The sequence below is a fragment of the Athalia rosae genome, chromosome 1 (genome assembly GCF_917208135.1).
Source record: "Athalia rosae chromosome 1, iyAthRosa1.1, whole genome shotgun sequence".
Classification (NCBI taxonomy): Eukaryota; Metazoa; Arthropoda; class Insecta; order Hymenoptera; family Athaliidae; genus Athalia; species Athalia rosae.
In genome coordinates, this window is record NC_064026.1 from 22,105,034 (window position 1) to 22,681,749 (window position 576,716).

At 42.3% G+C, this 576,716-nt stretch overlaps 10 protein-coding genes and 5 long non-coding RNA genes across 26 annotated transcripts in view; 9 read left to right on the top strand and 6 right to left on the bottom strand.

The window, feature by feature from the left end:
- Positions 1–7,665: 7,665 nt before the first annotated feature.
- Positions 7,666–233,598, top strand: LOC105691325 (fasciclin-3). Of its 4 annotated transcripts, XM_048659025.1 has the most exons (12): positions 7,666–7,973; positions 217,489–217,812; positions 217,977–218,111; positions 218,220–218,408; positions 218,500–218,684; positions 219,064–219,205; positions 219,688–219,738; positions 220,525–220,638; positions 229,835–229,865; positions 230,772–230,852; positions 231,650–231,824; positions 231,949–233,598. In XM_048659025.1, the coding sequence occupies exons 1-12, from the start codon at positions 7,892–7,894 to the stop codon at positions 232,153–232,155; spliced, it is 1,716 nt and encodes a 571-aa protein (XP_048514982.1). In that variant the 5' UTR covers positions 7,666–7,891; the 3' UTR covers positions 232,156–233,598. The 4 variants fall into 4 exon arrangements, with proteins under 4 accessions (XP_048514982.1, XP_048514962.1, XP_048514969.1 ...); XM_048659005.1 differs by lacking the exon at positions 219,688–219,738; XM_048659012.1 differs by lacking the exons at positions 219,688–219,738; positions 230,772–230,852.
- LOC125501909 lies at positions 88,380–183,039 on the top strand. Its single transcript, XR_007279646.1, has 5 exons — positions 88,380–88,478; positions 118,341–118,419; positions 146,224–146,299; positions 161,632–161,671; positions 182,991–183,039. It is a non-coding gene; the product is annotated as an uncharacterized LOC125501909 (long non-coding RNA).
- A 252-nt stretch (positions 233,599–233,850) lies between the features above and the next one.
- On the bottom strand, positions 233,851–242,920 carry LOC105691352. The gene is made up of 3 exons (XM_048658982.1): positions 241,681–242,920; positions 238,105–241,620; positions 233,851–237,885 (listed from the first exon to the last, which is right to left on the bottom strand). The coding sequence occupies exons 1-3, from the start codon at positions 242,062–242,064 to the stop codon at positions 234,049–234,051; spliced, it is 7,737 nt and encodes a 2,578-aa protein (XP_048514939.1). The 5' UTR covers positions 242,065–242,920; the 3' UTR covers positions 233,851–234,048.
- Positions 242,921–243,474: 554 nt separating this feature from the next.
- LOC105691354 lies at positions 243,475–250,774 on the top strand. Of its 2 annotated transcripts, XM_048659041.1 has the most exons (4): positions 243,475–243,813; positions 243,902–244,189; positions 244,386–244,502; positions 248,436–250,774. In XM_048659041.1, the coding sequence occupies exons 1-3, from the start codon at positions 243,807–243,809 to the stop codon at positions 244,493–244,495; spliced, it is 405 nt and encodes a 134-aa protein (XP_048514998.1). In that variant the 5' UTR covers positions 243,475–243,806; the 3' UTR covers positions 244,496–244,502; positions 248,436–250,774. The 2 variants fall into 2 exon arrangements, with proteins under 2 accessions (XP_048514998.1, XP_048514991.1); XM_048659034.1 differs by lacking the exon at positions 248,436–250,774 and having other exon boundaries at positions 244,386–245,297.
- LOC125501907 lies at positions 244,778–246,115 on the bottom strand. The gene is made up of 2 exons (XR_007279644.1): positions 245,848–246,115; positions 244,778–245,572 (listed from the first exon to the last, which is right to left on the bottom strand). It is a non-coding gene; the product is annotated as an uncharacterized LOC125501907 (long non-coding RNA).
- Positions 246,019–286,582, top strand: LOC105691353 (scavenger receptor class B member 1-like). Of its 5 annotated transcripts, none has more exons than XM_048658996.1 (8): positions 246,019–246,108; positions 273,330–273,585; positions 273,937–274,078; positions 283,006–283,206; positions 284,236–284,460; positions 284,884–285,046; positions 285,160–285,404; positions 285,884–286,582. In XM_048658996.1, exons 1-8 carry the CDS (start codon positions 246,054–246,056, stop codon positions 286,235–286,237), a joined length of 1,641 nt encoding a protein of 546 aa, XP_048514953.1. In that variant the 5' UTR covers positions 246,019–246,053; the 3' UTR covers positions 286,238–286,582. The 5 variants fall into 5 exon arrangements, with proteins under 5 accessions (XP_048514953.1, XP_012265185.2, XP_012265184.2 ...); XM_012409762.3 differs by lacking the exon at positions 246,019–246,108 and adding an exon at positions 246,231–246,504; XM_012409761.3 differs by lacking the exon at positions 246,019–246,108 and adding an exon at positions 252,176–252,291.
- On the bottom strand, positions 247,270–248,476 carry LOC125501912. The gene is made up of 2 exons (XR_007279648.1): positions 247,794–248,476; positions 247,270–247,473 (listed from the first exon to the last, which is right to left on the bottom strand). It is a non-coding gene; the product is annotated as an uncharacterized LOC125501912 (long non-coding RNA).
- Positions 286,583–318,208: 31,626 nt separating the features above from the next.
- On the bottom strand, positions 318,209–320,607 carry LOC105691332 (cuticle protein 19.8-like). The gene is made up of 4 exons (XM_012409733.3): positions 320,486–320,607; positions 320,204–320,381; positions 318,962–319,260; positions 318,209–318,867 (listed from the first exon to the last, which is right to left on the bottom strand). The coding sequence occupies exons 1-4, from the start codon at positions 320,495–320,497 to the stop codon at positions 318,580–318,582; spliced, it is 777 nt and encodes a 258-aa protein (XP_012265156.1). The 5' UTR covers positions 320,498–320,607; the 3' UTR covers positions 318,209–318,579.
- Positions 320,608–334,915: 14,308 nt separating this feature from the next.
- Positions 334,916–336,028, top strand: LOC125499822. Its single transcript, XR_007276831.1, has 2 exons — positions 334,916–335,427; positions 335,566–336,028. It is a non-coding gene; the product is annotated as an uncharacterized LOC125499822 (long non-coding RNA).
- A 3,214-nt stretch (positions 336,029–339,242) lies between these two features.
- On the bottom strand, positions 339,243–345,547 carry LOC125502284. Of its 2 annotated transcripts, none has more exons than XR_007280181.1 (3): positions 340,024–345,547; positions 339,835–339,893; positions 339,243–339,765 (listed from the first exon to the last, which is right to left on the bottom strand). It is a non-coding gene; the product is annotated as an uncharacterized LOC125502284 (long non-coding RNA). The 2 variants fall into 2 exon arrangements; XR_007280182.1 differs by having other exon boundaries at positions 339,987–345,547.
- Positions 345,548–407,961: 62,414 nt separating this feature from the next.
- On the bottom strand, positions 407,962–411,609 carry LOC105691326 (G-protein coupled receptor Mth2-like). The gene is made up of 3 exons (XM_048649195.1): positions 411,327–411,609; positions 409,441–411,164; positions 407,962–409,313 (listed from the first exon to the last, which is right to left on the bottom strand). Exons 2-3 carry the CDS (start codon positions 409,637–409,639, stop codon positions 408,250–408,252), a joined length of 1,263 nt encoding a protein of 420 aa, XP_048505152.1. The 5' UTR covers positions 409,640–411,164; positions 411,327–411,609; the 3' UTR covers positions 407,962–408,249.
- Positions 411,273–417,501, top strand: LOC105691341 (G-protein coupled receptor Mth2-like). 3 transcript variants are annotated; one of them, XM_048649190.1, is made up of 2 exons: positions 411,273–411,289; positions 411,910–413,687. In XM_048649190.1, exon 2 carries the CDS (start codon positions 411,966–411,968, stop codon positions 413,232–413,234), a length of 1,269 nt encoding a protein of 422 aa, XP_048505147.1. In that variant the 5' UTR covers positions 411,273–411,289; positions 411,910–411,965; the 3' UTR covers positions 413,235–413,687. The 3 variants fall into 3 exon arrangements, 2 of the variants coding, with proteins under 2 accessions (XP_048505147.1, XP_012265171.2); XR_007276756.1 differs by lacking the exons at positions 411,273–411,289; positions 411,910–413,687 and adding exons at positions 411,304–411,458; positions 415,237–417,501; XM_012409748.3 differs by lacking the exon at positions 411,273–411,289 and adding an exon at positions 411,328–411,458.
- A 55,491-nt stretch (positions 417,502–472,992) lies between these two features.
- On the top strand, positions 472,993–474,187 carry LOC105691351. The gene is made up of 2 exons (XM_048660018.1): positions 472,993–473,407; positions 473,468–474,187. The coding sequence occupies exons 1-2, from the start codon at positions 473,118–473,120 to the stop codon at positions 473,790–473,792; spliced, it is 615 nt and encodes a 204-aa protein (XP_048515975.1). The 5' UTR covers positions 472,993–473,117; the 3' UTR covers positions 473,793–474,187.
- A 7,635-nt stretch (positions 474,188–481,822) lies between these two features.
- On the top strand, positions 481,823–482,949 carry LOC105691343 (sepiapterin reductase-like). The gene is made up of 3 exons (XM_012409750.3): positions 481,823–482,161; positions 482,230–482,543; positions 482,650–482,949. Exons 1-3 carry the CDS (start codon positions 481,927–481,929, stop codon positions 482,875–482,877), a joined length of 777 nt encoding a protein of 258 aa, XP_012265173.2. The 5' UTR covers positions 481,823–481,926; the 3' UTR covers positions 482,878–482,949.
- Positions 482,950–532,020: 49,071 nt separating this feature from the next.
- LOC105691399 (roundabout homolog 2-like) overlaps positions 532,021–576,716 on the top strand; it is a 210,167-nt gene continuing 165,471 nt past the window's right edge. Inside the window, exon 1 of the mRNA XM_048650743.1 lies at positions 532,021–533,072. Within this exon, the coding sequence (XP_048506700.1) occupies positions 533,006–533,072 (67 nt within the window). The 5' untranslated portion in view covers positions 532,021–533,005. The remainder of the gene's footprint in view (positions 533,073–576,716) is intronic.

A 576,716-nucleotide genomic window follows, 5' to 3' on the forward strand; every position in this document is an offset into this window, starting at 1 on the left:
TAAAGGACGAAATGGCAGCCACTTTAGTACCTCAGTTACGGTATAAGGCGAAAGCTTATACCTTCAGGTAATACATAGATGTATGTAAATTTATATTTTTCATCACTTTATATACCTCTGATGGTTTACATCGCTACGTACACGACTCGAATCCGACGAATTCCCCATGTAATCTCGTCTTTGTGCTCGAGCAAAACACGTCGAAATTCCGACTACCAACCTGAACACTAGATTTTAACCCAATCCTTGAGGTATATGAGGAGGAAGGATTGAAATGGAAATGCGGTTCATTTTTGTACGGAGGATGACATCTCCGTTTCGTACGTGTCATACGATAAATACCCATCGATTGACGGATTCCCATAATAATATGATGACAGGTACAGATTGAGAGTTGCGATTGGTCGACGGGATCAATCGATCGTTGCAATCTCTGCAGCTGAGCAGCTCCGAATAGCTCATTCGATTTCATATAGTAAGTTGTTCCCATACAGTAAGGTAGGATTGGTATTGCCGGGTCTTCGCCCTGCCCAATTATAGTATCGTAGGTTTTTTCTTCAGGAGTTCGAAAGGCAATCTCAGCGGAATCATGCGTGATTATGGGTACATCGAGAGAAATCATCCACAGCGATTTACTTATTCTACGAAGTAATTTCGTATGTGAGAAATTGTGTTAAACCGATGGTGAAACGAATCTGTTGTGTTGATGCTGTTTTCGATGTTGATCTGATGGACGTTCGTTTTTATAAAAGTACTGGCATTGCATTATTCGATTTCATTCGTCGTTTAAATTTTCGTCCGGTAATTTCGTTGAGTAAATTGAGCCACGAATTTCACTCATCGAGATATTTCAATTTTTCCTCTCCGAAAGGTGAAAAATTGGCGATAACTCGATTAATTTTATAAGGCTCCTCCCATTTCATAACGTATTCCAGTTTCGATTGATTATCAATTTTTCAGAACAACGTATCGCTGCATCTATCATCTGGGAGATTTTCTAAACCCTCGAGCAGTCGTTCCAACAAAATTGTTACACGCGACGGTATGCAAAGATTATTAAAATGAGGTATAACGGCGTTGATAATTAACATTTTACGCGCTCGTCATCGAATTTCAATTTCCATCGTTGGTACCTGGCAACGTGTCCGCTGAAACTCTCATTCAGTGTCTGTGGCCGCATCAATCAACTCAACGTTGCCAACAAGCTGGAAATAATTAACGCCTCATTCATTTCGACGTGTAAACAACTCCGGTTCTCTACGGTTGCGATCAACGGCGTTTCCTGCAGGTTTGACAGACTACGTGTATATAACACATGTTTCGTATGTCTATCTATCCATGTACCTGGGTATATTTCATTATATGCATACCCATACGTAGGTGTGCACATATTTCGCTATACCGATTTGAATCGTATGGAACGAAGCGCATGGTCCAGCTGGTAACCGTATAAAGGTATTCAGCTTCGCCCTGAAATGGTTTCGCTCTGGGGATGTTTCGAATTTGCCGTTTCTCTCAACGAATGGAAATGCGTTCGCTTCGGAGTGCTGTCATTTTAAATAGCTCATAAAAATTCATGAAACTCGCCATTTATATAGATGTTATACCGAACCCGTCCCGATGTATAGAGTGCATACCTCATACATCAAATTTATTTCTATAAATGAATCCCGCTGCTTTTGCGGTAGCAAAGTAAACGAATGCAACCGTTCGTCCGGTGTATATATACGGGGATGACTATTTTCTTTTCGGCATTTCGTTAATCTAGATCGTCGTAGATTCATTCTGGCCGAGATCGCATCGAACAATTTTCCTCGCGTAGAAAGTCGAACGGTTCGGTTCGCCTCATTTTCCTTGGCAATGAGTAAACTTCCTCGTAGTTTTCATCTCATCGGCGATAACCGACAACAACTGATTAACGAGACTTGGATCATATCTTATTGTTTTGCGTGCCAAAGTTTTATATGGTGGCATCGATGAAGTTTGAATTAGCAGGAAACGTCAGAGCGAGATCTCAGGAGTGTCAGCGCTGTTGGGATCGCACGAGGTTTAATCAGCCTAAATACAGTCGTGGCGAAGTTTCACTCGCGGTATTTTGGTTCCGCATAGCACACGCAGAGCTCTCATTAACCTTGAGGAAGGCTTTCCGTGTGATCTGAAGATTCGTTCGCATGAATGCTCTGCACAATCACGAGCCGCGTCAATTTCCTTACGCGGTTTGAATCTGTAAATATTATAACACAAGACGTCGTCGTTTGGAATGACTCGAGATCATGGGGAAGAATGAATAAGAGTCCAAAGGAAAATTCCCTACAATGTGATTCCTGAAGTTTTAGTCCACAAAAATTGAAACCTGTTTCAGATTTTGAAAACTTTGCGAATTCCCGATATTTCCGCACGTTTCAAAAAAATACTGTTATGTGGGATGCAACTTTTATGGAGAAAAGGCTTTCAGGAACTGGCATTTTTGCTTTTCTTCAGAGCATCTGTTTGCTTTCTCGGAGATCTTGGTTATCCGAACAATCAAACAAACAAAGATAATACTTTGGAAAGCCATCTTCATGTTATGGCATATGCTATTTTTGTTTATCCGACAGAAAGTAAAGTTGAAAAGTTTTATCGGCCACGTTTCGGTGGCCCAAATCGATGTATCTTGAGTTTTTCGGTTGCGGAGTGCGGAGGAGTCAAAAATCCGGATAAAGTTGATAATGATAACCACTCGGGAGATGATTTGCGACGACGTCTCGGGTAATGAAAAAAAAAAAAAAATTGAGTGCGTTGCAACAAACGTGCCGCCTGTTTCACTTTTCAGCTATTCGTTGCAGGCTCATTAGCTAATTTTATTCGAAAGAAAGCTTGTTTGTATCCACGGGTGAATCCCCAAATCTACGCTCGTAGAGCCCATTAAAAGAAAATAAGCGTACCGCCGAAAGCCAAGCGAGCCTCTGCAGAAATATGGCAATGGAACGCGCCACCCGCCACGCTGCGCCACTCAGCCCGACGTGGACGGTCGAAAATAAACAGGCAATCAACCCATGGGCTAAATTGGAAGTGGGAAGATAAATGAAGGTGTTAGGGGAGGCTAATTACAATTCTACGGGTGTTTCCAGTGCTAAGGGGACAACAACACCCTGTTAGCATAACGCTAACCCCTCCTACACGTCTCGGCCACCTCTCAGTCTGCACTCCGCAACTCTGCCACCCTCATCTTTCACGTCCCTATACTATCAAACAACTCCTGCGCCGTTACTGCTTTGATAATAATTTCATAAGCGGCATCCTCAGAATGCCGCTTATGAATGTATCGTGTTCTCGGCTTCCGATCGTTGGCGATATGAGGCGTCTTTTTTGTTTTCTCGGAAACCAAGCTTTTTGGTTTTTCAACCTTCACATGATAATTTCATTTGGATCGGATAGGGAATGAGGCTAGTTTTATTCACAATCAACGTCAATCGCCGTGGTGCTGACTCGAAAGATCGCGAGTTTGATGGTTGAGTTGCCTATCGATCAGGAGGCTAAAGAATAAATAGGAATATCCCAGAGACTGGCGCCTACTTGTCATTGCGATGAAACCAAACGTTGAAAAGTTTGATCTTTCAATTTGCATTAGGAATGAAATCAAAGCCCTCTCCAGTGACCTAGAAAAATAGAATTTGTATTATCTACCGAGTGCACAACTTCTTCGATCCGGGGAAATAAATGTATATAGGTATAGACCACTTTTGAGTCAGCCGTACTCTGTCATCAAATTTATCTTGAACCCCTTTAATTTATATAACGAAGGGTCGTTGCTACCCAGGGGGTTTGCGCCCTTTTGTCGCAATCAGTGCTATTCATCGGCTCTCAATTCACTTGAAATTATTAGTAGGTAGTTAGTTTGATTTTGATCGTCATATAACATTTGTCAACCGTACGCTCATGAGAAATTGGCCCTCTTTTAAACGAATACACCAGAGTACACCCCGCTGCTTGGTACGCGCATACCTGTTTACCGTTAACCCTTTTCGCTACTGTAGCAGCTCGTTTGAACACATATGCATAAATGCATAGAATATACATATGTGAAAACTTTTATTACACCGCGCTGCACAGCTAGAACATTCTCGTTACAATTATATGACCTGAAACGTGCCATACATTCATTGTCTAACGTCTTATTCAAGTACTTCACGCAGAATCGTACGTCGCGCGTTACTTGACGTACGATTAAGTTTGAAATGCGATGACGTCTGTGAATATACCTATAGCGAACACTTGCTGTGCAAAACTATCAACAATAAGTTGTCATCCGGCACCGCGCAGCTCGTACTAGGTCTGTAATTTGCAAAATGCAAGCGCATTTCCGATCGAGTAATTTCCAAGCCACATATGAATGAGATATTTTTATTCCATCGTACATCACCGTGAGGGATGATCGCGTCTTAACAAATCCGATTTATATCCGTTCTCTGGGGAAGGCGGCTGCTGCAGAGGTGAATTCGGAGACCGAGGAGCTCATTATGCGTACGGAGGCTGCAGGAAATTTAAATTGAAGAGGCGGAAGTAATTCATTTGCATCGCTAAGGAGGGTCACATTCGACCAGTTTTGTTTCAGGGGGTGGGTAAATTAATCCTTGAAAATTTCACTGTTTAATCGTCCAGATAATTATCAACTCCGCGTCACATATACTACATAGTTACTATATACCATACATTCATTATGTATACGCAGATATTCCAAAGCCGAGTGACGATAACTTTTGTATCATTAAAAAACGAAACGAATGAGAATGAAAAAAGAAAAAAAAAATACATAAACCGGGAAAGTTTGTTCTTTTTTCTGCTTTTTCTTCAAACTCGTGTGCCGTGGCAATGAATAAGTAGCGAGTAATTAGTATGAAATTTTTTTTTGTTTGTTATAAACGCGGGTGCGTACGCAAACGTATAAGTCCACTTTTATACTGTGAGCGAATCAAATGCGAGCGAAAAACACCTATAGTTAGGTATACCTTTTCTGAAGTCAGGTTAGCCTGTTGCGGTAAAAATCCTGAGTATTATCAGGGGCGGTTTGTGCAACGGAAAAGAGGCGCGACGTTAATTACCTTCAGGATTCATAAACGTACAATAACGGCAGGGAATGCAAAGAGAAGAAAAAAAAATTAATACGATGGAGAAATTTTTTAATGCGATACAAATTTTTGCATATATACACACAACGCATGTAAACACCGTAATGTATATATGGTATATATAGATGTATGTAGGGCGAATGAAATAATTCAAGAAACTTGCGGGTCTGCTGCGGAAAGTAGAACCCGCTAAAAACAGGTTGAATTATTAATCGAATATTCGTGCGTACGTACAAACAACGCGTTTAATTACATATCCGACCCGTGTAATTACGAAACACTACCCCTACGGACCTGCATGAGTAAAAACGAAGGAATTTCAAATCAGCTTCACCGACGTAACGGCGAAAAACAATGCCTTGACGTAACGATGAGCCGAATTTTAAAAAGCTGGGAGACGATTTCTATATTTTCGTTCGACACTAATGGAATCAGGCCGAATATGAATTGATCGAAACATCCACGAAGTGTTCCGCTGATTGCTAATCTTTTCATAGTTTCGGCACCGAGGATGTGAACGCAATGAAGTGGAGTCAAACGCATCAATCAAGCTTCGAAACTTGCAAGACTTCGAAAACAATCGCCTCCGAGGTTGTCATTCTATACGAGGCGCCGATCTATGATTTGATTATTGAAGGGGGTCGCGTGACTACGTTTTGGTTCCTTTTACATTGCAACAGTAATTTAACGAAGCCAATTGATCCCTGTGGTGACTTGGACTCTGGAAACCTGACCATGTCCACACACGCGATATCGCATAATGTAACTGACAATGAGACATAAACGTGCTCAGATATGCCGTTCGTGTCTTCAAGTTTTGTTGATTATTTGCAGGTTTAATTTAGTTTTTTTTTTTTCTAGTTTTGAAATTGAGGTGGAATGATGTAAAACTGATTACGCAAGATCAATACTTACGTGGGAAGGTTTCGAAGGCGGGGGAATTTACCGGAAAGTCGGTTACTATAATAAACCATCGTCTAGATTGTGGGCAAATAGTTTGACGTGGTCAGCCTAGCCATCTGAGTACCTGAAAGGTGAGTTGAGGTAAAGGGATAAAGGTTAAAGTGGAGCGACGTGTAATAACTAATACTCGATGCTTCGATATATGTTATACTTTTAGAACTGACAATGAGAGCGGCCGACTTACACGCTGTTTAGTTTGATTCGAATAGTTATAGTGTGTGCGAGATCCAATCGGGGAATTCGATAAAATGGGGCTGAAAAGTACGATTTGTAGGATGCGAATTATCGTCGTTGCCTTTGAAAAAGGCGTGTTCGTGATGAAAAAAAATTCTAGCCAATATTAGCTGATATTGTGAATCTCCGAGTTATCGATATCCGGAGTTTAATTGAAAACAGAAATGCTGCAAATTGGAAAATCAGTAACGTAGTTAACAATTGATTATATCATCCAATTCTGTTACTGGTACCTCACTCGCCGCTAGTCTGGCTACCTCTTCGGAAACAATGATTAAAATTTCATTATTATTTCAATCATTGCCGCCCTGCACTTCTGGCGATACGCAAAATGGCGCCACTAATACGTATTACACGTTGGTAAAAAACATAGAGCTGCATGCCGTTCAGAGCCGTAATGTTCAAAATTTTTTCATTTCTATTCTATATGTCGGTGATGTTTTTAAAAAATTTTCCCAACAATAATCCTAGCTGCCTCGAACCTTGCATTATTTATTCCAAGTCTGGTCACGACTTACTTTCATTGTCATACCCGAAAAGAATTTACCGCTAATTCCATGAGGAAAAACATCCTCGCATCTTCTTCCTTATTTTTCATTAATGATTTCTCTTGTTACATCGTAGCGGTGAGAATGGAGATGAGCATCGCGAGATCCGTTTGCAAATGCACTACGCCCGGAACAACTTGAATATATAGTACGCAAGACGTACGGAGTAAAAAATATTTGTCTCATTATTCCATAACTTTTTCAAATTTAATCCCGATCCCGCGAACGTGGAAAACGTATTTTCTTCGCCGTTGCGGGATGCAATTTATTTTCAACCCACGCGATATATATCAGGGGAGAGCCGACAACAAAAGCTAACGACGATACGATTCGTTGTAAATAATCCCGCAGACTGCACGGTGCTCGTTCTAAAAATGAGGAATAGTAGAAAAGAGAATATAGAAAAAAGAAGGAAGTGAAGGAAAGGAGTTGAAATAAAATGAAAATAGAAAAACTAAAAAACGAGAACTTGGGATTGAAACTGGGAATCACCTTCTGCAAATTGCTCAAACGTTCGGAGCAAGGTGTACGAAGGTATGTGTGTACGAGGTAATGAAGCGAAAGGAGAAAACTTGGGCGTGAAAAAATCGAAATTGATGAAAGAACAGCTAGACAGAAGGGAATAGTTGATGAAAGCTGATATGTATACTTAAGTCACGTCCATTACCGTGATCCAACAAACCTGTCGAAGATATCTTGTGCTATCTTCGGCCTATAAGTATATCGTACTATCAGGCACCCGCTATCAGAAGATCAGGTTCGGGTAATCTCGGATTCGCTCCGATGTTCGACGAACGTTTCGGAGTACGCAACGCGCGGCAGACGGTCTTCGCGCGCCGGACTATCTAGTCGATTTCTGTGCTGCGTTTCCCTCGTGTATTCCGCCTGCTTTTCAAATCGGTTTTATTGCTGGCATCTACGGCTTAGTTGTTACTGAAAAGAAAAGAAACAACCGAGATTATCTGAGCAACGCAAGTGACTTGACATCAGGTTTGTGTTATTGAAAAGTGTGATTTATTTGTGTGATATTGTGCACCGATGACGATGACATCCCCGAGAAAACAACCTTCCACGATGATCATCTGGGCCTGCGTTGCGTTTCTCTTCACTTCTGTTCAAGGTGTGGTTTTAAAAAATCTCAATGTTACGTGCATCGAATATAATAATTGTTATATAAATTATCCTGTGCTGACGTGTATCACCTTTGTCTTCGTACATTGATATGTTGTACCGTAGGTAAATGAACTTTCTTTCGTTGACTCAAATTGCGCATCATCTCGCGTTTCAGGGCGAAATTGCGTCTGATCGCTGCGAACCTTGTTCACGATCGTCGTTAATCGTTACATTGGAATTTACTCTAGTTATGGAAAAGTTTAAAACCCCCTCTTGTTATTGTTATAAACGTCTGATTTAAAAAGTTGGTGAAACTTTATGATTATAAACTTTCGAACTCGTGCGCTTACTCCGATTCAACCAACCCGCCAAATTCACCCCCACGTTATGAATTTCGATAAATATTCAACGATCAACCCTCGACGATAACGCGTTCAAACCAACGAACTAAAACAAATCAATTACAATTTAATTCCAATTTTTTTTTTTCCTTCCGTTCGGAATATATTAATCGGTCAATCAAATTTGCTCAAGTTTGCATCGATGAGACATCGATTTTTGGTGTGAGAAAAATTCTTATTAAAGTTATTCGTCGTGACAAAAATTCAGTTTTGAAATCAATCGATATACGTACGCCCGGTTAGATCGATTGTGAATCGCTTTGCAGCGAAGCGCGCGTTAGGACAACTTTTTCCTGTAGCTGGGCCGGCTACGAAAAGTTGTCCAAGCGAGCTTACTTACAACTATACTTGTTAGCCGCCAAGCGATTCATAATCAACCTAACCGGGCGTACATACTCCTATCTCGATGCAATGGATTTCTGCAGTATGTAGTTTGAAATGTAGGTTAATTCGAATGAAATAATCCGCTAACAAGTATAATGTTATCCAATCAAATAGCGATTTGAATTGCTGAATCGATTGAGCGATATTTTGGCGTCGATATTTAACCGCGTAACCAATGAAGAGCGCGCCCGTGGTTATTACAAAATGACGATTTGCCACCCCTCCTCTCTGTATCTAATCTGATAATAAATATATCGCTGTATATTCAGGCTTGACAGCAATTACAAAATCTGTGAAACCGATTATCGCGAGAAAATTCTCCGAAACGAGATTTTCAAACTTAATCCCTTACGGGCCTAACGGTTCGATATGGGGGAAACAAAATGGCGCAACGTTTGAACACTGAGGTACTCATTTGATTATCAAAATACGTTACCTCTGTTTTTGCGTGGCTTATAAAGAGGTCAGTTTATCGATGACGTGGACAATTTCCGCATTTTTCTTTCTTCTGAATATCGGAGATAAATTAAAAATTTCTTCTTTGACTTTTTTATTACCATATATGCTGCGAACCGTTCGACTCACCTTATAGTTTAACCGCGATCGATCACTACTTCATACTTCATAATGAGTTGGTTCATATCTGTTGGTCGGAGTAACAAAACAATGTAAAACCCGATCGATTTAATGATATAGGTTGTTCACGGGACGTTATCGAATGCGCTGGGTGCCATATCAGGTTCTATGGGAAGAAAGGGAATAGGTAAAGAGTCGGGGGTCTATACTAGTGCAGGTGCGATTAGCATATATGAGAAAGTTCGTTTTCCTCTGCAATGAGTAATAAGACTCATATTAGAAAGTCATGGGATGTGCGCTCGTAACCACGATAAAACCTAAGCGAATAAGTTGAGACCAAAAAACCAACCGACGACTGCCACATCTGAAATACCCGCTATAACTGTACGTTGCTTTAAAATAATTTAAACCGTTGTCGTAGTTAATGCTTGTCATGAAATTTGAGAACCGTTATTTTATTAATCTTGAGTCGGTTCTTTGACGCGAAAGAATTGCCTCGAATCAGAGGTCAACAAACCCGCCATTTCCCTTTCTCTGTTTGCTCGTATAATTTTGTCCATTCATGCAATTTTCATTGTTGATTATTTCGGAAATAATCAACAAATTTAAGAGGTTATTACTGAATAGACAAAGCCCAAATTTGTGATAAGAACCACATGGCGTCGTTATCTTTTCATCATGGTCATTTCCAGATATGATTGATTTTTTTTATTCATAACGAGATAACGATCAGCTGCCGCATAGATAAGCCTCGCGGTCCGTTTCTACGTTCTCGAAATGCAATATTATCTTTCACAGTTGACGCCCTTTCACTTTAATATTCTGTCAAAGACCGCGCTGTAATCTACTTTTACGTATTTCTCATTTTTTTAATCTTCCTTGTCTTCGAAAACTCTCGGATATTGGACCTTTTTTTTTGTGTTGCAAAGTCACTGTGGTTCACCCCTACCCGGGGCACCTTACACCGAACCTTATTTGTCTTATGACATTCGAGACCGGAAAAAAATGGCCGAGGACTGCCTTGATCGAACATGTGAAAAGTATTTCTTTTTTATGATCAATCCCAAGGAGGTGATTCGGTATAGGTAATATTAAAAACGTCTTGTGATGCCCACCGAGCTCGGGGCTATTGCCATCCGAGCTATTCGACCAGAACATACATTGATTGAAAACGTGGAGGAGTCGGTAAGTCCGAATTTGCTTGCATGGTATGAGCCAGCTACAGTTGACGAAATAAATTTGACGTACGTATTATTCTGTTTCATCGAACTATCTGATTATTCCATTTTTTCTTCGTGACAAGATGATCGACAAAGTTGACAGGGTAGCAATACGTTAAGAGATTAATAAAGGTCGGAAAAAAATGATAAAGAGATAGGAAAATAGCTCAACCTATCGTTGAATGAAAATACGCTTTACTTTTCAATTCAAGTTCGGTGACGCGATAAATAGTTTTCCAATTTCAACGAATCTACCGCAATCTCTATTAACAAGGACGGATTAAACGACACCGTAATTCCCGCGTTAATGCATTTGAAATAAAATGATACTTTCAGTCTGACAGCTCCGATAACTCGAATCCGCATGTATGACTGTCGGAAAAGTATTCAGGGGTTAATATTGACGAAGATAGACCGACTAATATTTGAAATTCAAACATCAGTATGTGCCCTAGTTGAAATTATCGAGAATTCAAACTGGCATTAAAAATGGTTTCATAGCGGGCAAACGAAGTACGTTTGTTGGATTTTAAACGTTGACAAAAAAATTACCGACTATCAACGTAATAAATTGCTTGGGCGCATGTATACAGTTTTTCGATTTTCATGCTTGGTTATCGGACTGTTACAACGTTGAATAACCTTTTCTTCACTCACGGTATACCGAATAGCCAATTGTCAGCGGAAATGATTCTCAGGATTCCCGGTGCACCATGCAGAGAACGGAGGTAACAAGAAATAAAATAAGGAAAGAGAGCAGAGCAGAGAAACTAAAAAACTAGAGAAAAATAAATTAATTGAGGGAACGGTATCACCACCAGTACCCGCTTAGGTTCTACCCAATATCTACCTAGGTATTAGTATGCATGAAATAAAACACAGACAGGCTAGAGCACGTGGTACGTGTGAACATAGTGCTTCGTTGAAATTTAGCAAACCTCGTGATGTTTACCGTTACTCTTACCGTACAACAGGCACATCATCGGTACCTCGAAACGTACTCTATACATGATCAATCGACGCACTCTTCCTTAAAACCAATGCGAGTCTTCGCTCAACGAGCAAACGAATTGTACGTCTCGAGAATTTTGTCATAATTTTCATCAAGAATGAAAATTTTCCGTGATATTTCCAACTCCGCGGAATTCCTGCGAAATCGTGACGCCACGCCATAACGCGCTCGTAACTGAATTTCAAATATTTTCGTTCACTTTTATTTTTAAAACCTGACGATCTTTGGATTGAATTGAAAACGAGTTTCGTAAAATTTAATATTCACGGTAGTAGTGTAATCTGTACGTTATTTCGCGCGGGGGATTCGGCTGCGGTGGGAATAATGTTAAGGTGTGGCGGTAGTCCGCGGTTCCGCTCACGTTTCATCCTTGACTTTGTACCTCGGTGTGACACGATCTTTTTCCTTGAAAAATTTCACTGTGTTTCAGAGGATTTTATTTACCGAAAAAACTTTGACGATATAACGTAGTAACAATCATCCATTATGATCATACGGTATCAACAATCCAATTACATCCATACCACTCCAACCTTGTTCACAATTTGTTGTAATTAAGTACTTGTGTAACAATTAAACTGTTGAACAAGTAAATTGATAATGGTACGTCGGTCATCAATGCTAAAGTTTAATCGAATTTCGTATACAACCGCTGACTCGAACGATTGATGCAGGTATCACCTATACAATCGTGCATAATATATAAAATATATAAGGACTGATGTTCACTGGTTTATACATACGCATGTATATAGTCATCATCCCTTTGTATTCTTACTTCAGCAATTAATCTTCTCATGTACTATAGCAAAGTAACAGACAACTTTTACGACAAAGATTGAGCGAGATTTCATCGTCAGAAATTTCCTACTCTACCCCGCAAAGGTTTCAACCCTTTGAGGGTGTATAGTATTGCAAATTATATGGGAACAGAAATTTTGGGGTCATTAATTAAGGGTGTTATGCAATACATATATTACATCGTTCGTGCATCTTTTTCGGGGTATAATTTTTGTTTTTAATTTTCGTGTAGTTTGTTGCCTCTTATAGGGTAGAACTTGTTGGCATTTTGTTGTTCCGCGTTGATTTCTTATGAAAATATGAACATTTCTATCCATACTGACGATGATCACGATGATGATAATGATGATGCGATTTTCTCTTCCAACCAGGCGAAAATTGGTCACACTTTCCCTGCCTCGTGCAGATCCTAATCGTAACGATAAAATAACAAAAATAATAATACAGATGTATCATTTTTTACTGTGATAAAAATAATAAAAAAAATAATCGTGATAATACCAAAATTAATAACGAAATGCAAACTGATGCGAATTTATACCTTTTGTAGGTGATCATTAATCTCTAGCGATGAATAATTTTCAATATCTCACTAATTGGACAAAGGGCTTCCCACCTATAATAACCATTAAATGCAATTCACTCGGTTTTACAATTAGTTATTTTCGTAACATAATTAGGTATAGTGAATTATTTGATACGTATTACGTGTGTCAAATTACTGCAATGGTGCATCGTTCGTATCTGCTCCAAAATGAAGAGAGGATTTTCATATAGTCGAGAGATGTGGAGACGACGATCATTTTTTTTCTTCTCTTCTGCACAGCGATGAAATTAGTTTTATGATTAGTTGTGCAACAAAAATTTATATTACATGACGTATACCATGAGTATTTTCATAGTTTTTAGTATTTCAAATTGATTCCGTGCATCTCCATCCGTGGAAGGAAAGTTAATATTATCAGGTTGAATAGTACGTTTCGCTATGCGTTACCACATCGGTTACAGGTAGATACAGTCGAGTCAGAAAATGTTTCTTTTACCTTCAATTTAACCGAAGAAAGAGTCTTGTAAGACCGTGGTAGATGAGCGTTTCTCACAGAGTGTACGTACGTATACCCAACGCTCGGTAACTCGAAACCGTGTCAGATATGGGTCGAGAGAATGAGAAGTAAAAATTACCTCGTTCTCTATGGATGTTTAGATTGTTTCTCCCATTTCATTTTATTGTTCGTTTTTCGGTTTCTTTCAATTCTGGTCTTTTTTTGTTGTTTTTGTAAACGAGATTAGATCCTCTTCTGAAACTATAATAACTCCCCAGAGCTTATTTCTTCTCTACTAGGAAGTACTACGTATAACGTTGCGAAGAAACTTTCTTTGTTTCGATCCGAGAACTGTCATCTCTTGAGATTTTTTGATTATGAATTTATGGATGATCGTTAGAATATTTTGTGTTCAGATTCTCGTACACGTAACTCTTTTACTCTCAACGCTACGTACATTGATGAGAAAATGCTGTTTGAATCGAGGTTCGAACGGTACCGCAATGGTTATAACTCATATATTGCGCAACTTTGCCGCAACGATGTTTGCGTAATAGTTTCAGTCTTTCAGTTGCAGGAGACAGACGGAAAAGTTTTGCTAACTTAACACTTGCATTCGGTACAGACGTTACGCAGGTATAGTTTTGGAAAAGCAAACAGACTTGCCCGGTTGAAAAGAATCCGGCTTACGTAGCGCAGCCATGACTATTTTAAAGATACCATACAACTTTCTAATGTCCAAAGGTTTCCGATGATTAAAAAAAAAAAAATTTTTTTTTGTTCAAGAGTATTGCTTTATAGCTAGTTTTTGTACCTTTTTCCAAGCTACGATGATCCTTTCCCTTTGGTTTGCTCTACTTATCGATCCGTCGTTCATCTCGCGTCTTCGTATAGGGAGTATGTTTGACCAACCAAGCGGTACGGAAAGTGCGCGTGCGGTACGAATTGATTCGAAGTGGTTCGCGTTCTTTGAACGCACGCGACGTTGAGGAGTGCACGCCGACCGCACGGAATGTCGTATCTCTTTGTACGTACTACTACGTACGTACATACCGATAGTTACCTATAACGTATTACTACGTAAGATATGCGTATACTGTACACACCTATAATTTCCCATTGATGATCGAAGCGTAGTGCGAAGTACAACGGCTAATCTCCTCTTCTTCTTCTTTGAAAATTTTGTACCTGCGAGTATAGATTGCTCAGGTACGTCTAAGGTGAGGTACTTTGGGCTCCAAAGTTTCAACGTAATCACAGTTTTAGTTTCAAAGCTGGTAGCTATACATGAGGCTAGATTTAAGACAGTTGATTCGCTGCGGACCTTCTCCGACGGTCTTACTTTGCCGGTAACCCAACGAATATAGCTGTACCTGTGGGATCTTTTGTTCCATGGCGTCACATGGTACGCTAATACTACCGACGTGAATATACGGTACAGAGGTAATTCTTCTTGGAACCGGTGACATAATTTTTGACTTCCCAAACCTTCGTTCGCCCTTTCTCTTCGTGCGTCTGGCGGTAAAAAATGAGAAAGGGGAAGGCGGAACTATGCCCGCTGAGCGGTCGTTGACCTCTGCGGGCCCCTGGGTTCCAATCAGCCTTCGGGTCTTACCGGTCTAGCGGACCCCGTGAGCTTTGGAAGCGCGAGGTCAGGCCGAGATCTACTCCCCCGCGTACAGGGTCAACGTTGGAAACGAGAGAGTGAGGGGGAAAGTGAAGGAGAAAGAGAGAGGAGCGAAAATCCGTGGAACACGAATAGGAAACCTTTTGTCCTTATGGTCCCCGCGTAGATTCCGTACCCCTTACCGTGTCGTCGGTGGGCTTCTTGTACAGGATATTCATACATATCTTACAAATGTCCTCCGTGCACTGAAACTTAACGCCTCTAGCGCGGGACAGGTTGTTTCTGAACAACGGAGCACACACACACACACATTTGAATGGTCATTATACACGACGAGCCTAGAAAGCACACAACAATGAATACGTAACTCAATAGTGACGTATGCGTGCTTATTCTGAAATGACGTCATCGTATAGAAAAGAGGAACGAAGCGATGGGAATATGGCGAGGACGTTGTCTTGTCTCTTATACCTGCGTGGGCGTCGGTTCTAAACCTGTACCATGTAACGCGGAATCTGTTCACTCCTTTCTGACTGCATGGCGATCAGATTTTTGGTCGCGCTCATGCTTTCCTATTTTTGTTTTTCAAACAATTTCTTTGAAAGACAAAATGAACGATAACTCTACATCGAGCATAAACGCTGAAAAATTTCAACCGAGGCGGTTACGTGACACATATCGTGACGTTATCAGTGGCAAATTGATATCTTCCAAATTATTTTTTATTGCATACCACGCTCGGTTCTTTTGACGCTTACGTTAATTCTACGCACTTGAAGTGGCAGCGTGTATTAGTGCGCGAATGAATGAGAATGGAGTAAAATAGAATAGAATGAGATGCGACGGGACAGGAATAAACGCACACACGTTTGCATGTACTTGTGATTTGACTTGTACCAGTACTTTGACATACTTGTCACGTAAGGCGAGAAGGTTTCATAATGCTTTAGGTGCGAGTACATGTCTGAATTCGTACCTACATGTACGTACGTATATTCCGTTAGTCGGTGCAGGTCGGACACGGGTGAATCAGAAGTATAAAACTGTGCGAGCCACGGGTCGCGTTATTATTCATTGTGTGATGTAACCTAAATTCCATTAGGACAAATTCCTCTGTCTAAATTGTTCGCTAAGCGTGATGACGGCACGCCCACTTGTCGGTACCCGGCATGTCAGTGTCACGTCAGACTAACTTCTCTAACAATAAGCCGTGAATTTTCGAAAACCCCTGATACCGAAGACATCGCGCAGCCTCGGTTACTTCGACACACGTAGGTATGCCGAGAATTGAGGCGAAAGATAAAGTCTTGAAACCGTAAAATCGTATATATATTCTACAAAGATTGATAACCACAGCAGAAACGGTTGAGATTTTAGCATTTGAAATGATCTAAACGGTATAACGTGCTCACTGTGCAGGTGAAATACAAAGTTCGTTTATTTTATGCACATACACGGGACAAACGAACCAACGGCAAACGATGGATTGCGATGATTCAGCTGAACAGTTGTGAGACTTTCGCCCACCGCAGTTGCTCTGTTAGATCAAGTTCACCCACAACCAGAACTCCGGGGCGGTTGGTACGCGAAGTATCCCAAAAGTTGTTTTCACTTGTACATTTTTCTCGAGATCTCTATAGTGCAGCCACCGCGTTGGTTGATGACAAGGCGAGCCGCTAGAACATAATTTATAGATACCGTACCACTACAAGCAAAAGTAGAAGCCAGCAGCCGGGAAGATCAGGTCTTTGACTGTGACCTTTCACTTGACTTTTCTGCTTGAGTTACTTCTGGCTGTGTGTGTTGGCTAACTCGGGATCTTTTCAACTCTAGAAATTATTCCACACACACGACGTGTTGAGAAAACTGATGGTTTATTATTGTTGGAAAATTAATGGGTCTTAACAACGCCTCGTTGGTTTTGGAAGAGAGGATATACACAGCGTCGATTTTATACGTTTATCGAGTTGAGAATATCTTTTTGAAAAGAATTCAACGCGGGTCTTGCCACGATGGTAGTGCAGGCCATAGAGTTTGGACCGGAGGATTTGGACTACAAAAGAATGGCAGGTGGCATAGCTCGTATATTCCGGTTGTAACCCAATACACCCCTGCCGCAGGTAACTTGGCGCCCTTAAGGCAGCAGGTTGCTGGCTAAGTCAATTAGGGTCACGCTTACCTTTGAAGAGAAACGTGCAGCCTCGACCGTATGCGTTAAACCGCGATGGAAAATTCAACGTGACTACCCTTTACACGTGACCTTTACAACGTGACTATTCCTTCGAAAATCAAACATTAATCTTTCGAATCGTTGTTTGTTTGAATCTATAAACGAATGTACATAAATGTGCACGAATGTTTTGACAGTCTGCGGTCGCGTTTTCAGGGGCAATTTTGTTTACGAATTCCGTTAGAAAGTAAAGATAGAGCGGTGTTTACGTACTCGTATGACGGAATATTTTATTGCGATATTGAAAACATTGTGAGCTGCAGCAGTTTCAACCGGCGATTGTCGTACGTAATTTTTTGATGGTATCGTTGGTGGCCAGATGTTACAACAGTTTCGCGAGATCACGCGACACACGGATGGTTGTTTGCGTAATTAATTTTCGGAAGAAACCGTCCGCGCGTACAGGTATTTTTTTTAAATTTGTACATATTTTCTTTAATCAAATTTTCTTAGAGCTGATTTCCGAATTCTCTTCGACGATATTGCGGTTGGGCGTGGGCTGCGCGTGGTAGGGTATGTGTGAGTTGAGTTGAAAGTCCGCTCCACGAGCGAATCTACTTACAACTACGTCCTTGCTTCGAACATCCTCTTTTTCATCATTGAAATCAATAGGATCATTAGACCGGCAATAGAGAGTTATCGAACAGCGGCTATATACACGCGATGACACGGTAGGGGCGTGACGCGAGTTCTTTACCAAAGTTTTGCTTCGAAGACCGCATGTCACCGCACTCGATTACTTAACGGTGAATCGGCAGGCATTCGTACTTTTCACTGCTTACAACCTCCTTGAAATTTATAAATCGCTTATTGTCGGATGATCCGTTACTCGACATCCGTACCCGCGTGTCTCAATACCCGAGCATGGTCTACCGAATTTTCCTTACACCTCACTCGCACGGAGTACCTGATCCGTCTGCGGATATGTGGCTACGCAAATGTACGCGTAAATATACATATACATACATGTAAACACATAGGTATGCGCACCCTCTGTATTGTACGGCATATGGCACCACCAGACTAGAATTTACAATTTGCACAGCGTCGTTCGCCAGTTTCGCCCATCCGTTTGGCTTCTTGGTTTGCCTCGCACGTTGGATTCGTCATCGATGCGAAATTTCAACAGCGACGCAATTCCCCGCATCTCGAGCTATACGTTTAGATTCTGCCAGGCGTTCGGATCGTTCGTTCATTCGTTCGCTGTTGGTGCATTCGCGACGCCACAGGTGGGCTTCGGGTTTCCGAACAAACCGTCACGCTGGTACTTTTTTTTCTTCTTCGATGATCGTAGATCGATGTGAAATAATTATCTCCGAAGTTCATCGTACAATTTATCGATACCTGCGCGCACGGAAAATAATTTACTTTCTACCACGGATTTTATTCCGTAATCGTCATCTTTTCCTCGACCTTGGCTCTTAATCCTGAAAAAGTTGAATGAAGTGGAATGGAAAAAAATCGATTGGGGAACTATACGAATCTGAAGTTGTTCTAGATAATTGGACGGAATTCGTTTTTATTTCCTTCCTATTTGTGTGTCGGCAGTTCGAACGATCGACGTAAATTTTTTGTCTTTCTTCTTCACGCGGTTTTAGTTTGACTTAACTAGATTATTTTATCGACTAGTTTTCCCGCAAACTTTGTCCTTGTGTAAAAACACTGCAACGGAACTTCGGGTTGGAAATCGATTACACCCCCTGTGTTTGCCCGGTGAACCGGTGAACGGCATAGCCTTGACATTACGAGACACGTCTAAGCTTATATGAATAAGTTTACGTGCAGGTATACGGATGCATAACAGTCTGCCGTCTGCCGTCTGCCGTTTGCGACCGCATATCGGAGGAGTACGAGAGGAATATTATGGAGAGAGAAAAAGACGGCGAGGAGAGAAAGCGAAAGAAAGGTATAAAGAGAGGAATCTTGTAGAGATCCCGACCGTGGATCGTAGGAATGGCAACGCGCAGACGGTGTTTAAGGAGAAAAAAGGTCTACCCGCTGGGGCGTCGTCGATAACTTACTTTTTTCTCCTTTTTTTTTCGTAATTGGACACAGCCACGCGTAGTTCGACCAAGCGAAGGATCTTCTTCACTGTCACCGTGCACGGGGGACGTCGCATCCGATTGGATTTTTACGAATTTCTCGAATGAGCTGATCTGCTCTTCGTGACGTGGTTACGGATTGTCCGAGTAATTGATCCGAATTGAGATGAAATCTTGATCCTTTTATCTGCCCATACAGCGAACGTACGTCAGAATGGTGGCCGAAATTACGCTCTTTTATCAATCGCGCTTTCATCGACTGTTCGGAGTTATCGCGCGGCCAACCCGCGATCGATAATATTGTCAAGGAAACATTTGGGGAAACAAATTTTCACAACCACACGTATCACCCTCCTTACAATCATTCCATATTATATGTACAGCGATCGATCTTTTTTTTTCATGTCGAATTCACACACATTCGAAAGATCTTTTGGTTTGTAATGAAATTTCAGGTGACATACATCACAGAAATATTCGTCGAAATTTTAGTTTTTATCGGTTATCATACGGTACGCTTTGCATTCACGCTTAGCCATATTATAATATTGATTAAATTGCTTCGTGACGCGGCTTTTATTGGTATTTTTTTCTTTTCACATTCGTTCTTTTTGTTTCTAGTTTTTTTTTTTTTTTTCTTATACCAAATAATATTAGCGGCATTATCTCGTCGCGTGTAAAAGTGTGTTCGCAAATACTCGACCAAACGCTGAACAAAGTGCAAAGTTTTCAATGAGTTTATCGATTTGCCCAGCTTCGCGTAGTTTGAGAGCAGTTTCATACCTATAGGCACCCATGTACAAGCTCCCCAGGCGCACGTGATGAAACTTCTTCACCTCTTTCCTTGATTTCTTGGCGACGGAAAAAAACCGGGAAAACCTTCTATACGACATGTATGTACCTACCTACTCGGATTTCACTCAATGTCCATTTGCTCGGTATAGATCGGTATACCATTCCCATATTTCTTACTGATACCCACCCACTTTTTCCGCTGTTATCATGACGTCATGAAACGTTCTATTGTTAAACCAACTATACATAATTCACTACTGCAGTTACTGTTATTGATCTAGCAGTGACTATAGCAGGCTACGAGTGAGTCAAGAATGTGTAATAATTTTTATTTTCACTCACTACATTTTATACGGCTTGTAATATTTCAAATTAACTTTCATTTCTTTCAAGGTCGATCGCGTGGATAATGTAGTTTTATAATAGTACCTGATTGTTCTGGCATGCTATACGTATATGGGTATGATCAGGGTCTTTGACAAACCTGCAGCTCTTGAGTGATTTCGAGACATGGGCAGATCTATGGGAAAATTCATGCTGGAAATGGCCGCTTGACGCTATACCCGAGCCATTCACATATCCGCATGGCGAACTATAATATCTGAATTTGTCATAGATCCTACACGTGAAAATGTAGATGTGTGATATGTCTATATATCTGCCCGACCTATATCTTCCAGCACCCACTTGGAATACGATCGTTGCAAAGTGGATCCTAATATCGTGAGTGCTCGGGAAAAGTGACATCGTCAAGACAGGTTCCTCGAGCATATATATATCATATATACGTATGCATATGATATGAAATACATGTGTGTCTGGTACACGTGTATGCATAAGTATAATATAGATACCTCACCGGTCACCGGGTGTGTTCCCCTGCACCTACCTATAGTCGTTGAGAACATTTTCCACTCTGAAACATCTGCTTTGGGACTAGCTTCTGATCACGCGTACATGTCTCAAGGCGCAACTAAATTACCAAAATATAACAGTGATGGCCCGACCGTCTGAACCGACGTAGAATTTAGGTAAACTAACGGATATGCATGTGTACCTATGAGAAGGTAAAATTAGATTTTATACCAACGCGTGTATACGACGAATGAATTTTCCGGAATGAGTGAAATAATTTTTTTTTTTATTATCTTCTTTTTATCGCCAGAAACATTCTATACATTTCTCGAGCTGCAACGCCATCAGGTGGTGTACATTTTACAATTGTTTTTATACCCTCCTTCTCTTCTACATCGCTAGAGCGATAACGGAGTTGACGTTACTACCTATTGCGGTTAATAATTTATTAAGTGAACTGGAAATGCTCGCAATCTAGTTGGTGGGTACAATATTCGTCAGGTAAATAATGTAGAGGCTTTCGTGTTTTCCGTATTCCTTTGTCCGGTATTTTTTGTATCCAGTTCTTTTTCTTTTTTATCTTCCCCTTTTTATTTGATTTATTATTTTTCATTACATCCGCGAATCAACCTGCTGTGGGATAACTTTTTCTCTTTACAATAACGGTGTTGTATGATTTTGTAGCGAAGTTAAGAGATATTCGAATGTGTAGACGTGTGAGTTCTCTACTCCCCATGGAAAAATAATTTCCCGAAGCGGTTATAACGGTAACTACTCACTTCACCGTTGAAAAAGGCAAATAACAATGACTGCCTACCTGATGCAATCCTACCATAATTCAACTTGCCTCTCGCTCGGTTCCCGTCAAAGATCTGCACTAATACGTACATTTCACGAATGAGCAGCCCCGCTGTAAAATACCGTTACAATGCACAGGTTCGGAGTATGAATCGGAACTGCAAGTAATCAACCAGTGTGAAATATTCTTCGATCGTCTTTCATTTGGTTTTACGTTCGTTCATTCGATGATTTTGCTATCGTCGTCGCCGTTGCGGTGCATTTCTCGTGTTCTACTTACGAACGTAGTAATTACTGCAACCGCCTACGCTGTACCAGCTATACTTCTATTACAACGTACGGAGCAGCTCAAAGATCAGCTTTGTCCAGCACCGTCGACCGTGACGAATGATGTGTATAAATTGAAGCAAAGATTCGATTTGACTCTGGAAATGGACCACGTGCTGTGCGTATTTGGATGAGAACGTCTTATTGTTAGCCATAGATACGAGCGCTGTGCCTATATGTGTACGAAAAACCCAGGCTCTTTTGGGCACTTCGTGGACGACTGGGAAGAAAAATTTACACCGGTTTTCAAAGATCTTTCGAGTTTAATTTCGACTCGTGATTTTCTTCTTTTTTTTTTTTTTTGTTTGAAATTCTTTTTTGCGGTGAAATTATATTTTAAATTATTTGAATATAAAGTTATCCTCTTAAAGCCGTGGCACCGGAGTCGACCTTGATAAATATACATATAAATGTAATATGAGAGTGAATATTTATCATATTTACACGCAGCTATACCCTCCGCCGAGGAGGTAGCGTTGTTCGCAGAACGGTTTTCGTCCCAGAACGAAGATTTTCACTGTTGTTTTACAACGAGGATCAAGTGAGAGCAGTTTATATTCAGCACGGATCGTGTGAAGGGTCGAGGCGTTCGTCCCTCTGAATTTGAGCCAGCGGCAGCAGATCTTCTGTGAGACGAACAGCGATATTTTTCGGTAAAGTTATCATTTGCGCCCATGTACGAGATATGTGTACGAACGATTGTGCGATCGACGTCTTCGGAACGAGCCAATCACAAACGAAAAAGAAGGAGAGAGAGAGGAAGGAACGTAAAACAATTAACGAATAGTATGAGAAGAAAGGTGTTTCAGAGGAAAGATTCAAAGTTTCCGCTCAATCGACGCCAAGTAAACGGTTACAATTTCGAAAGGCTTTTACAGCCTTTTATACCGTAGATTGGGAATGAACGTTTGTCGACACCTTTATCAAGGCTAAACTTTCTTCGTAGTTTGACCTAATATCGGACATATCTAGGCTCACCTCGAATTCATGGATTTCATTCAACCTACGAGTCATTATTCTTAACTGTACATGGTAATGTTCTATGACTCGGAGTCTACATCTGATTCATATAGCGGATAACTTCATTAGCCCGGTTGCTGCTGCTGCTGCTGCTGCTGTCACTGTCCCTGTCGGTGCGGAATTACTCTGTGCCGCGCCTTCGGTATATATAACTAACTTAGTTCTATACCAAAATGAGAGATAAACGTTGCCCGGGTAAAAGCGAGTAATTTATCGCCGTTCAAGGGGTAGTTGACCAATTACCTCCAATTATCTGTGGGGGCTCGAAAACTTGTCTTTTCACAAGATCGCCGTCTGACTTACATCAGTTGAAAGACCGAGTCGGTTCGCTCTTTTGAAAAGCAACTCTGCACGGTACACGCGATGAGAATTACGAAAGAAGAAGAGGGACAAATTATTGAATAATTAATTATTAGATATCGAATTAACTCTCGTTATTGGTTCGAGTATTTATCGACAGTAAAATGTCAAAGTAAAAAAAATCGTACGGGCGAACTTCGGAAAGACGAATGTTTTACGAACCGAACCTTACTAGACAAGATTCAATATCCGTCGACCACAGGTCGCATTATTCTTATTTAGCCAAGGGGTCTAAAGCCCCGGGTATCAGCTACGTTGAGTTTTATTGCTGCTCTTACTACTTCCGGCGGCTCTGGATCATTCCCGCCTCCTGTATAACAATAAGTGGCTTTTCCACTTTTGAGACCAGCTGATTCTGAGCCGCGGTACCTATATAGAAAATTCTTTTTCTTCTTCAACCCGTGCCGCTGCCAAGACTCGATTTATTCAACTTTAACGTATAACCTGGTCGTATCACGATCTACGAGTTTATTGAACCACACTGAGTCCAATTCTTTGATCGTTGTGTGTCGTTCAACATGTTCTTTCGTGCGTGAACAATCGATTCTCCGGCTTCGCCGACCAACAATGGTGACTATCTTTCCTAGTTTTCATGTATATTTAATTTACCATGCCAAAATACGGACCGCCGCTCACCGCAACGGTCCCAGACTGTTTATGTAAATCGGACCATTTCGTTTTCAGACTATAACAATAAGGTGTGGTCACATCACCGCTACCATAACGACGGACTGCCGTGTTAGTTCTTGTCCCATAAACCTGAATTGATTACTTATCCCCCTCCCCTTCTAATCTCTCTTTTTTTTCTGCTCGTTAATTTTGAATGTACCGTTATTTCCCGATCTTTGTTGTATCGGTATGAGAAATTGCGCGATAAGTTTTACCGGAGCAACAAGAGAACGAGTGAATGAGGTCTAATTATGATGGAACTTCATCGCTGTAACAGAGACGAATGTTGGCAATAGAATGATCACCTATGTTCAATTAAATTCCATGGCTCTGGTTCAAGTGGAAAAAGAAAGACACACAGGAGGAGACATCGAAAAATGTTTATTACAATCACATCAAATTGATCATGCTGTTGTAGAAAACTCGAAACCGCGTCGTTGAATGAATTCGGTAGAACATTTTTGTTTTTCGTTGTTAAGGTGGTTTGTCTTTAAAAGTGCGAGAACGCAACGGCTGAGCTGTATCAGTTTAAGTTGCTCTCTTCAACCAGTGCGCTGTTTCATATAATGGTATATACCTACCTACCGGTATACGTACACTACTCACCTCTTTCTGAGGTTGTAAAACTTTTAAGCTCTTAATTCCGGGCAAAAGCTTTCAGGTTGTATAGGTACAGCTATCTGACTCGGTCCTCGCTGGTTCGAAAGAGGGGCAAAAGACTCAGCACCTTGCCGAACCAAGTTAATCATTCTACGAAAGAAGCAAGAGATATTTGATATTGGTCTCTGTAACCGTAGCATGCTAGGAAGTGGTTTTTTTTCCTGCCTCTTCCAGAATCACTTTACGAAAAAATTTCTTGTAGTTTTTGGGTCAGAAAAATTTGCTCTCCAATAAAAATTATTCTTTCAATTTCAGTAGCCTTAGATCGTGTCTGCATTGCGATCGTTCTCATTGACAAAGTTGTCCGGTATAAGCAGGCAATCCGCAATTTAGGGTAACACGAGAAAAATAACTTCTAGTCTTATACGGTTCAACGGAGGTGCAAACAACCTACATGACCATCGTGACAGCGGCTCAACCTGTTTCTTTCGATTAGTAGGTATATACGTATACTACACCAAAATGCCTTGTCTGAAACGGTTTTTCAAACCACGCAGTCTAGGGAATACCTTTTTCTAGAATGTCCCGTAAATGTTACTTACGGTAATCCGTCCAGTGTTGAGGAACTACTATTGTAAAATTTCGTACAGTTCTACAAAATCCTTTAAATTATACGAGATTCGAATTAAATCCCCCAAGTGGGATTGAATATTGGAATACTCGAATGTCAATTATTGATGCTGGAAAATGAGTTATAAAATATATATATCAGTCACAGCGTTGAAGTTTCTCCAGAGTTCTCAATAATCATCGATGAATCGTTCCGACTCGGTCGATTCTATACTCCCGATTTAGGTCGTCGGTTGGCCCCGGCAGTTCTCTTCTTCGTGTGAGGACGGGGTCCTCGTACGCGTATATTCAACCTATACGAGAGGAGGATGTGTGTAAGTTGTAAGCGGGCCAGGCCGGCGAACGTTCGTTGCATTTGCAGCAGAAAGCTACAGCAAGAAGAAGCGGCAGCGGTCTCTTCGTACTGTGAGTCCATTGGAGCGAAGAAGAGAGGTGAAAAAAGAAAGAGATATGAGGTAGGAGGAAAGGGAGGAAACTGTCCGGACCGGTTGGACAGGTTCCCCCAAGCGGTCGAGTAAGATCCTCTGTCGTGAATACTCCGTTAGCCCCTCTTTCTTCTTCGACGCTGGACACGAACCGACCGCGACGCGAACGCCTCGGTCGAAGGCTACCAGCCATGGTTCCTGCTGCCCGGTATATTTATTAAGGAAACATAGCCAATGTTCTGTTCATACCGTCGAGCTAGGAATAGTTTATACAGTATAATCGGCGGAAAACATGGAAACTGGTAAACCTGTATTGAAAGAAATCATCTTTCTTTTCCTCTCGTTCCAAGTTTTACTTGATTTTTTTCTCTCCTTTCCATGTCCGGAATGAATTTATGAAAAAATTCTGTGTAATTTTTCATGCTGAAAATTCATGGATTTGGAACTCTGATATAAACTCGAGCCTGACGTCGCTCTTGCTGCGGTTTTGTTTTTTGTCCCATTATCCCATTATTTAATTACTTTGTTTTACGTTATCTCTTGAACATGTGCATGCAATTACGTACCCGCAAGAATCTCTATGAATCACCCCTCATCTAGGGCGGATGCATATGTACGTATACCTGTACATATACATACCAGCGGTGGTGATTGCTTACCGCTCCGAACGCGCGGTACCCTTCCCTTCACCGCTTCGATGCGATAGCGCGTACGCATAGCCGATAATTAAGCGACTTCGTGTAGCTACGGATTCTGATGTGATGTGATCTCTGTCGTCATTCCATTGGTATTTCACGAGGCCGTTTGCCATACTAAAGAAAAGTCGGTTACGTATATATACGTATAAAAGCGCGTCGACCCATTCTTGTTTGTTGGCCGATTGGAATAAATTGCCTCGGTGCCGTCTCACTATCCCTGTTTACTCCATTACCCATGACCTCCTCGGCGAAGTTTCTTCTCGATGATTTTACGTACATGCGATGAATCATTGAATCGATACCTCCTACTTACGTCACATTACAAATTAACCCGTGATTCTTACGCGATGAAGTGGTACCTGTCGCGGAAAGGAAAACGTGAAGTTGAAAACACGTCGCTTGTAATAACGCACTTATAAAACTTACGGTTAGATTCACCGGATCACACACTATACCATAGCGTAGTGAAAGCTGCGGGATTTGGTATATTCCGAACGTTTATATTATAATACCATTTGTAGTATGTATGTACGGCCGTGGAGCCGAGGCACACTTTCAACTTCTTCGTAGCGTACGGGATAATACGAGTAACGTGTAGAGTGTAGGTTACTCAGCTGGTATAATATATGCGGTAAGGTATATCGGTATACCTTTGACGCCTTCGATAGTTAGGAACGTACGTACGTCGTACGGGTTCGATGAGGTGAACGCAAGTTTGTACGAGTGTTGACAATGAGAGGCACTTGAACTACTGCGGAAATTATTCGTGTAGTTAGCGAACAATTCGAGTTCAGTACCCGTGTTGATACGTGCACGTATATACATCGAATAATCTCTATCGCATTGTCGTGGTGGATTGGTTCGAGGCTAATGGAAGGGAGAACTTTGTTCGATGGGGTTGAATTCCCGCTTTGAATTCCCCCGGGGATCTATAACCGAGGGTGACCTGTGTCCAAGACGAACACCTACCGCTCTCTTTGTCCTTGATCTTTGGGTACTAGCGGGAGTTTCCGAGCTCTAAGGAGTCATGACGGACTGACGTAGGTATACATGTATACTCGTGTTAAGTTTCTCCGCCGATTCACCTAATGGGAAACTAATTGCTATGGCCGGTACGTCACGCCATCTCGTAATTCGACATTCAACGTGGCCAACGATTCCCAGGGACTTGCTTCTTGAGCTTGTTCCAGACCAGTCGGTTGTACCGTATATATCCTCTAGACGAAATCGCCAGAACGATGCGCGTAGACCAAATGACGGTGAGAAATCCGAGGCCGGAATATCCTCGACTTACGACGATCCGTTCGCTCGACGAAGCGCGTTTCCGTATTATCGAGTGAATCGAAGTCCACGTTTTTGAGGTCCTCGGACTCGACAACTTCTCCGAACACGCGTTCCATCCCGTGCGTTTCGTTCGTGATTCTTTCGCTCACATCCTCGGCGGGAAGTCGGAACACGGAGATGCTAGCCGAGCGACCAAGGGTCGCGATATCCTTGCCGTCTCGCCACTTCTGCATTCGTATGCTCTGTGCACTCGCACGAATAATTTTCCACAAACTAAAACAGTTATTAAAAAAAAATCCTGACCCTGCCGTACCGGAGCTGGCCCGGATTGCGCGCTACGAACATTTCGAGACGGTGTGGTGCATTTGGACCAGAGATTTTCTCTGTAGATTTCTGTCGACCTCAACCGTCTCGACATCGTCGGCTTACAAGAGAATCTTCACCGCTCAAGATCTGTAAGGATTAGGGAGGCCGCTACGGAGAAACAAACCTCCGAATCTAGACACGGAGCTACCTAAGCCACGAGCAATCGCGATGGTGTCGGATTGCCGCTATAGCTAAACGTGTCGCAGCCAACTCTGAATTGTGGTTGAAACGGTGAGACCCCTTGAAGCTCGTGGAACCGGCGCTGTGATATCGGTGAAGTAGTAACAACGAGGTTCGGCTCACTCCGAGAACAAAAGAAATTTCACAGTGCAGTTGTTGAGGATGTGTACATACGTATACCACAGTGGCGATCTTTATAGGACTGTGAGAAACATTTTCTGTAAATCTACCTCTATAACTGTAAAAATCTTTCGCATTTTGCCGAGTTGTCCGGGGGTCAGATAAACGATCTAAGAATGTCAAAAGTTTAACTTCGTCAAGAATAACAACCCCCGGGCGCGCAGGTGATGATAGCGGAAAAACATCAGAATAAAACTTTCTGAACAACGGGCTATGAAAGTTTCGTCGAGTAGTTCGGCCGGACGCTTATCAAGCTACTTGCTGATCTCTCACATATTTGTCACTATCAACGGGTAGAAGAGATTTATGCCGATCTCTTATCACGACGTCAAATTGCCGCTGGTGTTGTACCTACATAACTTGAAACGGATCAATTTTTATTCGTTTGTTATAGCTAAACGTCATACATTTGATCTTCGCGAGATTAAAACTTTTCAATTCACATGGCCACGCGATACACCGTTTATGGTGACGATACGACGCTCTACGTATCACATTCTCTTCTAGGTTCATACCCGTGGGGCTCTCAACCCCGGAATATAACATTTGCGTTTCCATTTTTCGGTCGGTTGCACTTTTTCTTCAACGGATAATTTGCAGGAACGTAGAAAAAAACGACGAAAAAAACCGAATAGCTCATGCAGAGGGAGAAAGAAAAAAAAAAAAAGAATTTTTCTGTGATATCTGGAGCATGAAACCTTCCTGCACATGTATACAATACACCGTGCGAGGGGTTTACACTCTACCCAACGTAACGCTGATATAGTTTGGACCCAAGGTAGCCTGGAAGACGCGGTGAGAAAAGCTATAGATCCGTGGCCAGCTACTTTCCTTGCAATTTCATAGAGTCTAGTTACGCCTCGTCTTTCCACGTTGGCTTTCTTTCCAACTTTATAGCGCTTAGGGCACCTGCACAATCTCCTTGCCTCGCAAGTTTTGTATCCCACGTTCCTCCTAGCCTCGCCGCTGTTCCGATGGTAGAGCACAGGCGACGCCCTGCATCCGCGACAAATTGTAACCTTAGGAGCAACACGGTGTATAACTTTACGCTCAGCTCGACCGTTATAGTTGACTTTTTCCTCAACTGAGATTAAGGATTTGGTAACTTTATATTCAAGGCTTCGTCGTGGCGTCTCGTACGGACCTTTCATACCGGTCATAAACCTATATATCTAATATGAGAGCCTAGGATAAAGACCAGAGGATTTTATTTCTCTAACGGCATTCGACGCCGTTCAAGAATACCTGTGGCACCGTTGCTTTATCTATTTTTATCTTCACGCTCTTCGATCTCTTCCGCTGTGAGTTCCGCATCTCATATTCACGGAATATCTATGCATACATTCGACTACCTGACTCTCATTTTTCAGTCGGACGTAGTACAAATAACGTAGGTATGTATAATACAATCTAACAACTGTAACGGCACAACTTTCGCGAGGTTGAAATATTTCAGGAAACTCAAATATCTGGATAACGGATACGATGACGTACCGAATGCGATCGGCTGACTTGCAGGATTACGGGAATACTCACGTAATTTGGATATCGACACACACTTTTCCCAACTTGATGCACTTTCTATTTTCTGGCGCCTTTTTAATAGCGCGAATAACGAAAAAATTCGCTTTGTTCGTTGGATCGTATCTGAACCGTTGAAACGCGAGCCAATTATTATTAATTACGCAAACAATCTACAGTAATATTCTTCTGTCGATGAAAATACTGCCAAGTCTCTAGGTGTACAAACATCTGTACAATAAACAGCTAATATTGGTATCGGTTGCTCGTTCCATTGAATGAACTTGTAGTATCTTTGAACTTACTCTTTCGGTCTTACAATTAGTTATTGAAGCGAAGACTGTCTGACTACCTAATGATGTACACCACCGATTCGCGATTCTGGTTTCTCATGATTTCTATTTGAATATTCCTTTCGATTCCCCGGCCCCCTCGGAGGTTCGACTCGTTTATGTAGTTGAGAAAAATTGTGTCTTGCAGTCTTTCGCTCTATAGAGCACCAATCAAATAACAATCGTGATTTTCAAAGACCGCAACTGCATTGAAACAATAATTATGATAACGATAACAATAATTTTTCACAAAAGAACAAACGTGTGAAACGCTTCGGTTTCTGGTGGCCGCGGTTGCGCTGTCGGTCCATCACGGGCCACGGGAATGAAACGAAACGAAACGGAGTTCCCGAACAAAAGAACGCGCAACAGGTCAGAGGCGAGAGGTCGAACATGGTCGAACTGGCTCACCTACCGCACTACACTTCCTCTCGGAATCCTCTGACTACGGTTTCGAGATCGACGTACACGATATACATTTAGTGCACGCATATACATGTATGTACAACGCGTACGAATGTACGTATTATCATATGCGTTGCTGCTGCTGCTGCTGCTGCTGCACGTCACTTGCCTGCGGCAAGTAATGGGAAACGTCCCTGAGTATATTTGCCGGAATCAGGACGTCTCCGTGTATATTGTTAAATTTATGGATTCGCAACTGACTCTTCATGGACAGTCGGAAGCGTAAAAAATTTGTTTGATTACCACGAGTTTTGTCAATCGAACACTCGATCTTGTTTGGATCCATGTGGTTGACTTAAAGCTTGCTATTTGATTCGTAAAATGAATGATTTTTCTCAAATGTACAATTTATGTACAGAGTATATGGCCTATTTCGCACGTTTCTCGAATGTAGTCTGTTGGTATATGCGACGTACATTGTGGCTTGGGAAAGTTCCTCGTAGGTAAGTATGCATTATACATATCGATCATGGAAACAACTCTGACAATGAGTGTTGGGTCGTGAGCTTTCAAATTCCTCTATAGTAAAACGACAGAGTAATTAGTGACAGTGTATATGATTTAATGGATCGTTTAAAAGTGTACCGTAACGCTCAAATGCTTTTATATACCTATACGAACAATGAATAGGTAATAATGTAGTCGAATGTTGAGTCAACGCGGTCGTATCGAATGTGCAGATTTTTGAGTAGCTACAGTTATTAACGGCGACAGTCATGGCATAACATGATGTCGGATTTGGTATAGAACGATGTGCACGTTTCTATGAATATACGATACATTTCTAGATACGTAGTTTCAAGTTCAATACGAAGTCACCAAGATTAAGTGGTTTTTAATTTGACGTTTCCGAAAAGTCCTCTGTACCCCGGACTCGCGTTTCTTTGAAAAATGGCACAGCTCTCTTCTCTTTAACGAACCAGTGACAATATCGATCTGGACTTTATTGCAATCTTGTGTTATACTCGTTTGGTAATAAATAGTCAACGCATAAAGTACAATAGGTACTTCATTATCATCTATTCTACACAACCTCCTTCCCTTCGCTCGATGCATAGAGGCACTACGGGACGGGCGACTACGGCAACGCGAATAAAGCATTGAAATGTTCAGCCATGCCTGAATATAGTCATCGTTGTATTTACGGTTCTGGACTTGCGATGCGCATTCAACTCTTTGCCTCATGGTGGCCGGCAGCGGGTATATCTACACCTGACAACGGGAGGGCAGCTACCATGACGCAGCCAAGGTTACGCTGCGGTTCAACGCACTTCCCGTCGACGGGCTTCGCTCTCCTGTTGCCGTTGCCCCTGTGCAGCATTTACCTGCAAACGAGCCGCAGTTTCATCTCTTACGGTATAGTACTACCGTACCGAAGGGATCGTCTGCCCGTGAAAACTTTGCGTTATCCGGGAGCTTTCGATATCTTCGGTATAGTCGCCCGAAACCCCCGGACACTAGTCACCGCACGTGAGACTGACAAACCAGCTCCTCATATACGTACACTTATATATGTACGGCCGTTACGTCACGTTACGTTGCCCAAAGGTTACGCTACGTTAATGACGCGTATGGGCATTGTGCGTACAGGGCTCTACGTCGCACCTACCTGTGCATAGTCAAAATTCGATCGGGGAAATATTTGTCAAACGAGTGTTGTAAGAAGCCATGAATTGCAACCGATAGTTTTCACCTAAACTAATTTCGGGTTAAGAACTCGTAACGGATTTATTCTACGATGGAAAGAAAGCTCTGCGCGCATAATAAAAATGTACGTTTACTTATCGCGATGGAAAGTGGTTCCATATAACGATCTAGTAATTATAATGCACCTGTGTATACTTTACTCGAGAGCACAGACCGCTGGCAGGTATACGGCTGTTGTACGAACGGTGAACGCCATTATGATATCTGGTATTCAGGGCAAAGAACATTCTCTTTCAGGGGCATTACGTCGAAAGATCTCTGAAAGTGCTACGTAAATCTCTCGTTAGACGTAACCGAGTTTGTTGAAAAAGTCCAAAGCCCTAGATTTTGCGGAATATTACGCTTAGAGGTTCTTTGAAATTTTTAGTCGGTGTTCAATGTCGTGAAAAAAAAAACATCTTGTTAAGAGGGTGAATATCACGAGACCAGCAAATTTAAAATTTCAAGTCATGCGGGATCGTTGGGGAAAAATTTGTAACAACTTCATGTTAAAAATGATATTCGAGCCGACCAGACAATAGTGAAACTACCTGTATACCCAGGTAGGTGACCGTAATCGAGGTTGTACAGCGATTATAATAGCGCACTGTAGGTATAAAATTATACTACGGAACTAAAATGCGGTACTGCGAACACGACTCGGAGGAAATTCGTTGTTAAATAGCCATTTACCTGCGATGATGTTATGCATCGAGTCTTGTTTTACGCCAGTTTTATATACGCGCCCTTGTGTTAGGTGTTGTAAAAAAGTTTTCTAAACTTTGCTCCGTAAATGGAAGGGTGAAAAAGTGTACATGAGGTACCTACCAACGCGGAAAACCTGCGGTTTTTAGTTCCCCATTTTATCATTTTAGGTTTTTTTCCTGAATTTTTTTCCTTCTACCTCGCTCTGTAGCGACGCCTTTAATTAGCAATTCGAACTTGTGCCGCGTCGCTGCGGTGAAAGAGCTAGGAACGAGAGGCGAGGGAGGTTTCGGGTTTTGTGTGTCGAGCATTTACAGATAAAAGTATATTTCAAACATGATAGTGCTCAACGGGTGTATCCGACTTCCTGTTACTTGTATGGAAAAAGTTGGCCAAAAAAACGACTGGATCATCCCGGTAGAATAGCTGCCACGTCAGACGTACAGTTTTTCAAATTGGCGGCTTCCGCTAAGCGCCGGTAACTTTTGATCGTGTTATTCGATCCTTAATTCAGTCACGTGATCAAAAAACGATCCGAGTCTTCGGTTTCATCTAATTTTAACGATAAATCGCTTGGTTTCATCCCATAATGTAGAAAATAATCAAGTGTCGCGTGGTTGTTTCTGTAGGCGACTATTATTTGCTATGCGCGGTGAAGCTCGTTGCAAAACTGTGTGCCAAAAAGAGTACGACAGTCTCGAAAAAAGCGGCTAGAGCGAACCTTGTTTTTAATTAGCCACGTTAATCAATCTCTTATTTTCACTCAGCTTACCCCCTTGGCTTAATCTCTGATCGTTGGGCCTTTTCGCGCGCAGATTTTAAAGCCAATTAACGAGATGAAGGCCGCTATGCGCAGCACGCAGGCATCCCTAAAACGGCGAATCGTCCTTTCCCTCTTTTCTCTTTGTAACTCCCCCGAGCTCCGCAACTTCTTCCTCTTTCTTTCCCCACGAACCATCTCGCTCTTTCTACTCACCTTTCAGATGCTGGCAACGTCTTTGCGGGGGGGGGGGGGGGGGGGGGTTTAAGGTTTGCTGATGTTATCGCTATCCTGCTTTCGAAAGTAAAGGGTTGGCAAACCTCGGTGGGCATACACATATATATATCCTCATGTGCAGAGGGGTGGAACAAAAACGATGGCAGGGAACGAGCGTCCACCGGGTGTCTCGCGAGCTCACTGTGAATATTAATACTCTTCGCCGGGTGATTTTATCAGGGGTCGTGTCGACGCTTCCTGCAGCACATTTCCCTATCCCATCTTCACCAATCTTCCTCTACTCTTTTACTCCTATATTTCTATCCCCCTTCCACTATTCGCCGTTCTCTCGGTCCGTAGGCAGGCGTACGGTAGCGAGGGAGCGCGCCAACGCCTTTGCTAGATGGTGTGTTGCTTTGAGACTTTGTACTCCGGAAATGCACCGCGACGGGCTTTTACCCGCGAGATCGTTATAACTTATTCGAGAGTGAATTCATTAGTTCACTTGCCCGTCGTTCGTTGAGCCCCGGAAAAGAAGACCTGCATGACCTGCTGCAGTCTAACGATATCAGATCCTCACTACGCTGCAATGCAGAAGTTTGTTCCGATGCCAAAGTAACCAGCCGCATCAAAACGTGTACCGTAGATATAGTATACCCACGTATCCTACGTATGCCTCTGTATGAAATAAATACATAGGTATACATGGATACGGTCCTTCAAAGTCCGAATATTCTTTAATTTTCAGCATTGCCAAACGGTCGAATGGGTCGTTAAACGTTTGTCGGATACGATGCCGATTGCCACAGAGCCTTTCATATTTGAAATAATAAACGTCAATATCACTTGTCAGTCATTTCACCGGCTTTCGCGTACTACCTGTGTGCGCACATTATTTTTCGGTGCTGTGACGCCGATGTGCAAGTCGAATCAAATTCGTTGCGTTTTTAGTATAAAAAGTTTTTTTCTCATTCGACCGACATAGATGGACTGCATGCGTCAAACTTGAGCACCTGCTGTTCGATTAATTTACGAATTCGGTACCGAATCATCTCTCGTTTGAACCAAATTCTCTGTTGTTTATCGTGAGACTTACACGAATATACTCACAATCGCTAACAATTTTTTATTTTTTTTTCTGTTATAGGTACGGCGATAATTAACGTAAACTTTTGGTCGTCTCTACACGAATCGCGCAATGAGCTAAGAGGTACGGTTCGGTGACGCAAACATATTTGTGAGTGGAAATATGGCTGACTCGCTAAGGTATATCATGTTATATGCAGCGTCTCTCCTTACTTAGCATCTACGATTCTATTGGATGATCTGGAGAAAAGCGAGTCGAAAGAGGCGCACTTTGGTGCAGGATATTATTCGCAGCGAATATGTACACTGTACCTACGGTATGTAAATTATATCAGTCCGAGACGTTGCAGCCGCTATCGTCCGATGTGAGTCTCAAATCACTCGAGACTCGAGCAATTCCTAATGAAAAGACCGCAGCCGGTTATCCTTTTGCCTATTAAGCTGCTGCAGGTAGGAAGTAAGTTTGTTCGGAAGTATCAAAACTCGAGTTGATCTTCGTTAATTTAAGTTATTCCGTGCATTCCCGTATCCGCGGGTGTATAATCGATAAATCGGAAGATGGTATTATCTGAAATTGTTAGTTAATCCATTCGAAATTTGTTCGCCGTCTCAATCGAGATCTTCGTGGATCGGATCGCATCGTCGCACGTTAAACACATTCTAGTGATTGCCCGGAGTACGCAGGGATGGCCGGAACTGCAATTCTCGATCTATAGGACTTGCCTATTCCGCATCGTAAATCCCTACGGTGATTCCATCAGGATTCTAACCCGAACGGCAAACTATAATGCTCCGCCGAGGATGTACGCGCGTAATACGTACAAATACGAGCTACCCTCGTGCGTCACGATGCGTTATTCCATTATCGATCTGGACTGGATATATTCGATTATTTTGAGTATTGTCTACCTCCAACAACAGCCCGATGAGCTTGCATAGATGTGCACAAATTTTCCGTGACTCGTGTTCTGAAAATCGGGCGAGATAGAAAAGCTGTGATTGTCTCTGGAGTAAAATTCGTTTTGAAAATCTCACATGCTCGGACCGTTCTCTTTAACGTCGCGTAACGTCGCGGTCCGAAGTTTAATCGTAGAAAGGAGCCAACCGAAAGGGTGAAAGTCGCGTCGTAAATTTTGCTCTAAATCGTGGCAAGAGAACCATTCGTTAAGATATAAAGTTGGTAGGTGTTAAAAGAAAGGGCAAAAGTACGACTGCAGCAGGCGAGCGAGACTTAATAGAATTAGTAGAACTCGGGGTCCTGGGATTCCTTGCGTTCCTTACGGGCACAAGTTTAGCTGCGGTTGTACTGCAGGGGTCGCGCTACCACACGTAGTATTATTTATACGTTAATAAAACGCTGCAGTCGTGGAACCATTTCCTTATACCCGACCGTGTTCTCGTACACGTATACCAAACCCAACCGAACAGCTTTAGAGGCGCAACCCTGCACATTACGCAGGATCATTTTTGCAGTCGGTTGAACGCGGGCGCGCGTCAAAGAATAAAACTGTCCTAAATTTTTTGACAGCTGTTCCATTCATCCAACTAAGTCGATGAACGATGACTCGCCCCGCGTAACCGAACGCGATATATCTTCATTCGAGTGATTTTTGCACTCCGCCCTTCTGTGTACGAATGAATCCGACCGTGCGCCGAATCCGATTGCAGCGGATCCAAACTTTTTCCGAAGTTGTCGCAGTGGTGCCCGTATACCGTTGCAAGGTTTGATACAAAAACAACCCCGATGACACGAGTGGTTTCATTTTTCACTCGAGTTACTCGGGAAATGACATGAAACTTTAACCCCATAACTGATCATCCCGCTACATCCATATCGAGTCACGCACGCTACCGTCAAAGGCATCGCTCCTCCTCTCGGTTCTTCCCGGCATTGGGCAGGGGTAGGGAAAAGGTTCACGAACTCGGAACGTTGCGACCCCCTTTCCTCACTGCTCGGGGTAAAGCGAATCGGGATATCGCCAGGCTGAAATTCTTCCTTATCCCTACAGTACCCCCTATTCCTAGAAATTATCTGCGTCCGCCTTAATTGCTTGCTGATCCGTGAATTTGTTGAAGCCTAATAACGAGATTTGTCAGTCTTGCACACATTCGTAATACACGCTATTGAATTACTTCCGTGTCATTGAATTTTATTACTGTAACGATGAGAATTTTGTTGGAAGATTGTATCTGCAGTTAATCAGATCGTTTGCAATTAGATAAACTATCCCATGGAATCGGAAGGAATAGGAAGATTTCCTTTTCACGCATGGAGCACCTGTTAATTTTCAAAAAGGAGGAAGAAATGAAAACGTTGGGCCCAGTGGAAACCTTGAGCTTGGCAACGAATAACAAATAATAATTGCTTATTGGAATTCATCGTCACTAGTTCTGTTCGTAAAATATATCACTGTGAATAATCCAGGTTACAATAAACTTCTTATTCTAGTTTACCTTTCAGTTTGAATCTTCACTACAGTATACAAAATTCGTAATAGTGGTAGAAACTGTATGGAATATAGTACACATATATATGTATGCAAATCCTCGCGTTTATATACAACTATGTTTGTTCACATTGAGCGAATAAACGGATAATATATAAGCTTATATGCGTATTGGAAAAGAAATTTATATTATAGCGAGCGACCTCTTGTTTGCTAACCTCCTTCGCCTCGATTCGTTCAATTGACTTTAATTTATAGCGTTTTCACGTGGGGTTAGAAACCGAGGGGGAAATATTCAGTTTAGAAAATTAGAAGTTATTAGAGTTTCTGCAGCTCTCCTCTGAAACTGAACATGTACCGTTCGATTTCCGTCGAGCGTAAGGCATATGTGTTCATCGTGTAAAGCAGAGAGCGTTAACACGCGTGAAGGCGCGAATGGGTGAATAGTTGAATGCGCTCGCACGCATGTCGATATAGGTAGTATTTTTAGTCGCACGTATTTCCTATATGTATATGTAGTCGTGTATCCCAACATGAACCGACTGCAGGAACACGACGATCCTCGTATCCCAGATTTCAATTAGGGGGGATAGATACGGTTTGTGCAGGGTCGGGGCGACGGGCCGATATTAAGATAATGGATCTGTTTGTTTTATATTCTTTTCTTATATGTATATATGTCGATACATGTGAAATAAACGTAGCTCATTATTAAAATCTGCAGAATTCAACCATTTCCATTCATTCGGCGACGTCAAAGCCACCACGTACGCTCACGCGACAGGTTCAAATACTTCTTTCGTGTCACTTGGATTTACAATACAAACAGTTCTTTTCCTTGAGTACATATGTAAAATGTGAAAACGAAATATAATGAAATAATATGAGAAAATCACGTGGAAAATTTCAGAAAAAAGACAAAGATAATTTAATGTAAAACACGAAAATACAAGTTGGTAATGCTCTGTGTATGTGTGTGAATTTTGTCCTCTTTTTCGTTTACAACTGTATGCAGAGGGCAACACCTTTTGCGCACGTGCGTGGTAGATTGTATGTATGTATTAAACTGAGGGTAGACTTTTCTGCCCTTGAATTTACATTAAAATGCCGTCAAAATGTCCTTTAAAACTTTGGTAACAAAAAAACAAAAAAAAAAAAAACAAGAAAGAAAATGGGAATGGGAATGGGAAAGTGAAAAAAAATAAAACCAAACGGAGGCAAAAAAAATGTGGAATGAAAAAAAAAAATACAACGATATAAACGGTATAGAATATAAAATGAGAAATAAAGTTTCAAACACGGAATACAAATCCCCGAAATGCTCTGCTCTGTTTCCCTACACCACGGTATATGCAGGGTACGGACATCGCAGGAGAGAGTTTTGTACGAGTTTACTGGTGAAAAACACACGAGGAAAAAATAGAAACTTCAGAAATGCACGCACGTACGATTCGAAGTGATATGCAGTGGTACCCCATGTGTACATCACAACAACCGGTCCATGGTACAGATTAATCTTTTGACTCCGTCCACGTGTCGCCATGTATTCACGTATTTCATCTCGTTGTTTCGTTTGAAATCTAAGCCTCACTATTAAGGATGCACATTTTTTAGCAGAAGGTTTTACACTGATAAAAAAAAAAATCAACCACAGCGAGCGCCTATCAAATTTAAAGAGAAATTATTTTTTTTATGTGTCTCTTTACGTTTGTTTGCTACGACCTGTCTTCAGAACTTTTATCTCACTCTGTTTCACTTGAAATATCTAAACCAACCGCCATTTTGTTTTCACGCACTTAAGCCTGGGTTGGAATTAAATTATCGAGTTTTCGAACAAGTCGAGTTTCACAGAGTAGTATTGTAGCTGAAAATGACGCTGGCTTCTCCCGTACCATATTCTGAACAAATGACGTCAACCATTCCCGTCATAGACCCGCGGCAAGCCTTTTAATCAAATTTTTTTCTCAACCCTTTTGGATGAGGTTTTCCTAAGCAAACATCGCGTTGTTGACGTTATTCAAGGAAGATGAGTTCAAACATAATCAGGTTTTTATCGCTGGGATGTCAACAGTTTTTAAAAATATTGTTATCGATTTTCCATAATTCATTCTCTAGCACCACAATGAATGTGTGACCTCGTATTCGTCCATAAGTGATTCTGATTTTCATGCATAAAACCGGCTTGAATAATTCGTTCTTTTCAGACTTTCTGCAATTTATCTCGATGAATTATTGTTAGTTTTGCGAGACGAACAAATAAGTAATACCGAGATATCCGCAGAGTAGAAATCTCAGCTGTAAATTTGGAACTTACGTGCAACTGATCGTTCGGACGAGGTACTCGCTCGCAGGTGGTGCTGAGATATTTAAGTTTTCCTCTAACCTGCTAGAAAACTTTTCTCTTTCGGTCTACATACGTTCACAGAGATCGTGACGTTCGCTATTTTTACCATGCAATTGTACGCCTGACCCCTCACCAAGTCTTCACGCATATTTCTTTCTAAAACTTTGCGGACGTGTGTGACGTACTTTGTCCATCTTATTTTCGACTCAAAATTCTGTTATCCACTGTCGAAACGATTACTCACAGTTCCTGTACAGAATTCACTCTATTTTACGGTAAACAAGTGAAATATGTACAGTTTTCACAGATTTGAAAAGTCGTTAGTAGCAATTGAAATGCGATGCTAATTGTTCAATTATATTGGCACCCCTTTTTTTTTTGGTACCTATACGGTTGTTTCTAGAACATGATCACATTCTATTGCCGACCGCGGACCTCTAGATTGCGGTACGGTTTGCTCTTTGAATCATCCTACGTCATTTGGTGTTGCCTCCACAGCTTTGATGAAGGTTGTCCGCAATTCCCCTTTCTGTAGTAGGGCATCAGTTCAGGATGAGTTGCCACAAAGGCTCGAAGACCACTCCCTGTACTGGAAACGTAGCGGTATTCCGTGTTCCTGGTACGTACGTGACGAGCTTGCTAAATCGCGAATATCGGAGGAGTCTTTTCTAGCCAACCATAATCCACCAGAGATTAGTTGTGTGAATCACAAGTTACGCGAAGGTTAATTAATCTTGAGACAACTTCATACAACTACTACCGGGTAATAGCGAATCATTTTCGCATTTGAACCCAAGCGAAGTATTCCAAGTTAGAGCCTGACTGTTTCGATACTCATTGTCAGCGGCGTTGAAAATCAATGTTTATCTAGTCATTCTTACGTTAAGATGGTGGTGTTCTTTTGGCATAAAATTTGAACGACAAAATACGATACCGAGTGGTCTGCTTATCCGAGTATAAACCCTTTTGTCCGGCAGCAAGAAGTCTGGCGATGATTAAATTAATCGCTAGTGGTGTGCAGCATTGCTTCTGGTTTCCTTGGTCGGGTACTCGGTACGGTTCCTTCCTTCCATGGTTCGGGAGACTCGAGGAAGAGAAGTGTTTTTGTCCCGGACGTTAGCTCTTCTCCTATTCGGCGTCGAGCGTCGCGATGCACACTAGAGGGTTTTGCTCGGAAGCGTCTCACTTTTGCGGCGCTGATTAACGCTTCATTAAATAGCGGTTAAGCTCCGACTAAGACCCGTAATTAGGGAAACCGCGTCGAGTACTTTTATTTCATTCTCGATTTTTTTTTTTTTTTTTTTTATTTCAACAAGGAGCACCTTCCAAACTAAAACACGATGAGTCCGCCTCGAATCTCCAGAGCCACTCGTACGTTCGAAAAGCTCAAGGGTCCTAGAACTACGACTCCGAAATATAATGCCAAACAGAAACGAAAAGCTAAGTAATAAGTTCATTCAGCGAAGAATTCGGAATATCTTTGGCACGTTGGAGCAAAGGATGGCTTTCGAAGACACGGACGAAGGGGGTGCGTGGTGGTATTTTCATTCCCTTTTTTTTTTTATTTGTCGTACTGCGATTGGGTGGTCAGGTAGGGAGGGTGCTAATGTGTGGACGACATTTATGCGGAGTTTGACGTCATGCGATGTCACTTTGGGGTCAAGTTCAAGTGAAGTTTGAATGTGCGTAGAACCCGTTACCGCTGCGCCATTCAGTCGAGTGTTTGTCAAGAGTGGTTAATTGTAATTGGCAGTGCTGGTACATACAGCCTGCAGCGATGCTCGCATTCGTCGTAGTCTTTTAATTGCCACTTTTTCTTTTCTCCTAAGGGTATAAATTTCCCCGGATTACCGACCTTCTCCGACAATGCGTGTACGGGTCGGTGGTACGGTTATACCTTGTTATGGCTACAGTTTTATTCCTGCACTAGGAAAAGCACTCTTCAGAAAACAATCTAAAGTGCTTAACGGAGGTACTCGACGTAGTGCATCTATCTCGAGATAGGTAGGTTTACCGTTAAAATTATTTCCAATTACTTGCTAAAGATTCCTTTTGTCATAGTCTTAGAAAAGTACAGAGTAGGTATTTTACCTTTTCAAACTTATCAATTATGCGGCTATCGCACTTATTCGGGAATCCCCGAGCTTCTAGTTTGAACTGAAATCCCCTTGTTCGTTCACCGTGCGAGGTTCCTTGCCCTCGTCATCGCTACCGGGATACCTGTTCGTCTGCCTATCCTATACCCCTAACCGAATCCTTCACATTAGCGCCCGCATGCGAGTCTTATCTACCTTTGTGTGTTCACACGTACTCAGATGGTCTTGGTATATCGGTGGACGACGTTTCTGGCCCCTTTTCCATACACCTGTCCAAATCTGAATATACCTGTGGGATTGGATAAAAAAAAAAAAAACTAGGGGCTTCATTCTCATTTTCAAAGACAGTTGAGCGTCCTCTTTCATCCCATCTGTTTCTTTTTCTCGGACTCCTCTTTGTCCACTTCCCCTGCCCTTCTTCATCGTCGGGCTTTCTCATCGCGAGCATTTAGATTATGATTCAAAGTGGTTCGGGTCGAGGTTAAGTTCTGGTTTCACGAGACGATCGCATTGGGCAGAATAGTATAGAGCCCGAGATTGAGGGTGATCGAATACTTTTCACTTGTGAAATAGAACGTGGACATTCGTGTTCCGCAGGTAAACTATATATTTTACCTAAAGATCACGAGAATCCGGCTTTCCTCGAAAGATTCAACCATTGGAAAACTTTGAGAATTTGTGAAACGTGGGTTCTTGTTTTTTTGAACTTCTCTTCGTATTAGACGAATCGCGGAGTACATATAAAAACGAACAAAAAAAACTCGATGATGTTGTCGAAAAAACCCGTTTGCATTTATCCGGTCAAAGCAACATCGATTACGGGGCAGTACCCATGGCCAATCGTCCGACTAGTGCAGTTCTCCAATTTAATTATGTGTATCGAATTCCATCGATGTATCACGTGTCACGCAAAGGAGTTAAAAAAAAATTTGCGTCTCATTTCACGAAGCCCTTCCGAAGTCAACTGAATCGTGAGGTTGAACGCTTGCGGTCCGATGGACAACCAGAAACAATACTCGAACTGCTCGTAACGAGCTTGAAATTTATTCTCGGTAGGTAACCACAATTTATTTCAACGACGGTGGGAAGTTCATTGATACATAAGTCATGATGCGTGTAGGAAGTTGCAAGACTGTTCGGCGGCTCCGTATCAATTTTTTTTATTTATTCGCCTCCACCGTTCAGACTTCGATTGCGTTCGGATATTTTTTCGCACTTTCGTCGGTGGAAAGTTTTTTTCTTCGGTGTTAGCAATTGGTTCTTTCATCGGGTAATTCACGTTCAAACTTATATCGGCAAGAAACGTGGTAAAATCGTGATGTAGAGAAAGGGCAACTAATGTAGGTAGACGTTGATGGTGGTTTGAGGGTAAACGTAGGGGTGAGTCTGAGTCGGTCTACGCGAAGGCGGGTGGGTAGAGATGTACTTGAGTCTTGGAGCATAAGTGCACCAATAACACTGGCTGGCGGTGGCAGATGGTGGCGACCGGATGAGAAAGAAAGACGAGAAGAGGAAATTCAAGGAAATAAAGAAAGAATAAAATGAACACTAAAAGAGCCCGAAGAAAACGATGTACATTAAGAGCGTGATGGACGGCGGACGCGGGTTGTCTACGATATCTTACCTCTCTTCTTTTTGTACCGTTCTCCGCGTCCGTTCAAAGGGTCGACCGAAGTTACAATTTCTTTCTCCAATTCACGAATTAATTCTTCCTAATTATTTCAACTTCGCTACATGTATAGCGACTTTGTCTCATTTTATCGGTTGACGAACTTCGAGTGAGATTTTCGCATGAGATCGATATTGGGTTGGGTAAAGCTTATGAAAGGTTTTCGGTGCTTTTTCGCTGAAATTACGAATACGGTACTATGACGCGTGGCGTACGTAGAAAATCTATAGGCTGATTTCGCCACAGAGTAACGCGTATGCCACCCACGCCGCGAGGTGCAACGGAGTTGAATTAAGTTGTCATTGCAGAGTTGAGAGGGGAATTCGTAACGAAAACAAATCCGCCCACCGTTAGAATCTCTACCTCTTCTCACTTCTGGACCGGGAGGGTACAACGCTCACAAAATTTAAAGTTATAAAGCATGACTTCCTTCTCTCCGAATTATGCAACGAGTTATTTTCGACCGCTGCGGCGCCTCGATGGTCTTTAACAGGTCTTGAGCAGTATTCACTGATTGTGAGTGACCCAGCGACTACTTGAGGATGCACGGCTTCGTCACTCGGTCTTAGGACCGACGACTGTCTCTAAAATAACGTTTCAAGCTCTTCGACAACATCCTGCACGCGAACGAATGTAACAAACACAGTTCAGTATTTGTCTGGTTGAGAATAAAAGAAAAAAATTGTAACGAAGGAGGTATGAGTATTTCCAGTTCACTCTTGTTCTCGCATTTTTATTGCGCATAATCTTTTGTTCCGGATGGAATAACGTATACGTGAAATCGTAGCCTTGGTTGCAGGTGGCGATTAATTGAAAGCTTTGGTATGCAACGCGCAATTTTCTTTATGAGGCATCCATGGAGAATAAGCAGTATTACGGTGTAAGCCGCGGATTGTGAAACGGTACCAAAGTGGCGAATATGTATCGCGGCACTTGACATTATTGCAGAATCACCGACGTCGTTCAAAGGAATGAGATACCGTCGGTTACAAACGTACACACAATCGTAAATAGGTCGATTCCGATAGCTTCGATATTGCTACCGCTTGTAACTTATATAGGCTGCAGGTATTGCGGCTTGCGTTACGATAGCGAGTACACCGAGCCAGCTAGCATATACAGTAGGAATTACGTCTATTGTTCTTCCGGACGCGTGTCAGCGACTGCATGTCGCGTAGACTGTAAAGTATATGCCTGATCTTGCTCAGACGTTATATTGCACTGCAGTTTACAGTTCAGTCTACCTTTACGGATATATAAGTGTTCACCATACTCTCGACAAACATCGAAATATACGTGTAAGGTTCCTTCAATGGCCATCGTCTTGTCGATGCATTATAGATGTACAGTTTGCGAAATATGAAACTTATCTCGTCTTTGAACAGTTTCGCCTTGTAGCATTGCGGCAAGAACAGTTTTCCGCAAACTCTACGATTCAACTCAGAGACGAAACAAAATGAGGCGGAAAGGAAATGGTGCCGGTAGCGACGGTGATCGCGATGGTACATGACACGAACGTATCGTACTTCGTCTTTTCGTGCAAAGAACCTGCGGAGGAGTGGTAACGGTGGCGTGGTTACCGATGCCGGAGGCATTCCGTTTATGAGAAGAGCGTCACACTTTGCAATATTGCTTACAAGACCGGTGCCGCTGCCGTTGCTGCTGTTCTATTCATGCACTCACTCCGCACCTTTTCTTGACGTTTTTCGCCCAGCTCTTACAGATATACATGTATATATGTAGATATACATGTAGATATACATGTATAATAAACCAACGCGTGACGCTATTCACGTTTATTCAAAATGTTCACTATACCTACTCCACTTTGGCAGAAGTGGTAATGTTGCCTGGATTTCAAACCGAACTTCTAACTAACCCTGAAAGAGGAAAATAGACCGTAATTCCGAAACGAGGCTGATCTGGAGGGCACCATTAAAATCTCTTCACTATTTGCTCGCTCGCTTCGGGGTGTGCCGCGGGTACCGCTTCCTCCCCTCCAAGAATCATTTCTTCTGTAGCTCGTGGATGAGAAATTATAAAATGGATATACTTGAATCGCAGTTATGTTGACGTGGATTACCGTTTACCACCGTAATCTTACTAAATAGCAATTAACCATTACAATGGATACGGTGACCCTATTCCCAAGTGGCATAGCCAACCACAAAGCCACAGACCTTAGCAATCTCCGCCACTGCGGTGGTGCTGGATGAAATAGGCGCACGGGTGAACGGACGTCAGGCGTACCGACCAACCGATAGACGGGCGGACCTAATTTGCACCGTGACGTATTACACACTTCCCTCCATTTCCCAACTCACTTCCTGCCCATCCATCGACCAGCACCTCTCATCATCATCGTCACACCAGGTGATCCGAGAGTTTTCCCTGGATACGGATCCACCCGTCGTCTGTACGAGACCGTCCACACGATTGACACTCCGTCAGCGTATTCCCTGAGGCAATTTTCACCCCGTGGTTATTGTTGCTTCGATGCGGCGCCTGAAAGAAGGCGGATAAAGATGAACTATGAGTAAAACAGCTGAAATCGGTATAGCTAATTGTAAGTTGTAGTCGAGTCTTCTCATTAAGGCCCTCGGATTTTCACCCTAGACTTTTGATTTCTTGGTTTCCCCAAGTTCGTCTATTGGATTGAATGAAAATCTTTGGTTGGTCGGTGAACCGAAGAAGTACGGGATCCGCCGAATTTTCGGGGTGCAGGTTATAGGAGTTCTGTGGAAACGGGGCAACCGTTGTCGGTTGATGCGCTCGGCTTGGTCCAAACAATGCCGAGTCGATGGCTTTGTCTCGGGGTAAAGCTGCTCGTAGCAGCGTCTCACCCACCTCATCTACCAATCTTACTTCATACGAATAGGAGGGCTCGGTAGGCGCTGGATCGGTTTCTCGCAGAGCTTCTACTGCTTTATGGCTTTCTTCTTGGCTTGTGTCAGGATCGAGACCCGTAAGGTTAAAAATCAGTTTCTGTTCGACCGAGGTCTTGCCCGTGTAATTCACCGTAGATCGAAAACGGACGCTTCTGGCATTCCCTTTTCCAATCGGCACGGAATTATATTCAACCGAGGGATAGGACTATGTTTTATATCCAATCCAAGGGTAATTTTGTTACGTCGAGTTCCACTAGTTGTTTTCAATAGATTGTTCGATTCGTCTTTCTATCCTAGCTTCTTCCGGCTTCCTATCGCTAATGGCCTATCCCATTTCGATGTTTTCACTGCAATTCGACTTCATACTTCAATTTTTTCGTCTATTTTTTTTTTCATTCTATTTTTTATCAGCTGAATTTGATGTGGTCGATTCTCGTTCGTGTATAAAAATCGCCTTCGTTTGTGTCTTCGTTTGTAAGAGTAAGGTGAAGTCTCTCCGGTGGTTGAATTACAGGTGAAACGACCACGCTTTATATTTTTATTTTTTGCGAATCTTTTTGCATCTTATTTTCTCTCGTTTCGCGGTGTCCCTCCTTAATCGCTCGGATCCTGTTTTGAATGACTCTTATTTTTCTTTTCTTTTTTTCCTTACTTTTTTATATCTGGAGTTTCTCAACTTTTCCGGAATCCAAAACTAAACCGCAAGGAAAAGGCGAAATTTTTTTTTGCCGAATGGAATGCGAAAGTTGGAAGTTTCCATACGAATTCCCCCCCCCCCCCCCCCCCCCCCCATCCTCGATAATATGAAGAAAAACCGCTGAGGAGTCAACAAAAAGTATACTAGAAATCTTCGGATAACTTAAAAATTCTGTTCTCGTTTTCGCTGTGTGCCCCAGAAAAAGAGTGAAAGAGAGATGGGGGAGAGAGAGAGAGAGAGAGAGAGAGAGAATGTGTCGCGTAGAATAGAAGCCAACAGAGTTAAGTGAAGAGAGGCAAAAGCTTTACCTCCGCACTACAAAGACGCTTGGCGACGTAACCAACGGTGAGAGGAACATATCGCATTACTACGAGACGTAATACACAGCCTTGGGCCATATTCATATACCCCTTCCTTTCCCCGCCAAACTTATGGTACACCTACTGACTTTGTGTGCGTTACTTTACGCTTCAACAATAATACACCGTTCGCACGATTCCAGCTTTGCATGTGCATCATAATTGGCTTCTTCTGCTGAAAGTGATGATCGAGAGACGGCTTTATTTGTATTTTATCACGTTATCGTAATTTTTTATCGCATCATCATTCGATTCTGATAGTTATTATGATTATCGCGTGAATTCGTTTGTAATTCGAAATTTGATTTTGCTCACCAAAAATTGACTCGCCGTCGCGTGATTCCATCAGCCGACAAGGTTTCGGTCTGATCTTGAGCGTTTTTCAGACCTGGAATGTTGCGGAGGTTCCCCAGGTTTCACGCACTTCTGTGCGGTAGCGAAACATTGGATGGTCACTTGCACGACTCATAAACCTCCTCAAGAATGGTTGGTATGCGTTGCGGAAATGTGGTTTGAACAACGTATGTTAATTGAAACGCAAATTAGGAAATAACTCCGGTTTACCTGCGAAAATCTTTCCGAGGGTTTTCATGGGTTTATTATACGAATGTCTCTTTGTCCACGAGAGCAACTGTCAATTAACGGGGAACGATGCATTAGCGCTGCTGCATCTCAGACTTTGGAAGCTTCGCTATATGGAAACTTAAATGAATACGGAAACGCTGACAACGACGGTTAAGCACATTTACAAACGATGCTGCGAACTCCTCATCACGTACAAGTAGTATAAGTACAATGGCGGCATAACTCCGTACCATTCGATAGAGAATTTCTCAAATAATTGGAGGTCTGCGTTTGTCATGACAAAAATTGTGCTCAAATAAATGCTTGGGTGAAGAAGGCGAAAAAAAGTGAATACAGAAAAGGGAGCAAATAAAGAAATAAGTCGGGAGAGAAAAAAAAAAAAAAATGAAACACGGCGGCTTTCGTACCTGCGCTGCCTTCTGGATGAATAGTTCGGTACGAGACTCGCCTCATTCTTGTGTTCGGTTCTGTCGGTCGTTTACTACTTTTCATTGTGCCTCGGCCTCCAAATTCTCAAGTCAATCTAACCCGCGTCTCTCTTCCGTTCGGAGGGAGTTTTTTTTTTTTTTTTTTCTTTTTCTTTTTCTTTCTACCTTGGAAAATTGGAAGCAGCTCGAAACGTTCGAAAAGTCGAGAGCAGTTCGGATACGATCGAGATCGGCCTCTAAGACCATCGGTATCAACTCCGTGCTTTTGCCGTTGTTCCGCGGGGTATAAATTGGTACGGCTCTATTCTCCGTTACATAGAAGGTGAAATATATACAGGCTCGATAGTAAGTTAGTCAAGCGTTTTCCTGTTTACTTGAGAAATTTTCAAAGTTTCATCTTTATATAAGTATGAAGAATGTTTGTACACCTGACTATATACCGAACCTATTAGTTTTTCAACTTCTTCGGAATTAATAACGAATTAGTTTTGAGATGCGGGTAGGACGGTGTATATACCTCCCCGTAAATGGAGGACGGGAAAACTGAAAAGGTGCAAACAGTTTTAAGTTTTCCCCTATATCAAAACCTTTGTTATCCTTTGGTGCGCAACGTGAGGATGAAGTCTTCTGGCCACACCCTTCGATGACGACCATTTCTCACCCCTCGCCGTCAGCCAGACTCTCCGGTATATTGTTCCTTGCGCCGGGGCTAGCAGCTATTGCTTATTATTAAACCCCGCTGTCGTAATTTAGAATATTAATATCGTTTCCCCCTATAGCGTTATACCTATACTCACCTGTAACGCTGCGAGGGAATTTTCACCTGGTGCTCAAAAATTCGGTTCTCCGCTGCACGGATCTGGCTGCCAACTATACACGTACAGAAATCTCTGTACATTACACAGGCGTATTCGTTCGATATATCTGTGATATACCTAACCGATGTACATACCGATCGGAAGGGCGTTCTCCCGCGCCGGAGCTCTAGCGACCTCCACGTTGACAGGTTGCCTCCGATCCAGGCGCAATTTTAACTATCCATCATATCATATACCGTAAGAAATGAGTGTACGTACAATGTATCTTCTTCGAAGCGTGATTTATCGCTGTGGGTAATAACATAGTTAATCTAGTTTACTCAAGTTGCCTCGGTACCCGCAATTTCTCAACATCAAATATCTTTATCTAGGTAGGTGGGTAGGTATACGTATACGGCGAACCATCGCATAATACCCAGACTAGGCATGGATGGCATCGCGCACCTAGACTACCCGGGAGTTATACATTCTGGACATCCCATAATTCTCTCGCGGATCCTGGATATTATATATCTATAAAATATATATGTATACTCGCTATCGAAATAACAGTTGGAGAACGGAGCTCCTCTTCGCGGTGGATGGTTGCGCGACGTCTAAATCACGGAATCCGAACGAGTGACGCGGAGATTCCCTCGACGGTGGTTCTCCCGATGCCATCCATCGAGCTTAAAACTAGTTAACGGCGTCGCTTCTTCCGTAAATTGCAACAGTTGCGAAACCTACTCAACGTTCGTGGGCTTCTGACTCTAGAGAGAAGAGTGAGACCGAAATCTGAACAACTCCGGGTGGGGTGATCGATAGTTTATTCCGCAGTTTTAAAGGGTTTGAAACAACCAATAGGATATCGAGAAAGTTCGCCTGTAATATCAAATTCGTAGAATACATTTATATTCAACCACCCTGTGCATAGGTATCTAAATTCCTGTTTTCAACGGTGTGGGCATACCGCCGGTTCGCTGAGGTGGCAGAATTCGGTTAGATTCGCTAGATATATGTATACGGATTTTTCTGCGCGTGTAGCACAATTGTATTTTATTTCATTTTCTTTTATTTTCTTTTATTTCTTACCAGTTCGTTTAACCATACGTACGACAACGACGACGACGACGACGACGACGACGACGACGACGACGACGAAGACAACTCGAAAGAGTAGAAGGAGGAGGAATGAAAGAACAAGGAGAAAATACACGGAGTAAGCGGCCTATACAGAATCAGTGATCGTAAATTAACTTGAGCCCGATCACTGCGTTTCTCTAAGCTTCATCGGTGTTACTCTGCAGTTCGAATTTAGTGGCTCCATTAACGGTGGCATACCCGACTAAATACGACGGATATACGACGCATCAGACAATGAAACGCATCGAACGGCTACCGGGAGTAGGTATCGTAGTGGTAATTCGACTGCGCGCAAGGAATGTCAAGCTTAGGTGCGTGGGCAGAAGCCCCCCCCCCCCCTTCAGGGTCATAAGTTAAACGGTAGCTATAGATTGAATCAGTTGTAATTAAGTTCCGGGCTTTACGGGCCCTTAAAGTCTTCACTGTCGCGACGCGCCCACTCCCGTTTTACGCCTTTGTTTTTTTACCAGCAATTAAACTGCAGAAACCAGGAAGATTTTACAACAAACAAGTTTGGAAAAAGTTTTCTTACTCCACATTTTATACACTTGTATAATTATTACCAACGCAAACTTTTCGATGACCGTGTCTACGTTTTATGACATTTATTCTTTCACGCTGTAGAGATTACTCAAACCCTGAGACTCCGTGTGAAATTTATATTGGACTAATTTGAAGGGCGAGGTTCATCGCTTATTTCCTTCAGCGGTATTCATCATCCGATCGCCTTTCATCTGAGATATCCAGAAATATCTTATCATCGGCATTAGTGCAAATGATTTTTAATTTCGCGTTGGTCAGCTTGTTGTACTGGGAGTGATTATTTATTCGATGTATTTTCTCGTATATAATAAACACGTGAACCCAAATTATATCGTCCACTATGCCGGCTCGAGTCTTCCGCTTGATATTATATAGCGTGACACATTTATGGAAGCCCCCTCTATTGTTCTAATATAACACAGGTCAGCGTAATTACACGTGTAGCTGGCTCATTTCCCTAATTTAGTGTCTTTGGAACGATCCTCGCCGAATCCAATTAAGCTCCACGCCTTACCAACTGAATCCGCATTTTTCATTAACTAAACTCACCGGCATCAAGAAAGATTCGCGTGCATGTTCACAGTCTCTGCGGTATATATTACCAACACGAAATCCAACGAGCAACGTATTTTCCGTATTTAAGGCCCTTTTCTATGAAAAAAAAACATTAATAAGGGTAACTTTTATCACTCGCAAAAACAATATTAAACGTTCAAAAAAAACCATGTATGTAGGCCTTATTTCACGATAGGAGGGTGACAAAGCCTTTTTCAACATTGTCGAACAATTAAACTACGATTTGAATATTTTTGGAATTTAGAAACTAGGACTTGTTACCCGACAGGCCTTATTACCGCAAGTACCTTAACTTCTAAACGTATAAACGTCCACGCGCGTAACTCCACGGTTCGAGATCCGGAGGTATTTGAGCTATGCGATGTGGTAGAGATATAGCTTGCATCTAGTTGGTATTAATTCATCATATTATCCAGCTGAAGTTACAATTGGTTTTGGACAAAGATGGCCCACTTAGCACAATTGTGGTTTATACAGCTGGATAAATCTGGGAGATGTCTAAGATGATTGGAAAATTTCTCTTGTGGACGTTTGAGGGATTGCATAGGTTCGGGAGCTTCGGAAAATCAAATTTTTTCTTTGCCGTATCGAATTGTGCAACATGCATGGAATATTGTCATCATTTTTCAATCGATGGGCCTGGAATCGAAAATTCCAGGTAAATTGAAAAAAAAATTTGTAACGAAAATTTCGGAAAATGTTTAATAAAAATGTGCCTCGAATGTCATAAAAAGTTTGAATCAAAATTTTTTATTTTCTATATGAATGAAAAAAGTTAAAAATATTCTATTTTTACCCATGTAACTCCGCAACCTCCTTTGAAGATCGAAGCTTGCAACCGCAACCACACATTTCACCGAAAGACGTCGGTTTAGGTCTCCGGTGCGAATAGTTTACCACCGAGCTCAAACGATTGACCCTGGGTTTGACTAATGAATTCTAAGCTCAAGTATAGCGCGTAACGACTACACGTTACGTCTGAAATCTCTGTTTCATTCAAATTGTTGAAATTCTCTACTCTCTCCCCCCCCCCACCAAATCCTGTTCCCTCACCCCTTCGACTCACCGCCATCCGAAATCTCTGTAACCGCTTGATACCCCAGAAGGATATGTATCCGCGAAAACCCTTCCGACGCAAACACTGGCGAAATCCACGGCATACCTTTTGCGGTCTAATTAAGGAGTACTCCCCCCCACCCCCATGCATGGATCTGTAGAGAATGGACATTCGAGCGTTTGATTGTACTCGGAATTTACTTACAATTAGCAGAGAACGCGTTACCAAACGGATCTACCAGAGTCAAGAATAACAAATCCATGGCTGTTGCCCCCGAATATTTGGATCCGGATCTATTCCAAACTCGAAGTAACCTCTTGATTTAGGGTGTTCGCATGTATTCTTTACCTACATAGTACGAAAAAAAAATTAAAACCGCGGCAGAGAAATTCGATATAAACAAGTTCAACTACTTTAAACTTTGACGGCACAAGCCAATGTTACGTTTATAAAAATGAGGTGCGTTTTTCTTCTCCTTTATCACCATACTCGTTTCAAAGATAATTAAGCCGTAGTGTGACCGCTTATAGCTGCAAGATGTCCGAAGTAATTATTTGAACGAGCACGTAAATTATTTAATGAAATCTTTTCTATTTAATGTTTCATAACAAGTTGACGGCCGACTTGTAGTCTTGTGCACTCACGAGGAGGTACAATGGGGTTGACATCCCTTGACTTGATTCAGTATAACGTGACGCACTCCCTCAATTGCCGATGAGATTTACAATACTATCGTATCGTTTATACGCTCAATGCTCGCAAAGTTTTTAGACTTTTATTCACACATCTTATTGTTAGTTACAACAGCATTTTGTAATTCTTCTTTCGCCATTAGAATTATACGAGAACCCGTTTTATGCACATTCTATACTACATAGATTGCGCGAGCCAAGAAGTTTCATCCCTGATTCTTTTAACGCGCGCACTTGTCGTCTGCTTTATGCATTTTGACTTTATGCTCCGTATAAGTTTAGATTATCTTTTTGATTGCTGCTCTGGATTTTTTCACCGAAAGACAGGCAAATTTTTACCACATAATTAAACCCACAGCGCTAAAAACTTCGCCAAGTACATGAAATGTTCAAGAAAAACTACTGCGCGAAATAAAATTCATTAATAATAGGAGAAAAAGATCCAAATCAACTATTGCGCCAAGCACATGTTGATTTGTATCGTGCATAAACGGTTTTCATCTCACGCGGAATCACGCGTGATAATATATTCGAGTTTTAATCTTTAAGAACTGCAAATCCCAATTTCAGTTGGAATAAAATTTAACGTGTTCTAAATTTTGGTGGTTATCGAATAATCTCACTTCTTGCAGGTTCTATGTTATCATATTGTCAATTACGGAATTCACATGGATTTCATATCCTCTAATATATATCATACGTCCGTTTGGCTCCATTCCGAGTAGATATTATATTAAAAATATTCTTCTCCTTTTTACAGTTTTCATTCCTTTGTTGCGGTAACGGCTTCAACCCTCTCTTTCCTTTCTACTCAATGCTCGCACATTGAATCCATTTCTTTTTTCATTGATCTGGTTTATCTCAGATTTCCTCTTCGCATGCTGGACGTATCGCGGAATGCACGATGCATCGCGTCCGCTGTACGTCACGTAGAATATGTAGCTGGTATGTGGTGTATATAAATTCATTCGCACGTATATATATATATATGTATTAGATGTATAGGTATGATACGTAGCTCGTAGAGGAGAGTAGCTGGAGTTCTAGCGTTAGGGTTCCCATTAGCGCATTTTCCGGCTCTAGGTTCTCTCGCTGCTTTCTCACAACGCCTCTGCACGAAAAGGTATCCGGGCAATTTGAATAAATCTCCAGGTCTAGGTCTTATTGCCTCCCAGCTTCCCCAGAGAATTACGACTAGAGTTCGTCTGTGGCAACGTGTGTTCGAGTCTTGCAGGGGATAAAATAGAAAAATCTAACCAGATCGAAGCTGAAGATCGACTTTGCGAGGAAACCACCGTAAAGAAGAAGAATGAAATGTGTAATGCATTCACGAACGGTCTAAACTCTATGGAAAAACCAAGTCGAACGTAACTACACCACTGACACGAGCAAAATTTTTCTGCAGTAGTCGCAATCGTGTCGATGCGATATACCGGCGCTTCGCGACGCCCGTTCGTATAAACTGTTTAAAGATGCGAAAGATATTGGCGTTGGTGTCTCGCCATTGGTACCCTTCGCTTTCATACCCAAAAAACCTTTGAAATTCTGTTTTAGTATCCACTGATTTTTCAATGGTACCTACTGCTTCATCAAATCTCACTATATTGCGTCTGAAATTTTCTGTAGACTATATCTACGAAAAAAACGTTCGGCATTTTTGTGTTCATTTTAATACAGTTTTATTCGACAGCGTATACGTTATAGAGTACGGAAAAATGTTCTCAGCTCAGAGTGTAAAAGTACCGGATTCTACTTTGTTGGATTTTCCAATACGGAACTGCAGCGCTCACTCGGTTATAGGGACACTATAGCTGGAGAACACGGTATGTATTATCCAGGTTTCGTTCGACATTCTTTTACGTAGGAATGTTTACTCGGAATTGTTCATTTTTGAAAGCTTCTAACAAACGGATTTCGTATTCAGCGGGAGAGTTATCGACAAATGATTTTATCCCGCGAGTTAGGCAAGTCCAAATATGCTCATCACATTACTCGCATCGATGACGAATTGTTTTGGATCTATCGGAGTAAACGAATTTCCCGAATCCCCTCACGTTCGTACGTATAGGTACTACGGGGTGAGTTTTTCAAACTCTGAAAAGCGGAGGGGCCGATAATTCGGCAGATACTTGATTTTTCCCAGTCATTCAGCCCACTTTTTTCCAGTCGGTTCTCTCAACTCTTTCCACATTCCGCCCGAGCCTACCGCCTTGAAAACGGATATAAGAAAACTGAATTAAGCTTCCCCTATGTATTCGGAATTCGGAGCCTCTCGGCTTCTATATACGTTCGTTCAACTACAGACGAGATTATCTGCACGAAGAAGGTCATATTCGATCGCTATTATACTATATATAGTCGACTTATCACGCTTTCTCTCCTACGCTATGCGTATAACGACTCCAATTCAATTACATTTTCCAATTCTTCTTCTCCTCGATTGATTTACAACGTGTGTACATACACTCCCGTATGTATCCTGAGAAATATCCGAAAATTTCGGTCGTCGACTCGGTTTTGTCGAGCAAGACAAATAAGATACGGCATGATATCGTGAGTCGGATCCTAAGACGTCAACATGTGTTGTCTTTTTCCGAAACGAATTGAATTAGTCATATCGTAATCGTATCTACTGATATCACAAAGGCCTGTTAGTTACTTCAATTTTCGTTTGATTTCAATCATCGTAATCGTATAATCTAGTCGCGACATCCGTACGATGACTTACAATCAGCATTTATAGTTCGTCAAATAGTCGCCAAGCATCGCAGGATTTCAATAATATCTCCGAAGAGTATAAAGACACCAGCTGTGCCTCCAGCATAATATCCTTGTTATTTAATTTATCGCAGTCTTGCTTCGCTCGACAAATGATATAGAAATAGAATTTGCTGTTATACGGAAGGTTGATAGCTGTATGAATTCAAAGATCTCTCGCTGTGTCGTCAGCTTTATTCTCGACAATTAGTAAACGAGCAATTATATTGAGCGGAGTTATTCACTCAGTAATGCCGCAACGATTACTGTAATTAGGCGGGAGGTTTGCCTCCGGCAATTGGATGCTCGTGTAAGACGCTTTATACATGATAACCATATATCTGCATACATGATACCCGCCATAAATACACGGTGTAACGAAGGGACCCCGTAACGAATCGAAGAAATCACCACCATATGTTGCGAACATCAAATCATACGAATTAACCCGTACCTCGGCTGTATCTTCAACTGCGATTCCATGCCCCCAATTTTTATACCTCAAAACACGTCTGTATTAATTTTCAAGTTTTTATTCATACATAACTCCGAATGTTAATGTAAAATTACCTTTTCTGTTTCAGGTGAGTTTTCGTTGCACGAGAATCGCATCACGATTTGTCTGGACTTGCATCGAAAAGTTTCAGTTTAGATTATGAAAATTCACGCCCGCCGCAAACATAGCGTACGTATGTACATATACAAGTACATGACGAATGAATGTGATGTCAATTGTGACGTCTTATTATCGACATCTGTCTGGATCGATTGGCATGCATCAATCAAGGCGAGCTACGTTATTTCAAGAACGAATCGTCGCGCTGTCAAAGCTAACTTTCGTATATCGTATTCCATAATATTCGATAACTTTTTCTTATTGTCATGGAATATGGATAAGGATATATAATAGGGGTTGTTGTATACATTGAAGAATATAGAAAAATAGATTCCGCGCGAGACATAATGCGTTTATCATTTATATCACGCGTATGATTGGTGCGCCCGCTTTATCGATTATATAATTAGAGCCGTAAAGTAACGTGTGGAATAAATTGAGGAATGTATGATAAATGGAATATTTTACGTTGTAAAATATTAATTATATGCGTACTATGCGCAGGAATGCAAAAACAGTCGTACAGTTTACCCACCCCAGTAGACTTTACCATGCTTTACTCGCGCTTCGTTATTAATATCGCGACTCGTGAAACCTACCACATATTACACATTCAAATGCTTTTACACCGTGCGATTCCGGTGAAACGGGTTGCGATCCACGCGTGCGTCGGGATATTCGAATTTTTCGGTCTCCCAGCGAACCCGAGCCTTGTCGTAGCTGAAGTCAGCCTAGCCACCGAAGTAGGCGTCTTGCAGCGAGAGTTGTCACCTGTGAGGGCTGATTCTGCAGCAGAATCGGCAGTAGCATCTTCTACGTCACGTCTACGCTGATGGCTACGCTGGTTTCAGCGACGACAAGGCTCGGATTCGCTCGGAAACCGAGAAATTCGAATATTTCGACGCACGCGTGAATCGCAACCCGTTTCACCGGAATCGCACGGTATATTATATTCGTCCATCATAAATTGTTTATAATATACCTTATATAACTTCACGAATCTATGGTAAATATATACAACTTTATGTGTTTCATCATCAGATCAAGCTTATTTCTTTTACGGAGTTACTCTGGAAGAACAATTTCAACGCCCTGGTTGGAATACCTTTGTATTCCTCGGTTATAGCACCTATGTACGGTACTATATTGCTTATACTTACTTAATTGTACAGCCCCAGCTGGACGTAGACGTCATAGCGGGGATGTCTTCAAATTTCGGTAACAACGTATAATGTAACCCTCGTCTACGTTAGCGCATATGCGGGGGGAACCCTTGACGCTTACTTAGGTCTCCCTCCTGCTGGTCTACGGATAGTTTTAGGGTAGACTTTACGAAATATGAACCCCTAATGTATCTTTATGGGCTCCTTGATGGACTGAACGTCCCTGCGGAGAAATCTCCACGTTTTGCCCCGAACGTTTTGTCGCACATCTCATTTTCATTTTTTACAACCGATTTATCAAATATTTGTATTTTAATAAAATTCCGAATGGTCTGCACTGGTCATGATCCCTTGCGGGAGAAAAAATCTGGCCCGCGTCTCTGTTATATTTTCAAATAATTGGCACTCTCAACACGACGTAAATGTTGATATTTAACGTACAAACATCGGCACGTCGCTTCCGTTTGATCAATTCAATTTTATTAAACTACGAATTTGAAACCGGTGCGGATGCAAATTGACCGGTCGTTCTTGCAACTAACTTTTCTCAGAAACAATACGGAGTGACCGGAATTGGGAACAATTGTTGAAAAATTCGGTTGATTCGTTATTGAAAATGATACTTTTTTCCGACGTACAGTTATTTGCGGCGATAAACCAGATTCTCTATTCCTGTTCTTGCTAGTTTTCGGATTTTGTGTTTCGGGAGACAAGTTGATCCCCGTGATCGAAGTTACTGTATATAAATTACACATCGTATCGATTCTCGAGAATGCTTTTCGTTGATTACTTTTCGCACAAACTTCGTTGTCGGTTATATTCTGACTTAACTTCTCCGCGCCAAGTTGTGAGAATCTCTCATTAAGGACGACTTTGCAAGCCGGGATGATTATTAGCCCTTCGACTCAAGGAGCGATCCTTTTTTTTTTTTCTACTTTCGGTTATCTCTCTTCCGCTGCGAGACGAAGACGAAAACTTGCGCCCAATCATACGCGTGAAGGTTAAAAGCAAGGTTTGCCGTTTGGAGGCAATCGGAAAAATGATACCCCTATTTGCTCGTTGGCGTAGCTTCGATCTGAAGGAGATTATTCGAATCGGCAAAGTTTGACCAGCGAAGGGTGCCTTTTGGGAGAAGGAGTTAAATGGAGACACGAGGCAATGAGCGAAGGAAAAATGAGAATAACGAAGATGACGACGATGAAGAGGAAAGAAGTGTAAGATAAGGAGAACAGCGAATGACATCGGAAAGAATTAATTGTTACGCCGTTCACTGTCGTCGCTCAACCTTCGCGAAAAGTCGTAAGAGGGGCGGTTACGGGGGACCCCTCAGCTGGGCGTACGTCGTATAGCATAATATAACGTATAGCTGAGAGATCTGCACTGCCCTGCGAACTCCAACTTCGGTTATTGCAAAAAGTTATTGAAATTCCGCGGCTGCTGGGATTGCGAGCTGCCCGGGCGCACCGATACGCCGCATCCAGATGATCACTTTTTGAGTGCCCGCTTCGCCGCCCTATATATATATATATATATATATATATATATATACATACACGTATTTATCGTATGTACATAGTATATGCCAATTCAACGAATGTGCATACCTTTCAAGGAATGGATGCATGTACAGCGGGCAGGACGCGTAATATAGTTTTGGTCAGTAATCGCGGACATCGACGCAGAGAGTGCGGAGCGAACTTTAAGTTTGCCTGAAAACTTTAAAACGCTCCTGAATGTATCCTCCCATATAGTAATGCCCACTTTTTCTAATGTACTTTCCCGTTGTTGCTGATGGTCGCGTGAAGTTTCGTGAGTTTTACAGCCGTGTGTTCCTGAATTTTGTATTTCTTTTTTCTCCTTCTTTTATCTTCGTATGGTCATGGTAAACGCAAAAAAATTTGTTCTTTGTTGCATATTCAAGTACTTTTTTTTTACTCATGTTGTATGCGTGTATTTATTTTCTCATTTTTCAATAAGCCTTTTGTCATCGTGCCTTCGGCCGAGCATCAATCGTGCATCGCAGCGATTGCGGAACACTTTCGTTTCAATTCGCTGCTGCGTATCTGTGTAGATTTAGTATAGGTTGGCGTATATGTACACATGTATCCTACGTAGATTATATTACTATTTGAAAGGAGGGGAGCGTGTGTGCACCGCGTGAGAGTGAAAGTGCGTGGAACCGTGAACGATCATCCGGCGCGTGTGCACGTGAAGTGCGAGTGGTGGAATATAGGACTTCAATTGGAAATAACAAACACTAACCGTTGTTTAGTTATGGGATTGCGGGACATATCTCGCTCGAATAAAGGGCGGACTTAAATCGTACGCGATCCCTGTACGCACACTTATAATACCCACAATGTTTAAAAAGAGGGGAATACAAAATGAGCCCCTCCGATCCCTACGTTTCGTTTCGACTGTTTTATTATCTAACCCCTCGTACAAAATAATTTTTCCTGCGCTCGGATTCGCGATTGATACGTAGCTGGGTCGATCGATAAATGTCCCCTGTATCCGGATATAGTTTCTCTGTGAAATTCAAGTACCTAGGAATATCGGCTGCTTAATCGCGATGCAGGAATTGATTTCGCGCAAGCTCAAGGATATCCATGCGGAACTGAATACGTGGGAGGTTAAGGTTGAATTTTTCTTTGGGTATATTATCCTGCTGCGTATATAGGTGTATGGAATATTTTATTTATACAAAGAGGGGTTGCCGATGTTGTTTTTAGCGGCGTGCTTTTGTTTCTTCTGTACAAAGCACAATTATTGCTTAGCGTATATCGTAGTGTCGAGATAAATGATGTTGTCCCAGATTAGGCAGGATTTAGGAGACTCGTCTTGGGATTAGGTCTCACGCTTCGAATCGCTATTCGGTATCCTTTGAACACTAATCTTGCAACGAAACGCGTCGTCGTTTGTCTCCCGTTATCACACCTCTGAAAATTGAATAACAACCATTCCTTATATCTTGCGTGTACACGATGTTATTTATCTTACAAACTGTGGATACTATACGTATATGATACCAAATATAGTTTCCAATTTCAGGTAGGATGTTCAGTATAGAAAAATCATTTTTACCCGCTTTTCAAATATCCCCAGTCTTCCACCTGTTGCATTCCCCCGAGAAATCGATCAGAATCGCTCGATCGTTTTAGATTTCGATTACTTTTCATTCATCGCAGAATCGAATTACCAAATGATTGATTTCAGATTGAATCGGATGAAATGGGAATTTGAAAAGTTTCCGCCCCGTCATTTTATGAATAACTTAATTCTCTTCGGAATGCGTCATAGTTTTAACCCTCTGCACTTCGCGTACTCCACTTCCAAGGCATATAATGGCCATCGCATGCTGCGTCGTGTCCCATTCGCTACGGAGACGAATGGACGCAACGCGATAAATTCGTGACAATATGCACCGGCGTGATTTTAACATCGACCAAGTCACAGGCGACAGATAACTGTGGTATATATGGCCGTAGGTTGTACGGCAGCTCTACGAGTAGTCCGTGCACGTTGAAAATCAGGGCGCAACCGCGTGTGCGTGGCGAAGATAAGGGGTCCCGTGCACGCGCGTGCCTGTGGTGGTTAAATAAATCAAGTGAGGATTTTTGGCGACAGCCTCGACTGAGCCGAACCAAATCCACGGTCCTTCGAATGCAGATCGAATTTTTATCGCTCGCCTTTGTTATATTCTCGCCACAATTCCATTTCATATTTTTTCGACTATACGTACACATTCTCGTTTTTCATCCTTGCGCACCGTATTATACATATATGACGTACGTATGTGTACAATATATTTATTTTTTCACTTTCCGTTGGAATTGAGATAAATTTTTTTTCCTGTTTCAACCTAGCCATCCGTACGAAGTATAAAGTTTTTATCATCGAGTCGAGAGACCAAGGATATAGGTATTTGTAGGTATCAGCTATATCACTTCCATGGGGGATATTGCGGCCTGGAAAAAGGCAAACCATAGCGATGCTATGCGATAACGAGTCCAAGGATAGTTGTCACGCGAGTATGCGTATGGTAACTATCGCACATGGTCGCTACATTTTTATACAGATTGCGTGTATATATATAATCGTGGTTAGGTAATGAATAATGAGTAAAATAACGTGGGTAATTTTTATTTCAATAGCAATCCGATTAAAAATATCCCAAAGATCAAAGCTAGATGATATAATGCCGGAAACACTTTGTTATGTAAATAATTTTCGGACGTAAAAATGTTTTGTATACTTCCCACGGTTACGACATATTTCGGATTTTCATCCCTTCACACCATCGACAAATTATGCAGCGGGTTTGATTTCTAACATGGCTAAATTTCGTACGAAAGAAACCTGCAGGTGTGTGATCGAAAAATTACGGAAAATTTATTCAGTACCGAGTCGTCGAGTAAGTTTTGCAATTGAGTTTGGAAAAATCTTAGTTCGGGTGACGGTGGGTTTGATGTGGTTTGAATTGATGTGGATCTGATAGGATCGAGCTCAATGTTACCTGTCCTACGCATCGGGTACTTGTAAAGCGCAGCACATCGTCCCCGATTCTCATTTGCGCAACTCATATATCGAAGGTGAATAATCCGACAATGAGTACGGCAAATAAACGGATCTCGAAATCAGCATAGCAAGTACCAACCCGTAAAAGTTTTTTTTATCGACCGAGCCGAATTCAAAGCCGTAGCTCTCACGGCAGTGAGGAAGTCAATCAGCTGAAAAAGTTGCGAAGAATAGACGCTAAAGAGGTACCGTGCGTTATCTCTTTCCAACATCTTTCCGTCCTTCATTTGACGTGGGTAAAATATTTACATAACACGTACCGATGAAACTCGCTTGCCTTCGTCCTCGCGAATATTCTCTCCCTCAGCAACCTCGATCCTTCAGCTCTCAATCTTTGCTCCTACTCCCTACGCATCGCGCCTCTCGGTTTTTTGGCATTTCGAGTCTACCCGGTATGCATAGCCCTGAGTGTTATCTGTAAACCTATATTACGTCTTGCGCACTATATTACCGTGCTCACTGTCCCGCGTTGAGATCAAAGTATTTAATTTCGTTTAACAATCTCAGACTATTCGGTCAAGCGTTCTCAATAAAAGCGTCATCTGCATCCCTTCCACTCCCACAATCAGACGATCGTCTTTCTAAGTTTGGTTCACCCCGCCTCTCGCATATCGGTACCAATATAAATACCTTACTCTTACGCTATGTCGAGTGTTCCGTGGGGTAATCGCGGCTCGCTGCATTCGTCGTTCTGATTTTTACACCCTTGTGCCCCGAGGGTTTCCCGTGAGGTTTTTGCGAGTAAATAGGTTTTATTTTCTTAGGGGAGCTGGCCCCGGGTCCTTTAATGGAACGCACCGTCTTTTGTTCTTTCCGAGGTTTGCGAACATCAACCCCCAACGTCACTTTTACCCGACTGTGTTTTGCCAACGGAAACGCTTGTAATCGCCAGCAATCTGGGGACAGGGTGGAAGACGGTAGAATGCTCTCTGTTGCCCGCAGATCACACCGGTATAAACCAACCTCTGGTACGAGTAGGGGTGACTTTCGACTTTTCTTTTCAACGGACGCCACTTTTAAGGAACTCTGCAGGGAGACGTTGAATTTCTCTTATCTCGGCTCGCTGAAAACGCCAAAGTGTTCCGGTTACGAAAAAAATATAAAAACTTGAAAGGACGAATGAAAGCTGTAATTTTTTATCTTTGATGGTTATACTTTAAAAGGCTACCCGGTACTTCTCAACGTTCACACTCACGCTTAAGATTGGTATGGCGTACATCAAGAAAAATTTTTTCTTCCGTTCACCTGCTCTAAAACTGTAACACGGTTTTTTCTCCATCTATAGGTAATACTGTAAGCAGCGAAAATAATTTTGTGGAGCGATGACGATTGGGCTGCGCCAAATTTCACGCCTTATGCAGCCTTACTGTGAACCTGGTATCGCCACGTTACTATTTCGCGACGTAGCTGATGGATTCGAAACAGCTACCGTTTACTTTCGGGCATTTATATTTTTTTTTATATAAATGTATTGTACCTAGCAGCTCTTCTTTCGAACTGTCAGATCCATGAATGCGATGAAATTATAGCAGCAACCTTTACAAGCTTTAGCTCATAGAGATTTCGGTGAACTGCCTGCCCGGATAAAAGCGTTGGTCACATATACCTTTTTAATAAATACGTCGGATTTAATAAGTGCGGAAGATTTAGCTGGGCAGGGATTTTTCGAAGAGACAAAAGTCGTCTGGTTTTGAAAGTTCCCATTGTGCTCGTCAGGGAAGGGGTGAGTAAAGTGATGAAAAACTTGCGCGATGATTTTTCTACGCCTCCGGGACTTCGGCTGATACTGTAGAGCTTCGTGCTTGAATTCCCGGTAAAAGTAGCCGAAGATCGAGGAACAGGGATGCTGCGAATCTAGAATGCCAAAAATTTCTACTAGTTTATTTTGAAACCAGTAAACTCTGCACGCTCTCTTTTCACGGCTCCGTAAATATCTCCGGTTCGTTAATTGAAACGAAACATCGCCAGCTCGCTGCACCCCAATGACTCGGAACCTCGAACACCTTTGAATCTGCACAGCGTAACGTATTTGCAAATATATCATTGCATTCCTTAGTTATTGGACGAAAAGTGGTGCCTTGCGTCTACGTCTATCGCTTCATATGGCTATACGCACTATAGCAATTCAAAAGGTGCAAATGGCCCCCAGCCGTTGACTCGACTATTAATATTGTAGACGTTGAAACACGAGCCCTTGCTTGCGGTCCGCTCAGGCGTTTCTACGATGGGCTCCGTACGTTATATCGATTCAATGCCTTGTAGAGAGCACAAGAATTATCGACTAACGCAAGTAAGCGTGAGAATTAGCAACTAATTAATAATCTCGAGGCGGTAAGCTGCTCGCCTCTTTTAAACCGTTCGTACAGATGGCTACAGATACCATCTCGTCTCGATTCTCTAATTGCGAGATTCTCTCAGCTCTCGGGAACATCCAACTGTGTAATCTGTGTCATACTATTCGCTCAAAAGGCTTTCGAAGATCGAAAGAGTATTGATCGGTATTGTATTCGACGAAAGCCACGCGAGTATCCTTTTTTTGCGTCGTCCTCGACGACCGAAGCTGCTGTTTCCCAGCTATTTCTCCTTCTTGGTTTTCTCAGAGTAAATATTTAATCGAGAAAATTTTGTAACGTTACGTGGTCTTCCGAATGGTCTAATCCACTGGGAAGCTATAATTTATTTGAATAACGGGTAGAGTCGGCAAATAGCAGTGGCATAAGCTCCGAAGAAGGGACCATCTTGGGCGTGTGGGTTGGAGATAGAGACTCCGTTTCCGGAGGCAAAAATTTCGACATTTCCCGGTCTGATAATCTGGGAAATTAGCCCCACCGCGTTCCGACGTTTTTTTTTTTTTTTTTGTTTTTTTTGCCAACCAGCCCTCAGCGAGGGGTATACACTCGAACGCGTGAAACAAAAGAAAGAATTTTCGCTCCATGAGCCGCGGGAAGAGAAATATATGTACGCACGTTAAAATAACCGTAGGTAAATACAAGCCACCCTCAACTCTCACCGAATCCTGGATCACCCACCTTGACTAACTTTCCATTATAAGTTCTGAGCTAATCTTACATACCTAATATGGTCTTTATGGATGTCCTATAAGATCCTTCCTGCAGGTAACCCAATACACTAGATTAGGCTCATCTATTTCTCAATTACAAGGAAGTATTAGCCACAGTCTACCTTATACATAGTTTAGCTAATTTACTCGGTTGGTAGCTACGTGGCCGCTTGACACGGTATCGCATTATGGTATCGGATATGTAATCCAACATGCACCGTGAGTCGTTATTACCGGAAAATGAATACTGAGAAACTAGCGTCTGCGTTTCCGCTCGGTGATTCATTGCAATAATGAGAAGGTGGTCTTTACCTCTACGTATAAACTAAAGTTACCCGGCCATTCTTCTCCACGTTGACTCCAACGAATCTAAGCGAACAACATTTTTTTCATGCCACGGGGATTTTAATCGTTCGTCATCTTCAAACTTGATTGTTTTGTCGGTGTAAAAGACCGGAGTTCGATCGACCCTCTTTTCTTTTCAGTTCGGTCTTCTGATTCTCCACTGATTTTTAACCGCCCCGTTTCGAAGTATGTAAATATTAAGTTTGTATCTCCAGTATACATTACCGTCGAAATGTAGCGAAAGGATCGTTTGGCCGGTGTCCCCGTGGACAGATGCCAAAGCGAAGTTAACTTTTTGCACTTGGTCCAACAAAGAGTCCGGAAAATGAACTGTAAAACTGTTGCGAATTTTACATCAACCTAGCACAAGATGCGCACATGCACCTACCATATAATATCGATTCGTGCGCGGCAATTCATGCCGGATTTTTGAAAGAAATAAGACGAAGAGCTCACGGATCTTGTCGTCCACGGTGTAGTTTGAAAACGTTTTGCGTTCCGAAAGTTCTGCGGAGCGGATAATCACCGTCAAGGGGTTGTGATTATAAATTATTACGTTTAAAAGCCCATGAAAAGTTCGATGTGGACGGTGCAAAGATTAATCGGGTGTCATTACGCAGCTTACAGGGATATACATATATACGTATATAGACGGGGTTGATAAGCGAGATATACCGGGTGGAAACGAGAGTGAGACACGCGAGAAAGAGTGACGTACGTACGTTTGAATTTGTACTACCATGTACGTACGTGACACGTCGGTGTACGCGTTGCGGCATCGACGTTGTGTCGTCCGCCGTCTCGCTTCCATTATATGACTCAGCTACTACAAAACGATTCGCGAGCTCGATTTGTTTACCGAAACCACGTTTTGTATAGTTTCATGTAATACAGACCACGCGGATGATTCAACATCTATTGAATACAGTGCACAGAGCATTGAGCATATACACATACGTATACACATCTATCGGTTTTGAAGTAATTCGCTCGATATGTTAAAAAGTTGGGTGTCCTATGTCCCAAGTCCTATGTCCGCCATGTGACAAGTTCGTCTCTGTGAACTTACCCTTGCTTTATATCGACGCAATCTCACCAATAGCACGAGTATCAATTGAACAATAGATTTTCTATTCGGCGTACGAACTTACAATTGGAAAGTTGAAACGTTCGACACGAGAAATTTCCTAATTGATGCACGAGTCAGTTATATCAGCATTCGGAAGAAAAGTTGAATGGGGCCCCTCGTCGTTGACTCGAACACGTTTATAGGGTTGATCAATTGTTTGAGTTGTATGTTTCCGCGGCGTGGTATTTAAATGTGACCAATTAAATATAGAAGTACGCGTATGACGATAAAGCTTCTCTCAGAGTTGAGTAGTAAGATGGTATAGATCGGTGTCTACCACTCGTTCCAGCAATCTTTGTCTCGAAAAATGTAGAGATGCTTCCAAATAAATCTTATTTATTATCAGCCAGCAACTCGATATCATTCGTTTTCGTTCTATACGTATGTACATAAGATATACATGTGAACGGTTATAGTATATATACATTTTCATTCCTACCACATAGTAGCGGTTATTTCTGTCAATGATTGAAAGCGGTAGGCGACGATGTACTCGGTTTATAAAGTAAGTAGGGATATTAAAACCATTTTGGGGCCTCCCATTGAAGAAAACGGTCACTTTAGCTCATTGCCATTTCCCTTGGTCTTTTCATCAGTCTTATAGAATTTCTGCAGCTTGCCTGCCTTCCTGCTTTTCTGCCTGAGCCCCTGACTGCCTGTACGTCCGCCGCCTATCCCACTGCCCATTATCGCAATAAAATATACGGAGCTAATAAAATCCCATGAGTCAGGTTATTTGTCGACAGGGGCGTATTAAGTGATACATAATGTCACCGAGGGTGTCCCTGGGGCGTCTCGATATACGTGGGCTAAACCCATACCGAAACGAAAACCACCCAGGGTCACCCTGCTGCGGAAACAGCCCTTGCGAAACGCGCGCGACGTACCCCCGGGAGTCAAGAAATTCGCCTTCATTCCGTTCGGATCCTAATGGTGCTTTATACCTATATGTACTCCGCTCGTATGCATATATGAACGCCTGCGGCTTTGTATTTGACTTTGTTCCGTATACGATGAACGCGAGTCCCTTCCTCTCTACATTGCAGTTTCCATTCGATTCTCGATCGTGACATTCAATGCCTTATTATTTTGGGTGTGGCTTCGTTTGATTTTTTGTACAAATTCCTCGGTTACAAGCACGACCCGTCGTTTTTAGGGGAGTACCGTGGTTACCAAAAATCGCTGGAGGGCAAAATTTTCAATACCACGCGTGTATCGGGCGCTGATAATACACATGTGAGAGAAGAGCACACGTCGCGTTCATCGACGGTGTTCGCGTTCGTTATTTTCCAAATTTCAATGCGCGAAATTTTTCAACCGCGATGTGTCAAAGGAAGGAAGAATATCCATATGCCTATTTACATCGGTGCTTTTTTCCCGGGCTCGAGTTCCGGACGTGGAATATGGAAAGGGTGAATTATATGTATTTTAAATAAGCCATCGCACTCGTACGCGTGAATGTGCGCAGTTTTTTGTGACTGAAAGCGGTTCGGTTAGTCCATTCAATGTAACTCATATTTCAAAGCACAGCAATTATTCGTAGCCTAATTACCATACCGAATATGAATGCAAATCACGAGTCGAGTGAAATTCCCTCCCGCCCCGGTTGTATCGCTCGGTGCAAGCGGCTTCCATTTAGCATAGGGTTGCTTATTAGCCCGACCAAGGGACTCCCGGGGTGGTTACGGCGATGGGTGACACCGGGACATAAAGGGGAGCCGAGTAACCGACGAGCGAACAGACCGGAGGCGTCGCGACGTTCCAAATCGTCCACGCGCCCGATGTACCCCGCTGTACGCCACTACGCTTGTGTAGTCGTGTAGGGAAGATCGGGGAAATATCTAGTATACCCAGTTCAAAGTATGTTGACATCTGACGCCTTTCTACATGGGGTGTGTATCTCGCACCCGACTAAAGAACCGTAAATCAGGGTTGTTTTATAGCTGGAGTGCATTTTGATTGAGCGAATTTGATTGCAGCGATGCTACCCCGCAGTGTCACAAAAATCCTTCTTCTCCTTCGGGCCTTGCCTATAGCCCTGCTCTCTTCCTCGCATTCCTCGATCTCTCCCCCTCATACCGCTACGGAAAGGGACAAAATCTGACGTAGTTCGTCTCGATGTTACCGCTCTGATTGCCTCGCTTGGATTTCCTCGTATCGCACTCCGGGACTTTGTTTGGCTTAAACATACAGTCAATCTTATCTGCTGCTGCACATATACGTGCACACGCGAACGCTCTAGGGGTATGCGAACACGGAGATGAAAGACAATCAAGGAAAGTTGAGTTTCGATCCTATTCACAAATTTATCTGTCCATGTCGATCCGTCATTTTTTCTTTCATTTTCTTCCCATTTCTGTATCCTTCTCTCAAACACGTGCCACCGATTTGTTCTTTTATTTTTTTTTTTCCCCCCATCGCTGATGAAATTGCTCTTTGGTACAGTGCTCTCGAAGTTTGATTTTTTTTTGTTTCTAGTACCGGATTTTCCCATCGCTGGGGTATTCCTATTATGGTATGTGCATAACTGGGCGCATAGTCGATTCTTTGAGAGTTTTTTTTTTTTTTGGGGGGTATACGTACTTTATAGTGTTCCGGAATCTCTTAAAAGTTTTTCATTCGAAAAGCGTGCCCGGAATCGGTAGAAACCGATCCCGAACATTACGCTTCGTTGCATCGTTCGTGCCGCGCTGCATGTTCCGCACTATCCACGTTTGGATATTTCAATATTCACCCTTGAAAAGTATCTCTTATATATTATCATAAAAATCCACTAATCCCAAGCAATTTCCCAAATGCCGCCGGAAGTTTCCCACGGGACGGATAGAGATTTATTCGACGTTACTTCGATCCTTCGCCACGCAAAACTGCGTTATTCTCTTCGGGAGCTCATGCTCGAGGGATCCTTGCGTATGTACGTACGTATACATGTACCTATGTACGCCCTTATACTTTCGCGGGGTGATCGTGATAGAGTGACTACATCTACATACGAATATACACGTATACCATTTACAATATAGTAAGTACCTAAGCGGAGAAGGAGATATGGACGATCGGCGAACGCGCAATTTTCAAGCCCCCAGATTAGAGATAAGCGGCAGGAGTAACATCAGTTTGTGTAGGGTGCGCCAAGGGATGCGTATAGAAAATTCGTGGTCCGTCGTACGAGAGTTTTATTGCCCCGAGGGTTTCTTCGCAATGGGCGCAACTCCCGCGTTAACAATGTCGAGATAGCGATCTAAATGGTGCGTGACGTATTTTCTATTCCGAAACTCGTGTTCGATGAATAATGAATTGCGCTAGTTACGACCCCATTGTTGCATTCATTAAATTCACTACACATTTATGCGTACGCCAAAAGGGAAGACCTAGGGAATTTTCGTCGCCTATATCATATCTACGACTGTATAACTCATTTGTTGCGCTTCGCAAAGATTTTCAAAGAAATGTCTCGGTAATATCTTTGTGTACGATGCAGGGGTGCCGCCTCATCGCAGCTTTCTATATAACCGCCTGTACATTTCTTTCCGAACTTTTTAACCGAAAAAAGCAGGTATTTGATATATAAATACATTTATATTGTATAGACGTAGCTTATATGAGATACTCGTATAAGTATACCCAGTGAGCGCGACGCTCATAAATCAAATCCTGTGTAACCGGAAGCCACCGAAAGATTCCCAAAACTGTACGTACAACCGACAAACCGTTCGAAAAAGATGTATAAAACGAAACTTTCACGCGGTGAGAAAAACGATTCTCGTATTCCTTGGCAGGGAGAAAAAAACTAGAGAAAATAAAACGGAGAACTGAAAGAAAAACTAATTGAAAATAAAACAAAGAGAGAATCTTTGGAAATAAATACCCTCCGTCACTTTTTATTTGGGGTGTGTTTATGAAATCCGTTGAATGTGTGCGGTCGTATATTCCAAATGTGTCCGCATGCGTATAAATCACGTTTTCTTATCGTTATGTCGCCTGTACCTCTAACTTTTTAATATTCTTCTACAGATACGCGATTATAAGAGAAGAAATGCACGGTTTTGTTAAATATTTGGAGAATTCGATTCTGCCAATCTTATTGTCTTGCATGTACCGAACATGGTGAGGTATGAAACTTGAGAATCCTCATTCGGAAAACGATCTGTATTACCCACCCGAAAACAGCGGCTCACTTTCGTACGTAATCCATAGCATCGAATAAATAACCCCACATTTCATATATTCAGTTTATTTATAGACTCATGAAAACACATTGAAACCCCATTCGGGTTCGGTTTGCACGGTTTTTTTCGTCGGTGCTTTTTTCTCCCTCAGTTTGGTGACGTACGATACGCGAGCAATGATAACTGACGTTCTATCGCGAGTTTTTTTTTTCAACGAATTTGATAGTTGGTTCAAAAAATTCGACGATGAAAATAAACGCACATTCCTCTGCTCGGCGTAACCTCCTAGCTTTTATTCGAGGATGATTGCGGAGCTCGGTATAGTTTTGCCAAAGTTACGAAAGTAGCGAAAATTTTCAGAGATGACTACATGAATATATCATGACGGAAATTTCAAGGACTTTGATGTAACTTCAGGTTCGCAAGAAGGAACGAGGGTTAACGGGTCAGCTGCATTGGATCATAGCGAACAATCTGCCCCGAGTTTATAACGAATATCTGTACCGAGAAGTCCTGATTTGGCGAATGAATAAGTAAAACGCAATGGTCCCATATCCGCCTGAACTTCGGTGATTTGATCAAGGCCTTTCTGCAGCGCAGGGTTGAAAGCACACGCGAATGTGTAATGTATACATATACTTGTTGTATACATACAGATGTAGGTACGTATTTGTCATTGCGTATGTACATCATATCTATCCGTATTATACGGATTGACAGTTGGTCACGTTGCCACGATAATTGGATTGAAATCACGGAAGATCAAAAGACTCGCGCGATCTGACGGGGCCGAGGACGGGGCGAAGCTAATCAGTTCTACCATACACCGTACATTCGGTATAATCTGTGTGCGTATGCCCCGCTCGATCAGATATACATACACATAGATCCTTGCAAATGATAGGTACTGGGAAAGCTCAGATAATCACTGACGGCGTGCACAGTGCACGAGAAGGAAAAATAAATGGATGAATAAAATACGAAAATCAAAAAAGCGGAGATGCTTTCAAGGCGTGTTATACAGTCCATCCGAAAGTTTTTGTCAGAATGTCCATCACCTCGATTGAAAATATAATCCAAATATCGCGTAAGCAAAAATTTGCTGATTTTCCAAAACCGTACAATCGGTCTCGACGAACTGAACGCGAGTGCAAAGTTTCGAACAAAACTTTCTTTGAAGTTTTTTTCGTCAACTTCATTGTTATTCTTAAATGGATACAATCGTGCGTGCACAGTTCATGAACGAAGCTGATGCACGATGAACCGTAATAAACAAGCTGTATAGATCCAATGAAAATTTGGTTGTGCGAAATGTAACGGATGACGCGTTATTCGAATATTTAAAATTTCATGGGGATCTTTTTCAATTGAGAAATTCTTTTATGTTCTTCCGATATCGCGACGAGGAAAGACGGAGGAAAAGAACCCTTCGCTCTTTTACGTACGTCGGGTGGCGCCGGTATTTTTTAAAAATAAAACCGGTTCCCGTTTTCCCAGAGGTAAAAGCGGTTTTGGGACACCGCGTATATAGGAAACATCGGTGGGTAGATAGCGATCTAGATAAGGGCTATGTACAAAAGCACAAAGATTCTAGGGGATAAAGCGTCTCGCAACATCGTTATGGGATAGGTATATAGATCGACTATAACGGCCCTATCCTTCTTTGACATATGCGAGGGGCCGGGTGGACGAATATTATTCTCTCCCATAGATATACGCGCGCCGCGGCAAGCGACTATTCAATTTTCACGACATTTCTCATTTATATGTAGCAAATCTCAACTCAATTTTTGCCACCATGTGTCGTTCTATATACCCGTAAGATATACTATACTCCATCGTGTGAACGGCATTGATATGCCGATACGGATACATAAACCATTTCACGCCAAATCACCCAGCCGGCTGTTACCTCTGACCAATTTCATATTTTTACATTCTTCTTTATACTTTATACCTTATAGTTTTAATATCGGAAAGCACTCGAAAATTTGGGTTTCCTTTGTTTAAAATGTGGATTTCGCACGGAGTTTTTGACGTGTTCGGGTATTTCTTCGGCTTGATCGATTTATACATACAACGTAAAACACTCGTGTACACGTATACGTAGGAAAATCAGGGTGCCGCCTGACACCTCGGAAACGATTGTATGTGAAAAACGCGACACCTGGTCCGCTCTGCTGTATCGGATGTAGAAACGCGAACGGTTTGCGGAGTCGTATACGTACGTATGTACATTAAACCGTAAACTACTACGAACGGAAATTAATCATAATCAGGGCGTGGTAACTGGTCGTGTGTCACATATCCCTTCGATAGAAATTAATTGAACCGATTGTTACATCCCTATACCGTGCGTATCATATTTCCCTCCCTCGTGCGTACAGTTGTTACAATTCCACGTAAACGCTCGGCAATCAGCAACACGGTTAACGCGAGTGATATTTATTTATTTATTCTTTCGCTTTTTCAAATGTAAAAATAATCGCCCGACCAACAAACTGCGAGCACACACCCACGGACATGCGAGATGTATTATATACGTAGACACAAATGTACCAACCGTAGCTATAGCGCTTTTATCTAGATGTATAAATATATGCACGTTGGTTTGGTTCACACTCGCTGCAGTTGTAGATCACCTCGATGCTTTATACAGTTACAAATGAAATTTATGTTACGGTTAACTATAATTTATTGTTTAAAGTTTCCGTATTTATTTGCCGAATGCTCGTATAGTTACCGCGGCACATATCACTGCACACACGTATACCCACCAGCTACGGTGCGTGTGTTAAATACGCGCATACGGTTGTGCCTGTCGGTTAATTGAAAAAAATCAAATTTCCAACGCTCGTATTCTTCTGCTTCCTTTTCACCCCGATCCCCGCGCAGGACGCCTATTTATATCCCTCTGAATAAACTTCTCGCGTAAATGTTGCCAGTGAAAATATTCACCAATTCGGTTCATTGACGTCAGAGCTATCGCGACACTCCCTTACTGCAGCGGTGATGGAAAAGATGGAATTTTAATCTACTCCCGGTGTGTTGTGAATTTCGCGTTGCATGTTACATTCCGATACCGCGGGTCGTAGATGTCGCGGACAGCTCATTCAATCTAGTTCGATGATTCACCGTATACATATATGTATTCCGTTTCTTCTGATCGTTGAACAATTGTACATGTGTATATGCAACACACTCGCAATTTGTCATACCGTACCAGAAGCTCGTTACATACGATACGTGACGCGTGACTGAATTATTATTGAACAATTTAAAAGCAAAAAAAAAATATTCTACACTCATGACGATGAACAGTCAACCAGGAGATGAGACTATACGAATAACTATATATATATGTATTTATCTAGAAATTATTTTATACGATGCAACGGGTGTGACACATTATGCACTTGATATAATTATAAATATTTCATAACAGCAAAAGTGCATGTGACTTTTCTACTTTTTTTTTTTTTCTGCTCAATTGACTCATTTCCGTTCATGTGACGCGATATATTGTCATACGTGGAAAACTTATAATATGTTTCTGATAATTATATGCATAATTATAAATCATGAAATAGTAGATGCACATGCACATGATGTATAAATATACATGTATAGTTTGAATACAGTCATCCGCTTTATACGCGCGAGAATCTCGTGCGCGTAATTGAATCACATCAACTTACGACAAATAGAGACTATGAGTTTCATAATGTTACTCATAGTTCATACGCATGCAGATTTATGAGCAATATTTAATTTATCAGTGCTTAATTCGGAGCGAAAAACGCGCATGGAGTTTTTGAGTTTACAAATAATTTTGTCATCGCGGTTTACGCGCGGTTTGTTGAAAGGATTTTTTTTTTTTTTTTATCCCATGCCGCAGGTGAGACGATGGGATATTCTTTATTGTTCGTTCTTCAACCAACTTTCAATAGTCTACGTTCCATCATCATTTCTGGCCCGCTGAAAGCTCACTCGCAAACGATTGAAGCAAACGGAAGCAATCCTGTAAATTACCGAGCTACATCTAGACATTTTTTTGTACAGTGTACATGCATATATACTCCAGAATACGTATGTAACGTGTATGCTCGCGTACGATGCTCCGTACGAACGATACACGTTGGTGAAGAGATTTTTAGTCGACAAATCAGCGGGGCACGCGACGTTCGCATATATCACAGAGTTTTAAAGTGAATGAAATTTCATACACGGAAATATTTGTTTTATCTTAGATGCATTCACATGCATTTATGCGTTGGATATATACATCTGAGATTTATTCATGTAGCTCGTAACTTTACAGGAAACAACTTTGCGATCTATACCGACAGAATCGTCAAGTACGAATGACACCGGCAGCATTTGAGCTTCGAATGAATTCTTCTTCATTATCTCAAATTCGATGTCGTATCAAGGAGAAACCAGATCTGGATATATTTTCATAGTATCTTAGCTACCGCCGAAGATTAAAAACAGCTGCAATACCATCGTTGAACAATTCCATTCAAATATTTATTTAGTTCACGGTCGAAATCCGTTACTGTACTTTGCGTAACCCCTTACATCTCATTGCCGAGCCTTTTTTTTTGACTGTTTATTTTCCTTCGTCTCGGTCATCTCTTAAGAATCGTACGCAGTAATGTTCGCCGCGTACGTATGAGTATACGTCTCGCGTTACTTTACACACGATATCAGTTGAGGTTACACCGGAAAGAGATACGCTCAATGCTCACATACCTCTTCTATACATCTACTTCTTCGCACGTTACACGCGGTCCTTGAGCTAGTCATACGTGCTACCGTTATCTTATTATTTCTATTTTCTCTATTTCATTTCATTCTTTTTCTCTATCTCGCGGTCACTTTACAACTCAACATCATTCGCATGCGAATGATCAGATAATTAATAGGAAAATATAAGAGTGTTTGAAATTTTCCCATTTCTGATCATGGGGATAGCGTATTCGAAGACGTACCTTCACGGGTTGAAAATTTGAATCGGAAAAATCGATTGTCTCGTGAATATGTGAAATGGCATCTGTTGTGAATTCCACGAATGTATTTTTCTGATTGTGAAACCACGTCATGACGATGATTAATTATTCATCTATAAACCACAGGCGTATACGCCACTGTGCTATACAATATATGTCTTGTACGCCCCAGGTATAAACTACATACTCTCAATATCTAGGAAATTAGTTAGTTATTGATCGGAAAAGGTTTTACTCACAGGCGGCCTATGCTACGGTTCCGTAGGTACATGATCGTCGTGTAGAATTTATAACGTGAAATTATCGAAAGCCGATGAAGAGAGTTGGGAGCTAACTGATTGGTCCCAATAAATTTACATTGCTCAGCTTGTCAATCGACCCCCACAAACGTGAAAGCCGATAATTTTTCCACCCTCAATTTATTGAGCTTTACCGAATATTGGTTTTTCTTTCCGTCTGTCTATGTGGATGTGCGTAATGTATAATAACAACCTGAAATATGATTTGAAGTCCGACGTTACAATCGCTGTAACCTCGTAATTTAATAGCAATTAGAGAACCAATTATTTCACCCTACTACTCAGGTTCAAATTGAAAGAAAAAAATCATTTTCACGCCAGCCTATCGATACGAAGTATTTCCATACCTGACCAATTTAAGCCGCGAAAAGTTCTGCGAACTTCTATACATATAGTCGCTATTATAAACGCTCACAATCAGTTCGTTTATCCGCGATGTGTGAATTTTCAAAGCCGTAAGTAATCTAACCGAAAATCGCAGTTTTCTCTGATTTATCGTATGTGATGATATGTATTCACGTGACTATACATACACAATACAGGTATATCGCTACGTTCATTCATCGATCTACTCTACAACTACACAGTTATATACATGGGAGTTCACAAAGGTAGGATGAATTCGTCGAGTAAGATTGGAATTTCCAAAAACAACGTCGGATGTAATGTTCACCTGAAGGCAACGAGTAGGAGTGAAAAAAAGCTGCAAATATTTATAGAATTCCACCTGTGAAAATGAGTTCGAAGAACCTGATTGAATTCAACTCACGCATATCTGAAGGGGGAAATGTTTCGTTCATTTTTTACTACGTCACGTACCAATGTGAGGAAAAAATATTAAATATAATATTATATTTCAATTTAATCGTCACTCACACTTCATATTTTTCATACATATATTTATTACTTACGAATTTAACAGAATCGGCTGGAAAGAAAAAGATTTTAAAATTCTTCAGGCAACAATTAGTTAGAGACTATTACAAGTGAAGCGTGATTTGATAAATTCACAAATTCCTTTCCCATCATTGCCACGTCAGTTGTGTTGAAAATTCGTTCTACGATGTGATCGAATACCGTGTTTGTATGTACCTACATAGGTACCGCCTAAATTTCTTGTTCACCGTCATGAAAATACTTACGCACGTTGGATTTAAATGAAATTCTTCCCTTTGTTTCTCGGCAAATCTGCCGGTGCAGCTGTGACTGTGTAGGCATTCGTATCCAGATCGGGTTTTTATCGGCCATGTTGCCGGTACGTAATCGGTTCTTTGTCAAAACCAACGTTCCTTTAAACCAATAACGTTGCAAGGCTTCTCGTGTGTCGGACAATCACCGTCGTATCAAGTTGGACCCATATAATGTCGTACGGGGAATAAATCAACCTCCTCGCATTTTGTCTGCAGCCGATTTCTCTCGAAAAAGAAGTAGATATTATTCGTTCCAACGAATTGGCATTGTGATTATAATTCGTAATACTCGTAACACGTTTATAACAATTTTGACAAGTGTTCGAAATCCAATAGCGATATTTTTATTGAATTTCTAGAGAATTACTCGTTTCGTGTGATGTGGAAATATGCCGACCACTTTTCCAGGCACACTGGTAACATCCGCGAATGCGACAAATTGGGTTTACTCCAGGTTATATATGTATATGTATACTGTATACGTATGTACATACATCGTACTCCAGGCGGCATATACTATTCACCTATTCATCATTGAGATAGGTGTGTAATACACGTTTTTCAAATTTCCATTATCACCGCGTTTAACCCCTCCTGTTCTATCGCGGACAGTATCCCTAGATGATCATCATGCGACAAGCAAATCCGATCACCGATATGTATTTCGGTCGCAGGCCCCAAAATTTTCAGATAAAAAAATTGCCAATGTTCTCATTGTACGCAACAAATCATTAATTTCCTAACTTGAGAGCTGTTTACGTGTTGCACCTATCTTAAAAACTTTACGGTAAATAAAGAGGCAGGAATCAGGCGGCGATCCATCACTTGCATGTCCCGGCTGGCGACGCCGCGACGTCCGGAGGACCCTTCCATAGAGTCGTGTAATATATCCCTTATCAAATAATTCCCACTCTCCGTGAAACCGTGCTATTCAATGACATATATAACGCACTCGGAGTGCATGGTCGAGTGTACGCGAGTGCCCGGGCCAAACTAAGCAGCGTTGAGAGGGAAATGAGATCGGGATAAAGCGGGGAGGGAAAAAAAAAATAAAATGAATAGATAAAATGGGCGCATCTCTTTTCCGCAAAATCCCATTCCAGGGACCATAAAAATGTAAACCTTGGTTTATTTATGCGTTGCACGCGCCGACCGACAACCAAGGGAGGTTAAATAGTGGAGCCCGTATAACCATTGTGACGATGTTTTGCTTCCGGTAAGCGGCGCCCATAGCCATTGTTGTGTCGGATACATGCATGTAACGTGTAACCTATACGGTAGGTATATACATATAACCGAAGTGGTGGTAACTCCGCGTTATTTGGAAAAACTGAATCCCGGTCCATCGTTCTCGGTGGCAACTCTACTTGCTGCATGTTACGTTGTCCGCGCTACGTATAGTTTAGTACCTATGCCAGGGGGGTGGTACCGGCTCCCGGATTTATCCTGTACTGTAACTTTGCGCGGGAAAATAGGTCGTTAATGGATCACTGAATAGGTCGGCACACCGAGAAATACCAAAGCATCATCATTTTTGGGATATAATGGTACACTCGCGCAAGGGATACAATTTATTGGTTCACCGTTAGTTATTTCGTGTTTCTAAATCGCTGCGGGCTTATAGCAGCTACGATGTTACGTATATTCTCGATATACGTGTATACGAACCATGCGAAGGATATCATGCAGGATATTGACGCTGTGTCGAGTATACTTATACCCCGAAAGGATTCGTCCTCGAGTTCGCGCTGGATGTACGTTTTTCATTTTTCTGTTTCTTTCAATTTTTTCCCCCCTTTTCCTTTCTCATTTTATTTCACTCCTTCGCGGGTGGGTGTATGTAAAACACTTTTCGGCGTCTTGTCCACGCCGTAAAAGTTGCGGGGTGAATGATTCATGGAAGAAGTTGGCATTGAATAAGCGCGAGATAAGTTTGTGAAAAAAGTTTTTGATAAATCTTGATCTTTCTTGCGACGCCGCGCTGGCCGCGTCATACGAAAACTTACAATATTTATTATATTTTAGGTATTATAGGTACAGTCGAGTCTGGGCGTTCACTTGAAACTCGTCGAGTCAAATAAATTTTCTAAATACACTTGTTGCGGAAGAATGCTTTTTTCACGATCAACGTCATAGTGAGAAGCTTTGGTTTGTTGTCGCATTTGAATATATATAATTTCTTGTAACTGTATGGAAACAGTACATAATCTGTAGGATAATTTCGATGCGATAATTGCGTGTGAAATTTTTTCCCAATTTTAAAAAGAAAAAATTAAATCGGAAATGAAACATCCGATTGTTCCATTCCGAGTAGTAGTATAGCGATGTGGTTGGTGACCATTCAAAGATATGCTTCAGAGATTTTACTCTGACAATGAAATAATACATTATCTAGTTTTTTTGATTTTCTTATGTACTCTTCGCGCCGATGCAGTGTGGTGGGTTCTTTTCGTGCCAGGGGCGAATTCGCGGACCGGCGATGCAAATTTTGCTTTTTTCCAGCTAATAAAGCACAATGCTCGTTCGTGGCCGTCAACTGTTTAGCATAATTCGTCGTTGTCCTGGGGAAAAAGTAGTCGAGTAGGTAGTCCTGTTGTATAAACACGGTTTATGTGTAACTTGCGAATACGTAACGAAGCTTGATATACTTATATCATCTATACCTATTCTGTAATATACAAGTAACTCGTTTAGCAATGTCGTTAGAAGACCTCGTGCATTTGTCAAAAATGGACGTTGACATTTGTAAATTTTAATCAACAAAACAATCAAAATAATGGATTTCACTAGATTACATATACGTACAATTTTTGAAGTTTATGATCGTCATAATTAGTCAAGGACCATTATAACGGTCGAGAAAGGATTGTCGAACTACTGTGCGTTCATGCGCTTCGAAAAACCCTTGCGAAGCCCTGCATATACCGTGCATGTACATGAACTCATACATATACATAAGCTTCAAGGTTTCCGTTTGCAATGCTCTTGACGAGGGCAGGAGCCTTACTTCGATCAACTAATAACCAGAGTTTACTTAACTTTGCCCTGATAACTTCGACTACAAAAATAACCTCTCCTATCATCCCCAGTCATAGCTGTATGTGTATATTCTACAAATTTATTGTGCATAGTAAGAAGCAAACTACTTGCAAGAAAAATCGCGGTCAGAAGAAACCGTTCGTGTGCTAGGTTGAAGTTTTTATCGGTAAATTATTCATTGAATCGCGATCGAATAAAATCTGGTAATAAAAATTTGATTATCATCATTTTTTTTTTTTTTTTTTCCTTGTCTTTTAGTCAAGCAGATCGAGACTGCAGACGCTGATAATCGAACGATGAGACATGTGGTTCGTAATATGGAAAGAGGATATACATATAACACACTTCACTTGAGCTATTGTTGCATAATCTTTTTATCCTCATTTTTTTTCTCTTAGTTACAGGTTTACATAAATGTAACTGACCCGAGGTCCGTTTACGCTCCGTTTATCGAGAATTGTTCGGTACGTTTTACGAAGGGTTCCCCTCGCAATATAGGTATATTTTAATTCAAATGTCAGTCGAATAAAAGCTGAATATCCGTGTTCCGCGTGCAGTTCTGAAAATTCGCGGAGTTCAAAGGTTTTAGTACCTCATGAAATTCTCCGTCTTTTATCGTGTATAAATTTATGTATTCGCAGGTAGAAGTATAGCGCGCGTGTGGAAATTTTAGGAATCGAATTTACATAACGAACAATTTTCGCGCCAAAGGGTGTCTCGGGACTGGCAGATTCGTTTTTCAAACTCATGGGTAGACACTTTATTCGTTCAATTAACGGAGGGATTCTCTGGAATACAGACCGCACCCGGTAAAAGTAGGTACAATTATACCGCGGAGGGAAATAGCTAAAGTCCATACGTATTATATCCCCCCGTTTTATTCCTGTGTAAAGATAAACTCATTTTTTCTGTACGCTCTTGAGTTTTTTCTGTTCTACAAAGAAAAAAGGAAATAAGAAAAATTATATCAGATACCATATCATCAAAAATAAAATTGAAATCTATAATTTGTTTACACCGCATGGGAAACGATATGGGGTTGTCTTCTTTTATTTTTGGTTTTTATTTTATTTTATTTTTTCCATTTTACTATGTGTGATTTCGCATTCACGGTCTTACGGGGATATCCTAGTCGTAGTCGGCACTTCGCGTAATGAATTTTTTGACGGTTCACGTATAACCGCGTCACATTATGTTCAAGATCGTATAGCTTGCGATATCGCGACGAAGATCGTGTAGCTCAGGTATAGGTATAGCGGTCGCACAGCAGATTCAGTAAAGTTACTTTACGCCCATAACATAAAGCTGCAGCATTATTTTTACGTTGAAGTTTCTATTTCCTCTAGGTATAATATCGCTGTACACGACATCCTGTAGCATGCACTAACGTATACAGTGTAAATTTTTATTACATTCGTCCCTCGTTTTCCGTAACGTATATACTATTTTATTGTAGCAACTATTGTAATCTATTCATATGCGTGCGGTGTGAACTTCCGAATTATGCACACATAGTTCATGAATACACCTGATGGAAAAATGAAGGCAACATTACCAAGATATTGGAATTATAAGACACATTATCGATCGATTATACATCGATCACGAGGCGTTGGATCTCGATCGCGTACAGTTAGCGTATGCACCTTGCTTTCATAAGCGCGGGTCTTCGTTCCGTCAGGGACAGAAAACTCGCCGATGAGAAAAGCCTCCTACAATAACTCAGGCATGTGTGAGCAACGTACTCCGGTATACGGGTTGTATGTATTGCAACGTGGCTTTTTAAACAGATCACCCTTTTTAGTGGCCCCACATTGGGCACCACTTGCGACGTAGAAGGTTTTCTATTTTCCCCCAGGCGGGTTGGACCCGGGAAAAACCCACGTGCCTTCGGCGCGATCTGTATGAAACTGAAAACGGAAAACGGAACGGAAAACGGAAAACGGAACGAAAAGATTGTTGGGCGCCAGACGCGTGTCGCGTCACTTAACGAAATACCAAAAACTTACGGAATAACGAATACAGATCCGGCGGAGTGGCTGGCTAGGCACAGGCTGTTCAACAGCGAAATAAATGGTAGAGTGGCGTGGATCCACAACAACAATTCGGGCACAAATAAAAAAACGATAACGTAACGTAATTTCGGGAGACTGTATTTTAACAAATTCGGTAGGAAATACAGAATCGGTAGATTTACAATAGGTCGAGAGTAACAAAATATAATTCGTTTAACGGTAGCGGGAGATTATTTACGGGAGTACAGAATTATAATTTCGATATTCGAAAGGCCTACGGGAGTTTACTGATTCTTTTACAAATGATCCGAATGAGCGATAATTACGAACGGGAGAAAAGGCGCGGTTTTACACGGAGCGCTTTTCCGTGGCTACTCTACGGTAACAGACGATAGATTTCCAAATAGATCGGGACCGTAACGGAACGCAAGATTTACCGTAGGGGTAACAGATTACCCAAAGAATGACAAATTCGATACGGGAGAAAGTATTACATAAATTATAACAAAATACCATACAGCATCACCAAATATCACCAAGGCTTTCCTTAACGTATTACTTAAATTTTTCTTAATAACTCAACGTACTAAATGATACCCCGTGCAGCAAATGCACGGGAGAAACGGTAGAAGACCAATGAAATGCTCCGAGAGCGAAAATACAAAACGTACGGTAACGGAATTCAGCCACGAGGCAAACCGGGAGGAATTACAAAATTGCCCAAAAACCGAAAAACGTAACGGACCGGACCGTACCAAATTGCGGTGGGGCGCGTTCCCACCGACTTATCAAATACTGGATGCAGTGGGCCTTTAACCACTGACTTACACTCTTAAATAAACTGGATGCAGTGGGTCTTTCACCACTGACTTACACTCTAAATAACGGATGCAGTGGGTCTTTCACCACTGACTTACACTCTAAATAACGGATGCAGTGGGTCTTTCACCACTGACTTACACTCTGACAATAAAACAAAATACGAAATATTCTAGGCAATTTGCAATCCCCCACGTGGCTACTTCGTGCCTCTCTCTGAAGGTGGAAAACCTTACCTTAACGGAAGGAGTTCGGCACCCACTGACTCTAACTTTAATACAATTATTTAACGGATTCTAGATTTAATTATACTGTAGCTAAGGGGCGGATGGGAGTGAATCTAAATAGCAACGGTAGCGGTAGTATTGGGTGAAAACGGTAGCGGTAGACGGTAGATTTGGGAAAGCGGCAAAGGAAGATCTGAATTGGTAAGGAAGGATCTAGCCAAAACGTCCTGTCTGTTTGCCGGTATCTAGTAGAGTAGGACGAGTTGAGCGCCGGTGTCCAGGATCTTCTTACTCGGAAATCGTCCGGATTGGCGATTCCCTCTCCTAATTAGGCCACAGGTGTAGGGCGCAATTCTTCAGTTGACAATTGAATTTGCCTATTCGGCGCCTCTCCTCTCCTCTGACGTCATCATCCATGCTTCCTCATCGGCCGCGCTCGCTTTTGAGTACTGACCGGCTGGCTGTCTGCGTTCAGGAGGCCATCCAAGGCTGCGTCGACTCAGGCACTTGGAGTCCTCATCCTAAGAGCAACATCTCTATCCTATGTCGTCTCGGGAGTCGGAATGTAGTCCTGGGCTCACTTGTGCCTCGACCCCTACATGTCTTCCTAGGCAGAACGTCATCTCGGGAGGTTAGCAAGTTTTACCCGGTGACGGGATCAGTTCCGGAACGGTAGATGTTATTTTGGTCTGGCTCCTGGCCAGTAAGTTACGGGACGGGAGGTGACACTACTCAGTTCATGCCACCCTATACGCCGCCTTCCGTAGCATCCATTCGTCGATAGCAGAGCGTCTTACGCACCTATCGTCTAGCGGGAGATCGTAGACGGGTCGTCTTGCGGTCCTATACGCCGGTAGCGATTCGGTAGATCGGGAGGCGGGAGATGTTTGCGATGCTGTCACCAGCTGGTGGTCCGGTCCACCACGGGAGAGTGCACATCGGTAGTCTGATTGGCACGGATGACGTCAGAGTTGTACCCTTGGAGGAAAGGGCCCGGGAGGTCCTCGTAGGTCGTCCTGGCTCAACTCGTCGGTATTTTCCCAGATCACATAAGAGAATATTCGGAACAACAACGAAAATTAGCTTAACATACGGAATATCTCTTATTTTAATTTAGCCTTGGTGATTCGTTTCGGTGTGCTGCAGTTTTCTAGATTATTAACGAAAAACGGGAGGAAATTCCGGGAGATTTGGGTGCCGTAGTAACGGGGCTGAAAACGCCACGTTACAGTATATACTATATCGTAAATGTTATAAGCTTGCGTGAAGAGAGGGGAAAATCGGGTAAAGTTAATTAAATGAACATTCCTTCCGCGGTCCGCTATACGGCTAACGTTTCACTATACGAAGGTATACGCTATATCTAATACCCCTAATGCCTAGCCCCTGCGACCTGTAGCTACATACATACATATAATACGGTATGTGTTTAGTCACGACTGCCGTACGAGTATAGCGGTCCAGCTCGCTCCAAACTCTTGAGCTCTTAGTCTCTCGAACACGGCACGCCAGCATTCGAATATAACGCCGTTTTATTATGCTTCGAGGGCATATTATGCGCGGTAGCCCATTATTGGTTACTCTTGGTTACTCTCCGTACCGCGTCCTCGAACCCCGTTGTAAAACCGCGAAATGCCATATTATTATTTTTACCAAAGAAATTGTAACGATAATTCCCCAAAAATTGAAATGTATCGTGTACAGTGCGCGAATGGAAGTGAAAAGAAATTGAATGAAAAAGTTTCAAATCCATTTGCGAATATGTAAAAAATCTATCGGCGTACGAGCGATACGGTCAGATATATATATCCAAGGGCTTATCGACTCTGGGATCGAGAAAAAATGATAATTTTCGCCGAGATAGAGTCGGACCTTTCCACCTTTTTCCTCAGCTACATTAGGTGAGGTTACCCTCGGTTAGATATACTTGGAAATTCCGAAACTTTCCACAACTTCGAATCTATCTACCGTCACGGCGATCAAGTGATGGGTCGCGCTAGGAAAAGGAAGGGAAGGAAAGCGGTTGGTACGCGAACGGTATCTGTATATCTATATGAACAGTATATGTACTCAACGACTGTTACGTGGCTCGCGGATAAACGTTCTCTACTTGGTTGCCCCCCGGGCACTTGAGAGACCGAGAAACTTCGCGCTCCGCGCTGGATTCCCCGGAACTTTGTGGCCTTAAATCGAAAGACGCGGTAGAGGATGTTCGGCAGGATACAAGGTATACCGTATACCACTAGATTTCACAAATGTAAGATCTTCGATAGTCGGTATACCGCATCAGCTAACCGGCTAACGCGAGGGAATCCCGCGGATTGGTTGTCAAACGTATCTTTTTGGAGTAGATCCTGTAATTACAATGAAACAGGTACGAACTCTATTGCTCCTGCTCTAACGTTGCAACAAATTCAGTCGAGGGCTGAAAGTTGTTCAAAAATGTAGGACGAGCATCCGTTAACGGGAATTCTAGCCAGCAAATGCTCTGAATTTCGAGAACTTCTAACGGGATAGGAAAACGAGGTTGGAAGAAAATCGGAAAGTGCAGGTGCTGGAGCTGGGAAGGAAATTCTGCGGAAACCGACCCCCCGGAAAATTAACATTTCAGCCGAACCGGGTCACACCGCAGAGGATATCTGGACCGAAGAAGATCACAATCAAATGCAAGCTCTTAGCGTCGAACTTTTTTTAAATTGCATTATCGGTACCAGCTCGATAACTTTAAGCCCGCCGCACGTTAATTTGGGGATGAGAACTACAACACAACGTATCTTTTGAAGTTCGTAATTACGAATAGCCATTTTTGATCTCGTTTGCGAATTAGCAAAGACGTACGCCCTTTGTATGATAATCTCTGAACCATGTTGACAGGGTACAGGGTATCTGATGTATGGTATTATAATGGGAAAGAGCGCGTCGTGTAGGCGTTGTGTATATCGCACGAGGATTTGTACGAATATTCGTACGTGTAGTATAAGACAAGCGTGTACCGTGAGGTTGAGGGTATAGGATCTGGCCGTATGCCAAGGCATCAAGGTATCGCACATGTTTCTTCGACAGCATTTGCATACCAAATGCCACAAAGTGTGAAACTATTGGTGAAAGGTAGCTGATCGTAGATTACATATTTTACCATGGGTACGTACTCACGGGATTTATTCCCCAGGGATGACGTTACAAAAGACGTACACGTCTCGCTCCCGCATCGTCTGCCTTTGAAACCTGGCTGTCGACAAAATTTTACCAGTTCAAAATGAATTAGATGAAAAAAAGAAGAAGATACGGAATCACGCTTATTTGTGGCGAGATATTTTCATGGGTAGACGTGGTACCGAATACACGAAAATTCTACCTGCCGATCGTCGTGCGTATAAGTGCGAGGAAAAAATTACGAGCATAATCATTGTGTATAAAGTTATTCGTTGGAATTAAATATTTAAATAAATTTGTCAGGCTCGGCAACTGGGGGGAGGGGCGAAAAGGGTGTATCGTGCGAATGGATGTACAGGGTGAACCCGACGTGCTTCTGAGTCGTAAATATTGATTACCTTGCCATACGTTGGCCCCGACCACGCGTAGGTATTAATATACAGGGCAGTACATACAAAACCCGTTGCGTGAGCGTCTCGTGTACCCCCCTCCCCCGTATATGCGTGCGCCCTGAATTTCTGGTAATCATGCTTTTAGCATAACACCCCGTAATTATGATAGGTTGAAGCGTGACGTCATACAACCCCCGGGATTGAGCGGTTGGTACGATATAGAAAACGAGGTTGTGGAGCGTATGCGCCTTCCGTAGATCATATACATTGTATAATACCGGCTGTACTGTTCGTATACCTCGTACAGGCCTCTATGTTCAACACACCTGTCCATTGTTGTAGTTGGATTTACCTTCCCGGTAACCGAAATTGTACGCACCCTGAGCCGAGGTGAGTTCAACTATCGCCACGTGTGCGTGAACCTTTCCTCGTTTCGTGTTTTCAATTATCGCTAAAAGCACGCAAGTAAATGCCCGCACTTCTGCAGTTAAACTCGGTACCCACGCCTCGATGCTGAACTTGGTACCGAGCTTACAATTAATCGCGCCAGCTCCATTTCCACGCGTACGCGATACGATAACGGATTTGGATTTTCCATAAAATATCTTGTCGTCTCTATGGGCACGGAGAAGTGGAAGCCTCTCCTGCATTACGACGTCAACTGTACGAAGCGTGGGTGTAGCTAATCATAATCGCGTTTCCCTCAAATTTTGGATTATCCCTTTCACACCGCGTATAATCTGGATTCGATTTAACGGGATCAAAAGTCGGTCTACGACTGTCTACTGATTGCGACAAATACTGATGAAAGTTTCTATTGCTCTTCTGTTTCAGGTGAGACTTTTTCAACTACGATCCTCTGGCTATTTTTATCTCTCATTGGGCAGCGGTGGTAGTTCGACCGGAGAGATCTCGCAGACTGGCAGCAATTGGGTAATATATTTGCGAATACAGTTGATTTCAAACGAACCTTGACACGTGTCTTCGACACCTTCGACACACGGAGGCAATACTTCTGGTGCTCGTTTCACGGATCGCGTTTCTGTCCTTCCGCAGCAGAATGTTTTATTCACTCACTCATGCTCACGGTACGCCGCGCTAATAGTCCGTGTAATCGCCATGAAGATTTCGATTGGGAAAAATTCACGACGTTCGTTCACGTGGCAAACAACTCGTTCAAAACTCCCGAATCGACGGGGGGAGAGGGTCAGTTACAATCGAACGAAGAACCCGGAACCTGAAATCCAAAGTCGTTTCGCGGAAGAACTAACCCGCGCGTCACAGCTAGGCGCCATGTACGTACCCGTATAAAGTAAAATTTATCCGAGCTTGATCTGACGTTTCCATTTTCCTCGTCGCGTGCGATAAGAGACGCGGTAGCATGGTGTAATTTTCATTGTGGGGTCGGTACGGAGGTGTTTCGGTCGTGCGGTGGTCGCTGTCGGTCGGAATAACTGCCCTCCTGACCTCACTGGCGTTGGCAGGAGGTGCTTTTGCTGATCGATTCCAACAAGGCCGCGGCGGTAATTTACAGGAAACCCCGATGAAACCCCTTGCCAGTTGTACGGGTTATATTGTACGTACGTATGAATTATGTACACACGATATAATATCCGGTCGTACGTATATTCGTCTATTTACCCACCCGCAGACTACTTATGTTTGTGCCCACCACTTTCAACATCCGGAAATTCATATTTATGCATCAAATGTCAAAGGTTACCTCGTGATTGTTATGCACACACTATAAAAAAGAGCGAACTACTACGCCGCCGGAGGATCCGCCATTGAAGTGCGCGGTCGCTTTTTATGATATTTTCCAACCCGCAACCCCGCCGACTGCTTGCACACCACCCTCGTAACGAACTCCTCTTGTCTCGCGTATATCAAAGAGATATATAAAAATAGACGAATGAAATAAATAATCAGATAAATAATTGAAACGAAGTACTGGGACGTTTCATCAAACGACCGAATCAATTAATTTATTACCTCTATACGATTGCAACGAATCGAGGGGATTAACACTTCTACTCTGGGAAGTGGATAATATTATACGCACACCAGCAGCAGAAGCTCACTCTTCATCGCGATGTGTTCTCATTGAAAACATGGACGGTAGCAATCAATCGACTATTAATCATAGCATGTTTTTTTTTTGTGCTACGATAGCCAACTTTTTTCATTTTAAACTTCAGCGTCTGTGTCGCCCACCTATAGACTTGGTTGGTCGTGACTTTTTCTTATTGTCTCACCCTCTCTGTGGAATTAACTTGTGTAACCTCTGCGAAAAAAAAAAAAAGAAAAAAATCAGCGTCAACTCTGGAAATTGCAAATTTCATCAAATGACTACGATGCAGGTGGCGTATATAGTTTAAAATTCTCGTGACATTTCTATCGAATTCTTTGAAAAGAATTAAAACTATTTCAATCTTTCGTGTCTGTACGGTAAGGAACGCCCGTGAAGTGAACGAAGCAGAAGATATTGTTATATTGAAATAGAACTGCGTATGTGAGAGGTCTTTGGTTGCAGCCGGTGACTCCAAATGGCTAGGTCGTCGTATCCACCATTTCTCCGACTTCTTCCATTCTTCGTAGAAATCGATTCCCATTCGTACGTCTTGATATCGCAGTAACAGCAGCAGCAGCAGCAACAATGGAAGTAGCTCTTGTAAAAAAATTCCCGAACCTTACATACACACCCACATGTTATACCATTTGCGTTTGTGCAACTATTTTTGCTCCGGCGGTCTTTGATTAACTTAAGACGGATTAGAGATCGTCTTAATCAAGTTAGCGGATGCCTATCCGAGGTCACATTATCTGCCAACCCTATTCGCTTGGATGGTAATGCGATTAAATTATTAATTTACCTGGTGAACGCGCCCCGCGCGCGGTAACTTTTGGCGATGTGCGCGCGATCCCCATGGCTGTGCACGGTAGCGAAGGGATGACGCTAACGCACCGGGTGTTGCTCGACCAACGTGCGTGTTCCGCGGTGCCAGTTTTTTTTTTATTTTTTTGATCATCGCCGTTGTTGTTATCATCATTTTTACGAGGGCCCGCTGCTACAAGGAGTTGTGCGGATATATACGCCTACGGCTTTAATTATGAATTACATCCTAATTATTCCGAAAGAGTTTAATGCTCGCCCCCCCCCCCCATTTCTGGACGAGGACCTGTTGTCTCCCGTTCCCCGTAACCCTCTGCCGAGCGGCTACTTTACCAAGCACCGTCAGCCGGCATTACCCACCCGTACCGAGAGGGATCGTTACGAAACAAAAAGGGAGGCAACAAGTAATCTTCTAATGGATTTCACGTGAAACTTTTCGTCGCGGGTACTTATATTTACGTTCTGCATCATCCCGCTGATTTTTCACCTGCAGCGGTAAAGCTGCTTAATTTGCGATATTGTTACCGCCAGACAGATTATGGCTTTTACGTTGAATTTTTTTTCATTTTTATACGCCCGTGAAAGAAAAGAGACTCGCGAGATTATATTTTCACCCTTTGTGGTGCACGATAACAATGGAAAGGGTTGCAATGAACCGCGGTATGAAAGTTGGCTGTACACATATCTCACTATAAATGTATTGATGTGGGAGATATGGAGAAGTGGCAATTTGCAAATTATAATGAAACAATGGATATTCGGTAGGCAACTAAAGAGGAAGCTCCGCGGTCGTAGCTTCTGTAACGTTACAGTCCCTTTGCTCTCATCGGGGACGAAGATCGGCTCAGCAAAATATCCGGTATACAGTCGTTCCAAAGTGCTTTTGCCGAAGTAAGCTAACCAACCGACCAACGTGCGGCAGCAAGAAGCGGACCTGAATCCGGAGGAAGACCCGTTAAATGTTAAGGGCTATTGTAGAAGCGGTAGCCCACTTTCTCAGTGTCTATTTCACCTTTTCAGTATTTGGGTATGCCCGAAATCCTACTATCCTAGCGAACGTACTCAACCCCGTTTATAATGCAGAGTGTGGCCAGCCACCAAGGGCTCCGACCCACTCATCTCGCTCTCTTGGCGTTCGAGGTATTAGCGTAGCGAGACGTTTGCCTACCATGCTCACTGTTGCTCACTTCCACAGTTTCTATTTCCACTGTGTTTCTCCTCGTTCCCCATTGCCGCGCAGTGGGTGCTACGTTAATTAAGGGATGGTTTAATAATTTAACACCTTGTCAAATGCAATGGAATGTAACCAACTTTTACGAGGTAGCCGTAATTCATAATTCAATGCCTGGCTAACCTTTGATGAATATAAATGTACGTCAAGTTATCACGTCGTCGCGGTCGGCGGATCGTTTAAAAACAGATATTCCGGTATATCCGACAGAGTTCGACAGTTACTCCTTCGTGTCCATTTTTTTTTAGTCGTTCGGAATGAGCGCTTTTCGATTATTGAAATTGCAGTTTTGACGCGTGTTTGCTGGATTTCAATTGGGTTTCAATCGGGTGCGCGCTGCAAATTTTTGAAATTCAGATCTAGCATCTTTTGAAAAAGATGCAGTCACGCCGCGAACTAAGCCACGAATATCGCGTTGCACGTTATATGCACCCTGGAATGAGGATTTTCTTAGTCGCACGTGTCAAAATTGTGCCGCAAGCGTTGTTGAATTACTTCGTAACTCGAGCCATCTAAATGCATGAATCGCACAGAACTGCATTTCGTACAGTTTGCAGATATTCTGTTCGGAATTGCCTTGTTAGTAACGGAGTAAGATATAAGTTATACAGATCATGTCGGAACACAGCTGTTTTCGTTTGGTTATACCTAATGCAAGTACGACGCTGCTATATATCCAGTTTTATTCCTCAACTTACGAAGTTTGCGTAACCCGCAAGAAAACGTATTCGACCGGAAATGAAAGCCTTATTTGTAACGTTAATGAAACCGAGGCCGATTTAGAAAGAAACCCTTTTCCAAATTGTTTTTTTTTTACGGTGAAACGCAAGGTACCCATAGTAGTGCCGGAACCATTATGCCGAATTTCCTTCCGTTGGCGACCTATTTTTATCCTCCTTGTCCATAATACGAAAATGGAAGTCCTACTCGAGAGTCACCGTATAACCAAAACTACGTTTCTCAATGCATTTTCTCATTGTCGCTACGATGTGGAGGCACGATGTGGATAACACGGTAGTCGAGGAAAGGAATAACGTATGATTTGAGCGAATCTTCTCGACGTGACGATTTCAAAGGTTCTCTAGAATGGAATTATCGAGAGAATTATAGCCGGTTAAACGGTGTGAGTGCACCCCGAGAACGTCGAGGACATCGGTGTCTTTCAGTGCGCATGAAGACAAGCACCGTTCATTGAACGAAGTATGCAATATTCCGCGTTTCCAATAGGTTTCTGTTCGCTGGTTGAACCTGATTTATTTGAAGTTTCCTTCACACGAACACTTCGGACTCGTATTCCAAAGCTTTAAGCTTCGAACTTCCGACAACCGGAATGCCTCGTGGCACATCTCTGCAGCAGCTTTAGCGTTGGCCGCGCGGTGGTTCGACGTGAATGAGATGCGTTTGAAGATATCATATATTAATATGAATCTGGATTTCGTTTTTTCGTTTTATAGTCGTTCAGTCGATCGGCCGAATGACAATCGCAACATAAGTTGTTCGTACACAAAGTCCGTATACGTACGTTGAAAGAACACCGAAAGATCAGAAATATCATGAAGGAAGGAAGGTTCCCTTTCCTCGTCGTTTAAAAGAGTGTCTGCTAAAATAAATTGTTGCAACCAGAAAAGAGAACTCTCGTGGGGATCTGGGTTTGACGGACCCATCGATCGTTGCAAAACCCGGTCCACCGATAGCAATTCCATTTGAACGTTAGAAGGTTGCTTCGAATCCGCTTGGGTTACGTTGACGCTACGCCGCGAACGTACAAAAGGATGTCAATTCGCGGTCTAGCGTCACTTCGGTCAACCCGTCGTCACACTTGGTGCCAATATTATTGGCGATGCCGCCTGGCCTGGGATACACTTCCTGCACTGCTGATCGAGCGACATATTCCTCAGTGGGTATATCGCTTTTGATATGTATACCTTTTCTTTCTTCTAGTCTTGAATCGAAACAGTCATCGTCTTCATTTTTATCTCGAAAAATCTGCTCCGTCTCGAAGACCGATTTTAGAATGTAAGATGCGGTGCTGTCGGTTTTCTGCACGACTCTCGAGGTGTGGTTAAATATCGGTGTAGACGAGTCGTTGGATTTATAGGGTGAGCCCGAGTTATAAATATCGCGTTTGTGACGCGTGGGGTGGATGAGCGTCAGCATATTTATGCAAAATCTCACGACTTCCTGTTGGCGGCCGTAAATTCTATACATTTTTAAAAAAGTTCGAGTACCGCCACGGGCTCACTGGACTCTGGCAATACTGAATGAAATTTTTAAAATACTTCTGGATTTACAGGGCTGACTATGTGAAATATAATATTATGTTGCCGTATCGAATTTCCGGTCGTGATATCGTACAAAATGCCAAAGTTGGGCATATTTCAAAAATTCTGATGGATGGTACATTTGAAAATCGATTATCTGACTAACCATAAGCCCCAGGGGAAATACGAACACGAACATGTATGTAAAAACCTTTCTTCTTCCAAATAATTCATCATATTTCAATTCAGCTTTCGCCATACCCGCAACGGATGTGTATCACAACAAGTAAATAAATTACATACAACGATCACGGTTGCAAGCCCGATTATATACATCTACTCGCATATATATAATTGACGACAATTAGCAATTCATACTTTCTCACCCACTGTACGGATTTGAAAGAGAAGAAAATTCAATTTTGTTTGAGGCTTGTTCACTCGCGATTTCAATTTTGAGAAGCAGACCTCGTACAAACGGTAATTGTACCCACCTACGCGCTTGTTCGCTCTTGGAATAGAAAGCGGAGAACTTGTGAAGAATCAAATTGTGCTTTGCACTGGAGGGCGGTGAGGCTCGTTGTTCGGTATATTTCTTCGTTATACTGCGGCTACTCTCCTATCGTGTAATAACGATAAAACTGTTTCAAACCATACGTTCGATAGTGACGAACCCCGAAGCAAGCCCTAAATTGAGTTTTCGTTACACAAATCGACGGTGCGTGTCAACTGGGCATACTCTGACCGCTCGCTGACTACCCCGCTAGAGATAACATTCTATACCTGTACGATTGGGCACAATTTTCACCGTAAAAACGAATGTTACATTTCGTTGATCCAAAGATCGGATTTTACTTTGACACGACTGACTACACGATGTTTCAATTCTTGGACAATGTTCGATACTTTGATTATTACTAACCACCATTTTTAATATTGATTTTTATACGCAGTAAATAGACTTAATGTCCGAGGTTTAGCCGATTACCTTTGCCTTGTCTGGACTCTGCGTGGAACGATTTAATTTAAAGTAACGTCATAACGCGATATATCAAATGCTCGATAAAATATCCTCTATAAGAATATGATTTAATCCCCATTCAATGAGACGGGATGGAATGGAGGCTGAAAAATTTTTTTTACTCTCACGTTTGTGAAGTTAGCTAGACATTTTACTGAAACGAAACCCATCGGGGGTAGCACATCGAAAAGTTCCGCAGCTTCCGATGGTTTTCAGCAATATTTCAGGCATCCGAGTAAAAAATAACGCAAACTTCTCGTAACAAGCAAAGTATATATCCAAATGTAATTTTTGATTCTTTTGAATCGATAGTTCTCGCGGATCCCTACAGTTCTCAATAGGTGAAAACCATAGTTTTGTTAACCCGCGGAGGTTATGAATAATAAACCTTCTTGTTACTGTTGATTTGTTTAAAATCTTCCACCCTATTCCGAGACAATTAATGAACACATAGTGAATCCTACTTTTTTTTTCATATGTCATGTCAACTCCACAGACGCGTGACTTTTCACATATATTTCATTATTTTATGATATAGTTCTACTGAAATTATTGGTTCAATTTTCATCCAACACATTCACGTCATAATAAATGAAAATGAAAAATAAATCCGCGATTACGAGTGGAGATTACGTGAATGATAATGATCCAAAACCCGACATATTTTCATACCTTTTGTATACAACCGTTTGCTCGGGTTATTCCGGAATATTATTGTTTAATTAATTCCCCGAATTTCGATAATGCGATCAGTTTATTTCGGAGAAAGGATATTTCATTTTATGCAGAAACAACGGATAACGCAGTCTCATTATAATACGTTCACGGATTCGATGCAGCTGCATACGCAAATTTGCATACACGTACCTATAATCTAGTGATGCCCTCTCTGTCTTCCTAGTCCGCAACCCTTACAAAAAATAAATGATTGTACGAGATAGTGAATAAAAAATTCTTCGCGTAACGAACTCTGCCCAGTTTAATTCTTTTCGTTGAATGAACGGCGGTCTAGGGAAGAGAAGGAGATATACACTTATCGTTACTCAACTGCTAATGATAAATGATAACATCAGAAAAAATTTCGCGCTTACCGACCAACCCTCTTTTTTTTTGTAACCAGTTTTGTCGTTACGGTCGATTTGTGCTGGCCTAGTAGCACTTCAGATCCCGAAAAGAAAATTAGAGTCGGGTTGAAAGTCACCAAGTTCAATTTGAGGGATTCTCTTTTTCACCTATACAGATGCCTACCCAGAAGACAAAGTTAAATTGTCATACTTATTTTGCCGTCCCACAAAGTTTCTGTGGTAGCTTGAATTTCTGGAAAAAAGCGCACGTTCATTCGTTTCGAATTTCGGCGTATTCGGAAAACTGATTCATTGTGAGGAAAAATATTTTACGAACAGACGTCTCTATCACCACGTGTGGATTTTTTTCCTGCTAACTATTCCAGGCTGACAATGAGTGAATGCCTCGCTCGTACGGTATATGACCCGTTGAACTCTGAAATTAAATTATTCCGATTAATTAGTTATTACAAATACTGTGCATATGCGCGGGGTGTACTATGTGATGTATAAATATACAGCTGCGTTGGATCGCTAAGTTTTCGAGGAAGGAGGTTTCAGCGGTGATCCTAAGCTGCAGGAGCTCAGCATCGTCAGGGGGGTTGGTATAATATGTTTATCCGAAGCGTTTTTGGCGAAGGGACACTAGGAGGAGGGTAAGTAGGGTATGAGGTACGAGGTAACGTAGAGCAGTGCGGACCCCTGATAAGTGGATTAACCATTGATAGCTATCGTAATCTCTCCGCCTGTTTGAATTCGTCCACTGATTTCCCATGTCGAAAAGTAAGACAGATATAAGTATGTACATTCGGAATGCCCCTGATACGTATGTATGTACATCGTACATAATTACACGTGCATGTATCCAATATAAATGGCTGGATTTCACAATTATCATGTAAACAGATAACTCGCCACTCAATCTGCGTAATTTGATGGGTGACATGGAACGTAGATTATATATAATTTATTTGTTGCATCCCTCTGAGGAAATTCAATGTACCATTTAATTTCCTTATATATTTAATTCGCGTATCCTTGCAAGCATACCCATACAAAATCTCTTAGTTTTCGTTTGCCTCATTGGTGTCTGAAGTGTGCATATATGTTACATATACGTACGTCACACCAGACCGAGAACTATCGCGTTTGCTAGAAAGGGTTGAGACATCACGACCACGGATATATATTCGTGATAAAAATCAGCCGACACAATAGAACCGCGGTGTTTCCACCCCCGATGATGGTCGATGGCTGATGGGCGATGGGCCGCCTCCCTTGAGGTACAGAAGCGCGACCGAACGTGCGAAAGCTCATTTCCTCGAAGTGAAATCGAGCGAAAGCTTGACCCAAAAAGCTCAATGGTCCCTTGAACCGGCTGCTGTTGTGTCCTGCTCTCCTCAACCCTGATGTTCTCTCCCGCCCTCTCCTTCTTTCTTTCTTTCTTCCTTCTTTTTACTTTTCTTCCTCTCCTTTCATCGCTGACCTGCTGGTTTTGGTTCAGTTTACCCAATTGATGCGCATTGCCAGCTCCAAATGTACGCTCAAACCTATCGAAGATCGTTCGCCGGTCTGCGAATATTGTCCGGGCAAAATTATTTCCCTTATTTATAATAATTGTATCTCTATAAAGATATTCCCATGCCGTCCCCCAGCCCCCGTTTTCACCCTTTCTTCTTTTTCCTCCCCTCTGCTGTTTATTCTCGCCTGTGACACACGTGACCAAGATTTTTAGCCACAAACGTTTGGCCGTCCGCCGTCATAACGTTATACGGTTAGCCTTGATGGTTACATCAATGTTCACCCTTCGTGTAATTTTTTTTTTAGTCAATAGATGAAGAGTTTTAGACGAGTATGCAACGTGGATCATCGGATTCTAAATCGCATACCCAACTAATAATTGTACCCTTTGAAGCGCAGATTCTCACATTAATTCACGATTTAATATAACGTATATGAAATGATAATATTAGGAGCCACTAGAGGTTGGTGTGATTAATTACCTATTAAAAGCTTCACGCTCAACGAGTTACATTCTCGGTGTAAGTAGCTTCCCTACAACCACTCAGCCGGATAATAACTATCGTATGAAAAAAAAAAAAACGAGCCTATTAAAATTCGTCGTCGAAGTGAAATAACATTATACGGTAAAGTAATCTATACCAAGAAGGGGAAGAGAAAAAGGGAAAAATATAAATCTTATACGTTGAATATTCCGCTGTACCATCTCATACTTTTCGATTTCATTTTCACACGAGGAACTGTAACCTGACAAAGTTATACCGTGTGTGACAATAGGGCGTATAGTCTCGCGAACTATGGAGTGTAATACATGCTTCTCGAAAGTATAAGGCAATATCAAAGTTTACTTTGCTCATAGTCATGCCGCCAAATACATTTCTGTAATATGCACCGAAGGATCCTGAGAGTAGCTCTCTTTGAAAAATATATTAAACAAAAATCCCTCACTTCGAATATATCGAATACCGGTTCGGAAATTTCATTTTCCGGTTATTTTTTTCAAAGCTATTTTGATCGTAATTATTCAATATCTCGACATCTTTTTGAAATGTCACTAGTCTTTATTTATTGCCGTTTGAGCTGTAAAATGTATCGCGAAATCCGAATTTCGGTCAATCCATTGTTCCGGATTCACCTCTAGGAAATATGAAAATAATTAGCGCCTTTCGAATGAAGTTTATTTTGCGGAATCAGGTTTGAAAAAATTCAATCCGAAACATTTTGGTGCATAACGCAGAAGTGCAAACCGGCTACCGGAGTGTCACGCTGCAGCAACAGGAGGAAAACCTTGTCCGCGAGAAAAGGTGTATAAGATTTACTGCGAGCTATATAGGCGGCGTAGCAGTAGCAGCAACAGAGCTCCTCCGTAAAATTTAAATACCTTACCGCCTGAAATGGAAAGAAAATCAGATTTAAAATTTATCAACGACGGTGGAGAAAAAGAGAGATAGAATAGAAGATCTTCGTCAGCTGGAGATATGAGAGAACAAGAGAAAACCGCCGATGTAAAAGTTGATTAGTGATAAATATTACAGATGTAAAAGCTTCCCTGAAAATCTGTGCGCACTTACATTGGTAGGCCTTATAAAAACTAGTTCCTTAGCTTATATTTTAGCTTGGGAAACGACGCGCCGTCTCCGAGCGATGAATATGCAACGTCGCATTCAAATTCTATTACTAGTTGTTCCCGAGGCTCTACTCAGTACCGTTCGGTGAGGATTTTCTCCATCCAGATTCTAGATTCTCTATATATGTATATTCCTCCAATTTTCTGTCTTCCTCTATAACTCCCGTCGCGTTCACTTCTCCCTCCATTTCCCGTGGCGCCCGCCTCGTATCGTCATCCTTCTTGCGGGCGTCGACGTCGTGTTTACGAACAACATTGACGCACGTCTGACGGTCTCTTCGAGCCTCCCGCGGTTCGCAATTTATTCCGTACTACTCCATTTGCATCGAACATCAACCAATAAGAAGGAAATTTGATTCTGAAGTACACCAGCTCCTTTTCGAACGACACTGTGTCTACCGTGTCGGGCTTACCTCGCTAATACGTAAGCTTCTCGAAGGGTAAAATTTTCGTCGATTTTTATGAAAAAAAAAAAAAAAAAAATCAATTTTTCCATCAACTCGCGACACCTGTGATACGAGGCGGTCTTTTTGTGAGAATTATTCTTTCAACCATATCACATTTTTACGTCGTAAAAAAATCACAAATCGTAAATTTTACCGACCATTTCATGTACATAACTTTACGTGCGTAAAAGTCCAAAAAAATTAATTGAAAAAATTCGAAAAAAATACTCATCAATATGTTGCAGCTGTATGAAATGAAATTTTCGGTTTTATAGTTTCGAATATTGGGATATGAAAAGCGATAAAAATTTTTAATGCCATACGCCGATTGTATTGCAAAATGACCATCGCGCTGGGTATAATAGAGAAGCCAATGATATTGTTAGGGTACGTTCACCCTTAGGAAAAAGAGATCGCGTACGGAGGATTCCGCAGTTAGTGGGCTGCTCTCGGTCTGAAGGTATTGTCAGAGCATTGACTTATCGACCTGCAGGAGTGCCAGAGAAGTACAGGTAGCATAGTTTCATTCCACTATGCATTGCGGCTACGTCGTCTGTTGTTTGGGTAACGAGACCCTCCGACTCTGACCAGGTGGTTGAGAGGGATGCGGACGGGGGTAAATGCACGTCATTACCCGCTACCAAACCTAAGGCAGAGAATACCGCCTGATCGTTGCGGTTGCTACGATACCCAATAATATTATACCGGAGGAATCGACTGTCCAAAGTATCCAGTGAGTAGGGAATTATACATAGATTCGTGTAATGCGCGGTTATAACGATGCGATGGGATCCTCCAGACATTCGGACCGAACCGTGTCGAGATGTTCAATGATTGCCCGTAGATTACCCGATGAAGTAATCGCTCTCGAAATAGATCCAATTCACCGCCAACACGTTGCGTAAGAAGGGCTAGTAATAATTATCCAGTCACATACATATATACGCCGCGGTAGAGCACGGGCGATACGCTGCAGTTCGAAAGGTCTCAGGTCACGGTCGGTCTCATCAACTGATCTGGGTTGAATTTTTGTCTTTCTTTTGTTTTTTCATTCCGTCTCATTCCCTCTCCGATGGGAATACCAGAAATTCTATTTAACTTCACTCGGGCGACAACGACTCGCGTTACGAATTTCTTCGCCTCCGTAGCGTGACGTCGCACGTCGGCTCAGGCGTCACCTGAGCTAATCCGAGCTCTCCGTATTTCATTCATTTCAGTATATGGTTGGTACAATTGCGATATTGTGGGTTGAGGGGGAATCGTGAGTACCATAATCCATAATTTATATTTGAACAGCGCTCTCTGTAAAGCTCGGCAAATTTAAACGGAAATGAAATTCAATTTTTGTCGTGACCGAAGTACTCGAATAGGTGAGCGCGTCAAGTCCGTATACGAATCACGATTTTCTTATGCAGGAAGCTCAAGTACCACTCGACTCGATCCCCTACGAAAGGGTTCGTTCCTCTACCATTTGTGTTTCTTCAATTGCTACAATTTTTAATATCCCTAAAGTTGTTATCCTTTTTGTTCACGTTTTGCATCTACAGAAAAACTGGAATATCCGGTTCTGCGGACTAGTGGTCTGTTGTATGCTATGAATTTTACATCATGAAAACCTCTGCGGAAAATATGTAGATTTGAAGAAGACTTCGCTCAAAATTGATGAATCAATACAAGATGGTGTCCGCGGTCACCGTCGTACCCGATAGAATCTGATCTTCTCGCAAATTACTTCTGTCATATAGTATGAATATTGCAGGACACTAGCTGTGACATGAAAATGTGTTACGCCCCGACAGGCGCATCGGTAGGGCTAGCTTTGCCTCGCGATCCGGAAGGAGAATGAGACGAATAAAAAAAAAAAAGAAGCAAAACTCAAAAGAATGCAAAAATGAGGCACCCGCATAGTCCAGTAGCATTTATTCATTTGCTCTAAAATATTTAGACGAACGCTGGAACATAAGCTGAAAACAACGGAAGAACACAAATCCTCTAGACTGCTCCACCCTGACCCCTGTCATCAGCCATTCTCGCACCCCCCCTATTATGCCACGCTGTTAGAAACGACGGAACGACGGTGAAATATTTCCGTATTTAATTTTACATTCCATGGAGATGCACGACCCGTTTCATTCTTGCCGCATTGGAACGATTTCTTAAGAGATTCATCTCCGATCATCGTTGAAAATTTTTCAACTTCGATTACCGTTTGATAATACACTCGTAACACTCGTACTAATTGCCACGTCGTCACCAAATTTACATACCCAGTAGTTATCGATCGGATGCTTCAACGTGTGTCTTGTCTTGTTGTTAGTTTGTCGTAATTAGTCTGGTGAAATACGCGCGATGACATCATCACGCCGCGCATCGTACCAGCACGGGGGGGACTTATGTATTTCAGTTGAACAGCGCGAAAGTAATTGGTTCTAATTTGCAGTTCACAGTCTTTCCAACATCACGGTTTTCGGGTTTCATGGGTCGACTTGTAGTCAGCTAGAGTATAACAATCTGAGGATTTCCAATAATTTTATCATCTGAACACCGAACTGGGTCATGCGAGCTGCATTATAGTACGCTTGCAATTAGTAGCTGCGTGTGGATTTCAACGTTCTAAATTATGACGACACGCCACCTCGTAAATTATGACACTCGATGAATTTATTCGCTCAAATTCACCAAACATCTGTTAATTATTTCCGTTCGTACCAGCGGTGTTACGAATAAATTTGAATTTTGTACGGTGAACAGGTCTCTGCATTGCATCGTTCATTCGATTCATTCAACGAAAATTGATCTGAATAATTTAATGAAAAAATAACATTTCAGCGCTCCGATTTGTTTCATATAGAAAAGATTTATTTGTGGACCGTATGAAATCCGTTGTGATTTTGTTTTCTTTATTCCTCATTTTGAATTCAGATTTTCTCAGCATAAAAATCTCGGTACCCGATATTCGTACGGTATGCCCATGATATTGTGTGATTTGCGGCGATTATTCACTATCTAACCCGCACATGCGAAATATCGAAATATTTTTGAACGCGGTTCGAGGTTCGAAAAATGGAGGAGAAAAAAAATTGAATTTATACTGATTGAAACAGCTTTGCGAGAACACGTGTTGAAACTTTTGGGACGAGATCTTAGCGTTCAGATGAAACCGAAGCGTCGTGTCTCACTTTACGACGTCGGATTTGGCCTCCGGGTTCACTCCACACCGGGTGAATGTTATATGCGAGCTGAGACGGTTTCGCGGGGTGAAGGTGATAACGGAAAAGGATAACTTTTTACAGTCACCCTCCATTCGTTCACGGGGAATATAGAATAACCTCTCGATATTATTTTCCGCTTCGTCCCCTCTGGCTGCAGATCCCCGACGACCATGTCGCGTTCGTCGCTCTCTCCGCTTTTATTTTTAGCACTTTTTTTCTCCAGGTAGTGAAATAGAGGCGTCGGCATAGTCTGGAAGATCATGCGATCAAGATTTCTGCGGAATACCTCCCCAGATTCCACCTTCCTTATAAGACCGTTACTCCAATCGTCCAGACTTAATCCGTTCAACCGTTATTAAAAAGTTCTTGCGTTCCGGAACACATTAAATATAGAAACGCCATGTCGACTATGCAAGTTAGGCCGATCGTTGTTCACGGATTACAATCCCGGGTCTGAACTTAGCTTTCTGTTACCACCACCATGGGACACGCACCACCACTCCTTGTTTAAACCTTACTAAACTGACATGGACCAATTTTGCATACATACATCTATACTTGTATAGTCTAGTTTCCGAATAAAATCTTACGCCAACATGATGGCTTCAACCTTATTCGCAGATCGGTTGTTACGACAAGCAAAAAAACTATAAACTGATCTCAGAAATCCGTCGTACATATAGAGTCTTCGCCGAATGTTATGGGGAAAATTTGCAAATCCACTCATTACGTAACGCGTATAATATGAAGCATCTTTTGACTTTGTTCATGTACCGCGAGGTGCAAATAAAGCGTAATGACATAGGGGTGTCGTCGTCGTGTCGGCGTAACAAAGTGATGAAGATAGGTCATCGTCTAGCCCCGATGCGAGACAATGGAACGGAGCAATCTGCACCCTGTAGTTGGTGTTATTTCGGTTCAAGTAAATCGTGACGGTAAAAATCTCCTTTGTTTCGTTAGGAAAAGGTTAACGACGTCCGAACTCCACGCCGGTACAAGACGACCGTGGTTGGTGCAATTTGTAAGCGTGCGAGGATCGTACAAGGGAGTTTGGTGAGAATGTCAGCCAAGTACGGCGTCTTGCGGGTCGTTGAGGGTCGTGATTGGGGGAAAAATCGATGAAAAAGATCGACGGTGACGGTAGCAGACACGAAACTTGACTCGGGGAACCTTCGGCACGTGATCGTCGGAGGTTTCTTTCATAGCTACCTTTGTCAATCGATGAGTACCAATCACGAATATAACATGTAGCTATCGCCGCTGTAGCGTAGCGACGCCGATGGTTTGTCATCGTGTGTTGGAATAAAATTACTCTTTTTCCGTACGTACATACAATACACCCCTATCTGCGAAATTGATCGAACCTGCCGCAGCGAGTGCGGCACAATAACGACGATTTCGGTTGGTTGAATTAAAAATCAACGCGATGCACTCCTCGAAAGTCTATACGTAAATAATGAACCTGCGGGAATAACGAATTGTAGTTTATTTTGTATTGCTTTTATTGAAGACGTGTGTAAAAATCATTGAGATACGTCACAGTTTCAATAACTCCAAGCTATTCCATCGATACCTAGAGTTGGAGCAGCTTCGTATATTCCTCAAAAGTACACCGACACTTGACACAGAAGCATTGGAGTTTCAGCTTTGGTAGTCCACGATAATGATGATTTAAAAGTTTAATGACGCGCCACTATATATACACTTGCGGTGATTCCGATGAACGCGAGAGAGCCTCAACGATGGTAGAAAATTTCCCGCTCGATCCCCTTATGAAAACCTCAGAAGTGTTACACTGAAACGCTGCACAGCACCCGACTCTTCGGCGATGTAAGATTAAATTCTCCTTGTGGATACAAATTAGTTGGGGAGAAGAATAACAAAATACATACAGAAAAATTGAATCAAAGATTGCACCTCCTCACATAAGTTATCCGCTTGAAACCTTATACACACCATCTGAAATTTATCGCACAGAAACGGTCGTTTTGTTCTACGTTTTTCCCACTTCTAGAAGGGATGCTGAGGGGATAGGTTATTTTTCTTTCCTCCTTTTTTTTTTAAAGTGTTTTTCTTTTTCTCAGCTGAAAAATGAATATGTTTTCGTGGCATTTTTCCCCTTTTTTTTTTTTTTTTCTCGCTCCTTTCAGGGACAATTTCGAAATAAAATAATGCCGGCATATTTCTTTCCCTCAAGATGGACCGTTCCTTCAAGACCCCCTTGAGAATTGGGTCGAAAATACGAAAACAAGAATGCGGATGTATGAAAATGCCACACACGCAGTTTATTTCCGCGGGTTCATTTTTATACTTTTATACCAACAATCAAATGATATTTGAAATCAGAGGTGTGCAGCGATGTGTACTATATGTGTACATGTATGATGTATACGTTTTTCTCAAAGGGCGTATTTTTTGGACGGACGTCCAACAGCTATGTTTATCAACACTTCATTAATCAGCTACGAGTAATGTACATTTCATTACGGAAGTTTCCACGAACTTTATCCTAGTTAGAACACCCTTACCCTACCAACGTAGTGCACTGCTGACCTGCAGGGTTGAATGCCAGTTGACCGTTGGATTTGCCAAGTGGATCGTGGTCCTCACGGGATGTTGTAGTAGTAGATATAGCGATGTAGAGTTCATCCGAACGCGGTTCGCAGTTCCTCACAGTATTATCCTGACAACGTCCCTCCGGAGGTCCATCTCCGTCGGGACTAACCCAACTGCGTAACTAGTCATTCTCTATTCCATCTCTCTTACCCTCCCGGTCTAAACTCTTGCCTTATGGCCAGCGTGTAATCCGTATGTTTTCACGTTCCACGCACTGACGATAATAACCGACTTGACGTTCGCGAGCATTAGGGGACGAAATGATCTTCGGTATTCCGGTGTTCGAATTATTTCGATTTGCTTCGTTAATGAAATTGTAAAAAATTCTACCGGCCGCGTTGAGAATCGGCTTACTTTCTATCGTAAATTTCAATCGGAGTCCTAATCGATCGAGTGTAATAACGAGAACAACACGGGGTATTATACCCGGTCGTAAAACCCAGGCAGTGTCGTAACAACGTATTTAAGAAACCTATTTCGCTTTATAAGTTTTCGAGCAGCGATCTGCCGAGATGAAGATTCGTTGCTTACTCTGGATACGGAGGAAAACGGCACATTATCTTGCGCAATAAAATATCGTGAGTTATATATAACAAAATACTGGAATGGATCTCGCTCGGCAGTTCGAAACGAAATGTAGTGGTTTTGAATGCTCTCCTCTCATTAGCATACTCGATCAACTCAATCGTCAATTAAGGGGACGTATATTATTCATCAAGGACTTCAGAAGTACCCTTAGAAAAGGCTGTATCTTCGATTCGTTCGGGGAAAGATCCGCTCGAATTTACGGTACCTTGGACCTTCGGAAAATTCGTGAATTCATAAATTTGTTTTCATCCGCTCGACCTTATAACGCGATTAGAATCGCTGTGTGTATCGTAACTTTCGGTTTTCACTTGGGATAAAATGTCGTGTATGAAACTAATTTCCATGCCTGAAATAATCGAATGTATTCTTCAAATTTGTTATGAAATATCCACCGAAAATTCTTTACAAAGTGCAAAAATTCACCCCTGAGACAGCCATTACGAGAAAAGCCAGAGTCGGATTTTAATCTTTATGTTGCGAATCGAATGTACAGAGCTTTTTTCCTCCTCGGGAGGCGTAAATGTAGGTTTTCAGCGACGTTTCTTTCCTCTCCCTTTTCTTCTTTTACTTTCGCTAATAATTTCCGCGCAGGTGTGTGTGGCCCGGATTCGCGTCAACGTAGAGGGACGTAGGACTGGGATGGGAAAAAATTAAACGTGCGGGAAAAGTCGTTTGGCAAACTGTCTACGAGCTTCATTTTATTTTATTTTTACCATACTAAAAGCTTTCTTTTGTTTGTTTCAGGTAAATATCTTTCAAGTTATCGCCACGCTGCGTCGTGGTGCCTTTGCGTTTCGGCGAAATTAAACTTGGAAATACTATACGTGAGTCTAGAATTTTCCATTCTGTATCGAGCGGTATAAAAAGCAAGAGATTATAACTGTCTCAATTCCGCGCTCAATGTTATTCTTCGTGCCCGCGATAGATAGATAGGTGAGTAGGTATTTCTGCTTTTGCTAATATTTTTGCGAAACTCTCCGAATTAACCGATGCAATTTTATTGGCCGTTGATATTTCTGTTGTAAATATTTATCATTAATATTGGTTATTTTTTTTTTCATTTTTAAAGCAGACGTATCAAATGAGTGTAGTCTGATTCATATGAGGTAAGGTCTAATTAGCATTTTCAGTCCGATTGAATGAATAACTTTCATGCTTTTCTTATTTTTCCTTATATTTCTACTGCTGCATTAATATCGGTTTATATAAATATAATTTCGTTCAGTTGTACGCCGTCTTCATCGTAAACTGTCAATGGCTGCGGAACTTTAACAAGGTATATGACGGTATTGAGGAAAATTCAAGAGCGCCTTTACCATTGACATTTCTTTCTTTCTTTCCTTCGCATACTTTTCTTCAGCTATTCGATTTTTTAACGCATATCATGCCAAATTGATCGCTATAATAATTATATCGGTGACGTCTGCAATGACTTATAGATAATGTGTAATAACTACATGCGCCGTATCGTCATGTCAAGTATTCTTCTTTCCTTTACTTGTACGATCAGAGTTTTGATGACAACTGGATGAATCAACGAATAAATCGACTCGAATCGATCGGAAATTATGGAGTGCCGTCTACCATCTTCATTTAATTAATCATTTGATTGTTTGCCGAATGATTGTTTTTTCACAACCCTCGGCTTTTCCGGGGGGAGCATGATCTCGTCCACAAATGAGAAGAACTTGGGAATATTACATCCTACATAGGTGTGAGGGGGGCGGGGGTGGTAGCGAAGCAACTTGAATGAGGTAACGTTGGGCCGGGCGCAGACTACTTTTCCTCCCTCGGCCTCGTAATTGGAAACGTGGTTCTTCAGAAAATCATCAACCGTGACGTAACAAGAATAAATAAATAATTAAACGTGGTGGTGCCAGTGATTAATGAGAGCTGTGCTTTGAGATAGCTTCGAGGGAGCACCCGGGTGCCATGCCATTTAGCTCTCCCTGTCTGTTTTCGGACTGTAATTGTATGTATACGTACGCGTGTATATACCTGTAGGCTGTATTGTAGCCGAGAGGTAGCAACCGTGTCTGTCGGTTGCGCGGAATATTAACTTCGCTCTTAGATTTTTTTCTCCACTCGCTCCGTAAGAATAAAAGCAAAAATAACGAAGATGATTATCATAGTGTGAGTTAAGAAAAGACTCGTCGATGGAAGAAAATTTGGGAGAAAGACAATTGTGTTAAATAATTCGGTTGAAAAACAAAAGCGAGAAACGGGAATAAGATTTTTAGTAACATTCGCGCTAACCTTTGATCTAACACCTTTAATCAAGAGATGAGAGGGACTGGGTAACAAAAGAAAATTTCTAATTCTTAGGGTCCTGTGCGTCAAGAGTATAGCCGTAAAGTTTTTTTTTTTTGTTTAATTTACGGTTATAATTTAATCATTTGACTTTTTGACTCTGTATCAGTTTGAGTTATTCATCCACAACACGAACGTGTGATTTACAAAATATGAAAATCTAGCGTGAGGAAATTTTTCAAGTATTCGTGGGTGAGTGACTCGCAGGTGCAGGGTTTTCATGAAATATCCGTCGCTGTGATATGTTAATTCTTGTCTTTTGACTGATTGTAAATATTCTCGCGTAGGTAGCGTACGTTCGATATATTTTTGCGTCAGATTGTCAAGGAATTCCTCTCCGTATTATTCGGTATTGAACCAACCACGATTTCTCTTATCATTTAAATTATCGAAGTAAACAACCTCTTCCGTCGCAGTCACGCCATTCGGTGTGTTAATTGTTAGACAAAATATCCGAGAAATTACGTAACCTGATTTTAGACGAAGTCTAACGGTAGGTACAATGCGCGTACACACGTATGTACATACCTGTTACGTAATATGTATTTGGTCGTGATATAACTATAGGCAGGGTTCGTTGACATATAAACGCTATTCTGATACCTGACGGAACCAATTTTGTTTTGTATCATATGCTTTTGTATTTTTTTCCCACCTGATTTCGAATAAAATCGAGAGCGGCGATTATTATCGGTTTTCAGTAGCTCGTTATATTAAATAGATATCTGCATTTCACTTGAAACGATACAGCGTGGTACCATGTAGGTACGTTGCAACGATATGGCTTGCGGACATGGTGAGTTTTTTTGTACTGTGCAATTGTAACGAAAAATAACTAAAATATGAACGAAGCACCATTTTAACGAAGCACGATGAAAGCGCATCACGGTTATAGCGTGTTTGAAGTTGCCAATCAAGAAAATTACCAATTGCCTAATAAAACTCAATCATTGTAACCAATTGAAAACATTATGCGAAGAGCTTTTCAGCTTGCGATTCAAATCGATTTAACGTAAGTTGGTTCACCACCTTCTGCTGCCTAGAGATAGAAGGTGGAATAGAGATAGAGGCAAAATTAGGCGAAGGTATTTGCATTTTCTCTTTATTCTTAATTGATTATATTTTGGAAAAATCGGTCCACCCCCATGTGACGAATGTTTGAATGATCGAAGAACCAAAAACTTTGTAACGTTTGGTGGAGAGAATGAAAAAAAATAATGGACGAATAAATAAGAATAGAAATGTATTCCGATTTCGATCACGTTCGGTCGGTCCACTTGACCCGCATAGTGAAATATCTATCCACTTTATCACTCACCTATTAAAATATATTTTACTCGACAGCGTGTTTGAAAAATGAAACGCCGCGGCCCGTCGTGTAACGGCGGACAAATCTCGCGCCATACATCTCTCTGGTGATGCCCTCCAGCGAGAAGAAGTTAGTATAGGTACCATATGATACCGCGCTGCACCAATACGGCGTAATCTGTAGGTATATATTATGTAGTTCCATTTCAACTTTACTATACATTCCGTACATCCACCTGCTGCACAACAAGGTGTAAAAGCTTGTATCACCTGCAATTTGTTACTTTTAGCGCGCATGCGATATACAAGCGTTTGATGTGTCTTCTTCGTTCCTATTTTTTTACGTTCGTTTTTTTTTTCGAAATGGAGAGCAGTATTTTCACCTAGGTGCAATTCTTTAACCTTCGTTCTTCCCTACGTACAATATCGAACCACGATCTCTACTCAGACTCGGCTCTTTTTTTTCTATCTCGAGGAAAACTTTCCTACCACATAGCCGTGTACGATAAGCTCAGCTGCGTAATCCTTTCGCAGCCTTTTGGCCCGCAGTCGCCTCCTGATATCCCTATGCGATGGTACACCCGACGCAATTTATTGGACCAGTTCAAAAAGTGCCCCAGGGCTTTCCAAACTCCGATTCTGTTGCTGTAATAGCTACAACCTTTGCAATGTTTCCGACCTGTTCCTGTCATTTGAACGTTTAACCCCTACAACCGGTGATTACACCCTATGAATTCTCTCCTTTTTAAGCACCACTCGATTTCAAACCGACCATACCAATGTAGTCCTTCAATTAGGTAGACTCGACCAACTGACTGAAGATATATATTTTCTGGAATCGCCTCGTTTGTTTACTAACTACCCCATTATGGATACGTACAATTGGTTTTAAACGAGCTTTTTGCTTTTTGACTAGCAACGGTTTTTTTCCGGTTCTCTCTTCATCCGGTACTGACGTATATTCAGAAAATAAAACACGAGCGACGTGGAAACCCGCAATGATACAAGACACTCGTTTTCCTATTTTCCAATTTATCGCGTAACGAGATAATGGAAAAATTTTCTTAGAGATCAAAGAGAAACCTATATACAAAGTAGTATTTCGTTTCATTAATTCCGGTGAATCAGACTTTGTTTATGCGCGAATCGTTTGCGTATGTGAATCAATTGGAGTTGAAAATATATCAAAGCGAAAATATCTCAGCCCTGATTCAACGAAACAGCGAGTTGCCGATGTAATTTATTTGTGCGAAAAGATTTGTCATTTCATTCACGGTCAACGTAATAAGGGTTACTGGAATTATTTCAAAGTCCTCTCCCACTTTCTTCCGTACAACACATTTAATTCCACAGTATTGAATCTGAAACTCTGATTCACCGTCGTATATCAAGGTGCATGACGTAGAAAATGTGTACGTACCACATCACGAATGTTGACTCACTTTTTCCAACTGACCCACAGGTATTAATAAATTTTTTCTTCTATATTTTCCTCGGTTTTTTTTTTGTTAATAACGTAAAAGTCAGGTCATTTTAAAATTCTTGAAAAAGTCGTTGATTAAATTTCTAATACTAAAAGAATAAATTAAAACGAATGGAGTTCGCTATTGGTTTTTCTATATTTTCTCGGTATCCTCTGTTATACAACCCATTGAAAAAGCTCTGACAAACAAGATATAGAGCGATGGAAAGGAACGCCAATAATCCAGAAGGAAAAAGAATGATAGTAAGACAAAGAAACGAAAAACTTTTAGACCACGCGGTTCCATTGTGAAAAGTGAATAAACGAAATTTCCAAGGGTGTATGGGTTCGACCCCAGCCATCCTGGGCCCAAGCATCGCAGAGTAGAAACTGGGAAATGGAATAAGTTTGATTATTAAATAGTTGTTACTACGACTCCGGATGGGATCTCTCTTCAGACGTGCTCGGGCGGGAAAAAAAGAACGCGCCATATAGGAAGGGACCGACACCGATCGAACCGAAACAGCGGCACTACAGACTCTCCGTGTATCGAATACCGGCTGTAATAAAAGATATCGTAATATCGCTGGGGCGTTTGTTGCAAGTTTTGCAGGGAGACCAGATATCCGACCCCCCGACGCAGGGGTGAAAATCAAGCCCGAGTCCGTAACTATCGGCGTTACATCGATATTTGTACACGGTTTAGCCAGCCATATTCTCGCAGCTAGTACGTGTTACTCGACGAGATAACTTCTCCTCGGCACACCACGACATCCTTTGTCGTGTCGTCTGTTCAAGACAGTTTTTATTGGTTGCCTACTCGGAGAAGTGATGAAGTGAGGTCGTAGCTTTAACGGCTGCGTAAAGCACCTCTTCCTCCGTACAAATATATCCATTCGCAAATTTTGTCCACTATCGCGACCCCGGTATGAAAAACACTGGAAAAACTTCGTAATCCATACCGGTGAAACGTGGGGACACCGTCACATCGATCCGATATTTAACTGTGAACTGATAACGATGATTACGATGATCGATGAATTGTTGTTTGTCAGCTATCTACGGATAATTAACCGACGATTAAATGCGACGTCATATCTTCGTTGTCCGATGGGTTTACAGTGTCGTGTAGGCGGTGGCGGTAGCGCGGTAATATAAAGAGGGATGGATAGGATGGATGCGATTGTCTGTCTAGCGGGCAAGTGACAAACGGTTCAGCGATAAAACAACAACAGAGCTGGCTAGGAAACCCGGGCAGTTCTACAGGTCTGTAGGATATGAGTTGAGGGATGATACGAGGGGCGCTGTTTTGAAAAGGGTTGCTTGTGTCATACGGGTTGATGTATCTGCATTTTTCCTGTTTATCTCGTCGACGTGATCCGCTTCATTCAAGAGTCTGCAAATAAATCTTTGCTACCGATCTATATATATATATACATATATGTACGTATATACGCACATGTATATGTATGTACGAGTCCGAAGTCTGGTGCTCGAGTGGATGGTAGAAGAGACTCTCGGAATGTGATTTTACCAAGCTCTCTCTCGCTCTAGTGCCGGAGAGCAAATACAACCGGAACACACAGAATTGCGAGACGGAACTGCTTCGTATAGCTACGGAAAGAGTTCTTCACTTCCGAATATCTTCGTCGTCTCTCCATCGTGAACCCTCCAGCAAGAGGTCGGTCTCGAACGGGCGGGACAATTGGTGATTCGAAAACGGTGGGGTGTTGAATCTCATGTCTGTGGAACGAAACGGCAAAAAACTAAAATTACACATGTGTATAGTACCGACGAACTTCGTTATTTCGCCCCGAATCGTAAAACATCAACATTAAACGCGAATCCATAATTTGCAGATTTTTTCATACTTTAATTTGAGAGAAAACTTTTTCCTTCGCAAAAAATAACGCGAAACGAGTACAATTTGTTCAATACCCGTTGCTTCGATTTTTCTCTGAGCTCTAAAATAAGAAAAATAACTAATCCCTCCTTAACCTGGTCAGGTAATATATTTTGTATGCTCGGTTGTCGATCAATTACATTAACGACTATAAATATGCATTACACATAGTAATATACATATGTGTAAAACGTATGAGTGTACGTGAGTTAAATTTTAGACCGACCAAAAGCAGGTGATTTGCCGTGTAAAAGTAAACGAGTTTAGAATGACGAATGAGAATCTTGCATGTTCTATTCACACCTCGCTCCCTAACGATACATGATTGCACGGGGAACAAATCACCTCGGACCTGTCGACCGCGTATAAATAACGGCAACGTTTGATTACCTCCGTCTTAGAACTAGACCAGAACATCACATATTCACAAGGTTCTTTTCTGCGTTTCTCATTTGTTTCCTAATTTCACTCAAAGTTCTACCGCAGTTGCAGTTGAATAAAGCAAGTCGCACCTCAACTTTGCAGCTATGGTAGCAAATCACGGCGAAATGATATGAATCTACATGCCGGCTGGAAAGAACGAAGTCAACGCGATGATATTTATTCAACATTTGTTCCGTTCCTACCCACAACCTCGCATCTCCATGGCAAAAGCTTCTGTGCAAGTGTCACACCTATATTACAGTAAACGTACGCTTGTGCATTCACTCCTACTATGGGTTTTATGTTCCTAATTTCCTCACCTCGTGACGTACGCGCGGCGTGTACGATTTTTATATTAATTGTATTCTTGTTCACGAATACGTGAAAAATTGTTTGGTGAGCATGTTGGAATATTTTTCCACAATCGCGCTGTATTATTCATCCGAAATATCACAAAAGTTACGTGTCATGTTTGAACAACGTTTTCGGTTCGTTTTATATGAATCTAATTTTCTTCATTGCTACTTTTTTTTTTGTTTATTTATTCTCGTTTACATTAGAGAAACTCTGTAAAGATCATTTACAATTCTGCGTGAAAAACCATTTATTTGATAGCGGTGCGCGTAGACATTTAGGTACATGGATACCGACGAGGGGTGCGCGAATGTCCGTTTTCGCTGGTTTCATTGTTTTTACCTTTTTTCTCTTCTCTTCTCGTTATTTTTGTCACACTGAACATCGCATGGGTGAATTATTATACATGTACACGTGTGATGTACCGATGACCACGCCCAAACAGTTTCCGATATCTAATCAAGGCAGCGCGGCAGATGTATATTTCCCTATTTATTTATATTTTCTCTTGCAAATCTGGTTTCTGAAAATTCGTAGAATTTAATAAGCAGAAATATGTTGTTCCGAAAAATTTCACGTAATAGTACAAGGGCATCGGAGTTTCAATTTCGTTGCATAGGTGGTCGTGTGATGTTTGATTTTATTCAATGTTTCCGGAAGCAAATTTGTCATCGTATTCATTTCGCATTTTCTTTTTATCTCGCAGTTAATGAAGCCAATGGAAATTGTATTATTGTTATTGTTAATCTTATTTCCATTGTCTTCTTCTAGTTCTCATCTTGAAGTTTCGATCTTATTGGATCCGCGCTCCGTCTATTTTTTTGTTTTATTCCACTCGTTCCGGATTAAATTGCATCTCGACCGAGAGGTTCTTGATCTTATCCGCTGTAACCCCTATATCGAGAATATTTATTTATGTCATCGTCTCCCACACCAACGGACTTCGAAATACTTTTAAATTTAATTAGAGATAATAAGGAAGTTCTTCGGAATTATCTTCGCTCGATCTCTCGTCATTTCTATACGTTCCTTTCCGAATTATCGTTCAAATTATTTCACTTCTCCTTCCATCCGAGTATATATCTTGAAATATGGAGTCGAAAAAAATTTCTCTTCTGCCATAAATTATCGCGTTTCTTCGATCACTGTCTTCACACCTTGGGGCTCCACACGTTACGGAATATACAGGCATGCATGAGATCATCTAGGGAGAGACTCGAGCGGTTCGCTCCGGATCACAAACCTTGACAATTGAATTATTATTTGTGTTATTACAAAGAGGGAGATACCGTAACGCCACGGGTCAGAATGTGCATGCATATATGTTTCTTTCTTTGTCCTCCTTCCTCGCTTTTTCGCCTGCGAATCATTCTCCGCAGCCTTTTTCTATATTTTTTTCTCTTCAGTTTTTTTTTTTTTTCCTCTTTTTTGTTTTTCGGTGATACTGAAAGAGCGGATCCACGATGCTCGTCCCATGGCGTTCTTATAGCGGCAGCAACGACGTAGCCTTTGTCAAGAAAAAGATCTCGTAAAGCCGACGCCATCAGCTAGACACAGGGGTAAAAATGACGCAGACAATGGACGATACGCTTGGTCCGCGGCAAGCAGCTTGAAATAGGGTGCGGGAAGGGTTATCTGGTTTTACCATCGACGAAAATATTGCACGTCCAGACTGCAGGAGAAACGGAACTTATACTGATGCTGGAAACGATGATATTATGTATACATTTCCCCTTTACACGCGTCATGTCGCGTTGTCTCGCAATTTTTATTATACGAAGTTGACGACAGGATACCTTTTACTAATTCAAAGTGGGTAGGAAAAAAATCCCTTCGGAAACCATGAATCCGAATAAAAAGAGTTCGGTACGATCTTATCGTCGAAGTTTAATGAATAATTCGTAGTAGGAATTGATCGGATGTACGAATTGAAGATTGCGGCGATGTTTGAACGGTAAAAGTAGTTAATTAAGACGTAGAAATTCTCATTTCTGTGGCTCAAGGGCTTCCATAGAATCTATATACCACCTACGCTGCGCAATTATAAAATCATGTCTAATTAAATTTCGCTGTGATCTCATCTCGGGTTACATGGCGCAAATTGCAATCTCTCATACCTTCTTATACTCACAAATACAGGTCCGTTGTACCTACAATGAGACCGAACTCATACCTGATATTGATTGGAAATTTTTCTAAAACCCCAAACAGTTTTTGGTCTCTCGAGAACCTCTCGATAACGAATTTCCCTCCGCGGAGCAGTTATCAACCGTTGTCTACCTTCCTAGCCTTTCTTTACCGTTTCTTCATTTTTTTCGTTTTTTATCATTTCTTTTTTATCAACTTCCTCACCGAATCCGGATTCATCTCAATTCTCATTTTCATCCTGTATCAAAGGAACTGGAACGTATACGACGTATATAGGTATTCCAAGCCAAGGCAATATTCACGGCCTCTGAAAGTCTAGCAGATGCGCGAGAGGGTGGCTCACGTTTTTCGTAACGTGTAAAGCTTTCTGCGGGCACTTCAACCCCAGCGTACGTATCTCACTCGCTCGAGTAGCCGTGTGTTCTGTTGTACGTACGTACGTGCATACATATTTCGCGTGTATAAATATAGTCCGAACTGAAGAGTGTACGACGTGAACGAGGCAACCGCTCGCACCACAGAGAGGATCCCCCCCCCCACCCCCGTCGTCGTTGTACACGTATCTTGTCTCGTGGATAAATACATTTATAATATATATGTATATATGGAAGTGTTCACGAGCTGCGGATCCGGGAGTCGGATATTTAGAGTTTCTGAATTTTGGTATACGTTGTGTACCGTACACGTGCCTACGCCATTGTGGTTTGGAAAGTAGATGTATAGCTACTCTGAAACTGGCGGATCGACGCGGAAATGCGTCTCTCTGTTCCGAGGGAAGTTAAATTAATGGAATGTCGTATGAAGCGGTATAAATACGTCTATGCATTCGTATGGCAACACACGAAGTGAGCAATAAAAGTTGAGTCGACGATTGCTCTCGCATAAATCGGGGGCCCTCTATATTTTTGAAATATATTTTTATCTTTCGATTCGTGAGCCGCGATTTCGGTCGTGAGTTTTAGTGAATTACGTACGTATAGTAGGTGAAAACTGCATTTGGTACGAATACACGGGGCACTTGGTTGGAAAAATTCCGATCTCTTTTATTCGGCGTAAAATAAACGAACGACGACGTGGTATCGGATTCCAATTTCTTGAGATAGCCCGACTACAACCTCCTCTTATTCGGGTAACTTACGCCCTCTTTCCAGATTGCAAGTTGCATCGTATACCGGGGAACAAGAAGACACACGCGAAGCAGGAAGGGAAGTAGCTGGAATGCCGTGTGCATTGTACTGAAGATGCGGTTTGTGTAGTGTGCGGTGTTGCGGGGGTGGTCGTGGTGCGGGAACGGAGCATCTTCATCGAATGATATTCTCGCTTTCGGAGTAAATCGCTTTTCCTCCCGGAATCGCCGATTCACGGGGGGTTCTGCGTAGCCGCGATGAGGCGGGAGTGGAAGGAAAGGGGGAGGAAAAATAAAACAGGAAAGCGGCCGTTGCCGGGTTCGCGGGGAGAGAGACACGTGAGTCGTTCCGAGCGACGCGGACCGACCGATACACAATGAAAGACGAAAATCGCTTTCGATTACCTCCTCTTTCTCGTTTTCCCTTTTAGATTCTTCTTTGTCCGGCACGCGATCGCGCTTGTTAGGTTCAAAATGGAAAAAAATCTACCGCCGATATATCATCTCCACAGTTTTCAGTGTCTCATATGATATACCGATTCTCCACGCGAAACCGCAAAAAATTCTCTTCACATTTCTACGGATACGTGATTAGCGTTTACGCGCGAGAGGCCAATCATTCGTGCACCTATTCGCGCGACGATCTACTGTGATTCATTCGAATCCACCCTGGATCGCAGCGATGTTGCGCGTACAACAAAAATCATTCTGGTTACTCATCTTGAAACTACATAACAATATCTCGTTACTTATAATCAAGGATTTTCGCTTCGCCACATCGTTGTTTTTCGCATTTGGGCTTGGCTGAAGTACTCTATTAATATATTTACCCACTTTAATTGCGTTATACCGTTGCGGTAGCGCTGTTACGGGTTGGTTGTACGTCGATAAAAAAAAATAGGTCAGTGAATTTTATACCGTGTAATATGTATTCTGGTAGTTTTTCCTTTTTCTTTTCTTTTTTTTTTTTTTCATCCCGCGCGCGGCTAGTCCCGAAGGTCCACATTAGCATTAAAAACGTTATACGGTGTACGTAGTAATATGCGTGTATACCTATGTACACGTGTAACTATATGTATACCGGACACGCATTATGTCCTCCCTGTAGGGACTCCTTTTAAATGAATGCCGTTAATTATATTAGACTATATAACAATCAACAGAGTGCTTCCTGCTTATGTTACATTAATTCTACTAATTTCAAGCACGGCATGAGTCGTGTAGCCGTTACTATGACTTGGAGTATGCTAATTTTATCATTGACCTTTAATTTTTTTGCAGGTAAATACGATCGTACTGCCACATAAATGTGGACGGTGGAGTTAATGCATCAGCTTCCGAAAATCCACCCATAGATTCGGTATGTATGCATTTACGAGCCTATGTGTACCTACATGGAAATAACGACAAATTTGCTGGAATTATATTACCACGTGCACGCGTGGCTGGACACAATTCGATATCATAATTGGTAAACTCTCGTCGATATCGTGCGGAGTAAAAACGTATCGCTGGTAATTTTCAAAGCACACACCTCTCCCAACCGCCCCTCAGCTTCAGCATTCGAATTACATCAGCGTGTATTTGAATTCTGCAGCAAAAACTGCGTGTGGTACAACGAACGATCTATTTATCGAACGATGATACTACGTTCATAGAATTAATTTATACGTGGTATTCCATCATCCTGGTACTCCACAACTATAGTTTCGGGCTTACGTGACTACACGCACGTACACCTATATAAGTAGAAAAAAAAAAAAAAAACAAATTCCATAAGTAGATATTATTCAAATGAAGTTCGTTTCTTCAGAGCTAATTACAATGAAAATGGACACAGTCGAAAAATGAATAGCAAGCGTCACGTATGCGCCAGGCACATTACACTCGTTGTAACCCCGGTCTAAATATTAATCGGCAAGTTACGTGTATCGTACATACGTGTATACGTGTTGTATTACACGCAGGAATTTTATATCGCCACGTTTCTACGCATTAGTTGTGCGTGAACCATTTTATTACGATCGCCTCGACTTGGTAGGCATCGAAAGGAGCCTCGTTTTATTATCGCGTGTGTATATTAGGTGTCCGCGTAGAGAAGACTCGCGTGCATACGATGTCCGTTATGCGAAGCGTACATGCATACGTCTACCGACCGTATACGAAATTGTTTTTCATAGTGAGGTATGTATGTACATCTATATAGAAGTGTAAAAACTACCCATGATACATCACTTGTGTGACGGATGGGACCACGCCCTGCAACCCAGTCACCGTAATGCTCGTTTCACCCGACGAACAACGGACGTAAAAATATATTTCTCTTGTCGGATGTAATGTAGTTATTTCGAAAAAAATTACCAGCTTTTTCATACCTTTGCACTTGGTCTCCAATTTTCGATTATTTCAAAAACTTTAAGTGGCCCGAGAGGGACATTTTACGGCGAAATCCGGTCAGGACTGCGGTAGGGCGACCCTTGAGAAATTCGGGAGTAAGTCTTTTTTCTCCAGCGCCGAGATTGTTATGGGTTTCAAGGCGAAGCAATGGAATAAAATCCATAATCGATCCCGGCATCCCCAAGTTTTCCTTGAAGAGTTTTGGTTGGGCCGCGTTTCGCGCTGCAGGCAACGAGATCAAACCCTCGATTCTAATGAGGGCCACCCGGTAGATATCGCATGCACGGTGATTTTCCACGTCAATTTTTTCACCCCATGCTACAGTCAGTCAACGACGTCACAAGACGTCGTGTTATACACGGAATTTTTAACAGGAAAGAAAAGGAATAAAATTGTTCTTTATTCCTTCGGATAGAATCTCGCGCCGAATTGGGTCGCGGTATATTTTACGTTTCGAAAGTACGACGTAGATGGAGAAATGTAATCTCGTAAAGTAATGTTTTAGATTTTCGGAACGTTGTCGTCGTAGTCCCGCACATTGGCGATTTCATTGCAGTGCGTCGAGGGAAATCAGAAGTTTGTGCAACGGTGTGTACGTATATAATCCCGACGTTACATCTGTGCAAATATCATACGTTTGAACGAATAATTTGAATTAGTTAATTAACTAATTATTACCTCACTTCGCGCTATCTAACTTTCAAGTCCATCTTTTTGTATTACGTTGCGTAATTTATCATCCAACATCCTTCGTGCATTGTACAAATTATCATACCGGTGCACCTCTTGGAATTAGCGTTACTCCCGCAGACCAAAAATTTCAGATAAAATGAGAAGAGAGTTGACCAAGATATTATTTCGGTACACATTTGATAAGTTTCTGACGAATTTACTCGCGACGTTTAACATCAACACGTCAGTGTTACAATGCCCCTCAGCTTTATCTCCGACTGTGGACATTTCGTTCGGTATTGGACTACCGTGTGTGCATAGGTCATAGAGAGAAGTTGGGTCGATATCCCTTCCGCCTTAATTTCTGTCCACCTTGTGTCCCGAGGTACCCAATTTCTGTGTTAATTGTACTATACGTACCAACATTTCCTTCCAGGGGGGTGGTCACCTCTTACAGTTGGTACACGTTTAAATCCTGATCACACACGTACGGTATTATAATATCTAGTTCATACATGTGTACCTACTTGCTGCGTTCTGCCATGTCTCTCCGCACGTCCGGTGTTTCTGATATTGTAAATTAACCCATATTCGACCCCTGTCAGTGTCACTTCTAGCACGTATGAATACTAACACATACATATAACGGTACTCGCAATCACTAATTATACACATACTTAGGCACGAACCCGTTTCGCACGTGAATGCGTTACGTTCACACGTAGATACCTAGCTAGTTAACCCCAAGGTGCGACTTACAGTAATATCGTTACCGTACCCCTGCATCCGAATGAAGTTCTTGCGGTGGATTCCAGATTTGGAGATTCTCGTTACCCCCACAGTGAGTAGTAGTCGCCTGTTTTCCCCCCTTTCGAACCCCCTTGAAAATCGTAGGCAGTTTGATCCGATAAAAAAATATATAGTATAACCTTTTACGAAATGCCCGACACGTCTGATACAGTGAAAAAATCCGATGATAAATTTTTTATTCGAAACGGCCCCGTTAGATTCGTCGTGGGGTTTAAATTTGAACTGCGTTCATTCCCACTGGAACTACGACCCCTGCCATGGTGCCTCGTGATTGTAATTCCTTCGCCATCGATCGCCGCGTCGAAGAAATAAAAATTTGATGTCCTATTAACGACTCGGGTGGTGCGTGCGAATGTGGCTGCGGCATGTGGCCAAGGTAAGGCCCCTTTTTTCATCTTTTTCACTCCATTTTTCTTTCGTTCTTTTTCTTTTGTAATACCACACACTCCATTATATTCGTGCATCTGCTTACATACACTTTCAGTAATTCTGAACACCATTTATTACAATAAGACTAATTTAATTTGAAATCAATAACTGTTCGTATATCCTCTCAGGTGGTGATTTTCACTTTCCGAAACTTACGCTATGATATTTTTCTAAATAAAAGATGGAAGAAAAAAATATAAGTAAAATCGATAGAAGTACAAAAATGGTGAAGAAGAAAAGAAAGGCTTGTATAGAGAATGCCGAAAGGATTCACCGAAACTTGGAAACGGTACGGAATTGATAAAATTACGAAAAAATCGGGCGCACGTAAAGCGTTCTTTTTTTCTTTTTGCTACCGGTACGTGTTACATCGGCGAAAAAGGAAATGACGGTTAAAAGCTGTAGATCTGTACGGTTCTTCGATACGTGTTTGCGATTGTTTCATAAGCTGCATGAAATTCGAATCAGGGGAAACCGGATGTACACCCCGCAGTCGTCATTTGTTTATTTCCTCGGGGTATGGTTTCGTTTCGAAACCTATGTTGTAGTGATAAAAGAGAAGCTTCGACCGCGCACAGCATTTTCCACCTACATTTACGTGTAGTATATACGTATGTACGTGCGTATACGTGTACCTGTACATAGGTATTTTCGTTTATCAAATTTTGAGAGGTGCGCCGAGCGATTGCTTTCAGCTTTTGCGAGTCACTCGCAGATTCCATATCTGTGCATCAGAAATCCATCGGCAGCTCGGCCGAATTTCTATATCCACCGAATACGCGGTTTTTTTCATAAGAAAAGAGAAAAAAAGTTGAAGAGAGGCTGCAGGGGTTTTGCGGGTGGGATGGCTCGGAAGTGACGATGAAAGGTGGTACCGTTGAAGAGGAGACGAAGAAGAAAGATGAGATTCGAAGAGTCGGGGAGGTAGAGGGTATGTAAATACGTCTCGGGTATTGGGTGGTGAACGAGGTGGCAACGATCCTTCCCGCGGGAGCTGTTCAAGGAACGCCCGTAGGAACGGTTTGTCGTCGCGGTTCCCCCGCAATCCGCGACCTTACTCTATCCACCCCCGCGATGCTGTACGGGGTTTAGCTACCGGGGGGGGGGGGGGGGGGGGGTAGTGAGGGGGCCAGAGTAGAAGTAGTCAGCGAAGTGCAGGGCGGAGGGGCAGCTAAGAGAGCGTTCTTGGAATGTAGATTATCCTAAGCTCGAGATGCTGACTCGAATAGTAAGTTTTGGCCCTTGACAAACGTTGAACTCATTCGACGGCACAGCTTTTTGCACACGAATTTCCAATTTCCCATCTATTCTCTCGCGCGTTCTCAACTCTACTGCTCCTGTGTTGCTCTCTTCTTCTCTCATCCATTTTCACTTTACCCCGCAGCCAGCCCCGCTATCCCGCCATGTTACTAACATAGTGAATACTCCTGTCCTCGATATACATACCATGTGTCCCAGAATTCACACTACAGTATGTCTGATTGCCTATTGTCAGGTGCCAGGGTTACGCTATAGCGCCACGTGTATGCACGGACCTTGGTTCAACTCACCGCCATAGCGTGACCTTGACGCCTGACTGTAGGCAATCAAAAATACTGTAGTGCAAACTCTGGGACACATGGTATACTGGATGCAAACAAAAGCTAGGAAAATTTGATCTGCTGAAAGTATGAAATTTTCTTTTATGCTAGAAGAAAATGTTTTAGAGAAGCACCCTAGCTCACAGTGTTCGCTTTAATAAGAATACCCATGTGTTGTTTTCTCTTGTACTCTTGTCCCGACTCAATGAATAAACTCTGGGGATCCAACACATCGGGTGTTTAATCTCTCACGGTTTTTTTCGATTGTTTTTTAATTTTTTCTTGTTTTTTTTTGTTCGTCTATCGCATGGTTGATAAAGTTTCATACGGGCTCGAATGAACGGCTGGTCTAGTAACAGCGTAGAACGTCTGGTGATACCTTACCGTGAACGTGCGAATTAATTTAGCACTCCCTCGAGTGTTGTGCCAGGGCCGCGTAGTAAACAAAAGAGGCACTGTGAAAAGAGGAGTGTTAGATGTACGAGGAAAAGAGAGGAGAGGAAGAACACGATATGGGAAACGGAGAGAGAGAGACAGAGAGCTGAAAGCTTTAACGAGAAAAAAGGTCAGAGTGAGAAGGATGATGTGTACCGTTATTCGAAGACATTTTGTTCCAAGGTTTAACATGGCGCGCACGTTGGCCCTGTTTGTTACAGTTTCTCGGGGGTTCCGCGCTCGCGATAAGGCACAGGGATGGCCGAAAGGCAAGGAGTAGTCAGAATCTTCTCGCTAGCGTTGTCGTGTAAACTTGCATCTTGTATTTTGTATTACCGAGGATGAGGTCGAAGTAGAGGTGGAATGAAGCACTGCGGTAATTGGGAAGGGTATTTACATGCGTGGCACGTCGTTTGGATGGAAGAGAAAGTGGGGAATATGGGGAAGAAGTAGAGGAGGAGTCAAAAAAAACAATGAGATCCGCCAAACCACAGAAAATTGCAGCTGTGTAGAGGAGGTACTTTTACGTTTATGGTCATATTGTATATGGACCTACAGCGCGCAGGGTAGAAAGAAGAAAACAGAGCAGCTCGTATATAGCAATCGGCCAGAAGAAAAGTAACAAATAAGGCCAGAAGGTGGAGATCGAACGTGACCAAACTCTCGCTGCAATTCCTCCGTATCTTTTGGCGCCAGAGCGCTAAAAGCTCACCATCACCCTGAGCTATTATCATTCGGCGATGTAGGGAGTGGAAGTGGTGGGACGGAAGACGAGAATAGGGATGAGATGGAGGATATCTCGGGTAACTCATTTAACGCTAATGAAGCTCGGAAAATATTGTGTCTACGGACCACCCCTGAATCCTCTTTGGAAACATAATCTTCTCATCACGCCGCTACCGGTATAAACCGATCGATCGGTTAGCATGTTGAATTTCGATATTAATTAGCACTTGTTTGAAGTGGAAGGGAAGAGGAAATCCTCTCCGGGTTTTATCATCGGAAAATTCTGTCCTCGGTGAACGTAATTAATGCGACCGTTCCGTTTAGAAAAAAAAAAGGAAAGAATATAAAACAAATGATGGGAGGAAAAAAAATAAAAGACAAAAAAACAAACTAGCAAAATCCTCTCTGACATCCAACTCGACGCGGCAAGGGCGGCTCCTCGCTGCTACCCGTGTTCGCCGTTTCACGTCAAGACCGACGAGGCGAGAGTGACCTGGTTCTCTTCTAATACTCGTGGTAATTAAAAATGTTACCCCACCGGCTCTGACCAAATTCTGTGGACGGACTTTTAACTTTTGTATCAGATTTTTCTATTGTACTACCCACTCCGTTCCTACACTTTCATAACTTCCCGCACGACCACTTTCCTCCCCTTATTCCCCTTTCCAACGAAATGCCAATTTATATTCATGAGGATTATTTTCAAAGGAATAAATGCGTTCCTCATAATTCTTTGTACTCTTATTTAATACGTATTATACAATGCTTCGAATAAATTAAAACTAGCCTGCAACCAAAGATTGACTCATATTTGATAAACTCAACGTCTTGTGTATACGTATACACAAAAGTTGGGGAAAGAAAAGAAAATGAGTATACAGTTTCAAAGAATATGTTATGATTATAATGCTCCCGTAAAAACCAAACTTTTTATTTCTCTCATCCCACCCAATTTATTTGACACGTCACGAATTCTACGATTATATGAAACCAAATTTTCAGAAATGTCGACTGAGAAAAATATGCAAATGATTATCAATCTGTGTAGCTTTTTAATTGCTTCGTAGTGAAATCGTTAAAGTGGAGAATTATGTGGTCAGCGATCTGAGGTACGGATTTTCCGTTGTCGACACTCTCGTGTTGTAACTTGGCTCTAGGACTTGTAAAAATATCCTAGTATTAGAATATCCTAGCCTTGCATGTTTGACGATTGTTTTCCGTGGGTTTCGTTCGTTACTCGCGTATGCGGACCGAGTGTATTCGGAGCCTCTAAATCGACAGCTGAGTTTACAAGGGCTTTGAATTTTCGAGCTTGCTCATATAATCAACGTCGAGCTCTCGGGCGATATAAGCACGCGCCTCTCATCCGAAAATTGGTTCACGCAAGTGTAACAACTAAACAATCCGTATTATGTAGACGATACTCGCTCGAGGATTTTGGACCGGTATAATGAGTGAATCCCTCGGGTTTGTTAACTCCTTTACTCTACGTTGAAGGATTATTAAAAGCAACCCTCCTCAAATCACTGAAATTATTCTATATCTCCAATGTTACAACGCAGAGTTTATAAATCCTTCACGTCCCGTCAACTGCTACGTACGAAACGTCGAAAATATTTCACCTACACCCTTTTCAGGCAGATACGAATCCACTAATACGACATGTGAGTGGATGAAAATATTCGTTATTTTATCACTCAGAGATAATTGATCCAAAGATAATTAATTACGGATTCGATTCCATCAGAAATCGGACGCAACAGTCGCACCTTTTATTATATCAAAGCCATTAACCTCACTCATTATTTGATCGATAATCCCTCTTCGGGGTATTTATACGACAGAGGATAGGATATCACGTTTCTGCGAGCTTTGTTTCGGGTATAACAGTTCACGTCAAGATAATAAAGATTTTCCGTCAGTTTTGTTGCGCACGTGTTGCACATTGAATAACGGTGAAAAAAGTCCGATGAAATTCTTTCCCAGCTGTCTCGTTTCTTTCCGTAACCAGAGTAAAAACTGTATATTCATTCATGCCCAGAAAAGTATAAAGAGTAAAGTAAATTTTCGGGAGAAAAAAAAAAAAAAAAAAAAAAAAAAACGATGACGATATTTTGTTTTCACATTCTCGACGTTATATAATCGAGTCTGTTTGCAAAGGATCAGATGAGTTATGTGTGTAGACTCCTCTGAGTAGGGACCCAATTTTCTAAGAATAAGTTCGCCTACGGGCACGCAGAAAGCAAAACAAGGAAAAGTGTATATCAGTTTCTAAAGTTGATCCCATTTTTTTTTTTTTATTCTCGTAGGGTAGCAAGAGTTTGTTTCTGCAGCAAAGACGAGACATGATAAGTGGAGGAGCACCAAGTTCTTTTATCTTCCTGCTCCTTCTCCTCCTCCTGTTCGTCGTCATTTTCATCCTCGTCCCCCTTTTTTCCTTTGGATGTTTTTTTATTTTATCGGTAGCTTTTGCCGAGGACAAGTTTTCTGCGAAGCAAATATGATTGTGGCGAAAGGAAAGTTACAAAAGAGAGATGGGCGCGGGAACGAGGGGACTTCGTTATATGGGGAAAAATGAGCCTTCCCTTTTAGCTTAACGAAAAACGTTAACTTGTCAAAAATGGTTCCGTAGAATATCCCTGCCGTCGGTTTTAGCTCACTCTTGCTTTTTCACTCGGTGTGGATCGGAGCTAGCCGATAGGCCTTGAAACTTGCAAGAAGTAAAATACACGAGGGGGACATTCATCTGCCTCGAAGCAATTACCTAACTTCGTCAACCCGCCGACCGTCTCAGTTAATTAACGGTGACATTTTTTATCCTGGTTACGCTCTGGAGTAATGAATGATATTTGGCAATTATTCGTAAGCTAATGCATCGTAAGAATGACAGGTTATTCCGTATCAAATTCAATTTGAAATCGGGTGAATTTTCTGATAAAGATTTTTTTCAAACTGAACGACCCGAGTTATAGAACGTCACTTGAAGTTCGGAATAACCTTTCGTTTTTACTTCTTGACAGAGCTTAACCTCGGTGGCCCCGGCAGCCCCTAGAGGCTTAACAGAGAGCGGCGGAAGTGACGTTTATTAAAAACCTCAAGATAATCCTCGCTTATCTCGGGGGTGGTTCGACACAATGATAAAACAGGGAGCTCCGCCCCGCGTTGAGCTTTCACAAAAATGCTCCTAAAACTTTTCAGCCCGAAATTAGACGTTGACCTCAAAATGGAATTGACTTACTCTCGGTCAATCGCCACAATCACGATGCGCATTGAATGAAAATATTTTTCGAACTGGTATCAAAGTCATCACCGTCTAGAGAGCCCGGAAATTAATCAGGAAATGAGTTGACCTGTCAAGTTCCAGAACACGTGATTCCTGTTCAAGGACAACTAAGTTGTAGCATGCATGTTACGTATCTGATGAAGGGCGGTGGTAAGTTCATTTATTCATCCGTCGTCGTGTCATAAAATATCATTTCATATCTAGACGTTTTGCGGTGTTCCGTCACGTGTATCGCGTTATTCGATTTGCCGTTCAACGCTTCGTGAAATCTGAATCAGAATTCGCGTCGATCTACGACACAGCTGAGCTAGTTCAGTCTCATTTACTTTGTGTGAAGAAATTGGGCTGATACGCGTCTGCATCTTGAATCGTGATGCGCTGCTCTGCTTCTCGCATCTAACCTACATCGAGTACGTATATACCTATATCTATGTAAATGTATATATGTGGATATGTGTGTAGGATTTGCACGGCAAGTTGATCGTATGTGTGTACCCATGTATGTACGTATGCCGAAAGGTTTCCTACTACGACAAATCTAGGACTCGCTTTGAAAGGGTTTGCATGTTTGTGAACTCTATTCCCTTTGAGATGCGTCGTAGTTTCCTTGAAAGGAAAAGTTAATTTGAAAAGTTACCAACGTCTTTTAGGGGCACATATAACGACGAAGTTCTTACTTCAACGTATAGAGTCCGTGGATATGACGACTACGTACCCTTCATGATAAGATGATCCTTGAACTTGTCTATCGCTCCTGCTGTATATGTATACTCCGTGGGATTCGAAAAAACGAGAAAAATGTTGAAACTAAATGAAAATTGTTTCATTTTTGTGAGACGATTTATGAACTTGGGTAATTTAGACAACTACTACAATAACGTCAATAGTTTTACTTATTCGCAAGCGTAAACGTTTTCTGTTTTTTTTTTTTTTTTTTTTTTTTTTTTTTTTTTTTTTTTTTTTTCTCTAGCAATTCAGGGGAAGCACAAAAATGTGATAAACTCTTTAAGGATATACGAGGCAATTTTTCAACATCCAGGTCTGCCCATGTAATTTAAATTTATGAGATTATTTTATCAGTACGTCGGTACGGCGCATTACTAGTCGATAACAGGATTTACACGGACGGAGCTCACCTCTGCCACCTTTAAAATAAATCTAATATATGATCGTCCTACATTCGCTCGTCTATCAACATCGGTATAAGTTTATAAGTAAAATTTTGTATGGGCCTGGTAGCTACGTGATGCTGCAAATTGATTCATTGCCACGTTCAGTCGAAACGGCAAACTTGTAACTTATGATCTGACGGTGTGTCATGCGCGGACTATTTGGCGATAAAGTGAAAAATGGGAAGAGAGTTCCTCCCTCCCTAAGAAAGGCGTGAATTTACAGCGTCGAGATTTATGTACTTCTCGAGATCAAGTGCCGAGGAAAAAACACATTCCTCTCGGTAGCGAATCTAGCAGTGGCAACTTTATTAGAAAGATGTCCAACCAACGGAAAGATGGTATATTCCTCTTGTGATGGCAACGTTTGCCATGAAGATTCCCATCTCTCACTCCTCAGCTTTTCCCTCCCCTTTTCTCCACTCCCATTCCCTACTCGTGGAAGCTTTCATGTTTTATCAACGGAAGTCTTAAACACGTAACAATTGACTGACGAGAGATGAGCCAACCAGGTAGCGCACGTATAGGTTCCTCAATGTCTTGAGGATCGAATAATATTCCGTGCAATGCGACCGTTTATCTCTGCCCATGTTTTGCTCATTTACATTTTCCGATGGCTAACCTCGTGAGAGAGTCTGACTGACAATGAGCCAAAATCAAGAAGAGTAGCAATAGAGCTCGCTGATGGAGGCAGGGAGGATGGAAAGATGGGAAGAGGCGCTTCTTGTTTTCCTATTGATCACCGTGGTGGAAAAGTAGACCGTGGCAAAGCGAAACAAAGCACGCAAATAACAAAACCGGGCAGAATAACTGATGAGACTCGGAGGCCGTGCTCGCAGACCAGAAAGCGGATGAGGTACGCAAGAAGCGATTGATGAAGCTTACGAGGTCGACGTGCTGCGTCGTTGGAGACGCCGGAGCCTATGATCGTTTTCCAAAATTTTTTATACGCGTATCACAGAAACAAGGAACAGCGAGAATGAAATATCGTTATAGACTCATGATCATACAGATGTAAGTGCAGTAACCACTTTATCGAAGGCCTATTTTTGGGCGCTTTTTTTAAGCGCTTTTACAATTGTTTTTTCAATTTTACCGAGACAATGACCGACGGTAAACCGCGTTTCTGCGATGTCGTGTACATCACGTGTATCGGAAATTAAACTGAGGGGCACCATCTCGTTTCTATAGTCGCAAGCAAACGCGTTGGATAGACAGAGGCGAGGAACAGCTATATACTATACGTAATAGCTGTCTTGAGGATATATTGAATCAGCACAGGGGAGTTCCTAAAGCTCCCTCGAGCTTACATTCTATCCGATTGTCAATATAATGACACATCTACCGATTTCCTCGGTTGACCTTAACCAGAGGCTTGCGACTCGACTTCTTTTCAGCGACTGTCGGACTATCGGATACAGCGTCTACTTCTACACAGTGGAGTGTCCGAACGGATATTGTACATCGGGCCAATTTCTGCCTTCAAAGTACACATATACAAAAATAAAATATAGGATATGCTCGACTTATGCTCGTCTGACTGGTTGCTGTTGCCACTGCCACAGATATGTACTGTACTTTTCGATAAGAAAAATTCTTTAAAAACTTTTCCACTCTTCATCAACCGCAGTTTGTATACAAACTCATGTCAGTCTACTACCGATAGCCGTATGCTGAGATGTTAAATTGTTAATGTATTCCTTCTCCTCTCACGCTTCGAAGTTTTCTATTCGGTACATAAGGTAGCAGTTGATACGGGTAGGTTAGAGGCGTTCCCCGTACACATAGCTGTGAAACTGAATACGTTTCATCCCTTTGCCAATTTTCAATTGCCTCCCTCCAATGGACTTGACTTCTCTCCAACCCGTTGCAACGGTCTAAATCCTTGCCCCCAGCTTGTTTACTTCTCGGGTTCTTCATCTTCGGGGCAGACATTGATTTATATTTAATATTATCCGGAAATATTTTCTCTAGACCTAAGTCCCACGCGTTGGATAAAAAGTGAGCTATCTGTTGCGAATCGCTTGGAAGATGTCAAATAAAAATGCCGATAAGTTTCTCTCTCTCCGTCTGCGTTAACCTAGTTGATTATCAACGTCTCGGCGCAAATGGAGGTTCGAAATCTAATTTCGGGAAATTTATAGCAATTCACCGGGCTTTAGCATCAACCAGATGCTGTCTAATTGTTCGTTGAAACTATAGGGCCGTAACGCTATCCAGCGGCGTTTTATTCGCGCGTTAAAACACGTTCATTGATATATATAAGTTGTATACCAGTTACAGTTTACTGCGGCGAAAGAGTAACTGCCGAAACGCACTAAACTTGAACATATGCAAATAGAGGGTACCTACGTGTTATTCTATTCTTACCACGAAACGAGGGACTTGTAAGCAGCAGAGGAAAACGAAGGATATATAACATCGACTGCGCAGACCGATTGTCAATACGCCGCGAACCTCCTTGAATTATCCTACGGGTTCGGGGTGCACGCACGTTCGTTTACCCCAAAACCCTTCACGGTACGATCTTCTGATCCGTAGAGTATACAGTCGTACCTTTGCTCCTATAACCTATGAGGCTCCGTCCTCAGCTCTGAATAGATTTTATATCTGTTTTTTATGTACATAGTATATCTTCTTATCGTACGTCACGTGCAAAGGTAGTATCATACGTAAGGTGCCTATTTATGCAAAAAGATTCCAGTCGATTCTTCGCCTCCTTTTTTCGGTTGCACCATATCGACACTCACTTTTTATTCGGGGTGCGTGTACGCATAACGCCTTTTACGTCCTGAAGACCGAACGTTCGTTTCCAGCCGTTTCGATCCACCCTATCCCTCGCGCGTCAGCTTTTACTTTCTCTTCAATACAATGGAACGGTAAAATGATGAAAATGCATCCGAAAATAATTCGTCATTTTTCGAACAGTTTGAAGTTTCGGAAATTCATATGAACTTTTTATCTAGAATGTATAGGAATTCTTGCCGGTTGATTCTACGGATAAATTTCAACTGGTATTGGTGTACTATTTTTTACGTCATGTACCAGATTCCCATGAAATCGTAATTGAATCTGCTCTCTCTCTCTCTCTCTCTCTCTCTCTCTCTCTTTTTCTTTTGTACCTTTTTTTTTTTGCTATCGGCAGGTACATTCGTGTATATATAGTTATATGCCTAGTCGGTGTATCGCGGCATGTACCGGCGTTGAAATACCTATATTATGTGATAAATTCTGAACCGTTCGTTCCACCGTGAATTGCCGCAACGCCATCGGTTCCAGGCAAATACGAAATTTAAACTGCGCATCCGGACCATGCGCGGCTGAAGGAAGCAACTCCTAGGGTAAGTTGCACTTGCCGCTGCTGCTGCTGCAGACTATCGCATAGTTTGTAAAATTGAAGCGGAGTTGCTCAGAGTTAAGTGGCGATCGAACGTGCGACAAAGGGCTAACTAGCCCGGCACAGCATGCACAGGCGGTACGCGATAGTCTGAAGAAGGCAGGCTTGTAACGGGAATCCCTTAACTATATAACCGCGTAGCTGTGGTTCGGAAATAGCAGGGCGTAGAGCTAGACTTCACGACGGAAATTGGTTTAAACTCCGAGTCTTTCCTAATCGACCCTATCTATACCGTTACGTATATACATATACATGAGGGAATCAAGTAGAAGGAAATCAATAGCAAATTTTCGTCGCGCTTTAATTCAGATCGACTACTACCGCTACACTTGAACAATCGGCGAAAAATAAGAAAGAGCTAGATGATTCGAATTAGAAAATTGAATGGTATGGTTTTCCAATCGTCAAATTCACGTGGGGTCCCGATTAAGTCATAAGTTCCGACGAGAGTTTCAGTTTGATGGCCGAAGATTGTTTTTTTTTTCTGATTTATAGTTATATCCTGGGAAATATGAAAAAAAATTTGTGTCCCGTGATTTCTGACAATGAGTTTACGAGTTGATAATTTTCCGCGTGGGTGCAAATCATAAGCCGAGCATACCGATAAAGAGAGACTCGAAACTTTGATTCCTTGGTATTGAGGTTTTACTTACTCTGGGAATTTGAATTCGTCGTGGATAACGACGTTGAGAATTGTGATGCAAAAAATGAAGGATCAAAAGCGGCACTCACGGCAGAACCGTACACGCATACGGATTTCAGATGCTGTCTAAGATCTGATACCGAGTCGCGGTGAATGGGCGTATATATTTTGCCGTTGGGTATAATTGGATTGCATTCGAATTTGACGCCAAAATTCCAGCAACGAGGGAGGAGTATCGCCTGGAAATGGAAGCTGAGGGCGATCCACAGTGATTATTAGATACGCTGCTCGAAGAACGGATAGAGAAAGACAGACAATACCCAGAACCGAGAGAAAGTCAGATAGTCGATGAACTAGGGACACAGACAGCGATCCTACGATGGTATTGGAGGGCAGGTGGAAGACGTTAAGAGGCACTTCGTTTGTCGCATTTACAGTCGAAGCACGGGTCTGTCAACATCTGCGTAACTAAGGCATGGTTGGCTTGCGGCAGCTTGGAATCACTGAAATCTAATACGTGTAGATTTACATAGTTTACGTAGGCGGCTAGTTTGCTATCACGGGCATGTTCCTATCTATGTACGTAACCTTTATTGTAAACCCATACTCTCGTCAAATACCAGTCAAAAATTTACAGAACGGAGTGGCAAACCAATATTTACGAGAGTCGTTGATGGGTCGCATGAAATGACTGAATGCACAAAGATCCAATGAAATTTTGCTGTGGAATCCCTGCCATCTTGAAAATAGAGGTAGTTTGGATATCTCAGCTTTGATTGGTCGCAGAACTCCGATTTGTCATTATTTCATGTTTTTTGATAGGATTTTCGGCCCGGCAGAGGTTTACCTCGTCAAATTTCACCCTTGAATTCACATCGCAAAGAATATACGGATCTTATATTTTTTGTTTTTTTTTCTTCTATCGGGCATAACCGTCAGAACTTCATAGAATCATATTTATTACGGGTGCATAAACCTAATCACTTTTACATGGGAAATTTTTTCTTAGATTCGATTTAGTTATAAGTTTATAGATTAAGCGGGTGCAGTCTGGTTTTTACAGCAAGCGGAAAAAACTTTCTACTACCTTGAAACGCAATTTAGAAGATGCAGACCACCGATTCGATTTCCTTTTTGCCAAACGAGATCTGTAGCCACATGGAAGTTTCATCGCGTATTATAGGATTTCCCAACCGAATACCATTAAACCATGCCGCTCAATCTGAAACGTTTCAAACCTCGTGCATCGAGGACGGATGTACATAGCACCGACGACAGTTTGCGGTTTGTTATATTCACTGTTATACACATACATATCGTACACGCGAAGAATTCCTACCTCTGTTATTTACTCGACTCGCGTTCGTTAACGAGATTACCTCGGTTCATGGAACGCTCGATTACAAATGAAGTTTCGAATACCATCTGCACTATATCTGCATTCGGGATATTTGTACCTTGCACCACGATGTCTTCGGCTTCCCTGCTAACAGGTAGCTCGAATTTCACACTCGGTCGGTTTTAGTTCGATGTCGAAGCCCCAAAGCTGCGGTGAATTTACATGAATAATGGCAATGCCGTTCAAGCACCATTTTCGTTCCACGAATGGTTTCGTACGCGTAATACGACCTTGCCCAGAAATACAAGATGTTCCGGGTCAGGAATGTTGGGAATTTTGAATCCGAAAATACCGAGCGAATATCTTTCACCAATTTAAATAAGCCGCGAATAACGTTCGAATTTATTTCAGAAAATGTCGTAGTAGTAAAACCAAGTAGTATCCACTCTCGCCTCTCGCGGATATTGCTCCATGACGTCGCCTCCTCGCATCTTCGCTCTCCTCGCTGTTCTTCGCACCTCGATGTCGTTCTGTTGAGGGGCGCCAAACATCAGGGCTCGTCGTCTTCGGGAGTATTTCTATACGCCGGTAGAATTGGCAGCGGGAGTGGACATGGTATCGTCAGAAGTGATTCCCGAGCGGTGTCCTAGCTGCAACCAGGAATCTTTGGGAGTATTTAGGGTATGGCGAGCGACGCAGGAGTTCTTCCTCTTACACACAGTGAAGTGATGCTACTTATACATTGTATACTTCTCATAGTAGCTTCGTTTATGAAATTACTCACTGGGACCGCAGGCTGAATGAGATTGTTCTGAATCGGAGTCGATTCGTGGACACGGATAAACCTGTTTGGTTACACCGATTATACGACCGTTGCGATGGATTATAGGTGGGTATAGACATCGGGTAGGTACTTGACAAAGAGGTGACTGATAGCTGTGCTCGGCACATGACGTAATCATCACGCACCCCCCAGACGATGGTCTCTGATTAGCGGTTTGTACCTGAGATCGTTATGGTATTGCGTGCAATACGCCTCGCAGCTACTATAACTGGAGAACCTGGTCGAGTAATCATGCTGATTGAGTGGACATTGTCCTTGGTGATTGATCTCGATCGCGTTGCCGACAGATTCGATTAATTGATCATTAGCAAATTTGCCTTTGAAATTTTGAGTGCCTTCCCTCTCCCTTCTCGCGGATCCTTGCACAGATGGCTCATACAAACCTACTCTGACCCGACGATCAATGTAGAAACTGGTCATTTCAAACGGGTTTTTGAATGCCGCTCGAATCATTCCTAAGAATGAATCAATGACCGATTCGATAAATTCTTTTTATGGTTTCAATCAAAATTCCGTTTCCACAATTCATGGAGGACCTTTACCAGCTTCCTTTCCTGAAAGCAGGTATTTCCATTGCTGTATCAATCCGATTCGGAAGTTATCCGCTTTATACTTATGCTCTACGCGAAGACGAGCTCGAGTCATTGTCGATGTTAGCTACTGCGACAAAATCCGAAATTTACTGGTAATTAAATTTTTTTGTTAAAACCAAGTGCTCTATCTTTTCAACCTATAATTGGAAAATCCATTCTTTTGAGAAATTCCTCCTCCGTTAAGACGAAATGATTACCCAACACGTGATTCGACCAAGATGCATACCTATCGTTTCTGATTTAAATACGCGAATAATAGCAAAGACTGACTGAAAGTTAGTTGAGCTTTTTTCTTATTGATCGAGTATCGGTATCCACCGTTCGATTCTATCGCTTTCACGCTACTTCTCGAACGCGAGGTGCTTTCACCTTGTATAGGGGCTGACGTTGACATAATGATGAAAAGTGCAGGACGATGGAGGTCGTTGACGCGAGTTGGGACAGCCGAAGCCTATAAACGCGTTTCAAATATTCACGAAACATGTCAAGAAAAATTGTACCGCTCCGTAAAAACTGTCGAGCTGAAAATTTATGATGTCGAGTAAAAAAGGAATGAATAAAATAAATTTTTTTAAAATCGAATGGAAGAAAAATAGTACTAGAACGGGTGAAAATTCTTCGCAAAATTGATCGGAAGTTCATAAACTATTCGGGGGAAATAGACAGGACATGTGGACAGGATTGTGGATGTGTTTCTCAAGAAAATATTATCTTACAATTAGTGATGAGCAGCATAGCGGTAGCCCGGTGATGCTGTGATGATTATAGTCGCGTTTCATTGTTCGAACTTTGAGTTTTTAGAATCGCTTACACCATAAATTGCACGTAACGTGAGGCGATTTGATGAATAGGCAACATGACACCGGTATTAGGATCAAGTTTCCCATTTTCTCAGTATTATTTTCAGCTGTGGTAATTGCTTTTGAATTTTCGCATTTAGTTAGGTAGTTACCAACCAAATTTTCTATGAAAAGCGGAAACATTACAGTCGCTGGTGTCTATGTAGGTTGGGAACTTTGCATTATGCGGAAGTTTACGCGAAATTTAATAACATTGTATTAGAAGTTCCAAGCACGTCTAATGGGGTGGTAATATTCAACGTTAATCACCCCCTGCAGTCTGTCAGGTGAAAGTTATTTCTCTACCTGCCGGATCATATTTCATTGCGATTAACCGCCTAACGCCTATATTATACGACGTCATTCGCGTTATCGTAAGAATCGCCTCAACCTATAGGTATATCAGCCACTACTCTTACATCGCACGAGCACATCTAGCCACGTAACTGACCATTCGCTCGTATTTTATACCCCAACCTTAGCGTATCTTGAAGTTTACAGGCAAACGGTGTTGGTTGAAGCCGTCGCGTACCGCCCCCATTCGCATAGAACGAAGAAAAATGTTGGCACCGATGTCGTCAAACGTACAAATATCTGCACGATGCCGCATCGTCTGTGAGTATAAAAAAGTTGTCCCGCGATAACACCGGCAATAATTCTCTGTCACTCTTGCCCTGAATTTAACCACAATGTAATTTTGAATACATCGGAACCTTCACCTTTTCCGTCGAGCAAACAAATCACGTACGTGTATTTAGTTTTTTTGCGAATGAAAAAAAAAACGGTACACCGTTAATTTTTATCTGTGAAAATTCTCGAGAACATCCTGAAACTCGACGCTACAATGATTATCGGAGGGGAGACGATCAGGTAGGCGAGACTTTGCTTACCCTTGATCACTGATGTCCGGCTTCGGCAACCGTGCGTGAACCGGCGCGGGGTTTGATGGTGAAAAGAACAAATGACCAAGGTTAAGGCTGAGGTTGAAACAATTGCTGTCCACCGCTGGCGCGCCCATTCGACCGAGGCGCGGGATAATCATCGTCTTTATCATAAAGCATGATCGCGCCCACGCACCTTCCTCTTTCCAAGGTCTAATGACTCTTAATCGCGCTGAATATTACCGCAGGGTAAATTGGTGAGGGTATGTGCACCTATCCTTTTTACCTGCCTGTACGACAATCGACACAAAAATACCTTAATTTTGTATGAAAGCAAAATTATAGGCGCGGCCGAAGGTCCGGCAGGAGGAATGAGAACTCGGAGGTGAAGGGACTCGCACACAAGTTGCATCTCGAGGGAGGAGAACCCCTCTCAAAGAGCAAGTTTCCTTCCCACGAGGCCATGCGTGACAAATTACGATCGTTGTACCCTGTTTTCTTGATTGTTTCGTGCTTCCGTCCTCGTCCTAGGCAGACTTTTCTAAAGGACAAACCTTCCAGAAATAATTTCGACATTCTTTTCTTTCACCTGTAGAGCGGAATACGCCGGGCCAACGTTGCGTTACGACGGAAAAATATACGAGCCTGTCTCTTGGCCCGTTCAACCCCTTGAAAAATCCCGGTTTTCTACCTGCGGCCGTTTTTTAGCGTGGAAGAAAGAAGCTTTTTCCAATTTTGCGGAACTGGGTAGAAGGCCCCAAAGTTATGGGTATTATACCCACCTAACCCATACTGTTTCGATCGAACGTGGGCGAAAACCTTCCCAAGGGAGATCGTTCGCTCGTCGATGCGATAATTTTCGATGTCACCTCAACTTGTAATTCAATCTATGCCTTCTATTTTACATTATAATAGCTTGTTCGCATCGGTAAGCCGTTTACCCGCTCCGCAAAGTATTATACGCGTCTTTTGAGATGGTAACGATTTTCTCATAAATTTGTCGTGAAACCCCTGTAAAAACATGAACCAGTTTTCGTCATTGTTAAATGATCCAATAAAACTTAACAGATGATGAGCTTATTACGATGTGCGCGAGTACGATATTAATGGCGCCCTACTATATAAGGCGTGATCGATTTTTCGTTTTACGTTAAAAGAGCATCGATAGGTATGCGCTTGAATTTTTCTCGTATTGTCTTGTCATTTTACGTATGTCCTCATTACGTTTGGCGTGAAATTCGCATCAGCAGGTCGAGTTTTTGGGCACAAGTTGTTACGTTTACGGAACATTGGTCCACGATGACCAAATTCTCGTACTGAATTGTTTTCAAGAAATGCACGCGATAAAGATTTTAGGTGGAATCCATGCAGTTGTACATGAAACCGATAACCGTAAAAGCTGTGAATCGACGAAACGGTGAAAAACGTATGTATACGTTTAGAATAAAATGAAGTTTGACTTCAAATATTTGCTGGTGTGTTCCATGAAGTTATGTGCTTCGTGATAAGAAAGTCACAAAGCCAAAATAGGGTTTGCAGGTTGTTCCGCAGCTCAGAAATACAATCAGATAGGTACTGGTCGAAAATAGTTAAGAGTGAATTTTCGTTGGTTTGCCGACAACATCGAGTTTTGTTGTTTTTTAGATTCTCTGAGGAAACGATCTTCTGTTGTAAAATCCAGTTCGTACGATAACAAGATTGTGAAACGGCTGCGAATAAAATAATACAAAGATGCTTCGTTTTTATTCATTTTTCTCCCTCGGTAATTTGAGTCCGTCGTTTTCCATTGCTGAAAATGGGAGATCTTTGAGGAACATTCTGCGATGCGTATTATCCTCAAGGAGTAGGAATGAGCTGAAAGAGGGCTAAGTATAAGTGACTAAAACAAAAAGGAAATAAGAAAAGAAAGCAAAAGAGCATTTGCTGACAGGGAAAGTTATCAACGACAAAGTCAACGTCGGTTCGTGGCTGTGCCACCGTGTACTCTGAGAAAAGCGGAGCGTCTGGTTCAACCTGAATACCATTTTCCCGCCGAAACGTAATTTAAAAGTTGGCAATACTCCGCAGGAGCGACATCCTATGCCGTTAATGAAACTTCCTTCAAGTCCTTCAACTCAACACTTTCAATTTTACGCCATGGATTTCTGGTTCACTTCTATTAGGGTATCTTTCTCCACCGTTCTATTCGTCGCTTCGACGACTCTGCTGTATCCCTCCTGCAGATGATTTTCTTCACTACTGTAAAATCTATTTTTTATCAACAACATTGAATAAAAGTATTTCCCGATCGTCAATGGCGTTGCTTCTCTAGAAATCAAGCATTGCTCCAATGTATCCGCTTTGAGATTTCATTCGTAAAATTTGACGACATTATTGCTGCCATGATTTTTTTTTTTATCAAAGAGGTGCTCAAATTATTCCCGAAAGTTTTCAGTCTTTGATTAATAATTAGATCTATTCTGCCGCCCATTTCATGCATTTTTTTCTGCAGATCAAAACGAGACCCGTAGCCAATTTAATTTATGGGGTGCTTTCTACGTTACAAAAACAAAAAAAAAAAAAAAAAGGAATGAGCGAATAAAAAACAAAAGGTAAAGGAAGAGTGAAAACTCCAAAAGCTTTTCGAAGCTTGGCCTGGTTTGCCCGTTTCTCATTCGGAACTTTGGAAGCCCAGACGTTAAGTCACTTTGGTTTCGGTATCTCGGGCATCCAAGTCGTGCGAGTCTGGGGCTAAGCTCAACTTTGGAAATTCGGGTACTTAGGCTACAAAAGGAAAAATATCCACCGATCAAACACGTCTAAAAGTTAAAATGGTGCACGGCCATGTATCACCCTACTACATACGTATTCGTTGCAGGAAAACGACTTAAAGACTATCTGCAGTGGCTTCTTTTCTTGATCTCCAGATATTCTTATTGTTTTTGAAATTTTAGCTACGAAGGCATTCAATAAATTAACAGAAATACGAATGTCAAGATACATAAAAATGCGATTGCATTGAGCCGTTTATTGCACAGACACACGAATTTTTATAAATCAAAGAACTACCGAAGTGTGCATTTGAACCGATACAGTGACGGGAAATTGGTAAAGTGAATGCTGCAGCAGCTGCGTTTTTTTTTATAATTTTTCGCGACTGCAAGTGGAATGCCTCCTGCGTTCTGAGGGTGGATTCGATCGAATGAGGTTTGGCTAAAGCTGTACTAAATTGGTCTTTGCGGATATCAGAGGCTGAAAATTTTCTGTGAATTCTATGAGCTTAACGTCAATTTGTGTCAACTTTGAATGTAAGATTATTCGTATTCCATGTACCATTATTATTTAGATCTTCGCCATATTTCCATTTCAGAAGTAATTGAAATTGATACCACTTGGAATGGTACATCAACTATCAGTTGGCACATTGTTGGAAAGTTTTGTTTGAACAAAAGTTTGATGTGATTACTTGAATATACAACGTTGCGTGATAATCATGAACCTAGAGAGAGAATTTTGCAATGCAAATTGTGGAGGGGTGAGAGGGATAATCTTATCGCAACTGAAATGCTCATAGGAAACTGAAATGAAACCGAGAGAATATTTAATCGAGATTATATCCACCGACAGATTTCTTTGGCACAAATATAAAAGATAAACAGATGAACTGATAAACCGTAGTAAACTGTACATAGTTGCAGTGGAACCTCTTGAAAAGCATACCACACGATCTTCATCCCGCAAGAAGGATGAGCGAACGAGAGGCTATGCGAATTTGTATTTTCTTACTACTTTTTTCAACTGCAAACAATACGTTCCATTGTTTCGCCCTGGTAAAAAAAATCGAAATTTTCGAACTAAATTCCCAGATATCCATAGTACCAATTAAAATTTTCCAATAACGTAAAGGCGTCTCGTTATAAATATGCCGGGAGTATCATCCGCTGAAGTTTCATCTCGAGGTGGTACTGCTGGGTTAGGAAACACGGTAACTTCGTTGATCCGCTCGAACAGTCGGACTCGTGCTTGCGTTTGTGGTTAATTCCTCGCGCACCTACCTCCCTGCCTACCTCTGTACTTCCTAGTAGTATTTCGGAATTGTATAATGTATTCAATTTTATGTAACTCTCCCTAATTGGCTCGTTAGCGACGTCTCACACAGTTCATCGGCTGCAACATCGCGATCGATAATTACTACCTTGATTGCAATTTTCGATGTTATTACTCGGCAGTACGTATGTATTTCATCCATCTATGTACCTACGTAACTCTGCTGCTATTCCAGAAGGTGCAGTACCTACACCGAAACCTTCCATTTTTTCGAACGTTTGAAGTATGCGGCTGTGTTAATTTCCCGATAAACATATATATACCGCCGGTCTCTCTCGATACCTGAACCTTTTTTTTTTTTTTTGATTCGGGAGTTACGTTTTAAACTTTCGCGCTTCTATTTTTATTCCTATCGATATTATTTTCTTTTTTTTTTATCCGTTTGCCTACCCTCCGCAGATGTACATTAACTTTTTGCCGGAAGCCATCTGCGCGATCCCTTTCGGATCCCATTCGTATATATTCCACCAACTCCGATTCAGCATCCATGTTGAATTCATTTTAATTCCCAAGATTACTCGACTAATTTCAGCGGTAATCGCGAGTACTCTCTCATCCCACATACCGTTCTGACTTAAGAGCCAAAGGAGCTAATGTTTCTACTTACCGACGTCAGACTCTCTAATGCATATGCTTCTCACCCATTCGTACTGTACGGCTCTACTTAACTTCGGCCACATCTACTGTACGCGACTAACATCTGTTTGCCCCAAGACTTTGCTGCACCTGTTACCCAGAAATTATACTTACTTCAATCGCGGTATTTGCCTAGCGACAAAGAAATAGGACAAAGAAGAAGAGAGAAAAAAATGGTTCTCTCGAACGTGGGAGACAGAAAAAAGATCCTACGAATGATTAAGGATCGCCCCTCCATGTTCACGTGCAGTTATTGAATTTAATTTATTTCGCCATCATCGAACCTTCTATAATCTACGTGAATCGTACGTATAGGTAGGTACATAAACTCTACGATTACACCTTCAGCTGCAGCTGTAGTGTCATTTACGGAAGTAAGAAAAATAAGGAATGAAAAAAGAGAAATAATAGAGAAGAGGACAATGAGAAGGATGAAGCGGTAATTGGAACGTGGAAAAGTCACAGATAAAGCGGGAGTCATTATTTTGTCACGTTTCCATTATTTCAATTGTCTTTCATTCTTTATACTATTATCTTCATTTCTTTTTAATATCTTATTGAACGTATACACATTACACACGGTAGAGACGGTGATCACTGTAGGCGAGATCCCTGCAGCTTCTCCAGCGATTCATTATTATTTGATTTTTATTTCTCGACGACAAAAAGCTGTCATTATCTTCTCCCCGTCCTGATTATGAAAAATAAAAGAAACGCGTATCGTATCCTCGAATCTTACCTCGCACACGGATAAATACGCACTGCGGAAATACAAACACGATTATCCTTCGACATCTCGAACTCGACCCGCGACTTTCCAAACTATTTCGCAATAATTATACATTTAATTAATGACACTACGCCCGAAAAAATACCCAACGTCAAATTAAGCAGTGACATTTTCCGAACAATCGTGACCCGGTGTCACGACGAACTTGAATAACACTCGACAACTCACCTCTTTGAGACGAGTATCCGCCGTGCTCGTTGGGGAGAAAAAATCTGTCCAGATGTGTTGAAGAAATTACATCTTATGAATCTTTGAAGTTTGCCTCGATTCTTATTAGGGATTGCACCTGGTTCGGTTCGTCTCTCCCTTCTCTTATCGAGACACAAAATATGACACAAATTACGTTCTCGCCGGTATATTAATTGTCGCCTTTCGCAATGGACTCGGGTTAGCTCGAGATGCCGGATGACGAGGCCAATAATTATTCACGCTGGTGGCACCGTGGGGCATGGGACGGCGATGCCATTGTAAGGCGACTCCACTGTTTTCAATACGATTGTCCCAGAAGCTTATTGTTGGAAGTTTCTATTGTCATTATTATTTCGTCGTATTATACCCCAGATTTATGAGTTTGTGTAATTCTGCAGCCGGCCAATGGAGCCAGCATGTTTTGAGAGGTGCTCACACACCCGTGTACATATATAATTACAAATACAAACTAATAAATCTCTATGGGTGTACCGAATAAAATTTGTTTTTCTTTCTTTTCCAAAATCTTTGAAAAAACGAGAACATTCAGGTCTCTTCACGATCCTTACAAATAATAGAATTATTGTTACGGGGTGAAGGAAGGGAGGGGGGGGGGGGGGGGGAAAGAACATATCCAACCTCAACTCACCGCAGGTACTGAAATAGGCAATATTATTTTATTGTTGATTGTGGGTCAAATTTCTTATGGAAATTCCAAGCGCAGGGTGTGAAACCTGAAATTATATCAGACCCAGGGTTTGTAATCGCTGCAAAGGTATACGGTTGAGCAAGTGTGCGTATCATGTACGTATACACATAGGCATACCTTGATTTACGAGGTTTGCCTTCGCTCGAATTTCTATTTCAACATTCAATTTGCAACAGAACTCGCTCGACTAGACTAATTAATACCCCCCTCAACGTGGCTCGGAAACCTGTGTAAGCAGCCTGAAGAGAGCTTTCACCCTTGTGCTGCAAGTCTTGACGCGGTTCTCAGGTATATACTTAAAATATACGCCCTCGTTTTCAACCCCCGCACATACCTACGTAGACGCGATCGATCGTTTGTCGATAGCGAGGGTGATACGGTATTCCTCTTTCGAATATCACTTTTATAAATTTACCGCATCGGATTTTGACGCTTGAGTCTTAAGATCTGAAATTCTCCACGGCTGGGTGAAATTTTACAAACTTCTCTCTACCTAGTTTTATTCAGGGTTTGAACTCATGAATTTGATAATTGAACGTGCGACAATTCTCACTTCAATTCTTGCGTTTATCCTTGAACGCGAATTTCCAGACCCGAGAGATACGCTCTTGGGCAGAATTATCTTCTCTAGTTAACGACGACAGTTAAGCGAATGAGATTAATTAGATGAAATAGACAACAGAAGTATCGTTCTCAGTTAAATGGTTCTGACGCCAGCTCGACGTTGCCTCGTGTGACGTATATATCTATATCGTATACATCTGACAATATTCGCCCAAAACCTCTAACGATGAGCAGCATCGGCGGAGAGTAACGATTGCGGTCGACGAAGAAATTTTATACCACTGTAAAGGTGAAACCGCGAAAGTATCGGGCGAATACGACTAAATCTCTGAATCGTCGTTGAAATTATAGCGGAGCTCAGACTCCGAAGCCGATGGAAAAAAAAAAAAAAAAAAAAAAAAAAACTTTGGTATATTTATCACGTGCGAAATAAAATTGAACAATTTATCAAGTGCAGGTTGTAATTCATCGTGGCGATGGGTGCGCTTGCAATTCCGTTTATCTATCGTTTCACTGCAGTCCAGTGGATATAGAGTACGTATATGTATATATATACGTATATACGATGGAAGATTCTTCGATTAATATGTACCCCGCACGTCGTTAGCGACTGCCAAGTGATCAACGGACATTTTCCCTGCTCGTTACGATCGCGATCATTACGCCAGTACTCAACGAGCTGGTTTCACCGCCAGCTGTCAGCTTCGTTTGACAAGCCGAAATCTGTCTATAACGCGCATGATATTGCGCGTCAAAATGACACCTCGATATTGTTTGTCGTGTCGAAATTACGAGAGTGAAAAGAAAAACTATGGTATGAACCATTCACCGCTAAAATTCGTCATTTTTCTAATGGAAGAACGGTGTAATCGATAAATTCCATCGCTAGCGTTGACTGCGATCACTGATAACGTTACCATTTTTCCCACAACGACCAATCGAACGATCGATAGTTCGGTATGGTATACCTCCTAGCTTTTGGAATATCGAATTTTCATACGCCTGTGGCGGAATAGGATATACCGTACTACCAGATTTTAAGAGAAAGGGGTTCTTCATCTTCAACGGTAAAATGTCTTTAAATCAAAATGTCCAAAATGGCACGATATGAGCTGCTTTCTCCTACTGTAATAAGAAATGTTCGAATCGATTGTAGGAACGCTGCTACGTAATAGTAATATTGAACGGACGTATGGAAAGTGCAGCTGAAAATTCTCTCTGGGAATGGGGCAAATGATTGAAATTGATTTCAATCAAGCGCCGTTCCGAACGGCGCTAGCTACACCCACCCGCGGGCATCTCCAATTAGACGCTACGTTATTTCGCTCTGTCGAACATGGAAGTGTGAAAAAAATACTGATATACATATATGTACACGTACATCTCGCCGTGCTATCCGCACATGCGATGTGATTATACAACCCCTATATTCGCTTCTCACTTCGTATAAATTTACGGGTGATATTCGGGACGCACGTACCGAATTATTACCAGGGCGTTTGCAATGCGAACGGAAGGAAGCAGCCTCGACGAGTGAGTTGGACAAGCAGCCCCTCGAGGTAGTTTTAGAAGTTGCGTCTCTCCGCGATGTAGGAAAGAAGTGGAAGTGCTCGCAGAAATGCAGTGAGATACCGAGCTCTGGCTGAAATGGAAAAAAAAAAAAAAAAAAATTCACATACTTGTATTCCCAGTTGAGGCTTTCGAGTCTTAGGTTTTTTAGGAAGCTCCGCCTTGCCGTTCTTGTCACGAAGTCTGAGAGCTTAATAATTTAATTGCATCGCAAACACGAAACGATAATTGCTGGCAAACTTTTCCCTCAAAAGTTTACGCCGCTCGCGCGGTTTGAATATTCTGTTTGAAATGCTTGCTTCTGTGGCGATGCAGGTTTCTAGTTTTCAACGATATATTCTGTCCAAATAATGCACATCTTTAAGGATATCACGGGCTAGATTCTCCTCACTTGAGTTTCACACAGAATAAAAAACTCCGCTATTCACATCATCCACTGCGGCACCTGTCGTCCAAATATATCGTATAAGTGGCGATGAGAGTGGCGCCATGAAACTAAATTAATTTCACAATTGCCAGTTTTCATTTCCCTCACAATATTTGTACATTTTATAACTTTGTTTTTTTTTTATTTTCTGTTACAGGTAACTTTCCTAACCACTTGCGTAAGGTCAAAGATCGAAAGGTCTGCAGGTGTTGAACTCCTGGTGACGAATAAACGTAAGTCGTCGAACATCACGTCCTACGGAATGTTATAATTTCAGCTCGCGAATTTTCGCTACGGTAAAAACAAATGCGAAAGAGTTTCACGGGGGGAAAAAACGGTGAAAAAAATGCACCGCAAGTGAGCAGAAAACGAGAGAGAGGCGGTCAGAGTTTGCGGTAAAAAAGGTGATTAAGGGAGGTGCTGACAGGGCGGCGGTGGTGGTCTCCTGGCATTCGCGACGGGCTTCATAGCACATGTATATATGTAGATATATATACATACCTACGTGTAATGCTGACCCCCGCACACCGTCAAATCGGTGCCCCCGTTGTCTGCCAGCTAGCAGTGCGACAGAAGCTTTCTGCAGGGCGCAAACCGCTGTCGGAGCAAATTGCGTAACGCTAAACTCTAATAAACATAGAGCGAAGTTGGCTTTTAATTTAACCCTTAGGCTCGTTGGGAAATGCGAAAAATAAAAAAAAAATTTGTTTGTTCTTCAAACAATATTGCGGCGAAGTCTTGTTGTTTCGCTTGTTTCGGAATCATCAACAATTTAGCGATGCTGTACACGTCATACGATGCGAAAATTGAAAATTTTCATCCTCATTCATACTGCGTTCATACTATTGTTCATCGGACTCCTAGAAACACACGTAGAGTTCAAACAATATTAATTCACACATAGAGAAGCCAATGTTCGTTGAGGTATCAAAATACAGGTCATTTCGCAATATATCCTGGCAGAAACTCGGAGTGGACAGTCACGTCTCACCGTACAGTCGATCCAATTGTTTAATTAACCAGTAGAATGATATACTCGAGAATGGCATTATATTACTTACGTACGTGAACGAGTAAATCAAATACAAAATTTTTGTTACAACGTTGACCAAACGTGTGCTGAACGTATAACGAATTTTGACGAGGCAAAATGAGAAACATTTTACCCACCTGCAGCAAAAGTGGAGTACAGACACCGTCGGGAAAGAAAAGAGAACGAGATTCTTCACTTATACAAGATGAGCACTCGTTTATTTTTCATTATGTTTCGAATGCGTCAAAAGTGATCCCAGCTAAAGCTATAACAGGAAAGACATAGAGAACTCGGCTTTCGATCATAAGGTTTCGCGAAAACTGAAATTCATCTAAAAACAATTCAATTGTGAAAACTATAAAATTATGCGTAAAATTGTGTAATCCCGTAACCGGTCAGCCTTACACTAAAAGGATTCCAGCTGGCGCGATTATCGGAAAATTTTTATAACTCAGTTGACCCCGTATTAAAAAAAAGGAAAATGTTCACCTTTTAGCCAGCGGTACTTTAGATTCCAAAGTACATAAGACACTGCTGCACCACAAAGGAGATTAACAGTTCTGCTTTTGCCCGCACGCGGGTGCACCGCCTTGCACGCCGTCACTATTCGTTTAGAAGAATAATATTCATGCAAATTACGGTAAATGGGCCGTTAGCGCCGCCTTCAGGTACAACGTAATTAATTACATTTTTTATCACTACGAACGGGAAAAAAATATAGAAAAAATAGAAAAAATGTTCAGGCGGTGTGACGTTACTGCAGCTAACCGGTATACGGGTTGCGCTCCGCGGCACGATGACGTTGCCCGGTGATAAAAAACAATTCAATCATCTAATTGCATGTACAAGCGTGCTATTCTATGCGTTAATTGCTTCGGCGATATAAATTTTTTTATACTTGGAGCTGTAGGACCGTCGCGTACGTCGGCCATTAGATCTGGACCGTGCTCTGGTATTATTTACCCCTGAATGGAACAGCGCGTAAAACGAATGGTTTGCAATTCATGATCTGGTCCTTTTTTATATTATAACGACGTCGAATGGAGTGAAATTAATGTTCTCATTTCAAGCACGATTCCGATTATCAAACGAGGTGCCGTAGTATATAATGAGACGAATTAAGGGTCATAGATCCGGAAAAAACTCGACAGCCCGTAGAACGAGTTCGACGCGCCGGCAAATTGAAGCACTTTCTCGAATGAAAATAGAACTTAAAGACGAGAACATAAAGCATTGATAAAAGAAAAGGAGTGAAATAAAGAACAAAAAATATATATATATATTTATTTATATCAAATAAATTGAGATTAAAGAAAAAAGAGAACTGAACGAATGTCATCTCGTTGAAACGGTGCATTGTCTGATGTGATGAATCATATTCATTATGTAGAACTGTCGTTCAAAGGACAGGTTACGGAGTAAAAGAGAAAGTGAAAATGAAAAATTACCCCCGTACAAAGCTTCGAAGCTTAAAGATGAGGGGCGGGGAAGAGGGGCGTGTAGCAGTCCGTGCAAGTGATACGGAAGACGCGCACGGTGAGGACCTTCTTGTTAAATTGCTTAATTAAGCGACCCAATTATAACGGAGGGTGCCGTGCAGGGAAGGTTTTCACGAAGGGCGAGAAAATGGAAGAGCTCTGTTGATTTTAGAATTGCGAATGTCGGTGGAGAATGTCAAAGCTACAAAAAGGTTGGTGAAGAACTTTATCCGACACGTGTCTCAGCGATGAGTTTACTTTTGTTAAGTGCCGGATTTAATTCTGAAACCAGCGGTTATAATATCATCTTAGCCGTGAATTTTCGCTAAAACCTTGAAATAATCCACCAAGTTTGTATACGTATGCGAAGTTTTGCTGCGGTTGATATCTCTTCTGGAATGAGACTTATTATACCTCTGAAAGAAGATAATACGATTGGAATCTCCTCGAAAGTAATTATGTGTATAATACCTACATGTTTGCTTTATTTGCTGACTATTTTGAGAAATAATTTTTTAGTTTCACGTTTCTCATTTTCGGCCAGATCCGGATCAATTTATCGTATACTACGTCTCGAGAAAATTGTCGCGCGGTTTCGATAATATTAAAATTGTTGAACTTCATCTGCATACACGCCGTAAATTGTAACTCCACCAACAGATATCGCCGAATAAAAATGGAGTTATACTACTTTTCTACCCCTGTTTGCTTTCATTCGACTCATAAATATTCATTGCATGTATGCCGGTGAGCAGCTGGTTGATTGAAGCAAACAAATTAATCGCTTACACCCATATGTGTGCGGGCATGGCGATCATCCTGTAAAATTTAAATATCTCAAATCTCTGCAGTCCATTAATTCATCTTCACTACGTCGTTGCGTTATGAGATTATACATAAGGTGGTCTTCGACGAAACATTCCCACCTTTGCGGCTTGGCAAATATATAAATACCTATACTAAAAATGTATCACTTCCATCCATATTTGTTATATGTACCCATTTCAAGTGGCTTCATCGCTAATTCCTTATACCTACAAGTCCGAGTGCAAGTCTGTCGAATATATACATTATTGAAACGAAAATGTGCACGTGCATAGTTGTGAAATAAAATTAATTGTATTCATACCACATGAATGAAATCGAGTGTTTGCTCCCGTGTTCCTTAAACCGCAGGCTATCTATCTTGCCTAGAGCACATTGTACCGCGGCCATATTGCGGTTGACCACCATATTTGTCCGTGTGCTACACGTCAGTTTGTCATGAATTTTCTGTCGTTTCAAACTATGTGTTCATTGTATGCAACGCGTTCCATAGTATTTAATAAAAGTATTTCACTGAGCTCACAGGATTTTCATGATTATTAACCCATAAAGATACATAAAATTATTTTATGTATGCAGATAATATGTGCAGTCTTATAACGTAGTGTACGCGTCTATACTTTGCCGTTTAATTCCATATAACTTCTACTAGATGTTATATGTGCTTTTGAGATATTTTTCCGTACGCGAAACGCCGGGTCTTCCTCAAAAACTTTTATACTTTTTATTTTCTCTTCATTTTCATTTTTAGGCAATATTTCAATGAAAGCGCCAGACCAGGTAAATTCCTTCTCGGTGGAGTGGAGGAGCACGCGTGTATCTCTTCGTTGAGATTGAATAGGGTGCGAGTGTATACGGATCTGTGTCCCGTAGGTTGGAAAAAAAGACCTAAAAGAAATGAAATATCTACAGACGGCCGCGGCTCCCTAACAGCAAAATCGGTTCCCTCTCTCTCCTCATTTTTCGGTTTATTGTTAGTCAGGTGCCACTTGACACTTGCATGAATTCTGTAGATAATTATTTGGAAAGTTATTCGTATGCCGAATGACACTAAAGAGAAAGGTGAGATCATTTGAGATAAGTAACTCAAAGTATGTACAAATATACAAAGACATATTTCAATTTTCTTTTCGTTATATGAATGTTATACCTTCTACTCCTTCCAACGAAAGTAATTTTACTTTTGACTCTTAAACCCACGCTGATACGATTTTTTCTTTACCGCATATATGACCGCATCTTTAAACTCAGCGTGAACGGTTGTATATCAAATACGATAGCGGAAGTATAGTGCCTATCCATATACTTACATAGGTATATTCGTGCACGCGTGGTTGTCTCACAAAAGCGCCGTACCGAAACATCTCCGTTCAGTTTGACCTTTTCCATTATAATTCTACCCCCACAGGTGTGTGGTGGTTTTTTTCTTCTTTTTTTTAAATATCCGAGCAAATTATAGTTTTTTTCGAGCTTGTAACATGTCAATTGCATCAAGAAATGACCGAAATATAACAATTCATTCATTCGACATTCTAGCCACGATATTCATTGAAGGTTCCTTAATTAAAATATCGAATGTCATACAAATAATTAACGCAATACAACGATCCTACCGGGAATCAAACCGATGAATTAAGATTGAATTCCGAGAAAATGAAAGACGTGAAAAAATTCATCGCCGTTAGATCCTGATCAAAGAAGATATGCATGCTAGACGCATTCCCTACCCTGTTATATTAGAAGGCGTACCTTCTTTCGTGTGCCTTATCCTGGACGGAAAGCACATCGCTATATAGTTGATGGGTTTGTCTTGATCTGGGTGTAGTGCGTTAGCAATATCATTTGTCACCAGTCTGAACAGCGTTCACCAGCGGAGACACGAAATGTACCGTAGTCTACATACATCTATAGATTTTGAGGTACCCGTTTTCTGGCGGTATGTATGAGTGTGACCGGGTTATGGCTGTTGTTATTAGATTCCGTCTAATTAGATTGCTCGCGGAGAAGTGTTCGCGAATGAAATGACGTGGCGGGCGGTGGAGTGATGAATATGTCTCCGGGTTTCGGTCGACGGCGGTCAAACTAGCGACATCGGGGTTTCCGTATAATAATGGATGTTCCTACGATATAGAATAATTATGTTGCGGTGCCTATTTCGGTAAGGATAACGGACGCGTTACCTCAAAGTTCTGAAGCCATACCGACCCACCCCCGAAAAGGATTACATGGTCAGCGCCCAGGGATTGCGTTTGGGTCAAGTGCCGCGCTACTGGGTGCGGAGTACGGGTTGGTATGGATGGATATGTGCATAGAGGTGGTCGCGGAACATTCCGTACGATGAAACCCATCAAATGGGAAACAAAGTGGTTAAAGCTGATGGTGCGAAATTTTCCAATGCTATTCATCGCGTGGTATACATATGTATAGAGGTACGTTTCTGCGATACGTATACCGCGGTTGCAGTTGGAACTAAACGGTTCAACTTCCGTATGAACGATGAACGTTATATCGTTCGCCCGTTCGATTTTCAGTGCTGCTAAGGCTATTTGCGATGCACCCGAAACATGCCCGAGGATATGATCCTTCATCGAATTTCAAAGATTTTTGCTTCAACTGTCGCGGAATTCCATCACAAAATCTCCGTATAGATAATCCCACTTGATCCTTTTTTTTTTGGTCCCGTTCCCCTGGACGTGGTTACATTTCGTCTTTTTTTTTTTATTACTTTGCATATCAATTTCGGTTTAAGAATTACGTCGAATTGTCGAGATCTTTTGGGGCAATCTTATCATGTATTCGAGGGCCGTGACAAGGGTATAAATAATTAACGGTAGCTAGTAGTACGTGGAAAGATACGGGTAACTGAAATTTGATAAGCTTGCGATATTTCGACGAATGTTAATAGGTAGATGCGGTTTATCTCGATCCCCTTCATAGGTCAGTTTCAAAGTCGTCGTTGTATACAAAAAGTGCTCGATTCCCAAGACGCGAGCGGCAGTAAGCCCGTAGGATTGATTATAAATTGCCTCCCAATATCCTCGGACTTGACTGTGTCTTCGTGCAGTGCGTGTGAGCGATAGATAGAAATCTGTTTTGCCGGCTCAGCTCGAGATATAAGCTCGTAAGCTTGAATCGCACCCTAATGACTCCCGGCATCGATCTCTCGTTCCCTTAAAATTGCGGCTATTCCACGAGGTATATCTCAATACCATTTCTCGAACGAAAGCCGGCCTCGAATATATTGATTTCTCTATATCGACGGAAATACCTATCGCGACTCCGAGACGCGTTCATATACGTACAACCGTGGATAGATCGCATCTATTTCGTTAAAATGATCGCGCAGATTTTCGGGAAAAACCGGCTGTCATATGGATACATCCCTTATACATATCTTCTGATCGAAGGCATACGGGGTCTGACGGATGTCAGAAATTCTGAGGCAGAGCAATAAACTTTGTCATTGACTCTACTATCCACAAGCAAACGATGATGCGGAGTCGTGTGCGTATTCACGCTCCTTATTTCCTATCAACACGTCTACATCTTCCCTGCAACATAACGGAAAAAAGTAGAGCAAAACTAGCGAATGCATAGCGAAATTCGGCTCACTGTACGTCAAACTTCAACAACAAACAGACTGTAACGTCTGTGTGTCATTAATCCTGAAGATAGCAGATTGAGGGATCTGCGCCTCTTGTCGCCGTACCGAGCGTATAGCTGGTGGAACTCTGCGTGCGAAGGTAGTGGAAAACAGGGAGCTGTCATTGATAGTTGTGATTAATGCACGATGCTTTGCTACGATAATTTGATTATATGCGGGTGGCTTCAGCGCCGATCGCACGCTAGATTATTTCCAACGTCGTCGCTTTCCGGGCGTTAACACTTCGAAAGAATCCTGTCTTCAACTTTATTCCGTTGAATCATCAACACCCATTACATTTTTGTGAAAAATGAATCGATGAAGACATCGATTATATCCCACGATGAATGAGTCGTAGTAGTAATAAAAAATGAGAAAAAAAAAGAAAAAAAAAACACTGGGGATCCGACATCTACAATGACGGCCGCGCGCTTGATGTAATTAAGTGCACGAGTTCCTTTGTGTAACTTTCAATGACGAAAATTAACATAATTACCTCTATAAAGTAATCATCGGTAGGCAATCAGTGATTGTGGAGGAGATACGCAATCGTCGACGTGTTCTTCCAATCTGATAAAATTCCCAAGGGTTTCATAGCCGCGTTGCGGTTAGGAGTAAAGTAGTGCAAATGGTCCCAATGGGATTAGAAAGAAAGGTTCAGCAAAGAGTTAATCACCGTAATGCCGGGTTGAAATGGACAACTACGGAAGTCTTGGAGAGGGTCACCCCTGCGGGGCGGAAGTTCGTTGAATGGTCAGCGTTTGCCCGCTAGAAGTAATTGAGGAGGAGCAGACGGAATACAATTCGTAATGGCATCGCTCTTCCTTCGTTCGTGTATCAAAGGTGTTTGTCTGCATGTCTTTCGCTACAGCTGCGCGACAGAATTTCACTTCATCTCACTCTCACCCGCTGTGACTTCCCCTCCCCCGACTTTTTCTTCCCTCTATTCGTTCGCTTAGCTCCCGTTCTTCTTAAGTAATCTAGTGAGTAAGAGGTAACGGTGACACCCTAGGCGTTAATATGATTGATGGGGAGATTCAACCGGAAATCAGCAGGTGTTTCACCCTTAAATTTTCCCCTAGCGATGTGGATCGTACTTTAGCTATATTCGAAATGTGAACCCACTGCACGCACAGTTGAAAATGCACAGTGGATACTTCAGATCTGTCTGATGATTCAGAAAAATTTCGGAAATTTTACTCGCATAGGATCGAAGGATAGACAACGCGCCATGATCCTTTCCTCTAATATTTAATATATTTTCCTATAATCATGAGTGGATATCCTAGAGTTTGGAGGGTAAGCCGATGGTATTGAGTGATTGTATTAGAGGAACGCATTAGTATGCAAGTGTACTGAAAATAAGTATGCCGGTCTTTCGGTGTATGAAAAAGGGATGAGGACATATGTATTTTCAACTCACAATCAATCTTGAAAAGATTGGTCTATGTTTGTTAGTAAATTATGTCTGGTAAATATTAGAAGGGGAACTTTACGGTCGCTTTCCACTAATTGTAAGATTCACGAAAACTTGATGCCGGTATTATTCAAGAATTGGAGCACGTAAGAGCGCAAGTCGGAGATTCGAACGCTGAATTGGCATTTTTTTTTTACGATGAGCATAGGTAGGTATATATTGCAGTATAATGTGAACGATCATTTATCATTTTTTCCAGCTACGGAGCATGAATTCTGTGTGGACAAATTTGAGATGTTGAAAATTTGAAATTGAATGAAGGGATGCACCAGCTGTCGCTTTATAAGAGTTTGTCAACTTTTTGTCTTCCTCATGAACGAAAAATCGTGATTTCATCCCCGAACGTGAATTAAAAGTTAAGGTGACAACTTTGATCTTGCTTCAAGAAAAACTCTGGCAATTTTCTTAAAAGCAGATGCAAAGCTGAAGAGATCTCAAGTCGCGGATATCTTAAAAGCGCCAAGAGGGCAAAGCGAGTATTGAAAGTTTGTCTACACTTTCGCTAATATTGGGATTTCTCGTAATTACCGCCTTCAACCAGGCTCCCAGTGGATGGAGAGAAAGAGAGATGGAAAAAAGAAAACGAAGAGTGAGGAAGCGCTATTTCACCAACGGCGTGAGTTCAAGCCGGAAACGCGAATTTTACGTTATTAAGCTAAAAGCTCTCTAGACTCACTAGCCAATCAACGAGAACCTCTCGAAACCGATAGGCCAATAGGCTATTCACGTGAAATTATATTCCGACCGAGTTCCAGAAATATTTTCAAATATAAAACCGTATGACGTCCTTTGTCATTATTATTTTCATCGTCATTATGCTATTCCGCATAGTTTTGAGTCGTTTCTCGGGAGATCCGATCAGTCCATAGTACATACATTTTATACTCTACCCGAGATTGCGTTGCTTTCGTAACGAAAAGACGAAATAAGTGCCCCCCATACACACACACACACACACACACACACACAAATCAAAACTTTCTTTCTACAAAGGAGGTACCAAATATGTTCGATACAACGATACACGTATTTTCCCTCCATGATATCAACCGATATAAGTACTTCAGAGAAAATTTATTAACTGAGAAAATTCACCGACTTCCGTACCTGAACCTTCAATTATTCATCTGCTTTCGTTTTTTATATCTCAACATCGAACTGTCCGTATAGTTTCCCTTATTCTACCTGGACTTCGTGCATTGCAAGGGCTCCCTACCAATAAAGTGTTCTTCATTATTAGGTATACCGAGCCCGACCAATTTCATGCAGCTTAGTTCACTGCCGGGATATATTCTCGTCTTACTACAATTTTATACATATGCAGGGCTATTGCACACGTGCCGGGAGACTCGAACTAATCTCTTCTTCTACCGTGAATTTATTGCCACGAAGGTTGTTGGAACCGGAGTCGACTTAAGCTCGCAATATGGAAGGATATTTGACCCGCACTTCGAATTGCTGCAGTTTGTCGTGTCTACACGGGGAAAATTGACACAATTGACACGTGCAGGACAACGTGACCGATGTCTTTTATACAACCCCCCGATTCGAATCTACCCCAGTATTTCAAGGGTGATATTGAAACGAGTTTTATAGAATTTCAATCATGTTTGCGTAAGTTCGTTTCACAGGAATATTATATTACGCTGTTCATGTGCAGAGGAAAATATTGTTTTTTTTTTTGCCGTCTACCTAAAATCTCCCAGCGAATATTTTTACGATAAAATTCGTGTAGGTATATGTATACACATGTGCACATGGTATTTTACATTCGATGTAAATTCTTAATGTAGCGCATCTTGTGCAAGCTAACAGTGCTAACTGACTGGAACTATAATATTTTCATGGGGATGAAATATATATTATATGGGGAATTCCACGTTATTTCGACAAACCAAAAAGTCACCCTTTCCGATTTTCCCAGTGATTTATTTTATAATAGCTCTTGGTTCAACATACTTTTGTGATTTTTTTCCATTTTTTTTTTCTTTGTCTAGCCGATTTCTTTTCAAATCCTCAAAAATACTATCGCCAACGACAAACCTTTTTTTGCTCTGAAAAGCTTCGGAAAAAGGTGTAGAGATTTTTTTCAACTTTTTCTGGTTTGTCGAAATGACGTTGACGTGGATACGTATATTGGAGCCATTGAAAGAATTTTATTGGGACTGGCCGCGAGAAGCGAGTAGCTTATAAGATCACGTATCGGCGGGTTAGGTATCACATACTTATGTATATTTATATGAAGGTGCATTACGATGTTCATAAACTGCACTTTATTATACGAATATTCCCAGTGGTGATTTCGTTCGAATATTATCTCACGATATCGCGGGGTATCTTTCGTGAAATATTCAACCCTATGCGCTGTTCCAAATCACCGTATCTCGATCATTTGATTTGTACTCTGCCGAAGGATAATATGCATTTCGCAAAAATACGCGTTATACTATCAAACTCATAAAGAAAGAATCTTCCATCGATGGTATGCACCGAGATTTGGAAAAGCAGACAAAAATAAAAGTGAAAAAGTGAAGGAAAAATATAAAGAGAATACTACATCTGGTTTCTTACGATTATTGCTACGCGCGAACTGCAGCACAGACTCCTTACCGAAATATCAAAGTTCCACGACGAGTTACGCCCCGGGGAAGTTGAAGCGAAAAAGTTTTGCCATTCCACCAAATACGATTCATGAAGTATAACTCCGACAATATTTTTCCCTGTATACGTACCTCCCCACACACACGTGTGTGCTCCGTTTGATACTTTCGGTCGATTCTTATTTGCCGCCAAAATAACAAAAATCTTCGCATCGGTGACCCCCGCTTCGTTCGCGTAATATTTCTGATGGGGTACTCAAATTCTGAATGTATATCTCATTCGCAACGTGTAGGTTTTTCACGTATCTCAGCTTTTGCCCATCCGAAAGCTCAAAAAATATCTTCGGATGAGAAATGATGTTTCAATGTTCATCCCGTTACCGTTCAACGTACAAATGCAGTTGAAATCAGGTTTTATAACAGTGAAAATAAATCTGGTCAGTATGAAATTGCGGTACACTTCTTCCGTGCAAAGTTTGCTAATTTTTCACTTCCGTCATTGAATATTATAAAATTAACGACCCCATCCCAGCGGAACTTTGCGCTCAAAGAAAAGAGAGGTAAAATGGACGGGGGAGCAAATGAATGAAGAAAGCGCTGAGGTAAGAATAAAGATAAAAGCGACCGAGAAGTGGTTGAAAAAAAGGCAAAAAACGAAGATACAGAAAACGATGAAAGAAATGAAAATTTCATGAAAAAGCTAGCAACACGGCTCTGTGAAAACGAGCGGTACGTGTAGTCGTCTTTCGTGCTGCAGGATAAAGTTGCAAGAACCACGTCAGTGAAGGTTGACTGCTATATCCTTGTAAGATGATCAGGTTAAACTTTATAACGTTTATTCCTTACCGAGTCAATACACTGACCGAGCTGGCTACGTTTAGACCGTCGATGTACCGACGACCGAACTAATGCACACCCCTTTTTTTACTTCATTTTTTCTTTTCTCTCGTCAAATATTTACTCCGTGTACGTACCTCGATGTACATTGTACGTAGGTACGTGCGGTATTATATACACCCTTCATAGGTATAATACATGCCGAGAATAACTTTGTACATACATCTTTAGCCTGCTGAAAATTCATCGTATTCTGCAAAGTAGGTGTGCAAGATATACGTTAATTTAAACGACTTGCAGTGTATCTTATACCTAGATATAACCTCAATCAGAGGAAGTTGGTTTTTTTTTTTTTTTTGGTTTCATCGAAACCAAAGTTCTTCTCAAAGTTTCATCTCCCCAGTGGATGACAATCATAGCCTTTTCATCCGATAGATAGGATTGCCTTATTTCGTCTCGGAATGACACCCTCGATTCATCATACTCGGTTGACATTTTCTAATGATTTAAACACTGATTGATCGCAAATCAGTTCAAGGAGGGTGAAGAAGAGAAAGAGAGGAAAAAAAAAAAAATGAAAATCAAGCGTTCGTCGGACGAAAGTATTTTTTTGGCGATATTTCATCGAAGTTGATGGGTTCATCTAATGGAAGAAATGAGTTCCTTTAGTTGCCCGTGAAGCGGATCAAAGTTTCACGTGGATCGGTCACGTGCGTTCAAAGAAAACGGAGGTTTATTTAAGTTTCTTTTAAACTTTTTAGCACACTCTAAATCTTATAATTCTCAACCTCGACCGGCGGTTGGTCAAACCGCAAATCTGCGAGCCCAGAGATTGAACGTTAAGCCGCGGTTAGAACTTCCTACGTATCTGTAAGGGCCGCTTAAACCCGGAACCCGACGAGCTGAAGGACCCACGAATATCGCCCTGCCTTTCACGGCTGGGCTTTCTCTTTTCCTCTAGGTGCGACTAGAATCGAATATGAAGTGCCCGGGGCGCACCCTTCCACGACTTGGGAACAACCAACCCTAGGGTTAGACTGTGAGGAAAGTGATTTCCTGAAAGTTAAAAGCCATGGATCAGGTTGTTCGCTCCGTGCTCTCCAGGAGGCTAAGTAAGACGGCATCGTGCCTCGTAGGCCGATAAACCTTGAGGGTAACCAAAGGGAGGGAGAAAGGGACGGAAATAAAAGAGAAAAGAAGCAACCGGTGAAAGCGAAGGCTGAGGTAAATCGGAAGTTTGAGGGGCAGAAGAAGGGATGAAAAAGTGAGAAAAGAACATGTTCGGAGAGTTCGAACTCCCGCTTGGCAATTAGATGATCTCGCGGTTCGAATTGCTATTCCTGACCCCGATAACAGCGTTCTCCAATGCCTCTAATCGACGCCTCTGTTCAACGTTATTAGGGAAAGAGATATATTTTCAAGGGAATGCGGACAGGTTACGAGAAGATAAAAGCGCTCAACGAAAAATTGCCATGCAAGCTCTCCGCCATCGCTAATCCCGAGGTACGCGATACAGGGATAATGTTACATGGTACAAACCCTTCGGGGAATTTCGCGTAAAGATATTCATCTCTGGATATCAATTTGAAAAAAAGTTTATCGTATTGTACAGGAATGAAAGAGAAGAGCAATAGTATGGTCGCGTTCTGTGGTCGCGGTGAACATCCTGAATTTTCTTACTCTCATTAAAAATTGCAAATCGACTGAACGGAAAGTAATTGATCCGATTGTAAGTAAATCTGCGTAAACGTGCGACCGGTTAACAATTTTCCTATGGAATGATATCCCAGCGAATGAAACTTGAAACGATGATTTGATTCCTAAATTTCACATTACAGTCTAGAGATATGTTTTGGTATTTGCAATGCATGAATGTACCCGTTCCCTTATCACCGTACCGGGGAAATAAGGCGAAGTGGAAATTCGAAGATGCATGCTGCACACAGGTATTGCAGGAGGTCGTACGTGTGCAGTCGATATAGTCGAGGCGTACGTATAGTATGCCGGGTAAATGTACTATAGTATACGGAGAACGTGCGTGGGTACGAGGTGAGGTGAGATCGAAGGCTGAATAAGGAAGGGAGAGTATCCGGAGCGATCGGGCTTGAATAGGGAGCAGCCTGAAAGTATTTACGTGTCACGTGTAAACTCCTGCGGGAGTTGACCTTACGGATCACTCGGGATTCTGGTGTAGGATAAAGTCAAATAAAGCACCTACCAGCGAAATGTTGCGGTACCCGCGTGTATCTCCTTTATACATATATCTGGAGGAAAGCCGAGCGGATTCGGTTCGCTATGCATTCGATAACGAACGCATTTTTTTCTACCTCAGAATTCCTGTCGAAAAATTTCGAAGAATAGAAATTCAGACTTGTCGTTCACCTCTGTAGGGCCTGCGATATTCGCGTCGCAGTTGGTCGATGCCTCAACATTTTGCATTGGAAATTCTCACTCTTTTTACTTCGAGAACGAAGTTGTTCACCGGACTACCTCGGACTACCGGACATTTACTATAGATCCCGTATCAAAGTTTGAGCCGATATATCCGATGCTGTGGTCGACTGACCGAGCTTTCGGATTTGTCTGACCCTGGCTATATCCTGTTATTTCATTCGAGCTGATGCAGAAATTTATTGGTTCAAGAAATCGAACATCTGAAGCGACAAAAGGGATTCGAACGGAAAAATGAATTCTTAGCCGCTCGCCGAGCTGGTGATATAATAGATTTCTGTAGGTATCCGTGAAAATTACAAGTCTCGCCAGCCGAACACTTCGGAATATTTTTAATCGCTCTTAATTATTTTTAATCGAACGTGAAATGCAGGCGAGATTCGTTCTATGAAAGCTTTTCCGGCAAACAGGTGTATAGCAGGCAGATCGTCGAGTTAGGCGGCGGGAAGTGAAAATAAAAAATGTTGAACCGTAAACCACAACGACGTACGATGGTGACGGTATTCAGAATTTAATGCAATCTTATCGACGCGACGTCAGAAATCAAATTCACGATTTTATCCCATATTATGTGAAATTTTATCCTATATAGAGAATGAAAAAAAACCAACCGCCTATCGACTACTATCACCTTACAAATTCGTCAGGGATTTGAACTTTGATAATGTTCAATGTACGGTCTGCAAAAACCGTAACTTTCGACTAAAAAAAAAAAAAAAAAAAAAAATTCATTTGATGTGGAAAAATGGCATCTTCAAAAATAAAAACCTACCCTCAACACGTGAGTGGTGAAAATCTCGAATATCCGTTTTTGATCAAATTTTAAATTATTCTTGCACGGTAACCATTCAATTTTCGAACGACTAAGACAGGGTCTTGGTGCCAGACGACTATTTACAGCCATTATATGCTCGTTAAGATGGTTTATTACGAATTTATACGAAAACTTCTTCGATATCACAAGGGGTGAAAAGATCGCCGAGGTGAAGTAAAAGAGGTTATAACCACAGTAATTGTTTTATAAATATAGAGGCGGCTACATCAGGGCTGTTGGTAAATATAATCACGGAGCTCTCTCGAATTTCAATATTCCACGGTAACCGCGACGTATCTCCTCGTAAAATCTAACATTTCTTTAAAATTTTCATCACACCTGTAACAATCCTCCCTCGATATCGGCTGGAATTCCGCTAATGAAAAATCACTTTGTTTCTGTTACAGGTACAGTTTTCTCAATCTAGTCCAGTCGGCCGTCCATTCCGTATGTATACAGTACACATATAAAATTGAAATACGGACGCGACGCGTTCGCAGCGGTGTTCGTTCGTAGAGCTCAAAAGCGGTATACACGTGATAAAAACCGTGGTAAAATTTTGTTATAATTAATCATAAGTGCGGCGTATAGCTGCCGCGCGAAGCGAGGCCCGGTAGAACCACCGAGTGCCGTGTGCTTCGTGATTGCGTTTGTCATGCGACGTTAACTCTATTCAAGTGCGAAACGTAAAATGTGCGAGGGGAAAATCGGGCTGACCAAGGTGATATTGATCGTTCAGAGGCGGGGCGGGGGAGGGGGAATATCTTAATAATAATTCCACGTTGTAGCGGATACCTACGGTTGTAACGACAGTGTATAAAGGGCGTCTATTTAGTCTTTGAACAATCGCGCGAATTATATATGCCGATAACGTCTGTCGGCGACTCGAACATCGATTAAAATGATCCAAGCGAACAATACAACGTGCGAATGACAGCTCGCACTCTTCTGTCCTGCAAGTTCGATGTAATATAGGCACGAATTATATACAATATACAATATATATACAGAAATGACAACATGCTCCGGAGATGAGGTAGCACACAGAAAGACAGGAGACGGGAGACAGAAGACAGGCAGACGCCCAGTATCGATTTCCACTTGTTTGGTAGTGCTCGCCGCAGATGGCCCGGTGGATTATATTATATCCAAGCAGCGACTACGCAACCTGCGTACAACTTGAATTTATTCACCGCGTATACGTGTACTACGTACAATCGCTACGTACATCGAAATTTCCCCCGTACATATATATGTAAAATTTATGAATATAGCTTCTCCGGTGAACAACTCGAAAACTCTTTCACATCACTAATGAATTGCAAATATATTTATCTATACACCTATGGAATTGTATGTGATAAATTTTACAATACGCTCTATTCGCGCGCGATCCTCGAACGCCTTTAATATATCTTATAGTTTCTTTAACCGTTTCCCGGCTACTGCTCTACAATTACCCACTTCGAAATAATGCGTAGGTCTACATCTACTCATAAAACCATACTTCGAAATACAAGTATGAGGTGGTTATGTATACATAATACAATGCCAATGGAACGTTAACACGTGAATATTTGAAAACCACCGCACCGGCACCACTCGGCTGGTGTATATACCGCACCCTTCCGAGGAAAAACTTTTCTCCCCTTCTTTTCCCGCGTAATGACTCGATAGTTTTCGAAGCATCGAAGATGAGATTAGGTAGTTCGGGCTATCGGCGGCCATCTCTAATTCATGGAGGAACATTATTGTGGTCTGGAACTCGGTTCATCGATTAATTATTATCCCCCATATAAGTCCACCTTCACGGTTTCAACCGCGAAGAATTTTCGGATAATTTTCAACGCCACGCGGTATTTGGCCGGCCCATCGTGCGCACCCTTTTCAACTTGCGGTATTCAATTGATGACCCAAATTATTTAACGGTTATACACGGCGACACATAATCCACATAATTCGTCCCGAACGTTGATCGAAACTTTGCCTTTCCTATCTTGTTGCGATGAAGGGGTGTTCTATATACCTATATATGATGAAACACCTGTGGAAACGGACCGAGAGAAGAATCAACCGACGGGTACGGCTGCAGGGATACACGCGCGTATACTCACAATTAGACGGGCGTACATGCATATGCGAAGCACATTTATCTCGGGTGAATAATTTAAAAGTTGAACAAGACGCATGTGTATCCTCTTCGAGAATTAACCCGTGGATCGCGACTCTCTTGGGATTTCTTTTGTGGACCCTTTGCAGGCTTTGAATTTAAAGTAGCGATAAAATAAGAGGGATGCCCCGCGCGCATTTTTCGCCATTTTCCACAGTTTGCGGCATCCAAGATCGTTTTTAAATATTCAATAGTAGCCAAAGTGCGCTATCTGTTCGACGCGGTTTGTCGAATCGTTTCGTATCCCGTCATCGTGACGATTTTTTTCCGGCATTGTCCTGATTCTGACTTCCGGCAATGCCTGCTTCAAATTTGGTTTAGTTTTTTTTTAACGGAATTCTTACTTCTCTCAGACGCGTAAAATTCAAACGTCACGTTGGTGAATGTCCGCCGAGTTCTCCGGAGGGTGCACCTTATACCGAGTATAAGGGCACTGCGGCGTAATATTATATGACCGGAGAGCAATATTATCATGTGGGGTATCCATAAATGTAGGTACACATACCACGTATGCTATGCAGACCGGATAACGTGTAATATAACTCACTTGATAAGAATTATAATTACCATAAAATACATCATGGCGGAATTGTAAGGAAACCGATATATATACATCAAAATATATATCGTAATATTGCAGGGCAATGCCTTTTTGATTTATATCCGCCTCCTAAACCTACCCTCAAATTATATTCAATTATTTGACACACGTTTTCATTCTATTTAAATCATTTAATTACATTTATTTTATGGAATTCTGTTATATTTGTTCCCTACATTTATTCCAGGCATTTATTGCATTTACCTATGTTTATTGATTTGGCATTTATTCTGTGGGCAATTGATTTCTATTTGTTTGATTTATTCTTCAGTTTTTCCCATTACATCGCGATCCTACTGAATATTTATTTATTTATTCACTAGTAAACCGCCAGACCTTTGTTACAATATGTATATATCGCTACAGTTGATTTATTATACGCATGCGATACAATCACGTCTGCTTGTATACCTACCAACTGCTATTACTACAAAAGTCTCCCGTATAGTACGCATGTAGATATATTATACCTTAGATATGTGCGAGAAATGATAAGGCGAACCTAGAAACCGCGGCACTGTTGCGAAGAATACAAATTTTAAACTCCGTTACTCCGTAGATTCATGAGAGAGACGAATAAAACTTTCCAAGTTGACAAATTAAATTTTTTTATCCAACTAAATGCTCTTGGTTTTTTATCTTACGGTTCGTTTATTCTTATTTCGGGTATCAAAATAGATATTCTAATAAAGTGTCAGACTGCGCATCGGATCGATGGTGAAAAAAAGTTTCTTTGAATCGATGAAAGCGTTTTTCTCAAGCCTTCACAGTGTGACGTCGTAAAGTTACCCGGCCAACGTGACGAATCCGTTATTAACATGGTGGCTTGCACCTTTCTATAAAACATGGCGAAATTGGATCCGCTATACACACGCGTATGGGAGGCTGTACCCCAGAAGTAGGCTATACATTTTCTCAATCCGCAACCCCTACAGCCGGAGTAGAAGCTTCTGTGCTATCTTATTCGGGCCATAACTTCCTTACCTCACCTCCTGAGGTCACCTAAAACCTATAACCCTATCCTTTGTATATTAAACTAATATTGACTTAGTGTCCCATCTATCGCAAAGGGATCGAACGGCTCGGGTAAACCGATCAATATAGTGGGGTCATCTTCGTGACACTGAATAACCTCCATCGATACGTTTACCGATTTCATATATTCATAAGAAGCCTCGATGTAGACCTGCAAAAAGATAAGATCATGATCCGGTGGTGTTTATAATTATCTGATAAAAGCTTTGCAAAATTTGTTTGTAGTTCAAGATTTTTCGTTTAGTAGCAATCTACTGTAGATGAGAACTACAGATGATTTCGCGACGACGGACACCTTCAAAATCAACGCACCTCCAAAATTTGCCGAGTACACATTGTTTTTTTTTTGTTTTTTTTTTTTTAATTCATGCAACTTCATTTTTCGTTCAACTACGAACAAAAATTCTTTCGCTAAAAACAGCTACAAACGATTCGATTGGCTCGCATTTGGCTTTGTTCGGCTCACAATCAGTTTCCTTGAAGTTGCTCATTTTCTCTGCAATCAATTTCTTCCTTCCGTTGTCGAACACTGTTTTAACGGGTCAAGTTTTCCCGTTGGAACCGTCCTTCCAATGTACACGAGTTTATAGAATATACCTGCACCTCATCGCGTACAAAGCTCGTCAGACAATCATCGTGTTATTTAACATTTAACAAACCTCATTGCAAAAGCAATCAAAACTTACGCCAAAGTCACAGCTGCCGAACCCGAACCCTTCGCTCTGTCTACGTAATACCAACACTGCATGGGAATTCGCAAACACACAAAGAATGGCTTTCTCGCTCACATTGCGCAACTCTGTAAATTGATTAATCCCTTAGCCTCCTTCGAGTAAATCAGGTTTATTGAGATACAAAAGTACGCTGGCTGTTCTTTAACACACCTTCGAATAAATATACGTCTCGACAAAGCGAACGTGATTTCTGTAGTACGAGTCAAAATCAACCCGACGAAAAGAGAATCGAATTTTTTTCGAAAAAGATACGCTATTTACTCATCGTTTTACAGTAGGTAGCTTATCTTGCGTGATTGTTCAAGACGTACAATATCACGCATAATTCTCGTCCCGCGAAGAATCACATGGATAAAATTCCTCTGATCTTTAAGGCATTCTTTGCAATTTTGGTACCCGAGAATCAACGTCACGAACAACCGTGTATAGTTAGCGCCAAATAACTTGAAGTCAAAGCTTTGTCCATAGCTACCGCGTCTGCATTTCTAGCCAACCACAGCCGAGCCTTACCGCAAAGTATTTTCACTCTCAGAAAATTAAGAAATTGTTTATCCTCTACCTATATACAGACGTGTTGCGAGTACGTTACACTAATATCTCCGGAGCAAAATTTCTTTGAAAGTTATGTTGCGTTCGCCCTAAAAATTTATCGAGCATAGTTTGGTTTGAATTGAATCAATTTTGTGTTTCAAGAGAACTAATTTGTTGGATTATAATTTGAAAATAGTACATCAGACGGTTCCGTTCCTATCATCCGTAGCGATAATATGAGTTTTGCTCGCGACGTACCTCATAACCTGTCCATAGAACTGATGAAAATAATCTAGCGCGATGAAAAAAAAGTCAGTTTTATCGCTACTTTCGATATCTTTGATATGCTAATCTCAATCAGAAGTTACGTTGAGTGAACACCGCCTGCAACTTCCAAGCTCATCACTATCTTCGGATCAGTCTCCCGATTCGACTTGGGTTGGACCCGCAAGTAGATTTGCCGTTCCCTCCCGCTTTTTTGGCCCTCCGAAGACCCTCACCTCCTCCTACCAACTACTCTTGGGACGTATTCTTTCTTCCAATCGAAAGCTATTCAACCGAATTGCTTTCTCGCGAAATACATTTACATTCATCAATGAAACGCCTCAAGTTTCTCCCCCTGTACAATAAAATTGTTTTCCTTTTATTTTGTGTCGTTTTATTTATCTGTTTATTCATTTCATCTTTTTCGTGCCTTCATCAAAGCGGAGTATTAAAACGAGGGGAGATTGTTTTCCTCTCTATAATAGGTATAATATTCGTTTAAAAAATTCGGGCTGTGGATATGATTTCAATTTTTTGTTGGGATTTCGACGAGCGCGCCTGTGAAGCGTTGTATTACTACATCAGAGCTATTGACAGGTTCAATTTCCTGAATATTGGCATCATAAAAGGGTCGAAACCATGACTGATGTAAAAATAGCCTGTTTAATGAAACGTTTCACCCACCATTGGTATGAATATTATTTTTTCCTCCATGAGTTTTGCAGAAAAGAAAAATTAGCGAAACAATCATATTCTGGTTGCGATTTCGCGATGAAAATATCATCAGGAATATCAACTTGAATCAATCCACATAATCATAATGACGCCACAATTGGAAATAGTGAATTAGCGCTACTGACAGAGTCACGATTTTTTGCCCTGTACGACGAGATTTTATCCTGTAAGAAATTCAGATTTACGTGACTAAAATGAATCACGGAACACTTGAATTGGATACTCACTCGGGACGATATAATCCTCCTGCGTAGCTGGCCCGTAATTTGTCATCAAAATCTCTTGTCGAGAAGACGACGTTGCCGTTTTCGAAACTCTCGAGTGATCCTGGTGACGTGAAACCCAGGTACAAAGTGGCGTACATTGGTCTACAACTTCGTAGTTGATTGTTATATCAAGTCACTTGTGAAGAAAATCATCCCCCAGATCAAAATACGATGAAAAGTCATGACGAAAACTTGAGAAAGGTTTTGGAATTATTGGTAATAAATATTTTCTTCGAAAATAACCCGTATAAATACCAATACATTAAGTATATTTGGATGTCTATATTAAGTATATTTTTTTCATCAATTTCTTTTATTTCTTCAAATAATTTATCGAGCCGGAATAACTCTTGGGAAACGAGATACTGCAGATCGAGCATGGATACGAACGAATGTGGATCGTGGGTACGGATGAGAGATGTATTTGTGCTACGTTGCAATAATCAATTGCTATTGAAACGAGACCTTCTTCAAATGAGAAGAATAAGTCGACTTAGTCGTCTTAAAAGCCGTCGGGGTAAACCTGCAAGGTTTGAGTTGGGCTTGCGAGGGCAAGAGGAAGTCGATACTCTTTGTAGCATCTATATATGGCAGAAACGGATGAGCTCCGAAATTGAGCCTCGAACCCAGGCCGGGATCTCTCTGCTCTTTTCCGAAGAAATCGTTAGAGGTAAATTAGTTTTATCGCTATAACCGGATCGAGAAAACCAATAGGGGTAGCTATACATTCTTTTCTCACTTCTCCTGCCATGCCGCTATTCCCGTAATACTTTTCAATTTTTTTCCCCGGTTAACATGCGTTGCCCGCTTCTGCCGCTGCTGAAAAGTTGAGGAGGGTGCGGAGAAAAGAACGACAATTATTTTCACATTCGCGTTTGCCTCGCTTTGGGCCAATTTTTCCACTTTAATTGTTTCTCAAGTGAATATTGAAACAGTTCCGCTCACGCTAAGCTGATTATCCTCCCTCCCACCTCCCCAATTATAATCATAGAGAATTATATTGAGCTTATGCAGCAGGTTGGAAATTTCGAACAAAGATGTTTTGTTGGCTCCGTCATTTCCTGATTACACTTCCAGCCGGCACTTCATGGCGGTATATAACAACGATACGTAATAGCCTCGGATCGTCGTTCTAGTTGCATGCTTCGAAACTCGGCAGTTGTGGAACTTCACGTTGTATATCACAATGCTGGAAATTCTACGTGAAATACGGAGAAATTAATAAACAGAAGACCATTGTACCACCGTCTATATGAAGTCCTCCGGTCGAGGTATCAGAGCGCTTGGTGAAACTTTGAGATTGCCAGGGAATTGTAGGCGTAGCGGGCGTACTATCCATAGGTAGGGTAAGCGGTAGTTTATCATAATTGGCCGTAGTATGCGCCGAAAGCTCGCCTGAAAAGTTTGCATCGCCCGGTACGCACGGTACTCGTTGTGACGCTCACAATCGGCTGCGGTTCGCTTCAGCCGGTAGGTATGAGTAAGTTCAGGACCCCCCTGTGGTTTTCTAGATCAGATAGCATTTTCCAATTTATGATGGAAGCGCGCATAACTCACGAAAACTGCCGAAAAAATGTAATACGATTCCAATCGCGATCGCCGGGAATGAATCGCTCGCTTTAACTTATCTTCAACTTATCTATACGCACCCTTTACCTTTAGGGCGATAAGTCAGAAGCGATCGGTATGCAGAATCAATATATAGAAAGTGTGAATTGTAAGAGAAGAGAAAAAATTTACACTGCAATTGCGTACAATAGACCCTGCGCGTACGTTTCAGGGGGCCTGTGCCTCTGATCACCCTGAATAACGTAATGGTCGTGTAGTAGCCCTATCTTTTTTTTCTCCCAAAACGCGGGGCGAGCGATAAATTTCAGCGGAGCAAAATATCACGGGGAAAGAGAACGTTTTTTTCAAACTCTTCGGTTCAGGTGGTGAGGAATAAAAATTTTTACCGTTTGACATATTGAGTGGATGACTGAACTTTTCATCTCGTATAGATCTCCCGGGAGCGACATTAGCATGTACGGTGGTATATGTATACGGGGATATATAACGACGTTAAACCGGGTAAAACCGGGCAATGCAGGAAGAGCGGAGCAGAGTTACCCGTATAACTGGAAACTTCAACAAAATCGTTGATTACTCGGGTTTACGAGGTCTGCCACAGTTCGGGCGGTCAGCGATACACCGTGTATACGTATAGTTGTACAGTTATCTACATAGGTATCATATGGATATGCATGCGCATAGTTCTACAAAAACAAGTCGATAGCGAACCTCGTGAGACGCCTGTCCAAGAGCGAACATAGTCTACCGGGTTCGTCTGGGCCTTCGAACTTTGAACAGCTGCAGATTGGCACCGGGCCAGCCGGTCCGAAAGCTTCGAAATTAAGACTCGGGTTCACCGAGGTGTGCGCATCGCCCTCGCGATTTTTCCCTCGATCGTTTTACCCGCATCTAACCAACTAGTTTCTATGGAAATGGGACAATTTTTTTTTTTTTTTTTTGTTCAACAAACAGATAACACTCCGTTCAAATCAGGTCGGCATGCGTTTCATGTGAAATTTGCTGCGAGTGATTTCCACTATAGATACACGTCGTACCTTCAACTACGGCGGGCGCCTTTGATAAGTTTTTGTCTATGATGGTTTGCCGTCGGCGAGATCTCACGGTTCTTTGATGGAAGCTATTTTTAGTTCAGTGACACACAAAACTAAGTTGAATTCTGTCGCAAAAAGTTATGCGGTGTCGAAAACTTTGACTTGGATTTCCATTTTTTTTTTTTTTTTTTTTTGTCTGCAACTTTTCATCTCGATTTTCCCACCGCGTTTCTCTCTCAAGCTCTCCGAGCGTGTCCACACAAATAATATTTCTCTATAGAGCGTGAAGTATGCGAGACCGCCTCGCGAACTTCATTCGCGTTGGACACCTGGGAAATTAGAAAGGTTATTGAAATTTTTTTGCGTCCCGTACACCATCCTCTGATCTATTGGGAACTCACCTGTAAAGCTGCAGAACCGATCTCTACCACCGACGCTTATCGACTAGGACGTATTTCACACCGGAGAGTGTAAAATTTCTCAGTAAAGTGGAGACTGAAAAAACTACATGATTTCAGCGGAGACACACGAGACGCGGATGATCCATGCCTTGAGATAGTTACGGCTTTAAAGAATTTTATTGTATCGCGAAAGGAGCAGTCGGAACACGGATCACGCAGTATAGTTAAAATGCGCTAAGTCAGGCTGCTGGACATGAAGTTGGAAGCGGTCGATCTTAAACTCGATGGCCTCTGAAGGTAATCGGTACTTTGCACCATTGCTACCATAGATTGTTATCGAAACTCCCTTTACAGCAGTTTTGTGGATTTTCTTATGGGAGTTGTAAAACGAGCGTGTGGAACATCGCTGACGTGACCCGATGAAATTTCTCATTCTATTAGAAAATCGCGCTATATTCTTTCAGAATATTTTCAATCGAATCAGTCTTTTTTGATTAGCCTCTTGCACAACTCGTTTTTGCGGTAGGTCCTGAAAGTTGACCGGTCAATTACCGACTCTGCGAAGCCGAAGGACGGTTTGTAAATTATCACCGAGATTTAACCCAGCTGAAACCGTTGAGCATAATTTAACGCCGATGAAAGTTAACGTCACGTAACGTTTAAATACCTGTAACGGTGCAATAGCGGTGTAAACGAATACTTGACCGTTCTCACTAACAAGTTGACTGTGAACGATTATAATTAAGTTGTTATTAGTACGTGCAATTCAATTGTGCTGGCGATAGAAAATTAATTCCGTTCAATTAAAAGCCCACATTTTTAACGCCACCGTTTATGAAGTTTCTACGCACGCAAATTACAAACTCACATAATATACATGTGTACAAGTACAAGTATATAACACGATGTATATCCTCCACCGCACAAATGCATGGTGCACGAACGATGAACGCAGTATTGTCGTTGAGCCATCTGTAGGCCATGTGTAGTTCATTAGTGCCAAAGCTTAATTTAGATCGATTGTTTCGTGCATAGAAAATCATATTATCGATCCGAATCTCGATATCAAAATTAATGGCAGATTATTATAATTACGTATTAGTTGCATCATTATCTGAATTTGATTGCTGGAATAATAATCGACAATTTCAATGATTTTCGCGGTGATGTTAGGCCGTAAATTGAATCGTCATCGTCAATGTCATTCATATTATTGAATGAATATATGTATTCACGTGATTACGCTTGATGATTTCAATCCGCAAATTAGTTTGCTGAATTTGCGTTTGATGCGAATTGATACGGCAAAAACCGCAGGTAATCACCAGCTGCGCAGACGTGGTGTGAAGAAAACGTTTCACGCAGATTATAAACGCTGCCGCATAAAAGAGAAAATATTGAAAAAATGAAAATTTGAGAAAATAGAAGCGGGAAAAATGAAAACACGTCGAAGAAAAGGGGCAACTGAAATGCCGAGAGACTGGAGAAAAGAATAGCAGTGAAACAAAGAGGATAAGGTATTATAAATCAAGTTTCACGGACCACCATTTTCTCCCACAATTTCACTTGGTTCTTTTTAAAAAGTCTTCCTCGCGACACTGCTGCCGACGAAGAGCAATGCGACGGTTGCGACCACGACAGCGATTAAAATAATCGTGTGGTCGCGATCACGTATAAATTCAACTCAAATAAAGGAAAAATATACCTCAAACAAGCCAACAAACGACGAATCGATGAGCTCGACGAGGAATGAAAAAAAAAAAAATTGCCTACTAGGTGGCAACTTACGGAAATTGACCGGAACATACGTTAGAATGTCTAACGATGAAAAGCAAAGTACGTCGTGTGCTTTTTTTCTATTTATGGGGTGATTACGACATTCGCAATTATCTCATTCAATGAAATGGAATGCTCATAACCTGGTCGACTTGTGAATAGCCGTATACATTTCTTTACTATAGAAACAAAAAGATGAACAAGCTAAATGTCGTCATCCGGTATAAGTGGAAATTAATCAGTGAGAGTAGAAATGACCGGTGACTACCAGCGTTACCGCTATTCGTAGGACGGAAGGCTTCAAGATAATTAAATCTATTCATGGCGAGAGAAAACATCCTCACTGTGTTGATCGAAAGGGATAATTCCGCCGGACGGATATACGAGAAAATACATTACCGTTCGCCCCATCATCGTTTGGGAATTCGTACAGTCCCTCGGCCATCTGCACCTGCGGCTGTATACGTCACGTGATCCATGTACACCCACTTTTTTGTCCGTAAAAACAATTTGATTCTTATTCTATATATTCTCGATATCGTTACCTACGAGCGAATATTCGACCACGAACTATGTACGACGCAACGATTTTGCGGGACAATTGAGTCTGGACTTTGGAAATATCCTCGGATACGTCGCGCGACAAGATGAAATCATTTTGTTTCCAACGTCGGTGATCTGCGGAGCGTACCACTACATACCTCCGTACGGTACACGTGTGCGTACCTATTTACATTTTACTTATTTCACTACCGTACCCATCTCGCTAATTCAAACTCCACCCAACTTTTACAGTAGCGGCTTTAAGAAAAAGCTTTTAAGGCGAATGGCGTTAACGCTCATAAAATTTTTAGAACGATTCGTTCGCGAGTGTAAGCTTGACGATATATACGTATATTGCGGTCTTGTTGGGGGTGCAAGTAAACGCGAAGTCTAACTTGTATTATGGCCACGTGATTCATAAAACAGCCACGCCCTTCTCTCTTCATGCGATATTTCGTCTCTTGCCACATCGAGACTGGTATAACCAAACGTGCGTCTATATATGTATAAATTCTCGATGACAGTAATATAGAAGTAGCAAAAGTAACAACCCTTGGAAAAGTGTGTCATTATGCAAAAGCAATAATATGCAGCTGTTGCATATAATAATATTTCAGCCGAATCACGCAGCAATGCTATCTCGCCGCGTGTATCTGCTTTATTTGATTCAGCAATTTCATAGTTTGAGGAATGTACGTCACGATCAACTGTGTATGAAATATTTGAAATTTTACCCAACAACTAAAATTATAACTTTACTATCCATGCATTTTTTCGTTCAGCGATGATTATAACAGAATTGAATTGTATTTTGCCAAACATGCATAGATGGTTTTTTTTTTTGCGTACATTGTAGAGCTCGGAATGGTTTATTCGGAAAAAAAAAAACGCGTGGGGAAATTTCAACGTGTTTTTCACCGATCGTTCTAATCAGCTGTGTCTACACTCTATACGTACTCGATGTAAAAAAAAACAAAAAAACTGATAGGTAACCGCGTACACGCGATGTACACCCACCCTCATTCTCGTCCTCGCATTTACCGGTATAACCTGTAATAGATTTTTGAATCAAAGTTACAAGCTGATACCTGCACGCGAACCTTGTACCATTACGGTAATATTAGATCATTGAACTCCCCTATTAATTTTTCTCTTCAGACGTTTTGATGTCTCGCAATATAATGGATAATCGATAATATTTTAATCGTCGAATGAAAGGCGGTTCATGAAAGATTATTGGAAATCGCTGTATTGTCACTCAATGCTTTTCAACGTAGCAATGGTATTGGGATGTAAAATTGTGAGAAAAATGCAGATTAAACTGAGATTTCTTCGTCTACAATACTCGTATAAGAATTTTCCAATCTTCAGAGTTATTATACATACATACGCAACTGTGAAGTAGGGGCGATCGGAAGAAGTGACACGTTTTGAAATCATATTTTCATACACAAGATGAAATACGAAAAATCCCGTTGGCCATGTTTGTCCGAGATTTTTACCGCTTCAAGGTAGGTACACAGCCTTATTGTTTGATTGTTAGGCAGTCGTGCATTTGCATCACGATAGCGCCAATTTGGAAAATTCTGTGTCCAAAAATCATTCATTAAGCGTGAATTTGCATCACGATAGCGCCAAGGTCGACCGGTAATTCTATAACGATTTCAATACCGCGTCGTTAAATTAAGTAACGTTACTCCTGCAGCGTAGAGGCAACCAACTCCGATTACTTTGCCAACCGAGGCAAGAGATGCCGCCGTCGCGACGCGTCGTGATGCGGCGGGTGGCCTCCTAATGAATGTAATTTATAACATTTGCGTTACCCCACACCCTTGAGGGTCGTTACAATAATTTCAAGGGTCTTCTGCTCATTCTCCACTCTTTCCTCATGTCGCGACGAAACAGCACGACCTTTGCAGTTGTCGACTTCGATACACACGTAACGTAAGAATATTTTCATTCAATCGAATTTTGACACAAGGTGCAAACCGTAATTATAATTCGTCCGAACCCTTTCCTTGTATACATGCGTCTATAAACGGAGGTGTCGAAGCGTTTTTCATTTTCACGGTCGACGGCAGGAAGGGAATAATTTTCTTTTTTTTTTTCATGTCGATAAAACTCTGAATCAGGGGAGGATTGGCTGTAGAAAGGTCCGATTTTCTCGCTCGCTATACGCTGGGTTGCGTCAAGGGAGACCGTAACACTAAACTAGTAGCGCGAGAATCTAAGCATGTAATACCGAGATTAGGCTGGGGTGAAATTTTCCTCTGTATCCTAGCAAGGGTTTTTGAATACTGCGCAAAAGCCGGGAGCTCAAGAAATATCACCGAGCAGATTTCCAGAATATTTTATCAGCTTTGCGAACTTGTACTTGGCATTTCCGGAGATTCGCAAGTACGCATGCACACAAACCTCGTAACCGGAAGTAAGAGTTCGTAGGTAATATACCGACTTTACTTTGGAATCCAACAGTTTGTCAAGAAAGTATATACATAGAATGTCTTCGCGTTATACTGTAACTTAGGTCGGGGACTCGGTGTACTTGATCGATCTGCATTGCGTCTGAAAGTTCGTGCGGCCTTGAACGTTCGACTGATCTATGGTCACCCGCGTGACGCACTTCATAACATTCTTGAGGTTGTTTTTTTTTCTGTTCTCGTAGGCACTTTATCATCGGAGGTGTCTAAAAAATTTTATAACCCAGACATCGGCTGTTCAAAATTCAATGCGTCGGTCATCTCGACAGACGTTATTGCGGGGGCGTCTCGACGCTTGTGAACTGGGGAATATAAGCGAGCTCCTACGCCATTTATAGTCTATAGCAAATCTGGAGGCTTTGTCTTGCACTTTTCTATTTATATCGCCTATATATAGGTATCCGCATATTGTATACATATACATGAACTGAGCGACCTACGGCGCATATTCGAGTCAAGTTTCTCTCCCCGTACGGCGGACAAGGGCATATACACGTACATGTGGCTTTGCCTAGAAGATAAATGCTCCGAACGTTCCCACATCCTTGCTTATATTGCGGCTAGTTCTGTTCACTCGTGAACCAAAATTACTCAGGATTCACCGCAACCATCGGTGCACTATAATGCGCACAGTGGAAATTCCGGAAGCGCATATGTTGCGTAAAGTGTACAGTACCTACCCACGCATGACAGGCACCTACCCTTCGTGCCCTCCCCTCGATGTTGTAGAGTGCCGGGATGGAAGCTAATGGGAAACAGGTATTCCATTCTGGTTACTGCGGTTTCAGGTAAATATGTATGTAACGACGGTTTCAGCCCGATGTGACATTCAATTCAGACCCAATCATTCAATAATTCAGTATAGAAAATGCGAATCGAACTGAGATGTGTTGAAAAAATTATTGTTCTCTGCAGAAATTCAAGTTATTTTTATCTTCAAATTGTTGTTGGCTCTCTAATGGTGCTTTCGAGTGAAAACGTATGCATGAAAGCCTCCCTATGGAGTACAAATATCTGCCTTGCATTGCTTATCTGCATGTTCTTAACACACACTTCTGTACGTCGCTTATTCAGCCCTCACTTATGTCGTTGGAAAATTTGCACACGTATTTCTGAACGCGCGCGTATGTTGCACAAAACGCAAATGTTCCGTGTGCAATGTAAAGTCGATAACACTCGACGCGTTACTGCGCATTGCTACTTGGAATACGTTGAATTGAACGTAAGGTGCATCTAGCATGCTACCTCGTCGAATTCAGGGCTTTTTATATGCGAATGATCCTTTCAACATTGATTATTATTATAGCTTTGGTCTTTGCTACTTACCGACGAACGTAGTTTTCCGAGAAATTGTGCAATGGTAAATTGAATCGTACTTTTGGATATGATGAAAAAGAGCTACCTTCCAATTGAAAAATGAAGCGTCTCTGTTAAGGGGAATATATTTTTGCTCATACAGACCACTTCAATCCTTGGAGGGATTAACTCAACAACTTGAGGGATTTCGAAAAATAGTTTTTTCTATAGAAAAGTGGGCTAAAGCCATCGGGTATCGGAGCAAATTAATGTGAAACGATATTATCCTCTAAGCCACTCTGAGAGTTAATCACTGTTACTTATCGTGAAAAGTTCTCGAAAACGTCGACTTCACATCAGTTGAGGTATGCGTATTCGTATGTAACGATTCTCATGATGTGGTGAGCATAGAGAGGCGATTCGCCGTTCCTGCAGTGCACAAAACAAAGAGAAAGAGAATGACCCCCGGTTATCGTATTGTCCTAGAGGAAATTTAACGACCCCTTAGAGTCGTAATACAGCCTCCGGCGAGACTTCTGTCAATCTCGTTTATTTCCTCGTACCATGGGTACTGTAACCCGGATTCGTGTGAGGGTGGGGAAAAAGAATCCGAACACGGACGAAAAGTCGCTAAAACTTTTCTTCGCTGGCGCCACTGCAATCTCTTCCCAAAACAGCGAAATATGAGATTAAAATTTTCTCTCTTCATTTTTCATCACTTTTCGTCGGACTTTATTCTTCTTGAATTTCACACCGACGTTTCGAATAACGACTCAACGCCCACGCGCCGAACGGAAATCGACTATCCGCGGACAACGGAGTATTATAGTCCAGATTATAGTACCTACCGGACGCGCTTCTATTTCTCTATTTTTCTTCGGAATAGCGCGGAAACCCGTCGATAAAATCAGTTGTGACGTCTACGAGTATTTCCTTGATCCATGCTGCACCCGTCAGTGGCACCCTTCTTACCCTTTAGCTTTCTTTCCTCGTCGACGTCTACGCACGTCAGAATCGTCAGCTCTTGTCGCGGGACGTTAATGTCGATGATGACGCGCGGACTTGACGAGACTACGGAGAACGTGACAGTTCCAAGGACCTCGTAACTAAGGGATGATACGCTCTTTATTCTCACTCTTCAACGTTTTCCGGTCACTCCTCCGTATGCATACTGTACGACCGAATCGTCCTTGATATTCTGGCTCCACGACACATGGGGTATCTACGAGCCTACTGCCGACTTCTTGGAAACATCGATTGACCGCTTCCACGCCCTGGTCATTCGACCTATTGCCCCACAGGAAAGAAATACTTTTTTTCGTTCATCTTTCACCTCTGAATTTCCATGGGGTAATAGAAAAATGCGGAGTGCTACCTGCTGGACTCAATTATTTTTATTCGGGTGAAATTCTTGCTTCAATTGCGAGTTGCTTCGGGGCATCAAAATTTACTCGGTAGTGGCATACATCTTCAAGAACAAATTCATAGAAAGTCGATGAATGAAATGGATCATGGAACGGGTGATTTTCTGAAAATAGTATATAATTGTCGTAGCAATTTCTTGAAGCAGGTTTTCACCTAACTTGATTGTTTCTACAAATTTCACCGTCGACGCGACTATATAGTACTTCGGCGTGTGATTGATCGTTACGTTTCAGGAGATCGATACGTAGGTACATGTATGTACGCACAACGTCTGTACAGGCTCCCACGCTTATGTTGACTTCGCTCTATTCTACGCAAATACGACTGATTGGTGTTCCTGGAATTGTAATTAATCTGGATCGATGATTCAAAGTGTTTATTTGTTACCAATAAATGTGGGGCATCGAGTGGCGTCATGCAAATCCACTTTTCATCGTTATATAGAGTCACTTAATACAGGATAAGGCATACACAATGGCATAGATGGACGGAATAAATATTCATTAATAGGATTAGCATATACTTTCTTTATTAAGAATTCATTGTGTCCATCGATGCCATTTTGTATGCATTTTCCCTACTTGCCTAGTAACCCGCATCCCGCTCGTCTCATATGCATCGTTTGAAAAATCAAGTCTCTCCTTTCCATTCAAGTGTTCTACTTGTTTTATTTTGATCCTTTCCTCATCGCTTCATAACGAAGGTGATAGGAGCAGTTGAAGATTATCGGAATTTTACACCTCGAAAGAGGCTTCGACAAACCCATGCATTATTCATAAAATATTTTTTTAATGACAACGAATACATTTTTCGCCAGATTCTCGAGTGTTCGAAATGTATGGAATTTTATCGCGCCTCACTTCCACTCAGATAAATTCTGCTCTCAATTTGATTACAATTTTCGATTTTGTCAATTGCATATTTTGCTCTCAAAATTAAATACGCTTTGTATAATCAAACAGTTTGAATCTGTACAGGTATACCGTGAATTCGCATGTAAACGCAGCAGTTATTAGGTTTATAGAACTGTCGGTATAATTAATCCAGGGTGTTGAATCAGAGCTGTGAATGCCTGCCTAGGCATATAGGAACGGAACCCCCTGAGTAGTTTGTCCTCCCGTGGGATCGCCTGCCACCTCTGAGTCCCTTGGAAGCTCGGAATCCAGCTGGTTGGTAAATGGTTTGCAATCTGAAGCCTCCCTCCGTTTTCCCTCTCTCACTCCGTCTCTCTCTCTTTCTCTCCCTCTCTCGCCTTCCCTCTGAGGACCACCGAGCGAAAAGTTTTCGCGCATAAGACCATCCATCTCAAAGATATAATTCATGGACAATTACTAAAAGCTTTTGTTTGTAGATACGAATTTCGTTGTAACCGCGAAGTTATCAGCCACGCGGTTTCAGTGCTTCAAAATAATTACCGTAGGAAATGGAAATTGGGGATTCGGTCAAGCGATGGAAACTGCGATATTTTATGCAATACAAAAAACCCAAAGATTCGGCTGCAGGTATCATCCGACAAGGATTCCGTGTTAAACGCCAAACACGGAGTTGGGATCTAAAAACAACGGGGACGTGAGTAAGTACTTACGTTGTACGTATGTGAGAATTACCTCCCTCGCTACCTTCGGTGTTTTACTGCTTTTCGTTCCTCTTTCGATTTATGCACGAGGTTTACCTCGCCATTTAATTGGGGTAAGATTTATCGTAGGGTTTATTTTTTCGATGTTACGGTCTCAAATCCGAGAGCGATATTTGTAAAATTTCAGACTTCTGCGTCGAAAACAAAAAAAATAAATAAATAAATAATCGAGGGAAGTCTCTTTTGGTTCACAAATGTTTTCCTCGTTTTACTAGCTATGTTTCTTCTGTTCTATCGCCACGGTAAACATTCCCGTGTCTTGAGGGGAGTAAACATTTCATTTTGATGACAAATAACCCCTACACTTTATCTTATCTTGAATTTATTTATTCCAGTAATAACTGCGACCAGCTCGGTTTTCACATCCCTTAGGGATTTCACCGACTGAGCCAGACATCTAGGGACTCCAGAAACTTGGGACTCGAATCGTTCGACTCGTTATGGGATAAACTACCTTTCTTTAAAATTGAAAGTCTCGAAACGTACGTATGACGTAAAAAAGGGGACTTTATGCGATTCGGCATGGCGGTCCAGGTCAAGCGAAAGGGGTGTAATGGAACCGGATGTAGGAAATCGGTTATAACAATAACGCAGCGTTGCTCGCAACTGTTTTCGAACACAATACGTCTTTCAAATTGTCACCGTCGCTTTCGTTCTCTTATAACTCTGCGGTCCATGTACAGTGGAATAAAGAATATGCCACTTAAAATTAATCCCCATCATGGTCGTATTGTTAATAGCCACGGTAACGATTATCTGCAACCCTAAGTTCCAATTGCTGACGATATAATTATTCTTTTCTTGTTCGCAACATATCACGTGATCGCGTAATCATTTCGTCTAACGATAAATGGAGATTCATTTCTGCAGACGATAATTGAACTTCGAATTACTCTCGTGGTCAGCCTTATCTAGTTGCCATGTTATGTTGCTTGCGGGAACAGTTGTTTTTTTCACTATTAAGATTCCGGAAATTACCAAAAAGACACCTCGTCCATATTAATATGACCTGAGAATTTTCATACCGGAAACGATAGCCACGCGGTCTCAGGATCAGGGTATTCTCTCGTGCTCATTTTACGTTCAATCGAGGGCATTTGAAATATGATTTTTTTCAATTCTTTTCCCAGTTTTTTATCTTCTTTTTTGAGGTCTTGTCTCCACCTGTTAAGGATTCTCTTTCATGTTCGCTCTATACGGAAATGGGGATTTAGCACTTTTTCGATAACCGGACAATCGAATTGGCAATATCCCCGAGCGAGTATAGAACGCATGTTCTAGTGGATCGGGCGTATAATATTCACCGAAATTGTACTATATCGAGTGAACAGTGAGCATAGAGCCGAGCAAGGCCAGAGCTTTTATCGAATGAACAATAAATACGAGCTTATTGCTGCTTGCAGAGACATTAACGTCCGTTTAGTAATTTACATCGTGAAATATTATGGGTCATTATTAATTTCTGCTAACTCCTATAATTTGGAAGTTCCAGTTTGATTTATAGACTGCACACACCTCTTTTACGATGATACTGAAATCCTGAAAAGTCGCGTGCACCGCGGTACGAAACGATTGATCATCAAACGATATATGAAATGCTCCGTAACGTGTACTTTTTCGTTTCACAATTGCACCTCGGTGCCTCTCGGTGTTTCATTTGTATGAAAATTGTTCTTTCTGCCAATTATCCACGAGTTTATAAAAAATTTACGCCCTCATCGTTCACATCTGCATTCCCCGCTGCTACTGTATGGGCAATTTAGTTATTCGAAAGATATAAATATGCATTATTCTACCTCAGCACTATAGAAAGCTCGCCCTTGATATGAAAAATCTGATGTTCCTCCGCGTTCTCCTTATTCCAAGAAAAAAATGTAGTATGAAAATAGCTTTTTTTAATCTTGAGTTACAATTAAAATGAAAGGCCAAGAGTCTTCGTTGTAGCGTAGCCGTTAGAATCCGCAGCATCCGCATATTATGAATAATGATGGATAATCAAAGTCCTCCGTACTCCTCGTATCTACGAAGTGGAATCTGAATTTTTATTTTTCGTTACCCTCGAAGCAAGGAGACCATTCGGGTCATTAGTAATAGTTAAAACATAAAGCCACGGTTGGCTTTGAGTGTAAAAAAATAAATGGCGAACGAAATTTGTGGGACTGAAGGTGTTTAACGGATGGGTAACATTTGTTTCCCTGGCTGTTGCAGTCAGTGGTAAACGTGGATCGTGGTAAACGTTGGTAGGTCGTGGGCGGCGTGCCGCCTCGCTTCACAAAAGTAAATTTATTCAGTTGGAAAGGAGGTGGGCAGTCCGGAGGGTAGTGAGGGTAGCTCACTCGTAAACCACCCGAGTTAATTCAATGCGTAAACAGAGGAGAAAGAAGTTGCAAGAAAAAATAAACAATTCTCTTCGTCTAGGTGATGGAGAGATGTGGGGGCGGAAAAGAAACTGAGCTGGAAAGGAATATAATATAAGGTGCCGAGGGGGCGGGAAACGAATATCTCGAAGGCGGAGGCAGGAGTTCGTCTAGGGCTGAAAAGCAAAGCAAAGAAACGTCACCCGATGGAATTTATGACCCGCCCGGAAGTATTCTTAGAGGGTTACGAGGAGCCACGAGCCAGGCGCCTAGCTGCTTTATTTGAATGCTTGCCATAGACTCCTATACCTTATATACCTCACATTCCTACCTTCGAATGGATACATGCGCTCGTAACCCAACTCTGCTACTGGTTTAATTTTCACCAACGACTCAAAAATAATTTTTTTCCCCCCTCTTTCGCAGCCCCTTGAATACAAAAGTAACTCTGTCCCTCTCTGTTATTCTTATCGCTTTATCGGTCGTTTTGTAATAATCCAAATTACTGCAGCAGCGAAAAACCGATTATATGCCCTGCTTGACAACTTCGCTTCACGATTAAAACTTTGTCTAACATCGTAAATTCGCTGCATGTATAGCTACGTGCGTGTAAAAGCATAAATGGCAACAAGTCCCTGGAGAGCATTCAAATATTTTGACCTTCACGATGCATTGCGAAACTAAGTTGTCAGGGTAAACTCAGGTCAAGCTATTTACCAACAAAGCAGTCGCTATCCGTTTGGATAGATCTCTAGACACCAGGTTGACGAGCAAAAAGAGGATTATGTGTTACGCATCCGCTCGTTATTAGCGTAATGCCAGATTAAAACGAATTCTGTCGCGTCACCCGTGCGGCAAGTCTTTCTGCACGCTTCGAATAAGTTTTGACCATTTTTTTGTTTGTTTGTTACAGGTGAGAATGTTTCCACAGTCAATGACATATCATCGCAACCTGCCCTCGAAACGACGAGTAAGTAATTGATGAACAATGACTTCGGTAGTCTGAGAAAAAAATTTGTATCAAATACCGAGCGATATTTTTGAACGTTGGGCTTGCGCCTCGTTAGTTCCGAAAAGCAGGCATACATACGTGTATGTACGCACATAGTATTGCGGACTCTTTCGCATTTCCAGTTTATAAAATTTAGGCACGCAAACTATTGATATATCGTCGTGACTTTAGCGCCATTCTATGACACCCATGGCAAACGAGAAGGGAAAGCTCCAAAATGACGAAAAGGAAAGTGACGAGGGGGTGGAAGCGTCTTTCCAGGTATAGGGATGTACGAGAACGTGGAAGAAGAGTGATCTAGACAAATGACGGTGTGGTCAGCTCGAGACAGCTGCAAGCTACCCGGCGTACGCCATCAGATATACGGACGACCTTAGAGGTGAAGAGGAAAATAGGAAAGCTATTCCGGACACACCTATCCCCCGGGAAAGAGGGGAAAGCCGGACGGATAAACTACACGCAAGACCCGTTACGACCTGGGCTTGTTTTCTCTGCTTCGACGCTGTGACACGCCTAGTTTTCTTGTCCACGAATAATTGGTGACAAAATTCACCTTCTCGGTGTAGCCGGGTGCCACAAGATCAGGGTTAACGAGGATATACCTGACTAATAGACTCGTGACCTTGCTGAACTTCAGTAGATTTTGGTCTTCTTCAAAATTACCAGCCAACTGATTACTAACTTGGATCGATACTGTGGGCAACGGTTACATAACGAGGGCACACTGCCATGAGATTCTCTATCACGTTGCCCGAATTGCAACACGACTACTTCAGTTTCCATCTGCATCGGATCCTCAACTATTCGTTAGATTGTTTTTCGATAGTTTCCAACAATCACGAAGACCCTGAATCGGTATGAACTTCCGTGTAGTTTTAACGAATTGCCTTGCCGAATCTCGTTGTTACTTGACTGAAACAATCGAGAGATAGTATTTGAAAGGAAGTCAATTTACTCTGTCTCTGTCGATAACGTATACCGTTCGGTTCCCTCAGGATCGCACCTATACGTATATCTATGTCCTAATTTTTCTTCGTGTTTTTTTTTTCATGGAAGTTCATGAATAGGTTGGGATAAAAATGTGGAACCTCAATTGTACAAGTGCGCTGACCGTGAATGGTCCACTTCCGGTGAAGTGAAAAATCCACATACATAGAAGTGACTTTCAAAAGGTTCGTCTGAATGGATTCGACGCAGTAGATAGTAGAATTTGAGAAATGAAACTAAACCTACGGGCGTGCATTATTTGGCTTTCGTTTTGCCGGTTTCCGTTCGCGTATCGCATATAACTTGATCAGCCAAATCACATTCGTCCCACTGTAGATGGTTCTCAACGTTTTGTCTTTCACAACGCGGAGGTAAATCTATAAATTGCGTTCGGATCTGGCGAAGGTCTACCGCGTAGTAATAGCGTGGATACAAATTTAGTCCTTAGTCAAAAACTGCTATTTCAACATGCGTTCCATCACGTTATCAGCAGTGTCACGTGCCGACGGTATAACCCTTCGTCACCCTGACCGAATCGATCAACATCGCCCTACTCTGACCTCTATAACCTGCCACCTTCGATCTCGGGGTCGGATACGCACCATCCATAGAGTTTCTCGATTCTGGGAGTACAGGCGATGTATCCAGTCTCGGTTTTCACCGGGATCGCGCTATAGAGCTTAACCGAAAACGTGAGTAACCCGCAAAAGTTTCACACCTGCAGAAACTTGAATGCTCGACGACTGCGCGTTGATGATGAACAAAGAGGGTTCGTAAGGCAAATAGAGAGAAATACAGTTACCGTTTTTTCAGTTGAAACGGTGCTTTTAGAACTTCGCGTATTATCGTTTGAGTTCAGGATTTCTTTTGCGGCTCTAATTCCTTTCACTATCCTTATTTCTCCCTAGTTCTTTCAAAGGGTTTGGCTTTGCGATTCTTAGTTCGGTTGGTTTTCAAGAACAAAAATTTGTTGCGATGCCGACGAATAGGTTCAGGAGAAGATTTTTTTTCCCTCGAGAGTTTAGAGAACCTTTTCGGATCGGGTTAACGTCAAAGTGCCCGTAAGCGGTATATCAGATAATCCGATTCATCAAGAACGATCAGTGTTCGAAAGTCCTTTACCGATCCAACAATACCGATGCCGCTCAAAGTATCAACACTGGTGCGTGTCGATCATACTCTCGCAGATATCACGAGCCATAGAATAATTATAGGTCGTATATATACTTAGGTCGTAACATTTGAATACCTCGTCGCCACGACAATGTAGCTCCCCGTTCGGGGGCTGTCAAAAATGAAATTCAGTATAGTCGTTGAGCGGGATAGTGTTCGAGGTAGAATGAATTCTGCTCTACTTCTGTCATTTCGACTCATTGTTACTTTTTTGCTGATAAAACTAGACCCCCGACCAAAATATGTAAGTCAAGTTTATCTTTATCAAGGATCAAGTGTAGGATGTATAATATAAATGTCTTTTCTTTTTTTCTTGCTTTTTTGCTACTCCAAGATCGACGCTAAGACTCATATTAAAAAGAGCTCTACAGCAGCAACTCGATTTCGTTAACTAAGTTGTCTCACAAATTCAGCTGTCCCGCAGACAGCCAATTTTGGAGTAGATATTTCTTTCTCTAATTCAACCTCAACGCCGCCCTCCACCTGCTCTTCCTTCACTCTTACTTTTACTCTCGCTTTTTGTTTGTTTTTTTTTTTGTCTCGTCCTGATAAATAGCGACACATGCTTCAGCGCCTTTGTATTCATTAGACAGACTCATCAACTTCTAACCCAAATAAATTGCATCGCATTCAACCGCGACTGTACAGTCTCTCGTCCGTTGGACCTCCGCATTTTCTTTCATGTATTCAACGCGTTAGGAAAACAAAACGAAAAAAAAAAAAAAAATGAATAATGTCCGCTTAAACAGCTTGAAGAATTGCGCAAAATTACTACGTCCATTCTTAACTTCCGTCACCGCACGCGGTTTTTGTTACCGTAAAGTCAGACTGGTGGTAAAAATTTTGTTTTGTCGACGAATTTTTCTGAGCAAACCCGCCGTAACGTACGACCTGGAATTATCCCGAGTAACAGATATTTTTCAATAACGTTACAGTCTCTTCTTACCCATGTGGGAATGAAAATCGCGTAGTAACGCGTTCACGCTATGACTGCGTGCGACTTCTATGTGGAGATATTTCAATGGTGTTTTGCTTTGCAAATGCACAATACGACCTGCGGACGCAATTCTCTGATTCGTGTTCGCGAAATCTCGGCTGGAAACACGTCGTTCGCCGAAACCACACCTTCTCATGCATATTCGAGACTCAGTTTATGGAGCTTAGTTGATAATAGCTCTCCTATCTCCACGCACTATTAATTTACCCGGCCGTCTAGAGATCGTATGGGAAAGGGGTGTAACCCGTCGTACTACTACGGGGGCTGTGCAGCAGCTCAGAGAACGTGTTTGGCACAGAGGACTATGAACATATAATACGCAAACACTTAAATCCAATATCGGAACCATAACGATTTTCCTTGGCAGCGAACCACGTGTAATTCCTCGCTTCTGAAAATTATTACATTGCCACGTAGATTTATGGGATCTATATGAATGAGTGAGGTACGTTTGGACAGAAATCGTTTGGACAGAATTCGTTTCTACAGAGAAAATTTGCCCATGGTTCGTTTGGACAGAGGAAATTTCGACTTAGGTTCGTTTGGACAGAAACTCATTTCTACAGCGAAAATGGATTCTGTCCAAACGTACCTAAGTCGGTTCGTTTGGACAGAATTCGTTTTAGCTGCCCAAATCACATTCTGTCCAAACGAACCCACTTAGGTTCGTTTGGACAGAATCCATTTTCGCTGTAGAAATGAGTTTCTGTCCAAACGAACCGGCTTAGGTTCGTTTGGACAGAATATGATTTGGGTGGCAAAAATGAATTCTGTCCAAACGAACCGACTTAGGTACGTTTGGACAGAATATGATTTGGGCAGCGAAAACGAATTCTGCCCAAATACACTGACATGGGTTAGATTAGTTTATTTTCTGTCGATCGAATTAGGTTCGTTTTGACAGAATCTGATCTTTCTATATAAATGCAACGAAAACGGATTCTGCCTATATACGCTGACATGGGTTAGATTAGTTTATTTTCTACCGATCGAATTAGGTTCGTTTGAACAGAATCCGTTTTCGCTGCATTTGTACAGAAAGATCATATTCTGTCCAAACGTACCTACGTCGGTTCGTTTGGACAGAATCCGTTTATACTGCAGAAATCAGTTTCTGTCCAAACGTACCTAAGTCGGTTCGTTTGGACAGAAACTCATTTCTACAGCGAAAATGGATTCTGTCCAAACGAACCTAAGTGGGTTCGTTTGGACAGAATGTGATTTGGGCAGCTAAAACGAATTCTGTCCAAACGAACCGACTTAGGTACGTTTGGACAGAATCCATTTTCGCTGTAGAAATGAGTTTCTGTCCAAACGAACCTAAGTCGAAATTTCCTCTGTCCAAACGAACCATGGGCAAATTTTCTCTGTAGAAACGAATTCTGTCCAAACGATTTCTGTCCAAACGTACCTCACTCCAATCATTTGGATACCTGAGCAGCTTTCAATCCTCGGATCTGACGCTGAGTTATAGCTGGAATCGAATTATAAATAAATCAGAAAATAGCTATAAGCTTGAATTCGTTATATCTATATGATAATTTCGGTTTCATCGATCACCGCACCCGTGGATCTCGAAATATTACGCCATCGAAGCGACTTGATTACAAGTTGGCTTCGACTGTGATTATTCGACACCTTCACTACAGACGTGGGGTTTGTCATCCCGGCTGCAGAGTCTACGAGTTGTTGTCTTTGATGAAAGCTGCGTGCAGTCGAATTACTGATCTACACGTGTTTCTGTTATGTAGTGTAATGCTTAGTACCGACATGGGGACTCACACGTACTTATTGTATATTGGACATCGTGTGTATACTTGGCATAATACGTCTAACCGAGTGCTCTGATGCGAACAGACTACTCTTCCCGTACCATCGGACTACGCACCTCATTGAATCTATGGTGTGCTGGCGTTCGGGACACTGTGCAGGCCAGTGTCCACCGTCTCCCCTAATTTACTAGGTATACATCGGAGTTACAGACTGTAGCCGTAGTCGGTATATATATGTATGTATATACAAAGCCATACTATACCAGCAGGTATATCGGTGATGTGAACCGAAAAGTTAAATTGTTGAGTGATTCCGTTTTAATTTATAAATTCATCCGACCGCTGTATGGAATCCTTCTCAAAGATGAATTATAATACAACGCGTGAAAAGCTTTTCGCCATCTATGTCACCTGAATGAAATGGGTCGACCTTGGATTTGACGTCGGGCCCCCTTGTGCGCCCGTTATCTGGTCGTCCGTCTGTTTGTCTGTTCAATTTTCTTTCCGCACATTTGTCCGTTTGTCGGTTCTGTCCAGGCGTCGAGCGCTGAGAGAGCGGACCCTCCGAAAAGTAGCTCGAGGCAACTTAATCCTCTTAATGAGGTCGAATGCCTCTGGATTGGTCAAGAGATCGTAATATGACTCTTCTAGATCACTTCCAACCCCCGACGGATTATTGAAATTCACTAGAAACGTGTAGATTCAAGGCGTCTAATTGGCGATATTCTCGACCGTCCGATGTGCGTCGTATATTACACGTCGTAATGCTGCTTCCTAAATAGTGTTCGCCTTTTTTCCAAATGAATTGTTTCATGTTATATCGGATTAATGTATAAAATTCCGGAGTGGTAAGTAATAATAACAGTCAGAAAAAACGCTTTTCAACGCAATTACAATTGTTGGGCTAGAATTAGGTGCGCGTACGCATCTATGGTTGTATGAATGCTCAACCAGAACAGTTATTGGAGGAGCGCTTCATCTTAGCGTCAACATTTTTGCTTATGATATGGCAGAGGAGAGGAGTAGGAAAATAGGAAAAGGGATCGAAAGAATGAAGAGAGCTTTCAAGTTCATGTTCAACAAAAAATATTCATACTCGACGCTCTCGAAGAGAAGAAAAGGTAGCGGATGAGGATGGGTGAGGGAAAAAAGCTCGGTGAAATTTTCACCTCTTTCAGTTCACCGGCGCCACTCGTACCATCCCTTGATATATTTGCAAATGCCATGAACTTTGGCCGAACCGAGTGGTGCTGGAAGCCGAGTAGATATAAAAAGTGATCAGCCCTCGGATGTAAATTTGATTTATTCCTTCCCCCGTATCTTCCCTTCGCCAATCCCTTCGGAAATAATCCACCCCAAATTACGCACCGTTGATTGTTTGCCTTAGGAAAAGAACCTTCCTGAGTACGGTTGAATTTCAACATCATTTTCGACCCAAATACCGGTTGAATAGTTGAATCGTTTCCCACATTCAACGGTGCGCTCTAGAACATACCACCCGACATACCGTCAACGATTCAGAAACGAATAATTTTACTTCTTTTAACGGAAAAAAAAGCATAGAGAATAGAATGTTCACTGTCTTTAATGCTTTGGAGGAGTAAAAAATTCATACTAAATTACGAAAATTGATGTGAAACCGTGTCATCTACGTTTTAGTCAACGAGAGATAATATGGGTCAAACGACACACGTGGGAGACTGAAGCTCATCTGCGGTGGCCATTTGAAGCCATTTATATGTTCGAAGCTGATGATCTATTCAGAATGGTATATTACCATCCATCTTTTTCGATGTTACCAGTTAACGTGTGAAGATATAGCAGGCAATCTTCAGATATTCACCCAGCGAACCATCCACGACTATAACTCCGCTAACTCAATCTCGAAAATTTATGAAAAGTTTATACGATCTCTCTAAATTGAATCGGTGAAATGGCGTTTTAAAGCCTCGAACAAACGAAATTGTTATTAGCCACGCACTAGGTACGGAAGTGGGCAGACAACTGCCGATAAAATTTACTACCGCATATACATACAGCATACAGTTACTGCTATGGTTTTGGATATATGATTTGGGAAAATAATCATCAAATTCGCACGCCACGGGCCACCTCTGCTCCTGTCATTTCGCCTTGTGAGCGTGAAAAGCGCGTTTAAATTCTGAAAAGCACCAGTTTCATCAATGTCGCGTAATTAGGACGGCAAATCCATCGATTGACACGTTAATATGGAAATTCTGTTACTGTCCATTCCCACCGCTGCTACTCCTGCTGCAAATGAGGAGGCGCGGTAGATAACCAATGGCGAGGGGGCAGGTATGTCGACGATTAACATGCTAGTCACGTAGTGATCATGCATCCGTTGAAACCGGTGGGATTTCGTTTATTTTATTAAACTTTTGGCCCTTGGCAACTAGTAGCCGCTAGCTGTATACCAATGCCGATAACTACCATCGACCCACCGTAACACGCCGTCTCTGCAACAGTTTGAGTGTAAAAAGCAACATCGCATTTACGCACCCGTCCAAATATCGATGAGAAATATTTATTTATCACATGCATACATGCATGTGGCCGGCCGTATGACGCACGGTTATCAGTATTATTGCAACACGGTTATATGTAATCAACGTAAAATGCGTGAGCCCACTATCGGGTTATATCCACTCAACGAACCGCAAATTTGACATTCGTTGACACGTACACATAAATAATATTTGCTCCACGTCCTTCAGTGTGAACGGATCTATTCTGGTAACGATATTTTTGATAATGAAACTATAATTTTTCTTACGAGTTTATGCGCCCGTGATCCATAAAGAGGTTTTTCTAATTGGAAATTCCCATCTGCAAGGCACGAAAAATAAAGAACCTGTAGAAAAACAATTCGAAAAATTGACGCGGAAGCCGATGTTCGCTGTTTTATAGGGGTTTGTTAATAAGGTGTATTTCAGCTGTGTAATAAAGTGGGAGCTGCCAATGCGAAGGCAAAGCAATTAAGCTTAACCTTGGGGTGGCAGAAACAAAGGCAAGCCCCGGGTCACTCGAAATTGGTCAACGATCCGAAGTGCGGCCCGAAACGAGACCCGAGGGGGCGGATCAATGGACCGAGTGAAAGGTTTCGAGATGAGTCGAAAGAATGAAGAAGAACGGTGATCGCGTATCAAGAAGTAAAATTGGAGAACACCTCTTCGTCGCCCTCAACTTTTACACTTTAGGTGTCTATATTTAGCCCTATAATATATCAGCGATTCATCCTCAAACTCGACGTAAACCTAAGTCTGATGAAACCTTTTTTCCATTTTACCAAAACTCATCAGCGATACGATAAAGTTTTTATGAGCATGTATTTATTGCCAGAAATTTGAAAAATCATTTTCCGCTACTTCGCGTCGAATTTTGTTTATATTTCAACGTAGTTATATGTATTATAATTTCTGTTTCATCGTTAAAACCTTACGAACGTGATAAAAAGAAAGAGCTTTCGCGGCCTGCGATCATACTGAAACCATTTTCCGTAATATTTTTTCTTTATTTTTTTTTTCTGTTCCCTTCCTGGGGGTGCGTGGCATGGAATAACGGAAAACAGAAAAGTAGGGAAGCAGAAAGAGAAACACTATAAAGGGTAGCTATAACACTACATGGGTTCTGGACCACATGGCTATGTAAACGTGATTGCGAGGCAAAATCATGTGCGGAAAACATCGAAAGCCCTTTTTCGCCCGAAAAAATCCAATACTCATAGCATCCAAAATGTCGGTAATTGCTCCGCGTTGAGTCTATTCGCAGATAAGTTTCTTGTTTTGCATTATCGCTGGAGAAACAACTTTTCTTCAAATACTGAATCGAATTAATGAACCAACAGAAGAATTCAGCTTGAATAATGATGACGAGGAACACGTTGCGAACTGGGATAGGTCTTCGCTTTTTCGAGCTCGGGAGGCTACTGATCACTATCTGATTCATGACGGTAGGTTACTTGCATCGCGGTAAAGTTTCATTTCAGACCTTTTTGCTGAAATGAAATAAATTTTCGCGTGTAAGAGGCACAAAGATCCTGCAGCAGGGAAAAGCGAAAAGTAAAGAGCGCAATAAAGGAAAGCCCCCCGGTGACTTGGGTCACGAATGTAACAGAGGTGAAGGTAGCAACGCCGTGCGGTGTTATCAGGAAAATTTGGAGAAAACTTTTCCTTATCGTAAAATGTGGACCCTTTTACGGAAGGTAGAAGAGGACTGTGACTCTTTTGGACCGTTGAATTCTTAGGCCTGAAGACGAGAAGAAACTACTACTTGTCACGGTACAGCTGCCAAGTCGTATAACGGTGAAGTTATTGCCAACGAAAAGTAGAAGCACTAGCCATCGCAAACTCTGTCACGGGGAAATTATCGTCTCATTTGAACCCGACGCATCTGGTTAAAACTTGCGTTACCTGTGCATGTGGGACCGTATCGGTTGTGTCAAAGTTACAACGCAACAGGATAGGAAGGAAGTTCTCGCTCCGACGCACATAACTTTAACAAAAAAAAGAGCGAACTGTACCGCAGGGTTTAAAAATAATTAATAAACTTCAAACTCCTACCGGTATGATAAAACAACCTACGCTTCTAATTAACTTCAAGTCAGCTACTAAACTCTGTGACATGGAGACGGCTGTACGAACGTGCCACAAAGAGACGGTACAGAGTTATATGGACTTTGGCGGTGCGCTCACTTAGTCCAAGGATTTTAACCACTTATAGTATCGTAATGAAGGGCTGATGGAAAACTTGATTTTCATTACGACATGAAAAGAGCTTTTCATAGTTGCTACGAAAGCAATCGCTTCGAACTTTTCGTACGAATTTTTCGGTGCACCCTTCGATTTCCTTGCAGTCTACCACCGAGTCCTGCCTCCTCACCCTCTTCTTGCTCCGTATCGGGGAGGGACTGAAGATACTTTAAAATATTGGGTATACCCTTGAGAACATGGAATATTGACCCGAAACGAGACGAAGTAGTTTTTTTTTTTCACTCGCGGATGGGTCAACGGGCTGTGTAAGATAGGCTTACCGAAAATCGAAGGAGAGTAACGACCAAGGGTTGAAGTCGTATATGGGATCAGTTCACCGACGTTGCGTGGATCTGTTTCATTGAGCCGACCCTTAAGAAACGAGTAGTGTCTGAATCCGCTCGGCATCGTACACCCGGGTACAGCAATTTCTCTGTATCCCTATATTTCTTCCCTACTTTGCATCCTCAAATTGGGTTACTTCGCTTTCCCGTTTAGTCGTTTCGTTTTCGTTATTTATGAGAAGCCTGAAAGCCGACTCAGAGTCTCACGAGTGCTCGGAGCTCGACGGCGAATGTAATTCTAGTCCAACCTGAACCGAACGAGCTGGAAATAATGAAGAAATTGAAATGAAAAGTCACACCGTTTGATGATCGCGTGAAAAGAGGGCGAACGAAACTCGTAGAAATTCACGTAAACGTCCGAAGGGATACCAGAGTCATTAGTATGCGTTGTGATACATGTGCTGGTCTACCAGTTTAATAGGGGAGGTTAAAATTGTCAGGTGAAAACAAGACAGGGCTTAGTATGTGTTGTGGGTTGGGTTTGCTAATTTTAAAATATAGCGAAGGTGCCGCTTCATTAAAGATATTTTTATGCAAAAGCTAACGGCCCGGGTATTAGATTCCCACTTATACGCATTCGAGGGATGAGGGAGGAGGATGTGACGTGTGGAATAATTTCACGCTACTTAAGAAAGACGTGACATAACGCTCCTTTGTGCCACCTTCAATCTACTAGACGACGAGGAAGAAAGCGACGCCAGCGTAGGAACTGCCTCCGTCGAATAGTATACCTACCTCTATAAAGTGAATTTCACGTTTCAGAAAATCCAGCAAATCGAGTCAACACTGAGATCGGGTTGACTTTGACATTTGCTCCAGCGAACTTGAGCCCAAATCCGGGCGAAAGATGTCCAAAGATCGAGGTAGTCATAGCTGGAAATCAAGAATCGGATTACAAGTCCTTGAACTAACTATATATGGTTCGGAAGGCATTCGAGTCTCGTCATCTCGGCACAATAACGCGAACCTATATCCAACCCTTACTACCTCCGCAATGAAATCACCTTATATGGCGAATGGTAAACGAATGGATAAACGTGGTACGCTGACCACCGAGTGCGGATTTCCCTTGAGATTTTATGTGCCACACATATGTATAGTACACGACTGTTACAACGCGACATTTCAATTTCCCAGGGAACTGCACCTACACACATCAGCGTTTCCCCAACCCAATCGCGTTTTCCATATCGCTTGCTTTTCATCGCTCTTGCAAAGCTCATGGGTCGGTTGCATGCAGGTAACTCGTCGAGCCAAATACTTAATTAGGTGACTTATATCTACCAACCAACCAATACTCGGTGCACGCGACATCGATACTCAATTTATTTGTGCAAATAACACGTTGCCGGATGTATGACGACTATCATTATGGTTAATATCCAGAGCATACATATTTGTTTTCATGAATATATATGCATATATAGGTATACCTATGTAGACACTATTTGGGATAAGCTCGAAGAATATTTTGTAAAAAATACTTATCATCACCTCGTGGAAGGTAATTTTTTGTAGAATTATAGGAGTATTTCTGGCGAGAGTAAATTACTCCTCATACACTATCGGGCTTGTCGTTCGTGATAATTAGCTTACGTGTTTACATAATAATTAGGATCCTCTAACAGTCTTTCTAATTGAACGCCCGCGGACTCGTGAATTCCCAAGAGTTTAACAGCTTAAGTGATCCAGTTAACAAGAGTGGTTTCCACCTATAGCGAATTCATGTCAAATAATATTTCATACCGAGTATACCCAGGGTTCCAATTAAGCCTTGGCTGATTATTTTTCCTTCAAAGAATGAAATTTAATAAAAGGAGAGGAAAAATTGTTCAAACAAATGTATTTGTTTTCAGAAATTGGGTAAATTATCAAAGATTCTTCGCACACTCAAGATTATGTTACCCGGTTCTGAGAAACCAAAAAAAATCACGAAAGGTGTAGCTGCCATTCGTTTACCTTTTATAAATTAATTTTCAGCTACCAGACAGACGCGAGCTTTTTGTGCGCCGTTTGTGGAGGTAATATCGGTGATATTGTGTCGAAAAAGAATTGTACGCTCTTTATTCAGGACCGTTTATGCGCTCCAGTTCAACAGATTCAGAAGATAACTTCGACATTTTTAGTTATGGACCTTATTTTGTCTGCGTAAAAATACGAGTTACAACAATTTTGCCGGAATTTTTGGACTGACATATTTTGAAACTTTGGCCGAAAATTAATAGCTAATTGAAATGTGTGCCATATTTTTGGTTTTTCCGTTATGACGCGTGAGGTTACATTTTTAGCGATGAGAGGCTACCTGACTTCATAGACACACCAGAAAATCGCCGGCCAGCTGATGCTTGAAATTAAGAATAATAATTGGTATTACTTGCGAAAGACTTGACAGTCGCGTAATTAGAGCGAAGTTGTCGAGTGTATACGATATTTTTGTGTTACCGCCATAAGTTACCCACGTGAACCTTTTTGTCGCTGTCGAACGAAAATATATTCTCACATCACAGAATCGCGTTAATAAATAGCATCCTTCAAATATCACAATCAGCTTTTAACTAATTTTCATCGTTTCCCTCGGGCGTTTTGTTCCGTTGAACAACTTCAATTCCAATCAAATTATTAACAGTAGCAACAAGTTCGTGTTTACGCACGCCTGTCATTCGATATAATAATTGTTACCGTGAGCGTTTGAAGTTCACAATGAAATTCAAACAATCGAAATTTGGCTGATGTGTGTTTAACAATTTTCCAATTTATTTGCTTATCAAATACGGCTGTCCTTTTATTTAGGTATAAAAAAAAAAAAAAAAACCTTGAAGTATTACCGGTGTGATAATCTACATGCGTCTGAAGAAAGTCTTAATTTTTACAGTTCGAGTTATATGGACGCTTTTACCTTTAATTACTCTTGTTCAACATCCCTTGGAAATCCTCCAGCCCCGGGACTAAATAAAACTTTGAGAGGAGACTTTATGAATTCATCAAATTTAGGCATTATGATTTTATAGCAGTTAATAATTACGCCACTCGCTACGGACCGTAACTCAAAAGTTCAAGTACGCTTTAATCAACAGACCCCTTATTATTCGATGTTGCACTAACAGCTGTTAGAATCCTCAAAGCGCGTTATAGTTCCGCGATTAAATTCTCTTTAATTATAACTGCAATCGGCTGATTTTAAAGTGTCCGGTTTTTGAATTCCACTATAAAACCGAGTACGTTTCGCCCAGTAGTCGGTTTGAAAACATCAGAGCTTAGAGTGATTGGTGGCGTTTGCGTTCAGATTTTTTAACCCATTTGTCAGCATCGCTCGCGTGACTGCACATCGTATTGCAACGCGAGCTTGAATTTTCCACGTTGGCGTTCAGCGGTTATTAATGAAAACGTACGATGGGGCTTGAGTTGCGAGAAATTATAATGTCGAGTAGAAATTTCCACAGCTTTTTCACGTTTCTCAGAACGAAGGAGCCCCCACGTCGCTCGCCAACCCTCGACGTAATCGCCGAATGAATAATTCTGATTGGACGGTTCGAACGATGGAGAATTGTAATCGCTCACTTACTATGTGAGGAGTATTTTTAGCTTCGATAAATATATCCGCGTTCAAAAGTACATGCAGGTACATCAATATTTTTCATCGTGTGACGCAATGACAGATCAGTTTGGCCGCTAAAAGCACGCGTATAGGTATACCATTCATAACAATGAGTGACAGACTGCGTATCACGGAAACCATGCGGAAAACAGGTGAAGAAATACGCTAGCGAGGTTTTTTCAAATTTGGTTATTCCAACGTCAATTTTCATTTGAAAGGCGAACGAATACCTATTGTCACGTAGGCGTAAATTATTCAACCAGAGAATTGCAAATTACTAAGAACGATTATGGTAGTGGTGAATGCTGAAGCAGAAAGTAAATCTCGACCTAATGCAAGCTGTGTGAATTTTCAATTAAAAACCCGTAGGTGTGTATAGTTACGTAACTAAGCAGTACGCTTCGTTTTTCGTTTCAGGTAATTAGGGCCATCTGTGGCTGATACTTAGCCCAAACCGTTCTACGTTCGTAAGTGGCATTAAATGTAAATTATAAAAAACATTTTCAAAGTGCAGTGCATATGCACATGGGTATTGCACCTCGGTACCTATCCAGCCGACAAGAATTGCGGGTGTCGTAAGTGCAGGAGGATAACACCTGGCGAAGTATCAGTGCACATTAAAATGCGCCTAATTTAATGTGGCTTTTAACTGATATGCGATATTTAATCGCCTCAGTTTCAGAGTAGGAGCTTCGCATTCGTGCAATATATTGCCCCATCAAATCTCGATGAAAGCAAGAGGATCTGGACTTCGTCTAGGCGAGGAGGGCGTCTCCGTGATTTTAATTAAAATATGATCGCTTAATTTAACGAGCTTCACCTTTAACCGTTCAATGAGAAGACCGTTCATATCTATGTAATAGCAATTGTAAAACTCGAAGCATATACATCGATTTGAGAATTTAACGTCACCGTATAAGGTTTATCCGATGCGGAAGTTTATACTTTATATTATACACATATGTACATCGTGTAAGGGGGATTACATACTGCAGTCGAGATCTTGACATTTGTATCTTTTTATCCAGCGCGACGTGATGCACTGAAATATGACAAGAAATGGGAAACCGACATCGACTCGGCTAGCGGTCCCAGAAAAGTTTCAGCTAAGCCGTAGCGCTGGCGGAAAAGTCAGTATGCGTTACAAAACAGACCGCAAGTTTTTGAAAGCTGAGAGTCTCTGTGTCTACTTGCATCAAAAGTTTGAGTCGACTTTGGTCGCGGAAATTCCATGCGACGTGTGTCGTGGAATGGTGAACTTTTGAAAGTCTCAATACTTGTCACATTTATTGACGTCAATCCAGGCCCAGTGTAGGGCGTTTAGAGCAGAACAACGTGAAATTCAAATGTTAGGAGAGATCGGTCAATCCCGCGAGTTTTTTTCTCTCTGTTCTCCGTTCTTTTGTAACTATCTATGAAATGCTCTTATCGTCCGACTCTTGCAGAAAAATTTTCCACCCTTCCTGGAATGACGTAAATTTAAAATTTAAGTATGAAGTTCGCTCATTTCACTACAGTGAATTGAGGAGCGATTTATTCCCCTCTCAATGCAACGACGGAGGAAAAAGTTTCCGCTTTAATAAGCTATTTTTGCTAGATGTAAGGTATTTGTTCCGTCGACGTCTTCGAAAGGTTCTATGCAAATCCAGATGACAGAGAAAAAGTAGAATGGAAAAGAGACGAATTTGCCGTTGGTGGCGGTATGAAAAGTAGCTAGCTAACTCCGTATGATAATCTTGTAGCTGCATAATGCGACTAGGATATTCCCCTCGGAAATTACATTCAACCCCTTATATACGATTTGCGGAAAGTAGATCTTGTTTGCGTAATCATTGAATTTTGTTAGGACGCAAATAAAAGCTCGGACGTCGAGCTGTTCGAAAGAGCTTCTTCCTCATCGATCGAGTCATTTCATCTTTTACGATTTTGTAAAAGATTTTTTAGCAAAATCATCGGCTTAATTATAGGGATTTTTGCTAAAACGATTAAGTATATCGTTCAAGTTGTTACCGAGCTGTTCGCGGAAACTTGTTTACCCAGCATCCGTGAGCGCTCGCATTGGTAACCTTGCGAGTTGTGGTGAATGGCCTCGATCTGTTGTGGATTGTTATTCCCTACGATACAACGTCCAGCGGTGAACGGAATATACAATAATATTGAATCCAGAAACAAAGGTGTAGGAATATGGATAGAACTACAATTCATACTTCTCCATAGTCGTTGCAAAGCATGTGAGCTACGACGGCTCACTGTACAATGTATGCGATCGAGGATTCGCCGCGTAGATCGGTGGACATGTTTGCGAATTGCGATATCATCCAGACGTAGCGAAACTATTCGATTCAACGATTTGCTCGACTACGCGGTGTCTGTACCGCTACACAAGATGGCATCGGATAGAATTACTTCTCGGAAATTACCGTGTGACACACCTATTATCGCGTATATATACATCGGCGGACAAACAAACCCGCAAACAAGAACGTAATCGCCCCGTGCGGTGAACGGAATAATGGAAGATGAGATTCAACGTGATTGTCTACGAGAATCCGTTGACACATAGTGACTATGACCACGTTTGAAAGACCGGTACGTGACGTATCCTTTATATATTTCGTCTAAGCGAAATAGGTCTCATTATATCCCCTCTTTGTCCAAACTTATCTTGCCAACGCAATAACCCATAATCTATCTTGTTTCTCTGGCTAACGGCATTATAGGTGAGTGGATATGAGATTGCTAGTTCTACCTCACCCCCATACAGTTAGCGGTGCTCGCTCATTTGACCTCTGCGACAATTATGACCGCTCGAACGGTTTGCGCGTATAAAATAATTCTGTTTAAAAAAAAAAAAAAAAAAAAAAACTGGATCGTCAATAAACACGTTTCCCGCACGTTTGTTGTTCAGTTTGTTATACTTGGGCGTAAATTGATGGGCACTGTACAATCTCGATATGATTTTTATCCGATCGTTTTACCTGCTATTTTGCCTACAAGAGTTACTACACGTGTGTCAAAGACGGAGATTGATCACAGGATAAAATTCATTGCGTCAACTCGGAGTTCCTTGAATGTAGCGAGCGGAGAACCGTGATAGCCAATAGCCCGGAGTGATACTCGTATAACTGGGCGACCGGAGGTTTGTGGGTCAGGTTGTTGTATGAGGTAGCGAGTACTTTATCAGACGAGTAAAGGCAACCCTTATTTACACAAGTGGGCGATCGCAGCTTGAAAAGTTCGCGGATAGTTTGTGCTTAGGTAGGATCAGCCCTAATGTATCATCCATTTTGAATATCCCGAAGACGGAAGCAATGAACTCTTGCACGTCTGAAAATTAATCTTGCACGAGAACGATACTTTTTTGGAGCAAAAAATATTCTGATCAATCGTTGAGAGACGTAGAGTTATGAATATCAGGGTGCAAATAGTCTACACGCTGAGAAAGTTGAATCGCCGAAAAATAGAGGATAAAAGTTTCCGAAAACGGATATTTTGAACTTAAAAAATGTTATTTTATACGTACAAAGGAGTTTCTGCAAGAGTTGGGTGGAAAATTACTTTGAAGAAAATCTGAAACGGAATACATACCTACATATAATATCGTATAAATTATTATGCTGTGGCGAGACAACGGTGATGCAAAGGAACAAGTTTCAACTTCACCATCAATAAAATTGTGCGAGGAGTAACCTGGGCTCGCGAACCAACGTTCCAAACCCCGTCCAATCTCTACAACGAACCAACGAATGAAATAGGAGCATAATATATACACTCTGCAAGATTGACGTGGTCCTCCACGTCTTTCAAACTTTCGAACAAGTAAACGAGAAATGCATCTCGAGTTTGGAAGACTCGAAGTATCCTTCTCAGAAAACAATGCGGTTCTTCCATTATATTGCGCTTTGTTAGTTCAACTAATGAACAAGTTTCGTCGGGGTAAAGTTATACATACTTATACATACGCGCGGAGAGTGTCGCACAAACGTCTTTTGTATTATTCGATTTACAACTTTTGCCAAAATCAAAGCGTTGTAACTTCGCGCATAATTCAATGCCGACGGGAATCCAAATTCGTTACACATTATACCGAAAAGCCGTGTAAAATATTACCCTCAGCTATTTGTACGCCATTCGTTCCGGAGTTCCGAACTCAATTCCTAACGAACGCGTTAAAGAGCGACGATAAACCTAGCGAGGTTAAATTTTTTGCGTCGTAATTTCATTTCCGTCTAAAATACACGCCGCACAATACGGCTGGGTACAGCCCAAAAATTATTAACGTTTTACGAAATATCCAGCAAAATCCAACATCTCTACGCGGATACGTGTTGGGGTAAACCCTTCCCTCTTAAGAGCTCTCGCATTATAAGCGCATTACGGTACGGATGTCTTCTTCGCAAGCAAAACATGAACCCGAACTCGAATTAAATTTTCCACAATTATACTATCCCACATTTTGAGGGATAATTCCATCCACCACAATTCCATAGTCTCCAGGGGTAACTGCGTCGCCAGATAAGACTTCATACATTAGATTCATATTTACAGAGCATCTCCCCATAGGTATACATACATCTTACCGCTTTCCTGCATATTCTATACCTATGTACCCCGTTCGGGTCACGACCATGCTCACCCTCTCCACACCTTTGCCAACGTTAAACACACTTAAACGCTCCCGCAGGAGCGGATCACACCCGTCGCCTAGTTTAACGGTAGCTTGTTACGAGATTGGTTCAATGGTTCGCGGGTATATCAAATAACCCTAATTTCAGTCCGTTTATACCTGACAGTTACCTCGATTGTTGAAATATACCAGAGTCTCGCAATTCTGGGGTAGCTCATTATCGCACCGCGGATGACAGCGTCCGCTGTACCGTGCGATGCGCCGTACGGTTCAGCCTGCCGATACGTGTTTCCTTCCTCCCGTGTAACCACTAGTTCTATACACTTCTACGTACAGATAGTGCGAGGAAGGTGACACTGAAAGGGGGGACTCCTGTGGAGGGGCGTACGGTTCACGTATTGTATGGATAGCCTGTTTGCACCTTGTTATAGTTCGGGGTAGCTGCCGTATAATACAGAATATTCTCGCATATAAGAGATCCCCGTGAATTTTGCCCGGTATAACGTCGAACCTCCAGATATAGCGCGCGATAACTGCGAGAACATGACGTGCGAAGATAGGGTAACGCGCCACACATAGGTATACGACCGTACCCACCCCGTACACCGCCGGAAATGTAGAAATAAGGTGACAAAGATGAATTGCACGCCGCGTAGACGGTAGCCTAGATTTCGAAGTACTACACGGTGGCACCTTCGCGATTCCAATACTACTATCGGCAGATAAGATTTTCTTTTCCATCCTCATTCTCCTCTTCTATTCCTATTTATTCGTCCCTTTCTTTGCTCTATCTGTACTTTATTTCTTTTACTTATATATATATAATCGAGACATTCACATCTTATATTTTATGAGATTTAACAAATCGAATATCGCAGTTCCAAAGAAATTGAAGAAAAAGAAAAAGTAGGTCTGCGCAAACGATGATTAGTTAAACAGGTGTACCGAACAAATACGCTTCAACCTGTCGAGTAAGAGGTACGCGGTATGTACTCGGTTGACGAGTGGGGAGGGTTATTTGTTTCATCTTGTGTCTGACCCCCCCCCCCCCCCGACCCCGACCCCGTTGCAGCAACATTTGTTTGGACAACAACTGAAATGCCCGTTCCGAATTTCGTTGACGGTGCACGCTCAACCCGGTAGCCGGCAACATCCCGCTCTCGCAAAGCCCCATCCGGTACCGTTTAATGAGTCATTGTAAACTCGAGCTACGTAGTTATCTCACATTTTAACGTCGGCTATCAGCTTGCTGTACCCTGCAGCGCGAAACAGCCACCATGACAGAGGCGTGTATCGTACGTAGGTGTGCGAAAAAGGTGTCCGTTTCAACCGCTGGAACTGATTAGAAAACTTTGCCGATTCCCGCGAGTCTGTTTCTGAAGCGAGTCGCCGATCGACAATTTTTCCGGATATTCTCAGTTTCTGTATAACTGCGGTAACACTCGATACAGGTGAATTGGACGTGTGAGAGGATATCGTATTCGGTCGTTGGCAATGATATCGCATGAGGGGAGGATAATTATCAACGCCGAAGCAATTAATATACTCGATCGTATAATCGGCAGATCATTCCGTTTGCCATCCGAAATAGCTCGGCAATTTAAATCTCATTTCAATAATAACTGGATGCTCAGTTATATTACCGCTGTGCGGAGAGCGCACGTTCGCTTGATGTGAACTGATCGAATCGATGGCGCGATGACGTCAAATCGAATATTTAGAACGATGGCTGTATACTGTAAAATGCGGAGCGAAGACTGAATCTGCTTAGGATTACATTCACCGCTAGACGCATTGCACCGAGAACTTTCCCCATTTAGCACTGCGGGTTCTTGTAATTCTTTTCAATTTAGTAATGAAATTAATGAATTCCTCGGAAACAGGGAGCTTAACGGCCTTAATACGCGGTACCGTTCGTAAAACGGATTAAAAAACGGATTGTAAGTCTATTTGACGCGAAAGATTTTACGAATACAAGTTTACGCTTCGAAGCTGTGGATGTTTTATGCGCAAAGCTTGAACCAGGATATTTACTCGATACCCAGCTGATGTATGTACGATGTACATAAAATCCGAATAAAATCTTTACGCGGCTCAGCTCGGAGAGGAAGCGAATTGTTACACCGAGAACAAAGTGAGAGGGAGAAAGAGGAAAAAATTCATTCGCCACAGTTGCCGGACATGAGTCGTGACGCGAACTCACTTTTCTCCACCTGACTCATAACTGGAAATGGCAGGGCCATATAGATATATCAGACCTTAGTTGTGAATTTAGCTGAAGAGTCTAACGAAAGCGTGTTGTGTGGTCTGTAAAAGGAAGAAAAAAGTAATAGAAAGAAAGAAAAAGGGAAAAACAAAAGTTGAGGAAGTGCAATTGAATTGCTGCTGACGTTAAGCAGCTTTTTGTCTATTTCTCTAAATAATTCATTCGGAGCGTTGATAAGCTATTCGAGAGAACCCTCGGAAATGGGTGAAATAGTGAAGAAAGTAAAAAGCTTCGCATCGATTATGCAGAGACCAAGATCTCTCGTCCGATGCGTTTGACGTTTCGTGCCGCGGCAGATCTTGGTCTTCTTCCGCCCTTTTGCTTTCTTATACTTCACTTTTCCCTCTCGCTCTTTTTCGTTGCCTTCGCCTCAGAGAGCAGTTCTTTATTATGGTAATTCCATTCAGCCGAGACGCTGATATCCAAAATCCGCTTTCAATTCGCATTGAAATAAGTTCCCATCTTATGCGGTGAACGATGCGCAAAAAAAAGGCTTCAGGGATGGAAAGTGAGGAGTGTCTTCTTCCCGTTTCTTCCCCGGGTGACACGTGTGAGATAACGCGGGGCATTTGTCAACAGAAATATTGCGCGTTTTTAAGGACCGCACCCCACGTGAACACATCGCCGAATCGAACGTTTCGAATCAATTTCTGTAATGGTGAACATATGCTTCAGATGTACCTCGATAATTTTATCGAAACCGATACAGAAAGTCACCGTACACGGTTCAAAGACTCGAGTTACATCAGGACCTTTGGTACAAAGAATAATAATAATAATAATAATAATAATAATAAACGATATGACGAAGTAACAAAAAATTATTTTATCGTTTTGCACAAAAGTTCGAACCGTATAGTTGCAGCTGGGTACACAACGATTATATGATTTCCCGTTCCGGGACTCTGCGGATTGAACTTTGATCCATGGCGAAAGTTTGATTGTGGTCAGTAAATTGGTGCTGCAATTGTGGTCCCCGAACCACCGACCAATTAAAAGCTAAGTGTTGGTGCGAGCCATTCGATAAACTCCACACACCCTACAGTCATTCTGGTAACCACCATCCAGATCAGAGCTCAGCATTTCCGATTACTTTTTTGTATTTAATGATCAAATTGCCATGGTAAAAAGAGTGTAAATCGTGCTTCAGAAAAGTGTGCAACTTGTAAGAACGTGAATATTGATTTTCTTTTTTTCCTATTAAAATAATTCAAAAGTGATTCTCTTCAAAATTTCGCCAAAACTCTAGTTCAAATTTACCGGACCTTTTCAGTTATTTGGAGTTCTCGAACAAACAGACTTATTTGTATACGGATGAAAAATAGTTTCACGCTCGTACTAATATGCTGCACTCGTTTGATTCATATAGAAGGTAGAATTTTATTTTGTGCAAAGATTTGTTTTGTCAAGTTATTATATAGTTAGGTCAGAAAGAAGATTTTTCTATGTGATTAATGACCGGGTATGCAATGGCATAGGAGAGAAGAAAAGGAAAACTAGGAAAATAGAAGTCATAATAATCTCGTCAGAGGGACGTTAACGCGCTCGGAACGATCTAGAATAAGATACGTCGAGAAGAATGTCGCTTATTTCAAATCGTACTACGGTATGATATTTTTTGTTTTTATTTTCATGTTTAATGGCGAGTGAAGAAGATAAAGCTAGAATAGGCAGAGAGAAGATGTAGGTACGTACCTACATATCCATATGTATGTATGTATGTATATATAGTACAGTATACCTACGTCCTTGAACGAGGCGTTAAGAGCACGGAAGACTAGCGGTGCACAAGAGATGAACCAAGAATTCTCTACGCTGGAATAACTTTTGTTGTTTGCAGAGGTGTATACCGGGTCTGGAAAGCCCATGTTTTTCTTACTCGTATTACCTACCGGGTGTTTTAATGGCGTCGAGAGATGATAAAGTTTAATGAAGAGGGACTTTTCGCGTAGACGCAGTACATACGTACATGTACTTGTGTGTGTACACGTATTTTACAAAAGGAGAAACAGATTATAATAATATGCCTGGAAAAGAATAATCAAAAGTGGACAGCTATGATCGTGTTCATTTGTTCTTTCTCCAATGTTCTCTCTTCCTACAGGTGTGAGTGAATCATCCCCTATTCGTGTACTGCGTATCGTAATAACGATTAACGATCCAGAACGTTGAAAGCAAAAAAAAAAAAAAAAAAAATTAGGACGCCAAGACAAGAAGGAACGAAGTACAATCCGCGATGCTGTTTAGGTAGGGGTGATCATACGCCATGTTACAGTACATTCTACATACAACTGACTTCTAGTTTCGTGTATCATCATGTCAACTCGACAGTCGCATTATTTTAGGATTCACGGTAGAAATAACACAAAGGATTCAACTGCAAACGCGATATCACTCGCGCGCTCGTAGAGGTGAATAGCGTATAGGATGGTTCGCGGTTAACCGAGACTTGTTTGTGATAGTTAACAGAAGCTAATTTACACCGCGCGATGGTAACTGGACACAGAAATCCTCCAGGATTAACTGTCGCCGTAATATACTTATGAGGCAAACACAGGTACACGAAATACAAACACACGAGGGTCGTCAGAAGAGGGTTGTAAGTACGTACGTATGTGTACATCGAAATAATGCCAAGCAGACGCCTCCTTTGGGGCGGATGGTTCAGCTGGTCGGGTTGTAGTTGAGTCGGTTGTTGGTACTGCACAATGTATGCACCCGATTACCCGCTTACGTTGACATCTCGGGCTTTCGCCTTCGAGCAATCCCTGTGCTGACGTCTCGGCAGATATTGAGTCATTGGTATCGCACGCCGAACGTTTTCTACGCATTGATTTCTCACAGACGAAATCCGCAAAAATCATACTCGAATGAAAATTCCGCTTCTGTTCCAGAGACATTTACATGTACATATCGGAGACAATTGTTGAAATATGAACAAACTGTAATGGAAGCGGGTAAAAAAATGAATAAATTAAAAAAAATTACCCACATTGTGAATGTTTCAACCGACTGCAGGATGTTGCGCAGCATCGCTACCTCCGTAGCTCCTGCATCTGGTAGTGCGGTGATAACATTGAAGCAACTCGTGCCTCCACTCAACGGCATCCTGTTCATTCAAAAGTAGAAGAAGAAGGGGTGAGAGTGAATAGAGGGGAAAAAAATTAAAAAGGGAAAGGGCGAAAAATGAAAAGGACAGCAAAAGCCAAGTCTCATTAGGAGGCTAGACAGCCAAGTAACGAGAGTTGGTTGGTTCCAAATGAGTTCGGAGCCACGAGGTGGTGACGGTAATGATATGTGTGTTGAGATTTTCAGGTCATTTCGTGCATTTTTCTCTCCGAAATCAACTCGGGAACAGAATTTCTGAAAAACTATTGTATCGAGTTCACGATCTGGACTGTTAGGAGAATGAAAAATATGAGAAAGCAGATCGTCGTAGCCGAAGTAATTTTTTCGAAGCTTCATTATAGCCCCGCGTGTGTCCTGCACTTCGTAGGTCTTGTGATTATCACTCATACATATACCTATCTCTCTTTCAACCGCGATGTAATTTTGCTTTTACGAGGATTAAATATATACTCGGCAAGTCGTATGGTTCGAAGTGGATACTGAGCTGCAGCTGACTTCGTGTTTCTTCGAATAATAGCAGACCTGTCTCGAATATCCATGGGTGTATTCGATCGATTCGGAAAAAGAACCGATATTCCAACATCAGTCTCTGTAACCACGCCGCTGTTGTAAACGTTCCGTTCCGTTGCTGTTTCAAACATCTCGAAGTACCATAGCTAATCGCTTTACGTTATACCGAGTGACTGAGGATTAGCTCCGATAGAGGAGTTTGATACCTTAAGACGTGAGTAATTCCACGCAACATCGGAATCAGAGGATGACATTAACAAGATGAGAGAATTGTGTTATCCATTCTCGATGCCAGATAGAAACTTCTGAACGTCGTAGTCATTATATAGAATTCCAAATTGAGCGCGAGGAGGCTGAGCTTGCTGCTTGTTCAAGTTCGTAAGTCAGTAAAATCCGAGCGTACGTATCCGTCGCGACCTTTGTAAAATTTATAGCTTTATATTGTGCCAATTTTATTTGTGACAGACGACGTTTCAGAGATTTACTCGGTTCGTGAACGTCTCCTCCTCCTTTCCAAGCGACGCTTTTTCCCGGCTGCAGATATTCGCGAATAACGAGCGAACGGTTTTCGCCTTTCGTCTCTTAGGAAAGCCTGAAGTGCGGGAGAAATGCGCTTTCATCCGTTTTTACTTAGTGCTCGGTAACATGCCGGTGGAGTGGAACATCGGCTTCTCGGATAAGAAGGGTTCGGGACGCTACGGGGTATTGGTTGGTACATTATGTGACGGTAACGTCGACGATGTCACGGGGCTAGTTAAAACCACATCAGGGTCAGTCGCCCCTATGATCTCTCTATACGACCAAAATCCGTCCTGTATACTCACCCTAGCTTGCGCTCGTTGTCGTCGTCATTCTGCACCACGAAGTGGTGTACCGTATAGTGACGCTATGTATAGCTCTCCCAACAAACTACCAATCGTAATTTCCATCTCACTGAAAATTTCCCATCGCTGCACGTGTACGGCAATTATTGAGACTCGTTTGTGTCTGCGCTGCGGTGGCGGTACGCCTGACGTGAACGTCGCGCGAACAAGCTCATCAAATTGATTAATACCGGTTGCAGGATCGAGTAAAGCTTGCAAATAAATTCCTCACCTCGAAGGTGGAATACTAATTAACGACGCGTGGTCAAGTGCGGAGCATAAAAAGGATAACCTCGAGTGTTAATTTCTTTCCGTATCGAGGGAATGGTTCAACCAACTGGATGCTTTCAATTACCGTAGCTACGTACTTATACGTATTTATTCAAGCGAGTGAGAGAAGGTGCTTTTATATTGTTATAATTTGCAGCGGTTCACTTTAAAAAATTTCATCGTATTGGAATAAGCGCGCAGCGAATACCGCGCATGAAACAATGAAAATTCTAGCATGTACGGCATGCTCGCAAAATAAGTCTACGAGCGAAACCGCTAGTGGGGAAATTTTTTAACCACTCCGCGCAAGGATCAACGCTTACACGATCGTTGCAGCAAAATCGAAAATGCGACGGTATATACGAATATAAAGCTAGAGGCGAAATTCTCATTTTTCTTCTTTTCACACGATTTCACTAAGAATTCAATTCCATTATCAACTTCGTGTGGCGTGGTCATGCCACCAGAGAAACCAATTCTCCGCAGAGACCTTTATTCAAGAAATAGTTCATTATTTTCCGCACAATCTAAAAGAAAATTCATATTTACTTATACCATCAGCCGTATAGTGCACAGAGCAGACGGTGTCGTTAATATGGGTATACGCGTAACTTGAATTCAATTAAATTAAAGAGGCACCGTTATTAACTTCTGTATCTCGCGCATATCTTCCGGCGTTATGTATTGTCTTGTATTATAATTCAACGTAGCGCTGCGCGGGTTGGTATACGTTTATGGTGTACCTGCCATGGTGTACATAAATACTATTTATGTACATACATACATACATAGGTATTCATCGCGTTATATTCTATCGCAGTTAATAGTTATTTAATCCGGTATCCGTTTCGGTTAACTCAATTTCATCGTCATCATCGACTAGCAAAACAGTTTAGAGAGTAAAGGGTGTGTCGGGACACTTTACCGTGACTTGGTCGGTCCGTCGTACTAGATGGTAAAGAGGGGTTCAAGAGTTGACTTAGCGTCGTGTAAATCGGGCTTAATCACCGTAGAGATTTGCGGCTGTCTGGGACAAAATTGGCGACGGAGTTTCGCGCTGATACGGAGACGTCGGAAAAGCAGTGGCTGATACAGCCAACTCTGCATCGCGGTGTTGCACCCGCACTAAACTTTTTATTTCTAACCAAACGTCCTTTCGCAAAAATTTTTTCGTACCTTCTACAACCTCTGAAACGGTGAACTGAACCTCAGAATCAAAGACATGTTAGCTATCCGAATCATATTTGTTCAGGTATCCCTCGTTCAGAAACATACTCGCATAGTTACTGTTGCATACCGCTGAGTATTTGCTGATAATTTGCCGGATGCACATGTCTGTTTTGTCTGTCGCTAAAATTAGCTACAAACCCCCTTTAAACCTCTTCGTCTTCCATCGCATTTCCAATTTCATTTTATGTTTTTTTCCCATCTCGCATCGGTGACGCTTTTCCAATTAGTTCTCTATCGATGCTCCTTTCAAAGAGTTAAAACTGTTTCGTATCGATGTTCATTAATTGCAGTGCATGGAATATTCATGACGCACGAATATATATCAATTCCATTGAAAGCGTCACCTGACTCTTGAACTAATTTCAGCGAGTATCGACTTTGCGTTGAAATTATTAGACGTAGCAATACAAGACCTAATTCCGCGATGTACATTCAGTGCTTTCTGCACAGCGATGATTGAAATATCTTAGCCTGGCCGCGCCACCTGTAAAAAAGAATCTCATTCCCATAGAAATGATTCTCTGTACTATATATGGTATATCCTATTCTACCTGGATATTTCGTTCAAGAAATTGCAATAGCGTCGTCAATGCAGTTTAATATCCGGTTGATAAATTCTCTTCACTGCTGCACTAGCCACCGCGAGGAGCTTAAGCTTTGAATTTTATAGCAAAGTTCTTGACTGGATGACCACCGCTTGTCCGTTGAGACCTTTTACTCATTGTCAGTTGCTCCTTCTATTTGAAATAGAATTATGTTTTCCGATCACCACACCTCGTCTCTTCAATTTCTCAACTAGCTACATCGAAGGCTCGTACTTCCGTTTCGTATCGGTAGCATTACAGCGGTTCTCAGCAGCAGAGAGAGAGAGGTGTTCGTATAATACAATATTCCGTATGAATTATGCGATCTGCTACTTCGGTCGTAATTGAAACTCTACCACAATTTTGCCGAGTGTACGGAATATCGGCCGTGTCCGAGATTTCCCGATATTATCAGCAAATATTAACCGGGTAACGGTGTAATGCCGAGTTAAGGAGTCGGTAGTGCTAAGTTTGCCTGGTTGGAGGGAGGTCATGGAGCAGCGAGCGAGTAGGTAGGGCAGGTCCTGTAGCCGCAGGTTGTATCTGTAGCGGAATTAGTTGTATGCAGATTTGGTACTCGTGGCTTGTGCAGTTCAGGAGCGGCGCCTTATTGCAACCGGCCATCCGAGAAAATTGGAAATCACTGGGAAATTGCACGGAACCGCACCGCCTATTCCCCTTTCCTACTTCTCGCTAACCTTCTATGCGCCCGTATACGCCATTTTCGAGCCAAAAGTCTCCAGACCGCGACCGGCGTATAGAAGCGATATATGATTAAGTTTTTCCAACGGAATACCTATATACACATAGGTGGCAGCTGAAAGCGGTCGCCTAGACGACGCGATGACCTGCCTAGAATAAAACCGATATTTATATGCAATTTTGGAGAGCCACTTTATCGGGTGAAAATTGAATAGAGATGTGCTGCTTTGGGATAGCTTAGAGTCTGGGAAAACGATATACGTAGAGTTACCGGTGGGGGATAGTCTTATTGAGGATTATGGATCGAAATTTCAATTCCGAATGGGCTCTAGAATAATCTTATACGAAAGTATAGATGAGAAAAGGATACGAAATTACTATCCCGGGTCCGGCGTGAGGTTCTTTTTCCATCGTAACAAAGTCCGTCTTGAATACCGCAGCGAGAAAAAAATTATATCACCTCTACAGCTGATTCGGTCCAACGGTCTGTAAAACAGGCCGGCGTATTCGTTTCGAAAGTGTGTTTCATGAAAATATGTTTTCAGCGGTTCAACGGAAACGCAGGTGCATATTTATTCTCGAAAGGCGAGTAATTTTCTAAACGAATCAATCAAATGGAATTCACCGTTCGACGCGAGGTTCGACGAATCGCGTGTACGTATACGTATAGATATAGGTACGCACCTTTCAAACGATCAGGGGTAGTCGGGTTCGGCTGTGTTTGACGCAACTTACTGACGCAACGTCCACAAATCATCGTATATCGTATCAGCTGCTGTTACTGCGGTCTTCGACCGATGGCGATGTTGGATGCGCCTCGTATCTCTACACTCCGCGCACCAAATTGGTTCGTGACGTCACTCGCATAACGAATTGTTCGGGAGCTGGAAAATTGCACACGATTTATGGATGGCCCATCGTTTGTGGCTCTCAGGGGCCACGTATGTGTGAAACATATGTCGGTACGCGCGTGCAGGATATTATAACATCAGGATTCGGATATGAGCGATATTGTGCGCGGATGTAATTATCTCAATTTTCACGTCCCAAGAAAATTAGTTACGTGCGAAATAAATGTACGGTTTTATTCCAGAGGTCACAATCTCGTTCTACTTCTTCGCCATTGCGTAGAAGACACTATTCTTGAATCTCTGCGTCGATTTTTCGTATATTTAAATAACGGTGTTTTTTGTACAAAAACAAAATGAAAAAAAATTCAACTCTCACCATTGTTGAGTTTTTGGTAATAATTTTTGTCTCAATTGAAATCTTTCCGCACATCGTATAATTGTAGAGAAAAAGCGACGCCGGAGCGTAACGCCTACACATACGACGACGGGAGTAAGAAAAATTTGTCCAAAAAGTAAAAGTAAAAATACTCCTTACAATAAACTTCTCTGAGTTCATGACCGTCTCTATTTGTAAACGTTGAACTTTGTTACCAAGCAGATACAACAACTCGCGCGCAGACTTTTCCGCTTACTCGCCAGAATTATGTATTTGTAGCTTTGTATATTCGAAGTGAACTTTATTTTCTTTTTTTCTGTTTTATATTTTTTTAATCACCTTGAAGTGTTATCAAAGAATTATTTCTCTTCGTTCCAAGTACCAATTAGCGACATTGATTGAATCGTCGTTGACATGGTGTGAAAAATTATTGGGTTCCAAGTCCATAAGATCTCAGATCGGAATAATTGAAATGTGTGACATTCAAGGGCAATCGCCCCTATGCATTATATTCTTTTCCGTTACAGAAAGCGACACAGTGAGAGACATATGCTTATACATACAGATTCTGTTATAAACTACTCATAGGCGGAAAATTTTTTAATTGCGAAATTTTACAGCAGAACTGTTCTTACGAGCAGCATTTTGAATGCAATGGTGGGGTTGGTAGGCTAATGACGTGTCATCGTATTAATGTCAGTCTCGAGGAAAAAGCATATAAAAATCAACAATCATCGGCAGCTCATTTCAGTCAAACGTGAAAATTTTACCTCATACAAATCAAACACGCCCATCTATGAAATTTTGACAAATATTCAGCGTGTGTATCCACCTACTCTAATGAAATTCTGTCAAAGAATTTCGACAAAGGTGGATGAGCTAGCTGCACAGAGGTTTAATTGAAGTTCATTAAGGTAGGGACTGAAATAAATTAATTCCACTTTATTATACGAGAGCGTTAAATAAATTTTCCAAACACAACACCGTGAATAAATTCAAAAATTACGTCGCTTGATTAAACTGTCCGCGGATGGCGGTACAGGGGGGGAATGTTGACTAGCTGTTAAAAATTGACTATCGATGAGTGAATCACCTGTACACGCAGTTTGCGCGATATTTTGAATAACAATAGCCACTGAGGGCGGAAAAATGACAAGTCCGAGGGAACACACGTGATATCCTATACGTGTCGCATAATCGCACGTGAGCACGGGACATATTCGGTGTGAGTCATGAAACCGTATTTTACTGGCATGCCAAATTGTACGCGAAAATGTAGATCCGTGCGTGATAACGGTACTTCTTCAGCCAAACCTCGCGAAATACCATCGCGTATCATTACCGGGAATCTAAATAATTCATAATTATGCTGACTTACCGCTTCAATAATGAGTTTTTTTATAATCGAAATGTGTTGGGTGCCACTTATGATGTAGGCAATGATATCGATGACCTGAAAAATAAACGGAGCACTTGGGGATCGTCCTGCGCGTGAAGGAAAAAGGTTTGCGGTCACAATGATGAGGAGATATACTTTTCACCCACGAAAAGATATGGGTATCTTGATTTATCCAATCAATGATATCGATCTTGTAAGAGCAATTCAGGAACTGAGATGATAATGGCTGTGTGTGGGTAGCGGATGATCGAACCCCCCGAAGTCTATGAACAAGGTGGTATCGATTCACGAAAATTAAGATCATCGCGGACGAGCGAGAGAAGCCGCCGCAGGGGGATACTTAAGTTTGAGGGTTGTATTATGAATATACATACATAGAGGAAGATACGTAATATACACAATCGAGATTTTTTTAATAAAACTAGAGGGGGAAATTTTAATTTAAAACGGTTTCGTCGATGCCGGAAAACTAATTTGATTTTTAAAAGATAAGAATAATATGAAACAAGGTAGGTAGGCAGATGATGCCGAAGTCTTGTCGTTCCTTACGGTATTGAACGACGCATCGCGAAATGCTCTGCCTAAAAAATAATACTATATATTTGGCTCGTGAAGATTAAGAATTCTCGCCCAAAAAGAAAAATGAAGACCGTGTTGTGATTAAACTTAACATTCCTATTCAAGCGATGTCAGAGTTTTAAAGAAATCCACCGAAGTTTACGATTTTCGCACTTAAAAAAAGTGCTTTCGCGAAACAGATTTTTTCTTCAAATTCAGTCGCTTGGTGACATATTCATCTACCAAAAATATTCTGATACATCGTCACCTAATTGTAAGACAAAATTTATCGTATTAAATATCGAGATCATCGGCAAGCACCCTAGTGACACAAGCGCTGTTCACGTATGTTAACATATTATAACGTGTTCGATATATCGATGTTCCTATGGAATGAAAACTGCAGTGATATCAAACAACTTTCATGAAAGAGGGTCACTTGACCATTCAATATATTTTCCGATAATTTTCACCGTGTATAATATGTAGTATCAAAGCGCAACTCTCTAATCAGTAATATCACTCACAGCGCAGATGCGTGCCTACTTTTTCACTCCTGATTCAAATATAATCTGCTGCTTCGCATAGAAGATTGAATTGAAAGAGTCATCGATATCAAACGGTACGCTGCAAAGTGTATTATTATTATTCGGTAAATTATGCAAATTCTAAGATACTAAATTCAGTAATATCACCAAGTACCTCGAAAATTGACCACTGCCGTAGTACGAGACCTCATCGCTATTTTCGATTTTTAGTTCCAAATTTCGTAATGACCATTACAATATAGCGACTACTGCGATGGTAGGGCAAAAACATTGCTGGAAATTCCAATTAGTGTTAGTGGCGGTACGTCTAGATCATGTTCTGTGACCTAAACGCTGAGTATATAAACTTGTGCGTAGGTTTTGAGAAGGGACAGGAAGGGTTGCGCGAAAGGCTTTAGGCGAAGGGCCAAAAAAAGGTGCTGGCGATGATATAGGGCGTCGTAAATAAAAAGATCTAGGGAACCCCTCTACGTTTTCTCGCGCTAGTACCGCACGAAGATCCAACCCGAATGAGTCGAGTATCTATCCATACAGAGCCAAAGCCGAGCCGAAGGAGAACGCAAACGAAAATCAACGGCTGTGTGGGGGGACGCGCGAGTCCCGCTAAAGCTTGAAGGGAATGCACGATTAATGGCACCATCTGCACCCGATAGCGAAGACTTTGTTTTTTGTCTTTTTTTTTCTTATTCCACACATATACATGCAAGTTGATCTTAAATATTCACCCATTGTAGTTTCTCGGGAAAGAGAATTCGCGCTGAAATAATAAGAATAATTAAATTGCTAGCAGCATGTAAAAACTTACCCCTCACAAATTTTAGAAGCACCAAGAAATATCTGTTTTCCCGCTGAATAGCATAGGCCATCTATTTGCAAATCACGTTTATCGAGTGGAAAAAAATATATACAGTACGTATAATGAAAGAAACGAGTAATAAAGGAAATGAAAATAGCACTGTGCAGTTCCTTTCTAACAATTGAACGGATGAATTTAAGAACATTCGTCGAATTATGGTCCACGATAAAATTAGAGGTGTATATGTATACTATATACAGCTTTTATAGTATCTTCAGCTATGCTATAAAGGAGTAACAAATGAAACAAGGATGGCTTAACGGACATAAAATAGTACTCCGAAAAGGGTGATGATAGAAAACATTCTTTGCCCCAGAGAGCGAATAAGACTTTGGACGAGTTACACAGGCGTGGTTCTTCGTGCAAGTTGTATCCGGATGAAGGGTGGTTAGCGAAAACGTATTACGACAAAAACATTCTGATTTATTCCAATCATTTCAAACCAGACCTCTCTCTGAATCCGAGATATGTGCAATGTCTCGTTAAAATGCAATCTAGATCAGCGACTGCATTCGTGTACATATATATCTAGGTATGGGTATTTGTATGTGTACATAGGTATTTGTCGTTCTAAACTTGACTAAGAATAAGACGGATGCGACCTGCTGGAACAAAAATAACAAAACCAAAAACAAAGTTGGTTTGACGTTCGAAGAGCGATAGCCACCTGCAGCTGAAGGAGAGAAAAATGAATGGATATTTCCATCCTCCAGTGTTAATAAGGTGTAATAAGAAGACATAAAATATAAAGAGAAGAGTGTACAGTGGTGATGCAAAATAAAGCGAAAAGCCATACGTGCATGTCTGAAAACTTTGATACTTGCATTTTCAATATATTTAGTATTTGATGAAAACATTACACTCTTCAATATTTCAAATAAGCTACAGAAGTCTCCGATGAAGAAAAAAAAGAGATAGATAAAAAAAAATAACAACTGAGAATAGGAAAACGGGGAAGACCGTTGATGGTATAGAGCTGAAAGACTTAGAATATACCCTGAATGGGAATTCATCGGGTCGGAACTTTTTCTACAGTGCCGTGTAATCAATTACTTCACGTTTCATGAACCCCTGGCATATTTTTGGTTGACACAGTTTTTATGACATTCCCTCCGCAGGGCAGGATGACGGGAGATTGGAGATGGAAGATAATCTTGGTCGGTGATACAGGCCAAAAAAAGAGACCACTCTCAATCCAAATAACCATCAATAAAAAGCAAAAAAAAATTATAGAAAATATGAAATTAATAAATAGAATATAAGATTTCAATACATCACATCATGATTTACGGAACCTCATCACTATGACCATTATAATCTGTTAATTGCCACTCTCAAGGATATCCACTGCAAGTATTCAATATAGTCGGGAACTTTGTCGGTAGCCATTTTGTAAGTGTACGGGTGCTGGAAGAATTTGACGATCTTGTTATTAATGAAACAAGCTAAATACTAAAGCCTCGCGTCTACGAAACTTATGTTATTATATACTTGGAGCTGAAGTCGTTTTATTTCTTTTGCTTTTTTGTTGTAAAAGTTTTGTTCATTTACAATATCCGCCACCGTGCATGACGGCATCTACTCGTATCGCAGGGGTTACGTGATTATTTCGGCGACCGGTAGTTGTTCGTTCAAGTTTGTATTTTACCGCTTGCCCTAGCACCGTAGTACTATACTGGAATAGAGGCTGCTGGGTAAGCGGTTGGCTTGAGTTTTAATCAACTTTACTTTTTGTCCCATAAATCTCGCGTTTGCACTGCCCCAGCAGCGTTCACTTCCCCCTTCTTCGAACGTAGGTTGTCTTTGCGGCTGAAGTGGTACCAGCCAAGAAATACCGCGATGGTTTAATCTCCACTGTCAGATATCAAAGACGACATTAATGTTGTTTTTTTGTCTTCGTACTCCTGCGGAATCAATAAAAATTCGCTCCGTTGCCTAACTCATCATCTACACCGAAATATAACACCCCCTTTTTGTTTCCCTTCTTTTTCAGCGTACAAGCAAAATCTCGTCGTCGATATCGAGCCGGCGGGACAAACGGCGGTACGTGTCGGACAAAACTTGACTGTACTGTGCAGGGTAGGAGTTCCTCTGCAAGTCTGTCGCGTTGAGGTACCAGGCGAGAGCAGCATAATTCTTGCTCCTGGTCAACCAGCTGAAGACGGAATCGAATACTATGGCGAGTCTCTTCAGGCAGGACAATGCGGGGTACGGATTGCCCACATCAAAGAAGCGCACCACGGTGACTTCAAATGCTCCCTAACACCGATGGGCGATAGGACGGAAAGTTCTAGAACCATGAAAATCGTCGTCGCCAGTAAGTATACCGAGTGGGTGATTATCGGTAAACGAATCTCTCCCTGGCATAGCCTTACTAGGTTTTTGACAGTCTTCAAAGAGCTTTTTATTTACTGACGCGGAGAGTTCTTTTATCGGAAGATGAGCTTGGATGTGTCTTAATTAGAAACTGTCATTTCTCAGAGCCTCCGTTAAACCCGGAACTTATCGTCAGTCCGGGTCGTCGTGGTCATCGAATTTATCAAAAAGGGGAACAATTAGAAATCAGCTGCCGTGCGGTAGCGGGTCGACCTGCTGCAAACGTATCTCTGTATCTTGGTAAGTATGAATGATTGATTTTTCATCCAATTTTCATGAGTTCAAGGTTCTGCACTCAAACTCGGAATTCAACACTGCAGCAGCTTTTTCATGCTTAATTTTTCTCAGATGACGAACCAATCGGTAACGAAGAGAAACCGACCGTCTACGACTCGAATGTGGATGACAACTCATTGGCTGTGCAGAATGTTTCCCGTGTTCTCGACTGGTTCGATAATGGAAAAACCTTACGTTGCCTAGCTAGTCATATTGCCCTGGATCGACCTCTTCGAACAACGATGCAACTAGAGGTTCAATGTGAGCTTACGAATGTTATATTATATCGTAATAATAAATGAATGTCACAACAATCAATCATTTCAATCGTATGTATCGATCATGTTTTCAGTCGCACCACAGCCGCAGTCTACTATTGAGCGGTTTGGATACGTCATTGGTCAACCGGGGATCGTGAACGTGACGGTGCAAGCAAATCCTCGTCCCCATTTTCTCTGGAGCATAAACGACGAGAAAATCAACGAGGGACAACCTGACGAGAGCAATCGCATCGAGACATCTACCGCAGTGGAATTAGTAAGAGAATTTATATCACTGTCTACTCCGTTTGAATTGAATCTATCCTAAAATTTCGGTATCGGAATCACCGGCCTCTTCTCCCGTTCAGTCCTCTCGAGATTCTTATTCAGCTCTTGATCCTTAACCCACATATCCCGCGTCCGGGAGTCTTGGGATATTTTCAAGATCCCCAACGACATTCTGCAAAAGGTCTTTCGTTATCTGGGATTTTACTCCTCCTTCAAATACAGCGCTATCTTATTCGACTTCCGAAGAAACTTCTCAACATTTGAGTTCTATTTGAAATCGTATTGTTAGAAAATTGCTTTGACTATCTCATATATAGGCATCCTATATGAGTTGATTTGAAACAATATTTTTTTTTGTTTTTCAATAGGGTAGAGGATCGTGGGCAGTCACCCTGAGAATCGATAGCGTGCAAAAATCCGATACGGAAAAGCAGTACATTTTGGAAGCCCGCAACGAGCTTGGAGTACACGAATATCGAATCGTTTTGTCAACGTCCACGGAACCTGCCGGTAGGTCTGATTTTTAATATAAATTACATTGTTATTATTAAAAACACATTACAAGCACACTGCACTATTTCATTTTTATAAAGCAATGTCGCATTTGCTTTTATCATGCCTTAAAAAAATCAATGGGAAATATCCAAGCTAGTCCGATCTTATATGCATCATGAATTTTTAAAAGACTAGAGAATGAAATCGGTAAATAAATTCGAACACCTTCTACAATAATGAATTACGTCCAATCATCAATTGAGGCGGTGTACTAATACCCTGTTTATCCGTTACTAATGATCTTCCCCCACCTTCCCGCCCCCTTATTTCTCTCGTTCTAACGTTAGTTAGCTCATTCATAATTCATTCATTGGTTCATTCATTCATTCTCACCTGCTACGATCACCACCATCACCACCATCATCACAACTACGCAAACGAACCCAATATGGCAGAAGGTATATCTAACCGCACTACTTCGTCACATGCTCACGCAGGAGCGTTCAGTCACTTCTATGGTAAGCTCTCCGAACACATGCACGCACTAGGTAATTCCATTTTTCCAATTATTTCTAAGTAGAGTTAGGCCACTGGGTTTCACGTGACATTTTTATCTGTATAATTAACGTTTCCGCCAAACCTTAAAAAAAATAGTAGAAAAAACGGAAACGTATCAGAGCGTAGATCACTTGGGGCTTGGATGGATAAATAATGATTACGATATGAATTTTTTTTTTTTGTTATTGAAAATAAAATTAGTGGTGCCATACGATATGAAACGAGTTGAAATTTTAACGTGTCGAATTTTTAACAGTTTTTGGAAGAACAAATCGTGAAAATATGGAACATTAATTCACGTGCAACCCTTAATTGGCAAAGTAGTAAGATAGTAGTGCGTGGTGAGAAACATTACAGGAATGTTCAAGAAATACGAAAGCACGAGAAATCTAATAATTCGTCATTATCTGAATAACGATAACGATCTTGATTTTCCTTGATGATTAAGTTCTCACCAAGTACCTATTACAATCGATTTCTTGAGTATCAAAAATGATGTAAAATATTCTCTCGTGGTCAAAATGGACCGATTTATGAAAAAATTAATTTCTCCAGTTTCGATCTTGTTAATTAACGGAATAACATATAGAGCGATGTATTAAGATACCAAGACGTGCAATAACATTAAATAATCTGTCATAACGTTGGGAATACGTGAAATTTTGTCATAGTCCATTGTTCGGTTCGCTACTACGCTTATTTGAGCGGCATGCTGTTAACGATGAGGTACTTAGACTCAAATCAAAGATATTCGTTAAGCGGAATTGCAATTCCAGGGGTTGACCTTGATGCTGGGTCTATCATCGGCATCGTCGTTGGAGTTTTGATTCTTCTCCTTATCGTCTTCCTTATCGTCTTCGCGCGTGCTACGGGTCGCTGGTGTTTCGCAGGTGAGTCATACTTATGTCAATGAAAAAAATCATTTTTTTTTTGTTTCCCACATCAATATTCTATGCTATGTATTTTCTGGAAATTTTTACTGACCGTCTGCTTTTTTAAATCCCATGATTTATTACCTATACATAGCGAATATATTGTTACATTATTTTTGCAAGTTCTTCATTAATTCGAGGGATTCACTAAATTCGAAAATATTATGTATTTATGTGTTGAATCAATGGACCGATTTACATGCGTGTATAAAACATCCAAAAACTTCCACGAACCGTCAGAGTCCCTTTTTCCTCCATTTAGCGGGTGAACAGTTACTCACAGAATGTTATAGTCTTTGGCGATACCTACTGAAGTCAGAAGAATTTGAAATAGGGTAGAGAATGTACAGGTGTTCTCTGTACGAAATGAGTAACGTACAGAGGTGAGGTTGATAGCCGAGACCATTTTACGGCCAATTATTTCCGATTGATATTCAACTGAACCTCGAGAATTCTGAAAATCAAAAGTCTACACCTGTAATTATGTAGCGGTGCTAAGAAATACATAAGTCTCGCTGCCTTCATGTTTGTATATCAATAGATCAATGCAGACAGAAAAGTAATAGTGGAATTGTTGTTGAAAAGAATAATTCCTCCTCGAATCTTCGCATCCAGTTACAAATATTCTAATTCAAGAATCTCCGAACTTTCTTTCATGTGGAAACGAGAAATTTGTATCGAGATTCTTCTATGATTCATTCAAACTTTGAATGATATTGTATTGATTCAACGAGTAGTAGAAGTATAAGAAAACATTACGTATAGGTAAAAACTATGTACACCGAATTTATAGAGAAACGAATGGCTGCATTGCCGATACATACGCGGACTTTCGGAGTTAGCTGCTTGAATTTTGTAGAAAAATACCTATATTGAGATACCATATAATAGCAAGGAACAGTGAAATCAAAATCTTAAACCCGATTCTTAAACTGTTGAATTGTTAAGCGGAGTAACTATTACTTTCAACAGGGTAACCAGCTATGGTTACTTGGAAGCTTCTGTCGTTCGGGATACCAGCAGTGGTTTGAATATTAATCTAGTTTTATCGTTCGCGTGGGTTTCAAATTTCCGCTAGGTGTAACAACATTTTATTCAATATAAATGTATGTATATCGGATCGTTGCGAAAAAAGAAAAAGGAACATAGACAAATGGAAGTAGAGATAGATAAAATCAAATCATAACCGTATGAATATAGAAAACGTATACACGCAACTATCGAAAACATCCACAGCATATTTGTGAAACGAGTTTGTTATTTTAGCTAGATAACCAGGTTTAAATGATGTGCATTGGTCAAAAAATTTTCCCTGATATTCCCATCGTGATATTTTTCAATGGGTTTCATTGGTCCGTGAAAATTGAGGCTTTGTGTGGTCATTGTTGTGTGAATCTGTCAGCGGCATATCCATAAAACACTAGTCCGGTTTAGGGATCCCAGGTATTCATTTGGATTCCGAATTATGTTATAACGAGAGCAGAAAAAAACGGAAATGTTGTAAAAGTTTTTGTGAACAAAACGACAAATTGTGCTCCCTCTATTTTTCGTTAACGACAATGTCAAAAATGTAGAGGCGGAAAAAATGAAAATGAAGACCCTCGTAAAATGGATTAAAATATTTTCTCATTAAGATAACTGTTGTTGATACAAATACTTAGTTGTTGTGCCCCCCTTGAAATAAAATCCTATCAGTTGCCACCTGTATGTATACAATGTACTGTGTGTTGTGCCGCTACCGATAGGACAGCATGCAAGTCGGGCCAAGTAAAGAACACGGAGACACACCAACATTTACCGTGCGATACCATTCTCTAGGCATGACACTATCCAGGGGTAAGTTAGCTCAGACATGAGACAGCAACCAACCCCTAGTGCTCGTGCTCTACGCCGCTATAATACCATCAGCTGTTCATACATTATACATATCTATGATAATTATCATTATTGTTATTATTATTGTCATTATTATCACGATACCTCCAAGTGTCGGAGTTTCAGTCAACCCCGTAGCTTCGTTCACGATCAATTCTGATCATTGATTATACATATTTATACACATGTGAAATATAATTATAAATTAATTTGAACAATTACCTTCACATGCGGCATTTGGCAGCGCAGGTCACCCTGTTCGAAACTTCATTCATATGCATGTACTATTTTTCTATGTAAATATGATATAGCCCATGTATTCATGACCCATCAAAAAAGCAAAAGTTAAATCAATGCTGAAAATGGTACACGATTATAACTATTTTCTATTGTTATCGCAATACTGCATGTCTTTCGAGCTGTCGTTGGTATTTATGCATGTGATAACGCATCACTTACGAGTAAGGTCAGAGCGAGTTTCATACACCCTCGTTCGTCTGCGTAGGTATTGAATAAGGTGATACAACCCACGAGGTATATAACGTCACATGACGAAAGTATTTTCTGCTCGCTCTAACCACGGTATTTATGTTACAACGGACTCGGTCGAGTCTTCGTGGGAATTCGATGTGGAATTAGCAGAATAAAAAACATATTTATGGAAAATCATAAAATGGGAAGGAAAAAGAAACACCTTGTGTGGGATTTTGGAAAATATTCTGTTAACTTTTTTGTAACAAGCAACAGCTAACAATCGGCGAGGGCTGCAATTTAGGTTTCATGTTCTCCGATATTCTTGCCGTATGTCTCTAGGTAATATCCGGTAATAATCACTGCCCCGTGATGACGTTGACATTTTCACGAATTGATGTTTGTTGTGAAAAAAAAAATTCGCCAAGTCATCACATATCATTTCATGAAATATTCGATATGAATTTCAGTTATCGATTGATCGTTGAGCATGTTGAACTTTTCATTGATAATTTTTTTTTTCTCTTCAACACTTTTCCAAACTGCTAAACATTAACGATGATTATTATTCCGTGATATTTTACGTATACATACATTCACTTTCCACTCACCCCTTGCTTGGACTGATATATATTTTATGTGTATATGTATTATGTGCGTGTATACATATATTACATCTATAGTGCGATGATTAATTTGCTTGTGAATGTTATCGATTAGTAAATTTTTATCATGATAGAAATCATTCGTCCATAGTTCAACGATTGAACGAGTAATAAAAATTGGTTATAAATCCTTATAATCGTATTAAAAGTATACCTATAGGACATATACCTATCTACTCGTGAAACGGAAAGTTTAAAATAAATCCAATCTTCTGACATAGACACGCGGAAAGACACCCGGTAGAACCGTGTAATTGTATTAACGAGACAACAAGTTAACGACTCTATCATAATACATCAAATACAGTGAGCAGCTTCGAAGTAATGAATCTTTTACGGGTTATAGTTTCGAAAGTTGAAAATTCTTTCTATCTGATAAAAAGAAACGAATCAATAACTGAATGTATTTTGAGTTAGATCTATATCGTCAGCTTTGTGAAATATTCGAAGGTAAAACAGGTTCAGTTGTAAATCTTAATCAACCGATGTAAATTATCACGTCTCATGAAATCTAATTGTCAGAAGAGAATGGAAATAATAATTTTTTTTTTTACATTTTTCTTAAGGTAATGTGTGAAATATATTATATCTCGTATCATCTCGTTCATTTATTTGAAACCAGTGGACATTCGTATAGATCGTGTTTGGAAAATAAAATTATACGTAGAAATGACGAAGTAGAAGTGTTGGACGTTGCGCGTTGCCCTGACCGGTTGTGGCGTTGCTTGTTACAGCGAGGAGGCGGCGTGACGAGGAAGCAGCTGGCGGTGCCGGCGCTGGGAGCGAGGCACACATCACCCCTGGCGACGACGACCACGAAGATCCCCACATCATAGACGAGAAAATCCCGCACGGCGGACAGGAGAACCCTATTCATGCTAGCACGGAATACGTCAACGGAAATACCGACATCAAGGACATAAAGAATGAAGAAAAAACTGACACGCCGGTCTAAGACGACCTTTTATTCGTCCCTGATCTTGGGGTTGGCCCAGAGCAAGGGTGTCGAATGCCTGTGATTTGCCATTCTTATGATTGTTTTATTTTCTCACAGAATCTCGTATCATTAATTTGATTAACATGTTTTTTTTTTGCTTAGTCTCTGATATCATCTAGTTTTTTTTGTTTTATTTTTTCAATCTCCTTCCGTCGACAAAGATGTAACAAGAAAGAGAAAAAAAAACCTTTCAATCAAACAAAAGATACTGCCAGCCAAACCACACGTGAAACCAGGTCAACCGTAGAATTTCACTTCGAATCCCAAATTATTTGAAAAAAAATTTTTTTTTTCCTTCTTCAACGCTAGAAGACGATATACCTTTTAGAGGACTCCGTGATTCCGGGTGAATGGGGTGCAAGGTTTGGAAGAACTGGTGCGCGATCACGATCTATAGCTCTTCGGCACTCTTACTCGCGGATCATCATTTTATGCCGTGTTAAGGCTGATTTTCAGAAAAGAGATTAAATATATATTATTATCATGTAATCACACGGTAAAATTCAAAGAAAACTGAGTATTGGGTTTACATTCGATTTCACTGTATGAAATGAATGTGAAGCATAAGGAAATCGAATGAATCTCTATATGAATCTCAATTTAGGGTAGGGCGATGCGAAATTCATGAAAAGAATTTCGAAACATTTTGCGCTAAGAGAAGATCGCATGAAAAGAAAAAAAAAGGGAAGAAAAAGAAATCATTTCGATATTATAGCTCGATGCTCTTCGTACACTATCAGAAACGCGTAATTATAACATACAAAAGTTCATTCTTTCATTCAAATACATGACAAAGTGTGTAGATAGATTTAACGAAAAAAAAAAAATGAATAACTGAAGAATGGGATAAGAAAAGAAGAAATAATATTACATCACATTAACGTATGCACGTCGGGCGGTAAACATTCTAAGACCACGTGTTTCACTTTTATTTTTAAAAAAGAGAAAATTTCTACTAACTAATGATAATTATTATAGAGTTACATCGATATTTATAATCTCGAAGAAAACGAATTAACTAGAGATTAAACTTTGATTATGATATTAACGATTAGGGAAAGGTGAGGAAAGGAAACTATAGAAAAGGGATCGTGAAATCAGCTAATGAGAATAAATAATATTACAATTGTACTCTTAAGGATCCTGTCACGCCCTATCCTAGTATTATGCGTGCCTATGTACGCCTACGTGATACTATCAAAAAGAGTTATGAAACACACGAAATTCATAATTATTCAGTTATGTATATTACTCACTAATCAACATTAACTTTTAATCCACTACCACAGCATTTTTTGACGTCAATTTTAATAAACACGTTTCAACATCGTCGCGAATAACATATACCTACACACTATAAGTTCACTTCTTCAATGATATTTTTGAACGGACTAATTGTAATACACATGCTAAACAGTTTGAAAAACCATTCAAGTAGGTTTCCAGGATACTAATATTCTGAATTGTTATGTTCCATCTAAAAATTATGTAACACATTCCATCAAATGATTTGTTGCGTTTCACTATACTTATATACTCAATATTATAGAAACTGTTTCGCTTTTCTCGATGATTATTATTATTATTACTATTATAGTTATAATTATTATTATTATACTTATCTATAATTGTCATTGCTTATTTTTGTAATTTATTTTACTGATCTGCACCTGAATCAAGTTTGTACTTTCCGACTTTGACTAATTGAAAATTCAGAAAACAAAAGTTTTATTGTAATGATAATTTTTTAAATCTTCAACTAATGTACTTTCTTTACTGCCATAGATTGAAAAAAGCGATTGTCAAATTTTATAAACAGCCATATCGATTTGCGTTATCATGTCATTTACTTTACTTACCTATTACAGTGTAACTTATCTGCCGATATTATTTGGCACATGTGAAATTGTTTATCTCTGTTCCAACGTGAAATTACTTCCACTTGTACTAGAACTCATAAACAGTATTTACTTTAATACCACAATTAATAATTGCATAATATACAGATCTACAATAGATATTGTATTTTAAATCCAGCAACAATTCAGACCAGGTATGATTGGGTAATCGCTCACGATATTATATGCATTTTGAATATTCATACGAATGTTTGTTCAAAAATTTTTGATTGTTCAATACACAAAAATACTAACCACCGCTTGAACTAAACCGCATTATTATTCATGTGAAGTTCAACAATTTGAATTGGAAAAATTTTCGAAAATTTTTGTATTTCTTCGACAATAAAGTAATTATTTGTACTTTTGTACTACTGATTTCTACTTGATCAATTAGCCTCTTCAACGTTGAAATGCTATTTTAACGATGCGTTAGGCTTATCCACGCATTCATAGGGGTCGTAACGACCTGTTGGTTTTCTCAATGAAGAAAGTTTCTCCAATTTTTCGCGATAACACAAATATCCCATTACACATTTTCAAGAACAACTAAAATATATAAATTGCACATTCATACACATTAAATTCTATCGTAACATAAAACATTTTCAATAATGGAGAGGGGCCAACGGGGTAACAAATTTTCTAAACGCTTAGTAAATGAACAAAAAAAAAAAAAGAAAAAAAAATGAGTAATTAAATGAATAAAAAAATAGACAATTAAATAGATAAATACAAAAACAAAAAGTATAAATTTGTTGACTGCTTGGCCCGAATCGCTGCGTGCTGTATATATAAATATATATATAAACATATATATTATATTATAAATATTATAACATGAAACTAATAGTAATGATATATTCTGAGCCAAAAGCGTTTGGTTTTCATTCAGTAAACATCACGGATATTTGCTGAATCGTATACCAAGTGCGAGGACTTGTCGTTATTCGTATTTGAAATGAAATAATAATGAAGATTTAAAGAAAAAAATTGAATGGAATAATAAAAAATTAAGGTTTACTCAATGGTTATCGTCTCATGAACATTAAAATCAAATAAATGTGTGAGTGTATGTTACCCGTAGAGATACAAGTATGGAACCGCCTCCCGAATTGGTTCGTCATTATTATTATTAAAAGGATTATGATGAGTATTACTATTATTTTTTATTACTTTTATTTATATCATTACTATTATTATTTCTATTGTAATCATTACTAAGATTATTGTTTTATTCTTATTCAAATGTTGACATGCATTATCACAAATATCAGTCAAAAATATCTGTTATCATATTTGAACTATGGTATCATAGATATTGATCCATGCAGAAAGTTGAATTTGAATATTATCTGACGCATTATTTTATTTTTTTTTTCTATTGGACCCTGATCGTTGAATAGTTGTTAGATGTTGAATCTCTTGAAATACTGAAACATTCGTTGTGCTACATTTTGAATCATAGATTCGAAAATCTGCCAGTAACAAGACTAGAGTTGAACAACTTTTTCATAGCGCTGGTCCAAATACGTAGTAATGATATGTAATCGATAATCACTGCCACGATAGTACAGAATGGTTCAAACTATAATTTCCGGGTTTGATTTTTGAACCCTTGGATTTTATTGAAGTTTAACTTTTCTCGATTAAACCTCTACTCGCCATTATATTTTGTGCTCTTACTGTTACAACACGTACAATTTTATCAAGAGCTGTTTTAAAAAATGGGTGTGACAGTCAATATTGAAAAAAAAAAGAAACAAATTGTCAACAGACAATTGAACTATTCAGCTTGATGGACTAGAATTTACTAAATATTATACGAATGACTAAAATTAAACTAGAGATATTATTATATAAGGAAAGGCGGGGCAAAACGGGGTAGCGCGGCAAAACGGGGTACCCCAAAAGTTTTGTAATTTTTTTCTTCAAAATGGTCGAAGAGGACTTCAAACATCGTCCTTTATTGAAAATTTTTTTTTGTTTGTTTTTCATGGTTTCTTCAAGCACCACATTTTGCCCCGCCTTCCCCTTCCCCCATATATATATATATATATATACATATATATATATACGTTAATGTACAAAGGTTTATTGTGGTACATTTATGATAATACTAAACTTATTTTATAATTGATTCTAGTATAATTAATTAACTGTAACGCTAATTACTTAAACCTCGATGATCATGTTATGATATAATCAGTTTTACTTGAGTGTCATTCAATTACTAGAGTGGTCTACAAATCCAACCATGAATTAATTTGAATCAAATGCATTTATCGTCGTGATTATTGAAGTTGAACAATTTTTAATACCGATTATCATTGAAAGATAGTATACCAAGCATGATCGTTGGCCATGCAATGGAATTCCATGAACGGAATATAAGAATAATGTTATAATGTAAGTTTAGTTAATCTGATAATTATTGTTGATCGAAATCGGTGGGCTCTCAAATACTTTCAAGATTACAGTCATTTTTACTATCATCAAATTATCACACCGTGGTTTATCGGTTTTGAATGATGTTATACATGCTTCAATATCTTGATCATTAACCGTTTGAAACATTTCTTGTCTATTTTTCATTTCTCTTGTTCAATTGTCTTTTTTTATTATCTCTCATCTTATTTTCATCCATCTTCTCATCATGTAAAATTTGTCCTTCCAACTGAGCATCGTTTACTGATGATTAGATCAGTACCCGATGTACGTTATCGTAAAAAGGGCTCAGGAATGATTCACTCCATTCAGACTTTCGAGAAATATTTGTGAGCTACCGTTTTCGTGATAAGATAACTTTAAAAGTTACGGGGTCGGTAAATTATTTAAGAAACGCATTGCGACTATCGATGTCGAACGGAAAATAAGCGGAATTTTGTATCTGTACTTCTAGATACATTGCGATAGACAAGAGTAATTTCACTAAGAATTTAAATGAAATTAATATATAGAGAGCTGTATGTAATAACTATAAGTTCATTTATCGCTATGATATTATACTAGGTACTATATGATTTTTGAAATAAAATATTTGTTTTAAATATAACTATAGTACGTCTGCCGTGACCCTTAAAAAATCCTTAAATGGGTAAATTTCCCGTTGGATTAGGTACTCTGACAACTCACCCGCAGCCCCATACTGATATGAAGAACTTTTGAAAGCAAATAATACTTTACAGAAATCACAAATTCATGAATGCACGTCTCGACTGAATATTATTTTGTTTTACCCGTTTCAGGTGGTTCTTCCAGTAGGACGATTGGAGAGTCGTGAGTATAAATCTGTCTGTGCTAGAGTGGGTATGAAAGGAATGTGTGGCCAATAATAAATAGTCTTCTGCTATAGTTAGTTATGCCAGCTTCGTACGATCATGGTGATCAATAGTTTGAGTAGATTTGAACTCATGCTGCCATTTGCTGACAAGAAATCGGATGTACTTATGTCAAATTTGTGACCAAATTCCTACTCCAATTTATGTTTTTTTCTCAGGAAGATCAATTTTTACGTATGAGAACATTCGTAATAAAGCTAATACGTAGAATTTAAATTAGAACAAAATTGAATCAAGAGAGCACAAAAGTTCCGTTAATAACAATAAGCGCGAATCAAGCAAACATGAATGTGTTTGCAGCAAAACTGAAATTCCCTAATTGAAAAATAATAATTTAATTGAGAAGTAGGTTTGTGTTTCCAGGGTTGAAGTATATCAGAATACAGTCAGTCGGCCAATTTAAGAAAAATTGTACTCTTCCATTTTTCCCAATGTTGGGGTGAAAAATCTACTCCCTCTTCGATGAAGTATATTCTTATACCTGTATTATGTTGGAGCTGATGTCTGCGATTTTTACGGCGAAATTCGCCTATTGGCCACACTTTTTTTTTGCTTAACTCTAGTTGAAATTGTGACTTTAATACCTAATAACTTGTTTACATAGCCTAGATAAATAATTAGAATGTAATAATCTGAGTTCACTTATTCAGAATGCTTCATAGCACAAAATCGTCACTAACATGTAAATAAATCTTTACGTTCAAAAACGAATAGCTTCACGGGATGATCGATTAAATAATTGTAAATTGCGATATTAGACGTAAGGACCATTGCGTCATGAGGTAATCGAATGTATTTCTGCTAAAGAATTACAACCAGACCGCATGGCGTTAATCATTTTCAGAGATCTTGCCGATCCAGCAGCAAGCGTTAGCCTTCTTCGCTTCCGAAAACCAAAGCCAGACGATTCCAAAGCAGGGCGCAGGCAAGGAGCACTTTTTATTTTAAATTGCTTTTTTCGTTCGCTGCACCTGCAATTAGCATCCTCATCAAACGTAATTCCGACTTGGGGCAGCTTCCATGCGTTTCTCCATCATGTTGCGTGAATTGTCGGTATTGTGCTAGGATTTTTCCTTAATATCTGTTGTGTGTCATGTATTGCTTCGTGTGTTACATATCCGTAAGGATTTTTGTTGAGAAGGTAGCACAGTATACCGGGCCTTACTAATATTTTATTTTTGTCCCCCCTTCATAATCTGGATAATAAATGATCGATATTAGAAGTACTGTGCTATAGTCCATGTATTCGTTACTTTTCGTCCGAGATATGTGTTTACAGGGGTGTGTGTTGGTCTTTGGAAGTCCGCGGTAATCAAGAGAAGAGTTTGAAGACGTGTCCGGGAATGCTCTTCATTGTACTGTTGTTCCATCAATTTACATTATTTACTTCATAAACCGCTTCAGAATGCACGTTATATCTTATATGCAGAGAATGGACTAGAATTATCTGTCAAAAATCTTCTGCTGACGAACGTATTTAGGAAAATTATTATACATGCCTGATGATCCAACTAGTCGTTAGTCAATAGCATCGTTCTCGGTTGTAATTATTCATTGTTTATTCATTCTTCTTTAATAAGAGAACTCCGCGAAAAACTGAATTTACCACAGTCAATTCTAGTGCATTTTATGCATCGAAGAATAACGTAATATTGATTCTATAAATTCGAATGGTTCGATCAAGAACCATCCCAGTAACCAAAAGATTTGTTTCCCACATAGAAGTGACACTGAGAGCGCAGGACGTTATTCGAGGAGCGAAGTGGACAGCGCAACATCGGGGAGAAGACGGAGACCGAAGATCACCTTTTCTCAACTCTTCAAACGCAATAAGGATAAGGTTTCCGGGGCGGACACGGACACAGTCCGAACAGTGGTCACCGTTGACGATGAAAAGGTAATTCAATTCGATAGACCGCTCCTTGAAAAAAAGTGAACACAAAAACACCCTGACTCCTTTAAAAGTTGACACTGCAGTCAAAGATTTATGCTTCAACACCTCTTGCTCTCGATTATTTCAGATTCAGACAAGCGAAATACCGTCCGCCGTCACTTTAAGCACGGCAAATCCCGCCGTTGGAGAGGGTGGTATAGTCTACGCGGAGCTCGACCTGACGCAGCAGAAAAATGTACCTCCGCGTAGAATCGACGACGATACGACGGAGTACGCAGAGATAATTTACACAAAACCTGAGGCAGAAGAGGCAGCCACTACCGGGAACAAGTAATTTGCATCATCGACTAGATCCTAAGCTTTCTGTGGTATCAATAATAATATATTATTATACGTTATCGCGGTGTCCGAGTGCGTGCGCGCAATTTTTTTTACTTAATTTTTTTTCTTCAAATATAATTATACTGCACCATCACACGGTATAGATTTTTACGTCATTAACATTATTAACAACGCACGTAAGTTTTTAGATGATAAATCAATAATGTTGCAGAGACTATATGGTCATGATGGATAGAAAATCTTCTTTTACAATTTCGCAAAATTACACCGTAATCCAATGACCATTGCCTTCAATGATATAAAGTTTCAATCAAGGCCTTGATCGATCTAAGCCACAATTAGTTGTTCAAATAGACCGGGAAATTGTACGGTAGCTAATGATAAATGCAACTCAATTTTTATTATCATTTTTTTCTTCTTGTTCTGTTTGTTAATTAATATAAACTATGAACGTATGAGTACCTTGACGATTTAGATGTTGTATATTGTGGATAGATTCTGACGCAACATAAGTTGGCTATAGACGTCAATATTAATACATTATTTTTAGTTTCGTTTTTTTATGTTCTAATTATTCACTCTGTTTCGTTTTTACACAAAGATTCTTCAAGATTCGATATAGTAGCTTACAATTAGACAAGTAAGATAATCATTCATCATCATAAGGTTTTTTTTTTTTTTTTTGTGTCCATAAACAACTTCAACTGCACACAATTACGCAAGAATCAATATTCGTGCTATAGTTTCTTAGTTATGAATTTAAATATGAATATCAAAATCATTTTTCAGATTTTTATTATATTCATATCACATTGTAGTATTATTATTATTATTGGAATGTAGTTGATAATTTTACAAATGACCTCACGATTTGAATAATATTCGAGAGCTTTTTTACCGTCCGTTAAACGTAGGATTAATACTCATATAAGACTACATAGTCCAGTGGTCACTGATAATCATAAGTGATCGTAAGAATTCAAGTATGAAGATAGTCTATTGACCGATCGAGAGCGTATTCGTTGAAATACGGGTGAATATCTTCGATTCAGACATTACGACTATGACGCTGAATGGTTCTTATGAAATTTGTAGAACGCATCTGAACGCTCGTCGGATTTGATAGCGATAAAAATATACAGAAATGTGTGTACGAGTTTTTAGTATGTAAGATATGAGGCAAGCACAATTAACACTTGCTGGTACTTAAGTTTTATATTATGAGCCGTAAAAAGTAAAATTAACTAATTTGAATCTTATAATTCATTATTGCACGTAGAATTTGAACGTACTATGAGTGACAGCTTTGAACTTATTTCGACAAAAATTTGTCAGTATAGACATCTATTCATGGATAAAATAATATCTAAAGAAACATTTCGATTGTAAAATCGTGCACAAAAATTTATAATAATAAAACACTTTCCAGAAGTAATTTGTAAGATTTTTTTGAATTTTTGCCTAAAAAGCTGGGAACGGTCGTTAAGAGTAACGAATCCGTAATAAAATTTCAGCAGATTTCTCGATCACGTTTATGAATCAAACGTAATAAATTGCTGGGTTTCTCGACGCAGTACGAGTTTGCATAAGTAGAATGAAAATGATGGATAAAAAACAGGCTCAAGAGTTACTTGCTTTCAGGGCATATGAAATATTGTTTCACGATTTTTATTCGTCAATTTTTCCTGATATGCATACTCTCGCATGCCACCTTCCGAAATCTCGACTGCTGTGTTCGGAATAAATTAAGTAATTTCCTGTATATTCAAGGTTGATATTTCTACCGTGTTAAGCTTTACCGAGTACAATGACTTCAGAAACATTCGCCACAAATTGCATACCATTGCATCCATGAGCGAAGATTTCCCGAATGACAATAAAACGTTCAACCTTGATTTTCCCCTTCCCCTTCATCTTTGATCGGTTCTTCATCAAGTTCTGGTGATACTCTATGCTTGTATTTTTTGAAGTAGTCATCGGCCATTTCCTTGACCGTTTGAGAAAACTTTCGCCGCGATGAATCCTTTATGAAATTTGGTGCTCCAGTACAGAGCGGAGGGATAATTGTGTCGGTTTGTATTAACGGAGGATCGCTATTCGGGTCCTCAAAATTTTCAGTTTCACTTTCAGTTTCCGGTTCGACGGCATCCTCAGTGAAGTCGATCAGTCTGGGGTATTCTCGGTCGGCCTCGTACGATGCGTTTTTTAGAGAATCAGCCACACTAGTTGTTGTATAAGATTCATTGATTCCGTGAACTATACCAAACGGCTTCTTCGAGTGTTTATGGGGCACTGAATGACCGACGTTTAGATGCCAGATGGTGCTAATCTGCGTATTGTTCATTACAATTTCTGGCAATTTCGGTTCAAGTGATTTAATTGGTGGGTTTTCAAGTTCAGCGCCGTGTCTTCGACCTTCCCTGAGGTTCCTGCGATAGCGGAGGTACGAGTCCTCGTCGGGAGTTGTTATCGCTCCCGGTACTTGAGGTGCAGGCCCAGTTACACGAGCTGGACTATAGCACATAGGATCAAGTAATATCTGCTTCTGTGTTTTACTCAACGATTGTTCAGTACCAAGTCTGCAAGATTCTTGAGCGAAAGTGAGCAAAATTGGAGTGATATGGAATTCCAATCGTTCATTGGTGTTCAACATTTTAGTCAGGGCATATATGAGGGCGTTCATATTCCGACAGCGTAGAACGTAGAGAGCACCGTGGTTTCTAGTGAATAACGGCGGCCCACTCCAACGAGGATCAGCAACGTAGTAACCATCCTCCGCTATCAAAACCGCAAATACGACCTTGTTACATTCGATTAAGATATTTGGTGCCTCCGCAAATGCCAGTTTTATCGTGGCTGCAAGCGTCATTCTATTTCTTCCTCCGTATAACGTTCCGCACATATTCTCTTTAAACTGAATCGTCCAAACGTGAGGGAAGACTTTGAAAACGGACTGGAGGTTGAATCTGTTCGGGTGCCTGCAGCCCTTACGTACCGCACTCTTGAGGCTCTCCGTGTGGTAGCAGTCGCCGCAAATAACGGCAGAGTCTAAAATGGCCGGTCCCCATCGCGAGGGGTGACATAAAAACTGCATAGCGAGGACGGCAACGTTGATTCCAGCTTGATTCTTACCCGCTCTTTGGCCAAATCTGGGATCATAGCAGCCTAGGGTTGCCCACACGGAATATATTAAATTCGGAACTTCGATGGCGTAATGATTCCACGACGGTTGTTCCTGCTCGGCTATCTTTGAGTTTTTCTTCCTCTTTTTCCCCATTTTAACGATGTCTGGTGCGTGAAGGAAACTCCAGTGAAAGTCCAGATACACCCACATGGGATCTTCTTTGAGCTTCTTGAAAGCTGGAACGTTGATCGATTCAACGTGAATACGGTGGATGAAAAATCCGGTCGAATCTTCGAAACGATTCTGATACATGTGCCTTGCCATCAGACACAGGTTCGGAAATATAGAAAGACATCCAGCTCCTCCACTCGCGACCTTTTTACCTTTTATGTCACATTGATAAGGGTCAAGATAGTAGTAGGAATTTGTTGACTCTGAGTACCAAAATCCATAGCAACAGTTGCTGAAGTGTATTATACCATCGGAATGTTTTTTGAAATGTCGTTTAAGGTGCTTCTTCACCTGCGAGTAGTGATCATTCCTCCCGTTTGTGGAATTACTTTGAAATTCGACCAATGGCAAAGCGCAATCGCGAAAATCGAAAATCCTGTTCATTATAGTGACGTTTTTCAATATATGTTCAGTATGATATTTAGGCTCGTCAAACTGTTTATATAATTCCTCGCCGACTTCGATTATCTTATCGACCGTTCCTGCCACAGGACTCTGTATAATATCTCTTTTTACCATTACAGCCAATAGAGCGACAAAATAACATCGTTTCATCCTAGGTTCTTTTATCGTATCTCTATTCCGGGTGGATACCGTTCCCAAGATAAATAACGGTCCACTTTCGGGTACAGTTTTTCGGAATAAAGCCTCAATGTCGTAGGGTGGTAACGATTTTCTGTGTATTTCAGCTAAGGACGTTGCCGGTATAGCCCTTTCGTGGAGCCCGTTTGTGTCCTCGCAGTCAGGGGCCATTTTACGAGCGTACGAAATCGTTACCGCTCGTATTGAAAATGCAATTTCCTCCGACTCGTTTATTTCCCTGACGATAAGCTTGAGCAACTCTTCCATTTCTTCAGACGTTGTAATTTTTATCCGTTTGGTATTTCGGATCACCCACCACGCGTAATAATTATTATTTTTCTTCATCACGCCGATACGCGCCTTTCCACAAATGATTATAGCCCCGGAATAAATTGGCGTGCTCAACAATTTCTCCAAGGACATCGCAAGGTTCCAACCACTCGCGGCATACAAAGTGCCCTGATGTAGCGGAGCGAAAGCTGCTCGAAAATTGTAATTGGCTATGTTGAATTCGGGTAATACGCTGTCTGTCATTCCCGTAACAGTTGTATCCTGCAATGCCAATACACAATCTTGGGTAAAATCCTTAGTGGCTTCGTATAAACCTTTAATGGTTTTTGTTCCCCAAAAGGTGGGATCGTGAATGTGTGCCCATGCCATGATGCAAAGATCGATCGGTTCCAAAACGATCGAGTTGTCCTTAAATCTTCTTTCGTATGGTTTTTTACGTATCAAGCTGCCAAGATTGGACTGATCTCCAGCGCTCGTTTTGTATCGTTCATTTTTTGCATTCTTGAATTCCGTTCTGATTGGATCCGTGATATCATTTTCAAGGACGATAACTTCCAGCGTTGAGGCGTTGAAGTTTGGCTCTGCAGCAAATCCAGGTATGGTAATATCGAATTTGGCTTTGTTCTTCTGTGTTTTTTCGACCCAATCAGACAGCTCAATGAGCGATAAAACGGCTTCCGGTTCTGGTGGTAGTTCCTGCATCGGGGAGTCCGTTTCTAAGCGCACTGGTTTATTTTTTGCCGCCATCTTTTTCTTGCGTTTTACTTGCTCCATGTGTCCAATTGCGATGGCATGTATGCGGAAAACCTCGTTCGCGGTTTCCCCGGTATTCTCCTTGATTCTTCCAATCATAGATTCCAAATTCGGAAACTGCATCAGGCATGCGTAACCATCCTTGCTAGCATGCCCCTCATCATCGCAACCGTAGGGATCGAACAGATAATACATTTCTCTACTGTACCAAAATGCGTAGCAGCAAGATGGAAAAATGAGAATACCACTTTGATCTTTTTTCAAATAGTTTGATATCACACTCGACAGTTCTTCTTCCAAACAACTTTCAGGATCAGCGTAAACGATTTGTCTCAAAATAATATTGCACACGGTTTCAAGGATTTCCACATTGTAGAACCAACGGAGAGCCTTGTACCTCAATTTTCCAGTTCGTTGAAATATTTTATCTCCAGCCAAAATAAACTGGTCCAAGATACTTCCTCGAAACATATTTACGTCGAGTCGAATTTTTGCTAAAACGCAAAGAATAGCTGTGAAGTAGCACTGCTTGAAATGAGATTCCTCGATTGCTTCCCGATCCTCTAAGCACATGTTGGCATTTATCACGCCAATATCATCATCGGTCATTTTGAATCCACAATGTTCAGGTACAGGCGGTGGTCTAGGTTTTTCATCTGGATCTTTCATGCGAACTCGACTCACAACTCTCTTTTTCTTCTCTTTACATGGGTCTTTTTTACTCGCTACCGGTTTCTTGCCCTACAAAAATATTCGCAAGATGGATAATTGAATTACTTTTTGTCGTACGTACAGCCGGCGGGCAGAAATTCACTCCATGTGACGTAACGGAAGACTTGAGTTTCGCTACCCATTCAATTAAAGCCTAATGATCGCTTGTGTACGCGTATTGTACATACATATAGGTATACATATACTTACAATTAGTAGCGGAGCTCGAGAAACAAATTGCAACATTACCTTGACCTCACGATCAGGGTCAGGAAATATCATATCCAAGAGTAAGTCTTCGGTTTTGCACACGATTGTTTCGAGAACTGGATCTTCCTTATCGATTGGATTTATTTTACATCGTCTCTTTTTGTTCTCCGTACATGGCTTCGGTTTTTTCATTGGACTCGGTGTTTTGATGGGAGGACCAAGCGGTATGAGGACCGGTTTGATGCGCATTGTGGTAGGTATTTCAGGAACGTCTTCCGTCTCGGGAATTTCTAGTGCTTCCTTATATTTATTTCTACGACAGTCTTCTTCCCTGGCTTTATCAAAGTCTTCGTTTTGCAAATACTTGTCATTAATCGCTCTAATCGGGGTGATTCCGGTCGGAAGTAGTCTCGAGAATAAGTATTTTTTGGGTGGGAGTTTGATTATTTTTGTAATCTTGTCACCGTTATTGACGTTCGTGGCTGTTATAATCGGCTGGTGATTCGGTATGCTGGTCGGAAGGTCGCTTTTTTTCTTAACCGACAACAAAGAATCTATGGAGAATCTCGAAAGCAACGAGTGGATTGATTTTGACGCTTTTTTCGCTTCCAACAATACGCAAAGAACTTTTTTTGGCGGAAGAACAAAAGGTGGAGGATGTTTGTATTTCAACTTTTCATAAATCAGTGCTTCATTCATTTCATCTTTTTTTTTCTCTTCTTCCTCGTCGACCACTAGAGTTCTGGAAAGAAGAGATAAATTCAATTGATCAGGTGGATCGGGTTGATCCTGTTCTTCCACTTCCAACAATGGATCTATTATCGGTCTTTCTGGTTCCGGTGGTGGCTTTTCTTCTGGTATTTCATCCTTCATATCTTCTTCATCCTCTTCCTCTTCTTCTTCCTCCTCCTCGTCAACATCCTCACTTTCATCCTCATCCTCATCACCTTTCTTTTGCTTATTATTTTCGGCTTCCACTGTTCCCACCGTTTCAGGTTCTGGTTGTGGTTCTGGGACAAATAAGTCTTCGTCAGTGACGGGTAAAAACGATGTTCTGTACATCGCCGCGAGATTACTTTCCGGAATTTCAATCGGTATCGAAGCGACATACTTATCGTTCGGTTGGATCGACTCTATTCCTATATAATGCAATATGAACTGGGAATCATTGTATTCCAGAATTCCATAAAATATATCTATCAGTTCGTTGATTGTGTCGGTAACAATAAACGCAGCTGGATATCCCCTGAGTCGTCGACCTTCTTCATCGCTACCGTACGGGTTGAACAAACAATATTTTCCACCGCTTCTCCATACGCCAAACATCAACCTTTTATTCTCCACCACAAGTTCGTCGTAAAGTCTGAAGTATTGCTCAAGAGCTTCGCCAAGATTCGCTAGTGGGTTAGCATCGCCTTCGGCGAACTTTGTTTTCTTCTTGTAATAAACGTCATTTTCGCCAAGTCTAATTTTATCAGGTAGCATGGCAACGTCTAGGTGACTCGGTCTTGGTTGAAGCGGGCCCTTCAATTCTCGTTTCGATACCTTGCCCTCTTCGTCTTCATCCTCCTCCTCTTCTTCATCTTCTTCTTCGGTTTCCTCTTCCTCTTCTTCATCCTCATTCTCATCTCCTGCCTCCTTATTTCCCTTGATCTCATCTTCTGCCGGTCTGCCACGCTGAATCCAGTCAATCGTATCGGCGTAAGCCTTATTTCCAACTTCGATTATTTGGTTTACGTCAATATTTCGCCACGCCGGAGGCGGTGTTACTTTCCCGTACGCTATGGCCGTAAGCGCAATGATTAATCCTTGTCGGCCACGAGCTCTTTCCTCAAATCGTTTCGCGAGGCAGTTTACTTCACCTTGTAGTATCAGCCGATGTGGGTTCACAACCTGGTAACCGGAGATATACTGGATTTCCGGTTCTGTGGGTTCCGACCATTTTTCGGGCGAAACAAGTTCCTCAGATTTCATTGTGTCTTGTAGTTCAGGCTTGACAAGTTCTTTGACCGAAGGACGGGCTACAACAAATGAAGTCGGTTCGTCCTCTTTCATCATGTAATTATCAACATCGAGCATCAACTCTGGAAATTGCGATTGATAATCTTTCGTTTTTTCAGCATCAGGACGTGGTCTCGGGACCATGTCAATTTCCAACTTACAGTCGGCAACTTTCGTCACCTCGTTTGAATCCTCAGGCGATGGTCGTCTATTTGTTCCCTTCTCCCGGTATATGACGTTGTCAATTGGTCCACCTGGGATGCTACCAGTTCTGACGTCAAGTACGCGGAGCGAATGTATAACGAAAGGATCCTTATCCTTGTTTCCGGTATTTTGAAGAATCGTTTCCACCATCTCGTTAATCGAGCTGTTCATGGTCATGCAGGGTTTCGCCTTTTTGTATCGCAGAGCTTCATCAGGGTCCGCGGGATCTATCCTAAATCCTTCGTCATCACAGCCGAACGGATCAAGGAAATAGAATTTATCATCTTCCTTCCAGATTGGAAAAAAGATTTTCTTAATCTCTATAATGCCAGATTGATTTTGTTGAAAAAATTCTCGTATCCCACTGTCGATGGTGGATTTTCCTTTCTTTTTTTGACCAGGTACAACGTTAACTGTCACATTAATTTTGGCTGAATAGACGCCTAAAATTATATCCCCCATAAGGTCATCTATCTTCAATTCGAAATAATCGTCCAGCTTCATATCCAAAGCTCTCACTAAATCTATCATGTAAATATGCGCTTGGTTGAAAATTAAGTCGATTATCATCGAGCTCCACTTATTGGAATTTATCAGCCGAGAATAGATGAGAGCAGCAACAGCAATCACCAGATGACCTCTACCTCGAAGTTCGCTTGGAACTCTCGAATCCATGAGATGATAGGTACCCTGAACACAAGCTCGAAATTGTTCTTGAATTTTAAAGCCGCTCGGTCTTCGTTTGGGTTCTCCAACGGATTTTACAGGCTCATCAGGATCATCGGGACGGGAAGGAATCTTCATTGAATTTACGACAGTAATTGCAAATAAAACGAAAGGCTCGTTATCAACGTTACTTTTTTCCAGAATTATGAATGCGACACTTGTCAAATCTCGGACCAATATCAATTTTGCGGAACCTTCATTTTCGTTAGCGACAGGGAGACAGTCATCCCCTCTCGCCTGGCCGTCGAAAATATTGTAAAATTTCGAGTCCTTCCAAATAGAGATGTTCAAGTTCGGAGATATCAACAGTCCGGAATCGTATTTTTTGAAGAACAAATCTAAGGCTTTCAATAGATGCATTTCTTTGGGATCCTCGGATCTAAATGTACCGACGTAAGCGGCATCATGTATGTCAAAATACACGTGATATGTCTTTTGTACGGTCATTTCTCTTCTCAAATCTCGGACAGTCAACGTCCGCCGGTCATCCGTTTCAACGTCCTCGTAAGACTTGAAATAATAATCATCCGCATCGTCGATTATTTGATCTATGATCATCTCATTCCAGCAACGTGATTTCAAGACCGCGTTCGTTGCAAAAGCTGCTATGGCGCATGCGGGACCCTATCAAAAAATCACGGGGTATTTTATGTCAGCTTTTAATTTGTATTCAGGCTTTTTCACCTGCAATCCTCTGGAAAGTGGAGAAAACTTGAGCATGTTAAAGTGCGTCGTTCCCGAACGTGATCCATGTTTAACGCATTCTGGAAATTTCGGTTTTATTCTCGTGAGAGAATAAGAATCTTCCGGAAGATCTAGAACTTCGTTCAGCTTGCGATATTCAACTTCCAGTTCTTCGTCCGCTTCGTCAGAACTGGATACATTCTCCTCAACGTTTTCAACCACCTCGGCTATTTTACCAACGTTGAGATCTTCGTCGGAGAGGAAATCATCGCAGCACATCAGTGTCTTTTTATCCTTGGTATTGTCGGTCGGCGGTTCGTTTGTAATTTTATTATCCCCTTCTCCGCCGCCCCCGCTACCAAAGGCCGGTTTTTTATCCGTCATTTCTCAGGGTGTCGATAGAATCTACGATAAATGTCGTCGGCAACGTCAATTATTTATTCAGGGTATAATTTCCTCAATCCAGATACGAATAAGTATGCAGTTTCTCGGAGATGCAACTTTTTCTACTCTATTTCAACATATAGTCACGGGCAGACAACCTCAACATACCTCATGGACCGTATACTGTTTATTCGAACGGGCTAATTACACCTTATTACTTTATCGCAGAGATAGGTGGACTATGAGTGCACCTGCTTCGTGCATTTGCGGAAGTTTGATTCGCAAGTCGGTGAGGTGCCCAAGGTGGATATGTATAATCTAGTTAGTAAGCAAGGTCGAATAGGGGGGGGGGGTTAATGAAATAATATTTAAAATTTTGACCCGTACTTTCGCGTGTCCACGATGATGCCTGCAATTTGATAAAATAATTTCAACTCGTATCCTTGGTGGTAGTTGTATAAATTTGCGCTTTCACTGAGAATTTCGGTTTGAAAATTCACATCGGAAATAATCCAACGGAGTAAGCGGACTAGCTGCCAAATGTTAATCGATGAATAAACAATCGCAGGTGATTATTCCGTATCTACGAACTTCAGGTTTGATAGCAAAACAAGATGAGTGCGTCAACAACCTGAAACCTTTCGGTGGCAACTTTCACAAATAACCTTTCGGCATCTTTCGGGCTTATTCCGGATCAAAATTGACTATGCAACAACTTTTTCGATTACATCTTACGCACTAAATTTCGCAATAAAATAACGTGTTGCATTCGTGATAATGAATTTAAAAAAATTTCCACTCAAAAAATCGATAAAAAATTTCAAATCTTAATCCAAAAAAAAGTTTCATACGTGCGTAATGCGCTGCAATAAAAAATCGAACCGTCCGTCGGCGAATAAACGATCGTTGAACAAAAAAAAAACGAACTGTTCCGAGACTGTAAATAATGAAAAAGAACTTCCCAAGTGCCCGATGCAAAAACGCCCACAAGCCACACCAGAAAAATGCTTGACCAGGACCGAGAAAATCATACTACGCATTCAACCGCCGATAGCTGATCGGGAGAAATATATTCACCCCGAACACATTAATTGCTTCTTGGAAGTCTCGGAAAGGGTTTTCATGGAACATTCTGAACACCGACCCTTACGTTCCGAGCAGACAAAGGCCGACGGAAAAGGTATGTTATTCTATATAAGATGCACAACAGCTATAGCTAATGATTAGTTCTGACCGCATGATGACTAACGACTTCACGTCAAAGAGAAGTTTTATTTTATGAAAGTAATAGTTGTTATTCCTCACTCTGATCGAATAGAAACAGGATACTTGATATCGATCCTTGTTCCGCATGCATTAAGATACTGTTTGTTCTGAATACATGTTTTCACAATCAGGCAGGTAGTCCCAGAGCGGGGTTTCCTCGGATCAGTAGACGAGATCTGTATCTTTGAATCAGTAAAAAATCAACCTTCTTTAATGATTTATGACAATACTGTGTAGTGCATGACGAGCCAAGTGTGAAATGATATCACAAAGCTACAGTTATTCTCTTCCCTGATTATTTAAACTTTGACCGTAGCTACTCGTGTTATTTATTTACTTCGTGGTAAACGTTAGATTAATCAAAGTGATTAGGAAGCCTTAACCTGATACTTTGACATAGATGTTGCATACCGTAGATAACCGTAGAGTTATGAAATTTAGATAACCATCACAAGCAGGATAGAAATGTGTTATCGATGATATGTTCGTTTTTCAATCAATTTATTTATAATCAGATCATCCAATAACATAAAATCGACCTCGTCGACCTTAAGTTTTTTATAAATTACAGTTCAAAGGAAAAAGAAGATCGATAAAAGCAAAAAAACCGCAGGGGCTGTAAGCGATAAAAAAGGAGAAGCCGAAACAGGAAAAGAAACTGCCGGTGAAAAAAACGAAAAAATTAAAGACGAAGACGAGGACAAAGGAAAGTCTGAAGCAACGAAACCGAAAGGTCGAGCTGAAAAGGACGCAACAAAGACGAAAACTAAGAAAAATAGGAAGCAGAAAAAGAGCATCACAGAAGATTCCGATTCTGACATATCCATTCGTTCGATTGATAGCGAAGTCTGTGCCGCAGGTGAGTATGAAAGGCGGTTTGGTGATTCGAGAATGAACGCTGGAACGTTAGATTTCTCGGTCGTCCAATACGTACATTTTGATCCGTACCGTAATATCGCATACAAATACATATGCAGGTTGTCGAACCTATGATATTTTTTGAATATCATTTCATCTACTCCGGTCATTGAGTCCTATTTCTTCATCGGTTATAGGTTTGGCCTTGACAAAAGAGGATAAAAAGAAAATCGAAGAAAACCGTCGCAAAGTTCACCCACCACCGGAAAAAACAGACGCGAGCGCAAAAGCTGATGAAAATATATAGAGAAAACGTAAGCAGCAAAATTTTATGCCGAGAGGGCAAAGAAAAAATAGAATCATCCGATTACGTCGTATGAGCTGATCATTTGAGAATTCATAATTAAACCAACGAAACAGTTATACGATACACATAACGTAAATGAAATCTATAAATATTCAACATCAATTTCATTTTCGATCGAATGAAACCGGCGAATGTAGGACACCCAATTGGTAATGAGACTCCGATATTTGAGTAATCAGGGCGATTAGAAACCAGCACGGACAATCAATGAATGTCTGCAGCTGATGTTTTTACGGTCGTTTATTTCAAGGTGACAGATTACAGGATGACAAATATGGTCGTTAACCATGTCTCGCTAATTATTGCATTGTAATTATTATCCGTTTACTTGATCGATGTAAAAACCATCTCGTTTTAACCGAGTTATACTTCTCTGGACCATGATGGTTGTTTCCAGGGTACATGTAACAGAATTTTCATTATTTAACCGTCGCCGAACTTAATATAGTAACAGATAACATGCGATGGCCTGTGTTGCGTCCAAAACCCTCTGCAAAGATTCATTTGAAGCGTAGATTCTTTACGTCATAAGATTTAGGCTACGTGACTGCCTTCACACCCTCGTTTTGTTTTTATATTTTCAAGATGATATCGTTGATAATTCGTGACATTGATTATGCCACTCGTCGAGGTCTCCAATAATCGGTCGGAACAATTTTTTTTGTCATTCTTTGATAATTTCGTATCACCTTCTCAAAGGATTAGCCGTATATGTATCTTGGAGGATGTCATCCGAGGTTGATTAATTTCGAGAAAAAAGGTCATTACAACACTAATTAACCAAAAAACCCGAGTGTTTATGTATGTAATTACATCGTGACTTGTGAACTCTCCATGAAACTTGCCACGTGATGATTATTTTTTTCCTTCAATTCTTTGTTTTTTCTTTTCTCATAATACTGTTGAATGCAACGCCCGCAATTGCATTGTACCAGGTAATATATCATACGATGTCCATCGGCGTGATATGACGCAGCTCCATGACCATCACATTGCAATTCTTCGAACGAAGGATTCCTGAGGACGGGCAAAAAAAAAAGTAAATTCCATCAGCAAATTAACGCAAATACAAAAATTTCCATTCGGAATTAGACATCATTCGTTGGATTAGGTATACACATGCGAGAGTGTTTCGGAAAGTTCGCAAAACTACATTCGAGTCTTCTCATTGGAATGTTCCGGGATATTACCGAAAATTGATTCACGGAGCCTTGCACAATGCCCGTGTTCCGACGTTTTTTGATAAAATTACGTTTTTTCAAAAAGCGTTGAATTAGGGTTGTCTTACTTACAACAGTATCGGCGAAATACTGATGAGAAACGCGCGACAGGATTACGTTTCGAATCGGAATCCTCGGCGAGCTTCTGACCGGCGATCCTGATGATGGCGAAAAGTATCAATATTTATGGTAGAACCAGGCCGAGAAGATACCAGGGGCCAAGCGTCTATAAATGGTCCATATGTCGCAGATGAAGTCACACGTGTTATCGTGCACAGATGTATATATGGAACGCGAGGGCGAAGGCGTTTATATCGAGAGGAGCAAAGAGAGGTACTTGGAGTAATAAGAAGTAATAGCTACTTATCTGACTAGTGTTTACAACTCTTTCGAAAATTAGACCAGACGCGTGCGATAACCCGTTCAGTAAACTCAGAGTTCAGAGTTAACACAGTACAGAACACTCTCTCTACTGAGTTGATCGAATTATTGTTCAAAAAATTAAACTACAATTATTTATACTAAATAACAAATGCCACTTGTCAAAAGTACGACAAAAAAGCTCTTTCCATCACCGTCCACCGCAACGTCAATTAATAGACATTCGAATAGATTCGTTGGATACATAATTTTATGGTGCGTGAGAGAAAAAGTGACTGATTTTACAACATTGTGAAGTAGTACACCGATATCTTTCAAAAATGTTCTGGTACACTGGAATACCGAATCGTGAGTAATCATTTTACAGTTAACTAGATTTATCGATTATATCCATGATTATTCACAGCAGCTCATTGATATGAGAACAATGTGATGGAAACCTTTTCCTTTAGTTTGGTTGTCACGCTTTGGCAGCAAACTTATATTACACGTATAGTTGACGTAAATTTTCACCGTGAACGGGAGAGCAACGGAAGCCCTGTAACGTGACCTAATAATCGATTATAAATTCTGTAAACAAATAAATTATTCAATCCTTCGTAAAAACGAAAAAAAGAAAAAACCGAATAAAATAATTCGAAATATGCACCGCGAAACATAATCAATTCCACCGTGTAATAACAGGTTTTATTTATATTTAAATGATATCCGGGTGTTTCATAGAGTTTCATATCGTGAGAAATATATTCAATATTTTTGATTCAATTTCTTGAAGTTATAAATAATTTTTTTCTTCATTTGATTCTGCTTTCGCGAATAACCCAGAAGCTAGTTGAGATAATAATTTATTTACAAGGTACAAGGTATACGTTCATAATACGCGTATGTCGTATTCTAATCCAAGTATATGTGAGAAAAACAAATTCTTCGGTAATTACATATTGTGATAAAGTTACAATTAGTTTAATCACTCGCAGGTTAGTAATAATGTTTTTATTGTCCGTATTACTAGAAGTTGATAAACTCCGATTCCTTTACCAGCAAATGCTTGTCCATTTTTTTGCTGTTTTTTTTTTTTTTTCAACGCCCCTCTGTTTTTCAACGGTCTCAGAGATATAAGTTGGTCTAGAATTCTTCTAGCAACCAAATTCTGATCACAGAATTAATCAATGATCACACTAAATAATGACTGATTTCGATGACTGCACCGCCGACCTTTCGAGTCTCGAAAAAACCGGTATACATACAGGTTTACATACGATATTGTCTGCAAGTGTTGCACAAGAAAAGGCCGAACCGTTCGCAGGATGAGAATATCTTGAGAAGATGAAAGATAAGAGATAAGAACAAGATTTCATCAAACCGAATCGGGCTTAAATCAAGTGTTGATTGAATACGCCGTACCGGTAGGTAGGTATGCTCGCACATAAGTATAATTATATCGGTATACGTATAATTCATGCACAGATGATTATCGAGTTCCCGAACATTCAAAAAAGAAAACCTGTATGTATATCGAGCGAGTGCAATCTACTTAATGCATGTCAGTTTTTGTTTGATACTATAAAAAATTGAAAAAATAAACCTTTTCCGCGTACGCCATTCAATTTCACAGTTACACGGAATGAAAAAATTACCTTTTTTTCAACAGCTGTACGGATCGAAGTAAGTGTCTGAAACCCACCAGTTGGAATAATTATTAGAAATTGGGTAAGCGTCGGAGTGTTCCGCGCGGGGTTTTCAAGTATCTGCTTGGAACATAAGGATAAAAACCAATATTGAAAAAAGATACTCATAACAGATTGTGTGTAAAGGAATATTTATTCAAGGTTCACTAATTTATTCTTTTCATGGTGGATTTTATTTTCGTACGATACTTTTCGGATGTGTGTGTCCGTCTAGCAGCGGTGGTCTTCCTTTTTTCCTGCGGTAATTTTACGGCTAGTCAAAGCACCTCAGTGACTCAGCATCCGTGTTGCGATACCGTTTCACCTGATTTATCACTATCTAGCCAGTGAGGTTGTGTGGTTACGGATAATTTCTTCATAAACATGAGATTCGCGGCGAAGTCACATTTTTGTTTCCCCCTCTTTTCGTTAGCTAGTGAAAATTATCGTTATCAATGATTTTTGGAAAAACCAAAAGGAGATTACTGGCCGATTGATAATTTCACGTGGAGTAGTATTCGCTTGACAAAAAAACCGATCGAAAAATAGTCTGTTAGAAAGGATATATCGAAATGTTGCAGCGAGCGTACACTTGATCTCGTTATATTATAGAAGTTGCATCGAGATGGTAGCAACACCAGAGGAGCTGCGGACGATCATCTGGTCGGATGAAACTATAAACTTGCGGGCGGTGAGCTACTCCGATTGTGAGTCACAGAAATTGCGTAAAAACCCACTATAAGATGCTGCGGCTGAACACAAGGGCCAACCCTCCGCCGTCGTTACTACACGCTATATCGCCATCAAGGATCAACCAGGAGCAAGGCCGATGCGTGCGTAGTTCTTTCATCGCTCGAGGCGGTATTTTAATTCGGCGAGACAGTTAGCATAGAGGAAATTCCATCGAAACTGGACAGGGTTCGGCGAACTTGACCTTGAAGGGGAAATGCAGAAACGACAAGCGTCCGTGAAGCCCATCTTCCGAGGCCGATACTCGTTAAGTCGTTCGGTGAAATTACATCCCTCGAGGAAATAATTGTGGTAGTTCCTCCCTGAAACGATCAAGAGGATCAGCCTTCACGACCGCAAGGATCACGAGGTATCGGTACACTGGAGCGTTTGGGGGGAAACAGTTCTCTCAAATGTTTTATGGGTAGCTGACCAAGTTTATTGAGTTTGAGAAATATCAGAAATTTGTGAAAAAATGTATTTTCTACCTTGTACGCTCATAAATCAGTTTGTTCAAGTTTTAAATTGTCATTGTCTTTCCAACCCGAACCTTTTTTTATAATCCAGAAGTACGATAGAAGCACGTCATTCATAAATGTGTTTGTTACTTGTGAAATTCAGACGACACCGTGCCTTATATTAGGTATCAAACATACTGCCAGAGTATCCTACAATGAGAAAAACAAGAACTTTATACGCGTTGTTTGTTTAATAAAGTATTAATTCTCCTCGATGGTAATGCACGCGTCGAACGAAGTCTCGTCATGGTCGTTCTGATCATAATATTCTTTTTCTTGTTATAACTTATCAGAGCTGGTTGTCGGGTGAAAAACTTTGTCTTCAGACGCGTGCAGGGGATTTCGGATTTCCCTACTTTTTTGTCTCTTTCCACGACGCGTACATAAGATGAAGATTTTTGCGTGGAATAGATGTTTTAAGATATGCAATCGATAGAAATATCGATAAATCAATATAACTGGGCATTTTTTGTTTCACGTTCATATGTCAAATCCCTTATATCACATCGCATACCGACCTAGAATACACGTCGTTATGCGTCGATCCACATTATCAAGGTTGAAAATAAACTGATTCACAATAAGTGTCGGGGTATACCCATCGACGGAATAGTCCGAACACGGATATTTTGAAACACTGCCAATAATATGAAATTTCAAGCGTATTTTCTGATTCGCCAGATACATATCGTCTGGTCATTGAAATATGGAGGCATTATACTTTTACGTTACATCACGCAATTCACTTATACGGATGAACATAATGATAATGGCGTCTCCTATTCACCTATTCGCGAATGAACATCGGAATATAACTTTGTCTAATGTATACGAAACTCGATGACTAAACGAGGACGCGTGAATGTCTTGTGTAATTCATGCTGCGTTTAATGAAATATATAAACAATTCTCTAATATTCGATTATGTGACGTGAAGATACCGGTCGATGTTTGCCATCTACCACCATCATACTTTTACTGCAATTACCACATAACAGCAATTATTCTAATATCCGCAGGTGCTACGTGAGTCTTAAAATTTATGACCGGAATTTCCGAAAAATGCTGGTTTTACCGGAAGATAGTTAGTTGCTAAAAGTGGGTTTACGGAAAGTTCCTATATATCTCGTTCATTAATCAATGATTTGATTTTCTTCCATTTTAAAAACCGTTAGCAGAGACTATTCGCGATGATATACCTACCTTTGTAATGGTGAAACATTTTTCGCACACCGATACATAAAACTCTTCGCGTTCAAAAAAATTACTCTCTTTTATCGGAAAAAAATCTAATATCTTTGTCACAAATGTCACGATGAACCTTGATACGTGTTGTACAAAGACCCGCGTCGTGTTACATTGCGAGAACTCACGGGAAAGCAATTAAAGAAAAAAGAAATTGAAACGGATTGCTGATCGGTATATCATACACATGTATATTCTACAGACACCTGGTGAAATGGAGATGGAACAAAATGACGATTGCTATAACCGATACGATGTCACGTAGAATTCAGGTTATCATGAAACTGCATTCACTATGTTGTTATTAATCATTCTCGAACTGAATGTCAATGTAAGTGAGCGGATATTATGAGTTCAATTATATATATCACAAAATGCACTCGAACTTTATTATACGGAAAATTACGCAACTGCACATCTTCCACTCACACATTCTCCGAGTAAATGCTTGGGACAGAAGAAAAAAAAAAAAAAAAACTACCAATAAAATCATATCCGGGAACGTTTTACCAGGCGGATGTGCGATGCATCATACAGGGAAACTCGGGGCAAGATAGGGCACCCCAAAAATTTCGTACAAATTTGTTTAAAACGATCGAGAAAGACCTTAAACATCATATTGAATTGAACATTTATTCTATATTTTTCTTATAGATCCCTTAAGTACCCCATATTGCCCCGCGTTCTCCTATGTTCTTGATATATACCTAGCATTACCTAGTATCAAAATTAATTGCCTCATAATCACTGCATATTATATTACAACTATGAACTATTCAACATGAGAATTAAAATGATCGCCGGATTATAAGCCACTCCGGGATTAATCGCACAATCGTAACGCGCTTAGAATAGGAATATACTTATACCTTGATTAAGTTATAAAACTTCACATATTATATGTTCGCGTGTTTCGCGACAGCAAAATTATTGAGAGAAAAATAATATACACACCTATGCATACAATGAACAGGTGAAGTTCTAACACAAAAACCTTTCCTATGGAAGAAACGACGTAATGAGTTGGATAATGGAAATATTTCCGTAGTAATAATAATCGCCTAATATGCCGATCATTGGACGGTGCAAAGTCCACGTATCGTCAATATACATATAAATATCATGGTAATCGTTGCGGTTAATTTGTTCTTATATATTTCGTGGATTTCCTTACCTGGCTTCACAAAAATGATACCACATTTATATGACGTCGCGGGCTATAGATATTTCAATGAAAATATTAAAAAAAGCAAAAGAAAATATATCTTGACCGGACCCCTTAAGAATGCTGCATAATATGAAGGTATGGATCCGCTACCAATATATCGACATACATGTAATACACCTTATGCATTCTTCAATACTACTCTATATCTAATAATTGAGGCACAAGACAAATATTGTATATGTAAAATGGAATGAGGATATAAGGCGCGTGGGGTTATGGACGATTGCGAATGCTGGACTGTGGACTAAATTATACAAAGGTATAAAAAACCATTTATACATTATATGCATGCTGTGGGTGGAGGTGGAAGAAGCATTGCGAATCACAGGAGCTACATATATAAATCTTAGGTATACAGTTAGGAAATTTTCAAGTCAGATTTATCTTATTTCCGGAGTTATCCTTTCTGAAAGCTCATAAACTATCTGGACTTCGCAGAAACGTGTCGCGAGGCGCGTGCACAGCAGTAGCCAGCTATACAATAAAATGTGGTGCGCGCCCCGGCGTTGAAGTCACCATATAGTACCGACGCGGACGGAACTCGAGTAACTTTTCGTACGAGGAAAAATAAAACCACCAAGCTCGTGTCAATTTGCAATTTTCTGAGAACTTATATTTACTTTCGCTAAATATTATCGACAAAGAAGAACTGTAGTATGATTTTCAAATTTTATCACCCCATACACTAAATCAATGGCACCAAAGGACCGGAAGCTGAGAAATTACAACAGCAGCAAACATTTCATACGTGAGTTTTAATACGTAAGATTAAGGGGTAAAAAATGGCGGAATGTCAGGTCAAACAAAATAAACGTCCCCGATCTCGCCTGATTAGCACGTATTATACATTCCTGTATCGCCGAATGGAGAAGATTCATGATCGGAAGTGTATGTAATCATCAATAAAACGTCGCTTCTATTTACTCAAAACACTTTTTGGTATCAACAAAAATAATGAATAATTCTACTTGCATAGTTTAAATTGGAATCGCTGCAATTGACACATTTTTGCAAAATTCTGAATTCGAAATTTGAAAAATGAGAACGAATTGTAACCCCAGCGAATCGAGATCGCGGCACAGTTAATATTCTTGCGTTGCTCATATTTTCGAATATTTTTTTCATCCATTTGTTTTTTACTGTTCAATGAAATAATGTTATTTCGAATCATATAAATAAGTTCGAAAGTAGGCGTACATACCTATACATGTAATATTGGTATGACGCAGGTTAGGTGTCGAGGGTTTTACTAATTATATATCATCTCAAATTTTACGACTTAACACACAGCGATAATCAATAATACTATTCAAAGTATATAATTTATCGCAACATTATCCACGAGCAATATTTTTCCTTCGATTCGTTTGGTGTTACTTCGGACAAGGTATGAAAAATATTAGCGGAACGACAAACGAGCGGTAATTTTTCATCTCATTATCGCTTTTATTTCTCCTTTAACTCCTATTTGTCTCTAATTCATAATTGGTGCGTTTCATCGTGTAATGATTCATCTATTATCGTTGACAGTTATGTATTTTATCCTTTCCCATTATAGTAATTAGTTATCCGTAATTAGTAATCACAGCAATTCTCGCCGTAATTACATCTAATATAGATGGTAGAGTGCAACTATGAACAATAAAAATTATTCTAAAGTCATATCTTGGCAGACGAGTACATAGTTCTCGTTTATCGATTGAATGAAGCTTTTGGGGAAATTACTATCTCTAAGCTCCATTTACTTTGCTCGCACGACTGCATCGTCAACTAATTATCACACATGTATGAAGAATGTTCGCCCGATCGGAGTCAGAATGACGTTCCGTTCTCTCCATATGTTCTAGCAATAAATTTCTTACGTAAAAGAGTTATCAAATTAAGTCACCACTACGATATCGCGCTTTGTATATTAACATCAATATTAATGTGAGCCACGAATTGTCATGATATTATGTAGCATGCTGTATACGATATGATATTAATTGCTACTGCCCGCGCGATATATCAACTCTAAACATCGTGACGTACGAAGCCCATCTTGCCGTTTCATTTTTTTTTGTTTTTTATTCTCGAAGAATGAGTTACCAAATATTTGATTAATAGGCTTACTGCTCGTATTCGAAGATTTGAAGTCATAGAAACAAAAAAAAAAAAAAAAAAGTGGAAAGTATCTTCAACGTGAACTACAAGAATTATCTTCTTATGTTTGAGTAATATTAGTTTTTTGCTCATTGGGTAAAATCGAATTTCACTTGAAGAGGTTGAAAGTCAATGATTCTGATATTTATTATTCAGGCACCAGATGAATGCGCTGAGGAAAGTACGGATGCTGCTTTAATGAACGTGAATATTATACCGTAGGTGTGAGAAGAAACATGACGATCATTTGAATGTTAATCGCAGTATGTATGTACTCACATACTTCATGTGCAATTTGACTTGTCGATAAGTGGCGTTGTCCGATTCAATGGCCACCAGAATTAATTTAATTTCGCGGAGAAAATAAACCTTCGAATTCTATACGAGAGTCGAACTGCTCTGCTCTGTGATTTACATAGTGAATTTCCGGCATGGGTTCCGATCAGTTAAGAATTTGGGGTTAAACTTTATGGTATATTTTGTGACCTGCCATGTCGTTTTCCACCTAGAGTCCCGATACATACGCGATCGACCTCACCTAATTTGCGAACTAATCCCCTCGGGCGTACAATGATTTTGGAGGCTAACGCGTTCTACTTCGCGTCAAATGATATTCCATCAGGGTCAATGCAGGTTCTTGCACTCATTGAATTCCAGTAGAAGCAGATTAGGTTCTCAGTCTTACAAATTGCAATTCGGGCAAAATACGATCCGAATAAAAACGACCACAGTTTAAACAGTTCAAATCATTCCTTGATATGCATACCTGATCCCAGTTCACAATTATTCGTACGCCATGATAATATGGATTGAAGAAATTATGCAAACAGGAAGATAATCAACATCATGTACTGATAATACCGATTTATTACAATAAACATTCTATGCCTCCGTATAAAGTTATATAAGTTGATTGTAAGTGACAAGTAATCGGTTTTATCTGATGGTGAAAAGATCGAGGCTTGTTTATGCACCTAAACGATCAAGGCTACAGTCAGCTTCTGTAAATCGGATATACTTCAATGAACAAGCGATCGTTCACGAGCATTTCAGTCTAAGACCGTTAATAACCATCGTTACTCACGTATCAAGCGGTCGTGTGCTGCTCACAGTCCGGACCTATTTATCATACGGGCACCATAAAAATACACTCGGTAATTAGTTTAATCTGTACTGTCTCGCAATAATCTATATCTACAACATCGCTTCAGGTCGCAATTTTATCCAGCCACTCAATATCATAAATCAATTGTACCGACGTATGCATGATATTTCTATTTCCATTGACAGCGTGAAGATGTAATAGAATTTTTATCATCCGATTCGAAAAATAGAATCGATATCGCGACATCACTTATGCCGCGTTAACATTATCATCGATTTCGTATCGAGTTGTCGCTAATTTTATCACAATTACCATGAAAGATTGTTCGAATCAAAGTCGAAGGAAAATAGATATGGGGAAAAACGTCAGGCGATAGTTGTGCTATGGCATTGACAAGGGTGAATTCGATAATGCACTAGAATATTTCCAAATGGAAACCGATATTTTCTCAAACCGCATGATCATTTGTAGCCTTATTATGCTCGGTTGCTTTCGAGATATTATCGGTATAAATATTGGCTGAACATATGACGTGGATCCAATCGGATCGGACAAAGAACGGGACATGCAGGACGCTCTGGTTGAGAGCGCTTTTGATCACGTACTTTCGGTAAACGGAGTGCTCTGTCCGTGTATTCGCTGTAGCGAAAAATCTTTCTCCGCTCTGAAACTCTCGAATTATTTTCGAAAAATACTTTTCCAATAGACACAGCCTCCTCACGGTCCCTGCCAGTTCTGAGGATCCCGATTACAATGACTTACATAATAACTCAAAAACGGTCGGAGATGAATAAGAGTTTTTACTAATCTTTGGATACGTATTGATGTGAGCTATAAATTTCGGCATGAAACTAAGCAGAATAATTTGTTTCGATGTTTAACAAAAAGGCGGATAGGTGGGATTTCCGAAAATACCGTGTTTTTTTGAATAAGAAACTCTGTCATCATTCGTTCCACCGATACCGTACGACAATTAATATCCGAAATCTTTCACTATGTCTGTCTTAGTTCACCGAATTTACCATTCTACTGGAACATTTTATACAGGGTCTATCTACCGCCCCCGCATACCTAATGATTTATGAATGAATAAAAAATGTTATTCTTGTTATTTATACGCACATCTGTGTGATGTTATAACACCGGAATTTATGACCCAACCTTTAATATTCCGCGGTTATAAATTGTGGTACAAATAGTGTCGGTCTATCCTACATACCTATCAATACCAGAAATTTAGTAGTCGAGGCCGAATGTTGCGGTTGTTTAAATCTTTTCAGCTGAAACATTTGTAATTTTCCATTTATCGATATAAAAATTTTACACTCATACGAACGCCGAGTTTCAAGTTCCGCAATTCTTACGCTGTTCCAATGATCTCTCTTATACTCACAAACACATCTCAATACTCGCTGAAGTTTAATGAATTTTTTGCTGCACTCAAAATCGATCCGTGCAGCCAATACTCGAATGAATTCTGTACACGATTAATACATTGCAACGCATGTTATTGACCTACGTTGTTTCTGCGCAAAATAAAAGAAAGAATATTACAAACAGAAGAACAAAATCGCTCGTGATGGTTGCGGTTTAAGACAGATTAAAATATTGGCTTGTTAAATAACTAATAAGAAGAGACTTGTTGTAAATTATGTTTTAAATCTCAACGATTAACCCAAGGCAGGTAAGAAAAATTCCAGTGGCCTGTATTTGCTGTACAAAATCTGTAGGAAAAAAATTAACGCGCACATTAAACGTGGAATATCACTATCAGAAAATGAGAAGAGAAAAAGTGATCAGAGAATCAAAAATAACGTAATCGTCGTTTAGAGAGCCGTGTGATTCTCGAGATGGAGTTCACACAAGAATAAGGAGACAAAAATAATTGGATAGGGGAACGAAACGTTAATCACCTTCTATACCGTACGATCTTAGAGCTTTGAGATGTGATCTGTGCAGATGACATTTCAACGTCGATATAAATTCGAATACAAGTCAATGGATCTTGTTGACTATTATACTTTCTGTAATAATTGCAATTCGTACATATAATCGCGTTGTAGATTAGACGCGCAATTATTTGACTCTACATGGCATACCGGGCATTAAAAATTGATAGTTCGGAAACTACAAGCGCGTGGAAGTATGGTAGATCTATAATTTATAGTCAGTTGGAAACTAAAGAATAAAAACGATTCGCACAACCCACGGCACACTATCTCTCAATGACACCGCCGTAGTTGTGGTCCTTGTTCGAAAATATATTAGGTTCTCTGTTCGTCGTGTAATAAACGTTTAATAATTTTTTTTATTTTTTCTCCATTTGTACCATTTGACAGGCTGCCAACTGTGAATAAAAAAAAGCAAATCACGAAAAAGAGGACAACAACGGGCTCCGGCAGATTATGATAATTTTTCGACTAGTAATACGTTCGATTAATTGCGCAAGCTTTTCGCAGAGCTGTTAGACGGCTATTGGTTTCGAGCGTCCAAACAAGCCCATTACATGAACCGATCTACCGAGTTACCGTTGATTCGAAACTAGAACTGGCCGGACCATCCGCACGTGACCTTGGACAATGTCGGCTATGAATTTGGGAATTCTTTAATCGAGTAACGCAAACTTATGCGTCGTATTACAGTCAATTAGGCGTGAGCCGTACGCTTACTACGCGTTTCAGATATCGAATGAAATTGAAAAACCGTGAGCAGGAAACCCGTGCGAAGGAGCTCTCTGTCTCAAGGAAAGAATCTCTGTCTGGTAGCGCTGCGGTAGTAGCACAACATCGCTAAAGCCTTCGGAGCTGCTATATATTGGGCGGACTAGTTGGGGTTCGGGTTCGAGGCAACCGTAAGGGTTAAGACCGGTCGGATGACTTGTGGTTAGACCTTGAGATTCAACGTTATAACATCGTATACCCTGCACTCGTGCGACGTGCTAACAACTCGACAAATATTTCGATTCGTAATATTCATGATCGTTACATGATCAAGACGAAGAACCCGACGATAAATCATACGCGATGCAATAATCCTGAGCTTTTAATTGTACCACAGGATTTCGAAAACTAGGTTCTCCTGGTTTAATTTTTCCCTGTAATTCCATGAAATCCACGCTAGTAATTACAAAATGCCATAGGCGAGAAATTATCTTAATTCCTGTCATTCCGTTGTTATTGCAATCGGAGCAACAGGCAATAACAGAAGTCATGCCGGTCGAAAAAAGATGCCCCGCGATCTACTGCCGCCTCTTACGTACAGCGCGACCGGAAAACCACAAATCGCTAAAGACTATCATTTTATACCTTCACGATTCCAGTAAAACAACTGCGATTACGGCACGTGTGTATGACGCAGTATGCGATTTTTATTAACATCGAACGAAACTTCGGCCTCGGGAAGAAAAAATTCAATTATCACTCGACCGCAGTGATCGAATGACTGTGGACGTTCAAAGGATAACGAGCTTTGACGGACAGATCGATAAACTATTTTCTTTATTTCATTCACTTTTCATCCATATTCGCTCGATTTTTTTCATTCTCCGTTCTGTTTAATTTTTTTTGTTCATGACAAACTACTCCGTAATGTGGAAACGATCATTTTCAGCGTGGTATGATCGTCACTTTGGATTGGAAACAAGTTTACAGTCATCGTGTAGTTTTTTTTTTTTTCTCGGGTTTCGGCGTTGAAAAAATAAAAATACACGATCATTCGTTTCATCGATTGAATTTGCTGAACGAAGGTGATTCGATGACGCATAATTAATAACGTCGAATCAGATGAGAGGTTTCGAATCGGAGTCATTGCACCCGGTTCTTGGTGTGGAAATCCCTTCGGATTCGTTAAAATCCCATGAGAAACTCTGTGTCGTATCGGACTAAACTACTCGGTTCTTGAGGTGGAAAATTTTGAAGCGGATCAAAAGTTAACGGTGCGCTTGATTCATTTGTTAATTTATCGAAAATCCGAAATCTACTCCCGCAGAGGGAATACGTGATCACAGATTGTTGCACATTTGATACTCGAAGATTGCATTTCTTTATTCCACAATTTTGAGTTGATTTCCATCAAGCAAACACATCAGGTATAACCTTCGTCTTGGGAACTCGGCTGCTCAAGGGTCACCGGCCTTGGCTCAAAACAGGTCCAAATATGCAATCCATTCCCTTTCGAGTTCTTGGTATAATGGGACCAGCACTTGGAGAATTCACAAAGTGCATGCATTTTCATACCCGGACAAACTGTAAGACGGTTTATGCTGTCGTGAGAGCGCCGTGGGGTGTTTCGTACACAGTGATGCCTGAAAGTTTATTTTACTACCAGTCCTTTCCGGTTAACAATATGCTGCTCATTTTTTCTCCACCTGGACCCTTGCGCTACATCCTCAACCTTCCACAAGGCGTTTAGGCCACTCGCGTAACGTTTAATTATCTCGTAACTATATCGGTCCTGAATATATCCCACTTCCGTATGTATACATATAATGTGCATGAATACGAGAAATGATAAAACGTTCGACAACGAATCATCCCACCATCCAAGTCAGATATTCGATCATTGTTCATCGATGTGCGTCATTGGGAAAGAATCGGAGAGATCTTTTTTTTTTTTTTTCAAATTGCTCAAGAGCCGCTCCTGGTCAGGATGTTTCTGATTACGAGACACAAGTGACAGATCCTAAGCGTTATTGTGTCAGATCGAAAGTGATTTGAATTTCGAGTAGATTCTCACATAACCGATTATACACCACCGATACGAAATCGTGTGAAACCGGTCTTGATATCTATGAACGTATATATGATGATTTTTTTTTCTGCTTCTCTCGCATTATCTTGGCCGAGATGGAAAAGCGTGTCGATTCACGACACCGTAAATTCCGAAGAATGATTGGTCGTACGGGCAAAAGCCATCGATACAGAATTAATTTTCGAAACGATACAGATCTAGAATAGCAAAACATGTTTTTGAAAAAGCTGCATTTCGACCACGGTCCGAGAATCATTTAGCATTCCAAGCCCTAATGATATTTCTAGTTCTTGACGAATAAACACACTAAACTTCATTGAACTGCAGTCGATATGCCAAGGGAAATTGATGACATCGTATAATTGCCAAACAGTATTATGCGCACGCCTGTATCACCGACTACGTGGGCGGATGTTCACCTTCCTAGGAATGCATTGAAGAAATTCAGGACGACTATCTTCGTAGAATGACATTGGTTCGACTTTATACATTATTATATCAGACCAGTCAAGACCGCGAAAGATCTTTCTGGAACTCCGTCGATCGCGGCTATTAATCGTCGACAGGGATAGGACTAGAAATATGCATAGAAAAAGGAAAAGAGATAAAAAAGATAAAGTGAGAGAGTAACCGGTACGCGGGTATGCGCCGTGTGTATCAAAGAATCGCAGCGACTCGCGAGCAAGGCGCGTGCAGGTGTAGTAAATCGTTGGATGGTGGTAGGATGTAAATGGAAGGTAGGAGTTAGTTTCACCTGTTGATTGGTTAGAGGTCCACGTGCGACGTCCACCTCCATTTTCACCAGCAGAGCTAAAAAGTGGGGTGCATTCAAAGATATTTTTCAAAGGCGGCTTGATAATTTTCGCCACTTTTGTATTGTGTCGCAAGCCGTTAACACTGGTCAAAATCGAATTAGAATAAGATTTTTGAGGTGTTTTGTCGAAAAATTTGATAATTTTTACAAGAATTAAAAGATCCTACAACGAAGTTCTATAATTATTAGAATGTTGCATAGGAGTGTAATAGTACCTGTATCGTACACTTTTATATAAAGAAATATTGACATTAACAAAGGTAAAGAGGAACGAATTTTTCATTCAATTGAAACCCAATAAAATAAAAAATAATAGAGGAGCAACGGAAGTGTAGATCGACTACTCGCTCGGTGCTCGCACAGGTCGAATTCTTGAAAGAATAATCCAAGACATGAGTGAATGCATCGGAAGGACGTCGCAGCCGTCAGTCAAAGTGTGATAATATTCGGTGAACGAATTACGTTCGATGTGACACAGGTCGACATTATTTTCAAAAGCAACTGAGACGCCCTCAAAAACAATTGCCTTTAAAGAGGTGCATGAGTTGACGATTGAGATTAAGAATTATTCAAGCAACTTGGTTGAACTTTGAAGTTTTCTTTTGAGGTGTTCGTATCATCGCACCGTCGAGAGATCGTTGATCAGTGTTTGATTACAGGCGGTAAAATCGAACGGTCTTCAATTGACGTGGTTGTAATATTGAACTTTTTGAGTTATAAAAGTGATAAAGTATGAAGGACGTTACTTCGTTTTGGAATCGTCTTACCGGACGAAGATATTCCGCGGTAAATACAAACCCGTGTACCATAACAGATTTGACTAATGACGTTACCGAACAGGAGCTCAGTCCATCGACAGCCACGACGAACCATCGAAGCCTACGAAGAAAGTCTTCCGTCGTAGTGAACCAGTTCTTTAACGCCGCTATACCAGTGCAATCGGATGGTCGAGCGCGATGGTCGAAAAGTAAGAGAAGCAAAATTTTTCAATCACATTCATTCATTATGGTGATCTGCTATCGATCGTACATATCAGCGCGTTCACATTCATTGGATATTCTGTACAGCAGGCCGTCCGCGTCGGTTTGAACGGCGAAAAGAAAAAACGATCGAAAGAAAAATGTTGAAAAAATTTTTGAACGATGGGGAGTTATTCGTTTGGGCCCGTACACCTCCGCTTGTTAGTGTCGATTGATCTGACGCGGAAGGCACCGCAGTGATTTTTTGTTCCCCCGTAATGAGGATCAGTTTTTTTTTACAAACGACATCGTCTAGTGGGTTTTTTTGGATCGATCACTGTTCGTCGAATACTATTTCACCTCAAATTCACGGCGTTTCGTGCGGTACGGATTATTAGAAGAATAAACCGGCTTAAAATCGGTCATAATTATGTTCGTTCGATCAATATTGTATCTTATGTAGTCAGAATTTACTTGAGAAGTATATTTGATGCGATTGGAATGTCGTTCATGTACACACAGGCGATTAATTATAAATGGAAAATTCTATTGCCCGATTCTCTCAGAAGCCTATATATAGATATATGTATGAGGAGAATTAGTTCATCAGGCCACAAGCGAGAGAATTACCGCGCATCACGATTATCGCTATAAATATTATATCAAGTTGTAGGCGCGTTGCTTTGTGTATAAAAAATGAGCCATTCGCGATGTACGCGTCTATTTATTTCTTCTCTTCCTCATTTGCAATGCAAGAGAAAATGTGGGGAAAAAAAAACAATGGCTTGGTCGCGCATAGATCTTCATATCAATGACCTCATTGAATTCTGGCAGGACTCTTATGCAACTCTCTCAGAAAATAAAATTGGCCATTCATTCCTCGTAACACGCATACTGGTGAATATGAAGCATGTACCCAAAAGCATCGCGTTAATTACAGGACTTATTATTTTCTGTCGTATCCGATGATGATTCCTCCGTATATTAATTTACGTATATACTTCGGTGACGAAGTCCAAATTCTTCGCGACTCGAATCAATTGAATTTTACCTGTAGTACAGAGGCGAATCAAGCATCACCGACGAAGCGTAGATGGAGAGAACGCAAAAATGAAAGAAGCCTAAGGTGGAGCGTTTTTGAATTTTTGAAACATGACCATAGATTATTTTTTTTTCAAAATTAACCTTGTCGTATCACATTGCCAGAACATGCCAGCGTTCGTGTTGGTAATCTGACGATATCTCGTTTCAAGATCAACTTATTTAATGACGCGATTATGAGTTGTATATAATTAGAAACGGAAATAAATATCAATAAACTTCAATGATGGGTATTACGAACCCTCGTCAGCGATGCTAGGTATCGAGTCGCAGCAGTCATCGAAATATCTCAATTCAATCGACTCGAATGAGTTCAGCAGTCACTTGATTTTTCTAGGAATTATGCCTGAGCACAAATATAAATCGGTTAATTATTATCGCGCTTTCTATAACGCCTAAAGTACATCGACATACATCTAATTATACCGAATGCACAACCTTGAAAAACTTGCCCGATGGACGTAAAACACTTTCCGGAAAACATATATTCATGTTTATACTTTTGCCACCAGACTCATTAACGGTGTTATAACACACGGCGGGGCGCTTACTTAATACCAAATTTATTTAAAGTACCTGCAGAAGTAAAATATATCTTTGAACTTTCGAGGTACTATTTTTATGGTCATCATACGTTTTCGATCCGGAGGATCACGAAGCTTCGCATGTAAATTATACGCGTACGTAATCCACTGAAATATCACCACGATTTGTCGCGTTGACATCCAAAGTCAACGCGACCCTCGGAGGAAAGTCATTGCCATCGAATTTGCCAAATGTGATACACGGCGCGTAATTTGCACGTTCGTTCTCTGACAAGTTCATTTGAGTACTCGATGACACCTTCAATCGAGACAATAATGAAATATGTAGCATGATGCGCATTAAAGTTATCGATTGGACTATGGTGTTAACGTTTCGCTAAACCTGCGGTATACGACCTTCATGTGGGTGCGATAAACGAATCGAGGAATGCGAGGACTGTTTCGAAATACTCAAGACTTCGGGTCAAACGTGCACGAATAGTAAATTTCTCAACGCGATTGTTAATAGAAATGAAATAGTAGATACATGTCTAGTTTTTTATTCTATTTTTCTATTTGAACGAGAACCATCCTTGAAGAATTTTGCGGGAGCTTTGTACGTGTGAAAACACTGCAGGTGATATACGCGTTGCAAAATCGAACGCCTGTCCGCAATTCGGATCCGATAATTATGTAAATTAGAATATTAGTAGTTTGTTGTATAACGGTCAAGAGGAGCCCATCCTCGTGTAGGAATATCATAAACGTGATGAAAAATTTCATCGAAATGAGTCGATTCGACGTTCTGAAGCATTGCGAGAAAAAGATCACTCCGATTGATCGTTGAAAAATAAATTTGACGAATCACTGAAACCTTATAAAGCTTGTCATATTATATCGTCGTTATAATTGCAGCGATAATAATTAAATCACAATTAATTTTTCCTCCTTGTTACTGACCAGAACGAGTTCGGAATGTGCAGCCCAGAGCGTTGGAGATCGTCAATCGTCTCGAAGCATTCCAGGACAAAGTTTATCGTGGTGTCAGATTACGCTCGACCGTCACTTGGGTTGATTGAGATGAAATTGAGTTCAGATTGAGATGCAAATTCACGGTTCAATCAAAAGTGATGTTTTCGAGGAAAAGGTGTTCAAAGGATTTTCCGAACTCAGGTTGGGCACCTGCTGCTACCGCGTGACTCGAAGGCTTTAATTTATAAATACGAATCTTATGACATATACGTATGTACAATGGCACTAAGACGTTTGCCGGTACGCTGCAGCTTATCGTGATTGTTCTTTCCCCTGCGAGCGTATAGCTCTAATGCAGCAATTAATAGACAAAACACGCGCCTCACGAGCAGAATTCATATATTTCCGGGCAGTCTGATTGACGATCTCCTCGTTGCTTTGTTTTCTTTCTGATATCAACTCGGTACACAAGTACGGACACAGACTTCGTAATACCGACGATACGAGAGTGATCGGACCACGTTGAAGATACTTACTTTGAAAATATCTACGACAACAATAAAAACGCAAGCACAACCCGATAGCGTATATCCTGCCGGAATTCCCGAAAGCAAAAATGTGGACTATGTATCTTCCAATAATTCGTACAATGAGCGAACCTGGAGATTAAACAAACGCGAAAGGATCAGGAAATTTCCACGGATTTATTGAAATTTGATGAGACGATCAGAAGAAGATCGACGAATCGGGGAAACCTACGTGATGAGTCAGTGAGATAATATGGGAAAAAAAAAAACGAAGGAAAATTTCAAATCGAGAAAAAGTTACTTGGACGTGACGTTCGGCACGGAATTTGGGGAATGATTGTTCAACTGGGAAATATTAGGGGCACCGTGGGTGTATCATATGTCTATGAATATTTGTCGCTTTTTTTAATCAAAGTTCGCCTAAAATAATGACTCATTGTCAACTCGTTTCTTTAAAGCATAGCGCCCGACTCTGAAGCGGATTTTTTGCGGGAATCCTAACGGCGAAGATGATAAATGAAACGAAAAAAAAAATTGAATAATTAAAGTCAGACATCGCGGAGGATCTCCGGAGCGTAAACTAATTCATTATTTTTTTTCTTTCATTTTGTATTAATCAACGATTGTAAAATTTGCATAATATGTATGTATATACCTATACTACTTCGTGTAGACATCAGTTACATTATTCTACGTATAGTATGATATCAACGTTAGAGTGTACGTTATTGTACGAGACGCTTTCAATTTCTATTCGAATTTATCCTGAGATTTAAAAGCAGTGAATCATTGTGCTTTTTTGTAAAGCCATTAGTCGTTTTAAATCGCCCTCGCACCTGTCTGGCATAGAACGCAGGTATATATAAACCATTCCGTATTCAGTTCGTAACAACATTTTAGAAACGTGTTTATAAACAGTACGGTAGAGAACGCACGTGGGCTGTTATATGATTCTTCGGAGCAAAGATGAAAGAAAGACAACAAAATCCGTGAGAATAAAAATAACAATTGAAACGAGTGCGACGTGTTGCGAAAAAACGTTGACAAAATGTGTTATGCACCACACGAGGTACAATTCACCGGGTCTCGTTGATGATTAGCCATAAGAAAAATTCGGTATTCTATACGGACGTCGAATGACTTAAGTTTGTTCGAATAAGACTGTGAATAAGAATCGGGACCCTCCGCGCGACTCACAATTAGTCTTAAAGCAAAGCAGAAAACGAGCTCCCGTTCGAGTACCAAACTCTCCACCTCGTGTTTCTCAGCCGTTAATTAATTATGATTCCGTCCTGAGGATGAAGCAGCTGATATTTTTAGCGCGTAGTAACTTTTGATTCAGATCGCGACGCGTTGTATTCATAGTAGGTGGTCACTTATCAACAAGCTGACGTACGCGATTTGAATTTTCTTACAAGAGCCAAGTTTTTCATCTTGTATCAACTTCCCGCAGTAATTTAATTTTCAGCGAACTTTTGTTCCGATTATAGACACATATTCTGTCACTCGAAGTTTTCAGTGCTTTTTTCTCACATACAACGTAAAAGAAATACCGTTATCCCTAGAGGCTGTCCCTTCCGAGGCTCGAGGTCGGCATAACGTAGAGTACATCACCGACAGTTAACCGGTAACTATTTCTACTGACTACAATTAAACGGCCATCAATCTAGTTTATCACCAGTCGAGTTTGTATGTACGATAACCTTCGCTCTAAATTCCAACCTTTAATCTATGACACTTGAATTTTTCAATGGCTCACAGTGGCCCGATTTCATCGTTAAGAAATCACCTGAAGCTTGCGCACATAAAAATGGTACACGTCGGAACTCAGCTGACAAGTATATTTCTTGACATTGAATTACCTCTCCTTGGATGAAAAAGAAACAGTAAAAGAGAAACATATTAGCAATTTTGAACGCACGCGTCGTGATATCTCTTACCCATGTTATTTATCGCTTTATTAATAGCGTACAATATTTATCGCCTGTAAATTTACTCTCCTTGGATGAAAGAGAAGAAAAAAAAAAAAAACAACAACATTCGCTGAATTTTGTTATTTTATTCTTTTCGTGAATTAGTTACAGGGGCACTCGGGTCGCGCGTTAACACCTACGTTTTAATTTACAGGCAAATATAGCGTCGTCGATGATTTACTACTTGATTCACACATTACGCTGTACGAGAGTAGCTGAGAGAGGGTGCCTCGATAAAATGTATCACCTTGCGCGTTGTCTTTGTCGTAGGAATGAATTTGATAGAGTGAGAGCTTAATCGTTATGAAGCGATACCTACACCAATACTAGTCCTGAGATGTACTGGTATCGTGATTGAAAACTAGCGTAATGGTGGTGGTATACGTGGAATTATATACGGCTGACTTACGATTAATTGTATTTACAAGGGATTGGCATTTAGAAAGGGAAGTTCCGTTGAATAGCACGGGTTTTAATCGAGCGAACGGATGATGACTGGATTTCATTTTCTCGTATGTACTCAAAACCTCTCCATCGAGCAACCGATGTAACTGCCAAGGCTACGCAGCTCATTATTACCGTCGTACGGCTTTACGAAAATTGCGGAACGATCGATACCCTTGAATATAAAAGAAAAACGTTTAACATTCCTAATATCTATACACAGGAATCTATATGCATACGTATTTTATGGAGTTACCCACGCTTCATACAGTTACGCGATCTTTCACCGATACGGGAATAAGACGCATCGTACGTATTTCGTAATCTCGATAAATTCATTGATTGGATTCAATGATAATATTACCACGTGATATAATTTGACAGTTATAGTTCAGATTACAAGTTTGAAAATTATATATTCCATACTTCCTACGTATACGATATCTGTATTCATATTTCCGCGTATCGTTTATAGCTCCGTTCAATTTCCAGCTTAGGTAATGCACTGAACTTTCCATATCCTGGGGTCACGCTGGAAGGGGGTATCGGAAACAGGCAAGATTAGTTCGTTCACTACCGAGTACTTGAAACGTCTCTACGCATATACCGTAAGAATCTCAGGAAAGTGAACAACATAGGGAACTCATGAGCGCGAGAGAGAGCTTATGGAAGTTCCGTGAGTGCGAGACAGACAGACTGCCTGCCCCTCCGTTGCCTTTGAGTCCCCACTCCGCCAAATTGTAAACAGACTATCGCTAGAGCTGTGATAGCCTTTTTAAAGAAAATCAATAAAAAAAAGTCTGTGATATCAAGAATAATAAGTATTAATAATTGTAATTAGAATCATTAAAGATTTAAATACATTTACATTAACAAAAAATAAATTGTATTTTCATGAGAAAACCTTCATTTTGAATTGGGAACTTTTTTTAAAATTTTTTAATATTCAAAGGAACAAAGTCAATCATATTTATGCTAATGGTTTTTGTTTTATCAATTGTGAGAGAAAAACACTCTCAACCCGAACGCGCTTACTTAGATCACAGCTCTAGCGATGGTCTGTTTACAATTTGGCGGAGTGGGGACTCGAAGGCAACGGAGGGGCAGGCAGTCTGTCTGTCTCGCACTCACGGAACTTCCATAAGCTCTCTCTCGCGCTCATGCGTTCCCTATGTTGTTCACTTTCCTGAGATTCTTACGGTATATACGTACGAATGGCTCATATCCCGAATCCGTATCTCGCTATTGGAACAATACCGTATACGATTGGCAGATTTTTTGTTCCCTGAAGTATGCAAATTTTCGCGAATGATTATCGCCTAATCGTACCGTCGTGTGAAATAGCAAAATGTTCAATGTTGGAATCGACGCCGTGAACAATTATATTCTAGGGTTGAATCCCGTTGATTTATACGCTATAAAACTTCGAGCATCTCGTCCTGCCCCGCCTCACTCTTAATGACCACGATTAGATCGGTATAATGCAAAATATACGACACATTATCTCACCGTCGTAACAAATATCTGAGGTATCCACTCGTCGGGATGTAGCACATCTAGTTTTCTAGTGTATTAATATTGCTAATTGTAAGTACGGTACTGCTTATGCCTGAAAAGGACCAGATTCAGTTCCTGTAATTTCGTCGCATCACTCGTATACCTCATTCCCTGTGACTTGTTGCTTCCATTACATAATCGACGGGTAACGATGAAGTGCAGTCGAGTCGAGTTATGATACATTAATATGCATGTAATGTTTTTTATGATTCAATATGAATTTTAGCGATTTTATAGCGAAGACAAAATTTGAATACAAATTGTCAACAGATATCTTACCTGTTTATTGCTGAATTGATTGATGGATTATTTGCATTATTATGAAGTAATTTAACTGTGGTAATGATCATTTTATCCCGTGTGTCCTGCGTCTCCTTTTCTCAGCAATTCTTTATAGATACTTGCGGTATTGACGTCATTCGTATATTCCCATCACTTGAAGTATGCTTGAAACTTGATCATTTCAACTGTGTACAGTGTTGCGTCGAAAGGACATGCGGAGTATCGGTAAAAGTTTGAAGCAAAATTTGCCTGGTTTTTATACTTTCGTTCGCTGATCAATTAGCAATTAATTGAGTATGATTATGATTTAATAGGAAAAGAACTCCTTATGCTGTATAATGATGCATCATGAGGTGAAAAAAAAAAAAAGATTAGACGAATAATTCATACTGAATTTGGAATGTTATCCGCAAAAACTCTGAAATCCGTGTTGTTCGATTCTATTAATTTGAATGAAGCATAAATGAGACTCGTTCATTCGTAACTTCCTATATTGCAAGTCATCCCGAGCTGCTTCAATACTTATAAATTATTGTCTGATTGGTAAATTCGACTATCATTTAAATGAGCGCAAATACTCCGAGTTACTTCAGTTTTTATATTTTTACCATTAATGATTCGTCGGAATTGACAGTGGCGTGATGAACTTTGGCAGGCGTAGAGATCTCTTGATGATAGATATTCAAGATGTGATTAAAAAAATTTCTCGCTACCAACCAATTGATCAGATATGACGGATGACTTTTAAAGATTTTCATCGCTTCGACACCTGTGCGGGCATGCAATTTATATCAGAAACGTATAATTAACGAGTATGTGGAGGGGTATTCGCGGGGCAAATTTTAAAGCTGTCGGTAAGGAAAAAAAAAAACACTCCGTGTTTGGCAAAGAAGAAATAGTTAATATATCCTTTGAAATGGTAGAAAAACTTTTTTATAAATTCAAAATAACCATTCAATAGTTGATCCGGGTGCCTATTCGCAAGTTTTTTTCTTTCTTTTCCGAATCAAAGTAAGAAAACATGTGATTCAAATATACGTATAGTATCGTCGTGAAAATAAGAAATATAATGTATCGGAGTATTCGTTTAATGGCACATAAGTTGATTTTAGTAGTCAACGAATAAAGACCACAGTTGTTATCGCGATTGAATAATTTATGAAAAAATCTGCCGATCGGACTAACACGTAAAGGCCTACCGAAATTTTTTTTTGGTCGTACTTGTGAGTGTCAGCAAGCCGCGACCGTCGGTTTGATTAAATTGGATGGAACGTTAATATCTGGTTCTATACCGTCTTCTTTTTCATAAATAACGTATAACTTCGATTTATATTTTGATGGAAATTTAAATTTCATCGATAACATTGTGGAATGCTCTGATCGTGAGATCGACCTATTCCATACGGACGCCAGTCATTTTGTAACAAGCAACGGAATTATACAAGCTGTGAGCAAAGAGTCAGGAAGCACAGCAATCTCTGTAAATAACCCTTTATACGGAATCGTCGCGAGTGTAGACTGTGCCCACTTCTAAAAGCGGCCACAGTTTTTCCCCGGAAGTTAAAATTCTCGGCATTTTCAATGCAGAATGCAGGTAAAGCATACGTGAATACATGTGACATTTAAATAAAAAATTGTAATTAGCGAACAAACGATGAACTTAATTATCGTATAACGGCTCGTCTTAACTCGGTAATTATTTCATTAGTGAGAAGTGGTGACTTCAAAAAAACAGCCATTCAAACATGAAAGTGTTCATGCCGCAACTCGGTTATTTAGTGCCCATATTATTTTTCGCTATCTTTGCATCAGCTGTATGGAACCATGTTCATGTTTCTTTGTCGGATAAACGGAGCCATTATTCTAAAAGAGATATACCAGCTGTTAATAATATTAATCGATTGTTAAATCTCGTGTGACGTATGTTCGAGTCGTTGGATGAGGAAGTCGAAGAGACACATCGAACCCTCTAAAATACTAAGTGCGGTAATTACGCCTCGCGCGAATGTTAGACGGTTACCAGATATCCTCCTTGTCACACCGTCGCGGTCAGACGGTACAACCAACCTATACGATCGAGAGTAAAACAAATATGCCACCGCGAAATTCATTTACTCCACCCGTGTACAGTCGTACGTAACACATGCTCTGCAGGTCGCCCATACGCAGTACGTCGAACCTTGAGTACTTGAGTAATTGCCAAGACGTGACGACCATACCGTACAAGATATTACCAAAAGACAATGTAGGGATATCAAAGAGGAAGTCACGACGGTCCGCGTCATGTATCACCTATACGAAATTCCAGAAAGGAACAAGGAAAATCCTCAGTGCAGAATTTATATCTGGACTTGACGAAACGGACGACCCACGACACGCCAGAAGTGACCTCATCTGCAGAGGGTTGAAATTCCGCCGATTCCCATGTTCCGAAGGATTGACGATGATAGATGATGCTGGTGAAACGCATAACAACGTGCATCGGTTCGTAATCACGACGGTGTTGTTGACCCAGGATTACTTTTTTTCAAAGAATATTATTGTATCTTCATCACCGACAATGAGTGACTAAAATGAAGACGGATGCGGTATAAAAGCGATTACCGGAGGCTTGACTAGAAAAAATAATAAGCTATCACGTATCGACAAATGGGATAGCAACGAATGATTTCCTATGCAATGTAATAGACTTTGCCCTGTAATATCGAAGCTCCGTTATTGACCGGCAGCGTGTTATATGGTATCTAAATGATGCAAGTTGCACGTAAGTCAGAAGCGGAGAGCGTGTAAGTGTATTACAGTATCGTAGTAAATTGACTGCGTTACGACGCAAATTATTTCCGTGATGAATTGATATTCTAACATCAGGATGCATCGGAGGTCGGATTACTCAATGATTTCCTCGCAATAACTAGCTAACTCCGAATCTTTCGCAGATCCATTTCCAACGAAACATACTGTATTATGTGTCAACTTTAGCGTTTGATTCGACGCCCGAATTAGAAATTTACCGAGCAATCGGAACACGATAGAGTCGGTGAACGTCATACACCAGCCTCGCGGAAGTTCATCTGTCTTTCTATTATCAAACATACGGCACAATTTTTTTCACCGTAGAGATCATATTTATTGCAATATTCTAAAATTTGTCGAAGAGACTAATTCCGACTGGATTTTCGTTGAAAATCAGGTAGAATCTTACCGGAATTGAAAACGCAGGATTCTTCATTTACTTTGATGGCGCTCGTAAATCGAATGGCTCAAGGTTTACCAGACTCCGACAAGTACCCGTTCAACAGGTTGCCACCGTTGCAGCAGCCCCGCACGTGGGTTGTTTTAAATTTATCACCTCGTAATTGAATGAATGCCCTTGCAAAAGTTAGAGATTTAATTCATTAAAAAATAGTGAGCATAATGTTCTTTGTCTCCGCATGTGGATCTAATGCCTGGTATCATGTACATCCAGTGCTTCCAACTGTTCGGACTCTCAGCTTGAGGGTACCGCAACAATTATAATATAATTTCACAAGGACGCCGGTACGTGATTCCAGTATGAATCATCCAATTAAACGACACTTTATATTCGAACTCGGTATGTACAGCACCATTATTCCTAAGAACCGTTCGTCTACTAGGTCTGGAGCTTGAAAAACTTTTATTTCTTCGCCCACTATCTATTTATGACTCGTGGATCTCCATTTGTGAATATAGATGTCATATAGTAATTACACGGAAAAAAAATTATTCTCGAAACTTGTTAACGCGATAAATTAGCGAAAGGTCTTCACGTAGTGCGAATTATTTGGATAGATTTCATTCCAAAGTATGGTTTTGAGCTATTAGAAATGAAGAAAAAAAAAAAAAAAACTGAACAAGGTCATGCACCTGATGCTAATTAAGGTTTGATGATAATTCTGTTATAACCAGTATAGTTTAGGATTTTATAATGTAACTGTGCGTTGCGGTCATTCATAGGTTTCGAATCCATAAGATTTCAGTTGTCCGAAGATGATTTGGTAATTCTCCGCGATTGTGAGAAAATTTTCATCTACGCATATAGCGAATATGATACTGCCATTCAGATTGTGGAATTCCCACTGACTAACGGTGCGTCAAAAAGAACCGAATTATTATGTCAGTCACAAAACGCGGAAACATTTTTGTCTCAACCTTCTCTTGAGAAAGATCAAGTTTAAGGAATCCCCCCACCCGTTAAAATTGAGCTGAGAACAAAAAAAGTATGGAAAAAGGTGGAAAGATTCAAAGTAAAAAGATCGGTGATTTAGGTGTATATTTTTATGTGTACGTGTGCGTACTAGTATGTAAATTATTCAACGTGTGGATTTTACCGGACGATACGCAAGTAGTGGTATACGTGAAAATGACCAGATCGTCGGAGGATAGGGTTTGTAAGATTGTACGACGGTTACGATTCTTTTGGAGGTAGGTGACATGTGAACTTCATGCTATCAACGAATCTATGTATACCATTTACGTTCACTTGCTCCTAAGATCCTCAAATTGATCTCTGATACACCAATAAATGCCGCAAGTTCTGCACATGTCAAAAAAATTTACACGATCAAGTTCTTTGCCTCTTTATCTGTGTTAACATGCATTTTTCACCTGTGTTACAGGCATTTTCATCTTGATGACATTGGGCCTGGTAGGCATCGCTTCCGGCTGCTTCATCCTCGTTTTTCAACCCTACGACTTTCTATTCAAATTGAAAGTAGTCTTCAGCGATGGTGGTGAAATTTTCGAACTATGGCGATCACCCCCCGTCGACGTATATCTCAGAGTGTATCTCTTCAACGTCACGAACAGGGAACAGTTCCTAGCCGGTAAAGAAACGAAACTGAGATTCAGTCAAGTCGGACCATACGTATACAAGTGAGTCACGTTACATCAATTTGTACTTTCACACAGCAACTTGATGAACCTAATGATTTTCAAACCATAAACCCTTATAACCCCTATCCTAAATAAAAACCTGAAAAATTCTATTCTCGGAGTTTGACACCGGCAATGAAAAAAAACTAAAAACGACTATCAATAACATAAATCCCAAATTCACGATGATGAAGGACAGGAATATAATTGCCGAAAACGTATACGTAAATGTCAATTTATTATCCATCTAGCAGTCGACTAAAAAAAGACCCGTTACAAATTATCAAATCTCCGATGCAAAATAACCTGGCACAATTTTCTCTAACGTTCCACAAACCCCATTGATTTTAGGGAATCGATGGAGCACGCGAATGTGACGTTTAACGACAATGGTACGGTAACTGCCATACCCAGACATCCGTTGACTTGGATACCGGAGATGAGTAACGGAACGGAGGAAGATCTGCTGATTGTACCAAATATTGCTTTGCTGGTGAGTGTTGATTTTACATGCATGGCGCAATTGAACAAAACAAATGACGCGATAACCCTTGAGCTTTTACAAACGTTAATCTTTCCAATTTCCGAATCCCAATAACATTTTGAAAGGACAAGTGATAAAAAAAATTGAAAAAGAAATGGATGAAATCAGCGGCGACCCAAATTTTTTGCGATACAGATATTCGCGAAAAAGTTGCAAAATTATTCGTTTCACTACTCGCGTGAATATTGGATAAGAACTAGTATTCGCTAATTTGTGTTTGAGCGAATCTTCTGTGTTGGACGGTAGAATGACTAGGTGATTTGACATTTTTTATAATCAGCGTTATTTGATCACGTGTATTAGAAGCCGAATTCCAGTATTGATTCCGAGCCGCGTTGACGTGACATAACGTATCGCGAATTAATTTCAAAAATCTACATTCGCATTTGAGTCTCACCATCGGAACCCAAATAAAATTCAACCCCATCGCATCAAAATTTTTACCCAGTTTCCCTGAGTCAATTTCCGATTCATTGGAATAACTAATTTCAAGTAAACTATTAGAATGTTAATGAACTCTTAATGAACAACTCCGAATCGGTGTTTGGATATCCAGTGAATTTATCTGTGCCAAGGATATCTTCTGATCGCATGAAACTTTGATTATTAAATGGTATCATTTATCAAATCACTGTAGATTTCGGTTTAATATTAATTATATCCGTCGGCACTGTGCGTGCGTTGAATGAAAATTTCCGAGATGATCATGACGAAATTTCATCCAAGATTCACTTGAGGATTAGAATGAATTCAAATAGAATAACCTTGATTGAAGACCGTCAAATTAAATTGGAATTGCCAAGTTCACATTATCCGTAATCCAAATTTATCATTATCATCTATTATGTAGGTATCTTGAATGGGCCTGTGGTCGTAATTCTTTTTTATGGCGGTTGTCGGCTCGTACTTTTTTCAATTCAGTGATGCCTGATGATTCAGCTTCATGAAGAGGAAAATTCTTGACGCTAGAATATATGTTAAAATTCTGCCCCTCGTCGATGGACAGTTATTCGTATGTGTCGACGGTGTTGATATTATTATTTGAAATTGAACGCGAAACATCAATATATGACCGTATATCCATGCAAATTAGAGAGCTTGATTCATGCGAATGTATGCGACAATCGTTGCGGTATTTATTGTTCTGTTATTTTGTCTATTTTATTATTTATTTGCTCTTCAAATCTGAACGGTCACTTGGTTCGTCGAATTCAATTCCAAATGTCAAGGTCCGATGATTGCAACAAGTTTTTGAATCCGGAAGCATTGACTCGTCGAACGTAGAATATATCAAGTGCATATTACGACGTGCGAATAACGGAGACGCCGAATGAATATGTCGGCGTTGTATCCGCGCACGTTTACGTATGCAATACGTCTGATATTTCGCGGGATTCTAACGTTGGACGGCATCCAAAGGGGTCAGCGAGCCCGCTGCAGTGATCAATCGAACCTAGTTAACGTGTGCGTATAAGAGAGCTTTGAAAGTAAAATTCTACTGCTGCCGGAGTCCCATTGCGCAAAATGGAGAAATTCAGTCGCTGAGCAGATACCAACTGAAATAGATTTCTTAGACATGTGTCTGCACTCTGCACCGACGGGGTTTATCATCGCATATCTTTATACAATTTAATTTTTAGTTTCAACGGTTCTACATAGCGGATGTTTCGATATGAACTGACCCGATAGTTTCACAGTATCAACAGCTATTATCGTCATATCAGCAGCTCTGATTGAGATTTTACTATATTATACACGGAATAATTATCATTCAAATGTCAGCAAGTCACGCAAAAAATAAAATTTTGAAAAAGCAATAAACTTCGTGTACCTTGCGATGAAAGGTAGAGTCGCAAATGTACTTTAGGTACCCACAAATCAACCAACCAATTTTGTGGATAAGAATAACTTACCGCTGCAGTGACCCAATTTTAGTGGAACAAGTTTCAGAATACTGTACATGTGAACCTATGAGGTTATACAGTTTGTTGCACGATGGTTAGATTCTGAAAAAAAGAAATTTCTCAAGGACAACTGGTGCTATAGACATCGTTTGGCTGTAATTTCAAAAAAATTCACCAGAATCTAATGATACAGAGGTGGTAATTAATTATGACGATTGCGTTATAACTTTTTGAAAGTTTTTAATACGGTGGGTTCATATTGATCGGGGACGATATCGATTGAAAATCAGACATATATATGAGTCACTATATTTGTATGTTGCGTTCGATATGAATAATTCGACGTCGTTCGAAATCCTAGTCATAAAATATTATAGGTATATATAGAATAGAAAAAGCTGCGATAATAACGGATTGAAAATTCGTCGCAATTATATTCCAAAGCGTTGAATTGCGGGTTGCATAAAAAATGTAGGATTGTCGTGACGCATATAAAGTGCCTCGATTACTGTATGAAACTAAATTCGGGCACCCGGCTTCCGGCGTTCGAAATTATTCATGAGAGCTGGTCCGATATTGTCATAAACCAACTACGACAAAGTTTTCTAGGGCGCGAAGAAAGTCGAAAATCATCACTGCGAACCGCATATTATTGAACTCGATTATTCTCATCATCATATTTATCACCTAGCCCGAATTTTGCGGACCCTTAATTTAACCTTTCGTATTTGAAGGTGATTTTTAAGACTGCGCGTCGATATTGTCATTCTATGTGAAATTGAAAATTATCACCCCGCGCGGATGAGTCTAAACGATCTACCAGCAGTTCGCGTGTAGCCATTTCTTCGCGCGTTAGAAATTATTTTTTCGTTGATGAATCGTAAAACTATTAAAATTATTGAATTATTCAGCAGTAGAAAAGTGGTATTTGTACAGTAAATATTCTATTGCTTTTGTAGAATGAAGAATGAATTCAGACAATCTTCGAATATCAGGAATCAATTAAAATCTTTCGGAGAAATAAAAAGCCTCGGGGTGTATCAGCGTCAAGTAGAAATATCAACTCACTGAATTCAACTAAAATTTAGCTCCATTACAGTAAAATGTTAATTCATTTTACTGTTCTCTTCGCGGCACACGACTAAAATTTATTGTGAAATCACGAAAAATCAAGAGACTCGCTGTTACAACTGTCACGTATAGTATGGTAAACGAGTAAGGTCGATTATACTACACATTTCATTATGACGACTGCTTGATTCACGTAAACCATGGACTCGTTCATCTGATTACATTAATTAAAAGGCATCGGACTAATTAGGTTGCTCAACGTACTCGATTATATAACGTGTATAAATATTAGAATGTTGAACCTGAAACGGACAAAAAAACACCGGTAGCCATATTAAGAACCACAGAACTTTCCGCTTTATAATTGACAATAAAATTAACGGACGTAATTCCTTCGGATAAAGAGTGACGCGAATGCACATTCACTCTGGAAATTTTGTCGTTCGAATAAAAATCTAGGAGATTCCATTACCGAACAGTTCGAATATATTCTAGTTTCAATTCAGGAAATTACAAAACTTGCACGTAAATGCGTATCATAGTTATAAACGTATTGCATACGGACCGAGATAATATGGCATAATCGACTTATACCCGTGAAACCCAAACAATTTTTTGGTGTTCAGACAAACTTGTTCTCGTATTAAAAATGCACATAGAAATATACCCTCAACGTAAACTCCATGTATAAATGTATACACAGGTACATAGGAACATGACACCTACCTCAAGTCTGTTAACGTTGCTTGTTTCGCACCAACATTCCAAACTAGACCGTTCGGCGCAAACCGGTCCCCGAGCTAAATCTTCGGTCGATGTTACAGCTGCAGTCGGAGATTCAGGTTGGTCAGAAATCGACCATACGCCGATATATGCACATGTATATGTTCGCGTTTATACAAATGATGAAGAAGGCTGAGCAAACGATCGCCTCTAGGATATTATTGCAGTTGTATCCTGCTCGCGATGCATTTACGCGATCGCGTTACAAGGATACCCGATGCCGAATAGATAAATTCATGGAAAAGCCGAAATTTCTGGTAGGTAATTGCAACAGTTTTAAGCAGTGATATGATCATCGGAATGATATGTATAATTGCGCACTTTAGCTACTGACAAAAAATCATATTACCCGTAACGATTCTTTTTGCCCCATTATGTTTGTGGAATTTATCGTCGCGTCGCCGTGAAATGCAGTCCTAATCGCGTCGTATTTACAGGCATGACCGTGCGATGAAAAATTAGAGTAATGGTTTGTTTTTGGTTTTTTAATTTCGTATTTTTTTTTTTCCCTTCCACGATCCACAAAACTTCGGGCTTGCTCTCGGGTTGACTCGACTAATGGTCGACTCGAGACGTGATTTATAAGAGTCATCAAATTAACAACATCGTGTGGTAATATCACTTTTCATTTTCATAATCATCTTTAACTCCTTCCTATTTCTGTACGTCCAAGCGGCAAACTGCACTGTCGCATATATAACATTTCAAAAAACAAAGTGAAAATAATAAAAATAATGGAAATATCATCAAAGCAGTCGATTGCATCACGAAATTCCAAGATAGCCGTCTATATTGCTGACATGTGGTTGTTTGACGTGGTTGGACCGCGTAGGCAGTTGAGGTTTTTGTATTTCCTTAGCTATCACGTGCATTGCGCGGAATCACTTCGAGTAGAACGAGACCGATTGTGAGATTAATATTAATAAGTGTCTTGTTCTAATTTTGGACTCACCGCCACGTAATCATTTATTTTATTGTAAGTGCAACGGATCGCGATGAATTTTTAACCGTGCCAATGTGTGCGCATCGGTGATACTCGTTTCACGATGCGTCCTACACCTAATAAACGTCAGACAACTTTTTGTATTTGTTATACAACTATTCGCAATCATTATCGTTCAAGTTTTTTTCATCCCTCCCTCCTTCTTAATCGGAGGAGATTGGAGAAAAAAATGCTCTTGTACATACGATCATCGCGATTTTATTGCGGAAATAATAATTGCATGCAGTTGAGCATTATTATGATTATTCGGCAGGCCAGACGTCAAATGACATCATTTCCCATCACGCAGCGGAGACAACGTCTATGAGAACCACGAGGCACCTATTCAATTTCTTGCCATTTTGATTCCGATTCATATGTCATGGGATCAAATTGAAATGCTAGTTTTTTGTCACGCTTGAAGATATTTCACATTTTATAGTTTGCCCTTTCACATATAAGTTACGTAAGTCAAGCACTACGACGATTTTCACGTAACTTGCTCACGTTGGACACGGAGCAGGTCAATATAGTATCAGTAAAGATCGAACGCTGTACGAGCGCGATGTTTCCATCTCTGAATCGTTTCAGACTCGGTCCGCGGTAAAAGGCATGAAAATTATGAGCCACTGCATTTATATGGGTAGGAAAAAGGCGTACAAAATGGCATAGATGGACAAAATGAATTTTTATTAAAGGAGGTATGCCATTTTGCACGCCTTTCCCCTACAGGTACACCCAACACTGTTGAATCACCAGAACTCTATCCACATAACCCACGTGTCCGGCTAGATTACACAATTTATTTGTTTAACATCCACATCATATATGTATAATACATAGGAACTTACGCGGCCCCGCGTTCTTCCATCCGCAGAAATCAATGAACCGACATTTTTCTCGACTCTGTAGGGCAATTTTTTTTTATCACTTTTCTGATCTCATCGGACTTTCAAATGTCAACGAAACTTTAAATTGAACAAACATTCACCAGCAAATAATATAGTGAATGGTAAAAAGCCCGAGTAAAGGCCGGTTTAACCATTGTGATACGTACTTTGAATCCCAAATTACGAAAAATACAATAGCTTCCGACGATGTTGGTGGGTATTAGGTACAGCGATTTTCATGTCCCGAGCAAAACGTATCGCCACTTTAATATTACCGCTCACATCTACCGGACAATAATTACAACGCGAGTTTAAGATCACAATTATTCCGTAATGCAGTCAGGTGTAAACTTTCTGATCTCAAGAGCAATGTCAATGTCAGAGATACGAACGGTCAACAGGTCTACAAAGTTGTATGAAATTCACGAGCAGGATATATTTTATTACAATAACTTCAGCTCATCGAAGTGGTATTTTATGACTTTTCATTAGAATTCCTGTCTTTGAATCGTACTCTGTGAGTCGGCGAAGCTTGTTCCGGTGCAATTATTAGAAGCGCAGGAACGTTTACTCGATGTTGAATATTACGACCGTTGGCACTCAGACCCCATGCAATAGTTAGTCGAATAATGGTGGCCATAGAATTTCGGTGCAACGAATTACGAGTTTTATTACTTGAGTTATTGCGAAAGGTAAACTCATAGAATTTCCTCCATATCCAGTGCGCGTGTATCGCTTGATCTCGTATCACATTTGGGTCGTTGATTTTCCTCCTGATAATAAAAACTAACTATCAACGTGATATGCGTAATATCGAATACGTGATGCGAGGAAAAATTTAGGAGCTGTTCAATTTATTGTTAGTAGTTTGTTGGTTTGACGGGTCAGCGACCAACTTTCCACGTTAGATGAATTCATATATAATTAAATAAACCCTAAAGGAAAGGCGCCCTAATTACCGGTATACGTTGCAGCAAGAACCGGCAACGTATTAGGGCAGAGAGTGGATTCCATTTTTCATTGGATCGGCGGATATTTAAAATTCAGATTGTACGATGGCTACTAGCGTTTCTCACACGTCGCATACGGCCGGCTCAATCGAACGCGCTACCTTTCATCATTGACGACTATTCGATGTGTGTTCACCAAATGTATGGCGTGGATTCGATTTTCCATCAATTACATTCAAGTCGGACCCTAAAATCGTCTGAAATTGGTCGTTTGATATCTGTGCACCTTTCACGCAAGTTTCTATAGCCTGAAGTTGAAGTTTTCTTACAACTTCGATAAACACATTTTTCAGATTCATCTTTACGTTATTGTTCGGATTCCGTTCAAAATATTCCAATTCCTGACCAACGAACTATGTTGAGAAGCCAATTTCATAATCTCATATATTCGCGAAGAAACTGACCGCTCAATAGAAACTCGTAAAGCGTGAGATCCCGCGAGTCAGACGAACACCAACTTTTCATAAGGGGCTACCGCATGCTTATCGAGCGTCCGGTATTTCTTACGAACCAGGTCCAGATATGTGCAATCTTGTCGCGAAAATTCCCAAAGACATACCATGACGAACAGGATTTCATCGGTATAGAAAGAACAGCAGATCAACCAACGGAATTTCACCCTTTCACTCATTTATGGTTTCAAAAACAAAAGCGTAGATTTGTCTCTCCGAAAATTTCCACAGTATCGATAAGAAATACATATTGTCACGTTATCGTGCACACAACTGACGTCACTAATAAGAGAACAAATCCAAAATATTTTTGTAAACTATTTCACAGTAGGATGTATAATTAACAGGCGATGATCGATCGTTTAGATTATTTTCTGGAAAAGAATATACCGCATCAGCGTATAGTTGTCATTACGGATCATCGTTTGAAAAATCAACTTCGAGAATGCATCGACAAAAACAAAAAAAAAAAAAAAGAAAAAAAAAATCTTCATTAGTCACCTACATTAAAAACAATACACCTAACGAGTATCGATAAAAAGAAAACATTTATATATAAAAAAACAGAAAAAAAAAAAAACTCGTGTTTGTTGCGTGAAGACATACAGTAATTAAATGAAAGCAGATCGTCGCGGTTCATTACGATTGACTATTGAGGCTGGCGAAGCTATGTCGTATGACGCCAGTGCTGGTATATAACTTGCATCTTCCACTGGGTGTAACCCTGCAGCTACTGACCAATTGCACTTATTCTGTAATGATGCTTTTTTTTTTGTTTGCGTTTTTATTACTTCGATATAATTACACTATTCTCGAAACAACATACGTAAGTAATTTTTTATCCGCATTCGACCGGTGTGTTTTCAATTAATCACTCACAACTGCAGGCGATGTTGACTCGCTCTCGCCTTATTATGCTTTATACCTTATATCGTCAGGGTAACTGATATACCTTGGCCCACTGATATGCAACTGTCGTAATTGACACTTAATTCTAAGTTTTCTCTTCGCATATCTCATAACTATTACCGATATCGCGTTCAAATGCAATTGGCGGATGTCGCAAAAGTTGATGTTCTCTCGATTCGATCGACCGTCAATGTTTTTCCAATACGTTATACCTTTCTTCTCCTTTTTCTCACTTCCCTACACATTTCGGGTGGGTTTTCTCATTCGATGTTCTTTTCGTTTGATCTTCGTTATCGCAATAGATCAAGTCTTGAACAAACTTGCGTTTTTACGCAGGTAGGGAAGTGGATGGGTTATCAAGTTCTAGTGAGTTCTCAATTTTTCAAACGGATTGCATATACGTTCGTTACCTATTTCAACGATACGAGCTATAATTGCGGTAATATCGATCGATTGGACTAATAGCGGTTTTTATAACATAATTGGTTTTTGTTTTACGACCGTTGTATAGACAATTCGTAAAATGTTATACGTGTTATAAAACTTTCTATCTCATTTATTACGTACAAGTATGATAAGAGTTTAACAATTTTTCAAGCCCTGTAGGCATTGGCACGGAAAAAAGGCACGCATAGATTACTCTACGATTATGCAATATGCAATTCGAATTACGTCTTGTCATTTTAGAATATCTACATCCGTAAGTGTGGTGAAAAAAAAAAACTAAACAAAAAACAAACACCATTTACTTCCTCGTATTTAAATAAAGGTGAAAGCACGAAGATAAGATATAATTTTTACTCCGATTAATGTTCCGACGAGAATTGATTATACTTACACATTGAATTTGTTTTTTTTTTTTTATTCTTTTTCAGAGTATTACAAACGTGATGAGAGATGCAGCGTACTTCACTAACCTTGGGCTCAGTATAATAATCGGTCAAACGGACAGCCAACCCCTCATTCAAATGACCGCCAAGGAGTTCATGTTCGGTTACGAATCGACCCTTGTGACGTTAGGAAACAGCATGATGCCGTCTTGGATAAAATTCGACAAATTGGGACTCATTGATAGAGTAAGTTTTCATCGGAATTTGACTCGCCCATTGAAATTCGGACGTTGCATGAACAAACATTGAATAACGGGGTTTTAAGCACATACCACGACTTCCATATGTATATGTTGGGGTTATAATGTCGCCTACATATGATATGGAAATGCGTTGTACCCGGAAAATTTGAACGTAGAATATTTCCCGAGGCAAAAGAGTATGGAAAAATGTTATTCACGTTCAACCAAACCTGAGCGTTCGTTCGGAATGTTAGTGATTGAAAAGAATCCGGTTATGAAAGAAATTAACAAAGTTTAAATGGTCGTATTGTATCATATTTTCGGAAGCCACTGTGGAGGCAAGCTTTATCAAGGGTCTGATATACGAAACGCTCGAGGATAATAAAAAACTGGTTTCCTCACGATCGTTTTTATATTTTTGACTCAGATGTATACGACACCCGGGATGAAACAAAGGAGTCTTTTCAGTCTCTTATTATACCGGAGTTTAATATTATTATTGTTAAATGCATCCGATTTAATGTAAACCAACTGACGTCATATTCGCTAATTTTCAAATTATTCGAAGTGCCTCGCGTACACAAATACATACATATAGACGCGAAGCCACATTCAAGTTTCCAAAGATCTTGGAAATAACCAAGACCAATTAATCTTACAATTAACTTAAATCGCATGTTTGCGATTTAGCTGAGTCGATGGCTTATCAACCGATTCTTCGAAATCGACACGATTTTCTTATTTCGTTTTTTCCGTTTTTGTTGTCTTCTTTTTGTTTAGTTAATATTAAACATTTCTCGGTAACATTTTTCTTCAGATTTCCCGACCGCAACTGCGATACAAACTTGAATAGCAATTTATAAAATAAATAAAAACTGAGAACCGCCAAAATCCTCCGACCTAAAGTTAATCTCACATACAATTTTCAATTAGCTGTTCATCAGAAAATCAATGAATAGAATTCGAGTATGTCGCACACATGTATCCGTATGATACCCTAATTTTTTTCATTTTGTTTCGAACCTACGTATAGATGTATGATTTCGAAGGCGACATCGAAACCGTATACACCGGAGAGAATGACCTAAGGAAGGCAGGACTGATCGAAAAATACAATCATGATGTCAATCTGCCACACTGGACCGGAAAATGCGCAAATGTGATGAACGCTAGTGACGGAACGAAATTTCCTGGATATATACGAAATAACGACACCCTCCTTTTCTTCAGAAAAAGTCTTTGTCGCAGCGCTCATATGGTGAGTGGTACATATGCACGATCAATTATTTCTGTCATGAGTACTTTCGAATTATCCTCCTCACGTTTCTACAATACATAACGTGATAACGTCGTTCGATATTCGACATTCTGTGCACACCATATGTAAAATCTCAGCATCTCAATACGTTCATTTATCATCCGAACGAAATATTGCTGATACCGTATGACGAAGTGTACGAATGTCGGGTCCCTCGATGCATCGCATACTCTTTGATTATTGTATTTTTTTGAGTCACGATCCGTGATTGAATGAAGGGTCGTAACTATTTGAAAAAATGATCTCTCGACGACTTTTCGCATGCATCCTCTTTTTGTTATCAATACACCATTCACCATCGCACCGTATCTATTGATCGGTATATTAATAACATGGAGTGATTATATACATTTTTATTTATAGTATCACACGGGTAATAAAACCGTTAACGGACTCGAAACATACGAGTTTAAATTCGCTGAAAATGAATTGGACAACGGTGCAGTGAACCCCGAAAATAAATGTTTTTGTCGCCAAGGGAGGTGTCTGCCTGCAGGCTTGATTGACGTTACTGATTGCTACTATGGTGAGTCGATTATCGGGCAGCGTGGTTATTAGCTCGTTGAAAATATCCAACATGTCCCGCTGATCATTTGTTGGTGATGACGTTCTTTATCCGATTAATTTGTGTTCAAATAGGTTTTCCGATCGCTCTGTCTTATCCGCACTTCTATAAAGCGGACCCTTCGATACTGGCGTCCATGGAAGGCCTCAGTCCTCGACAAGAGGATCACGAATCATTTTTTTATATTCAACCTCAATCGGGACTTCCCGTCAACATTGCTTTTCGCTTTCAAATAAACATGGCGTTACAAGATATCAGCGGATACTCAAGGGTGGCAAAGTTCAAGGATAGGGTGCTTCCTCTGTTGTGGTTCGAGATTGTAAGTTCTATATAGACTACTCGTTAACCCTGACAAACATTTGCGATATAAATCAGTTCGTTCGCGTTGTAGGTATATATGTCGGAGGTGAAAATGGTTGAAAAAATGTAAATTGATTCACTGGTCCGAAATACCAGTAGGTCTAGCACGCGATATCACCTCGTATTTTTCGTGACGTACCAAAATATAGATTTGAAATATTTTTCTCAAATGAAATTCCAAAGGAAAGGAAAAATACGTGTGCTTTCTTTTTTCTTAATGACGGACAGTGACGCGTGATGTTTTGTTACAGACGTTTAAATTATTGGAAAACATGTTTACGGTAGTTTTCGTGCAAAGTATTCATTTCTCGTATGCTATTTCAATCGTTTTCTATCTAGAACAAAAGAAAGAGAGAAATTGAGGAATAAGAAAAATAACAGCGTCATGAGTCTATGCGGTTCAAAATATTGTTTTAACTTTATCATTTCACTTTTCAGGGCATGCACCGACTTCCAAAACAGATAAACGACCGTTTCGTGTTGTACCTTAACGTGCTTCCGGTGGTCCAGGAAGCTGCGGTGTACATATTTTTCCTTCTCGGGGTAATCTTTCTGATCTGGAGTGTCGTCAAAATTCTTTTCCATCAACCAAAGGGCTACGGTGGCCCAGCGCAATGGCTCGATACCGAAATGCAGCGGAAGCGACTCAGTTTTCTGAACGATAGACGAGCTTCGGGAATTAAAACAAAGGAACTGGAAACATATTACAGTTCTCTTCTAAGTCCAGCCGAAAATTCTGCCTCGGCTCCATTGCAAGAAGATCTCGCTCCTCTTGGAGAAGAACATGTTTAACAATTCACACGATCACGTCCATAGATGGATCAAAGGCTCTCAAAAGACTATTTAGTATTTATGAAATATTGCGCATATCAGAGTTGCAAGGAAATTAGCATAAGCTTGATTCTCACATTTTCGCATTGCAATTAAGACAGGCTATTTTATTTCATCTCTTATCGAATAATATGACATCGTTTTCTTACAACTCCAAGTGCATGCACGATATATGTATGTTAGATTTATAATTAACAATAGGTGACGTTCCCTTCGCATTGATTTTATGTCGTAACATAATTACATTGTATAGGTCCGTATCAACGAATACGAGATATGCTTAGTACGGGTTTTTTTTTTTTTTTTTTACAAAAATTAACGTTTTCCAACGGTGTGATGATATTTTTTTTTCATTATATATGTGATTGTAAAAAAATTCTTTCAAAAACTACTTCGATGATCGAACGGTTTTTGAACCATTTGTGGCGATGAGTTTCATCGTGTTGTTTTTCGAATAGTATTACAGTTACACTCCTTTGCCTAAGAATCATCACCCGAATGCATATATACTCCCAAAAGTACGATACCAAAATGGTGTTTATCTAATTTAGAATGAAAATGAATTTTTTTTTTTCCAGTAGTGAATCCGTCCGCTCACGATACCAACATATTTACGTTTCTATTCAATGCACTTCAATATGATGCAGATCAGAAGTTAAATAATAAAACGTGGAAGTTGAATTCTTTGACATTATATCGTATTCTGGTTGTGGGCAAACCGGATTTGATCGGTATAATCAATAACGATTGCATTCGCAGAACTGAATTCCATAGTAAACGATTATTGATGAATTCAATGAAAAAAAATCAAGAATTTGAAATTCTTGATCTAAAGGTACACAACCGATGTGGAGTTATTTTTTTATCGTAGTTCTCATCGATGACTGAATATTTGCTGCTAGTTCCGGCGTTATTATTTTTTATAATTTTCCTACTTTTTGCGAATTATATCCGCAATTCGAAAAATTACAATTAGAAAAGTTAGACACACATTTTGGTGGCGGAAGTAGATAAAGTAATGTGCGTTAGTTTTATGACAGTATTTTAAATTATCTAGGTATTCAGAGTTAGAAGAAGAAGAATCCCCTTCTTGCTAAATCAGAATCCGGGGTGAAACTTTGTAAATATGTAAATATTACTCTATATTATTCTAGGTGATAATACATTTACCGTAATTTTTATTGAATACTTTTTTTTATTACATGTATACGGATGATCGTTTAATAGTTTCAAGCTGAATTTCCAGAAAATTGGGTTCAACATGGATTCACTAATCTTGAAATGAACCTGATAATGTTCAAAGTATTGTTAGTTTTGACGTCGGCGCAACACCGTACTCAATAGTTTCTGTATCGCTGGATGTAAATTATTCAACGTGGAGATTCTGGCCCCCTAGTGTTGCGCGTTTGTGATTACGTATCAATTACGTATTAATCATCGTATTAATTTACGTATCAATCATCAACACGGCTGTGTGTGAATTTGAAAATTAAAACGAAAAACGCGTTCTCCACGTTTGGCTTTGATTTATACAATCGATTCGCACAATGTGATCTTGCCTTATTTGTAACTAAAGTGCCTTTGACAGGGTGGCAATATTTCGTGACAAAAATATCTGGATGGCTACCATATGCATTCATTAAATATTATATCGCGTGTCCATGAAAATTTATTATATACATTCGTTTTGTTACACATACATATTTATTACATATTATTTGCTGCAAATCTATGGCTATATGTATAATTCGATTTATCTTTTACTGATATTACATGCTACTATTTCAATTTGAAAAGTGGTACTTAATTAGGGTGATATTATCAATTATTCTGGTGTTAAACAACGGACAGCTGTTTATTTTTATTATTAGAATTTAGTAAATAATACACGAATCTTGCCAGTGAGGTATCCTCAATAATGTTCGCGCATCATGTGACTCAGCTGCTCAATAAAACCTTTTAAATAAATCTAACGAGTCATCCATTTCCTCTATAAGTAATTGAGGTAAAATAACCAATCATCACCGCAGTGGTACGCAGAAGGTTTCTAAAACCTTTGTTCCAGTAGCTCTTCAAGAAGCGAGGATAAACTAATTTAAAATTAATTCGCTACCACACTTCAAGAAAAACTAGATGAAGTCGTATGATCGCGTATCTTATATTAGTGAAAATATTCTCATCAGAGAATGGTCAACATTTTTTTGTCCCTGAAACTGTTTTAATTTTTTGTACCTCATTGCTTGAAGTTACATTTTTAATCCCAACTAGGAAGAACAAGATCATCTATCTTTCTCAGCAGGAATGTCGACTCTCGAGAGAGAACTTGTTATCGACAGTCAATCATGAAATCGCTGCAACTACCATTTCGACCATTTGCTGATACTCAGGGTGCAGCAGCTGGTTTTACCGGTATTATACTCTCAGTCAGCATAAACATTATAAAAGATTTTTAGCTAGTTGACGGCCAGTCAGTAATACGCCAGACGCACGTTACCGATCTTGGTTCCAAATGCACAAATTTAACGTTTTACCGTCGGAACGATATTTACATTATTTGAAGGGAGCATTTTTTGCAAGGTATGCTACAGTGCGTATAAAAAAACCCCTACCTAACCTGAGGAGTGTGCTATCAACCCTTGATAAAAATGGGGTGCGCTGGGTTATTACCGACTCTGCAAACAAATCTGCAGAAATCAGACATCAGCAATCAGGCTTTCTAATGTGAATAATTTCTACTTATGTTAGTCGCTTCGGCAATCTAGATAAATAATTGATATCGTCATATAATGAGTTGAGTTTGGAAGAATTTAGTTCTTCGATTTAAATAATTTACATGCACATAGAATACCTGTATGGTCAGGTGCTCCTTATTTTAGTACCATATAAAAATGTTACATGTGTCATTTATTATTTATTGTAATTTGCAAAGGGAAGTGAAGTACTTGCCGATGATTTATTGCACAATTAATTCTCAAATATCTCAATTATATTATAAACTGTCTCCGTCGTGTAATGGCACCATGACATTACGAGTGTGTAAAACTTTCAGGTATATCTGTACCTGATTTATTATCGATTGCAATGAATCAGGCAAACTGCAAGGTTTCAAAGTGTAACTTACTGATTCAAAGCAATATTTTTCTTATCTGCAAATTTCTCCACCAATCACATTTATTCCCGATCTCTATCCGCAATTTAACCGTTCCAGTAATTTCTTCATACACCGTTCATTCTACTTGCGTTTTTTATCATTTTCTGTAGATCCATAATTTATTGCCATACGGCTGCATCGTAATTTCTTGCTCCCTTGTCCAATAAAGGCACGTTGGGTAACGCCATCAAACCGACAACCGTGGTACGCGAGATAAAGAGAAAAAAAAAAAACTAATAATAAATAAAATCGAAAAAAAAACGAATAAACTGAGCAGCCCCAGATTCATTTTTATTATACCAGTACGGCCATTCAATTAAATAATGGGCAGAGGTTGAACGATTGCTTTTGAATCGCGTTTGGTGCAGCCCCAGTTATACAGATACGTATACATGGCCATACGTCCAGCCATAGATATATTGAACATCAGCGTATTACATGTACTCACCACGAGGTAATTTAATGGCTATATGTACGAGGGCCGGCGCTTGTCAATGCGCCTGAATATTCCAACGATCGATATATCATCGACTAGTTGTTTCTACCTAAAATTCTTACGACGCGATGTTCGGAATATTTGTAAATGAGGGGAGGAGTACCGTGGATGTATAGTATAGGTGTAACGGTCTTAGATTTCGGCTCAAGAGTCACGATAACGGTGATTTCAACCCCCTGCTCATATACCTACACATCGAGACCAAGACGCAATCGACCCTCGTAAGACTGTAATATGCTAACTACGAACCTCCTCCCACATCTAGACACGTTCAACCCCGCGACCGAACGCCATGCTGCAAAGCAATCAACAATGATTTATGTCATAATTGCGAGGTTTTATGTGGCGGAGAGTTCCGGCGCACTATACGTGTAATACGTACACTGTATGTGTATGTAGACGAGACTAACCGTAAGCCACATGATATAGTCTCTGAGATATTTTACGGTTTCGTACGGTGTTGTAATACAAAATCGCGGGTACATATAAGATCGCGCAATGCGGATCGCAGCTGCGTGATATAATGTAGATTTTAATGATTCAAGCTACGGAAATAATTTTAACGAACTTTAAATCCGTGCGTATAATGTGTGTTTTGGAAAATAGTTGTGTGGAAAATTAATAAATGTGTATCGCTCATTTTCTGCCGCGATTTACTCCGCTTCCGGAGGTACGAAAAAAGCAAATAGAAATAATGATTGACGGTGAAAAAGCGATGGAATGCGTGCTCGAAGTAATTACCTATTGCAGTTGCATCATATTGCTTGAACCGCTTCTTCGCGAGATCTACGGTCATTAATCATCCCGACCGACTGGATGTTTGCCTCAGATTTTTATGTATCACCAAATTTTCTTCAATATTTTTCTCGGGTGTGTACGGTGTGAGATGTATTTTCTTAGCAGAAAATATGTGTTCAATATTTTCTTGTACTTGTTGCGATTGTTTTATTCCGACGAAAAAAGTTTTGAATCTTCCGAACGAAAATAATATGCGATCCCCGATGCTTCTGGAATGCAGCGGACTGATAGTAACAGCTTGCGCCGGCGGTTATATTGAAAAAACTTGAGTCATTAGTATAAAAACGATATTTCACGGCGACTGCCTGCCACCCCCTCGTCACCGCAACTATCGCTAAGCTGTCTTTCTCCGCGCAGACTACGATTCGACGGAACTTTTCCAAATGCCGTCAAATCCACCTCAAAGCTGGAAATTCGTTCGTTGCAGCGAAATGGTACTGCAATTTATAAATCGACGGTTCTCCCGTTCGATACGATGAAACGAATGAATTATTTTTTCTAATTTTGAGAGTAGAACGTCGGAGAATTGAACGTAAGTCTTTGAAAATTATGGTAAAATTTCGCGAGATAATATCGACAACAGCAGTCGGGGAGCGGGTATTATTTCTCCGTAGCAAATTACACGTTGCTATGTTTTCTCGAATAGCATCCGCCTGGGAGAAACACGATGAAAATGTGAGGGATAAAATACGAAGGAAGAGAAAGTGGGAAAGAAAGGAGAGGAAGAAGAAGAAGAGGGTGAGATTATGGGACGGAGAAAGGAAGGAGGAGAATAAGACGAAGGAGCCGCGGTAAGACCCCAACGACAGCGGAAAACGTTGGGGGTGTTTTTTCATGTCATCAATTGTAGCCCCCTTGGCGCAGGTGCTTTTGCGAGATCTGCCACCCACCTCCTCCCGTTCGAACTCACCCTACCTTAGAGCTACTATTTACCTCCGAACACTTTTCTTTGTTTTACCCGTTTCAGCCTGAAAACTCGTTTGAGGTATACGCGGTGAATTGTCCCCCCTAAAAACGGATTCCGACCCATAAAAAAGAAAATCAATTTTTATGAAACCCACTCTGGTGCGACAATCGATGGGAGTGGAATCTGGAAGCCTGACTGCGAAAAGTTCACCCTTGACCATTGATGAAGAGAATAAATGAAAACGAGTTTCGTTTATCTTATTTTCGATTCGTTGTTACGAATCAGAGGAAATGTTTCGAGTACAGCACTTCGACAGAGGACTTTGGGACTTCGACGGAGAGATCGTGGGGACGGAGATTCTTTTTGTTCGTTGTAAAGTTTTTGTCTTAGTTCAACGAGTGCAACTTCACGCCCAATGAAACAGAAGAAGGAAAAGAACTCTTCCCTCTTCTGTTCCGGGTTCGTCCTATCTTTTCATCTGACTTCCCCTCTGTATTTTTCATTCGTTTTGTAAATGCGAGAAAATTTTAAGTTCCGCGGTAATTTCACGGGTAATTCGTTCAGCTATTCCACCGTCACGATTCAGCTCGACATTTTTCGTGTTTGATGATCAAAACCAGCCTAAAAAAACAGGAATTATTCCACCACGGTTCAAATATATTTCTTCTTCGCCACAGAGATACCAGATTTTCATCGGAAGATGATATTTTTATGAAGCATAGACGTGACGAGTTCGCATGCCAGAAAATCAAAAATTAAATTATGATAAAACAATTAATCGTGTATTGCAAGATCGATTTTTTTGTGGGATAAGATTGGATATTAAGCTTAGATGAGATGAACGAAAAGAAACTGATTAAGGGCCGACAAAAAATGTCATTATGTAGTCCGGAGTATGAATCAAACGTATTTCTTATATGAAACAGTATATTCCATTGGATTTGGTCTCTGGGGTACGCGGGGAACAGAACCAACTTCATGCTCAATTCACCATCCTGATTGGGAACGAAGCAAGAGACGCGATAGAGCTTAGATTTTCAAGACGCGCAGATGTAAGTAGGTATGTGTTGCGGAAACATCTACGTAGCGCAGAAAAATATTCATCAGTCCTCAAATCGGTATCGAAACAACGAACGAATTTTGCAGATTTATTATTAGATCATATATCCGCATTCGGGTCTAAGATTTATACGGAATTTTTATAGCTCTACATAAGCAGCAATTTCGAAAATATCCATTCTCCATTCCGTTCAAGATTTTAAAAAATCTCTTTTGTGCCATGGGATGTACATTATAGGTTCGCCCTCGAAGGGCCTTTGCGATCGGTTTGAACGGGCATTCAATCGATAGGCACAGTAAGGTTATTTCTCAGCGCTGTCCTGAGGGACAAAAGTGAGGTCAGTCAATCCGTTTCACCAAAGTGGAACGTCTTCGAAAATTCCCTCAAGGCGCAGCTGAGGCCGGGACGCAGCTCGCGTACGCCCGTCGTACAGACGGTGCGCGAATATTCCAGACATATATTCTGGAATTATTAATGGAGTGAGGTTCGGATACACTCGGCATAATGCCCTGCAGATTGACGGCAGACAAATGGAGCATCTCTTGTGCCAGCGCCCGGAGATACTTCAAAACCGGAGAAAATGATGGATCCAATCTCCACCGTCGGTTTCTCTGTTCACTGCGGTAGCTTTATCTGGTATTAATAATTACGATTCCAAAATTTGAGGGACCAAGAATGCCAGGGCGGACGCATCCGAATCTACTTGCACTTTCCACTCGTGAATCACCGGCGATCGATACATCGGGAGTGTGTTTGCTTTTGAAGTGTTGAAATGTATTGAACAAAAAAGCAAACTGAGGAGGAAAAAAAAAAAATGATTGAAGAAGTTGTATTTGCGGGGCAAATAAATCACGATGAATTTATCAAATTGTCATTGAAATGTTCCGTACCCGAATACATGCGTATAGGTATATGTATACCTATACGTATATCTTCGTAGGAATAAATTCGCACGGGCTTAGCCAATACTCCTCACGCCATATCTTATCCTGTCAACGCAACTTCGGAAAACTCAAGTTTAAAAAATCGCCCGGGAAAAAAACGATTAGTTACCGCGACGTGACACGGGGTTGCGGGGTCACCGCCCGACGGCCAAAGTTGAAATCTTCGAAAATCCCCTGCAGAAACCGGGTGGGTTACAGCTAAGCGGGAAAACCGAATTATACAAGGCGAACTTCTAATCTCGCTTTATCAGTTGCCGCTGGGTCGACGGGAGAACAATTTTATTCCAACCGCAAGCCGCGTATACGTATAGTCGGGGAACGAAAAACGGTCGTCAAAAAACCGCGACATTGGAACGTTACGAAGTTCGTTCTCAAGTTCTGTGTTCACGGTTATCCTGCTTCTTTTTCTTACTCGAGAGTTCATTTGTTATCGTTGAAACTAAAAAATAAAACACGAACGTTGCGGCTAGACGTTTCTAGAAATCAGTATATGTACACCGGTGAAGTAGATTTCGCGCTTTCGATTCGTCGAACCTGGGTAAGTTTTGACTGAATTTGGATTCGATTCCCCGGGGAGAAACAGGAATCCCTAGCTCCTACTCTACGACGTTGATGTATCGCAGGTAAGATACGAGATCCCCAGCAGTTGAAACCTTGAAACCAGCAATACCACGGCTTCACGGTACCGCTAGGCAGGACCAATGACTTTCGGCGAATAGCATCGACCATTAACGGAAATTGACAATAAGAAACAGCAAACCCCAGTGGGAAAGGTGGCTGAATTAATGATCTTATTGAGACGTATTTAATGGGGAAAGTTCCAAGCATTACCGGCAGGAAATTATCGTGGAGCTCCTGGAAGTAGAAAAGGTGTTCGTGCAATCGTAATTGAGGCGTCGTTTCACTCTCTCTCTCTCTCTCTCTTCTCTTTCTTTCGCTTAGGTTTTGCGGAATGAAAAATGATCAGCCCCGAAGAATGAGTTTCATCTAGTTGAGCTATTACATATGCATTCATCTGAATTACTACCAAGTTTAAGCATAAAAATTAACGAGTTAAAATTAAAAGCGATCGGTACACAAATCTGATTTCTTCCTTCATAATTCTTTTGATCCGCTTCGTTAGTTAGATACAAGAATTTCCCAAAAAATGCTTTGGTGATAGGAATTTATCCGTATAGAACTGTCTTTCCGTGCGATCGGTGGTGTAATAACGTCAAAGATTTCGTCATCGATTTGTTATTTCTGAGATTTTTGTATATGCAGAGCGTGTAGCCCGTAGCTGAAAAAAAAAAATATATATATATCTGCTCCCTCGTTGATAAAAATCAAAGAGCCTGTATTCCGTGAGCGTCTTACAGTCGAGATTCAAGAAAACCAAGCTTTCGAGTTAGAAATGCAATAAACAAGATGAAAAGGGGGCGAAAAGGTATCGGTGACATCAAGCTGCAGCTTATATGTATACATATCGGAATAAATCTGTCTTTAACAAAATTCAGGGGTGAGCGTAACAACATGGAAAAAAGTCAACTGTATCTCAGTAGCCGTGTCTGCCGAAAACCCGATCTTCCAAAAATTAAGACGATTTCAAAATTTCAAGTTCATTTCACTTACTTATCTTTCCATTCAATTCGCTTTTGAGAGACACGTCTTTCCAGCTACGCAACCGCTCTACAACCGACCTTTTGGTTCCGAGTGCGCGATATGAAAATCGTTGAATAAATGTATAAATATGAATCGATTTGACTTTAAGGCTCTTTTAACTTTACGGGTCTCTGCGAGCGCTCTAACTATCGTGGACTCCCGCGTGGTTTGGAGAATCGTCGAGCGTGAGAGAGGAATGAGGCACGATAAAGGTGAAGGTGGAGCTGGTGGAGGATGAGGAGTATTTGAGTACGTGCCGCAGCAAACCACCGGTGCATAATGCAGCCCCGCTCACTCACAGACGCACACCGGCCAGAGAGAACGGTGGCTGGGAAACCCGCAATCAATAGTCAAATACGCCAGTTGAGATGTCACTCGGCTTTGGCGGGCAGGTGGTGGGGGGTAAGGGACTGGGTGATAAAGGGCGTGTCAACTCTAATTATGCAGCTATCCCTCAATGACTGGTTGAATCTCTCTGTAGGTCCTGCACATCAGCCCGCGATCTATATCCCAATGACCCCCTTGAATTTCAGCCTCCTCCACGATCCGTGATTCTGGAATCCACTTTCGAGAGACATTACCGCGTGACGTGAGATGCGATTCAACACCTTGGTAGGTATAGCTGTTATCTATCCATACATCCACGTAATACGCATAGGTACGCCATTCTCTACGTACAGTTCAGAACTCCAGTTAGTTCGATCATTTCATTGTAACCATAATGTAGCCGAAGTGGTTTTTTTTTTTCACTGGGATTATTCACCTCAGAATACCAATCTTCATTTTTGACGATTTGATTTGTTGAAAAAATCAATGCTTGTGTATATCATCTCCTTTCACACGGTGAGGAGAAAATTTTCACATGAATCAAGTCAGTGTTGGTTCTGGTACACGTTGGTATGGTTAATGATGTGGTCGCAGAAGTAAAGTCATTACATGCCTATCGTTTGATCCAATCGCTACTGCAGGCTTCTTACTACCTTACGACGTTCTGTTCCGCATTCATTTAGATTATGGTAATCAGATCTCTCATTTGAATACACGAAGGAGCCACCTGTAATTGCATTACTTTTCAACGTTTGATGAAGTAATTACCATAAAGACTTTGGTCTTTGTTATATTACTTTTTACAACAAGAATTCCTACGCAGAGTGTTTGGATTCAAATAAAGGATACTGACTGTTCTTTATAATTTTAGGCATTGTTTGAAAAATAATTGAACCGTTCATCACAAATCTGTGTTTGTGGAGATGCGATTCTCGTTGTATTTGAGAATGAGCGAAACAGAGAGTTTTCTCATGAGCCTGAATATCTCGTCCGTCATGATCGTCATAACGATATGGTTAGACTATTTGAGATGCAATTCGATATTACAGAACTTCATTCCGTCTATTCGTACCTCGATTCAATATTCTCGAACGCGCCAACGTTTGTTTCTTTATCATTTCTTTCCTTGACATTATTCCGAAATTTGGGTAAATCGTAACCGTCACGCATAGATACAACGATGAGTCTAAAAAATCATTGGGTATCCCGAAAAGCGCGGTTCCAATCGAGCCCGAAATTATGCGAGCTTGGCAAACATAGATATACGTTCGTTAGGTTGGAGAGGACAAACAAAATCTTGAAAAAGCACCCCATCGGGATGGTTTCGAAAGCTTTGCCGAGGTATTCGAATCGCTCATAACTCATTACGCGACGTCAACAGTGAACTCTCCATCCCTCGTTTATGCGTTCACCCTTATTTACGAAGAGGGCTAAATACCAAGTCAGCAGTCAATCTCCGCGCGTTTAGATCCTCCCTTTTCCCCTACCGCCTTGTTACACACTTTATAAAAGCGCGCACCTAAAACTTTCGACGCACTTTTGCTATTAAATTATTAGAGCGTATAAATAAGAGATCGTATTGAGAACTTTGTTTTCAACGGGTGAAAACAGCGTTACACGAACGTTAGTTCGTACCATCGAAGAAAAGGTTTTCACGTCTAAAGAAACCTCGATCTTACGGTGGGGGAAATTTTAAAGTTTCGGAGCTGTGAAAAGTTTTGGAATATTTTTCAAGTAGTCATGAAATTTTCAGACTCGAGTATAATTGGCCAATAAGCTCTGATCCTTGAATACCTTATTAAATAAACCACTAGAGGATCACTCTTCTTCGTGTACTTTGTACCTGTAATTAGCATGCTTACACATGTACATGTTTTGAGCATCACGCAGCACTGGGGAACCCTCTGGTTCCCCCTTTTTTCATCCATTTTTTTTTCATTTATAAAGACTTACCAAACTCGTCCATGTAAATCGGTGTGCGTTACGTGAGCTGAGAATATGCTCTACTTTGGTGAATAAGCGTAACTTTTCTATCGGTATACTTTGTCCTTAACCGGTGCACAGCTTTAAAATTGGAAGCGTCCATCGGGTAAGGGGGAGGCAGTGATTTTTCTCCGTGCGCTCTACCGGGTCGAACAAATAGCCGGTGTTAGTCTGCGGTAACATGGACGTAGGTCGAACGCGGCAAGTTAGGGGATGCTTTAGCCCTGGGCATTCGTCTGTGTTAACTGCCAGCTCTAATGAATGGCCACCATGGTCCAAACTGTTTCCAGTCATCACAAACCACCGACGGAAACTTGATCGGATGTCATAGGTGTCCGGACATCAACGATGTTACAAAAAACAAAAACATATCACCGTTCTTGCAAGTATTCTTCGAGAAATTCTTTCGACGAACTCGGTGTATCCTCAGATTCGTGCGAAACAAACATTATCCGGTCCTGATTCAGATCGAAGAAGGTATACGTTCCATTTTGTAGCTCGTTATTTGGGACGCAAATACAATTATTTCGCGGGCGTGTATAGTTCAGAACCGTGAAGGCTGGTATTACGGGTGTAAGCGTTACGTCAGAAAATATCTCATGAATTATTGTAATATAATCTCTTAGTAATCCCATTTCCTCGATTGTAATGCAATAACAAGGACGGATGCTCTCAGCCTCGTTTACTTCACTGTATGTACAAAACAGGTGCAACCATTTCGTAACTGGGTTAACATATATCAAAAGTCACATTTACGGGAAACAGATGATGAGGTGAATCGTATGACGCACGGTATACCGTAATCACGTTATCAAGTAATTCGCTAGACTTCTCCAGTTTGCTTCGTTACTAATTAGGCAGCGATGAATATTCGAACAACGAGATATTACATTACAACTCGGTTGGCGAATAGATTCCTTTTTACATTTATTATCAGCTATACGAAACAGGATGCTGGGCTTCAACTTTCCATCGTTCAGAAATATTATATTACAGGCCTCGAGGCGACGTGCAACGCGTTAATTTACCGTTACTTGTAGTTCAAAAAATTGTTTCAGAGCTGTTATATAAACGCAATCTGCATTCGTTTTACTTCGTGAACGCGTTCTACCCCCTTCACCTGGCAATGCCGCCCTCTACCGCCTAGGGGACTTTGAAAACCGGGGCTTTCTCGCTAGACGTGATCATTAACGCGTCATCTCAGGTGAATCCGTGATATTATCCCGGATGACAGTTATGAGACAAACTCTGATTTAATCATTCTTATCTTGTCATGCGAACGCGGTCTCGGAGTCTTCCGACAAGACAGAGAAGTGAACTCGGGTTAATGATTAATAAACAACTCCGACTTTGTCACGGTGTACCGTACCGGGTTCATTAGCGGCAAACAAACATTTAATGGTTGCATAAGAATATATGGTAATCTCGCATACCAAGAATTTAAATCCAGCTTTTAATTGCAACTCACACGTACTGTGGTTCTTGATAGAAAAAAAAAAAACAATCACAAAATGAGTATCAAGAGACCCGGTAGAGAGCCCGGATTATTGTTTTTCATGACCACCGCCAACTATTGTTTGTGTATCGCAACCTGTCATTCACTCGACATTGGCGGGGGACGCGGCGACGAGTCGATAGCGCCTCACGGTACGCGACCCGACATGCTGTACTGTAAACGCTGGGACACATGGTACGTTGACTGAAGATTGCTCAGTCAACGCATGGTATATACAGACATAGATATGATATATTGACATACAGACACAATTAGAACAGTGAAATGGCGTAAATCGCGGCGGGGGGTACGGTGATGATCCGGTAATGCAAGTTTTAGTTTTGCCATTTTATGAGAGACAAGCCTTCTGCACTGCAGTCGAAATAACGAAACAATCTTATCTACGGCATCGTGCTCTACATAATATAATTTAATAATCTCATAAATCGTGGCGTGTTGGGCCAACGGGTGTATTTATTTAAATACCTTCGGCGGGGGTGGACAAAAAAGGGGTGGGAAGGTTTATAAATGTAATCCAGTTAGTTTGTGAGCTGAAGGCGAGGACCGGGTCGATAGCTGCTGGCACGAAATTGCCTCCCTCACGGAATTCGGTTTTATCGCCCGGCTCATCGCGTTCTATGCATAGGTACACGGTACTCCAGATAATGACGCCTTTCTCGAAGGCTTTACTCCGGTATTCCTTTGTTGATAATACTAAACGTAAACCATTACGATAACGCCATTTTTATGACACACATCGAAAAGAATTCATCGAGACACACGCTTCAAAATAACCAACATCGATAAATCAATGAAATTATTTCACGTCTGCACAAAATGCATACCTTTCGCACCGATGGAAAAAAAAAAATAAATAAATAAAAACAATTTGCTCGCAGCCATAAAATAGATATTTTCACGATTAGCATTTTCAAAAAACGCACTAGTTCGAAATACTCGAAACTAATTAAACTTACCGAACAAATTTACTTTCGCATGCAAGTGAGCTAGTGTATTTGTTCCCTCGACTGAAAAGTAATACAAACAATTTAATACATACAAAAGTAATACAAATGAAAGGCATCTTTGCTTTGTGAGTGGCAACGTTTACGCTGTCGATGACGTTCTACAACGCCAGTAGGAATGACGAACGTTTCTTTGATGGATTTACTGGCATAGTCTGCGACTGTTGAGATGGTACGGTACTAACGATGGTTGAAAGGTAACGTAACACGTATGCAATTAACCGAAGAAGAGACATTCGCTATTTTGTATACCGTTCCGGCTGCGAAGATTGCCGCCTTTGGCGACATTTCGTCTTTAGACTGACACGCGTTAATAACCAACATCAAGCCCCTGCCATCTCATTATCATCCCTCCTCCAGATCGTTTCGTATCTCCTACTTTTCTCGTCTATTTTTTCAGCATACCTTAACTTTGGTACATTTGATTCGGTGTTAATTCGGAGTTTCTTGCTTCAGATTGAAGAACGCGAGAATAAAAAAAGAAAAGAGAAGCAGATGCCGAGACGAATGAGCTTATACATGGCAGATCAGGTATGTATGCGAGCGAACAAACTACTTTCTTAACACGGTTGACTGATTATATAATACCCCTTTTATGATTTGGCGAGGTGAGGAAGGATTGCCCCCGACTCTTCGCCTCATTAAATTAAATTAGCTCCACTTTGTACGTCTTGTTTGATAAATATTGCACCATGAACTATATCATGTATAGGGTGATTCATTGCGATGGTATATAACGATTGAGAGCATACTTGTATATATGTAACGTACTACTATGGGGGCAAAAATCAGCAGATGCTAGAGCTGTATAGAAATTCAATGGAAAATGGTAGCAATTATGGTTTCCGATAAAACTTTCCCAATTTTCGCATCAAAGTTCGCTGCAAGTATAAACGACTTGGTAGGAATTTAGCCAATTCTGTGAAAATGGAGGCGTGGCATGCGGAGCACATTCGGCTAACGGTATATTTATAACAGATCTTATAGCCGCGAAAAGAAATCGTGTAATAATTTCAGGTTGGAATTGTGCAGGTAAAATGTATAATTAAACGGGTGATAGATGACCACACTGCTGCGGGATATCACACCGATGTCTGTGGCGAATCGTAATCATACAGGAACCTTGAAAATTTTCAACTTTAAACGCAGCGAGAGCTCGAGTCTAAAATTAAATGACGGCGGGCATGTTACTTTTTATTTTGTCAGACTGATAATTTGGGCTTTCTGGGTGGCCGAGACCGAAAAATTTCTCACCATATGACGCTGCGCAGAGGTCGACACTTCACCAATAGCCATCGGGCCTGATCCACGAGGATTTCTCTAACGCTCAACCTAATTATCTTGCACGGATCGAACGCCCACCGGCTTCGGTTGTAACTGAATTTAAAAATCTCGGGAAAGAAAAAAAAAAAAAAACAATATTACTCCGAGCGTACGTGTAAAATTCATACGAGAAGATGCGGGTATGTACGGTCACACCTACAGGTGACTTATTGTACGAATTGAAAATTTTCGAGAAGTAAAACGAAAAAAAAGTGAACCACGTAGTGAAATTCTGGAAATCGGTGGTTATGAAGAACGGGTTGTATCAATGAAAGTGGATGGTTAAAATCGAGGTGGTATCAAGAAACAAGTTGGCAAAGCTTTGTTCGTGATAAACCCACAACGGCAAATTACTCCCGCGTTGATGTTCCGCACGCGACTACCGACCGACCGCTGACTGCGAAATGGAAATTTAACCCCCCATTTTTCACCCCGCTAATTCGTAATCTAACCGTTAATATTCGGATTTCAACGGCACACGTTTTGCACTCGTTATTCATAAGATTATTCCCATCTATGAGTATTCCATATACTCCGTGGATACTTCTATATTTTATGCAGATAAAAAGGAAAAAAAATATGCCGTATGATTGAAACAAAATTTGCATGGATATATAATCGAAATTTGCAAGATAAAATGATGTCGACAGATTTTAATCATACTGACAAAGGTTCTTTCTAAGTTCCTTACGAGATTTCAATCGTAGAATGTGTCATAGACAACATTGATCGTATCGGCAATTACAATATTCTGAAAAGCTTTTACCTAGAGTGTGCGAGGCACATACGTATGCGTATGTGTGAATAAGCACTGGTTATGATGCCGAAAGTGTAATAATGCCACGTGTTTGCTCGAACACGTAATCCAAACAGGGAGAGTCAGAATGAGAAAGAAGACAAAAAGAAAGACCGAGAAATGAAATACATAGCTGAAGTCAAAGAAAGAGAGAGAGGATCCACTCGGACATAGATGGATATAATTGCACAGTCGAGGTTAATAATCTGTAATTAATTTAAAACATCCCGCGGCGAATAGCCCGAAGCATTTGAAGTGAACGTTCGGGCTAACCAGCGATGTTGATTTCCTCGTCGTAGTATATCCAACGCTTCACCATGCATACGGCAAGTATTGCACACACGTAACGTTGCCTTCTGATTTTACGAACTAATTTTCAACGGTCACAGTTTTACCTCGTCAGAACCTATGGAGCAAAAAAATATGTCACGTATAATTATATCTGTACGTGGTGAAAAGTGGAATTTTCAATCAAACCGCGGTAAAAGTCAGGTCGCTTGACCGGGTGTAGATCGGGTTTGAAAAAATGGAAATTTCATGTTCCGCGACACTTACATGTACACAAATTACATATACGCGAGGGAGATTGGTCGCGGAATTTTTTATCATTCCGCGCAATAAGGAGCGATGCACGAGCATCGATTAACTCCAATTCATCATCTGGCCTCAATAAAATACGAAATAATTGACTCTAGATCCAATCAGCTGTAGATACCCGGTTATCTCGGCTCGCGTGTGATCGGAGACCGCCTTGTATATCAGAATCCTCCTCCCGACACATTTGCGCTTCAGTAATGCCCGTAATTTAAGTCCACCGAAGGATTGATCGCCAATTTTACGGAGGAGATTCCGTACACCCAACTATCGCGCTCACTCTCATTAATTCGAGGTAGCCGAAAAACCCGAGGATGCGGAGAGATAAAAAGGCGAAAATATTTTAAGAATCCTCCAGCCTCCGGGTCCAGACGTAGTGCCCTCCCGATTCGATCGAATCTTAGATAAAGTCGCTGGGAGGATCGACTCTAATCTAATAACTCAATCTTTCAGATTCCAGAGAAAGTTATCTCTTCGGGTGGCGTCACGGTGTTGGAAATTTTTTACAATTTTCTATTTCGTTCATTCGGTCTACCGTAGAACCGATCATTGATATGGCCTGAAGAATATTTTCTGTATTTTTTAAATTGTTGCGGGAAAATCGGTTATTTTTAAAAATGAAAACGTCCGGGGATCGCTCTAATCCGAAATTTTTCCAAGGAACCCTCTCGTTATAGTTAGAAAACGAAGCTCTATGAAGATAAAAAGTAAGTTTTGCAGGACGCTCGATTCGACTTTCCATCTCAGCCGTCTACGCTTTTCATACAGACGACAAGGGCTTTCGCTCGTTACATCAAAAATGTAGACGTAAAAAGTAGACGTTGTACACCGTGGTGTAAAAGTGGGCTATGACTGCACATAAAAGGGTTTTAAGCGGAGCTTAAGAAGATGCCTTGGCTTTTGCGTCGCTAAAGTCATCTTTTCCTGAGTATAATGACGGTCTTTACCAGTTCGCGCTTCTACGGCACGGTGAATTTTATCGACCTAGGCCGTTTGCTTTTGCCCTTCAGGTCGCCGGAGAGAAGTGTTCCGACATTGCCGCAGATGCCTGAACCTCGAGTCTTGGTCTCCGTGATTTCATTCTGCCTCCTTATCTCGTACTTCTTCCTATTTCTCTTCTTGTTCTTCCTCTTCTTCTTATTTCGTACCGTAATACCATTCCAGCGCTGACGAACCGTACATCCTGTTCGTTTATAAAGCACAAGGTAAGCCGATTCAAAAGTAAAGCCAACAAAACGTATTTCCTTTGATATACGCCATGATTCTTGCACGGGATTTTCTGACCTTGTTAGCTATCATGATATACATATATAAGTGAAAGGATCCATACCTCGAATAACCGAAAAGGGGATGTATAATTTTCAAAAAATATACTCATTTTCCTTAATCAACAATCAAAAAGTTCACTTTGCAATGTATACGACGTTCTTGGGTCTTTCTCAACGTCGCAAAAAAAAGTAGGTAATAATTGAACTCCGAACCAATTTTCATAGGCTGAGAGATAAATAATCGTAACTATAGTGAAATATAAGAGACAGTCTATAGAAGAAACTGGGCGAATAAGCAGGTAGGCTATGTTTGTTGAAACAGAAACAAATCTACTGTGTTCTCGGAGATAATATGATTTTGGAATGGTCAAAGACCTGGTCGACAATAGAGAATTCGCTAGACAGGGTTCGGGATAAAACGAGCCGACTGTCTGCCAGAGTCTGTGATACTGATGAAATGGAGTTCAACGGGTCTAGACTGTGAATCGGTCTGCAGTGTTAATCACCGCAGATTTATACGCTTAGAACGGCTAACGCCCTACCGTACTCCGGGTTAAAGGCATTGCGGATCAAGCTGAATCGATAGCGGTGACGGTGAAAATTTTCTCCTCACAAAATGAACGATTCTGCAGAATTATCGTGAAACTCCACAGAAATCGTACAGTGGAAATCTAATTACCGATTGAATCCTTTTTTCACAATTCGGTGTCACGTAACGAATCTTGTGACATTTACGAAGAAAGGAAAAAATAATATTCCTCTATCGATCACGGGATTTTTATGGTTCGTCTCTTTGTCTGCAGAATCTTTTGCCGTTTTTTCAAATCTCTTATGATAATCCGCATCCTTTGGGACGAATTCTATATTTGTACAATTTTATAAACTGTATCATGTTTTACGCCTGCCAGTTAATTAGATGTCTGTTATGAGATGAGGTTCATTTTCTTACTCGAGTCAACAGAGTTCATTAATCTGATAACTGATATGTTTTTTACTTCCGTTAGCAGTCGTCGTCGGTTAACCTTGACTCTGACCTACATCTTAGCAGGGCTACCTTCCTGACGTGGCTTTCTACCTTTTGTGTGACACAAAGCTCGTCGATTTTCCTACTTTACCAACATATACATATGTATTTACAAACATGGCTCGACGGAGCTTTGACGGGGAGCAGATTTACACGCTGAAAATAATGTAACCTTACGTCGTAAAATGCAAGATCGAAGCTTTCTGCTCGTTCTTACTGCAGATCCATCATAACGATTTTTGATAGCGAATCGTCGACACCGCATTATTCCAAACCGACAGGTTTAGCGACCCGAAAACAGCTGCTGAAAGGAAAGTGAGGTGAGAAGTGAACATTGAAACAGCCGAAGAGTGAATTTGAAAAATGGAATAACATAAGAGATACTGGATTCCCTCAGCTGTTTCTAACAAAGACAAGACTTTTGTCCATCTCCATGGACTTTGATGAATCCGATGCCTACGCTCACGTGTTTCCCTCGGAGCTAAAGTATTTCATCACCGAATATCCATCAGCTTCCAGTTCACGAACACTACTCGGCATTGCGTGTATCGGGATCAGGATCGGTGAGGGATTACCTATACGCTAAAATAAATAAGACTTGAAGGGCACTCGCTGAAATTTTCAAGTATTTGCCCAGTTTTCACCCACGTCTTTTCTGAATTTTACACATGGGTATGAGGCGAGCGAGATTCGGTAATGGAAGAATTCTCCCTCCAACGAACTCGATTTCCATAGCAAAAAAAAAAAAAGAAGAACGAATCGTTGAAAATAATCAACGGTTCGTGCAATGAGTTCTTCGCAAATTTCAATGGAGCCCCCCCGCGGGCTCGATATTAGTAGGAATACCTATACACATGTGCGAATGAAATTACGATGGGCGGGCAAGTGGAAGCCAACCACCACCGTGGTGCAGCAGGCATGTCAATGAGCAGTGAGGCATGCATATTGCAGGCTTCCACAAAGCTTCAGCAATCTTTGATGAAAGATATGCTTGCGGAAACCATGATAATACCTGTCAGTATATGACGTAAATGGCGAGACAGCCGGGAACCGGTAATTAGCTGCATGCAGGCATTCGCCAACTCCAACTCGTCCGTTTCCCGAGACTTCTGTTTCCAAGAGACGAACCCCGTAGATTTAATGAATGAAAAATTAATCAACAGTACGACGTCCGATCTTATTGAACGCGGTTCAAATTTCATTTCTGTTAGATGCCAGCTTGCGGCCCAATGAAATTAAGTGGCTGCTGATCTTATTGATCTTTTATATCGTTCTGATGCCACGTTCACTGGTTTCATTATAAATGCATCACGCGATATTTGTGGCGAACATCCTTCAACTAAGTCATTGAAATATCAGTGCTTTATTTTTGTCATCCTACACGTGGGATTATTTACAGTAAATTTCAATTCATGATAAATCTTCTAGACGAAGTCAGCTTTTGTTCGACCGAACGTAAACAAGAGTACATGTAAGTATAATAAATTCATATTTTATGAATATCATAACGAGGATACATATACCATGTCGTGTACAGATATGGATCAACGAGATGCATTTCAATAAAAATTTACGAGGGTCTGAATTACGCCGTCATGCGCGAATACATTTTATCAAATATTTCATACCGCTGAAATGAGAAAAAAAAAAAACGACTCGGAGGATTCTAGGATTCCCAGTTTCTATGAACATCTTAGAAAGCAGAGGATACTCGATATGTGAAGTAGAAAATGAGGTTTTTCAACTGACAGAAAGATGATTGATTGCGAATTAGCACACGACGCATATCTGTGTGAAGTAAAAATATCAATCGATTAACATAGTTTTGGAAAATTTTACGAAATCCTGATAGTTCCTGTTCGACAACGTTGAATTTTCCATGTTCACATTCGGGGGGAAATTAGTTGGCGTTGTTGGTTCGTCGTACTAAAAAGCGCAATAGCTCTCGCAATCAGGAATTTATGGAGTCTTGGATTTGAGTGGGTTTCTCAACACCGACTTAAAATCCCCACATAGATTTTCGAGCGTAGAACTTACCTAGGGTAACTCCGCGAGCGATTGGAGCCCTTAAATTTCGTCAGCTTTTCTCCTTGAGTCAAATTCTATTTATAGAGAATTGAAAAGCGTAGACTAAACACATTTTGTAAGTGCAACTCGATCCTGACAAATTGCGACGACTTAAGATCCACCCGACATCTCGCGTACTACGCGTTGCGTATCCATTAGACGAGTACACACCGCAGCACTATACAGCGATGATTAATTCACCGGATAAGAATGTCCTGCAAGCTAGCTGCGGTGACAAGCCAAATATCGTGAGCCCAAAAATATATCCTTCTTCCATCCGTTCAGTTTGGTCCTTGAAGCACACCTGCATCCATACAGCCACCATGAACAGCTCGTCGATCGCAATTCTCATTAGAATAATCGTACCATGCTCTCAGTTCAATACATATACATCTATGGTTCTATCAACTGCGTGTTAACCTGAATTATCATTTTTCATCGTGATTCGAGCTGGGTCATCAGTCATCGACTATCTGAACACGGATGTGCGCACGCGAAGATGTACGCGTTGCGAAACGTTTAAGCAGCTTTAAGCGCCATCAGAAAATCTCTTTCTTACGAGTTGCACTTGTTTGCCAAAAGTGTCGATGGCCCCAGTCGAGTTATGCACCGCGAATTGAGATGCGTGTAGATCGAGATAACTCATTGGCGCACCCCGTCCAAGTTAAGGTTGTCCGATGATCGACCCACGCGTTATTTGCTGCAGAGGTCCGGGCAACGGTTGTATACGTATACGTACGTATCCACGTGTACTCATAATACACATATAGCAGCTTCGACAGACGAAGGCCCATCCACCGACTCGTACCGAAATAATTTTCTACTAAAAGTTGACCGACTCACGCGAATCGGGCTCGGCTCGGTTGGTGGATGTATATATATATCAACCGGCGGGGTGACATTAAGTTGAAGAAAAATTCGGACGTATTTTTTGGTCTTTTTTTAAGTTATACATCAACCGATTCCGGCTCCTTATAAGTCGCCCCTGTCGATGACCACGTAAACTCGAACGCGATGAACGAGAAATATTTATCATGGGCCCTTGGGGAATGAGTTGATTGCGCAGTAATTCACAAGCACGCGTATTCCGCGCCGCAACTCGACTTCGAGCGAGGATATACACGTATATACGTATACGTATCTACGGCATATTTGTCAAATAAAACGAAAGGCTTTGACCGAAGATAACGTTGTCGATAACGGAACAGTCTACCCGTTGGACTAAATGATATGCAGCTCTATGCTACCTATAGCTATCGTTCTGAGCTATTTCTAGGTACACTCAGTCCTACGCAATCGATAACTCGCGTAACGGTTCAACAAATGGAAAGAGAGTCGGCTGTTTGTTGCTGCACCGATGTTCTTTATAACTATCGCGATTTTACTCGTGCTACGCAGGCTAAAATACTATTGAACTTATTACGATAGGCGTTATATCTATACGTACACAAACCGTGTTCATAAGTGGAGCATGTAAATATTGCGCGATTTGATTCAGGTTCGCGCCAAATATCCCTGGTCGAATTTACAGCAGCGACACAGCGGCGGTGGGGGGGGGGGGGGGGGGGATCGCATCGACCGGCCACGATCTGTTATTATCCACGGCGTGTTTACCTCACAAAACTGACACAGTCATTCAACGATGATTTAACGATAAACGAGACGCGTTGGCAGTCTGAAGGAGTTGGCAGTTAGAAGTTAGCGTGCAATTATTATCCTTAACGCGTCTCGTTTATTGTCCTTTTCTTACAACGCTCATTTCGAACGCATCAATGGCAAGTGTTTACTCTGTCATCGACGGAGATCATCCTATCCTAATTAATTCACCGTGTCATTTCTTCGACCAAAATAACAACATCGGTCGTGTCTTCTACGATATTATCGACAGATAGATTTTAATATTTTCGGTAAACTCGCCGTGGATCATAACAGATCTTGGCCGGTCGATGCGATCCCCTCCCACCTCTGCTGTGGCGTTGCTGTAAAATCGACCAGGGATATTTTGCGCGAACCTGAATCAAATCGCGGAATGTTTACATGCTCCACTTATAAACACGGTTTGTGTACATACAGTCTAGCACTGACGAAGCGTGACAATGGGTAACCACCATCGTCGAGATATTTATTACAATTGCTCTGTAGGGCGCGGTTGATATACTCGCAAAATTGTTAGTCGACGTATATATACGACCCGAGCACGTAATATCTTCGAATTTTGTAATACCGCGATATGTAGCACCGCCCTATCGATTCCCGCATTTTATCTCTTGCCCAATGAATTAATTTGGGTAAATGCGCTCATCGTAACGATAGAGGAATTCTCATTCTTCACCTGACCGAATAATCAACAGAGAAAATGGATGGGGTTGATCGAAAATTGTATTCGAGATGTCGCGTGATTAGTTTGACGAAACGTGTTTCGTAAAAATTTTTTACAGGGCGAAGCGCGGTTGATGTACAAATACAAATTCCGACCAAGCTTGTAGACGCACATCCGGAAGACCCGAAGGCCACCCCTGTGTAGAATAGGAGCGGCGGCATCAACGGAAAGCCGAAGGGGTGGTAATGAGGGTAACGAGGAATGTGGTTATACCGGGAATGTGGATGATAATCAAGCCGGTGTTGGGCTGTCTAGCATTCAGGTGCCTCCGGGTCCGCCCATCGCGTACCTCAGAACGGCGTATCTTTCGCAGAACTTGACGCGCATAATTGAGACAATGCTGTGGCTCGACGGTATGGTAGAAAATTCCGCGTTTTACTAGCCTTGACGATGAAAACTCATTTCTGACGTTTATTATTACTACCGGAGTTTCCCCCTCGACGGCACGTATACGGGAATCAAAGACGAGAGACGTAAATTGATTCAGTTGTAGAGCATTGGCTTGCCGCGTATATCCAACTATTTGCTCTACACATAGATGTACATATGTAGATAGACCGGTAAGTCATGTACTCGTACATTGTATCGTATCCACTGCGTGCCTGAAACTGAATATCCACACGTATTATGCACAACATGCACTTCACCCGTACAGCGGTGTACGGCAAACTATCACGTGTACGTAAAAGCTAGGGCGCACCATCCAGTGCACCGGAGTAGTTACTAGCACGAAAAGTAACGACACGCAAAGTTGAAATTCGTTGCATGAGCCGAATGTATTTGTTTAAAGAGATGGCCCGCCGATTCGGTTATACGTCCCATTTAATTGAAACGCGAAACAACAAACCCATGTTCGAAAAGTCTCGAGCTTCGCAACCCCTGCGGTCTGTATTTGCAAAAAGAAAATGGAGGAGCCGAACGGCCGTACAGGTATACGTCCACTCTGGCAGAGGATGAAACGTCGATAGTGCGACAAATGTGTGCGTAATGTAAATATTTTATACCAGGTGAATATATGTGTAACTGCGGTACACGTGCCTGCGTGACACAGTGTTTGAAAAAAAAGACACCAACTTACCCGGGCGGATCCCTCTTTATTATCTTGTGTAAATCATCCCTTGCTCTTCTGTTATCGTTTCAGATATGACATCCAATTATTCACAAAGTTCATGATTGAATCGAACCGTCAAGTTGTACGTATATTTGCCACCATAGTACGTGGAATCAGATAATACAAGTTCGCCGGGTACGAGAATTTCCTTATTTTATCGCACCAGGTCTGAAATTAACTAACATCTATATATACACGGGAACGCGTGGACGGTAACAAAACGGCACGAAGTAGATGTATAAATCGCGTGTTTATTATTAATTAGAGCGTTTTCTATAAGCTTTTAAGGAGGCTCTTTTCTGCTCTCGTGATTTTCGCATTACAGTTTCGAATCGTACATACACACTGGCGTGTTGCTTGACGTAAACCAACATTTTTTATCGATGCGATTCACGACCGTGTAAATATATTATACGGCGCGCGAAGATAACATTTATTGAAACAACCAAGTGACGCATTTCTCGCGATGAAACGTAATACGGGAAATCCATAGATAACCAGCGGTATAACTTCTATCCCCGATTGAGTCGTACGAATGACTATAGTTTCTTTCTGATCATTATTAACACGCAAGGTTGTGAAAAAAACACCTTATACCATTGCTCTACTGAATAACGCGTAACATATCCATTTTTTATGATATGCATCGGCTTTTTTCTATATAGTTCGATGATATTTCCCTATACAGCTTCTACGTCGTTTGAGCATAGTTGTTTTCCCTTTGGAAATAAATTTTTAGAAATGTAGCCAGAGGTGGTTGTAAATTGGTATTCGAGTATTAGCCAAATATCAGAAAGAAAATAAATACGTAGGTATGTATAAAAAATTGTAGAGCTCCGTGAAAGATGGTTGAAAATTTTTATATTAATCTTGAGAAGAATTTTATTTCAGTTCTGATACTAAAACGCAGAAGGTTTCAGCGTCTGGAAGCTACTATAGCTGGATTTCATTGGTCTGATTCAATTGTCTTCGTAGAGTTCGATTCAGTTCAATTTCCGATCTGTTATAGCTCTGTTGGAAGACCAGTTCCGTGGACAATATACTCTCAATGAGTCCCGCTACCTCTGCGATAGCTTTTAAGTTGGAAAATTTCATTCGAAAAATAAAAACAATGGAGATCCTATTCTGCAGCTTTGATTTTCAACCTTCGAATTATTAGATCGAATCGAATATGATGATGACCCGTATAAAGTTTTCCGCTGTTATCGGAAAAGCTCAGAGATATTAGCGATGGCACTTCCGCGCTGATAATTGAATACCTGCCGTCACTTCAACGGCAGGTATAATAAAAAAGTTTCCATTATACTTCGAGAAAAGTAGTCATAGAATATAACAAATTGCAGTTAAATTAAACAGAAACGTATAGAATCGAATAATTTTAAGATCGATTTCGTGTTAACGTCTCTTTACATTGTCAATTGCCAATCGCCGCGTGCATAAAACCTCAGCAGGAATGGAATTTTTGTAACGAATTGTAAGTACTCGCCTAAATTGAGATGGTTACAAGTAATTGAATAACTATCACCGATAGCTGCTTCTCCTTTGATTTGTCGCCCAGCTTCCTCTCCGCGGTCGCTGTGTCACCGGGACCTACTACTTGTGCGTATAGTATACCTTACCTGAACACATCGTGCAGATTGCGGCGACGGTGTTCAAGTTAATTGTTACACAAGGGGATATGAAGATCAGAAGGATTTATTAACGCTCCGCTGTTATGCACAATACCAAGGTGAAGCCTGCCGAGGCACCCGGTCTTCGTGGTCATTCGGGCGTTAAATGTCACGCCGTCGCCTATTGACCCGAATGGAATGAAAAGGATCGTAGAGAAACAATGAGTTTTTCAAATATTGTAGATGAACGACACGGACAACTGGACCATATTCACAAACCGTTAGGTATTTGTCACTCCGATTTTTTTTTTTTTTTTTTTTTTCCGGTTTACTCTAACTCTGATAAATTCATCGGTCGATACGTACATATATAGAAGATGATGAAGCGCGAGTTGAGAGATGAAATGAATGGTTTAAATTGCACAGCGCAATGTTTGCTCGTTTTTTGTCAGAGCATATTGGGTGCAAAAAATATATAATATTGTTTTTGCTTTTCGAGTGACGAACGCTCATCGAATTATAAACGGTTGGATTGCGCATTTTGGCGTTGAGCGTATGATCGCGCTCGGAACCTCTATGGAGATCACGAAGTCTAATACCCGTGAACGAACATTGAGTTCACCATTCAGCACACACCTTGAAAACTTTGGAATCTAAATAATTACGGGAGAGTAGAGGCTGGTTCTCCTCCGCCCTCGCACTACTCTTTTCTCCTTTTTGGGGCATGTCATCCACCCCAAGATGCGAGTTCACCCTTCGATTCCCTTTCAAGTAATTCCCCTAACTCTACTTTAAGTTTCCATCGGCTATTGAACAACTCGTGCTTAACCTCCGCAGTGCTACCGAAATCGAAGTTACTCTTTCTCTTTCTCTGACTTTCCGCCCCTTTCTTTTCCCTCCCTTTCTTCTTCCACTTCTCCTCTGTCTCTGGATCCCTCACTTTTCCTTTCTGTTCTCCGGAGCAGCGGACTCCCTTCGAGTTTTATTAGCATTTCGACCCTTTATTATCGATCATGAGCCCAACTCCCTTTGTCCTAAAGTTATAAACATAAATCTTTATACCTCCGCAGCCCTCCTCGAGGAGGTGGTGTACCGGTGGTCACGTATTTTTGCAAATATATTTCCGATATCAGAAACGAGCGATCCTCTCTCCCACCCTCGGAAGCTTGAACCCCCGCCCCTGTCTACACGATGCTTTTTATATTTAATCAAAGTAATTCGATAATTTATTTCATATTCCAAAGTCACCCCATCGAAAGGAATAAGAAAACTTCAGAATTTACGAATTAGTTAGAACTTCGATATTGAGCTTACGGTAATATATAGCTGATATAACACATAAAGTAACTCGAGACTGCAGTGCTGCACGCTCGGATCATTTAACAGACAGCGGATAATGGAAGTGCGAAACTAGGAAACATAACAATGCATTAATTATTGCCAGTCGGGGCGCAGTTGAAAAGTTAATCAAGGGTATCGCGTCTGCTGGATAATCGCAAATAACATTGGCTTTTATTCTCCATTCGCTGTAAAGTACTACACTCTATAGTGTTTGACCGAGCTTAGCTTTTTCGTCCAACACTTCTCAGTATCTGATACCCAGACGATACTTTCTCACGATATAATTGCCGATGAATTGAATATCATCGCTTGCTCGCGTATCGTATAATAATGATTTCGCGAAAACGAGTTCGAAGAATCGAAAAAATCTTTAACACCTCGTGCGATTCACCTCTGAAATTATGCAGTTGGTCACTGTCATCCGTCGTGAAACGAACACGTGACACTGTCGGCGTATCGACACTCGGCATCATTCCGCGGATGATTAATTGCCGAGCCAAGTTTTAATTAGGTGCCGGATATACGTATACCTGCCCATATGTATATGTACGTTTTAACTGGGACAGAAGTTCAAGCGTGAATTCAATTGAGACCCGTTTAAAACGATAAACTCGGTGGACGACTCCTACTCGGTTTGCTCGATCAATACGCGCTAAACGATTAAGTATGGAATTAATAGTTTCGGCGTACGTTCAATTACCATTCATCTCCGCACCATCTTTACTGTCTTAAGTCTACTTTAGAGACGATTTTCTGCCTCGGTGACTACCTCAAAGTTACAGGGGCTTCGTATAAGTCTTCTTGCCGCGGATTACCTAGTATACTGTATACCTTTGTATACACATCTCCATCGATACTATACTCGCGCAGAAATGTTATTCAAAATCTCAACGCTCCGCAGGTCCCGCAGGTGTTGCAGGAGGACTTGCAGCACGAAGTTTTCAAAGTTTCGGATTTTCATATCGTCGAGCACCTAAACCTGCGATTATTTTCTTCTCTATTTCTCACTACCGTTGATCACATGTCCTCGCCTGGTGGGCGAGAATTTTCTTCATCAATACGAAAAACTTTGAGCAATACTACACGCTTGCCTCCGTGCATACGTATCCGTGCATATGAAGCGTATACTATGCCATATTATACAATGTGCCTCTGCATCCTGAAGAGGAGCGAAATAGCGGAATATCTGACAGGGTGGAGGAGCGTCTTAAAATTCATGGCGAGCGGGCGCCAGAACTCGCAACCCTTATAGCTATTTGCCTCTTTGGCCTTGTAGGTTTTTCCTAACTCTCTTTTTAAAACGTGATCATCCCCGAGTCCACGATAAATATGCGCCATTTTTATCTCATAAATGTAAATGAGCTGTTCGCCGGGCCCGCACGCCGCAATGCTTCGCGATGAATTATTAAGTGACTTCCCTCTTCACAATAACGAAATAAGAGGAGTAACGTATAGGTTATGCTTTTTCAACGGAAAATTACAAATTTTGACACCCCAAAAAAACAGTGTAGGGTGTTTATTGGAGGGACGCTGCTGCAGGACCACGTGGGCGCACAAGCGACGTGGCTCAAGTTTGTTGGAAAATTTGAATTTACGTTCGTGAAAATAATCGTGAAAGAGAAAATGAATTTTGAATCAAGTAACTGCAGCGTTACGGTAAGGATTCGATACGATGTTACCTGGTGATGCGATTCCAAATGTTGAGTTCTCAGGATATATTGTCTAACGTATTTCATGCTGTTTGTTTGGGTCAATTTATACGCAGAGCGTAGAGACGATTGTCTCGTAGTACCGAGTGGCATTAGAGCTGTAATATCAAGTCAGAATTCCCCGGTGCTCGCAGAATTTGTTCAATGGGAGAATACAACCAAAACACTTCTCTGAACTCAAAATGATCCTGATATAGTGAGCCTGGATAAAACTAGCTGCTGCCGCTTCTACCGCTGCTGCCGCTACTGCTACTTCTGTTCACTAACAATAAGGGGTAAGTAGGATCGACTTTGGGTATTTGCTTCCGAGTATCTACTTCTCATGTCTCTAAAAGCTAGAGATCACGTAGTCGGTACGCAGAATCAACCAAATTACCAACCACAACGTGAGGCGGAATTTCAGGTTGATGGCAATTTAAGTAGATAAGGTGGAAGATCCACGTACCAGATACACTTATCGCGACATGTGACGCGGAAGGACTCGAGTCTGGATTTCAAGCGAATCCGACAAACTCAACCGTTCGAACTCGATGATCTATCTTTTCCAGATGACGCGCTACCCCGAGAGTTCGGTGAATCATTTTCAATTCATTGATGTACTCCAATTTTATAGAGGCCGTAATTGGACGTTGGCAAGTTTTACATTTCTCATTCATTCGCCCCCTTCTACATCCGTTTTAATGAACGACGGATTGCAGCAAATCGTCGTCACGTCTATCAGCTATTTTCACCTCACCTAAATGTGTCTCCGAATCGGATCGACTATACTTTTGAAGCAGTATCGATTATACAATATCAATTGACGAAACGTCCGGACGCGACGACGATATCACAGAAAGAGACATCATCGGAACAGCGACTCTACATTACTCGCGTTTTGGTAAATCAACGCTTGAAATCTGAACATGAAATTCCATGCCACCTACACCGAACAACGGTGAATTCGGTGCGTGCTTGTCATGAAGCTGACGCGACGCAGTCCAGCGCTCGTCATCCATAACTGCGGACATGCTGCTCCGCATTTCAAAGGTTTCCACATTCAATCCCGAATGCAGAATGTCGCGGTGGGAAATTTTCGATTTGTAGACACACATGTACTCGCATGGGTACACGCGTTTCTGTTATGAAACCGAAGAGAGTTCGATGACCTTTAGGCGATGGTTCGAAATGATTTCGGTCGTTTATACCCTTCGTAAAGTAGACTTGAAACGACCGTTGGGAGATATTACGAAACTCAGGTAATGCCTTCAGCCCTTTTTTGCGTCTGTGAGGTTGGAATCTGTAGAAAATTTCAGCCAACACTTTAATACCAGTTATTAAAATTCTAGAAGCATCGCATTAAATAAAAAGGACCATTATATTCGGCTGTGTTTCAAATTCGCCGTTGGCGAAACGGCTGCGGGTCTCGTCGGTACAACTTTCGTACGTATAAATCTTCGTGAATTTATCCTATACCCGCGGCGCTGACCACTATATCTAAGAGAATATATTGCGAATTTAAGAATACCCCGCAGACTTGAACGATATAATATAATAATAATTTTGCTACGGCACGCGTCCCCCTACCTCCTCTTATTTCTCACTGTTCTCGTCGTCGCCTTCATATTGGAAAATGTATTACGATGTGATACGCTTCGCAGCGTGCGCCGTTCTCTTTGGCGATGAAGAATCCTTCAGGTCGGAGGTCGTGTCCCGTAAATTTCTAGGCGATTGTAACGATGGAGTGCTAACACGTGTTTCTTTCGTGCTCGCTTCGCTTTTTTCCCACTTTCCAAATCCATTCAATATCCAGAGACCTTGAAAATGCTAATACGCTCGATCTATGTACCTTGGAAAAATAGGGATGCTGTGATTTTTCGTTGCTGGAACGCGACGGTGTCTAACTGTGAATTTTTCTGCAGTTTGAAATTATTCAGATGTGTACGGAACGTGAGTTTTTGTTTTTCAATTATCTCGTCTTTATTTTGTGAGGCGTTTACATGAGTACATGTAAAATTTGATATTATTTTACAATAAAATAATCATAGATGACTCAAGTCTATAGTGAAGAAATCGCAACTACGAATCACAAAAAATATGGTTAAAACATGTCGCTTAAACTTAAGGAACGATATTATCGAATGGATATAAACTGGTGAAATCATGGACCATAATTCATTGCGGCCAGTCGTTGAAGGATATCGAAAAGGAATGAGGAAGAAAAAAAAAGAGAGAGTGTATCGGGTAGATTAACGCGTATTTTCCCGGAGTTGGCGGAAGAATTGTGCGGGAGGTAACAGCTGAGTCTGAGACCGGCTTCTTTGTTTTACCAACCGAACAGCTGCCACCCAGGAAATACATTGCGGCGTAAATATTACATGTCACAGAACGCTAGTGTTGAGACTTGATTAAATATGTCCACGCCCACATGCCACGTGCGTAAAGAGTGCGAAATAAAGAAAAGAAAGGGTGTCGTAGGAACGTGCGAGAAGAATCGTTGTACCAGGTGAAAAACCCTTGCCGTGAGCCAAGTGCTTCGAATTTCTTCGATTCAGATGTATTAGTTTCATTTAATGAGCTTGAGGGGAAGTGCTATTGGGTAACCAAGAAAGTGCATTATCGGAAAAGTAGATGTATCGGAGGCGGTTTGGGTAGATAAATAAATTGTCACGTGGTTATATCGTCCGAGAGAAATTGCTAATCGTTTGTCTTGGGTAACTGGTACCATTTGGCTGTTCAAGGCATACTTTGACTCGCTTAGTGAATCTGCTGAAAATAATCAGCCCTCGAAATGTAACAAAAGTACTCGAACACACCCCTTTGAATCCGCTACGATCATTATCTCGGTGTGACTCGACGGAATAAAATTGTTTCGCTCATCGGTAAACACCTTTTAAAACTACGTCACACGTGCACTGCATTGTCAGAATAGAAAAAAAAGAACTCTGTCGTTCTTCGTGATCAGACTCGATCGTACCGCGTTTCGTGATTTTATAAATGTAACTCAAAGATGCCAGAAGATAAAGTTTATTCCATATATATAAATATTGTTGGTATTCTTTTCATCTGTTATTGCGAAAGTGTCATACTCTGAGGAGCTACTCTAGATACCCTTGAAGAAGCGATCGCTTTTTTTGTATCTTTTTTTTTCAACAGTGCTATGGAGAATCAATGAAATTACGTCGAGTTAAGTGGTATGGTTAACGAATGATGCGATTGCCTAATCCAAGAGACCCTCAGCCAAACGGGACGAGTCATTGTAAAAAGTCAGCATTTAGTGAACCTTCAAGAGAGCTCCGGTGCCGTAAGTAGACTGCAATATCGGTTGGGTGCCGTAAAGAGATCCGGCCCTAAGTCCCAATCCTGTGAGTCCGAATCCCAGAGGGCTGGTGGCAACGACACCTCCGTGGATTGAGGGAGCGCTGATGATGTTCGATGACGTGATGGAGGGTGCCGTGATCACGGATTGTCGCAGCAGGGGAGCAGCGGCTCCGGTAACAAATTGCTGAGGAGCGGTAGCGACCAGAGAATGGCGGAGTACCTGACCTCCGGCGATCACAGCCTGAAAACATACATACGATCCACCTCTTCGATTTAGCGACACGTCGATTCAACGATGACTTTTCATTCAAATATATATTTCGTGCAAACAATACCGATGGGCGAATCAGGGCTGCGGGGGCGGCCGCCACCACGGCTGGACCTGTTGCGGAGGTGAGGATCGGTTGCCGAATGATTTGCTGAGGAGCTGCGACGACCGCCGAGCGCACGAGCGGTCCTGGAGCAGCAACAGTTTTGACGGAGAGCAGAGGATCTTTTTGTACTACGGCGTTGAATCCGTTGACGGGGTCAGCGGCGTATGTGACCGTTCTGCGAGTGCCATCGGGTTCGACGAGGCTGTAGCTACCCTGGACGACATCTCCGTTGCGAGTTTCCTCCTGGGCTTTGTTGTCTCCTTGAATTTTATCCGATGGTAAACGAATAAGCGAGGGAAGAAAAGTAGATGGATTGATGACGTATTTCGTACCGCTTTCAGTCCGATCCGATTGAAGAGTTTATTTGAGTTTGGTTTTCGTCTCGCGTTGTACAAAAAAAAAAAAAAAAAGGAAAATAAACAAAATAAAAAACGGCAAAGTATATATATCCTCGATACAAAAGAGTAACTCCGCCCTCGTAGAAAAGACAGAACCAATGAAATGATTGCGTGAATAATTCATGCAAAACTTATTTTCCAAGTAAGTTGGTTCTGAATGTTGGAGTCGTCCGAAAATGACATTAACAAACTTCGTTGGCCCGCTTCATACATGTTATACGAGGGATGCAATAGTTATATTTTTGTGGAAACTAGAATACCGATATATTGTTCAGAATCGCATGTGTCTACGCTCTGGTCATGAAACTTGAAATGTCTGTTAGGTCGTTGGTATCATCGAGTGAAGGGAGTAACGGAGACAGTAATGGAGGTAAAGAAGGTTCATAAAAAAACCTATTCGCGTTGAGATTTGCATTTGTTCTCCGACCGTAGTCGGCAGCAAAAGTTCGGCGAGGTAAACTTTAACCAAAACAATGATAATGTCGTTAAACTTGGAATATCTCCGGGTGGAAATGAGAGAAGATGAGAGTTTGAAAGTGCGAAATGAGCAAAAACTAGAACGTTAACTCTGACACAGCATCAAACTAACAACGTCAAACAATCGTTTCTTCATAATTTGCATGAGTTTACAGTTGCAGATGCCGACAAAATATCAAACCATTTATTTCCTGAACCGTGAATGGGACGTTTTAACATCACCGCCGACTTACAAGTTGCACGATATCACTTTGAAAGACCTCGCAAACGTATTCAAAACTAAATACGTAGAAAAAAAAAAATGAGCGTATTTTTCTTTTTGACTTGCCAGTTAAACCGTCGGCGACACTGTAACTGTAGCTGTACTGAGGATTGGGGTCGTAGTCTTCCGTGCGAACGACTGCTGCAGGTTGTGCTACAGCCACGGCTGCTGGACCCCCAACGGCAATTCCTCCTCCGATTATCCCTCCGTGTGCGACCGCAATCAAGCCAATAAACACTATCAGCTGAAATTCACAAAATTTGTTATCGATGGTAAGTGACGGAGTTGGAGACAGATTTTCGAATTCTATAAGATTTCGAAAAATTATTTGAATCAACGATTGTTTACTTTGAACGCCATGGTGATCGGGATGGTTTGTTTTTGATGCTGCTGTGACAACTGTGATCTGGAGTGTCCAGAACTCCAGACTTTATACCAATCTGTCTTCCCCTGCCTCGCCCCCTACTTTGGTTTCACCGATATCAGTATCGGTAGTGCGTGAAAAATTGGAATGGTATAATACGATCCAACGATTGTAAAAGTGAATCTATCGCAATACGTGAACGTGTATATTAATGCGGATCATGCTATATGGTTACAGCTTTACACATGTCCACGGTGAGTCATTCAACTTGATTGAAATATGACTTACGGACGACTGGATTGTACCTGAACCCTGACACCGGGTGTGGAAAAATTTTTACAAATTTTCAGATCGCGCTTTATCGTCGTTTGCAACATATTAGTTGAACCGGAATGAAATAAGTTCTGAAAAATGGCAATACGGGGACGTGCAGTTTAGTTTAATTCGAAGGGATCGACGATTGAAGAAATAAATTTCGATTCGAGTTTCAAATCGAAAAGCATTAAGGGTCCGCGAGGGCGGAACCAGATGGAGAGGGTAGAGGGAAAGAAATCGTCGCCCTTTCCATTCAGTTTAGTTTTTCGATCCACCCTCGTATCCAGCTTGCGTAACTGCCAATGGTAAATCCATCTCGCTTTAAAGATGAAATCTATCACGGAGTCCCATTCTTCGGCGGGTGGCAGAGGCAAGGATCGGTCGCTCATTTAGAAGGTGCAGGGGAACGCACCTCTGGGACCAGATTGATTCAGCCGATAGCCAAGAATAGCCGTGCCGGGATCGATCGCTTTTGTCGTTGAACGAAAGAAAATTCTGTCGTGAACGAAGTATCCACCGTAGCTATGGACCCTTTGCACTGTACGCTATTCAACCCGCCATTCCAATTCCGGCGCGAGCATGTAAATTTTGCCGATTTCAAAGTGACGATCCAGCCGGAGTTATTCACACAATATAAATCCGCCCGGCCGTAGGCACTGTGTTAACATCGCCGATGGCTTGCGAAAATTTTCTGCCGCTGTTTTTCCATAGATCATTTCGGAATAAAAGTGCGAACATACCGTCGCGCGTGTATCCAGATATGAAAATTCCGAATAAAAGTGTACAAGAATTTCGTTCCCGCTTCAATCCATACGACAAAGCTCCGTGGGATTGAAGTACCGATTTTGAGAAGGATGAAATTGTTGTCGCTCGGTTATCGTTCGTCGGTTTATTTTCAGGCGAAAAAGATAAGAAATAAAACGAGTTTAAGCTACCCACACTATCCACTTCGATTTGAAAATTGCTCCGTTAAACCGATTCCCATTTTCGATCGTTAGCGATCGGCTGTGAAAGCTTTCAAGCTCCTCGGGTGGATGACTTCGCCGTTCCATACTATTTGATTCAATCGGAAATTACATGGAATTTACTGCTGATTATATCTAGAAGCGTACAGCGCGCAAGGTAATTGGTTTTCAATGAAGAGCGACAAAATTATTCAAGAAACAATTCTCAATACGTATATACTTTGGACGAACTGCTCGTAAGGATTCTATCTTCCACAGACAGGCACCCTTTTGCCTTCGCAGCTGCTTCTTGTATCTGAATGCTTAATGGATTGAAATGCGCCAGATTCATCGGCACCCTGAAGCAAAAAGAAAAAAAGAAGCCAAAAAATAAACATCGGCCTCTTATCTCGAGCAACCATATTTCATCGACGGTACATTTATTGAGGGTTGAACAATCGGGGGGAAAAAAAAAAAAATAAAAAACTGTATCTTTTGCTGGTGACTATTGATCACAGTAAAATTTTTGAAACACATCATTATTGAGTCGTTATTCCCCATTTCAACGTTATCCTGATACATCGGTCATTTTGTTGAGAATTTTCAAACGAATGCAATCGCTTCATTAACGATATGGTAATATAGTGTAAGTCGGGAACTGTAATCCATCCGAGACACAACTTCATTCTGGTCGAACAGCGAGGGAGGAATCTATATTTCTGTTTAGAAATGAGAACGAAAAATGCACGGATACGACGAGAATCATGTAAGTGAACACCGACGCCGGTGAAATATTGCAGTTGTTGCAGCATTCAGTAACAAAATCCAGGGTTTCATGGTTCCATAATCTCAGCAGTGCGGTACCGACGTTGCTAGGATCCTCGCACTTACTCCACATCATGCACCGTGTAGTGCGCACCTCGCGTGGTTGGCTCATATGGGTCAAGTAACTTAAGTAGTTACTCAAGGAGTATCCGTGGTGGATGAAGCCAACCAGCCAACCGACCAGGCCCGGCACAGAGCCAGAGATCCAGCTTACCTCTACTCGTGTAATTCCACTCTTCGAGTAAGCTGCGGAGTTGTATCATCCATACCATTCTATACCGTGTATACCGCCGAGTGCATCTCGTCCCGCGGTACAGTCCGAGGTACCAGAACGTATTCTTCATGCACTTTTGATATTATATTGATACTTCTCTGAAGAGGGGGGAATTCAGTCGTATAAATGCTCGGCACAATACTCCACGCAGCTTCAGTACCAGCGATACCATTGACGATCTCGTTTTCCGCAAGCCAAAGCTTCTGGATGTGGAAAAGCGGTGGATACCATTACTCTGTTCTTGATGAAAATTTTATTCTTTTGATTTCTCAGAGCAAAACTGAATTCGAAATATCATTTGACGATCGAAAATCTGCTGTAAATGAACCCGAAAACGTACCACTCGGAGTAGAAAAATTGTAAACCCTCATGTTTTCAGAACATCCGTACGACCCGATTCTCGGTAGTGGGAATGTTGGAAGCAACGTTTTTTTAAGATCTCCAGAGAGAATTGAATGAAAACAGGAAGAGAACGGGAAACCGTTTTTGCACAAAAATTCTTTTGTTTTCACGTGTTAAAACAGTATTTCGAACTACTGTAAAACTAGCTGTGAGGGACTTATATATCGGCTTATATTTTAACCGATACATCTCACCGTTTGACCAGACTGACAGAATTGATTGTCCGTTTGGAGACTCAATGGGCTGGCAGCAGACAAGTTTAGAATACCATCGATACTTCGTAATTATTCACTGCCTGCTGCAGTCTATGCAGACTCCGCATTGTTTTGGTAAGTACATTGCGCAACGAATGTTGTCATATCGAGTCCAATGTGGCGGTAGGTTACACATGACTGCATTCCTCATCCGCTGGACGGTGAGTTTGAAATCACCAGAATATGAAATTTAAAACGAGGAATAAAAGCCAAAAAAGTTACCGAAATTTAGCGTATTCGAATGAAAGAATGTTATTTGTGTCAGACTTTGCAAGATGAAATTTCCATGATTTCTCTTGGGATTTTGTTCGACCGATAATGCCTGCTTTTTGGAGCTGACACGCTAATAATCCATTCACGTACTCATTCACTTGTTTCTGGAGCCCTTCGCTAATGCGTTTTGCAATAACCTTCACATTTAACACTAGGACAACCTCTGGCAATGTCTGAGCCTAACGTCGGGGCAGTGTTGGATAATTTAGGCACTAAATTCACAATTGCGTGCGGTGCAAATCTGCGAACTAAATCAATCTTAATTGCAGTCTCGCTGTATTGAATGAAAGAAGGTTGTGCTATACATGTATAAGCACGCGTCATTTGAAAATTCTCTCTCTTGGAATCGCTTGGATTGTGCTTTTTTTTCTATTATATTCACACGCAGGTGTATAATGAGTACATGCGGAATACGCGGTTCGTTCCCTGGAGGTAATCTTTTCGCGATTATTTTACATTTGCATGGCACATTCCTTCAGACCTGCCCAATTCCCCGAAACTTTCGCCATAATATAATATCGAAAAAAGACACGGATCCCATTTTAGGCTTATTCGTTTCAATTGTGATCGATCTAAGGTAGCGCATGAATCAAACGGTAATGACACGTCGTTAAATCAATTTCACTCAGTAATGCGATATCGGGTATAGCTGTATATACGTATACATATGTATGTATAACGTATACTCTCGGCTCGACGCGTGTCATTCATTTAGTTTTATTTTGATCGATCTGCATTCCAGGTTTTCCGATCGCGATGAGAGAGGGCGTACATTATAAGTAGAAGCGAATCTTATTTTCATCACGGGCAAATAGCTTGTATATTCGAAAACACACGTCAATCATTTGAAAATATGTTTTCGTTCGGGTCAACCATTACAGGTACTATTATGCCCCGCGGTCTGCAGCTACAGGTCGAACGAATCCTCTACGGTATGAAGTTACGAAGCCGAGTCAGTTTCGCTTCGATTAATTTCTATCAATAACTCTACGCTGACATTACCTGCATCCTAAGTGTATTGAGGCGCGTGCGTCGGGTCATCGGTGTTCCGCGATGGTTCGCCCGCGCTAGTCTATCGCAAACATGTGTATAATAGAAGAATCGGACTTCAAGCACGGGTTCACCCGGGGTCAGACAGCCTATTATTGTCGTGCGGATCAGAGAACGAAGAAAGGTAGCCTCTGGTATCGACGCAGCAGTTGTATACCCGCGTCGTACTCCCGGGTACGAGGGTGGCTGGCGATGGATTTGCGCCGGCTACAGGTCCACCACCGTCTGCCGCAACCTATAGGATTTATTTTCTCGATTACTTCACCTCGATAAGCGAAAACAAAATAGAAGATTCTTCTTTATCCCTTTCCTATCTGTTCGACGCTATCTCTCCTCCTCTTTCTCTGTTTGAGCTGACCGCACCGCGCGCGGTACGTCCGTTCAACCGGATTGATAGAATAACCGATTGCCGATAGAACTTGACCCTCTTGCAGACGAACCAACTAGACACATAACGAACTCATCGGTAGCGATGGAGAAAACAAGGCGGATTTTTTTTCAAAAAGGTCGATTAAATGACAAGAAGCATCGCTCGGAATTAGTCAATCGAAAAAGTTCAACGCCCCCAAACACGGCGCATTTCGCGGCACGTGAGATCAGCCTCTGTATCGAATATACTATACGAAGAACGAGGGGGCGGCGATATTATCGAATCCGAGCTCGTTGAAATTTACCGGGACTCGTAGCGGTATCCTATAAATGAATGTCGTTCGACGGAAATGTATAAAAGGAGGCCCTTTTCTCGGCCTTTGTCAAGTTTGCGACGATGATTGGCCGCGCGGCCTGTTTCGCGCGGAATCGTAAACCTGAAAAGGACGGGTAAAGAGAACGCGCGGAGGCGTGTTCCGTCCGGAAAATATACAGGAACCGATATCAACCCTCTGCTCGCCGGAATTCCCAATTCACGACACCATTCGGAAAATGACTCCTCGTTTCGCGTCGATGCAACATCTCCGGCTACCCGTCCGCAATACTATCTCTCAGTCTCTCCCCTCTGCTCAATTTCCCGTATATGTATACGTATACGCGCAGCTTACCCTACCGTCGAGCATCGCGAATGCCCATATAGGAAAAACGCAAGAAATACAAAGAGTCCACGTCGTGATCCATCAATATAGACAAGCCCATACAGAAACACAATACCCCAATCATGCGTGGATCATATTTTATACCTACGGCGCGCATTTATTCAACGAGAAATTCAAGATTCCCATACACATATACCTCTGAGTACACCCGCGCTACCCCAGCGGGGGCCACCGCAAGAACGCCGCACGTTTCTCGCTAAAATAATTACTTTCTCATAGATAACACTCAACACCGGGGGAAGCTTTCATTTTCTGTCCGAGTTAGGGATAAATTTCGGATATGATTCTCTCGTCAGCGAGAGGTGATCTATCACGAATAACTTGACTTAGGGACGAGATCATTCGGCAGTTTTTTTTATATAGGTACACGGTAAGGAGAACGCAGCGATCGGTGGATATTATATGTCGTAATTGACCAGATTATCATTTCATAAAGCGAATCGAATAATCGAGGGCGAATATCTTTTACGTTCTAATTTTTTTTTGGAAGTGGTGAATCGGTCGATATGTACCGCAACTTTTTGTGTATACGTCGCGTGTATCTACGTGTTGGGGAAAAATCCACGTTGCCTCGAACGGGCTGTGGAGTATCGGAAGTTTTTGAGTGGCATCATTTGTATTCAGTAGGCTGCTGCTTCTGCCGCTTCTCTCCTCCTCGGATATCCCATCCGTCGATATCTTCAAAACAAACTGTATGCTTCGTGGTCCTTTCTTTTTATCCATCGACTTTTCTCCCCTCCTGTCCTCTTTTTTTCTAGAAAGTTATACTAGAGAACTCCGTGGTAAGCTTGCACTTTTATATCACGTGACACCTGCTTGATATACCGGTGCACAGCAGACATGATCCGTATAATCGCGAACACGTCACTTTCAAATATACTTGTGTACGTGCGTCTCTCGTTGCGATGAAATGTGAATTAATCAAAACGTGGAGGGTGTCGTCTCTATTAACTCACGAGTTTTTTCAATTAGCCGAGAGTTGGAAACATGGAATCCTCCGCACTCTGGTGCAGAGCTCGGTACGGTGCTGATGCGGAGTCGTTATAGAACGTCCGCGGGTCGTCGTCATCTTTCGCGAAGACAGTTTGTCCTGGGGGCTCCGCTCAGCACTACACGTTACATACCTAGGTTACACAGAGTTTTACCTAGGTGGGAACTATCTCTTCATCATTCACGAGACTTGTATATATAGCGATTCCAAAGACCTGGGACGGCACGCACGCCCTAGGCGTTCCAGGCAATCATCCTCGGGGACGTGTTCTCCCACAAATCCAGCCCGGGCGACTTCACGACTCTCTTCCTCAAAGAGAGTAACGATGAAAAACCGTGGTGAAGATGAAGGAAAACCCAAAGAAAGACGTTACCAAGGAGTTTCGATGCTCGAAATTGTGTTCAGGAAACACGACTGAAGAATCTCGAGGAGTCACGTGGGTCACGGGATCTGGTCATTTCTGAATTATTTCAAATATAATTTATAACAAAGAAAGAATAATTAATAAGAAGAAAAAGTGTACGCAATGGGGATTTTCAATTTACGATCACCACTCTTGAGCTCTCGCAGGAACTGACAAGCCTGTGAACTTCGACCGCGGTAAAAAAATAATGAGTCCAATTGAAGAGGTCAAAGTTCACGGGCCTGTCTGTCGATTTCGCGTGGAATGCCCCATACATTCCATTGTGTTTCGACTCGTTCATATGCATACGTGGGTATAAATTAATTAGTTAATTCCGACAAACAATTCGGTGAACCAACTATGCACTGAATTCAATCGGGCATACCGGTTCATCCGGTAAATCAAAATATGGATGTGGATTTTGAGCTTCCACATTTGTAGAAATCACGATTTGTGCAGAATTCAATGTAACGAACCTTTTCTGCGACCATGAATCTCTGTCTATGCGAGTTGAAAATATATGTTGACTGTTCGCAATGTATACCCCAGGGCGAACTCTTGAGAGCATGAATAAAAAACTTGATGAGCACGTAAATTGTTTAATCGCAAGTACCAAAGACTTGGCAAGTAAGAAGTATCTCTTCCTTCTGCATGAAAAATTATCGTGAGTCACATCTGTACTGTTTGAACAGAAAACTGTCGAATTTTCACAGTCTCATTTTCCCTGAAATCACGTTTTTCCGGTGATTTGGCCTACATCTAAGAAGATGCGTACGCGCTCTTCGACGATGGGGATACGGTATCGATTCGTAACAGAAATGTCGACTGAATTTTTAGATGATATCTTCACGCTGATTGTGAGTCTGATGAATTTTTTCAAGGTTGACGAAAAGTGCCCAGCATTCTACGATCGATCGTTGGCACGATGGAGTATTAATACGCGTAGGATATTCTTTAATTCATTCGTAGATTTCATCTGCGGATCAACTCGAAAAAAAAAGGAAAAAAAAAATTAGACTTCCGGCAGCGTCGCTCCAATTACCTTTTATCCCGCAATTCGAATTAATGAATTTATGCCGCTGGGTGCTCATAATTTTAACCCGGAATAGTATCACCGTATTACCATGCCCAGCACGACCCAGCCAATTACCAAAAACAATCCCCTCCCCTGTAAAACCACGCACGCAGGGGAAAAAGGAGAGACCGGTTGGTTCTCCTGTCCACAACAACGAACGGAGGGTACAATTACCAGGATAGGGAGAACGCTAGGCCCGTTTATGGCCAGGGTGGATGACATCGTCGATACCCAACCGAAATACAGAAGCTCATATTAGGTGTAGGTATATCTGCAGGTTCCGTCGCATGCCAATGAAATTTTTTATTTCACGCCTTTCAATTATTTCATCAATTTTTCCACGAATTATTTACTGTAATAATAGCATTGCGTGAGCGCTCTCCGAAGATCAATCGTTTTTTGATTAAAAGGTGGCGTTCAATTGGATACAAGAACGATACGCTTCCGCTTCGTGCACAGTTCGTTGGATATTTGTGTTTTCTCGTATTCGCGTCGGTTCCATTCATCTTCCGTTTTTAAATAATCTTAAAGAAATTTTTCAATTTTTGACCCTAGAGTCGAAAAAAAAAAATCTAGTTTCGCATACCTCAAATTGACCTTCGGGATCACAACGAGCGGTTGATTTCATAGCGAATTACCCAACGTGGACGAGGAACAGGCGTACATTTTAAGGACCTTTCTACAGTATGGTTCACATTCACCCTGTAGTGGAATGTCACAAGGTTATCTTCACCCTAGCATGTTACCCGGCGATTGTCTCGTAATTGATCATCCGTATAGCCGAGTAAAGTCCGCAGATGGAATTGTGATCAGTTTATCGTGACGTAAATCAATTTCTCCCGTGTAGGTATAATAGCTAAGTCCCTAGTAGATCTCTGACGTAGATGAAGGAGGCAAAGATATATCTTACATCGAAGCAAAATGGGTCACGATAATGTTCTTCCCGAAGCCAAAATCAAACCGTTGGCCCAAAAATATTTTCAAAAGGTGGGCTGCGGTGGAGTTGGGACGTGAAAATTCGAATCCGATCCATCCGATTTCATGTTTCATTGGGAGGCCTGTTTATCGCCCGCGTTCGCGTGTGATACGATTTACCATCACTACTGTATTAAAATATACCACAGTAGTGTTGTATTAGAATGTTCGCGATTCGTACTACCTACGCATAATAATCCCCCGAAGATATGTACTCGTTGTCGGTCTGACGTTCCGCGAATTAGTGTGCGTGTGCAACCACAGCCGACGAGTTTGTTCGTCACGCCGGGCTGGGTTTCTCCTACGATATCGATCAGCCGCCAGGAGAACGGATGTCGGCAAAATCTGAGGTATACCTATAGGCGTGATTTAGTCCGTCCGGCTGAAACATCGAGCTGCTAATTCTAGATCTTGGGGATAATGTCGTCAAGGGTACGAGGGTACAGCCGAGGTGAAAATCACGTTTTTCACGAAAATTTACAGCCCGCTAAAAAGGTGCAGTTGTATTCCCATCAATTGCTACCGCCGACTTTTTCAGGGCTACATTTTGAGGCGATAGATTACAGTCGCGGAGAAATTTTCCTAGCAGTAAAATCGTCGAGAATGCATGCGGTTCACGTTTCAACGCGTATTTATGAGGGTCCGACTAATCGCAGGGGGGGGTTCGGAACTCCCAGTTTCGTGTATAACACGACGCGGTTCGCTCTTTGAAATTTACACAGGATATCGCGTATCAATTTGAAAAAAGGGAGTTCACGTTCGCTTCACTTGGAAAGTTTGTTATGATACGCGATAAGAAGATTTAAGAGTTATACGCGCAGCACCCGGTAAAACTTCCTTTTGCCTCGATTTGTCAATAGCTCTTACATTTCAATTTGTCTTTTCCCTTTCCTCTTGGAGTTGACATGTTCCCGGGCGTTACGTTTGTTTTACAATGAGAGGAGCCAGAAATTGGATCGATAGGTACACGAACGAGATTTCCCGTCAGCTACACACTCGGCTGAAGGCGTTTGCAGATGGATGTGAAGAGAAAAAAACAAAAATAAAAAAAAAATGATCCAGAACTCGCGGTATTCCAAACGTTTGAACGTCGCGTTCGAGGTATAAAACATTGTATAATCGTAGCATAAAGGTTAGCTGACTTCTAAGACTCGCTTAGTTTATTCCAGACTTCGATAATCTCCAAAGTTTGAATTAATGAGGGCTAATGCGAGATGTGAGACTTACCTCAGTGGCTCGTTCCGAGAAATTCTCTTTTACATAGTCATGGAGAGTCATTCCTAACTTTTGGCGCGGCTAACAGAGTGATAAGATGAAGAGCGGAATACTTTTTCATTTGTTTTTTCCCACACGGTACTTTGTCTTGGAATAATATATATCAGACAAAAGTTTAATCGTCCGTAGAGATTAATATTTTACTATAAGAATGAAATTGCCCCACCGTGTATCATCATTCGTACCGTTGTACCCTATATTCGGAGATGAAAAAAAAATTGATAAATCGAGACGATAGAACCGAAGGAAATTTTTTTGTAATTTATGTATCTCGTAATTGCTGAAAATATTTGCTGATATCGTAAAAGATCTCGAGCGTCGCTTTTAATTGTGAGAGATCTCTATAATTCAGATTGTATTAAATGAACTCCAAGTCATCCCGGCTCCGCGGCGCGGTGTAGGTGGTACGACCTAGCTTTGCGGAAATAGCGGAAAGCGTAATGAATATCAGATAGCGGGTGAGAAGGAGAGCCGCAGGAAATGGGGGCCGGGAATAAAGAGGGGTAAGGGAAAGAGGAAGATCATCGAGGTTTATAGCGTAAGAGAAAGAGTGAGAGGGAAACATGGAAAAAGAGAGCTACACGGGTGGAATATTGCCACTTAACTGGATAACACTATTTATGCGGTATTGTGGAGAAATTGGATTGGCAGTGAAAGGGGCGGCGCCCGGCTCATTGGATGCTAACGAAGTTACGCTCTCGAATCCTACGCCTGTCGGATATCATTGCAGAACACGAAGACATCTGAAACCAGTAAATTGTTTCGTTACGTGTACGTGTCTTTCAAAACCTGCGAAATAATCACCGACGCGAGATGGAAGATTCAACGAGTACAATGCATCGCGTGAAATTATTACCTTTCGAGTTTTTACCGATGACAATTATCACGTTACTTCGTGTAACAGAAATTAACGTACGACGTCTAACCGTAATTGCGCCGATCGATAATATTCTGGAAATTACTTTAGGCGTCTCCACGTAGTGAGGAGCAAAATGAAGATACCCTTTTCCAGGCACACCAGCAGTATGCTAATTCAATCATTTAATTTACAAGTTCTCCCGTCACGCCTCCGTACTCGCGTGGGTAGAGGCGAGTATACCGAATACATGCACTTCGAGTATAACGTGTTCGTGTACTCTCGCCACTTTTCTACCCATGATGCGGCTTCTGCTGCTGCAGGGAGCAGACTCTCAAAGTACACGGGGAGGACGGCCCCCCCTGCGAAAGTGTCCTGGCGCCTCTGCGTCGAGCTTTTCCGTCTGTCCGCCCGTCTATCTGACTGGGTTGTTCGTTTCTCCGCCGTTTTGTTGGAACACGACTTTGACCGGAGTCCGTTCGTCGCATCCGCTCTCGTTCGTCGATATACTTTGACCGCGGTAGCCGAGAAAATCACAAGGAAAAAGCGTTGACGTAGCCAACCAATTTCAATCGAATAATACCGCTGACGATTTTGTCAACGTTAACGTTGGAGAAATATCTCTAGGCACACCCTCTAGGTGGAGGGGACGATTTTCATTAACGCCTTCTATCCGGAAGACGTCGACGACCCGAGGAAACCCCCGTCAACGCAGCGACCGCGGGGCAACGCGTTTGCATGTAGTCGCATAAATCGAGCAGCGCTGGACATGTTTATGCGCGACAGCGCCATTACTTTACCCTGGTCCCAGTCAGTTTCTGGACGTGTGATTCGGTTGGATATATGAGAGTATTTTATAGGGCGTGTTTCGAACGATCATACGCGAATATTGACCCGTTTATGATCGCGTGGAAAAAACTCTGGATTTATCTTCATCCCCGGCTTATCATTTGCTTTGTAATACGCCTAATATTTGGCGACAGTATTTAAACGACCCTTGTACGTGCAATAAATATGATGAAGATATCGCGAGGTTGAAAATAACATATTTATTCCGCTTGCGGTGAAAGTCTATAACGTAAATTCTCCTTGGTCGAATAATCGAATCATCCCGAAAACGGAAAATCGGTGACCCGCGAGTCAATTTATGGGATTCTAATGCCCCCACTTGGCCAACTCCACTGCGATCTATCTTGTTTGGTATAGCCACTGGTTAGAAGGAGATAAAGTCACGGAGGATCCTATATATCGCGAAGCTGGGCGACGGTGAGGGACGTTAAAAGTGGCCGTCGAGGGATAAACTCCGTGCTTCAAGAGTCGGACGACCGGATGAACGTCGAAACCGAGGGTAATGAAGGGTTCGTCTACCTCGGAAAGTAATGGACGTTTGACCCTCTATTTTCAGTCAAAATGTTTACTCCCTTCGACGAGTTCGCAACACCCCATAGACCCCGAATAGCCTTTCACGATTTTTTTAATTAAAAAGGACTTGAACTTTTTATATTTATCGATACACCGTAGCGTCGACTTTGATTAAAAAAAATTCCTACGCGTCTCGGTATAGAAGTGAAAACATTACTTCGTTCGAAAGATCACGATGTTCGTCTATCGCCATGAGTTCCAAAGAATACAAGTCCTATGAAAGAAGCAATAAACAAGATGATAATCTAAGCGCCTCGGTCAGATACAAGCGTTATCAATCTCCCACGCGCTCTATGATCACGACGCGGCGTACGCACAATACGTTCAATTCCGTCCACCACAAATAACGATTTTCCGATCACGCGCTGCTTTCAAAATCCAGTACCGCAAGGTACGCATGTACATACACACGGAATAATTCAATCTCAACTCCCAAATCTATCCAAAGCGACGATCAGCCTTGATTCACGAAGCTTACGTTGGTTCGATCCCGAGAGTATCGCACGGATACGGTCACGGCTATCCTCGGGATTCAGCTATAGACACCGGGAATTCCGGAGCAAAGAAAGCATTCGCGGTGTGAGAGACACGGAGTCTGCGACCAACGTTTTCACAATCCTCGTCGGTTTAAATCCCAGGCTAATTATCCTCGTAGTGATCGGTTGCTCGCGTTGCAACTTTGAGCTTAGAATCGCGAAGTTTGAGCACGTTTCAGCAACGTTCGCAGCCTTTGCTACACAGGCTGGGTAACGGTTGCTGGAGCTAGACCACACACACGCCGGCTCTGGTTTACTATAGTCACTGGTTTACTGGTCGCTGCTCTTAGGGGGCTGAGTTAGAGCTCGGAGCAGGCCGGGAGTAGCGGTTCCTCTCGATGGGGTGGAGAATGGGATTAACGGGTTACGCGCTGCGAATGAACGGAATTCGAGGGGACTCTCGATTTGAGTCGAGTTAAGTTAGCTCGGGATCTTCAGCTCCTCGGGGGTGCAGGTGCACCGTAACTTGTCCCGGGAAAAGTCTCGGGGTGGTCAGTTGCGCCGCAGAGTGTATAGGTACTCCGAGTTTCACGTTATTTTCGATCGTCACGCTGCAGCAGGTTCCGTCGCGATTCTCCGCCTCGGAATGACCGATACTTTTCTCGTTTAAAACTTCAACCGGCAAAGCTGAAAGTTCCGAGGTTCCGTACGATACGCCGTAACATCGGCTCCCCTCGTTTCTTTTTTTTTTTTTTTTTCTTATTCATGCGGATCGCTATCATCATCCACTCTTTTTCAACGAGGTACATTTCGCTAGTAGAGTTTCAACGTAATCTATTTCCACGTATCCGCCATGTGACGTATAAAACTGTACAAGCGTTGCTTTTTTCCCTCGTGAAAATAAAAGCCTGGAATAGAAACGATTTGAGTATAAATCAATTCTATCGTCTCCTCGGAAATACCCTGCAGGCGGGTCGGCGCACCTTGCCCCGAAGCGTGCTTATATAATAACGTTACCGCCCCCCCCCCCCCCCCCCCCCCCCCCCTATACGTGTACCGTACCCTGCACGGCGCACGGTATCGGTCTTTTATTTTCATTTTTCCTCGAGGGCAAGAAGACGTAAGTGCACTGGTGCATGTAATAAGAAGATACAGCCACAAAGGCTGTGTCAGGTACACGCGTCGAAGATCTTACTATGCCAGGAGACTACCGGCGTACAGATATATCCACTTAAGTAGTATACGTAAGTGCGCTTGTGTACCCAACTCACCTATGACTCTCTACATTCGTATGCATGCAACACAAAATTTATCGACACAAAGGGATGCAGCTGACAATAATTGCACCTGTAAATAGATTCGCCTGGTGAACTGCGAGCGCACCGTTGTGTATACATGGAACAGACGTCGTACGTTACGTAAGTACATATGCGTACTGTACGCCACCCCGATGTCGTTTTTGCTGCGTCTGGTTTGTTGCATGGAACAGGTAGAGTGCCGCATACGTAATGAAGATCATAGCTGAGTAACCCCGCTTCGATAAGTAACCTGAAATATTCGAATCATCGATCGCGATTCCATTGATTCGCGTTGTGGACGGTATCACTTATAACGAGTCCGAGTCAGTGAAGCACTTACTCGTGATTTTGGTGTACCAAGAACAGAGAATTGTATATGTATCACATAGAAAGACACCGAGTGTTTCGTGGCGTCGTAAAGCCGTGGCTGCTTTAATACGCCTAACGCCTAGACGCTTTGGTTTCGGAATAAAAGGCATCAATACGCGTCGGGCTTTTCCCTGGGTAAAAGCCTCCGTAGGCGCTGCAGAGACGTCGAAGAGGGAGCACTTCTCGTTCCCGGAAGCCATCGGTGGGCGTGCAATGTGTATAGTCGCGTCTTTTATACGTAGTAAAGTCGATTCGAACTATACATACGTACGGGGACAAACGTTGGGGGGAAAAAAAAAGCAAAAATACGGCAGTGAGTCAGCGGTGAATTATTCAAAACATGAAGAATAAAGAAAACTCGGTGAGTTTAGATGTAATTTTCTTATTTTCCGAATCGTAAAACTCATGCTGGTGAGCAAACATACGGGCATAAACGTAGTCAGCTGTGAGAATGTCATTGACGAAAAGTTCGCGAATTTTTTTGATCGTAAATTTACAGCCTGTGGTAAGGAAATGTCAACCGAAGCTTCAGGCTCGAGAAGCAGAAGTGGCCAATTACTCGACTGGACGTGGAAATACTTGAAAACAGTCGGATAAAAATGAAAAAGGGGAGGGAAAAAAGGCAAAGCAAGGAGGATCGACCGTGGACTAAAATGAATTCTGAAAATTGCGTGCTTTTACGAAATAAAGGTACAGGGGGGAGCTTGAGATCAGAAGATGGTCTGCCAAGAGGCTATTATATGGATCAGTAGCGGGGAATTTCGTAGGCAGTGGGTTGAAGCTAAGCTTGGAGTGTTTAATATGGTTTCAGTGGGAAGCCCAAACAAAGGATTCAATTTATCGAGTTTTCGAAAAATCGAGAGGAACTGAGAATCCATACCAACGATCAACAATCGGCTGTGTTATGTGCGAATAAAGTCAAACTGTGGGAATAATAAAGAGGATTACGATATCATGCAAAACGCTTTGATAATTTGAACTCTGTAGTTACCCGCAGTTAATTTTTTTTTGGTCTTTTTAATTTGAATTTCGAACAAAGAGAGTTAGTTCGTCATTCATTCGCCATACCGGTTGGAAATCAACCTAGCGATCCTTCCGAGACAACAAATCACTGCAATCGTGAATGCGAGGGTGTTGGAGAATAGTTTTATTCATGGTACAACAACTTCTTTCTTTCCGTTAAAGCAAATAGCATTATATTTAATATCTATATAATATGTCTGAGGATCAAGTCCGACAAGAGGCTTTAGTTTTCAAATACTGTTCTCACGATTTTCATTCGGATAACGTCCGTTAACGTGACGCCATTGTGACGCACCTATACGGTACGTGGTGTACGATCGCCATTGTGGGGCAGTTTCTATGGTAGTTTGTTGGCTCGGCGAAATTCATAGCATTGTTCTTCGGACAAAAATATTTTTGCCATCGTCGATAATTATCGAAAGGAATATAATTTATACTAAACAGGCATAAATTAACCCCGCACGATCTATCGCACGTCAGTTTCGGAAGCTTAACAATTATATTCAACACGCCTCGTATTAATCGAGCAGCCCCACAATAGTGTCGCGTCGGAAGGAATATTTAAATTTCATATCGCGCCCCTGAATATCAATGTCCCTCTCACCCCAACGCTTACCAATAATCCACTAATGCCTGTTCTGATATTTTCAAAATCCCCTTGCGGACAAGTTTTGCCCGCAGAATATAAATAGGCTCTGTATTGTTGCCGGGAGGGATTCAGCGAAAATATCTCGAGGTAGGCGAGTCGTAAAGATGATACCAACGTCCGTTAAGTGCAGAACGACTCCACCTCGCATCCGCAGTAGCAGCGGCGGCAGCGGCAGCAGCGGTATAACAACTGAATAACTATCAGCCGTCGCAAGACGCGAGTATGTGAAAAAAAATCTTCAGCCAGACTGCAAGAGCTGTCGACGGTCCCTCATTTTATTCCACACCTTTTATAGCATTTAAGAAAGCTTTGCGTTAATATGATAATTCGAGTCGGTCGCGAGGTGCGGCGCATGAAAGCCGAGATCGAGAGTAGGCCGAACGACGACGAAGGGACGGAAAAACAAAAAGTACTTCGTAAAAATAATTAGCACCTTTCTCGGGGGAAAGACGTCTGTTACTGCTTTATCAGTTCGCCTTTGATCCCACCGTCTAGTCCTTGAAATGCAGGACGCAGGAGCTGCGAACGGTAAAAGAGCCTTTTCTTTCCGCGCCCGGTGACATAACATGTTTTATTCCAAACTCGTGCGGCGTAGCCGAAGGCGCGAAGAAAATACAACGACCATACGAATAAAACATTAACCAATGGACAGACCTCAAGGATGCTTCGGTCGATCGGCTATCTCGGCGGACCGAATCTTCGACTCCGCATCCTCGCTGACAAAATCTCAGCTTCGATTCGCTCGGTAATTAACCGTAGTTGGGCTCCGGTTTGTCATACTGGCCGATAAAGTGATGCTCTTTCTATGCTCCTTCTTCGAGCGCATTTACATCATGGATATTATAAGGTACGTAAGACGAAGGATGTGTTAAGTCGAAGTGGTGGTTCGTTCACCTTTCTTTCTTTTCTATCTCTGAGTACCAGCTGGAGTATATTCCACCCTGTCACGGTTAGAAACAAAAAAGGCCAAGACACGAGGAATAAAGTAAAAGTTGCGGCTCGAATGAAAGGAAACTGGGCTTTATTTACTCGCTTAGGACATAATAAAGATCCCAGATTATCATCAAAACGATAAAACGCTATCGCGTCATTAGGAACAACGAGGCAAGTGAGATGGACGACGAACTATCTGAGAAATGCAAAATACACGGTTTGGCTATTAATTACTTATCTCTGTCAATGTTGCACTATCTGGAAGATCATCTTGACGATTGGATCAAACTATGAATGAAGAAGATTTCACGATCATTTAGTAAAAAGATCAATGATCACGGACCTCGACTTCCAGATTCAATTTTTTTTTCCCTTCTCTTTCCAACAGACCAGTTCAACCCTGTAAACGAACATCACATTCCACTGTACGGAAAATAAAACAGTCGAAAAGAGGAGAAACTATATCTAAATGCCGGAATAACTGGTTGATCGCGTTAGCTGGATATATAAAGAGCGGAGACAGTGCGGAGTGCGACTCGCCCCATATGTGAGAGCCAACAACAAACATTCGCCGCGAGCAACTTGCGTTAAGCGAGGGAGGCTTTTTCTTAAACTCGGTTCACCTAGTTCTAGCACAGATATATTGAACATTCTAGGTAACGGTATAGTTCGATCAATTAACCGTTGGCATCTTTAAACGGAACGTACGTTATCTGACGGGAGTCTATGTATACGCCGCGATGACGTGCTTCGGTCGAGGTTTTTTTTTTTTCTTCGCGCGAAAAAGTAATGAGGACAAAATATATATAAGATGAGAAAGAACGACACTCGAGATTACGAAGTAACAGCCCTAGAACAAGGTTACGTATATATCTGGGTATAATATCTACGACTCGTGCGGGGGAGAATCAGGATCGAGAACGGAAGTCTCGTAGAAGCGAAGGCTGGGTGGGCATTTGCCAAGTTTTCGGACCTCGTCCCGTTGCCGGGCGGACTACACCCATACACCTTTATCAAAAAAAAATATGACGACATTTAGAGAGCTCTTATGATCCTTGTGAAATATCGTTGAGAGAAGTGCGCGGCGTTGGATATTATAAATGGGTCGTGGACCCTTTCGACCAAAAGTCTCCAGCACCTACTGCACGAGGCTTTGTATTTATTGGCGCCATTTTTATCCCGATATAAAAATGTATTCGGGCGTACGTTAGTGGAAATTACTCCATTTTAGCTGGCAGGAAACAAAAATGAATGCTGGGAAATACCAACCCGCTTAAAAGAACGATTTGCAACCACCTACGGATTCGGTTGAACTGTTCGGAGAGACGAATAGAAATCTTTTGTCCTCGACCAACCCGTGCAGAATTTAGCAACGAAAAATTTACAGGACGTGACCGAAAAACCCCAACGTCCCTCCTGTCTCCGTATAAACCTAAAACACGTCGGGCTGAAAAGCGGAAAAAAAGGTACGATCGATGTTGCATGACATTCGAGATCAATTTCGAACAATATTACACGAGGAAAGTCACGTATTCTTGGAAATCATTAGTGATCTTCAGAATTTTATTTTCTTACTCATAATCCAACTTCACCTGGAGCATAAATAACGCTTGACTTATTGATGATTGGGCGAAAAATGGATGGGGAAAAAAGTATACGACAACATCTAGTATAGATTAGGGAAGTAACAATAAGAAAATAAAGAGAGGCAGTAGAGCTCGATAAATATTTTATCACGTTGCGAGCGAGAGCGCGGGCAGCTTTCGCAGATATAGGGGCTTCACCGCGCTGTTTCATCCTCTGGAGCAGAAGCGAGGACCATCCTTCACGATCTCAACCACCTCAACCACCACCGCTCTGCTCACTCCCTTGATACGTTCCGTTGCTCGACCGACCCCAACTTTCTCACCCTCTTATTTTCCCTCATCCAGCCTCTCTTTGTCTTCTCTCGGTCACTGTACTTTTTCTACCTCGTCGTGTTCCTCATAACCAACGTCGCATCCCTCATCGCATTTTCGAGTTTTCGTTCGGTCGTAACGTGGAGCACGTCGCGTTGGTCCACCGAGAGCAGCGGCTGAATGTAGAGAAGAAAAACTGCGAGAGAGATAATTCTAAAATGACAATTGACAAGGCCCTGGGAAGCTGGGTGGGCCTCCTACTTACATTTTGGTTTACCTCGAGCTTTCGCCTCGATACGCCGCAACCTTCTTGCTACTGGTTACCTTCAGATTTAGTAACAACAGGTTTATTATTTTAGGCTTACAAGTACAGGTTTATCATCCGAAGACTCAGCTACAACGACAAGCTACACATACATCTAGCTGACTCCGAACTCCAGAGATTGACACGTACCGTTCTGGACCGCAGGATGCTGTAGTAGAATTTTTCAGCACCCCTCTGCACTCGGCTCTCCGTCAATCGATTCTAATTGCTTCAACCGAGTATGGCATTTCAAATCACTCTGAGTGCTCATACTCCGATTCTGAGAATTCACGTTCCATCACATCGGATGAAAAGTCACATTTTCGTTGAATCGTCTACGGATCTCGAAAATAAGAGATTATTTGCAAAATAAACTAATCTCATTCAATTGATGGCCTCTGATAATATTCAACCAATCATCGTGCAGACGTAGAAAAATCATCTGATGAAATACGAGCTGTCCGTTTATGCGAAAATTTGTATCAACTATGGTGAGAAACCAGCGCGCATCCAGGCGGTCAAATTTATTCTACGAAAATCAAATCGTTTGTGAAACGTAGAAAAGTACATCTGCAGCTTTGAACTTAAATCGTAAAGAAAAATGGTCCAGAAGCTCGCCCATCTTCGCAGTTTTATTTCTCTAATATTCATACGTGTGAAAAAAAAAAGTTCTTCGTGTAGTAAAGGACCGTGCGCAGAGAGCGCAGGGCGGAGGATTGAGAACGGAGGGCAGAGGACTGAGGGCAGATTCCACATGGCGTTCATGGGGGTTGAATTCAGGGGCTCACGGAGCCCGGGACACATTGGGTAGACGCGGGACCACCATAAATAAGAGAAGGGGAAAGCGTTCGTGGAACGGTGGAACACGGACGTGTAACGTAGTCTCGCGTATCGCGCGCCTGTGTGTGTGTGTGTGTGTGTTTCCGTTGTCTACCGAATGTAGAGTAACGCAACGCACCGTGCAACGATGCAGCGTTGGGAAACTAGAGATAAATACACAGCCTCATTTCGGCTTAACTTTAATACTCGCGTTAGGTCAGCCATCGTGCGAGGGGCGGTACGATAAGAAAGATGCCGAGTGAAATGAATTTCGCTTAAGTACGGTCAACAGCCGCTGGTTGTTTAAGTATTAGTAATTAATAAACGCGACGGGGAGAGCGCTTTTACTTTTTTGAAAAATTTAATATCCGCTCCGTGTACCGAAGGGGAGCTGTGCGCAAATTTCGCTGAATGTTGCAAAGGGAAATTGCATCAAAATGAAATTGGCTGCAAGTTTATGGGTAGCGCGATGTGGGCGATATTATTCGTATCCAGATCCGGGTGAATTATGTCGCGGCAGATCAATTTTCGAGGCAAAATGTCGCGCGATAGGTGCAAACGGAATAACGGGCGCGCGGGTTCCGCATCAACTTGAAAAAAATATTAGAACGATTCTGGTGTAAAGAGTTTAGGAGATAAGATAAAAACGGAAATATGTATAAGGGACAGAGAAATGGATACTTGAAACAACGAGATGAGGCATACGAGATGATTGAATATTATGCGTATAGGTATACCTTTTACCTTGCGCGCACCGTAACAACGTTGGGGTGGAAATCTAATAGCCCTTTTACGCCAAGCAATGAAATATTCCCGCTATTTCAATAAAACTTTCCTAATGTGCCGATTAATTCTTATCACGCGTTACTGGTCTACGCAATTTTCATTTTATACTGCGAAAAAACACGGTGATTCAACCCGTGAATACCACGAGGCCAGAAATTCGCTATTCATTGCTAATCGTCTACCTCTATGGGATACCGGAAATTCCGATTTCGTCTTGTATCTCGGCAATCAGAGTTTCGACGGCGAGGCTGGAGAAATGACTCCTGAAGTATGACGAAAATTAGTGAAGTGGAATTTCGAAATTATGAACCAACTGCCGAATTCCTCGGCGCTGACTCGAGTTTGCCGGTGTTGAGGGCGAGTTACATCTAGACTGTACTTCGGACTGTTTTATACTACAATTTTTGACGTAGTATCAAGATAAATAAGAGCGATAGGAAGAAGTCCCCAAGGCAGAAACGAGGAGGTTGTATATATTGCTCGATCACCCGGCAACCAGCGGCAACCACCTACAGCTATCTCCGAAACGTCACCCCGAATTGCTTCTATCCGTTGTCTGATTTTGGCAACCGAAAACGTTTATCTCCCTCCTTCCGTCCTCTGCCCCTTCTGCGTCCCAAAAGTCGTCTCACTGGCTGTATCTTAAGACTGCGAGAAACTGGAATCGGGAAGAGAAAAAGTCGGGGTGTATAAAAAACGTGGGCAGAGCGGGAGGATGAGACAACGCGCAATATTCCTGAGGCGAACGTCTCTCGAATTCTCGGGATTGGATCTTTGCTATGATACAGCGCAAGAGTAATGTCTTCGGCAGAGACCATATCGTCGGGTCTCCCTTACACACGCGTTCTCAGACATTCTTTGTAGTTCCGGTAGAACGTCAAATGCAATATTCCGAAGTTAGCATCAATTTTTTGGCCGCTATGAATCATCTCTCTAATCCGGCTTCTTCACGGCCGATATCCGCGCCGATATGATTCAGGTGTTTTAAAAGGTGAACTCGAAAATGGGGCGCCGGGAGCGAAGAAAATTAATAGCTTTTGCTACCGTCAGAACGTGAAATGGAGAAAAGAGAGACTTGCGATCAATCGAAATCCCGAATTTCAAGAGATTCCGAATCCTCGAAAGATATACTTTTCTACCTCGCAGGAGGTGTTTCTATCGGGAATAAAAGATTACCTTTTACGTCTCCATAAAGTAAGGTTAAATTGTTCCTATAAAGGGGAAGGAATCGTTGCATCGAGTGATTTCCTTTCTACCGCGACACCTCTAACCGTATAATCTCCAAGGAAATCTACCGGACCCGTCCGTCGTACGGGTACCGAAACATACGAATGTGTCCCGCATAAACCTACACCGCGTCGATCGACCGCCTAGGATCGTGTGTAGGAACTTCGCTCGGTCCTCCCCCAACTCTGTCTTTTGACAATCGTTGCATGCATGTGCCTTCATTCATTATTTAGACACGTTATTCCGTGGAACGAGCGGCGCGGGCGGGACGTGTGTAATGCCGACTTGAGTCACGTGTTGGGGAATGCCTCCTGAACTATTTATCGGAGCGCTGCCCTGCTCTGATTTCATTACGATTGTCCTAGTATGTAAGCAACGTATCTGGATTAGGGGTTCTCATTTCGTTCCTACCATTTGTTGAGTTTATCTTTCATTTCCTCTTATAATAGTCTTCGGTTTTCTTTGTTCATTTTTTCTTACTTCGATTATATACTATTTATTGTACTCTGCAGCCACTTCACGTACATAGAAGATTGATCGCGTCTATTTTCTATAACTATAATTGAGTCACTGAGCGACCGTGGATAAAATTCTGTAACGTCGGCTTTTGTGGCTGCATCGGAAATAAAACCTACACTTGAACGTCTTGACGGCAAGAAGAAAGACATTTAGCTTTTGGAAAATCAGCGAATCGGATGGACAGTTTTTTCTGATTCGCAAGAATCCATGTTTCAAACGGACAACCACTGCAGTGTTGATATTTTTTACGGTTCTTGAAGGAGCGGGTTAATATATTACTTCGAATTCTATATGCGGAGGATCCGATAGAGGGATGTGGTGTGGTGGACGGGCAAACGGACAGATATCACAGACGGTTAACGGAGACAGGCACAAAAAGATCTCCATAAATACGCTCACCCGAAGGATTGCTCCTTGTACTCCAGATTACTATCGGCCTGGGAATCGCCTTTTTCGGAAATGGAAGGAAACGGCCCACTTCGATTACCAAAGAGACGTATTGGAGCAGGTGGGACGATGATTTTGGGAAATGTGATTTGGGATTTTACTCGAGAACTTGAGGGTAGGAGCGAAGGGACAAAAATTTCGATCACTCGAAGAGAAAAAAAGAAATACTCCACGCCTAACTTAATCGGTCTGATAGAGATTCTACCTCTTCCGCGAGAAACAAACTCGACTGTTTCCATTTGTCAATTATTTTTTTGTTCATGTGAGCAGTACCATTATCAGTCTAGGTTTCGGACGCCGAAACTACAATTGTTGGAGTTTTAGATGAAAGACAATGATCGGGGGTGGATAATGCGCAATTTGAATGCAACGGAGCGAATTAAGACTAATTGCGAGTCGTTCTTCGGAGGAAGAAATTGGTGTTCTTGAATTCTTCAATACCAATAAAATTTTATACATACCCTTTTCTAAGAGGGGACCGTTAATCGAACTTCGACTCTCAGGGGGGAAAAAAACATAGCTGAGCTCGGTGAAAATTTGGAAAAGTTACAAAAATATGCGGTCAATTCACAAAAGGATTTCTAAAGCAACAAAGGAAAGGTTGTAAAATTTTTCCAGTAGCATAACTCCACATAACGCACGCTTCTGTAGATCGGTAAGGTGATATGGGCTCATAGATGCGTCCGAGTATTAAATTTCCAATCAACCGTTCGAAGGTATTGGGGAGAAAGTTAATAGCAGCTAATAGTCGATTATTAAGAACTAATTACTATTAATACCCTAATCTATATAATTATGGGTGAAGTATGCCTATACACTACTCGATGAACCTATTTCCAGTGGATACGATGGACACCATACGCGAGAAGAATACAAGTAGTTCTCAAAATTCATCCCGATAGGTTTTAATTATTTCTGTACGCCAGATTCCAGATCGTTAATTAAGATTATGGGGGATGAAGCGCGTGAGCTGAATGAAAAACAAAGCAATTAACGCAGATATGTACCGAGTCCGGGTATGGATTCCATTCAGGCAACCAATAAACGAAGGACATCACGTTGTATCCCTGCAGTCGACTGTACCGAGGCAGCAGCTAAATTACCAACGATTCAGAAACAATTGAATGGCCATTTAATCCGCTTCGTTTCCATGAGGATTACCACTTGAACTCAGGTTTTCATTCCTCGTTTACACTCGTGCAGATGCGAAGCAAATCTGAATATTTTTTCGCGAAATATCTTTAAGATCAGTCTCCACGTCGTTTGCCTCGAAATACATTGTGCATATATATACTCAATGTTCATGATTCAGCTTTGAAAATTGTAATTCGATTCTAATCTCGTGTACAATTCTGAAATTTCGTAGGCACAGTGCGAATAATCGTAACAAGCTACGGCACATGAAACTTGATGTTTCTCATTTTTTGTCTCACTCCTATACATAGTTCTGAATTATTGAAATTCTGTTATTCACCCAACGTAGAAATATGATCGTCAAAATTCGCCAGCTTAATCTAGCAAGATATTCTCGCACGGCAAATTTGACTTGTAAAGAAAAAAATTCGGTTCCAAATGTCTCGGTCGGTTTGAAAAGTGAAAAAAATAAGACTATTCTCTGGACCATTTGGATGCGCGTGACCCAAATTTGGTGTATGAATTTTCCCGCAGCTCGTAGCCGTTCTGAAATTTTTGCGAAGAAAGGAAAATTTCGCTTTTACGATCACGGTCGCATCCGCGGATCGGTGTATTTTTTACGCTAGAATAAGTCGTCTCTGAAAAGCTCGCCGCGAATCCCGCCTTCGCGACGCCGTCCACGTCGCGACGAGTCGCCTCGCGAACGTCTCACGCACCCGTAACCGCGAGACGTTTTCTTAGACGCGAGTGGACGCGCCTGTGCTGACGTATTTATAGGACCTGCCATCGTTTACGTACGCGCGGACGCTGAAGGAGCGCACGAGACACGAGCTAGCTGGGTGTGGCAAGCGACCGCGAGTCTTGAGAATCGCGATAAACTCCGTCGCGATTGCATCTCTCTTTGGTCCAGGAGGCTTCGCTACCATAATATATACGCGACAACGAACAGACTCGAATTCAGCAGCAACAGCAACACCGCGAGCTTTCGAATCGCTTCGATCTCTGTTTCAAGCGTAGGTAATGCCAGCGTACCTACCTGCCTGCACTTTGTCTTTTGCCCTTTATTTTTTTTTTTAACCCCTTCAATTTTTCCCACCGTAATCGTAAGCACGTTTCGACATGGGTAATCGATCTAAAAGTCGATCTTAAAATTCAATAAATGCAGGAGATAGCGTCGCTGCGTTGATGACATCGATAAATTACCTCCTTCCACGATTCATCCCGTTGTAATGGTTTTTGATTTATAATCATCAGAAACCACGCATCTGATTATAGTTTATTTTATTATTTTAAACAATGGTCGATGCGATTTCACCTTTTGATATTTTATTACCCTTAATTACTATCTCACGTTAATCGTTGCTCACTTTTCAGCATATGCAAAATTGAAAATGTTCCATCATCAAATTATATGTGAATCGCTCGGAGATATAGGTGATACTTTATGAATCATTTTCGGGATCGTCTACGATTATATTCTGCAACTCGCGCAGGAACGATCTGAAAGACTATTCACGTGTAAGCCTCGAACCCATCGACTGTCCTTTGACTCACCAAAAATTTTGCTACGCTCGGAATCCTCGGATTTGATCAAGATTTTTTTTACCACGAAAATATGCAATGTTGTTCGATAACGCGTATGAAGATGAATCGGATGACCTCACGAAGATGTCAATCAAACCACCCCCTTTGTTCTACGAGAAGATAGACGCCAGAATTATAGTTTCTTGGGATGTGATATCTTTTTGTCTAGATTCCAGAGATACTTCCCCTATTCAATAAACGGGAAAAAACGTCACCGTTCACCGGCGGAAAAAATTCAACAGAAATAAATATCAGTCATGCAGTCACCTGATCAAACGTTGTGCGCACCGTATAACTTGTGTTGCCGCGGAACAAAAATCAAACCACCTCCGCAAAACGATTCCGACTCCACTACTAGGAGACAATGTCCACCCACAGCCATTTAGCACGGGATACCTCACCTCGCACTCTTGCTCGTTGTCAGTCCGATCCTTTACCTTCTGTTATATTCCGTCTTACGTACGTTACCTCGCTCTAAGTGGTCAAGTAAACATGCATATGAATATATGTAATCCCTCGCACGAACCCTGTGACTCATCTCGTACACCGGCGCAGAGAAAGGGGATTCAGATCTCCGTGTATCACGAGTATCAAAGGACGGAACTTCGGCCAGCTGGATTCTGTAGCGCGGGTACATCGAGTCACCGGTGCGATGTCGTGTCCATTCCGCGATCATATCTCCTCCAATTACCGGTCCTGGGCGGGCTTAATGACCGTGGACAGTAGTCGTGGAGTGCTTGCGCGAATTCACAACACAGGCTCGTTTGTCTTTGGACAGCACGGTCGGCACGTTGATTCCGAATACGGGAAAAAAAAGGGAAAAAAACAAAAGTGAGTTAAACGTTGATTTTCTCGCAGTCTCGGAGACAACCACTGACAATAAAATTCGCTCTTGCGGTCGTAGATTTGACTTGCGGCTAAGTGAAGAATTACCCAGAAAATCGTGGTCTTCTTATCTTGAAAATAATGTGGGTATCTATGGCGATGTGCGTGTATAACACCAGAAACGTCACTTCCTGTCGCCGCTTACAAGCGGCTTCGAGCGTTCCGGTTAACTTAGGTCAGTTCGTATTTCCTGGCGTTATAAACGATCGATCTACAGTTCGCTTCATCGACTCTGCCGGCGTCGTTCTAAAAAAAACTCCTACGCCAAAGGGGAGACCGGTAACCCATCCCACACATTGTCGTGTACATTTAACTTTCGCGACACGAGCACTTTGTTTCGCGACGATTCGTGATTTTTCTCGTCCGTTTCGTTCGTATCGATATTTGAAACCGCGCGATCGTTGCCTACGAAAAATAATTAATCGGGAATTAAATTGATCAGCTACTACCAGTTGTGAGAAAACAACTCTCCCTTGATTCGAAATTGTCAGTGGAGCGGTGGGAATACGAAGGCGAAGAATCGTCGAACGGAGATAAGGCGAGAGACCGACCCAGATAACATCCCGCAGACGTCGTGTCTCGAGTAATCTATAATTACTGGCGCCGTGTTATGACAACTGGTAGTCCTCGGGGCGCGAGTCCTTCGTTGTACATAAAATGGCGTTCTCGATTTAAAACAGGTTATCGGAAATCGAGATGTTGGGTGCCCGTATATTCAATTGCTATCTAGATGTCTCTATTCGTTGTTACTCGCTGGTTTACTCGGGACAGAGTCACGCATCCCGGCTGCACCGGTCGTTCGAAAGAGGTCCCTCTTCTTCTCCTGCGAGGGTACTTTTATCCAATCTACAGATACATAAACATAACCAGCTAGGTTACAGGAGGTGCTGTTTTCCGAGCGGTTCACTGCGGAGATGGCATATCGAGCGGGTTTATGGTCCCGACCGAGACCGGTGCTACTCGAACCTTATTACCTAAGATCTCACCCGCACGAGGACTTGTAACTCCGCTTTAACGAACTTACAGAACCGATTCATTTTTCCGCTGAAATTATCTACGTTCATGTTTATTGGATCTCTAATCGATCGCCCGACGACCATCTGAAGAATCTCTGTTAGATATTTGCGAAAATATTCAATCGTTGAGCTCATAAAATATTTTCATATGACGTCCCTCTCATTTTTCCCCCGCAGTGTTATTCCATCACTCTGGAGTCCACGAACAACCTTCATCCGTAGAGATACTCTCCTTCATTTTTGCAATATCTCTCTCTCCTTTAGATTCTCCTCTCCCGTCAGTGCCGGTGCCACTGCAGCATTTGTTCCCCGCATAGCAGGTAGTATTGCACAGGGAAGTTTTCATCCCTCTTTGGGTTGAAATGAACGCCGCAAGTGGGATCACGCATTGTTTCAGCAGTCGTCACTCGCTAGTTCATACGCTGGCGCGCTCGCTAGCTGCTCGAGGCGAAGTTCAGCTGATACGGCATTTTCAGCTGAGCGCATTATGCGGCTCCCGCTGCTTGTTTCGGTTAATAATTAATATGGGAGCCTATTTTTTTACCCCCCTACCTTCCAGCCATCCAAAAATATCCAGACTCCACCGCTATTCCGGATCGGCTTTGCTACGGCGACTGCAGAAAATAATAGGAGCTTAACTATAACGAGAATATTTCTGCTCCCTGTGTATATGTATAGTATATCAACAACGACTACAGGTATACTACTCCACAGAACGACACGATTTCCCGTACCATGAAAATTCTAGGTGAAGAATTTTCACTCACTTATATATGAACATTTATGGATACGGATACCGATGCATCGAAGTTTGGAAATCCGAGAATTTGGAAAAAATCCTGCACTTCTCGCGAGATTTTTAATTTTTAATTAGTCGATTTTTTTTTTTTAATGTGCACCGTGGACTGCGTTAGTTTGTCACACGTTATACAGACGTAATTTAAAATTAATTTTCTTAATTTTTGTCAAACAAAGTCGAAACTCCGAATGATCCGACTTAATTTCATGGAAAATTCATCATGGTATTCAGAGCTGTGGAGCTCGTCGCATGAAATAAGTGGGATTACGTGTACGTTGCTGCTAATGTATTTGAATTTACTTGGAGCTGTCTTGCCGCGTTATTGCTCGATCGTTATCTAGGCAATCTTACCGCGCTATTTAGAGAGTAAGATGCCTAGCTACGGTAGGTACGGAATAAGTAGCGTATATTAACGGCGAGCTGAAAACGTGTATTACCGCAATTTCGTGACACAGGTAATTATCGAAGGCTAGCAAGCAAAGCGCGATGTTGTTTAGAGTATGCCAATAGGACGCGGCACGTATATATGTATATTTATCGGTAAATATGCAATGCAACGACGCGATATGTTCTCCGTTCACGTAATTACGCGAATATATTAAATGGCAACGATATCAGATATGGGGATTATAAATTGCATTAGGAACGACTCATTACAGCTTTATCAACGGTGTCTCGCATAATTCTTGAAACTACAAGCTACAATTTCAATCGTAAATTTTCTCCGCCGAAAACAAGAATTTCGTAATAGTAATTATTGGCTCGTTCGATCGAAACGAACATCGATAATAATTTAGGCAGCAGTTGACCTCGGGTGAATCGGTGGCGCTCGAAAGCTCACCGGGATAATAATTGTTCGTTGACTGAGAAACTGGAGTAAATAGGTCACAGTTTCGTTAGGTACTTCGAGGAATATAAGAAAGCGTTAAACCGGGTTATGGAAAGCCCACGTGTGACGCTGCGGGAAGAGCATTTCGAGAGTACACCAGGTTATTGGAAGTATAATATATGCAAGTATGATAGCGACGGTTCATGTACTCCGGAATAAAGGAGCGGTGTTGTTACCAAGGAGTTTGCTAGCTGGAAATAGTTTAGAAGTTTGGCAGGAAAATAACTGCAGTAGGAGAGCTCCAGCTGAGTTTACGAAATGCGAGATAGAAGAGGTTTATGTTTGGGTGCGGAGGGTTTCTGCTAAGGGTGCTGCAGCATGCGCCGCTTGTTCCAAGAGAACAATAAAGGACAAAGCTGCAGGGCGCCGTCTTTGTCTCTGTGCATTCCGAGCTGAGCGTAAGCTTCGTTTTATTGTAGTGTAGGTATTGAATAATGGGGATAAACGTCCGTCCGTCTATCTTGGGAGGGATAAAATTGACGGAAAAACCCGGTGTTACCCTCCCCCGGGGTATCTCACATCGTGAAGAGCAGCAGACTGCGCAAGTATTAAAAATCGCCGACTTCTCCTAGTGATCAGCGATACGTTCCGCGCCCCGACGTACCTTCGCGATAATCAGATCACATTGACGACAAAACTGCCGCAGAAATATTTTCTCACGCATTATTTTATCGATCGCGAATTCGAAAGGGCCGCAGGTAGCTGTCTCTCCCGACGAATTGAATTCAGTTGGGAAAATTCCGTTGGCAGCTTGTTTGAATTTTCTTCGACGATCGAGTTAACGTCAGCTTTTTCTCACACTCGTAAGAAAACGGTCACAATTTCACGGCTTTCTAGAAATTTTTCTCGAAACTCCCACGTTTGGCGGGCTTGCGGACGTGATGCGTTTCGAGATCACATTTTTTCTCGCTTCGGAATGGAGAAAAAAAAAGCGCACGATTCATTCCAGACGAGGCGTAAAATAAATCCATATTCAAGGAACACGATGGAATAAGTTTCTGCGTTTTTTTTCTGATTCGATAGTGGGAGTTGAGATAAATTATTTGGCATTGCGTAATATTTACATAAATTAAACAAGATTGATGAGTTGTAAAGGTGCGTTAAAATAGCTGCGGCGGTGAGTAACAATGAACACATTATTGCCGTGACTGCATCAGCGGCAACTCGGTGCTCGGACTCCGACGGCGTGTGCAACACCAACCGGCAGCTAGCTGAGAGCCGTCCTTGCAGGATATAAGTCTGACTATGGTCGAGCAAAATGGATATACCGGTCATAATTCATATACTTGTGTGGGTAAATCGTATAGCTACGTTGTACACACGCCTATGCCCTGCAGCGGCTTAACGACTGAGGAAGGGTTGTGGTTCGTGGTTCTAGGAGCAGATTGAGATCGCCGGTCATGTTCCATCTACGAGGAGGGCTGCAATTATTTTGCGGTTAGAAACAACTTGCGCCTCTGTTCCCTGAAATTAATTAAACTTCATCTGACTTTTTAGGGTCGTTCGCACTGTTCCGCGTTACACGCGGTTAAGGGAAGCGCTCGTGTATCGGATGAGATATTTTGAGGCGATTCTACAATATCATCGAGAGTTTAACAAGATGTACGTTAATGTGATTCACGCATCATGGAAGAACAGATCCTTCGGAAGGGTGACGGAATTTAAACCGACACTACCTGGCTGTAGAACAAGTTTGAATGAATGTGGATTTTAACGTGTGGTAGATATATTCGACGCTATAAATATGAAAACCTGTACCTAAGGCGCTCTTTATACGCTCACTTGACTCGGTGCCATTTGATGTTAAGTTACTTTCTTCAGCGCGAAACGAGCATGCGAAAAAGGGAACTCGCCGCAAAAGCGCCAAGGCGAATGCGGCAACATGTGGGAAAAAAAAAAATTTTCGATAGGGTATGGATCGGTGGATACGGGATTGTGAACAGAAAGCATCTGCGCGCTGTCACGAAATAAAATATTTCTTGGGGGGTATGAAACTCGAGGGTGAATTATTTCGGAAATGTGCGAAAGTAATGAAAAAAACACCATCCCACGAACCCGTCCAACCCGAGTATGACTACCATACCCGCTACCTCCTACCTGTAAATTTCAGTGATCGATAGTTCTGGGAGGCGCGAAAATTAAAAAAGAAGTAAAAAATAAATAACCAAACCTAATCGTTTAATACGAAATGCATTTACATGATATGCGTCGTAAAGGTTGTTGAATGCTCCTCAATAGGGACTGTACCGTTAAAATAATGAATTTGAGAAGAAAATTGCCAGAATCTATCTTTCAAACCTCACATACTTTTGATCGAGCAAACGATGCGGGTAATGATTATTCGCGACAAGTATCCCGAATGATTCGAATCTACAATTGAATAAAATTGTTCGGTCGCTGAGAATAAACCTCTCCGGTGTCCTATTGGGATGTTTTATCCGAGTCTCCTCGCATGAGTCGCCAACAAATTAAACAGAGTTAATTGCATCAGATATGAATTTCACGTGATATATCGTGAATAATCGTACCTACCCGAAGTGACTGAAAATGAATGAGATAAGGAGCGTGTGTAGGGAACTTGTTCGTCCCACGTACGGGCGAGGAGCGAAATGAGAATTACAGGAGGTGGTAATCAGGCGTATAAATTTAATCGCCCCTATCTTCGGACAACGTATCTACCTACCTACAATTATCGGTAGCTGCGAGAGGAACGCAAGAAATGCGGTAAGTCGTTTAGAACTATTCAGTATCGTACTTACTCTTAATGAGGACGTCGTTGAATCATTTAGCACCCAAGTAGTAGTCTCCGCGGAAACTTTGTAAATCCGTGACATGAAGCGAAGCTCCTTAGACTTCTCGAGGGTCTAAGATCTCCAATTAATTATAGTTGTTAATTAGTCGAGACTGAGTTGAGTTGTATTGGCTTGCGCCCTCTCTCTCTCTCTTTCTTCCCCTCTATTCTATACTCATCGGTATCTCGCTCTCACCAAGAGGTACGCAAGTTTCAAGCATCGAGCTTCGAGAGTCAAACGCACCTGAAAGCTCGTAGGTCCGTACCTGAAACTATCGAACGGATATTCGTGCGACATTTCATCCAGGACACGCGTATAACCCTCGTTGGCACTCGTCTACTCGGCTAACGAGCGACGACCGCTTATCGTTCTCGGCTAATTGGTCAACGTTGCAACAGGTTTGTTTACTACCGATGAGAAATGTGTAGCCAACTGTCAACTCACGGTGACTCTATAACCCTCCAATTCATATCGGTCTCACGACATTCGGCTAACTTATTTCGCATCTCATCCTCGAACGAAGCGAAAGGTGCGATTATCAGCCGCGAATAAATTGCCCACCGTCAAATTATCACCGCTCGAACAACGTCGACCATAATATCATTTCGATTTCTCGTCGAATATTTCTGCGCTGGAATTTTCTCTGAATATAACACGCGCTGGAATGAAAAAGTCCCTTCGAGAACGAAGTACGGGAAACACCCCCGTCAGGAAGTATATCGTTTGGGCGGTTGTGAGAGATAGCCAAGTTGACGCGAAGTCGACCAAACCAGTAACATAATTTGCGTTCGACCTCGCCGCGCGTCGTGCGTCGGTGTTCAAAAAAGATAGCGTGTGCTTCGGAATCGACCGAGAACATTATTATTTATGCGCATACTCTCCTTTGATCCAGTATTTACTAATGAAGTAACAAATCACGTTCGTGGGTCGGGTTGAAGCATCGGACCATCCGAATCCGTTCGTCTTTCGCTTCCTTTCTCCGTTCACCGTTCGTCGGTCGAACCCGAATTATATGCATCCACATTTTATGTTCGCCTTCTCGTAATAATACCGGGGCTCCTAAATCACGGGACAATGTAACGCGTTCGAGAAAGTGCGTGCGACAGCCTCCGCAAGAAGCGGAGTGGATGGGGGGGACCCACGGTCTGCATATATCATAGAGAGAACCCGTCACCCCGCACGCATACATCATGCGGCTGCAGTCGGTGTAGGAGTTGCGTACGTCCGCGTTCGCGCTACCAGCCACTGCTCGATAGCGAAAGATACGAATACACGCCGAGACGAGCCACTCGAACAACTATTCGTTCCTGCACCTCCCAGATATATATATGCCGTTCTCCACTTATTTGAATTTGAACGGTTCGGACCACTCCTGTTCTCGCAACCAGCGCCAATTACATGGGCGTGAAAAAATTATCGTTGCTGAGATTTTAATGAGAAATATTGACGAGTCGGCGAAGAATTACGTTGGACCGTGATTGTAGCAAACCGCAGGTGTCATGCTGAATCGTGATACCAACGATAGGTGTCTTGGGTCGGACAGTGTTTCGTATCCATTACTCCTCGAGCACCTCCGACAGGAGTTGATACGCGTTGGTTATTGAAGATTGTTCGTTCGTTTGACAGGTACACGCGGGCATATGCGTTTTATAAATCACAGGGTCAGCTTATGTGCCACGTGCACTTATGGTAGGGTAGACAAGAGCCAACTCCTTCTACCGCGGAACAAAGCAAAGACAATCTTCAGCTTGGCGCCAAACGCCTCGAGCGGTGAGAACTAGTAGCGTTCCGAGACTCGATCGGATATTGGGTTTACTATTGTGAAATATTTCAAGAATCGGACGGAACTCTTCGCTCGGATATATCACGAAAAATTCGAGCGAGAAAATATATGACGATAATTAATTCGTGTTTCCAGGCTGATCGTCGACTCGCCAGCTAAATTGGTCAACGTTTAGTTAAAACAAGTACGACGTATAGTCATTGGCGAAGTCTTGAGAGCCTCTCGAGTATTCATTTGCAAGAATTACGTTCCTAGACGAGCAAAGTCCTCTTTTCCAGTTAATTCTTCGTTAAGAATAGATTGAACAGGAAATAATTAATGCAGATGTGGGTCGTCAGCGCAAATGGTCGCCTCTGATTGAGTGCATTATACTTTGCATTTTGCCTCGCCTCGGGTCAAACCAGCGTCGGTTTGTACGCGGCAGAGACCCCATCGTCGGAATGACACGGCTTCTATGCGAATAGCTCGTCTCTTCTGTGTGAAGGATGGACCGAGAACGGTAGAGTGACGTGCGGAGAAGGAGAAAGACGCTTCCGTGAACAGTCTAGCAACAAGCTGCTCCTAATCGCGTTATAATGAGTCCGCTCTCGGCAGCTTTCGAAACAGCCTGAAAGCAAATTCTGGTCGATTTCAGACACCGTCTCGGTGCTGAAAAGAAAAAAAATGACGAAAAACCATTAGGTGATATTTCAAAATTGTAACGGCGGTTTTTAAGCCGAAAGCTTCGATCGATCATCGATCTGTTATAATCGTTAACAACGCACAATGAAAATAATACGAGAGAAACTATGCGATCTAATTGTGTGAGTAACAATTTTTCTGGCGCCCAGGGGACCATTTAGCGAACGAGAGATGAACGATATCGATAAAACACCATCTGGGATTTGATAAGCTTTCCTATAGACGAGCGGCTCTGTGTACGGAATCTGTTAGCCTCTGTCCACCGAAGGATATCTCAGGACCATATTCTCAGGGTCATCAAAGACTATTATACAATCGATGCGACGGCCTTATTACTCGACAATATTGTAGGCAGCCCGTTTCTGTGGCAACTTTGTCGACGCGAAGTACCATCGACAATGCGCTTAAAACCCTTTGGTTCGCATTGACGAGTCCTTTGTCGATTGAAAAACAGCAGGTCCTGGTTGAAGTCTGACAGCACGGAGTTCTTTGTAGAGCTGCTTTTCATACGGTGACGGGTACAATGAAGGATGCAGCTTTTGTTGTTAAAAAATATTCACAATGTGCAACACGCTCCGTACCAACACTAACGTATAGTAACGTATTGAATGGATCAACGCAATACCGGTAGTACGGCAATCGAACTACTGGGATAAGTGAGCGTTTTTAATATTCTTACGGGACCGGTGAAAGAGCGAATAGATGGGCGGGCCACGTGCCGCCTTCGAACTGAAGTATCTTTCAATTACGATGTAGCGATTCTAGGGAGAGAACAATTTATAACAGTGAAAATTGAAGATATTCCGAAAGCACTAGTCTGGAACTTTGAAATACTTTGAAGAGGTGGGAATTTTCTCGGACACTGTGCGGCGGCATTGCCCGTTCGATTATCGGCTGTGTAGCGGTTTTTTAATGGACTCCAGAGGGTGTGCAACTGCGCGTGAGCGTCATGTAGTTTCCTTGTATATTCAATACATGAAAAACGATATACGTATGTATATGGGTACAAGGGGAAGTTCGTATAAACGCGGCTTTTTCTTCCCATCCTTTCCCTTTGCCATCTACCTATGTGTACGTCCATACGCGGAGGGTGGCTGCAAAGGCGTGGGCGTGGTTCTTCAGTTTTCACCATTGATTCGAGTTAGTCAATCGAAGGGCAGGCGATAGGGGTGACGCGTGGACGTCCCGACAAAGGGCAAGACGGACAAAGAGCTTTGTTTTTCAAATTGGGTGTTGACGCTATCAAAGGGGATGACACAACGCGCCATTGAAATCCAATTTGATTGGTGTTCTCTCCCGTCGTCATTTAAATTGGATATCCTAATAGAGAAATTTATACCACCACTCTTTTTCGCCAGCCGACCGTAGGTGTATGTACAGGTGTGAAAGGACTCGAGCGAAACGGTAGGTAGTTCGGAAATAAACTCGGTCTATTTTCACCTGTAAAACGACCATCTAATAATTGGAATCCTAGCCTCTCCACTCGCATAGGTTCGGTGGAATTTCCACCGTTCATCGGTTTTTTGCTCTTGCACTTTAACACAGGCTACAATATCTCCCGGGCGCAGACCACAGCCATTTTCTTTGTCGAGCGGCCAAGGGTACCAGCCGGCAACTACCCTTTATAATCCTAAAAAATGGTGCACAACCGTAATTCATTGGCGCCAGCGCGTGGTGGCGGAGGTTACCCTTTATAAATACTATGATTTATTTATCGTATTGGTTCTGTTAATAGTGATTTGTGGCACCGGCTGTGCACCGCCGCGAGTGGAAAAGCTTGGCGGCGTGGGAGGATGTAGATTACGCTACAAACCTTGCTATAGACAATCGACATAGCTTTCCCAAGGTCAAATTCCGAGGGGCGGTCACATTCACCAATTTATCATTTAGCGAGTAAAATATTTTTTCTAATATTTCAGGCTTGTAACTCTCGCGTATCGCGGACGAGGCGAAAATTGCGCAAAAGTGTGCACGAGGGTAGTCACATTATTCTCGACGTGGTTAGCAAGTGGATATTTTTTTGTTTCGTCGTTCGTGTCTTCGTGACAAGGGGATCGAGTGTAGGTACGCCCGGTAAGACATACTGCAACGCGGCTGCAGATGGAATGTTCAAACAGAGGATGAAGGCAAAGAGGTACCTGAGCGGTGGTGGCTTATTTGATTTATCATTAATGAAATGAAGGTGCGTCCCGCCAGAGTCCACACGCTAGCGGAGCCAAGTTAAACACGCGACAGGCTCTGCACTTCGCGATGTCCTCTTCGTTGTTCGGTCCAAGCTGTCGGCACGTTATTTCCAGTTTTCACAAAACCCATACTCCGCTCGGTCGAGAAATTCCCAGAGCATCGATGCTTTTCCAAAAATGGTGATCGTCGCTGAAATCGACAAAGTGATGTAACATCGCGTTGATTGGAAGTTTTACTGTTTGTATTCCAAGTCACGGAGATTCGATTTTCCCGAGGCACTGGAAGGTTCCGTTGAATTAAGTACGGTGCCACGATTTCACGTTTACATTCTCGATCCGAACGTCTGTGGTAACTGTACGAGCCCTATCGCCGGTGGACTGGTCGAAGCCAGCCGACTCGAACCGGTATATAATAGACTTGGGACAATACTAATCGCATCAATCCACTGGCCGTCGTACGCGGCAACGTATCTCGCTCCATGGATATGCGACGTAGACTAAGAGCGATATGCCACCCCGAACACAAACGAACGGACCGGACGGTTTGGACGGATGGACAGTACGACGGGGTAATCCAGATCGGGGGCCACGCTCCGATCGACTCACAAAGCTGACTCCATCTTCTGTCTATCGAGATTATCGTGCCTGAACTGACCCAACGATGGGTGCTGTAGGTGTACGTGTGAACAGTGTAGGTCAATACCAATCGCCGAGTGCTAAATAGATGCAATTCGATGCTAAGTAACGCCGAAGACACGATAATGGGAGAAGAAAAATTGTCCACAACCGTCGGACAGTAGATGAAGATTATTTTTATGAAAAGTCGAATGAGATTGGAATTGGAGTTGGATTGGAAGTAAATTGCCGGTATTCATAATAGGACATTGAATTCACTAGCAGCTCGGTACTCGAGAGAAGTGACTGAAACGTTCTCGTCAATTACCATTGGTTTCTCGTTAACGTAATTTTTAGTGAAATGAGATAAAGTTACGGGCCCGGTAAAGAGTGTGCTAATTAGCAAATTGCAGAAGTATGTTTTCATCGAGGTAATGGAGTCTGAACACCGAAAGACCGGCGGAGGGAGGGAGGGGGGAGGCGTCGGCAAATACTTCTTAATCCGCGGATGAAAGCGCGAGGTGAAGGCATCAACAAAGAGAACACTGGCAGAGGCTAACTCAATTTCAGTTTCCCCTTACAGATAATTTGAATAATTCATTGAAAATATTCATCGTGTGTCATCGGCAGAAAAATTAATCAAGAATCGATTATATCGGGTCGAGGGAGAGGGGACGGGAATGAAAGGGACGATGGCCCTGAATCACCCCGGAGCACCCGGTCCTTCTCGCGAGATTGTACATCTCCGTCCATCGATCAATGAATAGTAATTGAAGGTGGAGATGGAAAATTTGAAATCTATTTCCGAATGAGCAGTCCCTAATTTCACGCCGAATTGGCAATTATGTACCGAAGGAGCCGGTCAGGAAATTTGAAATTTGATTACGCCGATCGGTTTCAATCTTTGAGAGTGGTACATCTCACGCGCAGCGAAAAAAAGCACCGTGCAGAATTTTTCAACCTTTTCGTACAGACGTTTACCCTCCAGTCAATCCTTGGTTCGAACTGTACGGATTCAAATTTTTTATTTCCTTCCACTCTGTTACAGAGAAAAATATAAAATGGTCAAGTTCCATCGTTTTGAGCATCTTCACATGTAGGTTCCATTTTGTATTGTATGTACGCGTCTAACATTATTCCAAAACTTTGAGAAATTCGCTATGCTGTTGTGCAATAACTAGCGTACAGACGATACGATGTAACAATGTAGTATTACAGAGCAGTTGAATCCCCTATGCGGATGTGATTAGCACTGACAAACTGCAAGCAGATACGCCGAGAACCAGCAGGTGGCTAATCCGAGCCACGTGTCTCGTAACTATCACGTTGATACGTGTCACAAAAAGTGAAAATAATTTAGTATGGCACACCTATTTCACAACCGTTGATATCCGATCGGTGAAATTCAATCTATAAGTGGCCGTCGAATTTCAGTAAGATTTACAATTAGACAAGGGTACTCGTGCGCGAAAGGTAGTACCGGTGTCCGGTGAGCTGATTACTCCGTTCTCATAGATCAAAAGCATTCCATCAGCGGATTATATGCCGCGTGCTTTTAAAAATTGCGAAACATGGAGGGAAACTTATCAAAGGTATAACGCCGGCGCTGATTCTGCTGAGCTCAGCCACACCAAAGCGAAATTTCATAAAGAAAATGAGGTCAAAACCGTGGCGATGATAGCAGTTACGATATTAAGGTATATTATGGTTGTGTCTTTCAAAAGTCACGCCATTGTAAGATTCGCCACGGGATAACCGTCGCACATAAAATGCAGTGGTCTTGGATACCTGCGATCTCCGAATATTATTTGGAAAATATGCTCGATTCGCACTAAGAAAGGCTACTCACGATACTATCATACGAAAGATCGCTTCCTAAAATTTCTCAAAACCACCTTACTTCCATGCGCAAGAGATTCGACGTCACTGTCCCCCGGTATCAGAGTTGGGATCGTTTGAAAACTGGTATCCGCATAAATGCCGCGGTACATCAAGACCAATCCCACACTTGTTTTTCCACGCAAGCAAACCCAAGGCTGATAGGAATTGGCAGCTGGCAATATGCGCGCGAGTTCCACCCACGCCCGAGCGAAGGGTGAATTTTTAACCCGATTCCGAGGCGAGTACTTACCTTAACCCCGAGGCCACGGTCCCTCCTTGGTCGAGTCGATCACCGAGGCATTGCTCCCTGTGTGCCCCCGTCTGATCAGTCCGCGATATGCGAGGCCTCCGGGGGGTGATGCGTATCGGTTGGGAGGCGTGAGGGCTGCGGTCTCGTATAGCCTGGAAGTATATTTTTTCCACGGCGAAATATACGATATTAATTTCTGCCCCTATTCGGTGATTTGTAACTGGAAAGAAAACCTAATACATCCACGGCACGGCGATAACGAGGGTTTCGTGATCACGTCGAGATTCGAGAGTAGTTTTTAATTGTTTTTGATTTTTTTTTTTTTCAACCCGCTATAATGGCGAGGATTGTAATTACCTCGCAACACATTTTCACGCAAGGGATTAGTTTCTGGCTTTTTACGCACTCGCGATTACTGCAGCTTCCAACGTAACGAGACTCGGGCAGAAACACCATGGAAGAGCCATGAATATTTTTAGCGCATTCCACGTTGTGCGGAGATGATTATTATTATTCCCGACGGATCGTTCTTTGGGTGTAAGTGGACCTCGCGAACGGTGCAGCTGGTATGTAATAAATACACCTGAGTACCCACTTCACTGGCTCATGTGAGTGCGAGTAAAGTATGGAAGCGAGGTGAAGTTGAAGGACGTAAGAGGTCGAGAGTTGGCTGTCACTCTATCCGTAGAACTCCCCGCAAAATAAACCAACCGCCGGCAGAGGTTCACCTCTTCTGTCCGTCGGCTGAACCCGTCGTCCACCGACCACCGGGTATGTGCACGCCTTTATGGATTTGCACGAACGTACGTACGTACGTATGCCTACGTATAGGTATATCTATACCGAACGACCGGCCGCACGTGGTTCTACATGATGCTGTATATCCCCGTTGTTATTAGTAAGCAAGCAATTACACCATGATTAGTGTAATTGCGCGACAATGCCAGAGACCACACATGGTTGTAATTGATTAGCTTCTCGCCATGGTCTGTTGAATTCTCGGCCCAGTCGTTTGTTTTAGATTAAATTTTAACGCGTGCAAGATATGTTGTTGGGTGAATTTTATTGAATTAGAAGGCTGCTTCGGTCGTGACAGATTTTCCGCCGGAGTTCGTCAGATTCGTCGAGGATGAAGAACGATTAACTACGATAATACCTTATTGGAATATTCTACCTGCGAGGCAAAAATCAGGGTCGAAACATCTCCTAAGCCGTGACTGTTCTGCGAATAATCCGTTTTGGCTAATCTCTTGCGCGCCTTATATCGTGGGCTGAATTCTACCGGCGCTCCGCTGCGAAGATGCAAAACTGACATTTCAATTTTAACCTCATCGTTGTTCCATCGGGAGAAAGCCAAATCTGGAGATGCGCAACGAATTTGAATAAAATGATTTAGGATCTTTTGCAGGGGAAAAAATAAATTGGATTCGGTAAATAGAAAACCGGAACGAATGAATGGATAAGTGAAAAAAAAAATAAAAAATAAAAAATTCAACCGGAGAAAGGAGTGGTCTAACGAAAATCTCTGCTACGTGCAGAGAAACGTGCCAAACGACGAGTCTTCGATGAAAATCTCTAATTACGACACATCCGATAAAAATTGCGCCCTGAATAAGGTAGTTGCAGGGTATACCGTAACGTACGACGATCTAGACTCAGCATCCTACGGGGTATGGGTATTGGTTTACAATGGAATTCATCGGGACCCCTATTCATACCTGGACAGACAGACCCGTTAAATAACAATATCAAGGCAATTTACGCACCAGCAACTCCTGGACGACCGTTGCCGTTCGTTCAACTGTTTTTTGCGCCGGGTTCCAACTCGCCTTCGATATCGATCTCGAGGGCCTACTTCCTCCAGAGACTATTCAAAGCAGAACAATAAAAATATCAGAAAACAATCTTGAATCGCGAACGGCCAGGTCTGAGCATTGTGCATTGAGGACCTCCGTACGTCTAGGTAGGCCAATTATATCCTGCTAAGCTTTTTCTTCGTGCGATCAAACACTCGAGACTGCGATCCCGAGGTATGAGGTACGCGAGGAGAACTCGGAGTGAAATAAAAATATGATCTCCACGTGGTCCGCAATGTTTACGACAACCGCAACTCCGCGGATATTGTATACCATTGTAATTTCAGCCCTCAACGGATATCACAGTAAACACTGTTAATCCTCGTATCGAAGGTGAACTTTTGATCCCTGTTATTCAAAAATTCAATTTGACTACTTTGTGTCTTCTGAATTATACATATACGTCGACCGCGGCACCCCCGTAGAGAAATGTTTTACGGTAGATTCTCTGATTCTTGGTTGAAGTTTGTAGCAGGGGGTACGCGCGTTTGCTATTCCATCTTTGTCCCTCTTCTAGGCAACACGAATATCTTGTTTCAGTTTGCCTGTATTAGTTTACTTTTGCTACGATTACAGCTGATAGCCCCCAAGGGACTCCTGAGCTTGCCAAAGACGCGACATGATTTCTCTCAGGAATACCAAGCATCCAGCCCGATCCTGCAACGAGAAAGTCAAGTCGAAGCTAACGCTTCCCGCTTTGGTTAGAGTTCGGTCTCGGTTCGTTGCCACCTCTATTCATACCCCGTGCATTTCCCCCCCCCCCCCCCCCCCCCCCCGCACAGATATTTCGGAACAACGTGTAATTCTACCCACCGCTGGAAACCGCTAGTAAATTTTATCACTCCGTTACCGACGAACAAGTTCAGACGTTTTAAGCCGCTAGCTTGTTGCAAGTCTAGGAGGACGCTTCGATACATTTCGAAGCTTGAGGACGAGCTAATAGCACCGGTAGACGCCGCTATTCCAAACAATTCCTTTTCCTCCGCTACTTTTCACTACACCCCCTACCTTAATTATAACCACGCACATTGCCGTATTTGTTTCATACCGGTTGTTACTTATGTTGAAAAATCGGAAAATGATTATTTTTTTGAAAATATCCCACGATGATCCGCACCGGGACTCTAGTGATGATCCTGTAGCGATGGCAAAAATGAATGAATAGATAATGAAATATGTCGCTGGTATTAGTTGACCCTATTCTAATATCTGCAAATAGCATCAAACAGCGACCCGTTCGTGAGACGAACGAACAGTTGGGTCATCCGTTCGTCCACCCGGTAGAAGTAGAAATATGTGGAAAAGCACAGTCGAAGGGTGCGGGTGGCACGAGGTAGGTGGGGACTATAGTGGTCAACCACCCATGCATCATCCACCGCAAGAGTTTGAAATTCCTGGTGTACGACGAAGAGAAGACCTTTTTGAGGTCGCATAGGGTAAGAGACAGAGAGCTAGTTTGCATAGCCATGGCACCATTTGGTCAGTATCAGCAAAGTTGTTACTGCTCGCGCATGGTCGGGGGGGGGGGGGGGGGGGGGGGGGGAGGGAAAGTTTTGCCCAGAGTAACCGTTTCCGGTGTGACGTTTGGAAAGTTGTTCTCTGCAGTTACGCCACCACGGATTTGTCTTCGCGGGAACTCAGGAGTCCAAACTAACGTAAATTCCAAACGCAAATAATATTCGTTATTTTATTTGATTTTTATTTTATTTTTTTTTTTTTTTCTCCCCCCGTTGTTCTCGTTACTCTGTTCAAGTATTTCGCGAAGCGTTCGTACGTCCGGAATGGGTGATTCTTTTCCAAGAAACACGCGAATACACATTTTTACACGCCAAAAATAAGTAAACCCAAGCCAAGCTGATCTCTGGCAGGGAAAACGGTTGACGCTCCTGTAAAATTTAGCAACATTCAAGTCGTGACGTTTACTCATTCCACGATATATCAAGGGAAAACCAAGAGAAAAGAGGCTTATCCTTCTGATATCCCCAACTTTCAGCCTGTTCCAACCATCCCTAATGTTAAAATTGATATAATCCCGTGGAATGCCATAATATTTCAACGGATAGAAGACATTTTTGCTCGAATTGTTAAAACCCCTGTCAAGGACTTCTCTCCAAATCAGACGAATGAATCGTCCTAATTAGACGTTTTTGTAGACGTTATACTACTATAAAATTCACATAAATCTCGTTCAACCTCCGTTGTATATATATATATATATATATAAATCTATTCATCCGGAAGTTTGGTATAAGTACGTACGTTGCAACCAACAAGATCCCCGGCTTCCAGTTGGTAGTTTGATTCAACAGCCGAGCATTGTTATGCGCAGTAACGCCCGCTGGTTACGAGAGGGAAGCTGCAGTAAGGGGCGGCTACGGGAACGGGGGAAAGAAACTGGTATCTCATTGCTGGAAGCCAACTGCGATGTACAACGTAATTACACTCGACCTCGACTTCTCGGTCTCTCCATGCCGCTCGATAGATAAACGCGTGTGCGTGGTTATGGTGCTTCTGCAATATAAGGTAAAAGATATTTATCTATATACGTTATTCAGGTAGGTGTATAAGGTGAGCATCTACGCGGATTCGCGAGCTTTTCATTGTTCGCGAGATAAAGAATAATAAATGTATACGCGTGCGTATTTTGGGCGGTAAAAAATAAAATACAAACTGTACAACAAGGGCAAATCGGGGGGATAAATGTAGATATTTAATGACATTATGAATCGAGGTTTGGGATAAGGCAGTTGAAAATCTCGGCGATTGCGATAAAGACTCTCAAAAATCACTCGTTATGTATACCAAATATTTTCTCTGGGCTACCTTCCAGGTTCGTACGAGTCCTTGAAATCCGTACGTTCGTTTCCGAGACAAAAGAGAAAAATACGCTCAGAGATACTTGCGGAATTCTTTTAATAGAGGAAACAAGAATAATCCCCCCTGAAACGGGGTCGACTGTTCAGAGTGACTGCAAAAACAGTTGGTAGGGAAGTTGAGGTTTTCCTCGAATTACTCCGGGACCGTCATTATAGCGTATAAATCCACGGCCCACGTATGTACGTTATGAGAAATTTCATCCAGCGCACGACCCCGAGCCTGATGGAATGAAAATATCGGGTAGGTTCGCGACGCGAGCTGGTTAGCTCTTATCAGTTCGTTTTTAATCTCGTTACTTCCATGAAAACCGCCGTAGGCTGCTGCTGGCAACGTTGGAAATAAACTTATTCCCGTTATTCATTCATTTTTTCGTTTAAGATATTAGATTGTCAGGCAGATGTAACACGCCGTACGCCCTTAGCTACCAGGAACTACTACCGCAGAGCGGGCGAGCTACGTGCGCGTATAAATACTCGCTCAGCTCCTCGCTGGATCCTCGGATTCGCGCCTACAACTTGCCGAACAACAACATTACCACTTTTACCGCTCGGACAAAACCACTTAGATATCTGCCAAGAGTAGTCGTACACCTACGGCGACATTGTCTATGAATATGTATGTATCGTTACAGCCTTGCAGTAGTTTTTAAAATAAATACACGCCACGATCCTCGGAGAGTTCTCAAGATTTGAGCAAACCCGAGGCTATAGCTGCGACCGTGAGGCGAGCCGGCCTTGCGAAGGCGTTCGCATATTTCGCATTAAAATAAGCGGCGAAAAATAATTTTGCAAACAATGAAAAATGCCCTTCCTTGGTTTATAACGTGCGCAACAGCTGCGGCTTTTGTCGGAGTTTAACGTGGATCGTTTCGCAGGCGTTTGTCGCGTGACAGTTTCGCTTTAATGCTGTACGCGGATATGTCGTCGATCTTATTTAATTCATGGATCGCGCGCTCCAGTCGTGAGCAAGAATATCATTCTATTTAGTTGAGTCATATTCCATTGTACGGGTAAAGAAATAGAATAAAATGAGCGAAGAAAATAAACGAGTGAAACGCACGTTACTTATATACACCTGAGCTTGTACGAGTACGTTGAGGCCACACTTTCTCCCACGGGATATTCGCTGACGGCTATGAGGCACAATTTTGTCCTCTGCCCGAGTTTATTTGCAAAAGCAATATTTCCAACACGCCACTTGATAAAAGAAACGGGGGATATGCGTCAGGTAGTCCCGGACGATCCGCGGACACCTGGATACACTCGGATGAAGAATTGCGCTGGTTACTTTCTCACATTCAGCGGGTAGGCGGTTGCAAAAACTGGAACAATTCATCTCCTTATTATGTATAATAATAACAACATTCGCAATAGGCATCGCGTAATTACACACTCTGGAAATTCTAACGAGCCCATGAGGTATCATTGCCATTCTTCGGAAGGAATTTAGCTATAGATGCGAATGAAAGAGGAAAAGCTAACTGGTCAAGAGTAAAAATGTAGAAAAAATTAATGGTAGATGCGAATAGGTTTGAATTAGCACTATCTTGTATTCTGAGGTCGTGAAGCGTATTTGAAGAAGATGTAGTTCGTGCAGCAGTTAACTAATCTAGCAGACTTTCTCCCTTTTAGCTGGTAAATTTTTTTAATTTGATAATAAAAAAGCTCGCTAAATTTGTCCTCCGGGAGTAACAAAAACTTAATTCTGAAGAGAGCAGACGCGTTGGTCGTAATTCGGGTGATTAAGAACGTTGAGAAAAGCCAAGAAAGGCGAACCTTGGAGATAATCTCACCGGGTTAGGTTATAGAACGGCATAAATCAATGATATCCCAAGGTACCTAAAGAAGGATAAGGAGAATCGCGAGAAATCTAAAAAGCCTATTTCGTCGCCTTTTTCTTCTTCGCTCCTCAGAACTGAAACACCTAATTTCAATGTCTAACGACTGTTTTATTTTTATTCTCTTCTCCTCTCCTTTTGCTGTACCTTTTCATTTTTTTTTAATTTCCCCACGGACACCCCGTCCTAATTTATCTTCTCGCTCTGGCTCGAGCCGCTAATGCCGATCGATGCCTCTGCATCGAGAAGTTGAAAAACAACACGTCAAGAGACTTTAATATGAAATCGGTATTATAACTTGTATACTCACATGTTTTCATATATATATTTAAAAGATACAAGATGTGGAAATTATCATTTTGCGATTTTCCTCTCATTTGCTTTTATCGTCGAATAAAGCTGCGAAGGGACGTTGAGGAAAACTTCTTCTCGCGTCGCGTGCCCGTAGAAAGTTTCACCTGAATTATCAGGCAACCCTAAATTTCGAATAAAGGTCGACAACAATTATGGAGTCAATAAGAGAACGAGTTACGGTTTCGCAAGGTTCTATATGCGTAATATTGTTCAGCGTATGGATGGGTGTGGTTTCGTAGGCCCCGATGGGCAAGCCAACAATTTAACGCTCGCGAAGAACAACGAGAAACACGTAGGTACACGTGTGTGAGTTATAGCCGGACGGTTGGTGCGGAGCAGGCTGCGAAAATATACTTATAGGGACGAGAGAAGCGAGCTGCTCCTGAGGGAGCTGTATCGTAGCCTGCATCCTTTTGAAGATAGTGCAGAGGGTAGTTTGTCGTGGACCACGTGTGTCGGGTTGCCGTTCGTTTGTTCGGATTTTATCTGCGATAAACTGTCACAAATTACGAGCGGTAATATAGCTAACGAAAACGATCTGTTTTCGATTTATCAAAACGAGCTCGTAATCCAGCAATTTCCTATCAATTTAGCACCTTAGCTGTACATGGAGAGAGACAAAAACGGTCGTTCGTGGTATCGGGATTGAGCCGTAATCAATCAAGCCATAAAAACTTGTCGATCGGGTCACCAGGTGTAGCGGGCTAAACGTTTCGTTCCAATTATTGCGAGGTTTTACTGTAATTCGGCAAAAATTTTTGCCCTAATATTCAGTAGCCCTGATTAATATTTGACTTCTAATTTCCCTGTACGCACGTTTAGTGAGACGCACTCACAATGAAAGTGAAGTTCTCAATTCGATCCTAAGCTTATGGGCAGTGACGGCCTTCGGAGTCTTAAAGTCTTACGCACCTACCGAATTTTAGGTATCTAGGTGGATGCAATGTGTATGTACATGTGCGCAATCTAAACCCCCTTGTAGTTCGTTCCTTTGCCTCAGCGGGAAGTGGAACAACAGAGAGCGTCTTGAATTTATGAAAGTTGGTTCTTTTTGAGTGCAATCAGCGCCTTAGCGCGCCAGCTGAGACCCTAGGGTCTTTCGGGAGACGTCAAAGGGGCCGATAGGGGAAAATGTTGAGGGGATGGTGAAAATACCGTTGGCACGGGACGCAGTTGCGTCGCGACGCCGTTATCTGGTCTACGACGCCCCAGAGTCGCCGCGTGTGCGCCACTAGCTTCTCGTGAGAATGAGATACAACGTGTGAAATAAACCAGCCCGCGCGATTCTCGAGATTTAATCGTCACGCCCAACTTCATTCGGCGAACCACATCTAGCACTTAATGAAATCCGGGACCTTAGTAAGATCATTGTTTTTTTGTGTCCGCCTTCTTTTGCTTCCTCGAATGCTTCGCAAAGAATTCATACATTTATCCTTGATTGAAAAAGAGGAAACAGAATCGGCCTTTGCTCGTATGGTAAACAATTTAACGTAACGGCGAATCAGTTAGAAGTTGGTCTTTGAAAGTTATGCCCGAATATAGTGCGTTTGTTTAATGAACGTTCCAACAACCACCCGATGGTCTGTAAGTGCAGGGAAGTAGGTCGCGAAGTGGACAAACGTTCCCTAAAGTCTTGACCCTTCTTACTCTGCGGCCTTACTCTATACACGTTTCCTGTACCCAAGGGTAGCGGACTGAGGTTGTAAGTTTCTGTAACTTGGCGTTAGGACTCCAAAATGCTATTATCAAAGTGACAATGGTACCGAGGTACCAGCTACCAGTGGTATTATACACCAGGGTTAAATTTAACCATTACTATCTTGCTACACTAATTTACCGGTAACTGTGGTAAATTGCGGCCATCGTATACTACACTGGAACGAGCTCCTTTGTTTATTACCCGCGAGCTAGGGCGGACAAAGGGAGGTACGGTGCCGTCTGCAGGCTAGACTCTAAAGTCTACAGAAACAACAGGTAGTTACCGGAAGTAAATGATTATTTTGACCATTCGCTTCGTGGTACACGAGTCTTCTTTCACGCGAAACGAATGGAACATTTGGTAAACGCTTTCAGAATCGGTTGAATGTACCGAAGATGTAAGAATATAAATCCAAGGACAGGTGTCCGGCTCCGGCGCGAAGCAATCCTGAACACGTATCGCGGCAGCTTCGAAAAATAAATAAGCAGATAAATCATCGATAAGTTGTGTCGTCTTTCGGCTTCCGCGCATGCCACAAATCTCGAGGTAGATATTGGGGTGTCACCCTCCGAAACGTGCGGGGCACGGGCCGAATTCCGATGCGCCAATGTCGACGCCCGCGACGAGACGGCCGTGGAAACTCGATGCTACTTTCGAAGGGGCTCAACACCGCGACGCCTGCTTCCGGCGTCTCGACGCGCCACGCATCGAAACGGTCCAGATATTCCGCCGACCAATTTACATTTTTTCGACGTTTTGCCCAGATGGAGACCCGATACGTTTGCATTTTGATGTTTGCTATGGCCGACCCGTATGGAAAGGGCAACGCCCGGAAATCGAGTATGCTATACTTATTCCCGCGTTCGAGAAATATTCACAATTTTCTGCGAAAATAAAAGAGGAACAGAAATCAATCTGTGAAGATAATTTCTTCAAGTCGACGGTGTGATTTTCGAATTGAGACGTTGCGCGATAAATTTCTCTTTGGATTTCTTCCGAACCTGTAGCTCTATTAAGGGCGGCTATTTCCATAAAGCGCCATTACCACTGCAGCTTATAATTTCACTTTGTCCGTTTTCCGTTCCTCTGCGGAGACGCAAAAGTTTCAAGATCCACCCAGAGGCGCTCAACCGCTGCGATAGCGCGTAGCTGGAAGGGTTAGTAGATGTTCTACGTACAATCTGTTGCTCTAACGATGGAAGTTTTGAGTTGCCTCACTTTATTTACTTTGGGCGATGCTGCTTACACGAAGGGTACTCCGTAGCTGGAACAACCCAATTACAAAGTGGAAGGGGTACGAGGAACGGGAGCATCGTGCGAATTGTTAATTCTTGTTACTCACAGCTGTTCCCGCTCTGCTCTCCTTCTCCTTTCTCTGCTCTCGGGATGAACTCTGAAAAGTTGAAACTGAGAATCACCTCTCGCTTCACCTTGCCACAGACACGTTTTTCCACCGTCTGGTTCGCGAACTCCTTACTACTAGCTGACGCGGCCGCCCGCATTGGCAGTTTGTAAAATACGTCGTTTGACGTCCGACCTGCTTAGCACGTATACATATAAAGTGGGTGGTGCTGCATTCGCACTTCTACCGGAGCATCAAATTGTTTCGGTATATGCACGAGCGTACATAGGTGCGAACCGGCTTACGTATAAAGTCTCATATATATTCGCATCTTACAGTTCGACTTTTGGGCGAACGAAAATTCTTGAATCACTTGAATGTAATCGAAATATCGAACGGCGGTTCTGACTACGTTATACGTCTCGGAAGAACGCCATTGAAAATTCAAGATGGTACTTCCCGAGATTTGCACCCTTCGCCTGGAAGTTCCAGGGGTTCCGAAACCTTACATTATACTAACGACGCCGAAGGATAAAAATATGGAGATATCTCCCTTAGCATCGAAGAGAACTTAATATTGAGAAACGACTGGCGCTTATCCTTAATCCTCTTGAGAAAATATGAATCTATACGCGTTTTCGTATATTATTTTCTCGCCGTCAACGTCCGTCCGTCCATCCGTCGCGCGTCCTTCCCCTCTTTCTATAACTACTTCAGTTACACGTTACGTATGTATTATACCCACACTGTGTAACGTCTTACAATCTCCGGCTATTTCGAGGGCGAAAATTCTGAGAGAGTAAAAATCTTAGGGGGCGGAAAGATACGGCCAAGTGGTGAAACTAAAAGAAAGAAGTAAAGAAGAGAAAAGAAAAAGTTACAAATCCCCCAGAAGCCGCCAGTGAGAACTGCACAACTGCATCCAGCTACTTTTTTACGGTTACCCACGACGACGTCCAAATTCCACCTAGTCCACCGTGATAGATTATGGGATAACGGTTGACGATGCGCCACCTCTTTATTCTCGCTAAAAAAAAAAATATCTCATTGTTTCGGCGACGAGCGAGTATCATAATCTCCATGTGTATTTGAAATACAAATTTTAACGGGTAAATTTTCGGAAAAATGGTTACTTCACCTGCGTTTTTCTGGACCAGAAAAAGTATAGTTTGTAAATGGGAAAATAATCAGAGCAAGAAGTACAGAACAGTAATTATATTTTCACGTTGCTCTTCATTTTCCCTCGTAGCTTGTCGCACGGCCGGAAATCGTGAAAGTCTGGCAAGATTCAACACTGAGCCCGAAAGATTACCAAAATCCACGAGCGACGGAGTTTCGACGTCTCGTCAAAACTTAACGACACCCCGCGTTCGGATTTTTTGGGCGTCGTCGTCGCGGCGTCACGGGATGACGGTAAAGCCTCCCTGTTGCATAACCGCTTTCCGTAACATTGAAGAGGAGATGGAGGGGGCGGGGAATAGAAACGTGGAGACGCGCGGGTGTGCTCCGTCGTAGGGTGCAAAAAGAGAGACGAGGGTGCCTTAAACCAAGTTATGGCAATATTAGATATTTTACATTCTCCAGATGCGCTTTACGGCGGCGCGGCGGGGCGAGACTTATTTTTTTTTTTTTATTTTCATTCCGTTTTTATATTTTTTCCCCCCCGAGAACTCCGTCGGGTGATAAATTTAATCCATATACAGTAACGTAAAATGGATTCTTAAGTATCTCGATAACAAAATAACAATTACACGTTGTCGGTTGTCAAATTCTTATCCAACACAGGTGTAATTAGTGTAGAATAAAAATGATGCAGACAACAATTTGCTGAATTTCTCTTCGTAATCACCTCGAGAAATTTATACATGCTAATCTACGTCGACTCGTCAGGATCGTTGGCCGATGTACATACGCATTCTCTGCACGCAAAGTCGTAAGATTCCTTATGAAGCGAGGTGAACCGGTCCCAGTTCCTGAATTTCAGCAAATTCTTGGAAGTCTAATTAGGAAATGTTTCTTTAGTTAATTTAAGCAATCGAGGGGTGATTTGGTATTGATGTTTCGGTAGTGGGGACGTCCTTATACCTCGACGGAATTTGGGGGACGTGATAATTAGATAAGCTAACGAATGCATCCCGGTCGTTATGTAAAGCTAGTTTATAACCAAATCTGATTTTCATTATAAACACGCGCACATTATCGTTAATTTTTTCATAGGAAAAGTTTTTTCTCGAGATTACCTGCTTCCCGAAATCCGTCCATTCACTTATTTGCTTATTCGGATTATTTTCAAATTTTGAATAATTTTATGCGAGTTCAGCGGGTGTATTATGCTAATAAGGATTTCTATGACAGTAACCTCGTCGCCTAGATCTTACGGAGGATAGAAATATTGAGATTTATATAGAGTTAATTATATTCAACCCCGAAGTTATGGCACTAGTTTCCAAGAATTAAATAAATATAAAAGTCAGAGCCGCGGAGCTCGCTCGCTCGGCGTGGGTGTGTACCTACTGTACGTACGTACGTACGTATAGTTTCAGCGCACGTTGAGCGGCGCGAACTCGTTCGGAGGTTGGGGCGTAGTAGATTAGCATGAAGAGTTGGCTCGCTTAGCATTCAGCTCTCAAGCTGCGATTAAATTACTCTCGTTACGTTCTCTACTGTTTTAATTTTTTCATAATTATCAAATAAAGTACATTTCTGGCTCGCGTGGTGCAATGGCGGCAGGGTGCGATATCGCGAGCTTCACCGATTAGGTACTACATCAGCTGCTCGAATTCTCCACCTGAAATTAAAGCTTTATCCCGACAGAGTGCTAACGAAAGATTCCCCAAGGAATATTGTAAAATGAAAGAAAAAAATAAAAATAAATGTTTTCAAACTTTTTCCATCGAGCGGAGGCTTTTCTACCCTGAAAAAAAACGTTCGACGAAAATCAAGGCAAAGAAGTGATCGGTCGGAATGGGTTTGCACCTTGAAATAATCTGAGATATTCATCAAAACGATTGAGACAACGTTCCTCCGCAAAACCATTTAGGCACCTTTTGGCAAAACTTTGGGTAAAACTTTCGTTCGATTCGTACAAGATGAATCTTTGAAAGAGGAGCTGAAGGGTGGTTTGCTTCTGCGGGACGAACCTTTATGATTTCCAATAATGCGTTAATGGCTGGAGCATGAATTTTCCCCGAGTATAAATTCGCTCGACGATCCGCCCTTATAACGGCTATAACTTTATGGGGTGAGTCTAACGAGTGCCTCTAAAGTTAGGACTGCGATCCAGACGGAGAATGATTCTCGTGCACATACGACATGGTTGCTGTACCTTATACCGGCCATGAAGACGCCGTGAAATTAAAACGTTTTTCAAACCGTAAAAATTTAAGTAGAAAAAGTCCGAAGGTGTAATCCCCGTAGAAAGAGCCACACGCGGTGCAGTAGCGTGTTTTCAAAAATTTATTTTCATTTTTTACGTCTGAAATTTGGAAAAGGAGAGTTAAATTTGAAAAAGACAGGAGAAGTTATAGAAGTAGGAATAATTAAAATTTCAATCCTAATTTGCAAGTAAAAAAAAAGAGGTAGGTAACGGTCATGCACTGTGTCTAATGTGAGTGGCTAGTTGTTCTGGGCGGTAGATTTTATCGTAAATAATAAACGGGGCGACAAACGAGAATACGTTGGGTAAAGTTTCGAGGAAATGACAGCGTCCGAGTACATTAGGGTCTGGCGGCGTTCCTCTGACGGTGGACGGTTTAAGCCGAGATATTAATTTTCCAAAACTGGCGCACAGTTGTTGGGGCGAATTTGGGGAAAGAGTGAAGGATGAACGAGGTTATAGTTGTCTCCGGGGCATGAGGTATGATATACGCGGCCAGAAAATGAAGTAATTTATAAACAGCGAAATGACCCGAAGAAAAAGGTGTTAGCGATAAACAGGAAACGAATAACAAGAGGGGGTCAGCAACCCGGCCAAAGTTAAAATCCTGAACGAATTTGGCTCACATCTCACAACCAAGTTTTATCCAAGATCAAGGCGAATCCTGAACAAAACTGATTTCACCTCGAAGTGCAAATGAACCTGGTGAAAACTTTTACAAATGGGAAAGAACTCCGAAACACAAACAGGCAAGTAAGGGAGAAAACATCTGAAGAGTAGAATCACAAACGCTGCGCGGAGAATGAGAAAGAGCGAGCGGTCTAATTCGGAGGGAGAAAAGGGGGGGGCAGGGGCCTTAGGGCCAGGACATGCTTAGCTTGCAGAGCAGAATTATTTAATAATACGCGCCAGTGTATACGTACGCCCGGTGATACTGCGAGGGTGGGAATAAAGGAGAACTCGAATCTGCCTTGCACCGCGGAGTAGCGCGGGGAATATACGCGCGGGCCGAGAGATGAGAGGAGGAGGGTTGATATTATGCGGTGCGGTGCCCTGCGAGACAACGATCCGCCAACGCGGACCCAGGGATATTGTTTGCATGCTGACTTTGTAACCGTCCACGAGATCCTTACCACTTCGCTCATTGAACCTCAATTACATATTTTATCGGCACAATAACCAGCGCCACGTACGGCGAAAGTATATTTGTTTATCTTTGCCGGATACCGTTTTCCTTCGGACATTTCGTGTCGGGCGTACGAATCTTGGAATTCGAACGAAAATAGAGAGGGAAAATTTATGAATTAAGGATGCTAAGCCCGGACGGAAAAAGAAAAATATATACGAGAAGTATTTCCCTGACGGTTAGCTGCTGAACCCATATCTCGCCCCCTTCGCCTTATATCCATAGAGAAGTTGGCTGTGAGTGCGGCGTGAGCCCCTCCCGATGTGCAAGAAATCAAAAATTGTTATGGTGCTCGCGTTCGAAGGTATACGCTCGCCTTTTTACGGGTCCCTCGACACCGATCCGCCACGACACAGCAATACTGATCGTCGGTATAGGTATAAAGCTATATCCAAGGTAGTATACATAGGTAGGTGGGTATGGGTACGGGACGCACCACTCCGGAGTAAAAACGAAGGAGATTTGTACTTTTTGTCGCTGATCGAATAAAGATTGGGAAACTTTATTGCCGCCCGATGTGATACGAGAAGTTATGCAGAAGGTAGCTATAGGATATAAGCTGAGAGAAGACTCGAGGGCTTCTACTTCCACCTCCGACCTCCTCCCACTCGTACGTAGCTCACTTAAGCCCGCAATCGATTATTCTAGACAAAAGTTAGTTCAGCACTCGGTATCGCGACTTATTGCCCCGGAAGATATACACCGATTAAAACGGCGAATCGATTATTCTCATCGCAAAGAGAACAAAGGAATTTTTTCAGTGGCAGCCACACGCACGAAGTCCACTTTGAAGCGAGACGGAATAACTCAAAAGTTTAAAACGTCGTTGGAATACCAACATTGCGGATATATGCTCGGAGCCGTTCGGCTGCTTTTCGGCTGTACAACGACCGTGGTAGAGCTTATGTACAAAGCTCTATGACAACGACAGACTTTGGAATAGAAATAAGTCCCCTCTGGCTGACGAAAACCAATCCGTAACGGACCACGTTACGTTTCACCGTCGTTTCGTTTGCCGAGTTCGTTGAGGAAATACAAGGCCGATTGTCCGCTGCAGGGATAAATTCACTCGCGCGCGCGCATCTTCTCATCACGCCGTTGCCCCACGTATAGGTAGATCGTACTTGCTCGCACGCTTTTCGTTCAAAACTCTCTTGGCTAAATCGGGATCAAACGTTCCCCGCCGCACCGCGCGTCCACCGCTCTTACATTTTCTTCAGCTTTTACTTACACTTCTCCGCTGACAATTACTCCCATTGTGAAGACGAGTTACGAGCTAAGCGAATTCGATGATACGTTACTAATTGGCACTTTTCGAAGTTGTATTATGTTCAAATAAATAATGAGCTCCTTAAAGAATAACAAGAATAAGGAAAATCATTTTTATTGTTTCGTAAATTTCTTTTTCACGTTGTTAAAGCTCTGTTCAAGTACGATTATTAAACTGAACTCAAAATACATATTTTGCTCCGTGCGCCTGTACATAATATTAATTATGTACACCCCACGCGAATACGTAAAGGTTTACGAAGCGATTCGGTCAGAAAGTCAAATCCAACAACGAGTAGAAGCGTACATCGGAGGCGGGTTAGTTTGGTGTTAAATATGCATCACATGTGCTTTGAAATATTCATATTTCACGTACGAAATGGAGCCCCTGTCAATCGGGATTCCATCACAATTCAATATTCCGCTCAGTTGCGCTCCCTTCACCTACCTGCCCTCCATATGCATCGTGAGAGTTTCCGGTTGCAATGGATTCCCTAAAAAGCTCCCGGATTTATGAAAATGGCTCCGCTGCTGTAGCTTCTGCATGCATCCGCTGATACCCACGAAAAGGTTTTCCCCTACTCTGTTGCACCCGCGCCTCTGTTTTTATCCTCGCAGTATCTATTACGGTACGAATAATAAATTTACCAAAATGCAATATACGTGTTCCGAGCTATACATATACGATACGATCCACGTTACGTACACCGCGTACACTCATCGACGAGATATTCCAACGTACCAAACTCGGTTTATTTTCCAGTTGACCTTTAGAGTCGCACATCAAATTCGTTAATCGAAAACTTGATGCTGTTTATATTGTATTCTTGTCCATCTTGGCTGAGTTATCGCGCTGATTTTGAATCAGGCAGATCTTTTCATTTGATGAAATTCACCGTTACCTAATTTACTCTTCGTTAATCAAACTGTTCGGATCATATCGTTAGAGGTCAGTCTAATAGAGTAATACAGTCAAGACACACCCGCTCACTGACGTAGCTATGAATAATTTTAGGGTCAATGGAGTTCAGTGGTTCTCAGTCATTTGAGGTAAATCTGAGAAGGCTAACGCAAGAAGGATAAAATTTTGGATGTTCCGTCGAGTGGGGTAAATTTCGTTTCCTCGCAACAGCGATCTGGGCTGAGTGGTGAAAAATTCGAGTCATACGATAAACGAGAAAGTAACCGGAGTGAAAATCAAGATCGCTATCGTCATTTCAACGTTAATTAATCGTCGTTAGCGCCGTAGCTAAATGCCGAGTGAGCCATCGGGGTACATATAAATGCAAGAGTTAATTTTTCGAGATCAACCGGATAAAATTCCCGGTTATAAAAAACCAGCTTTCGAGGCATAATTGTAATTATCACCGTTTCAAAGATTGCCGCTTAATCTCCTTATCGGCGCAATCCAGTCTCGCAGTTCTGTCACACTCTACGGAATTCGAAGTCTTTTGTAATAAAAATTGAAAACGATGTCGATTTTTTTTTTTTGGCGGAAACAACTCTTCCAAGTATCAATTCCCACGTCTGATAATTGCTCTGGACAAATGTTCGATTCGCTTCGGTGACGAAGTTTCCCGTTTAATCTTCAAGCGGAGTTACAATGCGAATGCATTATGTCAAAAACGACTACGGGGAACTCTGGTGCTGGTGTTTCGTACAATACATGCCTCGACAACTCGCGTTGTGCTAGCTCTTAATTATGTGTTAAATGAGCCAAATACTCAGCTACAACAAAGTAGCTTACACTCCTCGTTTTGGGAGTTGTGCGGGCCTGTTTTGTCCTCTAACTAATTTATGGAGCGTGTACATTGAACCGCCGCAATGATTTCACGCGCTAACAGATCTACTAAATTCTACCATTAGGTAATTCCGTTTATCAAAACTCCGTAAAAATCTGATAAAACGTGTCACACCAACTCCGAATAGATGTTCCGAGATAGCAGAATCCAGTTCCGATGACCCGCGGTGAAAAAATTTTCGACGGATGAAGGGAAAATCAGAACCCCCGACGCAGGGATTTCTAATTCTAAACTAAACCAGGCAAACTTCCAAGCCACTAAGTCGATATCAGTTAGTTTTAGAGAGAGTTGTCCGTTGCAGATATTCATGCATACGCATATACATGTATATGTATATATCGACTATAGCGCGGTTCTTACGATTCTCGCAGCCCCTTGGAGCCTTGCGCCCCTTAGACTTATAGCCTTAGCTGTAACGTACCTCGCGACTTAGCCACCCTAAACTTCACGCCCTTATATTTGCCCTATTGATTATACAGTTACGTCAGGCCAACGCCTGAGGCTAACTTGGCGCTCTGAAACCAAGGCGTTTGTTTGTCTTTTGCGGTATTATGTTTGAGGTTTGATTTTCGAAGGCCCGAGATTTGACGATTATATCCGCGTCAGTCCAAATTCCATGAAGCCCGAGTCACGAGGCGTGTAGAATTTTTCACTTAGCGAAATTCTTTCGAATGATTTTACGAGAGGCAATGAAAAAGGAAATTGAAAGACTCGAAGTAAACCTATTTTTAGTCGGATGACGGTATCTGACCGAAGTTACGGTTTCTTGCTAATGGAACACACGTACTCTGCCATGTGATTGTCACGTGATTTCACCGCACATTTTCTGCCATGTGCTCAGAATCCAGTTTTTATGAGCGGCTAATGATCTGCCGATGATGCTTGGTGTCGCTTATCCGTAAAGAACAGGACACCTATATGTACCATATCTAGAAACTCATCCGACAACCGGGTCTAAGAATAACTCCTATTAACGCGACATCTGTGAAACATTTCTATGAATGGATATAACCGCAGGATTATTAATAATCGTCCTGCGGGATACGGTGAGAGGAGAGAAAAATAACATTTGAAACAAAAACAGAAAAAAGTTTCAGTCGCACCGCGAGATAATATTCCGTTCCCGAGTGACCGCATGCTTCGCAAATGTGCTGGCGTGAATATAAGATATAGAATCTGGAGATAATTTATTGTTCGTGCTTCAAGCGAATTCTTGCGCTGCAGGTAGAGAAGTAGATACCAACATGTAAAGAATAGAAAATCAGCGGGTTTCTATGCCTCGAAGCGGAAAGCCGACCTCTGATCTTTCATGACGGAAAAAACATTGAATTTGTCACGGTTAAGCGGAGTCATTAGTCACAGTTTTGCTCGATGCGGTTTTCTAGACCCTCCCTCCGCAGGTTTCTCTACAACTGCACCGTGCAGAGGAACGGAGATTGTGACGCGGTCAGATTTGGACTTTGAATTGATCACGCGTGATTGTCGGCATTTCAGGCGTATATATATATATATATACATATGTATGTCCGGTTGAGATTGCTCTTCAGACCCGTGCTCGCGACGCAGTGACAATCCTTAATAGTGTAAGCGAAACCTACGATTTCCGTTATGAAGTCAGACAGTGTAAAACTTCGCGAAGAGGGTTGCCGAGTTTTCGAATACCCCTCGTTAATTATTATTGGCAGACACACGCGAAGAATTTGCGGAACGGTCGTCAAGTTTCACCGAAGTATACATCGTTAAGATTATACCGGGTCATCGAATTACGTCTTATTTTCATTCATTGTCAGATATCGGTACTTCGATGCATGTCAATCTGTAAAAGATTTCTGAAACATAGGTCTCGTATCGTTGGGAGATTAACTACAAAATCACGTTGAACGCGTTCGTCGAATCTTCGGAAAAATGGGAATCAGAAAACCGGTCAACGATCACGGTGGTTATTTACCATCGGTGCGTACATCACCCGAAACACGTATACATGGGAGTCTCGCCATGAATTCACAGGATGCGGGCGTTTAGCCATAACTCTATAATTACCCTGCGAAGCGACGCGTGCCGCTTGTCTCGCGTAGAGAACCACCCAGAAGATGTTTTATTGCGGGTTAGAAGTTGCAAAGGCATCTTTCTCGATCAGGTTTCCTTGTAGAATTATGTATACAAAGAAACCACTCGTCAAATGAAATAGTTCGTCGCTCGGTTCACGTTTTGTGCGACTTGAGCCACGGTAAACTTTACCCACGATAAAACGTGACGGCGAAATTAGGATTTATGCAAGCTTCGGGAAGGGAAATGACGGAAATTCGTGTGTGTCTCGGTAAACTGCAGCATTCCGATCATTCAAATGATACGCCGTTCATAGGATATGGAAAATTAATGGGAATTAGCTGATTTCGAATTGAATAGCAAATGAAACTCGACCTGTCTCGTAGGCCGCTGCACCTTTGATGCTCTGTGGAATAACAATAGTCCCACCACGTTTGTGTGACGATCATAGCCAATATAATAATTGTGACGTGTGTCGGCGTACATATTGCATAGTCAGTTGTCATGATTTGCAAGCTCAATATCTATTTCATTCCCTTCGTATAATGGTAATATTAAACTAATTAGGGTATTAATTGAATAACGCGTCCGCGTGTTTCTACCCCTTGACTATACCTTTGGAATAATAATTATCAATTTGATTGCCCAGCGGAGGCACGAGAGCGGATTACCGTATACAAATTCCAAATCTGCATAGAATCAGAAATTCTACGCAAAAGTCTTTTTTCAATCAGTAAATTGTAATTTCGGTGATGTATCATCGTTACCAACCCAAAATTTCATTTGTCATCATCGGCGTGTACGGATGTACATCGTTTATGGTAAAAATCAAACCTCTGTCAATTTATTTTCATTGGCTTAATAATTCGTCATGTGTCGAGCATCTATTGCGTACTCGATAAAATGCAAGGGTGAACGTAAGTCGGTAGAATCTGAAGTTGATGTTTGCCCTGTGCAACCACCCAACAGCAAACGCAAGCAACTGAGATATTTAGAGACGGTTTCGGTGTGTTGTAAAGTGTACGTGTTGTGTTGGCTCCGTAACTTTGAGTAGTGAAAGGGTTTATTTGTATTTGTATTTGTATTTGTATTTGTAGAAGATTTCTCAACATACGTGACTTACATATCGCACGAATACATAGAAACGAACAAGTCGGATCATCGCACGTTTCTCGCAGTAAATGTATATAGGTACTCATACCGTATCGGTGACGTAGAAGTAGAGCACTTCTAAACGCGTCGGGTTTTTTTGAAATTTCACGAAGATCGCTCCGACGAATTCCAACGGGAAAATCTCGGAAGATTAAACCGGCAGCGTTTCACACGGAGACGGGTTCTGCACAAACAATTATCCTTCGTCGATGCATCGAACGTTGGCTCATTGTTAGCCAAACGCCGTAACTGAACACGATGCGATGGAAAGTTATCGAACAATTATGCGGAAGCTCGTACAATTTTTCTGAAATAATTATTTCGATTCGAGACTCATCCGTTACGGCGTATGAGGCAAGTGTTAATTAATCGTTCGACGGCGTGGTAACAAAAGTTATCCGACGAGTAGGGTGACGCGCGGTTGCAACATCAGCCGACCCGTGGTGTACAATGGTCAAAGATAGCTTTAATATAAATGTAAATTGCTCCAGCTGATTGGATGAGCCTTCGTAGCAGGCCCCAGCGGAAGAGGAGGCGCGTAAGGCCCACAAAAGTTCAGTCTCGGCTCCCGAGAAAGAAACAAAAGCGTAATAGATCATTACTAGAGGGAACCGACTTCCTACTCTCCGGGACGCGTCAGTCACTGGGAGCAGCGTACCGCGCGGCCAAAGGTTAATATTCATAGCCATTAGACTATGCTAAGTATAACACCTCGACGTTAGGGCCCTCGAAAACGATCGTTGATGAATCCGGGGTCGGCCGTATCCGTGATATTTTTCTGCTACTCCTCATTACTCGAACACGAATCGAACCGAGGCGTGTCGCTGTGAACTTGTGACGAGAAATGAAATGATATCGGTAGTTTCATGGTAATTTCCTCGAATTTTTTTTTCCGAAAGCATCGAGAGGTATCGGGTTAGCGAGTCGGTGAGTGACAGTGTAAAGGCGTACGGTACGGAACGGACGGAAAAAATGCTGGCACACATGCCTGCGGGATTGGGGGAAATACACGTGTTTCGTCTTGGCTCTCCGTTGGCGGCAATAAGGCGGATCAGTCACTTGGCGTTGAAGCGTTGAGTGGCGTGCGGTTGGGATCAGAAGATCAGAGGAAATCGAAAGATCAGGAGATCATAAGATCAGCAACGCGGAGCGGAGGACCGTCCGGTATATGATATGCGGGACGCAACATATGCCGCGTGTTAAATATGTCACCGAACCCCCATGATCGCCCCTAAGCTTTTCCGTCTTAATAATTATTATTACGCAAGTTTAACGTGCGATGCGAGAATTAAAAATTGATCGTCGCTTCGTTCCTCCTGATATTCGAACATGGTCTGAAAATGAACTTTTACCGCATTTATATCGTTCGAAAGGACAAATCATATTCGTAATAAGCTAACGATTCACGCGGCTGGACGCGTACGCATGAAATATCGTGGGAAATTATCAACAATGGTATTACACCTATACGTACGAGATTGCTCATCACGGTTATTTATCTAATTACTCACGTATCTAGACGTGCTGAATCCATTATGCATCGCTCCATACGGTACGATTATTCCTGCATTACGGTTTGAATATAGTTGAAGAATCCCCTCCAGATGCGATAACGTTGGATACGCCACGCCGAATTAGACACGGAGTCGACAGTGTACCGCGTCATGTTCAACGACGCCGTGTACCACACACCGTGTGCCGCGTTATCTGCGTCGGTCCACAAACTGGCACGTTTCTACGTACACGTGATTGCATGAAACAAAATTTATCGTCTACTTCGACAGCGGGGAGGCAAAATCACCAAGAGCATAAACGCTTCCAGCCAAACAATCAATTTGAGGGACAAAGAGGCCCCTCTTTCAACGACACGAGAGAATCGTCGAGAGAAAGCTTATACCTGTCGGTACAACGTGAAATTTTGTCGTCATATTAACTCCGGACAATGGTCTTCGGTGCCCGCTTGTTCGACTGTATCATTATCCACATGTATACATACCATAGCCGAAACGAGTAACCGAAGTAACAGTAACTGAACTTACTCGTCATACGATCACCGGTTGACCGCGGTTTCACACGGGCTTACACTCGGAGAGATGTCAAGGCCGAGTTTTTTTCCTTCTAATTTTACCACGCCATCGAAATCGGTCGTAGTCGGACGAGGATTGTGGGTTCGAGTAGCGAGTGATACGGTGAAATTGACACCTGTCATCGTTCTGACATGTTCTCGTCGTTCATCGGGACGATCGACGGCCGTAATGGTTGTTTCGTGATTTACACGTGCGTAACGTCGGTCAAAACTTTCTCATTTTGGCGAGGAAGAGGTGTGCGCGTCCGCCGAACAATGAAAGGTATTCGGGCGCGTCTTCACGCTGCATCTGGTTAACGGAACGCGCGCGGAGTTCACGCATTCACGCGCTACTCGCTCGTGCACGTGCACTTCTATCGCGCGCAGATACGCCGATGCAAATCATTCGAAGTCCCCCTGCCAACCGAGCGCTCCGAATAAGTGGAAAACAATGGAGTAACATTTGGTTCATTTCTAGTTCGATGATCGATCAGCGAACACTGATCCTCGCAGAGGTTTTCATAATTCCACCCGTCTCGCGGACGCGGTGGGGTTGTATTGTACATGTTCTCGGTGATTCTACCCAGGCGTTTTACATGGAATATACATATGTAGGTGCATGGGAGCCTGATTCTCTAATTCTCTGACTGGAATTTTTACCATTTTACCGTCAATGGTTTGTAGGTATGACCAATAAAAATGCAATTGATGATAGTGTGACTTATACGAAGCAGAAGTGCCCGCGGTACAGTCAGCAGTCGGTATAACGTTGGGGTTATAAATTTGGGGGATGTGTTTTATGCTTTCAAGTATAAATGAGTTTATGACATCACGTACCCAGCTCAGGTAGTAGGAAGAGATTTCAGTAGGCGGGGAATGAAACATATGTTATTATTATGGCGCCAGCCACCGCTAGTTAACACCTCTATGTTTCACGAGAGTCGTTCTACGATGCATTTTTATTCGATTTTTTTGATTTCCGTTATTTTTATATCCAATAATCGAGGACTTCTTCTCACGTTTTTTTCTGAAATTTCGGTAATTTCTCTTATAAGTAAATTTTCCAATGAAGCGTGAATTGCATTTGCTATCCTTAATTGCACGATCGAACAACACTCGCTCTACAAATTATTGCGATTAGGTTTACTGCACCGCACACATTCCTACGGATTCATCGAGAAGTATAACAACCCCATAAAGCGAGTGTGCCAGCTTTATTGCAAATTCCGTTGTGCCAATATCCCCAGCTGTATGGTATAACATACGTAGTACGTATATCCGTTCGATAAAAACTGTAAAAGCCAGCTCAACTGTGCGTCGGAATTATTTCATTTTTGATGTTTCAATATGTCTGGTTTAGAGTCGAGCATTAGTTTTGGTCGTTCTCGAAAATCGACGACAAAACGGTTTCTCAATCGCATACACAATACGTTTTGATTATTTATTTTATTTTTTTTTTTTCGCAAAACGTAAGAATCAACAATAATTGGATGCAATTTGCACTAATAAGATGCTTTAGTTGCGAATGTCATACGAAAATCACTGTGTTGGTGGGCCAACAACTTTTTCAGCGATAAGTGATCGCCTCACCGAGTACATATCCTCTCGCGTAACGATGGTTAAGTTATTTTAAAACTTGAATCGTCTGACGATCACGCGACAAAATCTCACCATCCACAATCTTGATGAGCGATCAGAGGTAAAAGCTCTGATTGTCTATTAAAAAAGAGTGATCAGTTTTAGACGAGACGTCTCAAGAATTTGAAAAGTTGGCAAAATTCACAAAGTTTAAATTAACTTTCCACGTCAGGTTTAAAGAGAAAAGTACACTATTACGGCTGCATTTTATATGGTAAATGCTCCGGAGGATATCTTGTCCTGAGTATTTGACGACCGTCAAATTTTTCGTGCAAATCGACTCGTCTCTAAATTCGAGATTTTTTCATCGAAACAAATGTCAGATTTTTCTCGTGACTTCATACGAATTCGTGTCTTGCAAGCAAATGTAGGTGTATTCACACAATGGGTGGATTAATTATTTTCCCGATTAAAAGCTGGGTCCTCCCGAAAATCATTCACTTTGCATTCGCTCGAATTCAGTGTACGAAGAAAAGTTATAATAATTCTGTGCGATGAGATTTTTTGTCTACCTCCTGGTTCTGTTCACCACACAACTTCAACCAGTGAAATTAAAAACGATAAAATCTCATAGCTGCGGTTGCAGCACAAGTGTCGATAGTAGAAGCTGCAGTGCAGACGGTGGTGGATGGAGAAGACTGAGAAAAACTGAGGATGAGAGAAAGGAAATATTGACCGTAAAAACGATGTAAACTAAGGAATCACCCTTGCAGAAATGCAGTAATTACATCGGTGTGGTAGTACTTTTTACTACCGGAATTATAATTTGGAATTTTTACGACGATACTTAATAGTTTGCCTCAGAGTTATATGGAGCAAAAACAAACAAAAAATGATACTGTCACGATGACGATTAAAGTCGAGCTAAGCATCGGAATCATCGCAATAATTCACATGCGAGAACGATGAGAAATAATGTCTTTGGAAAAGTGTCATTATCCCGAAGTTGGCCTGAAGAAACTGTTTCGAAGTTTTACCGACTTTGACCGGAGTGAGAGGTGCAGGGGATCACTTTCGAATATTCGATAAAAAGTCGCATAAATTTTTTCGAAAAAAAGGAAACTTTGCAGCGTAAGAATTAAGTTGGATAATATATGGCGATCCGCAATAATTACCGAAGTTCTCTCTTTTCCTGCATAAAATTGATTTTCTAAATTAACGGCCCTTTTGAAGCTCAACATTATGTCCAAGTTGGAATAAAAATTTAATTAAAAAAAAAAACCGAGTTTTTTTTACATCGAAGAATACGGAAATAAAAGTTTCGGTTTTGACTTCGTGAATCCAATTTGTTGAAAAAAAACCTTCATACAGTTTTTTTCCATCAATTCAATTCAGTCTGGGAGTTTTTCTCTCAACTACATTCAGAAAATTCATTTAATGTACTTGCGAGAGTCAAAGAAATATGTTTCCCGTTTATCTAATTGCACAGCTCGAGCCTCCGAAATAATTTAAAAATTCTCCGAGAGTTATTTCGTCACCACACAAACGTTTTCAGGCAGTTTGACGAAAATTTGGAGCAATCTTGAATGAGCCGATAAAAAACGTGAGGGTAGTCAAGATAGTTGCAGCAAAACTGACAATGAGTCAACAAATCATAACTCCTTCAAGTTATATTTGCGATAAATAATTTCTACAGGAAATGCCGGACGCTAATTTTAGCTGACTTTTTGATAACACAAGCGGATGTTATTCTCGGTTATGACTAAAGAATTATCAAAGCAACGAGTGTAAAATAAATAAATTAAATACACAGCGAACGAATTATGAGCACGAGAATTACATGTTCCAACCGATTAACACGGCAGGTAGTCAACGAATCATTAGACGTATAAAATAATGATTGAAATGCGACTGTATTATACGAAACCGACGTCAAAATAGGGACTGAAAATATTTCGTTGCCCTTGCAAATATTCCTTTGCAACCCCCGAGAGAAATAGATGGTCGTGGTGGGAGGGGTGGCCTCCATCTGGTAGTACTTTCACGTAACATTGTGTTCCTAACTTCGCGGGGTAAGTACCAAAATTACATCCCTTCGCTGCCTAGCCCTCCGTTCTTCCTGGGCTTGCAGCCCTCCGCTTGCAGCCCTCCAGTCCTCTAGCCCTCTAAACGAAAGTGCGGGGGTGTCGGGGATGCTAGCCATCCATATATATTACGGGATTCTTCGCTTCCCCACCGCTTAACGATCTTTGTTTTAGTGTCCGTGGTTCTCAAATTAATGAGGCATCCCGTGCCGTGGTTGTCAGCCCAACGAAATGTCGAGACTGAACTTCTCAAAATAACAGACTTAATCGGATGAATTCGGAAAAATGAAGCCAGATCAATACCGCCCGAACATATATAGTAGTTGATGCATTTCACGATACACGCCGCGAACGGAACATTTTCAACATGATCGATAGCGTTGATAAAATGAGAGTTTCGGTAACTTGAACCGAGCGCAGTATTTTTAGTGAATTGCGGGGTATTTTGGGGTATTCGATAGGACCCGGCGATAACCGACAGTTGTCTCGCTGCTGCAGTTTTGGAGGGCGGTTCAGTTGCACCGGCGCGGCGCCCAGCACGTAGCCGAAGCTATAAACATGGATGGTGTGTGAATCGATATATCGAGAACTTGATGATCTTCAATGGGGTGCCGTAAAAAAGATAGTAGAGTTTTTTTTTTTTCATCCCGTCAAACACGAACCACGTTTTCATATGGGTACCCCGTACGTGGTAGCTATTCCTGCTACGTACGATCGCACGTACGGACGATTTTTGTATTGCATTTGAATTTTGGAGATAGCCCACGGTATTAAACTCTCCGCACTATTCCGGCCCGACAACTATTACAGTCGTTCGCGAGATATATTTCAAATCTGAAAAATTTATGGATCGAAACTACCGACAGAAAAGAACCCCATCCTTCTCCGAAGAGCATCAGTCGTTCTTCCGTTCACAATTTCCGTTCCACGTTGAAATTTTCAAATCGGCCGAAGGAGCTTTCTAAGCGGCAGATTGAATAGAAAGTGTGTATTTCAGCGTAGTAGAGAACAGAAATTTAAGTTCCTTCTCCCTGGCGCGAGAACTTGTTATTTTTCGAAGCAACATCACACGAGATCGGAAAGCGCTGCACATCGTATTTCGATACCCCTTAATCGTAAACTGCATCGCGAAACACGCTGTTGAAAAAAAAAAAAAACAAAGAAACAAGAAGAGAAATGTTGGATATATGGATGGGGAAATGGAGAAGGACCCGTGTAGCGTCTAGTCACCTTCATTTTTTTTCGTTGAACCATGACCCCGGGGGGAAACTCAGCAACGACGCACGCGAAATCCACCGATAAATCAAACACCAATTCGTCGCTTCTTCGATCAAGTTGTGTATCCGCAAGCTGCACGGCCTGACACGACGTTCAGACGACGAAATCCGAACCGGGAAACGGATTTCATGGAGAAAATCAATCGCGGAAGTTGGAACGATACCGTATGCCTAATAGAATTTCAAAGATATTGTCACAACCGTCCCCGATGAAATTCATGGGGAGAAAATACCTGTGACAAGGTATAACCAAAGGGCATTGGAATCTAGTGAATCCCGGCATCCGTAACATCTATTGGACCAATCCATTAGGTTTTCGTAGATGTGGCAAGGCGATGGCCAGAAACCACATCAACCGCAACTAGATGAGGATTTCCAATAACGTGGTCAGCGCGCGATATAACATGGCGCCCTTACATCCTATACCTATAATCATTCGACTGACCAACAAAGAAAGAAGACTTCTGCGATGCATGAGACGAGTATTTTTCAACCGATGTTCTAGTAATTAAGAATTACGCGTTCCAAAGGTGTATCGTCGGAGATGTTCGATGTGTGAAACCGTTGAGCTAATTGAATCAGACTTTGGACAGCGAAGGAAACCAAGTCGTTTTCATCGGACTTGGTCAATTAAATACGAAAGGGGGACAGCGTATAAAGATACAGATCGGGGTTGAGATTAATGCTTGATGGTGGAGGGATATTAACCTAATGAATAGTTTAGTTTTTACGATCAAAGTCCTGCAGTCCATGCAGCAGAAGAAAATAAATGAAAAGAGAAATAAATAATACATACTAAAAGGGCAAAAGCGACGTTTATCTTAATTACTGGCCAATTACCCGAGCAATTCCAGCTGCTGCAGTAACCGGGTTCGGTAACCAGACGGTAACTCGAGCAATAACCATGGCAGTCGGCACCGGCCACTCGGAATACTGTCTTTGGGTGATTAGAAGGATGACCAGTGGAGCCAGTTTCACTTTATCCAAGAGTATGAAAATGTACCGCGGGAATTAGCGTGAAACGAGGAAGCGAGGAAATTAATTAACACGTAATATTTTCAGCGAAGTTGTTACCGCACTCTTTGGCTCTGGGTTCGGAAATTATTGACCTTCTCACTGCGATTGCAACTACCTCAATTATAGGTTTGTCTTGTGAAAGAGTTTTCAACGCGGTTCAACACACTTTTCATTTCTGCACATTAGTTTCGAATCGTAAAATCACCCGCGTAGTATCGAAACCGGTTCATAGTCTGCACTACCAATCGGCGGATATTATTCGTTTTTATACAGTGGCTAGAAAAACAGCAATAATAACAATGTCGAAGTTTTTATAACTTTACGTTACAATAAAACCACAATACAACATTGGTACCGGTTCTCACTGACAAATGGAAATACATTTAGATCTGAATAAAGAATACACGAAGATTGTAAAGAACACGACAGGGCTTTGCTACTCATCCCATTTCTATTGGTTTTCCAATAGAATATCTAACAATAATGTTTGTAGATGTGCATGCCGCGGTGGAAATACCTCGGGTTCAATACGCCGCCTCAAACTATGACCCGAATCAGTGACTGAATTTATCATAGGAATATCTATGGAATTGTCGGCTTACTCGTACATCAAGGATATCGTGAGAGATTGATTTATCCGCTGTGTAAATCAGAGCGAATCATCGCGTTTCGACGGTACCATAAGAAGACCGAATCCAAAGCAAACCCAATACATGTGTATGTATAAAGGATAGTTGTAGGTTGAGATTCACGTTTCCATACGTTATGGGGGAAAAAATCTGCGTCGAACGTTATATCACCTGATCGCCTTATAATTTTCGAATACGTTTAATTCGGTAGATAAGATAACACCTCTCAAGGAATTTCTGACTTCCCTGCAGCCAAAGTTACGAGTCAAGTAATTCTGGGCTGCAAACCACCAATCCGCGACTAGAATTTCCCCTCTGCTGCTGCTTGAAGCAAAGTTGTCGGATGCGTAATTAAATTTGTACTCAGAGGAGAATATTGCCGTGGCTTTACTAGCTTGTTTTATGGTAGGCCGCTGCAAAGCGAATGAAGTTTAAGGTCAGGTGCAACGATTCCTTATACTCACTTTATACTCACTGTACCCTAGCTCAATAGCCTACGTGCCCGCAATAAACGTGTCCTTTATTTATGTATTCTGCATACAACGTGCTAAAATATTTCTACTGTTTCAATGAAAATACTTGGCGGTTTAACGTATTCGGAAACGAATGGCTGGAAACAATTCAAAATATATGTACAGTAGTATATTCGATCGATATGATAATTTATTTGTCAAATGAAGTAGGTGGGATTCTTCGAAGGAAGAAGAATAAATTCTTTTACCACCCGAAGCCGGATCTCACAATATTTGATCGCGCCTCATTCTTTGATATGTTTTTATATTTTATTCCTTTATTATTTTATAACGCGATATAAAAGCGAGAACCATTCCGTTCCGTCTTTTGCTCTCTAAAAATATCGGAGACTATGAAATTCACGACGAGGTGCAATTCTGAAACGGCAGGAGCCGAGCAGTTTAATTCTAGAAAGCCTCCGGAGACGCTCAGGGTGATCCGGGTGAACTACCCGGGATCAGACAGAGACAGACGGACTGACAGACAAACGCACCCGGTGTATCCGTTCCTTTGCTACTTTTTCATTTCTCCCTTTCGTATGAGAAACTCTCGTTGACTTTTTTCGAGATATCGAGTATTCACGAAACCTACATTGTCACGGGATGCACGAAACGTTTCTCGTCAATTTTCCCACCTCATGTAATCAATCGTGGGTAACGCCGATCCGCTGTTCACTCAATCCGGTCGAATTGCCTGGTTAAATTTAACTCTTCTGCAAAATTCTAGGGCCAAGCGACGCGCTGCAGATGGACGGTGAGCGTTCTTCGTTTGGTCTTACGGTGGTGCATCGGCGTTATTTCGGTAACAGCTATTGGCAGTAAGACTGAGAATCCAGGAGGCGGGATTGTCCGTCCTTCCCTTCGCGGACATTGATATGTTTGCGCTGGTAAATTGACTGTTTATGTTGGCAACGGTCGTACATGCGTTTTACCGAGCACGGCAGTTCCCGGGGATCGTGGTAGCTCGTGGCGTGAAAACAAAAAAGAATTGCCTCGCTATTTACACTGGCCGCGAAAAATGAAAGGCGAAAAACGTAAAGAACGAAATGATGATCCGCGGCGGCGGTATAAGCGAGTCTCGTTGCAGGAATAGAAATTTAAGTCACGTTGAAATATTGAGAAGTTTCCCTCTCTCTTGTCAGACGTGCAACGCACCGCCGTGAATCCAAAGCTGCGCTTTCGTATGTCGCGCTATAGCAGCAACGACGCGTTTCGATTCTCGTTGAAGATCATCCAATATCCGAAAATAGATAACGTTCATACCTCTACATCATTTCTGAGCAGCAACAGGTACAGCTTCAAAGTATCATACGTACGAACTGGTCACATTTCATTCGTCGTTTTTTTTTTTTTTTTCTGGTTCTCTCATTATTTTTATGACAATGTTAGCCCCACGCTAAAAAGAATGAAACGTAAAAGTACATTAGGGAAAAAAACAAAGCTCTGCTGTGTTACCGTAAGGTCGGTTCGACACGGGCTTTATTTAGCGAGAAGATAACAACGTTATACCTTCGACTGGACGGTACTACCCCGGTTTTATTTTTGCCAATTTGAATATAAATGATCCAACTCGATACGCTCCAGAAACGGGGCGTTCCACTGTGTACAAGTATCTCTTCACGCCTCGAATACTCGCCAAGCGACGATTTGAATCAGGATTTTGCATTCGAACTGATCTCTTCGACATCTTTACCGAGGATTTAAAATCTGGATTCTAGAGACTTAATCTCAAGGTCCATCTTTGTAATTGACTAAAACAACTAAAGATAACGCGAAACGTAGTGGAAACAGAAAATGATCCCCGTAACGTTGTACCACTTGAGTTGCATTATTTTCACTTATCACTTCGTTCGTTCGAATAACAAAATTTGAATTTACCATTTCCGTTCGTCGAATATTAGATCTATACAAGTGTATAAACCATGGGGTGTAATGATCGGACGTGTTTTCTCGACTAGGGCAAGCGGATGTAGAGGAGGGAAAGAACCGGGAGAGAAAAAAAATTAAGAATGAAGCGTAAATCGCGAGCTACTATGCGAGAAGTGAAGGTAACTCATCTTCACACCTCCTCCCGAACGGGTTGAATTTAAACAACATTTTCCGTACGATATATGACGATATCGTACCACCGCGAGCGTGAAACTCGACGTTACTATACGGGTGGATATGGATAGGAAGGGAAGCGAGCGGGGGGTGGGGGTGGCGGGGGGGGGGGGGGAGGAGGAGACTCGAACCTTCTAGAGTAAACAACCTTAATTTATGGCTTAATCATCGCTCGATAACTAATTACACGCTTTATTACACCAGTAGACCTTTTAATACCGATCGTTGTGTGGCACTCGGCCGCCTTTAGAACGCGGCGGGCGCGTCCGGGTGATTCTTATAGGGTATACGGCTCAGCAATTACCCGGTTATCTGATTGAGAAGTTAGCGCCATGATTCGGACTCGGAGAACCGAGCGCATCGGCGAAAAATTCAACGCAGGAATTTCATCACCTCTTAACTTCACACAGTTCGGTATCGCCGCTACAATATAGAGAGACAAACACGTCGTAGTCTTTCAAAATCTAACCGATTGAAAACAACGAGTACCTAAATATTCGTTAATCATCGAAATGACAATGGTCGCCTTACGTATGTAGTTTGAACTTCATAAGCTCGATAAGGCTAACAATAAGCCACATAACGTTATGCGACGTTACGTTCTGTGTGAGTGACGTCAAACGGAAGGCGCAAGAAATACACTCCAGGACGCGCCGTAAAACATTTTTACTGTCGGCGTATTACTTTACAAATTATAAATTAAGCTCAAAGGACAAACAACCGGTTCACGGGCGTAAAAGTAACCTAACAAAAAGGTAGCCTTGGTTGTAATTTCGTTTTTATTAAGGGAATTCACAATAATTGGACATCGTCGCGTTTTTATGCTGGTAGTAGATGCCCGCTTTGCGACGCCGGGACAACGGTGGTAATCGATCGTCGGTTCTTCGACGCCTGAGGGCGGCGCCTTGTCGTCGTCGGGACCCCTGAAACCACTGAAAGAATAGAAAAAAAAAAAAAAAATGACGAAACGGTTTCCGGATGAGAAACCATTAACGAACGTAAGTCTCATTCCAGTCGACGCGACGCGACGCGCAATGTTCAATATTTTTTTCGCAAAAATCTGGATCTACCGATCTATTACATTTATGCCAATGTTCCTCATCCCCAAGGAAACAACGTTTACATCCTCGTATTTCACATCGGTTGATACCACGACTTTAACTCTGCAAGCATCGCCGCACGCGAATTTAACGAGGTAGATATATTACTCGATTTTCACTTTTTTTTTGTTTTTGTATTACGGAATTCACGATCGCTGCGAACGGATCTGGCTCGCCGATCTCATACCTGCATCACAAAGTCGTACTTTTATTAACATTTTACTCGCACCATTTCGTATAAAAACCACACATAGATAAACTTACGACGTTGCTCCTTGTTTCGAGAAAAAAGGTTGATGAAACTGGGCCTTGAAATTTGCGCGTGGCTATCGACTTTTTTCTTTTATTTTTGATACAACCAACACGGGTAGTCGGCAATATCCTACCAAACTGCTTCATCGTTGGCGATATTCCATAGAAAAAGTGCTCGGATGTTAACGTAGACGCTGCGTACAATGGCATGGAGTTATCCCCGCGGATGCGGTACTTTCAAATATCATATGCATTATTCTCGGTGAAGTAATATAGTAATGGCAGTAAACCTTTGACACCGGCTCGTAAAACACGCTCAACTTGGATCATATTTTGTTGCGTACACATTTCGTCGCATATGAACACGTATTGGATGAAGATACCGAGGTCTCACAATCAGTGTGATTAATCTCTCGTAGCGATTGCTTCTGTGTTTTTGACCTTGCGAGTCGGATACTTCCAAGCAAATTCGAGTGAAGAATTGATTTCTTTCCTCGACAAATTTCTTGGAACTGGAAGCTGTAAAAACCGATGGGATTGTGGCGGTACGGGCACAACGTTGGAACCCCTGCAGCGATGAAAAATTTCCGATAATGAACGTAGCTCGCTCCGACGCGGAGAAATTTGATGGACAATAGCGTGAAGATTAATTGTGAGAACCGGTGAATAAAACTAAACTTCGAAATCACGAATAAATTTGTCAAAATGTATTTTTACCGATCGTTCGGCAGGTAGATATAGGTGTACACTAATTGGTTGTTTCCCAAATAATCTGGTTGGATTTCTAACGGATCGGAACATTATTCATTTGAATTTTTATTTATGTTGACTTGCATTGTTTGCTCAGAGGTGCTTATTATCGTTTTTTTACCAAACTCCGAATGCAGTTCGATCGTGGCTTCTAACAAAGTGCATAAATTTTCTGGCTGCATCCTCGCGATAAATCAACTTTTAGGTGGCCAAAGCCTTAAACTTCATTCCCTTCCTGCAACCAGTTACGGGGGGGCCTGGGAATGTTCGCTACCAAAGTCCTAATTGCAACTTTGACTACATCACTAATTGATAGAAACTCATAACTCTAGTGGAGTTTGTTGTAACGTCGAATGGCTACGAAACAAGCAGGTTGAACCGAAATTAACCTTGACAACTGACAATCCTTTAATGGGAAGCCAACGAATTCCGAGACCCATAAAATCTCCCCACATCACACCTCTCACACTTTTCCCCCTCTCGCGAGGTATAACGTACAACTGCTTTTCCGAATTTTTAAATTTTTTCACAATAAATTATCCCAAATCGATTGGCATAAAACGTGTATCAAGATCTTCGTCTTATTCGGATCAGAAGTAAAAATTTAAAACAGAAAATTAAAAGTGGGTTTAATAGACTCGGAACGAAGGTACGTACAGCCGCATGAATAATTCAATTCCGGAAACGCCCGGTCTTTTCGCATATTTCTTCCACGGGTCATTAATTTCATATCTACAGCTCGCACTTTCAAGATCCGAAAGTAATTTCGCTTATAAGACGCACAGATACCGCCCTCCGACACTTATCTTCGTTCTCGAACGAATACATTGTCTCCAGTCCGACCTGCAAGCCTGTTGTATAGATATACCGAAGGACCGGTAACGTTTCGAAAAGCCTTACGACGTCTGTTGCCGTCTTGAAACGTTGGAGACGCGCCAGCAGGGTGCCGGTGGGGTTACGACCCCACGCACACCCTGCAAGTCGAAGGAACGCTTACCAAGTACCTAACCAAAAGAAGCTAGACCTACGTTCCTCGTAAACGTCATCTTTCGTAGTAGCTGCATCCAGACGCAACCGAAATAGACAACAAGTGTCGTCCGTACAGATGCAGCTCTCTCTACTCACGTCTCGACTCACTTGCTAAACCTCTTCGCATATATGCATAGTACAATATAACATACTAAGGACAATAATTATGCTGGATAAAAAGGAAGCCCTGTTGGCACGCGAGGAGCGGGTAACTTTAAGTGGAACCGGCTAACAGCGAGTCAAAAGAGCGAACCTCTATTTTCTATACGCGGAGCGTGACAAACGATTCTTGTTCGTCGCGTGTGCATTTTTTTCATTCCTTTTATTTTCTTTAGTTTTATTTTTGATTTTTTTTTTTTTTTGCAACGGTGCAACGAGATGCGAAAAATAGCATTTACCTCGGGGTCAAAGCTGATTCTCTTTATTCTTCGCGCGACGACGTATACGTGTGTACACCGTGACACGATATTTCGGAATAAAAAACCTGTGCAACGAACCGCCTCCCTTCGGAATTTTCGAGAGCGTTCATGGCTCGGAAGTGACGCTATGTACAGAGTAGCAAACTCCCAGCTTTGTTCCGCACCGCGGTTATGATGGACAGGTAGGATAATTATGTAGATCGAAGGAGATGATACCAGGTAATTGAGTGAAATTACTAAATTTCTTGAAAACTGCTGTGTCGTACAAAGTCACGCTTGACACTTCGCCGGTCCTTCGAATTATTTTAAACTCCCACGCGCAGTTATTATACAGAGAGAAATCGAGCTGAGATCCCGTTCTGTTGAATGTTTCGCGATAGATTTTACTCGACAAGCTGAAAATATACCTACACATGTGTAAGGGAATATTCAGACGATGAAACAACTTCGATGCGTAGGAGCGATTCGGATCCGCGTCCGTGGCGAGTGAGATCAACCCTTAAAACTACCTCGCTAACTGCAACTTCAGTTTGCGGCTTCGGATCCATTAATCCCTCAATTAATCACGCGGATCGTGTCTCGGGAGCACTACTTGTCACGGTGGGGGAGCGTTGGCGGTTGCTAGAAAATGGTCAACGGTTTCAGGAGGGGTTGCGAAGTTGCGACCTTGACGGCTCCCGTGGTCACAGAAATAGGACAAACTCTGCCCATTATGATTTAATGCCCAGCCATGTTCCAAATGGACCGACTAACTGCTCGGTACCACCATACCACCTTCGAACGGAAGGTAATTATAGACGTGTAAGGATTGTGTCGGAGGATGGAATTTACACCAATTGATCCTCTGTAACTGTGCGTCGATAGTTGGCAACTCGAAATTGGCTACTTCAGAGCTCGCGTTAAGTATGTGTTCGCTGGGAATCAAACGAGCTGAGATATTTTATCGGACAGACTACGAGAAAGTAAGATTGAATTCCTAACTACGGTGCGAAACTGCAGAAGGCGCACCACGTGACTGGAAATTCAAGACCCATACAAGGTGCGGAATCGCGTGAACTTTATATAGGGAGGGTTAAGCTTTCGCGTTGCAAGATGCGAGGTGTTTCGGTTACCCCGGGTGGCGGGTGGTTAAGCCAAGTAATGATTTTAATTAAGGGCTAAGGGTCTGGCGCTGTCGAGAGTGAAGTATAGAAAGGTGAGAGGGGAGACGAGCACTAGAGGCGATGCATCTGAGGAGACTGGCAATAAGGCAACATAGAAAGATCTCTCCACTGCTGCAGGTTTTCGTCTCGCTGGTGGTTCTCACCGCAAAATAATTACCGGAAAAAGTGCAGAGCTCGACACGTTTCGTTTTGTAAAGCACAAATTCTGTGATGTAATGAACGTACAATTACTCCCCTCATGGATTATTTTATTTTATTTTTTCACGCGTCAATAGTAGATATTTATCATTGTGCGCGATTCAGAAAATCTAACGTCCATTCGAAGAGAATTCTTGGATCTGCACCTATCGTCGAATGTACAAATAAAGTGGATGAGCCACGGTGAAGCACGGTGTGCGATATGGGAAATTCGTATACGATGGAAGTTGGGAACCGCTTGGTACTAAGACAGGTTTGTGGGTGGAATCCAATAAGAGCCCTTGGAGGATGGGCGTCATTCACCCGAACCCGCTCCCTGGCAGTTGGACCGTCACTGTTGCGTTAACCGAGCCCAACCTGCCATACATATCCCAACTATGTGTACATAATACCTATGTACCGTGCAGCACATACCTAGGCATTTAGGTGCCCATGGACCACTACCCGCCTTGTAGAATATCTGAACTGTTCCTCTCGCTCTTCTCTTCCTTCTTTTTCTCAGGAAATATTACAGGAATAAAATAGAGAGGGAAATGGCCGGACAAGGTCACTCGACGGCAAAACTGAAGCAAGACAAACTTTGACGAAGAGCCGCGTTGGATCCTCCGTTAGAAGCGAACCGGCGAACCTCCTCAACGCCTTGAAGTGATATTCCTCACGTACAGGAGTATAGAATAAGTGAATATGGACATCCTGCACCCAGTAGTCGCTGCAGCGCAGCAGCGGCAGCGGCATCAAAAGCACTGCCAGAGGCACTCGTTCGCAAATTGAACCACACACCACCGACGGTAGATGGTTGTGGTTGCTGTTTTCGTTGCTTGATTTCGACCTAGTTTCTCTCATATGCCTGAACAGCTTTGCCACTCAAGTTTCTGCCAGTTCACAAACTATTTGGTTCCATATTTTCAGCGGTATAGGGTTGTGCTATCTGAGAACCGGTCAAAGTTTGTTCCCGGAAACGCTTCTGACTTCAAAGTGGACAAATCCCATTGTCGGAATAGAATTGCATCGGTTCAAGATGTTGTGACGTTAACTCGATAACTTTAAATGGGTCGAGTTTGCAGGTGCTCTTCTGCCGTAGTTCCGTCGCATATGCGATTGATGCATTCTGTACTTGATCGACGATTTTAGCAATATCGACGCAACACTCGTAAAACGTCGAATCAATATCACTCGATCGATATCACTCACCAACAATTTCGAAGTCTTGTCGTTTTCCTTGCTGTTGATCTGTTGGATATAAATTTATCCGTTACAATTTCGGGCGTATCCATAGCTGTCTGTATCAGTGTTACACGTCACCAGGATATAGAATTCTTTGTTATTGACTTCGAGACCAATACCCCGGTTGTAGAGGATTATCAATACCCAAATCCTGTAGGACGTACGAATTGAACGTACAACCGCTGTGATATCCACTACGCGACAAGTTCCTATATGAGCGTGAATGTAACTGGGATAAACGAGAAATTATACGAGTCTCACCCCTGAAGTCTCGCTTTGTAATCTGAGCCAGCTCAATTTACTCAGTTATCCTTAGATATGAAATTTACCATCCTCCAGAGTCTGATATATGACGGTAAGAACGAGCGGCTTGAAACGGAGTCTATCGTATCAAAAACTTTGGAAAAAGAAACGTTGATCCGTAAAATTGGATGTTAAAATTAGATCGAATGACATTGATTACTCGAAAGGATGACGCCCCGCATGGATTTTCAGACGCGAAATCGTCAAATTTTCCATCCCTATAATCCCTATGTTTCGAGAGTTAAAAAAGAGAGATTGATAATCTGACTTGCGCGTCAGATAATATACCTCGATGTTGCGCAGATGTTTTTTGGCGAAATTTCGTGTGCCGGTAATTTTGTGGATTTGAAGTCGGATGGGTCGTGGTCCCACAGCGAACGTGTATCTTGCGAACGTTCGAGAGAAAGGATGGTCAAACTGTGAAATCGAGGGAAAAATAGCGAGAGAGGGTCAAACCGGGTAGTCTGAAAAATCCCGTTCCGTGTTGAGGTATGTGAGAAGGTAGGGGGATGGGACGGGATTTTAGAAAGATAAATGTGCAAAGAGTAATCACCCACAGCTACCGCGTTATCCCCGGTGCGTTGCAAACACGCCGTGAGGCGTAAAGGTATTAAACAGGAAATGAAATATAAAATAAGGAGAGAGGGGTGTAAAAAAAATTTGGAGCACGTACCGCAATGTGACAGTTTAATATTATGAATCGCTAGAGACCAACCGTCACAGTAGCGGCTGTCGTAAATGTGTATTTATGAAGGCGATTTCCGCGTCGAGTGGAACGAAACAATGGAGATACGCGAGAAAAGATTAAAGAGAAGATCGCGGCCGCCTGGGTACGCACAAGTGGTAACATCAAGTGTGTTTTGCTGATGCTGCGCTCACCGCCGCCGCCGGAGGACCGGAGGACCGTGGCAAAGAGAGAGCTGAATATGTAAGTCATAAGTATTCATGGGGCGTTTTGTAATACGTCAAAAAATCTAGATACAGAGGGTGAAAGAATGGCGTTAATATATCAGATTTAGAGATGAGCCGCGTTAGACGTGGGAGGCAGCCAAATTTCTGAGGAAAGGGTAAACACGGGAAATGGAGAAGATAAATCGCGAGTCCTCGCCACGTGCTACCGATCTCGTACCGTACCGCTGCCGTTGCTGCAGCGGTAACGGCAGCAGCGCGAAACGTAAGCCGATGTAACTTACGATTGGATCTGTCAACCGCGATAGGGGTTTGTCGCCATGGGAATTAGTCGCCTCCGCTTATCTCAATCCTCGGTAGATCCCGTCGCCAATTAACGGGGAAATCTTATTGAGCGTAGGTATCCATGTACATTTTCTCACCGCTGGCTGATCGGGTCTCTGCGAATCCTACGCTGTTAAAATCAACGAAAAGGGGGGCCGAAAAAAGACCAGAGAAATTATCCATTGAAGAAGACCCCGCGGTGTATTATAGCACAGACCCGTATGTACGCTATACCTATATTCACGCCACTATCGGTAACGATCCTAGAGCAGGTACGCATCTTCAGCAGCGAAACTCTTCGTTAGAAAGTCTTTTTTGGGAAGAGAAGAGAACGAGGGACACAGGAAAGCGACGCGCGTTCTGAATATCGAATCAGTGGGGAAAATCGGATAGCGATAAAGGTGCGATTGAAAGCCTCTCGGATCGAACCGACGGCTCGAGTAAAGGTATAGAAGTTAGAAGTTGAAGCAGGCGGAAGCGGAGGAACCAGAAGGAGAAACTCGAGGTCGTATTCCCCGGGAAAGGCGGATATCGATAAGCCATTCGAATTTCCATTGATATCCACCTTAACGACCAATGATAAGGTACAGTTAAAGACGTGGCCAATGGTAAGAGCTCTGATTACCGCAAGCTTTGGTCTTGGGTCGAGACTAATACCCAACCCCATGAAGGTCTATGACCCATCGGTTTATTCCGGTAACCTTTATTGCCTTTCTTTCGGAGCCTTGAGCGTCGTTTAAAGATTATAGATAAAACCTACTCAGAAATGCCCATTGTCCGCGCGACGGGGCCCGAGGACAGATAGTTGGCCTTGGCTAATAGCCAAGCTATGGAAGAAACATGGAGAAAGTTTAGATTAAAATCTGAATTGATTCATTCTTGGATCAACGTGAATAAAGCAGCTAAGATATATATTTAACGCGGACGTTATCTGCAGTAGTAGAAAACACCGCGGCTGCAGCAGCTACTTATAGAGCCCAGTTATCAAGATCCATAAACTACTTCAAATAACCCGTCGATTATAACTCGGGTGAGTACAACGGCTTACGATAATTTTCACCCCGTGGAACGAGCTGAGCAATAATTCAATCAGAACGCACGAGGTATAAGGAGGTACAGTTGAAAATGTGATTTCCGAAAAAAGCAAGAGAGAAGAATCGTGAAATGAAATGACGTTCAACGGTTCCTGAGCTCTTCCAGCATGAAAGATTTCAAAGAATGTTTCGGAGGGTTGAGCCTCACGGATCTCTTTCTCGTTCTCTTCGTCGACCCCGCGATGTATTCAAATTCGGTGGCATGTGAAGGTAGAATTTGATTTCGCGATGTGGCTCGGTGTGGATCGTTGGCATGTCCCGTATAATGATATTGAGATGCTCGTGTGGTATACGACGCGTATCAAGAATAAGGAACCAGTCGGTGGGAAGGTGGATACAAAAGCTCTGCAGCTGCATAAACTAGCGGTTTATCAGTCGCGGTTATGGGATAAAAAAATAGTCTATCGATCTAATATCGATTAACGCCCCCAGATGCCATTTCTCGTCGTTAAGCCCGATCTCAAGTGGTCGCCCAGGAATGCAGAGTCCAGCGATTACATAAAAACCTATCGACCCGAGCAGCTCTCGGGTTAAACCAAGTGGAAAGTTCGCCCCTCTGAAACACTGAAAAAACTCTTGAGTAGGTTTATTCGATGGGTAGGTTAGGTATAGGCAGGTGGGTAGATCGGTATGATAAGAAGCTTTGAAATAAATAGTCCGGCGAAATCCTCCTCGATGGAGTGAAGCGCATTACGCGAGGCCCCGATGACCCGCCACGGAGAAAACCCGTGTACGTACAGCTTCGGGGAAACGAAGAGGACCCTTCTTGGCCCTGATACTTTGCCCAATCATAATGGCATCTTTATAACGAGGAAGCCGATGCTATTCGCGTGGTGAACAAGGCTCCGCCGACCCTGAGATTGTCGCTCCCACGGAGAGAATCGGTCCATCACTCTCAAGAATTAAGGTCGCCGACAAATAGGGTTGGAGAGAAGATTTTCGCTAATTTTCTGGACCTCCTAAATACGTAGTAATAACCGACATTGAAAAATCCCTCTGAATTTTTCCTCCGACAAGACGAGGATCCGCCGATATTGCACACGTAGGTATAAGCTACCGTGATTGCCAACGTCGAGGGCATTTCCATACATCAGAATACAAGAATGTGAAATTTTAGATAAACCATGGGATGAACTTATAAAATTCCACAGTGACTCGGCATCTTCTATCCACGCACGGACGGTTTCGATCTAGTATAACGCACTTTCAAATGCGAAATGCGTTGTGTTCTGGGTGGGTTATTTTTTCGGTTCGTTGTCTCGCCATTGTGTTACGTCGTTGTAGACGATGCCACCGTCGGCTGCCTTCCCAGATGAATACCAAGCGAACGGGCGGAAACTTGGCGCGAATAAAATTCCCTCTTCACGGATCTGAAGTACGAGACCGACAACGAAAAAAGAAACTTACATCGTACTATAAATGCCACCCCAATTAGCTGATTCGGAGCACCTCGTACGATATGATCACTCGATGGTTTTATGCCGGCGTTTATTCCTCGGCGTGAAATAAATAATAGGCGATTGCTATGATAGTTTGAAATGTATGCCGACGGTTGCTGACTCGAAATACCGGTGAACCGGGGCCACGATTTGAAACTCGACGAATCACGTATGACCTTTTTTTATCGGAGCTTGCTCAGCTTGGCTTTGTGGACCTGAGTACATGAATCTTTCAATCGTTCGCCGCGGCCTTGCATGCTGCAGTGAAGCGCGGCTCGTAAGTGTGAGGTGCACAAATCCGTCACCCCGGAGACGTTTACTTCATTTCCTATTCCTCGCCGACTGACTTTATTCACCCACACCGCCGACCCCCATCGGTGCACGCGCTGCACGTTGAATCGAAACCTTTTCACTTGCCAAGATTAATGCAGATTCTTGCGTTCGCTACCAGCCAAGATCTTTTATACCCACCTACGTCAAGGTACCTACGTGACGAGCTCTTAAAAATTCGTTCGAAGATTTTTTTCACCGTATTGTCGAAGTAACCGGGATAAAAAAAAAGAAAACGCTCACAATTAGTTGTAGCGAGTCTGGTTTTTATTTCGACGATTCGCTCGCCACTGGCAATAACGTGGTTAACGGTGGTGGTCCAAATTTAAAAGTTCATTCCACGTCTGTATCGGAAGTGCAAGAGGAGCGCAGTAGACGAAGAAATACTTAAATTTCTATTTCGTTTATCTCTCAATCTCGTTTGGTTAAATTCGAATGGATTGAATAGTTTAAACTATCCCCTGGGTAGGCGGATCGGGGACGAATGCCCGGCCATTAGACTCGGAATAAATTCGAATTCGTTCCTTTCTCTCGAGCGAAATGGGATAAGGTGGGACAAATTTAGGGACCAATAAAACTGTCGCCTGTCCCAACGTGAATTTACGATCGAAATAATTGCTGCTTTACATGTGATCTTTTAAATTTCTTTTTTTTTTCCCCCCAATTTACATCATTCCTTTTTTTTTTCCTTCATCGACGGTGTGCCGAACATTGTGCATATCCACACAGCCACCCAACCGTGTACTTTTGGACCACATACCTCGACCCGGAATTTTCGTTCACCTTTCGTTTTCCGCATTCACTTTTTCTTCTCTCTCTTCTACCGATCTTATTATTTCTAACGTGATTTAATACACCCCTGCCGAGAGCTATGGGAGCTTCGGGAAGATGTGATGAAATTAATTGTTTTAGCGGCATGAAAAATAGCAAACCACTCCCTTTTCCCATATTTTTCCTTTCGCCCTCTCTCCTCTTTAGTGGGATCATTTATCGCGTGATATCTTCAACGTGTCTTGCACGCGTGAAAAATGAAACAAGAGCTTGAGATAATACGAAATCTGGCGATGAAACTTGACGACTTTACTGGAGGGCCATCGCGGACAGGGCTTACAAATGTGTCGCAGTCAATTATACATTCGCCAAAAAAAACCCACGCGGAATAAAGATGTCAACGAGCATCGCGCAACGGTCAAAATCAGCGCCGAATCAGCTGAATTCTGATAAGCTAAAATTATTCGCGAATAATTCATTTGATAAGCGACGAAAATATCCTGAGAGATGTAGATATCGCTTTTATCGTAATGTAGTATCATCTACCAAGAAGACCGGAAAAGTGGTGATTTTGATTGCATGGGTGAGTCGTACTCCTGGGTTCGTTCCATTGATTCGTCGTATCGTTGAGTGGTCATCCAGGGTTTTCACCGCATGCGATTTTTCCGCGAAGAGTCGAGAGCTGTCGCTGGTCCGGTAATGTATTTCTTTTTTTTTCTCAATTGGCATTCAACTCATTGTGTCTTAATGGTGCACTCTGTATTTATACGGTGTTTATGATGTGAATTTGCGATCTGCGAAGGTGCAATTTGACATCTTTGCCCCGTAGTCAAGAAACTGGACGAAGTCATTATTCTTCCGCGGTATGAAGGATTCTTGCGGAAAAGTTAATTCCTAAAGTTTCCGTACAACTTTTACTGTATGATGAGGAAAATTGTATAAAATAAAAATAAATCGTTATCAAAAGCGCGGTCGCGTGCGGTGGAAAAACGTTTCCACCGGGAAAAGTCTTAGCGGATATATCGAGCGTGTTGTAGCGCAGTGGCTATCGAACACCCGCGGATAGCTGAGTCCCTCTATCGCTAATTACGAATCGACGGACCCTCTTCATTTTATCGGAAATGAATAGAAAACGGTTGAGCATTCCACAACGTTTCTCATTCCGATACGCGCATAGATATATTTGAGAGGAAACTGATAAATGATAAAGTGATTCTCCCCCTCCCGCATATATGAATATGAACTTTCTCGTACGGGCTGGTTATGAAGCAACTTTTGAGGACTGAACTCAAGATCGAGCTGGTACTTCGAATTTTCAAACGAATTACGTTTTGAAGAATTGCGAGCCGCCGTTTCGGATGATTTACGTGACCAAAGTTAATTTGAACTTCCTTCCCCGCGCTCTGGTATCCACTTTGAAAACTTCCAACTCCTTATATACGTACCTCCTATAATACTTACGTACTATCCTACTGAAACGACGGAAGACGGCGAAAGAATTATGCAATTTTTAAATCCACTCCCTCTTTTTTCTCCTTCCTTAATTTTTCCTCCTTTATCTTTTTCGTCCTTCTTATAAAACTTGATTATTAGTCGCTTCTTACAGGAAAATAATTGTCTCCTTTTACCGGGTTATGAATATTAAGCGAGAGATTCTATGAGGAGAGCAACGGGAGAGTTGCGGGAGAGGTACCACTTTAATTTTCCGGTCGGTGCCTCGAAAGTGTAGGGGTTCCTACCCACGTTAACGTTAACCTAAGGAATGGAGAGGTGGTGCTGGAAGCAACGGAGCCAATAGAGCCAATGGAGGCAATGAGGCCAATGTGAGCAATGAAAACCTACCGTAATAACGGCTACTTCTACTCAGCCTCTAGGAGGTCCTTCTTACACGTTTTACATCTGATTATTCCATTCGGCGTGGGTGTATCTTTACTGATTGCAACTGTATTGAAAGGGTCGAAAAAAGACATGCACAGAGAGCGAGCCGCTTTGCATCGACTGTTAGCGAGGACATCGAAAGGTTGATGTGTAGGAAATGGCTACTGCAAAGGCACATCGATTTCCGTCCGTTGTTCGAAAGTCGAAATTCGCATACAGCGAAGCAAAGGCGTCTGAAATCTAAAATCACAATGGCACAAGTTGATGGTTATAGAGGTCACGAGTCAGAGGCTAAGGGACAGGAGCCGGCCAAAGAAATCACCACGATTCCGCTTCCTCGTTACAATCTTGTCACTCTTCGTACAGGAGTAGGAACCATGAAATTATTGTCACGTCACCTATTTAGGTGGCATCTCCCGGGAGGACGGTGACGACGACGACGACGACGGGTAGGAGATACGGAGGCTGGGAGGAGAGAAAAACGTACGGGAAAGGAACACGAAGAGTGAGGGAAGAAAATAAAAGGTTATTTTAGGAAAGCCACTGGCACCGTTGAAGATGATAGATTGAGGCGACCCCAGGAAGTAATTTGGGAAAAACCTTTTAAAAGAATGCTAACGCTAGACGGAAGTTGGAACATCCCTGTACCACCGGTAAGAATTGAGGTATTTGTGGATTTTTTTTATCTATTGCAAGTAATGGATTATAGGTTCCACATCATATACCATCATAGAGATTTGATTATTGACCTCGACAGGTGGGTCCAATTTTCAGACGTGCGTAGGAAAACCTACGGCAGTGGCCGCGAACGTTTTAAAATCAACGATCCACGAAACAAGGTCATTTTCTGTAATCTCTCGACTAGAGTGGATCCCAGAACAGGCGCGAAACGTGTCACGACTCGTCCAGGACACGTAAATGGTTTGATTCTCTTCCTCAAGGGCGTACGGTTTGAGCCTCCCGATGACGATAACCGACGGCCTCCCGCAGGATGTCGGAGGGGTTGGGCGGAGGTGGAGGTGGAGGTGGAGGGTGATAGGGAGAAAGAGGGAGTCAGCGAGTAATCCGATTTGCCCGCTGATTCGATTTTCAATTTTCTCTTCGGCGCCCCAACCCCTCGAAATCCACACATTTCCCTGCCTGACTCTTCAGCCCCCAACTCCTCGTTCTCTCCGCTTTCTCTGCAGCATTTGCTTCGTTCTCCACAGGTTCGCCGGTTCTAAACTCAGTTTTTTATCAAGTAAGAAACTTTCCCCATTCTCCCGTTCTCCACCTGCGGAGTTCAAGTCTCGATGGTTCGTTTGTTAGCAAAGTAAAAGAACGAGGACGCCCACATCAACCAATGTTTTCTGATTTGCTTCGAGTTTGGTTATCCCCTGAACTAACAACGCGGTATTTCCAAGCATGTATGTGTGCGCACTAATATGACCGATTCATTCGACGCGAAGGTAGAATTTATACGCCCTAGAAACTGCCAATTGCAATCCAATCTCTGGCTGGATTCAATTTTCTCACACCGTCGACGTACCTGAGCTTACAGTGACAGATGAGGTACGGTACCATACGGATAGTTCTGTTCGGTTAATCTAAAGTTATCAAGATCTTCGACGGCCGGCTGATCGCCTTGCCTTCGATCGTAGATGCACCGCAACGTATAACGTGTATGTGTATATATATTCATCAGGTCGTCAATAAATACCCTTCCCTACCCTTCGCTCATTTCATCCAACAAAGTTGATTGGTATTAAATTGAAAAGATAAGTTTTAACGGCGGAGTATTCATGAAAACCAGGCGACCTTCCATCGACGTTACAAGTATACCATGCTACTTGGAATACACCATTAAAACTCTTGACTTAGGTGTTCGAGCCATCGCAATGAAGGTCGACGAGTCAACGATCGTATCGAGAAACTGGATGCCGCTCTCGCGCTTCCAAGTCGAAAATTCAGTAATGTCATTAGCGGATAATTCTCAATACTAATAATTTTCACCGTCGTGACTCGACAGATTGAGAAAAAAAAACCATCTCAATAATAGGAATAATTTGATATTCTGCTACGGCTGCGGTTTGCGAACCACCATAAATGGAAAGATTGTTATTTAGCCAACAGTCTTTGTCCTTCTACGTTTATGAAAATTTTTAAACTTGCAGTTTTGTTCTCTTGTACGATTCATCGCGACGTATCCTTAATAAGATGCAAAATATTCATGCCTATGGATACAAGACACTGAATATATCGACACGGTATATTTATTTAGAGGACCCAACTCATACTTTCGGAAATACACAAATAAAGTCTCGGAGGATTCGCAAACAAAATTCGTACGACAAAGACTAATTGTACTCCCAGTCATAGTAACGTAGTTAATCTGAAGTCTCGGAATCCAATCCATAAATCTCCACTCACCATCTCGTTTGTAGTTGGCATTTTGCTTACTATTACGGGAATACAAACGCGAAGATACAATATTTGAATGGCGTGAAGTCATAAGTAACGAATCGGCCTCGTCCACTTTCGGATTGTCGCTATCAGACGCAGAATAAAACAAGAATAAGGATTTTATGTTTACTTTATAGTATTGGTCAGCTGCGTACAGTTTTTCAGCTACATCTTGCAATCATCTATAATACGACTTCTTAAAAGGGCTAAGAAATGAGGATGGGTGATCGCGATGTGGATGAAAATACAGTCATAAAATACTTATAATATATTTCATCGAAATCTAATTAGGTGATGAATCAAAATGTTTGACATTGTATAAGGACGGATCCATGTGAACGAATTATGCATGAAAAATAATCTTAACAGATACAATATAATCAGTCTTAAAAATCACAATTCAAATACGGGTTTCTTCGCATTTTTGTTTCGTCCTTTTGTTTGCCGTCGCGGTTGACTTCGAACATTTGAAGGCTTGGCTAAGAGTTTTGTTCGGCAGCATCGCGAACATCATTAATGTCGGCTGTAACATTCTAACAAACTTTAGAATCCAGATTTCTGGATACACCGCGGCCAGAACGCCCACTATCCATGGAGCGTCCATAAGGAGATACAACCGCAGGAAAATGAAATAGTTTTTCGTTGCAGTTTTGTTGTTTCCTGCAGTTACCACGGCTGTTGATTTTTTTATCTTAACAACTTTGTAGGTTGTGTAAATGAACATAACGTTATTCAAGATCAATGTGATAATGGGCACAGTCGATACGTGCAAAATTACCGAATAATTAGCGCCGTCGTCGAACCTTTCGAAGTTCGGCTTCAGAGGAGATGACGCTGGAATCCACGGACAGAGTTCCATAAAACCGGTCATGGAAGTTATTAAAATTCCGCCACCCCAAACATAAACGGCGTATATCCTGAACTTCCGGTTCTCCTCCGAACCAGTTACGTCGCTGCCAGGTTTCCACCGAAGTCTGGTGATCACCAAGGTCATATCAAAGCAAATAACGTTCATCCAAAAAACGGAGGTCAACGTAAGAAACTGTAGGCTCAATCCCGTCGCTATGAATATCCACGCCGGCTTGATCGGTTTGTGACAAAGAACGAAGTATCCCATCACAATCAAAATTATCGCTATCAAAAGTTGGCAGGCGTTGTGTCCCAATACAGACCTGTCGTAGGCACGATGTCGAAGATCGGCAACGACAAAATAGAATATCACGACGATTAGATACGGAAAAATATAGAAAAGACTAGCGAACACGACGATAGAAGCACCCCAAAATATCAATGGGGTGAAAATACTGTCGCATTGTCCCGATCTCTCTCTCCAATCGTGCGGACACGTTCTTCTGTAGATGCTTCCGTTGCGATGGTCCACGTCGACGCACCTTTCCACGCTCGTACGATTTTGGCTATCGTCCGATCCGGTATCGTGCGGCTCGATAATTGTCCGATCGCCACCTTTCAAAGATAATAATCAAACTTTTTATGGAATCGATTATTTTACGTACGTATATTACGTATATTGCCAATGCCGATTCGCGTAATCGATGTCGTTATAATTTTCATAAATTTGATATTTAATTACTTCGATAACATGTCTCCGTGCCGTTTCCAAGGACCGACTCGTTCAGAACGGTAAAATTGTCCCCTCGGGCTGACATCACACATCGAAGATCATCGCTGAGCGCGTATCCGATCGGGCAACACTTCATAAGCACATAATCACCGGTCGATTCGATGGAACTTATGAAAAAATACAAGAAGATCGATGTTATCGTCCACATGGTGACGGTGCACCGGTGGTGTCCGAGTAATTCCGCTAGTCCATGTGCAACTCACGCTTGACTTGAACTGAACTGATAGCGAAGCACAGATTCCGAACCCCTACTCCACCCGACCCTTTTACATATCCGTGTCACGTGTGACAACTCGGGAATTTTTTCAGCTGCATCGAAAAGCCTAGAGCCAAGATGCAGCACCGTGAATGTAATTATGGAAAACGCTGCAGGGACGCGGTGTTGACTCATTCGCACGGAACGACGGCGATGGGGTCAATTTTTACGCCGTATTTATAAATATTTTGAGTACGAATACGATCGTCAAATCCAAATATTAACACGTTCTGCGCGTGTCGGCTGTGCCAGGTGGCGTGGACTGGAAAATACTGCGACGTTTAATTCGAGTCTTATTCAGATGTTGTTTCAAAAATCACGTGACGAGTCAGGCCTTTCGGCAAATTCCAACTCGTCTTACATAAGCCCTCATATTTCACAAAGCGAATAACATTTTTATATGGGCTGAGGAAACCAGTACGAAATTTTAACGGTACGTTAGGAGCATTTGACGTTGCTTCGTGCTATTCGAGAAACCAGATCTGACCCGCGAGTTGGTGCTATATAATTTTATTAACCGCTACCTATGGCGCATAAAAGTATCAGCTCCAAATCAGTTTATAATTTCATATTTTCAAGTTCACTGTCGTACAACGCTTATTCCCTCTTTGAACACGCCACCGATCACGGAGTTCAAGAGTAGAAAACATCTCCGTTCGGGGCGGTGAGCGTTACGATAATTGTGAATCGGAACACGATATTGGGAAAGTCCCGGCAGCTCGACGAGGTATCCGTGTAGTTACGACAACGGTTGAAACGCCGTGAGAATTTCCAACGCAATCCTCATTGAAACGAGATGCAGCAGCCCCTGCATTTTATGCAACAAAATTTTCAAATCAGAACGGCGTAATCGGAAAGTTTTTTTCTTGCCACTGAATCACATCGCCGTGCGCCAGAAACCCGAGATAGCCGGCATACACGGTGATTCGCGTGATCATTGAACGTGCTAGAGAGTAGTGATCCATGTTCATAGCCACTATACATGTATGGTTGCCAGTGCGGTTGACTTACACTCTATATGTCACCACATCGACACGTTGTACGTACAACTGGGTGTGTACGAGTCTTATTTATGCGATTTTTACTGTTGCTTTGTGAGGTTGGTTTTTCCCGGTTGAAAGCGATGATATGTAATTATACATTTGTGTTATCATGCTTCGTAAGTGAAAATTTACTCCGTATTCCAAACGCCGTGCCTATTAATATGAATGAAATCCGGACGATGATGCGTTGCGTGTTAGTCGATTCGTACTTAGAATTCACATGAAAATATTTTATTAAATTTCACCACAAACGTATGCGATATATTTGGAGCTGTGAAAGTACAAGGCCACTCTAAGCATCGCATGTACTCTGGAACATGGTGCTTTCGGTCGGTTCGCGATGAGGGAATCAGGGATCACGTCTCGCATAAATTCTAGGAACAAAAGAACAATATATGAGAAAAAAACTCGTTCATATTTGCAGTTTGTGCTGACCGATGATGAGGTAACCGACACTCGAGCGCATGCAGAAATGCGAAGAGCGCTCATAGTTAAACATGTGAGTTTAGCGAATTCTTGACTAGTAATAAACCTACCGACTTGGAGCACTCTTGGTCGATGTGAATCCTCGAGGACCGAGTGACCAAACTGACCATAAATTGACCGCGTGAATCGAGTTAAAGACGAGAATAATTCATTGTTTGTTATGCACCGAATCGGAATTCGATGTAAGTGGAAATAGTAAAAATCTGAGAACAAATAAACATAATTACGCTGGGAATTGTAAAAAATTTCCTGTAGGTATAGCTGCGAAATTCTTGGTAAAATAAAAAAAAAATTTTCTCTTCATCTGACGCAAATATCGTGAGTAATAATAAGCATGTAAAGTTTACTTATGTATATTACATTCCGTGATGTGATTATTGTTGAGGAAAATTTCTAGTCTAATATTAATCCTGACTGACTGTAGAAATGCAGCGAAATTCCATAGATCAAACATAAAGCTCGGGCTACAGAGGTCTTTATTTCCGCTAGTGGTCAGCGATAGCCGCGTCTCGTATCCGTTGATGTTTCAGATGTCGCGTAATCTTGTATCATTTTAACATCCTGACCGTGTGATTCCCCGTAGTACGCACGTCCAGTCGAGTAGTTTGTAGATTCATTTACTCATCTGTTTAGTATGGTGAATCCATCGCTTGGAACAACATCGGAGAATCCTGCAGCGCTCTAACACAATGGGTTCACAGTTGGAATTATTTTTAATTTTGTCTTTAACTACCCTCGTCAATTCTGTGGAACGAGTTACAAAATCACACAAGAAATGTTGCGCCAATGACGAAATATTCGACGACAACTTGACTTGCACAAATAACTGGTCGACGCAGGTGCGGTGGAGATCGAGCAGCCTCGACAATGAATCCAAAGTCTTCTCTTGCGACGAAATGCCGCGAACCGCACCATCGTTTCAACTTTGGAACCACGATTTGCTCATGGGAAATCTTACCGGGATAAACTACTGCCTGGACGTATCCGTCAATGGATCGATAATGATCCAAATGTGCCTACCGGAAACAAAAGTGACGTCTGGATGCGACAGCGTGCTTACCACGATCAGATTTTGGGGAGCGGACATCGCGATGCACATGAATATCACCCACGTAGTCTTGTGCGTATTCGTGGTGCTACTTTATTTGGCGTTTTATGACATCGGCCGGAGGACCTACAACCGTGCCGTTTTGATACACAACGCTTGTTTACTGTGTATGGGTTGTACCCTGACTGTGTTGGGAGTTTTCACCCTGTGTCACCACGAACTTCATCACATTGTAGCTGTGCTTTTGTGGTTGACTCTCCAATTCTTCACTTTGGCTTCTACTTTTTGGTTGAACGTCATCTGTTTCGATATGACGTTGGTGATAACGCAGTTCCGCTGGCTAGTTGGATCTTTTGATAACAGTGCGAGAGAGGAGAATCGGCGGTTTCATATGTACGGAATATTTGCATGGGGAAGTGCTGTGATACCAACTCTTTTGGCTGGAATCATGGAAATATGTGCAGTGGGATCAGTGAGCCCCGTGTTAAGGGCGGACTATACAAAGTACCACGACGGACCGAACACCACTGTGAATTTGTACTTTTTTTTATTGCCCCTGATCACTTTGTTCTTCAATAATATCTTGTTCGTCTACACGTCGTATAAAATATTTGTGATTCAGAGGAGCACCGCGATAGTGAACAAGAATCAGTCCAACGTCTTGTGGAAAAAGTACTTTCTGTTTTTGAGACTTTATCTGTTGATGGGGGCACCGTGGTTTTTCGGAATGTTGATGGCTTGCATGAATCAACTGTGGATCCTGAAGACCTGTCGAATAGCGCAGCCAATTCTTTGGATTCTTATGCTCGTCACGCACAAAAAGATACGAACAAGAATTGCGGACAAGTTGGGATTCAGTAGGAGCGATAATCAAAGTTTGGAAAATTCACTCGAAAATAGAAGATACTAGTGTCTATTTAACCGGCGTCATCGTCAAAGTGAGTGTGTGCGTGTTCTTGGATTTTTCTACCGCAGAAGATGATGGCTCAAGTTCATCTACGTGTTGGTAGTTTGAAGTCACGATTGCGCAATAAGTGTCAGCTACGTGAACTGAATCATCTATCGAAATGAAGTACCGAGTCAGAGGATACGAGGAAACAGCGTGCATGATAATAATCAAACAGAAATGCAAGGTTATTCCGTCGCACTGTCCATCGGAGATCAAACTCGAATACCCTCTGGAAATAAATATTGACTGATTGTGAACAATAGAAATGGCATTTCATCATGGTATATATATATATATATATATAAATATCTAAGTCTCTCACCTTCATATGTTAATACTCCTGTGAATATAATTACACGAATTGTACATAATTTATTTATTAAATGTAACGAACATTCACCAACTTCGCATCTGTTGAAAATTATTATACGAACTGCGCTATCTCATCACAACTTGACGACAAAGTTGTGGTTACCAGACGATTCGTTATTTCCCGTCCTCATATTCTTGGCCTTACCATATCCCTTCATAGACGACTCGGAATTAAGTTATTCTTCTACTCGCATTGTTCTACTTGAGTAATTCAACAACTTATTCTTACCGGAATTAAATTTGCCACGAATAGCGTTCATGTCGTCATATTGCTCTCGACAAATATCGTAATAACTATTTATGTACTTTCAATTTTCGGTCATTCACAGTCAGACAGTTTATCATAAAACGATGGGGCATATAGCGGGAGGCTTGGAGATGTAAAATTATTACAGTCATCAAGTAAAAAAGACGATAATATTGAGGCAAGATAAACTTGACCGTTGAATAATTTGTCGTTACTTAATAGCCGCTGTTTCAATATCCACGACTTTTTAGTGAATATAATTACTGACCTGAGTCAGCTAATAGCAAATGTAAATAAATACTGCTCATCTTGTAGCTCAGATGATACGCTTGATAATTAGCAAGTGAATCTATCACTTTTATAGATTCTTTTGATCCTCGAATTTCTTAACACAACATCAGTAATTATACCTGCCAGCTTATAACATCAATAAGAATAATGATTCATAATTCGTGAGCACGCAAAGTCCGAACTACACCAGCTGACATCCGAATATTTTTCTGGACACCCGTTGACTCATCGACGAACTGTTTTTTCTTTTTTATTTTTCTCTTTTAAACAGGTTGTATCACCGAGAGATCCTTAGCCCAGAGCATTAAGAACAATGACGTGGCAAGAAAATTCAATATTCAAAATTCTGTCAATTATTTTTGGACTCTATCATCTGTAGGTGTTTCTTCATCGAATACTAAACTCCAATGATAAGTACGCTAACTACTGATTTCCACATAGATATTGAATATTTCGACATTGGAGTTATTTTTACACAGCCCAAAAAACGGTAAACAGGATGCAGAAGACGAACGATAAAAGGTCGTTAGAAATATCAATCAGAATATATTCAATCGAAGGTGCGCTTCGTTTAGCACTTCTTCGGAATGTCCTTCGCCTAGCTTGCATCAATAAATTTATACTTAGCGAGTTCTATGTACTCTCCGTCAGCACAATCAGTTTGTTATATACCATAAGGGTCCGGATATTCGAAGTACAATGTTTAACAAATGGTTTGACGATTTATTTGATGAGCTGATTTTCAATCGATCATTTCACACCGTCCAAGTCTGCATCACTCACCTTAACTAACAAGTTGGAAATTCCTGAGGTGAGAGTCATTCGATTGTTCAACATTGTTACTTCTCGTGAGAGGCTTGAATTCGGCAAACGTGCACGAAGCCATGGATATATTGAACATGTAGCGTTATCACATCTTCGCAAATGATCGAATGAAATCCGGTGACGATATTTTTGTGCAGAGCTAACAATCGATGCGACGTATAAACGCGAGAGAAATGTAATCCTCGACGCATTTAATTATCGATGTTTATTAGCGCATCCCTATTGCAGGGTGGTCGGTGATGGATCGATCTGACGTCACGCGAGGATACCCAATCAATCAAAGGATAAGCGGAATAATCTGATTACGGGAAGCGTCGCCGCAAACAACTACCCTGGATTATGGAGTCGAATCTGATCGAAAACTTTTCTAATCGATCCACCCGTTGGTCTGGCGTACTCCTTAGCCATGAATTATTGAAAGGATTGCTACCCAACCGCCTCTCTTTCCGAGAATATCAACACGATACAGCTCATGCCGCGTAGCTTAGCTCAATCAAAATCATCGTTATCCCTTGACGCGACGACCCTAATTTAATCGATCACGAATTTCCGTATATTTTCTTTTAACGTTATTGCCGATTCACGCATGTTATTTCCGGCGATGATTTAATTGCTCCCGAGTAGTGAACGGAAATAAATAAACGTTAGAAATAACCAGAAGTTCGGTAACTTACGACCTCCGGGAAACTTAAAAGCTGCAAAGACTTCGCGACGCTGAACCGAATCGTCCTCCCAGTTTGATTTCTACCTGTTGCACGGCAATTAATTTACCGCGCGTAATGCCAACGTAAATTATTGATCGACTCGAATAATATAAGATGTTCATTGTTCCCGTGAGCTTGTCAACGGTCATTGCATATGCGTGGGTGAAGTGAACAGAGAAGGAACATCGATCAGAAGTGTGAGATTTTTAAATCATATGCGTACGTTTCAAAGACGACACGTTCTCCCCATCGCCGCACGACTCGGGATCTTTTTATTTTGGTTAGATCTGCGATGAATTACATGTGAAAATGGTCTCCCGGGAATAGAATTAATTTGCACTTTGTACCACGAGACCGTGGAGCGTGTCACACCCTAACGTATTGATATTAAAAGATACAGACGGACAAAACTCGGCAGCATCCCCCATCGCAATACTATTGCAACTAGATACAAACTATCCCATCTAATGTTCGGCGCCCCCATGAAGCGCGTACCCTTGTAGCGGTCGGAGTAATGAAATCATAATTCCATTTGGGGTGACAAAAGTCAGGAGGAATCGGGAATATCCGTAGAACAAGTGATATCGATATGTCCTCGGTTCGACACACCAGTCGGTGTATTATAGGGATAAAATTCGGCCGTATGAAATCTCTGCAAAAGGAAGTAATTCGACCTTAAAGTGATGGGGTGAATTCCACACGAATACTTTGCGCCACTGCTCCGAATGAGTGCTCGTTTTTGCGATGCCTATTCCCGACTCGTTTTCATGTATGCCGAGAAATAAAGCGATTAGGGATTTTCCGAAGGATTTTCAAAAGGCACGAGTGTATCAAGTGGGGTTTGCCTCAGCTTGTTCAATTTTGCGGCCTATAGAAAGTGGGTATAAAATAAACGCCGTATAGGGAATAAGACTCGCGGGCGCGTGCGAAACCTATTCAAAAACGGACCATTCGATACTGGACTAACCATAACTTTGGTTTTATGGTAAATTTAGCCGTGAAGCTACGCGAGTAAGAGGGGGCCGATAAGGTCCCGCGGGACTTTTAGGTCATTTCTATGAATTTGTATTTATTACTTCGGCTACAAAATCTATAAAATTTACAAAATATACACAAAATACGAAAGCTTCATTTACATAAATATTTTCCGCAACCCTCCCATGATACGTCGTTTACTCGCGTCAGGATAATATATCCAGGTATCGTATAATAAATAGTAAACTGCTATTCGGCCCTACGATACAATCCTTGCAATATTTAGCAGCACAGTTACTCGTTAAAAATGCGTCACATTATATTATATAGATCTTTTTTTTTTTTTTTTCAGTGGAAACAAACTCACGAGAAATTATCGTTGCACATTTATAAGAGATTCTTGATCGCAAATGTGTCTGTAATGTGGGTTTTTGTAAAAAATTCTAAAATGGATGTAAAACGGTTCACTTTTTCGAACTCTTGCGAACGGCGTCGTTCGCATACTAATATGCATGTGGCAAAAAAATTAAGACATTTCGTTGCACGCAAGGCGAACGATGAAGTTATTTCTTAGCAATTTCCATCAATCACTGGAAGGCAAAATGAAAAAGAAAGGAAATAAATAAAATAAAGAAACAAGGAGGAGAAAAGAGACTATGTCAGCTTCATTAAATATACGAAGCAAAGAGTAAATTCTTTGCAAGTTGGTGCCTGTAAAGAGATTACGAAAAGCAATATAAGGGAAGTATCTTTCGTTATTAATTGAATTCGCTGAAATAATTAGTGGGGTTTGAGGGTGGCGGTGGTGCCTTGAGGCGAACTGGTTTCACGATTTAATAAACAACAGAACTTCAAATCCTGCTCTGAATTGCTGGATGTAAAAAAAAGTATTTAGAATTCCTGAATATCGAGAGGGCCGAGTTTGAATCCTCGAATGCATATTCAGTGAATGCAAAGCGAGGCCAACCTCTCCCGGAACTTATTCGCGTATTCATCCGCGTGCCTGCATTCGTACCGTCGGAAGAGAAAATCTGGCTTTAGGTCAAATTCCCGGTACGTGATGATAAAAAGAAAAGAAAATTACGAAAACGAAGTGGTAGAAAAATCCTGTACAAGAAAAACGGATTTCGACCACACCCCGCATACGCCAACGTACGGGGTCTAATAATACCGCTCCAAAATACAGATTTTCGCAATTTTTCATTATCTCGTAGATCGCGTACTTCCATACGGAGAAATTCAAAATGACGACTCGACAGCGACACAATTCGTTGTTCGTGATTAATTATACAACGCGGTGGAATAATCTGAGAGCATTTTACGAGATGCGAATGTACCTTTGAACTTTTGCGATCACCGTATAGAGTAAACCGACATTTATCTTCATCTTCGAAAGCGATGAGATTCATCTTTTTACTTGCAAAATTCACCTCATCGTCGTGTATGAAAATAGTGGTAGATTTCATGTAGAAAACAAAGGGGGCAAAATGAAACGGGTCAAACTTTTCCAATATAATCCGAGTCGACACAAGTGTTGGCGCGCATACATCCCTATACGTGTACGATATCTGGATAGGTACGTTTTCTGTTTTCATCGGCAGATATTCACCAGGCGAAACCAGCGACAACTCATATCCATATATCTCACCGCAATGGAACCTTGTTGGGGCAACAACCTGCCAGACACTCCGCAGTTCCCTTCTAGTTCTAGGAATCCTCACCAAACAACGAACGAACTGCTGCAGCTGCCGTTATACTCCCAGTTCTGCAAAATGGAAGTACATACAGGTGTACGTACGCGCGTCTGATTTACCGTACTATAAAAGCACGCTCCGTACCTCTGTACAAATATAATCTCATGATGATAATAGACGAAGATACATAGAATTATCGCGTTCGCGAACGAACGCATTCGCGAGAATCAAAGGTGTAAGGTGAGCGACGTCGGCTGTGCAGGTGCAGCGTACGGTTCGAGAGGTGATACGTAACTACGTTTGTATACTATACACTCACTCTACATCAGAATATTTAATTACAATTTATGAGACTTCTGGGTCTCGCATAATACGCCGTGTATGCGCACTGATTTGGTGTATCGTCGTTTTTTGTGCCGGTATAATACGGGTACTCGTACTACGTTGTAGGTGGAATCCCACGCGATGAAACATCATCGGCCGATCCCACCTTCGTTGCCGTCTGTTCTACCGTCGTCATTTCGTCCTCTCTTAAGGTGGCTACTATGTGGACTTGATCGGCGTCCTGCTATTTTTATTTCTTACGAAATTAGCGTAATCCGCGCTGTTTTGATTATACATATAGGCATACATATGTAATATGGAACACGTATAGCCATGCAACAGACACGTGGTGATCGACGAATGATGTTCGAGGAGGAAAAATCGAGGTTTAATCGTCGATTATATTTTGGAGAATATACGTGCTTTCGTTTCGGCGAGGCTAAAACAGCTGTTAATTTTATCCTAATAGCCTGGAGACGAGATTGAAGGTTTTAATGAACAAGAATAGTGAAAAGTTGAGCATAAAATTAATATTATTTCGGTTTCATAGTCTTCGCCTTCGAAAGGTGTACAAGAAAAGATTCGTGGAGTTCACCCGTGGCTTCGGCGAGGAGTGTAAAAGAGAAGCTCTGTAGTAGAAAAGAGGGTGAAAAAAAAAGAAAGTAAGGGCAAGAAAAGAAAGAGACAAGAAAAAAGACGAGCTTTGTTCAGCCGGGGTTTCGTGAATTCTCAAAAGCCGCGAACCGAATGAAAGAAGGACCGGAGTATCGCCCAGGGCTTCGCGATATTAGAAGGCGAAATTAGGCTTTGTTACACTCCTGGTAATGAAAATATTTTTACAAACATGCGAGAGAACCCTCTCCGTCAAAGTCATCTTCCCCTTTCTCTCTGGCCCTCTTTATTCCTATGAGGTGAAAATTTTATGCTTCCATACCGAGGCTGAATGTGGTTATAGGTACATACATTGTTATTCTCCCGATTGTAATTTCATTTTCCGATTCGATATTCATCTAATCCAGTGGATATATAGGCTCCTCATGACCGAGAAGAAAACAAATAACGATCCAGGATACGGTGGAATATTTCATCCCCCATCAACTCAATACTTCGATGTTCGATATTTCTGGTTATAAAATTGCCCACCTGCGTTCAGTCGAATAAAGTCATGCGAAAAGATATATCCCACGAGGCAAATTTACGATTCCCTTAGAGCGGACAGCGGGCGTTGACGTAATTTGAAAAGGGCCATAGTGTTATCCGGAGCATCGATTGGACCCTCTGTTTTCTGGTTATTACTTTGCGACGAGAAGGTCGACAGCGGACGTGGGAGTAGAGCTGGAGCGGGCGACGGCGCAGGCGGAGGGTGGAGGGAGATAATGGAAAGACAGAGTGCTGGGTCGGGGAGGAGATCACGGAGCAAAAGGATAATGAGAGCAATCTGCTCATCTGCTATCCTGCGATGTCTCTAGTCTTCTTCTTCGTGAAGGAACGAATGCCCAGAGGTACTCAACTGGTCAACGATCGAATCTCTGTCCCGAAGGATCAACGTAGCGATTTGATTATATCTACTTGATTCTCCGGTGTTATAATGATCCACGGCCGCTACCGCTTCCCATTTCCATCACACCTCGTTATTCGGTTGTTTTCGGTGTGCCATTCCTCGCTTTCCCTCTCTGAAACGTAGTGACGACAAAAGATGAAGAACACAATGAATGAAGATCAGGTAAAAAAATCTGCGTGCGTTGGATATGTGAATAAAGTCACCATTGACATCTGAATGCAAAATTACGACAAGAACACCGCAATTATCGCGAACGGCGTGGCTACTCCGAGGAATGATGTTTAACGATACGATCGTGGCTCGAGCTCACAGTTGAGTTGAAGTAACAGAACGTAGAATAACGTAACTCTATATAACATAAGTCGAAAAAATTCCACTCTAGTAGAATGCAATCACGCTAGGACGGATCTCGTAAGCCCCATAATGTTCGAAAGTAAATCCAAAACCCGGTTAACTAGACGGCATAGTACAGAGGGGAGGTTATTCCAGACGGAAAATTTCCACAGGACCCAACCCGGAAGACCCGACGCTACGTTGCCAAGTAAATAGAAATGACGATAACTGGTATAAGCTTCAAGCAGAGTAGATCTTCTTGATGCTAGTTACTCGGAAGTCTGACTCGAGTTTTGCCCTTCTCAGAATAATTCCATACCAACCTCACTCACGCTATTATACCGCAGTTCTGCTATAATCTGCAAACTCGGAAGTTGATTTAATATTTCAAGTAGAAGTTCCGCCGTTAGTCACGCGTACCGATTTAAAATCTGTCTCCTGACATAAACCATCCAACCATTCGCGTGACCGCTGCGATCGGTGTCTGATAGGTATTTCCCGTATCCAAAAAAATCGCGCTGATTACAAAAATCAATGTATACGAGAGGTTCGATGAGTCTGAGGGCTGGTCGGAACGGTGGGTTAATAATAATCATTATGGGTTCGGTCGTTATTCGAGCTAGCTATAGATATAACGCCATTAACGCGTCATTAAGAGTAATCGAAGACACGAATGACTTTTTTCTTTTTTTCTCACGAATTACCGTTCTTTAGAATCAATTAAGTTTTTTTTTTTTTTCACTACCAGGTGACCTGCAGCCACGTGGCTCTTCTTGTTAATGGCATTTCACTCGAGGTCTCATCGGTCTTCGTGAGTTCTACGAGGACGTTGCACGAGCACGATGCAATCGCCATTTTCATTCTCTACGGACAATTGGTGCGCGATAACTTTAATTCGCATCGAGAGATATTTGAGTATACAAGGCTCGCTACAACGTGCGACGAATGCGCGATTTTGCACCCCACCTTATTTACGATACTGCGAATAAAGTCGACGAGTATGAAATAGACGGTAGACTCGAGCACAGTTCGATCGAAGGTGTGACGAAAGTTTCGTGTGTGAACAGTTGTACTTCCAAAGAGCAGCGGAGCGCAATGTGATCGCGACGCGTCGTCGTCCGCGTAGCTTTAAGAGGAAGCGAAAAAGCGTTTCATTGCGTAACGCAACGCCACAATCGTGATAACCATAAGACTGGGGCGTCAGGTCTGGACCGACGGAGCGGGAAGTCGACCCTTCTTCTGTAGGTGCGGCAACAACAGCGACGTACGAGCGATCTTTGGTTTTTAAGTGTTGGGAAAGTTCACGGGAGGAACGGTGGGTCAGATGAGAACCTTTGACGAAGAGGGCGGTCACATTTAGTAATTAATGGCCATGTAATCATTTTTCACGGTTCCAACGCCGGTTCTCTCGACGGCTGCCTCTCCTCTCTACCACCGCCGTCCGATCTCGGCTACTCCACCTTCTTCCTCATGCTGCGAGGACAAGGAGCACACCGAGAGACGCGGGAAAGTACAAGAGGCAGAGATACGCGCTACGATGCCTGTATCACGTCGCACCACCGAACGTTGGGAAAAATAAACCGAGATAATAGTTTCGTAAGAAGAGAGGGGAAAAAATATCTCACAAGAATTATTACACGCGCGCGAAAAACTGCGTCAACGTTGCTCTCCGAGAAGAGAAGAAAAACAAAAAAAAACAAAAAAATGTCAACGCACAAACTTTACGACCGGTCGCTGCTGCACGAACATTGCTCCTCATCGTCAGATGTACTGCCGCACATGTCTATGCAGTGCACGTGTTTTTCTAGATTTCAAACTATGATCTAACATACCAATTAACTCGGCAGAAAAAAACAGTTTGACAAGTGACCTAATTGACGTGCAGGGGTTGGCTCGGTCGGGTCATTTTTTTTTTTTTTTTTTTTCGGTTTCTTAATACGCGTTTTAAGATCACCTATTGACGCGTTGTAATTTAGGGGAAGATAAGAGTTGTGCCGAACGGTGATTGCGGGACGGTTCGTTCTATCGTTCGGTGAAATTAATATGAAAGTAAATTAGGCAAACCCATTGACAGATTTATACCGCTTGCCGCAACGCGTCCATTAGTTTCGAGTTGCGGTGCGGGTACTTCGCGTCGGAGGTGAAACATCTCCGCAGCAGCCCGCCTCGCCACGATGGCAGTAAAAGCTCGGAAATTTTTATCTCCCGTCGAAAGAAGGGCCGGCCTGGAAATCGTCGGTTCGTCCTAATAGTAATCTCCGAAGCGTCGCGCGAGAAAAATGTTATAAAAATAAGAAGACCAACGGAAAATGAGTTAGTGAACCCTGATGCCTTGGACTCGCGCACTGCGGCACAGTGTACGGCACCCATCACAGAAATAAACGGGTCTTGCGTGTACAGCGATTTATGAAGCGACTTTTTTTAATTGCGGATAGATTAACTTTTTTCATATTCTGTTCAATGCCGATATCGTTGAGTGACAACGCGATATTTCCGTTGGGCAGTTCGAGGGATCCAATTGTGATCGCTCGTGGTGGTGTAAAGAACGAAAAAAATTGAATGAAGCTAAAATGGGCAATAGAACGATCATTCAAAAAGATGACGGGTGACCGAACGAGTTCGATCGTAAACGGAACTTGCTGTGCGAGGACTGCTCGGTTTAATGCTTTCGCCCGCATGGTTATATCTGATTATCGAATGAAACTCGATGTGTCGACTCGTAAAACTCGGACGTCGGCTAAATCCAGCGATGGCACGTCCATCGGCAATACGGAGGTGTACTGTCAATTGTTCACGCATACGTATACATCGCTCGTTTTATAACGTGGTGTTTGAACCTCACTTTTGATGGGCCTGGTCGGTTTGAAGTACCGGATTGACGATTTTTTTTTTCACTTGTTACTCGATTTATTGACGAATTTCCGTTTCCGACGAACATCGCGATTCACGAACTTGCGAATATTAATAGATGAAGACTACGAAGTCGAAAATGACAACAGCGGGAGCTCCGAATTTCTAATTTTCGTGTGAAATTTTACTCGAGATCTGCTACGGAGTCGGAGGCTCGTATCGTCGAATTTCCGGGAGACCGAAGTTTAATCGCTCCCGATTTAGATGCGGAGAAGATGCTGGAGACGATTCAAGCTTACAGAAGTCGAGTAAATTTTTATTTCAAACAGGGCTAATGTCCAGACCACAAACCAGATGCCGGAAGTCTTGGAAAAAGTCACATCCGCCTCCCTTAGTGAAACACTTAGCCGGTACTCATTCCCGATCCATTATTTTCAGGATTTTTTTTCCTTTATTTCGTCCCTGGGGCTTTGTTTACCATTCTCCGTTTATGACTACCTTCTCCACCCTTCTCTTCCTACACTTGTGGCTTCGTGCTTATTTTTTTAGCACGTGATGCGTTTGTTTTTCTTCGTCGGAAGCATCTCGCTGTACCGAAGGGTGGGCGGGCCGCAAAACTCCTGCATTATACATGGGTTCATCCATATTGGTGTACACCTCGGCGATTAAGGTAAGTAGAAGTAGCATCGAATTTCCGGAATTTATATCTCGAAGCTTCCTGTCTTAAATATCCTTGGTTTTTCGTTTGTTCTAGAATTGTGTAACAACGAACGTGTGATAATTTTTTTTATTACTTATACGAACTTGCAGAGAGTGAAATTCCAAATGCGAGAACAATTCTGTAGAAAGGATGAATTTGACTTCTCCCGATATCTGAGATCACAATAGTTCAGCATAGGAACGGATGACGACAATCTTGACGGTTGCAGAGGAGAGACGGCGAGCCGCATGCTTCGTGCATGAGCATCGTGTGGCGCCTAGTAAACGGAGATGAAGAAGAACGGGAGGAATGCGATTGTCAGTCTTGGATTATTGTGAAAAGCGAGGAAAGAGCGGTAGACGTTAACAAGATGGCAGAGCTTGCAGCAGGAATTATTCAGGCAGAGCGAATTATAAGAACTTGGAAAATGGAAAATCGAGGAGGGAAAATACTGCAGACCGCGACGGTAGATCGAAACGAGACTGATTTTTTTTTTTTTTTCACATCCAGACGGAAAGCGAAGACAGCTGGGTGTTCGAGTGATGCGTTCGGATTCGCTCGTGTGTCATGCGGTTTAACTCGAGTCTTGTTTCGTTGAAGAGACTAGCCACAAAATAGAGCTAACCAACTTTGTAGATCCTGAATTCCCAAAAGTGGGCGATAAATCAATATTTAAAAAGAAGAAGCCGGGCGCGGCCATACACGCGCATGTGTGAACATTACGACCTACAAACACGGTGTGGAAAAACGTGTGATTCTATTAATATACTAAGGGTGTTGAGTCTATACTATCCTCAACGCAGCAGTCCCTGCTGTTATTTCTATGAAAGAACTTAATACCACTTCTTCTACGAAACGAGACCCCGTGAGTTATTTACATTTTTATTAGCTGCCCGTGAGGTGCTAAAACGATATTTTGATGACAATCAAGTTTTAGGCAAAAATTACCATCGTTCCAATGCTTTCGGTTTTTATCAATCGACACAGCCGATATTCATGACCTGCCCAAAATCCAGTAAAATTCTGAACTTCCGCGGTACCTTCTCGCTTTGAAACGGTGATCAATCTTCCGTTACTTAATTTCTTACGTCATCAGTAGTTGTTGTTGTTGTTGTTGTTGACGAAAAAAAAACTAAAGTTTCTCCGAAAACACGGTACGCCTAAGTACGTTGAAAATGAAAAGTGCGCGTAGTCGCAGGAGTTGCTCTAGCGAAGATAAATAATAATCGTCCTCGTGCTCCTGTCGCCCGAATTTATGCTTTCCATAAGCTCGACCCTCGAATCGCCACGAACAGAAGGACACATAATAAATAAGAATCTCGGGTTGGGTGAGAATCATTTATATGGTTTAAGTTCTTTTTTTCCACCAGAAGTATAGCATCACGTCGTTAAGATAGAAACGTGGCTGATAAGCGAGCTGGGAACGTTTCAAAAGCTCTGCTAGCCTATAAATTTGTACTTATCTCAGATAATTGTTGAGCGGAAATTCAAAACTGCCTTTTCCAAAGCTAATCGCGGATACCACAACCCTTTCATCATTCGAATAAGTGTGAGAAGATTTATTTCTATTTCCGGAGACACGAGACGGTAACGAGAAATCGAAAATGATTTCATTCGTCGGACTCCCGTTAGATTTTTGTCTTCGTTACGACGACTTTGAACATCATCTTGCACACGCCTAACCAAATCGAGGATCACTTCGGCTAGTAACCCTTTAGCTGCAGAGTTTTAATCTTCCGACAAGCTCAACCCTTTCCCCTTTCACCCATCCCGAGGGTTGCCCGAGGGACGGAGCTCCGCAAAAGACTAGGGAACCCTCAACCCTATATTAATGGCTGGGTAGTTTGTCGCGACACCGCCGAACAAACTTATACTCGGTGGGAATTACAAGTGATAAGGCTCACCGGAGAATCAGATATTACAAATTTGAATGAGATTCCCTTCGATGATTATCCTTTTAATTGCCCATCTACGCGTTCGAACGTATCGAATTTCTAAGCTGATAAATATCGTTCGAGTGCTTGGTAACGACATAGAATAACCCCGTTTCATTACGAGTGAATGTATCGAGCTATTTTTTCAGAATGTATATATAGTTACACTTTATCTGTACGTACTATATCGACATTGAAGATCCTTTCACGATCTCAAGGTCTGAATCATATAGCGAACTACGCGCAACTTTTGCGTCCAAAGGTCGATCACAATCGAAATGATCCGAAGATTTTTATCTTTTCATTTGAAACCGTGAAAAATTATTTCATACTGTTCTTCGTCGCATTCAATAAAATCAATTCCACATCAAAGACTTCGCACGAATCAGATTACCGGTTTCATCAGTTATCCAGAATTCTAGTTAACTAAAGCGAGCTGTATTTACCAACCGATATACAAGAAATCATTCCCCAACCCTCGATCGACCATCTACTGAATCTCCGGCTCGACTAACTTCTGGTCTCGGTCGGACTGCTACTTGCATATTCAGAGGCAGTGAATCCACCGGGAAAGGGACAGCTTCAGGGTCCCGTGTTTCTCCACCCTCGACCAAGGGTACTTTGTTAGGAAACCCGCAGTGTCTAACTGTTCATTAGCTACCGCAGTGTCGGCCGCTGCGCCGGTGATCCCTTTCGCCGACAAACTGCACTCACTTGAAAACAGGAGGCAACGTATCGCGCTATATATTGACCTTTTGTCGATCTGACCATGGCGGGACCAAAAGTATCGATCGATCGTGTCGAGGTTATTTTTTGACACGTGAGAGCGACGATTCCCAACTCTTGCGGGGTTCAACGTCGATCGCAAATAGGTCCGCTAACTATGTCGCTAAATAATTCAGCGACGGTACTCGGAGATCGTTACACCAATAGCCGCATGCATTCCTTGATACATACCGTCCGCCAACCATTTTGCAAGGACAAATTCGACTGTTCATTTCCACATTGAGTAATGCATATTACTTCGCTAAGATATATGGATCCTCTGCAATGTTGAATTTCAGTGAAATCGACTCAACAGTTATCGAGCTTCACCGGAATGAAGTTCCAAACTACAACCAACTCGTGTATTCCGCCCCAGACTCCGACTATATTATATTCGGACTTGAATACAAGCGTACCGCCGCTAGTACACGTAGATACTGCGGTATGCATATTCATGGTGTTGTACACGGACCTCGTACCAATGATGCAAACAACACATTTCTCAGTTATCATGACCTCAAAGTTCGCAATAATCTGAATCATGCGACTCCGTTCCATTGTCGAGTGAACGGCGAAGACTGGGCTGTCGACTTTCGCGAAATTTATCACCGCAGGTTTTCTCAAACTAATGATTTCAGTGAGTTTTCTCAGTTTGGATTCGAAGGGGGGTCAAGTTTTTGGGATCGAAGCACGAACCGCTCCGTAGAAATATATTGAACCATCAATTGTAACAAGTACAGAACCATGCGGCTCTCGAGATGTTACGTGGCGGTGGTTGCGCTACGCCTAGTTGCACTTTGCCGTGTAACCGACCAATATATAAGCTGCAAGGAATAGATACATACTCTAATAGTTCCTTCTTGAATAATGCAACAGTCAGCATATTTGCATCAAACTTGAAACAGCCCCTGCTGCCTCCTCCCACGCATAAATGATAATTTTATTACCCAACCGAAGGCGGGCGTGCTGTTCGAGCCCAAAAACGCAATTTAGCCCTTCGAGAATAGACTTTAGACTTAAAATAACAACGCATCGGACCATTAACGACACGTTGTACGGCTAAGTTTTGTGGTGAATTTGAATAAGCATATTCTCTCTGTGCACGTTTCGAATTTGCTGGCTGCAAGTAACAACGACCTACCGAATATAAACTTCGCAAACTTTCGAACGACACGTACAACTTTATCTGCGAAGTAGTCGTGTTTAATAACCGCAGTTTAGCGCAGAGGAAAATAAAAGAAACAATATATATATTCCGCAGCGGAGTTAACGTCGAGGGAAATAGAGGAGTTGAAATATATGTATATACTAGGAGAAATTAAAACGGAATGCAAATAAAAATCGATTACGAGAATCACTCGCTTCAAAAAATTCGCCAACTCGACAGTTCCCGATCCTGTTACAGCCCCAGCTGTGCGAATATACCCCCTGCCCGCGAATCAACCAAGGAACTGTGCAGATGCGCTTGTTTGGATTTTTGCCTCACTTGATTACGCACGGCGATGCCCTGGGACGCCCCGGGACGTGCGGTACTTTCTGACTCATCTCGGCTATTCGTTAATTTTGCGTGAATAACTCTAACTTATTTTCAGAGTCGGTTATCCACGCACGTGTTCCCACGTACTCGTAAATGCTATATCTGACTCACAATCAGTTTGTCCGATTTTCGAATTTTTCCAAACATTGGAATGCTCTCTCTCAAAATCGAAACGGCCGACGATCGTAACTCGATTTCGTTGGTACGAAGTATCGATATCTCTCCCCGTTCGAAAACCACACACTCATTCACGGCTTGCCGTGGCAATGACAGGGTACGTGCAGTTAATTCATTATCGCACCGTGGGAGGCCTTCTTGCCCAAAGCTCACTCGGGAGGGGTCATGGCATCCCATGCAACTCGAACGCCATAAGGGTTGATTGGCATGATTCACCCTTGCCCTGAATGAATTGAGAATTATTTCTTTCTCACTGGGTTTAACGAGCGCGTAGTTATAAAACGCCAATTAGGACTGCGAACGAAAGGCAAGAATTGACAACACGGTCGATATTTTCTAATACATCGTACCGGAGTATGCATACGTCAAGCAATCCTGGACGTAAACGCTTGTCGCGCACGAAACGGTATTCATGAAATATTTTCGCATACCATTTTACGTGAACTTCCGTACGATACCGTCAAAGGCGAGGCGAAACGGGGCAGCGGAACAAAATGAGGTACCAAAAATATTGCAACGATACGTTTGAAAATGATCGAAAACATACTTCGAACATGATTCTTGATTTGAAATGATTTTTCTCGCGGTTTTCTGGAATACCCCGTTTTGCCCTGCCTTCCCCTACATCTTACGACCGTACTCGGGACACGAACGTAACGGAATAAAATCTTCGGAGAGTCCGTGAGTCGAGTTAGGTAATGATGTACCAACGATTTGCACGGCAATTTTCAGGCAAATAGGATAGCAACAGCCACTAGAAAACCGTGGAAATAAAGTAGAATAACTTTGGGGGTACCACCTCGCGTGCGGTTTGATGGGCAGCTCCCGCGGGCAATCTCGAACAAAACGTTTATCATTGCGATCGCGTGACTTTCCCTCCGCTTCTTCTTCCCTTTGCGCTGAACCTCGTCCAATGCTCGCGAAGAGCAACACTCTTGTTCTTCGCCGTGGGCCGGTGTACGTGGCGCCAAGATATCGCGCGAGTCCGATACTCGGACACAGCCAACGTATAAATTGTATCTGTACGTACGTACGGTATTAAAGGTTTACCCTGAATCGCATGAGCGTAGGTGGAACTCGGTAAGAGTATCAGTGGAGCAAAAGCCTTGATTTGAATAACCAAATCGTCTGTTTGCGTTTGTGTTTCTAGCACGCGCTGAGAAATAGATTATTCCATACGTCCAGGTTCGGTATAGGTAAGCGGACCCCCGCCCAGACGTTCGTAATTTCCTATCGCGAACCATATTCGAGCCTCGAGGTCATAACTATTCTTCGCATCAATCAACTTACGGCAATGTATTCGAACTCGCGATAATAGCGTAATAATACAGCGCTTGTACTCTCTGAAATTAAATAACCGCAACTTACCATTGCCGTAATACGTGCGTTCTTTACCTCATTCTCCCGACACATCGACGCAGACGTGAATTGATAGAGTGGTGAACCAGCTGTACGCCCGGATAGCTCTTCCACCTCTGGGTACCCCGCGGCGTTTGAGCAATTAAATCATTAGCGATGCCACAATAGAAATTAGGAATAATGATCGGCGAATGATTTCGTAAGTTCACTCACAACCCTTGGGCGAAAACGCGCTCGTACGCTCTCACATGTAACACCCGAGGGTTCCGAGGCGTGGAAGAAGAGTTTTGAATTTCCCATGGTGCTGTGTGCTACCGAAATCGAGATCCGATGACAATTCAGACTTCATTTCCACCACGGCGGCTCGTACGGGAGGGTTTGAAGGGACCAGCCTCTTCTTCAATGAACGTCAAGGGGTGTTCGCGCGGCGGTACCTTGTCCCTTTTTTTTTTTGTGAAATTATAATTGATAGTTCGATCGATCGACGGCGCGTTGAGTTATTCGTTCTTTTTTTTTTTTTTTTTTTTCTCTTTCACTCTAGTCAACATAAAATTTAGCAATGTCATTAACGTTATGTATTCGTTCATTCGAATAATATAGCGCGCGAAATAATTTACATGTTCCACAATTGTGGCGAGAAAGAGAGAGAAAATCGCACTGGCAAATGAGTGAAAATCAAAAAGACGTATTCATTTGTTAGGCTGCCTCGTCTAAGTGTCGAAAATCCAGAAGAGTTATGCTTCTTCCAGCCTTGATGAACGATCCTCCTGCGACCTCCTGAAAAAAGGCACGACGGTGCTACGTAACAATTTCTCATCATTCATCGGCACATTGCTTCCAATTAGTCGTCCGAAGAATACGAATTTAACGTTCGCTCTGTTGAAAAAAAAATAAAAGAAATCAACCCCACTGATCGATGCATGCGGGAAAAACTATTTCGTTTGTGTGTAACACAATGTATAAGCTGTCGGTGGCAGGCTTCGAGTGATACGGAAACACTTCCGGAACTGCAACTCACGCGACTATAAAACTTCTCACGCACTGGTCGAACCGCATCCGTGACAACGATATGAGAATTCATGGCCAACGATACAGGTGTCCCGATGAGAAGAGACTCAGGAGATGTGTTCAGCTTTTTCTTTGTGATTATATTGAAACAGTTGTATTCAGTGTATTATGAATGGTTGAAGTTTCAAATAAAGTTGCGTGTTTCTTAAGAGAAAAATACGTGCGTTGCCTCGCATCTGCCATCGCGCCAGTCACCTCAACATAAGGGGATTAGTATACCATTTCGTGTATTTCAAGAAATAAGAAAACAAAATTGATTAACCATTAATAATACCTCCCTTATGAAAGAAAGAACATAAATTATCACCGGAGGAATTCTAAGACTTATCCGATACAAGGGGACAAAATTTTGGAACGGCGAAGGAATAATTTTTTTCTCTTTCGTTCAATTAAAGTATATTTACGACGCGAGTGTGGGCTGACAATTCGTTCTATATATTTGTCATAAATTACACGACGTCTAGCGTGAATACTTTCACCGGTTGCGATATATAGGGTGTCGATTTGTTAGTTAGCAGCTTGATTTATAAGTCAAGTTCAGTTCGCGCAGTTGGTTTTCCTCTTGATTTAGAAGCGAACCAAAATCCGTTTTAAGTACGGTATTTGCGAAATCAACGAGTTTTGCATATTTAGTTCCGATGGGGCTCAACAGTTAAAATCGACTTTACTACGGTCCAGGTAAATTTCGCTTTAACGCGCGTGTGTACCGTTATCCATGTATCATGGATACGAATAGATTAAATTGTTGCATTAAACGCGGTGATGAAATATTACTACCGGGGGGAAAAAAATAAGAAAAAATAGACACGAAATATTTCGTGCGTGCAATTGATCGCATTAAAATTCGTTTTCGATCAGCTCAACATGGCTCACGGTTTGATGTAAACTACACGGTTTCAACTGGACTTGTAATTTGTCGACTCATATTATGTTATTATTGAACTCGAATTTATTCGATGAGTAATGACCGTTTTCGATGACTTTAAAATTCTGTCTTTGGACGGTAGAGCGGTGAATATTAAAATATTCAAAACGGCATTTTTGTTCAGTCAGAACTTGCTACGTACAGAACCGAGGAAAAGAAGGAGATCATAGGATAGGTGCATCTGCGGTTAAAAACCAATTCATTCGTTCGCGCATCGAACGAACGGAACGACTGTGACACGAAAACACATAAATCTTTCGTGCGGTAGTAAAAAGTTAACGTTAAAACTCTGCCAACGGCGGGCAATCCGGTCTTAGAAACTTGGGCTTGCATGTACGCGAGAGTTATAAAACAACACCCGTTCAAATGTAACTCTGAATAAAAGCATACTGCAGTCCCACTAGTGCATTTTCCAAGCAGCACATGGAGCTCTTGTAATAAAGCAAAAAACACGCGTAGGACAATGCCGCGACAATAACGAGACTCTCGACTACCACTGCTCCACATTTTCATGCCGTATACTACGATACAGGTATGAAAACCACCAGGTATTATACTTGAACGAGTAAGCGGAAAACAGATGGAACTCCAAACCTAACCACGCGTAAAAGCACTTTTGGATAAATTTCTTTTCATGAATTTCACTCCGTTTTTCGCGCTTCTCTTTAATGGACCAAGTTATTTATCTGGTCTTGAGCGTCCACGTTTCGCATATTCCGGGAGTTGAAGAGGGACGGATATTCGAGAATCGGTAAGATTTCAGATGACGATATGCGAATCGAACCCTTCTATCCTACGAGACTTTTCTCTTGGCTTGGATCGTCGGGTATATGCTGTGCTGAGGAGAAATAAGAATACCGAGAAATCCGCAACTCGGTTGAGAACGGAATCGAGGAAAACGAGAATAATTGTTGACTTTTGCGCGACGTCGCGACGCCCTCATACTCCTACGTTGTAGAGTAGACCACATACCGCGCGATGCTCCGTACATCACCGCGCGCTGAGTGCTCCCATAAATACCAGATCATCGTCGGGGACCCTCCCCCGGTCTCCCTGGGCCCCGTAGTTGGGTACTCTTTCAGCTCTACGAAAGTCTAGACAAGCGAGACATCCTCATATTTGCACCGGCGTGTTCGCCAGGCAACCACACGCTGTGTCACGACTGCCTCCCCCGGCTATTTGTTTCGCAAAATGTCTCCATCCGAATGAGAGAAAAAAATGGGAGATATGAATTACTGCCCACTGGCTACGCCTCGCAGTAACATTTAATCCCAACGCTCCACCGGATATGGTATGAATTTCGAGACGGATCGAACGACTCTTGGGTGGAGTGGAAAAAATAACACTCGTCGAGCGAAAGTTTTTATTCTATCATTGAAAAATAGCACGCTCATTTTCAACGAGCGAAGATCTCTGAACATTCCCCGTGTTCAAACGCGATGATTAAAGTTGCCGAAGATTGATATTTGCTTTCTTCGGCCTACGTGTCTCCTCGTTCGATCTCCCCTTAACGCCGTTTGAGGGTGATCTTATAGATTTAAGCGATTATTAAGCTCGTAAGAAAATTGTGGTTCATATGCGGCGTAAAAAAATATTTCTTCGGCGGTAAAACGGACCTCAGAATCGGCGGTACAATTTTTAGCTCAGTTGTTATCACCCAATTCACTGGCTAATTTGGTGAACTCTAAATTCAAGTTTTTATTATAAATGTCGAGAGAGAAATAATCCGGTAAGTTTCCAACCCTTCCGCCAAGGCTTTCTTCGATTTTCGGCCAATACAGACGTTAATTTCGAACAGTTTGGGTAAATCCGCGAGTCTCATCGCGACACTTTTGACTTCCACAGAGCGGAAGTTTGCTTGACTCGTGCTAGGAATGCAAAGTTCAATTGAAACCGTTGCATTCGTAGTTTCTGAGCACTCTGAATGTTCGTAGCGTTTAGCTAACCTTGTTACGAACGATTCAACAGCCGTTGACATTTGACATTCTAGCCGCGTGTCGTACAGTACCAGATTTACGTGACGTCGGTTAAGTTGACCGTTTTCTGTAGGGATTACCGAATCATCGATACCCCCGCCGTACTGGTATAACCACTCGCAAAGTGCACCGAAGTTCTCCCTGATTAAAAGGCCGGCATTCGTATGCAAGGGAAATAGATCTGGTAAATGAATACGCTCGGTTCTTCGGATGGTATAAAAAATTGAGGAGATGTCGGAAAATTTGGTGAAACCGCCCCAGGGTAGCGTAGGGAATATAAAATTTCAGTTTAACATTCAGATCATGGTTTTTGAGAAGGCAAAACTTTGGCGAAGTACGCATTGTTGGTGGTTGCGGTTCGGACCGCAAGAATAGCACTAGGCTTCGCGATAGCAGAAGGAAAGAATTAACTAATCTCCCCGAACTCCGTTAACTCTGAAAGGCTCCGACGCAAGAAAAACACTTTCATTCTTACCCGAGCCAACGAGGCAGCGCAGTGAAGTTTTTGGTACGTGGTCTCGCATGCGAACTAAGGGAAAGGTTCGTCATTTCCTTCGGCAAGTGTTCACTTATCAGCGTTCCTCGAAATTCGCAAAATAAATAGCTTCGACCGCAAGTTTTTCAAAGAGTAGCCTGCAAAGGTACGTACGTACTTCGCGACTCTCTTCTCGCCTCCGGCAAATTTTTGGCGTTTATCGAGATATTATAATCCAAAGTTTAAAGTTCAGACCCACTTTAACGAGTGGAGTGACTTGTTGGCATAGCTCTCCTCCTATTGCTCGTTCCCTCGATTATCGCCCTGCTCCGTTAATCCTTGGCTGGAATAAATAATTTCCAGTAATTAATTCACCCGATTCCCGGCCACGGCTCGAACGGCGTCTCGCAAAACTTGAGTGAAGAAATTTTCGCATCCAGCGCTCCCCACCGATAATACAACGCGAAGAATACTCGGAAGGATAAACGCTCCTCGTCGATCATGATGAACCGCAATTTAAACTAATGTTCGTAAATGAATTCATTTTACCAACTGTTTGAACGTTTCGGCTAATCCTGTTCACCAACTGTGATAAACTGTGCCAATTTGTTGAATATTTAATGGAAGAGTTATCGCTGCGAAGCTTTTCAGTCTTCAGAAAATACGACGTCGTGTCGTGCATTTTTTCACTTCAAAAACGATTACGAGAATTGTTCGCGACACACGTCAGGCCGGTTCCTCGTTCCACGGGGACTTCGCCAAAGAAATTTTCTCCCTGGACCCTCGTCATCGCGGCACGCGGTAAATGCAGTTCATGTATCATTAGCGTAGCGTCTTTCGGAAGTGATGACAACGGGCGACTCACCGCTGCCTACTCGGACTCCTACGGGACGTTCGTACAAGTATCGCGTTTCGCAGGACGCGTGAACCGGCCATCACAGGTCGTTCTTGTCTGGCGATAGCTACCCCGAAGGTCGTCTATCTTCCACGCGACTCCTTCGTGACGAGGATTGACCGTGACTCCGCACTCCACACCGTCATTTCTGCTAGGCGAAAACGCGTCCGCAACCCCATAGTCGAGTATCCTTCCGCTATTATATGAAAAAAGATACGTCGCGCTCTTTATCATCTCGTATGACGCGATCCTTTAGGAAATACACCACCACCGCGCAGAGGGGTAGGAATCACGAACGGGTCGCAAGACGAGCAAAGAGTACAATCAGGTCAAAAACGTTCCACCCTGAAACGAGCTGATATCATGAATTCATCTCTCGCATTCGAGATGAGAAACAGAAAAAGAAAAAAAAACAAAAAGAAAAAATTGGAGAAGGAAATAGTTGCGCGTTTCAGCTTCGTGTGAAACTACTCTACGGTAAAGTGTGGACGATGAATGGAGCACACGTCTTTACGAAGAATTTCAATCGAAGGATCAAATTTTCATCCCTTTCAACGTTCGACGAGATATCATTAACGACATAATAGAAGCGCGCGGAGGAAATTATATACCGTTGACATGCGGTACGTCCGGCAAAAGGATCATGGGACTCGTTCATTGGTCACGTTCCTGTTTCGCCAGCAGTGTAATCTGTCCTAGGAACGTCCTGCAGAGAGAGAGAGAGAGTACCGACGAACGACAAATGTGCTAGACCTCGTTGTGTTCAAGTCCTCCTCGTTTTCCTCGGTATACGGGGTTGCATCGGTCTTGTAGACACGAGGTGCCACAGGATAGACCCGGAGGGTGAGCTGCCAGCAGCCCGGACTTCGATCCCCGCGTTGTGATTGGCGCGTACGTGAGTTGGATTCCAAGTAGAAGGGCATACGTGCATGCCACACCCGGACCGCGGGGTTACCACGGGTTTTTCGGGGGTGGCAGTTGTTCTGCGGGGATAAACCAACGCCGTCTCCGCGTTTCTTACTTTCGTCTGACCGTACCACGGACCACCGTTCTCGTCGCACGGATGAATTTTACCTCTCATACACACACCACACACCGATCTACTCGCTTTCTATAGATATACGCACGCCGTCTTCCGTACACCTATACATGCGTGCACATCGGGGTGGACGTGGCGGCAAAACAATAATTTGTCGAAAAATGAGAGGGATGAAAATTATTCGTCGAAAGTGTGGACGTCAAATTTCAACTGCGCCAAACAAGGGCTTCCGTATTTCGTGGTGGTTCGCAGATGTCACTGCACAAAGCAGGGCAGACTCACCCCTGCGAAGGAAGATGTCGGAGACATCGGCGCACAGGGGGGAAACGGGCATTCATTTCTTATTTGACGAATGAAGTGCACCTCTCCAGATAGGATCGGAAATACTTTTTCAAGACAGACACATCGGCGCAACAGCCATCTTCGCTTTTTTACGAATCAAATACATAGTGATCAATCACACTCGATGAGGGAAACTTCGCGTACCACACAGCTGAAGGTACGGGACTGGCGTACGGCTTCTTATTCGCTCCTGTACCAATATGTATACTCCTCATACAGATCAAAACATTTGATATCCGTACAATCCTGCTACACCAAGCTTCTCGGTGAACGTGAAAGGAAAATTTTCCTCTTCTCTTTCTCTTCGGCAACCATCGATTAATTTAGCAAACATCGGGGTCGCTAAATTAATGGAAATATGATACGGCGTACGCACGTATCGAGATACCCCGGTGCACCCACATATTTATAATGCCACTATAACATGTCCAATGTTAAGAGCTGCGGAGATTTATCACCAATTTGGTCTTCGTACTCATCCATTATCCTTCGTCTCACTCAAAAGTCAAATAGTCTCCAACGAAAAAATTCTTACAACTGTTCAATAGCAGCTTGCCATAAATTCCGTGCATCTCGGTAGAATTATCTCCAACTCAACGTGGAAATCTGAAAAGTACCGTTCTCGTGTATGTGTCTGTGCGACTAACAAGTTCAAGGGATCTGATTATCAACACATGCGTGGAGCAAGCCAATGGTCTTCCCCTGACTTGAATAGGCTCCCGTAGCGTGGGTGAACAACGGGCGACTTTGTGTGAGGTCTATTAGGAGAGGGGGAGGGGGGGGGGGGGATTGGCAGGATATTATAGGGCAGTATATCTACCGTATCTTCGGATCTCATTCCAGGTACTACCCGCATCCAAAATGGATCATCCCTTGGTCAAGCTACTTATATATCAACTAGGTAGCCGGATTCATGCGATGCGACCTACATCAACCCTCCCATTTTTCTGTAGACTATTATGCGGTGGGTGATCAGAAAATATGCGCGTTGCTCTGTCGCAGAGATTAGAGGGATCGTATTTCTGTGTGAATAAAGTTGATTTCAGAGCGATAATTCTTGTCGAATAATTTTATTTTCAGGAATGATAAGATTGTTTCAGAAAAAATAGACGTGTAGTAGAACAGTTTCTGGGTTATCTACAATTATTCTACCGATGTGAATCATAAAATTACGGATGGTAGTCGTCTCGGAGGTTCACCGCCGTCGCCGTCTCGAGAAAATTTAACGTCCGTTCAACATGTCACGGCAGTTAACTTCCGCTCGAGGAGACAGTGCTTAAAACAACGGCCAAAAGTTTGATTATGTTCTAGTTGCGTGGTTCCGCGCTTCTCTTTTTTCTAGGGAAACCCCTTGCAGCCATTTCTTCTTCTCTCTTTATGGAGAATCGATCTTGTAACGTCCTTGGCGATACGCTCGAGCCGCATGTCGACGAAAATTTATGTATTTCATAGCTTCTGGTACGGATGTTTGAATCGGAAACAGTTGAGGCACTAAAATCAACCGCATCCAAGTTTAGCATCCCACTTTGTCATGGTTCGGTGAACGATGAGATCCTCGGTCGTTGAATGGAATGAAACGAATCTGAATTTCTTTCGATTTTAGCCCGCTGACGGGTTTCTCTATCCGTTCCCATGTTCCTTTTTTCTTTCTCTCGGTTCAAAGACGAGTGTGTTTTTTCGCGGGATCAACGGAGCAAAAATATAATACACCGTCGAAAGTGATCTGGACCGACAGGGGAAAGTTTTCACTTTGGGAGAAAATGGTGGCAGATCTCACACGTATAGAGATACATGGTGGGTTATGGGTATACCGGCTAACGTAATAAAGTATCGTTCGCGAAAATTATAATACGGCGAATACGGGAGAAGCAGATGGCGCGGAAGGTAAGAGGGTGCCGATAGCGAATTGATAGGTTTTATAAAGTGACAAGCTGTTACCAATGACAAAACGGAGGGTCGAATTGAATTTCGGGAATATTACATCTCGTTTTTACGCGAAACCGTTACCCTCCCACCAACTCCTTCAATTTTCACTACTAGCAATAACTCCATGACGTTAAATTTCAGTCATACATTTATGAAATTTATCCTCTCACATGGATTCGTATGAATTCAATATGTGAAATCGAACTCTGTAGAAACAGAATTACCCTGAATAATTCCCACAATCGCTATCGAATACTCCCCTATCATTTTTGCACGTTATAATTCATAACTATCGCCGGTGCGTGCGTTTCACTATCCGGAAATCGATAAATTTTCACGATTCTCATTTTCGTTGTCGGTGAAACTGCCGCCGCACTCTTGATCCGCGACAACCGATCCGTGTTTGAAGTTCGACAACTCACTTATCTTATCTCCGATCTACGACACATCTCAATGCAACCTCTAATTCCAAGTTCCCCTGAAAATCGCGTCCCACGAGGATAATACCGACTCTATGTAGGCTACAAGAATTACCTCCCAGCAGACGTGCGGTCCATGTCATTGAGATCTCCCGATATACTAGATATGGGTATGTATACCACACACAGCGGAACGTGTCGCGCTATGAAAGCGACGGTGCAATGGAACTTAGCACACGTCCGATGTTAACGACCCACCCGTACTTAGATACCTGCTATTCATAGCAGCTTGGAAATCGGTCTCGACCAGCGTTTACATTCTGCAATGAAAACTTGCCGTTTGGGCTGTGATAAATTTTATTTCTGTAATTGCAAGGGATAGTTACTCTTCTAATTATCCGACGCGAAGCATGTGGACCAAGTTTGAGCAAAGATACGTGGTACGAAAATGAAAAAATTAGTCATCCCTGATGACTCTACGGGAAATACGGGGAAATTTAAAAAAATTCCTTTCAAAGTGATCGAAAATGACTTCAGACATCATTCTGAATTCGTAAAGTTATTTTTTTTTCCATGGTAAATGAAATCTTTTTCACTCATGTACTCCAACAACAAATAAGAGAAAGAAGTCTCATCGTATTTGAGTTTCTCAAAGGTCGGGCTTTCCATAAGTACTCCGTTTTGCCCCATCTTCCCCTATGATGGTTTGCAATTACGACTGATCTATCAAATACACTAGCCAAATTCCTAGGCGGGTTCCTCCGTGAATCGATTTGTACTTTGAACAAGTGGTACAGGTACCAACCAGTCAGCAGCAACCGTAGAATCCGTGCTCGTCGCCGCGCGTCGCTCGCAGCGTCATTTCCATGCCAACGAATGAAATTCACACAAAAGCGAATCTTTTCAGGGAATTCTCTTCTGACGGATTAGTATATACACTAGCTGGCACGCTAACGAGTGTTATAACCTGCGGCCAAAACGCGAAAATGTTTGGCTAATGGTTATAATCCCGGTCTGTAGGACAATAAGTTAAATACCCGCCAGTAGCACTTGCCCAGCCGTCATCAACAGACACGAGATACACGGGGTTGTCCCCGGTGCAAATTCCCCCCCCCCCCCACCCTCCCTTGATTCGCCCCTCTAGTACACCTCTAGTATACGTATACAATGTTCCAAGAGAAGACGCTTATTATTACGCTTGTTTCGCCAACTCTACATATATTAGATGTGTATGTACTTCCGATTCGTCGTGGCAACTTCCTCCGCACAACTTCAATCTCCGTTGTCTTTCAACCCCCCGTGACACCGATACGACACACAGAAATAATAGCCACCGGGCACGTCGTCACGATTGTGATTGAAAATCATGAGATTCGTTTAATTATACGTCCAGTATGTAAAGTCAATCCTCTCAATCACACCACTCTCGGCGGAATTCGAGCGACGGAACAATCGATCGAATTCTCTGTAGACGTATCCAAGTACGTGGGTAGGTGCAGCGGCATTCGTGGCGTTGCTTTGGCGCTGCAGGACGTCAAGTATTGAATCGGAATCGGTCAGTAGTCGGCTCCGGTTCCCCTTCCGATGACCCCTGTACCCGTGGGTCAACACGTGCCAGGGTCGTAATTAAACGTAAACTTGAGATGGTGCAATAATTAGCAATGCCGAGTACCCGCCACCCACCCACACGTACGCGGCTACGCTGCACACGTACGACGCGATATACGGGTAAGTGTAATAGGTCGTATAGCTACATATTATGCGGCATCCCGCTGTTATAGACACACCTGTCTGGCCGCGAGCTGCCGAGGTCTCAGCTCATTAGTCGCCCGTTAGCGCGAGTCGTGGCGCGCCCTTGGATACGGGGTGGTACACGGCGCCCCAAGGCGGTTAGAGAAGGTTGACTAAATTTCAGCTAACGATACGACGCAAGATTCGCAACTATAGGTACCTGGCTGGTTACGTCACCTGCCGTAATAACTGATATACGCGAGCGTGCCCGTAATTGTGACGTCACTTTATCCGTTGTTGTCGCCCGAAAACGATCTCGAAAAATTTCAAAGTAGATTCTCGAGGGTCGAGTGAACCGTGTGGATGAAATTTCTAAAAATCTTCACAATTTCAATATAGCTAGCGTAATAAGCCCGTAAAATTATGGTCGCTGAAAATCTCCTTCCCTAGAAATACAGTAGGTTTTTTATTTGATTTTTTATTTTCCCGAGTATATATTCGTCACGCAATAACGTAACTATTTTTACACCGGACGTTGAGTCAGTCGTACCCGGTATACGCCTAAGTAAATTACCTTTGAATATACTCGCGGTCTTATGCGGACGATATCGTTTTTCCCACGCGACGATGCACCCCACTTGCTATTTTCAAACCTTACCTATGACGCAGGTTAGACCCAGAAAGCTCACGCTAACGGGCTCACATGCGGGGAATACGTCTGTGAGAATGTCGTACAGGTCGGTTTCAAGTGGGTATAAAGTACAAACTTCCTCGCCATGGCAGGTATTTGCATCGCGTATCGATCCTCCAAGCTGATCCTATGAATAGGATGTATGTAATCATATGCTTTACGCTGCAATCTGGTGAAACTTGGCTATGTGTATACCTACGTTATAGACGCACTTGCGTGACGTAAACCACCTGCCGTTGACGTGGAGGTTATCGATTCACCATGTAGGAAATGTTGAGGCCGAGGATAGGTCAGTTCGTATCGTATGCATGACTACCGAGTTGAATCGGACTATAAAAAAGCAGAACGAAAAATGGCGGAAGTTTACCCGTTCGAGTCCCGTAATGTCGCTGGATCAGCGACGATTGGAAAGCTAGAGGAAGAGAGGTGAGAGGGGCAGCGGAGTACTCGCATTGCAATACCGCGACGTGCAAGGACCTCTCTCTAGATCTTGAACTTTTAATCACTCCTAAATTAGACTGCACCCGCTAATTAGATGTGGCAATTTAATTCCATGTTTGCTAATAGGCAAGACGTGCAGGAAATTAGATACAGCGTGAATCCTCCGCACACAGTCGAACTCGGCAGACGTACCTATTTCCGCAGCTATCTCATTCCGATATCAATTTAATACAGCTTCGCAACTTCACGACTGTACATACGGTTCGATGTATCCCTAATGAAATTCTCGAGATTTCCTTCAGAGTTGAAGCGTTTAGCTTCGATCGAACCACCGAAAAAATGAGACGACGATTAATTCTGAAAATCATTGAGAAAAAAAACTCGGACGCTTCGGCAATTGTGTAAATCAAAAGTACGCGTAAAATCAACAATATGTGAATCGGGACACGTGTTTGTCGTACGTACATCCACGGCACGCACACGTCATAATTCACTCGAGTGAAATGACGTCGGGATTTTGAAGACTATCCGTGAAATCTCAAGCCTCGGGGTTCCGCACAAAAACCTTGGCGTCATCGGGCGAGAAATCCGGTGCGAAAAATTGATCGATCACAACTTAGTACACAGACAAAAGAATGGGTCGTGGCAAACGCCACGGAACGGGGTGACGATTGGTTAACGGTGGGCTGGACATACAATGAACAATCAGGTGATCCATCATCGGGAGGTTGGGGCAAGGGTTAAGCTAAAGGGTGACACACCCTTTACCCTCAACGGCGATAGTGCAGCTGGCACGCGACAATAGTTCTTCGGAGATGTACCTCGAAACGCGTAAAAATCGAACAGCCATTCGCTCGTCCGCACGCAACAAAAAAAACAAAAAAAAAAACATAGATCCGAAAAATGAAAATTTTACGGTTTGCCACTGTGTAGTTCGATAGGTTTTCCGTATAATCCAGAAGAAGAATCATCCGTTGTTGGAAGTAGACGATCTACCCCTATGAGTTCCTATCCGCGTAATTGCGAAGTTTGTGTTATTCCGTTCGCGCGCGAAGTCGTGGGGGGGGGGGGGGGTATACTTTCGAAGCCTTGTGCGGGTCTACCGTGTTCGAGAGAGCGCCTCGGGGTGTCTAAATTACAACTGAGGATCCGAGTTGTTTGGAAAACTTTGAAAAGAGACACTATTTTCGCTTGTAAAGTATCCTGGAATAAATATACGTTGTAGTCAGCACGGCTGCTCGCGTAGTCTTCTCGTAATCCTTCGCAACGATCCACCTGGACCGAAGAGACGGTGGCGCATAGCGCGCGAACGAACGACTTTGTCTCCCACAGGACACTAATTTATCTCCTAGGTTTGGTAATTTATCCGAGCCAATTTGGTGACAGCCTCGTCCTGCCTATTAATTACTCAAATCTTAAACCGTTTCGCCCCTCTCGCATGCTCTCGCGTCCCTTGGCCTCGGCTCTTCGTCCTGCGCATGGGGCTGATTCCGGTCCTCGCCTGCCGACATGTCGGACCGATATATCTTTCTCGATATATTTCAGTTTTAGCGCAACGCTTCGCCGCTCTAATTTAACTAAGGTACTGCGTGGATATAGCCGCGATGCTTATACCAAGTCAGAAAAGTGAGTCCTAAGAAACGAAACGGTTGGTTTTCCACCTTAAGCTGCCCCAGCTGATATATGGGGGCAGCAACGGGGTACGGTGGTAACATTAGGGAAGAATTTATTGTGGATAGTGGGGAGGTAAAGAAATGGCGACGAAAAAATGATTTTTTTCTTTATAGCATTTTTAGTAATCCTTTCATCGAAATTGCCCCGTTTTTCAATTATCATCTGAAGGTTATCGATCTGTCCGACATTGGTGGTGAATTATGTACCAATGATCGTTACGTACTCCGGAAAGTTTTCTTCGAACGATGAAACGGTAGCTGTAAAACTACCGTTACGCGATGAATATTTAACGCAAAATCATCTCGACCTATACACGTATTATACATATTAAATATTATATTAAATATTATATTAAATAGTATAGCGAAACGAATGCTCAGCGTAGGCAATATCGGAATATTGGCGGAGGGGAATTACGGGAACAAATGGACGTCCTCTAACGGAGTAATCCAGTCGACAAAAAGCGCAGATATGGGATGAAACGGTGACTGGTTGGGGTGGACACGTCTGGTACGCTTATGATAGCCCATCACCGGGTGGATACACCCACCCTGTTAATAATGAATGGATTCATGCATCAATGGATTCGTATGCAATAAAACAGACCATGGTAGACCAAAGTAACTACACCGGAATGGCGACTCACGTTTTCGCACACTCCTGTGCGAAAAGTGTTTCTGCACAAATAAAAGCCGTCTGTGTACGCTGACCAGAACAGTCCGCAGTCTCGGACGGTACATATATAGGTACGGTATATGCATAGGTGCGCAGCTACCTGCAACTACACGAAAAAAATGCGTAGACATATTTTTTAATATGCCCGCGAACCATCGTGTTTCTCGGTAACTTTGCTTATTTTTCACATCGCAACGGCGGGGTGCAACGGTCAGATATAGCCGCGTATTGCTATTATTATTATTATTATTATGTTGCATTCAGAGGAGCGGAAAATCGGAAAAAATCATGGGAGTTGTGCAGGATTCGTACTGTATGCGTGTGAAAATATGAATACAAACTCGCTTCGTGTAAATATCTATGTAAATATTTGCCCGGAGTTATTCGATAAAGTTTTCAAGTGGCCACTGCCAACGAGTTTGACAACCGAGTCGGGTGTCAATTTCGTCAATCGCAGGCACGAATGTTGGCGACATTGTGTACGTATCGTTGCCTCCCTTCGCATCCGTCGTACCAACCCCTATAGTGGCGCGGCTGTACGCACCCCAAAATATCACTCTGCATTAATTCGTACATGATTCTACACTCCGATTCGAATATCGTCTCGGAATAGCGTTGATCTCTCGTCGAATCCCATGGGACTTTGCTTCTACTCAATTCATGCTCAACGCTCACCCGGACGAAGATTTTGCTTCGAGACTGTTTCGCTATTACGCCCAGCAAGGACGATGGAAAATAAGTATAATTTGGTTCGAATAATGGAAATGTTATTCAAATTGTTGACTGACGCTGACTCGTTCGCTTCCATTTTAGTACTTATTGTACACAACTGTCTGAAAATATCAAACACCGTCTTTGGAAGAAAAGTGCCAACTCCGCGCGATTATTGTCATTGTAATATAACATTGAAATAAACTTCAAATTGAATAAGTGAGGTTTGATGCGATCGAAGAAGTCATCACAGATGACCTGAAAGAGATAATTATTCTGATCGATATTAATTTTTTTTTTCTCTGTCTTTGTGACTTTGAGTGAACATGATTGCTAGAGAGCAGAATAGATTATCCCCCTTTTTGGTTTTTAGACCCCGAACTTTCTGCAGGGCACGTGTTAGTTGAAATGGGAAAAACTTCATTTGTTTCCAGTTGTGAGAGGGCTTGCAGTTTTGACTCCAACGAATAGAGAGCGAAGTTAAAACTAATTGTAAACAAGTGGTAATCCGCGTAGAAGTTTACCTCCCCAAAAGCACAAAGTTTCCCTTTTTCAAATCTCACTTAAGCCCGTCTTTCCGACTGCGTAATAGCGCGAAGGTTTTAAACTCGAGTCCCAACTCGTTCGCAAAAGACGTGAAAAAATTAGAAGAAAAAAAATGGAATAGAAAAATCCTATTGACCTTTTTCAGCCTTCGAGCCTCTTACATATTCAAATTATATCCCGGAGCACGAAGTTGTTTGAATGGACGTGCTTCGTTCAGCTGGTATATCTCTGGCATTTCACTACTCCGGTGTACTCATCTTTCTTCTCACTTTACTCTTCGTCTTTCATACTTTCTTTTCTGTCACTTCTTTCATTCTACGGCGTAATCTGGAAGTAGCGAGCGATCGATCATTTTTCAAGTTATTTTAACCAGACGTCACGTTGCACTCTACTACGTCAAATCTTGTGCGCGAACTTCTGGACCAACTTTTTTTTTTATTCAAAAAATTATGTTATTAGTCTAACTCGAGTAAAAAATTCATCGTGTTAAGTTCGATAATCAACCTTATAACGGAGATTTAAAGAGACATCGATTAATTTCCTGGAACATAGACAACGGACGAACGGCGTGCTGCAACTCGGACGAAAATTTGACTAGATCTGGTTGATTGCAGTGTGTAGAGCAGGCGGATATCGACGCGATAGAATCGAGGAATCAATTACTGAGGACTAACGCATCTGCATACACCACGCCCCGTATTACATCGTTTCGACCTCTCGACTTTTTCGTTTCTTTGACCCTCCGGCTAAAGTTCGATAAACAATCTAATTTTCCTATTTCCCGTGGAGGCGTTTTTCCAATCGCGAGACGGAGGGATCGCAATGTCCCCACAGTTCCGCTCGGAGCGATCTTCTGGCGCCTCCGTATCCTCGATGGCTGAGTTTATCGGAGCGCCAGTAGTTTAATTCGGAAGTAAATTACCTAATCTTTCCTTTTCTATCGGTCGAGACCCAGCCCCTCTATTCAAAATCAACCCCCTTAGCAGTCGAAAAATGTCACGTGGTGCGCGGTGGCGTCGAATTTATTTCTCGCGTTTCCGTCTTTTCGTAAGCGGGCACGTATCCGAGTGCGTATAGGTGCGTACACACCTACGCATCGTATAGCTATACAAAAAAGCGCACGTATTGGGTGGTGTATGGCGACACGAGAGAGGCGGGTGGGTGAAAGCGAATGCCACTCGGTCGCCGGGTTGAGACGGATGAAGCAATCAATGCGAAATACCGAGTTGGCTAAATTATTCGTGGCTTTTACCCGGGACGACGGCTCCGCAGATCGTTTGAATTAAATTGAGACATTCCCCTCTTTTCGCGACGTAACGCAGCTAGGGCGCTCCGACGGGGTGCTTTCGTTCTTTCGGACGAATGAAGTCGAATTCTATGATCTCCGATTCACCGATTCGTACGAGCTCAAAGCGACGCCAAAACCGGCTGGTACGCATACCGTATAGTAAAGCACACGCGTTGTATGGATTATATATTTTTTCCGTGTACATACTTAAACGCATAATCGTCACGGCGCCTCTGCCTCGCGCTGGGTGCTAATTAATATTTTCTTCTACCTCGTCATGCGCGCGGTGTACCCCCACCCGTTTATTTATTTATTTTTTTTTTTTTTGTTAATTTCTCTCTTTTTTCCCCTCGCTCGCTCCGCTCGGTTCCTCCGGTCTTTCGTTTGTTACTGCACAGTCCATTACGCACTGCCGCATATTTAATTAATCTGAAAATAATTAATTAGCTCCCGAACCCAGCCACCGCGGCTCCATTTGCCTGCCGCCTTTCCTTGCCTCTCCTTGCCTTGCCTCGTGCGCATATAAATTCCACGACGGGGCGTATATATTCCGTAGTCTGTATATCCCCGTCTATCTACCTATTCCCCCGTCTGTCTGTGTCCGTGAGCGTACGTATTACGAACGCCCACCTGTAAAGTCTGTTGCAATGAAATTTTCAGTGGAAACTTAATAACTGGTGAAAATAATCAAGGAAAGCTTTTTAAGCCTTCCACCGTTGAATTTCTAATTTACCAAGAACGTATAGGGTGGGGTGGTACACTCGAATCCGGAAGTTCGGATTTGCGTGCCTAAAATAATTTCAACGATTTCTTGATGCTGTCATGTTTCCATGCATACGTAAGGGAACAGGGCGGATTATGGTTTCCGGGTATTTATGAGCTCTATAATGATGATAATAATAAGAGCCCGGATGATGGCGCTAATTTTACACATGTACACGTGAACGTGTATTAATTGCGAAGGGTGATGTACCTCGTTTTATACCGGATCGCTGTCGAACAAGCGGTGAATAAATTCGCACGATATCAGCGTGTACGTTTGCCTTGGAATTCTTTGAAGAGCGCCGTGTACGTAATTAATTTCAAGCGGTCTCAGAGATAAATTGAAAAATCGGACCAGTTAGTCATGGAAGCGAGGTACGTTCACCTACGGTAATAACGCGATCCGCAAACACTGGGAAATTCATCGAAGAATTTGTTGAGATAACGCTGCTTGTGACGGACAGGCGATTCGCTCGCCATATCCGAACGGTAGACGGGAATAAAAACTTCCGTTTCAGTCTCCCGTGCGCATTGTTTTTTTTTCTCGTATTCGGACGAAAGGAGAATTAATCGCACCAATAACGCAAATCTAAGGTCACGGGAATCGTAATCGCTAGCTCTGCATCGCGACGTAGGGGAGGAATCTAGTTTTCTGTATAGAATTCCTGAGGTGAGTAATTTAACAAAGTCACCGGGGCTGACGACACCCTGCGGTTGCTTACCCGTGAATGGACCGACGTCGACCCTACAACTACGGTAGACGTGTGCTTCGAGTTCTCCTAGTCCGCGACCTAAGAACATCCTATATCCATTACCGGAGACATAGGTTGACAATAGCCTTACTCCACGCCCCCGACCAGCACAGCTAACTCGTCAGGGTCCAAACAAAAACACAATGCAGCCCTAATTCAGTCCCTTGTCGGACAGCTCGGTTCCTCGATCGCCACGGACGCTACGCGATGTGTAAAGTACCGAAATCTAGTATATCTTGAAGTAACGTAAGTAGCCCTCTTTAGTCTTTTCGTCATCAGTTTCGGTCGACGAGGGAATCTCTCCGTCTCAACTCTTCGTTATCATCAAGTGGTCCACGTAATGTAACTAACACCCGACAGCGTTGTGCGTTCGAAAAGTATCGGATCTTTCATCTCTCAGTCCGGATGAAATTGGATTTTAAACGAAGAAAGAAGGAAAATAAATAAACGAGATATCCCGCAGGACTTTGAACTATCGAGTTGGTAGTAAAAAGCTGGAAAACTTTCTCTATTTACCGAAAGTTAAATTGAAGAATCATTTTACATGTAGACACGCAAATCATCGATACACCGGAATCGAAGTCTACCTTTTGCGTTCTGGCGTCGCGACTCGCTTGCAAAGCTTTTGTAATTCATTCCCGAGGGTCCGAAGTTACCGTTCGACCTCTAACGCCGGTGCAGTCGGTTGTATAAGTATATATATGCAAGATCGATAGTAGGGCATGCCAAAGTTGTTCCTAGTTTTATGGAATCAAATTAATTAAGGTGTCGGGGGTACACGAGGCGGTCAGAGTAACAGATTATTCATTGCACGCGAAATGACAGTCCGTACGAATCGCGTGCAATCAATTTGCGAGAGAGAAGCAAAAGTTAAAAGCGCGGTGTAAGTCATCGTCATCGGCATCTGCCGCCGTCTGGTAGCGTCCGAAACCGTACGAAAGGAATATCATTCGACAAGAGCGATGTGAATTTCAGACGGAGTATACGCTAATATCCCAGTCTCTGCCCTCACCCCAGGCTCTGTTACGGGGCCCCACGAGAGTGTCCTCGAAAGTACTGTAACGACGTATGCATTGTTGGCCACTCAAAGTGTGACGTTAGGGAACGAAGGGGTGAACGCGATCTATGCTATAATTTAAATAATGCTTTATTAATTCTCTTCCATGTGGAGCAAGAAAGTGCATCGAGAGTTTCGTGATGGAGGAATCATAAATCATATTGTCCCAGAAATGCCGTTGTGGATATCAAGTGTTCTAAAGTGTTTGCGTCGTCGTAGTAGATTCTTAGTGTAACATTCCCCGATTATCCGCGCAGGGAACGTCATAGTTTAACTTCCGTTAACAGCTGAGCGCGGCGTGGTGTAAATTTGCGTGTGAAACATCCTTCAAATTTATCACAGGCAGTGTTCCACTTTTCGAAGAATCAAGCTTAAATCCGTATCAGCATAGATATACAATATATCTATGGTATCAGGAATAACATCGATAATCCATCCAAAAACATGCGAAAATCACGTCATTAAAATCCTTAGTGAAGATTGGAGTGCGTTGAGCGAAGCCTAGATTACTCATTACCTCTGGTATCAAATTAAATCGACAGACACACCCCTAAACGGGCAATCTAGTGCAATCATCCTCTAGACTTAGGCTTGAAATTACATTAGCCAGCAATTTTCGGGCCGTTTTACGATCAACCCCGGTTTCGCATGGGCCTATCGCGTAGCCTACGTTTTAATTTGGTTGGTTGTATAAAAATGGAGGGTGCGCTTATACGCAGCGGGAGTCGACTTACAGGCAGACTCCTGACTAGCGGTGATGAGAAATTAGTGGCTGTGAGAATTGATCAGGGATTTTGGTAATGCCTAAGCAATGGATAGTTTCAATTTTCTAGGTGATTGGGGGCCCCGAAATGTTCAAGGCAGAATGCTGTGCGCGCGATATTGATTCCGCTAATCCAGGTAATTAAATTATTGTTAGCTGATGTTCTTGAGCCCCCGACTTTTGTTTTTACATCAGGTTTTGCAAGTCGGCAAAACGACGCGTTATAATGGACTGTAGATCGGTATCTTAATTATTTAAGATATTTGATGGCAACTGCCGAGGTACTAGTAATTGAATGTAAATATGATCAGAAGTTTGCGAAAAGTCCCTGAAATATAAATTGCCGCTGGTGGTTCTGCACTGTTTGCTGTTTCTTTTACCCCATCCCTCCGACTCTTCGGGGAATTCAATTGACGTAGTTGCCGCCAGGTTAGAGAAGAAGCTACAGTTCCGACGGAGGAGCATCTGATGGGCTTGTATCAATCGAATTACCACACCTTTAATCATTGATGGCCAAACAGAAAGAAGAATATCGTGGCAAATATGGATCCGTTTTACTGTACTCGAAGAAAATTTTTAACGACAAGGCGATAGCTCCGATTCCGCGCAGCCGTAATTCAGAAAATCTAGATTCAGGAAATGCATCTTTTCATGAAGAGACCATATGAACACTCGCCAACGAAACGTTGCAGGGGTCGGAAAGAAGTTTAAATATGCAAACTGCTTGAAAAATCGTGAAAACACGGTGCGCGGAGTATATATAAATTCCGGATGCTGCAGTTCATTGAGAATAATAAATCGAATGAAACAAATGAAACTCCCTACTGGCGTCCAATCCCATCGGCAGTGAACTGTGCAACCAGTTTCCCCTCTGTAGCAAGGTAGTTGTACTGTCTCCCAAGTCTTCCGACCCACAACTAGTCGCTATTCAATTTTCCCTCAGCAATGCATTATTCAGTACCGCGTCAAGACATCCGACTGTCTCTATTTCCGCCAGCCTCTCGTCTCATCCAGCAGCGCGCAAGGCTTTTCTACGGGGTCCTCGTGTTTACCAAGCGAGCAAATAGCTCGATGGGCCTTCTCTCGCGTCCTCGCCAGGTATATAACGCGCTGTTTTGGGACCCGGTAGCTAAACAGGGAGGGATAGAAAGGGGTATCGGGGAGGTTGCGGAGAGGCAAGGAGAACCGGCTGTGTAAAGTAGTTATATCAAGCCGAAACTTGGCACGATATTTATTTAGGATTACTCGGTAATGTCATTTCAGGGAATTAATTTCGTGCCTATTTTGGAAAAGGCGATAATCTCTTCTCGAAGGAAGAGCAGCACTCGCGAGAAGGTATCTCCCGATACCGTAGAATCCTACCCGTCGTTATTGTTGTTACTTAGCTCAAATTTAACTCGAGATTCAACATCCCCCGCTACCTAACTACCGCTAGTGGCTCTTTTGTGATCCTTTTCACGGTCCATAACGTCGTAATTAACGGTAACTTGAGCACCTCACCGTCGCACGAAACTCGTCGTACCGAAATAAAAAATAAAAATGAATAGATAAACTTGAACAATAAAATTCCAAATGTACGAAGAGGAACTCGCGACCGAGTGTATGACTTTCTATGTTTGCGGAGCGCTGTCGGTCGGCGTAGCTTCACCATGTCACACCTCGCTTTAAAGTGATCATTGTGCGAGCAAATTACCCACACACCTCCACCAACAATAACAGCCAACGGTTTACCTTTCATTCGTCTAGGTATCGGACGTTACACCGTTACGCGTTCTGCTCATATTTGTCGGCGCTTTCTCCATAATTTACCTAATTGTAAGCAGCGTATATATTTATTATTTGAATTTGGTACCGAATTCGCCGATGAGTGGCAATCTTTTATAGGACGAGAGAAGTGCCATTTCCGAGAACGTCGCGTCGCGACGAACTTTGAAATTTCCTTTTGAAGCATTCTGAATTTTAACGGGTCAACGGAACTCGGGATCAGTTTTTGTTTTCGTGTAGCAGTTCTTTATGCCCCGCGAATCGCCGAAGTCTTCCATTGAGGAATTCCTGGAGAGGATCTCATCAATGAATTAATTAGGGATGGGATGCAAAAAACGCTACGTGTCTTCCAAATTTGTCATCCGAAACAGGGAAGGATCCGCGTTAAAAATTCCTCGAGCGTCCTAGTTTCTCGTGAAATTTTCAGTAAGTCGACCGCTCCGGACGATCAGCATGAAAATATGGAGGTTCGACTGCACTGTATATTACATCGTCCAAGATTCCAACGGGCCTAATTTAATACGTTGGAATGACTCGGGGCCTCAAGGTATGCCCAGTCATACAAACACAACGAACGCTTACTCCAAATTAATCCGGCGGCAATTAATTTCATCCCACTGTCTACAGGAAGAAGTTGTGTTCGTTTGCTCGATAACAAAAAAACAATCGGTTCCTCGCATCCAGGTGCACTTTTAGCTAACCGTTCGACCAGCCTCCGTGATTTGATGGTGGTTGCTGCGCAACACAAAAGCCTATAATGACACTAATCGAATCCGATTCCCTCTTTCTTAACTGCCGTCGCACGTTTGTCGTATAAATTAAACACGTTATCTCCCTTTTCATCGAGTTCTTGCACACATACGCCTCTGTTCGAGATGTGCACGTACGCTTAACATCTGGAGATAGAGATCGTTCATCTTGCGTTACGCCGCGTTCACCGAGCGTTTCCTAATATCTAATGTAAGTCATGTTCGAATCGTTCCGACAAACCTGACGGGGATCATGTCAAACCTTTATATAACGTACCTCGTGGATTACACGAAGAGATGTAAATTCTAGGGTTTATACTCACGTTGATTCCACAATAAATTAATCGTCTCTTCTATCCTACGCTCGTTCTCCTTCTGCGTATTTCTCGTTTCAAGGTGTCGCTTTGACCAAAGTAGGGGTACCCTGGCGTATGGCTTTTATGCTTCTATGTACGTATCGCGTACCGTCTAAACGGAGGCAGCTCTTCGCGTCATCTAGAAAGCTGCAACGTGGAAACCCATTCACACTCACCGATACGCGCTACTATATCTCCACATAAAAAAGCATGCAGTATAAATATTCCATAGGCAAGTACGTACGTACATAAGCGCACGCGGTATAACACACGAGGCGGACGTCTCTAAACGCGCATAATATCGCTTGGTCGTTCGTCGGGGGGGCGCGCGCGCGTTATATGGTGTGTCTGTATTTATGGCTTATGAAACATCTTCATCCATATTTAAGTTTCGACGCATAAATCAGCATCCGACGCTAGCGGTGCCCGGATGGCAGCTCGCGCTATCGCCGTTCGCGCCTTCGGACGCTCGATCCTCTCCGAATATCGGTACGTATGTCCACTTACGACCGTTCGAGCGGGTCCGCACGTACGGCGTGTATACCGAACGTGGGGATACTTTATGCTCGGCAAGGTTGAGTTTCGAAACCATCCGCGGTTGTAGTTTGAAAAAGATTTCCACGGTGTAAGAAAGAGGCGAGTTTTGTTCGATGGTTTATTTTTCTCGTAGTTATTCGATGTCGGATGAAAAGTGTGCAAACTAGATCGTACCGTACAGCATTTGCAGTTTAGCAAGCTCACAGATGAGAGTTGGTTCGATGGTACGAAGCTCGTAATCATCTCAATCAATATTTGCCAAGAGATATTGGCGCAAAGTTTCCTAATATGTTGGGAGGATGTTGCGGCTGTAGTACGCGGATGTGGGAGGGTGTAGTGCCTCGGTCGTGTATCATCAGACGGGATATAGAAGAAAATAGAGAGAAAATTAGAAGAAAAAAAAAAAAGAAACCCTCAACGGGAGGGAAAACTTGTTACACTTGTCCTCGTGTACGATGATTTCGTATCTTAAACTTTCGACCTTATCGCGAGGTCTCGCCTTATCGGCCGATGCGAACTCTCCGTACAAATATTCAGTAAACATCTGCGCGGCTATTTGCCGTCCGTATTTTTCTCAACGCATCGATGCGCGTACTTTCGTACACATGATTGTTTTTTTTTTTTCGAATATTCAAGTACTCTCCTTATGCTTTCGAGATTTCTTTCGCACAGCTTGGAGCCTTGATGATAACTCCCCCCCCCCCCCCCCCCCCCTACAAAATTGTACCAACCACGACAACTCTCCAAGGGATTTTCCAATTCAAAACCAATCCATCTCTCTCTTTTGTTTGAAATATCATCTTTGTTCCGTCCTTTGATTATCGTCATATTGCTGTACCGTCGAACATCACGAAAAATTTCGAAAGTCAAGACGACCGACGCCGTGAAAGAAAGAAAGAGAAGTAACCGAGGCCTGGAAATTTCATTGACTTAGATTGACTCGCTATTCTTGTTCACTGTATAATCCAATTGAGGTCCTGCGTACGGTATCATCGGCGCATACGTGATGCGACATGAAGTCAAGTTTAATTTCTTGCGAAGCTCGACGAAGATTTGGGTTGAACAGCTGCGGCTCGTTTGCGGGGATCGTTATGGTACATAGTTGACGATAAATTCGGTGGGCGTCGCGGGTAACACCGCTTGGAAAAATGGTCGATAATCGGTGAAATACGAGTCGATGCAACGGCAGTATAACCGTGAACCTTCGGGATATTTCGAACTTTTTTTCTCTCGCCCTGTATTGGATTTCAATTTTATGGTTAAGAGAGGCTGATATCCAGCTAAGCATAATGTATGACGTAATAAAATTGTAAAATACTTATCAAGCTTCGATATTTTCCATCGTAGCGTTCCGGCACGAACTTTTCCAGCCGGTATATCACTTCGCGCTCTCTAACCGCTGCGAGACTAAAATTTTCTTTCCTCAGTTATCGGCGAATTTATTCTGAAATTTTTTAAAAACTCCACGATATTTCGCCGGTCATCCCGCGGCAGCAGCGTAACGATACTCGTGATTCACGAGTTGTTCGAAGCGCGTTGGACCGGAGGTGGGTAACCGATACCGATATAATGTTAAGAAAGCAAGAAATTGCGCGTCGCGTAGTAAGACGATAATATATCAGAGAGAGAAAGGGTACAGTATAGATCCTGATTTACACATCCAGCACGTAGACCCTCGCCCTCGTCCCTCCCGTAATAACGATGCGTCATTTTTATACGCTGGCATAAACAATGCGAAGACCTCCCACACGCACCACGGAGCCCCGGAGCTGTTTGTTACTCGTACAACGGACGGTTTTCGTTCTTCGGAAATAAGGGTGCAGGTTTACCGAACGTCGCTATGAATATTGTATATATATAGGAATGTATGTACAAGTTGTTACATCTTGTAGCGTAACCAAAGTAGAATTTGAATATCGGTCCGAATGGCGAGTAAAAGCTCGAGTCGTAAACGACACTTTATGCAGAATAACGTAAGTTACGTGTCCCTTAACCGGCGAAGATTTTCTTACTCTATTTTTAATCACCCAGTCAACGTCGCAAAAAAATACATTCGAGATGCTTCCGCGAGACAGGAGATGGTATACTATACCGCCGACAAAAGTCTCTGAGAAAAGCTCCGCGGCAAATGCGTATTTTGCAACTTATGAATAATGGAAAGCGAAATGAATATTTTTTGCTTTGTTTCACTCCGCGAGTGGATGTACAGTCGATCGTTACCGCATCTCTCAGACGCATAGGACTTAACGAAGGAAAACCTCCCACGTTAATGTGTCGCGGAGGTCGTTCTCCAGCTGCTGGGGCCTGCAAATCCGACTTTAATTTTCCAAATTACATCTCTCCTACTACCTAGAAGAGACAACGGTTTCCCACCATTACCCAACGCGATACCATCAACACTACGTCGCAGTCGTAACGAACCCTCTTTCATCGAAAGTTAACGTCCAAAATTAAACGATCATTTTTCTTCCGAAATTTTGTCACGTACCGTAAACGCGTATAAAATATATGCTTAAGCGATTATTCGCTTCGCCCACCGAGAGACGCTCTCCGATACGGCGTCCGAACGCGAGCCAACGCGACTCGTGTGTATAAGCGAAAATAGGATCGTTTCGTTATAGCGTTAGTGGTGCTGACAATAATTACAAGTTTCTATGCAAATGTTCGCGCCTGGGACACCGCACGCATGTTCATCGCTCTTAAGATCGTTCCTTCGGAAATACTAAATTTCCTAAACCTTAACATAACCGATAGACCTACGCGCGAAGCACGTGTCGTACGTGTGAGTACACGGGTATGCCTGTGCACCGCATAGATCGAGTGTGACCTGTGTTCAAAATATTTCACATAACGCATCGTCGTAACTACCTGCGGGTATTCGTCGTCGCATGGGCTGAACGGGCTCTACCCGATCGTGTTGCGCGATAGCGATATGGGTTATTTTTCTAATTGCGAATGAAGAGATGTGTGGCTAATCTTGAACTCATCTGAAAGGTAGTTACGGAGATATCGATCTAAACAGTTCAGTTGCAGAAGGTTTGGGTATATAGTCGGTTTCTTATTTACGAAGTAGCTGATAGCGCGTATATGTATACCTATATGCGCTCACGTGTATAACGATGTGAGATGATTTCAAATCATCAATTTTCCGTATATGGTCCGCGCGTCATAGAGAGATAAACCGAGTTGCTGCAGAGGCGTACGAAACGCGCACGAGGCAGGCTGTGCGTCTCGGTGGATTCGTATTCGATGTGAACATTTTCGAGTGGATTATAATTTTTGTTACATCGTAACGAAACACGACTCGACGGACCCGTGGAACCCGTCTCCTCGTCGATTCGGAAATTAATTACCGTTCAGGTAATGCGAGTTAATGCGGTAATAATTGCCGTCTAACAACACTATTTTCTGCGACCAGACGTTAATCTTCCTCACGATGAACGTACAGAGAATATTAATTAAGGAACTTCGTTCTTCGAACTTAACATCTTCGTAGTTTTGGTTGGAAAACGTGGATACAATTTTAGGCCCCTACGAGCGTTTGGGTATATAAAAAATTGACGAATTGCTCGGGTATTTTCGACGTGAAATTTTTCGGTTATTCCGTCGGATGGTCATGAGATTTGTTGCGACTCCATCCGATCCTAGCCTCTAATCCATAAGATTGAAATTAAATTGAGTTTCGTTGTCGAGGGGAGCTGTAGCCCGGGTCTTGAGCGGTCGATAAATTTTGGAGGACGGCTAGTCGGCGAGATATTGGTGTAGAGTATGTCTCATTTAAATTTCTGGGCTAAAGGTCAGTCACTCCTCCCATAAAGGAATATTGAAAATGCATATACGGTTGCACGTGTATAGTCGTCGGAAGATTGTATCTATTGAAATATGTTGTTCAACCACCGCGCTACAAGCCTACCGAATAGACGAAATATATAAATAGACAAACGGACAAATGTACAAATAGACAAACGGACAAACAGACCTATGGAAAGGCTTGCGCCGAAGATATGGTCCGGGAATAATGCATAAAGACGACACACCCGCACGTCGTAGTCAACCGGCTCGAGGCTCGAGCCTTCGGGGATGACGGGGTTCCAGAGCAAACAGCGCGACATATTTCGTAAATAAATATTCACAAGATCAAAAGATATGGCGGAGGCGCACGACGCGCATCCCCGCGAGGCGGACGCCGGGGTTCTCATTCCACGGATGTAGGTAGGTGCATCGGCTTTTCCCAGTAGCGCAAGAACTTTTTCACTAGAGTTCGTCGAAATTTTTCAAACACCGAAGAAATGGAGGGTCTTCCTGCAGAATCGATCATACGGAAATAGAGAAATAAAAAATCATACCCGAAGTAATCAGATTCTACATACGATATCCGAAGAGCATGGATATCACTGCAGCGAGGATACGCGATTCGAAATATTCCCCCCCTCGCTCGTCTCTTTGTTGCGAATTTTAATTATGGAGTTTCTTAGTCGAACGGTGCAGCGGGATGGCGGAACTCGGTAGTGTCATGGCGCCCGAAGGCATTTCGGTCTCGTTGATCTGAAACCGTAGGGGAAAACGACAAAAGAACCAGTACTTATCACGTGGCTCGCAGCGATCGGGGATTGGAAAGTCTAATGAAGAGGAGATATCTTTTATCCCAGCTGTACGCGATATTCGTACGCCTACATACATATACCAGTACACTATAGAAAATACATATATCTGCCTGCGCGTATATCCGCATGCGACGCTATTGTAGTCCGTACACACATACCGGTACGAAGTTTCGAATACCGAAATGTGATGCACACGCCCGGTGTCGTCCGCGAGCGGGTTAACCCGGAGGAAGAAAGATAATCAAGCGAAGAATCTTCACAGCCCATATATTTTTATTCCCTCTCGTTATTGTTCTCTCGTTCACGGAACTTGCAAATGATCAGAAGCCGTCGCGGCTCCGAGAAGGACGCGGGCTCCCCGTGCACGAGACTCCTATAGGGTTCGTTGCCGCGTCGAAGTACTTCTTGAAAATTTATTAGGTACCGTCGGAACAGGCCCACCGCCTAGGTGGTCCCGCGGACCGCTTCTCCATCTCTACGTCTTAAACCCCGTAATACGTATATTTCTCGACGACGCTGTTCTACGATGATCACCCTATACCTTCACGCGTTAGGTTGCCGCGCGTCTTTTACAAGGAGGGAAAAAATCCGTCAACTGAGACGTTGCCCCGGTGACAACGACGACACCCACGTCGAACAACCGATGCATCGGGGTTTACACGAGGTAGATCTACGGCGGGTGTCGCTGTTACCCCGCACACTGCATCGTTATCGTCCTGTCGTTACTTCGTATTCGAAACTAGTAGTTGCGCTCGAGCTTGATTGAAAACGGCTCGGTATGTACCATAACACGATCGCTCGAACCACGCCGTGCGATAGCTGGACAGTCTCTCTCGTCGGAGACAATGCGCCTCTGGAAATCCACAAAACCCACCGTATACCCATGGAAGAGATGGTGCCATCGGGTCAACACCCCCAACCTTGAGAATTTCCTCCAACGTCCGTCTGGCGACGGTGTGTTATATTATTTAAGGAAGAAATTTCTGTTCACCGCGGTTATTGCAGCTGGGTATATATATATCAGCAGCCTTTGAATCCGACGCGGCGAAGCGAGAAAGTTTTCTTAGGAACCCGAGGAATAGAAAGACCGAGTGATAATCGTGAGTGAATAAGATATAACAGCGCCTCGCGGTGGATATAAATTCATAAAAAGTCTCACTTTCACCTAATCTCGGCAGACTCCGACACGGAATCCACAAATCAGAGGTACACGGAAGAGGTGGATCGGGACAAGCGGCACAATGGCGGCTGTGGAAGGGAGAGTACCGCGGTGGGAATGGAGTTGCGAAGTGAGAAGGGGTGGAGAGTGGCAACGGAGGCGGTAATTATACGCATTGCCCTCGCTACGCTCAGGGCTCGAACTCTGAACCAGGAGGAGCCCGGGCTGCCCTTTTCTCCGGAGCACATGCCATAAGATAATCTAGGCGTACCCGTCCCGCGTGTAATTCCTATTATGTATCGGTATAATATCTGGTGAAATATGATTTTCATTATTTCGTCGGGAATTTTCGTCGTCCGCACACCGATACTCCGTCTAGCTGCGGAGCGAGGAGGTAAAAATAATAAAAATCAAGTAAAAATAACGTCACTCGAGGCGAGACCGCCGTGATAGCCGCGATACTGTGGAGAAACCGAGACATAAGAGAAACACGTACGATACGCGCGCGTCGTAGGCAGGAACACGTGACCGTAAGCACCGATGCACCAGCGTGTGGCTGTTACTCGTGCAAAACATGATCCGCACGAGCCTCGGCCGTAACTTCTATCAGCAATTCGTCGCATGGTCGCGATAATTCGAAATTGCCGTGGTACGTGTCCCGACACGTTTACACGCGGAACATGTGAAGCCTTTACGGAGATGAAGTTGTAATATCGCGGATTGAAATGTCCGCAGTTGCGGAACGCGTCTCCATTATTTCAACTATAATCACATCCCGTACGCGCGACGAATCTCATTCGCTCGATGATAAGTATTCGTTCACCTGTTGAGAAGACGAATACATGAGGAGAGGTCACGGTGCACCGAGTGCCGAGATACCGATAACCGCGGTGCGTCGATCGTTAATTATTTCGCGTCGGGGGTAATCGAGTAATTTTCGCGGTTGCGGCGACGGCGCCAAGCGGACGACGATCGCGTCGAGATTCGATCGCGAGTCTCTTCTTTACCCCTTTTCAAAAGCTCTTTTCGTTCGGGGAAGAAACAACGTTTGGCTTACGGTCGCCTTACACGCGCAGGTGTACGACTTAATGTTGACAATTTGAACCTAAACATAAACTCGGTCGCTTTGATCTTGCCGCGGATCCTGCACACAGACCTCGGGGAAGATTTCGCTCGGGAATTTCACCTACCCACGAGACCGCAAGTTAAACACCGCGGGTAGTCGGTACTCCGAACCCCAATTAATCTCCGTAGCTAATTCCTTATTTAACGACTCCGCGATCACTCGGAAAGATTTATTTCAGATTTAATCACTCCCACGTTTCACGCTCTAAAGTCTAACCCGTCGACGTCACAGTCTCTGCGCAGTTCCGGAATATATAACTTTCGGTACTAATTCAGCAAAGTGACAAGACAGAATGGTCTGTCTTCGCTATACGTGTATACCGAAGATATAACCCGCCAGCTAGAACCCGGGATGAAATTCCCGTTTATTAAACCAGAGCAATGAAATCCACACGAGCAATTTCTCTGTACCGAGCAAAGCGAACGTGTGCCGGAGCAGCGACGGAGAGAAAGAGAACCGACCCGGTCCTGGCTACGGAGACCGCGGTTGTATGCAGTACATACACCGGAGGACAAGGAGCAACCAACCACTTTTCAGCTAAAACGTGAGATAGATCTAACCGTTTTTGGATCAAGTCGTTCATCGTCGTTCCTATACGGGAGACACTTGCTTTTCTAGTCTAACAAGCTAACAAGAGGGCAACAGCCATTACTATTTACTGCACCACTAACCATTATCGGACAATTCCCTGCTCACGACCGCCAGATAACTTCTGTGATACCGAGGTGCATTGCATCGTGCTAGCCGTTCTATTTTCCTCTGTTCTACACTCCGCTGCTGCACATGCATCCGAAGAAATCTTATGTACAGATTATGTTGCGATCCTCGTGTGTGCCGTTCGTTCCACCTTTGAGGTATATGTGCAGTTAACACCGAGTCAACGACGCTTCGACGTTCTTACTCACATTGGCAAATCGGAACATGTTTGAAAGTTATACGATAACTTTAAATCATTCCTATTACCGATTATACGTGCCACGTTGACGTCTCCGGGCAATTGATGCGGTAAATCACTCGTTCATTACCTTGTAAAATTTACTCACTTGTCAAATGGTATGTACCCATATATACGTGTATGTTGGTAACTCGTATATTCACTCGATGGTCTCAGAACCGGAACGAGATAACTTTGAGGGTAAATTTTCTCATATATCTTTCGTCGCCGTGAAAGACGAGAAAATGACGGAAAAAAAAATTCATTCGGAAAAAATCATGTTCCCACAACCTCGTTAAATTTGAGCGAACGTTCTCTCGGCGCAACGTGTTCCCGATTATCGTCGTTTTCGACTTATTCACAAAAACGCAATCAACGGATCTCGCGAACTCGTCGTATAACACGAGACGTGGACGGAGTTGAAACAGCGTCGTAAAATCGCAAGTGAGTATTGGACGGTACCTCGAAAACGACGAATGAAAAGTCGAGCGTTCAAATGAACGGAACGTGACTCATTGTCGGATATCCAAACTGGATCTCTGCAAGTCCCATAAAACTCCATGACCGTCGAGTGTCAGAAACTGATTTTACAACTCGATGACGTTTCAATGACGATTATTATAATTGCATAATTCCTCGGTACACTGGTCCTCGCGCCGTCGCTGACTTCATCTAAGTTTACCGAAGGTATCAATTCGGTTCTAGACAATCGTCAGCCCGTTAACCATCGAGATATAAAATACGCGTTGATCTACGGCCTGTGAGACGGAAACCGTGTATCTATATCCAACGAAGTAACGAGGATAGTCAGAAACTCCGACCGATATGAAATGGGTACATGGAGCGCGGTAGTAGGTACGCTTTAACATGAGGGCGGCAATGCTTTTCATGACACGGAATAACGCACGGACATACACACACACCAGCACAACGTCGCGAAGCGTGGTTCGGAGCTAAGGTAATGCAAGTGTCGGTCTCACTCCACGATAGGTGGGCGGCACTGTGCTTACCGTCATTACATATTGCCTACAGTTCATATATCACACGCTGTACTTTGCGCCACGAATATCATAATATATGCCTTAATAAGAGCCACGTGTATGCGCGGGGTGTCCTTTCTAAGAAATACTTCAAGGGCTTGAAGTACACCCGTGTATACACATACGTTTTACTCTGCCTAGTTTCTCTAACGATAAGTTTGTTATACAATTCGATTTCGTTTTTCGTTTTCCTTTCTTTGCATGTAATGTAATAGGTAGAGGAATGCGCGGAAGTCCCACCCGTCGTCGTTTGGCAAACTTTAAAAAAAGAAAATAAGACGATTCACCGTTCACAACATCTTGAATCACTCAATGAAAAAACTGAAACATTCGCCGTACGCATTTGACACATGTTGAAAAATTGTTATTCGTTCGAACACCCGGTAGGCAGATACCAAAGTATTTCGAGCGCTTCGATATTTGTGGGATCGGTCTAGCGTGGCATGTACGAATATATATATGTAGGTACACGGCGAGGATGTTACAAGACGAATCGTGATTGGAAGTTGACTTCCCTGTTGCGCTGTTCGCTCAGCTCCGTCCACCCGCTCGGTAATGTTAACGATGCGCTAGTTGACCGCTGCAAATTATTATCCGTGTAAATTATAATTTAACTCGCATGGTTACATGCATACGATCCCGGTTTAATAAATTTGCAATCCCTCTAAATCATTCGAGCTCTCGTAGCACGTACGCCCACCGGTGCACCCGCGCTTCGTTTGCTGCAGTTCCGGAGATAACTCGCAGCGCCGCGCCAAAGTCTCCTTTTACTAGAAAAACGTGACATCGGTAGAAACGTGGAGCTTTTTGCAATTTGTGAAAAGTATACCAAGTATTTAGTAACGTAGCTCTATGAGCCGTAATCCCTGAGCTTCTATACTTTGTCGCGCGTTGCACGCATCCACTTCGAGTTCGGTGAAAAGCTTTATAAGCTGCGCAAGAACGGTACATCAGCGTCATCTCATACGGTAACTCTATAAGATGGAAATAGAACAGAAATACCCCATATGATGAAATGGGCGAACACTACTTGTTAATGTCAGTTACATTTTCCACTTTTTCTTGTTTCTTTGGTAGTGATTAGGGCTAAGGGTTACGTCGATATTTTTATTGGACCGCCGATTCGCTGTACGTTCTACAGGCTTTGCTTCTCACGCTTTTCCGTTACGTTACGTATTCAGATACGGGAGACTGTCCTCCTTCTTGGCGAACGAGCGCTTACGAAATGAGATTTTGCTCCGACCCTCCGTGACGCTGTATTTCTGAATTATTAATGCCGTAAGAATAGTCCCTGAAACCTTGGAAAGCAACGTGTTAGTTGGAGGGGCGCTGGTACTACTGTATCATAATTCTCGTGTATAATACAATTCTGTTGAAGAAAAAAATGTCTCGGAAAATTGACTTGATGAATGGCGAATTTAATTCTTTAATATTCCATGCGAAGGAATGTAACAGAGCCTTAATTTACCTATATATTCCAAATTTTCCACGTACCTACCTTATTGCGCATTGCCCTCCGTTCGATTATGTCGCTGTGTTCGTTGCGTCGTGAAGTGGATCTGAAAAAATGAAGTATCGAGCAAACGCTGATTAGATAGTGAAAATCCACTGCGCGTCTCTGCGCTTGTTATATAATTACGTGGTCAAGGTGATCGCACTTTTCCAACCTATTAGCTGAGATTGTTTGCACCGAAATTGAAAGCGTAAATTCTTGCGAATTACAAACAAGCCGCAGGGAAAGTTTTAACGAAACCCTTCCAGTATTTCTTCGGGAAAAAACCCCTTTGTTTTGGTGGCAAATGTAAACTCTACTTTCGTATACATATAGTTTGTTTTTTTTTGCTCTCTCAGAAGACAAATACAGATCAGCTTAATCGAAAAATATAGGTATACGAGCGGGAGGTCCAGATTAACGGGGCTCACGAAAGCTTGAAAACTTCGACAACGAACGCATACACATCATCCGAATACGCATGCACGCATTTTTTATGTGAGGCTCCTGCCATTCTCCTTGAGAAAACATCCTGGACTTTTTTTCACACAAAAAATTCTGTGGCCGTGTACGTAAGCCCGGTCACTTGAAAATTATTAGTTCAACCATATTTCCAACGTGTAGAATAGGATGAAGGGAAAAAAGAATAACGTACACTACTTTGCTTAGCTGACGTGGAAGTTAAAATATTTATTTCATGGAAATGAAGACGAGTTGTTTGGCGTCTACCCTGCATTATGGGGTTTCGGTTTACGTTAATGGGAATGAAGTCCATCGAGGAAAGAATCAAGCAAAGACACGTAGTGACTCCGACTTGTCATCAACGAGCCTGATGTTACAAAACCGGAGAGCGGAGGGATCGGGGCGTTTTATTTAATTAAGCAAGACTCGGCTCACTAACCCTTCCTTCAACCATCCTTATGCTATACTAGCTGCGATGCAGACGTCCCTCGAGAATACCGCGACCGAGGTCTTGCTCGTCCGAATTAGTCTTTGCCGAAACACAAACGTTCGCAAAGGTTATGCCTCGTTGCAAGTTGAGAGACAACCCCCGACTACGATACCCCAAAATACAGGATCACAGTCCTCCTCATTCGAATCCCCTTTCCCGGATCCGACCATCCCACGAGCTTTGCAACTGCAGACTTTTCTTCGAGCGGTTTATGCTTACGAAAAGATTCCCAATTTGTTTCCTTTCTTGTACATATATAGGGTGGGCACACTGATGACTTCTCTTCTTTTTTTTTTTTTTTCTTTTCCATCTAAAGAAACAGATCAAGCGACTTCCCACGCAACGGGACGTTCAGTTCGACTTTTCAGGATAACCGTGTAAGGACAATTTCCACACAGAATAATTAATGCGGTGTTTATGGATGTGAGAAATTCTTGGTGAAAAGTTAGATTTATACGGTAAATATTTAACCCCGGGTAATGGACTGAAGACAGGTGCAGTGCTCAAAATTTTGCCGTTTCCACGCCTCTATTGCTTGATATGTTTGTGTGTGTAAAACGGCCCAGTAAGCGCACCACCGCGGGATGAACGAGACAGCGGTTGTAGAGCGGAGGTGTAGAAATGTGTGTAAGCTTTTTTCTCATGTTTACTCCACTGTTTGCATGCCCGTAGGGTAGTCAGACGGAGGCACAACGATCCGGGGAACATCTGCCTTCCAAATGCACCAGTTCTCTTGTACTCCATACCAGTGCACAACTGTATTCGAATCTTTACATTTTGCTCATTCGTTTTGATTTCATCTTTTTCTTTTGTCCCAACTTTGATCTCGTTACTTTGGCCGAAATTAAATCACTCGACTCAACGGTGTCGAGTACTGGCGAACCGAGATGAATGAAAAAAAAATTTTAAATATCACAAACGCCGTCGGAAAGCTTTGACACGATTTTCAGTCTCTGCCACGTGATCGAGTTGCCGCGGTGGCGAAGATCGATTATTCAAATTTATCGTGATTTTACATCTTTGATTGGACTTCCAACGTCGGAGTGGGAGCGACTGCGTTGAGTAGGAAATGGAATTATCGCTACAAGCTTAGGTACTACGTATGTACGTTCGACCATCCGTTGGGTCCTCGATCGTGTAGGCGTGCATGGTCACCGAAAATCGTGTTTGTCATTCGGATGACAAAGTGTTAACACCGATTAGATACCCTTCTTTCGTTTCTTTTGCTTACCTGTTTCAACATTTGTCTCCAAAACAGACAGAGGGGAAAAACTACGTAGGTATATCTATGAATGCCACGCGAGTCCGGAGGTGGTACACGGCTCGTACTTGAGGAAGGAGTTGAATCGAGACTCTGTGCAGCGCTGTTGCACCGTTGTTTAGACGGATTTTGAAATTACGGTCACGTCGCGAACGTCGCGGAAGCCGACGCGTGATTGTTTCGAGCATTTCCGGTCGTCGTTGCAACGTGGTGGTGCCAGCCATCCACTCGTCAATGGACACTGGATAACCACTACTACGACGAAGACTTGATGGATGTTAATGCATCGTTACTGCTAATGTAATGATGATTGAAAACTTCTCGTCACTAGAATATCCATTTGTTTCGGACCCGAATTGGCCGCTGCATTTTTGCTCGAACATTTTGTCCCATCGACAGCGTATGGATTGGACATTCTATGTACGTGTGAGAGGTTTGATTCGCTCGTAGTTCTAATTTTTCGGTGGTCATCGTTCCGTGTAAGAAAAAGAATTCACCGATTCGTCTATTGCTGTAGAATATACGGATGTGAGGACTTATAAAACATCGTGCAGACGATGCATGACAGGCGCGGTACGGATTGACTCGAAGAGACTCGGTAGTATAATTGCAAATTTACGTAACGAGCATCCCCAACCGCACGTATATCCTCGTCACTTAACATTCGAAGTCGAGTAGAAGTCGAATAAATCATAGGTAATTGACGGTATTCGATATCTATCGGTACTCATCGATACTTATATTGACGATCAGCAGCACGCAGCCCTCAAACCCCACCTACAGCTATTCTCTCCGCCGACTCGAAGATTTATTTATTTTTCTTACTTATTTCTCATTTCTCATCCGCAGTTTTACGACATTGTAAATATCACAAGCGACGTTTTATTAAACGTTTCTTCACTCATACACTAGCTGGCCATGAAACAGATTTGCAAATGAAAATCTGCCCTTGAGAAAATTAGATACTAAGTTCTTACGTGTAATTTATCGCCCAAATCTTCAAGCGCCATTCTACGGTTTAAGAATTGAACGGTTTTCATTCGTAATGTTCGTCTTTATGAAATGAAATCTTCACGATGAAGAATCTTCGGTAGTGGACCTGGACGTCCGACCTGACTAACTCGATCGATCAAGCTTCAATTTCTCTATGGCGAGCCTAAGAAAAATATCAAGTGTCACGTAGGCATAGACAGTTGCATATAGGATGCATCGTATAACAGGGATCAGCGTAATGGAATTGTCCCTGCAGTCCTCGCCAGGATCCGTTGAATCGAACTTCGGCCTGAAGTGTACACGTACGGAGTGCACTCCGGAAACATTATTTAATCAAACGCTTCCTGGTCTCGTAATACAACTGTCAGACATCTAATAGAGAAACTCTAGAACCCCGAAGCTTCCAGACACATTGTATTGTTTATTATCACACGTTTCCATTCTCTTCGATCCTTTCATCAGCGTGTATAATACATGAGTATAATGTTAGCGAAGCGCGTGATGTCATGAAAAGCCCAATTTGAGCAGGTATTCGACGTGCCTTTCGTGGCATTGTACGATCAGTTCCAAAGTTAAACGGCAGGTAATCAACCCTATGGAAACCTATCGAGCATAAATAGAAATTAATTTTCCAGTTAGACGATAGCTACACATGTCGTAGAATTTTTTCACGTTACGTCGCAGGGTACATTCTAAGAAACGATGGCCAATGTCATAAGCTGGGAAATATATTTCTGCGCGTGGCAGTTCCCAAACAGCATTATACGTGATGGATCTGTTCCCTCCGAATTCGTCGGGCTCGGAGACTGACGCTAACCGCGGCGGTGCAGCATGGGTACCGCACCGCTGAGTAAATATTGTTACATCACCCCGGAGTTCCACCCGGTTAAGATACCCCACCTAGCCTGACCTTCGAACCGGGGAAGCCTGGCATTGTAAAGCGATACCCGGATTATGAGACGGAGGTTCTTTCTGAGAAAATAAAAATACTCGGAACGGTAGCGAGGGAGATTCCCCGCGAGTCGAAATAATGCGGTACCTTGTTTTCGTTTGTCGTCAGGACACGCTTCGAACACGCTTCGAACACGCTCGCAGAACTCGCTACGAGTTGTTGTTTCTTTTGACGCGATGATCTCGTCGAGGGCGCCGTCTTCCCCCTTTTTCCCTCACGGTTTCCTTTGAGCTTATTTCCTTCGAGTTTATTAAAAACGACGAGTTACATAATGCGAACGAGAAACGTATACCTCCGGATTAGTCTACCGTCCTCTCCCCTCTGTACTCTTCTCCGCCATTTTCTTTGAACCATGACACCCGGTTAGTACGGTACGGGTCATGAGCTTAGAGCTCGAGGTCACGAGGTGACGGACCGAGTCAAGAGGTAACGTTGCACTCCTTTGACGGAGTAAGCGGGAAAGAGGGACGAAATTGTAATTGCGTGAAGACAACCCGTAATATACGTACCCTACGTAATCTAAGAATGACATAAAATAGGAAAATACGTAATATCCGTGTATCTATGACGTTGTAGTCCATTGGTTTAGATTTTTCTGAAGCATTTCGACGACTTGAAAAAGATTTTATGGATTGGAGAAAACTGTTACTCAAAAAAATGGAACCTACAACTTTCCTTCAAAGACACAGTAAGAAAATGAGAACTTCTTTCGCGGCAATGGAGTCTCCCTAAGAAGAATGTAATAATAAAGCTGATACTCCAATAAGAGTGAGATAAACTCTTCCGCCCAGTATTTGCGCTCCTTCTCTCACGCCTATATTTTATTTTCCTCGAATCTCACCCCAGCTACCTATATTCATACGGTTTAATTTAACGGTAAAACAAAAATTTGAATTTTCACCAAACGGCTGTCACGTATATCGTGGACCGTGGACTTTCGACCGTGATATTTCATATCATCAATTCATATAATTAATAACATCGGTTGAAAATTTATGATTACGAAATATCCATTAGGACATTATATGTATAAACGAGAAACACAATTTTCCCGGTTTCAATTTCACAGGCTCCTTTATATGCACAACGTTGATAGAAACGAATGAGGTAAAATTCATGATAAATAATAACACGGTATACCTACGCGGAGTGAGAGAACAGCGATACCTCGGATGAATTCCGAGGTCTCACACGGGAAATAACGTCAGCCAGTTCGGAGGTGTTGTTTTATAACGACAGGCGCGTCGGTACCGGGATGAATGGGATGCGCGTGTAAGACCAACTAAACCGGGAACGGCCGGAGAGACTGGACCGCGTAGGGGTTTGAGGGTGTAAATAGTAGTGGAAAGGGGGAGGAAGAGGGGGAGGGAGGGTATTGATGACAAAAGGGTGTCCGTAATTTATAGTTTAGGACGAGCGAGCGTCGACGAAATAATAGTGGAAGGACTATTAATAGGATTTCGTCTAGACGAGAGTCACTATTATTCCATATGTCCTGTTTTGTTTTTATATTCGTACGACGCTTTTCTTACTCTTTTTTTTTTTTCTTTTCATTTTTTAAACATCAGCGTGTCAGGGCTGTATGCACCATGAACGCGTACGTATGGAGGCACACCGTGCGTTATAACGTACCTGTTAATTAACGCACCTTCTCAACAGCTCAACATCGTTCCCACACTTCGAATTTCCTTTTCTTCACGGGATTCTCGGATCGCGGCATTTACGGAAAACGTGTATGTATGTGGAGGGAAATATTTTTTCGTATCAACGAATCGAAATAAAATTGACCGATAACGACGGCTTTGAAAAATCAAAGCGAGACGATAAAAAGGGTATATTTATTTGGCAAAACCTCTTTCGAAAAATTCTCATCATTCACGCTTCGGATTTGGAAGATCGTAGCCGCGCCGAGTGAAAATGAAAAAGATTGATTCAGAAAGAGTCAGAGATAAAAATAAGAAGTAAATTTCACATTGCGCACATATGAATCATGTGATCTATAGTCACGGTCTAGTCTCCGAAAGAGAGTTGGAGAAAATGGTATGAGGAGAGGTGCGATGTGTGGGGCCTCGTACTCGATGGCAACCCTGGCTCAACTATACGTATAACCGCGCGCATGTATAATGCATGCTACGTTTATCCTCGGTGCCAGGTTATCGCGCATCTTCACCCGTTATCTTAACACATCTTTAATTACCCAGTTGATTTATCTTCCTCGGTGGGAAATTGTCTTTCGTGAGCGAAGGTGTGTAGTCAAGTTAATGGGGGATCCGGCGTCAAATGTAACTAGCACGGGTTTTTCGTTCGCCTCGTATTTCAGCTACGATTTCATGCGACTCTAATTGTTCAACCTCGTCGAACGCGGTATTAATATCCTCGAGAACATCTCAAATCGCCCGTAATCGATGATAAGCTGTATTCATTTTTTGCCGTACATTAATTCGTGGTTTTTCTCATGGAAGAATTGACGAAGAAGCATACATTCACGTCGCATGCAACTGTTCCCTCAGATGATAGTTCTCTCAAAAATGAGTAAATTTTATATAAGAAAATCGACTGGAAATCGGATGAGGGGGTAACGTTTGAACGAAATAACGAACGGACGTAGTTTAGAATTCTGGTGAAACGGTTGTGAATTCTAGTTGCTGAATTTCATGGTTCACTTCCGTCCGTAACATTTAGTGCTTTAATAAAGCTGATCGAAGTAACTGGTAAACTTTTATCAAACGACAGGCCGCAAACTAATGCCTTAGAGAAATGTGTGTGGGCCAGTTGATTTACGGCGTGGGTTGTTGCAGAGGCCACGTAAGCTGCTTAAATTTTGAATAAAGCTCACCATTAAATTCTACCTTATACCAAAGTTCACAAACACTCTGCCACACACTGAAGAGCCACGCGATTTGTAGTTCGCTATATGTGGAGAACGAAACCTAAATCTGTGGCTTACGGAACTTTGAATTCCGAGCGCCATGCTTTATATTCGGTATCGTTGAAAGCTTTTTCATAAATGAGCCGACATAGTGGGAGCGAACTATAGTTGCTAAATCCACGAAACGAAATCCACGGTTTCGAAATAGACCTTCCATGTTTCTGAACGAAAAAAGTGCATACTGCTTCTATTAAAATTTTTTACCAATGAATCAATAAAAGCTTTTACATCGACAGTTCACATCACCGCTATTCTGGTTCTTTTATTATTGCAGTTTTCAGTTTATTTATTTATCTCTCATTCACGGAATTCATTCACTCCTATAGTCGTTGACAACCATCCAATATTGCTATACAAAAAAGCTCGAAAATAAAAAGTATACGAAAATCGTAAATGATCTCGTTCTCGATAAAGAAATTTCACTAATTTACGTACTTTGCCTTTCGACTTCCGGGAATCGTTTTTCCACGCACCGCGCCTCTCATGTTGGATGGATTCAACGGCGTTTATTAGTTTAAGGGGCGGAAATGAGGTAGAAAGGATTGCAGCAGCGATTTTCACGTTCTATCTATTTTACTCGCGTTCATTTTTAGCAGAGTGATTGCTCCCCTGCCCTATCCCAGCTTTACTCGAATGAAAAGCATTTCCTAAAAGATTCTCCCTGTTTTATCATCTTCCCAACCCCTTAGAATTTCTTCCAAATCAAAAGTATCGGGACGGAAATGAATCGTTATAAAAGGAAATGTATAAATATGAATATCGATTTCACAAATGCGAACCAACAACCAAAACTCCATCTGAGATATTCCGACCACTTATTAAATGTTATATCATTACATACGGGAAAGGCTTGGCATAGTCTATACGTCGACCATTAGCGTTACTTGATCCGTTCGTAAGTGATAGCCCAGGGACGGGAAAAAAGGGCATCGTGTGTAAACGCGGTATAAAGCGCGGCTACGGCGTGAGATCAAACTTTCACAGCTTGTTACCATATAGCTGTAAATGAGCAGCGCCTGCACTTACCCTCTTTGGGAGTACGAGTTAGCCCCCTTTTGGTATTGCTCATAAATTTATAAGCAACACGCACTCCCGATCGACAGCTTAACGATACCCGCAGAGACGATTCGATGCCCCGCAAGACACGTGTACTCAACTCCGGATTCGCTCGAGTTCCTCGTCACCCCGTCTCGTACTCCTCCGTATACACGCGGTGCTGCGACACGTGCGAAACAACGGTATATGCAATAAGCGTGAAGAGGTACAGGTGAACCTCCGAAGTTTTAACAAGCTGAGGACATCGGTGTATCATCGGCGTTGCTCGATTTCGTCGAGATATCCGCGGACGCCGCTACTCGCATTTTTCCTTCTCTCACCGGCTTCTCGGTTCAAGCGAGTGTGCAACGAACATGGCAGCTACCTACGCGAAACGGTCGACCGAGAGAAAGGAAAGAAGAGGGTCTCGGAAGCGTCGTGATTACGAAGCAGTTGTAAAACGTGTCGGTGAATTTTATCGGAGAGCTAGTCGATATTTACGAGGAACGGCTCCGATTCGATGCCATTCCTGATACCCTCGGTTCTTCTCTCTCATAAGCTACATGTATACTAGATGTATTTGGACTTGTGAGGTTTCACGTTTCTACCGGACTTCGCTAACATTACCACGAAAATTCACGACTCGTATGTTTCCGAGTCACGTGCGTGAGCCTTGAAAACAAAAAATCCCAATATTATGATGATCCGACATCGGACAACGAGTTTTTGAATCCGATGAAAATTTTATCGCCCTAAAATGTTCCCTCGCTCTATCGTTATTAGTTTTATTTCTTTTTTTTCTTTCATTCCATTCCCAGGCGCATCCGCGACCCGGAGTTCCTACTCACAGTTTACCCGGAGACCCCTCGAAGATCGTTACACAACACGTTTTCCCTTATAGGAATAACCATAGTAATTATATGCAAACACCATCTAAGAACAATGATCCCGTCTCGATGTGGTCTTTCGTAAATGCTGAACAATCTATCCGTGATTTTCGCCACACCGCGCTACTTTCACTTTTTTTTTTATCGTTCTCCGTTGCTATTGTTTCACGGTAAATATGACGGTGGCACCGAGACCATCGATTGAGACCTAACCACATCGAACTTGGGCTAAATTATTTCCGAGCAGGATAAGAGACTTCGGGAAACGCCATGGCGGACGATTCGTTCGAAAACTTAAAAGAGCATGCGTTTCATCCGGCGGATCCACCGCATGGCTTGCGAAACTACGATATTGGGAGTCTCAAACCAGACCAGCAGAAAACTCTGAATAAAATGAAAATGATTCACCGTATAGAAAATGAAAAATATTTCAAAGCTCACCCAGAAATCAGGGGGCTCATCTCCATATTATTGAGGCAAGTTTTTCAATTTCTACATCGTTCTGTGGAGTTGCCCTCCCTTAAAGAAAAACTCTTTCGTTCATTGACGGAACGGGAAATCTAGGGGAAATGTTCAGTGATTCTTTTTGACCTTTTTGTGAATTTATTTTGATACCGAAGACGCGTTTACAAATGCAAATATCTCCGGCTGATCATTTCTTTTGCTTTCCCTGCATCATCCAGACATATTTTGACGAAGCAACCTTCTTCTAACGTGCACGAGATCGCTGGAGCCTTCTTCACCCGACCGAGAGGCAAAATAGTTAAGGAACTGATGGACTACTTGGCGGACAAATGCCATTCGGAACCGATAATGGATGCGCTGCGAAAAGAAATGACGAAAAGACACGATGTTCCTGAGAGAAGAAATTCGACCGACATGGACGAAAGTGTCGAAGCTGATCAAAAATTTTCGTCGACTTCATCCGAACTACTTAAGGAGTAGATGTGCACTAAAGTCGCGGACAGACACTCGGACGAATTTATCATCCGCGATAGAAATGTTTATCGCTCGGTCGGAAAGACTATCGGTGTAGACCGCAGCCGCGTGTATGATACGAGACGATGATAAAAGGTGTATTAAAAATAATCTAATCTCGTTGCCTGATCTTGTACAATGCGGTCCGGCAGCATATCTCGTGCTAAATGGACTGGCGTTTTCTGACAAAGATGACTCACTGACCTCAGCGCGTCGGCGCCACAGAAGCCGACGTGGGTGAAAGATTATGCAAATCATGTATTATTAATTACTGGTCAGTGATGATCTTCATCAGCTGCAGACCCTGGCCCTTATATGGTTCCAGCCAAGCGGCTCTGGTAAAATGTATCACGGTTATCAATGGGATGGATCTTCTCCAATGCAGGTGATTTTTTTTTTCTTCTCATCTCCTTTCGCTTTGGCTTCTAAGACTCGGATGAGGGTTCGTTATATCGTAAGGTAAAGAATATTCTACCACGAAAATCGCGACGAGATCCGAGGGCCAAACTTCCCCCGGTGCCTGACCTACCGACGACAAAAATGAAAATCTCTTTCACCTCAAATTCATTAAAATTCGGAACTAATAAGTCTCGATGAAATTGCGACTTTCGGCACGGTTGAAGTGACTAAGTTTTCGACCGAGTTGGTCAGGGTTCGTACAGGTAAAGTTATAATCATTTCGGTGGAAAAGTGGAGATCATGTGTAAAATTTTCGGGAAACGATATCCGATGTCCCTTGTGTTAATTTATTACGAATTTCGACGACGTGTGTTTGCTCAGTGGAAAACGTTGACCGTTAGTAAGACTCGAACATAACTCTCGGTTAATTAGCTGTCTCGTATTTGCTGCATGTTGGTGCTCACGGGTACCGCGAGTAGTTCGTTCGGCGTTTAAGGTGCGCGAATGGAGATGGTAGCCTGCAGCCACGATTAATAACTCTGTAATATGCCGTCTTGGCCGTCGTGTAAGTTGATCGGGAAAAAAATAGTAGAGTATTAATATATTGAGCAAGCGCTTATTGATAGGAAGCTCGCTTCGCCGAGCATGAAATCTAATCGCACCATATAACATCTGCCGCTGACAACGAGCTACTATCTATTTCAAAGGATCTTTTTGCGTACGAATGAAAAAAATTTTCATCCATATCCCGCTGGAGTGTGATCCGACAAAAAAAAAAAAAAACAGATTTTCAAGCACATCAAACGGAGGCGGTGACGTTAATTATAATAATTTAATCCCGGGCGTTGAAGTCAGAAACGGACAACGGAATACGAGCGGTTTACACGCGACGCCTGAGTTACCGCAGTGTTAAGAAGGGTTCTAAATCACGGCTAGTGTCAGAAGAGAACTACATTACCCCTTTTTCAGCGTACGAGAAGAACGGGCGAATGAATATGTATCGAATGTTAATCCAAATCCAGTATCAAATATGGAGAAGCTTTCGAACCGCGTGGTTCAGCGGTGTAAAATTCGTCAAAGTGCCTCGCGCGAGTTTTATTAACGCCAAGGCTGCACACGAAATATCACAGCTACGGCGAAGATTGTAAATTGCAAGGCCTGGCGAATACCTGATTAACTGATCATCGAGGGTAAATTAATCGGACCAGGGAAATGAAAAATAATGTTAATGCCTCACATCTCGCCCTTAGAAGTATAACGAACAATAAAATCATGAGATACAAATTAAATAAATAATCTTAATCACCACATCAATTCGTTTTCGCCTTGGAAAGTGCGCGGTCTGACCATATTTCATGGGAATGTCAGAGTTTAAATCACAACTCTTAATTCCCTACCTTTTATTATTGACCACCCAACGTACTGTAACCGCGTAAATGATTACTACATCCGTAAGAAGTGAATAGCTGTGTATACCAGATCCATTCGATTCACAACATTAATCTATCCCTGCTGGCGAGTGCCCTGCTAGGATCGAATGGGTTATGACTATAACGATGAGTTGCTTACTTTCTGACCATTCGTACGTTGGTAGGGATGCAACGCAACCTAATGCGTATACTCGATTCTTTAAAATCTACCGTCGAGCACGCAATGGGTGGCCTTACAGTTGCAATTGAAACAAATGTCGGTCGCTTTCGATTAACCACTCTACTCAAACGGACCAGCCTACAGCCAATGTATGTCGTTCGTTGAGTTGATCTACATTTATTCGTGGCATCCGGCAGAAAAAGCCCACAAAATTTCTCTAATCCAGTCTTTCTAGAGAATTTTAGTTTTTAATCCGAGGGATTTCGCGACCCGATTATTTTCAGCTTAAACTATGGCTTTGGAAAATCATAGAGAAATATCCCCAGCCGCGGAATGGAAAAGATGTTTCGTGAATTTGCGACTTTATTGGCGCGACGACACCCGCGGTCTCGCTCGAGATGTGAAGTAATATATTGCCGATAAAATTTTCAGCCGAATATTCCTTCCACTAAGATTTTTTTGAAGACAAATCGGAGAGTGTTCCGAATCGAATTAAATTCAGTGGGGCGAATGATCGGCGTTTCGATAAACGAATTGTCGCGTAAATTCAAAATCCACCTTAATCCAAAGTTTCTGATACGTGTCGTGTGTGAAATATACGTATATTACGCACGTAGATGAATTAAGTATATATACATAGATATTTATTTATTCACGCGTGAATAGGCCAGATTCTATATACCGGCTGCGTGGCACTTGTTAATAAGGCTGTATCTATAATCCTTATTCTCGTGCGGGGTCTATTTCAAAGGATTAAATACCAGTTTAATCCCTACGTTTTAATCCTCAACAGAATGTCCCCTTAATAGCCCATTCGAAACCATCTGCTGCTACGCGATCCCCGTACCATATAAGAATTGTATAAGCTTAAAAAGCACCAATTTATACACGTATCGTATCCTTTATTATACACACAGAGTATTTCATAGCTTTTCGAACAAACTCCATAACCTCATGGAATACCCAGTTACGGTTACAACAAAAATATTTTGATAGTCGAGAATACGGTCTTCTGCTTCTACAACAACTTTACACGGGGGTTAGTGTATCATAAACCCTTACCTAGGTTACTCGCGCTGCCACGATAGTTACAGACGAATAGACCGCCTAGACAAACACGGTTGATGAAATTTACGACTAGCCTTGTCAAACTTCTTTTTTATATCATTTTATTTTATTACAGCGTTTTTATTTATTTATTTGTTTGTTTTTTTTTTGTTTTTTTTTCCTCCTATTTTGCTTTTTACTCCAGCTTACTTTTCTTCTTTCATTTTCGATCCTCTCTATCTCCGGCCTCTCTACACAGGGCACGTTATGTCATTCAATTTATCGCGTAGCAGCGCGTGTTCAATACCGTCGCAGGGCGTGTGTATTCAGTTTTATAGCTCTAAAGGGGTTGAACGTTGATCGCCGAGGGTCCATGTGAAAGTTACACATTGGACGTGCCTACGCCATTACCGCCTCGCAACCTTCTAAAATATCACTAAAGTGACTCCGTATAGACACTGAACTACCGAACGGGTTGGAAACAATCGTGAGTAGACAAAAAAACGGAACTCGTATATTTGGGATGCCCAATACGAGAAGAAAAAAAAAAAAAAAGGAGAAATTATTTTTGTTGGATTCATAGTTACTCATTCGCTATCCCAAGATTATTTATTAACGAATGGATCCCATCGGTGACCTTAAAATTGCATATTGAAAATCTACGAAGCTGTACCGTATCTAAATTCAAATGAGTGGATTAGCTGTAATACGGACACGACGATTGCAGCGACACAACAACTGCTGCTACAGATTTATTTGGTCACATGGAATCCAGAGCGAATGCACGGGTGTGTAAGAAAGGGTGAATATGAGGCCTTATAAAAATTTAATTTCCCATAAATTATTCATTCGAAAGGGCGGAGTATCGAGGAAGAAGTGTGATTACATTTACCAATTGGATAGAAAAATGGTGATATTTGGAACGTGTTCCCACGTTGATTGAAGCTCTTTCTTTCAAGTCGCTACCTTGAACAGTTGGACGAGAAATTGTCGGCTTTTATTAAAGAATTTCGGTGAAATTTGGTGTCGTTCAATTCTCTTTCGCATAGAATACCCCTCTCTCGTGTTTAACCTGATTAGAAAATGTTTACGCAGAGTCCCACGGACCTCTTAATTACCGTAAGTTCGCATCCTAAGTCAACGGAATTTCTTACTCTCTTCTCCGGTTGCAGCGATCGCAATACGTAGGCCTAAGTGCACCGTAGGTCTCTCAACTTGTTAGAAAAAATATTTTTCTAGGACACCGGGAGCCGATCACCGCCCAGACCTTCGCGGAGGGTGCGAACCGCGAGGCCGACTGAATTCGCGTTCGTAATTCATCTCAGATGTTGGATTCGCGGTACTCATAGATTTCGCACAAGAACGGAGACTTCGATTCGTCCGCCTCTAACGCGACAAAATATTTCAAACAAGTTCAAAGTACCCGCAACCTATCTAACGTCGGTGAGTTACACGCGTGAAAAATATTTAAGCCGATTCAGAAGCGAAACGCGTACATCCAGGTCGCGTGTTTCGGTTGGTCTGAGACACTGGGACACTGTGGAACCTGCAATATCGCTGTGGAATATTACGGGGTAAGGGGGGTTACCGTGGGTGGCGTATTTACAAGGACTATGCGGAATTATCCTTGGGTACACACGAGGGGTAAATTATTTCAGGGCACCGGGTCTGGGCGGCAAAACCCTGGCTACCCGATCCGAACCTACCCCAAGTAATAGGGCCGCAAGTCGTCCGGGGAAACACTGGTAGTTACAATCAAGCGATTCGTGTATTACACACGCACATGTACGTGTATACATGTACATACGCATCGTTGCGGGTTGAAGGCCAGTTATTTTCTCTCTGTGCATACAGGAGGACCAATGTGTGCGGAATGGCTTATTCCCAAACAGAACACCTGAGCACTGCATGAGCTATTTGCTTGGAATATTTGGTTGGCCCTGATTTAGTGAAAAACGTGTACGCCGAAGAGGTAACAATTAAATCATCAAATCAGCGATATCAAGGATACAGATTATCTTCACAAATACTCAAAGTGGGTTTCGATTAAATTTATTTTGCAGAGTGTTCGTTTTACGAACGAACTTTCATCCGATGTTGACTATTTATGGATAGGAAATAAAATCATTCATACCGATTAGATATGGCATATCGATATGGCGTATAGAAATAGTACGCATAGCAGGTGGCTTACTTATCATTGCACGTCTCGAGTTGCGTCGTTGTTTGCACAGCTATCAACATTCTGGAACAACGCTATATCATTTAAACGATGAATCTTGTTAACCCGCACCTATCATTAACCACTAATTTTGTTGATCTGTTACCACAGCTCACCAGATAACCATCTTGAGACTGGTAACTTGATTTCGATCGGTTGGGTTGAAAAAATTCCGTAATTAAACATTTGTTCGGAGAAAGAAATGGAAAATAGAGTTAGGTTCCATATTAGCGAGGAAAGATTCCCACGTGGATATAACATGACGAAAACCAGAAAAGGTTATGGAGGGTAGAAATTCATCCGAAAACAGCAGGTTTGAACTGAGTAGTCCATAAACTGACAGCATCCTACGAAGCATATAATTTTCGGTGAGAGTCTCCACACTCTGAGATGTTTCACCGAACGAACCGGGCGGAGCGAAGTTGAGAGCGTAACATCCCCAAACACCTTTCCAATTTTTCGTACTTATAGGGGAGACCGGGGCAAGTTGGAGACGTTAAGCTTCAAGTGCGGTTTTTTAATCGATTGTAAGCGAATTTCAAAATCTGTTGGTATTTTTCAAAAGTATGAGATGTTAGCTATTAAAAAAAAAATTGACATTGAATTCGATCATTCACAAACTATGTAATTTCCATTTTTCCGAAATTCTGCAAATTCGTCATCTTGCCCCGACCACGGGGCAAGTTGACGAATATTAGATTTTGGTTTAATGGGCCTAAAAAAATACTTTTTTCGTCAAAATATACTTCAGTTTATTCAAATCCATAAAAGATATGAAAATACAAATACGCATAGTTTATGTAGTTTAGCTTAGATATACAATTAACACTGGTCGCAAACGAACTGAGCTGCTCCTTCGACATTAGAACATGCCAACATTGAATCGTGAATAAATTTATTCATTTATTTATTTATCAATTTATTCAATGAGCTGCACAATCGCATGTAGCCTAAATATCAATTAACTAAACAACATGCAAAGATCTCGATAAGGACGATCCGTCAACTTGCCCCCACCATCTTGCCCCATTTGCCACTATTTGCAAAAAAAGAACCCCACAAAAAGTACATTGGTGAAAATTCGGAGATTCTATGATCTCTAGGATCTATATGCGTATAGAAATAAAGTATTAATTCACAAGTCCGATCTTGCTTATCTGTAGTTGCGTACAACTATTTTCTTGAGCTCCAGATATTACTTCGCACACGTCTGAAACCACAATGCCTCCGTAAAAAAGCCGGATGACCTTGCCACGCTAGCTATATCGCAAATATTATTGCGTAGAAGAGTGTTTAACACTTTTTGATAACTTACCCGGCGCTATCTGTCAAAATATTCTAAAAACAATCAATTCGTCATCTTGCCCCAGCCTCCAACTTGCCCCGGTCTCCCCTACGTCTAGGTATGAATACCGGGGTCCTCGCCTTCCGAGAAATTTTAGAATCTGGGCTATAGTCCTGACCGATTCTATCGCGGAGGTGCGTGAAAGTGAGCGGACTCGCAAACCTGAGGCAACGAATGCCCGGGACAATACTTTTCAAAATATTGTGTCACGAACACGATGAGTGAAAAAACGAACCGAAGAGTAATGGTTGAGTGACCGAAGTGGAATGACCAACGATTAATCGTCTCGGATACATCATGCTTCCCGTCAGTTGAAGAGGAAAGGAGAAAAACGGGAAATAAACGCGAGGGTTAGACGCGACAAGGGAGTATCATTACGCACCTATGTGGCTGAAGGGTTTTAATTTGCTATTTGTCATCACCGAATGTCGAGCAGACACCTTTGCAAATCTTACTATAATTGTAACGAGAAGATCGTTGACAGAACGTAGCGATGCAAATCGAAAAAATGTAATCTTGATCGGGCAGGTAGGTGAATCCGAGATATTTCGTGGTTTTTTTTTTAAATTCTCGTGGGCCCAGCCGCTCGAATATAGCACCGAATGTCTACAGGGTGAGAATCCGGTTCTTCAAGGCGAAAGGAAGATTGTTTGCACGGGATTAGCATTTTGTAGACGGAAGCCCACCTCCATGCTTAGAGAGGCTTCCGGCAAATTGCTGGCCGGAAAATTGCACTTCCGTTATAACGTCGTCGAGCGAGGATGGAAACCTCCCCGACTACGGTCGTATCCTGGCAGCTATAGCTCCAACTGAGTTTCGCGAACGCGATGCTCGTCAGCGAAACACCACTACCCTTATTTCGCAAAGTCACCAGTCACCACCTGTGTAGCTAGTTTCGGCAAGTTTTTGCGGATCGCTGATTTTTGATAGTCCAAGAATCTGGAGGCGAATCGAACACACTCATATAAAGTCGAGGGTCAGAAAGTTGATTATACTTCGCTTTTGTCTAGGTTGTCCGATAGATTCGTTGGTTGAAATAAAAACTGAGTAATTTTATATCGCATCCTATAAGTATCAATGACTATCTTGAAATCGAAAATTTTTATCGGTATCAGATTTCTATAAATAAGGACAATTAGATTATGTGTGCAGATATAACGATTATGAAACGAGTATTCGATATGGTATCTATAGCAATAATCGCGAAGGCAATTGAGTAATGTCAGGTTTTTACAAAAATTAGATCGGCACGTGATATTTGTATTGATAAACGCACGAATTTATCTTCGTTTTATCAATCGAAAAACCTAACTGCACAACAGTCGAGCAAACTATGCAATTCCTAATTCCTGAACCTATGAAGTTGCAGCTAGATCCCATATCTCGTCTTATCTAAGCAGATAGTGCACACCTCGCCATATAGACCGGTTAGTTCGTCAAGAGCTGTTCAAACGAATACAGTACATCTAGCGAGAAGTCAAACATTTCAACCAAAAATCATGCCTGTGTCGTATCTATCTGGAAAGGTGTATCTCCTCATTACGGGAGCGAGTCAAGGTATCGGCAAACAAATAGCGGAATCGTTCGGAGCTCTGCTGGGCGATGGTTCCGTTGTGCTGTTATTGGCGAGAAACGAAGCTAATTTGCAGGCAACTGCCAAGAATATTCCAAGTCGCGTGAAGGTGATAACTAAGAGTGTTGATCTAGCCAAAGCTAACGCGGAGCAATTAAAAGGTCATCGAGTTCGTCAATTCGTTATACTACATGGAATTTCCCGCGAATGATTAGAATTTTTTTTCTAGCTATCGTCAAGAGCTCCCTAGGTGCTGGAGGAACAGCACAATTTGAGAAGGCTATACTGGTCCACAATGCGGGAATAGTAGGAGATAATACAAAATTAACGACCCAAATGACGGACTACAAAACATGGCGAGAATATTACGATCTCAATTTGTTCGCACCAGCCATATTGAACGGAGTGTTCATGGATCTTTTTAAAAACGATACGAAAGTTCAGAAACTTGTTATCAATCTGACATCAGATGCTGCAATCAATGCCGTTCCCAAAACTGGATATTATTGCACAGGAAAAGCTGCAAGGGCCATGTTTTTCAGGGTGTGTTACTTTTTGTATTTCACGGCACCTTTAGCTCAATTTACAATTTTGCAAATTGAACGGCCCTGTTTTCGATCAATATCATTATTCTCAAGAATTGTTTCAGGTCTTCGCTCTGGAATACCCTGACGTGAATGTCATGAATTATTCACCCGGTCCAGTAGACACGGAACTGCTACAAAGAGCGTTCGCCAGTTTTCCAGAACTAAAAGCTGAAATTGAGAAAACGTACCCCATACTAACGACGGAACAAACGGTGAATCGACTCATAGAACGTCTCAATGCACAAAATTACAAGTCAGGCGATCATGTAGATTATTTTGACAAAGTCTAAGCTCAAACAACGGATAATGGATTCCATGTGATAAAAACCAAAAAATAAAAAAAAAAAACCCAACACCACAGATTTCCTTCATCTTTCTATGAGTGTGGTGCTCGAATAATGAGCAACGATTCTTTACAAATAATATGTGTAGATTGGTCGTTTTATTTTTGATGGTTCGATGTATAAACCAATTTCGATATTTTTTAGTATCTTTCTGCTTTTGTCGAGGTTTTTATTCAATCGGTTTCCAGTGAGAATTCATCGCACCTCGCCAACGAAACAAGGTACCAACAAGGAGTTGACGAGTTACGGTTACATTACAAACTCTATGTAGCCATGATATATCCAGAAATCGTTTTTTTTTTTCGTCCACTACGTAAAGAAAACTAGCCGCTTCTGATAAGAGAAAAACCTACTTATCCTTGCAACTTAATTTGCAGAACGCTCATCAACGGTCATGAATTAATGTTATGAATTAAATCAATCTATATCAATAGGAGTCATCTTGATCGCCAAGTTCTATATCTTTATCGTATGCATAAAGGCTATTGCGCGAACGTTATCTGCTGGTAAGTTTGTCGTATAGATTATACACTAATCAATCAGGTCATAGGAACAACGGGATCATCTCGTACCTTCCCTCGACCTTCACTTCGAATACTTACACTTCGTCTTGCGAATGCTGATATTATTTTTCAGTAACTCTCCAGCCTGTAACTTGTACATAGATGAAACGGCCCAGTGTCACTCATGACGAATAATTGCTAAATATCTCGCACTTTGGAAAAATAACTTAGTTTTTTACGTTTAATGCTCAGAACAACAGTTGTCTATTGTATCAATTATTTGCAACCGTTTCGAAAATTTATTCAGACTGGATAGCAATCAGTTTCATCATTTGATCACTTTGATCGTGGTTTTCGAACCATCCAAATAACGGAGGCTGCTCTACATATTCAATTATTTTACAGCTACTTCATTTTGGTTTGCCGCTGGCAATGCACTCTATCGTCGCCTGGCTTCTCACCGTTACCTATACCTGGAAAACCAGTTACCTGGTAGATTCGTGAATGTTTTTTTCACACATCTTCTCATCCCTATCTCCTTATGACTTTTACGTCAATCTTTGCATCCCAAGCTTCGCCATATTCCATACTTTGACCCAATGTCTGTGTCATACTCAATCAATTTCCGTAGTTTTTCTTTTTTCTTTCTAATAATTTTATTTTATTGTATTAACCAGATACAGCTCAAACGACCAACTTTGGCTTCACTAACTTCACTAACCTTCCCAGCGGGTTAGGAAACTTGCATCTACATTCAGCCTCCGGAGATCAAATTCCTCAAGTTGTTTCGTGTAGTCGCCGTTCGGATGTATCCGTTCAGACACTTTCTTTACCCATCCATTTAACACTGATGCGGATCATCAACGGTCAAGGTAGACATTTCAATTAACAATTATTCGCATAGAGCTGAAAATTTGTACAGGCGTTGGGTACACTTTCACCCAACAACGACAACAAACTAGTCAAGATCAAGGGTCGGAATTATGGGTTCTTTACATTTTTCTGGCAAACGGAAATTTTCATCATAGAAATGGGTTGAACCAATTGTAGATCATGCGTTTATCTACATTAATTGTTGCTACACTTTTTTCCGAAGAATCACTATTTCTGTGATACAGCGATTCTAAAAGTTGGATGAGGCGTATTCCACACAAACAACGACATCCTTCGACTAATATCTCGAGATGGTACAGCCCTTGTATTGGTATGTAGTACGAACAATAACAGACAGATGTTGGCTTACGTTTATTGACGAACCCGGACGGGGTCAGTCGTATGAACGAAGAGGGGAAAACAAGGATAAGGAGGGAAGTTCGTTCCACCAGGGTCATCGAAGCAAAGACTAACTGACCCGACAAGGCATGCGTGCCCCCCTTATATTTCGGGGTCATCATAAAGTGTGGCTGTTCCAGAGTGGATGTCACGAGATAGATATAGGGCACGGAGGAATTCCTTTGATCCTACTCGCTTCCTGAAATAATTGATCCTTGTCGAATGCTGCTGAGCTTGTTGCTCGCGTTTAAAGAATAAACGGAAGAGTTCGGTCAAAGCAGTCACAACCATGCAAACACCACGATCATAACTGTACGGAGTTAAAGATGGGGGATGGCGTAACAAATCGCATTCAGATTTTCAGTTTTTTTGCCAATTCAAATGTCGTGACGTGTATATCACGTGGTGAACTATGTATTTATGCAAATATGAGGAAGGTATTATTCAGGTGCAACGGAAAATGAACCAAGTCAAAAGTGCTCCGAAAGGGAATTTTTTTTTCAGTCCATTTTTCCTTTCCGCAGTATGGACAGTGTGAGGTTGTTTTAACAGAGACTTGGTAATAAACCAAGTGCAAACCGCGAGTGGAACCCGCTGGTCTGAAGCGTTTGAAAGAAAGATCAATGTTTGCACAAATCTCAAAACGGGGATCATACGGACTTTTCAGAGTGGTGTTTAGAGGTAATTAGAGGTGTTATCTTTGAATAAAAACTGGAAAAAAATGCAAACTTGGAACGGGCGTTCGTGCGAAAAGCATTACACTTCATTTTGTAATGGCCAATTCGATTTTCAATATTGGCCGTGACAGCGTGTTCATCAAATGAAAACTCCGACAGGTCACAGATCTTTGTGAGATGTTCATTGAATTATTGACCATAATACGTATAGAGCTAAAAGCCGTCCAACCACCAACACAACGGTTCACTGTATAAGAACGTCTTTGTCAAATTTGAAATATTTGGACACCCGTTGGGTTTTCTCAATAGATACCTTCGGCTACAACGCTTGCAATAAGCTTCTAAGCTGCACGTCGCGTTTGAATGAAATCGTGAACCTTATGGTTAAAGTTTGTGATTTTCACACGAGTTACAAAGAAAAATCTTCGCAAAGGTACAAGTTAACCTAATATACCCGAGGGAGTCAATGAAATCTAGGAAAAGCCGGCTGTTGCGTCTTTCGAAAGTTTTGAAATAATATGCTCGAATCCGCGTAGTTGTACAGTCAGTCGTATACTGGATTTGCCGAGTTTTTGCGCAGCTTGAATGCCGAACGTGAATTTGAAAAGTTTCAACTTCTGGCCTCGCTCTAGTTTTATTGTAGAATCGCTTCAGCGGACCGAGTCTCGAACCGACGCAACCGATTACCGGAATTCCCACCTCGTGGAAAGGTGTTGCATATTGCAGGTCGAATTCATTTTCACCTCGATACAAGATGGAGAAACGTACAGCTGAAGCTTCGGTATTCCTGTAGGAAATCATGCTGGATTAGCGAATGAATGGACTCTGATTTCAACAATAGTCCACAGACTCCAGAACTTTCAGGAATTGAGGTTTCCCGAATGACGTTGAATTATCACAGCTAAGTAAATATACTATATTGCTACGTGTTAACACCTGGGGAAATTTGTTGTATCCGAATGAATTATCATAAAAATGAACGCTGATCTACAAATGTCGCGGGCAAATGTCTCAATCATTTGGGAGAGGATGGAAACTTAGTTGAAAAATATACGCGGCAATCAGGATCAATACGAATGGCACTTCCTATTAATTTTGCGCCACCCTCGGACCTTTCTTTCTCATACACTCACATCGTAAACGTACGTAAATTCACACTCGCACTCATACTCATACTCAAACATGTACACATCATGATTTTTTTTCCACCGTACCTACAATTGGAAACAAAATTGGAAAACGCGTCCCGTGTACGGGTATATCGCGTAAAATTTTCAGAGCCGATTTCAGTGCCGTATTGTTGCAGTCATATCCTATATAATAAATCTCATTGATGGGGGTGCGTTATAAAAGAAAAATTGATGTTGCCGTTTCCATCCAGCCCCGCGAATGGTTCATTTGGGGATTTTGTGGTGAATGAACAATAGTCTGGTAATTAATATTCGTCCGATCAAAATAACAAAAACAACCGATCCACTATCATCGCAGCGAAACGTATGTCCTGCGAGTTTTTTGTCCGGATGATTTGAATTTTTTTTTCACATCGTACGTTATTTTCGCAAGCTCTAATTGCGTAGATGCAATCATTTCAGCCGATAGTATAATCGTTATTTACGCATATCCATATCATCGCCTCGTATTATTGTCCACGTGGATAGATGCACCTACTGATGTGGGTATATGTATGACGTGCACCGCGATATCCACGTATATACGTATAGGTAATGCATCGAAGTCCAAACGAAAGGACATTATTTCACCGATGCAGTGGCAATTAGTCGCGGGGTTAAATCGATCGCTGCGAACGTATGCCAGGGTTTGTAATTACCACTCGAAGAATATATCAATCGAGCGAGCATTAAACGACGTTAGCGTGACAAAAGAGAGGATGTTGAAACAGTTAACATTTAATGGACCGTAACGGACCAACCGTGGTCGCACATCTGTTCAAGTATTCAAATTCGAGTCCTCGGGTATCCTGCCCCGACAAAAGTAGGCATCTTTGTCGTGTAAGTCTTGTATCGCCTCGTCTAACGATAACTTTGAGGGAGTCGGAGGTTATTCGTTTCGAAGTGAAAATGATAATGAAAATAAAAAAGACATCGATGATTATTTTCTCAGACTGTATTCAACGGGCCTACGATTCCGTGCGGTTTAGTTACGGTGTAACGACTCGCGTACCCTTCTTCTGAGATTGCACCGGTTGAAAAGTTTCGTTGAATTTACTTCTGACACAACTATACCCATCGGCTCTCGCATCGCTTTTACCGTGGGATAACTCTCGGAACTTTCCTAATATCTCGAGACGTGGCATGTAAAATAGAGCATCTTGAAGATGGAGCAACTTGTAATAAGGTTTGTGTAATACCCTCGATATCGTATCGGTATGTATGCAAAATTAATCTTGGCGCCTACACCTGCACCGTTGGATTGCAGTGGTAATTTTTCGCGCAGACCAACGCGAGATCCATCCTTCCGAATTAATTTAAATCTTTCCGGTACGAGATAAAGTGAGATCCAGGGTCTGGGCGCATAGGAGAAACGAGGGAAAATCCATTACCCAAACCTCATTGAAATATTGTCTCGATAAAATCTCATGAATTGCCAGTCATATATGTGTACACGTATTGTAGTTCGGAGAGATGAATAATAAATAAATATATATAGTTTTCATACTCACGGGTGATCCGATGGGACCACGCGGCGACGAAGATTATACGTGTTGAATAATGGAACATATTTATTATCGGATAACGCAATATGTTCGCCGAAGTGGGTGTAGAGCAATGATTAACTATACATCGCGGGATCTGAATCTGAGGGGCAGTGGCTATCGCTCCGAATAGCGGTGACCCACGGCGTCGGTAAATTTCAGATCGTTTCCTTAATTTACGAGTCAAAGATAGAGAAGAAACCGTGAAATACAATTTCGAAACTTTGTAGGTTTCACAGGTACACCGACGACCTGAAAATATAAAAGATGATCGTTTCGACGTCCGTATTCGTGCACGATATACTTATAGACATAGTTTCAGGACACGACCACGCACGCATCGCGTGTACTACACGCCTGACTAAATATATCGGATTCTTAAGACCAACACGTGCAGCACCCACGGATACCCAAGGGACGAACATCATCCACGGGACACCCATGGGACCCTCGTAAAGATGGGGGTGCATTGTGACGGGGTACAGAATAGTTTTCAGATTGGCTTGTGGCCAATGGTTTGTATTTTGCTGACGCCCTTTTCAATTCATTTGCTCCGGCTGAGGTTTTAATAACGCGTTGCCCACAATGCCCTCCAAAGTGTGGGACTGAATGGGTTCTTGATTAGCTAGTTTTGCGCGATTCGCCATGCTGGACAATGGAATTAAAATCAGATAAATACCGCTTGATGGTTTTCAATTTGGTTCCACAGTCACACATTTTGCGACGCCGTCGTACAATCGACGCACTCGTATACGTATACATCACCCTAACGGAGTAAAATAGTTTTTACAACTTTTGTTCAACGCGATCGAATGCCGATCAACCGCGGCGATTCGCACGTTTCAACCCTCGAGTCTTCGAAGCTTTCATACAACGCAAGAAACAGCGCGAACAGGAAAAAAAAGTCTTCGGAAGGTGAACATCGTCAAGAATTATTCCATCGATGCATTTATTTTGAACAGTTATTACGAGCGAATGAAAGTGGTGGTTATTTATTACCGACCGTATGCGCTCTCTTAATCTTTTGATCTGTTAACCAAGTATGTGCATATATTTGCATTTTGCGATCAGAGAAACTGTACGTACGTACCCCGAAGGCTGCACATGTGACCACGCCATATGGTTGATACCCCGGTTCTAAATCCGCCGACGAAACTTACACCCCGCTGCCAAAAGCGAAAATTGTTTACGATCATATTTATTCAAGCACCGGTGTACTTCGGTATACCAGGGCGGTCCAAAGTTGAGCGAACATCGTTGCTCTGGAGTCGGACAAGCCGGAACGCATCGGGAACGGATAGAGAATGTAGTAATGTTTGTTCGAAAGTTCTGCAAAAACCTGAAATAGATAACTACCGACTATCTCATCGTTGCAAATTTATAATATCGGAAATGAACACTGATCTCGTTAGGGAGTGCATAAAATTCTATGAAACCCCGTTTCCATTCAGTTTTTCCGTGATTATAGTCTAATGAACATCCCAGCTGTTTTGTGCATACTCCGGGTAGTGAGCGGTGGGGATCTGTTTCATGTTATTTGTACGTGGCGGCATGTTTACCATGGTAGATCCGCTGAATGGCAAAATGGTCCTCTCTCCATACGTATACCCTGTACTACATTCTCTCGTGTACAAACTACACGTGAACACCGTCTGCATAGATACATTCCTCTGTAACAGGACGTTGTACCGAAATACAACCACCACGTATGTAATGGCCCATTGTAACATGCATCAAAAGTTTTCGATGAATACAGCTTCACGAACCATCGTCGAAATAGGCAAACTATTATATGTACAATGCACTGGCAGTAATGACAGGATTTTCGAAACACAACTTATTTTTCATTTAGCTCGTTTTTCTTTCTCATCTTTTCGTTGACGTACAGGGGTATTCTCGGCCACTGCGTAATGTAGGTACATCAGATTTTGAGCACTCCGTGAATGCGGAAGCAAGATATTGTTGTTATTTCAGAAATATGAGATAACAGCGCGGTACCATTTACAAATTTATCTCGGAAAACTCTGCTGCTACATCTTTCCGCGAAAGTGTAATATAAGACGTGACCAATCGCGAATGGTGTATTATCTGTATAATTAGATCGGTGAAGAATAAGGTTCTGAGTTTGGTCCAATTTTCGGTGTTGGACGACTGCCAACTTAATTTTACCCATGCCCGAAGCAACGCTCTGAGGATACAACTTCTGCGGTTTTAACTTTGCGAAGTACACACAATATCTAGGCGTTTTTACTTTGACGGAAAAATCGAATCTCTTCGGTGCAGAGAGACATCGGTTCGGGTGTAAAACTTCTCTCGTTATTTCAAAAATATGCAAACGAATCCAAACGTGTTTCGTTCGAATGCTGAACAAGGGTTTTTTTTTCCCTCCAGGCAATACGCCGCTCCTGCAGGAGAAAAGAGACACGGTTCGGTGTCATGGCTGCCAGGATTTACAGATGTCAACTGTTTTTGTAGTGGCAGCTGCGTGGGGCGGAACGTGCCCCACCACTAGCACACATGTAAAACTCGAACTGGGAGCTGCGTTTCGCACATATGTGTGTATAAGGGTTCGAGGTATCAAGTTACCGCATAAATACGACGCTGTATCGGGTATATCGGCGCATCACATCTAATTCGTAGAATTATTAGCCTCCTACCTACGCGAACCAGCCGCACCAGAGGCTACATGGTATTCGCTGTTGGAATGATTTTCCCATCTGCAGCTTTTAGTAGAAAAGGGATCGAAGAAAAGATTCGAAGAAGTCTACGTAGCTTCCATTCTTCGTCAATATTCTTCGGATATCGCTGCGGTAATAATTGCCGCACCGTATCCCGAAGCTCGAAAATCAATCTTGGATTTCAACGCTCGTGTAGTTTACTTTTATTATTCACTCTGTGAATACCTTGTACATTTTTTTCTTTCGGATTGTAATTTAGGGTGAAAACCTGTCACTTCCTTCACCGGTATAGAACTACAAAACACGTTTGACACGGACATTGAAACACGGATTACCAGGGGCTTTACTAAAAATTGTTGAGCCCTCGGAACGGAGAAGCCGTCTGCCATATGCAGATTCTAAGGTGCTCCGGAAATTGGTTTTTAATGCGGTAGAAGGGAAAATAAACGAAAAATAAATCTCGGACTCTGAAGACGAAGAAATCTCGAATCTTCTCCGATAACTACGAAGGGGTGCAAACATCGTACGTGAATTTTACGGAGTGTTTGGGTGTTTATGCATAATTACATTTGACTTCTGGGGCAGGTGAGATTATTGGAACGCTGAATATCAATTGAGTGTCTTTAATTTTACATCCGCTCACGCGGTGGTCAGGCGGTCAACTGATAAAATATCATCCAAATCATCTACCCGTCCGTCACACGCATCACACACGTACATTCTACCCCTACAGACAATACTGCGAATAGCGGTGGAGTATAGCGTTTACGATCCTACAGAACCGCTGGAGTTGCACTTGTACTTCGTTCCGACGTGGTGAATTTTCTCTTGATATTCGATCGCCCGCCCGCTTCGAGATCCGTTGGAAAGCTGAGCAATTCGATATTTAATTAGAGCTGATGTTTCAGTGACAGCCGTTTAGAAAGGCTTAAATGAAACGTGGATGCAGCAGGTACAATAATCCAGTATATATGATCTCGAACAATGCGATTGGGAGAATCGTTGGGATTAGTGTCATGTAGATCTGTGCGTCAAGCACTACGGGGCTTACAAAAGTTGAGGGTTCCCCCCCCCCCCCCCCCTTGAATTACAGAACTGCGCGAACGTACTCCCAATAAACGATATATGAGGTACGGACTTGAGTGACGTATTTTTTGGAGCGTCGAATAGCGCATACCGGTATAGTCGGAGTTCACGTTTCACAGAATGAAAATATTCGTCCTAGATTGGTTTTTGCTAACGAAGATCACGTGCGGCCACGACTAATTGTTCCGTCGTAATTACGACGCGCTTGAAAAAGTTGTCGACATGAGCACGATATGAACGTGGGCCAGAAGTGACCTCAAATTTTCCTCTTCGACTTCGACCCCTTGAGCGACTCCGGAGAGCCGGGTCCTCTCCCTCTTTGTTTTCGAGTACACGTTATAACTGGCTCTTGAACCTTCTTCGCACTATTCACCATTTTTAATATAATTGCGTGCAAAGATTAAGGTAAAGCAATTCCAACTCACGTCAGTAGGTACTTGCGACAATCGACGCTCCCACGTCTTTCATCCCAGCCGACTTATTGTTACCATTTCCTCAGGGAAACAGATCTGCTATTTTCATCCAATATTGAACATTAAAGTCTCGGGATTATAGGCCGCGTAACCTCAGTTGATCGCTAAGTTTTCTGGGATTCGAAGAGCAAGTTTACCCACGAGTGAAAAAACAAGCTATAATGATTTTCTTGGGATCACGATGTCAACTACGTATGGTTCTCGGCGTATGATAATCAGAAAAACTCGCGTGTTCCTGCATGAAATATAAGCGGCTAAGGTTTGCTCGGGGCCTGTCTCAAGATGGTAAAAGGTAACGGAGGAGGTTGTTCAGGGTCAAACAAATGAAACAGCGTATATTAGTCACTTTTAAAGAGTATCCTGCCACACCGCCCGCCTCTTCCTATTTGTCCGGTAAATCTGACCCAGATGTCCAGGAAACATGAAACCTCGATTTGTCAGGGTCGAACTAGTCGTATTCCAGGCGATATTCCTCGACTGGTCATTCGAACTCTAAAAATAAAAGACCAAAGATTCACAAGAGTCGGTATTCTACGTCCTAAAATCCGAAGGAAAAAAATGTTCGAAAATTTCCAAAGTAGTCCCATTCTTCAACGTCGTCAAGTTGCTTGTTTTCCCAAATTCAACAAAACGAAACGACGTTTATAATCAACTACACCCAGCCTTCATTTACATCCTCGTTCACATACATACATGTATATTACACGCACCATACGTGCAGCCGGTAACAAATTTCTAGAAAATCCGGCAAAACACTGGGCTGAAATTACCAACTGCTATCCGAGGGCAGGTATTTCTATAGTTTGCCGTATGCTTCTGTCGGTTTCAGAAGCTTGCAAAAAGCATCCGTTGCGGGTCGGGCGCAAGGGGGCATCGCGGCGTTCCGTTATCCCGATTAAAAAAAAACTTCCCCTTTCTCCGACCCAAGCCAAACCACGTTCCCCTTTTCCGATTGTTAACATTTTCAGGCTGTACTCATTGTCGGGATCGATGGGACGTGCGAAAATGTCGAAGTAGCGTAAATATCTGCGTCATACGTTGCTCGTAGTTCATATTTTGCCTCTTTGTGAGCTCCTGCTGACGAACGTTGACGAATCAGTTTTTCAAACTGTTTGGTGTTGAAAAACAATTATGGAACAATAAAACACGCCTGTGATGCTCTGTGCATTAAATCCATTCATTTGGCGAACGACGAGGCGAACGATCGATGCCCGGCAAGTTTATACGCGAACCACCACTACGGAAATCCAAGCGCGTAATCTGATTTTTGTCTTTGGTATAAAACCTAGCTAACGGTAGATAGGTTGCGATATATAAATATCTATTCGTGCACATACGCGATACGAATGCACGATTTAAAGTAGCGAGTAATTTGACCGCGTAGCTTTTTCTTCGGTCTAAGCTTGGCTCTGACTCGCTAAAGCTGGTCTGAACTATTGCCCGGGCTTTTATAAAAGCACAAAACGTCCACAGGAACGGCCTGGAGCAGGATTGGACTATCGGCAAGTTTACGGTAACCGTTTACCGACACTTTTCCACGGTTCAGACTACAATTGGTATTGGAATCCGATACTTTATACACGCTGACTGATACGGAAGAAGAGGCGAGCGTGGGCGTGGGCGTGGTGTACCTTCACCTAGATATTTCGTGTGTGCGCACGAGTACGGTCCTGCAGCTACGATATTACGGGCGAAATAGACCGAATACGATAATCGCCTCACACTCGGCCAGATGAATAAATATAAAGATCGAGTTACTTTTCGATCTACAATCATAGACTGTCAATGAGCTTTTTCTACGTCTGACGGTGCAAAAAAAAAACCGTATCGAAATCGATATTCGAAACAAACATTATGATTTTTCACTCCAAACTTTAATTTCATCAAATTACGCAGACTCGTCAATTTTGAAGAGAAAAAAAAAAAACATTTACATCGGATTTAAACACGTTCAACTTTCGTATATTCAAGTTTTCAAGCTCGCAGGCAAAAAACAGGTTGTCGGCAATGATGTGCCTTTGCTACACGTCATACTGACACACTTATTCCCGCCAATAAAGGAGATGAACAAAGTGCAAAGAAGGGGATGCTGAAATTGAGTTTATGAAAAGGGGGAAACAATTGCGAAGATAATCAAGAAAAGTACGCGAGGTGTTTTTCGGAATTTTCTCTAAAATGTATGGGAAACAGGAACGGTTGGTCAAAGGTAAGGGAGCAAGGTGGGAAGACATCGCGTTTGGAACCCTGTCGCGGTTTGAGCCTTTCTCAACGAACCCCAGTCACGTCGGTCGTCGTGATTCTCAATTAACGACAACAAGACACTGCGTCGGGCATCCCAGGACACGTACTGGAACGAGAATAAAAAAAAAAAATAAACGGAGTTTCGGCTATCTGGTCATCCCCTTTCTCTCCTACACTCTCCATCTTCCTCTCCTTCTGCTGCTTCACCGCGGCCCGTATTGACCTTAGGAAATGCCAAGGCCCGAGTCAAAAAAAAATAAAAAACAAACGTCTATACGAGCACCCGAGGTCCGGTTGACATTTCGAAGGCGCGGTGCCTGCGACACCGGTGCAGCCCGCTTTGCGGCGTGACGAATCGAGTCAAGTGGACCGGACAACGGAGAGGTCGTCGAGACGCCGAGCGCCGGCTCACGAGACGACGTCGAGGAGCGAAGGACTCGCACTTGAAAACCCCGTGGCACGATCGTAAAATTTTAAGAACCTCGACGATGCAGGTAAGACTTAACTGGAATGGGCATTGGAACGACGAGTTTTTCTGTAAATATAGAATCCGTGCTGTGGATAAGTGACGATTGGGGAGGTGATATAACATCTCGTACCTACGTATAATTCTGTATCGTCCCTCGTCACGCTGGCTTTGTATTCGCGCAACAGCGAGACAGTTTTTCGATATCAAAAATATTTCGAGGTATTGAACTATCGATCGATCTCTGCCCATCTTAGCGAACAACTATAACGTAATTGTGTAAGTTGAATTTGCAGGATGCAATGTAACGATGCCGCTAGGTCGGTTCGTTGGTCGGCGGGAATTTTATAGTCCAATACAGAGTCGTTGATGATACCGTCTATAATAATCGCGTTAATTAAATCTAATTGAAGCGAGCAGAGAAAAAAAAAAACTAGCTAATGAGTAGCAGAAGTCTAGTAGACCGCACGTATACGACGCAAACGTTCCACTCTGGCGCCTGCAGAGATATAGATGCACAATTCCATGAACCCCTGGCCCAATTTCAAAGCGAGTTCAAATGACTGGGTAATTGCCTCGCCCAATGAAACGGTCAAAATTGCGTATCGTTACAACGCTCGATGTACAGCCTGCAGGAAACACGTGTCCTACTATTACTGACTTTTTGTCCTGGATTTCGTGCTTTATCGCCACACGGTTTAATGCGGTTTGAATTCTCCTGACAAATTTATTTTACCCTCACATGTGTCATACGGTTTATTTTTGTAACAAGGGCGATCAACTGCATCGTAGGTCAGGCCAGAAATGAAATTTTGTGTTATAATTTTTATACGTAACGTAATGTCGTCACCGCTCGTTAATTACCACGTTTAATCGGCCGGCATGTTATTAATTATGTCGCGTTACAATGAGGTTTATTGTAATACCCGTACAGCATGTCGTTGAAGGTGAACGAAATATTGCGTAATTGTCGTAATCGAAATAACAAAACACCACGAGTATATCGGTTATATTTCTGTAGAACATCCGGTTATTCACATGGGGAAGTTCGCGATTGTTTGGGCAGTCGTTCGATTTCCTGTTTCATCCCACCCAGCTATCAGAGGTGGTTCTATACGGACGTCGCGTCGAGGGGGTGATCCGGTGACGCTTGTTTCATACGCGCGCTGCGCATTGCTTCCAATTTATTTCCGATAGAGTCAATTATCAACGGCTCAACTTCCTACCTGTGTTCATTGAAGGGTTTTAATGACCCGTACCATAATCAAACTTATCATACGAATCTCGGATTTAACACGTACGTTGTGCGTTCACGCTCCGAAAATATTGCACATTCCTGACGTGTATTGGAAAATTTTCACCATCTCTTCCAGTTCTTATCTAGCTGCGAGGGCAGGTGCGTTTATCCAGCGATTATTTCTTGTCCTTCGTTTTTATTTTATTTTTTTTTTTTGTTATTTTTTTTATAGAGGGAAACTTTTTTTTCTTCTGGGCCGCACGCACGATTGCCTACTTTTAACGTTTGATCCTAGCTCTTGAGGATATTTCGCCCGGGGCTCACAATTCCTCGTTTCACTTGGGTACGAGGTTCATTGTGTTTTCACGCACACACGCCCCAGCTCCGTTTTGAAAATCTAGGGAATCAAAAGCGTACGCTTTGATGTGGCTGTGCCCTAATACTTCCAGTATTTATATTGAGCTACCAAGAAAACTTTGAAGTTTGCATCAATTAATGCCAAACGCAGAATTCTTCGTGGTATTCTCTTGTGGACTTCGGGCGGCTATCGAGATTATACACGGAGAACGTGCGCGGTGTATCTCGAGACACGAGACATGAACGATGTACGATGCGGAACCCCTCCAATGTTTGAGGAAAATTAATTTGATTTCGATCGGCCGCCGAAACAACCTCCGGGGTAATCCGAGGGTCTGCTAACTATTTTCTTATTACCAAACAAATTTACATCCCGATATCGTAAATAGATTGGAGAAATAGGACGGCGCGAGGTCATGGAAACAACCTGGAACCGCTCGAGCGAATCAATATCGTCCGTTGAAAATTTCATGGTATTTATATCCGCGATATAGACACGTGGAAGAGCCTGCACATGAGTATGGGGGGTGGTATTGATTTGACTAACAAACCCAATTGAAATTACGTAGGTTATACCTATAGGGACTCGGGTACCCCCTCCCTCCCTCGCCGGTGCCGCACTGATATATGCGACCGGAATTGCTCCTATCTGCACAAATCATGTCGACTCGGTGCATTACGGTTCTGGCTCAAGTGGACTAGAAATTTATCAACGATGCTGTAACGGGCGAGGGAGGAGGTTGGACCAATAAGTTTCGGTAAATGTGAATTCTGGCCGGTAGCCAGGACCGATGCCTTCGCCGGACGTGTTTCTTCGTTTGTTCCACAATCAGCCGACGTAACGGCGGGTAATTGTCAGGAATGAGGTACTTTTGGAACCACCCTTTGACCATTTTGCAAACCGTGTTCACACCTTCGAAGTAACGAGTAGCCATCACCTGACGAATAGAATAACGTATAATAAAAGTGCAATCCAAATCTCCAGCCGTGTTTACTATTCAATATCACAATGGACGGAGCTTCGTCTTTCGCCAAACTCCTAGTTTTCTCCTCATATATCTTCGTGGTCCGTCTTCGGGGACCTGAACTCTGTAACCCTCGCCACACCGGTTACGGCGCTTTGACCTCCTACAGGGTAGTAAAGGTTTTACGTCGAACCCTTTACGATTTGTAGTTGAAATAAGGAAATCACTCGAACGAGCTGAACTGATAGAGCAATAGCCCGACAGAGTAGCTTTACGCTCGGTAGAGCGTTGCGATGACCGTGGATGTGTTAAGTGCAGGCGAGATACGAAGATGACATTTGGTAACGTCGTTGGCTTGCATACGTCAACGTGTCGCCTCTTTCTAGTCAACATCTGTTGAGTTACGTCAATGCTACGCTGCGCCGAGTGGGCGTGTGTTCGAGAACCGTCAGGAGTCTGAGTGCAAAAATGCGTTCGGAAAGGGAGGCGACTAGATAAAACGTGGATGACGACGGTCGGAGATCGTGACGAATAGTTGCCATCTGTGAATTGAGATAACGACGGGTTCAGGGTCTGAGGAAAAGCGTTTTAAACTTTGCAGAGAGCTCCCGTGGAGTCCGTGACGGCTAACGGGTCAACTTGACTATCTGCTAACGAACTTACTCCGCGTCGTCGTCACCGTGACCATTAGGCTAGTTTAAAAAGCTCGAAGCTTAGCGTCGGCGAAAGTGCTCAAAGTTTCTCTTTTGATTCGCAGAAAATATGGATGAGAGTACAGTTCAAACCTGCAGCGATGCACCGGTCTATAATTAGAAGTGTAACAAATGTAGGTAGCCAAGGTAGGACCGCGCGCAGGGTCACGGTTGGTTTCATTTCTATGGAAAGATTGTATCGTGACGACGAATTAAATTTTGATAAAAAATGGCAACGGAAGTGAGCGGAAACGTTCCATAATGATATCGTTAACCTGGACACGTGGCTTAACTGTGCGTAACCGATACAAATATATATATATATATATATATATATATATATATATATATATATATATATATAGGTGTATAATTTTTATTCAGGAATGCGAGCCCGGTGCAGCAAAAGGCGCGGGTGTGTTCGGAGCACGTCGGTGGGGGTGAGCGGCATACGTGTAACAGTGAGCTTCGTAGCGTGGAGCTGTTACGAGTAGAGGAGAGTTTCTGACAAGCCAATTTGTTGTTGTCACTTCCAATCTCGCATCAAGCCGTAATTTACGTTGTTCAGTTGATTAATTTATTGCGTCCGGCGTGCGGCGACGTTTCCAAAATGTTTGTGGATATAGTTCACCGCTGAGACAGTTTTAGCCGCCCAACCGTCCTCCTACTCTTCTATTTTCTTTCAGCCCTTAGGGTTACCGGAGTTCGGTCGAGCTGGACCCCGACACAACTATAAAAAGGCCGAATTCACGGCAGAGATCGAACCGCAGATCCGATCACCTATCGACTCCCTGGGAATCGAGAACTGTGTGAAGATGTGTATCGGTTGCGGGGCAACAATATCGGGTCACAATACGTTGCGCATGGTACACGGAGTGTACCTGCAACTCTGGTGTGACAGTGGCGAAGAAAATATGAGAAACGTGAATAACTGATAACTCTTCACTTCTGGTCGCTATCCTGTCGCGAGATGGGTCCGTGTCCTTCGTAAATATAGGAGAAAATATAAGTTCGCCGACGGAAGATTATAGGAATTATGGTAATTACCTATAATATGCCCACGCGAGCCGGTTGGGACGTGGAAAAAAAAAAAAAAAAAAAAAAAAAAAGGTATGGTGGGAGAAAATTGAGATCCCCTTAACTATCATCGATCAAGTCTTGTTTTTGTTTATTGTCAGAACGACGCGATCACCGGATGTTTAAGGATTTTTTTTTCTCTTCTCAAGGCATCTACATGCCAATCTTCAATACCAATTACGTCTCAATGTATCACATCCTTTAGCCAATTTTATTTCATTCTTTATTTTTCTTGCAAAGTTTAACCTCAGGCCAACTTCAATTTAGCATAAGCTCGTCCTTCCTGCTTGAGTTTTCCGTTACCGGATGAATTCACCGACAAGTTTTATGTAAATGGAAAAGACTCTCGAGCAGTCATATTCTCAAACGTGACCCTTCCTAATCTTGGGGATTTGTGGCAGACACAACATAATTAAGTGCTCCTATAGGGACGCGAGGCATAGGGGTAAAATATCAACTTTAACATATGGGCCGTAGGGCCCGCAGGGCAAGCTATTTCACCAAAAGGTTTTTCCTCTCGGAACTGCAGGTCTACGATAAAAAAATACACGATTTTTGAACGGTTCCTATATTACCCTGTCCCGCTGTACTCCGAATTGGTTCGCCGTCCGGTGTATAACGCATGTATGTAAATTAATATTTCACCGCGACGATACTAGACCTGCTACTATCAGAAACTAACAAAATTTGTCAGGATTCGATCACCGTAACTAGACGTGGTTTAAATTTTGGTCAGAAACTGATGTAATTAATGGTCGGCACCGGTGCAATGCGACTACGCAGGTACAGTTGGTAGGTAGAAGTACGCGCTCGGTAGTTGAACGTGATTAGTATATGTGGCATGGTGATAGTGCGGGTAATCCGCAACGACCGCAAACACGGCCATACTTGACATATCCGAGGGCTGCGGATACAAGTTCTCTACTCTATGGTCCCCGTACATGGTTTCTACCGCTGATACCTCTCTAGTTTCCGCCTGGTCCTACGAGCATCGTATCCTTGGACGCGTATTTCAGACTATCCGAATCTCACCAACCCGATTGCAAATGTCGCGTTAGTATAGACAGGCTACGCTTATTGTCAGCGGTGAGATCGATCCTTGAATCAGCTAACCGGTGAAGAATGTGATTGGGCAATTTTTTTCAATGAGGTGTAACACGTTGTTCAAGTTTTCGTATTTGTCCGTAGCCACGTGCAGTAAGAAAGTTGAGGTAAAGGGCTTGTTAAAATGAATTTTCAGTGCAGGGTGGTTAAACTGTTCCTGACTCGTGAGAATCCGTATACGGACTCGAAGGAGTGAAAACAAAAGACTATGGTGCCACGGAGTTCGGGCTATTCGGAGCTGGTACGACACGTGAATTAATTACATAATTTCAATTAGTGGTCCCGTTTTTAGGTACCAAGCGAACATAATCTCCTTTCTAGTTCGCTGGTCAGTTACGCAAGCGATTATTAGTTACGCGCGGACACGCGTCCGTTGGAATTCATCGTAACGTTCGAATGCCTCACGCTGTGCGTAAGCTGTACGCAAGCAACGAACGATTAGATCTTGCGATGAAAATGAGAACTGGGTTTCCCGCGCATCGACACGATTCGCAACGTCTCCGGACTGCAGCATATTCCCCGCTAAAGACAACGGTCTATCACGTGACGCAAAGATCAGGAACACACGGACGCGCTGTTTTTTTGCGGCGGCTCTCTCGCGTGACGTTCGTTTTACGGTGAAACCTGGATATCTCGGAGATCCCATCTCGCCGAATAAAGGAGGCTCAGTGCTCGATATACCCAATAGCCATTATTCTCGCTCGGTGTCACGCGTATAAACTGGCAATCGATACGTGTCCGTCGCTTGTTTCGGCTACGTGTACATACAACAAGGTTCCACGGCACCACCCTACCGCAGGTACCAGAGCCCATTTCCGTCCCGTGAGGATACCATTTCCCCTTGGCGCTCTATGTGTTGAAAAAAAAAAAATTAGTTCCTACAGTTGAACGTTCCGGTAGAAAATTGGGCAGTTGCGGGTTTCCTAATTGGAAAATATGGTAATTAAGAATAGCGTGAGCGTCTTTTAAGACCGGTAAGGATGGACCCATAGAGTTTCGAACAGACGAAGAAACGGAATTCAAAGACATTCGGTCTCGTGACTGTTCTAACACATGTCTTTCGAAACGAGATGAATGGCCCGATCTTTTTCTTCGTGGAAGAGTCTCGGATCTTCCCGAGATCTTGATCTGATTTTTAGCAAGAAAAATCCTCTACAAAACAAGATCAAATGACAACCGCGTTATCAATAAAACGAAAACTTCGACGTGACAGTGCAGCTTATCTCTGAAAAACAATAGGATAAAATAGCTAACCAATGAGACAAGAAAGCTCGTACTAACGTGAGAAAAATAAATGGAATTGATTGTGGTCTGAAGAGGTAACTTGATTTCTCGAGGGAATTTCAGGTACCTCGACTATTTGGAGTTTACCGTAGGTACATACGTGCAGTGCACAATAATTCCCTGTGGATAAAGAACGGTCTTCTTAACGACACTTTAGGCCCACAGGAAACGCATGGCGTGGAGCTAACGTAGACGTGCAAGCGGGGGGTCCTGCAGGACTGCAAAAAGGAAATTCGAAACTCTGTTGAATTCCGCGAAGCGTACCTCGAATGATGTAGATTTTTGCGCTCAGCTCTCGCGGAGCGAAACGGAAGCTCGGAAGCTCTACTTCCCGTGAGATTCGAGTCACGAACGTTGTTTGTCCGTTTGTCTCGTCTCATTTTCCAAGACGATGGAATGAGACTGAATATGAAGTTCCGTAGGAATGGAAGAGTTACAAGATTTGTGTGCCAGAACCATCTCGGCGAATGTTCTATCGCGACATTTTACAGCCCCGAATGGGCGCCCCGCGTCTCCTCCTCCTTTCGGAGTTTCAAATTATTTTTAGAATCGTCTCCGAGCGAAAGCTCAACGCCTCGGAAGTCCCGTGACGAATGGAAGCAATTGAGCAACGTTCACAACTAAAAGCCGTAGACATTCACTAAAATCTCAAATTTGTCTCCGTCCAGGTCGCTCCGACGCTGCGGAACCCGTGCCGACTCGTACCCGATTCGGAACGAAAAGCTTTTAAGTCCTTGCGGAAGTTTGAGTCAAACTATTTTAAATTTTCACATTATTTTAGCCACCGAATACTCTCTCAGCCGAACGTACCCTCAATTTTTTAACAACGCGTAGCTCTTAAGCCAAGACTTTCTTACATCACGGATTGCATCTGTGAGAATGTCTTCTTATCGGTGCAGCTTGCGCGCAAAAAATGAACAATAAATGGAGCGCGGTAGATGTGTAGCTGGCGGGAGCCGATTTTCGTTTCTCGTTTCCGCACCTATGTCTGTTTCTGTCGTACCAGGAAGAAAAAATTCGATCCTTCTATACTTAGCATGTAGTACCGTGCCTCAGGCATTCTATCCCGTTTTCTCCCACAAGCCAATCATTCGCGTTCAGGAAATGAATTTGATTACCGCGTTTCCGGAATTACTCCTATAGAATCTCGCCGATGATCGAATCCGAGCCTATCCCAAATAAGACTTTAATTATCCCACTTTCAACTATACTGCGCAGCGAACCTCTCTACGCGGTACACGTTTCATTAACTTTTTAAAAATAATTTAAATCGGGTATAAAATAAATTTATACCGTATATGGTGACGATTCACATCGAAGTGATTACGCTATTCGCTCACCTGCAATCGGACCAGTAGTGCGATTAGGTCGGATGTAATTTACCTTGCGAGTTCCTCAATTCGAATTGATAATTACCGCCGGAAATCAGATAGCTGATCGTCTAGATATCCTATAGGGAACTCGGAGTCGACTTCCGACGATGTTCGCGGTACGGTAACTGGCTCACCTGCGAATATACGTTGGGCAAAAAGCGCCTCGCAAAAAAAAGCCAAGCTTAGGCACGTGTCAACTTTACGACATTCGCCAACAATCGAATGATGTCACGAGAGTTTTATCCACGGTTATTTTGACGATATAAAGCCGTCTGGAATACTCCTCGTTCTCTCTTGACTCGCTTCTTTCGGTCGATACGAAAATTTTTTCTTTTCCGTTTTCGATTCAAGAAATATTTTTCATAAATTTTCTCTTCCAGCGTCTTATATATTAATGGTCGAACTTGTGGAGTGCATTGAGTTCGAGGAGAGTGTACGGTATAAATTTCTATGGGTTTAATATCAAAAGAAATTCCGGGCTGCGGAACGACTCCCCTAGTTAGCGTTGTTGATCCAAGTGGGCCCCCCCAGAAAAGAGTGTGCGTTACGGATGGACTGACGGAACACTCGTATACCCATACATACGTACGTAGAACGTACGTCCACCTCGTCTCCCAATGACACGCATCGCCACGCACACTCGTGCTCCCTTCAGACACACGCTCTCTTCATACCACGCGCTGTACCTACTGCCGGAGAAACAAGTATTTAGAGGGGAGATATAAGAAGATGAATGCACGCGCGCCGTTACGTACCTATATATACCCTCATGTACGTGCATATATATACACATGGGTATGTTTACCGCGTACAGCCAAGAGAGGCCATAGTTCGAGAATAAACGGACGCGTGTTCGCCGTTTAGCACATGTGCCTTCGTAGGTGGGGGTCAGTCGTTCGGATGGATGGTAAGTAAGGTAGACCAGGTCCGACCACGAGTTGTTGAGGAGTAAAAAAAGTGTTCGTCGGGGTCAGTTCGGACTTCGGTTGAATTGGGGGCGTTTTAGGTATTTCGTTATGGAAGGGTATTTGTAGGCAGGTAATTTTTAGCGAGCGAATAGGGACTCTTCCATTTCCGTTTATCGCTCTCCCCAGAGCGCCTCGTAAACTTACGGGCTACTATTTTTTATTTTCATCCCAAACCGAACTACGCGGGATGACCTGGGTCACGGTACACCGTCCCCCTGAACCGTGGAACACCGCGATAACTCATGCCCAACCTCCGGAGATCTCCTTCAGGACTTTGAACTAGCTGCGGCTCCGGGGCTACCGAAAGTTTCAACGTCCACGACATTCAGACACGTCTGTTGTCGATAAATATTCTTTTTTCACCCGTCATAGCCACGAATATCTCTAAAGCCGAGTAACTGTGCCTCGGGGACTCTCGCACGTACCGCTGAGATGTCGTCGACTTTTCCGATTTTATTTCTTCCCTTTAACATCACAGCGATCGGTACGCGGTGCGCCCATTCGACTAACTGCGACGCGAATTACGGTGGTAATTTGATATTCGAAACGTTATTACGATAAACCAGATTGAATATGGCGAACTTCGTGTAGCGAGAAATCATTTCTAGGAAATATCTGCAGGTCAGAATTGCAGCTTGATGCGTTTAGCAGCAAGCTGCACACGAAGGAGTGCGATGTTTACGCTTGACTTTCACGTTTCGCGCGATAGCGTGCAGCGCCGTATTTCAAAGAGCAATTCTTCTTATTTTTCCTCGCTCTGGGAAAATGGAGGATATCTATCGAGACTACTGAATGCCGTAGATTGTAGTTTAATTGTTTTAACGCCAGGAAGTAGTGCAACTCCCCTTTTATATAAAATGGGGTTGAGATTTAAGAGCGAGCAATAACCTAATGCTTGCGAAAACTTTGAGACTTGTTGGTGACTCGATGATAAGGATTTTAATTAGCGAGTTTAGTTAATTGTGTTATACTTGAACGAGCGTGTATAAAATGCTACCAAGTTTTATACGTGTACGCGTGATTTACAAATCACGATATACCTGTTGTCGGGAAATATATAGCGGACATAAAAGTAATTGTGATACCCTGTAATAATTGGGTAAACTCATTGTTCGGATTATTTACGTTGCGGTTAACGCGGAAAGCAGAGGCAAATTAGGGGGAACGTTTTACGTGTAAAAAGCGGTTCACGGGGCGGAACGTGCGATGAGGATTTGCCTGTGACTCCGAGGCAATTGCGGCTGCCGCGAGACTTTCAGAATAAATGGTTGGATGAATTTTGACGGAAAGCGAGACGAGCAAAGACGACGTTATGCTAAAAAGTCATCGTTCACTCAACAGCTTGAAATAAAACCCTGAAGAAATATAACAACCGGAACGAAAAAAATCTCCCCGTATAAATTCAGGCCCCGCCCGCCGCAGCGCCAGAAATCGTAAAAGACACAAAATTCCGCAACCCAACCACTGTATATAGGAACTCGTGAAAATTTAACCTACTTTTTTTCCGTTCGCAGCGCCTCAACGATCTAATAACATCAGTCAAGCCGAAATTATTTCGCGGGCACGGCTCGCGGTATTATCCCGAAATTTAAACGAAAAACGGCAACGCAACCTGAAATTACGCCGAGTCTCAAATTCTGGCCGAGCTGCGTTCATGAATATATTATTAGTCTTAATAAATCATTTGTATGTTTATACTCGCGTTAAATTTTTCCTCGCGCCAATTACGTCGGTCTGAAAACACCAGATTCGAACCCTAAAGTATTTTTTCATCATTTCACTTGTTTCACTTCGCCGATTAACTGAGAACCATGCCGTTTCAATGCCCCGAACAACGAATGAATACCAATAACAATGATGACGAATCTACCGATTTCCGTTGAACAACGAATTTCAAGTTAAATGGTGCGCATCTCTTGGTCCGTATTTTTGAATAGCCAATATTGACAACGTCCATTTTTTTCATAACTCGGAGGCCGTCCACGTTGCCTGAGAAAAATGGTTATTTATCAAACAATCGGTAGCCTAAATCAACAATGGTGTTCCTAAAAACACATTAGGCAAAGAGTGGAATTCGGGCCACCCACCGCGCCTACCGGGAGCCGAGTCCGCGGGCCCACGGTAGTCTAATTTCAAACTTTCAAAGCTACTGTTTGAGACCCTGAGTGACTTCCGGTTCCGTTTTGGCCGAAATGAGATTTGAAATTGACGAGAAACACTGTGAAGGGAAAAAATCGATGCTCGCGGCGTACAGCGAACGCAAATCTGATTACCGATCCCAAAATTGCCCGGGGGTTGGCCATAAAATTCCAAGATCCAATTAGCCTGGTTCCTCGGATCGCTCACCACCGTACCGGATGTAGGAACGTATGCTCGTTACACTCCGCCTTGTTGGAAAATTTTTTTTATTTCACTTTTACGAATAGCTGAAAATGTGATATCTCCATGTAAACAGAGTCGCGAACGCTAGTTACGTGCGCGCCACTAAATACTCGAGGAAATGCTAACATCGCCAGAAAACATCAAACCGAATTGAGTCAACGGGCGTCTGAAACCAAGCGGTATCCCGTTTACCCGCGAATGATCGTTAACCATATTTATAAATAGGTGCATCAAGTCGTACGGAAAAATATACCAACACCCTAATATAACTGTCACGAGTTACACGCGTGACTGGGTGACATATTTTGCCTGCGGGAACGCACTCCGTGAGATGTGCACATTATACCCCGTGCCTCGAGAAAGTCGTCTCGAAACCCTTGCCTCCGTGTATGGAAACCTCCGGATGCGGAGTTGCCCCGAACATTGATTTTGTACGATCGATAAATGTACAGGTAGACCGACAAACTCGCGTACTTTATGAACGCATAAAAATCGATATAAATAAGATCACCGCGTGGATACGGCGTTCCAAAAGGTAGCCGTAGGTGTCTAACGATAAATTAGAAAGGTTCATATCTGTCTTAGAGGTCCTCGTAAGGCATCTAACTTAAGAGACAGACGGCGTCGCGATGCCCTCAAAGATATTACGCACAATGGCACGTTGTACGTACGAGTCTCGTAAATACCCCGAATATCTCAACTGTCTCTCCCTCCTGCGAGGTGCCGGTCGTTGCTGGCACAAAAGGGTCGAGTGAGGTGTCGTTCGTATCTTTTACTTTTTCGAATAAAAAAAATCTGAAAAGGGCCCAATTTGTCCGGTTCAATATACGTAACTCGGTGACGTGGGTGAGACGATTTCTCTTGTATGGCATCATCGGTGAAACCCAACGATCAGCTTTCCCTGCGAGTTAGCTCGTTTCATCAACATTTTTATACGAGTCGGACCACCGATCGAAAGCGACTTTTCTAGCTCGCGGTACTGCAGCAACGGTAAAAATTCTGGCATTTGGCCTGGCGACGCAGTGACTCTTCGTTCGATTCTTGGCCACCGCGGTATCTCTATACCTATCGGAGTTTTTCGTTCGTTACGTACGGAACGCTGGCCACCGTTCCGTAACTAGACATCGTTGGGGGGCGGAAGACCGTGCACTTCACCCATCACGTTAATATGCATCGGTTTTCCGCCAGCAATTTCTTGGCATGCCAAACCCACTCCGTATATACCACGGCGTACTCTCAGCTCCGAAACGGTGAGCGCGAGTCAGCCCGCAGCTAACGTTCCACAAGAAGGTTCCGCTCCGCTTGCAGTCTTGCGGCGAATGGGCATTAGGCGGTACGTTATTTCAATACACCGCACCACGCTGCAGCCCATAGTCCCATGGAGCTCTGCTTTAATTCGTCGCATTTTCTCGTCTTCTTTTTTCTCTTTCGATAATCATTTTGTCCCACTACAGTGCAAAATAGAGCACTTGAAATTTTGCGCGTAGGTATAATAAGGAGGAGGTATACGTTCCGTGCCGTACGCAAAACTTGTTGTGCTCCGCGATAGTAAGCCTTCCTCGAACTCATCACCGACCAACCGCCACGCCGACTTCTAACTTATTAGATCGGTTTCGCCTGACACGATAGTCGCGTGTACCGATAATTGAAACGCATACGTACACCAGAACCTCTTTGTTAATTCCTGCACTCGCATCGCGTGTGATCGATAAATATCGTGCCCGACACAACATACCCCATGCAGAAAATACACGGGGAAAAATAAGTTTCATTCCGCTTAATAATAGATGGCATCCGTTATAGATCAGGAACCGGTATTTCCTCTGGAGCCGTTACGGTTGTTCGATAAAATTCTGAAACAGGGTCAAGAAGCGAAGCACCAATTTAGTTCGGCAATAACTGAATCTCGCCCCCGAGTCGCAAATTCCATTTCTAAACCAATCCTCGAGAATGCGAGTGCTGCAGTAGCAAAAGTTTCTCGGTCAAGTTACGGCGCCCTACCGCACTACTCACCGTTTGCTCTTGCGGTGGCAGTTTGCGAAACGTTAGATTTAAGTAACGCTGCAGATGTCACAAAAGCTGCTGCAAAACTACAAAAATAGGTGGCTCATAGGTGTGCAGTGTTTACCTATATACATTCTGCAGTACTCTGAAAAGTTTCCGCGGTGAATGTAAAAGTTACAAATGGGCAATAAGCAGATTGGATTCACCGGTTGTATGCATATATACGACGGACTAAATGGAGTAAACCTCCCGGTGAAGCTTTTCGCCGAGTCGAACCGCGTGCCAAATACGAACGGTTCGAAAACAACATCAAACATTTTTTTCCAACTACTCATTAAATCTTCCGATACACGTCCGTGACTTATACCTCAACCTGGAGCCGACCCAACGCAATTACTCTTCCTGAAACTTTACCTCTGGTACATTTTACCATTAGGTATACATCAAATTTATGGTTCGATACGGCATTCGCGATGCAGAATCGACGGTAAGGGAAAAATTTCAGTAATCTTTTTTGTATACCTACAACCTTGTCCGTGGTTTCGATATTCTTGGATGAAAATCTCGATGATCCGGGTAACGCACCCGACATTTTCACGTGTATTCGATGTCCTGACGAGGGGACGATTGAGCCGAGTTTCATTAATGGTAAAATATCAATCCAGGGATTGTAAGGTCGGCCGTGTAACGAGTGCGGTGAAATGATCCGGGATAACCCTTGTCGCGAATTTGCAACGGCTTTGAATTCCAGAACTTCTTGAACGGGGAGGATTTCTCGCTCCTGCGTGTACAATATCACTCCTCGGTCGGCAGGTATAAGGCAAAGCACTTTGACTCCCTCCCTACCACATCGGCAAGGAATACCGAGCTCGGTCTTGTTCTTGCGCACCGCTCCTTATTTGCCTTATTCAACGCAGTACCGTGCACGAATAAAATCATGCCGAGACGCCGCGCCGTACAGCGGCATCCTCGACCCTTTGAAAGGTATTCAGCTCTGCACCGCGCGAGGTACATCCCGATGCAGCCGGCAGCAGCTGCTCCGGAATAGTTATCTGACAGAACGATACGGTTTACGGACCTCCGTCCTGGCGCTACTAGACTCTCGGCAACCGACGATCAATGGCGCAAAGGGCAACGATTCATATGTATCCACTTCTCGGTACAAATATGCGAAACTTCATTCCTACGTACAAACACCACCTATGGAAACACGACTCTGAACTAACGTAAGTCTAAACCGTTCGCATCGGGGTCACATTGGAGTTTAATGGCAACTATTCGTCCTCGCGGATGCGAGGATCTAGTCGCTGCAGACGGAGGCGATGAGGGAATAGATGGGAATAGATGGGGTGGTACCGCATCGATCAAACGCGAAGAATAAGGGTCGCGTTACCGAGGATAAGGTTTTGCCGTGTACTGCGGAATTAAGTATACGGTAACTGGATTCTAACGATCCAGATGGAAGTAGAAGACGACGCGTTGCTAGCGTGGGCTGCGTATTACTGCAGCGTCTCGTGTTGCCAACAGTTTGCAGTTTGAATAGAGTAGAAAACCAATCTGGAAGTAACCCAATAAAAAGCCGACGTTACTTCGGTGAATATATATACCTATATATATATATATATATATATATATATATATATATATATATATATATGAGTTACCTATCCGGACTCTATGGCGTTTGGATCGGATCGTTCGACGGTTGGCTTGGTTTGGCGTCGGTCGAACGGTATCGCAGCCGATCTTTGTTTCAAATCGGTACGATAGCACCGTTCGCTTTTCTTCCCCCTGCCAAGTAGCTCTTTTCCCGCTTTCTTATAGCGCCAAATAACCAAGAGAGCTGAAAACGGATATCCTCCAGTTCCGGGATACACTTTTGACGACTGTGCAGTTTTACCTACGTGAAAACACAAACCTGCACCGCGATTATCCTCACCACTGCTGATAGGACAGCGTTTCTACAGGTTTGAATTACGCACGTCGGCATCGGCGCACGCTAACTCGGTACACCCTGAGTTCAGTACACGTTAAATTAGTCCACGCAACGTTTGTACGCGTAGAACTCTGGCCTACGTGTTATACATGGTACACTCGAACTTCGGTACACGCAAATTTGGTACACTAAAAATTTGGCAGACCACAAAGTTCGGTACATGCTGACTTGACTGGATTAAAAGACCAGAAGTAGCCAGAGATCTATCTGTACAAACGTTACGTGGACTAATTGAACGTGTACTGAACTCAGGGTGTACCAAGTTCGCGTGTGTTAATGTCTCGACGTTTGCAATTCAAACGTGTACAAATAGGCCTTTCCCGTAGTGGTTCGTAATGGAACTACTACTCGTCTGTCCCATATATATTTCCATCTATACTCGCATAATTATTTCAACGTCACTGATTCATGTGTATCGGCAGGTCACGCGTAGCTATTCTTACGTTAGCCTTATAATATTGTTTGCCCGTAGAAATACACTCGTAAAATTTTCGTCGAACTTGGCTCGTCTGCTCCGTCAGAGGTAAACAACCGTCGGTTTTTATTGGGGTTTGACGGAGGTGGTGATTTAATGGGCCATTTGACTGGTTTATTCACGACCAATCGTACTTGACTTTTCGAAGTTTATGCCCCTGCTGTCTCACCGGAACAGCCCTGCGGAGACCTAGTCTCTGAATTTGATTTTTCATACCGTAAGGTCAAACGTTCGGTACGAGAGAGACCGGTCGTCTCATGCATTCGCAATTCATAAATCGAATCTAAGTCTAGACGTTAGACAACGAATGACTTTTAATGAGATCCATTGAGACTCTAATTTTGAAACACGAGCCAACTTACGTCTGGAGCATTTTCAATGCCCGTGGAAAAAAAAACTTGCGCCGGACGTCCATGAGACTCAAGACGCCTAAAGAAACGCGAGACAGGGGATTCGAATCCCTGGACTTCCGGCGCTCATCCGACGATAAGTATAAAAATATAGTTTTCCTACGCGCTATATTCGCGTTATTATTCAAATCCGTCGAGATATAGCATCTCGCTGGCGCCGGATATATTTATACGCATTTGTGGGTACGTTACGGGTGTTCATCATCCTAATAGGCGGACCTACGTGCAATTTGACTCCAGCTTCGTCCGGTAGATACGCTCTTGACAAAAAAAAAAATAAATAAATAAATAAATAAATAAGTAACCGGAATTTTCACTGATGATTCTTCGAGTCATCTTAAAATACACACGGATTTTCTTTCAGACTAGGGTTGAACTCGATATTTTTTCTTTGTTTTTCTTTTTTCTCCGAAGATTGTCCCGACCCAGTGGCACAGATGTTGCGAACGCGGTGAGGGTGAAATAAAATAAGGGCATTCGGGAAAATTGTGATAAGGCAGCGAAGAGCTACGCAGGCTGCAATCAAACGATGCACATTACGTTGTTAGAAGCGATTCCATAATCTGAAATTTTGCCCCACCCGTTGTGAGAAAATATATAAGAATACGACCCATTATCTTTCCAGCCAAATTTCAATTCTCAAACTGAGGGTATTTTTGTTGGCCCACTTTCGTTGTGGAAAATGTTATTGTTACCTTTGCACCCCGTGGTATAAATGGTTCGTGGATTATTACTTGGCGTCCACAGACCCTCCGTCTCTTGAACCAGCTACTTTTCTTCTACCGTTATCACAACAAACATTCACATTACATTGATCTGGTCCATGCATTTAGCAAAAGAAAAAGTTTCATCGTCATTTCATTAAACTGGAACCAAAGTACTCGAGAGATCTCGCTTACATTCTCTTATAATTGAGCCAGATCCAGTGCAATCCATATTAAGAGGGCGTAATCATGAGCCTTGTTAAAGATAATCGATAACCGTATGCACAGTTAGATTAGTAAGGTAATAAAATTTTTGACAGTAATGTCGAGAGCTGCTGAGACGAGAATACCGGAGTTGAACCGTTATTAGAAAATATTTTCGGCGTAATGTGACGAGGTGAAAATCTCTCTTGAAATCCATCACATGTTGGAAAGACGAGAGGAACCCCATAGAATCATGGAGACTCGGTTGCGCGCGGGCTGTGGGTAATGGTTTTGCCGATAGCTAGATGAATTATGCACCTCGTAAGGGTGAACTTTTCCATCGGTGGCTTGAAAATTCATAATCCCTGGTGCGCGGGGGGGTATATATCTCGCGTACCTATACTCAGACCGCTCGCAATTGCCTGGTCGGTCGTGCACCGTCACCTACGACCCGCAGGACGATCGAACCTCCGGGTGGCGCCCGCTCCCCTCCCCACTCCCCCCCGGGAGAGCTATTGCCGACCCGCCAAAGTATAATGCCCGGAGGGCTGAGGCAGAGGCCAAGTCGAAGGGGGGTAAAGTTCGGTGGAAAGCTGATCTATGGCGTTATTAGTCGCAACATGTGGCGGCCCCTCGCGACCTTGTGGCGACATATTGAACCATCTCCTTCCCAACTATATTGGACAACAAAAAACCAGGGCGAAACCCGAAGCCGAAACCCGGACATGGCACAGCCGGGGTGCAGGTCGAGGCAGAAACTAAATGAAACGTCACGTATATTCATTTTCTTAATTTACTTGTCACAGAAGTCAGAGTTTTATTGCTTTCTGTCTCGCCAATGCAGCAATGCGATAAAGAAATCGGCAGAATTAGTTTCTTCGACCCCAGAACTCGTTTCCTTCGATGGGTTAGTTTTGATAAAGTTTCGATTGCGCCTCCTCTCTCTCGCAATCAGTTTCTTTCATTCCCCCGGCTGGCGAAAACCGTAACGTTCCGGAGAATGCGAAACTCGCTCTCGCAATCTCATCTCGTTGAAGTCACAATTTCACTTTTATTCCTGAAAATATAAAAATTCTAAGAAATCACCCCGATTCCGAAAAAAAATTCCACCTCCCGTCGTTTCTATTTCACCCTACTCTTTGCAGCATCCGCGAGGGTAACGTTGTACTATCTGAATTTGAATCAGCGAGATTTCGCTGATTATCAGCGAATTCTCGCTGATCCAAATAGCTACAAGTATACCACTGAGAATTAGCGACTACAGTCACTGCTCGTTTCAGCGAAAAATTTTCACACTGAACCAACCAGTGAAAGTCTCACTGTATTTCGAAACAATGGAAATTCGGGGATTCTATCCGAGATTCCGGTCTGCTAATGAGTTTGTTGTCCACGTGATTCGGCGCTCAAGTGGCTGAAACGCAAGAAAGTAAACTTCGCTGGTTTTTCGGTGAAAATATCATTCGCTTATCGAAACAACGAAATTTCCGCCGATTCGGATCAAGAGATCCCTTTTCATCCCTTTTTACAACTCGCTCTTCATCCGCTATGATCTAGTACAAATAATTGAAAAAATGACGAATACTTTATACCATAAACGCCCGCGGAATTAAAAAGAACTTCTCCTTCTCCTTCTTCTTCCCTGGACGAGATCCGGGCAACACAATCAATCAAGTCAACTGTTCCCGGTACACGCCGGTGGAGATTAGGATTCTAGAGCTTGAGAAACTGTAGTAAATGTTCGGGATTCTCCAGGTCGAAGTATTTTATTTACGGCTTGTTTTCTCGGAAAATAACAAGCGGTCTCTATTCCGTATGTACCGTGACCCAGTGTAAACTGGGCGACGCCGTAGCTCTTCCACCGGAGTGACCCACTCGATCACTATAAGCCGACCAAAGCTCGGTAAAGTACCGAAAAGGACGTTATCGCAAGTACTGTCATGTGTCACTAGCAGGACTTCAAGTATCGGTTTTGATGTCAAAAGCCCTCGGTAGACACTATAAGTGTATCTTGATTTCGCTTCAACTTTTACGCTATTATTAGCATTGCGATCCCACATTGCCACTTTTTGTACTCCAATCGAATGTTTATTCGGATCTTGACAGTGATCGATAATTTCTTCAATCGAATCGCTGATCTGATTTTAACTTCTCTAACGCGAAATCCGTCGAACGTCTATTTTCTCCCGATGATCAGTTCCTCGTTTCCAATCTCCGAGGGACGACTTTTCCTCGTTGACTCCTCTGGCGTGACCCAGCGACACATTTCCGGTTAAAATTGAATCGGCGGCTCGCGGCAGTCGTAAAACCTAATAGTAAAATCCGTTGGGATCACAAAACTGAAGATACGCCGTTTGAGGCAGCGGAGGCAATATCGAAGCCGTTCTCTCGACATCCGTGCATAGAGTTGCGCGCTACATTCGAATACGAGGATCTACACTCGCGTACGATCTTTCATCGCTGAACTAGGTAGAATATGTGCCGTTGAATCGGAGAAGCTTCTACAAACGTAACCTACATTCCGTCTCTCCCTCAGTTTGGCCTTTCCATCGACCAATATACATATGTTTGGTTTACCCTGGCATACAGTCGCGGCGGGTAGCATACATAAAGTATAGTACGACTCCGTAGGACGTCGAACTCGAGAAGGATAATATTTTAAGAACTTCCAAGCATAACCGCGATCACATGTCGCGGTCAAAAATACGACGCGAACTCGTCGAAACGGTTGTATAAATTTCCGAAACATAGATATACATACCTATATTATTGTTCTCCTTCGGTCGATACCCGTGCGTGCACGAGGATGAGCTGAGGAACGACGCGACGCGAAGAACGAGATCCCTCGGTAGCCGGATTTCCGTATATTGGTTAAAACGGCAATTTATATTCCATCGAGAGCACTAAAAATCAATAAGTATTCCCCCCCTCCCCCTCTCTCCTCTTGGCTCTTTCTACTCCCATACCGTTTTGTCACCCTATTTCGTGAATATTAACTTTGGGACGCATCGGAAACCGATATTGCTGTGTATGAATCGCATTCACCTGTACAGGCACGTGGCCAAGCACATCTATATATATTCGTATCGGTTTTGGGCACGTTGTGATTATCGTTCCTCCTTTTATCTACCTTCGGCTCGGAAATATTTCGCGATACAAAAGAGCATGACACGCGTCGCAGAATATACCCATGTACAAGTACCTATGGGCGTCACGCCGTTACGTAGTCCTCGGAATTATAGCCCGAGACAATTTTATTCCCATATCATCCCGTATACGCGTCTTGGAAGGGATCCAAGCAAACATTTGGGTTAAACGAAGTCTTGGCGTGCCGCGTAGCTGAACGCCGATCCACCAAGTTTAATAAAACTTTAACGTTGCTTTTGACTCTTTGTTGAGAATTTCAAACGGGGAGTTTTCGAGGGTGAAGCGGTATTTGCCATGTGACCCAATAAGGTAACTGGCTACCCGAAGCCCCAATTTATGCTGAAAATATCGAAAGACATCGAACCGAAAGTGAATAATTTTTTGCCAATCCCTCGGAAGCAACGCAATACAAAGCTCTCCGCGTAATGGAATTACGAACAATTTGCTTTGCTTCGAAATCCTGAAAAACTGCGTGATCTCACGACGCGATATTCTTTGTAAAACCGGATTCCACACCGGATCCCACCGCGAATCTCTTCCAACCTTATTAATGTATATAAAGTATGCACGATACACGTATTTCAATTCTTCGCTCCGTCCCTGTCGGACGGATCCTTTCGAATGAGAGTGGTAAAAGAAAACATTCAACGAAGCTACCAGCTGAGAGGCAACAACCCAGGTAGCTGTGAGTCTAGGAAATCGTTATCATCCGAATGACTCTCGAGGTTTCTTTGCCAGATCGTATTGCATTTAAATATGAATGCCCCGTCACCCGGACCACACCCGAGTGACCGTATTGTGCCGGTGACTACCACGTGCATTCGAATGGACACATTACTCCAGATTACCTGGTAAAACGCTACTAAATTTATGTTACTTTTTCTGATACATAATTTAACGCTAAACAGCTGGGATCCGAGAGCTTCTCGGAAGAATACAGTTATATAATTACGTTGAATTAAAAATATGGAATAGATATACATATCTGCCAACTTTGAATACAAGTTCTCGAGCAAAATCTCTACGAAAATCCTGACCGCTCTCATCTCATACGTCAAGGGAAATATGGTCCCGGTAGAGAATTCCCAAAGACATTCGACCCTAATTATCCTCTCGGCACAGGCCATCGTTCATTCCGTACATAAGGTTGCAATCAGCGCGAGCGTAAATCAGTCCACTGTGAACAAATTTGCCACCGTTTCGGATTCCCAACTTAAGTTTGGTAAAAATCTTCTCTATAATATCAGACAACGCGTGCTTCCGTAACGGGGTACCTCCGTCGCCCCTTTATACCTCGTATACGCGGAGCAAATGAACCGGGACGCTTACAAAGCACAGAGGATAGAGCGCCGCGTGCCCAGCTTAATAATACTGGCGCAATAATTCAAAACGTGTGACATTGGGTGCTGCTCGGCCCAGCGGGCATTGTCCCTCCGAGTATCCTTATAACCTGGACCTGGACCTGCTCGACCGGGATGCGGTGCAGCGGCGCAGATTCGAGTCGCGCGGCAGCGTCCGCGTTGGGAGCGTCGCTTCGTCGACGTCAACGGCACAACGGCGTGGGCGGTATTCCGGGAGTCGGGTTACCTTTGTGCATCAGGTGATTCAAGGGATTCGAGGGAGTCAAAGTGGCCACAAAGACTTTCGTTACATTTTGGATCTTAGGAATTTCAAAGGCCCTTTAACTCCACCCATTCACTACGGAACTTCTCGCGTGCACACACACATACAACGAACCTTCCGAGTCGGATATGTGTGCGCGTACGCCACCGACCATGTATTCACCGACCTCGCGTCGGTGACTGGATTCCGAAATCTAGGAGACGGATGCTGCTTCTGGCCAGGGTCCCTCGTCCGTAGGTTGCGGCCGGTAAACGATACGGGGATAAATAGTGTCCGCGGTTGAATAGATGCAATTGGTAGGACAGGAAGCGGGCAGTTTATAGTTTATATCCCACGCTATTTACACGTCCGATTTTTATCGTTTGAATCGAAACTAGATTCTTACAATAATATTCATTTACGCCGCGTTGAAATCGTCCCCGACTATCGCATACGGTATCGCGATACCTGCATGTTCGCTCTGAAACGGGCGTATTTTTCACAGACAACAGCGTAGAGAACGCCCCCGCTCAGAAGTGCGCGGGTCTGTAACCCTGTTACGGTGGATAATCATGGGTCATTGAATTTTACGCTCACCGTTTATCGTCGGTTAAGTTTACGTGCCTCTAATGACCTGCGGACTCGACGTCCGTTTAAGTTATAACGAGCAAGTGTCGCACAGCGAGTATAACTATATATATATATTATGTATTATATAGGTGTACGAAACGTACGAGGCGTTACACCGATCTTGAAGCGAGGTGAAGTGGGCTACCGCGAATATCAACCTTTGGACGGATGAGAGAAACGGATGAATCTTCGCGGAGAGCCAATTCCCGATGACAGTTGTTCGACCGTCGTAACGATCGTAATTAATTCACCAAGGACTTATCCCAGGTAACATCATTACGCCGCGTAATCACTACGGTTTAATTACCACCGTCGCGTTTCTCGTATTATAGCGACACGCTGGTACATTGTACGCCGACTACTCGTGTCTGCCGGGGTAGCGAGAAAAAAAAAAAAAAACCAATATCTAAAAGAGGAACTTCGATTAAACGGTTCTCTGTACAGACCACTGCGCATAATGTATTTCTCGCTAAAGAGGTGACCGAGATTGTTTCCCGCGAAAACTTCCTTCATGGTGCGGATCGGCTATACGAGGCAACTTTTACTTTCTCGGTACGCACGCGACCGCTGAGCTTTTTTATTACTTTGCCGGGAAAACTTTTGAACGAATCATTATACGAATTTCCAATAGTAATTTTTCAAACTTTCCATCCCATATATCTAGGCGTGTTCCGTGAATTCACGGTAGTAGAAAAAAAAAAGGGAGGGCGGACGTGTCAAGGACACGTGACATTTGCTACGTATGTATTTGATTTTTATTTTTTTTCCGATCACGCCTCCCTCGTAAATATGAGCCCCGTGCTCCACTAACCCCCTGAGTTCGTAAGTCGTGAGCTTACGACTAGTCGTATTTTCCAGGAACCTGACTATCGGCGTGAAAAAAAAAAAAAAAAAAAGAAACAGTCTCAATGATATCGCACCTTCTATGCCGTGGTTAAAATTTCAAATGTCTTATTTAAGTTACATTCGTTTTACAAGACTGAAGTATACACGGAGGTGGATGAATAACGGATAGTTGGAAGATACGCAGATGGGTGGGTATGTAGTACATCCGCAATGTCGAATATTCTATGTATAGAATTTACCAGAATAACCTATACGGAATCACGAAGCGTACAATGATACATCCAACGGCGACTCAATATCTTTGGATTAACGAAGCTATCAGGTATCCCCCATTTCCATTCCCGTTTCTGCTACACACCACCGCAGCGACGGCTGCAGCGGTAGCAGCCCCATATAACTGGCGCCCCCCGATTCCGGATTCGAGCGTAAAATATATCTAACAGTGGTTTGCTATAATGCTCATTTGCTCTCGGTTGCACGGCGCGTCGGTATAAATGTGCGGAGATAACATTACGAGCGTGTCAATTATAAACCAACGTACATTATCGTACAGCGCGGTGGAGGTTACGCGGAAGAGAAATGAATATATGAGGGAATAGGAGTCGAAATCACCTATCGGACAGTAGTTGCAGCCTGCGCGAAAAAAAAACCGCCGGTATTTCCACCTGAACGGGAACTTCCGACGATTTACATCACCGCATGAGAACCGTAATTACGTTTCCCGCATCACCGCCGAGTATCTTTTGACGTATTTAATTATTCCTTCGTATTCAGATTTTATTACGTTAAGAGTGTGTGAAACATTTCCTGTCTAGTAACGTTTCAAAAATATTCATTCGATTCTCCCGTCTATTTATTTTTTTCCGTTCATTTCATTCCTTTCCCTCCCTCGTTTTTCCGTTCTCTTATCAACGGACACGGACCTTCGTTTAAACGCGATAGCTCGTGACGTATTCAGAAGCGAAACGAGATTCCATCGAGCAAATATCTCCCTTTTTGTCTCTTTTATTTTTTTCTTTTTTTTTTCAACGTCACTTGTATTCCACGGGCTCTACACCGGGGGCCGCTTACGCCCGAGTCCAACGCGCGAATCTGCTCCCGAAATGAATATTAATTGAATAAAGCTTTTTTTTATTTTTACCAAAATTTTCGGTACAGCGGAATATATCCAAGTGGGTACCTACATTACATTTCTCATGTGGGTATATATTGTACGAATATAGCGTAGGTGGAAGTACCGGAGTATCTCGTCAGCCCTTTTCTGTTCGAGAGCAAATTCGGTAATAAAAAAGAAAATGAAAGGGAAAAAAAAAGTTGGAAGCAGAAAATCCTCCGCTCTTCTGCCAATAGCTTAACACGAAAAAAGGAAATAAAATGAAATAATAAAAAATAAAAGTAAATAGGTACATACGTGGGCACAACGCGCGCGGTATACGCGGTAACTGGGGGAAGTCCGAGCCAAGAGGTTTGACGGGTTTAAAAAAAAAATGTTGCAAGTTCGAGTTATTCGAGTTATCGTCGGTTCGCAATGCTCGGCGTATACGGAATAACAACGAACGAAGGGTTCAGATTATATTATTTTATAAAATTTATCGCACGATACAAATTTTCTTGACAAAAAAAATGTCCATGGCTGCGAAATGACGTTGTTTCATGATACGGATCTTTGATAGCTAATAGGTTATCTTATATAATCGTTGAAGGGAGAAAGAGTGATTTATGGCGGTGGATAAAGGGTTGGCTATAGATATTTCGCGCATACAAACCAACAGATGTAACTAACGACCTCCAGAAAACATGTTCCAACGTTCACATTAGGCCGCGTATAGTGGGTGTCGCTTTGATTCACCGTTCTCTCCACTAGTTAACTCTGGCCAAATAAATTGGAGCTATCATTCAGTTTGTCGAGGGATAACATGTGGCACCTAGCTCGCTATATGCACGGGCAAACTTTGCTCCCGTTTTATACCCACGAGGCGCAAATAATGTGACAACATGTTCGTTGTACGTATACATGTACGTAAGTACGATTACGGCGTTAAACTTACTTGGTCAAAAAAAGTGGGGAAAAAACCGTCGAATTAACAAATAAAATGTGAAACAAAGTCAAATAGAAATATCCAAACGCGGTCCGAACGCGAGGCATGTACGTACGAGTTCCTAAGGGTCTGTAACCGAGCTGTCGGTCGTTGCTTGGTCTCGCGATGAGAGAAAGAAGGCAGAAAACCCGGGGGTATATCAACGTCGAATCAGTGACCGTGTGGCACGCGAAAATTGAAATAATAGTAAATAACTCCGTAATTACAGTACCCGGTACCCAGGCATGCGGCTGCGGTACGTACGTACGTCCGTACGTACACATGCCTATTATATACGTATAGTTATAGAAATAGGAGTCGCTCGCTCCTCCTTACGGTGGGCGAGCAATGCGTTGCCAGGATCTATACTACGTGTGTAACCCGTACGGACGTAACGTAGGTATAACGTACGTACGTACGTATCGTATGTACGGAATTATGTGACGGGGGTGCAGGCATGCGATTCGCAGGTCTGTGAGCCGCCGGTCGGATGTGTGCGCATCATGTACCTTGCGTACGGCCTAGCTTGGCCGTTGGCTACGAGAGTGGAGAGACTGCAAGACTGACGGTGGTAAAGGTAGCGGTATATACGTCCGTCGTCGACGCACGCGTAAGTCTCCTCTGTGTGAGATCCGGTCATATATGTATGTGCGTTCCAAAGCACACGATATTCAAGGAATTTTACATGTCTCGCCACGGCGTGAATCATGCATGAGATGCAATTGATTTCGTACTACCGACGACAATGTCAAAGACAAAGGATCCTTTGTTGAAAAAGTTTATACGGCAATCCGAGTAAGTGTGCTTTCCTCGATAAAGTAGTCCGCCGACTCCGTTTCAACGGCGTACACGCAGACGCCCCGAGACATCTATTTGATACGATTACGAGATTTATGAAAATAAATATATCGGATGCATCGAATAAGTGGGGAAAGGAAATTTTTAGAAACTCATGAAAATCATCCAATTACCCAGCTATCTCTAACGCATGTGTTAATTAAAGATTTGATTTTAATAATGGCGGTGCATCGCGAGCGATTAATTACATTTAATTACGCATCGATATAGAGTAGCGTCTGTTTAGACATTCTGATGCCGTCTGGGATGGATACATAACTCGTGAATAATCGTTCTCCGATACAAAAGTGTATATAATTAATTTGCTCAACTCGTAAATATGCATCGTAATTTCGTCGCTGGTATCAACTAGATGCTTACGTGTACGCCGCACATACGCGTACAGATTAGACAAATAGAAGCGCGTATGAGAGTCATGCAGAAGTTTGTCGGAAGTTCAACAATCCGTAACCACATAGAACGTTGAACGACGAGATTACGATTGCAGCTTCGGAACAATACCCAACGTTTAATTATCGCCCTATAACCATGTGATTACGTCGTAAACGCGGAGTACATACACGCAACTTATATTTATCGATTTTCCATACCGTCGCACACGGTCATCGAGTTACACTATAGTACTATACCGCTTCATTCGTGTTACACGGGTTGGAAAACTTCCGAGACTATTTCGAGAAATCGATGGCCACGGTATCAAGAGTAGTTATAATTTACTCAGTTTTTCGTCCATCGAAGACCGAATCGAGCTAATATTCGTCCGTTGAGCAATGGAACACGGTTTTAGGGGTGAAGCGGTACGCTTACCGTGGGTCAGAGATACTCCGAGTGCTCCGTTGGTGCTCCGATATGATTTTCTGGATACCAGACGCGCGTACTTCCAGTCGGAAATGTCCTACGACACGATTTATCGTTGTTCCAGATTTCACTTTCAGCGATTCAATGGTCAGAGCTTAACTCGTAAAACCTTGTTTACCATGACTCCGTATCACAACGGGTCAACTAATCCTTGCGCCGTGGCCGGAACACTGTCAAAAAGTAGGAGAGAAAAAAAAAAAAAAAAAAAAAAAAAAAAAAAAAAAAAAAAAACACCAGTCATGATTCACTCGAGAATGACGAATGTGAAAGGTGGCCCAAGTGAGCTGTACATTTACCTGTACAGTCGCGATTGTTGGGGTAAAAATTTTTTTCGTGTCTCCGTAAGGAATTTTCGAAAACGTATATATCAGTAATTAATGGAAGATATATAGCACAATGCGCATACGATATAGCCCACAAAAAAACCCCTGAAACATTTTATGTGGAAAGTTGAAATTGCATTAACAGCAATAATGAAGAAAGTGCATTAAAAATATTTCCCCACCGGTGCAACCGGCACCCTCTACAAGCTCCGCGTACTCGTGGAGGGAGGTTGGCTGATAGACGGGTACTTAACGATGACAGAGGAGGTGATTACTGATTAGTGGGGATGCATAATTAATGCGCTAAGTACGGGATACATGAAAGAGAATACGTTATATCTTCTGATACGAACATCTGCGTTCTACTCCGAGTGTGTTGAATCGTTTTTGTACGAATTTAATATCGCGCTGAAACTACGAGGTGAAAAATCGTACGAGTTTATAACCGACCTTCAACTTCTATTTTTAGTCCGCTCAAACAGTCCGCTTTTTTTGTTACTTTCGATAATCATACGAGCCAATACTTTTTACTTGGTTGTTTCTAATCGTTTTCAAATCCTATGAAAACTCATCGACGAAAACTAGTAGCTGCGCCGCGGCAGAGGTCTCTGAGAAGAATCTCCGAAGCACAATTATTTTTCCTGACAGATGAGATGAAACGAAATGAACTAGGCTGTAGGAAAATCCCACATTCGAACCGTTCGAATTCAACCCCGACTGAGAACCGTCTGAAATAGAATAAGAGCCCCCGCGATGCCCGACGTTGAAATAAAAGAATATGAAATAGGTATATTACACACTACTCGCCGGTACAGTTTATACCCGCTTGATTAATATCCTCAGTCTACGGTTTCTCCGTGCAAATAAAGGAGTAACGTTATTAATTGATTCATAACGCGCCATCTTGCTTTATAGAATATACTCGACGATCATTAATTATCCCACTAATTATCCGAGTGTTACCCAGGTATATAAGTCTACCAGGCATCGGTCTCTCTCTATAATATACGTATCTTATGTGCTCGACATACCGACCTCGCGGTGATCAACTTTGATTTCTTCAATTGGATAGAAAATTGGGTTATTCCGAATATATGCATACAGGACCGCAGGAATATACATATTAACCCTCAGCTACGCGCACTCATGGTACATAAAAACAATCCGCAGTTCGTACACCGTTTTTGGACCGAATGAAATTTGCTGGTCGGTTTTAGACTTTCATATTTCAAATTTAAATCAATATACCTATCGGTGTATACCGGTGGGTCTATCGCAGGATGGGGCAAAAGTACAGAGAGGGGGGCATGGGGCGAGGGTCGGTCACTGCATACCGTATGTACCTATGAGCGTAAAATACAATGGAGGATCGTCGGACAGTCAAAACAATATCTTTGTTCGAATAATGGCGGCGAAACTGCAATCCCCGTGCGGTGCAGTGTTGCGCCAGGTAGGAATGCGCTATCATCGGATATCAGCATTGCAAATATGTGAGTTACATATTATACGAGCCGACAGTCCCGCCCCTCGTGTTTATGCCGGACTGAATGGAAACAATATGTGAATGTTTAATGCTAATGCGTGTACCATGATCCCGACATTGGCTCCGCAAGTATTCGTTCGTTCGTTCTGTAGGTATAGGGCATGTTTGTGCCAACTTTGTACCCTCGTCAGCTTTACCCTGACCTAAAAGTATATCAGGGCCACACGTTTGTTAATTCAATAACACGTGACAGCGATATCCTTAGCTTTTAGTTTCACCCGGAGTATCGCGGAGCTTTCGCAATTTTCATTTTCATCCGCGCGATGACCGTTCGAGCTTTTCCGTAGCTTCGCCGTACGTTTCATCAGCCCGGCAATCCAGCGGGCCTGGAACGACGATTAATTTTCGACCTGTAAGAACCAGAGAATACATTTCACTGCAGAAAATCTCGCCCTTTCTAGTATCTTTCGTATGGACGGACCAACGATCGATATCAGATGTCGCTATACCCGTGATAAAGTCGTTGAAAATATTTCACGAACGCGATAATTTTCACGGGGATATATTATTACGCGGGCGTACGACGGCGAAGTCCACGGCGTGCGATCGAAATATTAGACAAACATACGGAGGACGGATCGGAGCACTTTTTAATCCAGGGGGAAAAGTATGTGTGGAATACAAGTAGAGGGTATACGTACGTAATGGAACGGACGTGCTTCAAATTTTTTCCCCTCGATCCCTTACAAACGGCGAACGACGCGTGTGTAAGTATACCTGTAAATTTTTCGATTTACACCTCGTCGTTCCTCGGTACACCGTATAAAAACATTGATGGTTTTTCGTTCGCTGCTGCGGGCTTATATGTTACGGTTACGTTAACATGGGATATTTCTGCAGAACACTGGATTATTGTACGGAAATTATTACGATTCGATAACCCGTCCGTAATTATGGCGGGTTGCGCGTATAGCACAATAAATTCTGTAAAGTGAATTCCACGGGTCAATTTTCCGGGATTATTTTCCGCTGCAACGTATAGGATGAATTCGGTGGAAAATGCGATATTACAATCTGTAATCATTGCGTTCGTTGGCATAACTCGGTTATGTTATACAGTACTAAATATTAATGACGAACTGAATCAGCTTCCGACGTCTATATTATAGTTGAACGGTTTCGTTATAAATTGCGCCCGCGTTGCACGCGCCATACTCATTCAAGATCGTTCAAATTAATCTATAATTTCATCGGATAACCGCCTCTGCAGTCGCAGAAGAAGTCAATCGAAAAAGTGATGAAAAAACGAGAAATACCGAAAACCGAGTAATTCAACGTCAACCTCGTCATTCGGCTATCAATTCGATTTTATACGAGAGCAAAGTTGTGGAATGCTCGAACTGCAAAAGGCGAGGGTTTCGCAACGACAACTTGGTCATTTTTGTTCATCGACCATGAATCGTCATCGCGATTGCCGCTTTTTGCATTGGAATAAAAAATAAAATAAAATACCCGACACCCGAATTAACGATCCGATCTGACCTACGCGCTTTTATAATTTTCTCCCTGACGACAATCGAACGACCGCATCTTTCGCCGTTTGAAGATCAGAGTTCAACGAAATCATTTTACACTATCAATAAGCTTTAAATTATATCTCTGCATGGAATATATTCTTTGGCATTCATCTCACGGGTCAAGCGACAGGTTCGAGGACCTGGCGGTGTGTCACCGTGTATTCTCCATTTGTCACGATCGGTAATATGGTTAAGTAATGTGTGTAACATTCAGAGGGTTTGCGTTCGGACAAAAACGAGTTATAGGTATATGGGTATGTCGTTATACCGATATAACAAAGAGACGAAACGCGTAAGGAGCGCGGAACTCTACAATATAAAAATACAAACGCTTCCTGGGCGTAGGCGGTGCAGGCGAAGATCGTATCTTCAGGACGAGAATAATAAAAGTGCCAGTGGGGAATTCTGGAAGCGATAGCGAAGTAGCCTCGTTTCTTCTTCGCCTTATCTCCAAGCCCGTATATACCGAACTTAACCGACTTCTTTAATTAGAAACATAATCTTATATACCCGATCGATATTACACAGGGTTATGGGTATACATACCTATGTATGAAGGATACCCCGACTACGCTTCAACGGTTTCACCTGGGCAATTTGGACCGAACTATAGATTGGCGTAATTCATGCGTCTATATAATATGATATTCTCAATCGTCCCTTGGAATCGCAGATTGTGTGCTTGAAGTGCTTCCAACTGATTTGTGTTACGCATCATGTTCAGTGAGGACCAGAAACTCACTTTCATACGGAACTCGTGTTTAAATAGCTCACTGTATATACATATAGGCGATATATATGTATAATGTATACTAATGTATATTCGTATAAACGATTCCCCTACTTCCGCCCTCGCATTAATTTGGAAATAATCTTGTCGGTATCCTTCGGGACGATCGACGTGTTCGCAGCAGTAGCCATTCCGCATCGGTGTGAATCAGGAACAGATTTACGAGGCGTGTCGAGAGATGACATCGCGTGGTTAGGGGCCGAATAATCGCGTTTGGATTTGCCCTTGACCACAGGTGAAGGTAGTCTGAATTGCTACCGCAGATCACGATGATATCAGAAAAAAAATGGATTGTCAAAGCTGTGCTCGATAGTGCGGGCTGTGCGGGCTTGAAAGAGTTTCAAACGTCAAAAATCAAAACAACGTTACTTTTGGCTACTGCATCGTGAATTCCAACGTCATTTCTTCGTCACTGTATTATGATCACTTACACCTAATAACTTCTAGTGGAACTTTTGATTTTATTTTCAAGAGTTTCAGCCCTCGGGGGTAGTATCCCGTCCTATCGTTTACCGGATCAAAAAAAGTTGCCTTTCTTATTTCGTTTTTTTTTTTTTTTTTTTATATTTCGTTTCCATTCCTCTTCCGGAGAACAAATTCACGTATTTTACCATGCTGCAGATACCTTGCTTTTTACGATCACCTCTCAGGTCGTGAATTCGTTTTCTCTCAAATAACACCCAACCTGCAATCCTATCCCGAGCATAAACTCATCCTTGGGACCAGCTTCTATACAACCAGAACTAGTTTGGACGAAAGTTCAAGGATTACGTTCAAGATCCTAGAAAGTTGTGAATTTTCTCGCTAACGATATTACTGGTCGTAAAAAATATTTAATTACCTACTCCTAAGTTTCATTAACCATCGAAATGAGTCAGGAAAAAAAAGGAGAGAAAAAATTGAACATCCCACTGCCCTCAAAGTTTACGAATGAAGTAAACCGAAAGAAGGTAAGGTCATCCCTGCAACCATTTACAACGGTACGCTGCAGTTTAGGTTTCGGGGCGATATAGAACTTTTTTGACGGGCGCGTGAAACCTATGGCTGCAAAAGCGAGGGTCGAATAACAATAATCGTGACCGTAAGTTGTCTATGGGGACCCCGTGGGGAGGGGCCCAACCGTAGTAAAACATACAACGACCGACACATAAAGGATACACTTGGCGCACCTGGGCATGGAAGATTCCTGCGGATGGGCGTGACTGCAGGACGTAGAGTTGGAGTTTGAGTAAAACCGTTCGGGAGATATCGCGTTGCACGATTCTAATACAGGAGGGCTGGATTCATTTTTACACGGTCTACCGTATCGTGCGCTCGAACCACCAGATCCCCTGTGGTCGAAGGTGGCCGCGGTCTTTGCGTTAAAAGGATCCAGCCGCCGAAATACGACACCGAAATACCCAATTCTGTCTTCTGTCCTTGAACACTTAGCATACCGAGCGAACACGCTTCTCACTTCCTTCTTTTTTTTTTTTTAAATCCGAAGGTCTATAAGTAGACTCGCCGTTCGCGCTTAAGCCTCTTCCACGTAGCTTGCAAAACAGTTTCGACATGAAAATCCGCGAAAATCCGACAGGTATTCCAAAAACAGTTTCCATTCTCGCGTACGTTGCAACTCTGTCCTCGAAAGAAACGGTTATTTTTATTTTTATTTTTATTTTTTTTTTTTTTGTGGCTGCAGGCTCAACTTAACCGGTGTTGACAGAAGTGAGAAATTCTCGCCAGAGTAAAGTCTCACCGGAAATCGATAGCCGGGTATCTCGAGCCTAACTCTTCGACTACATTCCTAGATAGAACGGGCATCCCTCGCCCTCATGTTCAAGGAACAAGGTTCATTTAACACTTAGTTAGTGCGGGAGCGAAAGTGGGATAGCCGCGAGCGAGGAGCACGCCGTTGAGGGAGGGCCGGACAAAGAGGAGTATAGTCAAGAGAAAGAGAGAGGAAAGAAGGAGAGAGAAGAATCATCAACGACGTCTTGGCTGGAAGCCAGAGTGCTTGACCCTTCCGTACGGCTACCCTTTAGCTTAGTTAGTTTCGTACGTCGTCCCCTAGGGTTTTCTGGAATTACTGTAACACTAAACCGTGGAGACTATAGATGGTAGTATAGCGGCCAGAACGAACGGCGTGGTGTTCTGCAAAGATGCGCCGCGGCAACCCGTGGAAGACGTATTCTCGACGTTTTGTTCGAAACTTTGAAAGTTTACGATCGCTTCTCGGAGACCCAGACGAAACAGGGTGCAGTAAACGTCGTCATCCTATTCGCCGGGACTCGATCCACGTTTGTCGATGCACGACTTTCGAGTTCGTGCAAACCTGCCGAATGAATCCTCTGAAATGTACGCGAGGTAAGCCTGCCAATTATCACACTTCGCGGCGACATCGTCTCGAATCAAATGGAATGCCATTGCTACGACGACTCGGACGATTTCACGAATTTAACGACAAACAATTAACCCCCCCGAACAGTTCCGAACGTGAATCACGATCCGGTGAGATAAGAGAAATCATCGGTGAGATAAACGCCTTTGAACGGACGTTCGCTAAGCCCAATAATACTTGTACCAACAAGGTTTATCGTCCTTGGCCGATTTTCGGTAATATTTTGTTACGGTCATCGCAAAAGCGAAGGCAGGAAAAATTCGTCCAAACAAATGGAAACCTTATTTCTGTCTCCTCGTTGCAGATATCCAGCGCTCGGTACCTATACGGCCCTCCCGATTGTTCGCTGCTTGGAAGGGAAAGTATAGAGGGGGGTGGGTAGCGGTCGGGCTCTTAAGGGTGCTGCAGGCTTCAACCACCATATTTTCCAGTAGTCCTTATATATTGTATGTTTTCCTCGGCCTTAACCCCTCAACCCCCCTGTGGCCCTTTTCCCGTTCTTGTCGTCGCTGTGCCACTCGCCATCCATTTTAGCTTTTTTTTTCCCTCGCTATATATACTTGGATTGTGATTTCGTCACGGGTTTTTGACTCCGTCGAATGCGCTGCGCTGCGACACGCGGTTGAAGTTATGGGAATTTTTTCAGTCTTCTTTTAAATATTTTTCTTTTCTCTCTTGGTGGGGATATGTAACTTGTAGCTGTGTATTCCGAATACATTTGCTCGTAGAGTTGTGTAACGTATACTTATACGCGTAACGTGAGATTTAATGCCGAGGAAATGACGATGATGTGAAGAAAAAGTGCACACTTATATGTAACAGGTACATAAAGGCATGGACATGCGATAAAATTTTAGATCGGATCGTAATATTGTTATTCGGCATATGAATTCCGAAGTACCTGTGTATTATGGGCGTGCGTTGTACAACAATACCGTTAATAACTTGTGGTCAAGACAATTACTTCTTTAACGAAAAGCCAAAGGATTTGAAATCCACCCGATAATCCTCGAAATGAATTAGTGCCACTCGAGTATCCGGGGATTTCGCGCTTAATGAAATCCCGGAAAATAAACTTTTCAATTCCGAACGAGCCCTCGTACCACTCACGTTAAAAAAAAAAGGAAGGGGGTAGTGAAAATAACGAAAAAAATTCGAAGAACAATCGTTATACGTAAAACGAGTCTCCGCCGTTATGTATGTACATACCCTCACCCACGCGAGTACCCTCGACTGCGGCCAGCCTTTGCCCGGTATACTTAAAAAATTGTCCATCTGTAAATTTCGATCTCCCTGGCAAAAGATAGCCGTGTAAGGGGACGGATACATATCTCTTCACGATCGCCCGATAAGCGCTCTCGCCTTTCACTTGCTGCAGGTCAAGTCGAGGGGAAGAGAGTGTGAACTTCTTACTCGATACCTGACCAATGATATTCATATTTTGCGCAATGAGTTTTGACACTTTAAGCACGTGGACAAGGACAATTTTGAAATGTCAGTGCCCGGATCCTGCGGCGATTGCTTGGAAAAGTGTATGAAAAAAAAAATCAAACATATATGATACGAGCATCGACGCAATTTCCTCTCTGGAAATATTTCGTTGTTGTGATTAATTTTTTTAAAAAATGATTCGATACTTTGACGGCAGAAACTATATCCCGCACTCATCTATACCTGTACTCTTTGCCCGCGTGGGCGGTCTGGCAACAAATTTATTCACCCCTTTAGCTAAACTATTAATAATCGCTTACCATGATGCGAGTAACGGGGAATATTTTGTCCTCGATAGACGACTGGGAAGTATCTCTTGTACGTGGCAATTAATCATCGCGGTATCGATTCGCACGCTATTTTTAAAACAAAAATACGTTCGATACTTCCGTACGTAAATCATTGGAAATAATATTATTTCGTCGAAACGAAATCCAGATTTCACCCCGTTACGGACAATAGATTTACCCGAAATCCCGGCTCACATAGCCGGGGTCAGTTACCGGGCAGATGTTTTCGTCGGCGTTTGTTAAATAAACGATGATATACGATCAAATAATTGATCTACTATTATCGATTTACCTAATTAGAGTTTGGTTTAATGCGCTTGGCTATATGTATAGGTACTGTGCAACAGCAGCTCTTTAATGTGGATCGAATTCGATCGTTGAGAATAATCTTTTGTTCCAGGTGCCCTAAAGGTTTCAAATTTTCAATACTATCTACGTCCAAGTTCCGGAAGTGCAGTCTGCACTGGAGCGTCGCAGATATCCACAGCAAAAAAAAAAAAGGTCAGCAGCTCAGCGAATGCAACGATCAATCATCGCGATGATTTTCAGAGACCTGAGCCACTCGCGTACGTACGCGGTTAATGAAAGATAAATTTCATTCCGAAGATTAATAATGCCAACGACTGTCAATCGTTCGCGCAGGTTCAACGATAAGCCGCAGCTCAATCTGAGTAGAAATAACTAGCGCACAAAGCTCAGTCATTCGAGTTCAGTTTCCGATAACAAATTCATATCGCAAGCTTTTGGTTTGAAAATATTTTAACAACGTTTTCAAATTTTCCGCCCCAGAAATTAAAGGTTCGTTTCATGCGTAATTAGTAAAAGCTTCATGAACAGGGGTCGGCGTAAATTATCAGCTTAAGGATATCCGATTTTACTGTGACCCGCGTATGAGATGATTTGGTACACTTGAAATCCACATCCGCCGATCGTAATTAATTCCGGTTAGTTCTATCAAAGGTTCTCCGCTAGGGCTGCTCCGCCAAGATTTGGGATTGAGGGTCCGTAAATCCTTCGGGCGTCGAGTCTCATCCATCGATTGATAGGTAAAAATTTCCCAGATTTTACTTCCGAGTATAAAGAAATGAGAAGGTATAAATAGAATATGAAACAACGATCCATTGTCGACGATGGCGAGCCCCTCTCTATTGTAGAATGTAACCCACCCACTCAACCACCCGACCGGCGATCCCCGCGATGTAATCCTACTGCCTCGCCCCGCGGGTGGCACGAGAAGCGCGTGTGCGCTCAGCGCCGGCTAGGCATTCGAATGAGTATCTGAGCATAGTTAGGTATACCCCAAGTATTCGAGTATACGAACATTCATTCCTCGGTGGCTCCCGAGCTTTTTCCGGAACCTACCGACTTCAGCCGAGGCGGCGCGTGGCCCAGCACAAGAATCTGTGCATCTGCAGTCGCGACTCGGCCGTCGCGCTGTTAGGATTGGTCGTTCATGTGTCAGATTTCTACCCTGTATAGGAAAACATACGAATGCAGAGTCCTTGTTGTGATTGGTAGTGACTACACGTTTGAATTTGACGTAAATGTTCGTCATTTGATGAAAATTGGGTGCTCGTTGCCGCCTAGAACGGCAATATTTTAATCATGGAAAAGAAAAAACGCTTCTTGATGTGAAACTTTTTGTTGACAGTTCGTCGAGTTCTCAGACGAGACAGAATCTTGGTAGATCGGCATCATCGGGACTGTAATCTCATTGAATTTTACGCGCGTGTTATCGTGATAAGTTTGAAAATACCTCGAAAAGGCTGCAGTCGCCGGATCAGTCGCAACCCGGTGGGATTCAAACTCGCCCGCGCAAAATATAAAGTGAAGCTGATTCGTACGACACGAACATAAGGTGTATACGAAGTTCGAACGGTACGAACGACCGATACCTTCGAACGAATGATATCTGTGAATCGATCACCGACACCGAACACGATCATTTTTTGAGCCAGCCGAAACGGAGGCGCGCGTTCCAACGAACGGACTCGAAGTGTGAAATTTTTCAGCTACTCTCATTCGCTGAAATCAAATTTTAATCGGTGAACGAACTGAACACGATAGTACGAACATTACCGAGTATTTTTTTTTTTCACTCCGAAAGGAGAGCTTGTGGGCTTTCAGCCGTATGAATTGTCCGTAAGTTCGACCGCTTCGCGTTGTCTCACGTGAGATAAAACTTCACACAGTGCTGATAATGAGTGATAATGTTTAAAAGTGAACGCAGTACCAGTGGTTCGATGATGGTCAATCGAGTGAAAGTATAATTATGCCGGGGATGTTGTGATCTGGATAAATATCTATTGTCTCTCGAATATCGATATAAATATTTTACGTCAAAATTTCCCCAAATTTTTATGATCAAGTGCTTTGGATATTTATGAAAATGCAGTGCCAGGGGAGCGAGTATTTACTTTTCCTCGCCATTTTGGTCGTCGCAACAAAAGGTGAGCAACCCTTTTCCATTATCTGCATATTCACATTTGGGCGGTAGGTAATTGTTATGAAAACGTGGTTGGAGCAGCGTCATAAACCCTTTCTAATTTTTGTTGTCCCAATTACTTCTACGTTCCCGTTTCATATTGTTTTACTCTTCTTTTATCCGCGCGTTCACTTGAAGGTTTCCTCCATCTCTCGCAACCGCGAACCCCGCCCCCTTTTTTTCACTTTCGAATTAATTAATCTCACAGTGGAAAAAGAAATTATTTCAACCGAAAACTTTGAGAGCTTCAAGTTGCTGCGACTGATGTGAGTGAAAGACGCGAAAAATCTCCAACCAAATATCAAGTATAAAGGTATACAGAGGAAGTGAAATTGTTTCTGGAGTTACGTGCTCTTCTTCCAAGTCTCCGACTTCCTTTTCCTCTTCTACATCCACCGCCGCGAGATACTCCCTTGACATTTCGAACTTGTTAGTTACCTACTACTTTGGCTCTTTGGCTTTCCAGCAGCTTTCCCTACCTCCGAATTTTAAGCATCAAAAAGTTCGGACGGATTCCGTGAACGTGACGCGTAACGCGTAAGTACAACACCGAAATTAGGATCTTTGTTTTACTCCGAAATCGAGTTGCTCTAAACGAGGCGAAAGCGGCGGTAACAACCCATCTCAAGTTGCACACGGGTGTCGACGACGATCCCTCTCTTTATTCTATTTTCTGACTTGTTCGGTCGGATACCTTAACCCTCGGCAAACGCCTTCCTCATGAATTATATAAATATATCTTCGGATATACCGGTGCGTCGAATGGTACAGGTACGCGTACCCAAGTTCCAAACACATTCGTTTCCCACGGTTCTGATGTATTATTCTTCGCGACGTTATCGAAAATTCTTTCCAACACCGCCGGAACAATTTTGCTTCTTTTTCCTTTTTCAAATCTTCATTACTTTTCGAATCAAATTTGAAAGTTTTCGGATCTGAAATTCTACATTGATAATCAATCGATGATAAAATTTCATCGCGTCGGCACGTGGATAAGCAGATATAAAAAGGATACACATAAGAAGCTATCGGGTACACGGTACCAACTTTTACTCCTTAATGTTGTCTCGAAGCACTTTTGGAAAATTGCCGGTTCGACGATTGCTTTCTCAAGATGGCAGAAAGCCGTGATCTTCATTGCCAAAGGCTGCGTTCCGACACCCGCTGCTTTTTTGCACGTTCCGCATATCTCTGACAAGCTCACATCTCGTAGCTAGCTCGTAGCAAACCACCCGCACACACAGTCCGCATGTACGCGATCTGCACGCCATAATTGTGCTTGCCCCATGCCGCACGTCGCAGATAATTTTCCTCTTCTCGTTTAACAAACACGAGACGAATTAATTCATTCGTGAATAATTGGCCGATACAAACTACGACTGCGCACCGCTTGGATAACTTTCAAACGGCATTCGGGAATCAGATAACCATTAGAAGGTGAGATGAAAGAAGAAAAATAAATAAATGGTAAAACTTAAGGTGCTGAAGTTTTATAGAGACGGTCGAACTGTGAGTCGAGCCTTCGTCCCGCCGCGGTAGGGCGACATAGCTGCTGGCTATGAATAATAAATGAAAATTCATACAGCGACGTCCCTCCAAAGATATAGACTTCTGCGACTGACTGACAGTCTTAGCCGATGGACACGCGAGAGCTGCCTATAATGCATCTATACTTATGTAACCATGTGGCATATTCCTGTAATCTTTTACTTTTTCTCATATCATCGTCGGATTTATCTTTACGTCGATCGTGTTTAGGTGGCTACTATAATTTCACCGATGGGCTACTATTCCTTCAAATTATTCAGCTATATTCCCACGTTATCGGAAAAATTTAGTCTTAATGTTTTGGATATAAAAAGTGCGAGGACGCAGCGCCGTTGTGTAGTCGCTGTACATGTACGCATGTGTACATACATCATACATTATACATATACTGCCCATATTATAGTGTACCTATCTCGGTACCTATACTGCATTATGTGTTGCCGGTGCAGGTTTATTTCGGTTTCTCCACGGGATATTTACGGTGCACAAATGCCTCTTCTCTCTCCAATTTTCCGCCTGCCTCGCTCTTCCATTGTGCTATCTATGCACAGCGATGCCTATGCCCGTCTATATATATATTTTCAATTCCAACTACCCGGTCTTGTTAGAAAATATTTTCACGTATACTTATATCCTGTCACAGAATAAACGTTTCGTTTCCTTGATTGGCAGGAAATTTTTTTGTCCGGCTCTGATTTGAAAGGCAGGGCGAAGCGGAGTAGTGGGGCAAAATGGGGTACCCCGAAAATATGGTCAACAATTTTTCACAAATGATCGAAAAGGACTTCAAACATCATTCCGGATTTTTGAGATTTGTTTGTTTTTTTGTACCAATTTCAGAGAAGTATTAATGGTGATAACTTTGATACAATTTTTATTATTGATATCTAATAAAATAGTTATTGATTTTTTTTCTCATGGTAACTGAAAATCTTTCTCATTTACTTCGAATACTAATAAGAGAAAGAATTTGCGTCATATTTAAGTTTCACTAAGCTCGGGTTAATTTTCTCAAGTACCCCGTGTTGTCACGCCCAGCCCTACATACATTTAACGCGTACGATGCCATAATGCGTGAAGTTAAAAACTCGAAAATCAACGCGGTTTTGATAACTGAATAAATGTTCTCTCGTGCCGAAAATTTTTCCTAAAAAGTTTTCACAAAGTTGGTTAACTATACTTCCGAAGGGTGTACACGTGTATATAAACGAACAGTGTGGTATGTGTGGATATCCATACTGCAGCGAACGAGAAAAACTGGCATAAACTCTCGCCTGTCAATCCACTCGGTCGACGTACGAATCGAGCACCTTCAATTTAAATATGCAAAATACCGTGCACACACCCCTCGTACACCGCGCTTTTGTACCGCCGCGCCGATTTGCTGTTACAGCTTGCCGATTTTCGCTTTGTTTCGTCAATTTACTTGGTTATAACATCATAACTGCGCGTATTCGAGCTTCAGCAATTCGCACACTGTACCGAACGCTTTGCTTCCATTGTGTTTGACGTTCAGAGACCTTGGAATATGAATTTTGGAAATTTCATTTTGATTTCACTGGTTTTACACCGTTTGAAGCTCGATATTCGCGGGGTTGAAATACCCGTCGTCCGTTAATTGTGGTTCACATATTGTACCCGTGTACGACTACCTTAACTTTGAGTCGTATTTATAGTTTTGCCCTCGCATAGAACGTATTCTAACGACAACGGGTATGTCTAGATCGCAAAACCTAGCTATGGGTCTTTGCGTCGTCTATCGATCATCGTGACCATCGCTACACGCTGGTATTATCATCAAAGTAAAGACAACGTAATGCGCAGGCAACGATGAGGGTTATATACGTGCACGGGTGCCCGTAGGGCAAAGGATCGATCGACGGTTTGATCGATCGATAGTTTGAGATCGGTAATCTTGTGAGTAATCGAAAACTTGCAAGGCAAATTGACAAGTTACGACGACGTAGCTATTTCTATCTTAACCATTTTGTACCGCGATCCAGTAAAATCTCACCACTGTTCGCATGACGATAACGGCCAAAGTTTCCAATTTGAATCGGAAAGTAGGAAAAATTGAAAGAGAAAAAAAAAAAAAAAAACAAATCGACAACGATACCCGACACGTAGGAAGGTAATAAAATCGATGAATCCATCAACTCGTATTATTCAATATATTTCTCAACCCTGGCTACCAATTCGTCGGACACGTTTAGAAATCAACGAACTCTCTGGTAATTTCCGCAGCACCTTCGCTCGTCCGTCACATACCGGATTACCTTTTGCGTAATTGACGTTAATTCCGTTCGAACGACTTTTTGTAGACCACAATGCCTCCGTATTCGTATTTATCGAGTATGCACGGTACAGTGTCGAGTCATACAATACAGTAGTGCGGTAGGGGTAGTACGTTAAATCATTATCATATATATTCTCGTATATGTATACCTACCTACATACTTTACACGTATAAAGCGGAGGTCTGCAGGTAATACACTCGGTTCGTTGTACGTGTACGTATACCACTAGACCGTACGTAACACGTAACACGTTACGCGTAACTCGTAACTCGAATAACAGTTGGTGCAAGGGCCAACGACAGCCAACGCTCGGCGATGCTCCATAATAATGTACCCAGAGTTAGACTACAGCTCGGCACAGGAGCGGCGGCACATCGCTGCCCGTGATGCATTTCTGGTATAATTCGCTGGATAAGTAGGTATATTACGTCTCTATCGCTATACAACTACGTGTAGTACATACATATTGTACGCACATACGTATCATAAAGTTACTGGATATGATATAATAGTGTTATTCCGCGAATGGTGCACATACGTAACTATATCACATGCGATCGTACAGGGTCGGCAGGTATAGTACGTACCTAGCTGAACTCTTTTGCTGCGAGCTTGCAGTTTCCGTTGATAACGAGAGGACGCAAAATAGGAATAAGTCGAGTAACGTAGGTACGATGTAACTTCGCTACCTATGTAGAGATATACGTATATAGTAGTTCAGAATTGTATCGATTGTAGCTGTGAAACGACTCTATTTATTATTTATTGCGCCCGGTGCTATCGCCTCGCTGATATATGGCTAAACTATAAAATGCCTCGTTCCGTACTTGAACAGCGATGTACCCGCATTTACGTATACTCGTTGTATGGGTGCACCACACCACGCTATCAATCCCTAGGTTTATTCCAAATAATTCGAGAGAACTCCGACAATTATTCAGCGCGACGCGTCAACCGGCCATCCTTCTTTGCTTTCGTTCGATTCTGCTGATCGACGATGAAACGTTATCATATCTATTTCCAAATATCGGTGTAATTGCAGTGGGGTTTTTGTTCGACGACGAAGTGAAAAAGAGGTTGAAACTGCGCAGCTGTAATTGCAGGTAAATTTCGGTCTCTGACCGCACACCGTGCCGTTCGTTCTCGAGGCGAAAGACCAAGCGGGTCCATTGAACAAACATCATTAAGTCGGCGGGAAGACGGCAGGGTATGGAGCGACTTAACTATAATTCTATACTAAGTTTCTTGAGAGCGAATGCTCCTCTTAGCTGTCTAGGGAAGACCTCTTCGCAGCCGAGCACAGATGCCGCACCACTTGCCAAAACACCTAACTTCTCTCCTCTCTCACTTCGAGGTTTCAACGAGCTGCAGCGCTTTCCTCCTTACCTCGTCGCGTATCTTCGTTGACACGATATGCGACGTTAGCTGAAAACCTCTCGGCACGTTTGCTCGACCATCTCGACGGCGTTCAATCCCAACAACTATATACTAATTGTAAACAGCAGCAACAGCCAACAGCTATGTGGCAATTGAGACGTTATCACGTACGTGGCTGCACTACTTGTATCTACCTCTTCGGGGGATGGCTTCGCGCGTTCACACGCGCCCGACTAAGAGACGTTGAATTATTATCAATACGCTACCACCAGCGAGTGAACCGGAGTAATTCGCTTCGATTGTTCAAGGCGAAGATATCCTAATGGTTAGACGATCTCTCTAAACCGTATATACGTATATGTACCTGCGCTAACGAAGTGATTTCCGCAGACGGTTAAGATCCGGTTCACACGAGACGAGAGGAGAATAATCTCACCGCATCTAGAAGCGTGTCTGGAACCGCGACAAAATTATAGACGAATCGTATGATCGCCTCTTCAATTTCGGAATGTCATGTTCCTTTGTGCGCGTTGTGTAGTAGAAATGATTGAAGGAATAATCTCGCGCTCGCGCGGTACAAAGGCGACTTCAAAGTATCTTCGGACGCAAAATGGGTAATCCAGCTGAGTTTTATATACCGCGTGGTCTATGCCATAATGATGAAAACCATGGAGCTGTTGATATATTCAAATATACGGTTGTTATTCACGTACCGTATACGTAAGTAGGGGCGACGACGACGAGTGGCGACTGATACGCGCCGTAGAAGAGAATCATTGAAAAGTATCACGCTTTATTCCTGGAATAGTTTAAAGGTCAAGAGTGGAGTGTTCTCGAGATAATAAGAAATGCTTTTCGGGACGAAGAAAGAGATATTCTTAAGATCGTGGACCGGGTCTCTTCTTCTTCTTCTTCTGCTTTTTTTATTTCTTCGGCTTCTTAGCAAGCCGCAACGGTATGAGAACAATTTATAGACATTTGATTCGGATCGTATACCCACATGCCACAATACTGGCCTTGTTTAATTCCAATTCACCTAGGTACAGTATAGCCTAGTATAGACATCCCACCATGTGAGCGGCACAGTTTCTCTGGACTCCAGCGGTGAGAACACTGTCTCTCCGTCGTACACTTTCAAGTTTCCGAACAAACTACGAAAATCGGAGGATCCACCGAGGTTCGAGATAATATGTAAAAAAGAAAAGTTGAACGTCTCTTCGTCAGTGTCGAGTTACGGACATAAGTTGTCACCAAGTACACTCCGATCTTCACAACTCTGTCTTTTACTCCTCATGACCCAAACCTCGAGAATTCCGTCAAGTACTCGTGCGACGCTATAATCATCTGGTACATATCCTTCTACCTTTATATACTTCTATATACCTTAGCTGTACCTGTGACCAGAGCAAACAGGCTGACTCGAGGCGTAGGTACTGCAGTACGTACTTTATACGTTACACGCGCTTAGGTGGCAGGCGAGCAAACCTATCGAATTTTTTAAGCCGCCGTCAACCACGACTTGGTGTAAATATTTGTCATCTTCAAACCACCGTCATGTAGACTCTTTCCGGTTACGTGCGGGTCACATAGCTACATAAGATCTACGGTACAACCGTTCGTGTGAGTTCGTCGTAACGATTGTACATTTTAGATGTCCATAAACATCGATTCGTGCTTTTGATGGAAATTATCTTGCGTTTCGTTGAAATGTAAGCGTACGTACATACCAGCGCATAAATTCACAGCACGAATTTATTTATTATCGTTTTTGCAAATGTAATCGATAATTAGGACAGAAACGCATATGGAATATGCAAAGGCAACGATTCTGCTATACAGTCCGTTCCGCGGCTATAATAACAGCGATAATACGCGCTCGCGTCTTTAGTAACGCTACGATTACAACGAGTGTACGAAGTTATCTCAATCTCGACCAGCGTCGCCGCTCGGGTCCATGAGTGCCATCGTCTGAAGTCGTGCAACGCGTTACCCCCCGACGTGTAAAAGTTGCAGCAAAGGCGGCGTGAACCGCAACGTTGAATCGAATCTATTGTCGACTATCTGCAGGTATCCTTCCATGTGGCATGTGGTTGCAAAGCAATTTCGACTCGACGATTCTCTCGATTTTTTTTCACAGCACCAATTAAAGATTTCTAGCGTTTTACCATACCGTTTCTACGGCATCGCACCTTTGCAAGTGCAGAATCACTTGCACATATATCCTTGCGATTGAGAGAAGTAACGATATGTTATAATTTGCAGCGGTTAATTTAGTGGCCGCACCGCGGATCGCGTTAATCGTTTATCAGACTTAGTTTTCTATGGTATTGTAGCGAACGTGAATCGAGGGAAGGGGGTATGATATCGGAATTTGTTTGTTCATTTTCCGCGCATATTACGAGGACCGTGATAACTATAATTAATTATTACTATCAATATCGTTATAACGTCAATTTCTGCAACTGGAAGGATATAAATCAAAGCAATTGCGGTTATATACTGTAGCGAGCATATAATCATATACGCGGTGCAAAATGAAGTTTATAAAATTTCGCGTCCCACGCACCGGTACCGTACGTTGGAAATGAAATTTCACGGTGATCAGAAAAATGTGGTTATAATATAAAAATATCGAGAGAAAATGCATATCCAATGGTATTGTGATATTAAACACGATAGTATGAAAGCTATGTATGCATAATACGGTTATTAATTCATCGCTATAGCTCGAGAATTTATACCATGCAGTTAAATTGGAGGCGAAGTGCGCTCGTATAGTAGCGCCGCGTATGACAATATATTCGAAGCATGTATATTATTATCTGGAATGTTATAATACGATAATGTGATCGTGCAGCGCACAGTGCTGTATAGTCGCGTTGTTTCAAGATATTCCAATCGCTTCGCTGCGCAGTCAACGAATCTGATCTTTTCACTCTCGTAATCGAATCATACTAATTATTTACCCAGCCCGCAACCCTTGGTACCGGTCCAAAAACGCTGAGAGTTGTACAACAAGAAAATATCGAACGACGTATCACGTCCATTCGGATCTACCTACCATCGTATAGGGGTAAAAATAGGCCATTTTCGCAATGGATTTTATTGTCTAGATTCAATCGACGCATTTCCACCCGTTGAAAATATTAATAGAACATGTTACCGACTCAATTCGTTTAATTTCTTCTTTTTTTCCTCGACCTAAGGATCGATGTAATAAATAAGTCCGACAGATGCGGTGGTCCATACGCATAAGGAAATGACTAGTAGTGGTGGTAGTATATTAGCAGCGATGCAGGTGCTGCAGGGAGAGTACCGGCGTCATATTCAATTAATATAATGTCATTCATATACATACATATAGAGCCACCGACTTCTAGCCACATATGGCGCGTAGCGACATATGGACGCGTCGTCTGCTGCGTACTGGGATATAGGTAATATTCCTCCGGTTCTCTTCTCATCCCGGTTCTCACACGAACGGTATAACACCTACGTACATATATATATTTTCATATAATACCTATAATCTATGTACCCATACTTACTGTCGGGTCAATTCCAGATCGCGCTAGCTCATTAACGCCCGTAATAGCTGCGTGCGTTTGTACGCGTTGCTACGGGGGTAGTTTATGATGGCAAAAGAGTGGAGATTCAATTGGCACAGGGGGGTCGACGTTTTTCTCGGGCTTTGTATCCGCACCGATATATGCGAGGGCGTGATTTATGTTATTTACTAGCTTCCCGATGCCAATTTATATTAGCTATATCCCATTTACCATGCGCCATTGCTACTCGTACGTAGCCGAGGGCCAAACACTCCAATGATAACCCAATTTCTGTCCAATTTAATCAGCTGGGTGTAAATTAGTCTCACCGACGAATTTCTCGTTCGAGAAGTCTCTAAACGCATCCGTCGAATATTTTTTACACTCGATTTTTTTTTCCTCCAATTCTATAACATCTCTTGCTCTTATATTATATTTATGAAAGAATAAATCTGGATTTCTCTATCATTCGAGTTGTGAAACTCGTGTTTAATTTTGGACAGATTATTCTGAGAATTTGTCGATTCACACGTAGAACAGTGTGATAACATATAAGTAAGGGAAGAAAAAAATGAAGCGACGGTTATTCGTGATGAAAAAAAGCGAAGTCGACGAGAAAAATGAGAAAACGAGAACAATATTTATTGCGGGTTTTTGAGAAAGCAGAAGAGAGACCGCGTGCTTCTAGGCTTTCGGTTTTTCGTTCCTCCGATCTTTTGGTATAGCACCGCAGCACGCCGCTTTGAGATATCGTTAACACGCGGTCGCGACAACTTCATTATGGTATTTTTTTTTCTTTCTCCTCTGTAACAGCGCAGCCCCCCTCGCCCCTGACCGCACTGATCTCCAGAACCCCCTATATTGCTACACTCTTCACCCTCGCGAGGAGAAAGCTTTTAGCGCTGTGAACGAGATGGCCCCGATTTTTATATCGCCGCTTCCACACTTTTTAAGAATGAAAAAGAAAGACTTTCATTCCTAAATTACATACCTTCTAGCTTACGTCGCTGCTAAGTGTAGAATACGAATGATTGAATTTCGTCGCGATCAACGATGGCCTGAATCATATCTGAACATACTATTGTATCGTGACTCTTCGACCATCGTGGTGTTAGGTCAACATTAATATCACCTCCATCCCCCACGCTATCAAAGTTTCTAAATCAAACTTGAATTCTTCCCACTCCGATAATAATTGATGGAAAAAAATTCGAAATCTGGCGTAGTTGCTGTCACTTGTAGAACGTGCAGTCGCAATTGTTAATTGTCGGTTTGTACGCAGGTATGTACCTACATCTCGTACCGCATCGAAAAACGAAAGATGATACCGTGAGTTTAATCCGTTGAATTAATTCCGTTCGTGCTTACCCGACTATTGGGAATGGCTCTTCGAAACACTCGAATTTATTACCCATAAAGATTACCAAAATTTCCAAATTCATTAGACGAGGAACGACCGCGGGCCATTAAGCAATCTGATGAGAATGTAGGTCCGGAGACCTTTTTACCCCCAGAGTTTTCTCCACCCGCTTGTTCCTCCACTTTTTCGTTCCCGAGGTTTCTTTTAACAAAATAAATGAACATCTATTATTCATTTATTTCTCTTTCCTTCGTTCACGAGGGACGGCCAATGTGTAATCGAACGGATGGATATTATTATCTCCGAAGTAAATTCTTAAATTATAACATTCAGATTAAACTGCGTTAAACACTCAAGATACGGATGCAAAGGTTCGAAGGTTCGTTGACTTTTGTACACGTTTATATATACCCATGAATTGCTTTCGGCTCTCATCTCGAGCTTGTTATACTTGGTCGTCGATCTCTCCTATTATCGTTACTCGTCATTTTTCCTTTTCTTATTTTTTGGTTACCAAACGTTTTTTACCGATATCCTACCAGCCGATCCCCGTTCGTTCGTCGACGCTAGACGGTACTCTAGACACCTGTGACAGGCTAAATTGATTGGGTATAAAAACGAAGATGGGCCACGAGAAATAATAAAAATAGGAGACCGATCATAGGTGAAGTTATATAAACGGGGAACGTTGAATAACGCAAAATTGATGTACGTGTGTACTCGTACTCTCTTACACATAGTTAGCGCTATTAATCTCACGAGAATTTTTAATTAAATCCTCGATGATTAGATTTCAATAGTTTCAGCTCTTCATTCTCTCACTCGCGCTACTGAAGCGATGCTTGAAGGATCTTCGGTCCTTTGTCTTTTTGTTAATGTATCGGTGTGAGATTTTTTTTTTTTTTTACTCTCTCCTCGGGTGCAGGCCTATGTATATACGCACACGCACATAATATAAAGATGAATTTGTCAGAGCTGTTTGAATAATGTTTTAATTAATTATGCAATACGTGACCGTACCTTTTCACTGCGTACGTACCATATACGGTAGAACTCGTATGTATATACGAACCAATCTATCATAATCAACTAATAAACCGATAACAATCCTAATTAGGTAGCTCGTCCAATAACCTACGCCTGTATTAAAATACCGCGCTGTTGATACGTTATTGCCGCTGCTGATGTTCCAGGCATAACTTCCAACTCTCTTACTTCTACCTCGACGATCGCTATGCGTAATTAAATTCCTCGATCACGACAGTATTAGGTATCCATCCATTCTCGCGCATAGAAATCCTTCAGAATTCCTCACGAATGAACAAAGAATTTTTATAGAAATATCCGTACACACGTTGCAACTGCATCAAATTTTATGCTCCTGCGATATAAGTCGATGCAAAAATTTAGTTCGAAGCAAACTGTGTACAAAATGGCGAAGTGCGATAATTGGAGTCCTCGTCATTTTTTATTTTTATTTTTTTATTTTTAGTTTTTAGAATTCTTGTTATGAAAAGGTCTCCGAGGTTTGTCTCTCTTTGGGCTACACCGCAAGCAGCTTCCGGTGGGTACCGGACTTCGTAACTCGTTAGCAAACAACTAGTGGAAATGCACTCTCCTCCGTATGGGAAGAGAAGGGGATGACGGTGAAGGTGGAAGCGGGATTTTGCCACGTCTGGTGTTGCATTATTACAATTTACGTACTGTGTATATCCCTCGCATGTATAGGTATACATGCGACGAATAACTACGTATCCGGCATGTACATATATTTATCCTATTCCGCAATTCTACAATTCCACAAAGGTAGAAATTGTCACGTTATAGGAACGAGAGATAATTCTACATATTCACCGACGTGATCCGTGCACATCTCTTATACCCTTCGCTCTACCTCCTGTCCGCAGTTTCCTCGACACGTGCGCTCGCATTTATCCCCCGCGCACTGCTCAAATCTATTATTCCCTTTTTCTGTGGAATTGTTGCCCGCCGTTTATAATTACCCCGGTATATTGGAGCTAATGTGTCGTTGAATTTTCAAGTTCGATAAATAATTCGCACGAATTTCAAAATCCAATCCCTCTCGGATTGGACGAGATCGCGAACGAGTACGTGGGAACGGTGCGATGAGTTGCTCAATAGTTCGTATTACTAATTAAAAATCATCGCGCCCGCATAATTAGTCCACAAAGCTTGAATAACTATATCTGGTTCGGAGTAGACGAAGAGTTAATTAGACGGAAGACTTTACAACCCACTTCGCCGACACAGACAGACAAACGACACCCACCGTCTGCCGCCGCCTACCTTTTGCCCATACCTCGTCTTACCTTACTTCGTACCCGCTCGCCTTGCTTTCTCCGACTGCTTTTGCCTCCGCTACCGCTGCTGATGGAACTGGTAGATATCGCGCGTGCATTGTCTCACGCACAAGTTACACCATCTACCGCTTTAACTCTGTGTATGAATTTAATCAACGTAATTTCAAAACGCGAATTCTCCGACCCCCGAATTTCTCAACCCCCGCCTCACATAGTCCGCCGAACTTTGGATCCTTTCGCTCTCGTTCCATCAGGTCTTTTATCAGTTTCGAGATACCCAACTAATTGTAAAATCGCGCGGTCTGACCAAAAAATTTACGCCGCAGGTGTTCACCTGCACGCGCAAATGGTTACGCGTGTATCCGGATAGGTGGGGTCTACACAGGAACGTAACGCTAAATAGATAACTACTCGCTGAGACCGCCTATCATCGTTGATGTACCCTCGCGAGAATTCATATTATTCAATACGAGAGTTATGAAAATTTACATCGACAGAGGAGTTTTGTTTAATTTAGTTTGAAATTTCTTTTTCTCATTCATCGTCATTCCACCTTTCTCTTACCTCTTACCTTATCGCTCCCCTCGACGACACCTCGTGGTACACCCACGCCCCACGTCACTCAACCTCGTCGTCGTCGTCGTCGTCAAAGGTAACGCAGCGTGACGATAACGCTCCCAGACGTCGTCGACTTCTTCCGTCGACGTAGAATGAGTAAAAGAGGGAGAGAGCAAGAGACGACCAACGCCGCTGCAACTGCATCGCCGTAGCACGCGCCACATGAAAAGACCTGGGTACCAACTTCCGGTCTCGGCTATCGCCCTCGCTCTTCCTGCCTTCCTTCCTTCCTTCCTTCTCCTTTCCATTGGTACCCAACGCGCCACCGCTACGTAGACGACGTCTCTTTTCCTATACCATATATTTTACGCGCAATCTTCTCGTGGAGTCTCTTCGAGCAAACGTGCCATTGCCTCGTACCAAGCTAAATACAGCTGCTTCTGCCGCGGTGTTTAGACTTCGGGACTAGGGATTCGGAACGCGCTACGAAAAAGCTCGGTAGGGGAAATGCTGTACATATAGTACGCACGTGGGGAGTAACTCTACTCGGGGACTTCCTAGAGATTAGCCGACTGTATGAGCTATAAGTCGTTTTCGTGTCGTTGGCTCTCTGAGCTTCTACTTCTGTGTACTTCCACTATTGCCGCTGCCTCACCAGCGAACGAGCCTGCGGTAAGCGCATGACTGAGAAAGTTGGAGTGATTAATTTCTGGCTAACGGAAGCGATTCGTTACACTTTTTTTCTAACAGAGCTTTTTCAACCGACACCGCACGCCGATTTCTTTGCAATTGGTTACGCCAACGCAAATATATCGCTGGGCGTACACGACTACTGTTGCCGCGAACACGTGAAAAAAACTTTAATTATTAGGGTAACGCGGGGCAATATGGGGTGCTCGAGGAATCTGTGAGAAAAAAAAATTGAAAAAATCTTCGATCGAAAATGAAGTTTGGAGTCCTCCTCGATCATTTCAGACAAATTTTCACAAACCTTTTGGGGTACCCATTCTGCCCCGCTTCCCTATATTGCCCTGCGTTTCCCTTTATAACACGTACAAACGTCACGTGAAAAGTCTTTCGACAAATCTACGAGTTTTTATTGTTCGATTCATTTTATTTCATTTTTATTAGTTTTTCCTCTCTCTCTCTCTCTACCTGTGATCGGTTTACTTCTCTGTTGTCCTGATCGCTGCTGATGATCGAATGTGAATCGCTCGGTAGGAGATTCACAAAATGAGACCGTTGAAATAAGCTTGATTTCAGAAAAGAGAGTAGAAAGTGAAAAATTCATCCGCACGTGCAGAACGTGGTTTAAGAGAAAGGAAATCCAGGAAATCCGAGTAAACGACACCCTCGTACCCGAAGATATCCCGAACAGACTGGGCCTAAAAAAATACAGGATGGAAAAAAGTCGGTCCCCCTTGATCCTGCAGCGAAAAAGACGTTAAACTAGTGATATTTCATTGCCGGCTCATCAACCCCTCCACCGCAGTAACTGCTGGGGCTAAAAATTTTCTAGACAAGAGAAAAAAAAAAGAAAAAGAAAAAGAAAAAAAAACAACTCACCGAATTCACTAGCCGATAATTTTCGTACCCCGAGTTGGAGCGCGTGTCCGGTATATATTTTAAGGGGACGGCGTGGCACGCTCCGGGTTCCGGTGCGGCTGTCTGGCTCGTCGAATAGCACGTGGGGAACACCAAGGGCTGGGGGGAACCCCGCGCGGAACCCCCGCTGCTGGGTACCCTCCGTTCCCTCAATATTCGGATCGATATATTGTTCTTTTGGTATTGATTTTTTTTGCGACCGGTGGTCGTGTGCTGATTCCTTGCCATTGAAATCTAGCCTTCCAGCTCGTTAGGCGAGTTAGATGAGGGGATACTCGATCGTATGAGCTGACGCTGAGGGACGAGATCCCGGTAACATGATCGAGAATATAACAGAGGGGAATGTATTGCCGGCTATATTCGGATTAGAATAACCTTTTCATTTTTCTACCGCCGCGGCTCGTATATTTTCCCCCTTTTTTTCTCTGTAGGTATACGAGCAAGAAAAATCTCTCGACGGTGGCTCGACTGTGTATTTTTATCCAACTAGGTCATATTGACAGTTTTCATCGATAAAAGTCACCACGCTTGAGCTTTCACATTATTAACTCCACAGGCATCAAATTATCCAATGTATTTTCCCTCTTTTTCTCCCCAGTCTCTGGTCTGGCGAGATTCAGTTATCGTTTAAAATTACATAAACCACCCGCAGGGTGATTTTAAAGTACGTGCATCGAACGATGCTGCGCTGAATATTTCTTGAAAATATTGATAAGTCAATTGTCAACTAAATATACCCACCACGTTATTCACGGCTAAAATTTCCCTCCTAATTGCCACATTTTCTTAATTATCTATTTTCAATAGCGTCAAAGTCAAAAAGGATATCAGATTTGTTTAACGTTCCATATAAACTGTAGTGGATTTTGTAATACGACGAGCGGTAGGTAATCTGTCTCGGCAAATTCTCGATTAAAGGGTTGATCTTCGCCGAATTTCTACGTATGTAAATTAACGTCACACGTCCGCGCTATAGACTTGCTTTGTCCCACCTCACACACCCCATCTCACGTGTATTGTAACTAGGCGCCGAGAATGAAAATTTAATCACCGACTCTTCCTCAATGCTCAATCAGCAAAAAAATTCACCGAAATGGAAAAGAGTTTGGTAATTTTTTGGAAAAAATTTCCCCTCATCGACGGATCATGTTCAAGTCGAATATGAATGAGGAAACTCCGTATAAACTAGTTGTTCTATCTGCATGAAAGATCGGACGCTATTTCCACGTTTCACGATGTGAATCTCTAATGGGTATAATATGTGGTTAGGCGGAAGTAGGAGGGTATGGATGGATGTCCGGTTTTGAAGTCTCAGTTTTATTGCCTACCTGCGCGGTATAATCCGCGCAAACCTAACATTTGGAATGCTCGGGGCAGCCAGGGAGCGCAGGTACGGGTGATCCGTGCATCTAGAAGGCGGCATGTAGCGATCGTTGCAGCGTAGTATGAGAGCTAAGGGCGCCGGCGGGATCTCAGCAGGATGTTGGAAGGTTTCCGGGCTTCGAGAAGATAGCGGGTACAGATACCCCTAGCTCCCGGTGGTGCTACCACCGACCGACCCGGGTGATTTATAATGATTACCACATTGTGCCGGGCCCGTCACTAAATAATGCATCGCTCCCATTATCATTAGAGATACCGCACCGCGCCAGGTTCGGTGCGAAACTCCTCCGTTTGTTGCCGCCTGCTGCACCTCGGATCCTAGCAGCGGTTGCTGCTGTGTTTGTTGCTTCTGCCGATGTTCCGTATAAGCTATACACCTTTCCGTTGCTCTAGGCTCAGCGCGATCCTGCGGAGCTGTTAAGAATAGGCGTACGGGTATACATATATTTCTACCCGCGTATCTATCGGTCGTAATACCTGTGTCGGTACTCGCGGCTATTCGTCGCCAGACACCAACGATCGAATCTCGATATTTTACATCCGAGATACGCCTCGTATGCATCGTCCGAAATTTCTATTCAATTACCCTTATCTGTTTATCGTCCATCCTTCGAAAGCCTCGTATGCAGCTGCTTCCGGCCGAAAACCGGGTCCAGAAACTTGTCAAATGAATTCGCTCGAGTAAAAATCATTACTTGAAACAGTCCGAGCGTCATGAGCGGTACGAAGGGGAGTAGGAAAAAGGGTGAAGAATGGGTACACAATGCGTTCGCGTACATAATATGGACACCGACTTCCCTGGGATGATGACACCGCAAGAACGCGATACGGTAACGCGTACGAATGTATGTATGCACAAACTGCGAACGAGCCGTATTACATCTAATTCTAAGTGCATTGCAACCACTCGGAGATACGTGTGTGTACGGCGGAGCGGCCGAGTCCCGACCGGAAGATGGTTTATCACGTACAGTATTACCGGGTGGTGTTGCGTTGCAATATTTCTGCCATGAATATACCTTTTGTATCTTACATCCGCCGTGATAAGAACAAGAGTCGTTTTACTCATTTGTACGAACGGTCCTTGTCCTTTCCCGTCCATAAAATTATACCGCGTTATTGTACCTATTCATACACCGGCGTCGCTCGAAGTGAAGCCACTTTTTTCGTCAGGTAACAAGGTACACGGACTAATTGTGAATTTTCTCGCCCCCGTTCGCGTGTCACGCGTCCGTCGTCTTCGTCGCTTTGCGAATAATATTATTTCGCATTGCGTACGCATCGAGAAATACAGAAACGAAACCGGTACAGGTACGAGTAATATTTTACAAGTAATATAATTACGCGGTTACAACGCGGTCGGTACGGTAATGGGATTTGATTAATTTGCGAATATAATCCCGAAGGTTTCAGACTCGCGGACACAAGTTTTGCTCTAGAGATAATCTGTTTAGTTCCGCATGAGAATTATTACGGTAAGTATACCTAGACTGCATGCACTGAATTACGTACCTATCTTCATTGTACGTGTGCAGCATGTGCGTGTTAACGTCACTGCAGGGTGTTGCTGGACGTGGCACGACGCCGGCGTTCACCATCGAGATGGAGAGTGAGAGATGTACTTAACACTTGGCACTCGGCATCGGCATCAGCGGCGGCGGCGGCGGCGGCGGCGGCGGTGCAGGCGTTTCTCGCCCGTGTAAAACCTACCGTACGCGCGTCTTAATCCCCGATCAACGTTTTCGCAAATAAATCACGATCCTTTGGCGACGGATCCGCAGCAACGGCGGCGGCGGTAGGGTCCCGCTCGTGAGAATTTTGATCGCGTTCGCTACGCAGATTAGTCGCGGCAAGCCTTGGATCAGGGTCACGCACACTTCGATATCTGTGTTTTGTGAGCGATGCGAGTAGAGGTTCGTACGTAGACGTATGTGCGAGGGAATCATCGGCTAGATCGACGGCTGTAAATATACTCCACACGCACGCGATCCTCAGGGCTTTCCCATGGTGTTAGCGGGGAAAATATATCGCCACGCCACGTACACGTATCGATAGGTCGTCGCTCAAATCTGAAAGACCAACAACTCTAGGTCGTACCGCCGAATTACCATTTCTATATGCTTTCGTACACGGCGTAGTATAGCGGGCTGTGCGAGGGCCGCCGTGACACCGGGTGACCCTAACGTTATATTTTGGGTTATAGTCCGAAGGTTGGGGTCGTTCACGGCCTAGTTTCTCTCGCCCCCGAATTCCCTGCGGATTCGTTAGACTCCATAGTGTACTTTTTAGTTCGTTCTAACGCAGCTGGAAATGCCGTCCGTCAATGACACGCTCCTAACACACCCCTCTTGAAAGCATTTCGCCGTTTACGTTTCTAAGACAAAGGTGATGCATTTCTACGCGGGTTCGATGGGGAACCCTACAACGATCTAATACAGCTGTACCGAAAATTGCCATTGCAAAGTGACGTATACCCCGTGACTCATTCGGAATATTCTCCGTCGTTTCTTTCGAATCTCTTGAGTATGAGATCGCGATGTCCATCGAAATTCCATCGGAATTTCCCCTACCATCCATCTAGCGAAAATCCGGAGAGAAACTTGAAAAAAAAACCAAAAAGAATCACCTCCGACATGCATCACCCTTGTCGTCGCCGTACCAAAGTAGCGCTTGCAGATGTTCGCTTATTTAAGATGTCGGTGTCCAGTGTCCTGCTGAATCTTGTAGAGCTGTCCGCGAGCAGAGCGGAGATATGTTACTTACTTCCCGGTTACAGAAGCTTATGTTATACTTAAACGCGTCGTGTGAGCGATGCCGGTGGAGGAGGTGGTCGAGCCGGTAGCATTTCCACTACGGTTAACTCAGCGCGTATACTTTACAGCCTAGAAAGTGCGAATGATTTACGTCTTTCTGGATTTAATCTCGGGCGAGTCCGCAGATTTCCGTAACATAATTAAGCTCCGGATATCTCGGTAAATATCAAACGACATTTATCGTTGTAGGAATTGGCGTTATACGTATCGTATACACCTTGAAAATTACGTAGCATTACTTCGGCTCGACGATCTCATTCCGTCTTTATAATTTGTTATCGTTCGAGATAATATAAAGTAAGGGTCCAAAATGCACCGGCACCTCCAGTCGTCGCAATAAATTTCAACGCTACTCCGACAACTCCGGGACCGTAACCGGTCATCATTAATGGTTTTATAGAGTAATTTGTTGCTGATATTTTATTTATTGAGATACATTTTTCAAACATCTTTCTCAAATTGAAGCCTTTGAATTTATCGTGCGGATCGGTCGCTATATGCGTTCGAAAAATTTGTAGCCAAAACTTGAAGTCGATGATGCATAGTGGCGCGAAAACCCTTCGCCGTTTGTGAAACTTCGCTCTACTCGAGCTTGAGAGGTGCGGTGCGTTTTAATTTTTTGGCTGCCGTGACAATTGCGGTGTTCTAAAATGTAGAATTCACATCTGTCGCTGTTACTTTACGGGCCTTCCCACCGACGCGACGCCCTCTGAAGGAGAAATAGGTTTGGAGTATCGTTGTGAGACTGGAGGTTCATTGAATGCACCCTTTTTCGACGCGGTGCGCGCACCCGCCTACTTCCTAGGTCCCCTTGGTGCTTAAATACTTAAGCATTAAAATAGTGTAATGGCCGCTTCCGGGACTCGAGTATCAATGCTTTAATTCTCCCCTGCACAGAAGAGGCCGAAGCCGCAGCGGCGGCAGCTTCCACTGAATCTTTCTTCTCTCCCGTCTCACAACGCCCACCTCTCCGCGCGCCCCGTCTGCGGAATTAGAGGATGGGGTCAATTCTAATTGAGGCTTTGCCCCCGCCCGGGTATCATGATAAATTATAAAATTACTCCGACAAATTATCGAGCTTAGAGCTTCTTATTACCGATCCGTGCAATTGACAGTCCGGCGAACGCCACACGCACGCTCTACGTACGTACGTATGAGAAATACTATGAGCGCGGAATCGATATACGTGTACACCGAGGCAGGCGTATCCGATTCGCAGCTTTCACGTGCCCCCGATCGAATTCAATTTGTCGATATTACCCCGTTCTATTCAGCCGAGAAGATCAAAGCTTCCATAGATATATATAAAACGCGTTTGAAACGAATATATCTATGCGCAGACCGATGCAGCATAGACAAACCAACTATCTCGAGTTCGATGCTCTGGTCACATCAAAGCTTCGGAACGGGTCTAGCCGACGGATATGCGCAAGTATACCTTCGCCTAGGTATATATGGTAGGTGTATCTACCCGATATCCGGTAGCTCTGTTACGAAACAGGGTGGAAGAGGAAGGTGGATGTATACCAGAGACGTATGAAAAGTAACGCAAGAATTGAAGCTGCCCTCATTTATTATACCGTGTAACTTTGTAGCCCATGTCGGTCTGCTGCCTAGCCCAGTACTTACCTATACACGTATGTACGGTACTGTGGACCACGCGCATTGAAAATATTGAAAGGCTCGATGCCAGCTGCCTGGTGCGCCCATAAAATACGTACACCCTATACCTACCTGCGAAAGTAATGTATTACATTTACCATACGCGTATATATGTATATCCTGTCCGTAGTGCATTAGATTTATGTGCTGAAAAATTTTTCATACGTCCGTGAAACGATATTTTATGCAGACAACAAATTTGAAATTTGTATTTTCATTCTTTTCCCTTTTATCAAAATTTACATTTGAGCCATTTAATCCGACGCGAAACCATAGCTTGTATTATTTAATCCAGGTCAGGGATCGAGGGGTTCAATTTTGGACGGGGTTGCTTTAAATTATATCGACAACCAGCGACCGCGCGCGCGCATCGCTGAGCATCTTTGCCAAAGGTTTCGCTCGAGCCTCAGGGCTGTTTAGATTTAATCATCGCGGGACGCCCCGTCGCTCGTACTGACGTTTAATTATTTCTTTAATTACTTCACTATGAACACCTCCGTGGTACAGCGGTGTCAACGGATTCCTGATACAGCTGAGCACGGGTGACATTGTCATGAAATTTATATTTATAATTAGTGAAAACTGTTGTTTAGTACTCGAATGAATAATGCGCGAAAGAATTCTCTCTGAAGAATTTAATTAGATTATACGAATGAGTGAGTGACTCGACGAAAGATAGCTTACTTATTCTCGTCATTACGTTACAACCTTTTCTACTGTTGAATTATAATTGAATTTTCGTATTAACAATTTGTTTCTCGCATTTTTTGTTACAGGTAAGGAAATTTTCTCGTAAGATGATGCAGCTGTTGATTCAAAGGACAAGAGTTGTGAGTAAATTTATACATTCGTTCATGAGCAGGATGAAAATTGTAATGGACGTGTAATGTGGTGTTGAGAATCTTTTCTGTACAGGTAGTTTTTTTTATCGGAAATGTGTTTGTGAAATAAAAAGACACATCACATTACAGCTAGAGTGGGACCATTACAAAAAAAACAAACTTCAAACGCAAAAATGCGCAATACTTGAGTTTACAAATTTAAATATTCTGTTTTCCCGAGGGTAGACAGAATAATCTCTCAGATCGGATGTCAGGGATTTCCACCACTCGCGTCGCCGCACCATGCCATTTATAAAATAACTACCTTCGCTCGTATACACAATACCTGCACAGATACACGTGTAGGTATAATACAGGTGTTCACCGGCTACTTGAAATTTTTTAGCTTTTTTTTAGCTAAAAACTAAATTTAGCATTGAAAAAATACGTTTTGAAAGGGATAACCGATAAATTCACTTTCGTCAAAAAATCTGTTGTCTGTCTCAGACGATCTCATTCCGTTTAGATACATCATGAGGCATACTCTCCAGTTACAGGAACCCAGAATACTACGTACTACCCGAGTTGACGAGTATTAGGTACATGTCTATTTTTCGTGTCATTTTTATTACTTTGCGAGGTGGAAGCTACTGTCTATTGCTCCTCGCTGTACCGATTTCTTTTTCTCTCTGTATTCTAACTTTTCATTTTTTCAGTCTTTTTACGTTTCTCTTCTATCATTTTTTGTTTCACCTGCACGTGTTTCGTACTCCCTCCGCGATGTTCTTCTCTGTTATACTATAGGCTGCCACTGCTGCTGTTCCAAACCCCCCCCATCCCCATCAGATATCTATAGTCGTACATACATAGAAATGGGTACATATACATACATAGTACTTGGTGCACTTTGCATATTGAAGTGTGGCCCAAATATCCGCTGCTGTATACGGCGACGCTCATCGTCAATGGAAAAAAAGCCCTTATCTAAGCGTTGTCGTTCTCGTCCTCGTCAAATGTAGGCTAAAAACTTATACATGTAAGTATATAGAGGTTCCGCACATTCATTTTACACCGCTTCACTGATTCTGCGGTCATGGTACAACTTTTCATCCATCGCATTTCGAATCGTCGAAACTTTTGATCCCTTTCACAGCAATACCTCATTCATCCATACGAGAACTGAATGTCCCGTTTCAACTGAACGCTGTAACCTATATTTGAACGAAATTCTAGTTTTCAATTATCCGTGAAAGTATTGAGCGAATTCAGAAGTACACCCACGAATTTTCGATCGGAAAATTTTAGTTGTCTTATAATTGTCATCCACGTTCGCGGGGACAGGCCGTTATCGCGTCGCGGAGCGTTTAATTTCAATTCCACGAGGTTCGACGAGGTGAATTAAAAAAAAAAAAAAAAAGTGATCCGCTGTCTATTACGGAGTATTGACTGAGTCGCAGAAATTGAAATTGAGCTCAACGATACCGTAACTTTGCAAAAATTCATCCAGTACGCATAAACCAAAAGCGTCCTTCCGCTAGAATTCTCTCCTACTTGAACAGTGTACTCGTTCAAAACGTATGTACAGCGGTATATAAATAGTCCCATCTAATTTCCTCGCATTACCTACGAGAAACTAACAAACCCTAGAGTTGTACATACCGTGCGGTTGTAATTATAACTACAACGCAGACAACGGAAGCCGACGAAAAGAGAGAACGATACGATGCAGCAATGCTGACAATATGTGGGTACGCGTTACACTTGCGAGAATATACGTGACATTTTTACGAGTCCGCGGAGAGTCTCGCGTGCCACCGGAATATGTTTATGTAATCCTGCCGGTCTAATTAATTACGGCTTATGTTTACGATTCACTGAGCTTTTCACTTTCTTTCTCCTTCCCCCCGTCTTCCTATTACGCGCCTATGAACTTTTATTCACATTTTTTTCTGCTTTCATTTTTGCCTTCACATTCACGGGCCGTTCTTTGTGCATTTTCATCCCCGTAGCTCTTTGTACTTTATTGTGCAACGTTCGTCGTGTTTTATGTACACCTTGTGACAGGGCTGACTTGCCAACGTGCACGGTTGGTTAGCTTCGATCATCCGCTACCTTATTTCACGTAAGTTTGTAAGCTCGTATCACTCGCGTTGATAACCGTTCGGAAAATTGGCTCTGCGTAAGAACGTAATTTTATACAATTCCACCGACTTCGAGCATATAAGAACACTCACTTTTTTGCATCGTTTATTCGTTAACGTGTTGCGATACGATTAATCTCGTGAATATACCTGAGTAATTTACAGCGAACAAAAGAAGAGAAAGGGGGCAAATCCTGACGTGTGAAGCCGTTTGTAGTTTTTCTCTCGCCAGAAGCTCGGAGTTTGGCGAACGGAAAAAGTATGGGAAGGAACCGAGGCTTGAACCATCAGTTACCGATGCTTCGCCGCGTCATTACGCTGAAAGACGGTAACGAGAACGACCTAGTAGACGACGATTATAGACCTAGCGGCGAGCTATAGAATAGATGAGAATCTACCGCAGTTGATATGCCGGTGGTTGGTCAAATGGGCCGGTCGTTCGTTGGATCAGAAAAGTTCGGCAATCAGGAAAGTTTGCGCGCCTTGTGCTAGTACGGTGGGTGTAAGTAATGGACCGATACACGTTAATGGTAGCCACAGCCAGAGTCTTATGTGGCTACGTTAACGCAGCAGGGGCGGTGGTCTGTTCCATCGGGAGTGAACGGAGAGCGAGAAGAAAGGAGGAAAAAATAAATAACAAGAATAAAGGGGGAAAAAGTATATTTCTTCACTACGGCAAGGAATTGCACTTTTTCTCTTATCTGAGTTACCGATGGACGGATAGGTATTCCGTACTAGAGTCTTTCGCTGTGAAAAGATCACCATGTTCTGCGGCTGCACCGGCAGCGTAGAGTTGACCGTATATTGACGTTAAATTAAAAAGTTTCTTTTGAGAACGACCTCGGCGTAGTATATAGTTTTTGAATGCAAACATAAGCCACCCAGCTCTCGTAGAATCAAAGCGAGCTTTAATCAAATCTGAAATAGAATCAAGTCGCCTGCTTTGCCCGGAGGTTTTCTCGGCCTCACTCGTATTTTCGATACATTTCGATACATCATATTTGCATTTGATTTGTATATTCTTTTTTTTTCCTTCGTTCGCCAATTTTTTTTCATCGCAGACTCGAACGCGGTCTCACGACGACAGTTTAGTTTTGAGGGTCACCGTGCACGCCTGCAATTTACCGGATAGGCTGCGCCTCCCTGTTTTCCACTCTCTTTTTCTCTCTCCCTTGCACCTTCGGTTATTCTGTTTCGTCGTACGCAGCCCACGCGCTGCTCGGCAGCATAAGCAGCGGGGTAGCGTTCGCCGCCCTAAGAAAAGCGATTCGGGGAAAAGACGACGGCTTCCCCGTGTCTCCGAAGGAGAGGGACGCACGAGTTTCGGGCACCCTAGCCAGTCGAACCCGAAAGTCTATGGGTCCCTCGGGATACTTGCGACAGAGTTTCTCAAATTTCAAAGAACCGTCTATACCTCTTCGGCGTCCGACTGTCTATAACCGAATTCTCATCCGTGGCCCGTGGTGGTACGAAACTGCTACGAATTTCTTGAATTTTCTACCCGGATGAGTTCGACTGCGTTCATCCGATAGGAAAAAGTTTCTTTTAAATCCAGTAATAAATTTTCTTTAAAGACAGATCCCCAACGTTTATACCCTACCTTATCCCATATAGTTTTCTCCTCCTGCAGCAGCACCCTTGCGTTCCTACACGGCTGTGCATTTCCATCGAACGGGATTTCTGGGGGTAGGAAAGGCATGCGTGATGGGGGAAAAAGTTTGTCCGCTTGGTACAAACTTTGATCTGTCTAATGAAAGATCGGCCCCGGTTCGAGGAACTATACGCAGAAGGCGGGCCGAGAGTTGACCTGCGTAGGAAGATGCTGGGGCAGATAAATTGCCACAGTCCCCTACGTAATATTTCGGTCCTTGCTGGTGTATGTACTACACTTTACAGATTGTACAGATCGCAGATCGCAGATTGATTTGCTCCGGACTTCTGATCCTGCTTTGAAACTCCGACACAGTTTATACGGGTCTGAAGATCGGATCTTCCGATTTTAGATAGTTGTACGCTGCGAGACCGTCGTGTTTGTATTGGATTAAGAATCAGTCGACTTCCGTAGGGATGAGTAGAGCAGATGTACTCTCAACTGGAACGAGATGAAAGACGTTCTGCTAAATTTCTCGCCACCCTACATACGCGTCGTACTACGTCGCCGAGTTACCGCTTCTTCAAGTACACCTATATACCAGCCGTAACCTGCTGTGCGTAACCCGCTTGTCTCGGTTACCTAAGAGGACTCCACTACGTCGTTCGCGCCCTCCGAGGTATTTTTTGTTATCACCGTCGAGGTCGTTCACCTGGTCACAGAGACTTAGTGCGGAATCGAAATCAGTTTTCATATTTTTGAGAAAGTTACCCGAACGAACGTCACTCCAAATGGCTACCGATGACTCGAAACTCGACGGCTGACGCGAGCAATTTACGTGGGCAATTTTGAAATTAAATCCACGCGAGAAAAACCGAACGCGGGATGAGAACCCCTGTAATATCGTCGTCCCCCTGAAAGTAAGAAGAAGTAAACGTCTTGGCTCGATATGGCTGCGAGAGAACTCGTCCCTTCTTTGAGCACACCCTCACGAAATACCCTGGGAATCCCCGCTCCCTTTTCCTTCCCCTTTTCCTTACCGTTTCTCCGTCTCTCTCCCTTTCACCCACCTTGGCTTTCCTTTTCTCCCTTTTCTTCCATTCTTTCCGCGGCGCCCTCGCCCTCGCGGTTTATCACCCCCTTCACCCCCGGGTTGCTGGCCCGGGCGGATGCTATCGCCACGCAGCCGAAAAATTATTCGCACCTTCTTCTCTCTCTCTCTCCGGGAGTGCGTCTCGCCGACCCCAAGAAATCAGCCACCCCTAGCCACCGATGTGTAGCCCCCGCAGCAGCCGCGAGAAAGTCTCGAAACACCCCCGACTGCGCCAACTATTAATCTAAAGCTGAGAAGTGATCCTATTACTGCACTTTACCATTATGAACTTTCCCCACCCGACGAAACTAATGTAAACCAAACCAGACCAGACCACCACCGCTATCCCTGTCGCATAAATATATTTTAGAGTCGAGATATCGTACCTCATGATATTCGACTATATTTCAACACCGTTCAAACTTTTATCCATTAATATCGAAACAATATGCTTCCACTTTCCGCAGAGTTGACCATTTTTTTTCTCTGACTTTATTTATTCAATTATCGTTCTGTCCCGATACTGAAACTAATGGAATGAGAGTAGATAATCGAATCGTTATACGAGCGATCTCCATATTCTTCCGCCTAGGATCGAAACTTTTATATTCGCTCTCGGCTGTATCGTAGTAGATGTATAAGTATACAAACGTAGGCGTTCGTACAGACCGTCTATTCTTGTCAATTGGTTTGATCAACTCCAGATGGGCTCTCGAAAGTTTAGCGGGCCACAGGAAAAGCTGGATTGTTTGCATAAAATATATAATGTCGCTTCGCTTTGCATGTTTCAAAGTTACTTTTACCCAGCTCGACACCTCGGACCATAAAGCTACGTAGACCGTATTTCTTTGCCAGGCACCCGGTTTTTTTCAATAGCCCCCATACATCGGCGCGGTAGGTGTTCGAACAGCTGTTAGATTTTCGGTTTTCTATGAAAGGGCCCCATTCATTCGGGACCTTGTTGTGTAAGCCTAGAGTTTGAAGTCCAGGAAGCAGGGACAAGGAATCTACCTAACAGCGGATACTTTTGTCCAAACTTTTTGGTCCACGAGTGCAGTTCAAACGATTTCTTCCGGGCCAACAATCCTCGCTGTAGCAAAGCATGGGTTTGGAAAGTAGCGGAAAACGCGCTTGGGCGAAAAAAGAATAACAAAAAAAAAAAAAATAGAAATAAAAAAAGAAACAAAAAGAAGAACCTCGCCAAAGGGAAGAGATAGGCTATTTTGTAACAAAAACTCCTCTTTGTCTACTTTATGGAAGGTGTTTCAGATCGATTGCGAGATAGCTGAAGTTCTGCTAGGAACTGCTGAACTGGAGCACGTCAGGGAATGCGAATAAAAAGCCGGGGCGTTGGACTCACGGAATTCAAAATCCCCTTTGTGATGTTTTATCGCGATGATTCCCGGAATTCGTTCCTCCGTTTTCAATCCATTCGGGTGCCGGGAGTTGCTTCGGCGTCCGCCCTGAATTTACGCGTTACCTCGCGATTAGTATACGTCAAAATCAATGCCCGTAGTGATTGGGTTGCTGCTGTTCACTCGGATACCTATGTAGTCGGCTGTGCTCGTGATGTAGAATACTCTTCGTTACAGCTAGCGTGAAAGTCTGAAGCCTTCGTTAACAGGATTAATAGATGGCGAAGATCTCTCAAATACTTTGATTATCAAACTCTTTATTACTACCTAGCTGACTCGATACCCACCAACGATCTTCGACACGTATGAATTCTTGATTTTCTTAAACCGATCGTACAATCGATTTTTCATTTTTGCTTTATTTTGCCGCCTCGGACGATTCAAAAAAATTACCCAATGAAAAATCGGTCTGAACATGATGATGCGATACTATCGGAATCTCGATTGGAATGACGATTCGGATACGCGGCTCGATGGAATAAATTTTTGTCCCGGGCGAATTTTAGAAGGAAACGCTCTCGAATCTGTCCTTGCCAACGCCCAATGAAAGATGACAAGGAAAGTTGCAGGATAATGCGAAACCTGAAAGCAAAGAAGCAAAGCGAGGATACGACTTGGGGGTTTTCTTTTCAAGATATTCCAGCGGTAGAACTCGACTGTCCGTCTTACCTCTTACCTCTACCTTCCCCGGTTTACGTTCGACCTCGTAATAACTTGGTATGAATATAAATATATGTAAATGTGAGCCCACCTTTTTCTCCGCCATATTATTCCGATATAACGAAGTCGGGGCCCTTAATTGGATGTTTGGTTTTTAATGCCGTCGCGAGCTGAGAACCGAGCAAAAAGCGAATAGTATCATACACCTATGTGCGTTGCCATCAGCCGTACCCGTACAAACTGATGAGAAAGACGTCGACTGATTGGAATACGTCGTAAGTGCGGGCGCGGTACCTACCCAACGATTTTTCATCATTCTTTTTCTCCTCTTAATACTCCACTTCACCCGTAAATTTTAAATCTACATTGCTAAGCTTCCCGCAGGTTGGTGTAAAGTACAAACGTACGTGCCTACTCGTTTTCTCTTACTCTCCATTTTCCGCAGCTTATTACTTATTTATCATTCTCTAATATTTTTTCTCAATAATTTCTGATCGTTGATTCGTCCCAACAAAGATTTTATCCCCGTTCGATTACGATCACCTGTTACATACGTACGAAAATTATGAACGGCCGTTGCATCGGCGCCGATTCTCTACCGTGGATTATTTTCACTTGGCTATAACATGGACAGTAGGTAGTAGCTGCGCGTCCCGTTGCATTGGGTTGCGGCTTTTAAACTTTTATTACTCCGAAGTTAACTTCTCTTGTTCTGTTAATGGTTAACGACTGTCAATTAATAAGTTGGTAGCTGACCAGCGGCAGCAGCAGCACCAGCAGCAGAGGTAGCAGCAACGAGACCACCAGGCTTGGTCGACTGCGTTGAATGAGAAGAAAAATTTCTTGATTTACGACCCGGTTTTCTCGGTATAGGTAAAGAAGATTTTTCCGCGCTCATCGGCTACAACAACCGGGCAACGATGCGCGCAGCGCGAGACTCGATCTAGTTACTTGCTTCAGGGAACGAGTAGCGGCCACGAGGAACTCCCGAGAGTCAGGTATACCGTATAGCCCGCGTCGCATCTCGTTCAGCGGCTACGCAATCCCCAGGGATCGGATGCGGTCCGAATTGACTTTGAACCCCTTTAGCTGTAACATCAGCGCCGTCGGAATTACCCGCGTCTTCATCCCTCATTTGTTTGGTACTAAGGGTGCGTCGTGAGCAGCTCGACAACAAGATCGAGTAGAGGGTGGCGACAGTGTTTTCTTTAACGACTGGTAAACGTGACCAAAAATCTACGCGGACAAAGGGCCTAAACAAACGGTTTAGGGGAGGCTCAACTCGCCTGGTCCAGAAGAGGTACAACCTGCGTAACTAGACCAATCCGAGATGAAGCTACTTTGTGAACGACGAGCGGATCAAAGGTGTACTTTATGTAGCAACGAGCTGATTCCGATGGATTTTCGATGCTCTGGTGACTGGTTAGGAAAAAATGCTAACGAAACGTAGTTCGCACTGTTGGCAACGACAGCGTCATCTGAAAACTGACGTCGATCGGCTCGAACTCTGTACTAAATTCCGAGCTGTGAGTTCGGAAAATCGAAACGCAGCAGGTCATTACACATCACGAAGATATCCATCCGTCCACCCGCGGTTTTCTCGAATCTCCTAGATATGCGTCCTTCAGAGTGCGCGGTCGTGACGGACGTGCGATCATATGTGCGAGAAGCTGTCTTCCTTGTACAAAGACACCTCTTGTGCTCGAACTTGGTTGTCCGCAACAGACTTCGCTCTATGACGTCATCGATGTGTGAGCCAAACGTGCGAACGCAAAAGTCGTCCTCCCGCACCGCTCAATATATATATGTATATAGTCGGTTGTGGTGTACTCTCGACTTGCTTCCCTCTTCTTTCCGTTCCTTCTCGCTGCTTTACAGTCGTTATTCAACGGGTAACCAGGTGTCACGGACCCATTCAACTCTTTACACACTCCTCGTCCTCCTCCTTCTCCTCCTTCACGGTGGAAGTTGCTCGAGGAAAATATTCGCAAATATTTTTATTCGAGGAATAACTCGAGTCCGGTGAAACAGGTGTAGTCGAGCGTACAACCGACTCTACGAACCTCCTCCTCCCCTTCATCTCACCACTCCTTCCAGTCGTACTCCGGGGAGGGAATATATATCAGTAAGCGAGAAAAAGGAGAGGGAGACCTTCGCCCGACCTATCTATTTTACGCCCGTCTGCAGCTTCCATCAACATTCCGCGTATTCGTGACAGATTAAAATCCTTTTACTGTTTCTGTTTATGATTGATGATGAGAAGCGTACACCTTCGGCTATCTCCCCGTTTTATATTCCGACCTATAGTGACTTGACAAACCACCGACAGCCGAGTCTCTCGTCTCCTGGGTCACATGCAGCTGACGTTGGTCGTGTAATATGCGCGTGTACCTACAGGATTCGAGTAAAGGAGAGCCTATTTTTGTGAACGACTGTACGTTTATATCCGCTCCGTTGTGGAGACGATTATTTATTACGAAGTATACAGTGACGAGATCGTACGCCCGCCCGTACAGCCACCGGTACAGAGAAAGCTCTCGTCGCGTCATAAGTAATGCAAGCCATAATTACCGACTTCATTCATTCGAGCTTTTCTAATTTAACGAGTTTTTTTTCCCTTCATACTCCTCGCTGTACCTACTTTGAGCCCATGGTTGAGGCGACGCTCATCGTCCAGGCGCCTCTGAATAAAAAAGAGAATCCGTTATGTGCGTGTCTCGACGTCGCGACGCTCCACGGGTTTTCATTCTACCGATCCGATCTCTGGATAGGCCCGCGCGTATGCACACGCCGATGCGGCATACCTTGCGACGTGTATTTTATATATACAGTTTGCCAACCGGAAACGCGTATCGTTCGCCTCGTCGGACGGGCGCGCGCGTGCTACAATCGATGAAAATGTACCGGCGGTGACACGGCTTCTAAAATCTTCGTTTAATTACGTTACAACCGAAACTAATCCTTGGCTCTGAAATTTGACGGCACGCACGGAACACCGAAATCCCGTGAGGGGGAACCCCCCGGGTGCCGCGGAAGAGAACATCGCGGCGTTTGCGAGAGCGGACAAAGCACCGAAAGTGGAGGAGAACCTCCGAGTTGTTTGGCTGGGGTACGGTGTGTTTACTCTTTGGGGAAGGCCTAATCCTTTCCTATCCCGAAACATCGCGTTTTCATCGTCAGCAATTTCGGTTGAGGGTCGCTCCTGATTCCACGCAGTCTAAAAATCCATACGAAAGAGATCGATAAGTCAGACGAATCGTACGAACGTTGGCCCATTCGCCGTTCAAAATAATAATCGAAGAATGACGTTATACGCGAAAGAGAAGGAGGGATTCGGAAAAGCTTTCGCGAGCACTCGAGAGAGTACGCTGCATAAAACGTGCGCTCATTCAAGCCACGTTTTTATCTCTGCTGCGAAGGGGATGGTAAACGCATGAATATCTTCGCGATGAAACGAGCATATAATACATACCCGGACAGTTCATAGCGTCAACGAAGTCTTTACTTTTCTCATATCAAAGATACTACCCCCTTCGCAGCGTACGTACATCCGAATGAAAAGTCCCTTTTTTCTTTTTTTCATCGTTGCTTCGCCTCTTCCATTCGGCATTGTTTCTTTACGACACGGTTGATTTAGGCGACGAACACCGTGATGAATGATCGAAAAATTTACGGTATCGTTGATAGTAGTTCTTTTATCTTGCACACGATGCGCGACATTCGGTTGTACATAATTAACGACCAGAGCGGCGTTGCGCGTAGGTAGGTTACGTACGTACGTGTTGTTGTGCGATTTGCCTACGGAGTCGGTTGCATTCGCTCCATGTAAGGAAAACCACGAGTACGTATAGCGAAACACGACGAGATTCAGAGGATTTTTCATACCGCCATATGATCGCGGCTTGGGAAATAATCCGAAAGTAAATTCACGATTTCCATTGTTAGTTGTACCGTCGGGGTGCACGTGTTTGCACTTTGCGCACCGCCACCAGCTCCCGTATAACGTATAGAACCCGCGACGGAACATAGAATATTTTCTACGCTTCGCCATATTTGCACAATTTCTCAACACGGATTCGCGTACCACCGTACGCCCGGTAACATTCCTGCCGTTACCGCGTTACGTATACCTTATACACCAACTGCGTAGCTACATTCGTTGTAACGCACATAGCTGTAGAGACATATATTTGCAGGTACTCAAATAGTAGCTAGTTTTGCTTCCACATATCGCGAATGTTCCTGGTGCCACCTTATTACGCAAGTTTCATATAACTACGTACGCGACTGGTTTTATTTGAAAATAAGCAAGTTGCGTGTTGATTTTGTGCCCTCCCCCCCCCCCCCCCCCCCTCCTACGCGTCTCGCTCCAGATCTAAGTCGGGCCTGGAATTGCTCGAAACAGAAACGATAAGTCAACGCGAGTTCAAGAACTTTGGTTAACATCGCTGCGGGCGGTATGGCACGGCAGATCGTCGTACGCACTGTGACCTTTGCCGTTTCACGCGTGTGTGTATCGTACAGATCTCCACGGATAGAGCCGCTATGTTCGATGCACACGCGTGTGTGCAACCGATCGTGGGTTATATATGAAGTATAGGTACACGCCGAACAGGGTACGTGTCTTACGTCGGCCGAGGGGTTGGTCGGGTGCTCCGGGGCAATAAAAATGCAAAATATACGACGGGGGCGCTAACAACACCAGTGCCAGGCACGCATGCCCTACCTTATATAAAAGTCCTAGTAGACTACGCAGTTAATATAGTAAAGGTGGAGAGCACGGGGGGGGGGGGGGGGGGGAGGAACTACCGTACAAAGATAAGCGAGCGTAGAAACGAAACGCGCATTTTATGTGTGTGCGTGTAATATACCTTCTTTCTTCCTTTCTTCTCTTCTATTGCCGTGCGTTAGTTCCCTAAATAAAAAGGAGAGGTACAAAAAAAAAAAAAAGAGAAGAGAAAATGAAAGTCTCCGTTCGCGGGTGCCGTGCGTCACTCACGTCTCGATTCTCCGTTCGTCGACGGTATGAATATCCTCGGTGGGCAAACTATCGAAGGGACAAATTAAATGGTCACGTGACCGTACGGATGCCGTCCCGAAAGTCTCGGTACAGCGGCGGCAGCGGTGGCAGGGTGTCGTTTATGAATGAGACACGTGCGGAACACGTCGACCGACGAACAACTAACTACGGTTCAAACGTTGCGCGTCCATGTGACTGTCCATCCGTTCAACTTCAAAGAGAAATTAGTTTTTTTTTTTTTTTGTTTTTTTTTTTCTAATCAGTTAGGACGAAATTAAAGTCTGTTCCCTTCCGTTTGGATGAATACTCGAGAGGAGAGCCGACAAAACTGTACAGATGAAAATCGAATCGGCCGATATGATATTGCTGTTTTCGTACGCGTCGAATCGTAAGAGCTGAAAGAAGTTTGACTCCGTGGGTATACCGCGAGTTTCTAATTCTTCATAATTATTTCTGCGGTTATCTCTTGATGAAACCATTCCTTTGATAATTACAGGTGTGATGATACGTTGCATAATAATTTGCGAGTTCTTACATGGAGTTGTATCGCAGAATTGCCCACGACTGGCGTGTATCCAGGTTAATCGTTGGCGGCTAATAGCACTGGAAGTACAAATATAATTTCAAACAGCAAAGACAGCTCTCCCTCTGTCGGATCTTGTGGGTTCTGAATGCAGATAAAACAAGAAAACTTGCACGGCTAATGGTTTCTATCCTATACAGAAAATCGTATTATTTTATTCCGCAAGTTGCGCCAGCGCAGGTATATTGCGGTTTTACGATTTACAACGAAATTATTTACGCAGTTTCATCGCGAATCGGTATAATCGGTGAATAGACCAAACGAGAATCGTAACCGCCGATGATTTCAATTCGTTCTCCGACCATCAAACCTTGTGCATACTTTTTACGTACGCACGTCACACCTAGCATGCATCACATGCATCGGCACGTGAAAATAAGTGCATGCGTTTAGAAACGTGTACCGTAACGCGTGATGTTAGTTCTACGGAAGACGAAATCCCAGAGTTTGGAGTTTGTGGAGACGAAGACTAAAAAGGTACTTATTAGCGAAAGAACGAGCGTAAAAACGAACCCCAGGAGGCTCCTATAAGCATGGCGTATTAGCATTTTCGTGTTCGCGTCTTGTTTCCGACAGCACGCGCGTGAAGTCACGGAATACCGAGACGAGTCTCTTCGTTCTCCGTTTCTCTCGCACTCTCCTCTCGTTCCTATGGTGCGGCTTAGCCGTCGGCATGCGGGCATCACGTAGGTGTAAACCTGCGCCTCCACTTTACCATTCTCTCCCGCTGCAGGTCAAACCTGAATATTTTCAGCCCTGCGACGCCTAGAGAAAACAAAACAAGAACCGTATGTATATATATATGTAAATACCTACCTGTGGCGTCCTTATGTACATACCTCCCCTTGTACCTACCTTTTTCATTTTTCTTATTTTTTTTTTTTTTTTTGCTCTCCGACAGTCGCGCTTCGCTCTATCCGCCTACAGCACAACCGGCTCGGATAGTAAAGCGAGAACGTGTACACATACCTATTTGTTTCTCCCTTATCCGAGGCCAAACTGCCTCCGTACGATCCGTCGCGTCAACTTCGTACAGATGAAACAGTGCGCGTATATGCCTAAAGCCTGAAACTTTTCGTACATACCCGTACGCAGTGTATCCTGTCTCTGGGATACCGAGAGAATCGGAGACGTATTACATCCGCACGGTCCCAAGCAATTGCAATTAATTAGAAAACCGGTTCTGTTGATTATTATTTATTTATTTTCTTCTTTGTTTCGGTAGTGTGAATTTTGCGCCCGGATCAACTATAAGAGTACAACGACTAGACTCCGGCGTACGGCGTCGCAACGTCAATCATACCGTGTATGAAATTGTTTTTTTTTTTTTTCTCATCCATTCATTAAATACAGGTTCGCTGGAGTAGGAGGTATGGTGCGAGTAGTTGATTAAAATTCAATTCCGTGGAAACAAAGGCACTTCGTTGAGCGTAGTGGATACACGTAGGGACCTATAATACAATGAAATTGGTACCAAGACCCGCAGCGACAACCAATCTATTATGTGGCTATTAGGTTATTACCGGTTCTAACCGTCGGCGAACGTAGTTTATTTGCATAGGTGTATGTGTATTCGCATAATATTTAGCCTCCATTACCGGTCAAAGTAACAGTTGATTGGCGTGTTATTCAATAACCACTCGTTCCCCTACACCCCATATGGGCGCGACAATACTCCCGCGTATCGCGTATAGGTATACTCGAATATCTACGGTAGGTGTAATTTGTTGTAGTGCGACTATACCACGGCTGTTTAATTACCGAGGGACGTTAACGAGCCTCCGAATTTGGCATCGAGGGATGTAAGAGTCGGGATGAAACATTCGAGCCTTCACTTTTTACGCTCTTTTTTTTTCATTCATCATCTTATTGGGGAAAAAATTCACACGCAATTCCGTTGTAGGGTGAGGTGCGCGGTAAGGAGGCTCGAGACGAAGACAAGACGCGCGTCGTGATACGTCAAACGGCTCTTGCCATTATAATATCCGTTGCTGATGGAGCGACAGTGCACTTAAGACGTATCGTTTACTCTCTTGAAAAATACGCTCCCAGTTCTGCGCGGTGCATGTAGGATCCCTCGTTCGCGTTCTTACGTCGGGGCCCAAGAGACTCGCGCGCGCTCCGCGCTGGGTATCGGTTTCAAGACTGAAATTCAAGACGAGAGAATGCGACGAAGGCTTCCGAAAGTAAGATGACAAAAATATAACGTAGAAAAAACGGAGGAAACTCGATGTATACACCTCTTCCTTTTTTACTTTATTTTGTCTATTTTTGTTTTGTTTTTTTTCTCTTTCGTTCCGTCTTTTTTTCTATCTCCTATTTTTCTCGCACTCTATTTCCCTGTCATCCCGCAGCAAGACGCAAAGCTTCCGATAGACGCACGCCTCGCATCGTAATCCGAAGGCAATTAGATACAATATTATTCAGGCGCGCCATGCTCTTCCGTTTCTGACTTCTGGATGTTGAGCAGTTTTTTTTTTTTTTTTTCCTCGATCGCTTTCTGTCAGGCTCAACAGGGAACGGCGATTTCGGAATCGAACTTTTTCTCCGAGGTTTATGGAGCGGCAGTTATTAGGCCGAAGTTGTCGGGGATCGGTGATTTGTTTTATAGGTATACCCACCGACACGAATGATACCGTTGAAACAATAAATCATTGATTCTCGACAAGGAAAAAAGCCACGCGATTATTATGGGGTATAGAAATCGTCCCCGATTAAATTTATTTTCCGTATCATTAATTTTACTTTTCAAGTTAATCCCAATCTCCGATCCCTTTTTCGAAGAGGCTTTGCATTATCTACCTCGGCATTGCCGAGCCAAGGAATCCGGCAACCCCTGCAGCCCTCATTAAGACACTTTAGGGATTCTTAAGTGGAATTCTGGTCGAACGAAAACAGGGAGAGTTTCGCTCGTAGTTGAAGCTGACAGTGGAAAATGTTGGATCAATTAATCATAAATAAAAGTTCACCCGCCGCGACCCGCGCACAAGTCGCAAACGATATAATCTATCGCTATTGTACAAGTTATCGCATCTAACATATCGTAGATTGAATTCTCCGCTTATTATAAATCGTCACGTCTACGTGCGAAGCGATGTGATGCGCTATAATTGTTACGTCTGCGCACATTTCATGAACCTGAATTTTTTTTTCTACGTGAAGATACATCGCTAGGCTATCTCCTTGGTTCTCTTGAACGGGAATTTTTCCTCCGCTCGAAAGGTATCTTCAAAGTTACTTTTTAAGAAATTGAAGAATTAAAGAATTCCGAGAGAATCTTGATGTAGAACTGAAGGATATTAAATATACATATACATGGAAGACGAAGCCAAATAAAGTGGACGGAGTTGAGCCATCGCTGCCGGGGGTTGTTCCAAGATGTTCGCAGTCCCTGTGCTAATTGTTAGAACCGCAAATTCGTAACTGAAGGTAATTTCACTCGAGGGTTGCTCCGCTTCAACAAGTTACAAAAACTTTATAATATAAATTGGCTTCTTCGTCACTTGCGCGTCTTCCTTCCCCTCCGTAAAGTGAATTACATAATAAGAAAAATTTCTATCTCCGTGCGTTCGTAGATCCAAGAAAATTGCCAACCCCGTTCAACGAGAGCAAAAGTTTTCTCGCTAAACTGCAGCACTTTGGCACGGGTTCCAAAGGATTGCGTAAATCCTTCAAAGATACCCCGCCCTGCCATTGCCCATGTATTTCCCTACACGCTACCTTACGCATATGCTTCATAGGTATCTACTCTCGAGCCCACAAAGACGTGATTCACGTCCAGTCCGTGCGTAATGCTGCGGCTACTACCGGAAAGCAGGGATCAAACGGTACGTGGAATACGCCGCCTTCGGTGGACCGCGCGCGCTAGCGGTAATCAGCGACGTCGATGACCACGATTTCTCTGAACCGCGCGTGGGCAACCACCGATATAATACTTGCGCAACCCCGACAACGTGAGCTACATGCTATACCCATCTCGAGCGGTGTCGTTTGAACGGGAAATCGGTTCCTTTGAGGGTTATTCGATCCTCGCGACGATAAACGTTACACCGTGCAACGATCGCACTGCTTTTATTCAATTCTAAAGCAAACGACGACCTGAAACATCGCGACAATCGACCATACACGTAAAATGCGAAGCGATACGCGACGGATATCGCATCGCTCTTTTTTTTTCACTCCCTCTTGGTTCATTTCATTTCACTTTTATTCATTTTATTTCATTCCACATCTACGTAGAACGATGACGAGTGAAACTAATTTAGATAATACACCCCTTGCCGCACGATACGTACGTTCTCGAAGCAGGTAGGGAAATAATTCTTTTTCATTCCGTTTTTTCAAGTCCCAAGACCCGAGTGGACGTCGAGTGTACTCCGCGCGGTGGTTAAATGGACCAGAAAATGTCTTAGATAATAGGTTATTAATACTAGCCGGACCGCCTGCTAGATTAGTTACGCTTTGAGAGTAAAGCGGGGCTAAAGACCGCCTGCATAGAGACGGTAGAGGTAGTGGCCGCGATGTGTTCCAACTTCCAACCTCACCTAACTCAACTGAAACTGACCTCATCTCTGGACAGACGGAGGCAGCTGGCTCGGATCTGGGTTATAGAGATAATACTCTGTTATTTAATGGCATTTAGATTGACGGCTATCCACTCCGTGTATAATATTTCACCGCGAGCTGTCCGTCCAGATACAGGGTACAAAAACCTATACCGCGCGTATCCGTCGCGGAACGTGAAAAATGAAAAATGAAGAGCACGAAATTTATATAAGGTCAAAGAAAAAGTCTAGACTCGAGATATGGAAGTCGTAGGAGATGATACCTCCTCCCGGCGCGGATGAACTGGACTTTTGGTCCCGCGGTCGTTCGTTTTTTTTTTTTCATTTCTCGCGTCAGCTCGCCGCTCGTAAACCGGGGATTAAAGCTCAGCGGTACAAGACAAACGACGGTCTTAATTGTCGCGTCGGCTTATCGAAGAGCCAAATCCAGTTTTAAATCATAATAATTGAGACAAGTGCTCGTCTCTCGGTAAAAGGTACGGTTGTTTGAGAAAATATTTCTCTCCAAGTATAACAACCGCGTCGGTGCAGCTGCGTCTGCACGGTGCACCGGGGATCCCTGTGTAAAGAGGATCGCATCGATACTCCTCCGCGATGCTCTGCCGAGATCCGTACCTCGACTCCCCAAACCCCCACCGCGTTCTAAACGCCTCCGGCGACGAAACAATAAATATTACGAGGGAACAAGCCACAACGTTTACCGAGAGCCCCATAAATATTTTGATCCAGTTTCGAACTGATTTTATCCATCGACTTCCAAGATATGACCCGTACAATACCGAACCACCCTATATCACGGCTTACGTGACTTTATACCGATAAAATTTTATACTCTCCGTATTCTATGTTACAGGTAAGCATCGGAAACCGCTGAATTTTTATTCCTCACGTAGACGCGCATCGACACGTGAGTTACTTCGTTATGTATTTGCAATGTGATGAAATTCAAAAGAATCGTATCGTAATCAATATCCATCGTCCTTTTTTACCAAAAGGTTTAAGAGAAGATTACGATATTCTCGTAGGTTACTCTACCTTTTTTTAACGCTTCTGTCTAGGCAATTAAGGTTAACATCCGGAAGAAGGTACGCATAAGCAACACCTTGAAAGAGGGCGATGAAAAGTCAGAATGAAATACAGTTAAGTAGAGTTGCGGGGGGGGGGGGGGGGGGAGGCTGTCTCGTATCTCGAAATAACGGGCATTTTAGTAGGTATCGTGCCGAGATGAAACAATTTCGTGTTGCATTTGGTGCATAATAAAAGAATAAGTGATATCCGAGTCGGCGGAGTAGAAAAGCGCTCACGACTTCTTCGTTCGTACATTTCTGCCAGCGACTCGCGTTTGTTATTTGAAAAAAGATATACAGTCTCGGAATGTGGCCGCGAGCTACCGGGCGTTCAACGAGATCGAGGGAGAAAGAGGGAGAGGGAGAGGCAGACGCGAAAGGGAAGAGGAAAGAATGAAAGAGAGGATTTACCTGAAGAAAATTAAACTTTTGGCAACTTTTTAAAAGTAGGGTGGAAGTGCAATTTTCTCGAACAACTTTCCAAATTGCTGGGAATAACTTTTACTTGATTATTTTTTTACGAAATATTCTGTATTATATACACCCTGCACTCCTCTGCACAATGTTACGTCATATTTTATCCGCGAATCTCTCATATTCTTCTCTTTTTTTTTTTTTTTCTTCTATTCCCCGTTCTATTCATCGCGATTCCCCCTCGCTTCGGCTCATCGTACAAGTGCACTCGATACGTATCGAACGTAGATACCACGTTCGTGCGGTACATGTTTAGATTTCTTGACCGATCTCATCTTTGCACCGTACTATCCATCGATTGAATGGAACTCACAGACATCGTCAGTTACAGTACTTCGTACGTGTTGTTCGGTAATTTTTGGTAGCTGAAAAATTTATGGCAAAAATATCCGTTGTATGCGGTATGTGGCTGTCGGTATTCGAACCTTCCGGATGGAACGAGTATAGTAAGCTCGAGCGTAAAAACAAGGCGAGCAGAGAGGAGGAGAGATACTTTGGGAAATTCCCAAGGTATTTATATATAGGTGCGGGCCGAAGCGACGGAAATGCCTGATGGGAAGTTTATCAGAGTAAAACATCTCAATCATCTCTAGGTTAAAGTTTATTAATTTTGACTTTAAATCCCTCATAAGTGGCTTTAATCCCCTCGAACTCACGGGACTCTCGAACGTGGAACCCAGCTGTGCCTAGAGCCAAGAGGCAAACACCTACACATAATACAGCCTCGCTTGCCTTTACAGTCGGCTAGCCCTCGCAGCGAGTCTTCCCGCCCGATGCCGCTGCTAAGTCGATTGCTAGTGGCTGACTGCAATTTCTCTCTCCCCCCCTCCCCCCCTCCCCCCCCACCTCGCCCTTCTTCCCTTTCCCTTTCTCTTCTTCGGGTAATGATTTTCGAGATTCTAATCTGCTCGCAGGAGACACGGTCCCTTTATATTTTCCCCGTTTCCTACTCCCTCCCGCTGATCCTCACATCCCTCACCTTCTCTTCTTCGTCCTCGTCTCTCTCCGGTCCACCCCAACTTTCGCTCTCTATTTTTCTGCCTCGAGTTCCCTGCAGAGACGAGGCGAGGCGAGGCGAGGCTCTGACAAAACCGAGACCTAGCCACGCCCTGCAGTTTTCATTAGAGCACCGCTGATGGAAGAAGGGATGTTGAAGCTCCGAGGAGGAAGGAAGAGGAGGAAAGGAGCGAAGGGGGCTGCGGGAGACCTACACCCTTCTTGTTACGTTTATCAGAGAGATAAGAAGTCGTCCGCTCTACTCTCGCCTCCGTTCGCCTCCTCGCCCCTCGGTCCTTTCGCTCGCTTTGCTCACGCGGGAAAAAGCCTCGAATCTCGAGGAAACGTGTTTTCAGATATCGAAAAAAAATTCTCCCTAACGAAGCTCTGCGTAGGTAGCTCGAGAGAAAAGGTGCGGGAGCGGGCTACGGGGCGGTCGGTAGGTGGGGATGCTCGGATACTCGAGTCGTCCACCCTTTCGGAGTGAGACGTTTTCCAAAATTTATTACATCCCATGAGAGAAAGGTGTGTTTTCCTTCTACGCTGCAAACTTTCCTACCTATCCCCAGTCATCATCCGCAGCTTGGAATTTTTCTCAAAGTTCTTATCCCGCCATTTTACTTTTTCTGTTTTTTTTTTTTTTTTCTTTCTTCTGTTTTTTCTCCATACCAGAATTTCTCCTCGCCACGAAGCTCTTCTCGCGGGAGAAATTTTAAATCAAAGTTCGTTACAACGTACGAGTCGGATGTACGTACCTCAGCGCGAATGAGTAATAATCTTTCGATATTCCGTACGAGCCAGTAAATCGGATAGCGGCAGTGATGCATCGTGCGGTCATAAGGTCCGACACCTCGTTGGGCTCTTCATGCTTAATTAGTCCTTCCTAAGAAATGGCAGTTTGTCTTTCACTGCGTAGATAATTCCAGGGCCACGTGGCGCCTAATGAGAACCTACTGCGTTCCCCAAATTTTACTCACGCTTATATCGGCCGTGGGGGCGCCAGCCGGTTTTCTTTTTGAAGTGCGATGCCGGAACACCCGCGTTCGCGCCGCCTGACTACGGTATCGACTAATTTTGACGAACACGCTTTTTTGTTTTTTTTTTTTCTCGTGGCTTCCTCAAACTGCATTATTCTGATCCAAACACGATAATCTCTTATTCGTTCTAATTCTTTTCTCGAAAAACTGGTGTAAAAATTTCAGAAGGTTATTTCACGTGTCGCGTCTTTGCAACGTACGCGAGGTATGCCGACGTGGCTTCGCGATACGTGACAAGACGGGTGCCCGTGGCCAATTTATAATCAGAACGCAACGGCACGACGATCTCCCGCGAAGTAAACTCGGGCAAGAAGTTATACCTTCGAGGCAAAGAGACGTCGAGCGTGTTTGTCCAGCCGCAGGGAATGCGTATAAGATCCTACAGTGTCTTCTTGAGCCACGTACGCAGCATCCTTCATCCTGTTTTTGCCTAATCGCTAGGCGTTTCCTGTTGGTCATAAGCTATGCCGTCGATCAAAAATTGAAATCTCGCGGGGCGAAGGGATCTTGGGGGAAAAAATGTAACCTCGAAGCGTTGCAATTGCTGTAAATTTTTCCTTTCTACGCTACACATCGCTGTTATTCGTGACGTTCAATGCACCCTTTTCTCTGCTCGCTGGATCGACGAAGAACGAAGTATTCGTAGTATAATTTACAGAACGTCCAAAGGGTGCGGTAACGCAGCGAGTTTCTTCGGGATAACAAGCGTCGATCGTGAGAAGCAAACACCTGGCGAAGTTTGAGAAAAAAACGGAGGGTAAACGTTTGACAAATTATACTCCGCACGAGAATCGTCCCCCGCACCATTGGCGGAGCGTCATTCCTAAATCGCGTTTCACTTTTGACCGATGTAATTTTTACCCTATCCCGACCATTCACCGTAACAACACTCCTTTGGTTGGTTAGACGTCTTTCCCCTCTTTTTTCCGGATGTGCACGGCACCGTGCACCATACCGTGTACATAAAAGATTCGGACCATTCTGCGTCCAGGCGAACTCTTTTTCAATGGATTACCTTTGCGTGGTGAAAGGTGTTTTGATCGGGTTTTGATCCGCTCTTGATCGCTGCCGGGTGTTCAGTATTCGATGAACGGCCGAAGGTAGAGCCACGAAGGAAGAAGGACGGGTGGATGGGACGCCGGGGCGTCTTGATGGATGGGTGTTCGGATATTTGATTCGAGATGACGTCGGTGGATTTTGAATGCCGTTACAGAGGCGCGGAAATTTCGACGATTACTTTCCCCTTTACGGACAGTCGAAGAAAGTTCGATATTTCGTGATTTTTTATTAGATCGAATCCGCGGTAGCACCTATCGGCGTCCGGATCGTAAAATAAAACTTGCGCCGGTTTTACGTCTGAAGCACTTTCGCACGCGTTGCATTTAACTATAATTGCATTTTTAATGGGTGCATGGTCACTGTCGAATTTCCCCCTCGACCAATACGGTTTTACGAGGGTTTGTTTTTTTCCCAGCCACTCCGCTTCATTTCGTGAAATGCTGCTACCGGCCGTACCCGCCATTCCCTATTAGTTTTTTAAAGGATTAACTCGCAGAATGAGCTTCGGTCAAAATCAATATTAACCTTACGTCCGTGTACGAGGGGGAGAAAAAACTTGAGCTCGAGGAACCTCCGGCAATATTCTACCTATACCTGTATCGCAAACTTGATTGA

Coding starts and splice junctions, on each gene's coding strand:
- LOC105691325 (XM_048659025.1), top strand. CDS start 7,892: ATGACGATGACATCCCCGAGAAAACAACCTTCCACGATGATCATCTGG. Junction 218,112..218,219: donor AAACGTATCTCTGTATCTTG/GTAAGTATGAAT, acceptor AATTTTTCTCAG/ATGACGAACCAATCGGTAAC. Junction 230,853..231,649: donor GATTCCAAAGCAGGGCGCAG/GCAAGGAGCACT, acceptor TTTCCCACATAG/AAGTGACACTGAGAGCGCAG.
- LOC105691352 (XM_048658982.1), bottom strand. CDS start 242,064: ATGACGGATAAAAAACCGGCCTTTGGTAGCGGGGGCGGCGGAGAAGGG. Junction 241,621..241,680: donor CACTTTCCAGAGGATTGCAG/GTGAAAAAGCCT, acceptor ATTTTTTGATAG/GGTCCCGCATGCGCCATAGC. Junction 237,886..238,104: donor ACCCTGATCGTGAGGTCAAG/GTAATGTTGCAA, acceptor ATATTTTTGTAG/GGCAAGAAACCGGTAGCGAG.
- LOC105691354 (XM_048659041.1), top strand. Junction 244,190..244,385: donor TAGCGAAGTCTGTGCCGCAG/GTGAGTATGAAA, acceptor CATCGGTTATAG/GTTTGGCCTTGACAAAAGAG.
- LOC105691353 (XM_012409759.3), top strand. CDS start 261,086: ATGAAGGACGTTACTTCGTTTTGGAATCGTCTTACCGGACGAAGATAT. Junction 273,586..273,936: donor GTCGGACCATACGTATACAA/GTGAGTCACGTT, acceptor CATTGATTTTAG/GGAATCGATGGAGCACGCGA. Junction 274,079..283,005: donor TACCAAATATTGCTTTGCTG/GTGAGTGTTGAT, acceptor ATTCTTTTTCAG/AGTATTACAAACGTGATGAG.
- LOC105691332 (XM_012409733.3), bottom strand. Junction 319,261..320,203: donor TGTCGCCGACGGTTTAACTG/GCAAGTCAAAAA, acceptor ATAAAATTCAAG/GAGACAACAAAGCCCAGGAG. Junction 318,868..318,961: donor CAGCCCTGATTCGCCCATCG/GTATTGTTTGCA, acceptor GTATGTTTTCAG/GCTGTGATCGCCGGAGGTCA.
- LOC105691326 (XM_048649195.1), bottom strand. CDS start 409,639: ATGTGGACGATAACATCGATCTTCTTGTATTTTTTCATAAGTTCCATC. Junction 409,314..409,440: donor CACGGAGACATGTTATCGAA/GTAATTAAATAT, acceptor TATCTTTGAAAG/GTGGCGATCGGACAATTATC.
- LOC105691341 (XM_048649190.1), top strand. CDS start 411,966: ATGGGTTCACAGTTGGAATTATTTTTAATTTTGTCTTTAACTACCCTC.
- LOC105691351 (XM_048660018.1), top strand. CDS start 473,118: ATGGCGGACGATTCGTTCGAAAACTTAAAAGAGCATGCGTTTCATCCG. Junction 473,408..473,467: donor TCATTGACGGAACGGGAAAT/CTAGGGGAAATG, acceptor TTGATACCGAAG/ACGCGTTTACAAATGCAAAT.
- LOC105691343 (XM_012409750.3), top strand. CDS start 481,927: ATGCCTGTGTCGTATCTATCTGGAAAGGTGTATCTCCTCATTACGGGA. Junction 482,162..482,229: donor TAACGCGGAGCAATTAAAAG/GTCATCGAGTTC, acceptor TTTTTTTTCTAG/CTATCGTCAAGAGCTCCCTA. Junction 482,544..482,649: donor CAAGGGCCATGTTTTTCAGG/GTGTGTTACTTT, acceptor GAATTGTTTCAG/GTCTTCGCTCTGGAATACCC.